At 39.4% G+C, this 576,716-nt stretch overlaps 6 protein-coding genes and 2 long non-coding RNA genes across 16 annotated transcripts; 3 read left to right on the forward strand and 5 right to left on the reverse strand.

Moving 5' to 3' along the window:
* The first annotated feature begins 910 nt into the window (after positions 1–910).
* Positions 911–38,359, forward strand: LOC126234462 (protein chibby homolog 1). Of its 2 annotated transcripts, XR_007544730.1 has the most exons (4): positions 911–1,211; positions 23,682–23,797; positions 28,282–28,365; positions 37,943–38,359. XR_007544730.1 is itself a non-coding variant. In XM_049943155.1 (3 exons), the coding sequence occupies exons 1-3, from the start codon at positions 1,043–1,045 to the stop codon at positions 38,030–38,032; spliced, it is 375 nt and encodes a 124-aa protein (XP_049799112.1). In that variant the 5' UTR covers positions 911–1,042; the 3' UTR covers positions 38,033–38,359. The 2 variants fall into 2 exon arrangements, 1 of the variants encoding a protein (XP_049799112.1); XM_049943155.1 differs by lacking the exon at positions 28,282–28,365.
* A 46,560-nt stretch (positions 38,360–84,919) lies between these two features.
* Positions 84,920–307,198, reverse strand: LOC126236443 (DNA topoisomerase 3-alpha). 3 transcript variants are annotated; one of them, XR_007544915.1, is made up of 20 exons: positions 306,745–307,198; positions 291,900–292,109; positions 253,714–253,847; positions 253,523–253,641; positions 244,003–244,173; positions 215,923–216,098; positions 210,989–211,169; positions 192,298–192,405; positions 183,922–184,031; positions 151,395–151,599; positions 151,044–151,315; positions 141,339–141,596; positions 132,055–132,199; positions 118,635–119,105; positions 117,960–118,094; positions 109,242–109,311; positions 94,841–95,046; positions 91,728–91,817; positions 85,341–85,517; positions 84,924–85,064 (listed from the first exon to the last, which is right to left on the reverse strand). XR_007544915.1 is itself a non-coding variant. In XM_049945758.1 (19 exons), exons 1-19 carry the CDS (start codon positions 306,919–306,921, stop codon positions 85,480–85,482), a joined length of 3,237 nt encoding a protein of 1,078 aa, XP_049801715.1. In that variant the 5' UTR covers positions 306,922–307,198; the 3' UTR covers positions 84,920–85,479. The 3 variants fall into 3 exon arrangements, 2 of the variants coding, with proteins under 2 accessions (XP_049801715.1, XP_049801714.1); XM_049945758.1 differs by having other exon boundaries at positions 84,920–85,517; positions 253,523–253,602; XM_049945757.1 differs by having other exon boundaries at positions 84,920–85,517.
* Positions 307,199–315,449: 8,251 nt separating this feature from the next.
* Positions 315,450–316,091, reverse strand: LOC126234463 (uncharacterized). The gene is made up of 3 exons (XR_007544731.1): positions 315,894–316,091; positions 315,663–315,788; positions 315,450–315,566 (listed from the first exon to the last, which is right to left on the reverse strand). It is a non-coding gene; the product is annotated as an uncharacterized LOC126234463 (long non-coding RNA).
* Positions 316,092–318,581: 2,490 nt separating this feature from the next.
* LOC126235118 (uncharacterized) lies at positions 318,582–324,011 on the reverse strand. The gene is made up of 5 exons (XM_049943852.1): positions 323,871–324,011; positions 321,150–321,243; positions 319,018–319,169; positions 318,768–318,914; positions 318,582–318,647 (listed from the first exon to the last, which is right to left on the reverse strand). Exons 2-5 carry the CDS (start codon positions 321,154–321,156, stop codon positions 318,582–318,584), a joined length of 372 nt encoding a protein of 123 aa, XP_049799809.1. The 5' UTR covers positions 321,157–321,243; positions 323,871–324,011.
* An 89,912-nt stretch (positions 324,012–413,923) lies between these two features.
* Positions 413,924–423,412, forward strand: LOC126236445 (uncharacterized). Its single transcript, XM_049945764.1, has 2 exons — positions 413,924–414,095; positions 422,101–423,412. Exons 1-2 carry the CDS (start codon positions 414,028–414,030, stop codon positions 422,489–422,491), a joined length of 459 nt encoding a protein of 152 aa, XP_049801721.1. The 5' UTR covers positions 413,924–414,027; the 3' UTR covers positions 422,492–423,412.
* Positions 423,413–430,577: 7,165 nt separating this feature from the next.
* LOC126236446 (histone H3.3A) lies at positions 430,578–434,399 on the reverse strand. 2 transcript variants are annotated; one of them, XM_049945765.1, is made up of 4 exons: positions 434,259–434,399; positions 433,883–434,016; positions 432,873–433,026; positions 430,578–431,284 (listed from the first exon to the last, which is right to left on the reverse strand). In XM_049945765.1, exons 2-4 carry the CDS (start codon positions 434,008–434,010, stop codon positions 431,156–431,158), a joined length of 411 nt encoding a protein of 136 aa, XP_049801722.1. In that variant the 5' UTR covers positions 434,011–434,016; positions 434,259–434,399; the 3' UTR covers positions 430,578–431,155. The 2 variants fall into 2 exon arrangements, with proteins under 2 accessions (XP_049801722.1, XP_049801723.1); XM_049945766.1 differs by having other exon boundaries at positions 433,883–434,013; positions 434,259–434,347.
* A 109-nt stretch (positions 434,400–434,508) lies between these two features.
* On the forward strand, positions 434,509–450,921 carry LOC126236447 (uncharacterized). Of its 2 annotated transcripts, none has more exons than XR_007544916.1 (3): positions 434,509–434,626; positions 440,230–440,368; positions 450,539–450,921. It is a non-coding gene; the product is annotated as an uncharacterized LOC126236447 (long non-coding RNA). The 2 variants fall into 2 exon arrangements; XR_007544917.1 differs by lacking the exon at positions 434,509–434,626 and adding an exon at positions 434,735–434,866.
* A 19,271-nt stretch (positions 450,922–470,192) lies between these two features.
* LOC126236444 (uncharacterized) lies at positions 470,193–569,073 on the reverse strand. 4 transcript variants are annotated; one of them, XM_049945763.1, is made up of 7 exons: positions 568,445–568,570; positions 532,230–532,258; positions 531,970–532,145; positions 513,764–513,855; positions 505,757–505,967; positions 492,621–492,823; positions 470,195–470,687 (listed from the first exon to the last, which is right to left on the reverse strand). In XM_049945763.1, the coding sequence occupies exons 2-7, from the start codon at positions 532,256–532,258 to the stop codon at positions 470,508–470,510; spliced, it is 891 nt and encodes a 296-aa protein (XP_049801720.1). In that variant the 5' UTR covers positions 568,445–568,570; the 3' UTR covers positions 470,195–470,507. The 4 variants fall into 4 exon arrangements, with proteins under 4 accessions (XP_049801716.1, XP_049801719.1, XP_049801720.1 ...); XM_049945759.1 differs by lacking the exons at positions 532,230–532,258; positions 568,445–568,570 and adding an exon at positions 568,950–568,992 and having other exon boundaries at positions 470,193–470,687; positions 531,970–532,158; XM_049945762.1 differs by lacking the exons at positions 532,230–532,258; positions 568,445–568,570 and adding an exon at positions 568,950–569,073 and having other exon boundaries at positions 470,194–470,687.
* Between the last annotated feature and the right edge of the window lie 7,643 nt (positions 569,074–576,716).

Consider the following 576,716-nt stretch of genomic DNA (forward strand, 5'->3'; position numbering starts at 1 on the left):
GCGATTTTTGCTAGTCATGTATACCGTCCCCATAAACATTGAAAGTCATGTACTAATTTGACGCACTGGCTGGCCTGTCTTGCGCAACAGTCTCCTTACACTTCTAGCTGACACAGTCACTCCATAATCCTTAAACTACACGGCACTTAGCGTACTTGTAGCTTTACGATTGGAAATGATCATATTTTTCAATTTTCACTGAACTCTAGCGCTCAATTTTGGTTTTCTCCCACATCTGCCTGCTTGCTGCTACTGATCAACAAAGTTTTGGATTACATTTTTTAATCATTGTCTGTTGTGAGATCCTTCTGGAAGGAATATGGTGTCGCGTGCAGCATCCATCTGCCAAATGTGATCCAACAGTAGCAACTGCTGTGGGTGAATTCCTATCCATAACCTTAAATTGTGTGTCTCCAAATGAACTGAATCAAAGCACTCGCTTGTTTGCTTCTATTGCATGGAATTCATTCCAAATAGTTTACAGATGTTGTTAATCAGTGATTAAACAACTAAGGAACACTAACATATTCAACGACAAACACAACCCTCAAAAATTCTCATTAGATAATGTAGTAATGTACTACAAAAGAATAAACAATACCTGATTTTCAACTGTCAGGATCATCCATTCACTGTAGCCAATCCATAAAAATTCATCATTCTCTAAAACTGCTTAAACTTACCTCCGGACACTTCACATTCGCCTCAGAACAACTTTATCTCGCTTCATTATGTGAAATACACATTAAAACCAAATTTTAAAAGTACGTCTTGGTGTTGCATCTTCTCCATAATACTTTCACAGCACCTGTATCTCTATTGCACCTGTCACCATTGCAGTAATTTTCTTTCGATAGAATCGTAGTTGAAATTGACTTCGATTATGCCAGAGGTTTTAATATATGTTATGTTGGGAGGCATGTTTTGTTTATAGACGTCTAGACGAGAAGCGCGTGAATAAAAAAGTGTTTGTTTGTAGTTGGAAGACAGAAAGTGTGGAATAGGTGTTTCATAGAAACTGTGCTTCATAAATGGCTGTGCAATGCCACTATTTTCAAATAAATTTTCACCCAGAAAACCGACACCACGAAAAGCCATTGCAACTATTGGACAGGAAAGGCCCACTGAGGATCTCGGGTTGGAAGTTGGAGAAATTAGGATAAGATTGGGAGAACAAGAAGCTGTATTCGACAAGGGAGAATGGCTACCAGGTATTTCTAATTTTTTGCAAAGTCTGTCGTACTTTCGTCCGTTGCTGATTAATACTGACACCTACATGAAGTAGCTTAATTCGTATGACACATGAACTGCTCGGTAGAAAGTAAATTTCCATTTTGTAGTGTTCTATCAGCCGTTGTTTCGGAAATACGGAAGCGTCCGATCCCGCCCGTCTGCTTTGACCCATGACGTCAGAAATATGGCGGAAACAAAAACAAATACACACACTTTCCACAAGAAGCCTAATGACACTAACTGGACAAGCGCGGGAAATGGGGTGTTTTGGGTGGGGGGCAAACTAAATCTAAACAAATTTAGACGCCTTGCGTAGCTACAGCGTAAGTGAAGACAGCCTTGCATGAATACCCACCCACCTCCCCAGGGGTCGTAACCCCTGCAACCCATAGAAGATAAAGATGCTTCAGTAGCTGATTAGTGTTTTTTGTCTTTAAAAAAAAATCTCACGGGATAGAACGAACAGATCAGAAAGATAAATATAATAAACTAAAACAGAAATTGGAGGAAACAGATAATTAAAATAAGTAATAAGTGTTTTTAAATTAAAAAAAAAAGATAAAACAGAACTGGAGACAGCCACACTCAAACCAAACTCCGCGCCGTCATGACGTCACACACAACACCCTTACGTCACGGGTCAAAGCCGACGCGTGGGATCGGACGCTTCTGTCGGCCCCATCAAATGACACCGCAATGACATAAACGCAACGGAAACTTAATTCTTAACTCACTGAAACTAATTTCCGTTCTTCTATAACAGCCACGACCAATAAATGCACACTTAAAGTACCAACACCCAAATGAGCCCAATATGCCACATAAATGCACACCAACAGAGGACACCACCAACCACAAGAAGACATCTACAAACACAACACACTCATAAACTAAACTCCGTGCCGTCATGACGTCGCACAACACAATACCCTTACGTCACGGGTCAAAGCCGACAGGTGGGATCGGACGCCTCCGTTGACCCATTTGATGTTATTGGTTTGTTGTGCGGTAAGTCATTTAATTCAATTTGTGGCTTCTTTTGTTAGGTATGGATATGACTTCTAAGTTAAATAGGGCGCATCTGCAGGCTAAAATGAGGGACGACTTGTTGTCCGTCATTAAGTTTCAGCAACTTTTTGGGCTTGTGGCAACGATAGTGAAATGCGGCGTATGCAAGCAGAATATGCGAGAGGTTTTTTTATGTGTGTGCGTGCGTGTGATTGGGGTGGCTGACCTAGTTTGTAGCGGTGGAACGTTTTTGTGGTAAGCAGTCGTTTTTTGTGTGTATTGTTCGCATGTTACGATGTTCACTGGGGTTTTTGTGTGTTGTTGGGTCAGTGTTATTTTATGTTAGTGGTTGCTGTTTTAGTATCAGCACTTGTTGTTGATTATGTACTTAGGGGAAGTACTCGGTTTCAATTTTTTTGGTACTGTCAGTTGCTATTTGAGCTATATAGGTTGTGGGAAGTGACCGATTCCAATTTAACGCCATAGCTATGTGTGTTTTGGTACAGTGAGCTGTTGTTTACCTATATAGGTCAAGGGAAGTGTTAGATTTCAATGTGACGTCGCCAGCTACGTGTGTTTTGGTATCGTGAGCTGTTGACCTATATAAGTCATGGGAAGTGAACGGTTCCAACTTGTTGTCGTAGCTGTGTTTTGATATCGTGAGTTGCTGTTGACCTAAAAAGAACACACCACGATCCCAAAAAAAGTTACAGAATGTACGGGAATCGGACACTTCCCTTTACTTATATAGGTCAACGGCAGCTGACGATATCAAAACACCAACGACTACAGCAAAAACTGTGGAAATTAGAATCAGACATTTCCGTTGACTGCAGCTGACAGTACCAAAATACCTATACCTACATATAGAACTCCCCTTGTTAAGAAATTATGAAGAAACATAGCAGTAATGGTGACAGCTTGTGGCTTTTTGGGCTGCCACACTATTCTCTCTTTTTAACCTTTAATATACTGGTTAAGACCTGACAGTGTTTTCCTGTCATGTAAAATTGTTATCATGCAGGAGGACATAGGGTATTGGCATTCTCTCTCCATGTAAACATTCATGTTGTGGCAAGTTGCTTGTTTATACATAATGTTACTTCATTTTACATGAGGAAAGATAGTGTTCAGTAATGAAACCTGCTTAATATCCCATTGTAAAATATTTCTTTAGAGGTTACCAGTTTTTGAATTGGAGGAACACAGAATAATCTACATCATTTGACAACTAGGCATTTTAGAATATCAAATGCAGAATTTTGATGATTGATGCTTTCAGAGTTCAAGGAAATTATTTCAAAAATGTAATTTTTCTCAAAATTAATCATTGTGACAAGTTGCTTTATATATATTGTTTGATGTTTTGTAAGTATATATTTTCTCTTGCAAATAAATGCCAATGCTTTGAAGAATTTGGATGACATTTTTATCTTGTTTTGTTTCTCAGCAGTTTACCAGGTAGGCCTAAACATATTGTCTGTCGGATTTTGTCTCGAGATATTTGGCCAACATTTGTTCTGTGATTTTTTCTGACATTTCATCAGAATGATTGGCTAACATGGTCAAAGATTCATCCTTCCTTGCTGGTGGCAGATTGGAGTCGAGCCCTTAGCCAGAGTTTATATGAACTTGCCAATGTTTCAGGGACTTAACGTGGTCACTAATGCTGTAGAACTCCCCTTGTTACATGCAGCTAATCCACTCTCTGTTTCCTTATATTTTTCTTTTTCCACCATACATTCCCAGAATGACATAAAGATTTGTTCGTATACTGCTCAGGCATAGTTTAAAGATTATATAGGCCTATATGCTGACCAAGAAGCCCAGGGCATGTGTCAGATAAGCAAAGAACAAATGAACCCCACTCTGTCAAGAGCATACTATGTATCATGTATGTGTATTCAAATGACCAGATAATTCATCAAGACCAGAGATAAATGACATTTCAGGTTAGGGCAGATAGAGAGGCCTGTTATGTCAAAGCCTACACTACGTGAGACTGACCACATATGAAATTCTCTAACATACAGTTTCTTTTCTGGAATAAGGCCAGCACACCATCTTGTTTAGGGAAGCAATCAGACTTAACAGTAACACTATACTTTCAACATAGTTGGAGGAAAGTCTTAAGATAAATGGGACCTGGATTCCTCTGCTGAAGCAAATGACTGTTACAGGTAACTAGGGGAGAACTATAGTGGTAATGACCAGGAAAAAGTCATCAGACATTGGCGCAGCAAGTCCATATAACTTCCAGCTATCAACTTGAGTCCAGTCTGTAAACGGTCACATCAGTGTAAGCAGGGCATGTTAACCGGCACAGGACTCCTTTGCCTGTTGCCAGATTCAAATGTGGGTTTTCTGCTAAGCGTGAGGAAAAGGATGGTAAGGGAGTGTCCACAGATGGCTCCTGATGACAGAACAACAACATTTATTGATCAACTGCAATCATTGGTTGTGAGCCCCTCTGGGCGAGGTTTACTTCCACATGTATTATTCTTCGCGGTGACAGATGTGATGAGCAGACATTCGCACATGTGCCTGCTGCTGAGTCTGAAGGTTCACTGACGTAACTTGAATCTGCTGCCTTGACAGTGGTGCTTCAGCCTTGCAGGGATTCACTGCAGAAGCTGGAACCATGTGCCACAGACCTTTGTTGTGCTGGCGGCTGGGGGTGTGGCAGTGGGACAGGTCAATGCCCTGTTTCAGCGGACCACCTCTGGTGGCATCCGCCTGGCTTCGGTGGGCCAGCGTTCCCAGCCCCTGTCCCTGTCATGATATTTGTTCCAGCAGCATCCCAGGACAATGGCGACAGTGTGTTACCACAAAGTGCACCCATGATAGGCTGCTGCCTGTTGAAGGCATCTGACGATAGTTACGGTGGCGGCGGCATTCTGGAGCCTCCTAGGTGGTGATTTGCATTACAATGGTGACTATTACAATGATTACGATGGCAGTGATGACTCCAAACTGGTGGTGTTAGGTGACACAGGCTCTGCGTCATGCGTCACTCCAACACCTCACAGCACACAATGTTGAAGAGCTGGATGCCGGTCCTTATTTACACCGTCCTGCCGCAGATTTCTGCTGTCCTTCCCCAATAGATCAGTGGAATATATTCTGTTGTCGCTCGGCTAGCATAACTGAGCCGATTACGGCAGTGCGGTGAACTGCTTCTTGTCATGTATTCTGCAATGCAGTGAGCTGGCCATTGGTACGGCGTTCTCCTCAATGTTGCTGAACACGGCGCTCTGGCGACCCAATTATGCCACAGTATCGTAGCACAGCTGCATGTAACACACGTACGACTTCTGGTTCCCAATATTCCTTCACACCTTAACTAATGTCATTACTGTAAAACTCCTAAGTTGAATTAATTTAATCGCTCTCATCTTTTGACCCTCTGCAAGTCTGCTACCAGTGATATGGAGGTTGAGTCTTTGACAGCGATAGCCAGCCACTCATGCTAGCAAAATGTCAGGAAGACCACTTAATGACCAACAGCCGAAGATACCAATACGAAGGCCAACAGGCAACATGTCTAAAAATGAATGCACAAACTTGAAAGTAAAATATTTATTAATATATTCCACTGATAGTTGAGCTCAAGCGTTACAGAAACTGACTTATAAACAGTTGTACTTATGCTCTTTTACAACATTTGGGATATATTCCTGTCCAGTGGATGTGCAATGTATAGCAGTTGATCAAAACGTTATATCACAGCTAAGTTTAGGAATAGGGTTAGTACCAGTCAGGCACTTTTCTTCTACATCCTGTGAGCTATGCAGTGAAACCTCATTTGAATAGGAGAAATTTGCTACAGATTTTCTTTCTGAATGACTGACTGAACTCAGAGTGCAACATATACATCTCGTGAATTTTTGCTCTAGTATTGTACTGAGTGCTTGCCACATATATTTTATACTATTTACAATTCTAGCATGCAAATACAGGAAAGGTATTGTTTTGTGATAGGTCCACAACTCAGCAGTGGACATTGCTATGGAGCCATTGCATTAGTCTCCTTACAACCAAGTATATTTCAATTAGCATTTGTGTGCCTGTAGTTTTATGCTCTACTTTATAGTTCTTGTGTGTAGTTTTTGGCTTCTTAACCATTTTTAATGTCATTTGTATACAAGGTTGAACCTTTTCGATTTTAAATGTAGGCTTGTTTGTCAGAAGGCCTATGAGTTTTACAGAAATTGGATCAACTGGTATTCTGATTTTAATCACCAGTTCTTTTACAATCTTACTGCAAGAGGTAAACATCTCTTAACTCCTGTTTAAGTTGTGCCATTGTGGCTTATTTGTAAACTGAACATATAAAATTACATAATCCTACTTTTTTATCTATTTACTTTATTTATTTATTGAGGTGGGCGAGGGAGGCAGCTATTACTGAAACTGCACCATGTTTACTAGTTGTACCTTCAAAGTAAAAGAAGGATTCCATCGCCATGGGTTGAACAGTTGCTTTACATTTTTTGACAATCAAAAGCTAATATAACAAAAAGCATAAATAAAAATAAATTAAAGATTGATTGGTGATCATATGGGTAGTTGTTGTACCTTCCCTTTAAAGCTGAATATCAGAATCTTACAAAGTGAGCTTTTAAGGATGGTTTAATGATTAATGTGCAGATAAATCACTGGTTAACATATTTAGACCTCATGTCCTATTTAGGTAACCTTGTTGGAACATTTAGTTACCTGTAATTTAGATAAATTTTATTACATTGTTACTTTAAAGTTCTGGGTACCTAATTATTTTAGGTAAAAAAATCCACTATTAAAAAATTGCAAAGAGTAGTACTCACTCACTTTCAAAAAAGTCTAAGGTGATCCTAACATGTTCGATGACCTGTATTTGGTAGAATAGCAAGAACTTTTTCAAATTGATTCTAGGATACATTCTCCTCATCAATATTCAACAACTTTGCTGAGTCTCTGACAAGTCTCATACACACAGTCTGTATTTCTCAATTTTTGTCAAGAGTGCTCTGCACAAATGCAGCATATATATATATATATTTGGCTGATATCTTCACAAAATAAATGTTCTAGGCAAGCTCTTTGCGACATCTGGTTCTAATGCTGTTCTTGCGTAAAAATTGTATGTCTACAAGTCTTCGAAATATGACTGTTCATCACTCATCTCAGAATTTGTAGAGATGAGAAAATGTACACTGGGTGTAAGTTGAAGAACTTGGTTTCAGTATCTAGATATTCTTGCTTAAAAAGAAAAGCTCCCTTTACTGTCAGATTCATGTAATGTTTCTGCAAACTAACCATTTTTTTCAGTTGTGGGTGTATAGAAGACTTGACATCCTTCCGCTTTTAACACCTGCGAAAAAGTTTTGTATTGTGAGCAGACTGTCACTTGTAAGTTTCCAAGATAAAGTTTCCTTGTCTCTAAGAAAATCTGCTTATTACCTTTTTCTGCACGCTTTCCCATACATACTTTTGGTATGGCTACTGATGTGGTTTCCTTTATCTTCATGTTTTCTCATCTTTTTCTATCTTACTGTCTTTATTTTCTTTGTGAGTGCTGCATGTGCTGTCACCTTTCTGCAACTCATCATTTGAATCCGCTGTTGCGAATAAGTACTACCATCAGCTGTAGAATGGAATGACGACAACAAAAATTTGTGCTGGAGTGGGACTTGAACCTGGATTTCCCACTTGCATGCATGCATGTCCAAAGGAACTTCGCATCATAATCAGAATAATACAGGAACTGCAATATCGTATTTCTGCAACTTTTTTCGAAGTTGTCTCGTATTCTTTGCTGACATTGTTTTTCCCATTTTCTGATTAAATAGTAATTGGTTTAGATTTCATAACAGCCCAAAAACCTGGCACAGGTGGGGGACAATTACTTTCAAGATTTATACATGGTCATTTATATATTAAACTCTGCTTTGTGGATCACTAGATGTATATAGTGGGTTTTCTAACTCCTAAGCTAAAATCAACAAAACCACTGTAGCTGCTGAGTGACTGATAAATCTTTGCATGTTTTATGTCATTGGTGGAACACTAAATGCATAACAAAAAAAAACCTTTTCTGAAAGTAATGCTCTGCTCTTTAAACTTAACAATGCAAATAATAACCGTGGCTGCAGTTTAACCTTAATTAGCTGCTAATATAAAAAGCAAGTTTTTTTTGCCCTCCTTCCTCATCTGCAGAAGTGCCGACTCCATGTAACTATATTTCCTCGAATAATTTTGTAACTTTGATAATTTTTTCAGAATGCTACAAACAGTGACATAAATTTAATTAACAATAAAATTTTAAAAAAATCTCAGGCTCAGTTTCACATGGAATCTCACAAAGCCCACCATAGGGATGTTTATTATCAACATGTTGTTTATCCACAAAGAACCTTATTTAAAAAATGTTTACTACATGGGTGTAAACTTGATGCAAATGGTAGCCGCTGCATCATGGATTCCGTTATCTGACAAAGCAAAGCAAATAGTTCAATAAAGTGAGAATGTTAAGGAAAAAGCAGAAACATTTGCCCAGGAATCTGAGTCCCATGAGATGAGAGGCAAACCGTCAAACACTAGTCATATAACTTGGTAGGCACTACATTTACACTCTTTATTGTTAACCACTGAATGCATAAATATTACATCGGCTGATAACTGCTCACCAAATAATGACAACAGTAGAGAAACATTTAACTTAACTGTTAACTATCCAGGTACAGAGTCCTGTCCCTGCCAACTGGATGCACACCAGTGCAGAGCTACGAGAACATTTGTGTATGGCAGAGGAGATGCAACTGGACAAGGATCCTCTGGCAGTGGCCCAATGTACTGATACATGCCGGCGAAATGCTGACTGCACACAACAGTGGCACACTTGCTTTGTTTGGTCACCACTGGTGCTGGATACAAATGCTGCGATGGCGGATTGCAAGGGTGTGCTGCCACAGTAGGTGATATCAATTGCTCCTTATAGATCGAGGCATCCATTTCATTATATTATGTGTTCAGTGCTTCATTGTTTCTGGTCCCTTCAACTCCCACAAACCAACCAACCGCTTCATTGTTGATACTCAGCATTTCTAATTTGGGCCATTATGTCACATTAATTTGTCAGTTACTTTAGGTGAACAAGACACAGTGTTGACTTTCACACTATTAACAGCCCTTTGCAGACTGACGACAGCATGTCACAGAAGCAACTATTCTGTTCCAAACACTGCTTTCCAGACTACTTGATAATGAAGCTTCCTTTTCCAAAGAGTCTTCATAAAATCATTTGTCATATTGGTATATTGGTAGCATTTGTTTCCCTGACTGTGTTATAAGGATGGTTCTTTTTTTTGGCTCACAGTACAGGCTGGTTATAATAAAACTTTAGGTACTAGAGAGGACCCTCATGAAAAAAGATTGATTGTAGGGCAATGAAATTTCATAGAAACATTTTAAGGATGTGCGAAGAGAAATAACAGATCAACCATTGAAAGAAACACATTTTAATTTCCACACAAGAAAGTAAAACTTGTTAATTGCATATCGTATTTATGTTACAAATGTTGCTCAATGCGTCATTCCTCTGCATCCACGACAGATCCACTACAGATACCAATTCACAATTGTTCACAGCACTTTTCAAACAGCCAACTTTTAAACATCTAGCTGTCATGACATAGCTTGTGCACTAGTAGATGACGGCTCATTGCATCTAGCCATGCCTAAAGTAACTTGTGGCACTATTACCAAATTTCCGGTTAATTCGAACTTTGGAATCATCTTCATCAGTTCTGGTGTGCAAAGACTTCTCAGTCCTGCTCTAATGTGTCAATACTCATGAAGAGCAGCAGCACTATCGCCGTTGTTTTCATAAAAGAGCATCAAGAGTAAAGCCCTGCTCACTTTGTCCAGGCCCATGTTTATTGTTTGCAGATGTAATACACACCGATGATTGTGTTTCAGCCATGTATCAGCATACCAGTACCTACGGCTAATGGCAAGTCAAGACACTAACATTATTAACAACACAAATTCTGTAGTGCACAGCCTGAATGTCTTTCCTACAAAGTTGGTGCTCACATGGTACACAGTTTTCCATGTACACTGGCACAAGTAGGAAAGTTTAAGTACGATATTTTATGGACGATAAGATGCACTTTTTCTCGGAAAAATTGCTTGCGTGTTACACTCGAAATTAATTTAAAAATGACCGGTGTTTAATTTAAAATTCCCATCAGTATTAAAAATGACCTTATATTTGACACTGCAGGAAACCTGTCTCTATCTGGTATCACTGAATCCAACTAGCAGCAGCAGTGTGCTGATGCAACAAACATAAATTATGGGGATTCACTTGCTAACACGGTGCCAGTGTACTTGAAAGTTATTTGTGTTATTGGTAACAGTACAATATTTTTGTAATGGAAAGAAATAAGAGGTATTTGTATGATTCGGGATATAAATTGAAAGTAGTGATGGAAACAGAGCAGCTGAGTGGCATTTTGGCTGAGTGGCAGTTGGCGGGCTAATAAAGAAGAACTGAAGAAAAAAATGAAGACTCAATATGCAAATACAGGAATGGATGCAAAATGGCCAAAACTAGATGATGATGTATTGAAATGGGTTCAAGGACACTGTCAAAATGGTATTGGAATTAATACAAAAATGATTCAAATACATGCTCCTAAGCTAGTACTACAGTGGAGCTTAACGGATTGTAAGGGTTTAGTTGGTCAGTGCTACAGGTTTATGAAGCATCATGGACTTAGCTTGCAAACTGAAACCAAAAGATCTCTGAAAATGCCACAAGAGTATGAAGAGAAAACATTATCTTTCCATCACTTTATTATTCAGCATCAAAAGAAAACCAGTATGGAACTAAGCCAAATAGCGAATATGGATGAAACTCCTCTGGCATTTGATGTGCTGAGGAACAGAACTGTTGCTGCGAAACATGCTCAAACTGTAACTATAAAAACAAGTGGACATGAAAAAATGCTCTACACTGTTGTCCTTTCATACTACTAAAATTGTCCTAAATTTAATTCAGTGATCATTTTCAAGTGCAAAACTGTGCCAAAACCTAAAATAACCACCATATGTTGTTTTTCACTTACATGATAAGGGTTGGATGGATGAGGCTGGTGTGAAGTTACGGATTAACAATGTGTGGGATAGGAGAGGTGCTTTATTGAAGGAGAGTTCTCTTCTTGAGCTAGAACAGTGTAGCAGTCATTTGAAAAAGTCTCTGAAAGAGAAATTGTGACAGGGAAATACAGAGCTTGCTGTTATTCTGGGAGGACTTACTACACAATTGCAACCTCTTGATGCCTCAATAAATAAACCATTTAAAAGTGTGTATGAGAGGAATCGTGGAACAAATGGTGGTGGGTGATGAAACTGAACATGAATTAACGCCAAAGGGAGCTTTAAAATGACTTACAATCAAAGAAGTGTGTCAATGGATAAAGCAGTCATGGTCTAGAACAAGAAAAGACATTTGTTGTTGTAGTAGTAGTAGTTCTTGTTGTTGTGATCTAGCTACATGACTAACTTCAGCCTGCATCCACTTGAACCATCTTGCAGTAGTCACACTTTGATCTCTTTCTATAAGTTTTACATCCCCCAGTCTCTTCTCTCCATCACCAAATTGACAATTTCTTGATGCCTCGGGCTGTATCCCAGCAACCAAACCTTTCTTTTAGTCAAGTTGTGCAATAAATGTTGTTTCTCTCCAGTTTGATTTGGTCATTTGTACTACTTACACTGAAGAGCTGAAGAAACTGGTACACCTGCATAATATCGTGTAGGGCCCCCGTGAGCACGCAGAAGTGCCGCAACACAACATGACATGGACTCGACTATTATCTGAAATAGTGCTGGAGGAAACTGACACCATGATTCCTGCAATGCTGTCCACAAATCCGTAAGAGTATGAGGGAGTGGGGATTTCTTCTGAACAGCACATTGCAATGCATCCCAGATACGCTCAATAATGTTGATGTCTGGGGAGTTTGGTGGCAAGCAGAAGTGTTTATACTCAGGAGTGTGTTGCAGGAGCCGCACTGTAGCAATTCTGGATGTGTGGGGTGTTGCGTTGTCCTGCTGGAATTGCTCAAGTCCGTCAGAATGCACAATGGACATGAATGGATGCAGGTGATCAGACAGGATAGTTACGTATGTGTCACCTGTGAGAGTCATGTCTAGTTGTATCAGGGCTCCCGTATCACTCCAGCTGCACACGCCCCACACCATTACAGAGCCCCCACCAGCTTGAACAGTCCCCTGCTGACATGCAGGGTCCACGGATTCGTGAGGCTGTCTCCATATCCACACACGTCTATTGCTCAATACAATTTGAAATGAGACTTGTCCAACCAGGCAATATGTTTTCAGTCATCAGTAGTCCAATGTTGGTGTTGGTGAGCCCAGACGAGGCATAAAGCTTTGTGTCGTGCTGTCATCAAGGGTACAAGAGTGGGCCTTCGGCTCTGAAAGCCCATATTGATGATGTTTCATTGAATGGTTCGCATGCTGACACTTGTTGATGTCCCAGCATTGACATCTGCAGCACTTTGAGGAAGGGTTGCACTTCTGTCACGATGAATGATTCTCTTCAGTCATTGTTGATCCCGTTCTTTCAGGATCTTTCTCCAGCCGCAGCGATGTCGGAGAGTTGATGTTTTACCGGGTTTCTAATATTCACAGTACACTTGTGAAATGGTCATACGGAAAAATCCTCACTTCATTGCTACCTTGAAGATGCTGTGTCCCATCACTCGTGTGCCAGTTATAACATCACATTCAGTCTCACTTAAATCTTGATAACCTGCCATTGTAGCAGCAGTAACTGATCTAACAACTGCACCAGACACTTGCTGTCTTATATAGGCATTGCCAACTGCAGCACTGTATTCTGTCTGTTTACATATCTCTGTATTTGAATACATGTGCTTATACCAGTTTCTTTGTCACTTCAGTGTATCTGATCTACCTATATCATCTTCTGTAGCAGAGATTTCAAATGCTTCAACCCTTCTTGGCTGCACTGTTTATTGTCAACATTTCACTTCTGTACAAGACTATATTTCAGGCAAATACTTTCAAAATGCTTCATAACACTTAAAATTTGTATTAGACTTTAAAATATTTCTTTTTCATGAAAGATTTTCTTGCTATGGCCAGTCGGCATTTAATGTTCTATGGTTAACTGACATGATCATTCAATGGAGGAGGCAATCTATAATTTTCTATTGTAGTCTTCTTTTGAAAACAAATTTATTTTCTAAGATTGCTACATTAACACAATTACTGGATCACTAGTTTCAGTAGTATGTGTTGCCATCCTCAGCTCTATAAAAATAAAATATGTTGATGTTACAGGCTTATAGTCAAAGAAATAAAAAAGTTGTAGGGAATGCACAACCACTCAATGACAAAAGTTCCGTAACCAAAGAAATGGGCAGTGGAAGTTACATCATACACTGCTTGCACCATTCTCTCATACAAGGACTATTCAATATGCTGTAAAATAACAACTCCCATAAAATTCTGCTCATGTGGATGGGTACAACCCAAATTTAACATAAGTAATAAATAGCTCTAACAAGTAAAATTTTTAAATTAAAACGTACCATAAAAAAGTTGAGGCATTACAGTGACATACAAGGTGTTCCATAAAGTGTGATTTGTCTGCAGCTTAATTTTCGTCTGTGATAAGTAGCAATCGATCTTTTCCTACATTGTTTGTAGTCCTACCTGGAATTTCCATTGTTTAAGATCAAAGTTGACTACCTAAACACAGTGGCGGCAAATTTTACTCAAATTGTGGATAAACTGAAAAGTGTGCTGGAAACTGTCATGGATGATTGCCTACGCCATCAGATAAGAACTGGACAATTTGCGACATAAATTGTGTACAACTTTGCGTACGTGTGGCATGAACAAGACACACACATGCTACATCTTGCTGCTTCATGGTCTAGAGTCAGGTTGGCTGCAGCAGAGTAACTGACAAGTGGATTCGGAGTATAATGGAAACTAGTGCTTAGAGGTCCAACCAGATGGTGGTCTGCACTGCCTGATGTCAATTACAACAGATGTAAAGGGGGCACATTTTTGTTTTAACATTGGAATGAACAAAAGAAATGTAACATCAACATAGTAATCGTAATATCAAAATTTATGCAAATTGTGTATAAAAGAAACAGTAGCTGTAAATTATTATTGATGGCTGCCTAGATCACCAGGTAAAGAGTTTTATATTGGTACATATTATTCGTAAAAAATTTTTGTACATGAGTGTATTAGGTTGGTGCATAAGTTCATAGCATTTTTGTTTTTCATGTTGGTATTCCAGTTCGTGTGAGCTTATTTATCAGTTGTCATTATTTATTTGTAATTCACTGTTGCTATTTGAGTTTATGTATTATCATTTGGAGATAGTGAGTGAAGCAGTGGATGCTAGAAATTGGAATGCGATGTGGAGAAATCAGAACATTTTTGACATCTTCTTCTGTTTGAGTTCAGTAGGGGGCTGACAGCAGCAGAGGCATCCAGAAACATTTGCACTGTGTATGGGGATAATGGAATTGTACAGAGCATGGCAAGAAAATGGTTATCTTGTTTCAAGGAGGATCGTTTCGGTATTAGTCCCTCCCCACATTCATGAAGACCTTCGGGATTTGATGAAGTTTGTTTAAACACATTAATCCCCAATGGTCCACGTCACTATACTCGAGAACTGGCAAATGTAATTATCTTTAATCATTCCACCATTGCGACATTTGCATGCAATGTGGAAAGTTCAAAAATCAGGTGTATGGGTACCGTATGCTCTAAGCCAAAATCACAAAAATCGGTGATTGACCATATGTGCATCTCTGCATGTTAGTCATCAATTGGGTCGTGAACCACCATTCCTATCCTGTATCATTACTTGTGATGAGAAATGGTATCTTTATGCTAATATAAGGAAAAGAAAGGAATAATTGAGCCCAAACAAAGCAGCAACTCCCCATACAAAGAACTGCATGCTTCCACAAAAGATAATGTTATGCATCTAGAGGAACAGTGACGGTGTGGTGTACTATGAATTGCTTACCTGAGGTGTAACCATCACCGCTGACATTTATTGTCAACAGCTGAGACATCTTGCGGGTCCAGTCCGAGAAAAATGACCAGTAAGACTGCGTGAAGTGATTCTACTCCATGATAATGCCTTCGTCCATTTTGCCAGCCTGACAAAAGATGCTATACAGGATTTGGGTTGGGAAGTTGTTCCACAGCCACCTTTTCGCCTGATCTTGTGCCCTCAAATTTTCATCTTTTGCACTCTCTTCCCTTCCTTTGCGGATGAAAATGTGTTCCGATCATGATCGACGAGTTCTTCTCCTCAAAACTATGATTTCTACAGTTGTGGAATTGAAAAGTTACCCCAGCACTGACAGACTGTTTTAAATAGCAAAGGGGAATATATTACTGATGACTAAAATCTGTTATGTGTGTCTGTTGTGTTTATTAATCTTGTGGAAAAATGCTACTAGCTTACACACCAACCTAATGTTTTATATTACAGTCTTACATTGTGTGGAAGTTTGTTGTACTATTTCCTTCTATGTATTGTTGATTGTCATCCTTTGCTTGCACTGAAACTTATCAATACGGTCAAATCCTATTTCATAATTCTGTAAATATCAACTGTGTAGCTTTCCCCTTAGAACAATTCTATTACATACATTGTACAGTATGTGTTAATGCTGTAACCTATTATGTTGTCCTTATCTCGCAAATTGTCCAGTTTTTATCTGATGGTATAGGCAACCATCCATGACAGTTTGCAGCATATTGTTTATTTTATATGCAATTTGAGTAAACTTTGCGATTGTTATTAGGTACTTGTTGTAGGCAACTTTGATCTTAAACAATGGAAATTCCAGGTAGGAATATCAACAATGTAGGAAATGATCGATTGCTACTTATCTTAAAGATGACTCATTAAGTTGCAGACAGAAACAGTTAAAAGACATTTACACAAAGCTTTCAGCAACAGCCTTCATCAGAAAAAGAAAAACACACACCATTCATACAAACAAGCAAGGGCAACTCGTGCACACATGACTACCAACTCCAGCAGCTCAGCCTGCAATTCCATTCTGTTCTTTGATTGTGCCTGTTTGCAATTTAACATGCCATCTTTAAGCAAGTGTAAGTAGAAATCTATCATTGTTGATATTCCTACTTTGATGTTACATTTCTTCTGTTAATTCTAATATTAAAACAAAACTGTGACCCCTTTACATTTGTTGCAATCGACATCAGGCAGTGCAGATCACCATCTGGTTGGACCTCTCAGCACTAGTTTCTGTTACACTCCAAATCCACTTGTCAATTACTCTGTCACAGCCAAGCTGGCTTTATACCATGAAGTGGCAAGATGTGGCATGTGTCTGTCTTGTTCAGCCCATGTGTACTCAAAGTTGTACACAGTTTATGATAGAATACCTGGCATGTCACAGTGATGTCTCGACTTGTTTAAGGTATGTTTTTATTTACTAGTTAGTGCTACTTATTATTATATGTTGCCTTTGTATTGTATCCATCCATATGAGAAGACTTTTGTGAGAGTTGTTATTTTACAGCATATTGTATAGTCCTCGTGTGGGAGAGTGGTGCAAGCAGTGTGTGATGTAACTTCCATTGCTTGTTTTTTGGGTATGTGATTTTTGTCATTGAGCTGTTGTGTATGCCCTACTACATTTTTTATTTATTTGACTGTAAGCCTGTAACATCAACATATTTTCTTTTTATAGATCTGGGGATGGCAGGCAATATATTGCTGGAACCAGTAAGCCAGTAATTGTGTTAATGTAGCAATCTTAGCAAGTAAATTGGTTTTCAAAAGAAGACTACAATACAAATTTAATATTCTCTCTACGTTGACCATTACTAGTTATTTTTCTGCCAAATAGCAAAATTCGACCACTGATTTCCTAATTAGATTGTCTCAGAATTATTTAATTTAATTTGCCTGCACGCCATATCCTTGTTTTACTTTTGTTAGTATTCATTGTATAACCATGTCTTCTTCATCTGTTGCCTGTTCCCTTCTGTGATATTGCCTTTCCCTTCTGTGTATTTCTTCCATCTTTCAGCATTCCCTTGTTTGCTAAAAACTGCCTTGCCATTTCAGCCCTTGATATTCATACAACCTCTTTTTTCTATAGCTTTAATTAATTTTCCTTTTGGTAACATATATTTTTCTGATAGTCAAGCATGTTTCTGAAGTTTTGCACTTCTCCCGTAGCCATTGCTACTTTGCTTTTTGCGTCCTGACGATCTCATTTTTAAACATATGTATTCCATGATGATGTAAATTACATTCAATACCTCGTGTGTTACCCAAGTATTTCTATTGGGCTTGGCCTTTTTTCCTACTTGATCCTCAGCTTCCTTCACTATTTCATCTCTCAAAGCTACCCCTCATCTCTTATTGTATTCTTTCCCCCTGTTTCATTCTGTTGTTGCTAGGGCGACCAACATCTGACCATGATTTTAAGGGAGGTTAAGGAAGTGCAGGTGGTGACTATTTGAAGGCGTGGCAGGTGGATGGTGTGTCAGGAGGTACTCTTCCAGTTCACCACTTGCTAATTCTTCAGGGAAGAGGAGGCGGTTGTAATCTGTGTACACCGGTGGGTGCAGTAAGAGAAGAGTGACTTTTAACCATTTATTATTTCTGCAAATACATCTCTCCTTTAGCGATTTTAAGGCAGTCCTCTGCCGCTGCTTGTCCAGGTGTGCCGCGAGTGCGCGGCAGCTACACCGGAAGTGGATTTTGCGTCTCCACCCTCCGCACTCGAAGAAGGTGGCGCGTGCATATGTGGCTTACACATGCCAGCCTAGGAGGTCCTCAGTCCCCTCCCATTTCTGTGGCTCATCTCTACAAATCATCTCTACTCTCAGAAACGCAATGACAGTTGTCACGTGGTCGAGAAGTGCGCCGACCCTGGCCTGCCGTGCAGGTAGGACCCGTGGCTCCACTGAAGTGTCGAGAACATTGGTGTCCTGGCCCAAGTTGACATGGAAGACCCCCAGGCCTTCCCATCTGCATTGAGCTGTCAGCAGCACCGAACTCCTGACTGGCGATTACAGAGAGGAAGACATCTCTTCGGTGGCTGTTGGCGGTGTTGAGTCGAGAAGGAAATCTACAACAGACTTATACCCCATTTTAATACCGTGTCCGTGAATCGAGTACAAGCATTTTTCTATGACATCGATCCTTCTGACCGACTCCCTTCTGAACTCAGATGCTGGAATATTTATAGTGTGAAATATTGGCTGGTGTTGACCCAACATCATTTGTAATGACCGCATAGGCTTTCCTAGTACGAATGTATCAGCAATTCATACTGCGCCCTATTTGCTTAACGCATTTGTTATACCAGCATACTGGTCTGTAACAATATTCGGTGTGCCTTCTTGCGTTAGCGACGCGGCTTCTTACTTCTCGTAACCAGGTGATCTGATACTTCTCAGTCGTATTGCTCCTGCTGATGCTAGCTACCCAGTTTGTGCAAAGCACTGATGTCCTGCTTTCTGTATGACCTGCTAATGTGATGAAACGCTATCCTTTCTTGTCGCACTTGTTGATACTCCCGCAAGGTCTTGCAATTATGGAATTCTGTGGCCAGCTGTGTGTTAACAGAAGATTTAGTCACAATTAATTTCAACTGCACAATTACATTGCATTTTCTGGGAATAGGGGACAGTGGAGATATAAATATAAAAAGTCTGGCATACTTTGTTTTACATCTCCTTCACTTCAAGATCACATGATGATAATTTATTCACTTTAGAAGTAAATGAATACACATGTGATCACTGAGCAGTATAGTAGGTACAATTGGAAAGAAAACTACAAAAAGCGGAACATTTTTTGTTGACTGTCCTCAGTTTTTAATTGCTGCCAACTTAAACGATCTATCGGGACTGGCTCTTTTGAAGCATTGTAAAATGTTGTGTTGTGAGAGTCAGTTAATGTAATGACTGTGTTTAAACATGAATGCCTGTATAATCCATTTTCGTGAGTCTTTGTTACTTCCATGTGTTGTTTATTACCATAGCTGCTGATCAGTATGAGGTGAGTGCTTCCATGGGTTGCCAGTACTATCTGAGAAACAAGTAAACATTCCCCCACTCATGACCCCTCTGACACATATGTTATGTAACTGTTTCTCCACTCCATGCATTCCCTTGAGCCAAATCATCATCTTTCCGTATAGACACGAACTGAAGAAAAGGCCACATGTCGACAACAGTATTGATTGTTATACAAAAGCTTTTTGAGATCTGTCAGTCAGCAATTTGAGCGATCTATAGTACTTTGCAGGATTAATATTTATAACACTGAACACAAATGAAATCTTCATTAACTATTGGTTCTTTCTGTTTACCCAGGTCCCACCTTCTTTTTTCTGCAGTTCCTCCAGTTTTAATCTGCAATCTACAACTAATAATCAGTGTTCACATATACCGTGAAAAAGTTTTGCAGTCTTAGACTGTCTGTCTTACTATTCTCTCTGAAACCTTTCGGTGCCTCCAGATGACTTCCATATATGCAGTCTCGTTTCATGATTCTCAAACCAAGTATTAAAGATTAAATAATACAGATTTTTGTAATAACAATTGGTAATGAACAAAAGTAAAAATAACACATTAACATTGTATCTGGTTGCAGTCTGTCATAAACTGTCCGTGAGAACACTTGCAGTGTTGTAACTGCAGGGTGTATACGACCCAGGACAACCAGTATATCTGGGAAAAACCCGGGAATTTTTTCATCTGGAAGAAAACCTGGAAAAACCCAGGATTGTTTAGAATTCTAGGAATTTTACAATGTTTCAGTTTTCAGTTAAATTTTTGTGATTTTGACTGGTAAGAACCAATACTCTAACAAAGGATGTTACTGTATCCCGCTACTGCAGAATAATATTAATTTAAACCATTAACTTTCCTTATTTGTGTGTTCACGCTACTTAAGAGTGGTCTTGCTATTGGATGACTGCATCACGTGTCTTATGCTGTCATCAGCTGGTGAGCTCACTTGACATGAGCTATGACTGGCTAACAAAAGCGCATAGCAATCTAGATTTCAATGCTTCGGAAAGTGACATGCGCTGTTAGGTGGAATTCAAATTTATACCTTCGTAATACAAAAATATGCAGTGTACTTGTTGCTGCATTTCAAAGGTCTTTCAAAACATATCCCCCCCTGAGTTTAGTTTTCTAAAGTGCCGAGAAATTCTACGTCATTACATAAAACCATAAACATTCAAAGGATTGATGAGTTTTACAGTGCCAAGGAAGAGTATACTGTCACTTAACACAGAAAGTGTATTTTTAACTGGGAAATCTGGGAATTTTTTTTCCTTGTCCACATATACACCCCGAACTGTCAAATTCCATTAATGTTAAGTATAAGAGAACACCCCTTATTGATCTGAATGATGACCCCCCATCAATAAATATTAGACAGTTTTGGCAGAAAGTCCTTCAAGTGAACAAACTTAGTGATGTCAACATGCAAAGGGGAAAGTGGTGCGCCCAAAGCCTCAGTGTGATGGACACTGTACTGCATCAACATGTCTCTAGGTAACAGTAGATACGTCAGTGGATGAAAACAAAGACGTGCTAGTTAAGCCACGAGAATGAAAATCGTTCCAACCACAGTTGTAAGTTTCCAGAAATTGGGAAAGCAGTAAGAGAAAATAGAAGCTGTGTGACAAGACAGCCTGTGAACGCGAAGCAAATAGCCATTGGTGTTCTGTAAATAAGAGCCCAGTATAAGTATGCATAGTAGCATGTTAGTCGCTGCAGCACAGGAGCAGTCTGAGTCAGAACATGTAACTGGATGTTTCAGAGTTCACCAGTGAACATTACAATATTGAGTGACATTTACCCAGTAAGGAATATGTGAGGTCAAACTGTATTTCATTTTGGAGAGCAGCTGAGTAGGACAACTGCAGAGCAACAGAAATATTTTGTGTCTTTGTCTGTGTGTAAGATAATAGAAGAACAATTATAGTGATGTAAATGTTTCTAGAAAGTGAAGATGAACCATGGCATAGGATTCAGCTCTGACAAAGCTGATCAATGAAACCTTGAGCAGGTGTAGCTGTATATAAAGAACACCACTGACAAATAACATTGTCTTGTACCATTCCATTGTTGTTTTACAATTGCAAGCCCATATGTATTTGTTCGTCATTGCTTGAGTTAACTCTGTGATAAGTTGTGTTGTTATATGTCCAAGATACCAGCAATAATATAAAATAAACAGCGAGCTAGGCGAGAAAAAATTTACTATCTGTGCAAGATGATGACCTAGATTATGAGCTAACAGTACAATGCCACAATTAGGCAGTTGTCTAAGAGATAGAAGACGAATAAGCAGTTGGCTGGGATCTGGTGCAACTCAACTGCACTGTTTAATGCTTCAAGTGTGTCATTACTGTGGCAACAAAATGGTAAAATGGAAATCTATTTTATTATTGTTTAACTAAACAGCGATTTAGCTCGTATAATGTAAGTTTATTTTATCTTGTTGAATTATACTAAGTTTAAACTATGGTATTCCTCATACGTACCTTGGTAACATAAAGACACCTATTCTTGTCATGTGTACAAAGTATGCCACACGCTCATGTTATAAAAAACAACACAACTGCAAGGTTAAGGGAACAGAATGAACTATATGTAATCTCTATAAGTAAGCAGAATGGGCTGAGGGACAGTGCTCTCCTGTAGTAGCTAGGAACCAATATTGTTGCTGTGATCAGAAGAGTATGGTAGGATGCAAGTTGTGTCTCTTGAATGAGTTAGGCCAGTGACCTATAAGAGTAAAGGCACAGTAAGATGCACACCTCTTCCATTGAGGTATAGGCTTATATACGAAATAAATTGTTTAACTGTTTAAACTATACCTATTTGACATCCAGGACACTTCCTAGTTTGGTAGCGATCATCTCGCTTTCCCTCATCTGTCCTAAGTAACTGAAGAGATCTTCTATTCCCTCTCACTTCTTACGATGTTAGAAGAAAGGAGTCGCCCCACATTTCATCATCGCTCAAGTATTGTCCACAACTAATGGGGCTGTGATAACAGGACTGCTCAAAAGCCACATTAAGTCTGCCCACAGGACTTTGTCATGGAATTGGAGGAACTGAAGGAAATACCTAAAGTCAACTTATTAGAAGGTGTTCGAAGATGGATACAGGGTGTGATAATGGCCAGTGGGAGACATCCACTGTACTGAGACAATAAACGCTCCACACAATTAATTTTCTGTCAAGTCCAGTCATCATTGGCACTGTAGTATATACTTCATTGGTTGAAAAATACATTACTGCCTTAACTCTCCTTCGATTTATTAGTTTATTTTCTGAAGTAATGGTGAAAGTATCAATGAAGTATTTATTTTCTAAATTAAGCTGTAAGAACTTAATGTCAGGTCTGTATGCAATGTGAGAGAATTGTTTACTGTTTGAGAACTTTGTATTCTTAAACCCTTTCCTCAGAAGTGTTAAATGACACTCCTACATGTGGGACGGGGCAGGGAAGGGTGGGTGGGGACAGGAGCCACGTCTCATGGCCCTGTCTGAAAGTATTTAACATCCCTGTCTTAAGAATTTGTTTTAAAGTTTCCCATTTATAAAAACTTTCGAGTGGTTTGAGGACGGAGCTCATGGTATGTTTAAATGTGTCATTGCTACATGTAAAGATAGAGGAAAGTAGAAAGTATATGTTCAGGGTATATTAGATATACAAACTTTTTCTTTACCTCACAGTTCTCTTGTTCTGAGTTATTAGAAACTAGAGTGATTCAGACTAATTGCGTGGCAGTTTTAAAGCATCTGACATTGATTGTAGTTAAATATCATTTAGCACAATATCACTCATTGTTACTGGTGACTATAGTTAAGTATTTTGTATGAATATGGATAATTAGGATAATTAATCAGTTTGTAGCCCTATCATTCGCACACCCCAAAATCTTTTTTTCAGGGTAGTAATTTTAGTTCTGTTTCATTTAACATTTCAGTTTTTATCTTAGTAGATGCTAGATGTGAAGCACAGAACACAATTCCACTTCATGTTGTTCATAATTCTTTGTGGGTGAGATGGAGTTCTCATTGCCTTCTTCCACCTTGTCACATTGTGGTGGACTGGTATCTTGATTATGTTTGAGTGCTTTACATTCATAAAGTGATTATAAATTGAATAACAATAGGAATGTGAGAATGAAATAGCATTGTGTTTCTCTTAAACTACTGTTCCTCTGAGCTGAAAGTTTCTACAGTTTTTGTGGAGTTGAACATTTGCCCCTCTGCAATATGCAAGAATCACAGGGACCCTCAAATTACATAGCTTCTTGTTGACTTTTCAGAGACTGGCCCAACAAGTGGAATTCACAAAGAAAACAAGAAATTGAGGAAAAGGCTACAAGATCTTGAGAATGAGAACAATTTGCTTAAACTGAAATTTGAAATTCTTCTTGACATGGTAAGCTTGTGGAAATAATGAACATTGAGCACTTGCCTAAAAGTTTGCTGTATATTTTCAAAGCTCCTGTGACTGTGCCAAATAACCAGTTCTTAAAGTTATATCACAACACCGTAAGTATTGTACTTGACCTCATGAAACAATTGAGATTATATTCCACTGATGCATATTGTTTTCTATAATCGTTAGCAGTGTAGAATAGATACACTAATGAGCCAAAGCATTGTGACCATCATCTTAAAAATGAGTTGGTGCGCTTTTGGAACACAGTACAGCAGTGAGTCTGGATGATATGGATTTGGCAAGTTCGCAGTAGGTTTCTGGAGGTATATGACACCCAATTTTCCTGTACAGGCCATACAATTCCCATAAATTAAGGACTAGTAGTTTGTGAAAATTGAGCTGGCACTTGATTGGTGTCCCCGGTGTGTTCCATTATGTTCCAATCAGGGAAATTTTGGTGGCCATGAACTCAATATGAGTTTACTATCATGCTCTTCATAATACTGTAACAAGATTCTGTCTTCGTGACATGGACAGTTACACTGGCAGAAGACACCATCATTGTTGGGGAAGACTCCGAGCACAAAGAGAGAGATCATGTGGTTCATGACAGTCGCACAATTCCATTGATCCATGGTCCAATCTAAATAATTCCATGCCAAGTGAAATTGTAATTGATGTTGTTGGGTCAGCACAGCTACATGTGCGGATCAAATGCTCCAGAGTTTTACATTCAATTATGTGCTCCACGGCTATCATCATTACTCCTATAGTTTCTAGGGAAGCCCACGTAAATGTCCCCCATACCTTAATACTGCTTCCACCGGCCAGTGCGTTGCATGTTCAAGCAACTGTTTGCTTGCATGTCAGCGTATTCAGATACAGCCATTGACCTTCTGTAACAACATGATTCATTCAACACAGTCACACAATTCCATTGATCCATGATCCAATCTAAATAATTCCATGCCAAGTGAAATTGTAATTGATGCTGTTGGGTCAGCACAGCTACATGTGCGGATCAAATGCTCCAGAGTTTTACATTCAATTATGTGCTCCAAAACATTGTGCCTGCACCAGCATTGTACTCTTTCAGCAGACCAGCCACAGATGGCCACCTATACTGCTTCGCGAAGAGGACAACCTTCCAACTACAATGTTTTGCGATGCAGTGCTGGCATCAAACACCTTTTCGCCTACTCATTGTTTCACTTTCCTTCGATCACATTCCATGGATGCTCATGACATCAGCTTGTGAACAATTGACCAGCTTCACCATTTTGAAATCTGGTCCTGCACACATTTTCCCTTGTTGCGACAATTCCATGTAAAGTCCCAGTGCAGCTGGTATCATCAGTTTCTTTCCTTTCCCTTTCCCTTCCCCCTCCCCCCTCCAACTTCAGCTTACATCCTATAATACTTGTCTTACTGTGTTAAATGTTTATGTTAAATATTTAGTGCAAGATTATAACTTGTAATTAGTAAACACGGCATTTTATTCTTTTAAATTTCATCTATGACTATATAAAATACTTAAATTCAAATTTCTGTTGCTGCTGGATGCTTTTAGATAGGCAACCTGCCTGTTGGACTATGCACCATGCACAGGATTAGCTGTTACGTAATTTAATTTTGTAGGCAAGTTCTGGTAGAATGTAAATACTTTAGGAGTGAAGAACAACTCTCACCGCAAAGCAGAAACATTTAGTTGTTGACACACACACACACACACACACACACACACACACACACACACGCCTTTACTCTCACATGGCACTGGCTGGATGCACAATGCCAGTGCTGCATTTTTTCAGTTGGACTAGGTTGCAGTGGGAGTTGTGTTCGGTGAGATAAGTAGAGGAGAGAGAGGCACGAGGCAGGGAGAGGGGTTGGAGGTGGGTAGCTAGCAGCTTGGAAGGAGGCAGTCGGTTTGGTGGCTAGGAATGTGGCAGGGAGAGTTAGCAGGTGCACAGACTAGGCATGTGATGCACAGTTCTCAGTGTCAGAGCCGTTGGGATACAAAGTTCACTGATGTGGGGAAGCAAATTGGGAGGGGGTGGCAAGGCAAAGCACGGAGAAACTGCTGGGTGGAGAGTGTTAGAGACATTGGGTTACCGGAGATCGAGGCCAGGGTGACTATGGGAGTGAAGGATATATTGCAATGATAACTCTCATCTGCAGAGTTCAGAGAAGCTGGTGATAGAGTGAAGGATCCAGATGGCCTGGGTTGTGAAGCAACCGTTGAAATTGTGCACATTATCCTCAGTTGCACCTTGTGCCACCAGGTGGTCAGTTATGTTCATGACAATAATTTGACAGTGACCATTTATCCTGGTGGACAGCTGGTTGGTAGCTATACGAACATAAAAGGTTGTACAGTGTTGGCAGCAGAGCTGGTATAAGACAGGGCTGGTTTCACAGGTGGCCAACATCTGATGGGGTAGGATAATCCTGCAACAGGATTTAAATAGGAAGTGCTGGATGGATAGATTGGGCAGGACTTGCACCTTGGTCATCCACAGGGATATGATCCCTGTGACAAGGGGTTGGGAGTGACACCTAGGAAGTTGTGTACGTTGGCTGGGTATGAAACACCACTTTAGGAGGGCTGGGAAGGATCTTGGGTAGGATGTTCCTCATTTCAGGTGGAGCACAGTGGATGTATTTATCTCATACCACTTTTGAGAACTTGTCACTCAGCTGATGAACTGTCATCACTTTTAGTCTAATGAAGTAACATCACATTCTTCTTCACTTTCTGAGGCTCTAAATTCAATGATGTCAAACTGAAGATCGCAGTAGCCACCCTTTTTTGAAAGCATTACCTAAACAACAATACAGGAGAGAGGCTGAGATTGCATGTTTTTAAGCTGCACACAATAAAGTCAGTATCTAGTGGCAATCATCTCAACCAAAACATTACACCCAGGGTACAAATGAAGTACCAGATGCTCTCTTGTGGCCAAACACATATTGGTGCTGAAATGGCTATAAACGAGGTTTTTTTTTTTCTTCTTCTTCTTCTTCTTCTTCTTCTTCTTCTTCTTCTTCTTCTTCTTAAGTTGCCCGAGTGTATTTGGTATTTTAAGTTTCTGTCAACACAATAAAAATGAGATAACTCTGGGTTTAATGTTTAAGGGGTTAAGTATATGACTAATTTTTTCTTCTTTTTTTTATCTCACCATTCACTTGTTCAACTTCTTTCACTGAGCTATCAGTTCCAAAGGCAATGTCTGCTTTCAGCTACATCACGGAACACAAGTTCATCCATTATTCCACAATTTCTCATTAAGTGTACAAAGACACAAGTACAAAGATAAGTTTCTAAGAAAAAGTGGGTTACATCTTTGTCAAAGACATTAACTGATAAATTTTTAGCAAAACTTGGTATATCTGAATTTAAAGTGTTTTATGTTAAAACTTCAAACTTTGTTCTAAACATGTAAGATAAAAATACACTCTTAAAAAAACACCATGAAGGAATTATCCTAGTGGGACGGAAATTGGTGGATGTGATGTACCTGTACAAACAGGCAAATGATTACAATTTGGATGGTTTATTCAAGAGAAAGACTTCACAAATTGAGCAAGTCAGTAATCTGTTGGTCCATATCTGGCCCATTATACAAGCAGTTATTCATCTTGGCATTGATTGATAGTGTTCTTGGATGTCCTCCGAAGGGTATCATGCCAAATTCTGTCGAATTGGCACAGTAGATCGTCAAAATCCCAAGCTGGTTGGAGGGCCCTGCGCATAATGCTTCAAAGTGTTTCCATTGGGGAGCGACCCAGCAACCAAGCTGGCCAAGGTAGGGTTCGGCAAGCATGAAGACAAGCAATAGAAACTAACACTGTGTGCAGGTGGGCATTATATTGCTGAAATGAAAGCCCATGGTGAATAGTCATGAAAGTTAACAAAACAGGGAGTAGAATATTGTCGATGTACCACTGTGCAGTAAGGGTGCTGTGGTGACAACCAAAGAGGTCCTGCTATGAAAAGAAATGGCATCCCATATCTCCACCCATGTTCATGGATCATATGGCAGGTGACAGGTTGTTACCCCACTGCTGTTGGGACATCTCCAGACACATCTTCAGTAGTCATAGTAAGGGTTCAGATTGAAGTGGGACTCATCAATTCACACAATTTTGCTCTAGTGAATGAGATTCCAGGCAGAAGACAAACCTGGAGATGCCCCGGACAGTGGTGGGATACCAAAATAAAATTCATTCACCATGTGGCCCAACAATCAAGAGTGATGGTCTAGGGTGCCATTTCATTTCACAGGAATTCTTTGATTGTCATCCACAGCATCCTTACAAACCAGTGACACATTAACGATATACTACATCCTGCTTGCCCCCCCCCCCCCCCCCCCCCCTTCATGGCAAGTCATCCTGGACTTACATTCCAGCAAGATCATGTCCACCCACACATGGGGAGCATTTCTACTGATTGTCTTTTGTCTTTGTGTTTGCAGAACACCACCATGACTAACAAGGTCACGTGATGTCTCCCCAGTTGAGAAAATTTGGAGCATTATGGGCAGGGCCCCCCGAACCAGGTAGAGATTTTGACGATCAACATACCAGTTGGACAGAATTTGGCATGATGCTCTGTAGGAGGACATCAAACAACTATATCAATCAATGCCAAGCCAAATAACTGTTTGCATAAGGGCCAGATGTGGACTAATCCATTATTCATTTGTTCAATTTGTGAAGCTCTTTCTCTTGAACAAATAATCCAATTTTTTCAAAATTGTAATAATTTGCTTGTCTTTATATGTACATCACATGTACTAATTTGTGTCCCATTTGGATAATTCCTATGTGGTGTGTTGTTTCTTAGAGTGTAGTTATGCATGAAATTATGAAATTTAATTGGACCAGTTTTCTATGAACTTTTTGATTTATAAAATGAAATTATCACATAAGTGTTGATATTGAAGTATTGAGAATATACCTCAAGCTTGATTACATGATAGTGCTTTGAATTGTAAAATGTTAGTTCTTTTTGTGTGTGTGTGTGTGTGTGTGTGTGTGTGTGTGTGTGTGTGTGTGTGTGTAGTACTATCTGGATATCTGAATGGGAGAATCTTTTTACCTCCAGAATATTTTGCTCAGGAGGATCTCATCAACATTATGCCATACAGTAGTGCAACATGCTCTTGGGGGAAAAAATCACAGTTGTAGTTTCCCATTATTTTCAACCATTTGCAGTACTAGTACAGCAAGGCAATATTGGCTAATGTTAATAAGGCCAAATTAGTCAACTATCTAGACTGTTGTCCTTACAGCTACTGAAAAAGCCACTGCCCCTATTCAGGAACCACATGTTTGTCTCTTCACAAATACGCCTCTGTCGTGGTTGCACCTATGGTATGGCTCCTCTGTTGCAGTTGCCTGTCTCATTGAGACACTCAAGCCACTCCCACCTCTTATTGCAAAGCCCATGGTTCGTGTTTTACATAATGTGACAAAATGCAATAATAATAATATCATTAGTTGTGGTGTTAGTGGTGGTGATTGTGGTAGTAGTAGTAGTAGTAGTAGTAGTAGTAGTACAGCAGCAGCAGTTGTAGTAATACATATACTACATCAGCTGATTCTGTTTATATATCATCAGCCAAGCTAATGGAGTTGGCCACAAGTCAGTCTTTCAGGCTTCCTCTTAGGCTGGACTTAATTTTTAGCTAAACTTTTTATTGTTGCTTAAGTTATTGAAAATATTTGTTCCTGAATAGTGGACCACTTTTTGGGCTAAAATGCCATTAAGTCTGTGTGTTGGTAGTTCTTGTTCCAAGTACTGGGTTTCAAACTGAGCTGTTTGTTGGAAAAAGGGATATATTATTTACAATAAATTTCATGAAAGAGTAGATACTTGGAGAAGTGGTAGTTAGTAAACCCAAAATATGATACTAAGCTGATGGGAAAAAAATGCTAATGGAAAAAAATTGCAGTGCCAAAAAATAATTAATGTAGAGTAATTCAGTTTTGAGAATGTATTTGTCTAGCTAACATATTTAAGTAATTGGATAGATAAAAAATCTACTCACCAAATGGTGGCAGAACACACACATAAAGGATCATTGTAATTGGCAAGATTTCGGAGCCAATGGCTCCTTCTTCAGGCAGAAAGGTTGAAGGAGAAGGAAGAGGGGTGAAGGAAAAGGACTGGAGAGGTCTAGGAAAAGGGGTAGATTTTGGGAAAGTCACCCAGAACCACGGTTCAGGAGGGGCTTATCCGTATGGGGTTAGAAGGAAAAACTGATTGTTGGGGGATTGCACTGGATGGGATTTGAAAACCTGATGAGAGCTTGAAGGTGGAAGACAGCGTAATATGCAGACAGAGATTACTGCTTAAACATCATGCATGAGTTAATAAGAGTGAGAAGCTAAGTGCCTTGTATGTAACAGAGGTGGGAGTGGGGTGATGAAAAATAGACGGGAAAGACAATGAAAGATGTAGAAAACTAAAACAGAGTGAAGCAAACAGTAGTTACAGTGAAGAAATGCTGAGATGGAAGAAATTAGCGTAAATTAAGCCCAGGTGGGTGGTGAGAACCTAGGACATGTTGTAGTGCTACTTCCCACTTGGAGTTCCGAGAAACGGGTGTCTGAGGAAAGAATCCAAATGGCATGTGTAGTGAAACAGGTGCCGAGGTCACAGATATCATGTTGTAGCGTATGCTCTGCAACAGGATATTGCGAGATGCCAGTATACACACTGCCGATGCCTGTTCATCCTAATTGGTAATTTGGTGGTATTAGTTGATGTAGAAAGCCGAACAGTGTTACACAACAGCTGGTATACGACCTGTCATGTCGGAAGTCGCTCTCCCTTTGATAGTATATGTTTTGCCTGTTACAGGGCTATTATATGTAGTGGTAGGAGGGTGCATAGGGCAAGTCTTGCAGCAGGGATGGTCGCACGGGTAGGAGCTATAGGGTAGGGAGGTGGGTGCAGAAGGAGCATAGGGTCTGACAAGGATATTGCAGAGATTGGGAGGGCAGCAAAAGCTATTCTAGGTGTGGTAGACAAAATCAAAGACAGAATGGATCTCATTTCAGGGCATGATTGTAGAAAATAAAATCCTTGTCAAAGTTGGTGCTTGATACATTCAAGACCAGGATAATATTGGGTGACAAGTGGTGTGGTCCAAAGTTGTTTTTTGAGGGATCAGCAGTACTAGGATTGGATGTGATGGCCTGGGAAATCTGCTTTTTAACTAGGCTGGTGGGGTTATTACGTACAGTGAAGGCTGGGGTGAGAATGGTGGCGTATTGCTGTAAAGATTCTGCATCCGAACAAATACATTTGCTTCAGATCCCAAGGCTATATGGGAGGGAACGTTTGATGTGGAAAGGATGGCAACTGTCAAAATGTAAGTACTGTTGTTGGTGCGTTTAATGGGGACGGAAGTGTGTAGCTGGTCTTCGGTGAGGATGAGATCAACATCAAGGAAAGTGGCTGGAATTCGGGACAGGACCGTACGAAATTTAATTGGAAGAAGGTATTCAGAGATTCAAGGAATTTTAGCAGGTCAGCCTCACCATGAATCCATATGGTAAAGATGTCATCAGTGTATCCAAACCAAACCATGAATCCTAGGAAAGCCCCCTCCAAGTGACCCATGAAAAGGTTGGCATAGGAAGGAGCCATCCTGGTTCCCATGATCTGTTTGTATGTCTGCCCCCTCCAAGGCGAAGTAGTAGTTGTTAATTATAAAGTTGATTAAGGTGAGTAGGAAGGATGTCATAGGATTGGAATCAGGTGGGTACTGACTGTGGAAGCTTTCAGCAGCAGACAGACTGTGAACGTGGAGGATGTTGGTAGAGAGGGAGGTGGCATCAATGGTGACAAGCAAGGTGTGTGGTAGGAATGGGACGGGCATGGATTTCAGATGGTCTAGGAAGTGGTTGGTATCTTTGATGTAGGAGGGGAGTCTTTGTACTATTGATTGAAGGTGTTGATCAACTAAGGCAGATGTATGTTCAGTGGGTGCTTTGAAGCCAGCAAGTATAGGATGGCCAGGATGATTGGGTTTGTGGAGTTTAGGAAGAAGGTGTGTGGTTTAGGTGGGGTGAGAAATTCTATGGATTGAGGTGTTAGTCCTTGTGAGGGGCACGAGGGATGGGATCTTGGTGGAAGATGCTGTATGTAGAGGTGTCAGACAGCTGGCATAGACCTTCACTAACACTCCTTTCGGTCAAGTACCACTGTGGTAGATCCTTTGTGTGCTGGGAGGATAATGATGAAGTCATCAGCTTTTAGGGAACATAGAGCCTGGAGTTCTGCAGAGGACAGGTTAGGGTCATGTTGTAGGGACCTGAGGTAGGTCATGAAGCAATGCTGGATGTAAGGACTTCTTGGAAGGCTTTGAAGGGATGATTTTGAGGTAGTGGTGGTGGATCAAGTTGGGATCGTGGTCTGAACTGTTCAGGGCAGTGCCCACTGCCAGGTTTGCTGTTGGAAAGGTTTTGGGATTGGGTACAAAGTGATATTTCCAATGGACATTACATGTGAAGGGAAGTACGTCCTTCACTAAAGTAGCATGATCAAATGCAGGTTAAGAGCTGACAGTGAGGCCCTTAGATAATATAAATAATTCAGTAGAGGAGAGTGCTTCAGATGAGAGGCTAAAGACACTGTACTGTTGTGACTGGTTCTTGGGATTATGGGTTTTTCTTGATCTGGGAGGCAGTGGTGAAGGCTGTGGGATGTTAAGGTTGGCCAAGCTCAGTGTGTAGGAGAGGAGTGGTAGTTGGTGGTGTGGCTGTTTAGGGAGCTGTCCCTCTGCAGCTGACATCTGGCATCTATAAAACAAAATGCATGTACATTTGCATGCTTGCATTCAAGATTCTGGCAGTGACAAAGGTTATTAATGTACCAGCATTTCAGATTTGCAATGGCTTATCCCCCCACTTACATTAACCTTTGATCTTGCAATGTTAATTACTGAAATATGTTATAACAATGAAAACAATCAATTATTGACAAAATTATGCAATTGGATGGATAAAAAATGTATTCAACAAGTGGCGGTAGAACACATACATGAAAGATGGTGTTTCATGCCCTACTTCACTTGGTCTGTCAGTACATAGACGGTTAATGCTGTTTTTAGATGACACTGGAGTTGTCTTCCAATGATATCCAATATGTGCTTGATTGGAGACAGTTCTGATAACCGAGCAGGACCACGCAACATGTCAACACACTGTAGAGCATGTTGGGTTGCAACGTCGGCATGTGGGCGAGCATTATTCTGTTAGGAAACACCCCTTAGAATGCTGTTTATGAATGGCAGCACAACAGGTCAAATCACCAAATTGATATACATATTTGCTGTCAGGATGTGTGAGATAACCATGACATTATTCCTGCTGTCATACGAAATTGCAGCCCAGACCATAACTCTAAATGTAGGTCCAATGTTTTGGCACAGAGACAGGTTGGCTGCAGGCCCTCAGCTGTCCTCCTCCTAACATGCGGTCTTCACTGAAACAACACAGCTTTTTTGCTTCACACCAACAATGTTGCAAATGGCAGTGGTTTAGGTTCAGTGGAATGCATGCTATTGAACGTCTGGCTCCCAGCCGTACTTGGAGTAACTGATTTGTAGCAATTCATTGGTCACTGCAGTGCCAAGTGCTGCTCAAATTCCTGCTGCAGATGCAGTGCAATGTGCGTAGCCATATGCCAAATGTGATGGTCTCTCTCTGTAGTACCATGTGGCTGTCCAGAGATGGTCTCTCTCTGTAGTACCATGTGGCTGTCCAGAGCCAGTCTCCTTGTAGCCATACATTCTTGTGACCACCACTGCCAGCAGTTGTGCACTGTGGCTACTTTTCACCAAATCTTTCTGCAACATCGTAAAAGTAACATCCAGCTTCTCGTAACACTATTACGTGACCTCTTTCGAACTCGGTGAATTGTTGATAATGGCATCTTTGTTGCCTTACAGGCCTTGACTAATATCAACTCACCATATCCATCTCATGACTGTTACAGTGTGTATGTAAAGCAAACCTGATTTGCATCCCCATAGTGGTGCTACTGGCACTATTCTTATGCGACTGGTGTGAAATATGGTTAGATATCATCTTTCACATGTAGGTATACACCACCCAACTTTTGTTTCTGTCACACAACTTCTTCTTGATGTCGCAATTTTCTTTTTCCATCAGTGTATATGACATAATAGAATGAAAGTAATAGAAGTGTTTCAACTTTTTAACTTTTGGGTGCCTATTTCTGAGAACCAACATAAGGTTTAAGGTTAATGTTTGTGAATGCCTTTTATAAGGGTATCACCACTTGATTCTTTGTGATCTAGTTTTTAGCAATGTTATTTCAATATTTGTTTAGTACAAATTAAATAAATTTTGTGTTTTGTTTTATATTGTCTTCGAAGTAGGGGATTAGTCTGTGTAGCGGGGATCTTATTCTGCTGCTGTTTTGTGGGAAAAAAAGTGCAGGTAAGCTTAGGCTTACACATACTTAGACTTGATTGTGGTTTGCAGATGTCTTACTTTTCTTTGACTCTATTGGGTTGCTGACGTAGCTGTGGTGATTACAGTTACCCTGTAGGGAACAAGCTATGGTGTAATTTTGCCTGGGCTATATGCTGTTACATACAGTGTAATACACAACCAATTGCTCCGTCATTCTCTCTCTCTCTCTCTCTCTCTCTTCATAGATGTGTTGTGTTCCTAGCTATAATGAGTGCAATATCCTTACCTCAAGTTATACTATTGTCTGCTTCACTTCTACGTACAGCCACACTTACACTGAGCTTTGTATCAATGTTTGTGACATTGTATGCAGCCACTGCTCGGTTATCAATACTTGTAACGTGCTGCAACACACAAAAACAGCTCTCTGCAGCTATGTTGGTACAGATGAAAGAAAACATTGCTTTTGTTCAGCTACGACTAAATGCCATTGTGTAGCATCAGTGTTTATTTTCTTCCCTACTTGGTGCTGGGGAATATTGTATGTGTGTCATGTTACAGTGTGTAAAAAATAATGATGTAGACAAGAAATCATATTTTCAAACTTTTACTCTGAAGCAGAGGAGTGCCTCTGAAATTTATGTAGTGCCAACTACAAAAATATTAGAGTGAAAACAGGATTCAATGCCAAAAATGACTGTGCTGCTTAGCATGAGCCACAGTGACGCGGAGAAGAAACTGAGGTTGATTGGCTACTCCATGGAGTGCTGTGTGCACAACGACCATGTGTGTTAAATTAACAGGAAGGTCAGCGTTGGCCGAATATTGATGTTTTATTGATAGCAGAATCGATTTTCGATCACAATTGTGATTGCTTCTCAGTTTTGGTTATTGATAACTTGATACCAGTGTCTGAGTTTAATTTTTACACCACAGTACTGAAGATGATCACTAAGTGATCGAAAATCGATTCTGCTATCAATAAAACATCAGTATTACGGCCAACGCTGGCCTTCCTTTTAATTTTAATAGAAACTGAGGTGCCTGCTAATGAAGTAAGTTCCACAGTCTGGCTGCAGACAGGCCAGTCAGTCCCGACTGACCAACTACAATGTTATCCTTTGTCAGTGGCGTCACTGGATGTGGTATGAATGGGCATGTGGTCAGCATGCCACTCTCCTGGATATTGTCAGGTTTTTTGACCTGTTACTACTTGGTCAAGTGTCTCCTCAGTTGGCCTGATGAGGCCAAGTGCACCTCGTTCCAGTCCTCCCACCAAGGAAAAATCTCTGGCAGAACTGGGAATTGAAATGGGTCCACTGCATGGCAGTCAGCTGCGCTGACCACTCACTAAGGAGGCGTTCTGTGTTAACTCAGGGCAAATACAAAAAATGAAAAAAGGAAGAGAACAAGAGGTCTTGCAGTGCTACTGAATGATTATATAAACCAAAGTGGTTTGAATTTGAATCTTTACATTTATTGTATGATATTCGGAAACCTAAGGAACCAAGAGACACATTTGAAAAGAAGGTAAACAAGATTATGCTTGGTAATGTTGATTTGTATTCTGTACAGTGAGATTCAGCTGAAATTATTTTACCATGGTACAGTTCCTTGTGAGCTTACAAAATAGTGTGAAGATTCATCATGAATTTATTCGAATGTTTGTGAAGTCCTCTGTGGTATGTTTAGAAATGCAGTTAGACATGAAGGAGCAGCATCTCTAAGCCCCTGAGACATGACAACTGCCTGAAGGCAATACAAATTGCGGCTTCATTGTGTGCTGTAATAGCCGCTTGCAAATTGTGGAGATACACTGCTGTCATAGTTATAGTACGTGCCTTCTCAGGTTGTTATTAAAGAGGCAGAAAACTGTAATTCTAAAATTAGCTCCCACTAGCAACAGGGCACTGTAAGACGGTTTGCTTCCCATGGATTGATCCAACAAAACGGAGTAAGTGGAATGCCCAGCTGGACACACTTTCTTTTTCAAGGCACTCACCTTCAGGTGCCAACATCTAAAAATTTGACTGCAGATTCTCCAAGATATACCAGCTTATGAAACAGGAGACACTGCAGATCAAGAAAAACTGGTGATAAAGGAGCTGGGAGGGGGAACACAACACATTAAACGAGGCAACAGTAATGTTACAGAGTGTTTTGTGAAAATACCTCTCTCATGTTCATTGGAATGGACTGTGACATTCCACTGTTTTGTTGAAAATGATGATTCGTTTTTATTGCACGCTCTTTGTTTATCTATGAACAATAGAAAAATATGTTTCAGTTCTACTAATGTAACCAAATTAACTTTACGTAATCCGTCAACCAAAACTTCACAAACTGCAGGAACTACTTGAGATAGCTTTAAAATGTGGAATAACTATGCAAGGCCTTGATAAAAAATTCGTGTTGCCATAAGTGGAGAATAACAGGGAGTCATTGTCTCACAGGAATTGCTTTTCTGAAACTTGTGCCTTTCTTTGGGGTAAGCAGCTCTGTCTTTGGTAAAATTTCAAAATCCTAGCAGCATCTTCCACATTCAGCTAGTAGAACATGTCATTTCTGACAAGAGCGCTGTACTGTGTTTTCCTTCACCAACAAAGCCTAAGTCTTTGCCTTCTTATATTGTCAAGTATTACTGGTGCAGCACCACTAAACTTCTTCGCTGCTCGTAGCACAGGTTTTGATGCAGATATGCTGTGTGAAATGTCTGCTACCAGTTCAGCATTGTAAACAATGCAATTATATGTGCAGAAATATTTGTTGCTAGTGTGGACGGGGATGCAAACAATGAGTATAGTTTCAAACGTGTTGCAGACTTCACTGAAAACAATGTTGAGAAATGTTTTCAACATTGTTTAAATGTGGCTTCGTGCTGTGCTCGACATGTATACAGTTGGAAAGTACTGTCATAGTTATGTGTCAGAACACAAGACTGGCTGATAAGTTTTGTTGGAAAATTATGTCTCAGCCTGTGTCAGTTTTAAAAATGTCCCCTGTGCTAGTATTTTCTCAGTACAATTTAATTACTTCTGTTATTTTTCTATACAGTTTCTATTTGGAAAGTTAGCAAGGTGTTATTCTCATTTCTGTTAGCTTGCAATGGTTTTGTTTATTCTTGAGACTAATTATTGATTAAAAACCTTTCTATTTTTCCTTATTTTATCACAAAGGTAAATTAGCTTTAGCATACTTTCTTATTGCCATTTTACATAGTTGTCTTTTATTTTGCACTTTTATATACACATGTTAGCAGTTTGCAATAAAATTGATTGATTATAATTGATATTATATTGGACACTTTTAATTCACTCATTCGTAATATATTTTTTCGTAACAGTATTTTTCATCTGTCTGGTACTGATTTCTTTCTCGGTTTAAAGAAACCATTTGTTCCTTGTTGACTATTCATCCCTTGTCCAGAATCTGTGTTGGACTGGGGAATATACCTGGTGCTGATGAGCTAACTGAATAGATATAAGTCATTATTGATCTAAGAATGCTCTTTTTTGTGGCAAAATCCTTTCACTGATGCAGCGTCCACCCTAAGATACATACTTTTGTGAAATAAGATATTCATTATTTGCTATTTTTCTCTAAATTAATGCTAAAACAGGTACCAATATATTGCATCATTCTTAGGAAGTTTAATTTCAAGAATTGTTTCTTCATTCACAGCTAACACAAACAACTGCTGAAGCTCATCTCAAAGAAAAACAGATGGAGAAACTGCAGTCAGCTGTGAAACACTTAAAACGGAGAAATTGAGAACTATTATTTCTGCCGTCAGATGATTCTTGCTCTACAGAAATAAGTTATCACCAGCAGGTCTGAAAGACATCATGGTGTGATAAATAATTCATGAACGGAGACACTGCAACTAAGTGTAGTGGTTATTGTTAAGGAGAACTGATGTTTTGTTCCACAGCTCAGACAATGAAACACTTAATCAGTGTGTAGAAGGTTGTCTGTATAGAAGCTAATTGCTGTAAAACTGAAGCCTTCAGAAATTTTTACGGAATACACTCTTTGTGGATTTTTGTCATACTGTTTAAGAAGGCTGCCTGATAGTGTTTAGCGTGAGTGAAAAATAAATGACTTAATAATAAAAAGCTCTTTTTTTTTATTTCATGTTGCTCTGACCATCATAAGTAACATGGCAGACGTTATTTTATCCACAATGGCTTGAGTACTCTGCCTCCATTCAGGAATAAATAAATGTGGAAACACTGTGATTTAATGTAAAAATGTCTGCTGCTGTCTGAAGATCGATTATCAGATTTGTTTTTCTTACTGCCTTCTCACCAACTCAAGTACAGAGCAGTTTGTCCATCGAGGAAGCTATGAATTAGTAAGTTGCCTTATTCGATCTCCTCAACTTCTACAGCACTGAAATTATTTAAATACAGGTATAATACAAATGACAGAGTTGCAGCAGAATTAATACTTTGCACTCTTCACCATTTTCATTATTTGTAAGTGGTTTCACAATTCATTCCTCATGTATTATTTATCATGATAAAGAAGGCATTAATAATTTAATTATATAAAGCATGTCCATGTACAGTCCCAGGTGAAACACAAGTACAGAGATTGTGACAGAACAGTTGTCCTAATGTGTGGTTTATTTAATTTGCAAAACATGTTTTGGGAAAACATTATTCTGTTAACAACTTCTTTAAACAAGAAAAACCTGAATCATTATTTCACATCACAACTTCCCAAAACAGGTGTTTTTCAAACTGAATAAACCACACATCTGGACAAATTGTGTGTGTCATCGTCTCTGTGCTGACATTACAACACAGTTGCACCACGGCTGCACAACATATAACAAAAACAGAAATGTATAAATTGAATGACACTGTCTTAATCTTAGCATTACTTTTGAAAGTTAGTTTGGCAGTAGAGGTAATAAATAATGGAAAATAAACATTTGTATGTGCACAATAGAAAGTTTCCCCTGTTATATACTTCATTATTTGCACAGTGTAGATGAAATGAGTAATTGTCACCCAGTACTATGAGAGTAACTGGAGATACAACAGGACAGGACAAGTGATAAATAAACAGTGGACTGCCAGTAATAGATAAAAGCAAGCAGACAGTTGGAACACCAAGTACATGTTGTTGTCTATGAAGATCTGAGGTAGTGGTGCATTTGGCGGAAGAATGTAGATGCTAACACTGGTAATTTTTTGTCAACATGTAGACATAATAATCAGAACAGGGATTTTAGTTAAGATAAGTCAGTCTCTCTTTGTGGGGTTAGACTTGCTTAGTGATGATTGTGGAAGGGGTAGTGGTAGGTGTCCATTTAGCCTGGGTAGTCAGAAGTGCAGGGAAAGGAAATAGTAGTCTGACAACAAAGATGCAAGTGTGATGAAAAGCATGTCTGTGCAGTTAGAGAGAACAGTTGCCATTTTAGGTCATGAATTCAGAAAATCACTAACCAAGTGGAGGAGTGATGTAATAAATGTTAGAATAGTACTGTGTGACAAAACAAATATTCATTTGTTGTATTTGAAATGAGTCAATATTTTTTATTTGCAGTTGTCGCTGGTTATTGATTTTTCAGTGTTTCATTGTGAACCTTCTTATGTAGAATAACATAGCTGAATGTTTCTACTGGCTACCAGACTCAGGTGCAGAAGTAGCTGATGACTTCAGAGAACAGCTCAGTTTGCAGGAAAGTTTGTTTCCAAAAAAAATGGTTCAAATGGCTCTGAGCACTATGGGACTTAACTGCTCAGGTCATCAGTCCGCTAGAACTTAGAACTACTTAAACCTAACTAACCTAAGGATATCACACACATCCATGCCCAAGGTTGGATTCGAACCTGCGACTGTAGCAGTCGCGCGGTTCCAGACTGTAGCGCCTAGAACCGCTCGGCCACTCCAGCCGGCGTTTGTTTGCAAATTAAACAATAATCGTTTTAGGAAAGTTAAAGCTGTATTAGTGGTAAATGTGGAAGCTAAAACATGATGTGAAACTTATAAAAGTTGACTCTTGGAAAAATGAACCCAACCCTTTTGAGGATATTTACAGAGACCAGAATCAATGAGTATGATGCTTTTGTAACAACAGTAGGTTCAAATGAGTTGAAAAATAAGCAGAAAAGTCTGCACATTCAGTAAAACGGTTGAAGAGAGGGTTCTCATTCCTTAGACAAGAGGTGGAATTGTTCGACTGAGGCAGTGGACATAGGGAGGAAGGAATATTGTGTTTAATGTCCCATTGACATTGAGATTATTAGACACAGAGCACAGGCTCTGAATGTGTCAAGGATGTGGAAGGAAATCAGCTATGTCCTTACAAAGGAACCATCCTGGCAACTGGCTGGAGCGATGTAGGGAAATCACAAAAAAAACCTAAATCTAGAAGGCCAGACGCAGGTATGAACCGTCGTACTCCCAAATGCGAGTCCAGTGTGTTAACCATTGCGCCACCTCACTCGGTGACATGTAGGGGAACTGTGGCTCAAAATAAATGCATAGTCAGACAAATCCCAATAAATAAATAGAGATAAATTCAAGATGATAGAGATCCTCCTTATACAGGCAATATCAAGAACCTTGTTGAGAACCCAGTAGATATGCAACAAAGGATAAATCTGTAGGTAGACAGATGATAAGTGACATGCTCTAGACTACCAGAAGGGCTGAATACGAAGCTTTTAAAAACTACAGCAGCAAAATAGTATCACAAGACCTGTCTCAAACCTATCTTCAGTTTTGGTCATGTGTTAAGGCTGCCAGTGTTGAGACTCTTGTTGATCAGACAAGAAACAAAATTGATAATAGCAAAATAAAAGATGAAATGTTTAATTTTGTCTTCACACAGGAAAAATTAGGAATGTTGCCATTATTCTATTACTGTACTGCTACAAAGATGTGTACAGTTGTGATGTATTTGTAGTTTCCCAAAACAAGATTAAATGAGATGTTTTATTGTTGCGGCTGTTTGTGGTTCCTTTTGAAGTATTCAAAAGCTCAAAAGAGTTAAAAGACATTCATTCCTAGATAACTTAAACATAGTTTTTGCACATACTATATTTGCTAACATCTGCTTTCTTTTGCCCAATGTGAAAATTTATCCTACTTCATTTTTGTTGCATACTTCCAACACGAATAAATATTGTTAACATTCCCATATCAGAAATATGGAAAAATAATTTCATGTAAAATTTATATAACTGCTGCATACTTTCCAATCTTTCTCTGAGGATGTCAGTTGATGAACCTGTACTATTGATTTGTTAGATGTTTTCCTGAATGTACCACATGCCTTTATTGCTTTGTTGCACAGTCAGAAAACCTGATCTAGTTTTGTACATACTAATTGTTGCTGGAAAAAACAAATATGGTTGGAGTAATGTGGCAACAGTATTTCCAGATACTCCCGTATTGTGCTTATTGATGTCAGATTCTGCGCCATATGAACAGCAAAATCTAGTACATATTTGTCTCACAATATTAAATTATAACCAAACAATGGAAAATCCAGGAAAGAATGTAACAATATTAAAAAAAGGATAGTTGGTACTCATCATATAGCGGAGATGCTGAGTCACAGGTAGGCACAACAGACAGTCACAAAATGAGCTTTCAGCCAACAAGGTCTCTGTTGAAAATAGACAACCCCCCCCCCCCCCCCACACACACACACACACACACCAGTCTCTGGCAGCTGAAGCCAGACTACGAGCAGCAGCATGATGGGAGAGGTAATCGGGTGGAGGTAGGAGGCGGCTAGCTGGGTGGGGTGGTGGACAGTAAAGTGCTGCTGGGAGCATGCAGGGCCACTGAGTAGGGCAGCTAGGTGCAGTCAAGAGGTTAGACAGAAGACAGGTGAGAGAGGAGAGTAGCGGAAAAAGAGAGGTGGTAAAATACTGGGTGTGTTGGTGGAATAGAGAGAGGGCTGTGTAGTGCTCGAATAGGAACAGAGAAGGGGCTGTGTGCTGATTAATCCGAGAATGATGGGCATTGAATGACTGTTGACAGGTGTGCAAGTCCTGTCAATGCGTGTTGAATGTCGAAAGAGGAGTATGGACTGCTCATGCAGTGGGGATAGGAACACCACTGCCAATAAACCGACCTCCCATTTCAAGAGAAAGGTGCATAAAATAATAATGAAAACACTGCACTTATATTGATGGTAAAGAGTTTATCCAAGTAATCAGCAGGATAGGCATAATGGTAGGCCTTTTCGATAATGTTGAGCTCTTGTTGAGTTTCTTTCACATTGTGTAGGTCTAAAATAGCATCCTTTCATCACTTCCTCAGTTCAGGAAAACAGTCAGCAGAAGACTGGTTGGGATTGTAGGGAGTTGGGAAGTGTTGCTTGTGGACTCATACGCTATGCACAGTTAGCAGCAATGTAATTTCAGATGTGGTTGACCCATTGCTTGTCTTTTAAGCACTTCCACATAACAAATCATAAATTCATAATTCATTGCCATTATTTGAAATTCATGGACGCAATGCACATTGTTCACCCTCATTAGATGGGGGGGGGGGGGGTTCAGTTAGTGAATGTGGATAGAAAACTTGATGTATCATAGCTTGACAGCATTTTATCTTTATGTTGTACTGCATATTACAAAAACTTTTTTGCTACTCTTAACTCAGTAAGAGCTCGAGAGCAACTGACTATCAACACATTATGAAACTGACATTGTAGTGCCTCAAGAATTTCGGGGTAAATTCTAGAAACACTCGACCTTCAACTGTTTTGAACACGCGATAAGTGTGTGGGAGAGTGATAACATTTATACCGATCCACCTGTTTCTTGGTGCAGGTTGGGTGTTTGTTATTAGAAGACTGTAAGAGGGGCAAGTCACTGATGACGACAAGTGTTTGCTGCCAGCGCCACAGAAGACGTAAGGAGAATTCAATGAATAATTATGTCATATTCTTTGATGTGTTAGTGTCTGTGGTGATTGTAAAAAAGACTATTGAACAGCTGAATATAGAGTGCTGTGCACATTCATGTATTGGACTCACTTGAGACTAGAGACTTTTATCTTAATTCATGCCTTGGACTCAGAGAAGTCAAGACACGTGTACCTATTTTCACATGGTTTTCAAACCAACTCTTATGTCTCAAATTCATATTCTTGAGGGAAAAAACCTTGTTTCACAAACTGCTTAGCATCCAATGCTCGTTAGTCTATCAATTTTTCATATGACTTTGAAACGCATCCCTGTCAGTTTTTGAACATTTTTTAACACATTATAAGTTGATTTCTGAAAATGAATCTTAAGTTGATTTGTGAATGCGTGCATAGTGTACATGATGTCTCTGTCAGGGGGGTCATTGTCGCATGTAGAAACAAACTTTCCTACAGACAAAAGCCGCTAAACGAGCTGAGCGGAGTAAGGCCAAACGGATGAATGCCAACCGCTGTCCGATTGTGTGGTTGACTGGGTTTGCATATGATGAGCATTGTTATAATTACTAGCAAAACCCATAGATTCAGACCACCAGAGTGGAAATAAACGAATAACAGGTAAGAAAGATTATGTATTACCTTCTCGGTGTATCCAAGAAAATGACATTTTGACAGAAAATTTTTGGCCAGATCGCTATGCTAGTAAGGGCCAGTTGTACAGTCCACGGCTAGCAGCCGCTTTAAGTTCTATTTTGGAAGAAGCGCGGAAAACACATAGTACGAACGTGTAACGCCTAACCGGAGAATAATCGCGGGATAACTTTAGTGAAGTTAACCGGCGAATAAGCTTTGACATTGGCAGGAATAGTTACGGATTTAATGATAACAAGCCTGTTTGTTAGAACAATGAAGGAGAAGAAACCTGGGACATCACACAAATTATGGAACAACATGACGATTCCATGTGTGTATAAAAATTTCGTACTACTACTTTTCGATCTCATGCTTGAGAAACTGGAGCGTATGAATGAAATTTGAAACTATTTCCTAACGTAAAGCTTTTTGCTTGTAGTAGGCCTAATAGGCATTTGATATTGTTACTTTGTGAATTATATTCTGTCGTTATAAAAATGACCGTTTGTGCCAAAACAGTCTCGTTTCTTTGGTGTGTGTTACAATTGTTGCAGTATTAGGAAGGCCTATTTCATTTTATTTAGCAGACAGTGACAAAATAGACATAATCAGATCGAGAAACTACACCAGTCTTGGGTCCTATTTGTATTAACTGCTTTTTCAGTATTAGACAACGACATTTCGATTTTTCGTGTGGCAAAACTTTGACGAACTTTGGTGAGGTAATTGATTCTTTCGCAGAAAGGAAAGCACGCCATGTAATGCCGTAGCAAGATTAGAGAGAAAAAAATTATAGGCGCTAAGGGTTGAAGAAATGTGTATTGTCTTGCTTGTCTCATTGTTTAGTGGTTTTAAGTATCCTATATTTTTCCCGGTAGCATCTAGCTGCTTGCTGCGACTGCTTGTACAGCCAACAGCCACATTTCTGTAGCCAGATGCAGGAAAAGGTACTATTCACATGCGACTGAACTGCGCATGTGCATCCCACTCGTAACTGCTAAAACGAATCGAATGTAATCAGTCGTGACGTCACGCTCATCTAAGGCAATTTGTTGTTACGAAGCATTGCATAGTCTTCCTGAAGCCTTTGACACATTTTGCTGTTGGCAGACGCTTGTATGAGCACTGTGTTTTGTTGCTGTATATGGATATTTCCTTTGCAATTTAAGTTTTATGTTCGTTTTATCTCTAGTTCATATTTTATTGCTACAGTATTATTCTGCAGTAGCAGAATACAGTAATATTCTTTGTTATAGTATCGGTTCTTACCTGTCAAAATTAAAAAAAATTTAACTGAAAACAAAAACAATGGCAAAATTCCCGAGTTTTTCCCGGTTTTCTCCCGGATGAAAAAATTTCCGGGTTTTTTCACGGGTCGTATACACCCTGATTATTCACTCGTCCCCTCAACTTTTATCAAAAAATTGTTTTTCGCTCATCCGGCGTGAGTTCTAGCTGCATTGGTTGAGCGAATGTGTAATCAGCGCGTTGGTGACTGGTTACTGCATCGACGTCAACGCGATGTACGTGTGTGAAGATTGCTTACACTCCACACCCGATATTCTTAGTCGAAAAGTTGACGACTTCTCTCCAGTTTTCTTCGCTATTACTTTCCCACATCTTTTATAGCATTGCACTCACAACTTTCTTCCATTTATTTATTGGGCTCAATACGATTTCTGGAAACAGTTCTTGTATCTTGTTAGGTCTGGTTGCTATGGCAATGCCTAATATCTTCTTTCTGTTTTTAAATCTCCGTTTTCTTCGGGACCTGTCACTTAGGTCGCCACATTCTAACGTTTTCCGGATGACAGAAAGTAATATCTTCTTATTTCTGTAATCTACTGATTGCATATAGGAACTTACGTGTCAACATACTCGTTGATTAACGATGTACTAGAACTGCTATGCAGAACAAAATTCTCTTCTTAGACATACAAATATGTATCTTGAGCTTTAGAAATAATTAAGTACATTGAGACACAAGAGTTGGTTTGAAAACCATATGAAAATAGGTACATGTGTCTTGACTTCGAGTCCAAGGCATGAATTAAGATAAAAGTCTCTAGTCTCAAGCGAGTCCAATACATGAATGTGCACAGCAGTCTATATTCAGCTGTTCAATAGTCTTTTTTACAGTCACCACAGACACTAACACATCAAAGAATACGACATAATTATTCATTGAATTCTCCTCACGTCTTCTGTGGCGCTGGCAGCAAACACTTGTCATCAGTGAGGGGGGTGGGGGGGTTGTTTGGGGGAGGAAACCAGACAGCGAGGTCATCGGTCTCTTCGGATTAGGGAAGGACGGGGAAGGAAGTCGGCCGTGCCCTTTCAAAGAAACCATCCCGGCATTTGCCTGGAGCGACTTAGGGAAATCACGGAAAACCTAAATCAGGATGGCCGGACGCGGGATTGAACCGTCGTCCTCCCGAATGCGAGTCCAGTGTGCTAGCCACTGCGCCACCTCGCTCGGTCTTGTCATCAATGACTTGCCCCTCTTACAGTCTTCTAATAACAAACACCCAACCTGCACAAAGAAACAGGTGGATCGGTATAAATGTTCTCACTCTCCCGCACTCTTATCGGGTGTTCAAGACAGTTGAAGGTCGAGTGTTTCTAGAATTTACTCCGAAATTCTTGAGGCACTACAATGTCAGTTTCATAATGTGTTGATAGTCAGTTGCTCTCGAGGTCTTACTGAGTTAAGACGGTAAAAATTTTTTTTTGTGATATGCAGTACAACATTAAGATAAAATGCTGTCAAGCTATGATACATCAAGTTTTCTATCCACATTCACTAACTGACCCCCCCCCCCCCTCCCCATCTAATGAGGGTGAACAATGTGCATGGTGTCCATGAATTTCCAATAATGGCAATGAATTATGAATTTATGATTTGTTATGTGGAAGTGCTTAAAAGACAAGCAATGGGTCAACCACATCTGAAATTACATTGCTGCTAACTGTGCATAGCCTACGAGTCCACAAGCAACACTTCCCAATTCCCTACAATCCCAACCAGTCTCCTGCTGACTGTTTTCCTGAACTGAGGAATTGATGAAAGGATGCTATTTTGGACCTACACAATGTGAAAGAAACTCAACATTATCGAAAAGGCCTACCATTATGCCTATGCTACTGATTACTTGGATAAACTCTTTACCATCAATATGAGTGCAGTGTTTTCATTATTATTTTATGCACCTTTCTCTTGAAATGGGAGGTCGGTTTATTGGCAGTGGTGTTCCTATCCCCACTGCATGAGCAATCCCTACTCCTCTTTCGACATTCAACACGCATTGACAGGACTTGCACACCTGTCAACAGTCATTCAATGCCCATCATTTTCGGATTAAGCAGCACACAGCCCCTTCCCTGTTCCTATTCGAGCACTACACAGCCCTCTGCAAGCCACTGACGGTTCGTGGCGGAGGGTACCTTGAGTACCTCTATCGGTTCTCCCTTCTATTCCAGTCTCGTATTGTTCGTGGAAAGAAAGACTGTCGGTATGCCTCTGTGTGGGCTCTAATCTCTCTGATTTTATCCTCATGGTCTGTTCACGAGATATACGTAGGAGGGAGCAATATACTGCTCGACTCTTCGGTGAACGTATGTTCGCGAAACTTCAACAAAAGCCCGTGCCGAGCTACTGAGCGTCTCTCTTGCAGAGTCTTCCTCTGGAGTTTATCTGTCATCTCCGTAACGCTTTCGCGATTACTAAGTGATCCTGTAACGAAGCGCGCTGCTCTCCGTTGGATCTTCTGTGTCTCTTCTATCAACCCTATCTGGTACGGATCCCACACCGGAGAGCAGTATCCAAGCAGTGGGCGAACAAGTGTACTGTAACCTATTTCCTTTGTTTTCGGACTGCATTTCCTTAGGATTCTTCCAATGAATCTCAGTCAAATCGCAATAAATGAAAATTATTGCAAGCAGCTTCAATGATCTTGTCATTAGACAATTATCATTTTGAGAAAAATTGTACTTCATGTCTACACAAAGCTGTGCCAGCTGTTCTCGCTTCCTGACTTCAAACAGAGTAAATCTGTGGAGCAGTGGGCGAGCGTCGTCAAGACGTGAGTTAATATTTCTCTCATAACAACTGATCGAAACTGGTTTTAATATTTACTGTTCCCCTCTTAGAGCCGCGCGAGGTACCCGCGCAGTCTGAGACGCCTTGCCACGGTTCGCGCAGCTTTCCTCGTCGGAGGTTCGAGCCCTCCCTCGGGCATGGGTGTATGTGTGTGTTGTCCTTAGCGTAAGCTAGTTTAAGTAGTGTGTAAACCTAGGGACCAATGACCTCAGCAGTTTGGTCCCATAGGAACTTACAAATTTCCATATTTTACCCTCGCAGGTTTGAATGTATAATACAATGTACCGTAGGCAAATGAGCCTGACTGTTGTCCGCAGCAACGCAGTTCGGCAACGTGGACTTTGCTTGCCTGCTCTCTGCTGCTGCTGCGCATGTGCAGTTCTCATCCCTTCACTATTTCGCCACTGCGTGGAAGCGTACTGGGTTATTTTACAATAAATGAAGATAATACATAGGGCTACCTCTTTTTAAGGAAAAAGTAGATGTAACTCAATTTGTTAGAATGTGTTTCAGTAACTAAATCACAAACCCCGATTTACTATAGATTGCTCCTGGATTGTGCAAAGGGCACTGTTAGCTTCTGGAAATTCTAAAAAAAAAAAAATAATAATAATAATAATAATTGCGTTGAGTTGCAATGAAATTCAGGGGAGATGTATCTTCGGCAGAACTGCGAACCACAAACGTTGATTTGCTACGATATAAGTTACGTATCCAAAATACTCGTACCGGTAACTTACGAAAATATAGTTTCGTAAGTGTGTGAAAATTCTAAAAAAATAACCTGTTTCTGACGGAATTGTACAATGAAATTAGAAAACTAATTTTTTGAACGAGAATAGGCCTTCTGTTCTCAAAAATTTTGAAACATTAGAATGACGTTTAAGCCTATAATTGACGATAACAGTACAAGCTTATCGCGGCACTCCGGAATGTTCGAAATTTCACAATAGATCACAATACAAATGGGTGTTGATACAATCGGTGAAAAATGACGCAGAAGCGACGCGAACAGTAAAATATGCGAATCTAGAAATCAACACACGAATTTTGTACACGCGGTCTCATACAAAGGAAAATTCCAACTTCGGCTTTTATACATAAATAAAAGTATATTTCAGTTAGTGTTTTGTGCACACTTCTGCACTGGCGTGCCAAAGAAGAACAATGCAGCTTGAGTTTATCTCTGTTAAAAACGCTGAGATGTGCAGCACCAACAAAGCACGTCTTCTGCCTGTTAGAGCTAACAGTGCATTCGTCATAACTCAAATAGAGCTTCCAAGAACCAGGTTCACAAATGTGTACGTATTAGTTGAGATGGGAGGGGAATGTTTGGAGCTATTTTCTTAAAGAACGGAATGCAGTTAGGAGCGTTGGGAACAGTGGCGGCCGCTGAGGCATTCCTTTGGTGGCGCCTAAAATAACTTCGTTCGGTAGCATCGAACGTATTACGAAATTTTGTCGGATTCATATATTTCATAAGGTATTATATCAAACAAAACGTATAGTGAAACAGTAATAAACACTTATTATTACAACAGCGCCCTTCTTATGCACACCAAGAGATTGTTACATACTTGGAGAACATGATAGCAAGGGATTGTATAACAGGCAGCTGGCAGTGGGTGGTTTACACTCGCAATTGTCCGTTGTGAGAACGCATCATTACCTGGACTAGAATCTTTCGCCGACCGTGATGTCATCGCTTACAAGACATAGCACTGTGGAATCGACTCGAAGACGCAAAGTAGACCTAGTTTTGTTTATAGTAATATGCCTTTTACTCTGTATACCAGCTCTTGTAGGAAAGTTTCTAATGATGATAAAATACATGTATGGCTGAAAGGACTTGGTGTACTTGCTGAAAATGTAACTGTAACTGGTGATATTACTTTGTATTACAATTATTAATAAAGTGTTATCCTTGACTCCTGTAACCGGGGGCGTCAGCCGAGAACCGCTAGATGTACATCTGCTAATTGGGGGCTCAAGCATGCAACAATTTGAAAAAATTAACAAAGCATAGTGCCGCACTGCCCGCTGGGCGCTTAGCGTGCTGGTTCCGCAACCCGCATGGCTCAGCGCTAGGCCGGCGCTCCAGCAGACGCGCGCTTGTTAAAGGCCGGTTCCCACTAGGGCTGCCGCGCGTCAAAACCGCGCGTCAGCGGCGTGGTTGCCATGGAAACGGCGTCAGCGGCACGGCGTGGCGGGCTCTGCGTCGCGGTTTGCCCATGTCGAACCGCTTCCGCTGCCGCGTGACGCGCCCCAGGTGCGCGCCGCCAATCAGAGAACGCGCTGAGCGTGACGTCAGGTACGCAACCCCGGGCCACAAGAACTTTCGCCGAACCGCTGGCGCGGACGCGGCGGCAGCTATGAAATACTTATCATCCGATTCCAAGGAAACTATTCGGTAGAAAAATTTGATTCTTGGGCATGTTACAGCCTGATATTTTCTCTCGATAAAGGGCCGAATTTCTTTTCGGTATTCGTCGTGGTTACTTGCTGTATCGCATTTACGTAAACCTTTACACGAAATTTTAATGAGTGTGCAGAGGTAAAAACGCATTGCGTGGACTTTGCGTACAGTTCATTTTAGGTAATACATTATTGCGTATGAAATTTAGTCAACATATCGAAATTGCTTTTAAAGCTGAGAGCAGAACGATAGCTATCACCGTTCTCGAGATATTGAATGATATGTCGGCGGATGGGCTGAGCGGTGACCGTGCGCGGGTCGCTCGCGACGCGACCGATACTTCGTCCTGCTCGTCGTAAACCATGTGGTTGTATCAACTGCAAATTTCGTAAACGGTTCAAGAAATCTAAAAGCGTTTTTTTGCAAACGATAACTTGTAAAAAGTCATGTATTTCGTCGCATGATAAATATCCAAAATCTGTTTATCTACCGAGATATGAAAGAAACTACAGTTTTTCAGAAGGGATAGATGATGTTTTTTTAAACAGCATTTAATAGCGTGTGGAATGAGAAGTTAAACAGAAACTAATTTGCTGGTATGTCATAAGATGTAATTTGCTAAGTATCTACAGCTATTGATTATTTCCTTTGGTAAGTAACAAACGTTTTTTTTTTCTTTATCGAGTGTACTTTATTGGTTCAAGGCGCGTTTCGCCTTTTACTTTAAGGCATTTTCGGTGGAATCTAGAATGATTCAGTTTTGTTTTAAATGCATAACTGATTACTTACAGTGAATCGAGTTTTTGGCGGACATATACGTTTCCCCTCACCTGGTCACATGCTGGAGGTTGAACCAAAAATTAGATTATGGAACATAAGCACATTTTCATGTTCGCTCTTTTTTCTTCTGTCACTAGCTGTAGACATTTTACCGAAAACACTGATTTGAAGTCGTAACTACAGTGTGTTCACCTCATGCCCCTTCCTGTTTGGTTTGTTTATGTACATGTTGCCAACCTAAAGAATTATATGCTGAAATTGTTTGTTTATTTCTGTTCTCCTTATATCTGTATATGTGTGGGGCTAGCCAGTGATAGTTATAGAAAGTTGAAAGTGAATGCAGTAGTTGTCAGACAGTGGTTGAAAGGTTTGGTGCTCAGCTGATTTCAGTTTTGGTTTAAATGTTTTGTGGAGGAGTGCATGGAAGACTAAATTCACTGCTTACATTAACAGATAAAATAGTAGAATAGCATTTGAACAAATTATTATTATCAGAATAATATCACCCAACCCCTTTGTCCTCACTCTTTGACGCCTCATAATATGTCCTGTCAACTTACCCCTCTTGTAGTCAAAGTTGTGCCGTAATTTCCTCTTCCTACTCTATTTAAATCCGTACCTCTTCTTTAGTTACACGATCCTCATGTCTAATCTTCAGCATTCTTATTCATCACCACGTTTTGAAAGTGTCCATTGTCTTCTCGACAGAACTGTTCATCGCCCACGTTTCACTTGCAAGGCTGCACTCCACACAAATACCTTCGTAAAATAGTACCCACTCATTACAATTTATATTCCATGTGAACAAATTTTCTTTTTCAGAACGCTTTTCTTGCTATTCACAGTCTTCATTTTATATCCTCTCTACTTCTGCCTTCTCAATTACTGCTTCCCTTTCAAGTCATTGAAGTCTTAGAAATGCAGTTTGGTTTCTGTACAAGTTGTAGATAATCTTGTGTCCCTGTGTTTTATCGATGACATCTCCAGAGTTTCAAAGAATGTTTTTATTAAGATTGTCAAAACCTTTCTCTAAACATGCAAATGCTATAAACACAGTTTCGCTGTTCTTCAGTGTGTCTACTTAGTTAAGCGGTAGGATCAGTACTGCCTTGCGTGTTCAGACATCTCACAGGAATCTAACATTGTACTTATGTTAGTTTGTACAACCCCTCCCCCTCACCTGTCTACATATTCCTTCCACTATCTAGCCTTCTCTTATTTGCTTAGTTCTGGCTTGCCAAATGAGTTCTTGACAGTTGCTTCTCCTTTGAGCAAAGTTTTCTTTGTTCTTTCTCATTTTCATTCCCTTACGTGTTCCAAGCGCAAAATCACGTTGCAGTTTTGGACTTTCTGTCAACGTCATGTTTAGACATTTCTATTTCCAATGGCCTACTTTATTTGCTGCATTTTTGTATATTTCCCTCTTGTCAGATTTAATATTTCACGTTTTATCTAACTACACTCCTGGAAATTGAAATAAGAACACCGTGAATTCATTGTCCCAGGAAGGGGAAACTTTATTGACACATTCCTGGGGTCAGATACATCACATGATCACACTGACAGAACCACAGGCACATAGACACAGGCAACAGAGCATGCACAATGTCGGCACTAGTACAGTGTATATCCACCTTTCGCAGCAATGCAGGCTGCTATTCTCCCATGGAGACGTTCGTAGAGATGCTGGATGTAGTCCTGTGGAACGGCTTGCCATGCCATTTCCACCGGCGCCTCAGTTGGACCAGCGTTCGTGCCGGACGTGCAGACCGCGTGAGACGACGCTTCATCCAGTCCCAAACATGCTCAACGGGGGACAGATCCGGAGATCTTGCTGGCCAGGGTAGTTGACTTACACCTTCTAGAGCACGTTGGGTGGCACGGGATACATGCGGACGTGCATTGTCCTGTTGGAACAGCAAGTTCCCTTGTCGGTCTAGGAATGGTAGAACGATGGGTTCGATGACGGTTTGGATGTACCGTGCACTATTCAGTGTCCCCTCGACGATCACCAGTGGTGTACGGCCAGTGTAGGAGATCGCTCCCCACACCATGATGCCGGGTGTTGGCCCTGTGTGCCTCGGTCGTATGCAGTCCTGATTGTGGCGCTCACCTGCACGGCGCCAAACACGCATACGACCATCATTGGCACCAAGGCAGAAGCGACTCTCATCGCTGAAGACGACACGTCTCCATTCGTCCCTCCATTCACGCCTGTCGCGACACCACTGGAGGCGGGCTGCACGATGTTGGGGCGTGAGCGGAAGACGGCCTAACGGTGTGCGGGACCGTAGCCCAGCTTCATGGAGACGGTTGCGAATGGTCCTCGCCGATACCCCAGGAGCAACAGTAAAACGACTACAGCGCGCGTACGCTATTTTGCTCCCGCTGGTGCCCGCAGATTCTAAGTCCGTTATCAGCGCGTAACGTAATGAAGGTCACGCGTTCTCTATATAAGCGGGCAGTGCACCTCAGCGGAATCATTTCGCTGTGAGCTCTATCTGTAACAGCATTGAAGCACTATGCCTCGTCGACGTGTCTATCGTCATCGCCGCCACCGCATGCCAGTTTACAAACAAATTATTAGCTTGGAAAATAAACTTGGAGCAAATGGCACTGCACAATGTTATTCTTAATGGACCTATTTTTTTCGTGTTACGAGCGTTGAGGACAGTGGCGGCCGCTGAGGTATTCCTTTGGTGGTGCCTAAAAAAACTTCGTTCGGTAGAATCGAACGTATTACGAAATTTTGTCGGATTCATATATTTCATAAGATATTATATCAAACAAAACGTATAGTAAACACTTATTATTACAACAGCGCCCTTCTTATGCACACCAAGAGATTGATATATACTTGGAGAACATGATAGCAAGGGGTTGTATAACAGGGAGAGAGAGGGGGGGAGGGAGGGAGTGGGGGTTGCTTAAGCTATCTTTTTCGCATATCTGCGTGGGATATAGAACCGTAACACTAACTCCGAAAATAACTTACGCACATGCGCGCGCACATATCAACAACACAGTTTTTCACTCCTCACAGGGTATCTTCGGTCACTTTAATGTGGCAGTCGTAATCAGGGGGTGTTTTGATGTACAGTTGCTTTCTTAAGCAACGTGGAGATCGGGCCTGCCTGAACTACCACGTAACGATACCACCAACCTCAGCTAACAATTGCGCCCTAGCCTTTACCAAATGATTTATGTACTCTGCTTTGAGTTGTGCTTGCTGGTTGTTTTTTCTTTTCTTATTTTGAAATGAGTGCAGATAGCAATCTTGCTCTGTCACAGGGTTCGAATATGACTCTCTCAACACCAGATGGAATCAGCGATCCGTATGTACACTCTTTGACATAAAACTTGACCGGCGGCCGGCCGCTTCAGAGGCTAAGTCCGCGCCGATCGCGACATGGGACAAAAAAACTGGCCAACTCGCTAATTCTCTAAGTCCGGTTATCTGCACAATCTGGCAACACTGTAGACTGCGGCACTTCCTGGAGGAAAACTTGTCCCATGATAGAGAAACTCTAGGCTGATTACGCCTGTGGTCTAGCGGTAGCGTGCGTTGTTTCTGTTCATAATGTCAGTGGATCGAGGGCAGCTGGCATAAAATATTTTTATAGCCTCTTCTGTCTGAATGCTGAAGACGTAAATGTAATGGTAGCGCAGATTCAATCTATTTCGCTTTGTGACACACCGATATCAAAATTTTATCCAGTAACGATTTTGCGGCAGATTTCCTGCAGACTGTCCTCCTCTGGACGCCGTATGCGGCAAAGCTCCGGGATCCATTTGCTGGCTACTGGCAGCGGCCGTGGCGACAGCAGCGGCGCTGCACTCCCCCGTTCTTTATCGCAAGCGCCTGCTACCGCTCATCGCTTTTGATGATTTAAAACGCTTTATTATTAAATGTTGCTCCACAGAAAATTTCTACAATTTCCATTCACGCTCAAAAGCAACGGAGACAGACGCCCTGATTAGTAGGCGGGTATTATATTACATTAATCGGCAAGAGCTGAGTATGGCCCGAAATTAATTTTATAGACTGGGACGAAATTAAACCACCCCACTACATTCGATGAATTTATAAATGCTTCATACCTCGTTTCTTTTCCTTTCAAACTCAATTATTTGTGCAACTTTTGATCAATGTTTGGATGTTTTCGTCAAGCCAGAGTGAGCGTCTGTGGTGTAAAGTGTATTACAGTTCTTGTTTCATTCCTTATGGTAAGTCTATGCGATAAACTGTGTGAATACCTTGCAATGCATGCTCTGTAGCAGTGCAGGAACACTGCACATTTGGAGTTCCGTGTATGGCTTCATGAAGTATTTATTGTTGATCGGAAGTGATAGTTAAGGTCATCAGATTTAAACCAGAAAAATTTGTCGTTTTGAAGGTTTCAGAGAACGGAAAGGAATTGCTAACGCCGGTGTTAGAAAACGTCTACAGTTAAATGTTATTGCAAAAATTTAGAAGAAGGGAACTACATTAATGAAAATGTGCACTTCATAAACAACCTTCTGACATGTTAGACCTATATGACGAACAAAGCTCAAATTTATATCGTTGACAGTTGGTTTGAATCTTTTCAGGGTCTATTTTACAGTGAAGCACCTTGGAATTTGCAAAGCAGAAATCCATGATATTAACTTAATTTACTAAGTCGAAATCGGACGAAGATTGATGTTTAAAGGCATTCTTCAGATTTCGCATAAGAAATTTTTACTAGCAGTTTGCAACTCCATTAATTAAAATGGAAAATAAAAGGTTGTAGTCAGCGGCTTCCACCGTGATTCGAACTGCTATGTCTTATAGTACAAGCACTGCAACGCACAAGGGAACCTCTGAGCTAACGACACACTGGCGGCTAGAGGCGGAATATAGTCACTGCGATGTTGCCTGAGCCTCAAAACGCAACCTTAAACACACGAACAGAGGAGGTGGAGATTACTGTTTTAACGTCCCGTCGACAACCATGTCATTAGAGACGGAGCACAAGCTCGGATTAGGGAAGGATGGGGAAGGAAATCGGCCGTGCCCTTCCTAAGGAACCATCCCGGCATTTGCCTGAAGCGATTTAGGGAAATCATTGAAAACCTAAATCAGGATGGCCGGGCGCGGGATTGCACCGTCGTCCTCCCGAATGCACACACAAACAGGTGTTACTTATGTGAAGAACGCCGTTCTTGGAGTCCAGAAATTAAATATACTTTCTAATTGTGTCATCTTGCAGTGGATTATATCGTACGAGTCTTCGATGTGGAAAACGAATGTCAAGTGAATTTAGCGAGGTAACGCCGACCTACACCCGGAAGTAAATGCACTATCAGAGTGTTGACAAATACTTGCTACGACGCTGCCATTTCTAGGCTCTCTGAAGAGGCAGCTCTTCAGCGAAATGCTTTCCGTGATTCTCCGATACGGTTCTTCAGAGTGGAGACGCGCGCGCACGTTTGGTTTTTATGCGGCGTTCTCCCCTGATGGTTTCTGACGTCGCCTTGTGGGCTATGTATACATATGAGACATTCAATTATCATTAATCCAGAATGATACAAGTTTCAGCTTCCGGCGTGGAAGAAGGCTGTTGACGCCGACATTATATCATTTCAACGTAGGGAAAGCAAAACGGATCATTCAATGTTTCTCATTCAACATAAAGCATGTGAGATAATTTTCCGTAACGTTCATAATCATCTAAAAATACAAACGAAGTAAAAATACACCGGAAGCTTATTCGAATTGAATATAACGCTTTGCACCTCGATGTCGAATTTGTCCACTTGCGATCTTTTGCATCATACACATAGAATGTCATGATTACCACGAGAATGAAGAAATATGTTGGTAAGGATGGAAGCAAGAAGAGACGCAGTCAACAAATATTCTATTCCTCATGGCATTCATTTCATTTGACACGTAAGAAGAGGTAAAGCGGGAATTTACTTTCGTTAACACGAAAGATATGCCGCACATATTGATAACGAAGAAGTCTGCGTCTTCATACGGTTCCTCCTTGAAATCTGTATGCTCTATTATATACTAAGTAGCCCGATCATTGTTTCAGTAATGTTACCCTCTTGTTTGACCCCGTAACGATGAACAGATTCCAAATGCATGTCTCCCTTCCTGGGTTGTTTTTTGTGTTTTATTGCTTGGAATTCCTGAAGCAGACCACTGTGCCTTTTCCCCTCGTGGGTTAGGTCTCAAAACTAAACCGCTTTGTATCCAATGGCATAATTTATTCAGACAGCATCAGCATAAGACTATCAAACAAAGCCTTCCATTTACAGTTGCAGCACTCTAACCAGCACTGACCAAAGTGTAATCCACGGTCATGGTCCTAAATTACCAGCTGTCTGCTACTGTGGCAAAGTCCGTACTACACTGTCGATTGCGCAGCACCATTTTATCTGGTAACACTGTGTAGTTGCACAGTTGTGCTACCAGGTCTGTCCTCACACTGTCAACTTTATGTATCTCACTTCTCCTGTAGCGTAGATCACGAGGAGCCGAAGTAAAAGAGTGTATTCTGCATGACGTAACATTCAGTATTCCCTTCTTTCATAGCCACTCTTCATGTGCATCGATACCAAATAGGAATGCGAAAACTCTTGCGAGTGAGAGAATGACAATAACAATCGTAACAAGAACAAGCAAATAATGAATGATGTTTATTCCAACGCAGAACGAGAATGGCTTTAAATATAAAAATCTGTATCTATATCTGTATCCATATCTATTGATCTTTGAGTTGGCACAATGCAAATATATTCTTAGCATTTAGTTACTGCATTTAGTTCTGGATGTTTGCAGAGAAAAGGAAAAGTCGGTACTTCTCGCTAGTGTAATATAATGTGAACCAGCAACTACCCTTTCCTTAGAACACGACTCAAGCAGGTCCTCAAGTAGGTAGCAAGGCACTGCTGCATTCTGTTCCCTGACATTGCTCTGATGACGGTTAATGCAGATAGTTCCGATTATGAAATACAAAACGTATTGCAGGTTAGTTCCTAGGATAGTAACATTAAATTTGCGTTGTAGACGGCATAAGAACGTGACGACTATCCATATTACTCATCAATATAAAAAGACAATATTTTGGGAATTTAGCAGGATTACTCAAAATGAATTCTGAAATTGGGTGACTGACTGCACAGGTGCTAAACGTCGTCAAGAGTATACGATGTCCTAATCGCATTAGGAATATGAAGAACGTCTTCGACAGCTCGCAACTTTCACATTGCTATCTCCACCCTACTCCAGACAGCCCTCGGTGGAGTTGCACTACGTTGCCGATGTTATGGAAGGCCTTCAAACCGACAACAGACCACATATTGAAAAATACAAGCGAATTCTCTTGCAGCGTAAGCTTATTGTAACTAATCTAAAAATTATTGGAGAGGAACATTGTCCTATTCAAAAAAAGTAAAATGTTACACACTGTTGACGTCAAACGGACATTATCTATGTCCTGTCTTGTGTCCTACTCATCTATAATATCAAGTGTACTATGAAAATGATTATATATAATGGATGATAGGGTAATGCATTGATACCAGATGGTGGGGGCCGGCCGGTGTGGCCGTGCGGTTCTAGGCGCTTCAGTCTGGAACCGCGTGACCGCTACGGTCGCAGGTTCGAATCCTGACTCGGGCATGGATGTGAGTGATGTCCTTAGGTTAGTTAGGTTTAAGTAGTCCTAAGTTCTAGGGGACTGATGACCTTAGAAGTTAAGTCCCATAGTACTCAGAGCCATTTGAACCATTTGAACTATTTAACACAAAATGACATTAAAAATTAAAGTTATTCACGAGCAGCTAGTTGAGAATATGTATGAACATTAAATGACACGACGAACTGAAATAATATGACGAAGAGTTCAGCGCTCACTGGGAATAGAGCCCCACACATATCGTTGTTGACTACACACAAAGAGACGTCAGCTACCGAATTTTTCTCCACCAGCTGCTCAGAATAGCATCTTGAACTTACAGTCATCTCGCAAATAGTTTTGTGTCTCACTGGGAGTTAAAAACGTCAGATATCGTTAGTGTTGACAACGAATGAAAATACATTAAAAATCAAAATTATTATCCACCAGCAGATAGGTGTTCTCATGATAGAGCTTGATAATACATAATTAAATCTTTAGTGCCGGGCCAGGATTCGATCCCATTCACGCGTAATATGTGAAGGTGTTGAGGAATCTGCAGTTTTGAACAAACAACAAATTGTAGCCGAGCTGTATTGCCACGAAGGGATCAAATTCCGCATTAAGGGCGGTCTGAGTTGCATTCCCAGTTTAGAACCAATTTTATCGACATACAGAAGCTCAAATAAAAGATGGAATAAGTGTCCTGTGACCATACATAGCGTTTGTGTCGTCACTTGAAATAAATAACTAGTATAAGAAAGGTTACTGGTGATAAGAGTTTCTACATGTCGCCACTCCAGACTTTATTGTGGTTCAACCTACCGTCTACTTGGTAAAGAAGGAATATCATCTTTAATGTGAATTTTCAGACCACGCAGCCATTATATCTCCTTCACTTGGTGTAGCCAGGAGAGAATGGAATCTGTCTCTCCCTATCTAAAATCATTGACGGAAGTGGGAATCGAACCCAGACCATAGGTATAACAACCTACCATCCGTCCAACACACCACGAAATCCTCTTCTCTGCGAGTCATTTTTCTATCGTAACGCAGTTGCGCCACACTGGATGAGAATTCTGACACACAGGCTCCCTGTAGTAATTTGCAGCATGTTCAGTAAATTCATTTACTTGGTTGACCGAATCACCATGAACTAGCTGCCTCGGCTACCCAGTGCATACATTCGACTATTTTGTAATCACAGAAATAAAATCACGTAACTGCCACCTACACACAACTGCCAACAGTGTAGGATGCAGAAGTTTAAATAGGAAGTGTTCCTTTCCACTTGAGCTATTCTATTGCGCTATCTGTTACAAGAAGACGTCGTTCAGTCCAAAAGAAAAGCTGTAACTGTTTGTCTCTCAGAAGTCAAGACCTGGCCATATGCATAATCTCACAGTGCTGTGGAATCCAAAAGTTCTGGAGGAATAGTTGCCGAGCTCTGGAGCTGCTGTAGCTACGTGTCAGCTTGTAGCATAGATAAGATGTTGCGAGTTCGAATACATTCAGTGCTACATTTTTTAAAACGCAATTCTGCTCTCTGCTGAAGGTATCAATCTAATGGAACTTTGAACATAATTCCCTTCACTTCTCAACCCAAAGTAGTCGCATGTGGAAAAAGGGCTAACTACTGTGACATTTTGTTCTATTCAGGTTTAATAGACAGCAGGCAGCAGATGCATCTCGAAGATGTGCAGGGAGAGCGCATCGTGCCATAATATGTCAGAAAAGTATTTTCTACATTAGCCGTCGTGTGGTAGTGATATTTTATTCTTCTTCAAACTTTGTTTGACAGCTTTAACTCAGAACAAGTTTTCTACCTGCATGTAATCAATAAACTGCATGTGCATTGTCAGACTGTCATAGGTAACATCTGAGAATTCGCATATATCGTTGATGATTAATTTCTCTCTCATGTTTACTATTGTTTTAACAACACTAAAGGAAACCTTACGAAAATTGTGCACTGTATTATAAGAAATGAAATAAAACTAACCATGATAACCTTACGACGAAAGTATCTGTACACAAGCATGCCTCTATCGACACGAATTAGTAAAATACTACTCACTTAGATTTTGATTGGGTCTGTGTTTAATTGGTATGCTGTGTCATACTCAAGAGGTATGCAAATGTGGCATTTCATAAATATAGTTACGTATTCCTAGAAACCCAAAATTCGCTTGTCAGCAGCGGAAAGAGGCCTTACCTGTTGTGCAGCATTGTAAGTTTTTCAACATTGCACTATGAGCTGAAAGCATTTTCTTGCGATTTCCTTATTGATGTTTGATCTGACTGCTTGTAGCTCTTTCACAGAAGGGATAAAAACGTTACAGTCAGTGAGACTGGAACTGCGAACCGTAACAGACGCTTTTTCACAGGTCAGCACGTTACCACAGAGCTGGCGAGGAGGTATGGGTCTTAGCTTCCTATTACGAGAGCTATATTAACTAGAACTCGTAAACCGCTATTTGAAGGTCGAGATTAGTTGCGGTTTCCACCTGCAACGACTTTCCTGGGCTGAAAACCGTAAATTTTCAATCTTTTGTTACCCTTCAAGCGATAATAACTCAGATTATTCAATGGAAATGACACGTAAAATCAAGTGAACTTTGAGGCTTAATTCCGTGCACACCAGGAAGTAACTCGTCGATCACAGAGTTGCCAAACATACGTTGCCTTGTTGCCAAATCTCAGTTACAGTACCAGCAGGAAGAAGACGAACCGATGTGATCCTACAGCGGTCTGGGAAGTGACCATAGCTGGTGTCTCCATGTCGCGGCTGCTACGGCCTGGAATACGTAATGCGTCTGATTCGCTTTCTGTAACTAGGTTTAGGGACTGGAGCGTAGTTACTAATAATACTCAGAACTGACTGCAAACTGAGCATCATAAATCAGTAACTCTCATTGTTGTTTTTATATTTCTTTCGTAAGTATACTCAAAACCAAGAAAGTCATTCACAGGCGTTTTCGTGCCTCGCCGATAGTCGAGCACAACATACAAATAAAAATAAAAAAGAATGTGTGTGTGTGTGTGTGTGTGTGTGTGTGTGTGTGTGTGAGAGAGAGAGAGAGAGAGAGAGAGAGAGAGAGAGAGATAAATAAAAAGCAATGAGAGAGAGTGTAAAAAATTGTTGTAATGAAATTGAATCATGGTATTTAAAGAAATCTTTCATTAAAATGACACGTTCCACATCATTACGAAATGTCGTATTATCTATGGAACAAGAGTTAATCTAATGTAATGTAATCTAATCTAATCTAATCACATCATATTGATGATTAGCCATGAAGAGTCATGAATTACCGAAATTTTGGCCAATACCAGTAACCAAATCTAAACTTGAAAATAAAAGACGACAATTTTTGTAATAAACCGTGACTCCTATCAAGACCCTTTCGTCCCTGTTATCTAACCACGAAAGATGTCTGATATACCTCCAGTCTGAAGTAACAAAGTGTGCATGCATTTAAAGATGAAGTGCATGATGTGAAGTTCTGTGACGGAGATACGAACCCAACACGTAATCCGATTGTTAACTAAGAAAAATCAAATGTTACGTATCGGTTTTTCTTACGAGCCGCTAGGTGTCTGAATCTAAAATAAGGATACAAACTTTTGTGCCTAAGCGACAATCGAACTGCACACCTACCGTGCATCCACGAATATAGCTTAAGTATCAGTTGCTTACTCATGAACAGTAAGATGTGTGCGTGTTTGGCCAGAAATAACGACACCTGTTGCGATTGTTGGAAACACATGAACAGACATTGAAATTGCGCATTAATTTTCACTAGCAGGTGGGTGTGCACTTGATAAAGCTAGAAATGAAATTATGAATATTTTTGTACTGGATCAGGTTTCAGACCCACATACTTACCTTTGGAGGAGACCTAGAGAAGATTGCAGTCTTGGGAAAAGGAACGAAATGACTGAACTATACTGTTCCGAGAGATTCAGATCCTCGAAAGAGGAGATACGAATTCGAATCACAGTCCAGCACCAAATTTTTAAACGTCTCTAGTTCAATCAAGTACAAGTAAAATAAGAGCCCTGTCCCTTTAAATGGCTATCGGTTCATCAAATAAAATAAAATTTTCTAATGTAAGTAAGCTTACTGGCGACTGTATTTCTGTTTACCATGACTTCCGCTGTGTCATTTCCCAACGTAAACCGGCTCTGCCCAGTTGGTAATGAAGGAACGTGATGTTTAATGCGGATTCTGGATTATAACGTCTTTCTCTTGAGGTTACCAGAGGTAAAATAAATCTGTTTGTGCCTCTTAAAAGTAAATGCCTGAGCCCCCGCATTGCACCTGTGATAGCTCGTTCCACCATACCATTGTGGCCACATTACCCAGCCCCAAGAGTGTGCTGTAACGGATGATGTGCTTAGCTTACAAAATTAATCACGGTGGAAAAAATGCGAGTCTATTAAATGCTCAAGTAGAAGCAAGCTTCTGACGCAGAGATTATGCTATTCTCATGTCAGCAGGATGTAAAGACTCTTCTAGGCATCATAGGCTGGATGTGAAGCCATTTTGATTTTTCACAAATTCAGCAAATTTCTTAGTTCGAGAAAATCCACTGTGATTGTCACAGTAGTTAGCCCTTTTTCCACATGCGACTACTTTGGGTTGAGAAGTGAAGGGAATTATGTTCAAAGTTCCATTAGATTGATACCTTCAGCAGAGAGCAGAATTGCGTTTTAAAAAATGTAGCACTGAATGTATTCGAACTCGCAACATCTTATCTATGCTACAAGCTGACACGTAGCTACAGCAGCTCCAGAGCTCGGCAACTATTCCTCCAGAACTTTTGGATTCCACAGCACTGTGAGATTATGCATATGGCCAGGTCTTGACTTCTGAGAGACAAACAGTTACAGCTTTTCTTTTGGACTGAACGACGTCTTCTTGTAACAGATAGCGCAATAGAATAGCTCAAGTGGAAAGGAACACTTCCTATTTAAACTTCTGCATCCTACACTGTTGGCAGTTGTGTGTAGGTGGCAGTTACGTGATTTTATTTCTGTGATTACAAAATAGTCGAATGTATGCACTGGGTAGCCGAGGCAGCTAGTTCATGGTGATTCGGTCAACCAAGTAAATGAATTTACTGAACATGCTGCAAATTACTACAGGGAGCCTGTGTGTCAGAATTCTCATCCAGTGTGGCGCAACTGCGTTACGATAGAAAAATGACTCGCAGAGAAGAGGATTTCGTGGTGTGTTGGACGGATGGTAGGTTGTTATACCTATGGTCTGGGTTCGATTCCCACTTCCGTCAATGATTTTAGATAGGGAGAGACAGATTCCATTCTCTCCTGGCTACACCAAGTGAAGGAGATATAATGGCTGCGTGGTCTGAAAATTCACATTAAAGATGATATTCCTTCTTTACCAAGTAGACGGTAGGTTGAACCACAATAAAGTCTGGAGTGGCGACATGTAGAAACTCTTATCACCAGTAACCTTTCTTATACTAGTTATTTATTTCAAGTGACGACACAAACGCTATGTATGGTCACAGGACACTTATTCCATCTTTTATTTGAGCTTCTGTATGTCGATAAAATTGGTTCTAAACTGGGAATGCAACTCAGACCGCCCTTAATGCGGAATTTGATCCCTTCGTGGCAATACAGCTCGGCTACAATTTGTTGTTTGTTCAAAACTGCAGATTCCTCAACACCTTCACATATTACGCGTGAATGGGATCGAATCCTGGCCCGGCACTAAAGATTTAATTATGTATTATCAAGCTCTATCATGAGAACACCTATCTGCTGGTGGATAATAATTTTGATTTTTAATGTATTTTCATTCGTTGTCAACACTAACGATATCTGACGTTTTTAACTCCCAGTGAGACACAAAACTATTTGCGAGATGACTGTAAGTTCAAGATGCTATTCTGAGCAGCTGGTGGAGAAAAATTCGGTAGCTGACGTCTCTTTGTGTGTAGTCAACAACGATATGTGTGGGGCTCTATTCCCAGTGAGCGCTGAACTCTTCGTCATATTATTTCAGTTCGTCGTGTCATTTAATGTTCATACATATTCTCAACTAGCTGCTCGTGAATAACTTTAATTTTTAATGTCATTTTGTGTTAAATAGTTCAAATGGTTCAAATGGCTCTGAGTACTATGGGACTTAACTTCTAAGGTCATCAGTCCCCTAGAACTTAGGACTACTTAAACCTAACTAACCTAAGGACATCACTCACATCCATGCCCGAGTCAGGATTCGAACCTGCGACCGTAGCGGTCACGCGGTTCCAGACTGAAGCGCCTAGAACCGCACGGCCACACCGGCCGGCCCCCACCATCTGGTATCAATGCATTACCCTATCATCCATTATATATAATCATTTTCATAGTACACTTGATATTATAGATGAGTAGGACACAAGACAGGACATAGATAATGTCCGTTTGACGTCAACAGTGTGTAACATTTTACTTTTTTTGAATAGGACAATGTTCCTCTCCAATAATTTTTAGATTAGTTACAATAAGCTTACGCTGCAAGAGAATTCGCTTGTATTTTTCAATATGTGGTCTGTTGTCGGTTTGAAGGCCTTCCATAACATCGGCAACGTAGTGCAACTCCACCGAGGGCTGTCTGGAGTAGGGTGGAGATAGCAATGTGAAAGTTGCGAGCTGTCGAAGACGTTCTTCATATTCCTAATGCGATTAGGACATCGTATACTCTTGACGACGTTTAGCACCTGTGCAGTCAGTCACCCAATTTCAGAATTCATTTTGAGTAATCCTGCTAAATTCCCAAAATATTGTCTTTTTATATTGATGAGTAATATGGATAGTCGTCACGTTCTTATGCCGTCTACAACGCAAATTTAATGTTACTATCCTAGGAACTAACCTGCAATACGTTTTGTATTTCATAATCGGAACTATCTGCATTAACCGTCATCAGAGCAATGTCAGGGAACAGAATGCAGCAGTGCCTTGCTACCTACTTGAGGACCTGCTTGAGTCGTGTTCTAAGGAAAGGGTAGTTGCTGGTTCACATTATATTACACTAGCGAGAAGTACCGACTTTTCCTTTTCTCTGCAAACATCCAGAACTAAATGCAGTAACTAAATGCTAAGAATATATTTGCATTGTGCCAACTCAAAGATCAATAGATATGGATACAGATATAGATACAGATTTTTATATTTAAAGCCATTCTCGTTCTGCGTTGGAATAAACATCATTCATTATTTGCTTGTTCTTGTTACGATTGTTATTGTCATTCTCTCACTCGCAAGAGTTTTCGCATTCCTATTTGGTATCGATGCACATGAAGAGTGGCTATGAAAGAAGGGAATACTGAATGTTACGTCATGCAGAATACACTCTTTTACTTCGGCTCCTCGTGATCTACGCTACAGGAGAAGTGAGATACATAAAGTTGACAGTGTGAGGACAGACCTGGTAGCACAACTGTGCAACTACACAGTGTTACCAGATAAAATGGTGCTGCGCAATCGACAGTGTAGTACGGACTTTGCCACAGTAGCAGACAGCTGGTAATTTAGGACCATGACCGTGGATTACACTTTGGTCAGTGCTGGTTAGAGTGCTGCAACTGTAAATGGAAGGCTTTGTTTGATAGTCTTATGCTGATGCTGTCTGAATAAATTATGCCATTGGATACAAAGCGGTTTAGTTTTGAGACCTAACCCACGAGGGGAAAAGGCACAGTGGTCTGCTTCAGGAATTCCAAGCAATAAAACACAAAAAACAACCCAGGAAGGGAGACATGCATTTGGAATCTGTTCATCGTTACGGGGTCAAACAAGAGGGTAACATTACTGAAACAATGATCGGGCTACTTAGTATATAATAGAGCATACAGATTTCAAGGAGGAACCGTATGAAGACGCAGACTTCTTCGTTATCAATATGTGCGGCATATCTTTCGTGTTAACGAAAGTAAATTCCCGCTTTACCTCTTCTTACGTGTCAAATGAAATGAATGCCATGAGGAATAGAATATTTGTTGACTGCGTCTCTTCTTGCTTCCGTCCTTACCAACATATTTCTTCATTCTCGTGGTAATCATGACATTCTATGTGTATGATGCAAAAGATCGCAAGTGGACAAATTCGACATCGAGGTGCAAAGCGTTATATTCAATTCGAATAAGCTTCCGGTGTATTTTTACTTCGTTTGTATTTTTAGATGATTATGAACGTTACGGAAAATTATCTCACATGCTTTATGTTGAATGAGAAACATTGAATGATCCGTTTTGCTTTCCCTACGTTGAAATGATATAATGTCGGCGTCAACAGCCTTCTTCCACGCCGGAAGCTGAAACTTGTATCATTCTGGATTAATGATAATTGAATGTCTCATATGTATACATAGCCCACAAGGCGACGTCAGAAACCATCAGGGGAGAACGCCGCATAAAAACCAAACGTGCGCGCGCGTCTCCACTCTGAAGAACCGTATCGGAGAATCACGGAAAGCATTTCGCTGAAGAGCTGCCTCTTCAGAGAGCCTAGAAATGGCAGCGTCGTAGCAAGTATTTGTCAACACTCTGATAGTGCATTTACTTCCGGGTGTAGGTCGGCGTTACCTCGCTAAATTCACTTGACATTCGTTTTCCACATCGAAGACTCGTACGATATAATCCACTGCAAGATGACACAATTAGAAAGTATATTTAATTTCTGGACTCCAAGAACGGCGTTCTTCACATAAGTAACACCTGTTTGTGTGTGCATTCGGGAGGACGACGGTGCAATCCCGCGCCCGGCCATCCTGATTTAGGTTTTCAATGATTTCCCTAAATCGCTTCAGGCAAATGCCGGGATGGTTCCTTAGGAAGGGCACGGCCGATTTCCTTCCCCATCCTTCCCTAATCCGAGCTTGTGCTCCGTCTCTAATGACATGGTTGTCGACGGGACGTTAAAACAGTAATCTCCACCTCCTCTGTTCGTGTGTTTAAGGTTGCGTTTTGAGGCTCAGGCAACATCGCAGTGACTATATTCCGCCTCTAGCCGCCAGTGTGTCGTTAGCTCAGAGGTTCCCTTGTGCGTTGCAGTGCTTGTACTATAAGACATAGCAGTTCGAATCACGGTGGAAGCCGCTGACTACAACCTTTTATTTTCCATTTTAATTAATGGAGTTGCAAACTGCTAGTAAAAATTTCTTATGCGAAATCTGAAGAATGCCTTTAAACATCAATCTTCGTCCGATTTCGACTTAGTAAATTAAGTTAATATCATGGATTTCTGCTTTGCAAATTCCAAGGTGCTTCACTGTAAAATAGACCCTGAAAAGATTCAAACCAACTGTCAACGATATAAATTTGAGCTTTGTTCGTCATATAGGTCTAACATGTCAGAAGGTTGTTTATGAAGTGCACATTTTCATTAATGTAGTTCCCTTCTTCTAAATTTTTGCAATAACATTTAACTGTAGACTGCGCTACCATTACATTCACGTCTTCAGCATTCAGACAGAAGAGGCTATAAAAATATTTTATGCCAGCTGCCCTCGATCCACTGACATTATGAACAGAAACAACGCACGCTACCGCTAGACCACAGGCGTAATCAGCCTAGAGTTTCTCTATCATGGGACAAGTTTTCCTCCAGGACGTGCCGCAGTCTACAGTGTTGCCAGATTGTGCAGATAACCGGACTTAGAGAATTAGCGAGTTGGCCAGTTTTTTTGTCCCCTGTCGCGATCGGCGCGGACTTAGCCTCTGAAGCGGCCGGCCGCCGGTCAAGTTTTATGTCAAAGAGTGTACATTATTACATCGGTTCTGCCTTTCCAGGAGCACAGAAAACGGACGTAGGCTGCTAGCCCTATGACAGGGAGGACGCGGAATGCCCGCCCCCCTCCGCTCTTCACCCCTTGAGAGCCAGAACTCCTCATTTGTTTTACCTTCGCGGCCGACTTCCAGAAAAGTGTCTGCTACAACATGAGTGCCAGTACGAGAAATAATGGAGCCTGTATAAATTATTCAGACTTGTAATCTGGATTTGCGATGCAAATATAATCAACTTGCCAACTATTAAAACTAAAAGCATTGTACTCACCAAAAGTAGCAACTCCATGGCTTTGGGAAGACAGCTTCAAAATAATTAGTAGGGACGATATCGTAAATCGATTCGTCGCGTCTCCTTGCTGGCAAATAAATCTGTCATCTCAGATTGAAATGTTCAATTTTACATACGAATGACTTTTCGCAGGATATCATACCTAAGGCACTCAGTCATTCTTCTTTCATGGTGTTTCGTAGGAACATTTTAATTCTCTTGAGCATTGAAAAGAACCGCTCAACTTACGATGTCGAGATAGGCGTTGTGATTAGCAGTTTCAAAACTTTAACAGTCTCATCGAATGTGTCACGAAGTTCATCCTCTAGAATCACCGAAAGAAACGGAATTGCTCTTGAAACTGCTCTCAACTCAGGCCTAGCATAGAAGACTTGAAGCTCACCCTTCAACTTCCTTTTCTCCAGAAATGTATATGCGTCTTTAATTTCAAGGTATTTCCCTGGAAAATCTGTGATTTATTTGTCAAACTGATTTACATCAAATCAATTGGCTGCAATGAGGTGTCCAGTGAACTAAAAATGTAATTTTATTTCAGGAAGGGCGGCATCGCACACTTCCAAAACATCTCTTTTTTTATGCACATCAAGAATCCGTGGCTTCTTGGCAGGCATTGTTTCGTCATTTTCAAAACTAATCTCGTTCGGGATGGAATCAATGTCATCTCTGATGTTTTGCATTACCGCTTCAAAGTTCTGGTTGTCTTGCGTTGCTGTAGTCGGTTCGGGTTTCTTCTTTTGAAGCTGATTAAAAAGTACGTCTGCATGAGGCATTATCTTGCAGAAAAATGATAGCCAGAAAAATGAATTCGTTATCTTGCAGTCTTTGTATGAACCAGCTTTTTCAACAGTAGAAGATAGTTTTATGCTCACATGTTTCAGTGACTTCCGTAACAGTAATAAGATTTTTCCTTGTGTTTAAAAACATCTTTCACTACTCGCGAATGGTGATTCCACCTTATCACACACACACACACACACACACACACACACACACACACGCACGCACATGGCGAGCTTTTTTGAATAATGCTATGCAACACGTTTGATCTCTGTGGCGAGTTAGAAAATAATTACGTGAAAGGAGGGCAAAAATAAAATAAAAAATACGGGCTTTGCGATTAACGGAGGCTGCCTTAGACATAGGTTGCACTGATGTCCATAACAATGGATGTAGTTTGGATTTGGATATTTGTATTTAATTAATTTCTGAAACACGTTCAACTTGCCACTCACAACGTTTGCACCATCGTAACTCTGAGCTATTAGTTCGCTCAATCTTCGCCAATGAATGGTTCAATTTCTTTCAGAATACTCTCAGCTATAGCTTGAGCATTCTGACTTTATGTATTAACGATGTTTCCAAATCTTTCAACACGTTCTCCCTCAACAACATAACGCAAGACAATAACCAATTGAAATTCGCAAGACACGTCTGCCCTTTCATCCGCGGTTATTGAAACATAGTCGGCACGTTTTATTTCTTTAGAACTTCATCATGGTACAGTTCCAACGAACACTACAGTAGTTCGTTCTGAAGAGTGTTAGAAGTGCCTTTGAACACTGATGCTTGAATGAGATGAAGTTGAAGATCTTTATCCAGTTTCGTGCTGAACTGAATCAGCTCGCAAATGGTTCAAATGGCTCTGAGCACTATGGGACTTAACATCTTAGGTCATCAGTCCCCTAGAACTTAGAACTACTTAAACCTAACTAACCTAAGGACATCACACACATCCATGCCCGAGGCAGGATTCGAACCTGCGACCGTAGCAGTCGCGAATCAGCTCGCAGAAAAACCCCTTATTTTGAGAGACATCAGACTCATCGTGGCTCCTGAAGCCACATTTACAATTAAATTCAATATGTATCTATTCTTTTCTACACGTTTGTTGTGGCTGCCAATTGTTTGTCTATATAGCGAATCTAATTTCTGCTGAATGTTGGTTTTGCCTAGAAATGGAAGACTAAGAACACTATTCATGCGGCGCTTTGACACTTCATGTACTCTATTTTAGACCATATATGCCCAATATCAGTTATTCACGTCTCACACCAATGACACCTCCCCCAAATAACACATAAGGAAAACAAGAAACGGCGTTGCTATCTTCACAACCACAAATCCATTTCTTCTTTTGGTAAATTTCTGGATTGAACTTACGGCATCGATTCTTTGTTTGCTGCTACAGATTCAGATTTGGGAGTGGCCTACCTAGAGTTTTTTATCTTAGAGTCTTATCGCTAAGTGGCGTTTTCAACAAATCATTTACTTTGTTCATGTTTTTGCTATTTTCAGTTTACACGCGCGTAATGAGTATAAATAGAAATACTACACCTTTGTTTGGAAAGCAGATGCTCAACATGCGGTGAATACTTTTTTTTCTGTAGCAATAGCCCTGCTGTTGAGAGATTACCAATATTGAAATAATGCCTCTTAGTTTTTAAATTAAAAGGCATAATTATATTCAAATTACAGGTAACTATTTATAACGACATTTAAGTGTATTATTTCTGTATTCGATTTAATTAAGCATTAATTAGCGTTTAGGGATGCATTTGCATTAACTTGCAGAAAGATTGTGAAACTGGATTACAAGAAATCTGCGCCCCGATGTATCGTAACATGATCGCTAGATGGCAGTTCGCTTTTTCTGTCTTGTCCTGCACTTTAGTGCTCTCTGGCCGAAGGAACGTAAAGCTCTGAGTCAGACTAGCTATGGCTCTACCTCAACTATCAAGATTAAGCTTGTAGAAACCGACGGCTGAGCCATTCTCACAGCGCTTACGAGAACAGACGGTGCCAATCTGCAGTTGGCTACAAGCGTCAGAAAACTACCGCGAGAGCGCGCGCGGCGAAACGCGCCTCTTCAAATCAGAAAATATATACCCCGAAACAATGTTTTAAACGCGAAGTGGTGCCACGGCACTGCGTGAGAAGCCGCCCCTGGTTGTGAATGGAGGAAATGATACTGTTAAACTCAGGGAAATTATTTCTGACTCTCACTGCTAGACGGCGTTGGCCATGCGCAATGCAGGTCTAATGCATTGTTCTGGAATAGAATTCTTTTATTGTTGCTCCCGCTTTTAACATACAGGCAGCATAGTCTCCCACGAACAGCAAAAAATTCTACTTACATCTTCTCGTGCTCACAGGATGCGTGAGACATCCCTGAGAGTGCGATCTACAAAAAAAAAAGAAAATGGTTCAAATGGCTCTGAGCACTATGGGACTCAACTGCTGTGGTCATCAGTCCCCTAGAACTTAGAACTACTTAAACCTAACTAACCTAAGGACATCACACACATCCATGCCCGAGGCAGGATTCGAACCTGCGATCGTAGCAGTCACACGGTTCCGGACTGCGCGCCTAGAACCGCGAGACCACCGCGGCCGGCTGCGATCTACAGCATTGTGATTAGTCTTCTCCAATTCTTTACACGAGAATAAGTGGGTTTTTTCTGGTGCCGTGTGATATAATTTCCCCACCACAATAATAGCCATAAATATGTAAGGTCACATAAACTGAAAGTCAAGTATAGTAGTCACAAATGTTTGTTTTAATATCAGCAATAGTCTTTCCATACACGTGTTTCAAACAATTTTCACGCAATGTTTAATCATCTGGAATTCTGCAGCCGCTGATACTCTCCAAGAAGCCCTTACCCAAGCAGGGTTCTGTAGTATGTCCGTGGCACCTTAGAATAATTGAATCTGTATGTTGTTGTTCTTCCGAGTAAAGTCAGTTTCCGACCCGAAGCATTGAAATAGAGATTACGATGAGTTTTTATCAGCCAATCATAGCTCACGTCACGTGATCTCGTCAGCCAATGACAGCAGGCATTCGGAGCAATAGACATGTGATATATAGTCGTACAATCACAACATCATTGTTAAGCAGCGGGAGGAAACACTAGGGCCGGTTGTAAGACATCGGGATAAATCCAGGGAACTAATCGAGCAACTTGGAGAGCGCGTTGTACATTGCCATTTTACTCCTTGGTTAGCTATTCCCGGAATAGTGTTCCTGTCCAGTTAAGTTGGCAACAACTGAATGAAGAGCACATTTCACATTTTCTTAGTCGTTGTCTGCAGAAAAGCGCGTCAAACATGAGTTGTAAGCGTTCCAGTTCGCAAAACTTTTCGTACGAGGATACTTTAAGGCTCGTAGATACTATAAATGAGTTCAAGACAATGGTAAAAAGCACGAAAACTTCTGCAGTCTGATTCAATGAAAAATTTAACTAAATTGGCAGGGTACCAGTACTTATACGTACAACGATCTAACGCCACAGTTAGTTCCATTTGGATGCAACATTTCTATACGATAGTACTCTTCAAATGTGGCTACAGGTTTATGAAGCGTCATGGACTTAGCTTGCAAACTGAAACCAAAAGATCTCTGAAAATGCCACAAGAGTATGAAGAGAAAGCATTATCTTTCCATCACTGTATTATTCAGCATCAAAAGAAAACCAGTATGGAACTAAGCCAAATAGCGAATATGGACCAACAGAGCCTTGATGAACTTGTGGATAGTACGCCATGACGAAACCCTTAAAATCCGTTAAGCTCCACTGTAGTACTAGCTTAGGAGCATGTATTTGAATCATTTTTGTATTAATTCCAATGCCATTTTGACAGTGTCCTTGAACCCATTTCAATACATCATCATCTAGTTTTGGCCATTTTGCATCCATTCCTGTATTTGCACATTGAGTCTTCATTTTTTTCTTCAGTTCTTCTTTATTAGCCCGCCAACTGCCACTCAGCCAAAACTCAGCTGCTCTGTTTCCATGTTCTGCTGCAAATGCCACTACTTTCAATTTATACCCCGAATCATACAAATACCTCTTAGAATGTGCAGTGAATTTCTTAAATCACAGAATGTTTGACTCTTATTAACTCTTTTGAGGACCAGACAATGACCAGACATTTACGTCATTATTTGAAATCTTACCGGCACATTTGTGGACCAGGGAGGATTTAGTGTGTTGTACTGATCCCCCTAACCACCAAGTTTGAGGTGCTATCTTTCACTGAAACTGAGCCAGTGGGCTCACTTCACCTGTTTTTGGGAAACCTGTTTTCTATGGTGTCAAGACGAGGCAAATGCAAAAGGGTAGGGTCTATTAATCATGAGCAATTCAGACATATGGCAATTGGTGGTACCCCTTAGGAAAATGGCAGCAAGGGACAGGCAAGGACACCAGGCACACTTAATGTGTATGTTTGGGCATCTCATTCAACATGTTGAGGAGGCTATTCCAGCAGCCACTGAGGGAACAGGGTGCAACTAACTGCAGATTGTGGCACATGTTGGAACAAATGATGCCTGTTGTTAACTGGGCTCCGAGGTCATACTTGAGTTATTCCAGTGGCTGCCAGAGATGGTTGAGGAGACCAGCCTTTACTCACAATTTGCAGCATTGTCCCCAGAACTGATCATGGCCCTTTGGTTCTGAGTCGAGTGGAAGGACTAAACTGGAGACTTTGAAGGTTCTGTGACAAGCTATGCTGAGACTTCCTGGACTTGTGCCTTAGCGTTGAGAACTGTACTGTCCTACTAAAAGAGTCATGTGTGCGCTATACATCAGAGACTGCTACTCAGGTACCTGTGTGTGGGGTGCAAACAAGGGTTTTTTAGATTAGGCGACTATCCATCAAATCCAGATAACAATAGCTGTAGGAAACCCAGAAGTATCAGTGTAAGATGGAAACAAATGCCTCCCACAGGCGAGAGTATTAAAATCCTAACAGTAAACTGCCAAAGAATTCGGAACAAAGCGCCACAGTTTGAACTCACAAAAATCACTGAAGCTCACATAATACTAGATACAGAAAGCTGGCTGGAGCCAGAAATTAATAGCAGTGCAACTTTTGGAGAAATTCACTGTTCACATTGTATAATAATGACCTTGCAGACAATATTAATAGTGAAAGAAGTTGCAGAAATATTCAGTCAGCTCTCCATAAGTGGGGCAAAGATTAGCAATTTACTTTAAATGTTCAGAAATGTAAAATTGTGCACTTCACAACAAGAAAAAACTTGGTATCAAACAAAATGGAAAATCCAGACTGGAATGTAATAATATTATGAGAAGGAAAGTTGTTACTCACCATATAGCAGAGATTATGAGTTGCAGATAGGCACAACAAAAAGATTTTCACACTTAAAGCTTTTGGCCAATGGTCTTTGTCAACAATAGATTCACACACACACACACACACACACACACACACACACACACACACACACACACATAAATGCAACTCACACACAAGACTGCAGTCTCAGGCAAATGAAACCACACTCTGTGGTTTGTCTATTGTTGACAGAGGCCATTGGCCGAAAGCTTTAAGTGTGAAAATCTTTTTGTTGGACCAATCTGTGACCCAGCATCTCTGCTAAAGGGTGAGTAGCAATTTTCCTTCTCAGAAGCTTGGTATACTATGACTATAATGTCAATGAGTCACTGTTGGAATCAGCCAACTCATACAGATAGCTGGATGTAACACTTTGTAGGGATATGTAATGGGATGAACACAAAGGGCTCAGTTGTGGGTAAAGCAGTTGGTAGACTTTGGTTTATTGGTAGGATACTGGCGAAATGCAATCAGTCCACAAAGGAGATTGCTTACAAATCACTTGTGCAACTGGCTCTAGAATATTGCTCAAGTGTATAGGACCTATACCAAATAGGACTAACAGGGTATATTGAACATATACAGAGAAGGGCAGCAATAATGATCATACATTCGTTTGATCAATGGGAGTCACAGAGGTACTGAAGGAGCTGTACTGGAAGACTCTTGAAGACTGACAGAAAATGTCCTGAGAAACACTTTTAACAAAGTTTCAAGAACTGACTTTAAATTATGACTCTAGGAATATACTACAGTCCCCTACGTACCACTCACATGGGGAGCATGAGGGTAAGATTAGAATGATTACTGCACACAAAGAGGCATTCAAACAATCATTCTTCCTGTGCTCCACACGTGAATGGAACAATAGGAAATCCTAATAACTGGTAGAGTGGGACATACCCTCTGCCATGCACCTCATGGTGGTTTGCAGAGTATAGATGTACATGCCAAGCACTACCAAAAAGTCAAATAAGAAGTAGATACATTAGATTCTAGTGAATCAGGTATTACTGAAAAGGTCAAAATTACCCTTAAGAATAACAAGAACATTGCACTCTTGGCAGTTTTAAGAGCTCACTCCCAACATCTATAATGTATTCATCATAAAAATAAAGTGATGTAAACATTGCACCAAGTATTCTTCTGCATTTGCTGGAATCTTATTGGATTTCAGTTCACATGGAGCAGAAGCCAAGCTGTCTTGAGTACAGTCAAGGATGATAATAGGAATATGTTTTATCCTATGCACACATTGTGTGAGCAATAAAACAGAATAATAGCTTTACCGGTGCATTTAAATTGGAAAGCACATGCCAGCTAGTTGGTCCAACTAACCTGCAGTGATGTGAGCTGTTGTAGTTAAGACCACAAAGAAGATGAACAGAGAAACAATATAGCTTCGAATGTCATTCAATTTCTAAACAAAATGAAATAATATTTAGCAAATCTCCAGCAACAGCACTTACTTCTTACAGGACCAGACAGAAAACATAAAATGCTCTCATTATTATTATTATTATTAAAAACAAGAGTGGTGAAAATTTACAGACAGGGTAATTTTTCTGCATGGGCTCTGTGTGAGTCAAAAGCGTATTGCAGGGATTTCATCGTATAGTTAAGTATTGAAGCCATTGGAGGCGTTGTGGTTTGTAGGCTTTTCCAGTGTAGTAGTTCTTAATAGTTTCCTTAAGTTTTGTTGCTGAACTGCTTCTATATCCGAATCTGAGAATTACATTTTAGTACTGGAACTGTCATCTGCTATGTTAACAACGAGTTGATCAACAGAACCCACTAAGCCATTCAAGAGCCAGATTTTCTTCTCCTCTTTATGATGTGCTGTTCTATATGCCACCAGCATTCAGTAGTTATATATGACAAAACTTCCTGCTTTAGTTCCATTAGGCTTACATCCAGAAGCTTAAATGTCTTGTTATTAATTGCGAAAAATCCCTTGACTTGGCACAACATCAGTTCTGTTAGGTTCACATTGCAGTGGTACGGTGACAACTGTAAAAATGCCACATTTCTAGGATTGTGCTCATACTGTGAAAATGATTGTTTTTCATGTCTCTGTGACACTTACCACTTGGCTTGTGTGAGACCACATACATGGCATAAAGCAATGGACTTAGCTGAAAGAAAGAGTATTACATTTTTCATTTTGTTCTAAAACTCTGCTGTATTTCTTAATTTAAACAACCTTTATTAACAAACTTTTACAAATTATCAAACAATGGAAAACGACAATATAATGAAAAGGATAGATTCTACTCACCACGTAGAAGAGATGTTGAGTCGCAGACAGGCACAACAAAAAAGACTAACACACACACACACACACACACACACACACACACACACACACACACACACACCAACAAACACTATCTCTGGCTGCCAAGACCAGAATGTGAGGAATTGCACAAGCTTGGAGAAGCAATATGGTAGTGGGGGCAAGGAGGAGTTTGGGGTGGGGAGGGGGAGGGAGAGCAGGGTATGGGGGGGGGGGGGACAGTAAACTGCTGTTTGTGGGAGCAAACAGGGTCAAGGTGGAGAGAGGGTAGGGCAGCTATGTGCAGCCAGGAGGTTAGACAAAGGGCAGGGGGGGGGGGGGGGGGGGCTTGCAGGAAGAGGAAAAAGAGAGAAGTAAAAAGACTGTGGGTGCACTTGTGGAATAGAACGCTGTGGAGTGGGAACAGGGAAGGGAAAGGCGGGTGAAGGATAATGAGTAATGAAGGTTGAGGCCGGGAGAGTTATGGGAATGTAGGATAAATTGCCAGAAGAGTTACCACCTGTGCAGTTCAGTAAAGCTAGTGTTGATAAGAACCATCCAGACTGCACAGGCTGTGAAGCAGTCATTAAAACGAAGATTGTTGTGATTGGCAGTGTGCTCAGCAACTGGGTGTTCCAGTTGTTTCTTCGCCAAGGTTTGTTGGCCATTCATGCGGACAGACAGCCTGTTGGTTGTCATGCCCATGTAGAATGAAGCACAGTGGTTGCAGCTTAGCTTGTAGATCAAGTGACTGGTTTCATGGGTAGCACTGCCTTTAATGGATAGGTGATGCTTGTGACTGGACTAGAATAGGTGGTGGTGATGGTGGTCCTAGTAGGATGTATGGGACAAGTCTTACATCTAGGACTATTAAGGGATATGAGCCTTGGGAAAAGGGGATTGTAGCAGGGGTTGTGTGGAGACAAATGAGGATATAGTGTAGGTTCAGTGGGTTGCGGAATACCATTGGGGGAGGATAGTGGGTAGGACATTCCTCATTTCAGGGCATGATGAGAGGCAGTCTCCTCCCACCGTGGTATTCTGCTGCCCACCGAACCTACACTACAGTATATCCTTGTCCATCCCTACACAACCCCTGCTCCCAACCCCTTGACTCATGGCTCATATCCTTGTAATAGCCCTAGATGCAAGACTTGTCCCATACAGCCTCCCACCACAACCTACTCCAGTCTAGTCACAAGCATCACCTATACCATCAAAGGCAGGGCTACCTGTGAAACAAGTCATGTGGTCTACAAGCTAAGCTGCAACGACTGTGCTTCATTTTACATGAGCATGACAACTAACAAGCTGTCTGTCGACGTGAATGACCACCAACAAACTGTGGCCAAGAAACAATTGGATCACGCAATTGCTGAGCACGCTGTTCATCAGCCAGTTGCAGAGCATGCTATCCATCACAATGTTCTTCATCTTAATGACTGATTCACAGTCTGTGTTATCTAGATCTTTCCTACGAACACCAGTTTTTCTGAACTGCACACATGGGAACTCTCCCTGGAACTTATTGTATGTTCCCATAACCCTCCCTCGCTTCAACCTTCATTAGTCATTGTTCTTCACCCAACTTCCCCTTCCATGTTCCCACTCCATAGCCTTCTGTTCCACATGTGCAACAACAGTCTTTTTACTTATCTCCTTTTCCGCTCCATCCCCCCCCCCCCTCCCCACCCCACTCTGTCTAATCTCCTGCCCTACCCTTTCTCCACCTCATCCATATTTGCTCCCACAAACAGCACTTTACTGTTCCCTACCAGTACCATGCTCACCCTCCCCCTCCCCACCTCAGCCTACTCCTCCTCCTCCTCACCTCCACTACCCACACTGCTTCTCCCACCATGCACAGTTGCTCACAGTTTACCTTGGCAGCCTGAGACAGTGATCATATGAATATAAGCTGCATTTGCATGGATGTGTATGTGTATGTTGTCTACTTCAGGAGAAGGTTTTCTGACTGAAGGCTTACATGTTTATAAAATATCAATAACTCAAATCTGCAATGAAAACTGGAACTTTGCATGTAATATGTACATAGAAACAAGAAGGCATGCATTTTTCATTAGAAAGGATGATTAGATAAGTGTCAATTGGCTTATATTTGATAAATTTTATATATAAAATATGCAGGTATTCCAAATCGAATGAAAAAGAAAAGATGCTAAAGTGAGGTTTGAACCGGTGATCCACAGAATTACCAGATTACGATTCAGCTATGCACCCCTTTATTAAATAAAATTCTCACGAAACTTCAAAGCCTTTTTTTTGTCTAAGTGTGAGAAAATATTGAGAACAATCCGTTTCTTGACACTTTTTAATGGCATTCCATGTGTGTGTTTCACAACGGAACAGGAAGCAGCGTCAGCCATTTTCACACTACTTATTACCAGAGTGACTATCAGAGTGCAACAGTGTGGAGACTGTGAGTGTACATGATTTTTGAAATAAAAAGTACATAGCTAAATTATGATTACGAACAATGTTTATGGCTGTTAATACATTGGAATATCTTAAAGTTTCATTTACTGTAACATAGCAACAAGATATCTAACATGTACGTAGGACCTGCTTCCAAGAGTATTGCAATACCAGTGTATGTGTGCTATGGCTGCTGACCAATCATCAAGTTTGTGTCTGTTAACATGAGGTTTATTCTCATGACGAGCAAAATATATCTGTTGCTATTCAACAACCAGAATCTGCTCCTCTACCACTGAAAAATGCTGTAGATATGATCTCAAAGGTGCAGATATTATGTGGAGAAAATACCTTGTTCAGTGGGTACAGCATGTGTCATTAAATTAAAAAATTCTTCTGAGGAATTGCAGAAACGAAGAAAGTGTCTGCCATTACTCAGGAGGAGAAGCTGAGAGCCATAAGCAATTGTATCAATTATATATGCACCATTGACCTTAGAGAGATCTTTCTCAGCCTACAAAAATTTACTGATAGGGCAACAGAAAAAGTATCACTTTACAAAACTTAGAAATGTAGTTAATTGTGTACTGCAATACCAAAATGTAACATAACAGTTCTTGTTAATTTAAAAATTAGGCCATGGATTATGGTCATACTTTGATACACACTTCAAGTGTTTGTTTTTATATGAGTGACTCATGAAAAGGATTTTTCAGTAAAAGACTTTTCATTAACAATAAAAGGTGACCCAAAAAGATGGGACACAATTTCAGTTGACTATATTTTCTGAACTACATGTTTACCGTATTTACTCGAATCTAAGCCGCACTTTTTTCCCGGTTTTTGTAATCCAAAAAACTGCCTGTGGCTAAGAATCAAGTGCAAAGTAAGCGGAAGTTCTGAAAAATGTTGGTAGGTGCCGCCACAGCTAACTTCTGCCGTCGAATATATGTAGCGCTACACAGGCATGCTTTGCAGGCACAAAGATAAATACTGGCGCCAAAACCTCTGCGTCAGTAAATAAATTAAAAAAAAAAATTTAAAAAAATAAAAAAAAAGGGTGTAAGACGAGCTTTTTTCTCTGCTCCGAGTTTTGACCACTGCATTTTCATACATTATCCAACGAAGTAAATACAAATACGTGTTGTTCATCTTCGAATGTAGCAGCATTTCAATGTACTACGAAAATCCGACTGGCAAGACTATTTGGGATGTTTGTCAATATGGCCAACTCTACGTTCTAAATTTTTTCCTACCTGTGAGAAGAGATGGTTGCTAATAGGAACTTTTATGAATTGCGAATCACATGCAGTATTCTCTTCAACATAAGAATAATACGAATATAAACATTTTGCCATGTATTCTTTCGTGTTTGCTGCTATCTCATTTAAATCCTGTCTGCCTAATAAACTACGAAACTAGTGTGAGACAGCAGCAAATGCGGAAGAATATACATATCATGTCATGTTTATATTCGTATTATTCTTATGCCTAATAGTGATACAATCAGAAATGAAGCACGGCAATTGACTAGATTTTTAAATCTAAGATGACTCTAATTTCTGTGCAGAATGTAATGTGCAAAAGAGGCGTCTGCAAAGATTTTCAAACGCAGAAAAATTTCAGTTAAACTCTCGTTCGGAACATCTATAATACGCAGCCTATTATTTGGTTCTTGTTGATCATTATCAAAGAAAGCAGCAGTGTAAGTAACAACAAATAGCAGTCTCTTGCCATTGTTTCTCTAATGAGACAATTCCTCTCTTTTTTTTTTTTTATTGTAAGTGGCGGTAGCGCGCACAAAAGCAAGCCATGCTGCGAGCGGCGACAGGTCGAAACACTTATTATCAGAATGCAACAAACAATGCATGACACAGTACAATAATGCATTTTCAGCCAAGAGTGACGTAAACACCTATAACAAAAGAGAACGGCACTTATCAGATCAAAGAAAAATAAGCAACCGATTCAAACCAGATGAAGCACGCCTGACGCATAGCAATGGCTACCTGGTAAAGCCTAACTGCTAAGCTTATGACTCGAACCAAATTACTGTAACTGTATCGTCATTTATTCTACCTAAATTGTGTCTCATATTACAATAAACCAACTTTGTTTCAATTTGGAGGTGCGGCCTAAAACTTTTCTCTCCCCTTGAATTTCAAGTCTCAAATTTCAGGTGAGGCTTAGATTCGGGAAAATTTTTTTTCCTTGATTTCGAGTCTCATTTTTCAGGTGCGGCTTAGATTCGAGTGCGGCTTAGATTCGAGTAAATACGGTAGTTTAATTCTGTAAATTATATTTGACTATACATACATGGGAGTTTACAGATATTCAATATGGCCTCCTCTGGGTGTATTGATAACATCCAGATTATCACACATTTTATGACGAGTGTCTTGCAGGGCTGAGTTCATTGCATTGTGATATGTCTTTCTCGGTCATTCAGATCTTCGGGAAGAGGCTGTTAAGTAAACTGCATCTTTTGCAAACCCTCACAAGAAAAAATCACAGTATGTGAGATCAGGATACCTTGGTGACCAGAAGTGGAGTGCTAATTCTTTATTCCCTACGTGACCTACCTGTTGTTGGGGTACAGGTTGATTCAGGAAACACTGAACATTCAGATGCCAATGGGGTTGAGCTATGTTATGCTGGAAAATGTAATCTCCTGAATCTTCATTCATTTGAGGAACATCCATAGCTCAAGGTCTAGTGGCTAGCATTGCTGCCTCTGGATCACGGGGTCCTGGGTTCAATTCCCAGCTGGGTTGGGGATTTTCTCTGACCAGGAACTGGGTACGTGTGTTGTCCTAGTCATATCATCATCATCATCATCATCATCATCATCATCATCTGTGACAATGGCTAGACTGGATTGTGTAAAAATTGGATTGTGTAAAAACTGGGACTTTGTACGGGTGCTGATGACCGCACATTTGAGTGCCCCACAAACCAAACATCTTCAACATTTGAGGAACATGCGAGTTTCACAGCATTCTGAGATACATTACTCCAGTAATTGTATTGTCACCAAAAAAGAGGAAAGTACATAAGTCTTTATTAACGATACAGTGCAAAACACATTAACTATGGGGCTGGCCTATGTTCCAGTGTTACAGGGGAATTTTATAACCACCATATCCAAACATTTGTGCCTTTTGACATTCCCATTTAGATGAAATGTAGCTTCTTAGGTGAAATGTAGCTTCATCATTAAAAATTACACAAGGCAGAAACATTTGTACCTTCTTCCACTTTTCAGAGCATACGGTCACAAAATTCTACAGGCTTTACCTTATCGTTTGTGTGAAAGCCTGTACAAGATGTAGGTGGTATATTTTGCACACAAACCAGCACCTCAATACATGCCAGACAGCTGTCTGCAGTAGTCAAAAGTTCCCTTCTGGCTCTATGGATTGATCCATTGGAATACATTCAAAGCTCACTCGAATGTGCTACACGTGCTCCTCCAATACACATGATCAGCCTGGGCTTGTACATTTCTACAGAAAGCCAGTTTTATCAAATTATTTACTCCAACAATCAATGCTCTTTCTCACTGGAGGTTAAACTTATGCTGAAATGCATGCTGCACCGCAGTCGCAGACTCACTTTAACTGAGCACATGAATGCAAAAAAACCTTGTCTTACATAGTGCCACCTCGCTTACAACTGATACATTATAAGCTGTAGGCAGTGCAGTGCTGATGTGCTCTGGCAACTGTATTTGAAACTTTATAACATCCTCTTTCAAATATGCTTGACATAATTCAAGTACAATGTATAGTGTAAGCAATATAGCCAACTGAAATTGTGTTCATCTTTTTGAATCACCCTGTCTCATAAAAAGAGAAAATAATCATAGCAACGGTATATATCTCAAATGCTTGTGTGTGTGTGTGTGTGTGTGTGTGTGTAAAGGATAGGTGTCTTTAATGTTACCAAGATAAACATGTATATCCAAAATCACAGGTTAATCTTAGTTTAATTAAACAATGATAAATAACTTACATAATATGAGCACTGTCTTATTAAACAATAATACAGTAAACTTCTGTTATATCATTTTGTTGCCACAGACGGGTGTTCCCTCACAGTAATGACCCACTTAAAGCATCAAACTGCTCACTTGCATCAGATTCCAGCCAACTACTTTTTCAATTACTAATTATCTCATACACAACTGCCTCATTGTGGGATTGTGCTACTAGCTCATAATCTGGGTCATTTCCTTGCCTGGCTCATGTTGTATTTTATATTACTGCTGCTCCCTTGGATGTATGACAAGGCAATTTATCACTGTGTTAGCTGAAGCAATAATGAAGGAATAGGAATGGGCCTGCAGTTGTGGAAAGACATGGTTGGCATACATTGTATATAGGTGTACCCACTTGAAGGTTAAATGCATATCTTAAGAGCTATACGCTCTTCATAATGAACAAGTGTTCATAACTCTTAAGACGCACATTTTAGAGCTCATATTCACAAGACTTTTTTGCTTTAAACGATCGTTTCTGTCATATCCCTGAAAACTGACCATTCCTCCTAACACACCCTGTATTTTTCACTAAAAGACTTGAAGGCTAAAATAGTCTGTGTAAACCTAAAAAGGTATTCCAAGAAAATAAAGGGCTAAAATCCATTTTACAAAAACCTTAAAAAAACTGGAACCTATTCATGGCTGCAGCTGTGTAGGTGCATCTTTCCAGTTGATTTCTGCACAGTCACTTTCTAACCTGATTTTTAATTATTGAATTGCATAAAAAAGTGCTTGGAGAGGCCCCTCATTGTCAGCTGACTGGCATCACTGCTTATTGATAAGGGTAACTGTGCAACCTGTTTACTCCTGTTCATATATAGGTGGCCACACATTAGCAATATCCCCAAATGCAGACAGTAAAAAAATGGCTCTGAGCACTATGGGACTTAACTTCTGACGTCATCAGTCCCCCTAGAACTTAGACTACTTAAAACTAAGGAAATCACACACATCCATGCCCGAGGCAGGATTCGAACCTGCGACCGTACTGGTCATGCGATTCCAGACTGTAGCGCCTAGAACCACTCGGCCACTCCGGCCGGCCCACATAATAAAACTGGTATCAGTTAACTGATTTTATTGTTTGAGTCAGGATTGGTTGGAAAAGTAAAATTAAAATTGGCACTTTGACGCAAATTATAATGTTTATTAGATTTACCTTTTTCTCAATTCCCAACGTTTCAAGCAGAATGGAACCCAGCTTGTTACTTGAAGTTATCTCTAAGGTAAACAAATGTATCAGGAGGCATCAGCACCGTGAGGTGTTGAAACCCTACATAAGAGTCACAGATTCACAGTAGGAGTCCTTGTGATGAACCAGGAACTGATTCTGCAAGTGCACATACAACATAACACTAGATACGGCTCAAAAAGAGAAAGACAGCATTCACTGCTAATGCTAAGACAACTGCTGCATTATGCAACTGAAAAGGACAGAAGATGATGACGCACAGGGGCTACAGTACAAAATCTTTCCTTTTTGCTGATTGGTTAAGAATGGTAAATTTATAACAGCACCAACAGTAGAAGTAAAAAACAATAATATAATTTATTATGTACTATTTGTAAGGGGAATTAACATAAGATATTACAATTCATGACTCACAATGTAAAGTTAAAACTTTGATGTCAAAGCTAGTCAATAAAAAATTGTTACATTGTGATTGTGGGTTTGTTTGTTGAATATAATTCCGAAAAATTTTCAGAGTTGATTTTGTCACACTGCTCTCAAATACAGCAGTAATTCAGCTGGGATTGTGAGAACAATTCTTCCTGTTGTGACCTGAAACAAACAGAGAAAAAATGAACAATGCAACATTTGGAAGTAGCTTGGACAGTCAAAGTTATTATTTACAGAGGCGAAAGCTTTTACTGATACTTTCAACAGAGGAAGATACTTTCTGACAGTGTTGTTCTTAATTGTCAGCTGGTTTTTCTTTCTGTGAATTGGTTGGGTATACAAAGACAACCCAGTGATAGGTCTCTTCATCAACCCCCACATTCAAAAAGTAAGCCTCTGGCTACAAACTAACAATGCCCACACTCAATTCAACAGAGTGTGCTTTGGTATGTACTCATCTTGCATTAAGAATTGTCCCTCAAGGTACTCAATGTCTTGCAGTACCTTTGGTGAAGCTTATATGGTTCAGACAGCATATATTGCCCCAGTTATAAAAAAGCTTTTGTCAGAACTCACATGGAGTGTGGATACCAAGTGTACATATAAGCAAGACTTACAGGTTAAAACGGTCACTGACACCCTCCTTCTGGCCAACAGCAAACACAGGACTTGCCCTATATACATGCCCCCTCTGAACATCGGTGCAGTTTCACATTCATTGAAGTAATACTGGCAGAGATCTAGTCACTTGTTTGCCTCCATGTGCTACTATGTGCAGAGAGGAGGTAAATGTTTGGGAACTTTGAGCTATTACATCTTGGGCAATATTTTGTTGAAAGGCGTGAAATTTGGCCATCATGTACAACTTCATGGATTCTCTTAAGAATGCCAATGAAAAGAATTTTATGAGCCATATGCAGCCAAAAAATTTTAGAAGAAAAAGTCACCCAAAAAGCTGGTCCCAAAAAAAATCTAAAAGTTTGGCTTCTTTATCTCAGGTGTTGAAGGTATGACGAGTGTGAAACTTGGTATGTAGTAACATAACAGCACAAGGTTCTCAAATACCAGTTTCGATTTATGTACTACTTTCTAATACTAAATGATCAAATTTGAATAATTTGTAAAAAAATAAAAAATGCAGTATTTCCTACCAAATTTTGCAAAAACTATGTTCTATAAAATTTTTCAAACTGGGCTCATTAGAAAAATCATGGTTTTAACCAACAAAAAAGTGTGTTTGACTGTCCAATACAGGCTAACAATGTTAGATATTTGAATCAAAGTGGGGTGTGAAAATCATGGCATGTGCGAGCGGCGCCCGCGCGCACACACACACACACACACACACACACACACACACACACACACACACAAAAAAAAGAGTAAACTTCGGATTCTTATTTCTCATAGAGTAAATGCATGCTGAACATGAAACTTAATATGCAATAAGTTCTATATCTACCATCTAAGTTGAGTTACCATCAAGCATTGAGCAACATACGGTGCATCATATTGTAACAGATAATTAAATGTAACAAATGCTGCTCTTGTAGCACATGCTTTTAAAGCCTTCTCCAGAAATCAATGTTCAAATTTGATGAGGCTGTCAAATAATGTACGAGGGTGCCAGCTACTGACAAGTGAGGTTAGTGCAACCAGATTATGGCACCAGACTGTAAGTATGTCATGTCATTTTTCCCTTTTCTTCAGATCTTCCACCAAACACTCCATCACAAATACGGTGGACACTGTTCAAAGCACATCTAATATGGTATGACATCAGTGGAATGTGTGTATGAATTTACCAAATTCACAAATAAAAAAAATCATTATTCCTTATTACACCTCCCATAAATGTACCACTATTAGTATCACTACCTTTACTGTTCCTGTCTGAAGAAACAGGATTTACTGTAGTGATACATGTGTTTGGTGGAAGAATTGGGGGGGGGGGGGGGGGGGATGACGAGACTTAAATACAGGCAGAATTCTAGTGTACTGGCTTAGTTGGTTGCACTAATGCCACTGCTCGATGTCTGGCTCTCTTGTACAATATCCAATAGGTTTGTAAAACTTTGAACCTTCATTTCACAAAAATGCTTGTGACGTGTGTCATACTAGAGCAGCCTTTCTTGCATCCAAGTATGTCCTACAATCACACAACATACAAGCAAACTCAGTGCCCTGTTGGGTGTATGCATCCCCTGTCAGCATAAAATCTTCTTCCACAGTCATACTGGAATGGTAACAGTGGTTAGTGTCTCTACTTTGCACTCTGGCATTGCGAATGTACATTTAGTGATCAAATAATAGAATAGAGCAGGAAAGAATTCGTAATGTATGCTAAATTGCTGTTCATAAGAATGCTTGTTAGAAGGTAAGAGTAAAGTCTGTGGTGCACATCCCACGACTGGGTTATGGGCCTGACTGTAGGAAGGGTTCAGCCTTTTGTTGCCACAGCAGTGGCACGGTGACAGTGGCAGGTCCATAGTCTCAATAGCCTTTTCGATAGCTGGCTGAGCGAGGAAAAATCCTTGCCCCTATGCAGGATTGAAACCAGGACCTCCAGGGCAAGAGACTAGTACTCTGCCCACTACACTTCCATTGTTAGAAGATGGTTTGGTATAAAATCAAATTTGTTTTTATCCTCTAAAATTCCTCCTACAATGATAAGCAACTAATTGTTTTATTTAAGATTCCATATTAAGTTAAACACATAACATTTTACTTTTACTGCATCATACAAGCAATTCCTGTGAAGTTCACATGGAACTGACATAATGACACATTTTAATGTACTTCTTTTCTGGTTAAACTGGAATATTTTATTAACAATTCAGAATAAGAAGCTAGAAGTAAAAACTGTTGGATTAGTTTTGTATCTTTTACACATTTAGCAAATGGCCAACATGCAATGCGCAGCACAAGGCACAACGATACAAGTGACTTGTTAGCATCCATTTTTAACTGCAATAACCTTTGTGGCAAAACAGACAGTCCACAAAGTAACTGTGTGGCTGTAAGCATTTAGTCTATCACTGGTTGCTATGACAGTTCTTTAATTGGAAGAAGAAGATGAAGAATTAGGATTATAGATGGAGCACGAACTTGATCAGATAGAGATCTGAAGCCTCATCTTCCTAAATGAGAGGCTGGTGCTTTACTTCTGCACCACCTTGTATGGCTTCTTGAACACGACTGGGTATAGGATGTTCTAAGATACTGTTTGAATTTTTTACTTCTGTTACTTTCATTTAAGTCCAACAGGCCTGGCTGTGTTAAATTGTTATCACTGGATAGTGTCATTACATAACACCGTATCTGTTAGAGTGATGAGGTTTTTGGGGTAAACAAAAACTTGTGATAACATGCATCGCACAAATGTGCCAGTAAAATTTTAAATAATGAATAAATGTGTGGTCTTCTGGGCTAAAAATTCTTCTAAGTGGCTGGTTTTCAAAGTGTTAAGTTTTAAATGAGAGCCACACACTCTGAGACATAAGAAATTCATCCAACTTTCTCACACATAACACAACTCATCTTGCGTAAAAGGAAATTTACTTTAAAATTTTATTTTTCCGCAACCTGTTAGAAACAGGCTTGTTCCAGCAGGTGCTAGAGAGCATCAGAAAACAGGCATTACTGTGCATACGCAGCTACGGTGACGCAGGAAGCCCGGATGTTCGTACGAACTTATTACGTCATAAAAGGAACAGGACATCAGAGGCTACTCCAAGAGCATAGGAATTTGGTAAACCATACTAAAATGCATAATTTGGCTTAAAGTGCACATTTGTATATCCAACTTCACAATGAAGTAGGCCCCAACCTGATATTAAGCTTTTCAGTGTGGTTTTTGGGACGTAAATTTTCTTGGTGTACCACTATTGTGTTATCTCATGTTAGGTTCTTTATTGTGGCTTAATGCCATATGTGCCAGAAGATGAAAAAGTATATTTGAAATTCAGTGAACTGTTGAAACTAGCTGACAGTATGGACTGAAATACTTCAAATAAATTAACTGCCTCTGTGGAGAAGATTAATAAAAGCCAAATTTCTTTAGCAAACCAAAAAAAATAACTTCATTATTCTGCAAAGTGCTTAGTACTTGAAGTCAAAAACATGGAAATTAAATAAAATCAGAAAACAAACTAATAATTTTAGCCTTCCATAATTATGTGAATGTATTTTAATTGAAATGAAGAGGAAACAGTAAAATCATTAACAGTCACACTTCAAGTAGCCGGAAGCGGGAGAAGGTACTGCTCATATGCGACTCAAGTACGCTTGCGCGTGAGCCCGCTGGAAAGTGCTCAAATGAACCTAATGCAAACAATTGTGATGTCACCCTCATCATAAGCAGTTTGTTGTTATTAACTATTGCACAGTCTTTGTCCTAAAGCCTTTAACACATTTTGCTGTTGACAGACATTAGAGTATCGGTTCTTACCAGCCAAAATTACAAAAAGTTAATTGAAAACTAGAACACTAAAAAAATCCCAGAATTCTAAAAAATTCCTGGCTTTTTCCCCAGTTTTCTCCTGGATGAAAAAATTCCCAGGTTTTTCCCGAATTTCCCGATTGCCCCGGGGCGTATACATCATGTCTCAGTAAGATAAACAAATAGGTGGAATATTATTAGTTCTTTTGGGTGTTTTCGTGCATTAGCTTCTACATACTTCTGATAGATGTACTAGTCTACATAGGAGTCACAATTAAGCAGGAATAAACATTTTGTGTTATGGATTTCACTTAAACGTAAGCAGTTGGTATAGTGCAATCAAATCTGCGAAGTTTTTTTTTTTACAAAGGAATGGTATTACATGGCACGTGATATAGTTCAAAACAATGATTGATTGTGTTCTGGAAAGAATAGGTCAACCATGGCAGGTGGCAGAGATGTTCGACAAAATCTAAATTGTATTTGAAAAGAATCCACAAAAATCAACAAAGCACATCAGTAGGGAGGAGCAGACAATACAATCGACAGTACAGAGTATGTTACAAAAGTGTCTGCAGTAAGGCAGCTATTACATGCATCACAACCACTGACTGCACAAAAAGGTCTGTTGCAGTGGCTTCAACAATGGAAAAATGCCACAAAGTCTGTGTGATTAAATGAAGAATAGTTTTGACATTTGCTGTATCATCAATGGTTCCTATTTGAATATACATGATATGTTGAAAAGTTGGTGAGTTCCTCATTTTTCCATATTATTTCTTATTCTGTATGTGTAACGTTTTTACCAATAAAACAGATTTACTTTTGCACTGTGACTTTGGAACAACCCATATTCACACAAAAAGCACAGTTTAATTAAGTTAAAAAGCTTTATAGATGGAATATTTTAGTAGTTCAGATCTCAACTGTATAATTTATTCAGTGATTACGAGTTTTGGGTGCATGTCAGCCATCTTCAGATCAGTTATTAATTTGAGTGCAGTGTCTGATTGTAAGATTAGATAAAGACACACAGTCAACAACATAGCAGTAGCTCACATATAAGACTGATTGCAATGAAATAATGGCATGTACCACTCTGATGAAAAATTATGTAAGCAAAACCTTTCTTACAAAAACATATTGGTACATAACATTCTGTATACAGTCTCATTACGCCAGTAGCTTCTCAACAACACGTACTTATGAGGCCAATTCAGAGCAATAAGCATACTTGTCAGAAAGATTTTGCTTACATAATGTCTCATAATAATGGTACATCCCGTTATTTCATTGTGGTCGATCTTATATATGAGCTATTGTTATGTTGTTGACAGTGTGTCTGTATCTAATCTTACATTCAGACATGCAATGCACTCAAACTGATAATGGATCTGAAGATGGCTGAACATGCAGCTGAAACTAGTAATCACTGAATAAACTATACAATTGAGATCTGGACTATTAAAAGATTTATCTATAAAGTTTTTTAACTTCATTCAACTGATTTAAAATGTTTAGTACCTGTTTTTTGTTTAAATTCTAAAATAATGAATATGGGCTGGTCCAAAGTCACAATGCAAAAGTAAATCTGAAATAAGATGGAAAAAATAGCCAACTTAACACATGACGTATGCTCAAATAGGGACCACTGATGATATGGCAAAATTCAAAACTATTCTTTGCTTGCTCCCACACTCTAGCCTACACAATGTCTGTGGACTAAGTTTACATAAAATTATAACACCTGTCTTATGTCTTTGAATGTATTACTTACGTAGGGGTTGTGTAATTAACTGTCTCAACTTTTGATATCTGCTTTGATTGTTTCTTCAGACGATAAGGTTCTCAGATCACTCTGAGATTTACACATTACAAACTTTTGTGCATGTTTAAAGAAGGAGCAGTCGAGAAATAAAATTAGTCCGTACCTTCTTCACCACAGACTCCACATTTCCGTCTTTTCCTCGCACCACTAGGAGATGGCAATGTTCTCTTACCAAATGTTCCTCGGCCTCTTCCTGCAGAAGAAAAAAGAAATAAAAAAAGAAGGCAAACAGATTGTCTTTGTTGTAGTATTACATTTATCTAATCGTATTACCTATGAAAGCTACACACACACACACACACACACACACACACACACACACACACACAAACTGTAACAGTTTGAAAAAAATAGCTGCTGGGATTTTTCTGGGTTGTATGGTCATGACCCATGTAGCTTTTCTATTCCTAATGTTTTATCCAAGGTTTCACTTACAAATCACAGACTGAAGATGTCCAGTGCAACTCTTGATGGAATGTTAGGAACAAATCAGTTTCATGCATCAGGATGATACAACATGGAAGATTTACCAGCAGCTGTGAAACCTGGTCATGAAAGACCTCATGTGAAAAAATGAACATATGCTTCAGTAGTTCAATGTAATTGCCAATACCCTTGAGACATTTTACTGAATTTAGCTGTGTGCTGTGATATCAATGAGGCATACCTTCAGTTAATGTAATCCATGTGCCATTGTTGCCATCACCTGACCCCAATAAGACACATTTTTTTATAATTCAGCATAACTTCAGTATGACTGTATATCTGTTAATAACACGAATTGTTTACAGACGAATGGAAAAACTGGTAGAAGCCGACCTCGGGGGAGATCAGTTTGGATTCCGTAGAAATGTTGGAACACGTGAGGCAATACTGACCCTACGACTCATCTTAGATGAAAGATTAAGGAAAGGCAAACCTACATTTCTAGCATTTGTAGACTTAGAGAAAGCTTTTGACAATGCTGACTGGAACACTCTCTTTCAAATTCTGAAAGTGGCAGGGATAAAATACAGGGAGCGAAAGGCTATTTGCCAGCCGCGGTGGCCGTGCGGTTCTAAGTGCTTCAGTCCGGAACCATGTGACTTCTATGGTCGCAGGTTTGAATCCTGCCTCGAGCATGGATGTGTGTAATGTCCTTAGGTTAGTTAGGTTTAAGTAGTTCTAAGTTCTAGGGGACTGATGACCTAAGATGTTAAGTCCCATAGTGCTCAGAGCCATTTGAAACATTTGAAAGGCTACTTACAATTTGTACAGAAACAGATCCAAAAAAGCTATAATTCCAATTTGTTTGTCTTGGAGGGGGACATAGTATATACACATCTTTACTTCTGTATGCATCCTCTTTGGTTTGAAGCTGGCACAGTACTTACAGTAGAATATCTTTGGCTTCCCTCTGACAACCATGCCTCCATCCTTGCTACCCTCCCTGTTTACCTTTCCCTGTTGCTTCATAACCTGGGTTGTGAGTAACTGAATCCACTTTCCCTTCTTCCCTTTTTTTCCCCTCTCTCATCCCTGACGAAGGAACAAAGTTCCGAAAGCTAGGAACATAAATTTTCTGTTCTGTTTTGTGTATCTATCAGTTGTACTGAGCTGAGGTAAGTACTGGCCAGCCCCTCTATCTCTTTGCTTATCTACACTGACACAGTGTTGTCGTTTGTATCATCATTTCATTATGTTGTCCTTAGATGTGTCAATGCCCATTTGTAACCTGTTCAGTGATCTCCATGTGGTTCAGTAACTCCATGCCATTTGGGTGTAAAACAATGATCCAACTTGATACCATTGCAAATCACTGACCGTTTTCTTCTTATCTGTCCATTCCAAAGGAACTGCAGCATTCACTAAGTGAATACTCAACTGACAAATGATTTGCATTTTAATAATACTTCTGTAAACAATTATCAGGAAGCCAGGGGGTATCCTGCAAGTTTCATTTTTTATCACCACCACCATCATTGTCATCAGTGGATTGGATCCACAAATAATTCAACAAATACCCAAGAGAGGCAGAAACCTGTGTATAGGATATTTTTGATGTAAGTGATAATACAAGGCAGGTTCAAAAAATAGCATAACTTTTTAAAACAATACTTTCATTCAATGAACACAAGTTTAGTCCTTGTTACCTTCACAATGCTTTTTCTCTCTAATCACGCACTTATTACAGCAGTGTTTCCATTTCACCATGCAGTTCTGGAAAATTTCTCCTAAAATGTAATTCTATGCCAATGACAAATTCTCCTTAAGGTCATTAATACCATCAAAATGAGACACACTGAGCACAGACTGTAATTATGGAAACAAGAAAAAATGCACTTAACGATGCCTATGGAATAGGGTGGCTGGAGGATAGTCTTTTGTTTTTAGTACAAATAACACACACTGAGGAAGCTGACAGGAAAGGCATGTTATGCGAATCCTGCTCTGCAACAGACAATGACTGGTATCGACAAGATAACGGATTTTTGGAATCGTTCATCTTTGCCTGAGAAATTGGGAGAACTGTTCATAACACTGCGTTGGACACAAAGTATGATTTCCACAAGTTAATTTAAAAAGTTAAAATGTTTCTACAAACTATTTCCCCACTTCCATGCAAAAATTTCAACTTGTTAGATCAAAACTAAACAAGGAATCAATAGTGTTGTTACTTAGGAGGTTCTGACTGATACAGTGCTGTCAATGGCCCATCGCTATGTTGCTTGACTGCCAAATAAAACAGTTCTTTTTGACACGTCACATTCTCCAACAAGCTTATTTTTAAGTATTTTTTTAACTTTTATGTGCACGCCTGAGTCTACTGATTTCATACTTCCAAGGCATCTCTGATATACCTTTCATTATACAAGTGCAATATTTTCTAATGAGTGTTTTATGCAGAAAAGCCCAAAGGGACTGAAATACACAGTGCTTATATAGAGCACATGAGTTGGCTATCAGTAAAACATCAACATGCTATTTCTATTATAAAAAAATATAACATATAATATTATAACTCGAAATAATGAACAACCTGCCCTTTACAAAAATAAAAAATTAACAGGGATACTTACCAAGGATCTAGTAACAATGCTTTATTTGTAATGACTTTATTATTATTTAATGGTATCAGCTCAGAGATGCTTCAATATAAACATAAAAATGAAAGCTTACTTAGCACAAAACCTATTCACACTGCTTTACTGCAGCAAAATTTATGGTAGAACATACCTGCATTAGTTTGCCAACTTGTGGATGCCCCACTACCATTTCCATTCCATTTACTTCCTCTACTACCCCAGTCATTATTGCTAGTGCCCCCTCTGGCTGTATTTGGCTCATCAACCCACTGGAAGAAGTTGCAGCGTTCATTTGGTTGTTTTGGGCAACAGTAAAATTGGCGGCCCTTGTTTGGTGTATCTTTTTGAACAGTTCGCCTGCGGAAGATATGAAAAACTGCATGAAGAAATTTAGATGTCTTCATTTCAACATAAATACTGCAACACTCAAACAAGTTAGTCCGTAACTTTCTTAGCAAGAAACTTAGAAAGAAACATGGTGCTCTCTATCCTTTATAAAAAGGGAGAAAGGGATAATGCAGATAATTTTAGACCTATTTCTATGCCATCGGTGTTTGCAAAAGTTATTGAAAAGGCTGTGTATGTAAGGATAACGGATCATTTTATATCACATGATTTGCTATCAAATGTACAGTTCGGCTTTAGAAGTTGTTTAACAACTGAAAATGCTATATTCTCTTTTCCCTGTGAGGTACTGGATGGGCTAAGCAAAAGGTTTCGAACACTTGGCATATTTTTTGACTTAACTAAGGCATTTGATTGTGTTGATCACAAAATATTGCTCATGAAGTTGGACCATTACAGAAATAGGGGAATAGCTCACAATTGGTTCACCTCTTATTTTAGCAACAGGCAGCAAAATGTCATTATACACAATGTTGATAACGGTTGTATGTGGGGTCTGAGTGGGGTACTGTTAAGTGGGGGTGCCCCAGGGATCAGTGTTGGGGCCACTCCTGTTCCTTATTTATATAAATGTTACGCCCTCTAGTATTACGGGTAACTCTAAAATATTCTGTTTGCTGATGACACTAGCTTGGTAGTAAAGGATGTTGTGTGCAACATTGACTCGGTTTCAAATAGTGCAGTACATGACCTAAGTTCATGGCTTGTAGAAAATAAACTAATGCTAAATCACAGTAAGACTCAGTTTTTTACAGTTTCTGACACACAATTCAACAAAACCTGATGTTTTAATTTCACAGAACGGGCATATGATTAGTGAAACTGAACAGTTCAAATTTCTAGGTGTCCAGATAGATAGTAAGCTGTTGTGGAAAGCCCACATTCAGGATCTTGTTCAAAGACTTAATACTGCCATTTTTACTATTTGAACGGTATCAGAAGTGAGTGATCGTTCGACATGAAAATTAGTCTACTTTGCTTATTTTCATTCGCTTATGTCGTATGGTACTATACTTTGTGGTAACTCTTCCCATTCTAAAAGGATATTTTTGGCTCAGAAACAGGCGGTTCGAGTAATAAGTGGTGTGAGTTCATGAACCTCTTGTCGACCTCTGTTCACAAGTCTGGGTATTTTGACATTGGCCACTCAATACGTATATTCCTTATTGTCGTTTCTTGTTACCAATATTAGTTTATTCCCAAGAATAAGCAGCTTTCACTCGGTTAATACTCTTGTTACCAATATTAGTTTATTCTCAAGAATAAGCAGCTTTCACTAGGTTAATACTCAACAGAAATCAAACCTGCATTTGGATCGGACTCCCTTAACTCTTGTGCAAAAAGGAGTGCAGTCTACTGCTGCATCCATTTTCAATAAGCTGCCATTTGAATTCATAAATCTTAGCAGTAATCCATTATTTTTATCTGTTATTACTTCTATATTGTAATTTCATGAACTGACAAATTCCATGACCTTGGAGATTTGGTCCTCAATTTGGTCCTATGGAACTTGATGTGTAAATAAATAAATAAATAATAACAAAGTTGTTTAGGTTACCTGAGACATCAAGAGAGAACAGTGTAGCATGAGATTATTTGGAGAGAAGTAATGTCATACACAAGTTATGAAAATTTTGTACATGGAAACATCACTCAAACATATGTTGGATTGTTTAAATGAGTACCATCAGTGCACTATCGTAACTAGAGGTGGGGGTGGAGGGGAGGGGAGGACTGCACTGTGGTGGCAGTGGTGATGAGGATGAAAAATCTCAGCCCGGTAATGAAAGATTGTGCTATTTTGGTCAACATTGTACCTAAATTTTGTTAGGGTCCCCTTTTAGGATTAATGCACTTCAATCAACATTTTTCTTGATACTACATTGCATCTTGAAATTAACATCCTGGAAGGGCTTAAAAATGCCTATCTACTGCTGCCATAAGCTCTTAACAGAATTCATACATTTTCCAGCTAATGTCAGAGGATGCAAAATCTAGTGAACAGGGTGAACGTTCCAGCAATTCATACTTCAAATCCCTAAGTTATCCATTTACCAAGGCAACTTTCAATATTCAAATGATTATTTTCTTTCTTTGTTTTTAAAGCCCAGGCCTTAAAAAATTCCTTTTTGATATCAGAAAGTACTGACCATAACCTTTCCAGCAGGTGAAATCAACCTTTTGGTCGGCATTCATCAAATATATCACCCATTTTAAAGAAGATTTCATATGGTTAATTCTTCAAGTGATGACGATGTGCGTTGGGTAGACCAGTTGCCTGGTGCAAGTTTTCCTAGTTGATGCCAGTTTGTCAATGAGGATGCAATGATGATGAGGATAACACAATACCTAGTCCCCAAGTGGAGAAAAATGTCCAACCCTGCTGGGAATCGAACCCGAACCCCGAAATTCTGCCGTGCTGACCACTCAGCTATGGAGGCGGACATTCTTCGAATAAAATGCACCACATTTTTTTCTTCTGATGTGCCTTTTGTGTCAGCTATTCATCATGTCAGTACCTTGGTGTGCGCTTTCTCAGCGTTCTCATCTGGAGCTGAGGTTCAGCAATACTTTCACTTGATCTATCCATTTCTTAACTGTTGAAAATTAAAGAGCAAACCCCTTACGAACATACACCAAGCTTGAATTGCCGTTGGTAAAAAGGAAGCCAGCACAATGAATTTTATGATCGTACAATATTTCGGTTAATCCATCTAAACAATAAAACCACTAAAACAATGCATAACACAAAACTTCTACACATCATGTTGATACTGTACATATCTTACTGCATGACATGTACAAACATTACACAAAATTTCATTAAGATTCATCTATCATCTTTGACAGGCTGTATAAGGAGTGACCCCATAGTAACTAGAAATCATTTCCTGCAAGTGAAGGGACAGTAGGAACAGTTTCTCCAGCTAGGTGTCTCTACCTACATACTCTACTAAATTAGCTGAGAGTATTTTAACACTATTTGATAATGTACTAACATTAAGCTCTAGTAAAAAATCAGTGATGAAAGACAGTGTTGGGGTTATGACCCAAAAAGCAAGACACAATTGAGCCAGTGAAGGATTGCTTCATTACCACAACAAAACAAAACAAAACTGGAGAGTAGTAACATGAAAGCAGTGTTTTGTGTGTGTGTGTGTGTGTGTGTGTGTGTGTGTGTGTGTGTGTGTGTGTGTGATGATAGTCAACCATCAATTTGTTCCCCCAGAAAGGACAGTTCAAGAGCATTACTACGTTCTAGTGCAAAAACAACTGAACAAAGCACTGTGGGAAAACAACCTGCATTGTGGATTGTATCCTACACCACAAGAACACTTTCGGCCTGATATTATTGAGTGACATGAAGTTTTTTGGGTAAAAACAAAATGAGAATGGGTTTTGCCCATCCTACTCACCAAATCTGGCCTCTTGAATCTTTTTCCAGTCCATTAGAACAGAAGATAACTAAAAGTGATGTGTTTTCAAAAGACAGAAAAAAATTGCTGAATATGTTGAACTATAATTATTAAAAGAAGTATTCTGACTTAAATGACAATTCATTGCAGATGATGGTTGGTCACCTGATACAAAATAGTATTTAGGTGAGTCATCCAGCAGGAACAGCCATCACAGTCACCCTCTGCCACGGAAAGGAGTTCTCATTACATGTGTTTCCCCTTGTGGGTGAGAAGTTTTAGGTTGCTAAACCTTCCTGTAGAAGCCGTGAGAGAGCTTGTCGATCAGTGACATTAACAATAGGTGTTGGCTTTACTACACTTGAGTTAAAATGGAACTAAATAAATATCTGACTCATCACACAAAAAGTACTGGATCTGAGATGCTCTTTACCTGCCAAAACATACTTCATATGGGCTAAGCAAAATAAAACTGGCCGAGAAAATATTTACAATAGTACTGAAGCAGGATTGACCCTTATTAACGAACACTGCAAAAGATGCTAAAAACAGGCACCATTGATGTTGATGCAGTTCTGTGCTCGATTTATCAAACTGTGAGACATGTGTAAAAGCTCTGCGCACAGGATAACAGCAATAGTGTTTTCAATGTGCTGAAGTAGCTATTCCAGCCTGTGAGGATTATCTGAGTACCTCCGATTATGCTGCATCAGTAAAAATCATAGATCTTGCAATCCAGATGGTCAGAAGATTGCACTGTTTCTGCTAATTGTCCTCTCTTCACCAAACACCTCATGCACCCGTGACAAGGTTGTCAAGGCAGTGTTATGCTGTTGCTCCACATTGCTGTAACTAACCAAAGAGTTATTCATCTCATGTGAGTTGATCCACAAATGGATTAAAGAGTTTGAACCTACCAGTTAGGATTAACACTTTGGCAAAAGAACTACATTGTGGTGTGTACCCCAGACAGTGCTTACTTCCAAACGCTAATCTTAGGCTTATGCAACAGCTCGTCAAAGTACTACTTATGCGTAATGCTGCATGTTCTGGGAGTTCACATACTTTGACAGGTTGAATCAGGTTTCATTTGAAGAAATGAAAAACTGAGGATTCAAAAGTCCTGCTTTCATTTCACTCAGAAACCACTGACAGAACTTTAAATGCAAAAGTTTGTCTGGATGCTTTAACTCATGCACAACAGCAAATTTGTAAGGCTACAGATGCAAGTCCTATCTGATAATGCTTTTACTGATAGTCTCTTAATTCTCACTTGCACTGATAAATGGCATTGAGATTTTGTCAGACTTTGCTTCAGGCTTTCCTTCAAGTGAGCAATGTTCTCTTGTGTTCAAACTCTATTCGGATAGTTATGCTTTTTATTTGTTGCAGAGCCAGTTTCATGCCATTTTACCACCACATTTTGCATTGCAGACTTCCAGTCTTAAAACACTTGCACAAACAGTTTCACATAGTTTTCCAAGAATTATGTTTTGTATAACATTTGAGAGTGAGCATATGCCATTTTATCAAACAAAGGAAAATCCAGGATGGAATGTAACAATATAATGAGAAGGAAAGTTGCTACTCACCATATAGTGGAGATGCTGAGTCACAGATAGGCACAACAAAAAGACTCTCACAATTACAGCTTTTGGCAGTAAAGGCCTTCATCATCAACACACACACACACACACACACACACACACACACAAAACTGCAGACTTAGGCAACAGAAACCACACTGCAAGCAGCAGCACCAGTGCATGATGAGAGTGGTGACTGGGTGGGGGAAGGAGAAGGCTGAGGCGGGAAGAAAAAGGGAGAGTATGGTATGTGTGGCAGACAGTGAGGTGCTACAGGTTAGACTGGGGGCAGGGGAGAGGTGGGGAGGAAGGCAGGGAAGCGGAAAAGGAGAGAAGTAAAAAGACTGTGTGTGATTGTGGAACGACAGCTGTGTAGTGCTGGAATGGGAACAGGGAAGGGACTGGATGGGTGAGGACAGTGACTAATGAAGGTTGAGGTCAGGAGGGTTACGGGAATGTAGGTTGTATTGCAGGAAGTCCCCCCACCATCTGGCCACAGAGGAGCATTCTCCTCGTAACTCAGTACCACCCAGGACTGGAGCAACTGAATTAAATTCTCTGCCAGGGTTGTGATTACCTCTCATTGTGCCATGAAATGAGAAATGTCCTGCTCATTATCCTTCCCACCTCTCCCACAGTGGTATTCCGCCACCCACCGAAACTACACAATATACTCATCCATCCATACACAACCCCTACTCCCAATCTCTTATCTCATGGCTCATACCCCTGTAACAGACCCAGATGCAAGACCTGCCCCATACATACTCCCACCACCACCTACTCCAGTCTGGTCTCTAACATCACCAATCCCATTAAAGGCAGGGCTATCTGTGAAACCAGTCATGTGGACTACAAGCTAAGCTACAACCACTGCGCTGCATTCTATGTAGGCAGGACAACTAACAAGCTGCCTATCTGCATGAATGGCTACCGACAGACTGTGGCCAAGAAACAAGTGGACCGTCCTGTTGCTGAGCACACTGCCAAACATACAGGTTATCCTTCATTTCAGTGACTGCTTCACCACCTGTTCCATATGGATCCTTCCCACCAACACCAGCTTTCCTGAATTGCACAGTTGGGAATTTTCCCCTGCAAAACATCCTATGTTCCCGTAACCCTCCTGGCCTCGACCTTTGTTAGTCACTGTCCTCACCCATCCAGCCCCTTCCCTGTTCCCATTCCAGCAATACACAACTGTCATTCCACCACCACACCCAATGTTTTAATTTCTCTTCCTTTTCTGCTACTTCTCCCCTCCCCACCTCTCCCCTGCCCTCAGTCTAACCTGCAGCACTTCCCTGTCCACTACTCCCACCATATTATCCCTCCCCCTCCCTGCTCCAGCCCCCTCCTTTCCTCCACCCTGTCACCAATCCCATCATGCACTGGTGCTGCTGCTTGCAGTGCAGTTTCAGTTGCCTGAGACTGCAGTCGCACGCGCGCGTGGGGAGGGGGGGGGGGGGCACGTTTGTCTGTCTATCGTTGATGTTAGCGAAGGCCTTAACAACCAAAAGCTATAATTGTGAGAGCCTTTTGTTGTGCCTATCTACGACTCATCTCTGCTATATGGTGCGTAGCAATTTTCCTTCTCATAATATTGTTACATTTGCCATTGTCTTGTGAGCACATTTTGTGTTGAGTCAACTGCATACTAAACACATCTGCTCCTCTCACTCACTTAAACATAGTGATACAGTGAAGTACTTGATACATAGCATCCAGGGATGTGCATGGGCAGACATGTGAGAGCTAGCAGAAGGTGCACTGAAATCACAGTTATCAGTATTTTCTGTAATACGGCAGTTCTCCTATTCAATAACAAGGTTCAATTCCATGTCAGTTTTATACATATTTTCCATGCCAATTTTATTTTTCCCACTCTGTACTTATGCAACTACCAATATTTCGTAATGTTTCTGTCTGAAATGGATACAAAAGTTTTCAAAATTTCAATTACTTTATATTGAGAAACATACCTTACTTATTTGTCAAGATGGACATATTAGAACTTTAGCCACAACATGACAAAGTAGTGGGGAGAGCCTCATTAGACCCGTTGAAGATGTCAGGAGGCAAATTTAAAATTTTTAACTTTTGAATTTTTTCCCAACATTTAAACAGCTGATGAATGATGATATATGACTGTAATACTACAATTACATAAAAAAATTAATATATTTAAACTTCACACAAATGTGAACCATGCAAGGAATTAAATTGTTGAAGAAATATAGCAGTGTGTATAAACAGCCAATTGGAACATTTCTTAGTGGAGTGGAGATGTGAAATACCATTGCAGCTGCTGGTGAGTTTTGGAATGAGATAAGGAGCAGGTGTGGAAGAGTCCAGAAGAATATCACCACAGCAGGTCTGCTGCAGCACAAGCGGTCACTGCCACACCGTACGATTCTCAAAGACTCCAACTGAAGTTACTAGTGTTTAACAATGGTGTCATCTGAGGCAATGTTTCCACATTAAAATTCAATGGAGTGATTTAACTGTCCAAAGAAGTGTAGCATGGTTCATCATGCCATTGTTGTTGATAATATATTTTTCAAACCAATGCCTTTATTCCCTACAGCAAAATAAAATCTTAGTTCTACATGTTTTTACTCCCTTCCAAACTTTCTTTAAAAATGATTTCTGATAACAAGCAGCTAGGAGGTAAACCTCTCCTGGAATTGACTCACTGAGCCAGGGCAGAGTGTGAGATAAGTGGCTGTCAATACCATTACAGAACTGTGGCTAGCAAAGTGTGTCAGCCCTGAACCATTACACTAGTTTTGATCACATTTTCTGATTACATAACTCTGTTATATCAACTGTAAAATTAATGGTCAGACATTTTTTACTAATATAAATTGGGCTCTAAGTCTATTGACACACTGAGAATCACATTTTGGTGTTGATGTTGGATTTATTGTGCTCGGTTTGAAGTGTATATTAGACTCCTCTCTTTAACATCTCCCAGGTCTCCCAGGAGTGAGAGGAATGTAAACAGTTATTGATGAATCTCTATATTCTGATGTCACTATGACATAACAATTCTCACACAGCTCATGCGTAGGAAGTGCTTTCCAGGCCGTCTCTTCCTGCAAGCCTCTTATTTAGCAACAGACAATTTTTGTTCACAGTTTTAAGAAACAGTAGATAGTTTGGAAAAGCCAACTGTGTGTCCATTGACCACAGAGGGATGTGCGCTTCCTCTTAGCCAATAATATCATATTTACAATGATGATGATGGTATTGTACCCATTGTAACACCATGATAAAAGGAAGTCTGATTGCTATATTATTTCCCTGATATCAGGGAAAAGATTGTTATGTAGCACGTCAGCTACAGCAGAACATGAACAGAGACAGTACGCACTGTCATAGCAGTATGATTTTGTCAAGCAGAATCGCAATATTTAAAAGATACCATGAAATTGTTACAATTTATCAAAACAATTCTCTTTATATGCTATAAATTTAATCTTATTTTACTATGACCATTATGTGAATGAACTGTGAACTTTTGCAACAGAATACAGAAGTCGAAAAAAATGTTAACTTTTCCACAACTTTCTTAATTATGTACAAGTATGAATCACTCTACACAGACCTTTAAATGAGCCAAACTGACTGTTTATTAGCTATTAGCTAAGAATGGTGGAGAAAGTGAAATAACAGGCTTTATATCCCATTACCTGTAACATCTACACTCTGGATGAGTGGCTGCAAAGAGCGTCTCTTCTCCACAAGAGGAATACTTGAAGTAAGAGGAATGAAAGAACTTACACAAAGCTGGTGAAAGGAGGGAGTGGAGAGCTCATAACATAACCAGAGGAGATAAGGTTAAGAGGGAGAGAATACGTTGACAAACTACTAAATTTGAAAAATAGTGATAAGAAGAGAATAGATTTACAGTGGTGACCTATACTTGAAAGAAGAGAAACATATTACAATTTTTGGAGTGGAACTACCAGTTAGAAGAATGATAAAGGCAGTTGGACCTGTTGTTGTTGTTGTTGTTGTGGTCTTCAGTCCTGAGACTGGTTTGATGCAGCTCTCCATGCTACTCTATCCTGTGCAAGCTTCTTCATCTCCCAGTACCTACTGCAACCTACATCCTTCTGAATCTGCTTAGTGTATTCATCTCTTGGTCTCCCTCTACGATTTTTACCCTCCACACTGCCCTCCAACGCTAAATTTGTGATCCCTTGATGCCTCAAAACATGTCCTACCAACCGATCCCTTCTTCTAGTCAAGTTGTGCCACAAACTTCTCTTCTCCCCAATCCTATTCAATACCTCATTAGTTACGTGATCTACCCACCTTATCTTCAGCATTCTTCTGTAGCACCACATTTCGAAAGCTTCTATTCTCTTCTTGTCCATACTAGTTATCGTCCATGTTTCACTTCCATACATAGCTACACTCCATACAAATACTTTCAGAAACGACTTCCTGACACTTAAATCTATACTCGATGTTAACAAATTTCTCTTCTTCAGAAACGCTTTCCTTGCCATTGCCAGTCTACATTTTATATCCTCTCTACTTCGACCATCATCACTTATTTTACTCCCTAAATAGCAAAACTCCTTTACTACTTTAAGTGTCTCATTTCCTAATCTAATTCCCTCAGCATCACCCGATTTAATTTGACTACATTCCATTATCCTCGTTTTGCTTTTGTTGATGTTCATCTTATATCCTCCTTTCAAGACACTGTCCATTCCATTCAACTGCTCTTCCAAGTCCTTTGCTGTCTCTGACAGAATTACAATGTCATCGGCGAACCTCAAAGTTTTTACTTCTTCTCCATGAATTTTAATACCTACTCCGAATCTTTCTTTTGTTTCCTTTACTGCTTGCTCAATATACAGATTGAATAAGATCGGGGAGAGGCTACAACCCTGTCTCACTCCTTTCCCAACCACTGCTTCCCTTTCATGCCCCTCGACTCGTATAACTGCCATCTGGTTTCTGTACAAATTGTAAATAGCCTTTCGCTCCCTGTATTTTACCCCTGCCACCTTTAGAATGTGAAAGAGAGTATTCCAGTCAACATTGTCAAAAGCTTTCTCTAAGTCTACAAATGCTAGAAACGTAGGTTTGCCTTTTCTTAATCTGTCTTCTAAGATAAGTCGTAAGGTTAGTATTGCCTCACGTGTTCCAACATTTCTACGGAATCCAAACTGATCTTCCCCGAGGTCCGCTTCTACCAGTTTTTCCATTCGTCTGTACAGAATTCGCGTTAGTATTTTGCAGCTGTGACTTATTAAACTGATAGTTCGGTAATTTTCACATCTGTCAACACCTGCTTTCTTTGGGATTGGAATTATTATATTCTTCTTGAAGTCTGTGGGTATTTCGCCTGTCTCATACACCTTGCTCACCAGATGGTAGAGTTTTGTCATGACTGGTTCTCCCAAGGCCAGCAGTAGTTCTAATGGAATGTTGTCTACTCCCGGAGCCTTGTTTCGACTCAGGTCTTTCAGTGCTTTGTCGAACTCTTCACGCAGTATCTTATCTCCCATTTCATCTTCATCTACATCCTCTTCCATTTCCATAATATTGTCCTCAAGTACATCGCCCTTGTATAAACCCTCTATATACTCCTTCCACCTTTCTGCCTTCCCTTCTTTGCTTAGAACTGGGTTGCCATCTGAGCTCTTAATATTCATACAAGTGGTTCTCTTCCTTCCAAAGGTCTCTTTATTTTCCTGTAGGCAGTATCTATCTTACCCCTAGGGAGACAAGCCTCTACATCCTTACATTTGTCCTCTAGCCATCCCTGCTTAGCCATTTTGCACTTCCTGTCGATCTCATTTTTGAGACATTTGTATTCCTTTTTGCCTGTTTCATTTACTGCATTTTTATATTTTCTCCTTTCGTCAATTAAATTCAATATTTCTTCTGTTACCCAAGGATTTCTATTAGTCCTCGTCTTTTTACCTACTTGATCGTCTGCTGCTTTCACTACTTCATCCCTCAGAGCTACCCATTCTTCTTTTACTGTATTTCTTTCCCCCATTCCTGTCAATTGTTCCCTTATGCTCTCCCTGAAACTCTCTACAACCTCTCGTTCTTTCAGTTTATCCAGGTCCCATCTCCTTAAATTCCCACCTTTTTGCAGTTTCTTCAGTTTCAATCTGCAGTTCATAACCAAGAGATTGTGTTCAGAATCCATATCTGCCCCTGGAAATGTCTTACAATTTAAAACCTGGTTCCTAAATCTCTGTCTTACCATTATATAATCTATCTGATACATTTTAGTATCTCCAGGATTCTTCCATGTATACAACCTTCTTTTATGATTCTTGAACCAAGTGTTAGCTATGTTTAAGTTATGCTCTGTGCAAAATTCTACAAGGCGGCTTCCTCTTTCATTTCTTCCCCCCAATCCATATTCACCTACTATGTTTCCTTCTCTCCCTTTTCCTACTGACGAATTCCAGTCACCCATGACTATTAAATTTTCGTCTTCCTTCACTACCTGAATAATTTCTTTTATCTCGTCATACATTTCATCTATTTCTTCATCATCTGCAGAGCTAGTTGGCATATAAACTTGTACTACTGTAGTAGGCATGGGCTTTGTGTCTATCTTGGCCACAATAATGCGTTCACTATGCTGTCTGTAGTAGCTAACCCGCACTCCTATTTTTTTATTCATTATTAAACCTACTCCTGCATTACCTCTATTTGATTTTGTATTTATAACCCTATAATCACCTGACCAAAAGTCTTGTTTCTCCTGCCACCGAACTTCACTAATTCCCACTATATCTAACTTTAACCTATCCATTTCCCTTTTTAAATTTTCTAACCTACCTGCCCGATTAAGGGATCTGACATTCCACGCTCCGATCTGTAGAACGCCAGTTTTCTTTCTCCTGATAATGACGTCCTCTTGAGTAGTCCCCTCCCGGAGATCCGAATGGGGGACTATTTTACCTCCGGAATATTTTACCCAAGAGGACGCCATCATCATTTAATCATACAGAAAAGCTGCATGTCCTCGGGAAAAATTACGGCCGTAGTTTCCACTTGCTTTCAGCCGTTCGCAGTACCAGCACAGCAAGGCCGTTTTGGTTAATGTTACAAGGCTAGATCAGTCAATCATCCAGACTGTTGCCCCTGCAACTACTGAAAAGGCTGCTGCCCCTCTTCAGGAACCACATGTTTGTCTGGCCTCTCAACAGATACCCCTCCGTTGTGGTTGCACCTACGGTACGGCCATCTCTATCGCTGAGGCACGCAAGCCTCCCCACCAACGGCAAGGTCCATGGTTCATGGGGGGGACCTATTGGGCTACAATTGTTATATAGATTGCTAAGGTGCATATTGACACAGAAATATATGCCCAAAGAATGGGGAAAGAGAATAATAATCAACAGTTCAGAATGGTGGATACAACAGTGATAACTAAAGTGGAGGGTCAGTTTGAAGAGGTGCAGTATCGCTTTTGACATGGCAGATCATCAGCTGACCCAATCTTTACTATGACACAGGTGATGGGAAGGTATTGGGAGTATGGGAAAGATCCGGTGATGACATTTCTTTATTCAGAAAAGATATACGATAGTATCGCCAGAGAAAAGGAATAGGAAACCTTGGAGAGAAACAACTGAAATTCTTCATTCAATACAAGGTTCAACTGCATCCAGAGTATAGTTGGAAGAACTGTTTGGATTAAGTATGTTAAGGGACTGAGACAAGGAAGAGTGGTTTCACCATTATTATTTATAATATTGTTGGGCAAAAATGTGAAAAAAAAAACAACACAAGCTTACAGAGGAAGGAAGACAAAATTTTGCTATTTGCCAAAATTTCTGTGTTGTGGACAACTAACATTAAAGATGCACAAAAACAACTGGCCATATTAAATGAAAAATAGACAAATATACACAAAATGCAGCATGGAGAAAAGCAAGACTATCGCAATAACTAGAGAATACAGAGAAGGAAAAGGACAAATTAACATTAAAGTGCTGGAAATTGAAATTGTGGAGAACTCCAAATATTTAGTAAGTGAGGAAATGCAGAATGCAAACACAAAATAGTGCAACAGGGTAATGCATTTTACCAGTGTGTGTGGGGCTTAGTCTAGGGAAGGGAGGTAACAATGAAGTGAAAGGAAGTGCGGTAAAAGATGTACTTTGCACCCATAATGGCATATGCATAGGAGACCTGGACAATGAAAAGAAGAGAAAAGAGTAGAATTTAGGCTACTGAAATGAAATTACTAAGAGACATGTTTGGGAAAACGAGGAGAGGCAGTGTGAGAAATGATTATGTAACCAAGGCAATTGAGGTACAAAAGTTGAATGACAGAATTGAGAAGCAGAGGTTAAAATGTTTTGGACTTGTACAGAGAATGGAAAATGGAAGAATACCAAAACAAATGATGGAGGTAAAGTTTGAGCAGAGACCCACAGCAAGATGAATTGAGTAGAGCAAGACCAGAGTAAGAAGAAGGAATCTGAACTGAAACAAAACAATTACAGAAGAAAATTGGTGGAAAAGACAGGGATTGATGGAGAAGTAACAAGAATGTCTCAACCTGGGCTGATTTTGGATAGAGGGAAATGGAGGTGAACACAATCTAAGAATTTTCTCTGCATTCTACGGTGAATTAAGTGCTCACAAAGTTAAATAAAGACTTATTATAAGGATAATTCAACAGGGAAAACTCTGTCAAATCAGGACCATAGAATAAATGTTCACAGTCGGTAGACATCATTTTTCAGTCATATAACTAACATTTAATTTGCTTAGTCACACATGCAGTATCAACCTTACTTAATCTAATGTAGATGAATTTACTATTTTCATTTTACCTTCCATTATTTTATTTGCAGATCGTCAGTGAAACATATGATACAGGAAGGTCTACATTTAGATAGCACAAGACAAAAACAACAAAATGACTGTAACATGGTAACTGCTCAACATGAGTAGTGGAAACATTGCTGAATTTGCCATTAATACTAGGTATTTTCTTACAGTTACACTGAAATATTATGGCGACTGCAATATTTCATTAATGTGTGGGTGGCATAAATAACATTATTTAGCAATATCATTAATGTGTGGGTAGTATAAATCACATTATTTAGCAATGTAAAACAAATAAAAAGAAACATACATTACAGCAGACTGTCCACAGTTACAGCACACTTCAGTGTCTCCTGAATTTTCAGCCTCTCTGCCAGGACCTGTGAAATATGTAAGAATAGAAAGTAAGGAAATGCATCAGTTCAAATGCTGTACTGACACAAACTCTTTTACAGTAAACTTTATGTAACAATATCTTAGCAAGGACACAAACTGCAGTGGATAAATTTTGTGGAAGCATTTCCTAGACTACTGATATCAACTGTTAAATCCGCGTACTTTAAATGACAAACAAGCCCATGTAAAAAAAAAAGCTGTAACTTAGCAAACGAAAGCGTTGGTATGTTGATAGAGACAATGAAAACAATAGAAAATACACAAATTTCAAGCTTTCGCAATCCAAGGTTGCTTCATCAGAAAAGAGGGAAGGAGAGGGAAAGACGAAAGGATGTGGGTTTTAAGGGAGAGGGTAAGGAGTCATTCCAATCCCGGGAGCGGAAAGACTTACCTTAGGGGGAAAAAAGGACAGGTATACACTCGCACACACACACATATCCATCCGCACATATACACACACAGGCAGAAATATGTAAATGCCATATGACACCCAGTTTCTTGAAAAGCAGCCTACTACAAGATACATTGTTTTTGAAAATACCCTCTACACATCTGATAGCCTTTTCTGCCTCATGAAAACTAGTTTTGTGCCATTGGAATTGCCCCACAGTAGTATGCAGAATGTTACGTGTTTATGAAAAAATGTGAAATAGAAGCGGAGCATCATATTTTCACTCACATATACTCTAACTTTATGTAACAAGTGTATGACACTCAATAATTTAGTGCATATAGAATCTGTGTGGAGGTTCCAAGTTAATTTTGAATTCTAATGTACAACATGAAGTTTACCCAAAATACAATCATTTTCGGTTTACAACTAATTCATTGTCTTCAAAATCATTATTAGAAGTTCTTAGATTGGCTTTGTTTTGTTCTTTTAGATTCTCTATATCATTTCCAGTTGCAATGAAAGTGGTACCATAGCACCACAGTTTATCTATTAGAATCTGATGACTCACAAAATCAAATGCCTTGCTTCATGTCAATCAAGCAGGGCATTTACAGATGATTTACTGAGAATTATCAAAACACTTTCAACAGCTATCATTGCAGAGGAAAATTCTCTGAGTGTAAGTATTGAGCATTTGTCAGTATTCCATTGCAGGTGAAATGTTTGTAAATTTGTTGATACATGCAATGTTCTACTATTTTGAAAAGTACTGGTACAAGAAAAATAGAATGCTAATTATCAACGTGACTTGTCTGAGGCGTATGAGCATTTTCAATCAATTTAGTTCTTCTTTCCCACAATCATCATGAAGGAGGTCTTTCGAGCAGCAGATTACAGCAATGTCAAGTAAAAGAGTACCATTGAAGAAATAAATAAAAATAAAATAAATAAAAAATCTCAAAATACCCTTCCTTCTCACAAACCTGAAATCTTATGCTAGGCACCTCAGTTATAATCAGATGTCCTGATAGTGGAGCACTGCCCATGAAAGACAAAGTTCAGGATTTATGTCCTGGATACCCATGCAACTTTCACCCGTCTAGATGCTTAAAGCCAATACATATAGACTTAGAAAGATCTGGATTTCCCCATTAGGAATGGTATCTTGTGTGCGGTTTTGGGACAGTGTATCCCTGTGCCTTTGTTTTCTCACATTTACCATATTTGACACAGCTCCTAATGCATTTGTAATGCAAGGGGGTGGTCGCATTGTCTGCCTAACAAGTCGCTGACTAATGGCAATGTGTGCTCCCTAAAGGCCTACATTGCTACTATCCTTTGTTCCTTGATACACATCATGGTATGTGATTTTTTTTTCTTTGACTGAGGACTGGGGGTGGGGGGAATTCAATAATTTACCCTACTGAGTTTCTTAGAAATATGGCCTACCCTGAAGTGACACACTGGAAAAGCTTTTTAAAAGATAGGCTGCACTACCTATATGTGTCATCAGTGTGCATAAATTATAATGCAGCATGACTTAAAAGATGGAACATTCTATCAAGTCTGACTGAAGCTACTAAATAAAACAAGTTTTTGACTAAAATGTTTGTGATATATTTTCACTTCAGTAATACACCTGCTAATACCAATTCCCCCTTACACACAGCTCCTGATGTAAAAAGGTATGTTTGCTCACAGTTTGCACTTCTGTTTATTCATATAGTACATAGAACTTGTTACCTATTGTCTGAAGAACAGAAATTTTTTGACATTCAACAAATAGTTCGAAAGTACTAGTTACCTGTTGTCCAAAGAACTGCAATTTTTGCTATTCAACAAACAGTTTGGAAGTTCTCATGATAGTTGCCAGTTTATTATGCTTACACAATACCATATAGAGATCAATATGCAGTAATCTAAAGACAGTTTCTGAAATACGACTACTTAATCCATTTGAAGAAAGGTCACAATTTAATATAAAAATCCCAAACTTCCAGAAATGTAATTTTCAATTAAGGTCATCAGTTTCAGTTTCTGAGCAAAAGGAAAATTGCAACAGTTTTACATTACAAGAACACTAAACAACAGGTCCTCACAATCATGACTCCTCGAGACAAGTAAGTGCAATTCTATTCTCCTTCCAGAATACACAACACTTCTCCTCTCTGATTAGCTGCAATATAATTTAGCCATTCAACTCTACTGCTTTTCACAGACACCATCATAATTTTCCTCCTTGACTAATACTGAACTCCAAATTTAATTTAATTATTTCCCAACTTTGTATTTTTCAAAAAGCAAATAAATTCACAACACTATCTTTACTTGTCTTAAGTGCAGAAGTAAAGATTTTGTTTGTAGAGCCTTAAACTGGCTGCTTTACAATAAAATTACTTAATGTAATTCACTTACTTAATGTGATTCGCACACTTACTTAATGTGATTCACACACTAATTCATCATTAATTATTAACAAATTTCAAGATTTTTACATCAGATACACGTTGCATTCACCCCATCAGTCACTCTGATAAAAATAAAAATGATAATGCCAAACAGCTGAAAATAATAAGTGCTGTCTGAAAACTGAAAACATTGCCTAACTTATACGGTCTTGAACAAAACACTGTTTAATTAACCATTTAGCACCAATGTGTTTAATTATTATGCTTATAAAAATATATTAATGTGTCAGGATGATGTTTCTAAGGGGAAGTTATAAAATTTAGAATTAACGTAATTTTGAATATCTTCAATATGATTTAGGTTATAGAACAGAAACGTACAGGAGTTCATTATTATTATTATTATTATTATTATTATTATTATTTTGATAGCCTACATAAAATCTCATAGTGACTGGTACAAAGGAAATGACCTTATTAATTAACAATTCACAGATCGGTGTGTGATTTAAAAGGAACTGCAAAGTGTTCAAGCACGTGAGTAGGCCTGCAGTGTGCGAGCACATGGACAACCAATGGCAACTTTCTCATGTGGGAAGGCATTCTGTAGAGCACTGGGCCATTAAGATGAATCTTACAGCTTCCTAATCAAATTGCTACACCACAAACAGTAATGTTGATACAGGAATATTTGTTATATGTGAGTGGAGCAGAAGGAAAACCGCACTTTCTCTAAATGTGTGCATCAGATATTTTTTTCGACTTCTGGATGCGGGAAATAAGTTCAGTGTTGTGATTAGGACAAAATGTAGTGCCTGGGTGAGAAACAGTCACCTCTACTGAATTATGTATGCAAAAAAGAACATTCTGAACCAACTGAAAACTCAGTTTCTATTGAGAGTAGCATGTCTCAAACTAACTGAGATGCATGTGACATTATTGTGACCCAGCAATTAGCAGTAAATGTGATATTAGACAGTGTGTGAACAAAGTTCATACTGATGAATTTTGAAAAGAACAACTGTTGAAATTCCAGTGGATGCAACATGAAGACTATATGACCCTGGCACTTTCCAAGAGAAACCTGATTTCCAAAATCAGCTATTCCTGGTTGGCATACTGCAAACGCATTTCAGGAGCATTTTGTAAATGTTGCATTCTTTTTAAACCAGAGCATGCTGGGAAACGTGGACATCCAACACATGAGTCTTTTTAGTAACACAGCCTAACTAACTGGAAGAAAGCTCTAGAAGATGTTTCGGCTCATGCTAAGATATTTTATTATCTGAAATGTGTCAAATCTGCTGATACTTTTTTGAAGGCAGTAAAAGTACAGGAAAAAATCACTGTGCACCGATTGAATAGTCAAAAGGTGGATCAAGATGCTAATCGTAGGAAAGTGATTTAGTAAACTGTGATTCTGTGTGGCCAGCAGTAACAGGGTCTTTGCAGCAAACATGATTCTGGAAATTTAATAGCAAATTAGAGAGATTTAAATGATCGGAATTTTTTGTCTCTCCTCAGGTTTTGAGCTGAAGCTGGTGATATAGTTTGCAAAGGCATCTTCCAAATGGTCCTAAGAATAAACAGTACATCATCACTAGTATTCAAAACCAGAAAACAGAAACACATTATTATGAAAGAGCAAACCGCTCACATAGTGAACAGTTCTAAGTACTTCACCATTCTTCCAATCAAACAACAGACATCGCAAGAACTGAGAAACTGTTTATATGTGTTCAGTATGTGGATTTAGAATTAAATGTGGTTCATGAAGATTTTATAGTTGTTTACCTGTTAAAGACTTAACATGGCATGGGCTGCTGGACTTAATGTTATCAAATTAGGAACTAACTGGTTATAACTGTGAATTTTTGGTGGGTCAGGGGTATGACAGAGCAGCATTAATGTTTGGTCATTTATGTGGTGCACAAGCTTTCATCAGAAAAATGGCTCTGAGCACTATGGGACTTAACATTTGACGTCATCAGTCCCCTAGAACTTAGAACTACTTAAACCTAACTAACCTAAGGACATCACACACATCCATTCCCGTGGCAGGATTCGAACCTGCGAACGTAGCGGTCATGCGGTTCCAGACTGAAGTGCCTAGAACTGCTCGGCCACAGCAGTAGGCCTTTCATCAGAAAAGAATAGCCAATGACTGTTTATAACCAACTCTTAGTCTTAGCTGATTTGTGTTCTCTGTAGGCTACAAGGAACTGCATAGGGATAGTACAATCCATAAGATACTTCTTCAAGAGTTCCACTAAACATAATGACATGAAACCTCCCCTCAAAGATTAATTACTGGTGACCAGACACTCAACACTTTGGTAATGTGTGAAACACTGTGGATTTAGAACCATGAGGCAATTCTGCACTTAAAAGAAATGTTTTCAGTCATAGTTTACTCTCTGTAACAATTAGAATCGTGTGCTAACAAAGAAACTGCTCAAAAAGCACACAAGCTGTGATGTGAAGCCAGTCATAGCCAGTTCATTGTTTCTGCTTGTAAATTCAGAAAAAAACTTCTCCTTAACCTTTCCTTTTTGCAGAATGCTTCAAAGTGTTAGCTGTTATCTCACTGCACCACTAGAATACATTTGCCTTATGTCCAGTGCCTTAAAATAAATGATACAGGTTAATGATAGAGAACTCAAAAATATGTTTGGAGAGACCTCAAAACTCACAAAAGCCAAAGTAATAATCATAGTACTAAGGTCTGCAGCCACAATAAAATAAAGGTTGAACATTGATAAAACTGACAAAATGCAGTGATGGATTCCTGACTGGAAATTGAGGAAAAAAGGTCCTATGAACATGTGTCTGGAAATGCATCATTGCCACAGTAGAAGGCACTGACGGATGATATTTCCTATGGCCATGTGCCATGTGTTCCTTGTGTTTTTCAGGCTGTGTGATTGATGCAGCATACTGTAAGCAGCAGAATGGTTTGGTATTCATGTCAGGAACAAGCCACGATGGTGTTGGTGTATGGCCAAGAAGATGGAAACGATTGAGAGGCAGCATGGGTATACCAAAACAAGTATCCTTACAGACTCCAACAACATCACACAACATTTAAAGCCCTTCTTGGGCTTGTCATCAAGATTTAATTAAACCCTGCCAGAGCATAATTCCAAGGAAACGCATAAACTGCAATACTGAAAATATACTACAGTCCATCATATTTTATCAATCAGTGTCAGCAGCTGGAGAATTTTCCATTAGGAAATTGAAATAGCTTAAAGAAGAGCAAACTACAAGACGAGAGAAAACTTTGGCAGTGCTGAGAAATGCAATTCAAAAAATTTTTCCAAAATTAGAACTCAGCTTCAAATTCTACTCAGCATCCCAGTTTCCACAACAATGCCATAAAAAAGTTTTCAATTATAAAACATTCACACAGAAGAAGAAGATGGTAGAGTGGCCGGTGAGCCTTAACTATATATTTACTAAGATGGTATCTGTTCTTTCGGACATGCACAAACAGTGCCCGAACTCTTACAGGAATCGGCAACGCGCCGCGAGTAATGCATGTAATGGGAGGGGGCACTGCGAATGTAGTGCGGGACAATACGTTGAGAATGTGCGTTTCACGGGAGGCGTGCCAGAGATAAATCCCTGCAGTCGCGCTATCCTCTGTGTCATCGGTGGCTCAGATGGATAGAGCGTCTGCCATGTAACCAGGAGATCCCGGGTTCGAGTCCCGGTTGGGGCACACATTTTCATCTGTCCCCGTTGACGTATGTCAATGCCTGTAAGCAGCTAAGGGTGTTCATTTCATTGTAATTTTCACCATTTACTCTTAATGAAAATGCTTCAAGATCTTTTTTGTACTTTTCCCAGTATTTAACTGTTGTCACTCCAATACCTACTTCAGAGGCTAATTTAGTAACTGACTCACCTATGTCAAGTCCTTGCAGAACACTTAGCTTCTGTAAGCCTGTGCACACAACATATTTCCTTCTCTGATTTTAGGCATTTTTAGTCTTTAAGAATCTCTTATACTTCTTAATTACAACTTAATACACTGTATAACACTACAAGGCAACTTTAAAATTAAATGTAACACAGAAATAAGCATAAAAGCACACAGAGTAAACAGCAGATTAAAGAGTACAGCAATCTGTCAACTGAGCATGCATGAGGATATGCAACATGACTCTTGAGGGACACATGTTGTGACAGCAGAAAAATTGTTTGATAATGCCAACACGCTGTTCAACATGGAGCACAAATAAGTGGTCGGACACTTTGTTGGATAAAACGAGGAGCCAGTTAATGTAAGGTCAGATAATCGAGGTTCTACTATACAGAATAGCTTAGTGGAGCACGCTAAAATACTAGGCTGAGAAATTTTCTCCTTGCCCTAATACCGAGTGAAAAGATTCTGAATGAGCAAACTTTTGTGCAAGTGTTAGTGGATGTTGTATCATTAATGTCATATCATTCACCATTTGTTATTTTTCACATGATCATTTGTACCACCAAACATCATCTTGTTAGAAAGTCTCCTTATTATAAGCCTTTCGCAACATTTTGAGTGTCTCGGATGCTAGCTCTAAACTTTTTTGAAATGACATCAGTTTCCACTTCTACTTGTAATTGTTTTTATCATGCTATTGCAATGCCTACTTATGTGCCAGAGTCACACGTCTACAAGCATATAACACAACAAACCAGGAAAAAATAGTAGCAAAATAACAGTACGTACAACAGTTTGCAATATGCTAATATTCACATGCTTATACAATTATATGAATTGTTACAGCACAGAATATGTTAAAAAATAACAATTCTTTGTAATCATGTTTTTCTGTTGCATTGCATTATGTTTGTAGGTGCTTGACAGCAGCACATAAATCAAAACTTCAATAGCACAATAAAAACAGACAAAGGTAAAAATGACATCATTTAAAGTTTTTCTGGACCTGGATTATAAGAAGTTACTGTTTATAATATCCAAGAAAAAGGTTGATTATAACACACTTTTTAATTAGGCAGATGACTACCATTGCAAGAGTAAAACAAGAATATTTACTTGTTCTCTTAAAGTGAAGTTCAATTAACAAAGCAAAAGGAAGTAATTTAAGGAATCCAGGTAACAACCTACCAAGTAGTAGAAGTGCTATGCCACTGAAAGACACATAAAAAAGACTGAGAATTTTGCTAACTTTCAGACAAAGTCATTTTATGAGGTGGGGAGTGGGAGATAGGGTAGGGGAAGGGTGGCTAACAGCTGGGAGGGAGAGGCAGTAGATGCATTGGATAGGTATGGAGAATCCATTGGATAGGTAGGCAGAACCATGTTCTGGCCACAGGCAGGGCGAGTTGTGCACAGAGCATGAGGACATGGAAGAGTGGGTTGTAGGGGAAGGGAGAGGGGAGGGGGGTGTAAGGAAGAGGGTGTTGGTGCAAAATAAGTCCTGAGGCAGCGGTAGAGGTGGGTGTGGGGCAGAGGCAGAGGCTAGCTCACTAGAGCCAGTGTCACACTCACATCATGTACATCTGCTTCCTCTCCCTCCCCGCTACTAGTCACCATTCCTCAATACTCCCTCCTGCTCCCCACTCCTTTCTTTCTTTGTCCCACTCCGTCCAACATAACTCCCCACCTCAGTCAATCCGCAGGGACGGCACACTGTAGTCAGTCACAAAACTGTAGATGGAGGGAGAGGGAGGGGCAGAGGGAGGGAGGAGGGAGGGGTGGGGAGAGGGGGGAGGGGGGGGAGAGAGAAAAAGAGAGAGAGAGAGAGAGACCCAGGAACTTTACAAATTTTTGAAAAGGAAAATGTTCGAACAAAACATTTAAATGACAATGATTTACCTGTGAAATTCTGATTTGGTCGCCACATGGGAGAATTCACATTACGCTCCTCAGGCATCTCTGCAGGATCCTCATCTGCCCAAATGAAGAAGTTGCACTGTTGTGCTGGGTTTCCACATTTATAGAACTGGCGTCCTGATAAAAATAAATCAAATGAGTGACTGCTTTACATGAAGAAAGACAAAGAAAACCTTACAACAAACAAGTAAACAGTATTATGAAAAGGAAAGTTGCTACTCACCAGACAGCGGAGATGCTGAGTCATGATAGACACAACAAAAAGACTGTTCCAATTAAAGCTTTTGGCCTGTAAGAACTTCATCAAAAATAGACAACAGACACACACACACACACACACACACACACACACACACACACACAAACGCTACTCACACACACGAGTGCAGTCTAAGGCACCTGTAGCCACACTAGAACAGTCTTTTTGTTGTGGCTATCTGCGACTCAGTATCTCTGCTATATGGTGAGTAGCAACTTTCCTTTTCATCATATTGTTACATTCCTTCTTGGATTTTCCATCGTTTGAAATATGTAAACAGGGAAGAAATAATAATCGAAAGATTACACTCTTCCTCACTTCTTTTCAAAGAAATGTCTAGTTTTATTTAATTTGTATCCACTATTTTTACAAAAACCACATTCTAAATCACTCTTTACCTGTATTAGGCCCTTCTTTCCGCACTGTAAGCAATATAGCATTGACAGAGCAACCACACATAACTGCATTATTGCCACTGTCACTTCTGCTTCTATTGTCAGTTCTGGTTGCTGGATTGACAAAAGACTGTCCACCCCAGTTCACATTTCTTCTAGGATTTTCATTGTTTCTAGACTGACTATTGTCTCTGTCTAAACTCACAAAAGTTGATCCGCTATTAACACCTCTGGGGTTTCTTGCAGAGACTGTTGCACCCACTGCATTTCCTGTAGCCCAGCCACTTGTTGAACCAACTGTCCTATTGTTTCTTTGAAAGGACTGACTAAAATTAGAAAGTGGATTATCTTGTTGTTGCGAAGGTGGCCTGTTATCTCCATGTGATGGTCTTTGCTGGGTACGGCCTCCTTGTGTGAATGTACCAACACCAGAGTCAAATGATCTGCTAACTGTACTTCTGGGAGTGTTCTGCCCTACAAAAACAATTATTGCATATATATTAAATAAAATAAAAGCACACAATATTATTTGTTTATGTAACAAATGGAAACAGTGAAACTGTGTGGCTTGATAGCAAAATGGTTCAAATGGCTCTGAGCACTATGGGACTCAACTTCTGAGGTCATTAGTCCCCTAGAACTTAGAACTAGTTAAACCTAACTAACCTAAGGACATCACACACATCCATGCCCGAGGCAGGATTCGAACCTGCGACCGTAGCGGTCTCGCGGTTCCAGACTGCAGCGCCTAGAACCACACAGCCACTTCGGCCGGCGCTTGATAGCAAAAAACACATTTGTAATTAGTTATAATATAATGTAAATGGATAGATAAAAAATCTACTCACCAAGCCACGGCAGGGGGACACACACACACATGTAAAAGGCCGGACAGTGTTTACAGAATGGCTGGTATATGACGTGTCATTCCACAGGTGGCTCTCCCTTTGATAGTATATGTTTTGCCAGTTACAAGGCTGGAATAGGTGGTGGTAGGAGGGTGCATAGGGCAAGTCTTGCAGTGGGGATGGTCACAGGGGTAGGAGCGATGTGCAGGGAGATGGGTGCAGAAGGAGCACAGGGTCTGACAAGGATATTGCAGAGATTTGGAGGGTGGCAAAAAGCTATTCTAAGTGTGGTGGACAAAAATTGCAGACAGAATGCATCTCATTTCAGGGCATGATTTTAGAAACTGGTACATTCAAGACCAGGATAGTACTGAGTTACAAGTGGTGTGTTCTGAAGTTATATTTTGGAGGGATCAGCAGTAACAGGATTGGACATGATGACCTGAGAAATCTGCTTCTGAACTAGGTTGTTGGGATAATTACATCTAGTGAAGGCTGAAGTGAGAGTGATGGTGTATTTCTGTGGCATCTACTTCTGAACAAATACATTTGCTTTGAATCCCAGGGCTGTGTGGGAGGGAACGTTTAACATGGAAAGGATGGCAGCTGTCAAAATATAAATACTGTTGTTTGTTAGTAGGTTAGATGTGGACGGAAGTGCGTAGCTGGCCTTCGGTGAGAATGAGATCAACTTCAAGGAAAGTGGCATGGATTTCAGAATAGGAGCATGTGAAATTTAATTGGGAGAAGGTATTTAGATATTCCAGAAATTTTAACAGGCAGCCTCACCATGAGTCCATACGGCAGAGATGTTATCAATGTATCTAAACCAAACCAGGAGCTGAAGACTTATGGCAACCAGAGCAGCCCCCTACAAGTGACCAATAAAAAGGTTCGCACATAAAGGAGCCATCCTGGTTCCCATGGACATACCTCTTATCTGTTTTTATGTCTGGCCCTTAAAGGTGAAGTAATTGTCAGTAAGTATAAAGTTGATTAAGGTGAGCAAATAAGATATCATAGGCTTGGAATCTGGTGGGTGTTGACTGAGGAAATATTCAGCAGCAGACAGACCATATACATGGGGGGTGTTAGTATAGAGGGAGATGGTATTAATGGTGATCAGCAAGGTGTATGGTGGGAGGGGATGAGCACGGATTTCAGACAATCTAGGAAATGGTTGGCATCTTTGATTTAGGAGGGGAGTCTTTGTACTATGGGTTGTAGGTGTTAATCAACTAAGGCAGATATACAGTCAGTAGTACTCTGAAGCCAGTAACTATAAGACGACCAGGATGATTGGGTTTGTGGTAAGAAGTGGGGGTGCGTCGTTAGGGTGGGGTATGTATATAGATGATGTACGTAGAGGTGTCAGACAACCAGAATTGACCTTTGCTAACATTCTCCTGTTGGTCAAGTATCACAGTGGTAAATCCTTTGTCTGCTGGGAAGTAAATGATGGGGTCATCAGCTTTTAGAGAATGTAAGGCCTGGAGTTCTGCAGAGGACAGGTTATGGTCATGTTGTAAGGGCCTGAGGAAACGTTGTGAAGCAATGCTGGATGTGAGGAATTCTTGGAAAGCTTGTAAGGGATGATTTTGAGTTAGTGGTAGTGGATCAAACTAGGACTCTGGTTGGAACTGTTCAAGGCAGGGTTCAATGTCATGTTAGCTGTTGGAAAGGTTTTGGGATTGGGCTGCAAAGTGATATTTCCAGTTGACATTACATGTACAAGAAAGTAGGTCCATCACCAAAGCAGCATGGTTAAATGCAGGTTTAGGGCTGAAAGCAAGGCCCTAGGATAATAGAGATAATGCAGGGGGGAGGGGAGAGGGGGGGAGAGAGTGGAGGAGAGAGTACTTTGGATGAGAGGTTGAGAACACTGTACTGTTGTGACTGGTTCTTGTGATAATGAGTTATTACAGGTCTGGGATGTTATGGAGGTTGGCCAAGCTCAGTTTGTAGGAGAAGATTAGTGGTTGACGGTGTGGCTGTTTGGGGAGCTGCGGAGGAACAGGAAGGGAAACACCACTGTTGAGATAGTTTAGGAGAAGGTGGGATAGCTTTTTGAGGTGAAGTATGGCATGTTGTTGCAGTCTGAAGTTGGTTTGGCAGATTATACCATCCAAGGAAACATGAGGGGCAGACAACTGCAGGATCTTGTAGAAGGAGAGAAGTCTGGTGGAGTGGACCATGATCCAAAGAAATGATTGGAAATTAAAAAAGAAAAGAAAAAAAGGCAACGTCATGAAAGCAGACGAAATTAAAAAAAAAAAAAATTGACCACCAAAGTACTTCACTAGGTATGGTTCTGTTTTAGATGGTGTGTCCTCATCTTCCTCTTAACTTTGAGCTGACTGACACAATTATAAGGGGACCTACAGTTTAATGCAGACGCTAAACCACATGAAGCTTGTCATGTTTCACATTAACAAATCATTGCCAGAGGCAAATGTAGTAAGAGTGACAGAAAAAATGATGGGACCAACAAGGTATCAAACTCTGAACCTTTGGATTTGCAGTCCAGCACAAACCCAAGCAGCCACAATTATCAAGAAAAACTGGAATACTGAAACTGTCAGCATACAGAAAAGAATCTGCAAACTTTATGATGTTTATTCATACCTGATCAGTGTGACATTTGTTGTCATACTTTGGATTGGAAGCAAGAAAAATTAGAGATCAACTTCTGTCAATATTGAGACTACAAAGGCATAACTTTAACTCAGATTGCAGAGCAAACCTGTCATATCTTTGCTGGGGAAACTATTCTCAAATTTCTTGAGATGAGTAAGGGAAACTAAATCAGCATGGTCTGACTAGGATATGAACTGCACTCTTCCCAAAAGTCACTGAAATTGGCTACATAACATAGTAATTAGATGGTTTGATTGTACTATAAAAATTGCAGGAGGAGTGTTCACTTCCCACCTGGTGTAAGGGAAAAAATTGACAGAAACAGATGTTCATTTTATACTTGAAATTTTAAAACTATTACTTGGCCAGAGAGAGCAGCAAAAAGAAGAAAGTGCATGAAAACTGATCAGAACTGAGCAGAAAGGCAAGCAATTCCAAACCTCTACTTAAAACATATACAAAGTACAAGGATGACATATTTATTCTCATTTCTTTTAGTACACAACTCAAATTTTATTCACAGACGAATGAGCTCGAACAAGGATTAAAATGGTTAAATTGGAAAAAAGTATAAAAATAGCTAAGCCTGAAAATATATTAATCCTTACATTGACAACAAAACAGAAAGGGATACAGACTTCACAGATTATTTACTGATCATATACTGCACCTATACTGCAAATAAAAGATGGAAGCTAATTATCACATGGAAATTACCTCTCTGTCTGCTGCAGGGCAGGATTAATCTTCCCTGTTCAAGTTGCTTTATGGTCTTATTGACTCCACTGCACAGGTTATAGTCACAAAAAGCACACAAAGTAAGAAAAGACTCTATCCTTGGATAAGGACTACTTCTTTCAATGTCAAATGTCTTACATCTCAGGAGTACTGAACCCACACAAGCCTGGAGAAGAGGACAGTGTGTGTGTTCTCCTGCCACAGTGAATGCAGAACATTTTGGATTACTCGAAAATTGCTTTTTCTTTCTCCTGAAGAACACATTTCTTACACAAGTTACGAAGGAGAGGTAAACTATCCCTAATACAAAGATTCATTAGTTACATTATCTTTAGCAGCTATGCACAAACTTTACATCACACAAAATTTTAGGAACTTTAATGACTTAAAAAAATGTCGAGTCAGCCCCCCCTCCCCCTTTTTTTTTAAGATAATTGTCTTGACAGCCAAACTCTTTACAGATTATACTTAAGCAAGTAAAATGTTTTATGTTTCCAGAATTTATGTTTGTTTTATGTTTACTCGATGACACACAAAATTAAACTGTAACAATACTGTGTAGTCCACAGAAAAAAGAGAGGGCAGGCACTGAACCAAATGAAAATATGGAGAGGTTTTCAATGTGTAAAATATGCTTTAGACTGAGTCTGTCACTGCAGACACTTCACTGAGGCACACTCTTCTGCATAACAACATTCCCAGAAAAGTACTTCCAAATTAGCCATAACAGTAAGGATCAGAAAGAATATCACAATAAAACTCTCCACAACCCAAAGTTGGTTTGAACAACAATTCTTTATGAGGCAGGTCCTATTGGTTGTGGCATTCCCTTACCTTCCTCCAACCTTCAAACTGATTCATCCAGCCAGTTGTAGGGAGACCTACAGTTTAACATGGACTCCAAACAATAATGCTACTCAGCATTTTCCACAATTCCAAATCACTGCTGTAAGTCAAAGTAGTGTGAAGTGACAGAAAAATCATTGGATTGAGCAAGAATTGAAATCTGGATCTGATGCACACACTATACGCCGCACTAGGAAAAATAAATGTAATAAAATGGGTAGGAAACCATGTGAAGTAGGGTAGGTGGGGGCAAAGTCCTGTCTGGGGTAAAAACCCACACCTAGCTTTTGAATTGACTGCAATCGATTCAGGAGTCGACCACCAGGTGGCTTGTTTGTCTTATTGTAGCTCACTGTTTCATGAAGGTTCATCCCGGGAGATCGTTCCAGAGGTGAGAACATGAGATAGGTCCATTTTTTACTACTTATATACAACTTTTCTGATGTTTTACTTGAATACTATGTATGAAAGGATTTGAAAAGATGATTAAATGAATTACTGGAGTGCACAACTTTGTTTAAGCTCCACTTTCAAATGGAAATAATTGCTCCAATTGGTCCTCAAAATCAGCAATGATGCATTTGTCAGAAAATGAGAAATGAGGCAAATCCTTGCAGGTATTTGGGATAAATCCCCACAGATCTAACAATGTGATGACAATTCTTCAATGAAAACCATGTAAAGATGACATTCAACACACACTGTGTGGTGATATCATACTTGAAGGTATAATATTGCTGTCTAAAATAATGATTTAGGAGGAATGTCCTGGCAAAGCATAGAAATCTGTGCTTCTAACATTGACACCCAATAAAGAACGAATGGAAGAAGAATACATGGGAAAATAAAAGCTTGCTACTAGGGAAGAAAGATCTAGTATGGACCAAACAGCCAGAATCTTCGGAATCAGATTCATACTTCTCACATCATGATATCAGCTCAGCTATAAATAAAGAACAACAACAACAACAACAACCACCGCCTCGGACTTCAAGAAAGAATCATATTTCCCTATCACACACTGACTTCATTTGAGAAAAGTATAGGGAAAAACAGAAACTCATTCCAGCTCTTTCTGGCCAAGATAGTTTCAATATACCAAGAACAAGGCTAAGAAGGTGTATTTCACAAACAACTTCCAGGAGCCCACAAATTTACTGAGTCACAGGAAGAGTCTTTCAGTACCATCCACAATATGATAATGAAACTATCAAAAGGCACAGTGATGAGCACAGCATGGTTCCTTAATGCAATAACTTTTTCAGAGGACATAACAAAGTACAATGTTTACTAGCTACCTAGAAAGCTCAGCCTCAGCCAACTGAAATCTTTCCGGTTGCCCTACTAACACTCCTTTCATGGAAAAGAAAGAGGGGCTTAATTTCAACTGGAATAGGGTTACAACACTGACCAGGGAATTTTTTTTAACTCACTGGAACAAGTTGGCACCAGAGATTAAAGTAGTGCACATGTATTAAATCACAATGTTTATGTACAACAATTTGCTGCTGCACCATCCTGGCAAACATGATAATGGATAGACATGTGATGTGTGGGCAATGGCACTGGGCAAGGTTGTGTGTGTGTGTGTGTGTGTGTGTGTGTGTGTGTGTACCCAATATAAGTCGAGCTATCCCACAGCTGCTGATCAAATGCACACACGGCACACATGGACTAAGATTGGTAGCCTTCTGAGCTGATACATAAACAACCTTCTCCTCACATCCCTTTGCCAATGGCACTCAATGTATTTTCCTCTTCCCTGCCCCACACCACTGTTAGAATATAGGTCAACTTTCAAAAACCAAACTTGTGATTTTTATATTTTATTGCAAGGGGTGGGGGATCATACAGTTGAAGAGGCGCATTCTGGAACCAGAAATTTTAGAAACTTAGCAGTGGAAGAAAGTACTCTTTCTGTAGAGGTATTTTTAATCATTATGTTCAAATATATGAGATATTTAAGTGCAACATAGTATTGGGTAACTTTGATAAAATACAACAATGTTACAAATGTTACTTCAAGTGTCCTCATTATGTATGCTCACATCCTTTTTTATCCAATTTTATCTCAAATGGGGCAAAGACCTGCAATGTGGGACTTTACCCCATTTTGTGGGGTAAAATTCATCTTTCTTTTAATAAATTGCAAATCCAACCCATGACTTCAATTTGAAATTGTGGGAAAATCTACCTATCATTGACCACAATATCAGAAAAACTGAAAATTGCAGAACTTTACACCCAGCTACCCTACTTTATTTGCTGGACAGAAAATCACAAATCATGCAGTAACAGTGTGGAAAAAGACCACTGCACTGCTACAGCCATGATTAATACATCAGCGGGTAACATGTAGCCTGACACGTTATTCCACCAAAGACCAGTTTCATGGCCTGCAAATCAGGGATTAAAATCAAAATATCACAAGAGTTTTGCAATACCACATGACACAAAACCAGATAGCAACTGTGACAAGCTTGGACTTCCTCTGCACCTGCAATTCATAACAGAACATGTACATACAAATCAAGGAATGTTTTGAGAGTAATTTTGAACCATATGAGATTAGAATACAACACTGATTATTTCAGTAATTCTTTTGGTGTCCATAATGCTACGACAATGCTGGCAGCCAGCAAACTGGTTATGGCAGCCACCAACAGGGTGAACCCATGCCATGTGTATTTGAAAGAGCCTCTTCTGTCGGAGGCAACAAAGTAAGGTGGCTGCCAATTCAGTTCACTTGTCTATTTGATCAGTTCACTTGTCTATTTGACAGTTTTGAAGCCAGACCCACTGATATTCCACCACACACAGATAATTGCTTGTTGAGGGGGTCTCTCTCTCTCTCTCTCGGTTTGCTCTCTTGAAATATTATGTGTGCTGTTGACATTTCTGGCTTGTGTACAGTTTCAATTGGTTTAGTTCTGCAGATATTATTCTGTGAATTTTTACTTTTAAACCCATACCCCAGGAATGTGTTGTAAAAGTAGTGACAAGCCTGTATTGCGCACACTGGTTGTTTTGTACCATCACTGAGAACTGGTTTATGGAACAATGGCAGCAAATGCTGCAAATACAACAGTAGCAGCAGCAGCAGCAGCCGCAGCAACTATAGCAACATGCTGTGGTGCTTCTGCAGGTTTTGACATCTTGAGAGCAACTGCGGCAACAGGTTCCACCTTCCCTAGCTCCGTCTGGCTTTTGGGCCGTTTGATGTATGTTCGGAGAAGTGGGACAACCAGCTGAACCTTTTCTTGCTCTACTCCAAGGCAAGAAAAGTTAGTGACCCTGTAAATATTAATGCCCTCATCCTTTCTTCTTATTACTTATAAACTTGGTGCAAAAGCTTTATCTGCACATGGACTCCACTTCACTGTAATTTGAGTTGCGTATGGCACTGACTGCACAGTTTGAGCATAAATTGCATGCTGTACCCACATGCCTCAAGTTAAATCAGTGACAACCGCACATTAATGAATTGTACATGGAATGGCTTGCAGAGTTACTTGGTGTGTCTAGAGATTGTAAGTTTGACTGTAATCAGCGTTGTGTGTCCTACATGGATTCCATTACCTGTGATGTAAGTATCAGAATAGCTAGAAATAAGTCATTTCAAGCAAAGGCCTCAGAGCCACTTCACCCATCTCCAGCTGATGTGGGACAGTTGCGTGAGCTGTCTGTGCTGGCCCATGAAGCCTTTGCCAATGAGCACCACTTAGCAGAAGTGGACTACTGTTGTTTTTCCCGTAGTATGTTGTCAGTGGACACAGCAGGATCTCGTTCCCTAGAGGCCGATGATCCCAGACCACCCTTGAGGGTCACAAAGCAGTCTTGACACCACTCCATTAGGTAACTTAATAAATAAGGGAGACACTAGGAATCAGTTTTTACCATTGTCCAACCAACCTTCACACAAAAGGCGAAGTGGTCATCACAATTTCTGGTCCAGAACGGGAGACAGTAAAGGCTGTCCTCATGCAGCATCAGGTAGTTCTTTAGATAGTAGGGCTTGCCCCAGTTGCCACACCCAACGTAAGTGGCAGAGGAAATGTTTGCATTTAAATAAAGTTTGTTTCAAGTGCAACTGCAGGGACCAAACTGCTGCTGTCTGAGTTCCACAGCTAACATTTTCAATGTTGACCAGCTGTCTGTTAACACAGTCCCTAAGCCAAGCGCCTTCCATGCCAAGCTCATGTATCTGGCAAGTGGCTCATAAGCTCGTGCCACAATTGTCTATTTTTGGTCGCTCAGTTGAGTTTCAACTCTATACTGGGGATACGGCCTCAATGATCAGTTTAGCTACATACCATGAGCTGGTTACTTCCCTGTTACAAATAGTCAACAGGACAGTGATCTCCAGTAGTTGCCAACAAATTTTGTTGAGGAGTATTGCTTGTGGTGGCATAATACATGAATGTGGAGAAGCAAACAACATTATTAGTGGACAATTCTGCTTCCGTGTCAAATATTCTTGGGTTGGACGCTTTTACGGCATTTGATTTCCAAGTTATTGACAACATTAATTTGGCGTCACCAGCAATTCTTTTCACAACCTTGAGTCGCTCTTGCAGTCCCATAAAACTGTTGTCTGAGCCAACACTGGGTAAAGCAAGAGATTTTCTGGGGCGTATTCAGTTTAAGCCTTCTGCAAACCCCGAAGTTTTGCCATACTTGCCATTTGCTACTAAACAAGTAGTTAAAGCAGAATTACAAAGACTACAGGCATTAGGGATTATTTCATCTGTAGTGTTGTGTCAGTAGGCAATGTAGTTTAATACTTAGACCTGGGCACTTTCGCCCTTATGTGCCCATTTTAAGGGGGCAGGGATTTGATATCTGCACTTGCCGATAATGTCCGGCAACAATGGATGTGGCCTTCCAGTTTGCTAGTTTTTACTTTCAAACCTGTACCCAGGGAATGACTTGTAAAAATTGTATGGAAGGATTCTTTTCTCTAATGTTGACCACAGATACTAAATAACATTCAAGTAGGATGTTTTCTGGTGGCTAAGGAGATGATATAACTGAATCATGTGAATGGTAGCCAATAGCCTCATTACACAGATGCATTAGGCATTACAGAATGTCCATGTAATCCTTATATATAAATCAGTATTGCTACGTAACAATAAGACCAACAGAAGAGGAGGGAACTGTGGTTCATACCATACTAGAACTACCTCCATGTTTATGTGCAGGAAGAAAACACTCCAGCACATAAACATAACCCCCGGAAGTGTTCTTCACATGTAAACTTGATCTGTTATTGGAAATAAGACAGAGGACACATCATCAGACCACTTTATTCTGTTCTCATCGCAAGTCCATAATCATGACATATTTTTATCTTGCTAATTCATTGTTTGTGATGATCAGAGCTGTGGATATTGTCACCTAACTGGAGACATCAGGCTCTGCAGTTCCTGTACACTATGACAGCAGAAACAGTTTTTTGAGACACTAACAGGCTACTGTCACCATTTGTGTCACACTAACTCGATGTCTATTTAAATTAAGGCTTTAATGTTGATCATTATAATCACTAGGCATTGATTTTCATACACTGCTAATGTTATATGATGATGTGTAAACACAAATCATATACCCAATCGCCACAATGGGCACCTTTGCTTTTGATGTACTAAACAACCTAGTAAACTTTCGTACTCTTGCAGTATCAACCAAAAATTCAAAAGGTCCTTCTCAAAAGTGCAGTGGTCTGTCATTGCAAACTGACATATATCTGGAAAATTACAGAGATAAATATATTATGCAATGGATACCATAATGAAGACTAGCTTCCATTACTGTAATGTTCCATCTGGAACGTACAGATCTCCTCTATTCAATAACCATTCTCAAATACATTCATATCAACTGATCAACATTGTAAAACATTTTTCTGGAGATGGGCTGGAGTAATTCATATGAACTGGGCTCTGTAGTAGGTGGCAGCTGGGAATCCAATTGAAACTCTTTGGTACATGTGAAGCAGAGGTGCAGGAAGCAATGGCAGAACTGTAGGGATGGAGAGAAGGGAGGATATAGATGGACATTACTAAATCAGTGTGGAAAAGGGTAAGGGATCCATAATGAGGGATGGGGGCAACAATAAAAGTGACTAACACGAAAAATAAAAGTGTGATACACAGTCTGGTGCAAGCCTTTTAATTTGGCACCACTTCAGTAGCTGGAGTGCTAATTTAGCCGCTGCTTTTCCTCATGCAGTTTTTCATTTGGCATAACAAGACTCAGTGGATCTTATTCCAACCTTTCCACCCTAAAAAGATCTGTGTTAGTTACTGAGAGTTGCTACATGTTTTTCTCGGCAGTAGCTCAAGAGCACTAAGCATGAGACTGCAGAGGTGGTCTGTATATAGAATAAGGGGCAGGGAGACGTATGAAGCTGCTGGAAGTGGAGGGGGGGGGGGGGGATATGTTGGTGAGGATTGAGGCTGCCAGGAAGGAAGTGGGTCCAATGACATATGTTTTGCGAAAACTCAAAGCTAGTACAACTGAACTGGGAACAGGAGGCAAGAAGGAAAGTGTAGTGTAACATATCATTTTGGAGAAGTGATGTGCTGCACAAGCATTTTTCAAACCAACAAATGATGATCGACAGTATAAAAAGTTTATTTCTGTAATGAATTAGATAATCTACTGTTTGGATGTACGTTTTCTTTATGAGTTAGTAGTAATGTTCCAACTGATAAAGCACCTTTGTATCATGTAACGAATGTAAACAAGAGTGCAATATATGGTAGCGCATTTTGTCAGAAACAAGAACCAGCAGAACATTGCAAAAGGAAGGGATATTTTCAGTTAGCTAAATGTTCTTGGATCTCTTATCTCAGTCTTCTGCTTGCAAATAGATGATGAAGTCATGGCACATGGAAACTTGTGTAGTATATGATACAGTAGTTGTAAATTGTTTTTTGATGGAAACTGGTGTCGCATCACACCACACTAAATGAATTAGCAAATTAAAATTTTACATGCATCATATTTTTGTATTCTTATTTTTCACCATCCTCGGCTTTATTTTCCCTTTATGCAATACACATTCAATTGTCAACAATCTGTAATAAATGCTTGATCATATTTGTGAGTAGATGATAAATTTATTGTAGCAAACTGTTGATTTTGATGAAAATAAAAAGTAATAGTCCAAATCACAATTTATTTTTGTTCTTCTTGAGATAAGCTTGGCCTGGAAACTTAGTCTGATGATGTGGGTGTGGTTTCCCCTCCCCCAGTGCTGAGTTTTCAAAATTACAAAGGACAACATACAGTACATGGAACAAAAACTTGTACAGAAACCGGATTGTGTTGTAAGGGTCGAAGAACATGGAAGGGAGGTAGTAGCTGAGAAGGGAGTGAGACAGTCATACCCTACCCCCATGTCATTCAGTGTGTCCACTGAGAAAGCAGTGAAGGAAACAAAGGAGAAATTCATTTAAAAAATTTGAAAATGTAAAAAATTTAAGGTTTGCTAATGACATCTTAATTCTGGTAGAGGGGGCAAAGGAACTGTCACTGCTAGCTTGTACATTTGGCTGTCTGTGTGTGTGCATTACTGTGGTACTCTTAATAGAAAAAAAAGCAAGAAGAACTCAGTAGCTAGTATTAACTATTTTCTATCGCATGTTTCTGTGTACCACACACTAATCCTCTATGGGTGAGAGGATGCCTTTCTCTTATTTTACATACATTTCTGTTCAGAAATTTACATTATTGTTATAAATGAAAAATCAGTTGAACAGAATGGATAGTGTCTTCAAACTTTAGATGAATCAGGAGAGTAAAGTATAACACATACCACATTTTTGTATTTCTATTTCTAGCCAAACAGTAAAGACAAGAAAGTGTGGTATTAAAGAAGAATGGATAGATGAGACAACAAATGAAGAAGTACTGAGTCGAGTGGAGAAGAAAAGGTTTTAGTGCACAAACTGAGTAAAAGAAGGATAGGTTGAAAGGACAAATGAAGAAGCATCAGAGAATAGTTAGTTTGGTATGAGGGAGAAATTTGGGGGATAAAAATTGTAAGAACAAAACAAATGTTGAGTACAGTAACCAGGTTCAATTGGAATTAAGTTACAGCAGTTATTCAGTGATGAGGAAACCTGCACAGGACAGATAATGTGGGGAGTGATGCATCTAACCAATCTTCAGACTGAAGACCACAACAGAAACAACAAACATAATTCTGCTCCTTTATATATGCACATGCACTACTTACAGCTTTGACAGTAGGAGTAGAGGTAGTTCAGCCTCTTTTTGTCTTCAATTTTCTGCTTCTGCACACTTTACTATACTGAACTTTATTATGATACAGCTGCACCTACCACATGCTGTAATGGCTCCAACATCTAACAGCTCTAAGAGCTGCTGATCACAGCCTCCTAAGCAGCCAGTATGTTCAGATCCATAATATGCTCTTGCTCTATCCTGGCTAAACTTGAAGTGCACCAATTTTACGTCTGGCCCACACTGAAATATTTTTTAATTACAAATTGGAATAATTGAGATTAGAGAAACAAGAAAACTAAGATAGTAAGAAAGCACACAGAATTTGTCAGATACAACATACATAGCAGACCTGGCCAAACAGCATTTTGCTAAATCTCTGACCACACTCCTGCCTCATTCTCTGAGCACAGTGGCGAGCGGGATTGAGGGGCCAAGCGGTAAAGGAAAAGGAAGGCTGCAGCCGGATGATGCTACAGCAAGACTACTGGCTTACCATAGTTTGCTAACAATGCCAGCTGTGTTAAATTAGGTTTTCATTCTACATTAGGAATACTATACACTTGCCCAAAAAAGTAAAAAGTGGAAAGATCACATAATTCAATACTGAATGGAAATTTCTTTACTTTTCATATAGCTTGAAGGCCATGCAACGTGCTTAATATGCCATCGCACTATTATGTGCTACAAAAACATTCACTGCAATTAGGGAAAAAAGGCTGAGTTAAGGGTAAACAGAACAATGACATAATCTTTCATGGTCGACATCACCAATTATTTGAAATCCTTAAATCTTTAATGCAAGAGAAGACTCATTTGGAAACAGATATGGTAGACAAGAGAGACGCTATCAAACAAAAATTAATTCTATGGAAGAAACAGCTTCATGTTGATGACATGGAACATTTACCAAAACTCAAGGCAGTCATTTGTGGACCAGACATGATTGACTACATTTCAGTAATTGACACATTTCACTGAGCTGTCAAAGAGATTCCAAGACTTTCTATAACTAAAGACTGATTGTGATTTATCTGTCAACCCATTCTCACTTTAATTATTTAATTGGATAGATAAAAAATCTACTCACCAAGTGGCGGCAGAACACACATAGAAGATTGTTGTAATTTGCAAACTTTCGGAGCCAGTGGTTTTTGCTTCAGGCAGAAGGGTAGAAGGGGGAGGATAACGGGTGAAGGAAAAGGACTGGACAGGTCTAGGAAAAGGGGTAGATTTTGGGAAAGCCATCCAAACCGCAGGTCAGGGGAGGCTTACCGTATGGGATGATCAGTCTTCCCCTCTCCTCCTATGCAGTAAGTCTCCCTTGACCCGCGGTTCTGGGTCACTTTCCCAAAATTTACCCCTTTTTCCTAGGCCTCTCCAGTCCTTTTCCTTCCTCTTCAACCATTCTGCCTGAAGAAGTAGTCACAGGCTCCAAAAGCTTGCAAATTACAACAATCTTTTATGCATGTGTTCTGCTGCTGCTTGGTGAATAGATTTTTGATCTATCCAATTAAATAATTTTGTCAATAATTGATTGTTTTCATTGTCACATTCTCACTATAAGCTGCTGATGTACTTCCTGTTAACCTCCAACTTCAGCTGACAGATGTATATTTTAGCAGTAATATCCTCAACTGCACAGAGAAGCTGCTAAAGTCATTTCAATGTATGTGTGCAAATGGTTTTTCCAGTAATGAAACTGACAAAATCCCACTAAAGATCATGTTTAACAGATTTTAAGGTGCTAATAATCAAAATGTGTATAAATGTATAAATATCAAAACTTAATTTTAATTGCCTGTACGTAAAGCTTTTAGTAGTTCTTCTTATTGTATTAGCACTGTAAAATGTATTTATTGAATTAAGTAGGAAAGTTATTGCTTTGGTAGAAAGAAAAAAACCTCAAATACACACTAGTGATAAAATCCTGCTTATAAAAGTATGCTGCAATTTTTGCCTCTTAGAAGTTTTGCAAACATGTCGTCCTATGTTTTCCAATCGCACAGCTTTCACAATATAGGTGTATCGCTCACACACCTTGTGCTTACAGCGCACAAGCATGCTCTGGGAGTGCAAATATTGGCCAGGCCACACACACACACACACACACACACACACACACACACACACACACACACACACAGCAATCTAATACAAAAAATAAATAATGATGGAGAGATAAACACTAAAAGACGTGTGGTACAGGATATCTCCACTGAATGGAAAAAGAAAAATGGAGACAATTTCACACAGCTATTATGTTTTACTCATTAATCAATCCCTTTCTAGTTTTCTCGTTAAACTGGCCACTGCTCTTCTTAATTTTTCTCCACAATCTTCTTATAACTTATATTTTAATATTCTTACAAAAGTGTTCTGCTACTGTACCCCAAGTTACCATATAGCTGTCAACAATTTTTACAGTTACTTCACTTTAATTTGTAGAGGTCAGAAGAGCTTAAGGCTTGACACTGGGTGGAAGTCACTGTTAAGTGACAACACAAGTGAGAAAATGTTTGCTGCATCTTTCATGATGGACTAGAGTGATTATAAAAATTATGTAAATGTCATGAGGTAGGCAAACTGGTAACTGGCATTTCTATATGCTCCAGAATATTAAAAAAAAAGTATAGTAAATCACAAAGTGTTTCATGGAGACTGGAAAAAATATCAGGTACACACTAGAAATAAGTAATTCAAAACATGACTTCCAGATTCAGTTAAATGATTTCCATGTGCACCATCAGAGATGAAGTAAAATGACACCTGGTAATGGTCCCTGGCTAAAATACTGTGTTTATGTCCTGCAATGAAGGTACTGTGCTGGAATTTACATGACACAATTTCGTATCCCATTCCAACTGAAATAAAGCTTCAGATTTACAAATAAAAAAATTATTACATATCAAATAGGCACTCATTATTAATAAACATTTCTTAGTGATGGGGTGATTACATGTTAAAAATGTCAGTTTCAAAAGAACATGGCAATCAGTCAGGGTGTGGTACAAGTTATGAATGGAAAATTGCACAAAGGGATAAAAACAGCCGACAAATGTGTCCCAGATGACTGTATTAGGAAGACTACTCCATAACTAAAAAGGATCCTCATCCATATGGAACTGGATGCTTTCATAGGGTGTTACCACAAATCATAATCTACACACCACACAACTTGTCAAATATAATCTGGATTTCATTTCTACCCCTAATTGACTTTTTGGTAATAAGGAGCTAAATATTTTTGCCAAAAAGTGAACTGCATCATGTGCTTTAAGATATGACTTGCAAGACGGGAAACTCAAATATTTCCAGATTTAAATATTAAATTTAAATGCCAGCATTGATATTCACAACTGATGTGATGTATTATGCAATTGTTGAATAGCAGCACAGGATAGAGAAGAATGGTGAAAATTGTATGTGTAGACCAGACAGCTGGTGAAGAGGTACAGCACAGTACCTGAACTGAACCTGGGAGAAAAGATCTTTACAGTGCAAACTGCAAAAGGAAGTAATGGGTTGACAGGAACACAGCCTAATTGCTGTGTGTTTGTTTGCAGAATTAGGTGCAGGGGTTAAAAATATATGACCTTATTAAAGAAGTGTTTTACCATTCATCTGGACTGCCTTCAGGAACCAATGACAATTTTAGATTATTTATGATATGATTCATTCAAGTAAACTGCAGTATTTTTTATGATATGATTCATTCAAGTAAACTGCAGTAGCCACCAGAAAGATCGCGGGAGGCGCACATCGGCACGGCGCGTCATGGACAGTAGTTGCCGCAAGTAAAGTCCCGTCCACCAGAGGGCACGCGAGAATTCGGCCGCGACCTCTGCCGGCGGAACAACAACACAGGCAGCACGGGCCGTGCCCAGCCAGTTCATATCGGGCATGCCTATCAGACGGTTCCCGGTCTACACTATGAGAAGTGCGACGGAAACTTGAATCGTGTTACTACACAATTGGCGACGAGTAGGGTCTTCTTCGCATGTTGCGACATTGTTTCGGTTTCGCAGCTTATCCACGACATGGCGGATTTAGTGCGGGTTTTGGTTGAGCAGCAGACGGAACTCATGGCCACCATGAAACAAGTGCTTCTGGCGTTGCTCTCAACGCAGTCTGTTCCAGGGCCGTTCCCTCCTCCCTTTCCCCCGTATGACGAGAAGGCGGAGGATTGGGACACTTATGAACATCGCCTTCGGCAGCATTTCCAGGCGTTTCATGTAGCCGATGCAGAGGTATGTCGTGCTCTTTTCTTGTCTTGGATATCTCCCACACTGTATCAAGTTTTGCGGCAGCTGGCACTGTTGCAGGAACCGTCTTCCTTGTCGTTTGACGAATTGTGTTCATTGCTGTCTTCATATTATCGCCGCCGCACGCATGTTGTAGCCGTTAGGGTCGAGTTCTATCAAAGCAAGAAACAGCTCCATCAGTCTTACCGGGCGTGGGCCGCTACCCTGCACGGTCTTAGTCACAAGTGTCATTTTGTCACGGAGCAGTCGCGGAGTTGTATGCCCACGTTATGGTGCGAGACGTCATTGTTCGTTCGGCCCCTGCTAGGGAGGTCTGGCAACGGGCCCTGCAGTTGGAAGGCCCTTCCCTTGAGGAAGTCCTGTCCATTGCCCAATCGTATGAAGTCTCTCACGCCACAGGTCAACAGTTGGAAGCGTGATGCGACGTCGTGGCAGTTCAGGGCAGCGCGGCCGCATCCACTGCGTCCGGGATGGACGACGTGCGAGTGGTACAATCCGGCCGTTACGGCCGCTCCCGCACGGCACGTAAACAGAGTTCCAGCCGCCGGCCCCTGTTACCGTCCTGTGCGTTGTGCCATATACATCATGATCGGTCAGAGTGCCCCGAGCGTTGGGCCGTTTGTCACAAATGTAATAAAAAAGGACACATTGCTAAAGTTTGCCGCTCAGCCTCAAAAGAATCGAAGGAAGCAGGTACAGAGGACATGGAAGTTGACATTCAGGAAGTTTCTTCGGGCCAGGTTCCCGAAGCATCGGCACACAAACTCTTTATCGAGTTGTCGGTTCGGTCGCGCTGATTACAACTGCAAGTAGATACGGGCGCGTCAGTTTCCTTGTTGAATGCAGAAACTTACTCTGATCTTGGGTCGCCCCCGTTGGCGGCAGTTTACCGGCGTCTACGCGGTTATGGTAAACAGTTCATTCCCCTACTGGGTCAATTCACCACTGACATTACTTACAAATCAGTCACTCGGTCTCTGACTTTTATTGTTGTCAGTGATGCGAGCTCCGCTAACCTTTTTGGATTGGATGCCTTTCAAGGTTTCGGTTTTTCTATCACAGACACCATACAGTTGGTCTCCGAAGACGTTCCCTATCAATCATTGGAATCTTTGATCTCTGACTTTAAGGATATCTTTGAGCATGGCCTTGGGCGTGTTTCAGACTTTGAGGCTCACTTAACGTTGAACGCGTCGGCTCGCCCGCATTTCCTACGCGCGAGGCAGATCCCCCTGGCTCTCCGCCCTCAGGTAAAAGCAGAGCTAGACCGGCTGACAGCCCTGAGGGTCGTTCTTCCCATTTCTTCTAGTGAGTGGGCTTAGCCCCTCGTTATTGTCAGGAAACCCTCGGGAAAATTACGTCTTTGTGGCGATTTCAAGGCCACCATTAATTCCCAATTGGTATTGGACACCTATCCCTTGCCTCATTCTGATGAATTGCTCTCTGCCATGGCGGGAGGCCAATATTTTTCGAAAATCGATCTTTCGGAGGCTTATCATCAGATACCACTTGATGAGGACTCCAAACAGCTGGCGGTCGTCAACACCCCGTTTGCACTTTACCAATAACAGCGGTTGGCCTTCGGAATATCCAGTGCCCCAGCGATATTTCAGCGTTATCTTGAGCACGTCACGTTGACAATCCCTCATTGTATTAATTACCTGGACGACATAATTGTCACGGGCCGCAGCATGAAGGAACACTTGCACAACCTTCCAACCCTCTTTCTCAAATTCAGGTCCCTGGGCCTGCGTTGCAACCTGCATAAGTTGAATTTCTTCCAACCGTCCATTGAGTATGTGGGCTACACCATCTCTCGGCACAGCATCCAGTCGCTAGGAAGTTTGGTCCAAGGTATCGTCGACCTTCCGCGGCCCGCTTCGCTGAAGGAGTTACAAGCATTTTTAGACAAGATTGCCTATTACCACCGGTTCATTTCCAGGGCTTCCACCATAGCCCGCCCCCTGTACTACCTTCTGCACAAGGGTGTTCCTTTTGATTGGTCGCCTGCATGTGAGCAAGCGTTCACTTCGTTGAAGGGCCTCCTCACGACAGCGCCTTGTTTGGCTACTTTTGACCCCAATAAGCCATTGGTCCCGGCTACAGATGCTTCACAGTATGGGGTGGGGGCGGTCCTGGCCCATTGCAACGCGGATGGCTCCGAGCAGCCACTGGCGTTTGTGTCTAAAACTCTTAGTCCCGCGTAGGCCCATTACTCCCAGGTGGAAAAAGAGGCTTTGGCCATTGTCTACGCTGTTACCAAGTTTCACCCTTTCTTGTATGGCACGAAGTTTCAGTTAATCACTGACCGTAAGCCGTTAATATCGTTATTTGGCCAACCTCTCAGATTCTGGATAGGGCGGCCCACAGACTGCAGCACTGGGCGTTGTTCCTCTCTAAGTACCATTATGACATTCATTTTTGCCCTACCGGACAGCATGACAATGCCGACGCTCTTTCCCGTCTTCCGGTGGGCCCGGATCCTACGTTCGATCGGGAGGAGATTATGTGTTTTCATTTGGATGTGGCGTCCCGACAATCGGTTGATGGCTTCCCAATCACTAGTTCTAGAGTCGCCAGGGAAACGAGAGCTGACCCAGTTCTCCGGCAAGTAGTTCACCTCGTTCAGCTGGGGTGGTTGCCCCGATCCCCAGGCCGGCCTGGGACCCTCTTCGTAATTATTTTGTTCTACGAGACTGCCTCTCAGTCTTGGAAGGAGTTCTCCTTCTGGCTACCGATGATACAGCATGGTTGTTCCTGCTAGTTTGCGAAGGGAGGTCCTCACGTTATTACATGAGGGGCACTGGGGTGTTTCCCGTACTGAAATCTTGCCTCGTTGACATGTGTACTGGCCCGGTATTGACGAGAAATTGAGCACTTGGTAGCCGCCTGTTCCCAGTGTGCGAGCCAACAAGCGTCTCCCAGGTCAGCATTCTCTTCATGGCCGCCTGCAACCCAGGCATGGGAACGTGTTCACATAGATTTTGCGGGCCCCTTTCTCAATGGCTTTTGGCTCATTGTCATTGATGCTTATTCCCGATTCCCATATGTGGTTCGCTGGTCCTCAACCACTTCAGAAGTTGCAATCCAGGCACTAGCAAAAATCTTTTCTGTTGAAGGTCTGCCAGTCACCCCGGTATCGGACAATGGACCTCAGTTTATTTCGCAGACCTTCCAGGATTTTTGTAGGCGCTTCGGTATTCGGCACGTTTGCTCTCCCCCCTCTCATCCACAACCGAATGGGGAAGCCAAGCACATGGTGCACACATTTGAGATGCAGATGAAAAAGTATGTGCACGAATTTCCTGCAGAGGAGGCGCTGACATTTTTCGTGACGCCATACCGGACCACACCGGTGGGAGAATGCAGCCCCGCAGAGCTCCTCCATGGGCGCCAACCTAGGACTCTGCTGCACCTCCTCCGGCCCGGTCCTCGCCAGTCTTCGCAAAACGGGGTACCCGGCTTTCCACCGGGTATGTCGGTCTGGGCACGTGGGTTTGGTCGCAATCCACATTGGATACTGGTGGTGGTCCTGCCGCCAGCTCTAAACCTTGCAGGTGGGGGACCGGGAGGTACGTCGTCACCAAAATCAGCTACGTCCATGTTTGGACACCCACCCTCCAACCCCTCGGGCGCCGGCTTCCCCATTGCTGGCCCCGGTGTTGTTTTCTCAGGGGAGGCTACCGCCCCTCCCACTTGTGACTCCACCCCGCTGCGATGGTTCTCAGCCTTGGCGGCCTCCAGTAGCTCCAGCACTGACATCGCCATCGTTCGCGATACCCCGGTGAGAGCCGGCCCCCCTCTCAGGCCCTGTTTCTCAGGAGGCTGGTTCACCTGTGGTTGCCCCTTCCCCATCGTCCCCACCACTGGGTCTTGTCCCTCCCTAGGTGGACCAGGATCCGGACTTCGACGGCTTGTCGCCTGTTCTGTCCTGGGCTCCGGTGGTGGGACGATGGGGGCCTCTTCGTGTGGGTCACTACCAGCTGTATTCGAAAGTTCCGGCTCGAGGGTTGGCAGATCCCCTCGACTCCAACCTTCCAATGGACGTGGAGGTCATTGCTACTGCACGACGCTCCACCTTCCGATGCAATGAATCACAGTGGCTTCACCCCCCGAAGGAGGAGGAGTGCAGTAGCCACCAGAAAGATCGCAGGAGGCGCACATCGGCACAGCACGTCACGGACAATAGTTGCCGCAAGTAAAGTCCCGTCCACCAGAGGGCACGCGAGAATTCGGCCGCAACCTCTGCCGGCAGAACAACAACAACCCAGACAGCATGGGCCGTGCCCAGTCAGTTTACATCGGGCATGCCTATCACACGGTTCCCGGTCTACACTATGTGAAGTGCGACGGAAACGTGAATCGTGTTACTACATAAACAGTCTTCTCATGTTCCTGAGTGGCATTTAATTTCTTTCTTTTCTAAACTGGCACTTCCTTAGTGCTGCTATGACAACTATATTCGTCTCTGAGCACTGTGTCACCACAGTCCCAATTCACTTCCACACCACTCTCATGTTTAAGCTGAAAAATACTTCACCACATTACTCCCTTTCTTCTTCAGTCTTTCTAATTCTGGGCAAATATCTTGTTTCTTTTGTGTCTGGTCTCATATATAACATTTTACAGTGGAATGTAAGAATGTATCTTCAGTAAACGGCTTGTCTACTACCATGAGTTGATCAATTTTAATGAAACTTGTGACAGAATACAAACACAGTTCTATGTTCAAATACAGTCCCATTCTAACACACTTAAGATAAATAGTTCCTTAGTAATGGAAGCAATCCTATTTCTTTTGTGTTGAAGTAGTATGAAATATACGATAAGATAAAACTTATCTATTATTTAGAAGATATAACTATCATTTATCCTACAAATACGATGGCACAGCTTACAAGAAATATTTAGAAAAATTTGTGACCAAGAGGACCAAAAACGAAAATTATATTTTAAAAAGTAGTAAGCTGAAATCACATTCGGAAGGTAACATTTTATTAGTTTAACAGACAAAAGATGACACTGGGTACTGATCTCTAAGGATGATAGTAATATACTTATTTTACTGTAGAAGAGATAAGTTTCTTTTAACTAATTGCAATTCAAAGCAGTGTTACCTGTCTACAATGCTCATTTTTAACTTCCACATGTTGTACACAGGACGGTAACCAAACAGCATTTCTGCAAGCAGGAAAGCCCATACAACCAATGTACCAGCCTTGATTATCTCTGCGTGATTTTGGTACCATATCAAGACCACATGATGGACATTTGCAAACAGCACTAGCTCCTTCATGTCCTATGGATGTTTCTTCCTCAACAAGGCGCGGCTGTTCATTAAAACTTTTTCCTAATGCTTCATCAATTTTAGCTGCCTGCCGAAGATATAAGTGGATATAATTATGAAAGCAACAAATATGCTCAGAACAGTCAACACACTCTTGATCATTACAACATTATTATTAGGAAAGAGTAGCAATTTATACTACAAGTTATGACTATCTACTGGCATACCATATTGTATCTGTGTTCTTTGTAGTATACAATATCGAATAAAGACATTCCCTTACAAACAAGGCTTCAGGGGTTAATGTTCCCAAATCCCTTCACAACAATGTAATTTTTTGTACATGGCACTCTTGAGTTACTGTAAAGTGGTGTGTCATATTCTTCAGACAGACAACATACGTATCACAATTTCTGATTTTACTTATAATGGGGTAGAAATGTATTCAAAACGGCCTTGCTGTGCTGGTACTGCGAACGGCTGAAAGCAAGGGGAAACTACAGCCGTAATTTTTCCCGAGGGCATGCAGCTTTACTGTATGGTTAAATGATGATGGCATTCTCTTGGGTAAAATATTCCGGAGGTAAAATAGTCCCCCATTCGGATCTCCGGCCGGGGACTACTCAAAAGGACGTCGTTATTAGGAGTAAGAAATCTGGCGTTCTACGTATCGAAACGTGGAATGTCAGATCCCTTAATCGAGCAGGTAGGTTAGAAAATTTAAAAAGGGAAATGGATAGGTTAAAGATAGATATAGTGGGAATTAGTGAAGTTCAGTGGCAGGAGGAACAAGACTTTTGGTCAGGTGAATACAGGGTTATAAATGTTGTTGTTGTTGTGGTCTTCAGTCCTGAGACTGGTTTGATGCAGCTCTCCATGCTACTCTATCCTGTGGAAGCTTCTTCATCTCCCAGTACTTACTGCAACCTACATCCTTCTGAATCTGCTTAGTGTATTCATCTCTTGGTCTCCCTCTACGATTTTTACCATCCACGCTGCCCTCCAATGCTAAATTTGTGATCCCTTGATGCCTCAAAAGATGTCCTACCAACCGGTCCCTTCTTTTTGTCAAGTTGTGCCACAAACTCCTCTTCTCCCTAATTCTACTCAATACCTCCTCATTAGTTATGTGATCTACCCATCTAATCTTCAGCATTCTTCTGTAGCACCACATTTCGAAAGCTTCCATTCTCTTCTTGTCCAAACTATTTATCGTCCATGTTTCACTTCCATACATAGCTACACTCCATACAAATACTTTCAGAAACGACTTCCTGACACTTAAATCTATACTTGATGTTAACAAATTTCTCTTCTTCAGAAACGCTTCCCTTCCCATTGCCAGTCTACATTTTATATCCTCTCTACTTCGACCATCATCACTTATTTTACTCCCTAAATAACAAAACTCCTTTACTACTTTAAGTGTCTCATTTCCTAATCTAATTCCCTCAGCATCACCCGATTTAATTTGACTACATTCCATTATCCTCGTTTTGCTTTTGTTGATGTTCATCTTATATCCTCCTTTCAAGACACTGTCCATTCCGTTCAACTGCTCTTCCAAGTCCTTTGCTGTCTCTGACAGAATTACAATGTCATCGGCGAACCTCAAAGTTTTTACTTCTTCTCCATGAATTTTAATACCTACTCCGAATCTTTCTTTTGTTTCCTTTACTGCTTGCTCAATATACAGATTGAATAAGATCGGGGAGAGGCTACAACCCTGTCTCACTCCCTTCCCAACCACTGCTTCCCTTTCATGCCCCTCGACTCTTATAACTGCCATCTGGTTTCTGTACAAATTGTAAATAGCCTTTCGCTCCCTGTATTTTACCCCTGCCACTTTTAGAATGTGAAAGAGAGTATTCCAGTCAACATTGTCAAAAGCTTTCTCTAAGTCTACAAATGCTAGAAACGTAGGTTTGCCTTTTCTTAATCTTTCTTCTAAGATAAGTCGTAAGGTTAGTATTGCCTCACTTGTTCCAACATTTCTACGGAATCCAAACTGATCTTCCCCGAGGTCCGCTTCTACCAGTTTTTCCATTCGTCTGTACAGAATTCGCGTTAGTATTTTGCAGCTGTGACTTATTAAACTGATAGTTCGGTAATTTTCACATCTGTCAACACCTGCTTTCTTTGGGATTGGAATTATTATATTCTTCTTGAAGTCTGAGGGTATTTCGCCTGTCTCATACATCTTGCTCACCAGATGGTACAGTTTTGTAAGGTCTGGCTCTCCCAAGGCTGTCAGTAGTTCTGATGGAATGTTGTCAACTCCCAGGGCATTGTTTCTACTTAGGTCTTTCAGTGCTCTGTCAAACTCTTCATGCAGTATCATATCTCCCATTTCATCTTCATCTACGTCCTCTTCCATTTCCATAATATCGCCCTCAAGTACAACGCCCTTGTATAGACCCTGTACATACTCCTTCCACCTTTCTGCTTTCCTTTCTTTGCTTAGGACTGGTTTTCCATCTGAGCTCTTGATATTCATACAGGTGGTTCTCTTTTCTCCAAAGGTCTCCTTAATTTTCCTGAAGGCAGTATTTATCTTACCCTTTGTGATGTATGCCTCTACATCCTTACATTTGTCCTCTAGCCATCCCTGCTTAGCCATTTTGCACTTCCTGTCGATCTCATTTTTGAGACATTTGTATTTCTTTTTGCCTGCTTCATTTACTGCATTTTTATGTTTTCTCCTTTCATCAATTAAATTCAGTGTCTCTTCTGTTACCCAAGGATTTCTATTAGCCCTCGTCTTTTTACCTACTTGATCGTCTGCTGCCTTCACTACTTCATTCCTCAGAGCTACCCATTCTTCTTCTACTGTATTTCTTTCCCTTATGCTCTCCCTGAAACTCTCTACAACCTCTGGTTTAGTCAGTTTATCCAGGTCCCATTTCTTTAAATTAGCACCTTTTTGTAGTTTCTTCAGTTTTAATCTGCAGTTCACAACCAATAGATTGTGGTCAAGAGTCCACATCTGCCCCTGGAGATGTCTTACAATTTAAGACCTGGTTCCTAAATCTCTGTCTTACCATTATATAATCTATCTGATACATTTTAGTATCTCCAGGATTCTTCCATGTATACAACCTTCTTTTATGATTCTTGAACCAAGTGTTAGCTATGTTTAAGTTATGCTCTGTGCAAAATTCTACCAGACGGCTTCCTCTTTCATTTCTTCCCCCCAATCCATATTCACCTACTATGTTTCCTTCTCTCCCTTTTCCTACTGACGAATTCCAGTCACCCATGACTATTAAATTTTCGTCTCCCTTCACTACCTGAATAATTTCTTTTATCTCATCATACATTTCATTTATTTCTTCATCATCTGCAGAGCTAGTTGGCATATAAACTTGTACTACTGTAGTAGGCGTGGGCTTTGTGTCTATCTTGGCCACAATAATGCGTTCACTATGCTGTTTGTAGTAGCTTACCCGAAATCCTATTTTTTTATTCATTATTAAACCTACTCCTACATTACCCCTATTTGATTTTGTATTTATAACCCTATAATCACCTGACCAAAAGTCTTGTTCCTCCTGCCACTAAACTTCACTAATTCCCACTATATCTAACTTTAACCTATCCATTTCCCTTTTTAAATTTTCTAACCTACCTGCCCGATTAAGGGATCTGACATTCCACGCTCCGATCCGTAGAACGCCAGTTTTCTTTCTCCTGATAACGACGTCCTCTTGAGTAGTCCCCGCCCGGAGACCCGAATGGAGGACTATTTTACCTCCGGAATATTTTACCCAAGAACAAAATCAAATAGAGGTAATGCAGGAGTAGGTTTAACAAAGAATAAAAAATAGGCGTGCGGGTAAGCTACTACAAACAGCATAGTGAACGCATTATTGTGGCCAAGATAGACACGAAGCCCACGCCTACTACAGTAGTACAAGTTTATATGCCAACTAGCTCTGCAGATGATGAAGAAATTGATGAAATGTATGAAGAGATAACAAAAATTATTCAGATAGTGAAGGGAGACGAAAATTTAATAGTCATGGTTGACTGGAATTCGAGTGTAGGAAAAGGGAGAGAAGGAAACATAGTAGGAGAATATGGATTGGGGCTAAGAAATGAAAGAGGAAGCCATCTGGTAGAATTTTGCACAGAGCATAACTTAATCATAGCTAACACTTGGTTCAAGAATCATAAAAGAAGGTTGTATACATGGAAGAATCCCAGAGGTACTAAAAGGTATTGTAAGACATTTCCAGGGGCAGATGTGGACTCCGACCACAATCTATTGGTTATAGGGAGAGCATAAGGGAACAATTGACAGCAGTGGGGTAAGAAGTACGGTAGAAGATAAATTGGTAGCTCTGAGGGATGAAGTAGTGAAGGCAGCAGATGATCAAGTAGGTAAAAAGACGATGGCTAGTAGAAATCCTTGGGTAACAGAAGAAATATTGAATTTAATTGATGAAAGGAGAAAATATAAAAATGCAGTAAATGAAGCAGGCAAAAAGGAATACAAACGTCTCAAAAATGAGATCGACAGGAAGTGCAAAATGGCTAAGCAGGGGTGGCTAGAGGACAAATGTAAGGATGTAGAGGCTTGTCTCACTAGGGGTAAGATAGATACCGCCTACAGGAAAATTAAAGAGACGTTTGGAGAGAAGAGAACCACTTGTATGAATATCAAGAACTCAGATGGCAACCCAGTTCTAAGCAAAGAAGGGAAGGCAGAAAGGTGGAAGGAGTATATAGAGGGTTTATACAAGGGTGATGTGCTTGAGGACAATATTATGGAAATGGACGAGGATGTAGATGAAGACGAAATGGGAGATAAGATAATGCGTGAAGAGTTTGACAGAGCGCTGAAAGACCTGAGTCGAAACAAGGCCCCAGGAGTAGACAACATTCCATTAGGTCTACTGATGGCCTTGGGAGAGCCAGTCATGACAAAACTCTACCATCTGGTGAGCAAGATGTATGCGACAAGTGAAGTACCCTCAGACTTCAAGAAGAATACAATAATTCCAATCCCAAAGAAAGCAGGTGTTGACAGATGTGAAAATTACTGAACTATCAGTTTAATAAGTCACAGCTGCAAAATACTAATGCGAATTCTTTACAGACGAATGGAAAAACTGTTAGAAGCGGACCTCGGGGAAGATCAGTTTGGAGGCAATACTGACCTTACGACTTGTGTTAGAAGAAAGATTAAGAAAAGGCAAACCTACGTTTCTAGCATTTGTAGACTTAGAGAAAGCTTTTGACAATGTTGACTGGAATACTCTCTTCCAAATTATAAAGGTGGCAGGGGTAAAATACAGGATGCGAAAGGCTATTTACAATTTGTAGAGAAACTAGATGGCAGTTATAAGAGTCGAGGGGCATGAAAGGGAAGCAGCGGTTGGGAAGGGAGTGAGACAGGGTTGTAGCCTGTCCCCGATGTTATTCAATATGTATATTGAGCAAGCAGTAAAGGAAACAAAAGAAAAATTTGGAGTAGGTATTAAAATCCATGGAGAAGAAATAAAAACTGTGAGGTTCGCCGATGACATTGTAATTCTGTCAGAGACAGCAAAGGACTTGGAAGAACAGTTGAACAGAATGGAAATTGTCTTGAAAGGTGGATATAAGATGAACATCAACAAAAGCAAAATGAGGATAATGGAATGTAGTCGAATTAAGTCGGGCGATGCTGAGGGAATTAGATTAGGAAATGAGACACTTAAAGTAGTAAAGGAGTTTTGTTATTTGGGGAGCAAAATAACTGATGATGGTCGAAGTAGAGAAGATATAAAATGTAGACTGGCAATGGCAAGGAAAGTGTTTCTGAAGAAGAGAAATTTATTAACATCGAGTAGAGACTTAAATGTCAGGAAGTTGTTTCTGAAAGTATTTGTATGGAGTGTAGCCATGTTTGGAAGTGAAACATGGACGATAAATAGTTTGGACAGGAAGAGAATAGAAGCTTTCGAAATGTGGTGCTACAGAAGAATGCTGAAGATTAGATAGGTAGATCACATAACTAATGAGAAGGTATTGAATAGAATTGGGGAGAAGAGGAGTTTGTGGCACAACTTGACGAGAAGAAGGGACCGGTTGGTAGGACATGTTCTGAGGCATCAAGGGATCACAAATTTAGCATTGGAGGGCAGCGTGGAGGGTAAAAATTGTAGAGGGAGACCAAGAGATAAATACACTAAGCAGATTCAGAAGGATGTAGGTTGCAGTAGGTACTGGGAGATGATGAAACTTGCACAGTATAGGGTAGCATGGAGAGCTGCATCAAACCAGCCTCAGGAGTGAAGACCACAACAACAACAACAAATGTATTCCTGGAACTTCAGTATCAATGGCTGCTTCATTGGTACTGAAGATTAGCAGGAATGTGCCACACACAAGCACTGCGACATCTGTAACAATCCAGCACCTTGGGTTCAGTGTCATCGATCATCCTGCATACAGTACTGACTTAATACCATTTGATTTTCATCGGTTTCCAAAACTTAAACAGCAACCTTGAGGAATTCACTTTCATAGTCAAACATTCTACAGTAATGATCTCACCAAATTGGCCTCCTGATAGAAGAAATGTTTTCTTTGTCAGGGTGACTTTGTTGAGGAATAAAGATGTAAATGTAATGAACACAGACGTAAAATTTTAATAACATTCATTTTATTTAAAAAGCTTTAAGAGCTTTCACATAACAAATTCAAAGACATTACTTCTCACCACACTCTCGTACAAGGAAGTCATCTTTCAAATTTATATAATTTTGCAAGTGTTGGAATCGATTCTGGAAACTCTGATACAGATACCTTAAAATATAGTTTTGGAGTGGTATAACAACTTCTTAAAAAGAATAAAAAGAAAAGTACAAGTTTATTGTTAGATAAAAATGACAAAATAATTCCTGATGTTAAAGGTAAACTGGACAGGTGGACAGAATATGTCAAAGAACTATTTGAAGACACAAGAAAAGATCAAAAATTTTATGATTGGAGAACGAGGACCAAGCATATCGAAAGAAGAAATATTACATGTTATCAACAAAGCGAAGACAGGAAAAGCCCCTGGACCGGATAAGATACCAAATGACATCCTGAAACTCATAGGAATAGACCATATAGATATATTTGTACAATTGTTTAATGATATTTATAATTCGGGAATTATTCCTAGGGATTGGTTGACATCTACCTTTGTTACATTACCCAAAAAGGCTAATGCCAAAACTTGTAATGATCACTGTACAATAAGCTTAATGAGTCACACCTTAAAGATATTTCTAAAAGTTATACACCAACGAATATACAAAAAAGTAGAAGAAGGTATAAGTGAAACACAATTCGGTTTTAGAAGTTCCCTCGGTACAAGAGAAGCATTGTTTGCTTTTAACATATTAGCGCAACGATGTATGGAGGTTAACCAGCCACTATATGTGTGCTTTCTGGATTATAATAAAGCATTTGACAAAGTTCGTCATGATCATCTCATAGAATTGTTAGAAAAGAAAACACTTGATAAGAAAGACATCCGCATTATATACAACCTCTACTACAATCAAACCGCAACCGTGAAGGTAGAAAATGAATTATCGAATGATATAGAAATAAAGAGGGGTGTGAGACAAGGTTGCGTTCTCTCACCCTTATTGTTTAATATGTATTCAGAAGACATAATCCAGGCAGCTCTATCAGATGAAATAGCTGGCATTAAAGTGAATGGGCTAAACATTAACAATGTTAGGTTTGCTGATGACACTGTACTACTAGCTGGAAACCTCAAAGATCTACAATTACTTCTTGACAAAGTCGCAGAAAAAAGTGAAGAATTTGGCTTGACTCTTAACGTAAGCAAGACTAAGTTCATGGTGATATCTAAAACACACCAACAAGAAAATCTTACAAGCAATAGGGAAAGAGTCGATCAAGTACGTAAATTTAAATATCTCGGAACAATTGTAAATGAGGAGATTGAAAGCTCAGAAGAAATTAAATCGAGAATAGGACAGGCCAGAAGTATCTTTAATAAGATGAAAAATGCATTCTGTTCGAGAGACATTTGTTTAAACACAAAAATGAGGTTGCTAAGATGCTATGTATTCTCAAAATTATTATACGGAATGGAAGCGTGGACATTGAAAAAGAAGGACATGAACAGTTTAGAAGCTTTTGAACTGTGGGCATATAGAAGAATACTTAGAATTAGTTGGGTGTCGAGGATTACTAATCAAGATGTCCTAAGAAGAATGGGAAAGGAAAAAGAATTAATTAAAACTATTAAAGTAAGGAAGCTACAATATTTAGGCCATGTTATTAGGGGAGTAAATTACAAAATATTGTGAATAATACTAGAAGGGAAAATTTGTGGGAAGAGAACGAGGGGTAGAAGACGGACATCCTGGATTGACAATCTAAAAAATTGGTACAACTGTTCAACGTCAGAACTCCTTAGATCGGCCAAATCAAGATCAGAAATTGCCATGATGACAGCCAACCTTCTTAGAGGAGACGGCACATGAAGAAAGAAGAATAACAACTTCTGGAGATTAGGCAGACTTCACAGACTGTGTTTCTCTTTTAGCATGACTGGTTATGTCAGACAGTACTGCATACTGAAGAATTTCATAATAATCTTGAATGACAAATGACTATTGTAACATCCACTGGTGGGCAAAGAAACTTGTTTTTGAATCTAATAGAAATAACTGACAAAGATGTAAAATGAAACCTAAAACAGTTAATATATTATGTTCGTGAAACTACACACTGAGTATCTCTGATTTCATATTATTTCCAACGACATTCCACTATCAAACTCACTTCATGTGGGTTCATTCATTGTAATTTCTATTCCCTATTGTCATTTAAAAGTACGCTAAATGTACAAACTTCATAACTTCCTAGTCACACTGATGTCACAATTTGGTAAAGTAACATCAGTATGCAAGGAATGATTATGCTGTGCTAAATTCCAATTACATTTCTATTGTGGTCAGACTGATAACATGTCATTTAAAAATTTTCTGGGAGATGGTTTTATGCCACACTTAACTACATTGTGAAATTTACAAATTTCATTAAAAACGTTAGTATTACTGAACCCAAACAAAATAAAATTAGAAAGAAACAGATGGCTTCATATCACTTACCTTCATGATGTGCTACTGCCACTACATTCAACGGAAACACACAACATTAACTAACAGCACTCCCAACATGTTAGTTTTCCTTCCTCCACATAGAAGTTGGGTTTCTTTTAGCTTGGATTTTGAAGGACATTTCCCCACTGCTCTCCCAAACCTCGCCCTACCATGACCAGCCTCCCGCAAACACTTCCTCTCTCCTCTCTGAAGTTCTGAAATCTAGTAGTGCTGTTATTGCTACTATGTGTCTGTACTGATTATACAGGGAGTTGCACTTCCTGAAGGTAAGTACTGATCAGCTAGGTCATTTGTCTCTTTGCGATTTTAACATAGTCCTGAACAGAATCATTCCTTTTATTAACTAAAAATAAATTAGGCAAATATATTAGCACCAATACCATAATAAGTACCTGTTCTAAGGCAATCCGGAAGACTTCTTTGTATTTTGCTAACTGCTCTGTCAGCACAATTTTTGGGTCTTTTGTTCCTTCACATATTCTCTTCAGATCGATTTCCAGCTCAGCACGCAGATTAGGCTTTGACATTGGAAATCCCATTGAGTCATAACCCTCAACAAGACCCATCCCCAGACAACCAGGCACAAAATACATCTGATTCTCAAGACCAACGTAGGATCGCTGTTTTATTGTCTCTATATGATCGGCATGAGTTGCATCAGTCCCTGATGGAATTGAAATTTATGGTTTAACAAAACAAAATGGAGAGCTAAGTGAAATATGAGGGTTCTGATTATCTTTTACCTATGCCATGTTTTTCCATAAGGGCTATGAGATCTGCTTCTGTCAACAGATTAGGTGGGCTGGTTTCACCATCAACCATTTCTATTGTTGTTGGCTTGAATTTCTGATTATTTTGGTAGATATGTATTTCTTTGGCATTCCATTTTTCATAAGGATAAACATCCAAGTAATTCCTTGCAATTATCATCAAACCACTTGCCACGAACTAAAACAAATACATTTATCAAAACTCTGATAAATGAGACTATACAACTTACATTATAATTATAACAATGACAATAATCAATTATTGATAAAATTATTTAATTGGATAGATAAAAATTCTACTCACCTAGCGGAAGCAGAACACACACACACGAAAGACTGTTGTGATTGGCAAGCTTTTGGCTTCAGCGGCTCCTTCTTCAGGCAGAAGGGTTGAAGGGGAAGGGGAAGGAAGAAGTGTGAAGGAAAAGGACTGGAGAGGTCTAGGAAAAGGGGTAGATTTTGGGAAAGTCACTCAGAACCGTGGTTCAGGGGAGACTTACCATACAGGCTGTGAAGGAAAGACTGATTGTTGGGAACTGCATCGTATCTGATGCAGTCCCCAACAATCAGTCTTTCCTTCACAGCCTGTGCTGTAAGTCTCCCCTGACCCGAGGTTCTAGGTGACTTTTCCAAAATCTACCCCTTTTCCTAGACCTCTCACCCTTCTTCCTTCCCCTTCAACCCTTCTGCCCGAAGAAGGAGCCACTGGCTCCGAAAGCTTGCCAATCAAAACAGTCTTTTATGTGTGTTCTGCCACCGATTGGTGAATTACATTATCATTAAAGTGCGCGTCATATATCTTGGCGGCCGAGTTTAGGTTCGTTCTGCGCATCTGACGTCACAAATCACAGTCAGCCAATGAACAGAGAACGACGTTGCCAGATCTCGACTGCAGTGCAGAGCACGGACGAGTGTCTTCAGTTTTAGAAACGTTCAGTCATAAATAAAGTAATAGAACAAAAGCAATGTCTTGATAGCAGACTTTCTTTTATAGAAAGTTTGGAAAAAGCATTCTTTATACCAATTGCTTCATATTCTATTAATTAATTAAACCAAACAAGCAATAAGACTCCTAATTCAGGCGATAGCAAGGAAAGGTGTTTGTTTCAATCTCACGAACTGCTTTTTCGCAATAAAGAACAGCGGTAATTGTTTATTTCCTATTGTACTTCGACGAAGCGTGAGTAATTCATAGTCATACCAACAGTGTTTGTAAGTAGTTGCGTGCGGTGTTAAAAGTCCTTATGGAGTTACATCATTCAATGAGCTGAGGTAGCGTAACGGTTAAGGTGTTGGGGTGCCTAGTGAAAGGTTATGAGTTCAAACCTTGTGCGGTGCTTAATATTTTCTTTATTTAAAAAGAATATTGGAGTGCCTTACTTCACGAATTTTATTCGTTTGAATGAAATTTCTAGTGCTTTGCCTCTTCATTAACTTTTTCGCTGCTGCAGACACGTGCTCCCCGCATTCCGCGCTGTGCGCGATTTTGTCATCACTGCACTTCTCGCCTGTGCAGACACATGGTGTTCCCACTGCTTTGACACACTTATCATTTGATTTCACAAAAACTATTTGGCCAAAAAATTTGATTTTTACACGTCTTCTTGACTGATACCTTCCCCCCATAAATGACTTAATTTTGTTTTGATGCGCAGCATTAAATGTAGTAAACCATTGCACAAAATTTTGAAGAGTTTGCAGAGGTAAAAGTCCATAGCGTATACTTTCCGTATGGTCGATTTTAGTTGCCACAATGTTGAGAATGAAATGTGGACAAGATACCTAAATTTCATATAATATTTACTGTATAACAATATCTCATTTAATTTAAGTACCACATAGGTGTCGTACGTAATATTGAGAAATATTCCGTCTTTCGCGACTGTAATAAAAGTTTTATTTACACAGGGCGCGTTTGGCTTTATTTTAAAGCACTTCCATCGGTGAAAGGTATGGCACATACACAATGGTATTCATGTTCTATTTCTTGTTTTTGTTCCACAGTCGCAGTTTTACCAATGGTATTGAAATACACTCCTGGAAATGGAAAAAAGAACACATTGACACTGGTGTGTCAGACCCACCATACTTGCTCCGGACACTGCGAGAGGGCTGTACAAGCAATGATCACATGCACGGCACAGCAGACACACCAGGAACCGCGGTGTTGGCCGTCGAATGGCGCTAGCTGCGCAGCATTTGTGCACCGCCGCCGTCAGTGTCAGCCAGTTTGCCATGGCATACGGAGCTCCATCGCAGTCTTTAACACTGGTAGCATGCCGCGACAGCGTGGACATGAACCGTATGTGCAGTTGACGGACTTTGAGCGAGGGCGTATAGTGGGCATGTGGGAGGCGGGTGGACGTACCGCCGAATTGCTCAACACGTGGGGCGTGAGGTCTCCACAGTACATCGATGTTGTCGCCAGTGGTCGGCGGAAGGTGCACGTGCCCGTCGACCTGGGACCGGACCGCAGCGACGCACGGATGCACGCCAAGACCGTAGGATCCTACGCAGTGCCGTAGGGGACCGCACCGCCACTTCCCAGCAAATTAGGGACACTGTTGCTCCTGGGGTATCGGCGAGGACCATTCGCAACCGTCTCCATGAAGCTGGGCTACGGTCCCGCACACCGTTAGGCCGTCTTCCGCTCACGCCCCAACATCGTGCAGCCCGCCTCCAGTGGTGTCGCGACAGGCGTGAATGGAGGGACGAATGGAGACGTGTCGTCTTCAGCGATGAGAGTCGCTTGTGCCTTGGTGCCAATGATGGTCGTATGCGTGTTTGGCGCCGTGCAGGTGAGCGCCACAATCAGGACTGCATACGACCGAGGCACACAGGGCCAACACCCGGCATCATGGTGTGGGGAGCGATCTCCTACACTGGCCGTACACCACTGGTGATCGTCGAGGGGACACTGAATAGTGCACGGTACATCCAAACCGTCATCGAACCCATCGTTCTACCATTCCCAGACCGGCAAGGGAACTTGCTGTTCCAACAGGACAATGCACGTCCGCATGTATCCCGTGCCACCCAACGTGCTCTAGAAGGTGTAAGTCAACTACCCTGGCCAGCAAGATCTCCGGATCTGTCCCCCATTGAGCATGTTTGGGACTGGATGAAGCGTCGTCTCACGCGGTCTGCACGTCCAGCACGAACGCTGGTCCAACTGAGGCGCCAGGTGGAAATGGCATGGCAAGCCGTTCCACAGGACTACATCCAGCATCTCTACGATCGTCTCCATGGGAGAATAGCAGCCTGCATTGCTGCGAAAGGTGGATATACAATGTACTAGTGCCGACATTGTGCATGCTCTGTTGCCTGTGTCTATGTGCCTGTGGTTCTGTCAGTGTGATCATGTGATGTATCTGACCCCAGGAATGTGTCAATAAAGTTTCCCCTTCATGGGACAATGAATTCACGGTGTTCTTATTTCAATTTCCAGGAGTGTATATCCCTCTTCTGCAACTGTAATAAGCGACTTATTTAGACCAGACGCGTTTCTCTCTTTTGAAGCATCATAAGAGGACTGTATTTTGTATCCTCCATTGCCAAGTCACCTTTCGTAGTTTTGTGCTGCGGTAGCACAATATTCAACGTTTGTGTTGGCTCATCAGTGTTTTAGCAAATAAATGCTGTTTGTGTGTGCCACACACAAAATTATATTTGACATAGCTCTGAGCACTTCACTGACAGACGGTATATTCAAGTCCTAATGTTTTTGTAAGTCCACAGTTTTGTTTAATGTATTTTGTCTACTTCCTTTTGATTGACTGAAGTGCTTTAAAATAAAGCCAAACGTGCCCAGTGTAAGTAAAACTTTTGTTACAGTCGCGAAAGGTGGAATATTTCTCAATATTACATACGACACTTATGTGGTACTTAAATTAAATGAAATATATAGGTATCTTGTCCACATTTCATTCTCAACATTGTGGCAACTAAAATCGACCATCCGGAAAGTATACTCTATGGACTTTACCTCTGCAAACTCTTCAAAATTTCGTGCAATGGTTTACTATATTTAATGCTGCATAATAACTGCGTTGAACATCGAAACAAAATTAAGTCATTTATGGGGGGAAGGTATCAGTCAAGAAGATAGGTAAAAATCTAATTTTTGAGCCAAATAGTTTTTGTGGAATCGAATGATAAAGAGTGTCAAAGCAGTCGGAACACAGTGTGTCTGAACAGGCGAGCAGTGCAGTGACAAAATCGCCCACAGTGCGGAATGCAGGGAGCATGTCTTTGTAGCAGCGAAAGGGTTAATGCGGCCGTGGTGGCTTTACTTCATGAACTGCGCGCTCCTCCCTAAACGTAAGCTTGCGAACTATGCTATACTATGGCGCTGCTTCTCTTGGCGCGTACGTCGTGTGCAACTGGCAACGCAGCGATCTCCCGCGTCTAGGCGGGCATGCGCGAGCCGCCAAGATAAAAGAATTGAACTATTACAAACTATACTGATTCCCAAAGAAATCATGTAAATTGTTATAGAACTAGTGAAATGCAAAGATCCTGTACATAATACATTTCTAACTTAAAACTGAAAAATATGCAGCACAATGTTAACCAGCAGAACTACAACAGTATAATGCCTCAGTAGATAGAGCAACAGAAAATCAAATCATTAAAGATGATAACTACTACTACTACGAGGGTCGGTCAAAAAGTAATGCCTCCCATTTTTTTTCTACTTAAAGAAATTAAGTTAAGTGAAAAATTTGAATTTGGCGCCATTCCTCAAACCTTCTTCTGCAATCCACTGCAGTAGTAACTTTCTGTGTCAACAGGTGGCAGCACAGCAGAAGTTTGTAAGATGGCCGACATCGATGTTCGTTTGAGACAGCATTGTGTGATTGAATTCTTGAATGCAGAAGGTGAAACGCCCATACGCATTCATGAAAGACTGAAGAAGGTGTATGGTGTTGTGACAGTGGATGTCAGCACTGTTAGACGATGGGTTCGTCGTTGTAAGGAAGCTGAAGGGCAAACACCGTTGACTGACGAAAAGCGGAGCGGCAGGCCGGTGAGTGCAGTGACTCCACACAACATTCAGCAAGTTGATGACATCATTCGTGGTGACCGTCGGGTGACTGCAGATGAAGTGTGTCGCATTATTTCTCTTAGTAAAGGCAGTGTGATCACGATTATTAAACAATTGGGGTACTCAAAAGTTTGTGCACGGTGGGTTCCAAGAATGTTAACCGATCAGAATAAAGAGGCAAGGAAAACAATAGCCTCCCAACACTTGCAGCGCTTCCGTTTGGAGGGAGATGAGTTTCTGAAAAAAATTGAACCCGAATCAAAGAGGCAGTCAATGGAGTGGCGTCACACAAGCTCGCCGAGGAAGAAAAAATTCAAAACTGTGCGATCGGCAGGGAAAGTTATGGCAACAGTTTTCTGGGATACAGAGGGTGTGATTCTGGTTGATTTTTTGGAGCAGGGATGCACAATAAATTCTGTTCAATACGTCACAACCCTCAAAAAACTTAAAGCACGTCTTCAGCGAGTTCGCCCAACAAAATCAATGGCAGATGTTCTTCTTTTGCATGACAATGCAAGACCACACACCAGTCGTCACACCTCTGACGAGATTGTCAAAATTGGATGGGAAGTTTTGCCTCATCCCCCATACAGCCCTGACCTGGCACCATCAGACTTCCATCTGTTCGGGCCACTAAAAGAAGCTCATCGTGGGATTCATTTTGAAGATGAGGAGGCCGTCAAAACATCCGTGCGTCAATGGCTTAGGAAGCAGAGCTGTGATTTTTACCGTGCTGGGATACATGCCCTTGTTCAAAGATGGACCAAAACTGTAGAGATGGGCGGAGATTACATTGAAAAATGACAAAATGATCCTCAATGTTGTGGTTTTCAACCTATGTAATTGCATTTAAATTTCCTGACAATTAAACGTAGAAAAAAAAATAGGAGGCATTACTTTTTGACTGACCCTCGTACTACTACTACGTGATCAGGCCCATTGGGCCGCATGCATCTACAAGTTTCCTCCTCCACTGTATTCTGTCCATTGCTGCTATCCGCCATTCGTCCACATCTATTGACATTTGTTTTAAATCTTCATGGAGTCCATCCCTCCAACACTTCTTGGGTCTGCCTGGCGGTCTCTTTCCTGTAGGTGTGAAATCCAGGAGCTTCCGAGGCCATCTGTAATCCTCCATCCGGGCCACATGGCCAGCCCACTGCATTCGTTTGGCTTTGACAGCTCCTGCTATGTTGGCTGCTGGTATAGTTCCTCAAGCTCTTGGTTGTATCTGATCCTCCATTCCCCTGTATCTGCATCCAGAACCGGACCGAAGATCTTCCGAAGCACTTTTCTCTCAAAGACAAGGAGCTTATGGAAGTCCTGTTTCCGGATACTCCATGTCTCACAGCCATATAGAACAACAGGCTGGATCAGGGTTTTGTACAGTCGAATCTTGAACTGTCTGGAGAGAGACTTGGACCGAAGCAGTTGTGCTAGGCTGTGGTAAGATCTAGATGATAACATTAAAACTAAATTTAAAAACCTAATTTGTGACACACTAACAAACATAATATCTACAGTGAAATTTATGAGTAAAATAAGCCAGCCATTTGAAACAAAAATTGATGAAAGACAGGTGGAAGGGTTACTGCCTGTACAGCTTAGCTGTGTCTTAGAAAAAAATAGAGAAAGGATCTAGAATTTGGAGTTTAAACATCACAAAACTGAACCAATAATTCAACAGAGTGAATCAAATGGAATGAAGTACAACTGCCTAGCATTTGCAGATGACTATGCAACACTTTCAGCGTATATAACAAAAGCAGTTGCTTGAATAAATCTGTTACAGAAACACGAATGGTCTGCAAATTTCTGCTGAAAGAACTAAATTTATGATGAACACCAAAGATGCACCAAAATATACATAGAAAGTATTAATATGTTTATATCTCAGAGAAATCATCCAACTGAATGGATTAGAAAAATCAGCCACAGACATATGAATTAATAAAACAGAGAGCATGCAGAGTTTAACAAAACCATTTAGAACAAGAAGCACAGCTCAAGAAATACAAAATTTAAAGAAGTCATGAAAAGATATACCAAAATATAAATAAAATAGCGAAAGTAATAACAAAGAGAAGTTTACCTTTTCTATGACATCTGTGCCAAATGGAAGAGAGCAGTCTAACAAAACAAATCTTGCTGTATTTGTGGAAAAGAAGTCAACACCAGTTTGAAGCACAGAAATAAGAAAAGAACTTATGGTGTGAAGGACAAAGGCACTGCTGTTACCACATCACTATTTACTGTATAATAAAACACCACATTGCTGGAGGTCTCAAATAATGCATACTTTTGAAAATTTTGTAACTTTCCAACTGTGTTCTCTCCAATTGCTTTGTCCTCCTTCGAAAAAATAAAGTCATGGTAACAGATGAGCATTACTCCAGTTTTAATAAGGGATTCATCTTAAATTATTTTGAAAACAACCTTGTTTGGTAGAATGCAACTGCCCATTTTTTCTTCTACTTTTCGTACTGTCTCCTTGTGGTTACAAAACAATTTCTTAAACAGTTAAATGACAATCTTCTTTATGTTTCTACAAACAAAACTAAAAACAGTAACAGTCTGCCTGATAATAACATAGTCCTCTAAATCTAGTATCCTGCAATGGCTTACTACAAATACACATAACTTTTTCATTTATTCACTTCCTTCGAGAGAGATTTCCAGTTTTAAAAGTTGTAGGCATGATCTTTTAATGGCGCACAGTATCTGTTCGACTGCTTCCATAACAGCCTGACTAATAAATCAGGTCAACCTCAACTTATAATCCAAAGTGTCTAACAGGAAATATAAGATTAGATTTAGAATGTAAATAGTGTAAAGAGCTACGATGCTACATGTAATGAGCAGTGATCAGGGAAACAGGAAAGAAAAAATAGGATCTGATAATGGAAAATGTAAACGGAGAAATAAACCTACATTAAATGCAGATGGTATGAGACAAAGAAACTGTAGATGGCACTGGCACAGGGCAGGAAGAACAAGAAAAGAGAAATAAAATGCCAGTTTGATATGGGCAAATAATACGAGAATCAAAACAAAAGTGATAGTAAAAATCATTTAAAAATTGTATTTAAAAAGAAATCAGTAACCAGCACTGGATATAGCAGTTTAAAGAAACAAGTGACTTTGCACAATTATTTGCTGTTACTCACAACATCAAGATTCATAAAAATCTGTGCTATTACAAGGCACATTTCTGGTGTTTTGCACTGATTTATCTTATACTGAATGTATTACATTGTACTGAATAACAACTGAAATATCAACAAATGTTAGGAACTTATTACAATTAAAGAGTGACTAGAAAAAACTGCTGTTGGTGACAACAAAAGGAATCTTGATTTTTTTGGTGGATATTGGTACACATGCAACAACATGCACTACATAATATATTCCAAAATGCTGCACATAAAAACAGGATTCTTCTGTGGCCCATACCTCGAGTTCTACTGGTAATAGAAAGGTAGGGTCCAGAGTTTTGCATAGCTCTTGGGCTAGGAATCATTTGTATGCCCAATAGAAGGATCGTCTTACCGTCGCTATGTTACAGTAAAAGGTCAAAGTATGAATATTATATACTTTCTTCTGCTTAGGCAACTGGAGCAAATTGGGTGGTTCTTTTTGTGTCTGATGTGGTCTATGTTGGGTCTTAAGAGGTTTATGGTGGCACCATTACTTCACGGCAATTCTGCCATTTTCTAATATCAAAACCAAGTTGCGGATTTCACAACAGCTGTGGACAGCAAATGGCTACAATTTTTATGATATATTCCCAAGATGCTACTCTCAGACATCTAGAATATTTTCTTGATATCTTTATCGATTTCTGAGCTACAGTGGTTCAGAATTACTCTGCTTCTACACATAAAATCTAGTATGAGATGGAATCTAAATAATAAATAACCACAGCAAGTTGCTCAAATTTTAATAGTATATTCTCTACGTATTTATCTTGAAGTGCCATCTTCCTGTTTTCAAAATTGTTTATTAGTTCACTGGTGATTCCTTAGAGAACCCCAAAAAAGTTTTGTTTTATGTATATAAACACACACACACACACACACACACACACACACACACACACACACACCAAATTCAGGCCACGGATTCCAAGACAACTGAAATTTTTCTGATCTATTCCTCAGATCCTAATGTCGAGCAATGTTGAAACTTTTCTTGATGTCTTTATCCATTTCTGATATACAGAGGTTCATACCTATTAGCTCATGGGCAAATCTTTAGAGAACCCCAAAAGAAGTGTCTCCCCACCCCCCTCCCTCCCCTCGATCCACAGCCAAATTGCGGATTCCATGATGGCTACAAACAGCATATGGGTGAAATTTTTACAATAAATTCTTTAGATCCCAATCCCAAACAACACTGAAAATTTTATTGATATGTTTATCCATTTCCAAGATATGGAGGTTCAAAGCTACCTTACAATCACCACAGAAAATTGCTCAAATTTTAATGTTATATTCTCTAGGCAATTATATAAAAGGGCCAGCTTCCTGTTTTAAAAAAATCAACAACCGTTACACAGGCCAACAATTTTTTTTAAGGTTTTTTACTTTGATAGCTGATCTTTATAGATTTTTATGAGCTGAATCCAAATCTAGCCTTAGTTATTTTGTATCACCCATAGTTTTCAAGCAATATGCTTTTTATTATGTAGTATAAAAATCCTATTCTATATGGTAAATGGGGAAATTAATGAAATGCTTTGTTACAACATAAGCATTGTATGTATTTACAGTAAACTACTTAAAACAATTTGGGCTCCACACTTTCTGTATTTCAATGGAATTCATTATCACCTGGTTCATCTAAATCAGCTAGTATATCAGAAAATACTTCTGTTGGAATAGAATGTAAATCATCTTGTGGTTCAGGAACCGGCAAATCTGCACTATGCCCTACTGGTTGGATGGTGAATGGAAGGTTAGGGTAGCTTATTACCTTCTTGTTTTTCGAATTATGACCAGTAATATCAACACTACAAAAGTAGCAATCATCAGAATGGTTTCTTGGCTCCCTCGATATCATAGGAGCAGCAAATCTAAAGGCTTTTTTCTCCTTTTTGGACCATTTTCTCAGATCTTCAACACATACATAGCGTACCGTATGCGGCACCCAAGATTTATTTTGATCACCAAGTTTAGATCCAAAGTATGATAGATAAACCTTTTTCTCAAAGTCCGTAATGTTTCTTTGGTGTTTTTTAACCACAAATTCAACAAAAACTGTCAGCAAAGTTTTTACAATGACGATTAGACATTGTACTGAGCATATGTATAGTAAACGGGGAAAGTGAGGTTAGGTTGACAGTAAACAAAATACCATCTGTTAACACAAAAATAGAATTGACCTTTTTTGCCAGCAAATGTTTTTCAGCAGTGCTACCAACTTCATCTACATTCATTACACCTGCTTTTTAAATTATTTTAACTACATAAAACCTGTTAAATTCTTTAAAAAATTGCTTAATTTAATAATTTTAACTGTAAAATGTGAAGAAATGGTGGGTGATACAGTTTTTTAAGTATCATATTTGGATTTCCCACCCTAAAAAAACATAAGAATAAGATATTTTCAGCAAAAAAGTTTTTCCATCGTTGGCCTGTCTTATCAATAAATGTCCCACAACCATGATTTTTGGGTACCAAAACTGAGCCACAGATTTCAAGAATGCTATACACAGCAAATGGCTGTAATTTTTACTATACATTCCTAAGATTCTGATGGCATACCACCTTGAAAATTTTCTTGATATCTTTATCCATTCTCAAGATACAGATGCACAAAGTTATCTTACATTTACACAAAAAATAAAAACGTAAAATTCAGTGTGAGGCAAACATGCAGTTTATTAAGTAACTTATTACAGAGAAATATGATGTAAAATGTCTTGAGTATCATCAGAATGGTCACTGGAACCCCACGTTGTAGTACCGAAGCACATGCATTTTTTTTTTTTTTTTTTTTTTCATGTAAATTTGGTCTGTGGTGTAAAATTAGTTCTGCATTATTTCAGTTTCCCATAAGTAAACTATAATAATTTTACTGACCCATCAAGTTCCTTTCATATGATTGGCACACCCTACTGTGACAGAAAAAGAAGGGAACCAATGGAAAAAATGCTCCTAACAGAGCACAAAAAAAGGGAAATACACAGCTGTTTAAAATACTCCAACTGAAAAGTGGGGTACCAGCTGCCTCATTCTGCCTTCCTCAGCATCTTTAAAAATTCACTCAAAAATGTTTTCATGCGGACCTAGTCCCTTTTTTTTTATGCTACAAGAGAAGGTTACAGTGGCAGTGGGAAAGAGGCACAAAAATAATAAGTACTGGAAGATAGTAGACAGTGATACACAAACAGAGGAGACAATGGCAGTGTCAGATGAACAAAGAGACATACTGGATGTGGAACATAGCTGACAGGGGACAGAACAATGCTAGGAAAAGAGTGACGGAGAAAGTGCCAGTGGGAGAGGAATAAAGAGACTGAGGAAGTGGAAATGAGTGAAAGCCAGTGATAATGAGAGACAGAGTCTATGACAATGACTATGAGGAAGAGGGAGATAGTGGCAGTGAGAACAAACACAGCAATTGGAAGGAAAGAATGAATGAATGAGACAGCAGCACTACGAGATAGCAAGAGGGAAATAGTGTCAATGAAAGGAGGCAGTAGTAGTAGGGCAAAAAGGAGGAGGCTGTGGCTGAGAGACCAGAGACAGTGACAGTTAGAGAGACACAAAGACATAACGACGAGTTTGATGGATGAATGCATGAGAATGGGCAAGAGGGAATTGATTGGTATAAGTGACTTATAGCAATGGACTAGTGGATGTGAGCGAGTTACAGTTAGGGGAGCTCTTAGGTTCGAAAGTTGAATTGTGAATTAAAAGGAATGTGAATATGTTAGCATGACAACATTTTTTGAGAAAATTTTTAAAGGTGCTGAGGAAGTTAGAAAGAGGCAGCTGGACCTCACTTTTCAGTCATAGGCTTTTGAACAGGAGCAAATTCACCTTTCTTGTGCACTGACAGGAGCATTTTTCCACTTGTATATTATTACTTCGGAAATGAAAGCACAAAGATCAGGCTTCACAGAACTACATTTAGTTTTGCCTATCATCTACCTTCAATGGGCATGGGGCACAGGCCAGACACAAATTGTACAGTTGGGGAACGTAATTTCAAAATGACTCAAAACAAATGAGGCTCTAAAAGCACAAGAAACTAATTTTCAATATTCAGTTTATGCACACAGAACTAACAGAATGCAGTGTAATGAATAGTTGGGGGTACAGTTTTTAAGGTTGGTTGATTCGGGGGAGAGGACCAAACAGCAACATCATCAGTCCCATCAGATTAGGGATGAATGGGGGAGGATGTTGGCCATGCCCTTTCAAAGGAGCAATCCCAGCATTTGCCTGAAACGATTTAGGGAAATAATGGAAAATCTAAATCAGGATGGCCAGATGCGGGTTTGAACTGTCGCCTTCCCAAATGCGAGTCCAGTGTACTAGCCACTGCGCCATCTCACTTGGTGGTACAGTTTTTAACACAATTTTTTTGTCTAATGCACAAAACAGGTAATATTTTTTCATAGGCATGGATCTACGACTACGATAAACAGCTGTGATGCAAAGCAGAGGAAGGATGAAGGAAAAAGCATTATATTATATGTTGAAGGGCATGAGGGCATGAAAGAAACTTGTACTCGCTATTTTGACTGGAAAGAGAGTATACAAGATGGGAACACAGAATGGGAAGTGTAAACGACTAAATGAAAAATGAAAACGAAGTCAGAGAGAGTAAACTGATGTCTGAGAAAGGGGAAAAGAGGGATAAGTGGCATGTGACAAGTTTTCCAAGCTGCTAATGTAAACACCAATACACTAAAAGAATGAGTCTCTGAAAGACATGGGGAAGAGATCTCTCAGGTTTTCACAGTATGACTGACTAATGGTGTGCATCCAGCTATACAGCTGAGTTGCTTCCATTTTTTTTTCTTTTTTTTTGCACATTATTTTGACGATTGATCAAATAATCTTCTTCAGGTGCTGTCATGTGTACCCGCTGTCTGGATTCCACAGTCTGGTTGGCTGTATACTTGAAAGCACACTCTTAAACATGGTGAAGTCACTGAACACCTTGTTTGCGCCTAATGCAAGACAGGGAGTGCATAGCAGATATATTATTACTATGTTGCCCATTGATATTGTTTTTCAGAAAATACAGGGCTATTACAAATGATTGAACCGATTTCATAAATTCACTGTAGCTCCATTCATTGACATATGGTCACGACACACTACAGATACGTAGAAAAACTCAAAGTTTTGTTCGGCTGAAGCCGCACTTCAGGTTTCTGCCGCCAGGGCGCTTGAGAGCGCAGTGAGACAAAATGGCGACAGGAGCCAAGAAAGCATATGTTGTGCTTGAAATGCATTCACATCAGTCAGTCATAACAGTGCAACGACACTTCAGGACGAAGTTCAACAAAGATCGACCAACTGCTAACTCCATTCAGCGATGGTATCCGCAGTTTAAAGCTTATGGATGCCTCTGTAACGGGAAATCAACGGGTCGGCCTGCAGTGAGCGAAGAAACGGTTGAACGCGTGCGGGCAAGTTTCACGCGTAGCCCGCGGAAGTCGACGAATAAAGCAAGCAGGGAGCTAAACGTACCACAGCCGACGGTTTGGAAAATCTTACGGAAAAGGCTAAAGCAGAAGCCTTACCGTTTACAATTGCTACAAGCCCTGACACCCGATGACAAAGTCAAACGCTTTGAATTTTCGGCGCGGTTGCAACAGCTCATGGAAGAGGATGCATTCAGTGTGAAACTTGTTTTCAGTGATGAAGCAACATTTTTTCTTAATGGTGAAGTGAACAGACACAATGTGCGAATCTGGGCGGTAGAGAATCCTCACGCATTCGTGCAGCAAATTCGCAATTCACCAAAAGTTAACGTGTTTTGTGCAATCTCACGGTTTAAAGTTTACGGCCCCTTTTTCTTCTGCGAAAAAAACGTTACAGGACACGTGTAACTGGACATGCTGGAAAATTGGCTCATGCCAGAACTGGAGACCGACAGCGCCGACTTCATCTTTCAACACGATGGTGCTCCACCGCACTTCCATCATAATGTTTGGCATTTCTTAAACAGGAGATTGGAAAACCGATGGATCGGTCGTGGTGGAGATCATGATCAGCAATTCATGTCATGGCCTCCACGCTCTCCCGACTTAACCCCATGCGATTTCTTTCTGTGGGGTTATGTGAAAGATTCAGTGTTTAAACCTCCTCTACCAAGAAACGTGCCAGAACTGCGAGCTCGCATCAACGATGCTTTCGAACTTATTGATGGGGACATGCTGCGCCGAGTGTGGGAGGAACTTGATTATCGGCTTGATGTCTGCTGAATCACTAAAGGGGCACATATCGAACATTTGTGAATGCCTAAAAAACTTTTTGAGTTTTTTTATGTGTGTGCAAAGCATTGTGAAAATATCTCAAATAATAAAGTTATTGTAGAGCTGTGAAATCGCTTCAATCACTTGTAATAACCCTGTATATTTCTTTGTAGTATTAGAATAATACACATAAGACTATCAGAACAATGGAAACAAATTAATGGACTTGATCATACAACTACAATTCATTGTAAAATGGAAGCATAAATTTTCTTAACTGTCTTCAAAGAAATTTTCTACCATTTATCATGTAGTGCCATCCTTAGTTCTGTCAGTGATTATGAAGTATGAAATATCTATAAGGTTACCTGCCACAGAAATGACCGGAAATGCTCAATAATTTTCCAAGTTTGTTGATTTGGCCAGCATAGCCCATGGGATGTACTGATGTTCATCCACTTGTTTGTAAGACCTTGCCTGAGTACGTCTTTTCCATTGCACACATTTGGTCATGTAACCCTTGGGCACAGAGTAGTTGAACAGCAACATTAGACTGAATGCAATAATGTGAAACTGTGGCCCACATGATCACAGAGAAATCTCCATATCTGATAATACAACACAAATTCTGCAGGTGTCTACTGTATGGCAAACTAAGCCACAGTTGGAAATAAGGTAAATGACAACATAGATCATTTTAGTTTCTTGAAAGTTGTCAATGGTCCACATTCTGTAATTTCACACAATTTGTGTCATGCTAATGTATTCTTGGAAATTTGGAGAAAGTCATCCAGAACAGATCTTAGGTTGGTGCAATACGAGGTGTGGCTAGAAAAAAACCGGACTAGTACTGGTGAAAGAATAAAACGAATGCAATAAGGCTGAAAGTCGCGTGGCCTGTCACGTGACTCTCGCTCCGCCTACTGCTCGAGTTTCATCTGCCTCCTGCACTCAGTCTGCCCGTGGCGTCTGTTTTAAGTAGTTGACGTTTTGTCTGTGCGTCGGAAAATGTTGAGTGTACAGAAAGAACAGCGTGTTAACACCAAATTTTGTTTCAAACTAGGAAAATCTGCAAGTGAAACGTTTGTAATGTTACAACAACTGTACGGCGATGATTGTTTATCGCGAACACAAGTGTTTGAGTGGTTTAAACGATTTAAAGATGGCCGCGAAGACACCAGTGATGACACTCGCACTGGCAGACCATTGTCAGCAAAAACTGATGCAAACATTGAAAAAATCGGTAAACTTGTTCAACACTTTCCTTGTCAACTCCTGTTAACTCAGACACTGCTCTGATTGTTAAACGGCGATCTTGTCGAACAAGTTTACCGATTTTTTCAATGTTTGCATCATTTTTTGCTGACAATGGTCTGCCAGTGCGAGTGTCATCACTGGTGTCTTCGCGGCCATCTTTAAATCGTTTAAACCACTCAAACACTTGTGTTCGCGATAAACAATCATCGCCGTACAGTTGTTGTAACATTACAAACGTTTCACTTGCAGATTTTCCTAGTTTGAAACAAAATTTGATGTTAACACGCTGTTCTTTCTGTACACTCAACATTTTCCGACGCACAGACAAAACGTCAACTACTTAAAACAGACGCCACGGGCAGACTGAGTGCAGGAGGCAGATGAAACTCGAGCAGTAGGCGGAGCGAGAGTCACGTGACAGGCCACGCGACTTTCAGCCTTATTGCATTCGTTTTATTCTTTCACCAGTACTAGTCCGGTTTTTTTCTAGCCACACCTCGTATACACATGACACGACACACACACACACACACACACACACACACACACACACACACACACACACACACAAACTGTAACCACAAAACTTGATGTTAAAAATACTGATTATTCACTCAAGGAGCCTGTGTCATTACATCTAGATTTGTTTGCAATTTTCAGTAATCCTGAACACTGATGAACGGTGTCTGTCAACTGTAACTTTTTGCTGATTATGTCTTTAGAAGAGTCCTTTAAAACATTACAATTCTGGAAACCATGGTACTCAATATTCCAAACACATTAGGAGCTTTTGATATACTTGGTCCAAATAATGATACACTAAGCACCTGTCGTCGACTGAAAGTCATTGAGGTTCATCATTTTGTTTCACCTATCCCTGGTCCATTGTATGCGCAAATATACAGGGTATACATAAAGTCTGGGAACAATTTCAATTATTTATTGCACAAGAAGCAAACATTGTATATATATATATATATATATATATATATATATATATATATATATATATATTATTTTGAAGAGAAACCCTGATAGTTTTTCCTCGTGTATACCACCACAGCGTAGTTTGGTAATTTGCTAATAGCACTAGTCGCAAACATACCAAGTTCAGGTGCAGAGCAAGCTTTCTGTGTGTTGGAGTTCGATAAAAACAAGTGTGCTACAGCTGTTCAACAAATGTTTAGAACCAAGAATGGTAAGAAGCCACCAACAAGGAAGGCCATTTACCACTGGCACAACAAATTCATTACACTTGTTTTTGTCGAACTCCAACACACAGAAAACTCGCTCCGCACCTGAAGTGCCATGTTTGCGACTAGTGCTGACTATCAAATTACCAAAATACGCTGTAGCGGTATATGTGGACAGCATGGAGGAGGTATTCCTCAACACCCATAAGCGGGACTTTATGGTCTGGTACAGATTTATTGACATATTTGTGATCTGGAACGATGAAGAAGAAGAACTACTAAGCTTCTTCAAGTGCTAAACTTCTTTTTCCAACTCAAATTCACTGGGGTTCCCAACATCCAAATTCCTTGATGTTAACCTCCATCTTATCGAAGCTCACAGTCAAAACTCAGTCCTTATAAAATGAACCAATAAGGAAAAGCGCCTCCAGTTTGATAGCTACCACTGCTGACACACCAAATGCCGCCTTCCCTACAGCCTTGGAATTCGTGACAAATCTATCTGTTCCAACATCAAATCCCTAAACAACTACACAAACAACCCCTTATGATCTTTCCTCTCTCACGGCTAACTTACAGATCTTGTTTACAAGTCAATGTTCCAGGCCTGCTCTCAGCTCCCACTTCCCGAGAACTCAGAGGCACCCCACTTGCTATACAGTACCACTCAGACTATGAATGTTTTGACCCAATACTCCTACAAGGCTGTGACTTTGGCAGGCAAAGCCACAAAACGTAATCTCTCCAATATCCTTCCCACACCAGCCACTGTTGCCTTTCATAGTTATCCTAGTCAATGTAATGTCCTTGTCTTACCATATGACATTCCTAGACTATTATCTCTGCCCTCAAGGTTCTTTCCCCTGCAGCTGTTTCCACTACAACCTGCCCCATGCAATCACCCACCATGAGTTATTCCACGCCCCTACTGGTAAATACCACATCATCAAGAGTAGAGCAACAAGTGAAATTACATACGTTGTTTACCACCTAACATGTTCATGTTCACTGCTGAGTTTTTCTGCAAAGGAATGACTACCACTACACTGGCTGAGTCCATGAATAGACACAGCAGAACTCTGTCTTGAGAGCACTCAGTTTCCAATTGCTGAACATACACTACAGCATGAGTCAAGGGACCTGGCCACTTGGAACGTCTGACCCAGCACTAGTTTTCTTGACACTCAGATATGGAAATTTGTTCACCAATATATTCTCACATCCCACTACATATCTTGACTTAACATCCATTAACAGCCCTGTTCCCCCTCTATATTTTTCATTGGTGTGTTTTTTAATTGATAGTATTTCCTTATTTATGAAATTTTTTACTCATTTTATTTTTGTTAGCTCCTTTACTTTTTTTCCTTCTCTTTCTATTCTTTTTTTACATCCGATCTAACCCTCCCCCATCGGCTATTCTGCTTCTTCTAGTTTTTAATTTCATTATTCATTCCGCTTCTTATTTCCCTCCCTCTCAGTCTATTTTTACTTCTTTCTGTTCTTCTATCACCCCTGGAATGAAGCTCACACAGTACTTACCAATGCATTATCTTCAACTTCCTATTCTGTCTTACACCTCCCCTCCATCTTTGTCTCCGCTCACTTTCATGAGTGGATTCTTCTCAACCTAGCATCAGAGGACCTACCCCATGGTGTTAGATGAAACTAGTGATACATGAAATGATATTTAGTGGACAGAACAGTGATGTGATGAATAGAGGTGGGAGTGAAGGACAAACTGGATATACATGAGAACATGAAAATGAAGACAGAGGTCAGTTTGAAAAATATATAGTCATACTGAAATATGAAATTAGAGCAAATGATACTCAATACACACACACACACACACACACACACACACACACACACACACACACACACATTTGCAATGTCTCCTATACGCTGGCAACTACTTGTATCATATGAAACTCCTTTATTGGTGGAAGTGCCGTATTTACCCAACACTGCACGTTTTGAGGTCCACATATGGATTCATGGAGAACTCAATGCTGACCAAAAGTGATATTGAAGGTACCAAATTAGATTTAAACCAAGAAAACTGCCCATTTTTGAAAACACCAAGAGTGGAAGGAAGTTGCTATAGCCAATGCCAACAAAGGTCTACAAGGATGCCTAAGTCTGTTACGCAAATTAACCGTAGAGGAACTATATTCACTTCATAACTAATACCCTGACATGTGGATCCTATGTGACAAACAAAACCCAAATTTGTGCTATTGACAGTCTAGTCAGAGTTCAGCAGAGACATTTGTATAGTGAAGAAGTTTGATATTCACAAAACAGACATCTATGGCCATTAACACAGCTTGCTGAGTCGAGCTCATGTGAGGACATGAAGTGTAAATGTCTTCTTCAAACTTTTTGTTAGAGAATTTCTTCTCATAATTTGCACCTCCATTAAATAAAATAGAAAATATGAACCTAGAGTGCACTGGTCTGCACCACGATTAGAACTGATGCCACCCTTGGATCACGAGACGTGTGGTATGAGCTGCTGGGTGCTGGCCTTTCTTGTCATGATATTTGTGGGTGAGCCTCATAACTGAACAATAAATATAAGAACAATTGTTACTTATGTGAAGTACAGCACTCCTGGAATCCAAAAATTAATTTTTTTGTCTCAGTGTCTCATCTTACATGATAATTATGTAGCTTAAATCATCAAAGTGGAAAGAGAATACCGTGTGAATTTAATGGAACCATTCAGGACCACGGGCGGAAGTAAATAAACATCACAGGTTGTCAAATATTTGCAACCATTTTGCCAACTCTTAGTTGTGCTAGGGGCAGCTATATAGTGAAATGCTTTTTGTGCTCATCTACCTTGGGTTCTCAGAGGAGAGGTGCGAGGGTGTTTGGTTTTTATGCAGTGTTATCTCTTGATACTTTCTAATGTCTGCTTTCAGGTTATTTATGTTTAAAGCACTCTATTAGATTTAATCTAGAAGTCTTCATTTTTGGAGTTTTCCAGTGTGTGAGGGGGTTGTTAATGCTTGTGTTATATAATTTCAGTGCAGAGATACAAAAGCTAGTTTCATGCATAAGCTACCACTACTCTAATTTTTCAAGTTGCGAGCTACCTACCTCTACTATGATTATGGTAACGAGAGAGTGATAACTGCAGCAGTGCCTCGTCTGCAGAGCTGTAAAGTGCTCACTTACTAAAACGATAGGTAATTTTGAAATCAGTTCCAATTTTGTTGTAAAAGCTGTATCTTATCACTTCCTTCCACAACTGCCTTAATTGAGCTTCTAACTGTCACAAGCAAGTGACGAGTCCTAATCCTCCAAGTCATATGTGTCCTGGCAGCCTTGCACGAGTAGCCATAGGGGTCTGCTTTGTGAATACCAACTTACTTCGCCAACAAAACACGAGAAAGACTCTGAAAAGATATGAAGGAACTATCAGTGACACGAAACATATTTGTTCATCGCCTAAGTATCAAACAAGACAGGATAAATCATGGAAGCAATGAAAATGCTTGTTAGTGTGCATTACATATGATAGATTTGGAGGTAATAACATTTGAAAGTGCACATTTGCCTATTCTTTCTGTTTTGTTTCTGCTTCAATAGTCATAAATTCAGTTTTTCCCTGTAAATTCACAATCTGATTTATTATTCTGTGTCATGGATGTATTTTTCAGTTATCCATAATATGTGCACATTTTGGTGGTATTCCTCATTTGTGCATGACATAAGACCAAACACAGATACAGTCTCTGTTTGAGGCCTACAGTGCATACTATCTTATTTTTCAAACAACTTACGGGTAGTCAGCCAGGTAATATTTACAGCGACTGCCGATATTTCGGCGGGAGTACACCCGCCATTTTCCAGGCGCAAACTGTAACGAACAAGTGATGTCCAAGCAAATTTAAAACCTCGGTTCTTGGAGTAGTTCAGGAAAGATCACACACACACACACACACACACACACACACACACACACACACTGAACACTAGTGCCACTAAAGATGATAAAAGTCACAGGTATTGATAGTGAAAGACTACGAATTAGCTGGTGAGGTGACATTGACTCTATCCCTCTGTTTTTTGACAAGGGAGAGAGCAGGATTCCAAGCCGAGTTTAAACAGAAACCTACATCCATGTTTAAAAAGTTGCTCACTAATTTAATCTCAACAGCTTCCCTAATAACACTGTCCCAATAGCTGGATGTGAATGCCAATATCTTGGCATTGTTATATAACATAGGGTTCAGCAATAGCAGATCTACTTGGCCACTGTAATTGTGTGTGCCATTTATGCTTAGTACATCGGTCCTCCATGGTCCTGATAGTCTGACCAATGTATCACATGTCACCACTGCAAGGAATGTGATATACATCCTTGTTACACAAATCAATTTCATCCTTAACAGAACCCAAAAACACCCTAATTCTGGATGGAGGTCAAAAAACACATTTCACATTGTATTTCCATAAAATATGACCAATCCTGTTGGAAGTGCTTCCTGCGTAAGCAAATAGGCAGTAGACTTAGGCGTCGACTCAGTATGATCATCAGTCACCTGATACACAGTTGGTCAATAGCACAACACATGTTCAATCTGCCTTGCTCAGCTGATAAAGTCTCAGTGTTGGAAATGACATGTGCCCTGTGTACCAAGGTACGAAGTAACCTTCACAATGAGCCGGATGGTGACAACTATCAGCCTGTAAATACAAGTCAGTTTGGATATGTTTCTGGTAAATTGCATGTCCCAACTTTCCTCCTAACCAAAACTTCAAGAAAGGGAAGCAACCATCCTCTTCCACCTCCACTGTAATTGATTGAATTCACATGATCTAAAAAGGCATTAAAATTTGTTGTTTGGCCTCATGGTTGGGAGAATTTGAATGCCTTTTTAGAACATCTGAACTCGATCCCCTCGAACATTCATTTTATGATGGAGGTGGAAGAGGGTGGTTGCCTTCCCTTTCTTTACATTTTGTTTAGGAAGAAGGTTGATGGATCATTGGGACATGCAGTTTACCAGAAACGTACTCACACTGACTTGTATTTACAGGCTGATAGTCGTTACCATTCGGATCAGCATGAAGGGGTACTTTGCACCTTGGTACACAGGGCACAAGTAAATTCCAATGCAGATACTTTGCTAGCTGAACTGGCTCATCTTGAAGCTACATCTCATCAGACTGGATAAAGTGAAAGACAGATTGAACGTACGGTGTGCTATTGACCAACTGCACCTCGGGTGACTGATGATAATACTCAGTCGACAACTAAGTCTACTGCCTTTTTGCCTCACGCAGGAAGCACTTCCAACAAGACTGGTCATATTTTATGGAAATACAATGTGAAATGTGTTTCCGACCTCCATCTAAAATTAGAGTGCTTCTGGTCCTGTAAAGGATTATCTTGGTTTGTGTAAGGCGGGTGTACATCGCATTCCTTGTAGCTGTGGCATGGAATACATTGGTCAGACTATCAGGACCGTGGAGGACCGATGTACTGAGCATAAATGGCACACACAACTACAACAGCCAAATAGATCTGCTACTGCTGAACACTGTTTAGATACTGGTCACTCTATGTTACATAAAAATACCAAGATATTTACATGCATGTCCAGCTATTGGGGCAGTGTTATTAAGGAAGCTGTTGAGATTAAATTGCCAAGCAACCTTGTAAACAGGGATGGATGTTTTTGCTTAAACTCTGCTTCGAATCCTGCTCTCTCTCCCTTGGGGGGGGGGGGGGGGGGGGGGGGGGGGGGAAGGACAGAATCAATGTTACCTCATCTGCTGGTTCGTACTCTTTCACTATCGATACCTCTGACTTTGGTGGCACTAGTGTTCAGTGTGTGTGTATGTTATCTTTCCTGAATTACTCCAAGAACTGAGGTTTTAAGTTTGCTTGTACATCGACTGCCCATTGCAGTTTGTGCCTTGAAAATGGCAGAGTGTACTCCCACCGAAATACTGGTGGTCACTGTAAATATTACCTGGCTGAATTCCTGTAAGTTATTTGAAAATTGCATATGGCAGGAGAAACTCGGGTCTTAGTATCTTATTGTTTCTTCTTGGTTTCTGGATAATGTCAATTTGTACACATTTTTAGTTTTGTTAATGAAAGTTTTTGTCATAAGCTGAATAGGATAAGTGTGCAGCTTATTTTTATTTTTCAGTTATGTAATCTGCTGTTGGTTTGAAACTGTCCCTTAGAACAGCATATGGTAGCACTGTCGCACTGAGGGCTGACTGAGCAGGCTGAGGATAGCAGTGAGGGCACTGTGAGCTGTGCATGAAGTTCTTCATAGTGCATAGTTAGTGCAGATGGGACTTGGCAATATAGCTGACGATGTTTGGCACCTCAAAACCTTTCGGTATTGACACTGAGTGAACCTGCTAAATTTTTGTAATATTCTGTTTTTATACTGATGAAGTAATCTGAATAGTCATCACATTTTTGTGACATCCAGCTCGTAAATTTAATTTTTTGGTCCTAGGGAGGTAATTCTACACTTAAATTTCAACTGGTTTTATATTTCATGTTGTGAACTGTCTGTGTTAACTACCTTCAGATCAATGGCAGAGAGCAAAACAAAGCAGTGTCATGTTTGGTCCATGGTGCCTCGATCGCTTCAATATCTCAGTCATGGGTAGTTGCTGGTTCAGATTTTGTTGGACCACTATTGTGTATCGCTTTACTTTGTGCCCGCCGCCCCGCCGCCCCGCCGTCCCCCCTCTCTCTGCAAACAGCCAAAACGTAATTCAGTAACAAAATGCTAAGAAAACTTTACATTGCTACAACTGAACGGTCAGCCTATTTTTATTTTCTTTTACTTTTAATCATAAACCTCCTCCTCTAATTAAATAAACTTCATTATTAGTTATTATAGTTACTATTAATATCACTGTTGTTCATTCATCCCTATCTGATATCAATGCACGTGACTAATGAATCTGAATGAATGGACTGTTGCACGTTTCACTTGGGTAAAATATTCCGGAGGTAACATAGTCCCCCATTCGGGCAGGGACTACTCAGGAGGATGTCATTATCAGGAGAAACAAAATTGGTGTTTTACGGATTGGAATGCGGAATGTCAGATCCCTTAATCGGACAGGTAGGTTAGAAAATTTAAAAAGGGAAATGGATAGGTTAAAGTTAGATACAGTGGGAATCAGTGAAGTTCAGTGGCAGGAGGAACAAGACTTCTAGTCAGGTAAATACAGGGTTCTAAATACAAAATCAAATAGGAGTAATGCAGGAGAAGGTTTAATAAAGAGAAAAAAAAATAGGAGCCTGGGTAAGCTACTATGAACAGCATAGTGGACGTGTTATTGTAGCCAATATAGACACGAAGTCCACACCAACCACAGTAGTACAAGTTTATATGCCCACTAGCTCCACAGATGACGAAAAGATTGAAGAAATGATAAACGAGATTCTTCAGATAGTCAAGGGAGACAAAAATTTAATAGTCTTGGAGGACTGGAAGTCGATAGTAGGAAAAGGAAAAGAAGGAAAAGTAGTAGGTGAATATGGAATGGGGGTAAGGAATGAAAGAGGAAGTCACCTGGTAGAGTTTTGCACAGAGAATAACTTAATCATAGCTAACACCTGGTTCAAGAATCATAAAAGAAGGCTAAATATGTGGAAGAGGACTGGAGACACTGGAATGTTTCAGACAGATTATATAATGGTAAGACAGAGATTTAGGAACAAGGTTTTAAATTGTAAGACATTTCCAGGGGCAGATGTGGACTCTGAACACAATCTATTGGTTATGAACTGTAGATTAAAACTGAAGAAACTAGAAAAAGGTGGGAATTTAAGGAGATGGAACCTGGATAAACTGAAAGAACCAGGGGTTGTAGAGAGTTTCAGAGAGAGTATTAGGGAACGATTGACAAGAACGGGGAAAGAAATACAGTAGAAGAAGAATGGGTTGCTTTGAGAGATGAAATAGTGAAGGCAGCAAAGGATCAAGAAGGTAAAAAGATGAGGGCTAATAGAAATCCTTGGGTAACAGAAGAGACACTGAATTTAATTGATGAAAGGAGAAAACATAAAAATGCAGTAAATGAAGCAGGCAAAAAGAAATACAAATGTCTCAAAAATGAGATCGACAGGAAGTGCAAAATGGCTAAGCAGGGATGGCTAGAGGACAAATGTAAGGATGTAGAGGCATACATCACAAAGGGTAAGATAAATACTGCCTTCAGGAAAATTAAGGAGACCTTTGGAGAAAAGAGAACCACCTGTATGAATATCAAGAGCTCAGATGGAAAACCAGTCCTAAGCAAAGAAAGGAAAGCAGAAAGGTGGAAGGAGTATGTACAGGGTCTATACAAGGGCGTTGTACTTGAGGGCGATATTATGGAAATGGAAGAGGACGTAGATGAAGATGAAATGGGAGATATGATACTGCATGAAGAGTTTGACAGAGCACTGAAAGACCTAAGTAGAAACAATGCCCTGGGAGTTGACAACATTCCATCAGAACTACTGACAGCCTTGGGAGAGCCAGACCTTACAAAACTGTACCATCTGGTGAGCAAGATGTACGAGACAGGCGAAATACCCTCAGACTTCAAGAAGAATATAATAATTCCAATCCCAAAGAAAGCAGCCATTGACAGGTGTGAAAATTACTGAACTATCAGTTTAATAAGTCACGGATGTAAAATACTAACACGAATTCTTTACAGACAAATGGAAAAACTGGTAGGAGCTGACCTCGGGGAAGATCAGTTTGGATTCCATAGAAATGTTGGAACACGTGAGGCAATACTGACCATACGACTTATCTTAGGAGATAGATTAAGGAAAAGCAAACCTGCATTTCTAGCATTTGTAGGCTTAGAGAGAGCTTTTGACAATGTTGACTGGAATACACTCTTTCAAATTCTAAAGGTGGCAGGGGTCAAACACAGGGAGCGAAAGGCTATTTACAATATGTACAGAAACCAGATGGCAGTTATAAAAGTTGAGGAGCATGAAAGGGAACCAGTGGTTGGGAAGAGAGTGAGACAGGGTTGTAGCCTATCCCAGATGTTATTCAATCTGTACATTGAGCAAGCAATGAAGGAAACAAAAGAAAAATTCAGAATAGCAATTAAAATCCATGGAGAAGAAATAAAAACTTTGAGGTTTGCCGATGACATTGTAATTCCGTACAAGACAGCAAAGGACCTGGAAGAGCAGTTGAATGGAATGGACAGTGTCTTGAAAGGAGGATATAAAATGAACATCAACAAAAGCAAAACGAGGATAATGGAATGTAGTCAAATTAAATCAGGTAATGCTGAGGGAATTAGATTAGGAAATGAGACACTTAAAGTAGTAAATGAGTTTCGCTATTTGGAGAGCAAAATAACTGATGATGATCGAAGTAGAGAGGATATCAAATGCAGACTGGCAATGGCAAGGAAAGCATTTCTGAAGAAGAGAAATTTGTTAACATTGAGTATAATTTTTAGTGTCAGGAAGACTTTTCTGAAAGTATTTGTATGAAGTGTAGCCATGTATGGAAGTGAAACATGGACGTTAAATAGTGTAGACAAGAATAGAATAGAAGCTTTCGAAATGTGGTGCTACAGAAGAATGCTGAAGATTAGATGAGTAGATCATGTAACTAATGAGAAGGTACTGAACAGAATTGGGGAGAAGAGGAATTTGTGGCATAACTTGACTAGAAGAAGGGATCAGTTGGTAGGGCAGGTTCTGAGGCATCAAGGAATCACCAATTTAGTATTGGAGGGCAGCGTGGAGGCTAAAAATCATAGAGGGCGACCAAGAGATGAATACACCAAGCAGATTCAGAAGGATGTCAGTTGCAGTAGGCAATTGGAGATGAAGAAGCTTGCACAGGATAGAGTAGCATGGATAGCTGCATCAAACCAGTCTCTGGACTGAAAACCACAACAACAACAACATGTAAACTAATGTGGAAATTCCAGGTAATCATGTGTTTGTTCTACTTGTGACATTTGGTTTCGAGTACTATTCATGAGCCTTCTGGCAACATCGATAATGCCTTGTGGGAGCAGGCAGATAGTCTGCTTTATGGGCACCAAGCAACACACAAAAAAAGTTGCTGGAAAGATTACAAGAAATCACCAGTGACATTTGGATTGTTTTGATCGTTAAGGGACCATACAAGAAGGGGCCATTATGAAAGCAATTAATAGGTTAGTTAGTTAGTACGCATTGTGTGTATTGGTTTCAAGGTGGAAACATGTGAAGGTGTGGAATGACACATTGCTCACATTTATAGTTTAGTTTCTGACTTAATGAACATAATTGTCAGTTTCTTCTTTACTGAGATGAATTGATTACTGGGTAGCACACAATAATAAGTTAACTGCTTTTCTTCTTGCTTCCATCCCCACCAACATAGTTCTGTATACTAGTGCTAGTTATGCTAGTTTATGTGTGTCACAAGACTGCACACAGACACAGATGATTTCGAGGTTCAAAGTATTTAATATCTTACTGTCTTGTGATGTGTGGGGGAAGGCTGATTTCCAGTTACTTTTTTTTCCACTAAAATACATTTTTATTCCAAACTATCAAAGTTTCTATTCTGGGGAAATTCTAATCATGATGGTAAATTATATACCTCAATATTTCATTTGCTGTATGAGCAGAAACTAGTATCACTAGCTTTGCTATCCCTAAGCTGAAATTATATAGTACCAGTGTTTACACCCCATCCCCCTCCCTGTCCAACCAGAAAGCTTCAAAAAATGAGGAGTTCTAGATTAAATCCAGCTGAATACCTTAAATACAGATAGCCTGAAAGGTGACATTAGAAATTATCATAAATTATCATGAAAAATGTTGTGTAAAATTAAAATGCACTCACACCTCCTATAAGAGAATGAGAGCTGGTATAAGATGAGCATAGCAAGCATTTTGCTACATCACTACCCCTAGGACACCTAAGACTTGGCAACATGATTGCAAATATTTGGCAACTGTGTAATAGAGTGTTCACTTTCTTTTGTAGTCCTGAATGGTTCTGCTAAATTCACTTTGCATTCCCTTTCCCATTTTCTCATGTAAGATGGGACACAAAATTTAACTCTTTGACTCCAAGAATACTGTACTTCATGCAACTAACAACTGTTTTTATCTTTAAATTGAATTATGATGCTCAGCTACCAATACTGTTGTGAGAGAGACCAACAACCAACAGAGTCTTGTTAGCTCAGCTGGTTCCACATATCTTGTAATGCATGGGCAACATCAGTTCTCAGTTCTAATCACGGTGCAAACACTGCACTCTAGGTTCCTCTTTTCTGTTTTATTTCATGGAACTGCAAATTATTAGAAGAAATTCTTTAACAATTACTGAAGAAAACTTTTACACCTCAAGTCTTCTCTCGAGCTCGGCTCAGTAAACTGTGTTAATAATCAGAGCTGTCTGCTTTGCCAATAACGAGCTTCTTCATTAAACAAATGTCCCTGAAGAACTTTGAATCGACCTTCAAAGACACAATTTAAAGTTTTGTTCATCACGTAGGGGCCATATCTCAGAGGAATAGTTATGAAGTGAATTTAGTTCCTCTATGCTAAGTTTAGGTAATGGTAATTCCACACTTCTGTAGAAGTTTGTTGAGACTGGCTTCAGCAACTTACTTCCACTCTCGGTATATTCAAAAATGGGCAATTGTGTTGGTTTAAATCTAATCCAATACCTTAAATACCACTTCCAAATCTGCATTAAATAAAGTTCTCCATGAATCCATAGGTGGACATCAAAATGTGCAGTGTGCCTGTGTGGCTATAGAGAATGCACTGCAAGGTATTCACACAGATGATTGCATACATTTACTGTAAGATTTCGAACAATGACAGTAAAACTCATTACACCCCAGTTATTCACTGTGGCTTGATGAATACCTATAAATTCCCGATGAAAAACTGCATGAAGGATAGCTTCTAAAAGGAAAAGAAATGAGATATGAGGAATTAATAACAACATCGAACAACAAAGTGCAGTATTCTGATTGGATCACAAACTATAATATTAATTTTGAGCCATACTTATGTCCAGTGCTCGATTTGTGATGGTACATGCCAGTCACCATACTGGTATCTCTGTTAGGGGGAAGGGGGGATGTCACCCTGGAAGGTCACAATACCAGGAACCTCTTTTTTACAAATGTTCATGTCTTGCATGTTAATATAACACAATACTCATGACATAAAAATGGGTTTTCTGTCCCTATGTGAAATACATATCATTTACATCTTTTGTGGAATATCACTAAACAACTGTAAAGCATTTTATACTCTCCAAAGCAATGTGCGGTAGCTGATGCTTTCAACACAGGTGCAAGAGAATGCAGTTCCAGTATGGCAGCTGCTGCCAAGTGTCAGCAAGTGGGTCCTGCAGAGATCTGACACATGCATTGTTCAAAGACAGATGGTCTGTCATGAAATCTGTCGCAAAAATGTTTTTGGGTGGAGATGTACTTCAGCATTCACATAAAAGGTGCTGTAAAATTTATGCACCAAGCAGATTTGACTTCCAGACATTGCATTCAGACAACGTGCTATTTACATGAGACTATGAGCATAGATGTCACATAACAACTTAAACGGAAGACAAGCCTTCCTCCATTAATGCCACAGCCTACAGTGTTGCCACTTTGTGCAGATACATAGACTTACACAATTATCATCACGGGCTTGTTATCTGTCCCATGTCATGATTAGTGTGGAATCAGACTCTGTGGTGGCTGGCCTTCAATCATATTTTAGGTCAAAGAGTGTACATAAAAAAGTAATATACTTAGCAGCCTTATAGAGTGCAACAATAGGGACAGTGTCAAATGATACAGCAGATATAAACTGGTGAAAGATGATTAATGTCAAACTGTCAACAGTGCCGATTCTTTCATACCGACGTAACCACTCAGTATGAAAAATACGACTTCTGTGTCAAGAGAGGCATACAAGACACCCAATAACAGCTGAAAGTAATAACTAGGATTCAAATTTTAGACAGCAACAGGATTTGCAAGCAGTTGACACACTGATGGCAAGAGCCATTATGTCTGCACAGAAGCAGAGGAGTAAACATCATGTCACAAATTGATACAAAAAAGTTAACGAACACGAAGTAAATCAGGGAGATAAAGTAATGATGAAAAGAAGAGGGTGAAGTAGACTGCAATGGTGAAACAGAAAATATAAGAGAATTAAAATTCAGAAATTATTAACTCTAAGGTTTGTTAAGTGCACAACTGAGTTTTACTTTCCATGATCCTGTTAGATAACTATTTTTCATACACATAAAGCTAGCGATCAAATGAAAGGCCTAACAATGAAAGACAATCAGGGGTTAATAGCCAGTCTTTGGATTAGTGTCTTGAAATATATTCAACTAAACACATAGATGAGGCCTTTAAAGGATGAAATGGAAATAGTAACAAGTAACTCACACAAGTCACGTCCATGAAGATGACAAGAACAGGACATACATCAGAGAAATGACTGCAATTTCAAGAATTCATGAGAAGTATGGCTGCAGAGGAATTCAAATAACTCAAATTGTGTGGCTGGAGGTAGCATTCAAATGACTCATTTGGTGACATAATTTTCCCTATCTCCACTTTTAGTTTTCAGATAGTGTTGAATGATGGAAGAATGCTGTTCTGTAATATAAAGTGATGGTCAATAACTGAAGATCCTCAACATTATCACAGAGAGTTCTTGATTGCTCTCATAATTATGACTATCTGTTCTAAAATATTTCTTTGTTTATTTTTTAATGCCCTACACATGCCTGCATTTTACTTTCACTTTGAATTATCATTGTATTCATAATAATTATATCCTGTAGTTCATAATTAGTTTTTTAAACCTAAATTTCTGCTGATTCTACTACTGCTTCCAATTCAGACTGAACACTTCAAATGTCACTTTTTGCTTAATGAGTAACATTTCACTTCCTATAATATAACTGTGTAGATAAAAAAATCTACTCACCAAGCTGTGGAAGAACACACTCATAAAAGAAGGTTGTAATTAGGCAAGCTTTCGGAGCCAGTGGCTCCTTCTTCTGGCAGAAGGGTTGAAGGGAAAGGAAGAGAGGTGAAGGAAAAGGACTGGAGAGGTCTAGGAAAATGGGTAGATTTCGGGAAAGTCACCCAGAACCGAGAGTCAGTGGAGACTTCCTGTACGGGATGATCAATCTTTCCTTCTCATCCTTCTTCTGCCTGAAGACTGGCTCTGAAAGCTTGCCTAATTCCGACCATCTTTTATGTGTGTGTTCTGCAGCCTCTTGGTGAATAGATTTTTTATCCATCCAATTAAATTATTTTGTCAGAAATTGATTGTTTTTGTTGTTATATTTCACTTACATCAATTTCCAGAACCATTATCCCGTCAATCAATATAGAAAGAAACATTAGTTCTAAGAAAAATGTATACTTTCAAAATTTAATGCTTAACATTCCAATAAACTGAGGCAGTAGACACATTGTATTTTTTCCACGTATCTTTTAAACTTAGTACTTTTTTATTTTTACTTTCACTTGTCAATCTTTAAAAAAGAACAGTGCTATATCAAATACTCTGCTTTAAAACTGACTCACGTGGAACATGTAATTAATGAGGAAAAGGGATAAGTAAGATAAATTAAATGAGAAATAATGACTTAAAAAGACCAGGTGGAGTCTTACTAGGCATAAATGACAGAGAAATTGTTCAGAGTCCTCAAGAGGGGTGGGGTGGGGTGGGGTGAGGAGAGAGGGGAGGGAGGGAGGAGGGGCATTGAGAGAGGGAGGGGGAGAGAGGGAGGGGGAGAGAGGGAGGGGGAGAGAGATTTGGGGGAGGGAGGGGGGAGGGGGGGAGAGGGAGAGAGAGAGAGAGAGAGAGAGAGAGAGAGAGCAACATTTAAGTTACAGAGATGCTACAGTAGGGAAAAAGAGACAGAAAAGTGAAGAGGGAGCATTTAAGAATACTCAGAATATTAAAATATTGAAAACGACCATGAACGTGCTTTAAAAAAAAATAAAAAAAAAGAAAGGAAGTTGAATACCAAGTTACAATAACAGAAAATTATTGTGCTGTAATCTTTTCCTATACTTCTTCAAGTATGAATCTTTCCTTCAATTTTTCCCCTTCTCTTACCAGACTTTTACTTCAGTTTCCAATTTAGTACAGTATACTTCAGCCGTATTGAAGCCGCTTACGTTTCATGACTCGTAAGGAGTGGGTTCTATTCATCTCACATCAAATCAATCTGCATTTTATTCCCTTTGTCCTTTGGATTAAGCAATTGAATCATCGGCAAGCTATGGAATTGTAGCACAGATGTAAATTGTTGGATTCCACCGCTTAGTGAAAAGTATTTCTTTGAAACCATTCTATATCATGGTTAAGTTACTTCCCCTTTATCACATCAACATATTTACAACAATATTTCTTCAACACATTGCACCATGCAGAAAAAAGATGATGATGGTGTAGAAGAAGAACTATGCAGCAGGAATTCATAACATATTTGTCTTTAAATAGTTTGTCTTTTAAATAATATGAAAGATAACCTTTTCTCCAGCAATATCAATGTCCACTATAGTTTCCAGGCCCTCAGCATCCTTGGAGCAACATGCGAGGAAGTGTCGAACAATAAATTCGTATAATCTTTGTTCATTCCCTGTAATAACAAATACCATATGAGCCTCATATTTTCACACATTTTCTTCTCATTTACCACACAAATCGCCTATGTTCCTCTTTTATTTGCTTGGTGTTTTTACATTATTTTCCTTTTGTGAATACTGAGATGGAGGTACCTCCACCAAATGAACAAGTAGTTACAAGAGTTCCATATAATTAAACAGATTTAATAACTATCATTAACAACTGAAGGCAAGGAGAATGCAGATGTCTTCTACAAATATATACATGTAGTCAAAAACAAATGAATGGCATCACAAACAAGGAACTTCAGCAGAATGACTTTAGGAAGTCAAAGACAAGAGGTGATCAAAACATTTATTGAAATGAATAATATATACAGAAGGATAATCTAAGTTCAAGAACGAACCATTAAGATAGAAAATAAATAAAATTTCTATGTCAGAAAATGTTACACTACAAGTGTGATCATGATACCATTTTGATTTACATTGAAACTAAACAAGCTCAGATGATGTAGTGTAGGAATTTGGAACAACCAGGTACGGCTCATAATTAATTGCTCTGAGATGGTGCTGCCCCACAATACATATTGAAATAAATTTATAAACAATGTATTGCAGAATTTAAATTCGCAAATTTCTCACACGGATTTAAATAATACCAGTAAATGTTTTTGGAACTGCTGATATGGGATATCAAGTGATGTTTTTCGAATAGGTAATAGTTACTTTTATGGCTACACCTTGCAATGCTGCTTAGCTCTATGTAGCAGAGGTTTGGGGGTGGGGCTTCCTTGGAGTACAGCTCTTGTGGGTATCTCAAAGGCTCTGGCATTTCAGCCTAAGGATGTCCTACCAACCTACACACAATTTTCACGTTCCACTGCTTACATCAAAGCAGAATGAAAAGAGTTGCTGAAATTTTGCCATTGAATCCCTGTATCTGTATATCTGTATTACGCTTTGGTAGTCATTAATAGACATTTAGTATTATTGTTTTTATAGTGCTTTAGATAGTTTTTTTTTTTTTTCATTTGCTATTTTATCCACCATTGGAATAAGTTTGCAAATCTCTTGCAATGTGCAGTAGAGTATGATAATGTATCACCACCTAGCAATAGTTTCATGAATGATTAGAGGAGAAAGTGTGCAAAATATGTCCCTTTACTTTAGTTACCTTCCTTGCTGATTGTGTTTGTGGCTAACGAAAGTATTGACAAGTTTCTTTATGTGAGTGTATTATGCTTAAATTTACAGAATTTTACTTTATTGTGAATAACAGCAGCATACTATGAGTCCAAAAACAATACACGATGAATTCAGTGTGCAATTTATCAAGTAAAATTTTGAAACATGTGGTTAGGATGAAAGTGAAGGAACTTGGTGCACCCTGACCTGATCTTAACATCAATCAAGAACAAAAACCATGTAAATCAAGGCAAGGGTATACACACAATTTTAACAGAGCAATGAACGAGTACAAATCAAATGGCTCTAAGCACTATGAGACTTAACATCTGAGGTCATCAGTCCCCAAACAACTCCATTGTGACTGACATGGGCTAGTTGTGTGAATGTGAAATGAAAAATGCATTTTTCTGTTTCACCTGTCTTGTGAGAAATAGCAGTGATAGTGCTGGACTGAGAATGGTATCACAGACTTAAAAAAACATTTTCGCAAAGGGGAAAAAATACAATCCCAGTGAAAAACATTTAAATGGTTTTACTGAATTTTCAGTCCTACAGAAAGTGGGCATTACGTGCCAACTAGATAGTGCTTGCCGCGTTAATATAAAGACATATAATGAAAATGTATCACAAAACCCGTATACAGGGTGGTCCATCTGAAGTTTCGGATGAGATTATCTCGAAAACTATACATCGGGTAAAAATAGTGGGTAAGACAAGTTCGTAAGCTCAAAGTGGGACATCAAATGATACTACACATGACCCCCAGCCCCCTTTTAAATCTTAAATGGAAACCCCCATTTTTTTATTGCAGATTCGGATTCTCCATAAAGAAGTAATCAAGTTTTGTCTGAAAAATTTTTAAAACCATTGACAGATGGCACTGAAATCAGGAAAAATTAAAATTGGGGAAGAACTCCAATTTATTTAGAATGATCCGAGAAAGACACATCAAATCGATACAAAATGTGCACCAATTCTTTCATTACACCAAATTAAGCTATTTTTTTACAAAATGTATCCTACTCGCCACAGTTTTTGATGGAGGGAGGCGGAATGGTATTAAAATCTCATTAGGGAACTCTTCCCCAATTACATTAGTCACCAGACTGTGGCGCTACCACGGCCAAGCTGTGAACAATGGCTATAAAGGTTGGTGCAATGCAATCAGACGTCACTTCACTTTCAGATTGTGAACCGTAAACATCAACTAACGAAAGTAAATTATTCTTTAGTGAAACATGGCTCACTATCCTCCTACAGAGATTGTTGATATGATGTTAATTTTAGGTGAATGCCATAACAATTACGCTGCAGCTGCGCAATTGTATGTGGATCGTTTCCCAAACAGACAACATCCAAGCGAAAACATTATTTGAAACTGCACTCCATGAGCTCGAAATGGATACATGCACCGTCCATCTCATCATCGCAATTACAATGAAAATGATGCTCGTACCCTTACTGTTCTCGACTGTGTTCAACTGGATCCCAAAATGAGTAGTCGTGTGATTCAGAGACAAACTGGAATACCAAAATCAACTGTTTTGAGATTTTGAAGGCACATAAATATCATGCGTATCATATCACACTGACACAGGCATTAACGCCAAAAAATATGCAAATAAGCGTGCATTTCTGCCAATGGGCCTTGGAAATGATAAGAGGTGACAATGATTTTTTTACATACATTTTGTTCACCGATGAAGCCACATTAAAAAACAATGGCAAATTAAATCATCATGATTGTCATTATTGGTCCCCTGCTAATCCACACTGGCACAGACCTGTTGACAATCAACACAAATGGTCGTTAATGTTTGGTGTGGAATTTAAATGGTTACTTGATAGGACGGTATTTTTTTGACCGAAATCTTATTTACAACTTCTCTGCAATGATTTGTTGGAGCTAATGGAAGATGTTGATTTAGAAACTAGGCAACGAATGTGGTTCCAACAGGTGCGGGACGTTTTAAATTTATGGTACCCTGGTTGGTGGATAGGACGTGGTGGGCCAATTCAGTGGCCTCCACGTTCACCAGACCTAACGTCTCCAGATTTTTTCTTGTGGGGTTATTTAAAAAATACTGTTTATGACAGACAGCCCACAACCTGAAATAATATGGAGCAATGCATTTGAAGAGCATGTGCAACCGTACCACGGGATGTGCTGCTCAAAATTGTGGACAACTTTCACAGACAATTGACTTTATGCATTGAAGCAAATGGCGATAATTTTGAACAATTTCTTTGTAGATGATTTCATTAATTAAGCACCCCAAATTGTGAGAGGCAAGGGGACTCTCACTAATGAAGGGCCCCAACATGTGAGAGGCAAGGGGAGTTTCACTAATGAAGCACCCCATGGGAACATCATTCTCCTACGTCCATGTCATCGCTCCTGGGTAACGCTAAAAGTGGGATAGAGTACATTTGGTACAAAAATAGCTTAATTTGGTGTAACAAAAGAATTGGTGCACATGTTTTGTCAATTTGATGCATCTTTCTGATAATTCTAAATAAATCAGAGTTCTTACCAAATTTTACTTTTTTCTCGATTTCAACACCATCTGTCAAAAATGGATGTATCCATTTAAGATTTAAAAGTTGCCACCCACCCCACCCAAGGGGGCGGGGGCTGGAGGTCACGTGTAGTATCATTTGGTGTCCGCCTTTGAGCTTACAAACTTGTCTTACCCACTATTTTTACCCAATGTATAGTTTTCAAGATAATCTCATCTGAAACTTCAGATGGACCATCCTGTATATCGAGTAAACTGATGACTGAATGAAATTTTGCAGCAAATTCAATGTTGCTTTAAGGAGTCATGATGAAACAAAAAATTCCAAGAACCCAGGATTTTTTTCAAGGTCTAATTGATCTGATGTCAGAACTTTATGGCATCTAGAAGCAGCACACTGAAAAATCAGAAAACCATGTTTTCTTAGGCCTGTCCAAAACAATTCAAAATGAAGTGCTGGAATCAATTTATGAGGCATGTCTTAATCTCATCAGGAGTGGACTGTTGAAGACAAAATTCCTTACAATCAAAGCTGATGAAACCACTGACTTCAAATTTGTCACAATTGGCTGTAACAATTCAGTATGACTTAATGGGGAAAACAAACACAAGACTTATTTTCTTTGTATGACCTAAAAATCATACTTATGTAACTGCAGATTTTTTTTACATAACTTAAATACCAGAAAAACTGATAACTCATTGTTATGGTGGTGCCCCTGTTATGAGTGGCCATAAAAGTGGAGTTCAAATCAGAATTAAAGAGATGTATGAAAAAGCTCACTTCTTTCATGTTACGTACATCAGTTGAATTTATTTGTTGAACATCGTGTGACAGGCAATAAGCAAGAGTGGATCTTCTTTGGCTACTTGAAGGATGAGATAATGAAGAAATGTATTCCTACCTGTCGTCAGTCCATAAAATGGAATTTCTAATCATGGAATATAATCACTACATACAAATACCAAAAGCAAATTGTTGAGTGAGTGTAAAAAATTATTGATGATGATACTAATGATTACAGAACAATAAACAAGGCTCTGGGAGTAAAGTGTTTCCTGCAAGATGAAGATTTCCTCTTCTGGTTAAATTTTTTTAAATATAGTCATGCCTCACTGTAACAGTTCAGCCAACTGCAACAAAGGAATACTGAAGCAGTGAAAACTTACGACTAAGGGTCTCATATTACAGCTTCGTCCAGCATGTTAGGACTTCACTTGACACAGATGATTACTGGGAATGAGAAGAACCAACTGCAAAACAGGGACATTTCACTGAATCAAGAATGGTGTGAGCACCAGGTCTGCAGCTGTATTGTGACCCAGATCAGTGAGTGATTCAGTTTTAACGATCACTTGTCAACTGCACAAATGTTTGAACCATCAGTTGTTTTCTAAACATAAAATTACTTTCCCAGAAAAAGAACTAAAAGTACCAGTAGCTGTTACTGCTTACAGTACAGTAAATATACTTATGTCATGAATGTAACATGTTATACAGCTGAAAGGATTTTATGAAAGTGCCAGAAAACAATGTGGCAAAAGCTTTTCCTGAAAGTGTCAAGTTTCTGCAGATAATATTAACCTTCCCAATGATGAAAGGAATGGCAGAACACTGTTTCTCTATGTTTAAGCAAGTGAAAACATTCATGCATAATACCATGAATGAGGATAGACTTTGTGTGCTTGTGAAGGGACCTCTCAACATAGAACTACTGAATCAGCCAAATTTTAATGAAATGGTCATAGACCAATTTCACCTATAAAGAAGTGAATTAAGGTAAGCAAAAGTGTATTAACAGAAGATAAGAAACTAGAGCTGTGTTGTAACAATCAATTTAGCTTATTAATTTAAGTGCATAAAAAGGATAGTCACATGTTTAACCACCAACTTCATATTTTACTAAAGTGTCCTTAGTTATGATCTTTGGTGCTAAAGTATCACATTTCCTGACACTTTAGCACATGAAGTCATACTAATGATGACACATTTTGGAGAGATCTTTAATGTGCTATATCACTTCATATCATGCATATTTTTGCAATACACAATTATAAATACAACAAATATGGTTTGGAAATTAATATGGTGGTTGGTCGGGTTGCTTATGTCAGCCAATCACAGCACAAGCTTCGTGATGTCAAGGAAACATTACTGTTTCATCATGCGAACTCATAAACGCTGTGGTTTGAGTGCAAAAAACATTAAACCCTGAAGTTTAGAGATGAAAACATCAAAAACACGAAGCATGCAGCAAAGCTAAAATACATCGCATTAAAGATCTCTCCAAAACGTGTTCTTTAGTATGATTTGTTGTGGTAAAATGTTGGAAAATGTGACATTGGGGGACAAATAAGCTACCTATATATCTCGTCTTGGGAGTTAGCTTTTGATGTTATTTAGTAGTTGAATACAAACTGAAAAGAAGATCCAGTATCTAAACATTTTGCTAGAGTGTGATATAGCCTCCCCCATCTCTCCCCCTGAAATCTTGGTTGCAATGATGGACTGATCTGTAGCATAGTCTGAGATCTAGGTTAGTTCCAATCAATTAACATCACAGCATTACCCAATATGGAAACCACAAGCCATGTCTGGTAACAACACTTATATGCCATGGATGTAAAAATAGTAAAGAAGCTTGGCCAGTTGGAAGTAAAAATCAACATCTTGACATGATACAAATTATGTTACATAACTTGGACATTTGTCAATATGAGGGAATCTGTATGCAAAGATGAAAAAAATAAAACAGTGGTATTCCATGACAAACATACAAGCTTCGAAATCAGTTCAGTTAATAAATTTAAAGAATGAAAAGAACAGTCTTATGAAAATTTATAAACTAGGCAAAAGAAAGAAGTGATGAGATTACAGGATCATTAGTTTTACATCCCCACCTTAATAACTAACAAAGAACTACAGAAAACTCAGCTGCAAAACTGTGTAAAAAGAACACAGAATGGCTGTACTGTGGTTGCCTTCATGAGACGAGATTCTCAGCACTATTATAAAAGTGTTTAAAGTAGAAAACAATAATCACTGCTTCCAGAAGTGTTTCTGCAGGCAGAAACAGGAATTTTGCATTCTGAAGGTAAGCCAGCCATTCTCTCTTCTTTTATTTAAAATACTATAAATATTATCAGCAATGTTGACAGGAGATGGCATATTTTTATAGACTTAAAGAAAATACGGATGCAATGATCGGAATACAAGTGTTCTAAACATTGAAGAAAGTGTCCAACACAAACAAAAAAGTATAAATTTTCATATTTACTTAAAAGACACAGAGGATACATTTATGAAATGACACTGTGAGATAACAGACATAACACAATTAAAACTTAAAATATTTTGACAACATAATCAGAAACTAAGCAGCCCAGAATGGAATAAGAGATGCTTCTATATAGTAAAGAAACAATTATTACATGCAATGTACTCCTAATCTCAAGTGTACCTTCAAGGCATGCACAAAGAGGAAGTAATGTGTCTTCTGGACATAAACAAAAATATTGTATTTTCAATACAATGTATCAAACAGTGGTATACTATCTAAACTATAAATTTAAGGCATACTACCACTTCTAACAATTAATGGATAAAAATTGTAATTGTATCTGCAAAGAATGGAGACTTGCACAGTTCCCAAGTAAAGAACGACTCATACTCGATATATATTGAAACTGATGACACAGGTGTTAGTACAAACTAGAATGAAATACAAATAACTTAGGAAGAGAAAGAATACCATGTAAACAACTGAAAATTTCAACTGTCTTGGTGGAAAGGCTTAATTCACAGTACTACAAAGCAGTACTAGAGTATACAGTTCAATTTACAAAATTACACAAAATACTAATTGTGAAAAATAAAAGGTAAACACAATCACTTCTACCATTACTGGAAGGTATTCAAGCAATATAACATCATCTACAACAGACAAGGGACATCCTCTGAAGTATTGTTAGTTTATGTAATGGGACACATTTCAGATTGTGATGTCTTGATCACATTAGTATATTCTTTGAGTTTGCAAAATGTATTTTAACCTAGGGTCAATGTCATTTGTTCTCTCTACATAATTTAAATTAGATACAGGCTTTGGATCCAAACTTGACTGCATCCAAATACAGGATGTAACAACTGCCTCTTTTTTTACTCTTGGTACAACAATCACTTGGCAATTATCTACTTCCATAGATGTACAGGTACCATGCAAACTACACTTTAAAAAGAACAGGGATACTAAGTGGTACCAGACTCTAATAACGAATGTGATTCACCAATAGCTTTTAGCCACCACCCATAACCTCTACCTCTTCTGTATCACCTACAGTACAACAGTCTGCCAAGTTACATTCTCTCACTCCAACCACTTCTCTGCCATTCAGTTCACACAATTGAGTTGTTCTCTACTACATAATCAGTCATCTACAGACACATGAACTGATTATCCCAGCCTCAGCATTGATATCAACAACTACGTCAGAGTTTATATTCAATATAGCTAGTACACACAACAGGAAAAAAGCTACAAGCTGAAAAATGCAAACATGAGACATTCACCTGTGAGTGAGTTTGTGTATTTTGTTGGATGGATAGGAGGATGGGCCTGATCTGATTTTTTTCCAACTCGAGGGTTTGGTCCATCCTGAAGAACACGGCCAGCAAATTCTGAAAAAAAATTAATAGGGGTATCAATATGATAAAAGAATCAATGCAAGAAGAAAAAAAGAAATACTGGCAATGCTAACACAATCTTAACTCCATAAGAAACAGATGGCTTTCATATTTCCTCATAAATTTCTGGAAAACTGTCCAATCATTGGTGATTAAAATCTTAATTAAAAGGTTAATTATAAAATGATTATGAACTGCACCCAAATTATATTGAGTAACAAAAATTTAGTCCCTTTTTTGACTAATGCTGGGACAACAGTACAAATGGAAAAAGCATGCACAATACAGAACACTTACAAACTCTGAACTTTTATTGCTACCATACATGACCTGAACTCATTTTAATTACATACAACTTGCATCAACTCCACACCTAGCATTATGCTCCAAAAATGACCACACCTGTTCAGTTGAAAAGCTGAAGCCAGTCTTTTCTGCCAATTCTTTCATTTATTCAACTGTCAACTACAGACAACAGATGCCAGATGAAAAGTTGGTGCTGCAAATCAGACAACTAGTGGAGAACATTACACAGTATTTTATAAAGAAAGATTCAAATGAAAAGTGTTACACTTAAAATACTGCCTTGAGAAACATTCTATGGAATAATGCTTCCTAACAGTATCACTACCATTATAATGAAAGTACTGCTCCACAAAAATGCTGGGGTCAGTAACTGTGTTGGCGTCAAAGACAGCTGCAGAAACTGAGGCTCAAGTTGCCGATATGCTTCTTAAGTAAAAGGTAGCTTTGATGTATATTTGTACACTGCCCCTTTGGAAAAATACGTTTTTTCAACCACTTAATGCAAAAGGGAAGCAGCAGTCAAAGCACTGAGTAAAGGCTGCCAACACTACACATACACACACCACAGTGCAAATTAAATAGGAGACAGGAAACAAATTCATCAGTAAAAAAGATAAACACGTCAGCAAAAGAGAGACATACACCATTCATACAAGCATGCACACCTCATGCATACATGCCCACCAACTCCAACATATCAAAGCCAGAATGCAACTTTCATGTGGGATGCAAGCAGCAATCTGTAAGGGGTGGGGAAGGGGAAGGGATAGTAGTGTACGGATGGGGAGAGAGACGAACGCTGTCTGGTGGAGTGCGCAGGGACTGGACTGCCAACAGGCACAGCATCAGAAGGTTGTGGGGTGGGGAGGTGGGAGAAAAAGGAAGGGGGGAGGGAGGAAAGGGGGGAAAAAAAGAGGCAAAAAAGAAGCAGAAAAGGAGAGGAACAGGGAAAGACAGGCAGATGCACTGGCAGAGAGCTACAAATAAACAGGGTGAGAGATGAGAAAGTGGAGGAAATGATAGGACAGAGGGGGTGGGGACAGTATGTTACTATATGTTGAGGCCGGGATAATTATGGGAGTGGAGAATGTATTGTAAGGATAACTCCCATCTGCGCAGTTCAGAAAAGCTGGTGGTGGAGGGAAGGATCCAGGTGGCTTGGGTAGTGAAGCAGCCGTTGAAATCAAATGTGTTATGTCCCACGCATGTTGTGCTACAGGGTGGACTGCTTTGTTCTTGGCCACAGTTTGACAGAGGTCATTCATCCTAGTGGATAGCTGTTTGGTAGTCACACCAATATAAAAAGCTGTGCAATGATTGCAGCAGGGCTGGTAAATAACATAGCTGCTTTGACAGTTGGCCCTGCCCCTGATACGGTAGGATAAGCCTGTGAGAGAACTTGAATAGGAAGTGCTGGACAGGTTTCGCACCTGGGTCTTCCACAGGCATATGATCCTTGTGGCAAGGGGTTGGGACTGGGAGTGGCATAGGGATGTACTACCATGTTTTGGAGGTCAGGTGGGTGATGGAACAGCACTTTAGGCCCTTCCCAGAACATCTCCAATGAATCCATTTCCCTCCATATCCCTATGACACCCTGCACACCCACCTTCTACATGCTTCTCAAAATCCACAAACCTAACAATCCTGGATGCCGTATGGTGGCTGGTTATTGTGCTCCCACTGAAAGAATTTTGGCCCTTATAGACCAACACCTCCAACTGACTGCCCATAATCTAGCCTACCACATCAAAGACACCAACCACTTTCTTCATTGACTCCCTATCAACCCCACCCCTTTACACTCTGGATTCCTACTCGTCACTGTTGACGCCACTTCCCTGTACACCAACATCCATATCCATCATGCCCATAGTCTCACTGCTATTCAAATTCTAAAGCTGGCAGGGGTAAAATACAGGGAGCGAAAGGCTATTTACAATTTGTACAGAAACCAGATGGCAGTTATAAGAGTCGAGGGGCATGGAAGGGAAGCAGTGGCTGGGAAAGGATTGAGACAGGGTTGTAGCCTCTCCCCGATGTTATTCAATCTGTATATTGAGCAAGCAGTAAAGGAAACAAAAGAAAAATTTGGAGTAGGTATTAAAATCCAGGGAGAAGAAACAAAAACTTTGAGGTTCGCCAATGACACTGTAATTCTGTCAGAGACAGCAAAGGACTTGGAAGAGCAGTTGAATGGAATGAACGGTCTCTTGAAAGGAGGGTATAAGATGAACATCAACAAAAGCAAAACGAGGATAATGGAATGTAGTCGAATTAAATCGGGTGATGCTGAGGGAATTAGATTTGGAAATGAGACACTTAAAGTAGTAAAGGAGTTTTGCTATTTGGGGAGCAAAATAACTGATGATGGTCAAAGTAGAGAAGATATAAAATGTAGACTGGCAATGGCAAGGAAAGTGTTTCTGAAGAAGAGAAATTTGTTAACATCCAGTATAGATTTAAGTGTCAGGAAGTCGTTTCTGAAAGTATTTGTATGGAGTGTAGCCATGCATGGAAGTGAAACGTGGACAATAAATAGTTTGGACAAGAAGAGAATAGAAGTTTTCGAAATGTGGTGCTACAGAAGAATGTTGAAGATTAGGTGGGTAGATCACGTAACTAATGAGGAGGTATTGAATAGGATTGGAGAGGAGAGAAGTTTGTGGCACTACTTGACTAGAAGAAGGGATCGGTTGGTAGGACATGTTCTGAGGCATCAAGGGATCACAAATTTAGCATTGGAGGGCAGTGTGGAGGGTAAAAATCGTAGAGGAAGACCAAGAGATGAATACACTAAGCAGATTCAGAAGGATGTAGGTTGCAGTAGGTACTGGGAGATGAAGGAGCTTGCACAGGATAGATTAGGATGGAGAGCTGCATCAAACCAGTCTCAGGACTGAAGACCACAAGAACAAACAACAACAACAACCAATTCTCATCTGAAGGAAAGGTATATAAAAAAAATCTGCGGGATAGCCATGGGCATCCGCACGAAACCCTCCTACGCCAACCTTTTTATGGGCCATCTAGAGGAGACCTTCCTAGCCTCCTTAAACACCAAACCCCTAGTCTGATTCAGGTTCACTGATGATATCCGCATGATCTCATGTCAGGGCAAAGACACCCTATCTTCATTTTTCACAATCACAACGTCTTCCCATCTGCTTCATGTGATCCTACTCAACCCAGTGTGCCACCTTCCTAAATGTTGACTTCCCCCTCTCTGATGGCTACATCTGCACCTCTGTCCACATTAAGAGCACCAACCACAAACAGTACCTGCATTTCGACAGCTGTCATCCCTTCCACACCAAAAAATATTTTCCATACAGCCCGGACACCCAGGGACAGCATACCCACAGTGACAAGAACTCCCTTGCTCACTACGGTGAGGGTCCCACCGAGGTCATCACAGTTTGGCACTATCCCTCAGACCTAATCCACAAGTAGATCTCTTGCACAATTTCCCCTCACACCCCAATCCTCCCACCATCCCCAAGAACCAGCCACAAATGGAGTGCCCCCATTCATCACTCAATACCATCCTGGACTGGAACAACTGAACCACATCCTTCACCATGGCTTTGATTACTTGTCATCATGCCCTGGAACAAAGGACATAGTACCCGAGATACTTCCCACTCCTCCTAAAGTGGTGTTCTGTCACCCTCCCAACCTCCACAACATCCTAGTCTGCCCCTATGCCACTCCTGGTCCCAACTCCTTACCGCAAGGATCATATTCCTCTGGAAGACCCAAATCACCCACCAAGCACTTTGTATTCAAGTCCTAGTACCAGTTTGTACTACCCCATCAAGGGCCGGGCCAGCTGTCAAAGCAGCCATGTTATTTGGCAGCTCTGCTGCAACCATTGCACTGCTTTTTATATTAGTATGCCTACCAACCAGCTGTCCACTAGGATGAAAGGCCTCTGTCAAACTGTGGCCAAGAGCAAAGCAGACCACCCTGTGGCATAACATGCAGCTGAACATAACACACTTGATTTCAATGGCTGCTTCACTACCCGAGCCATCTGTGTCCTCTCCTCAACCACCAGTTTTTCTGAACTGCACAGATGGGATTTATCCTTACAACACATTCTCCTCTCCCACGAGGACCTACAGTAACACACTGTCACCACACCCTCTCACCCAACACTTTCCACCCCCTCTGTCCTATCATCTCCTCCCCTTTCTCACCTCCCACACTGTTTATTTGAAGCCTCTTCCAATGCATCCACCTGTCTTTCCCTGCTCCTCTCCTTTTTTTATTCTTTTTTCCCCCTACCTCCCTGCACCACAACCTCCTGACACTGTGCCTGTTAGCAGTCTAGTCCCTGCACACTCCGCCAGACAGCGTTCATCTCTCCCCCCACGTGTACACTACCATCCCTTCCCCTTCCCCGCCCCCTCCAGATTGCTGCTTGCATTCCACATGATAATTGCAATCTGGTCTGAGATGCCATGGTTGTCTATTGTGAGTGTGTGAGGTGTGCCTGCTTGTGTGTGTGAACAATGTGTGTCTCTCTTTTACTGATGAAGGCTGTGGCCAAAAAAAAAAGTTTTATGTATCTTTTAATTGTGCCTTTCTGAAGCTTGATGTGTATTGTTTACAGTATCAAACTGTCTTTTCCTACATTAAAAAAAAAGATGGTACATAATTGCATGCAACAAGAAAGTCTCACACTGGACGGGCAATAGCTAAAAAGACAGAATTCCACAATAAGCTAACAAAACAGTAAAAACAAATTTGAAAAAAAAAAAATTGCTGTCACATATATATAAATAAGTAGCCTTCTGCAGCAAGTGTCCATTTAATTAAAATCCTTCTAGGTGTACAGTCACAGTGTATAACACTAAAATAACATTAGTGGAAAAACAATATGCTCAATTATAGTCACCGTCCCCCAATCTTCCAGGCAATAATAACAGTTTACATACTGAGGCAGCCACAGCAACGCAGCCAACACATCTGTTATTCCAGTAATTTATATGATCATGCACCAGTCTATTCAGAAGAATTTTTTATGAAACTGAAAAACATAATCAACCCGGTATTACCCAATAAATGTGCAACTCCTGTCACATCAGTATATGTAGACCACATACACAGTTATTTTAAAACCAGATATATGGAACTCTCAGACTGTGAATGATTTAATTGAAAATGAAGATGAACAGTTGTTGAAGTGCTTATATCCTGTGACACTGCTGAAACAAGACAACTGGTTTTATGTAATAATGTAAGATAACGTCTTCAAATATTTCGCAGTTTTATTTCAAAAAGTAGTTTGGTAGGTCTGACTTCCACAACAAACTTTAGAAACAGGCGCAGAATATCCATCAGCTTAGCTCCCTAACACTTGCCTCAGCCTTTTGCTACAAGTTCAAATGTGAATGGCAATTATTATACCTGTTCGCAAAAACAGTATTAAGTCTTAGCCTGTTATTCTTCCAGAAAAAAGTTTTCAGGCTGATATATTAATTACAAAGGTTCTGAAGATACCACATTATGCACTGAAACATATGCGGGTAAAAGAAAACTACAGCAATACTGCAATGAACATAATAAGTTTTTGAAAATATAATGTAATTGGATGGATAAAAAATCTACTAATGAAGCGGCAGCAGGAGAACACACATTAAGGTATCAAAGGTTGAGATCTTTTGAAGGAAGTGGCCCCTTCTTCTAGCAGGACTGAAGGGGAAGGAAGAGCGGTGAAGAAAATGAGACTGGTTAGATTTAGGAAAAGGAGTACAGTTCAGAAAAGTTGCCCAGAGGTCCATTCTTTCCAACATTTTGCCCACCACACCTAGAATAGGTTTTCAATTCCCTCCCAGTCTCTCCAATATCCTTATCAGACCCTACACTCTTTCTGTACCCATTTCCTTAGTCTGTGTAAGATTTGCACTATGCACCCTCCTACCAGCACCTATACCATCGCTGTAACTGACAAAACAAATACTATCAATGGGAGAGCCACTGTGAATTGACACATGCTGCATACCAGCTGTTCTGTGAACAATGTTTGGCCTTTTACATTGGCATGGCTACCACAACCTTACTAGCTAGGATGAATGGACTTAGGCAAAGGGGTGTATACTGGCCCCACACAATATCCCGTTGCAGAGTATGCTCTACAACATAACGATTGTGATCTCAATGCCTTTTTCAGCATATGTGCAATCTGAATACTCTCCCCAGACACCAGTTTCTCAGAACTCAGCAGGTACGAGCTGGTGCTACAAAATGTACTTGGTCCTTGCCACCCATCTGGCCTGAATTTAATTTCTTTGGTCTTAGCAAATTTTCACAGCAACTATTCCTTTCTTCACTTCCTTTTTGTTTTCAATAGCTTTCGTTTTCTATAACTTACAATGCACTTAGCTTTCGGTTCTTATTAACTCATGCACGATGTTTTGGTAGTAATTTCTCTCTTGCGTATAACCCTACCTTCCACCTTTAAGCACTCAGGTTTTCACATTTCATCTGGTGCAGTCCCCAACAATCAGTCTTTCCTTCTCATCCCGTCTGGTAAATCTCCCCTGACCCATGGTTCTAGATAACTTTCCATAATTTTACCCATTTTCCTAAACCTCCCCAATCCTTTTCCTTCCCTCTCTTCCTTCCCTTTCAAGTATTCTGCCAGAAGAAGTAGCCATAGGCTACAAAACCTTGCAATCTTTAGTACCTTTATATCTGTGTTCTCTTGCCACTCCTTGATGAGCATATTTTTTTATCTATCCAATTACATTATAGCAATACTGTATTATACAAGGCAGATTTTATACCAATTTCTCAAGTTTTTCTTTGCAAGCAGAAAAATAAAGTGTTATGACATTCAAATATCAACTTCAGTGCAAATATTTGCTCATGGGTGACCACAATATCAAGTTACCTCAAGTCAGACACCACTAAAATACTTTCTTGACCCATAATTCTGTTTGCCCGTTCTGTTAACACAACTGGTATGCAAATCGGGTCATTATTGCCCTGCAGTAAAGGTGCCTACTCACAAATTTACTCACACTATTTCTTCTGTCTTCAACAACACTGTCGATCAAATATCCACATGTCTATTGGACACAAAATTTCAGTGGTAAGACAAGTTACATCATCAAGTGTGTGTTGACAAACTGAATGATCTGGAGACACATGGCTAACCCCATCCACTCTGCAGGGCATTCCACAAGCACTCCAAGCCAGAGCGTGACTGTGTCGATGTCTGTGGGCAGAAATACCCGGCAGCTCCAGTAGTGTGGTTGTAGGCATTCGGAGCTGCTGAGTGTCTTCTTTATTAGGCTAAGTGTCAGTTCCCAAGCTTTGCTGAGACTATAAGACACAGTCCCAGTTCGATGAGATAGTCACTGGTCCATGTTTCCATGGACTCACTAATGACACTGTCCCATTTTTCAATGTTTGTGTTAAAATACTAGTGTGTATGTATTCCATAACACAAAACTCAGACAAATAGTGCTCAGCCACAGCAGACTTGTTAGGATACATTAGCTGCTGACTCAGGCAATGCTTCTTTGGTCCTCAACCACAAGGACTGCACTTTGAAGATGCAGGGCCTGCTAAATGATGACTCCAACAGGTAGATCAACGCCGGAGAACTAGACCGAGACATTTCTCAAGGACTCGGATTTACCAGAGGGGGTTATCAAGAAACTGTTACCACAAAGACCCATACCACCAAGACTTTATGGGATCCATAAGATTTACTAAGACGAGGTGCCATTACATCCCACTGTCAGTAACAGCAGGGCTCCTACATATCTGCAGGTAGAATACCTGAAGGACCTGCAAGGCCCTCATGTGGGTAAATGTCTGCATCACAAAAAAAAAAAAGACTATGAACAGATGGAGGGCATCACAATGGGCACCCCACTCTACTTGTGATTATGAATCTGTTTATGGAGCACTTTGAGGAAGAAGCCCTGCAGTCGTCCAAATGTAAACCCTCTCGGAGCAGGCTGAGTGTGCTCTGCACACCACCACTACAGTATAACTGTGGGGTGGAAAAAGTTGTGAAGAAAGAGACAGCCATTGCCTTTATACCATGTACCACAACAAAGAGACAGCCATTGCCATTATACCACACTCTGGAAAATTATCAGGTAGAATAAGGCACATAATGGTAAAATACTGAGAAGTATTATCTTCTGTCCATCCAATGAAATATGCACATTACTGGCAATGCCTAAGATAACCTCAGTTTACAGGGGGCCAGGATATAACAGATTCCATGCCAATACAGCATGACACGCATTGGACAAGCAGTGTGAACCATCGAAGATCGATCTGACGACATCAGCAGCATGTATGCTAGAAAGTCAGCAGTCGTGTAGCACTGTCTGTCTGAGATTGTGCAGTGGAATATTAACACACTATAATTTCAGCACAAATGCTAAAATACTGGGATAGCACCATAGAGAGGAAACTGAAATACACAACAGGAACAATCTCATCATCCAGGACTGTGATTATAGTCTCAGCACGGGTTGGGAACCAGGACTAGGTCTTCTCAATTAGACACTCAGCAAACATAACAAACAGGCGGCCAGGGTGGACGGAGAGCCTACCTCCACTCTATCACAGCTGGAGCACGCAGCCGGGTATCGCAGGCCACAGATTCTGACGCAATTTTCTCTTCGGCTGCCAAATCTGCAGATACAGCTTTTGCTCTCTTTAGAACCGTCAATTACTTACACCTGAGTCTGTGTAATTTAGATTACCATAGTGCTGCCTCGGTTTTCAGTCAGATGATATTACGCAGTATGATATTTTTTGCAACATGTGGTACTTTAGCATCTGACAGCCTGTCATAAGTGACACGAAACGTATAAGCACATACGAGAGCTGTTATACATTTGTGTCATATCGCAAGGCAAGCAAATTTATGTACTTTCTTCCTGAAGTAGATAGACTGCAAGAGTGGAGAATTTAAACAGCAGCCGCTTCCCTTATTTTTCTCCTTACTCGTAGATTTTAGATGAGGTTGCTATTCGAACAAACGTAAGGGAGATTTCCGTGCGTTGATCTGCTGGTATGTGCTGAACCTGCTCATTAACTGTTTTGAAACATAAATTTCCACTCACTCTCTCAAAACAATCACGTATTTGTATACAACATACTTAGTTCACTTGTCAAGCTAATCCTCTACGAAAACGTGAGCTTTCGGACAATAACCACAACCATCTTTGTCGAGACTGCAATTGACTGTCACAGAAGTAACAAAATCGTAAGGAAGTAGCAGTCTTCATTGCACCAACAATGATATGTTATTTACAGTGTCTTCATTCCTCTAAAAGTGTACAGTTCAGGTGCCTGTTTCCATGCACTGCTCAGTTAGAATCCCATATCTCTAATGAAGTTTTTGACTCACATTCTAGTCTCAACAGTCCCTTTAATGATTGAGTACCACTCACTTGAAGTGTGGGCTACGATCTGAGTCTGTTAAAATAAGATTTTGTGTTTAGCTGCTACCCTGTGTTTGAGGACAGCAATTTTTTTCTAGATTCCTGTACTTGATGGACCATGATGTTTGGTCGAGGGCCAGAAAATTATATAAGTCCTACACAGCTCCTTTCACATTCTCACAGAATACTGTAAACAGCTGATACTGTTATTATGAAAGTCCTTCATGGGGCACAACATCCCTCAGATTTTATTAGGCAGCCAAAATACAGTTTTAATTCCAGGTCTTTTAAGGTTTGTCCAATTTTATTTGATGTTGCTCCACAGAACAGATGGAACATTGTGTGCTGATGTTGTCATGTTGCCTAGTTAGACTTAGATTTGCATCTTCTGAAGAGACCTGACATTATTTCACGTTCCAATAGCCACTTTGTCTGGACACAGAGGTTCGACAGTTTATTTCGATGCCAGCTGCCTCTGTGGTCTAGTGGTTAGCATTACTGGTTACTGAGATGGATGTCCCAGGATTGATTTCCAGCAGCAACTTCAGATTTTTCTTGGTGGAAATGTCAGAAACAGCGTGCAATTAGCCTCGTGACACCAAATTAGGAACTGCTCAATTAAATAAGCACTGGAACTGAAGTGGCGTCATATTGAACAGTTTGTACTATGCTGGGAGCAAAGCGACATTTATATCAGCGCCATGATGATTTTCGTCTAATGTACCTCTAGCTCTATGTATCAGTGTGTCTGGCACTACTCTCTTTTGGGCAGGATGATGAAAACTGTGCCCATTAAGATAATGGTTGTGTTTGGTGGTTTACAATACGCTGGGGGTCCGAGTCATCTGTCTAATTTTTGCTCAACCAGAACATCTAAGATAGGTAGCTTTCCTTCCTTCTCCATTTGCACAATGAACTTTATGTTAGAATGTATGTCATTATTGTGATCAGTGAATTGCTGAAATGTTTCCTTTCCATGATGCCACATCATAATGATATCATCATAATCAGGGCAGGCGAAGAGGAGAAATGTGTAATTCATGCACACTTTCCATTGTCCTATCCAAATGAGAACAGTGATGAACATTCTGATACAGTTCATCTTCCATATCCATGATTATCTTAATATTATAATGTAATGAAGGAATCACGGCGATAGGAGATGTATCGTAACCTACACTACCCAGGTGCCCATACTACAAATGTGAAACCAACTTTCGTCATGTATCAAATAAGCCTCTGGCTCACATCTAAAGAAGGCCATCATGTTGTTCACAGAAATTTCACTGATAATCTGTATTGATTCATTTTACAAAATCCAAGAGAATAAAAATACAACATATCAAAAGCAATCACAAGAACATATTTCTGAGATGTGTAGGTGTGGTGCAAAGACAGCAGACTTCTCTCAATCCCTTGCCACACGGGTTACAGATTTGTGGGAGACTCAGATGAAAGATTTGTACAAAACAACCATGCAGCACATCCTACTCCAGTTCCATTACTGGCTTATCTTATCCAGTCATATCAGAGGCAGGGCCACCTGTGAAAGCAAACATGTCACAAACTTGCTCTGCTGCAATTTATGCACAATTTTTTGTGCGCACATGACTACCCGCAAGAAGTTCAACTGAACAAAGGACCACAGCAAAACTGTGGCTGAGAGTGGAATTGGTTACCGAGTCACAGAGTACGCTTCTGAGCACAATGTGCTCCATCTTAATGGTTATTACACAACCCGTGCCACCTGGATCCTTCACCACAATACCAACACAACTTAATTACATAAATGGGAGTTGTCTTTGCAACACCCTCTTCAATTCTGTAATCCTCCTGGGTTCAATTTCCTCTAGCACCAGCTCGTTACCCACCTGCCTTGTGACCCTAATTTCACTATCCTGCATACAGAACACTTCTCCCTTTATTATATTCCCCCCTTCCCACTGTGCACTGTGCACAACTACCCCTGACTGCCATCAGAATGAGCTCACCACACTCCTATCCCATTCTCTCCCTCCCAGCTGTCAGGTACTCTTCCACAAAGTTTTCTCCTGCTCCCTGCCTGGTTTTCTCCCTTTGCCTACTTCACCCAATACAACCCCTCACCTCACTCAAGTTGGCGAGCCAGCACAATGTAGTCAGCCAGGCAATGTATTCAGAGAGAAGGGGGTGGGGGCATGCTTCAGTCTGAAGGAGGATCCATTCAAATGCTAAAAAAAGTTCTGTCTGGTTTATGAGGTGAAGGTAGCACAAACAGTCAAAAACAAACAACATATTTAACCAAGCCATGCTTAGAACTTGCACGCACATTGATGAAAGATGTCATCATTTTAAAATACCATCCAAGGGAATTATTTTGTGGAAAGGAATAGAACCTTAAAAAATGTCCTGTATCTCTCAGTTAAAACACACACAGGGTAAACAGAGGGATAAAAGAGTAGTCTTTGCAAAGGGGAGTTGTAATGAGTCCCAGACTGAGAAAATGTGAAAAGAGGCCCCAACCACAACCACCCTGCCCCTGCTCCAGGAGTAAAGTAAAACCTTATATCTGAAAAGAAAAACCACTTTCACAGAAGAAACTGATGACCAGTTCAACCAACAGTGAATTGACTGCCAACCTTAAATGTAAGGAATCTGGAAGACTTTAATTAGTATTAAGGGCCACCAATATATGGGATACTATCAGTATGGCTCCACAACCACAATGGGGGGGGGGGGGGGGGGTGGTTCATTACGCAAGAGAAAACAATAAAGATAGAGAGGGGTGGAAGGAAGAGTGCCAAACCGCAGTTAACTCCTTGATTGTGTGGGGTTTATTATTGTGAACAGCAGCACACCAGATGTCATTCCACTTTTGGGCAAAGAGAGATCAGACATAGATCCGCATATCTGCAGCTGGAATCATGAAAAGTAATGGGGTTAAGTACCTGTTTCTCTAGCCAAAAGGTCAGCCAGTTCATTCACTAGGATACCCACATGACATGGGACTCAGAGAAAGACAATTGAGCAGGTGGCATGGCCAAGGGTGAAGAGAAGGTCATGGACAGCAGACACCAAAGGCTGACGAGAGTAGCATCGGTCAATAGCCTGCAGGCTGCTCATTGAGTCAGTGCACATTAAAAACTCTGTGGAGGGAGCCCTGAGAAACAAAATGGAGGGCTCTGTGAATGGCTAGAAGCTCTGCTGTGAACAAACTACATGATCTCAGCAATAAATGGTGTTCTAAGCCAGTAGGAGACATGAAAGTGTATCCCGCCCTATCTATCATCTTAGAACCATCATTGTAGAAGATGGTGGCACCCTGGAACTCTGCAAGGATGGCATGTTCAAGATGCTGGAAAACTATAACGGTGACAAGAGACCTTAGGACCCTGGAATAGGTTGGTCCTAATCAGTGGTCCAGGCACCATCCAAGGGGGTTGTGGGAGGAAACACATGGGGCGCATTGCAGTGCGTGGAGATGGCAATCTTAACAGAGAGAAGTCAGACGCATCCCACCTATGGGCGGTTATCGGGAGGGAGGTGTCCCTCATTTGCAAAGGGAACAGGGTACACAGGATGGTCAGGAAATTGGCAAATAGTGACTGCATAAGAAACCAGGAGCTGGCTCCGTCATATTTGTAGGGGGGGGGGGGGGGGATCTTCTGCATGGAGGCTGTCAATGGGACTAGCGAAAAAGGCACCAGTAGCTAGGTGCACCCCACAATGGTGACCAGGGTCAAGTAGTTTCAGAGTGGAAGGAGCCACTGAGCCATAAAGCTGACTACCATAATCTAGTCTGGCCAAAACCAGAGCAAGATAAAGATGGAGAAGAGTGGCATGGTCTGCACCCCAAGATGTATGGGCCAGTAGGCAGAGAGTATTAAGCTTCCACTTGCATGTAGTCTTTAGGTGGCACATATGGGGCAGCCACATCAGCTTTTTATCAAAAATAAGGCCCAAGAAATGGGACTGTGCTACAATATCGAGGAGCTGGTCGCCTAAATAAAGTTCTGGATTGGAGTGTACTGTGCGTCGATGACAAAAATGCAGAACCTGCATTTTGGAGGAAAAAAACTGGAAACCATGGGAGAGAGCCCACACAGAGGCCTGTTGGATGACGCCTTGGAGCCGGAGCTTAGCAGATGCTACGGAGTGTGAGCTGCACTATATGCAAAAATCATCAATGTACAAGGCTGGTGTAACCACAGGCCCAACAGAGCTTACAAGCTCATTGATGGCTATGAGGAAGAGTGTGACACTTAAGACAGACCCCTGTGGGATACTGTTCTTCTGAACCCGAGGGGTGCTGAGTGAAGTGGCGACTTGAACCCAGAAGAGCTGGTGGGATAAAAACTCACAGATAAACATCGGTAGGGGGCTGCGAAAGCCCCAGTCGTGGAGAGTAACTAAAATGTGATGGTGCCAAGCCATGTCATATGCCTTATGTAGGTCAAAGAAGACTGTGACAAGGTGCCATCAGTTAGTAAACGCCTGTTGGATTGCTGTTTCCAATCTGAGTAAATGGTCAGTTCGAGATCATCCTTCCCAGAAGCCACACTGATTCAGGGACAAATGGCCCTGAGATTCGAGTATCCAACATAATCTGAAGCTAACCATCCTCTCAAGCAGTTTATAAAGTATGTTCATCAGTCTAATCAGGTGGTAGCTGTTGAGAGAACCCAATGTCTCTCAACATTGGGTTCTCCCCAGGCTAAATGATGCGGGGTAGCTATACTGTCTCGCAATTGCAATGGGTAAGCACCTGTGAGCCAAATGTGATTGAAGACCTTCAGGAGATGTTGCATCTGGGTAATGTCCACATGTTGGATCAGCCAGTTGTTGTGGAATCCAGGCCTGGGGTCATGTCATGTGAAGAGGTAAGAGCCTGCAAGAATTTCCGTTCAGTGACGGATACATTATAGGGTTTAGTGTGGTGCGGGTTGAAACAGAGGGGGTCTGTTCAACTCGGCATTTCTGCCAGAGAAAGGCAGAGAGATAGGAAGAGGATGCCAATGCCATCGCTAAGTGTGCCGCAAGATGTTCTGCAAGGACCAATGGATTAGTGCACAAAGCACCTTGGAGGTTAAAAGTCTGGATAGTTGACTGTCGCTGGTGGCACAGGAGGCTAAGGAGTTTTGACCAAACCAGCGATGAAGAAGCATGCGTCCCCAAAAAGGAAACATAGCACTCCCAGCACTTCTTTTTACTCTGCTTAATAAGGTAACAAGCCGTAACACATAGATGCTTAAAAGTGAGGAGGTTGGTCTGTGAAGGGTGTCATTTAAACTGCTGCAGCACCCGTCGCCAGTCCTGGATAGTGACTGCTACGTCCTTGGTCCACCACGGTACTAATCGACAATGAGGGGGACCTGTGTATAGGGGGGGACAGCAGTGCCAGCAGCATGGAGAATAGTTGCAGAGATGCCCTGCATGACCACGTCAATGGAATTCGAGAGGAGGTGTCGAAGTGCACAGCAGACATATATAAAGGGCAATTGGGCCTCCAGAATGCCAACTGTGAGAGCCTGTCTGCCTGCTGGCAGCAGGGGAATGATAGAATCACAGGGAATTGGTCACTGTCACAAAGACCATCATGGGGAGACCAATATAGGGAAGCCACCAGAGCAGAGGAGGAAATTGTGGGATTGAATTGATAGCAGCAAAGCTGCCATGAGTGGCACAGAAGGGAATAGGGGAACCGTCATTGAGGACACAAAAATCAAAACCTGTAATAAGTTGGTCAGTTAGGAGACCCCTACCCATTGAAGTGGCACTCCCCACACGGGGTGGTGGGCATTGAAGTCCCAAGGAGGAGAAATGGGGGCAAGAGTTACTGTATTAAGGTAGACAGTTCAACATAAGGAAGTGGCCTACCTGGAGGGAGGTAGACATTGCAAACTGTGATTGCTGGAATCATTTGCTTTCTAACCACTATTGCTTCCACGTTGGTACGAAGGGGTATCCATTCACAAATGACATCTGAGCAAACCAAAGTGCAGACCCCTCCAGGTGCTGCCCCGGGGCAGATATGTTTCCCACAGAATGTCCAACAACCACGAAACCTTGGAGAGTGGCCATCATGGAATTGCGTTTCTTGAAGAGCAAGACAGAATGCAGAATAGGAGGAAAAAAGGTGCTAAATTTAAAGTAGGTGACTATAGTCCATTGGATAATCATGTGGCGAGAGTCCAGGTTAGGCATAAAGAAGACGAGAGGGGGTCACGTCACTCAGATGGTGGTCGTCACTAACAAGGATGGGATGACATCAATAAATAATATGTCAGACTCAGGTTGCAAGGGAAGAGATGGCACCTCCGGGGGCATCGGGTGGGCCTTGTCCTGGGACTTACGTTTCTTCTTCTTCTTCTTCTCTTTTGGAGGTGCAGGAGAGCAAGGCACAGTGGGAGTACAGGCATCTGCAAGATCCAGAACTGAAAGAGAGTGAGTGACCTTGGGACACACAGATGGTGCATCCCATGACCAAGTAGTGGTAGTAGGCTTATGGCCTGAGAGACATTGGGGAAAGGTGTCCCATCAGGGAGCCCCATCACTGGCAGGTGCTGAAGAGTGGGGAGCACTTCTTTGGCGAGGTAGGGGGAGCAGTTCCCAGAGGGGAGGTCGTGGGAACAGCAAGGGTGAGGGAGGGGAGAGGCGGATGGGGCTGGGGTACGGAAGAGGAAGGAGGGGGAAAGGATGTAACACAGACAAAAGTTGAAGAAAGTGACACTGGATGGAGTCTCACATATTTTTGGCAAACCTCAGCATAAGACAGTTGATCCAGGGACTTGTATTTTTGGATCTTCTTTGTTCACTTGTAAGCTGGGCAATCTGGTGAGTGAGGGGAGTGGCAGACATAACAATAGACACACACAGCTGGCGGAACACAGGGGTTTCCCCTCTTGGAGTGGGTGTCTACAGTCACCACACAGAGAGTCTGCCGTATAGTGGGAAGACAAATGCCCAAAATGTAAGCACCGATAGCACCTCATTGGTGGTGGGATATATGGCTTCATGTCACATATGTAGCACATAATCTTGACCTTACCTGTGAGGATATCACCTCAAAAGCCAGAATAAATGGTGTGGTTGACTTTGCGACCCTTCTGTACACGTCGAACAAAATGAATGCCATGTCACTCCATGTCAGGCTGGAGTTCCTCATCAGTTTGCAGGATGCGGTCCACATGAAAAATCACTTCTTGGACCATATTCAGAGATTGGTGAGGGGTAACAGACACTGGGACATTGCCAAGATGGTCACAAGCAAGAAGGGCTGCAGACTGGGCGGCACAAGCAGCTTTGATCAACAGGGAGCTTGACGATATCTTACAGAGAGACTGCACTTCAGCAAACTTGTCTTCGATATTCTCCAGAACAAACACTGGCTTTGTGGCAGTGAATGTGTCCTCGTCTGTCCTAGTACAAATGAGGTAGCAGGGAAAAGTGTTTGATCCCAAGATGGAGAGCCTGGCCATCTCCCAGGGTGTAGCCTGGAAAGGGAAGGCTGCTCGGTCATACAAACCAGCATTCAATGATCCTTCACCATTCAAAGAAACAGCAGTTTGAGAACAGCCAGATTTTTGCAGTTTGATATGCTTCATGCGTCAAGCATCCACTCTGATACCACCCACTCAGATCAGGGGCTCTCCCCATGGGCGCCACCCGGCCACAGCAAAGGGCTACCTGGCACAGTGGCCATTGCTGGGAGTTCCGATGCTCCAGGAAGACAAGCAACCACTCCATGGCATACATGGGGAGGGAACAGCTCAGGTATATACATGGGGAGGGAACAGCTCATGTATCAGCAGTGTGATCCCTGTGTTGTCAGAGGGCTCGCCAGATGGGTATATAACAGCACCATCACACAGACTGGCTACACATGCTGGTGACCAAGTAGAGTGGAGGGGGGCTACAGTGGGGAAGGAAGGAGGGAGAGGAATCCACATCGTAGATGCTAGGGAGGGAGTTCTTCCCCAAATGACTCACAATATAAAAGAAAATTTAGAAGTGGAGGTCAAACCTCAAGAAGGGACCATTGGCAGGATGAGCAAAATTGCAAGCAATACAGGGAAAAAGATGGATAGCCAGTTCGATATAAATCAGAACACCAAGAGAAGGAAAGGAAGGGGTAATGAGGGATGTGCAAGGATATGGAGGGATGGGCAGGGTGAAGGAAATGCACTCACTGAAGGAAGAATGGGTGCAATAGCTCAGGGCCTGATGTGCGCCATACACGAACTAAAAAAAGAACCGTGAGCCCCCTGGTGGGCTGGTTGCCATTGTATAACCATGTTATCTGAGGCACATAAATCATATGAAGATATCAATTCATAAAGCTACCCTACTAATTTCAGACTTAAAATGCTGCTCCTTTATGTTTTTAAATGTGAGATCTGAGATTCCTTTGGTGTAAACAATGTTCAAATAATTTACACGTGACATCACTTGTCAACAGTGTCACCCAGCTGGATTTGTGTGAGTTACTTGAGGTTTTTAAATGTTTACCAACAATACCATCTACTAGTTACAAAGAGTACAAAAGAAAAGTGGTTTTCATATGAATAAAGCATTTTGTATATTTATTTATGAAATTGAAATGCAGACAAGAAAACTAATTAGAAGCACATTATAAGTGGAAGATATGAAAGGCAGAAAAATGAAAATAGATAGGGGAAATTATTTCCCTGGCACCTGCTCTAAAGTAAAATAAAAGGTACATCATTTGAGAATGTTCACACTTCATAAAAGAACATAATACAAACAGCAATTGCATCAGTGAGGCGTTGCTAAAAACTATGCCGTAGTTGCTGTAAGCACTAACTTGGAGAAGACAATGGAGATTAAATATCAGAAAAAGGCATTACCTCCCCAGCGAGCATCTTCAGTCTGTTGTTCAACTATACTTCGTAAATTCATCTCACGTGGAAAAATGTTTGTTTCTGTTCGAGGATAGCTAATGAAACCTTGGGTATACAATTTCTCAGCAATTTTCATAGTATCTCGTGCATTGAGTTTCAGTTTGCGAGATGCAAGCTTCTCAAGTTCCTAGGACAGGACAAACACGAATAACAAACATTACAAGTTCTTAAAACAATATGTCATTTCAATGCATCTCATTTGAAATTATAAATATTACAAATGTATTACACATAAAACTATTAGACATCAAACAGGTGAGTTGACTGTGTCACATGTCACTCTTCAAATCTATTCCTATTTCAAAATTATTATATGAGGGCAATCAGAAAGTTTCCATTTGAGGGTGTTGCTTCAGCATATGTGTAGTGTAGTGCAACTCTCATACAGGTACAAATGCACCGACAGGTAGCCAAGGGATTAGTGTGGCATTCATAACTTTCTGATGTGCATGTGGTAAATACGGAAATGTGAACTGTGGCAACCTTATTATCAAATGCGTTCAAACAGGACCAAAGTGCTGTTATTCTTTTCTTAGCTGCCAAAGAACAAACACTGGTAGACATCCATCAGAGAATGTAGAATATGTATGGGACAGCATGTCGGTCAAAAACCACCATGGTGGAAAGATGCAGCAAGTTCCATGCTGCTCAAAAATCGACACAAGACACTGTTTGATCTGGCTGGCCATCCTTACTCAAGTGGGGAGACACTCGAGCACTCACCCTATAGTCCAGAGCTCTCCCCTTGTGATTATCATGCCTTCGTCCCTTAAAAAAGTCCACGAAGGGTCAACGATTCCTGTTGCACAAGGATGTGTAGCAGGCAGTTACAGACCATGCAGCAGGACGTGGTGTTTTACCCAACAGGTATCTTCAACCTGGTATATCAGCAAGACGATTACCTCAATGCTTATGGCAATTTTGCCTGATTAGCTTACAGACTCTGTATAGTATGGCCTTCCAACAAAAACTTTTTGATTGTCTCTTATATTATTGTTGTTGTTGTTAATATAATACTAGATTCAGTAGGAGCTAGTTTATCATTAAAACTAACAGTAATTCATAAGAGAATGTCATTAGATGTTACAAGAGTCATACTTTGTATTTAATGCAGTGACTGTAAAGTACACCATGTGTCAGATGGTTGAAGGAGTGTGGGACGTTAAACAATCTGCTTGTTATACAAAAATACTTCTTCCCAAACTGCAAATGTGTTTATTACATTCCAAGGCGTATCACTGAAATCTGGCTCAAAAATTCTTTATTTATTTTGGAAATCTGTATTTCACTATAATTACTGCCCTCCTTTGTACCAAAACCATGCCTCATACTTAACTGAATTTCTCTTTGTTCCACAACAATTCTCTCTCATTTCACCTCAAGGTGTAATTTACTTCCAATAAACTATATATTCATCCACAAACTGTATGTTAAGAACACGACGAGACTCATTCCCAATGACTGCGAGATCACGTGTCTTGTGTTATGCATTCTGAGGTAGGTTTCATACCTATGACACACACTGTCAATGTGACCCTATGCTCTCTGTTATAAAGATAAGGCTCCACCCATGCACAAGGGATACCACTGACGACACAAAACATCAGTTCACCAAGTAGAATTTTGAGCTCCACAAGATCCAAGGATTTTGCAAGGCCATAAAATACACCAAATGGGTAATTTTCCTTGTTCAGCTCTGCAGGACTTCATTTATGATGTCATGTATTGCATCTCTGTAAAAAATCCTTTACGAAAGCTGAAATGAGAGGCAGTTAAAAGGTTCTGCCCAGATACATGAATCAGTCTGCATTCTATCATAGGTGACTTACTGAAAAACTTTTGGAAAGACTGGAAGGAGTAACATGAGCCTGTAGAGTGAGACACCTTACTCACCTCCAATTTTATAGATTGGTGTTGCTACAGGATATTTTAGACAGCCAGAAAATGTATCTGAGTGACTGATTACAAAGATAAGAGTAGTTTTATCAAGTCAGTATAAGATTACCAAGACAGCTTAAGGGCAGTCCTACCACGTCATAACAAGATTTCAATACTATGTTACATACAAACATCAGCATTCCCAGTGAAATTATTTGTTTTTAGTGGACTGATGAATGTTATAATCTTATTACAGGTTATGTTATTGAAACAAATCTCTATTGGTGGTGCAAGCAAATGATTTGAATGGCAGAGCTCTTTCGTGCCACTTGGTTTCATATGGATACTATTTATGTTTGTTTCTTGTTTAGTATTGTTCCAAACTGTTTTGTCTTATTCTTAGAGTGTTTTATTGTCTGCTCATCTTTTATAATACATAAAGAGGATTTGACAGTAATGGTTGTGATTTAATTTGAATTCTTGACTACAGCTTGTTCTCAGAATTAGATCTCTTCCTTGCACAATGTACTTTAATCTTAGAGTCCTTGCCCATGTTCAATTTTAAGCACTGCTGGAATATGTTTAACAAAGAGTTAAATATCCATCTACACTACCTGCTTTATAAAACTCTTCCCAATGTTTGTAGTATAACATGGATTATTCATGAGTATAACCTATGTTCCACTGTGGATATTCACACTGGCAAAAGATGGCTATTCATCTTATAAACATTTTATGTAGTGTATACAATCCACTGTGTGCACATCAATCTGTGATTTGTGCTGATTGTATGTACCTGTGATGTAACATAGTAGGTGCAAAGTGTGGCATAGTGAGCGCAACGGCACTTGCTGGATGTGGGAGTTTATGCCTTGATGACGCCCCTTGAAGTTGTTATGAACACACATACACACACTGGAGATAACACAGCATGTTCTTTCCATAATTTATCTCTAAAACCTGTGATCAAGTCGGTGTTAATGATTCTATAATACAATATTTTTATTTTATGATCTACATCTACTTCTACATGGATATTCCACAAATCCCACTTAAGTTCCTGGCAGAGGGTTCATCGAACCACATTCACAATAATTCTCTATTATTCCAAACTCAAACAGTACGTGGAAAAAGTGTATACCTACACATTTCTGTGCGATCTCTGATTTCTCTTATTTTATTATGATGGTCATTTCTCCCAATGAAGGTCGGAGTCAACACAATATTTTCACATTTGGAAGAGAAAGTTGGTGATTGAAATTTCATGACAAGATTCCGCCGCAGCGAAAAATGCCATTGTTTTAATTATGTACACCCCAAATCTGGTATCATGTCAGTAGTATTACCTCCCTTACTTCGTGATAACACCAAATTTGCTGCTCTTCTTTGAACTTTCTCAATGTACTCCGTTAATCCTATCTGGAAAGAATTCCAGACCATATAGCAGTACTTTAGAAGAGGACAGACAAGTGTCAGTATATCAGTATCTTATTTTTAACATCTGGTCATCATAGTCAGATAAACTATTGTTTGTTGGTTTTACATCTAAATCACGGAGAGTAGTTAGGTCTAAAAACAATTTGTCAACAGCTGTTGCACTTCACACTTTGATTCTTATAGGTAATTTTACAGTGGCAAATAACCCAAACTGTACAACAGCACTAAGTTTTCTTGATAAGTACCAAAGAAACAAGATAACTAAGGGCTATGAAACATGAATTGTTGGAATGTCCAGGCGGTTCATTAAATTTGGTACTCTCTGACATTCCATTTACTTGGCTACACCAAAACCCACACATCACTGAAGTTTTCTCTCATCTCTGATTTTTCCACATATCCACTAATCCTATATCCCAACTAACAGAAGTAGCAGTTGAGGAGAACATGGTTGGAGAAAAAGGAGTGGAAAAGATTAATGGGCAACAGATCACCAGCTGAATCATCTTGTTACAATTCATGGATTAACTCAAATATTTAGTCTATCAAAATCTTTATTAGTTGAATACTGACAGTTTTTTGTGATAGCCAATTATGCTCCCAATCATTCCAGCACATTATATTTTGATACAAACTAGATTGTGATGGGCATTGTAAATCTCAACCTACATCCTTTTTTTTATGTTAGATATTTTTTGCCCTCCTGATTTGGTGCAGGCTGCATAAATGATAGAAGGAATCATCATTATTATTAGCAAAATTTCTGTATACTGAGATGACATCCAAAGCAGCAGCTCTGTGGGATTCAAGATTACTAAAATATAAGTGCTAAAACCACTCAAAGTTTCTCATGTAATATAAAAAGGAAACAGAAATATTCAACAATGCATAGTAACTTGTTATAAGATATGTTGTAGCTATTATACAACATGGGTAGAACTGGTCAACAACGGCTATAAAATAAATATTGTGATTGGTTAGAAAGTGTAACAAATAATTTTTAACCTTCGAATTGGAGGGAAATAGTTTTGAGGGACCATTTACCACTATAGAAGTGTTATTATGCAGAGGTGGTAATAGTGGAAAAGTGACCCACTGCACTACAAGAAAACACCACTCCACAGGGGAATTAAATGTTGCTGCTTAGTGGCAACAACGGAATCATCATTATACTACACCACAAAAACTGGAGGAAATTTATGGTTTACCTTTCCATCATGGAATAACTCAGTACAAATTTACAAGAACATTGTCCAGATGATGCTGATGGTGAAGGTCATGATAAGTAAGTATAACAGTCATTAAACTTCTGGCCCATCAGAAACATTTTTAGAAAGATGTTGATACCCTGCAGAAAGTAATGTACATTTTGGACATAACCAGTTCTCTATATCAATCTTTATCCATGTAAACAACACTAAATACTACCAACGATGTTCTTTCTGATGGACAATTTTATAAAGAAAGTTTACTTTTCAATGAACTGGTCTGCAAAATACAATGCTCCGATGCTCATTACTGAACACCCTCAAGTGTTTAATAATCAGTAGTAATTACTTCCTCACCACTGTGTCAAGGGGCAATGGCCTCCATTTGCTCTTTGGTTTACTCTGGACACTTTCAACGGTTGCTGTAGGGTTTTCCATGCACACTTCATACAGCACTTGGCATGCAAGCTGGTCAAAAAGACGCACTCGTTTCCATGTGAACGCCACTGTCAGTTCTTCTATTGTGTGAGATACTGAAACATAGAAATGATACTCTATAAATAAAATTAAAACCAGCACTAGAGTACAGAAAAATTTGGGAGAAGATTTGCTATATAAAGGATTAACTCAACAATATCTTTAAGATTACATTAGATTCAGGTTTCGTTCCACAGACCCAAAAGTGAGAAGATTCTCATGGGTGTGGAACATGTCAGAAATACATAGAACATTAAATAATGGAAAATCCAGGATGGAATGTAACAATACCAGAGAAGGAAAGTTGCTACTCACCAAATAGCGGAGATGCTGAGTCGCGATAGGCACAATAAAAAGATTCACACAATTAAAGCTTTCGGCCATTAAAGCCTTTGTCAGCAGTACACACACACATACACACACACACACACTCACATAAACGCAACTTGCACATACATCTGTAGCCTCAGAGAGCTGAGACCACACTGCGAACAGCAGCACCGATGCATGATGGGAGTGGCGACTGGGTGGGGGAAAGGAGGAGGCTGGGGCAAGGAGGGGGAGGGATAATATGGTGGGAGTGGCAGACAGTCAAGTGTTGCAGTTTAGACGGAGGGCAGGAGAGAAGGTGCGGTGGGGGGAGGGGTAAGTAGTGGAAAGGAGAGAAATAAAAGAAATTATAAGACTGGGTGTGGCGGTGAAATGACAGCTGTGCAGTGCTCACAGTCCTCGCCCATCCAGCCCCCTCCCTGTTCCCATTCCAGCACTACACAGCCGTCATTTCACCGCCACACCCAGTATTTAATTTCTTTTATTTCTCTCCTTTCCGCTATTTACCCCCTCCCCCTCCGCTCCGCATCTTCTCTCCTGCCCTCCGTCTAAACTGCAACACTTCGACTGCCCGCCACTCCCACCATACTATACCTCCCCCTCCCCGCCCAAGCCTCCTCCTTACCCCCGCCCAGTCGCCACTCCCATCATGCACTGGTGCTGCTGTTCGCAGTGTGGTCTTAGCTCTCTGAGACTGCATATGTGTGTGCAAGTTGCATTTATGTGAGTGTGTGTATGTGTGTCTACTGCTGACAAAGGCCCTAATGGCCGAAAGCTTTAATTGTGTGAATCTTTTTATTGTGCCTATCGCGACTCAGCATCTCCAATACATAGAACATTTTAATATAATACTCAGTTTCCTGATCATGTCAGGAGATCGGTCAAAACATGTGAATACATTACAATAAACTGGAACTGCTAACATTTACAGAATTAACACATTGTCAAAATGAAACATGGAGTTATGCACTTTTAATAAAATTATCATGCACAAAATGCCTAGTCTCGACTTTGTAACCAAGTGCTGTCGAATCTGAAATCTCACAGACATTTTTACTTAAGCTGGTCCAATACCCCATTAAAATATTCATCTACAGAGTAGAAAGAATTGCCCACCAAAAAGTCTTTCAAACTCTGCTTAAGCTGTGCTTCTCCTGAAACCAAGTTTTTAATTGTTACTGGCAATCTATTGAAAACATGTGTTCCTGAATATTGGACCCATTTTTGGACCAACATACATGAATTACGTCTTTATGTGGATTGTTCTTACTTTTAGCATTGATACTGTGTATTGAGCTATTGGTTGGAAATAGAGACATACTATTTGCAACAGATTTAATTAAGGAATAAATATACTGAGAAGCACTTGTTAGAATACCTAGTTCCTTGAACTGGTTTCTACAGAATGTTCTTGAATTTATACTACACATGATTCTTATTACACATTTCTGCACTGTAAAAACTTTTGCTTGGTTTGATGAGTTACCTCAAAATATGATCCCACATGACATAATAGAATGAAAGTAAGCAAAGTATTCAAGTTTTTTTTTATATATTTATATCTACTACATCTGACATTTCCATTGCATATACAGACTTGTTTAGGCACTTCAGCAATTCCTTCGTATGGCCTCCCCAACTGAATTTATTATAGAGTTGTATTCCCAGAAATTTAACATTGTCAGCCTCTTCTACCTGCAATACTTCATATGTTATACACCTGCTGGGAAGAAATCTTACAGGTTCTGGACTGCATATAGTGGGCCTTTCCAAAGTTTAAGAACAGTGAATTAAGTTTAAAGCAATTATTAAGGTCAGGAAAAACATTATTAGCAGCAATTTCTAAACCTGTACTTCACTTGCTATTTATGCAATGTTCACATCATCGCAAACAAAACAAACTTAGCACCTGGCAATGAAACAGACAAGAGGCAATTAATGTACATAATAAAAAGCAATGGACCCAAGATGGAACATTGAGGAACACCACATGTAATTAATTCCCAGTCAGATGAAAACTGACTGCTTACTCCAGAGGTATTCCATGAATGCACTCTTTTTTTCCTATTAGCTACGTAAGAATCGAACCATTTTGCAGCCCTGCCAGTGACACCATAATTTTCTAATTTAATCAAGATTCACATAATCAAAGGCTTTTGACAGGTCACAGAAAATGCCAATACCCTCTAAATTGTTATCTAATGAATTAAGTACACGGTATGTGTAAACAGCCTTCTATATATCTGAACCCTTAAGGAACCCAAACTGTGACTTGGACAATATATTATTTGCAGTCAGAAGATGCTTGAACTAAACACTTTCAACTATTTTTGAAAAATTCAGCAAAAGTGAAATTGTTCAATAGTTTTGTGGTGTCTCTTTATCCCCCTTCTTGTAAAGAGGTTTAACTTCACAGCATATTTTAGCCAGTCTGGAAATGTTCTGCTGATAGGAAATTGATTACACAAACAACTTATAACAGAACTCAAATCACATGAGCACACCTTGATTAACTTTGTTGATATGTTATCATAACTACTAGACTACTTCGATTTTAAGGATTTTATGATGATATTTTATCTTTGGGAGAAGTGAGTGTCATTTCCATTTTGCTGAAGTTATTTGTAGAGACTGGTCTCAAACATTCCACTGCACTTTTTACTGAACCTGATAACCCTAAGCTGTCTGTACCAGAAACAAAGTACCTGTTTAAGAGGTTCGCAACATTACATATACTTATTACCAATGGTTCATTTGTTTTTAGAGTTATCTGTTCCTCTTCCTTTCTGGGAGAGGAGGAGGGGGAGGAGAGTGGAGGGAGAGGAGAGTGGAGGGGAGTGGAGGGGAGGAGAGGTAGGTGAGTGACTACAAAAGAATTATAATTGAAAAAGATGTGAATGCGTGGTTCACTGAAGCTGGATAAAAGTCACCATCATTGTAAACTTTCCAGGGAGAATTTATGATTATGAGAAAAGGAAGTGCTTAAGTTTTTTCTTAAAATGTTACAGAGCACAATACTGCATTTATAATCCAGGGAGCCCCCCCAAGAACCATGGACCTTGCCGTTGGTGGGGAGGCTTGCATGCCTCAACGATACAGATAGCCGTACCGTAGGTGCAACCACAACGGAGGGGAATCTGTTGAGAGGCCAGACAAATGTGTGGCTCCTGAAGAGGGGCAGCAGTCTTTTCAGTAGATGCAGGGGCAACAGTCTGGATGATTGACTGATCTGGCCTTGTAACACTAACCAAAACGGCCTTACTGTTGTGGTACTGCGAACTGCTGAAAGCAAGGGGAAACTACAGCCGTAATTTTTCCTGAGGGCATGCAGCTTTACTGTATGATTAAATGATGATGGCAACCTCTTGGGTAAAATATTCCGGAGATAAAATAGTCCCCCATTCGGATCTCCGGGTGGGGACTAACCAGGAGGACATCGTTATCAGGAGCAAGAAAACTGGCGTTCTACGGATCGGAGCGTAGAATGTCAGGTCCCTTAATCGGGCAGGTAGGTTAGAAAATGTAAAAAGGGAAGTGGGTAGGTTCAAGTTAGATATAGTGGGAATGAGTGAAGTTTGGTGGCAGGAGGAACAAGACTTTTGGTCAGGTGAATACAGGGTTATAAATACAAAATCAAATAGGGGTAATGCAGGAGTAGGTTTAATAATGAATAAAGAAATAGGAGTGCGGGTAAGCTACTACAAACAGCATAGTGAATACATTATTGTGGCCAAGATTGATACGAAGCCCACGCCTGCTACAGTAGTACAAGTTTATATGCCAACTAGCTCTGCAGATGATGAAGAAATTGATGAAATATATGATGAGATTAAAGAAATTATTCAGGTAGTGAAGTGAGACGAAAATTTAATAGTCACGGGTGACTGGAATTCAACAGTAGGAAAAGGAAGAGAAGGAAACGTAGTAGGAGAATATGGATTAGGGCTAAGAAATGAAAGAGGCAGCCGCCTGGTAGAATTTTGCACAGAGCATAACTTAATCATAGCTAACACTTGGTTCAAGAATCATGAAAGAAGGTTGTATACATGGAAGAACCCTGGAGATACTAGAAGGTTACAGATAGATTATATAATGGTGAGACAGAGATTTAGGAACCAGGTCTTAAATTGTAAGACATTTCCAGGGGCAGATGTGGACTCTGACCACAATCTATTGGTTATGAACTGTAGACTAAAACTGAAGAAACTGCAAAAAAGTGGGAATTTAAGGAGATGGGACCTGGATAAACTGACTAAACCAGAGGTTGTACAGAGATTCAGGGAGAGCATAAGGGAACAATTGATAGGAATGGGGGAAAGAAATACAGTAGAAGAAGAATGGGTAGCTTTGAGAGATGAAATAGTGAAGGCAGCAGAGGATCAAGTAGGTAAAAAGACGAGGGCTAGTAGAAATCCTTGGGTAACAGAAGAGATACTGAATTTAATTGATGAAAGGAGAAAATACAAAAATGCAGAAAATGAATCAGGCAAAAAGGAATACAAACGTCTCAAAAATGAGATCGACGGGAAGTGCAAAATGGCTAAGCAGGGATGGCTAGAGAACAAATGTAGGGATGTAGAGGCTTATCTCACTAGGGGTAGGATAGATACTGCCTACAGGAAAATTAAAGAGACCTTTGGAGAAATGAGAAACACTTGCATGAATATCAAGAGCTCAGATGGAAACCCAGTTCTAAGCAAAGATGGGAAAGCAGAAAGATGGAAGGAGTGTATAGAGGGTCTATACAGGGGCGATGTTCTTGAGGATAATATTATGGAAATGGAAGAGGATGTAGATAAAGATGAAATGGGAGATATGAAACTGCATGAAGAGTTTGACAGAGCACTGAAAGACCTAAGTCGAAACAAGGCCCTGGGAGTAGACAATATTCCATTAGAACTACTGACAGCCTTGGGAGAGCCAGTCCTGACAAAACTCTACCGTCTGGTGAGCAAGATGTATGAGACAGGCGAAATTCCCTCAGACTTCAAGAAGAATATAATAATTCCAATCCCAAAGAAAGCAGGTGTTGATAGACTGCGAAATACTAACGTGAATTCTTTACAGACGAATGGAAAAACTGATAGAAGCCGACCTCGGGGAAGAGCAATTTGGATTCCATAGAAATGTTGGAACACGTGAGGCAACACTGACCCTACGACTTATCTTAGAAGAAAGATTAAGGAAAGGCAAACTTACGTTTCTAGCATTTGTAGACTTAGAGAAAGCTTTTGACAATGTTGACTGGAATACTATCTTTCAAATTCTGAAGGTGGCAGGGGTAAAATACAGGGAGCAAAAGGCTATTTACAATTTGCACAGAAACCAGATGGCAGTTATAAGAGTCGAGGAGCATGAAAGCGAAGCAGTGGTTGTGAAGGTAGTGAGACAGGGTTGTAGCCTCTCCCCGATGCTATTCAATCTGTATATTAAGCAATCAGTAAAGGAAACAAAAGAAAAGTTCGGAGTAGGTATTAAAATCCATGGAGAAGAAATAAAAACTTTGAAGTTTGCCGATGACATTGCAATTCTGTCAGAGACAGCAAAGGACCTTTAAGAGCAGCTGAATGGAATGGACAGTGTCTTGAAAGGAGGAGTAAGATTGACCATCAACAAAAGCAAAACGAGGATAATGGAATGTAGTCGAATTAAGTCGGGATTAGGAAATGAGATATTTAAAGTAGTAAAGGAGTTTTGCTATTTGGGGAGCAAAATAACTGATGATGGTCGAAGTAGAGAGGATATAAAATGTAGACTGGCAATGGCAAGGAAAGCGTTTCTGAAGAAGAAAAATTTGTTAACATCGAGTATTGATTTAAGTGTCAGGAAGTCATTTCTGAAAGTATTTGTATGGAGTGTAGCCATGTATGGAAGTGAAACATGGACGATAAATAGTTTGGACAAGAAGAGAATAGAAGCTTTTGAAATGTGGTGCTACAGAAGAACGGTGAAGATTAGATGGGTAGATCACATAACTAATGAGGAGGTATTGAATAGAAATGGGGAGAAGAGGAGCTTGTAGCACAACTTGACTAGAAGAAGGGATCGGTTGGTAGGACATGTTCTGAGGCATCAAGGTATCACCAATTTAGTATTGGAGGGCAGTGTGGAGGGTAAAAATTGTAGAGGGAGACCAAGAGATGAATACACTAAACAGATTCAGAAGAATGTCAGTTTCAGTAGGTACTGGGAGATGAAGAAGCTTGCACAGGATAGAGTAGCATGGAGAGCTGCATCAAACCAGTCTCAGGACTGAAGACCACAACAACAACAACATCAATCCAGGGAGATTGTTCCACACGGTGGAGTTTGAGAATGTTTTTGTTTTACGGTTGGTATACTAAAAAAGAGAGCCAATGGCATTATTGTTATCTTCAATTCTATCACTTACATAAAGCTTGAAGTTACTGACATGAAGTGGTATTTATGGGAGGGCAATATCAATGACATGTTATGAGGGAAGATCAGAAAGTAATGTACAAAAATTTCATTACCAAAAAGTTTAAAAGGTAACAAAACAAAAATATCACAAATGAACTTACATATTTTATCTACTTTTCTACATAATCACCAACATTCTCAACTCATTTTTGCCATCGTGCTGCCAGTTTCAATATGTTCCTTTCGTAGAAGTCCATTTGGTTGGAGTATAGCCATGTGCGGACTGCTGATTTCACTTACACATCTGTCACAAAGCATAGGCTGGCCAGGAATTTCTTCATGGGACCAAACAAATGGAATTCTGATGGTGCAAGGTTTGGACTATAAGGTGGATTCTGGACCACCCCCCACTCAAATCTGATGATTTTCTCACAGACAGGAGCAGCAACTGGAGGCGAGCATTGTCATGAAGAAGCTGGACACCATCAGCATCATTGTTGTGGCATTTGTCACGAAGGACATGATGCAATGTGACCAAGAATGTAGGCTGCAGCTTTCACAGTGGTCCCCTGTTCAGAAAAGTCCACCAATAACACACCATGCATATCCCAAGACACTGTCAATACAAGCACTTTCCTAGCAGACTGAGTCACTCTGAATTTGTCATACTGGGGACCAGCATGTTTCCACAATGGAGGGCTGCTTGGTTTCGTACATGTATTGGTATGCTCATGACTCATCACAAGTGACAATTCCCTTCAGAAATTTGTACCCTTCTGCAGCGTAATGCGTTAAGTGATCCAAGCTTGTCATCATTCGATGGCCCTTCTGATTGTCTGTCAGGTTCTTAGGCAACCGACAAGCACTAATTTTACAAAATACCAATGTGTCATAAATGATACTGTACACTGTACCATAGGAAATGTTGAACTGCTGCAATAAGGTCTGCAGTTGCAGCAAGTCATTCAAAATTACTGCCTCAATGGCTCTGACATTCTATGGGGTGCAGCTGTTACCGGCCACCCAGGGCATGGTGAATCACTAAGATTCACTTGGCTCTCTTCGAAGAGTGCACACCACATGGAGACATTGCTACAGTCCACACTGTCATCCCCATACACACCACACATGTCTCCTGTGAATTTCACTTGATCTACGCCCTTTGGCCCACAAATATGGAACAATACTTCACTGCACTTCACAAGCTGTGCGCCATGTTTCTTTCATAGTTCCAGCTTGTCTCGCTAGAGCTGCACATTAAAATACACAAAATAGCTTCTGCAGCACAAATTTCAAACTACATCGTCATGAAATTTCAACATCAAAGCTGCAATACTGGGAGAGAAAAAAATTATTGTGCATTACTTTCCGTCCTCCCTCATATTAAGGGAACACTAGGGAGCCCATGACAGACCCCTGTGAAATTCATTATACTTGCTTCACATTTGCATTACTGTAAAAAACACACTGCTGTGTGAAACTTCTGGCAAATTAAAACAGTGTGCCAGACTGGAACTCAAACCTGGGACATTTGCCTTTCACAGGCAAGAAGTCTACCAACTGAGTTATTCCAGCCTGGCTCATGACTACTCCCCCACCCCTACCTCATGCCACAAAAGCCACCACCTACTTCCACTAGTATCTTGGGTCATGAGTCATGCTTTGATAGCCCAGTCAGTAGATCACTAGTCCACTGAAAGCAAAGGTCCCAAGTTCTAATCTGCCAGGAAGTTTCAAATCAGCTCACACTCTGCTACAGAGTAATAATTGGTTCTGAAAATAATCCCCCAGGCTGTGGCTAAGCCTCTTTGCTCCAATATCATTTCCTATAAAAATGCCTGTCCCAAAAGTTATGGAAAAGAACTAGTGTGAAGACTGGAAGTTAGGAGAGAACTACTCACAGAATAGGGGTATGAGGTTAGGTCATGGGTCATGTTTGGATAATTCAGTTGGTAGAACACTTGCAAGCAAAAGGCAAAGATTCCAATTTCATGTCCCAATTCAGAACAAAGTTTTAGCCCCCATGAACTTTTAAGTTTGCACACACACTACCCATAGGGTAAAAATACATTCTAGAAACACTGCAATCTGTTACTCAAACAAATGCCATACCAATCCAGTTTACTACCTGCAGATTTTAGCTCTCGCATTTCTGTGAGCGGTAAGTCAATTATGATACACTCTTGTATCACAACTGTCTATGGCATAATTCAGTTCATCAGTTATCTTGATTATTGCAGTGTTTTTGCTATGCTTTTAATGAAAACAAGACAGATACTTATCATCCAAGTTGAATGTGCCTAAGTACTAAGTTTTACATATGTCTGCCTGTGTGTGTGTGTGTGTGTGTGTGTGTGTGTGTGTGTGTGTGTGTGTGTGTATACCTGTCCTTTTTTCCCCTTAAGGTAAGTCTACCCCCATGAACCATGGACCTTGCCGTTGGTGGGGAGGCTTGCGTGCCTCAGCGATACAGATGGCCGTACTGTAGGTGCAACCACAACGGAGGGATATCTGTTGAGAGGCCAGACAAACATGTGGTTCCTGAAGAGGGGCAGCAGCCTTTTCAGTAGTTGCAGGGGCAACAGTCTGGATGATTGACTGATCTGGCCTTGTAACATTAACCAAAACGGCCTTGCTGTGCTGGTACTGCGAACGGCTGAAAGCAAAGGGAAACTACAGCCATAAATTTTCCCGAGGACATGCAGCTCGACTGTATGATTAAATGATGATGGCGTCCTCTTGGGTAAAATATTCCGGAGGTAAAATAGTCCCCCATTCGGATCTCCGGGTGGGGACTACCCAAGAGGACATAGTTATCAGGAGAAAGAAAACTGGCATTCTACGGATTGGAGCGTGGAATGTCAGATCCCTTAATCGGGCAGGTAGGTTAGAAAATTTAAAAAGGGAAATGGATAGGTTAAAGTTAGATATAGTGGGAATTAGTGAAGTTCGGTGGCAGGAGGAACAAGACTTTTGGTCAGGTGAATACAGGGTTATAAATACAAAATCAAATAGGGGTAATGCAGGAGTAGGTTTAATAATGAATAAAAAATAGGAGTGCGGGTTAGCTACTACAAACAGCATAGTGAACGCATTATTGTGGCCAAGATAGACACAAAGCCCATGCCTACTACAGTAGTACAAGTTTATATGCCAACTAGCTCTGCAGATGATGAAGAAATTGATGAAATGTATGACGAGATAAAAGAAATTATTCAGGTAGTGAAGGGAGACGAAAATTTAATAGTCATGGGTGACTGGAATTCGTCAGTAGGAAAAGGGAGAGAAGGAAACATAGTAGGTGAATATGGATTTGGGGGAAGAAATGAAAGAGGAAGCCGCCTTGTAGAATTTTGCACAGAGCATAACTTAATCATAGCTAACACTTGGTTCAAGAATCATAAAAGAAGGTTGTATACCTGGAAGAATCATGGAGATACTAAAAGGTATCAGATAGATTATATAACGGTAAGACAGAGATTTAGGAACCAGGTTTTAAATTGTAAGACATTTCCAGGGGCAGATGTGGATTCTGATCACAATCTATTGGTTATGAACTGCAGATTGAAACTGAAGAAACTGCAAAAAGGTGGGAATTTAAGGAGATGGGACCTGGATAAACTGAAAGAACCAGAGGTTGTAGAGAGTTTCACGGAGAGCATAAGGGAACAATTGACAGGAATGGGGGAAAGAAATACAGTAGAAGAAGAATGGGTAGCTCTGAGGGATGAAGTAGTGAAGGCAGCAGAGAATCAAGTAGGTAAAAAGACGAGGGCTAATAGAAATCCTTGGGTAACAGAAGAAATACTGAATTTAATTGATGAAAGGAGAAAATATAAAAATGCAGTAAATGAAGCAGGCAAAAAGGAATACAAACGTCTCAAAAATGAGATCAACAGGAAGTGCAAAATGGCTAAGCAGGGATGGCTAGAGGACAAATGTAAGGATGTAGAGGCTTGTCTCCCTAGGGGTAAGATAGATACTGCCTACAGGAAAATTAAAGAGACCTTTGGAGAGAAGAGATCCACTTGTATGAATATTAAGAGCTCAGATGGCAACCCAGTTCTAAGCAAAGAAGGGAAGGCAGAAAGGTGGAAGGAGTATATAGAGGGTTTATACAAGGGTGATGTACTTGAGGACAATATTATGAAAATGGAAGAGGATGTAGATGAAGATGAAATGGGAGATACAATACTGCATGAAGAGTTCGACAAAGCACTGAAAGACCTGAGTCGAATCAAGGCCCCGGGAGTAGACAACATTGCATTAGAACTACTGCTGGCCTTGGGAGAACCAGTCATGACAAAACTCTACCATCTGGTGAGCAAGGTGTATGAGACAGGCGAAATACCCACAGACTTCAAGAAGAATATAATAATTCCAATCCCAAAGAAAGCAGGTGTTGACAGATGTGAAAATTACCGAACTATCAGTTTAATAAGTCACAGCTGCAAAATACTAACGCGAATTCTTTACAGACGAATGGAAAAACTGGTAGAAGCGGACCTCGGGGAAGATCAGTTTGGATTCCGTAGAAATGTAGGAACACGTGAGGCAATACTAACCTTACCACTTATCTTAGAAGAAAGATTAAGAAAAGGCAAACCTACATTTCTAGCATTTGTAGACTTAGAGAAAGCTTTTGACAACGTTAACTGGAATACTCTCTTTCAAATTCTGAAGGTGGCAGGGGTAAAATACAGGGAGCGAAAGGCTATTTACAATTTGTACAGAAACCAGATGGCAGTTATAAGAGTCGAGGGGCATGGAAGGGAAGCAGTGGCTGGGAAAGGATTGAGACAGGGTTGTAGCCTCTCCCCGATGTTATTCAATCTGTATATTGAGCAAGCAGTAAAGGAAACAAAAGAAAAATTTGGAGTAGGTATTAAAATTCATGGAGAAGAAGTAAAAACTTTGAGGTTCGCCGATGGCATTGTAATTCTGTCAGAGACAGCAAAGGACTTGGAAGAACAGTTGAACAGAATGGACAGTGTCTTGAAAGGAGGATATAAGATGAACATCAAAAAAAGCAAAACGAGGATAATGGAATGTAGTCAAATTAAATCGGGTGATGCTGAGGGGATTAGATTAGGAAATGAAACACTTAAAGTAGTAAAGGAGTTTTGCTATTTAGGGAGTAAAATAACTGATGATGGTCAACGTAGAGAGGATATAAAATGTAGACTGGCAATGGCAAGGAAAGCGTTTCTGAAGAAGAGAAATTTGTTAACATCGAGTATAGATTTAAGTGTCAGGAAGGCGTTTCTGAAAGTATTTGTATGGAGTGTAGCCATGTATGGAAGTGAAAGATGGACGATAACCAGTTTGGACAAGAAGAGAATAGAAGCTTTCGAAATGTGGTGCTACAGAAGAATGCTGAAGATAAGGTGGGTAGATCACGTAACTAATGAGGAGGTATTGAATAGGATTGAGGAGAAGAGAAGTTTGTGGCACAACTTGACGAGAAGAAGGGATCAGTTGGTAGGACATGTTTTGACGCATCAAGGGATCACAAATTTAGCATTGGAGGGCAGCGTGGAGGGTAAAAATTGTAGAGGGAGACCAAGAGATGAATACACTAAGCAGATTCAGAAGGATGTAGGTTGCAGTAGGATGAAGAAGCTTGCACAGGATAGAGTAGCATGGAGAGCTGCATCAAACCAGTCTCAGGACTGAAGACCACAACAACAACAACAACAACAACAAGGTAAGTCTTTCCGTTCCCGGGATTGGAATGACTCCTTACCCTCTCCCTTAAAACCCACATCCTTTCGTCTTTCCCTTTCCTTCCCTCTTTCCTGATGAAGCAATCTTGGGTTGCGAAAGCTTGAATATTTGTGTGTGTGTTTGCGTGTTTTTTATTGTGTCTATCAACATACCAGCACTTTCTCATTTGGTAAGTTACAGCATCTTTGTTTTTTATATATAAGTACTAAGTCAGTTTATCATGAACCTTATATTCCACAGTTTTGGACAAAAAGGGCGAAGTGCCTGTTGGATAGTAATCACAAGATGACTGAAGGTTATACTGATTAGAGATAGGTTGAACTATGCTTTGTTTCCATTAATTATACTTTACCAGTTGATCATGACTAGTAGCATACTATTTGCAAAAATTTTTACTATGTTATGCTGATAGTACCATTATAGTTTGTTTTTGTTGTGTTTACTGGTAATGATTTTTAAGTGGAAAGTGTGTGTCTGATAGATATATTGTCTGGGAATTCAGGCAAGTTACAGTTTATTCCAGCATAACAGCTAGTTGGCGCAGAAAAAAATCATTGAGTTCATCAGCTGAAAAATACAAAATAGTTTGTGGTTTTATCTTTCCAACATCAAGACTATGATGTTTTGTCCACATAATCGTATGGCTTACCTCTGCAAACAATGCAAAAACATGCCTGATTTTGGCATTGCATACATATTTTTTTTACCCCATTACAGCATGTTTCATATTCTTTGTCACATTCTGATGTCAATATTACTTAAAACATCTGTAAGCAGTATCACTATTGTTCATTATTTCACATAACATGAAAAATAAACCTTTTCTTACTCAAATTGTACATGTGGCGTATCTGCTGTAAGTAAAGAGCCATGATTGTATCAGTAAGTTCATTAACTTTGCTATCTATTGAGGGCTCTCTGCTTTTTTTTCTGCTGCTACTATATTTCTAAACAGTACACTGTTGCTGTATCACAGACTATTCATTTACTTTTTAATCCTCCATCAGGAGCAACTCTGGGACTCTTGAGTTCAAGCGAATGTGCCCGGCAGGCACAAATTAAGAAATTGCCCATTATCTTAGATTATCGATTTTAATGCCTTAAACATATTCAGTGCTTTCCATGGTGATGCATAAAAACAGAACAGGCATATCACATGGTTGTGTTTTTTTTTTTTTTTTTTTTTTTTTTTTTTTTTTTTTTTTTTTTTTTTACATTCTTGGTATGACATCTTTCTGTGACCTTTTCTGTAGTGCAGGTGGTGCATCTATGTCTTTTGTGATAAGGTAGAGGTAGCAATATCTCTTGATTTTCAATGGAGAGAAATCTTTTCATACAATTTTGCAGGCTAGAGTGGATTCCAATGTTTTTCAAATTCTTCTCCATGAACCAAGTGAAGCGCCAATATTTTTATGCACATTCTTCTACATACAAGGTGCATTCCATAAGTAATGCGACTAAATTCATAAAAAATCATTTATTGAATATATTCGTACAAATAATCAAAAATTTTCAAAATAGCACCCTCTTGCATCGAGACACTTCTGCAGGCGGTGTTTCCATGCCTGGAAGGCATCCTGGAATGCCTTTTCTGGAATGTCCTTTAGAGCTGATGTAACATGCACCTGGATGCTTTCAATCGTGTCTCAATGTTTTCCTTTCATGACTCATTTTAACTGACGAAACAAAAAAACGTCAGCGGGAGCCAGGTCAGGACTGTAGGGAGGCTGGGGAACCAATGGGGTCTTGGTCCAGGCCAGGAAGTCATTGACAATGAAGGCGTTGTGACTCGGCATGTTGTCGTGGTGAACTTACCCTTGATGTCACTTTGGCAACGCAAGACTCTCCTTTTCAGTCTTTTGAGCACTTCCAAGTAGAAAGCTGAGTTCACTGTAGTCCCGGTAGGTACAAATTCATGGTGGACAATGCCTCTGACGTCAAAGAACACAATGAGCATGGTTTTGATCATGGACTTGCTCATGCGTGCCTTCTTGGGATGGGTGATGGTGGGGTGTGCCACTCTGCACTCTGCCTTTTTGTCTCAGGGTCGTACTCAAAAATCCACAGCTCATCACCAGTGATAACTGAGTTTAAAAAATGAGGGTCATTTTCACACATTTCCAACATTTCTCGGCACCAAAGCACTCGCATGTGCTTGTGTTTGTCGGTCCACACTTTTGGGACGAGTTTGGCACACACCTTTCTCATGTTCAAATCTTTGGTCACAATGTGGAAAACGGTTGTTTTTGAAATGTTTAGAGTTTGTGCTAACAATTGAAGGCTCAGCCGTCTGTCAGAGTTCAAACAATCACGCACACACGTCACATTTTCGTTGACTCATGCGGTTGATGGCCATCCACTGCGAGGTTCACCAGTGATCTCCTCTCGGCCCTCCATGAACGACTTGTGCCACTGAAAAACTTGTGATTTGGACAAGCAATCAGTCCCACAGGCATGCTGAAGTAATGGAAATTTTTCGGTGGTGGACTTCCCAAGTTTAACGCAAAATTTGATAGCGTACTGTTGCTCTACAGAATGATCCATTGTGCTGTGTTACATAAACTCAAAACGGGGTTGACGGAAACGCACATCCTGACTCTCTGGCAGCTCGCAGCCAAATGAGACAATGAGCGTTTTGAAGCTAACACCCCCCTCCACTTCGCCCAGCCAGTTACAACACGCTGTGGTGTACTGTTGCGTCAGAAAAAAATTGGTCGCATTACTTATGGAACGCACTCTGTAGTTTCTCCAGTTAATTTATAAAGTAAATAACCTAGGAATTGATACCACCCACATTCAACATCAAGCACTCAGTATTATTAACACAATAATATTCTGTCAATTTGTTGCACATTAGTGCAAGGCCAAGAATGGCACAATATTTATGTCTGGGAGGCATCAGTTAGAACACTGCCTTCAGAAGAAACTTGTGGAAGCTTGATGATACAGATGGGTATCGCGATTGAGTTGCTTGGCTTGCAAAAAGTAAGCAGAAATTATGCAAAATGGGCGAAACAAGTTCGAGAAGCTTTTTGCAAACATTTTAATTGAAAGCAATCAATTAAAAGTTACACAAGTGCAATTTATAATTTACCTACTATAACAAATAAAACAATTATGCTGACTGGTAACATACATTGTGACAATTGATGCAAGATAAATAAATGTATACACCCCCTGGACAGCTGTGCTGGTCTTATCTGCCAGTTCTGAGAAATGCTACATGCTGATCAATTTGGAACTTCATTTCTTCAAAACACAACATTGTGCTCTCCTATACATCTTCTGGTCCACTTTCAATTTTCTATCATTTACCTTTTTTATTTCCCTGCATAAATTTATTAGGAGCAAACAGAATTTCTCTTGGTCTCAGCAGGAACTGACATGTTTTGCTCAATACCACCCTTAAACTGAACAATATATTGAAGGAGTGTCAATATTGTTACAGCTCTGCAGTCTTCCTCAATATACTGTGCATATCATCAATATCAATCTCACATGGTATTATTAATGAGCAGCATCAACAAGTGCAAAATATTTTAGTCCATATATGCTTAGTTTTGAGGGTATGTACTGCTGAAAACACATCTATTACAAAAACCTGGAAACATTTCACCAACTGTAAGATTATCTTCAAGTAATAGCTCTTCTGACAATTTTCCATGAACTTTTCAAACATGTCACAAGTCAGAGCAAGGCATTCCAATCATTTCTGTTGGATTCCAGTTGTTCAGACACCAAAGTGATGGCAATTTATCAAGGTCTTAAGATGTTTCAGATTCATCACAAGACTGAATTATTCAACACCACCACTTTCGGTCCTTCAGAGTTCCACCAAACTTGTATGATTCCCACTATACACTCCTGCTAGGTACAACAAGGCAATGAAAGCCCAAAGTTCAATGCAATCTGTAGAACAGATGTCCATCTCTCTGGAGAAACAACCTTCGGTACTGTGAGTATATTGATTTGTGTATCTGTTACAATCAATGCAAGGATGTCATCAGCAAACAAATTATTCCAATATTCAACTGCAGTTTACATGTTCTTTGCACTTCTTACAACTCCAAGGAGATGCCTGATGATATGAGATACCTTGCAATGGTCCCCCCCCCCCCCCTCTCCACCCTTCATATTCATCAGTCCTCATCATCTTCTACCGTTACTGAATCACCTTCATGTTCTTCCACCTCATCTTGGGAATCAGTTCAACACACTCTGCCTGAAAATCCTCAGACACCAAGAAGTCTTCCTTGTCATTGCACATCAGAAAATTTTGTATTTCTTAAAGATGACTTGAGTTAGAAACATCTTAGTACAGGGTGAGCGCAAAGTTTTGCCCTGATAATAACAATTTACTACAGAATAACCGTTTGACATAGTAAGTTACATTTGATGCCATTACATAGGTTAGTGTTATTAGTTTTTTTTAAGACCACTTATGTTAGTAAAACTCAATGTTTGCTCCCTCGGTAGCTTGGAGAATGTCGCGCTGTATTCCAGTTCCCGCCAGGTGTTTCGTAACATGTGTTCTGTCACAGTATCCACAGCACCTTGTATCCTAGCCTTCAGTTCATCATCGTCAGCAATCGGTGTGACGAAGACTCTGTCCTTGATGCAGACCCAGAAGAAAAAGTCAAGGGGCGTAATGTCTGGAGAGGGGAGTAATGTCCGGATCAGTGGATTGGAAGGAATGAACCACCACCCTGGCCACCCCGCTCTCCAGACAGTACGCCCCTTGACTTTTTTTTTCCTGGGGCTACATCAAGGACAGAGTCAAGGACAGAGTCTTCATCACACCAGTGCTGACGTTGACAAACTGAAGGCTACGATACAAGCTGCTGTGGGTACTGTGACAGAACACATGTTATGAAACACCTGGCAGGAACTCGAATTCTGCCTCGACATTCACCGAGCTACCAAGGAAGCACACATTAAAGTTTACTAACGTAAGTGGTCGTTAAAAAAAAAAAGAACTAACAACACTATCCTATGTAATGCAATCAAATGTAATTTATCATGGCAAATGGTTATTCTGTTATAAATTTTTATAATCAGGGTGAGACTTTGTGCTCACCCTGTATTTCTGAGACATATCTGCAGAAAATCTGCAGCATCACAGAGAGAATACTAGAATAAATATCTTCAGGCACAATATGTCTGTAATGCCGAACTCAAAATTCTATATGTATTACAAACTATTCAAAACTTCATATTGCTCATCCATCAAATGAGGAAAATAACAATTCTCATGAAAATGAACAGAAAATACGAATCTCCACAAGCAGGGTGTCTTCAGGTGCAACGAGTTTGTGAGGCCATGCAGGTCACACTTCCCACCAGGTTCATGTGATAACTAATGGAGAGGGTTGTAAACAGCATCTAAAGAAGGCACTAGCAGTGGTGCATCACACACCACCTAAGAGGGAGACAAAAACAAAAACACATCAGCTATGCCTGTCAAGCTGACAGAGCCCAACAAACAGTGAAAGATGTAAATATAAGAACTGAAGAGATGGGGAATGTGGAAGAATGAATAAAAGAAATGTAAGACTGAGCTGACATAGTTTCTTACAATGTTTAATTATTAGGCCTTACCTGTGAAATAAATGTATATTGAAATTTCTTAAGTTACTTAAGTTAAGCATGGTACTTTTCTTTCTGAAGCTAAGTACCATGAGGAAACAGAACAAAATGAGACAAGGCTGCAGGCACAGTTTACCAACTGCCATATAACTTAACTGCAGACATAAAGTCAAACAATGGAAACTCCATATTGGAATATCAACAGTGTAGGAAAAGATAGACTGCTGCTTACCATAAAGATGACACATTAAGTCACAGACAGGCACAATTTCAGCCACAGCCTTCATCAGAAAAAGAAAGAGAAATACATGCCATTAATTCACACACGTAAGCACACCTCACACACACACATGATAACCAACTCCAGCAGCTTGGACCAGAATGCAACTGTCACGTGGAATGGAAGCAGCAATCTGAAGGGAGCGGGGAAGAGAAAGGGATGGCAGTGTACAGGTGGTGGGAGAGAGGAGCCATGTCTGGCGGAGTGTGCAGGGACTCCACTGCCAACAGGTGCAGTGTTGGGAAGTTGTGGGACAGGGAGGTTGGGAAAACGGAGTGGATCGGGAAAAGATGGGTTGGTACATTGGCAGAGGGCGGCACACAAAGATGGTGGGAGATGAGAATGTGATAGGATAGAGGGGTGGAAACTGTTGCTTGGAGGGTGTGGGGACAGTGTGTTACCATACTACTTCTCATTTGAAGTGAAGGTATACAAACAAATCTGCAGCACAGATAGAGGTACTAAAGTAGCAATGCCTTTTTACTAAAGAAGTAAGCCATTTCTGCACACTGCTGGACCATGCATTATGTCCCCTCTCGGAAAATATTGATTGTCAGCTAACATTATTGCACACCTTTTGCATAATTTATGTTCATTGCTATAAGTTTAGAAGCTAGAAAGTATTGTTAAATTGAATACTAAAATTGGAAAATCTAAATGTAGATTACAAAAAAGAAACGTGTTATTAATGGACGAATCTATTGTTAACCCCGCCATCTACTGTTACCAACATCCATTGTTGGTTGGTGACATGTATTAATTTAAGTGCCAGTTCGAGATACAAGCTAGCAGCAACATTGAGGTAGCCAAGAAACACTCAAAAAACATACCAGAAAATGAAAAAGAGCAGTTCGCTGGAATAATGAAAAAGTACATAACTGCTATTGAATCTAAGAAGCATGCTGTCAACATGCTAAAATGGAAAAAGAATGCTTGGGGAAAAATACAAGTTAAATACAATGAAGAAGCTCTAACACAAACATCACAAGAGCAGCTTAAAGTAATTTGGAATGACAGGAAAGCGAAAGCAAAGAAAATGAAATCTAAATGTAATCACGAAAAATTTCAAACTGGCAGTGGAGTAGGTGAGACGAAGATCAACGTTATAAGCCAAAGGTTGTTGATATGATCCCACAAGTTTTCGAAGGGATAGCTGGAGTTAACGACAATGACACATCTGAAGATAATGTGATACTTTCAAGCAACTTCAATGACGATAACTGTTCAGAAGGTAGTAATGAAACTGCTGAAAGTGGAACTTTATCCCATAGTCATGAACCTCGGTCTGCATTCTCTGGTGAGAGCTTATCAGAAGAAGCGCCCAGCAAAAGAGGAAGAGAACATGTGGTTGTAGTGAAGAACCAAGAGTTGTTGAAAAAAGCAGACAAGTTTCATTCCTAAAAATGTATTTAATACGAGAGGAATACAATGCAAAAATGTTTTTAATAGAAAGACAAAGAGAAATCATGGAAAAAGAGCATCACCTTAAAATGGAAATTACAAATAAGTTCAACATCATATTGCAAAAAACTTCAGGTTCCAGTTCTTCAGCCAATGTGCTCGAGAAATTTGGGTTTTTATGAATGAATAAGAAAATATTCATATGTATAAAACATATTTTATTTCCTTGATTTTTTTTCAAATGGTTAATATGTTCTTGTTTATTGATGGCATAATATTTGTGCTTATCATTTCAGGATCGCTACTAATTTTTGTTAATGCCACATCCTAATATTTATCTGAATTTGCAATATTATAAAAGAAATCTTTTCTCCTCCTCCTCTTTTTTTTAGAAATAATTGAAACATCGTATGACTTTGTAAACTCGGTTAAGAAATAAAATGAGAATGTTAATCCCCCCCCAAAAAAACATATCCATAAAATTACACATAAATGAGTCACTTTTCACTGCAAAACTGACAATCTGGTGGCTTATTTATTCATTTAAGAAGAAAAAGTCTATACTATCCCATAATTTTACTAGCAAATTAAGTACAAGTTTAATTAAAGTAATTAAGTATAACAGAGCTTTTGACAGCTTGACCTGCAGCACCTGCTACTGGCTGAAATACACATCTTTCAGTGTCATGCACTCCACAGCATCAGGGTGAAACACATTTCTGGCTTCTATTCCAAAGTTGTGCAGAATTGCAGCAGCCACAATAACATTCCCACACTTATTTGGTTTAAATCACATTGTTTTAGTGAGAATTTGGAAACATTTGTTCCAAACACTAATGCAAGCTTTATTACACATTTGGTAGCAATATGGGCTCCATTGTAGCACTGTTCAGCTCCTGTATGGGCTCGGAACACAGGCGTCAAAAGATGTTTGGACAGAGCATATCCACTATTTCCAACAAGCAACCCATCATACCGTCCATTTTCAAATTTTGCAGCAACTCTACTATTGTCCCAAATGCGCGCATCGTGCATGGTTGCCGGCCAATTGCTTACCACGTTCAAGATCTTCATATTGGCAACACAGATGATTTTTGTATTGATAGAAAGGAAATTCTTGTGATTTCGGTATAGTTCTGCTTGTGCTCCAGAAGGACAAAGTATGGGTATACGTACACAATCTATGACATTTGGGAATCCACCAGTTTGACAGAATTCTCTTTTGTTCCTTGATATGTTTTCTTGGGCCTGTAGCATGGTCAGATAAAGTGGCTTTAAGGCAACTAATTTGTTTAACATACTGTTAAAAGCTCTTCCAGCAGTAGTACAATGGATATTAATGAGATCCCCTGCTACCATTTGATAAGTACCTAAGCAAAAGATTCGCAGTCCACAAAGAAGTTGCAGCCTAAGAGACACAAAGAATGGTTTCTGTCAGAATTATGTTGCAGTAGCGGCTCCAGCATACCAAGCAGCAACTCAAAAGACTCCTTACGAAACCCAAACCGCTCTTTGAAATCACTGTCACTATACGTCACAAATGGGCCTCTTCTCTCTGTATTACAACCCTCATTCTTGGGATGTTCACCTCTTCCTCAAATTCCATATATTCTTCATAGTCCAGGTAATCCATAGAATTCAATAATCAAAACATACAACCCAAAGATTGCACCATACTCTCTTACTTTACTCCTACTACTGCCTAGAAGTAAATTTTGGTCTTATTTCCTCCTTAAGCTGCTAACGTAGTAGTGTACTCTTCAATGGTTCTCTCCACTAGCAATGAAGTAAAAAAATTTACTTCGGAAGTAAATGAAAAATTTACTCCTGGAGTAATTTACTCCTTTAGTTAAGTACTATACACTGGAAGTCACCAATTTCCTTCTCTCTTAGTAACTTACTACTTTAGTTTCACTTACTCCTGGTTGTTGCTCACCACCCTAAGCCTCTCCCAATCCCAACACCTAGTCACAAGGATCATATCCCTGTGGAAGACCAAGGTGCATGACCTGCGCAATCTATCCACCCAGCTCATCCTGTCACAGACTTATTCTACCCCATCAGAGGCTGGTCCACCTGTGAAAGCAACCATGTCATATACCAGCTCTACTGCAATCAATGCACAGGTTTTTATATTGGTATGACTATCACTAGATGTCCACCAGGGTGAACAGCCGCTGTCAAACTGTGGCCCTATGGCACAACAAGCAACTAAACATGATGTGCGTGATATGAATGGCTGCTTCACTATCTAAGACATCTGGATCCTACCCTCCACCAGCAGCTTTTCTGAACTGTGCAGATAGGAGTTATCCCTACAACATATTCTCTGTTCTCATAATTATCCCGGCCTCAACCTATGGCAACATACTGTCCCCTGTGAGGTAACGGGAGAGTTGCGGCACCCTGGAAATATTCTAAGTTCAGAGTTGGCGGCCACCACTCGGGCCGCATGGCACAGCCGAGCTCATTAGCATCCGCGTGGTGGCTCACAACAGCCGGAGCACGTGGCTGGGAATTCCTTGGTGATGCTGTGTGCCAGGAGGGCCAAAGATGGCGGACTTTGTGAAACCTTAATGGCAGACATTTCACAGTTCGTATAGAAATTAATAGAAGCCAAATGTACATTACCATTATTACCATGATGATTCTGATGGTGTAATCAGATTTTCAATATATTTATCAGTTTAAAGTTCAGTATCTGACGATAAATTATACAAGTAACACCCAGCAACGAATTTCCAAAATCTAAATGGTTCATCCCATTTCGTTGATCTATGTGTCTTTAGAAAGCTATTAGTGTAAACCTAAATTGGTATGAATTACAGGCATGTGACTTAAATAGCACATGAGTTATTGGAGGTCAAAGTGGCCGATTACCATTCATCGCATCAGGCCATAAGCACTTCACAGTTACACAAAAAAACGGTATCAGCATGCTTATAAATATATTTATTCATCTATGTCTTTGTTTGTATCCGATATACACCATTCATGAAGAAATTGGTTAAATATTTACTGTGTTATAGAAAGCACAGAGACATTAGGCTACTGGCCTACCTTTTGTTCTATGCCTTTGATATATGTTTATTTAATTTGTTTATGTATCTAATAATGCGTGTTAGAGTGTGTTTATGGTCCAGCTGTAGGAATATTTATACAATTTCAAGTTATTTAAATGTAAATCCAATACTTCGAACATGTTTCATTATGTTTGTGTGGATGCGTTGGCATGAAGACATGGCATGAGCGCTCTAGCCAATCACAGAACTCGTGAATGGGGAGACTGGATGGAAGCTAGTTCGGGTGAGGAGTGCTGGACAGTACGGGATGGGAAGTGCCGGGACAGTACGGACGCACAGTCGCGAGAGAGAGCTGGAGTGTGGAGCGATTTGTGCGTGGTCATGAGAGATAGAAATACTTCGGAGTGTGGACTTGTGAACTTGAGAGATTTCCGAAGTTTCTACAGTGAAGATGTAGCGTACGTTTAGAAGTGAATATCTCGCGAGCTATGTTGTTGATCATAACTAATTACGTGCAGTAGGAATCTATTGTTTCCCTGTTATTCAGCTTATATTTTATTTAATTGCTGGACCATTGACACCAATAAGTGTTTTGCAGAAATATACCGCATTCTCAAAAGTACTTCTACTATCCTACTCATCATTTAAAGTAGTTAAGATAGTACCTGCAGATTTTATTTAATTGCAATCTTTCATTTATAAATATGTTACATTCATGATTCGCAATTGCCGAGTGATAGAAACATTCAACCATTCGATTCACATGTGTATTCTTATCATATACTGTAGACTCAGCAGTATTTGGCCTGTAATGCAGCAACGACGTATCCCAGCCCCTAGACAATGAAACCAGCCAAAACTGAGGGTACGTAGTTGAGGGCCACACCAACATCATTTCAAATCATCATTTATTGAAAGCCCGCACCTCACACCCTTCACCCAACAGTTTTCACCCCCTCTGTCTTATCACCTCCTCCCCAACATCGTCTTCCACCCTCTTCTAATGTGCCTGTCCACCTTTCCCAGCTCCGCTACTTTTTCACTCTGTTTTCCCCACCTCCCTGCCCCACACTCTGTTGGCAGTCTAGTCCCTGCACACTCTGCCAGACAGTGCTCTTGTCTTCCCTTGCCTGTACATTGCTATGCCTTCCACTTGCCACCCCCCCCCCCCCCTCCCAGATTGCTGCTTCCATTCTACATGACAGATGCATTCTTGTCCGAGCTGAGAGTGTTGGCGGTCACGTATGCATGAAGTGCACCTGTTTGTGTGAATGAATGGTGTGTGTTTCTCTTTCTTTTTCTGATGAAGACAGTGGCCGAAAGCTAATGTGCAAGTGTCTTTTAATTGTGCCTATCTGCAACTTAATGCAACATCTTTACAGTAAGTAGCAATCTATCTTTTCTTTTCCTACATTGTTAAGTAGAAACACATTAATTACAGCCAAAACAAATAATATATGTGGCTAAAAATGGTGGTAATCATACAAATCTAAGTGAATTAATCTGATGAATAAGGCTTTTTTTTTGTTTTACCAACTTCTAAATTTGTGATTTTAAGGTGAACTAATAATAAAACATATGTTAAGCCAAAGAAATACCTTAAATATCAAAATAAACACTTGGATAAACAGTGTTAATTCACCATTTTTACCAATGTTCCAACACTTTTGCATAATTTGAACACCTAACACAATCTATTACAGCTTTGAGCATTTAAAAATGTCTTCGCAGGTGGCATTTTCGTAATAAGATATTACTGCAATACCATCATCTTACATATAAAGTGCATAACAAAGAAAGTACGCGCAGGCACACACGTATGCACGCATGTGTGCGCTCGCTCTCTCTCTCTCTTTCTCTCTCTCTCTCTTCCCCTCCTTGCCTTCCACCCCCTCCCCTCCCCACCTAACATTAATTGTGGACAGAATAACAGCATTTGCAAGAAAGCTCCACATAGGCAGCACAAAGATATATGTAGCCTACAAACCTTGAGGATGTGTCGCCTTTTACTACTCTTATCAGTATTATTACACATTTAGGGACATGAAAAATTTGCATTTTGTAATAAATGCAAATACAGATGGGAAGTCTGCCTGAAAATGTAAAAATGCAACATTACGTAATAGATGCTATTTCACAGCTAATTGTATCCAGATGAACTATTTCATCAGAGGTAATTTGAAATAGCTTTATTTTGTACATACAACTATCAAGCATGTAATCTGTTTTCAATTACTGGTACAGCACATCAATGGCGAAGGTCAGTTTTGAAAGATAATGTGTATTAGAACGTATCTGTAAAATAAAATGTGCATGAATGCAACAGGGTATCAGTGTGCTCGAAGCACTGGTGCCACACCAATTATGGATGGTTGGATGGTCTGTTTAAGATACACACCATTGCACATAGTACACAGTCATGGGACCTATCATCTTACAACAAAGAAACATGTACATTTGCATCCAAGTTAAACTGTTATAATGCAGATGTCTTTTTAATGTGGCAGTTTTTAGGGAGCAAGTGTTCTGAATTGCGGTTGTGTTGAGTACCGCTAGAGGTCGGGCCTGGACTACCTTGTTTATGACACTGCCAATTTCAGCAAGCAGTTGTGCAGTAGAGAATGCTTTGTGTTATGCATTGCTCATTGTTTTTCTTCTCTTATTTTGAAATGAGTGAAGAGATTAATCCTGGCCCATCATGTAGTTCGATTATGATCCTCACAACACCAGAGGAGATCAGCGATTCCTGTGACTATGTGACTTTCCCAGAAATGCAGAATACGGGTGTCAGATGCTGAGCTGCAAGGAGGAGCTGGGGCTCCACTGCTCCACACCCCTCTGGCAGTCATAATTCTAGTTTGTTACATTAGTGGCCAACTGCCTGCTTATAGTGTCCACACTGTGCACTATAGTGACAGAAAAACAATACCTTTAAACATATTTTGGCCATGATTAAATTTTTCACCTTACATGCAAATAAGAGTTATTTTTTGTTTGGCTTCTATGTCCAATACCTTGTTGGTTCCATCTCTAATGTTGTCAAGTGTGGGTTGAGTGCCCACAACAGAATGAAATTAATATTCTGCACATTTGTAAATATGAAATTGGATGGGAAAAAAGTAATGACAAGAAACACCCTAAATCGGTGAAGCACTAAATACACTGGCAGGAAAATGCTGGAGCTTCACAACAGAAACAATGATTTGTTGGAAGAAACAGAGCCAAAAGGAGAAAACAAGCAAAGACCATTACAGAAACAAACTGTTCAAGTTTTTGCAAAAGCAAACATTCCAGTCAGAAAGCTCCCCAACTATCAAAAAGTTATTTCAAAGTAGTGAGGCACTGTCTTTAGGCACACGTAGCGAATACCTTTTCATTTTGTGCGTCTGACCATTTACAAAAATGTAAATTTTGCTGAAAATATATGCTACATTTTTAGATCCCTACACATTATTTAAAAAAGTGTCACATACAAATAAATAGAAGAAACTTGCTTTTTGAACTTGAGACAAAATAAGCTCCAAACATTTAAAAAGATTTGAAGATTACTAATATATCTATTTGTTACAAATCTAAATGTAATTTCTAACTGTACTGTGAAAGCTCAATGGCAACACAAGGAGTACATTGAGGAAGCTGTTGTAATAAATAAGATGACAGTATTCATGTACAAGTTAAACTTCAATAACTTAGCAAAAAGATGGGTATAAGTTAGAGTGTTACTATTATATCTTTATTAAAGTACGCATACATGTGGGTAAATCATTAAGAACAAACTAAAATTGCGTGAGGAATAATAAGACTGTAGCTGTCTTAGCAGTCTGTTAAAAAGAACTATACTATTGCATCCACCAGTGAAAAAGCCAAAAGTGGAAAGTGCTGACAAAGCCAGAAGAACGATAACTGAGCTACATAAATGAGTACAGATATAAAAAAAACACCTCGAAGAAGAAAATGATAATGTAAGCAACAACGATAAAAACACATAAATAACAAACATTAGTAAAACAAGTGGCAAATATAGTGTTTTTGTTTTTCTCCAAATGCTGAGATTATCAATACAGCAAAGAGGTAGAAGATACTAACACAGGTGGGTCCAAGGAGAAAGTACAATTTTAAAATGTATAATGTTCGATTACAAATGTATTAATTGAAAAAAAAAAATGAACTGAAGTAAATCAATATGCCTGGTACAAAGATTTTTGTACATGAAGTTTCTGAAGTTTTCTTGGCATAACTGACTGATGGTCTGCTTTAGGGTTTGTAGTCAAGTTGAAAATCCTATTTTATGAACAACCATTTTATGAGTGACCTATCTGTCTCCTTTGTGTACTCTGAGTAGCAGTCTCGTATGTGTTCACTGCCTGGACTGGCTGGCACAGCACCTGATGAATACAACAGAGTCAATTGTCAAAATACAGAGTGCAAAATGGGACAATCAACCACAAAATGTTCTCAACAAGAAGAGTGCAAAGGTAAATAGAAAAGTCAATCAGAAAATGCTCTCAACAAGAGAAATATAAAGATGAACGTTATTTGAGAAATGAGTTTTTATGATCATTGTTAATTTATATGTTGCTTCAGTTATGAAGCAGTTTTTCTTCTGTGCAAATGGTACTTAAGCAAATAATTCAAATTAAATTGCAGATTGATGATGATGATGTTGTTTGGTTTGTGCAGCACTCAATTGCGCCCGTACAAAGTCCCAATTTTTACACTGTCCAGTTGTTTTACACAATACAATTTAGACTCCGTCATGAATGATGATGATGATGATGATGATGATGAGGATAAACACAAACACCCAGTCCCCGGGCAGACAAACTCCCCAACCCGCCTAGGAATCAAACCCGGGACCCCGTGATCCAAAGGCAGCAACGCTAGCCACTAGACCACAAGCTGTGGATAAATTGCAGACTGAATGTGGTGAAAATATTATTAGTTTACTCAGAATAAAACCACAACTATTTAGTAACAATTTAATAATACCATGTACAACAACAACAACATTACCACTGTTTAAAAATTGTTTTCGTACATAAGATTTTTTTAGAAAAGTTCATATTACTGATTTCTTTAGTTAGCATGCAATCAGTTTCAAACTAAACAAAATCCCTGTCACGATAATTACAACAAAAATCACTCACCATTAAACCAATACAGATTGTCAATATATGAAAATAATCTTAGCAATGAAGAAATAATAACAACTAAACAACAAAAATCACTTACCAGAAATTTTCCAGAACAGTTCAGGGATGAAACTGTCAACAGCCTTGTATCTCTCAACTACAAAGCCAAGAGTTGGGAACTGACAGCTTCCATAACTGATCAATGAATCACTGAGTTTTTCAGGAAAAACCTTCTGCAGTCGAAGTGTTTGGAACCGAGTAAATGCAGCACCTATAAGAAGAGTTATACGGATGAAATTTGAGGGATGAGGTGAGGGTTCATATAAAACAATACAGAAACCAGAACTTCATTATTTCAGTTCAAGCTAGACTGCAGGCTCAGCCACTGGATAAGTGGGAAAGGAAAGAGTCTTGTTATTTTCTATGTCCTGTTTTCCTCGTCCCACAACAATAACATGAGTAAGCAAAGACAAGGAACTGGTAATACATTGGATTACAATATCTTGTCAGAACACAAACATTAACCAAGGATTAAAAAACAATTATGACCAGTAGTGTAAAATATTCCAGTCTGTTATCGAAACAACAAAATGTGATAATGTCTCTGGTTTAGCTCTACTAGTTTTTGATTTGTGATATTATATAAAACATTTTCCATAAATGAACAAGTTGCTTAGATTCCTCACTAAATACTGGCTCATGAAACTTTGTAAGCAGACTTTTGTCTGGCATCTCTCTTCATGTTGAGACAGCCAGCATTCCCATGGCACTCTCCTGTGAGTCAAGCGCACCTGTCACCTTTCATTCTTACTTTCTTTCTTTCAGTAGCCACCAGAAAGATCGCGGGAGGCGCACATCGGAACGGCGCGTCACGGACAGTAGTCGCCGCAAGTAAAGTCCCGTCCACCAGAGGGCACGCGAGAATTCGGCCGCGCCCTCTGCCGGCGGAACAACAACTCAAGCAGCGTGGGCCGTGCCCAGTCAGTTTTACATCGGGCATGCCTAGCAGACAGTTCCCGGTCTACACTATGTGAAGTGCGATGGACAACGTGAATCGTGTTAATACATTTTTATATGTCAATAATCCCCATTAGATTTATTTAGTATAGAACCCACAGACTTAAGCAACATTCTAAGGGGGGATGCACATATGTTTTGAAAGGAGTCTTCTTTGTAGATTGATTGCACTGTGCAAGTGCGCTGCCAAGGGACTGAAGTCTCAAATGTTTTACTGCTGATGAGTGTGTGTGATCATTCAATTTTATATCCCCACACACTGTCACACCCAGGTACTTTTAAAATTGTTACATCCAGATATTTTTATGAATTTACCGATTTTGATTATGACTTACTAATATTTTAGTCAAATTATCATGTTCTCACATTTTGTGAAGTGCATAATTTTACATTTATGAATATTTAGAGTAAGTTACAATCAAGGCACTATTTTGACATTTCATCAGAATCTGACAATATTTTTGTAGCTTTTTTGAGGCAGTAGTTCATTACAATTAGCTGGACCATATGCAAAAAGTCTGAGGTTATTAACAAAGAACATGAGCAACGATGATCCAAACACACTTCCCTGAGATATGTCTGAAGTTACTTCTACAACTGTCGACGAGTCACTACCCAAGATAATGTGCTGCATACTCCCTATCAATAAATTCCCTCTTTAGTCACAAATTTTGTTTGATACCCCGTATGGTGGTTCGAGGGCATGCTGAAAAGTAATGTCTCCATTTTTTTATGTGAAGACACTTAAAGTTCTTTAAATAAAACAAACATTATTGACATTCTTATTCTTTATTCTTCAAGTCTAAGGAGGCAATGAAAACATTTCTCCCAATGAGAGACCGGTTTGTTGATACCGTTACTGTAGAATGTTTGACTTTATCAGAGCCACAACCTCATGTCTGCTTGCACCACTTCATCACTATGAAAATGAAGTCCTCAAAAGGCATTCTTTAAATTTTGGAGACACACGAAAAGTGGATAGGGTCAAATCAGAACTGTATGGAAGATGATAGATGGCAGTGAACACAAGGAGTCAGATTGTCACAGATGTTGCAGCATTCATGTGTGGTCTGGCATTGTCATGTTGAAGGACAGGGTGCTCCATGTCTGGAGGAACCTTTCAAATTCCAAACTTGATTACAGCACACTGTTTTCATGCACCAACATTGTTCCACACACACAACCATGTTACACACTACAATTTAGAGCACTCTAAAGGCAGTGGGCTGCAAATACGTAGACATAAAGAATGAAAATGTACAACGTTGACAACATTTATTTTATTTAAAAACACTTTAAAAGTTTTCACATAAAAAACAGGGGCATTACTTTTCAGCATGCCCTCGTACTTCCGTTGAAAGATGTTGGTGTGGTACTATACCTACCTGATTTTCTTCATTCGTGCCTTTCTGAATGTCTCAAAGCACTAATTGGGTTCAAAGGACCAACATTTTTTGAATCCATTCTGTTCGACATAGAGGAGGTCATTCTGCTTGAGATACCTCATTATGTTTGAGCACAGAACACTCTCTCAGATTCTACAACACTTGGACATGAATTATACAGCAAAGTGCATTATTGTTAGCTGCAACAGGCAGAAGGTGTGTTTTGTTGGTGCTGCAAATTTTAGCAATTTTTTGGTTGAGACAAACTTACTTCTTCAGCACACTGGCATAGAAGTGCGCACAGAATTAGCTAAGTAAAAATCTGTGCAGTAGGCACATTTATTTAAATATAAAAGCCGACTGAAGATTTTCCCTTGGGTGACACCGCTTGTACATGTGCCAATTTAAAGTTCTATATTCACATATTTTACTATTCACGTCACTTCTTCTGCATAATCTTTCATTGATTGTATCAATACCCATTTGTATTATGATATATTGTGAAATTTCGAACATTCATGAGTGCCGCAATAAACTAGTATTGTTATGGTCAATTGTAGTCTTAAACTAAATTGTGCTCTTTTAAATTTTTTAAGAACTGTAGGCCTATTCTCATTCAAAACAATCTTTCTCTAATTTCATTGGGCAATTACATGAGGAATAGGTGAGTTTCAGAATTTACAGAGGCTTACAAAACTATATTTTTGTAAGTCAGTGGTACTAGTGTTTTGGATACGTAATTTAATTAATCGCAAATCAACATTTGTGGTTCACAGTTCAGCCAAGGTATACATCACTCCTGAATTTCACACTGTATGTCAACACACATAAATGTGTATTTTTGAGAATTTTCAGAAGCTATCACTGTCCTTTGTATAATATACAAACAATTTGTAACAAATTGGGGTTTGTTATTTAGTTACTGTGGTAGATTTTCCACCTAACATTTTGTGTTACATCTAGTTTCCCCTTAAGAGAAGTAGCTCAATATGTTATCTGCATTTATTGTACATTAACTCGGTTTTCAAGTTTGCCAACAACTATAATTAACATCAAAACATTTTAGGAAACTAGTAATTTCTGTGTTGCCTTAACAGAAATCTCATTTTGTGTATCTGCTTCAATTCTTATAGGAAATTAGCAACTTTTCAGCTCCACAGATAAAAAGATAATCAGCAGGTTTAATTTAAAATGCTTTGTTCACTGCCTAATAATACATTGCACCAGCCAAAATGCAGACCCATTGTGAATGATGATTGCAAACACGGGATGAATTGGTTGACACTTGTAAGCAGCTGGAAATTGCCCTGACTACTGTCAAATGATTTACAGCTGCTGCGAATCGGTGTGTTGGAAGAGCTCCCAAGAGTCATGTACCTGTGATACCTGTAACAGAGGTACCTGAAGTACTATCCTCTCCTGTAGATCCTGTCTCCTCTGCAGAAAGCACAGGATCTATCATTACCAGTCCACTTGGCTGCGAGTGATGTGTCAATGGTACACCTAGGCATCCTGTACAGTGATGACGGGGACCAGGGAGGACTCAGGTTGTTGTACCGATCCCCCTAAACCACCAAATTTGAGGTGTCATTTTTCATTGAGACTGAAACAATGGGACTCACTTCACCTGTTGGGGGGAAACCTGTTTTGTCCAATGACAGGAGGCGGCAAACTCAAAAGGGTAGGGGTCTGTTAATCGTAGCCAGCTCAAATGTACAGCGAATGATGGAAATGGCAGCAAGGGACACAAAAGGATGTCAGGTGCAGCCAGGGTGTACACCCGGGGGTCTCACTCAACATGTTGAAGAGGCTATTCCAGCAGCCACTGAGGAAACAGGATGCAACTAACTGCAGATCATGGTGCACGTTGGAACAAATGATGCACGTTGTCTGGGCTCCAAAGTCATTCTTGCATCATTTCAGCAACTGTCAGAGAAGGCTGAGAAGACCAGCCTTGCACGTGAAGTTTCAATGAAGCTCACAATTTGCAGCATTGCCCACACAGCTGATCATGGCTCTTTGGTTCTGAGTTGAGTGGAAGGACTGAACCAGAGACTTCGAAAGTTCTGTGACAAGCTAGGCTGCGACTTCCTGGATTTGCGCCATAGGGTGTAATACATTAAACCAGCCAAAATGCAGCCCCACTGTGAATTCTGTTTTCAAACACAGAAATCCAGAAGTATCAGTGTAAGATCAAAAGAAATGACTCCCACAGAAGAGAGTATTGAAACCCTAATGGTAAACTGCCGAAGCATTCACAACAAAGTGCCAGAACTTGAAGCGCTCATCAAAAGCAGTGAAATTCTTATAATACTACATACAGAAAACTGGTTGACAGCTGAAATTGACAGCAGTGAGATTTTTGGCAAAAATTTAAGTGTATATCGAAAGAACAGACAAATTGAAAATGGAGGTGGTGTATTTGTCACAGTAGACAAAAAACTAAAATCCATTGCGACAGAAATTGAAGCTGCGTATGAGATTGTTTGGACAAGACTCAATATCAACGGTGGACATAAAATGATAATTGGGTCCTTCTATCGCCCTCCAGACTCATCTCCTGACATAACTGAAAACTTCACAGAAAATTCTAGTTCACTTGCACGTCTGTTCCCCAATCATACTGTAATCATCGGTGGAGACTTTAATCATCCAACAATTAATTGGAAAAATTACAGTTTTGTTAGTGGTGAGCGTGATAAGACATCCTGTGAAACTTTACTAAATGCCTTCTCTGAAAACTACATAGAACAATTAGTTAGGAACCCCACTCGTGATGGAAATATACTGAATCTAATGGCAACATATAGACCTGACCTCTTGGAGGTTGTCCACATTGAAAGTGATATCAGTGACCATGATGCGGTTGTGGCAAGAATGATTACCACAGTACAACTAAAATAAGCAGAAAAATATATATCTCCAGTAAACTAGATAAAAAATCAATAGTGTTATATCTCACTGAGGAACTTGAAACTTTCACCTCAGGTCAGGAGCAAATAGGGGAACTCTGACTCAAGTTTAAAAGAATAGTTGACCACACACTGGAAAGATATGTACCCTGTACAACAGTTCATAATGGGAGGGAATGTCCATGGTATACAGACACTGTAAAAAAAACTTCTAAAGAAACAGAGATTAGTGCATAATAGGTGTAAAACAAAGCGTAAGGCCATACATACATAGATGCTGAATGAAACAAGTCTTTCTGTCTGTCAAGAGCGCAATGTGTGATGCCTTCAATTACTACTTAGCACAATATTCTAAAATGACATTTCACAAAAGCCAAAGAAATTCTGGTCATATGTAAAGACTGTTAGTGGCACAAAAGTTAGTGTCCAGTCCCTAGCGAATAAGACAGGAACTGAAACTGAGGGTAGCAGAGCAAAAGCTGAAATGCTTAACTCCATTATCAAATTTTCCTTTATAAAGGAAAACCCAGGAGAATAGCCCCAATTTAATCCTCATACCACTGAAAAGATTAATGAAATAAGTATTAGTGTCAATGGTATTGACAAACTGCTGAAATCATTAAAATTGAACAAAGCTCCAGGCCCTGATGGAATCCCTGTACTGAGTTTGCAGCTGAGTTAGCCCCTCTTCTCACTATAATCTATCGTAGATCCACTGAACAAAAACCCATGCACACTTCTTGGAAAAAGGCACAGGTCGCACCCATCTACAAGAAGGGTAGTCGAAGTTATCCACAAAACTATCATCCAATATCCTTGACATTGATTTGTTGTAGAATCTTACAACATATTCTGAGCTAAATCATAATGAGGTATCTTGAACAGAATGACCTCCTCAGTGCCAACCAGCATGGTTTTTGAAAATATCGATCATGAGAAACCCAACTCTCACTTTTCTCACATGACACTCTTAAAGCTTTGGATCAAGTCAACCAAGTAGACACAGTGTTTCTTGATTTCTGGAAAGCATTTGACTCCGAACTGCATCTATGCTTATTGTCAAAAGTATGATCATATGGGGTATCAAGTGACATTTTTGACTGGATTGAGGACTTTTTGATGGAGGACACATCATGTTATCTTGGATGGAGAGTCATCGTCAGATGTAGAAGTAACTTAGGGTGTACCCCTAGGAAGTCTGTTGGGACCCTCACTGTTCATATTGTATATTAATGAACTTGCAGGCAATATTAATAATAAGTCAGGCTTTTTGCAGATGTGCAGTTATCTGTAATGAATTACTATCTGAAAGAAGCTGCATAAATACTCAGTCAGATCTTGATAAGATTTCAACATGGTGCAGAGATTGGCAACTTGCTCCAAATGTTCACAAATGTAAAATTTTGCATTTCAAAAAATGAAAAAAAAGTAGTATGCTATGATTATAGTATCAATGGAATGGTCACATAGGTACGGTCGTGGGTAAAGCAGGTGGTAGATTTCAGTTTATTGGTAGAATACTGAGGAAGAGTAATCAGTCCACATAAGAAATTGCTTACAAATCACTCATGCAACCCATCCTAGAATACGCTCAAGTGTGTGGGACTCTTACCAGATAGGTCTAAGAGGTTATATTGAACATATACAGGAAGGGCAGCACGAATGGTCACAGGTTTGTTTAATCTATGGGAGAGTGTCACAGAGATGCTGAAGGAACTGAAATGGCAGACTCTTCAAGACAGACATAAACTATCCCCAGAAAGTCCATTAACAAAGTTCCAAGATCCATCTTTAACTGATTACTCTGGGCATATACTACAACCCCCTAGGTATTGCTCACACAGGGATCATGAGGATAAGATTCAAACAATCATTCTTCCCACACTCCATAAGTGAATGGAACAGGAAGAAACCCTAATAACTGGTACAATGGGACGTACCCTCTGTCATGCACCTCACGATGGTTTGCACAGTACAGATGTAGATTGTAGATGTGGACATAGACAGTAGTTCCGTAGATCACTTCTGTTACCCAGTTGTAGATGAGTGTTGCCTGGGATTTCTTCCAAATAATGAGCAGTTTTTTTAAGGGTTCTTCCTTATATCACGGTTAAGAGAGAGGCCAACTTAGCTGATAACTCTGTATAGAATCCTATAACATTTCCGTTGGACCCACAGACTTTGTTCAGTTTTATCTATTTTAACTATTTCTCAACATTTCTGACACTAATATCTTGGCTGATAACTCTGTATGTAATCCTATAGCATCTCCACTGGACACATCGGCTTTGTTCAGTTTCATCAATTTTAACTATTTCTCAACATTGCTGACACTAATATCTATTTCATTCATCTTGGCAGTGGTGCAAAAATGGAACTGGGCAACACTCTTGCATCTCCCTTCATTATGAAACATGTAAAAATGGAGTTTAGCTTTTATGATTTTGCCTTCCTGTCTCATCCATGGTTCGACTGTTAATTTGGTATACTGACAGCCTTTACATATGACCAAAATTTCTTTGGTTTTTGTGAGATGTCTTTTACTAAGATTTTGCTATAGTTGGCATTGAACATATTACACATTTTCTATCTAACAGCCATATGTGTTTCATTTAGCACACCTTTATCTACAGCCACAAACTGTGTAGTAGTTGCTATTTCCGCACAGAGTCTGTATACCACAGAGTGTCTCTCCCAGCATGAACTGACCTACTAGGTACATATCCAGTATTTGGTCAACTATTTTTCTAATCTTGTCACATCAATCCTCTACTTGTTCATGCCTGGAACTGGAGTTTAAGATGCGAAACTGGTGAAGAACAAGGCAAGGCAGGCTAAAAAGAGGCTACATCTTCCAGCCTTGACAAAAGATGGTGAGAGACATTTAATGCAAATGGTGGCTCAACACAAAATATTTTCATGGAAGAAATGCTTTTTTATGCCCAGAACACAGATTTTAGATGACACTAGGCATGCATTTAAAAAAAGAAAAGAAGTAAGATTAGAGTATAGCATTCCACCATTAGAGGTGAACCCCAACTTAGGTTTGGGGAAGGAAGTCGGACATGCCCTTTCAGTGAAACCATCCCAACATTTTTCTTAATACACAGAAAACCTAAATCTGGGTGGCCGGATGTGCATTGGAATCACTGTCCTAAATAAGAGTCCATTGTCTAAACTGCTGTTTCACCTCCTTTGGTATCATAAGAGGAGACCCTTGGGGGGGTACAGAGGAAGTGAATTCAAATGGAGAAGCCTACAAGGAAGATGATGTTCTTTTTGCGAGGCACTTATGAGAAACTTTAGAGAACCAGCATTTGAAGCTGATTGCAAAACATTCAACTGCTGCAAACATACATTTCACATAATGGCCATGAAGATATGAAAACAGAAATAAGGGCTTGTACAGAGGCATATAGACAGTCGTTTTTTTCCTTGCCCCTTTTGCAAAAGGAAATGGATAGGCGTTGTACAAGGTATCCACTGCTATTCACCGTACAATGGCTTGTGGAGTATGTATGATTATGCAGATGTAGACGAAGTGGGTGAGCAAATGAAAATACGATAAAAACCAATAGAAAAAACAGCAAAGAATAAATGACATGTACAAATTAATGCAAATAAAATAGCTATTGACAATAAATGTCGGGACATGAAGTAAAACATTTTCAGCAGTCAAAAAAGAATGCATTCAATGAAAGGAGTACTGAGAATAACATCAACAGACATGAGTAACCAAATCATACAAATGTATTGCAATTTTACAAGAAGGGTCAGCCAAGAAAACGTGGTAAAATAAAGCTTACAGTAGCTTCATTTGGCAAGGTTCCCCTTTACCAACACAGATTCTGTGTACGCCTGCCTCTTGAGAAGATGGTCATTTATGTAAGAGGCTCTCTCTTTATATATGATATGATTTGTCACCAATCATACTGGAAACAAGGGAACCCAGTACAAGCAAATGCAGGAAAGGAAATAGCATGGTTATAGTATCTTGCAAGAGTAAGTACAAAGCATGAAATGGGAAGTCTTTGGTAATGCATAGTCATTTCTGGGAGATATTGTTTGTGATCTTATTAAAGGTACAACCACAGCACTCACAGTGAAGGAAATAATGGAAAACCCAAATAACAATCCATGAAAGAAGATTACAATCCACCTCATCTTGAAGACAAGTATTGTCTTTCATCACTGTTCCATCTCATTCACTAACAAAAGTAAAAAAGGGTCATCACAGTTACAAAAAATGTTTATAGGAAAACTGGTGGGGTAACTAAAGATTGTCAAAGAAATTAATATGACATACCTATTCGCAAATCGAGCTCCTGGCGTACATCAACTGCATCACTGATTTGTTTATTAGGTTCTGCCAGATTCTGTATTGCTCTATGCACAGATGCAGCAGTGATTTCAGAAAATTTAGCCCTAAGGAAAGCCAGAAATTATTCAAAGTGAAACAGGTAAACATATATAGTGGCAAGCAAAACAAATACCAACCTATATATTCGCAGATTTGGTTTCACAGAGGAACACACCTGAATTATTTCAAAGCCAATATTCTCTCCCTCACGATCACAATCTGTCCAGATGATTAACGTTGCACATGACCGTACTTCTCTTTCCAGTGTCTTCTGCAGAGAAGAAACATTATTTTGAAGAATGAGAATTCAATATTAGGAACACAAAATGTGACATGCATATTTTTATCAACTATAAATATAAATTATTCAGTTAGTGAAAATGCCTGAATCCACTGATCCTGAAACAGAATCAGAATTTTCCTATTCCATAAATTATAATATAAATCATGGCATCGACATAATAATCTTCTAACAATAAGAGCACACACTATAAGTAAGACAATCCAATAAATGCTTGTATGCCATTGTTTTAAATAGTTAAATTGCTAATTAAATATTCCTCCAGGGAATACCATTTCTGGAGGGTAAACAGCAGTACGAATTTATTGTACATGTGAGTGAGACAGGCATCTGCAAAATCTTGACACTTTGCCAGAAGATGATGAGTATGTCACTCATCAAAAAGTCTCGGTTTTATAACACTGTTACCCGGCTGGAAACCCAAAAGCTTCTCATCAACTGTATATGCCGGGAAACCTACTGACGGCGTCTGCAAAGTCTTAACACTTTGCCAGCAGATGATGAGTATATCACTCGTTAAAATGTCGCAGATTTATGATACTGCCACCTGGCTGGAAACCCAAGAGCTTTTCATCAACAGTATGAATTTGTTCTATACAATATTAACTCTGTGCTGCAAAAATGTTTGAATCTGCAACAGCTTTACAAATCCGTAAACTGTATTTCTCCACTTAGATTTAGCCACAGAACTTTAACTGGTGAGTGAAAAATCAGAGTACGAGGAAGGAACTCTATGAATTTGTTTAATACTTGAGAGAGAGAGAGAGAGAGAGAGAGAGAGAGAGAGAGCGAGCGAGTTGTCTTTCATCTAGGGTCATACATTTGTAATATATTTTAGGAATTGGTGTAACCATACTGTTTGCATTTCTGTCAATAATTTCACATCTTACAACTTTTTCAAGAAGAATATGATAAATTACTTCTTTAGATCCATACAAGTTTGATTCAAATAGTTTTTGGTTTTCGACAGTTCAAATGTTCACTGTCAATTGTTTAGTTTTAAACTATATAACCTATGTCTTTGCACATTTTGACTACGAATAATTCAGTTGAAACAAGGTATAATTTTCAAATAAGGCATTTGTGAAGTCTGGTGGAACTTTGTCAGCATTACTACTGTTTGCAATTAGTATGGCAGCTGAGTAAGTCTGAGGTGACTTGGAGTTGATTTATTACTACACAGTTGTTATTTGTCCAGGGTCTAGCCTTAAAGTTTTGTCCAGCAAGTGCCAATCCAAGCAGTGTGGTCTGTTGTTTAGTTAGAATGAGGAGCCAAAGTCAAAAGTCATGAGAATTGGAAAATTAGATTTAACCCTGTTCAATGTCAAAATGTTCCAATGAGTTGTTCTTAAATGTAATGGGCTCATTGTAGATATGGCAGCTTATCAAGACAAGGCAAATTTCTAAGCTTGGAAAATAACAAGAACACACCATTTAAACAATTTGAAAAATTCTCCACAGGGGTGTGGAAAATGAAATATTGTCTTTAAAAAGCAAAAACTCATTTGGATGGGATGAAGTACCCACATCTGTAATCAAGGGAGTGTATGATATCATTTCACAAGCACTGCCAGCTGTTATAAACCGACCTTTTGAGCAGGGATGTTTTTCAAATGTATTTAAATATGCTGAGATAAAACCATTATTCAAAAAGAGATTGACAGAATATACAGGGAATTTCCACACTATTCTTCCCCTGTCAGTCTTTTCTGAAGTGTTTTAAAAGATTGCATTAAAACAAATACAAAAATTTCTTACCACGGATGACATAGTTTTTAAAAACCAGTTTGGACTCCAAGAGGGAAAAAGCACTGTAAATGCTGTCAATGCTCCACATTAGGATAAAAATGTCGCAGATATATTTTATGGTCTGAGAAATTACAAATGTATGGAATCAGGGACACTGCTTTACAATGATTCAACTCTTAGTTAACAGATATAAAATGGGGTAATTGTAACTTTAAATTCAAGCAATTACTCCAGGAAACTGGAAAATAATTTCCCAAGGAGTGACACAAGGTTCAATATTGGATCCCTATCTTTTCCTTTTCTACATAAATGGCCAACCACTTGCTAATAATGTTCATTCATTTTTATTTGTAGATGATACACAAGTTCTAACTGAAAATGAGATGCCTGAAAGAATTCCAGAAAGTGTCAGAAATACCTCAGAAAATCTTGAATCTTCACTGCATCAAAATGGACTAAAACTAAATGTAAAGAAAACCAAAATTATGCAATTTGTAGCTAAAGCACTGGACTGGAGCAAAATAAAAATAACTTGCAATCATCAGGATATCACAGAAAGCTCTTAGGCCTAAATCTTGATAAAAAATTTAACTGGAAAGTACATACAGACTACTTAATAAATAAAATCAAAAGCTTAGCATATTTCTCCCAATGAGAGACAAGTTTATAGAGCCCGTCACTGTTGAATGTCTGACTTTGTTTATGAAGCCACAACCTCACCTCTGCCTGAACCTTTTCATCATTATCAAAGTGAAGTCCTCAAATGTATTCTTCATGTCTTGTAAATGGATGAAAATTGGATGGGGTGAAGTTTGGACTGTATGGAGGAGGATCAATGACAGTGCACCCAAGGTGCAGGATTGTTGCAGATCTTGCAGCACTTGTGAGTGGTCTGGTCTTGTTATGCTGAAGAAGAGGATGAACCAAGAGTGGACTAACTCTTCAAATTTGAAACTTGAGGGCAGCACACTGTCTCTCATGCACCAAATGTTATATTACACAGTGCCATGTTACACACTACAATTCGAAGCACTCTAGTGGTAGAGGGCTGCAAATATGTAGACATGAAGAATAAAGATGTAAAATGTTAGTTTTTTTTTTTTTTTACAAAGCTTTAAGAGTTTTCACAAAAACAATTCAGAGGCATTGCTTTCCAACACATCCTCATAAGAAAATAACTCCAAAGGTGTGTTATCAAACAACAGGTATCCTGCCGACCACTGTAAAAAATTTTTAAAATACAGGGTGTATCGAATGGAATTGCCTGATTTTAAAAAATCATAACCATTATGCTATTTGAGACGTGTGTGAACAACATACTGTTGGAAAGAGCAAACTCTCGAGTTTTACATGGTTCCCACCAGGTAGCAGCAGTGTGAGCCTATTTCATTTCTAGTAAAGATGGTGTCGGGAAACAGAAAGCATTTTGTGTTCTAAGTTTTGTGCAGTGCGGGTCAGTAATAACTGTTCAGCATGACTTTCATGCTAGGTATGGTTTGGATCCTCCTTTAGGATAGAGCAGTAGATGATGGCATGAACAATTCCAAAAAGAGGTTGTTTGTGTAAAGGCAAACTGCTGGGCCGTCCCCCAAATGTCTAACGTAGATGTCGTATGCAACCGCAATACTTCCACAAGGTGTCCACAGAAGTCCGTTCACCATGCAGTTTGACAGCTCAACATACCCGATGTCCATCTGGCGTGTGTTGCGTCAATGTTTACATATGAAACCACACAAAATTCAGCTGTGCAAGCTCTTTGTGAAGGTTACAAACAACAACATATGGAGTTCTGAAATTTTGTTCTTGGCAAGGTGGAGGATGACAGTTTTCTTCCACGCTTTGTGTTTAGTGGCGAGGCAACATTCCATTTAAAAGGGAAAGGTTAACCATCATAATGTGAGAATACGGGGTATGGAACAATCAGTAAAGTTGTACAACATGAGAGGGACTCCCCAAAATTTAATGTGTTTTGTGCAGTTTCATGGGAAAAGGTGTATATTCCATTTTTCTTTGCTGAGAACACTATTACAGGAAGCATACATCTCGATATGCTTGAGAACTTTCTTTTTCCACAGTTGGAGACTGATTCAAATGACTTCATTTACCAACAGGATGGGCCACTGTCAGACTGACACCTGGAAGTGCAGGAATTGTTAAATCAAAGGATTACTGAATGCCGGCCGGTGTGGCCGTGCGGTTCTAGGCGCTTCAGTCTGGAACCGCGTGACCGCTACGGTCACAGGTTCGAATCCTGCCTCGGGCATGGATGTGTGTGATGTCCTTAGGTTAGTTAGGTTTAAGTAGTTCTAAGTTCTAGGGGACTGATGACCACAGCTGTTAAGCCCCATAGTGCTCACAGCCATTTGAACCATTTGATTACTGAATGATGGATTGGTCACACTGCACCAAATGATTCAGCATTACATTACTGGCCTCCAAGGTCACTGAACCTGACTATATTGATTATTTCTTGTGGATGTTTATGTGCCTCAGTTACTAATAACAATGAATGAACTGAGACGTCACACAACAGCAGCTGTGGAAGCTGCAACTTAAGACATGCTTGCTGCAGTGTGGGAACAATTTGAATACCACATTGACATGCCGTCCATGTCAAGGGGGGCATATTGAACAACTATACAAAGGTATGAAAAAAAAAATCTTTTTGAGTTTCCCGTTCATCAAAAAACAAAATTCATTGTACATGTTTATTAGTTCCACAAATATAAATGTGCCAAATCAGATGATTCTTTTTGATGCATTTTGTATTATCTATTCCCTCCCTTTGCATATGTGAGGTGCTGTTGTACTTACATAAAAACTAAACCGACACTTTGCATTTCCACCATGACTACAATACTCACCAGAGAGAGATTTTTAAGTACTGAAATGCAGTTTAAAACTCTCTACCCAAACACTATAATATATGTGGTTAAAAATTTACAATAAAATAAAAGATGCTAACATACCTGACATGAAACTTGGTTCACTTAAAAGATTGCTTGTGACTCTTCTGGTGGAAAAGTGTTCTTATTCTACTGAAGAATTCTTTGAGCACAGTGTGAACACGGGAATTACATATTATATTTTTTTAATACTGAAAACAGTAGTATGTAATGTGTAGCAGTAAGTCACAACCGTATATAAAATAATGTAAACTTTATAAATCAAATGATTTGAAAATTGTAGGTAATAAGATAAACAAATCACATTTCACAGGTGCTAGCCATTCTAGAATGTCCTAACCTTGAAAGAATAGGTTAAGAAGACTCCACAGATGATGTCATTCCATTGTTGAATTATAAAAAATAGGTATTTGTTTTGAAATAACAGAATTATGTTACAGTTTTGAATGCCAAGGAAATGTACTGAGAAAAATGTGTGTCATTTATTTATTATCGAGGGGTAATAAAAGTAGTTATGCATAAAAGTGTATTTGCTTTTGTAACGTATAATGTATGCCGTGACTGTACTTATATACTGGCCAATGAGATATATATACTTTGCTACAGCATTATGCATCAATAAAGCAGTTCGGTTTACAGCTTTTAATCAACAGTCATACTGTTGTTAGGGAAAATTAATTTATTGAAGATATAATCTTCACTTATGTGACTTCCAACTGGTTTTGGTCAGTGTCTGCTGTACTTGAAGAAAAAAGAGGTAAGAGATCTACTTCTGAAGAACATAAATAAGGTACACTACTCTGAATTAAAAGGAAGGAATGTTGTTATGGTCTTCAGTACAAAGATTGGTTTGAGGTAGCTCTCCACACTAATCTATGCTGTGCAAGCCACGTTGTCTCTGAATAATTACGGCAAGTTACATCCTTCTGAATCTGCTTACTGTTTTCGTCTCCTGGTCCCCTTCTACAGTTTTTAACCCCCACACTTCCCTCCAATACTAAATTGGTGATTTCTTGTTATCTCAGAATGTAAGCTACAAAAGAATCTCTTCTTTTAGGCAAATTGTGCCACTTCCTGTCTCCCCAATCCTGTTCAGTACCTCCTCATTAGTTATGCAGTCTACCCACCTAATCTTCAGCATTCTCCAGTAGCACCACATTTCAAAAACTTCAATTCTCTTCTTGTCTAAACTGTTTATCGTCCATGTTTCACTTCCATACATGGCTAATACAGTTTTATATTATCCAAAAGGTGAATTAACTGTTCACATAAATTCAGTGATGAGAATTTTATGCCCTTTGTCTTCTTGAAAGGTTATGTTACAAATTGAAATTATGTAATTCTTCAGGCTTTCCAGGTGATCTGTTGACATGTTGAATAATCAGGATCCCTGCCAGATGTTCGCGTGATTCGTACATGATATTTCGACAGCGTAACTCACTGTCTTCTCCAGGTGCTTCCCGAGAAACCTGAGGCAGACAGTGAGTTACGTCGTCGAAATATTGTGCGAGAACAGCGCAAACATCCGCCAGAGATCCTGATTATTCAATATGCCAACCTGAAATTATGTTCTGTTAACTTTTCAATATATTGGGTCTGTTTCATGTTATTACATATTTTATTTGGGTTTGTTTCTCTATTCCGGTCAGATTTGTATTGTTTTAGCAGGGAGTTCAGTCTCTGAGGGAATGTTTCAAGCAGACTATAATTTATGTTAACTGCATCTTCCGTCGGTTCTTCGTAGAACAACATCATAATACATGAAAAGTACCAGTTTGCTTTTGTTTTACAGTATTACTTTTATTGTGTTAACCAGTTTTCAGCTTAAAAGGCCATCTTCAGACATGATGGCCTTGTAAGCCAAAAACTGGTTAACACAATAAAAGTAATACTATAGAACAAAAGCAAACTGGTGCTTTTCATTTATCAGAATATAACTGTGACAGAAGTGAACAAAACTGTAAATAGTTACATGTACAGCATAGAAATGAGTAATAACCATTAATGTTTAATTACATGTGGTGCTGCTAAAGCAGCAGTGCAGATAAGAGCTTGGTTTACAGCGTAGAACTGGACAACTTGCCTGTGTGAACTATGGAGCATCTTAGACCCTCCCTTACCAACTAGAAAAATGATTAAGTATTCCTGATAAGAAAAAAAGAACAGAGAGGCAGCCTTGAAACTTTCTGCTGCAAAATTAATTATAACTACTATTCTCTACTCTTACCAGGTCCTCTTTCCTTCCTAGTAGTAAATGATTTAAATAAATCTGTCCTTTGGTGTTACTTTTGAATATAAAAATTGGAATTGACCTTCTCATCAGAAATAAAATGTTTAGTGCTGTGTCTTCTTGGCTGAAAAATAGTAAATTATTAATTTTGCAGTAACGCGTGGTGTCTCCGGAGTGCAACTGAGCACGCCCAAGGTTAAAATTCTTCTTAGCAGCAAGCATAAGAAACAGCTTTTCATGATCTGCATCGTAATGTAGCTCCGAAAAATTGTTGCCGCTGTTAACGAAGAGCAAGTTAGATGGATACGATTCTGAACAACTACGATAGTCTGTGTCAGTAGGACACTTCCACAAATTTTCGCTTTTCACAAAAGAGAATCTGTTCATTCCAAAAGATCATGTTATTAAACAGAGATCGCACAGTACTACCTAGCATTTAAAATCCTAAGTCTTCTGCTTGCTTGCACTTTGTATCGTAATTATTAGGAGAGGAAAGATGAGAAAAATTTTACTTTTTAAGATAACAATTATAACACAAAATAAGCAGTCTTGCATATGCGGATGACTTAGTTGTGATGGCAGATTCGATTGAAAGTTTGCAGAGTAATATTTCAGAGCTAGATCAGAAATGTAAGGACTATGGTATGAAGATTAGCATCTCCAAAACGAAAGTAATGTCAGTGGGAAAGAAATATAAACGGATTGAGTGCCAAATAGGAGGAACAAAGTTAGAACATGTGGACGGTTTCAAGTACTTAGGATGCATATTCTCACAGGATCGCAACATAGTGAAAGAACTGGAAGCGAGGTGTAGCAAGGCTAATGCAGTGAGCGCTCAGCTACGATCTACTCTCTTCTGCAAGAAGGAAGTCAGTACCAAGACTAAGTTATCTGTGCACCGTTCAATCTTTCGACCAACTTTGTTGTATGGGAGCGAAAGCTGGGTGGATTCAGGTTACCTTATCAACAAGGTTGAGGTTACAGATATGAAAGTAGCTAGGATGATTGCAGGTACTAGTAGATGGGAACAATGGCAGGAGGGTGTCCACAATGAGGAAATCAAAGAAAAACTGGGAATGAACTCTATAGATGTAGCAGTCAGGGCGAACAGGCTTAGATGGTGGGGTCATGTTACACGCATGGGAGAAGCAAGGTTACCCAAGAGACTCATGGGTTCAGCAGTAGAGGGTAGGAGGAGTCGGGGCAGACCAAGGAGAAGGTACCTGGATTCGGTTAAGAATGATTTTGAAGTAATAGGTTTAACATCAGAAGAGGCACCAATGTTAGCACTGAATAGGGGATCATGGAGGAATTTTATAAGGGGGGCTATGCTCCAGACTGAACGCTGAAAGGCACAATCAGTCTTAAATGATGATGATGATGATGATGATGATGATGATAACAATTATTATTTCATAAAAACATTCTTTTCAGTGCTCAACTACTACAGTACCTATTCAGCTTCTTACAAGAGCACACAAAATGAACATTTTCTGATATCTCGCAGCAATGGTGGCTGTCGTTTCCTTTTTTAATAATAGAAGTACCCCTCCTTTGAAAATACGTCCCCCCTTAATCAAGTCTACTATAAGAAAAAAAAATCATCAGTAAAATCACGGAATACACAAGTTTGTTAAAAATCACGGAATGCTAACAAGCCAACGATGTTATTTACAATGTTGTGCTCTCGTAAACAAAAACGATAATTCAGGCTACTTACAACTGAGAGTTTCTCCATTGCTTCTGCCTCACAATGTTCCACCACGCAATTAAAATACAGTCTTGCTCCGCCAAATAGACCCTCTTACAGTATTTTACCGGTAAATAAACAGAACATTATTATTGGAAAAATGTCCCTCGAGCCATCGCAGCACTCAATATTTAGATTAATGTCACAGTCTGCATTACCCATTATGAAGTGATAGTATAAGCAGTAACAGACTTCAAAAATGTTGTAAATGAACATTTATTAATTCAAAACAGATAAGTTTGCAGAAAATATGACTAGCAATATAAGTAATTATAAGAGTACAAAATACTACTTTGAAGAACAGCTGCAGTGCTGAATATTCTGTTACGTGAACCCCAGACTGAGGCAACGAGAACAGGTGCAAGATGGAAGAAATGACCCTGAAAAATGGTCACTTTAAATAGCTATTTATGTAAACTTAATTAAAAAGTGATATGGTGAGCTGTTAAAAAAAAAATCAATGTCTTGAGTGCATGCACGAGACTGAGCAGCTTACAAGTGAAGTTTAATGGGAAACTATAACAGAAGTTAATTTGATAGACTTTCAAAATTTGGGAGTTTTTGGAAAATTTCTAGTGGAGAGAATGTAATGATATGGGGTCTGCTTGCCTATTTATTTCCAGGTGGTTGATTATCATCTTATAAGGTCTGATAGTGGAACAATTGCTCTTTGAGAACATTTACAACAGACAATAAACACATAAGCTGAACTTATAGTCTATATATTTCAGACCAGGCAAACAGAGAACTCTCTGGTTTGCAACAAGGCTATCACTGTCTCAGGGATGTGTTGCTAAGAATGTAGATGACTGAAGTGTTCTGCACAGAGAGGAAGGAGAGAATACTTAGCACTGTCATTAGTTTACACCCTATGTGTAATTGTCTTAGCACTATGCAGACAGCTGGGCAAGGTGTCTTCTTACACATGCACGCATTGTAATATAATTATTGTGAGACTTTTGTCATTTCAGTTGAAATACTGTACACATAGTACATGGCATACCACTCTTTTATACATTGTATAACTGTCTGCCACCACAGCAGCACCGCCACAGACAGCAACAAGAAGATACTCAGAAATGATTTGCAACCTTGAAAACTAAGCTACTTATGGATGACCAAATATAACTATTTAACCGGGACCACTATTTACCACTATATAAATAAAACATGAAATTGAATATTCACCATATAGTTGGGATGCTGAGTCACAGAAAGGGACAACAAAAAGACTCACACACAATTAGCTTTCAGCCAACAAGGCCTTTGTCAAAATAGACAACATACATACATGCACACATACACACAAATGCAACTCACACACACATAACCACACACAGCCCCTCACACTTGGAGCCAGACTCCAGCTGCCAGAGACTGTGGTCGTGTGTGTGAGCTGCATTTGCAAGAAGGTGTGTGTGTGGTTTTGTCTAATTCTGACAAAGGGCTTGTGTCCGAAAGCTAATTGTGACAGTCTTTTTACTGTGCCTTTCTGTGACTCAGCATCTCTATTATGTGGTGAGTAGCAACTATCCTTTTTATTACATTGTTACATTCTATCCTGGATTTTCCATTGTTTAAAATTGAATATTCACTGTTCCAAAGACAGATCCTACCTACTAACAATTTACAATGCAGGAACTAACAGTTGCAGAGACAACGCAAGAATTAGTTAAGTTTTTATCTTGTTCAGGACAATAAATTCATTCCATCATCTTCACTCTTTGAGTGAGTTGAACTGATTCTTGAAGATTTATGATGATAGGTTCCACAACAACATCCTCACTAGTTTCTTGTCATTAATCTTCACCTTGCATGTCTAACCAGCCTGCCTACACAGAGTCTGTGGTGCTTTCAGTCACAGCAAGCATGAGACTATCAATGTTTGCAATTTCAATCAATTTGTTTGTCGCAAAAATATACTGTTGTAACACTAGTGTGAGTGCATGTAATCAAACAATGCACAATACAGGTGCCTCCATGGCTAGTCTAGACAGGTCATCTCGCATCCTGCACAGACAGTGCAGCAAGTGCTGTGACATGTGCAAAGCAGCCCAATATAAGCCCAGAGCATCGTGCCCTCAGCTTGACTTACATTTACTTGCTTATTGTAGGCTCAGCTACAAGATTGTATATTGATGCTTTTATAGTTATGAAACTTTGTACTGTTCTATACTTCATTCACTATTACTGTGGATCTCTTCAAGTGGAAGCAGAATAAAACTTGGTTGGTGTTGTTACTTCTGATATTGTGTCTGTACATTACAACATACATGGCAACAAGTGTGGTATTCTACTCCGTGTTTTTAGTTTCTTTGGTTAAATATACAGCCAATATGTCAGTGGAAGAAGTTACTTTGATCTTTTGTTGAACAACAACTAGCTCTCACTGACCAGCAGCAGGATCTCTCAGGGCCACTAAACAATGTGGCAGAATTGTTGACATGCCAGGTTTCACCACCGCTGATGCAACCCCCATCATTGACGCAACACCCATATGATGGTTCTGCAGAAGATTGGGATGCATATGAAAAATGCCTTCAGCAACATTTTCAAGTTTTTGGAGTTGCCAACCCCAATTTGTGATGATTTTATTTTTGTCATGCATTTCTCCTCGTTTATCACCTTTTGTGTCAGCTTGTTCCTCTTCAGGAACCTGGCAATCTTTCTTTTGATGAAATGTGTCAGTTGCTCTCTAATTATCACTGCAAACGTTCTCATGTTATTGCTGCTTGCATTGAGTTCTACCATTGTCAAAAGAGGCTCAACAGGCATACAGAGATTGGGCAGCAGAACTTCATGGGCTTAGCCATTATTGCCAGTTTGTTACTGAGGTCCACCAGGACTCATACACTGATTTGACAGTTTGTGATGCTATAATGTGTCTGGCCCCTGATAGGGCATTTTGTGAGTGTGCTGTACAATGTGAAAATTCCTGTCTCGAAGATGTTATGAACATTACTCAGACTTTTGAAGTATCTGGGGAAGCATGAAATCAGATAGAAACACGGTGTGAAGTAGACACCATTGCTTTCCTTGCCACCTGGCCAACATCGGTTAAACATCGTGAAACCGTGGCCTCCACACATCATGCGACAGAGCTGTGCTGAGCAGCAGCAGCAGTAGCAGTAGCAACAGTCAGTGTCACAACAGTGGCCAAGAGCTCATCTTCTGTCATAACTATATTGTTTTGTTCAACATGAGTGGGTTGTATGCTCAAAGCGCTGGGCAAAATGTAACCATTGTAAAAAAAAAAAGGGGGACATACTGCATTGTGTGCAACACTCTACCTTCTCGACCAGATATGAATATGGATTTGAACAGTGTTTTCCAAGTGCCAGCAGCCCAAACAAACTTTACATTTAAATATGTGAGATGGAAAAGATGTTAAAAATGCAAGTGGAAGATGGTGTAGCAGTGACTCTGTTAAATTTTCAAACCTATGTGGATCTTCGATCCCTGGTGTTGTCCCCTGTATTTCTTTGGTTAGTGAGTTATAGCAAACAACAAATACTCATATTGGGACAGTTTTCTACTTCCGTAGTGTACAAAGCAGTTGTCCAGGCTTTGATCTTTCTTGTAATGGTGAGGCAAACACTGAAAAATTATTTGGGTTAGACACCTTCAAAATTTTTGGGTTCTATATTTCTTACGAGGTGCATGTGGTATTGGATCAAGTTATATACCAACAACTGGAAGTATTCTGCTCAGAATATTCCTCGCTGTTTTTGGAAGCTTTAGCGTGCGCTTAAATTTCAAGGCTTATATCATAATGAAACTAATGGTGACCCTCATCTCCCACCCTTGTTTTTCCCCCAACCTTGTTTTTTGTGCCCACTCAGTCGCAGTAGCTTTACAGGAAGAAGTCAAATTGAAACTAGATCGACTTACATTTTTGTGTGTTAGCGTGCCTGTATCCTCTAGTGAATGGTCTCCCTCGCTGACAGTTGTCAAATAACATAATGGCAACCTTTGGCTCTGTGGTGATTTTGAAGTGTCTGTAAATTCACAGCCTATTACTAATAACGATCCCTTACTCCATCCGGATGAACTCGTAGCATGGCTTTCCAGTGGAAATATTTTTCCAGAATAGACTTGTTAGAAGGCTACTTACAACTGCCTCTAGGTGATGATTTCAAGATGTGTCCTTATAGTGAATACAAACTTTGGGTTATATCAATACCAGTGCCTTCAAGTCAGAATGGCTAATGCCCCTTCCACATTCAAATGGATTTTTGAAGCAATCCATGGCCTCCACACTTGGGTGCATTAACTACTTGGATGATACTGTGATCTCAGGTTTCTCAACAGATGAGCATTTGTGGAATCTTCGTGCAGTGTTCAAGGTGTCGCAAACGACCGGTTTGAAATGAAACTTGGACAGATCACAATTTTTCCAGCCATCTATCATCTATCTCGGCTCTGAAGTCCCACATGCTGCTGTCAACCCTTTACACCAGCATCTCAATGCCATTACAGCTTTACAATGTCCTATCCATGTCAAAGAGTTTCAAGGCTTTCTCAGAAAGATTGCATACTTGCACCAATTTCTTCCTGGTGCAGCCACACTGACCCAGCCAGTTCACACCCTCTTATTTGCCCACTTGTGAGCGTGCTTTTATCCTATTAAGGTCAAAACTACACTCGGCACCTAGATTGGTTACCTCCCAATCAGGTCAACATCTGTTGTGGCTACAGACACGTTCCATATAGCCTTTGGGACGTTCTCGCACACAAATGTGGATGGTTCCAAGCGCCCTATTGTGTATGCATTCAAAACTCTAAATCAGGCACAACAGCACTACTTGCAGATAAAAAAAGAAACCCTTGCTGTTGTGTATGTGCTCCAAAAATTTCATTTTTTCCTATACGGTACTAAATTTCATTTGATTACTGATCATAAACTTCTGATTTCTCTTTTCAATCCTTTCGTATCTTTAGCAAACGAAGTGGCCCATCATCTGCAACTCTGAGCTCTGTTTTTATCATGTTATAACTATGAAATTCATTTCTGACCCACTGCACAGCACTAATCTGGATGCTCTTCCTTGATTGCAGATTGGCCTCGAACCAGCATTTGATCTGGATGAACAGTTGTGTTTCTATTTAGACATTGAAGCCATTTCTTGAATTTTAGTGGCTCTTGTGGCTGATCCTGTCTTACGCAGGTTGTTCAATTTGTCCATCATGGCTGGCCGTATAGACCACTGGACTGAATGTCAGATTCTTTGTGTGATTATTATTTTCTTCACCACCACCTCTCAGTTCCTGATGGTGTATTATTGTTGGCTACTGAAGAGTTGGGACTCAGGGTTGCGATCCTGTCAGCAATGCAGTGCGACATCATGTACTTTATCCACCTGGACCATTGGAGTGTTTTTCGTACAAAATTCCTGTCCCACAGTCAAGTGTTCAGGTATTGACAATGAGATGACATGTAGTGACAGCCTGCCCACAGTATGTCACCCATCAAGTGGCACAATGGGCCTCTTTCTTCATGATGCGCCCCCCCCCCCCCCCCACCACCACCACCACCACCACCACCACCACCACCACCACCACCAACCAAGCATCTGTGGGAGCATGATCAGGCTGATTTTGTAGGTTCATTCCTTAACTCCTTTTGGGTTGTAGTGTTTGATGCTTTCTCAAAATTCCCTTGTGTTGTTCACTGCCTGTCCACGTCCAGGGTAGGTACGGTCACAGCCCTCTCAAGGATTTTTTCCTTCGAAGGATGGTCATATATGCTTAAGATGGACAGCGGACCACACTGTGTGTCTCAAGATTTTTGTACACAGAGTGGTATCCACCATGTTACAACCCCTCTCTTTCATCCCCAGAGCAATGGAGAGGTGGAGTGGCTAGTCTGATTCAAAACCCAGATGAAAAAACATAACACTTAATCTTCTTCTAAGGAAGCCCTCAACATGTTCTTGAGTTCATGAGAGTTCTTTCCAGTTGGCAACCAAAGCCCAGTGGAGCTGCTTCATGGCTGGCAATCCCGTACGTTGCTACATCTGCTCCAGCTGATGCCTGGCCACCCGCCATGCATCAATTCCATCTGAGCCCGCAGGTTTGGCCAGTGTCCTAAGGGGAAACCAGCAGTTGTCCATTGCTGTCAAGACCATCACCTCTGATTTGTGCGCACCTCCAATGGTTTGGAGTCATGACACATGTGACCAACCTGGCACTGGAGTGCCCTCTGCCCCTGCAGCTGCCTCCACTATCTGTGCCATCTCCCGTGATGCAGTCACACCTCCTCCCACTCCAGCACTGTCTTCACTCTGGGTGCTACCACTACTGGGCAGACTCCATCTCCATAGCCCTCGTCACCACCATCATCTACTCCGCTGCCTCCACCGCCAAATGTCTGCCCAGAAGTGGACATGGATACAGCACCATCATCACCAGTACTTCCTTACAGCCTCTTGTGGGGGAGTGGGTGCCGTGCCTGACCACATCCGCATCTTGCGGGGGAGTGGGTGCCTTGCTTGACCACATCCGTGCCATTTCAGACCATACTCTCCTTTGACAGCATGACACCTGCTCCAGCAATTGTCAACTACTGATGAAGATATGGACATTTCCACAGTGAACATTTTTCCACGGTGGGGAAGGAGTGTTGTACCTCTACAGCATGAGCACACGTAATCAAACAATGTGTGATACAAGTGCCTCCATGGCCAGCCTAGAAAGGTCACCTCACAACCTTGACAGACAGTGCAAAAAGCGCTGTGTCATGTGCACAACAGCAAAATGTAAGCCCAGTGCACTGGGCTCCCGATTGATGTTTCTACGATAAAGAGACTTCCTACTGTTGCGTACTTTATTCAGTGTTATTGTGGGTATCTTCAAGTGGAAGGAGAATAGAACTTCATTGGTGTTACTTCTGTTATTGTGTCAGTACATCATTACAACACTTATAATCTTAGCTGTGACTAAATCCACTTGATGGGATTGCCACGAAAATAGTACAGCAGCAGTCAAAAGACTCAATGCCAATGATGTTTTGTGATGTCGTCTATTTGTAAGTATTTGTAAGAAGAGTTTTCAGATTTATGGGCATTGTCAAGCACCAGTAATTCAACTCTGGTTTGTGACAAGTTGTGGAAGATTCCTGGTGCACATAAAATGATGTGTTTGTTTTCACTGAAGAGATGCTGGCATTGTCTATCACAATAACCAAACTTGGAGAAGTTATGGCAACAACCTGTTTGTAAATCAGTGTTTGAAAGCACTATACATCATTTCTCAGCTGTTATCCTGGGAAATTTTAGGCTTTGATGCCTTGAACACAAGCTTACCCCAAGGAATAGATGTCATTCCTACTGGTCCTGCGTAAACAATAACACAGTGACCTCCTGTACTCAAAAGGATTTTCAGACTGATAAGGTCATAATTTATTTTCCATCACAATGGTCTTGTACAGTTCTGGTTTTCAAATGTGTCATCAATGTAACAAATGTAGGATATTTAACTGTCTTGCATTCTTTTCTATAGCCTCAATATTACTCCTCTCCATAAGTACGAGGTGGAATCCAAAATTTTTGGGACTGGTGCTGCCATCTGGAAAGTAGGGTAGTAGATCTTTGCACCACTAGGTGGCAAGAGCTGCATATCTGATGAGTCAGTGTGTGGAGTGGCATTCAGCTGGGAGGACGTGTTGCATGTCCACAGTGATTTCCGTAATATTCTGTGTTTGGTGTGTGGCAATTTTACGATGGATCTGCGAACAGAACAGCGTGTGTGTATCAAATTCTGTGCGAATCTCAGGAAAAGTGCTACAGAGACCCTTGCAATGATTCAGCAAGTGTTTGGGGGGACAGAGCATGAGCTGTATGCATGTGTTTGAGTGGCATGCTTGGTTCAGGGCCAGCCGTACAGACGTCGACGACGATGCTCAGACTGGAAGGCCTGTTAGCCGCACAACGGCAGACATTGTTGCCAAACTTCAACAACTGGTTTGTGTGGATCGACGTCGAGCCATTCAAGACCTTACAAATGAAGTGGGTATTGGTTATGGGACATGTCAACGAATGCTGACTGATGAACTGGGCATGCATCGTGTTGCCGCAAAATTTGTGCCAAGAATCTTGACTGTCGAGCAGAAGGCACAGTGTGTTGAAGTCTGTACAGACCTTCGTCAGACCACATCTGGTGATTCAACCTTCTTGGCACAGGTTATTGCCAACAACAAGAGCTGGATTTACAGTTATGACCCAGAGACAAAGCAACAATCATCCAAGTGGAAGAGCCCAGGCTCTCCAAGACCCACAAAAGTGCAACAGATGAAGAGCATGATCATCGTTATCTTTGATACCAAGTGAACTGTGCACAAAGAATTCATCCCACCCAACCAAACAGTGAATTCCGTGTACTACTGTGACATTTAACGGCTCCGTGAAAACGTGCGGCAACGATGGCCCAAACTTTGGCATCAAGGGAACTGGCTGCTGCATCACGACACCACGCCCTGTCACACATCCTTGCTCACCAGGACCTTTTTGGAAAAAAAACAACATGGTGGTTGTACCCCACCCACCGTACTTGCCAGATTTGGCACCTTGCAATTTTACGCTATTCCCAAAACTGAAACTCAAGTTGAAAGGCCGTCGGTTCGACACTAGAGAGGATTCAAGAAGCAACGCTGGCGGTGATGAACACCATCAAAGAACAGGACTTCCCGAAAACATTTGACCAGTGGCAGAAGTGCTGGGACCAGTGTGTACATGAGGATGGGAACTACGAGGGTGATAGTGACCATTAGTCCAAAGGTAAGGTTTTCAACAGACGGCAGCACCAGTCCTGAAAATTTTGGATAGCACCTCATAATTTTCTAGTCATTCACTTTAAGATGACTGAAGCCAATTTCTTATGTAACACTGTCCACTGACAGTAGTCAAAATTCGCAGATTTCTTCATAAGAGAAAAACGCTTTTTTCCCCACAGTCCATATTTCACTACCATACAAAGCTGTGCTCAAAACGTACATTCTCAGAAATTCCATCCTCAAATTATGGGCTATGTCTGATACTAGTAGATTGCTCTTGGCCAAGAATTCAGCTTTTGCCAATGCTAGTCTGCATTTTATGAATATAGTGCAATGGAAATTTTTTTAGAAAAGTTGTCTATTTTGCCCCCTTCCTTCTTACAGTTGTATTGCTCACCTGATGATCTAAAAGATGCATATCTGCTAGCTTTAATAGACATGTTCACTTCGGTGGGCATCCACTGCAAGATTGTCTGGCCTACATCACACGGATCAGCTGCTCTCACCTAGTAGCGGGCAGCGCAGGGAGGAAAGGGGGGAATGGACACATGAGGAAGTGTCACCTGTTTCTGCTTCTGACTATCTTTTGAAGAAATTGTCCATACTGAGCACTGTAGACCTTCGTATAACACTTAGCACTTTTTTTCATCACAGACAACAAATACAATGAGAGCAATATAGTTATTGACAAAGATGCACGAAACTGAAAACAAAATTGACTGTTCAAAGCACATTTCATTACACATGGAACAGACAGCAATGGTGGAACAACATCATTGGTTGCAGAATCATGTAAAACACTGTGTGCTGTCTTTACACATTTCATCACCACCCACCTTTTTAGCTGAACAGGACTTGGAGATATTTACAATGAGCTATACCAAAGCTCTAGGGGACTCCACTTGAAAGATTTGTTACTTGTTGTAGTTTGTGTCAGATCCTGAAGTAATCAGAAAATAAATAAAAAATTTCTCAAAATAATAAAGATTGCTGGGTTCTCATTTTGACAGTTTCCTAACACACTGCAATGCTCCACTGTGCTATATAAGGTGCACTTATGAAGCTGATGTTTGTGAATGAATGCAGTGTTTTTGAACACTACCTGAATCAGTTCCATCCAAATGAGAGTCCAATACATGTGGCCACCTTGCTTCGGTGCCTTCTCGAAAGAAGGTAAAGGAGCAAAGAGAGGTTAGGGGAACATTCTTTTCTAGAGATGGAAAATTGCTAGTCAAAACTAAAGACTCAGCAACACAATTTAACTGTACAAAGAGCGCAATGGAAAACAATATAATGAAGATACAAAGGGTACAAAAAAGTGTGTCCATGGAACAGTTAAACTGCTTCAGGTTCAATGCTAAAAGAAGTCTTCCAGTAACATACACTCATGAAGACTGCTGAGGACAATGTTATTGTCAGGGGAATGCTGGAAAAAGCAAAGGTTCTATTAAGTGAAGTGTGAAATGTTAGAAATTTCAATATTGTGGGAGAACTTAAACCTCTAAAAAATTGTTATGGAATGGCTGAAATTACACAGAGTAAGAATTATTAAATGAAATTGGAGGGGCAAAATTCCTGTTCAGGCAATAAGAAGTTAATAATAACTGCATCAGAAAATACATGCTGATATTAAACAATGGAAAATCTGTGATGGAATACACCAATATGAAATAGGATAGATTGCTACTTACCACAAAGAGAAGGCACTGGCTGGTAGACAGGCACATTGAAAGAAGGCTGCTTGATATAATCACACATGTGTGAGGTATAGATGTGTGAATGTCTTCATGTTTTGGCTACATCTGGTGAAGGACTTACTCCAGCAACCCACCATATCAAACAGTCTTCCTTCACTGTGCCTGTCTGTCATTCAACACAGCTCTGTGTGGCGTGTAGAAATCTATCCTAGTTAATATTGTTATAGATGCTGATATTATACTCAACAAAAATTGGGGTGAGGAATAAAGTTTCTAATGACAACATGTTCTAGGTACCCTTTCATGTCAAATTAGCATAAGAGATAGGTCTTTTGACAATTAGGAACAACTAACTGTCATAGTTACTGTTGTATGGCCCTTAAAAATGGGCAGCCATTGGAACGTAACAATTAGTGAAATTCTCTACAGTATCTCATCAGGAGCATGTTTCCACACCTAGCTAACATTACAACTATGGTCAAGGTTAAAGTTACTGTTGCACATGACCACTTTGATGGTGAGCCTGGTAGACTGATGCAGGGGACAAGATTATTTTATGCTTATTGATGAGACTGTGGTAAGCAACTACTGATTTTTCTAAATCATAGTTTTGGTTTGCACAACATATGGAAATTACATGGATTGACTGACCTGTGCCATTGTTCCTGTACAATCAAGGATTATTGTAAATTCCAGGTATCCTAAGATCAAGATAGTCCTTAACAGAGCGCAGCATATCTTTTATCTTCCTGAGTGGTCAGAATAGATCCTATGCATTGCCTGGCAAGGATACTATCTATTTTATCTAAAAACAAAGATGATGTGACTTACCGAACGAAAGCGCTGGCAGGTCGATAAACACACAAACAAACACAAACACACACACAAAATTCAAGCTTTCGCAACAAACTGTTGCCTCATCAGGAAAGAGGGAAGGAGAGGGAAAGACGAGAGGATGTGGGTTTTAAGGGAGAGGGTAAGGAGTCATTCCAATCCCGGGAGCGGAAAGACTTACCTTAGGGGGAAAAGCGGACGGGTATACACTCGCACACACACACATATCCATCCACACATATACAGACACAAGCAGACATATTTAAAGAATTTTGCTAGATGTAGCAACACAGAAACAAATGAGTGTAATAGGCAGATTTTCTTTTGATTGTTTATCATTCTTCCCTGAGAGCATTAACTAAATATCTCAAACCCCATCGCTTTTCTTTCAGAGCATATGCTTTGGATTTTTTACCTCAGAATTCAAGTGACTCATCGGAAACAGATGTAGATTAATACAGTGTCCAGACCCCCACTCACGCTCATGCTCACACACACACACACACACACACACACACACACACACACACACATTCTTTCATAAGCCTTCCTAACAGACTTCATAAACTCTTGTCATGACCGTTTCCTGCAAACTTTAATTGATAACCAAATCTTTGCCCACATCCAGTAAAAATGTACTACGTTATCTGCCAATAGTCTGAAGTTAATCCTTTGCATTACAATGCCAGCCTGTTCCTGATTACTGAGGGACATTCATCGTTCCACCAGGTGACACACTGTGTCTTATGTTGTCTCAAAAATTCTGGACAGGATGAGGACCACCGAGTCTAGGATGCTGCCTCAGTGCCATAAATGAAAAATATCCTCTCATTATCCTCACTGTCCCTCCCACAGTGATATCCCACCACCTACCCAACCAACACAATATCCTTGACCATTTCCACAACTGCTCCCAACTCATTGCCTCAGTTATTCATAATCCCTGCAATACACCTAGATTCAAGATCTGTCCCATATGTCCTCCCACTAACAGTTACTCCAGTCTTGTCACAGGCATCTCCTACCTCATCAAAGGCAAGCCCACATACGGGACGCAGTGTAACACCTACAGCACCTCTCCGTGTTGATAAAACAAAAATAGCTCCCATGTCCTTAAAATATCAATTCACAAAATGACCCAAGTCCCTCCACAAGTAGTAATTACGAAAAATAAATAAAAACAAATAGAGGAAAATATCTAGTATAGAAAGCAAAAGAAAAGAAAAGGAACATTTAATTATAAATTTTAGAAACATGGGAAGGGGGAAAAACAGTAGAAAATATTAAAATATTAGTTATTACAATACATAAGAAAATCAATATTATAGTCATAGAACGTAGGTCTGGGTCCCCAAAGATAGTGTTTATTAAAGTATAAATAGCAATACCTTCTAATTACAATACTCCAGTCTCTAGTCTATTCTAGTTCGGAAGTTATTTAGGACGTACAGCTTTAGAGAACAACAATTGGGACTTTATTAAACGGGGATCAAGAACAGATCGTGACGAGATTGTTTTTGAGGATTGTCAATTCAAGACTTTAATTTGGACATTTATCAGATTAGATAAACGGGAAGGTGAATAGTAATCTCTTTGGCTTTAATGTCAATTCGTGTGAATATTTAAATGCTTTACTGAATTGAGAATTTTAACCGGATTCGGACTTTGAATTGTGATAGTGGGAAACTTTAACTTCACGTGACTAGTGATCATAGTTAATGACAGTTTGCGGATATTAAATAGAAATAACTTATTTACCGAAAGTGACAGGATATTATCTAACATCTCTGATGCTAGTGGGAATCCTACTTAGACATCTAATTACAGAACTTCTTTCAATGAGATCGTATGAGTGAACCTGTTTATTAATAATTCTTGTCAATAAACCGACGTTGTTAATTTGAAACATAATACAAGTCTTGAACATTAATTTAACTTAGATTAATAAACATTAAGGTTACGTGATCTATGCCAAGAACAAACTAGCGATTCATAACTAAAACAATTGAACGAAAGGTTAAAATATCGTCGTCTGTACACATTGGTAGTAAAGCTACTAAAGATTTTTTCTCTCAGAGTTGGGAAGACTCTACGTGTAGTGACCCATGTTTAACATTGGGTTTTAAAAGTAATCAAACTGATACTTAGCCGGGACAATATTAAATAAAAGTAAAACCCTTCAATGACACTTAAAACTTCCGGGCTGATAGGCCGTGGTCGAAGTATAAAACTGTCTCCTGACGTTTTAAGTGAAGACAATACCGGCCGTGAAAGCTTACATTGTATGACCTTCAATGACAGTCAATGTGTAAAAAATAAAATCAAACTTTCACCTATTAGACAAAAAAGCGAAAACAGAAAAAGGGCTGCTACAGCAGCCACATGATCTACCAACTTGGTTGCAAACATTGTGTTGCATTCTATTTCGGCATGACAACTATTAAGCTGTCTGTCAGCATGAATGGCCACAGCCCAAATGTGGCCAAGAAACAGCCAAACCACCCAAGTTGCTGAGCATGCCACCAAGGATGATATATTTAACTTCAATGGCTACTTCACTGCATGTGCCATCTATATTCTTCCCATCGACACATTCTTTTCCAAGTTATGAAGGTGGCAACTGTAATGGATCTGGGAAATGTTATTTTTTTACCTTATTTTTCGATACCGAAGTGTAAATGTTTTCTTATAGTTTTGTCAGAATTTATTATAATTTGTCTTATTACATGTTAATTTACCTCTGTTTTTGAGAGTGAAAGCATATTGTTTACTATTAGGAAATGTATCGAAGAACAGCAAAGAGACTGATTACAAATGGAAACTTGTGGATTGTGTAAAGTATCTTTGACGTTAGAGTCGTCTTTGACTATAGTCAGTCGGCAGCTAACTGTTGGTGTGTGATGATGGAAGAACATTGTGAAGGTCGAAGTCCTAAATAATTTTGAATTATGTTACTATTATTTTTGTATTGACTATAAAGAAGAAACTGTATTTAAAACACCAAAATGAGAGAAACACTTTGAACCACGTCATTTCTGCAGCCAACAACGATGCATTGTGGAATCATACTTAGACAACTGAAGCCAAGACTTATATCGCCTTGCAAACATCTAATGGAAAAGGTACTGTCACGAAATATGGCAAATTTAAGTTAATAAAAAAATAGTGACCATATTTTCAACTTGTGTCTTTCCGGGAAGCCGTATTTCAACTGGGGGCTCAGTGCCGGGATATTGTGTTCACGAGATCTTCAACAGTGCTACGAGGAAGAAAATTTTTGTGTGTTAAACCAGTTTCTTCAGAATGTGTGCTACAGTGTTTGTGTTCATCGGGAAGTAAAAGTTTTGGAGAAGAAATGTTTCGGCAAAAAAATATAATTTTCGACAGAAGAAAATACTTCAAGAATTTTGGTCAACAATCACATGGATGGAAAACGTGGTTTTGCAACAGTAGAAGAGTGTTCCAGATAAGTCACGAAACCCTCGTATTTTGTTAAAACAATATTTTTATCTTGTTTTGTATTGTTGTGTATAAATGTTTGTTCTTCACAATGACTTACGAGATTTTCGAGAGTATTGTGCCTAAAGTAGAGAGTAGTAATTTAATAGACTTCGAACATCAGGACAGGTCAAATAAAATAGAAAAAACTGATCAATTTGATTTGAAAAGTTTTCTTGTAAATTTCACGCAAGAAATTAGACAATCAGTTGACGACAATAAGACTTACTGGGATGAAAAACTTGATAACATTTTGTTGCAAGTCCAATCAGTCAATACCCAAGTGGGTGATCTTTCGAACAGAGTTGGCAGTGTTGAGGAAAAAATTGAATCTGTGGAAGCAAAAGTAAATGAAATTGATGCTAAATTGAGTGGTGAAATTAATACTGTAAAAAATGAGTTACTGGCAGATAGGGAAATAAATTTAATTGATTTTAATGAGATAAAAGGGGAAATTAAAAATTTGGATGAGAATACAAAAGTTTTAGTAAAAAATGTAGAACAAAAAATTGACAATCGCTTGGTTACTCTAGAAGAAAAAGTAGAATGCAATGATTTAGAAAACAAAAAATCTGTCAAAGAACTTAGCGAAAAAATTGAAAGTTTTGACATTGAATTTCAAAGCAAGAATTACAATGTCAACACATGTAATCTTGTATCTAATATTCCAGTGAAGCACTTTTCGGCAGATGGACCCTTACATCCCGTTGATTTTATGCAGTATTGTAAGGATTGTTTTTTACCTCACTCACCAGATGAAATAAAAATTAAATTTGTGAAAAAATTCTTGGAAGGGGAAGCTTTGACTTGGGCAAACCAGATTGTAACTTTGGGGATGACCTTTTTAGAATTTGAATCAAAATTTCTGGAAAAATTTTGGGATGATCTTAAACAAACTAGAATCAAAAGTGAATTTTTGAATGGGCGAAACTATAGAGAATCAGATGGGAACATGAAACAATTTTGCAAATGTGAACTTCAAAAACTTATTCATTTAACAAAACCTTTGGATGACTTGATCAAAATTGATACCTTAAAGAGAAGATTGCCATCAACAATGCAGTTGAGTTTAGTTCATTGTCCTGATAGTAATGTAGAGCAGTTTCTCAATTATATTGAAAAGTTGGATAGGGTAACATCAAGAACACACAATGGGTTTACTCAGAAAGGTAATGGTCAAAATTGGGGAAATGACAACTTTCAAAAAAGGGAACAAAACAATTTTCATGGCGTCAGTCAAAATTCAGGGAGATATAGCAATTTTGAAAAGAAGGACCATAATTTTTATCCAAAACAAGAACAACATTTTCGCGTTAATAATCAACAAAATAGAGAACACTTTGGGGATCAAAATGACAGAAATTTTGTTAGAGATCAGTACAATAGAAATTACCAACAATCAGGTAATGTTTGGCATAGGAATGGGAATAGAAATGTTGATCAGAGACATTGGCAGAACCATAATCAGCAATTCAAACAGGAACCGGAAATAAAAAACGAGTAGACGCCCCCTTGAAGGTCCGCAAGGTTGAGGCAGAAGGTGAGCATGATGAAGGGACCAATGGATGTGACTTTTATAAACTCAAACATGACAGTTCCAAACCTAAGCTATCACATGAGGTCATTAGTTGTTACTTATTGAAGAAATTTCAAGAGGAAAATAATGATGATAAAGATAACATTTTCAATACACAAGAACATACAGTAGATAAAAGTAATTGCGATTCATTTAATTTAACAGAGTTTTACACTTGGGTAGAAAAGAACAACACTTTGTCAGATGATGTAATTTGTAGTAGTTCAGAGATGTATGTGAATGAAAGAGAGAATGCATGCTGTGAGAATGAAAATGTTGGTGAAAGGGATCTGGTAACTTTAGAAAGGGGAAATAATATTTTGGAGGATAATTTGAATGTGTATGACCTGAATATGTGTAATGATAATGATGTTGTTGATAATGATGGTAATGGTATTGATGATGATGTTAAGGAAAGGTATTTCATTAGTTTAAATAGGGAGTTGGGTATACACATGGTTGAAAATGGATTAAATAGTGAGAATATTATAGAAATTCCCAGGGATGTTACCAGGATGAATAAAGCTCGCAAGCTGGGTGTATGTAAAAGTGTGAATTTAGATGTTGCTGGTAAAGAATCTGACTACACAAATAACGATGACACATGTATAACTTCTTACCTAAGTGAAACTTTTACAGATACTAATGATACACACACATTTCTTATGAATCTATGGCTGAACAGTGAAACTATTTCTTTTGACAAGAACTTTAGAAAGATGCTTATTAATGTATGTGAAACTGTATGTCCTGAGTGGTGGAAAAAGATGAGATATTTTATTTTTGAAAAGCTGAAGGATAAATACTTCAATAGTATACAATGTGATTTGGATGAAAATTCTTGGCTATTTGAGATAATAGAGAGTACTAATGACAATTTTGTATCTTGTGCAAATTTTATAACTGTGACAAATAATACATATAATGATATACCATATGATTCTGATAAGTATAGGTTTGGGGAAATTGAAAGTGATTTATTACATGAGGAGACAGGTTCTGAGAAAAGTGATCAATTTTGCAGTCCTTATATAAAAGTTCAAATTGGGTCATGGATTGGTAAATGTTTAATTGATACAGGAAGTGAGATCTCGGGAATATCTGAAGGGTTAAGCAAGAAATTGAAAGTGGGGAAAGATTATGTTGAAATGCCAGTTGTTGGGGTAAAGATAAAAGGTGCTACTGGGAAGAGCAGTAAATTGGTAAAAAGCCAGGCTTTAGTGACATTTTTAATTGAAGGCAAGTTGTTCACACATGGATGTTTTGTAATTCAGGAATTTAATGAGGATTTTCTTTTGGGTATGAATTGGATTGTAAAAGTAAATACAGCATTTGATTGGGTTGGAAGAAAACTTTTGATAGAAACTAGTGAAAGGGAATACATTCAGACAAATTTTGTGAACACCCTTGGTGATCAGAGTAATGGAAATTTTGACAGTATCAATTTACTAAAAGAAAATAGATTGGAGAATATTGAAACTCATAGATTTGATACTGATGAAGTTGAATTTGGGAATTTAGTAAATTTGAAAATTTCAGAAACACAAAATTTATCTGGGGAGCAAAAACAACAGTTAGAAAATCTGCTGTGGGAATACAGTGATGTTTTCAGTGACATACCTGGTAGGGTAAAGGGTTATCAGTGTGAGCTTCAGGTAAAACCTCATGAACCATTTTTCATAAAACCATACAGTATTGCAATATCAAAAAGACCTGCTGTTGAGAAAGAGCTGAAAAAAATGGAAGGATGTAATATAATAGAAAGGAGTATCAGTGCATATAATAATCCTCTAGTTGTAGTTTCGAAAAAAGATGGTGGAGTAAGATTGGTTTTGGACTCTAGACACTTAAACAAAATTTTGTTCAGACAGACAGACCATCCTGAAAATATTGATGAGTTACTCTATAAATTTACAGATATAAAATATATGTCAAGTTTGGATCTAACTTCGGGTTTTCATCAGGTACCACTTTCGGTTAATTCTAGAAAATATACTGCTTTCTTGTACAATGGTAAGAGTTACCAATATTGTGTTGTACCATTTGGGTTAAATTCTTCTGTTTCCGAATTTATAAGAGCTTTGGATCATGTACTGGGGCAAGAACTTGCGTCTAAACTGATAATTTATGTAGATGACATTTTGGTTACAGGGCAAAATTGGGAGGAACATTTTTCGATTTTGAAGTCAGTTTGTGAAAAACTTAGAAAAGGGGGGATGACATTGAAATTAGAGAAATGTAAGTTTACAGTTTCTGAATTAAAATTTTTGGGTCATGTTGTCACAGACAAGGGAATTTTGGCAGATCCAGAAAAAATTAAAGCAATTTCAGAAATTCCTATTCCTAAGACTAAAAAACAATTAAAGTCGTTCTTTGGGTTATGCGGTTATTACCGAAAACATATAAGTGATCAGAGTCTGAATGCACCATGTTTAAGTCAGTTACTTAAGAAAAGCACTGTTTGGGTTTGGGATAAAAGTTGTCAGGAAGAGTTTGATAAAATTAAGCAAGAGTTGAGGAAGCAACACTTATTACACAGACCTGATTTTAATTTACCATTTTGTTTGAACACTGATAGCAGTAATTATGGGCTTGGAGCAGAGTTATTTCAAGAAAGAGTAGAGAATGGAGTTAAGATAGATTGTACCATAGCATTTGCAAGCAGAATGTTGCTCAAGCATGAGAAAAATTATACAGTCACAGAGAAGGAACTTTTGGCAATTCATTGGGCTTTTACAAAATTTAGAATTTACCTTATTGGACATAAAACCATAGTATTTTCGGATCATAAAGCTTTGAGTTACTTACAAGAGTGCAAATTATACCACAGTAGATTGACCAGATGGGCAATATTTCTGCAACAGTTTGACTTCGAAATCAAACACATTAAAGGTTCTGAGAATGTAGTAGCTGATTCACTTTCAAGGTTACCAATTGGGGGAGAAAAGGAGATTTTTGAACAAGAGGAGGAAAAGCAATTTAAAATTAGATACTTAAAAGGGGTGGAAAATGAGAAAACAATTAGAGCTATGTGTAACAAAATTAGAAAAAATCAAAATTTGGATCAGAGTTGGAAATTAATCAAAGAATGTTTAGGCAAGAAGGGGTATGAGAAACTTGATAAATTTTACAAATTACATAAGGGGATTTTATTTCGGAGAACAGATGTAGATTCTGATAATTGGAAACTGTGTTGGCCAGAGGCAGATGCTGATAAGCTGATCATTTACATACATGAAAGTTTTGGTCATTGTGGGATACAGAAGTGCATTCAAAAGATACAAGAAAATGTTTATTTTTACAATATTGGAAAGAAGGTAAGAAAAGAATTGGCAACCTGTGACAAATGTCAGAGAGTTAAAGTGAGCAATCAAAGATGTGGTGGAGAGATGCAAAACATTATTCCGGAAAAACCTTTAGATCTTATCGCAGTGGACTTATATGGAATGTTACCAAAGAGTAAAGGTGGTCACTGTTACATATTTGTTATGGTAGATGTATTTTCAAAATTAATTAAACTATATCCAGTGAAAAAAGCTACTAGTCATGAAATTATAATAAAAATTGAAAGAGATTATTTCGCACAGGTGGGTAAACCAAAAGCTATATTATCAGATAATGGTTCACAGTTTACTTCAAAAATTTGGAAACAGTTTATTGAAAGATCAAAATTGAAGCATATACTTATATCTGTTTATTCTCCGTCCACCAATCCTGCAGAAAGATATATGAGGGAAATTGGGAGACTTTGTAGAACCTACTGTAGCCATAAACATCCAACTTGGTTTGAGCACATTCGAAATTTTGAAGATATTATGAATAGCATACAACATAGTTCCACAGGATTTTCACCGTATGAGATTATGTTTAATATTAGACCTCCAAATCTTATATCAGAACTTATTGAATTTCCTATATGTACACCTTTAACTATGCAAGAGAGAGAAGATATTGTCAGGGAAACTATGAGGAAACAAGGGGAAAAGAGGAATAAAAGACATAACAATAGGGTAAGATTAACCACTTTTAAAATTGGGGATCTTGTTCTGGTCAAATCTCATGAAAAATCAAAAATGTTAACTTCAGAAATTAAAAAATTCTTTGATATCTATATTGGGCCTTTTGAAGTCATAGAAAATCCACACCCTAATGCTTATCGTTTGGTGTATCCTAAGTCAAAGAAATTATTTGGTCTCAGGAATGTTGTCTCTTTAAAACTGTATAAACAGAAATCATAATTTCAAAAAAAAAATTTAAATAATCTATTATCATCAAAAACGAAAGTCCTCCACTGGAATATGCTTGTTAGGTCAAACTACCTGTACAACCAAGTATGTATATTTGCATGTATAAATTAATAATTTGAAGTCACATGTTAATTGAAACTGATGAAAAAACACTGATGTAACAAAGAATGAGAGAAAGATTTATTTTTACTATTTTTACAAAAAAAGTCTCCCTAGTGAGCATTTCTGAATTTTTTTTCTAATTTTTGGAAGCTAAGTCTTCCCTGTGGGTGAAGGCATGCATGTGAGGACATGCATGCAAAGGTATAAGTTTCAAAACCAATTTTAGATAAAGCCTCATGATATATGAGCAGTTTATTGTTGTTTATACTGATGCTGTGGGGAGCAAAAGTACTCTTCATAAGAATGTGACTTGTAGTAATATTGTAGTAGAGAGGAAAGTGTACATAAATAAAAAAAAATTTAGATAATACTGATGTATCTTTAGCTGTACTAAAAGAAGAAAATCATAAGAAAAAAAAATACAAACAAAAAAAAACATGAGTAAAAAAAAAAGAAAATCATAAGCAAAAAAAATTAAACAAAAACAAAAAAAACCGTGACTAATAAAAAAATAAAAAAATCAGAAGTTAAAAAAAATATATGTATGAAAAAATTAAATTAAATCTTATTCTAGCAAAGGAGTTTTACCTTTCTATTATTTTTAATCTGTATGCTGAATGTTAGAATATTTCTCATGTATGTTTTATACCATATATATTTGTCATGTCAAATAATTTCTTTACTTGAATTTTTGTGTATGGGATTGATGGGGAAGTATCATTGCAACAACAGCCAGTAACAAGTCCACAGATTCAAAGAATCCAAATTTAGAAGAGGTTATCAGACTGCATCATTAGTGTACTAATTGTGTAATACAGATCCATTACTGAGAGTGGTCGGGATTTTGTTGTATATGTCCATAACAACAAAAGCCCTGGGGAGCAGTTGTAATGGATCTGGGAAATGTTATTTTTTACCTTATTTTTCGATACCGAAGTGTAAATGTTTTCTTATAGTTTTGTCAGAATTTATTATAATTTGTCTTATTACATGTTAATTTACCTCTGTTTTTGAGAGTGAAAGCATATTGTTTACTATTAGGAAATGTATCGAAGAACAGCAAAGAGACTGATTACAAATGGAAACTTGTAGTATCTTTGACGTTAGAGTCGTCTTTGACTATAGTCAGTCGGCAGCTAACTGTTGGTGTGTGATGATGGAAGAACATTGTGAAGGTCGAAGTCCTAAATAATTTTGAATTATGTTACTATTATTTTTGTATTGACTATAAAGAAGAAACTGTATTTAAAACACCAAAATGAGAGAAACACTTTGAACCACGTCATTTCTGCAGCCAACAACGATGCATTGTGGAATCATACTTAGACAACTGAAGCCAAGACTTATATCGCCTTGCAAACATCTAATGGAAAAGGTACTGTCACGAAATATGGCAAATTTAAGTTAATAAAAAAATAGTGACCATATTTTCAACTTGTGTCTTTCCGGGAAGCCGTATTTCACAACTCACCCTGCAGCACACACTTCATTACTGTAACCCTCCTGGTGTCAACATTCTGAATCTAAATCCTCTGCACACGCTTGACACAGTGGCAATGGTAAAGCATGACCTCAGCGATAACAGTCCCTTGTGACAGATTCTAACCATCAGACCACAATCAAATACACTGATACTGTGCTTCTTGCCTACCTGCTTCTCAAATGTCACCCAATAGCCAGTACCAAGTCTGACAACACCCCAACCACATGCCATGCCAAATTACTCTAGATCATAAGGGTGACAGGGGAACCCTCTCTCAAACACGGAGACTACATGTGACTAATTTTTACACAGTAGCAAAGTTTCTCTGCTGCATTACTGCTGCACGACATTCTGCACTCCACAATGGAACAGCTCTACAAACTCAAGTATGAGGGAGTACAAACAGGCATCCCTGGGGTTGAAAATAAATGGTCCGGTCCAGATGGAATTACAATATATACTTAGCTTGCATTTATCATGAATCTTTTGCCAAGTGACTGGAAAAAAGTGCAGGTGATTCCTATATGTAAGAAGGGTAAAAGAATGGACCCCACAAAATTACAGACCAATATACTTAGTGTCAGTTAACTGTATAATTCTTAAGCATATTCTAAGTTCAAATATTATAAATTTGCTTGAGACAGAAATGCTTTTATTCACAAATCACCACGAATTTAGAAAGCATCACTTGTACAATACTCTGTTTGCCATTTTCTCACACTATATCCTGTGAACTATGGATGAAGGGCAACAGGCACATTCCACAGTCCTAGATTTCTGGACAGTGTTTCACAAGTTGCCACTTGAGACTGTTAACGAAGCCCTGAGCATATGGAATAGGTACTCAGATATGTGAGAGGCTTGAAGACCTTATAAGTAATACAGACCAGGTATGTCTTCATTGGAGACAAAGATATCATCAAGACTGATCCCAGGGAAGTATGATAAGATCGCTCTTGTTCTCTAAATACAGAGTGTCCATCATTAAAGGTTCAGTAAAAAAACACTGTCGAAAGAAAACCACTGCTCAGAATGATGTCAAATTTGAACAGCATATTACTGACACAGGAGGAAACATCACAGAACAAATAGAAATTAATGAAAATATCACCAGTAGATGGCACTGTAAGCATGTCAACATAAATGGGGTCAGCTATAAATGAAAGATGAATTGCAATATCCTGGCTATGGTTAGAGTAGCATATTACATCATCCATACTGTTCAATGTGCATGACAGTTGTGGCACTGTTACCTGGGAAAGCCCATCCACCGTGACTAGGTCGTAGGACATCGCAATGGGAAAAATCAGTCAGTTGTCCTAAGGCCAAGAACTGCATATAACACAAAACGACATTGGTTTTTAATTTTCATGAGACTGGTGTAAGATGCATTCAATATGCTGTCCACCATTTTCTGCCGCAAGTTGAAATCGAGAAACAGCACGTTTCATAACAGATTGGAATGTCCCGAGGGTCATGGTCACAAGGTGGTGCACAAGGCTTGCCTTCAATTCAGCTATTTTCATAATCGGAGAATGAACACAACAACATCTTTCAGATAAAGTCACACGGATTAAGATCAGGTGACCCAGATGGCCAGGCTGCAGGTAAATGACAGGTGATAATTCTGACATCAAAACACCTCTGCAGCAGCCACCTCACTGGTGGCTGTGCAATATGCAGAGGAGTGCCATCTTGCATAAAAATGACCCTACCCACACATCTATGCTACTGAGGAATTGGAATGACACTGGTATGCAACAGACTCTCATAGCATTTACCAGTGATGGTACACGTAACAAGACCTGCAGGGCACATCTTCTCAAAAAAATATGGCCCTATGATAAACAATGCCATTAACCTGCATCACACAGTCACCTATGCAGAATGAAGTGGTACTGACTGAAGTGCTTGCGGATTTTCTGTTTCCAAGATTCTGCAGTTCTGTGTATTGATGTGTCCTTGGATATAGAAATGGGCTTTTTCTGTACACAGAATGTTCCATGGCCATTCACTGTCTACTTCCATATGAGGAATAAATTCCAAAGCGAATGTTTGTCTTGCTGGCAGATCAGCAGAAGACAACTCCTGATCACTGGTAGTTTTGTACGGATAGCATTGCAGGATTTCACACACCATACTCAGAAGCATGGCTAACTTTGGGCAATTCCCCATGCACTGTATGTTTGCACACCACCACTATACCCCTCCTGCAATGCTGTGACCACATCTTTGATAGACGTCAGATCAATTGCTTTCCTCCCTCTGCCACATTGCACTTCAAAAGAACATGTATTTTTGAATTGTGTAATCATTTTCTCCAGACCTTAGCAGACATAAGATTAATGCCTGTTTTCATACCATTGAGTGTCCTGAACTTCTGCATGGTTACTGGTGCACATTCACCATTATTGTAAAAGCTTTACCAGTAGCATGCAACCCTCCATGGAGACAGATGTGTTGGGCACCTTGGGCACAAACTGAGGAACAGCCATTTCCCAAGCATCTGTTGGTGCATATACTCCGACGCTTTCAGTGCCATCTATTGGTCAAATTTTTGTTAATTATTTTGTTCCATGTTTCTCCATGTGTCAATAACATATCGTTCAACTCTGACATCACTCTGGGCAGTAGTTCTCTTTCTACAGATTGTTGAAACTGGAACTTTAACTATGGACAATCTATACATAAACAATCTTTCACACAGGGTATCAACTTGTGACTGTTTGCTAATGATGCTTTAATGTACAGGAAAGTTTCACTTTTGATTGGCTGTAGTAGGATACAGGTGATTTGGATAGAAATTATGTTTGATGTGATGAAAGACTGTTTGCTTTAAATGTGGGAAAGTTATTGAAGATGAGTACAAAAAGCAATCCTATAATGCTAATTTTGTAAATAAAACTGTCTTCACTTGATGCAACTTAATTTATTTTTCCCAGGTGCATTTCACCTTTTTCTTACTCTAACGCATCTTCAGTGGGCTCCATAATGATACAGTTTCGCTATTTTTAGATTATCAAACAGTTCATGCCAAATGCTTTAGGTAATCAAGTAATTACTTACAGTTTGCTGTGATCTGTGTTTCCTTTCGTATGGTCTGGAGGTTGCATTACCACTTTATTTTCAATAACATAAGCACAATTTTGTACTCCGAACTTTTTCACTGTTCACCATGTTTCTCCTTCTTTTTGGTAGTGTACTATTATTCTTTTGCCACTAGATATAGCTATTTGTTCCAGCACTGTGCTTTAAACATTGTAAATATTGTAACTTCACTATGTGTTCCTCCTCTTTGGTTTGTTTACCTACATGTTGCCAACCTAATGAAGTATATGTTCAAAACCCACTTCTATTCATGATGTTTATATCTGTGTGTGTGTGTGTGTGTGTGTGTGTGTGTGTGTGTGTGTGTGAGAGAGAGAGAGAGAGAGAGAGAGAGAGAGAGAGAGAGAGTTGAAGAGTGTGTGTAGACACTTTGTCTTTTTTTTAGTGTGTGTGTGTGTGTGTGTGTGTGTGTGTGTGAGGGGGGATGGGGGTGGTCAGAGTTGTAGAGTGATGAGTATGAATATAATAGCTATTAGAGAGTGGTTGGGGACAGTTGATTTTGCTTTTGGTTTCAGTGTTCTCTAGAGGGGTTCACGAATAAGTGAGCGAAAAGACACTGGGTGGTACTATTATTATTATTATTATTATTCTAATCCTCTTCGGGAGTGTAATTCCAATATTTTATCTATTAGTGTAAACAATGGATTGTTTCGCATGTTTACTTGATCATTCAACAGGGTTTTCCTTTCTGCTTTGGTTTTCTGAATGTGGTAATTATCTTGCAGGGTTAGGAGGTGTTTTTTATTGCTGATTCTAATTATTTTCATGTCTTCTTCTGTAGTGGTTGGTTTGTGGTTCTGTTCTCTTAGGTATTCTGCAAATGTGGAGTGGTTTGTCTCATATTTCCAGGCTCTCATGTGATCTTAGTATCTGACATCAAATGTTCTACCTGTTTGGTCTATGTATCTGCCTTCACAAATGTTACACTGCAGTTGATATATACCTGCTTTCTGGTATATGTCTCTGTTTTTTGTCAGTTTTGGGGTGTATTTTTGTATAGAATTGTCTGTTGTGTATACTATGTTTATTCCATATTTTGAAAATGTTTGTGATTTTATGTGCAAGAAAAAGGCAAAACGTGTATGGGAAAAATAAATTAAGTTGCAACAAGAAAAGGTGGTTTTATTTATAAAACAAATATGTCTCTGCTTGCTGTGGAAGATGGCCATGCAAACAAACTTGTTAACCCTACAATGTTTTAATAATACAGTATTAGTGGCATCTGCCTTGACACAGTCATGTTGATAAACATCTGGGTGTAACGCTGCAAAAATGAACAAGCACATTAGGTCGGTAGAAGGATAATCCTAGGAAAGTTAAGTGTTCAGAGCACTTGTGTGAACTATTCTCAAGTACTACTCGAGTGTTCAGAATGCCACAGATTGGAATATAGGAAGACATCACAGCAAGTCAAAGGCACGGTGTCAAATTGGTTTCTGGAAGATTTGTACAACACATCAGTATTATAGCAATGCTCCGTGAACTCAAATGGAAATCCCTTGAGGGAAGAAGACAATCATTTTTCGAAATACTATTGAGAAATTTTAGAGGAAAGAAGGCAGATTAGGGTTTAATGTCCCGTCGACATCGAGGTCATTAGTGACAGAGAACAACCTCAAACTGTCTGAAGGATGGGGAAGCAAATCAAAAATGCCCTTTCAAAGGAACCATCCCAGCATTTGCCTAAAGCAGTTTAGGAAGATCACAGAAAACCTAATTTGGTATGGCTGGACACAGATATGAACCTTTGGAAAAGTTTAGAGAACCAGGATTTGTGAAGAGACTGTAGAACAATCCTGCTGTCCCTAATACATCTCATGTAATGACAGAAAAGATAAAAGAGAGAAATTAGGGTTCATATGGGAGTACACAGACAGTAATTTTTCTCTTGCTCCTTTAGCAAATGGCAGTAGTACCGCCAGCGATGCACCATATGGTAACTTGCAGAGTATGCAAGTAGAAGCAGATGTAGATCGAAGCTAACTGAGTTATTTTGGGATTGAGGTTAGTGCAACTTTTTGGGTGCGTCTGTGGTGAAGTGATTCACCAAATTCAAAATAGAAAACTGGGAATAATATCCAATTTGCCCTGTGTAATATCTACCAAAGTAGTTTCTTTTTTAACAATATTCTTTTTGGTACATTAACCCATATTGATAAGTGGCCACTATATACATCCTTACCAACTTCCCAATGAGCAATATCCAGACGAGCAGGTGACCAAAGAAGCCAAATGCTGCAACAACAGTCTTTGCTAGAGTGTGCCACTTGCACTCAGTTGAAAAAGCTAATACATTTTGTGAAAATTAAGCTCTTGTAAGTCAACTGTATTGTTGGCACTCAGAGAAGGAAGATTAGACTTTAATGTCCTACTGATGACAAGTTCATTAGAGATGGTGCACGAGCTTCGATTGGTCGAAGATGGGAAAGGAAATGTGTGTTGCCCTTTCAAAGAAACTATCACAGTATTTGTCTTAAACAATTTAGGAAGATCAAGGAATGCTTGGATGAGGTTTTTGACTACTGCCCTCCCACATACAAGCCCTGGGTCTTAAAACACTACACTGCCTCATTAGGTTTAGCAGCTGATGGTCACTTCATAGAAAGGGCAATCAATTAACCAACAAATACACACACCGAATCTGCTTAACAAACTGCACGATGTTGGAGGTCTAGTTTCAAGAAAAAGACAAGTTAAACAAACAGAAGTTAAAATTTAGTTGGGCATTTTTATTATACAATATCTATTAGCTAATAAAAGCCAAAATGACTTGCTGCATTCTATACATGGCCACCTTCTAACACAGTACAGCTTATTTTAAATTAGTAGCTCACCTAAGACCATTGTTTTCAGTATCTGATGAATTGAATTACTGAAATACCATACAATTGTCAGCTTGGTTGGAAACCTAAAAAAATTCTTCCCATATATCAAGCCAAGAAAACTTCCATTTACATATTTTTACAGCCATATATTCTAAACTCTAATTTTAAGTAGTTTACAATATATTAAACTACTTTATAATGTTAGTGTTCACCATGAAAATGTATTCAGTGGTACACATAAGTTAATACAAAACTGTTTTGTCATAGAGGTAGTACAATAGGTACAATATTATGTTGACATTAATTTAGATTAATTATGCGGCAATTGACAAGTATGCAAAAACATTTGATGTTCAATACGCCAACCATGGTCAACTGAAGCCTACTTGTCATGCGAGTCAGATAAGATGCTAAGGAAACAATGTCTTATTTTCAAATTATACTGAATAATGTACCAACAGCTAATGTAGTGCAGATCTAGAGTAGCTCTGCTCATAAGCACTTTACATTCATGGATACATTTTGACCAGCAAAATACAAATTTGATGGTATCTTATCCGAAAGGCACAATCTTTTGAAACATCTGGAGTTTAGTTATGTTTAAACACTTTGATTCCCATTCTTCTTGTTTTCAATTCTTTTCTGCAATCTTTCAGCATGTTTCCATGTTGAAATTGAAGGACATCAAAAGCCTCCCACACTAATACGACTTTTAACAGAAATGCTGGCATTTAACATGGTTTTCCAGTGTGCCCATACTTGAACTAATGCTGTTTGAAACAACTGAGCCTTGTGCAATTTTGATTTGCTCAGTGTTTGTTGTCATTTGGAAGATCGAATGTTTAGAACCAGTGTCCTGACAACACTTGTGTCTCACAACACTTGTGTCTCCTGAGGCAGAAAATGTTGTTGAAATTCATCATGGTCTTATTAACCAAACCAACAGAGCATTTACCTGAAGCTATTTAGGTGAAACCTAAATAATTGAATCAAGATGGGTTGGGATTTGAAATCAATTCCTTTGACTTAATCACTGTGTCACTGCTCTCCTTTATACTGTCATTTGTTGGCGTTTTATAGAATTAAACAGACAATGTATGCCACACATATTTCTACAATACACATTTTGTTAATAGCTCCTGAATGTCATAAGACTATCAAGTTTAGTACTTATTTGTGTGCATCCATATGTTAAAAGTACTAGTATAAATTTAAAATGATAAATAATAGAACAAATGAAGGCTTACCTTTATTTGTTCATAATCCTTAGGACAAAATTTAACAATGGGAGCCTCAAACAGCAAAAGAGGGCTGCAGCTGCTCCATTTTCGATAACCACTTACAAAGTCCATTCCTAGTAAGTGACCAGATACTGATGTCATTATCATTTGACTTCGCTGTCCAAACACTGTGTATTCAAATTCATAGATTTTGTTGTATTTTGATAGCCCCTCTCTCTGAAAAATATAAGGGCCAATGTGAGCAAAAAAGTTACATAATGCAGGTAGTATCTATTCAGTTACAGACTGCCATCTAAAATAAGCATATCATTAAAACTTAAAAAAAAAAAAATTTCTTTCATATATTCTCAAATTGAATTTTATAAAATGGTAATATGTTCTTAAATGAGGTTAAGTAATTTCACTTACAAACAAGATTTTTTTTATTTCAGGTACAATGTAATTATTGTATGTGACAACTTTTGTTGAAAATTTAAATGGTGTTTTAAATAGAAGTTCATAAATGAATCTGTTCCTAATATAGTCACGAAGGGACAAGCTGTGAACTGTGGTATCTGACCAAAGTAAACTGTTTTTTAAACTCTCATAACAAATATATGACAGTAATAAAACAACATGTGACACCACAAGACATAAAGAGCATTGCTTTAACACATGTACAGCCAAAAGGTTCACCTGAAATGAAGGGGGAAGTCGAAAAACACTGTAAAGAGCCTCAAAATATGAACTTACTGGTTGACTCCTACAATACATTAAAAACTGCAACTGGCTACTGATAATAATGCTATTTTTTAAGAATAAATAACCCTGTTAGTGGTGCCAAACCAACGTGTACATCAGGCAGCTGCTCACACTTAAAATTGCATATAGCTTATGATGTGCATGTGCTATAGTCAACAAACAAGACCAAGATGGAGAAAATATCTTGCTTCTGCTGCTGAACTGGACACGTAAAATGGCCTACATCAGCTCATCACCCAGAGGAGCTCAGGGAATTATGATTCTCAGTTTACAATGGCAGACTTGCTTGTTTCTGTGATAAATGCAAAAAAAGCACAGACTTTTTTTTTATATAATGTGTTGATTCAGTCCCACCTACAGTCAATTTTCTGTAATTATATATGACTTTTCGTATGTTTCGCAATAAAACTGGAAATCTAAGTGCACAACTGACTTGTCCGACTTTGTCATTGTTAAATAGATAACAATTGTAAGTGCACTACACTATTGTTGCCAGTCATATTTTATCATTCAGAATATACGAGTGTCATTATGGCAGCCTGTGTTCTCAAACTTACTAAAATTCTGAACGGAAAAATAGAATGTAGCCTGTCAAAGGATAAAAATAGCACCCACTAAGTATGCTGCAAGCTTCATAAGCTGTGTGTACACCTACAGGGGCATAAGGCCTTATGTAATCAGATCACAGACTATTAGTAGAAGAATGAATAAAGCTTAATATCACCTGAGTGGCCAAGTGGCCAAAAAGAGAAATGTTACGTTGAAGAAATTATCTTCTCTTACCACAGCTTATTGTTAAGTACTTTGAGTCACCTTTCTTTACATTAACATGTGGCTCTTTACCTTAACAGTGTGGAGACTGCATAAAGTGGGGCAGCACACTGAGCCTCAGCATTTGCCATGCCTACTAGCTGGGTGGTCACATTGTGTCACTTGTTTTCCTGAATTTGCTTATGGCCTGGTACTCAGCAGTACAATACATGCTTCCCCAGCAGATGAGGAAGTTCTACATGTTCTGGACCCATTTGTCTGTAGCACACAGGTACTTCTTCGAAGGAAGGGTACCCAGGAATTTCGAATAAATTAAGAATTTCATAAAACAACTTAGTGCCATCTGCCTTGGTGCCCGCAATATCTAATGCGCTTCTACATCATTTACCATAAAACTAAAGGTGTTACGATTATGTTTGCAAAAGGAAGTCTGTCGTTAAACATAAAGGAGAGTCCTGATAGGTGGAACAAATGAGCCGAGCGGTCTAAGGCGCTGCTGTCATGGACTGTGCGGCTGGTCCTGGCGGAGGTTCGAGTCCTCCCTCGGGCATGGGTGTGTGTGTGTTTGTCCTTAGGATAATTTAGGTTAAGTAGTGTGTAAAGCTTAGGGACTGATGACCTTAGCAGTTACGTCCCATAAGATTTCACACACATTTGAACATTTGGAACGAACTCATTACATGCCTCTATATTGACATGGTAGAAGAAGTGGCTGTTGGTTTGGAAGACATAGGGGCTCTATTATTAGAGTCAGAGTTTAATCCTAGCAACATCAATTGGTAGGGGGTGGGAGTACTCAATGCCAACTTTTTGTAAATAATGTAATGTAGTCGTGTACTTTACATTTTACAATTTTGAAATTTTTTATATTTTTTTAATGAATGCTACTACTGCATTATATAAGCTTTTGAAATTTTTTCATTACATTTCACCTAAAAGTTTAAGTCTAATTGAGGTGGTCATAAACAAGTGCTTGGGGTATGCCGCTGTTAGTCGTAAAGAAAACAAATGCCTCCCTCTGGCTGCACAGAGATATTAAATCAACAATCAGTGTTAGAAACAAACAGAAATGTAGCCTGTACTACATCCAAAAGACTTCCTCACAATGATGGAGGACAATATTTTTCTAAGATCGATTTTGCCAACACTAGATGAACAGTCACAACTGTCATAGTCCTCAACACTCCTGTGGCATGAAAAAATACAAGCATTTACCTTTTGGGATCTCTTCTCTTCCTGCATACTTCCAGAGGTACCTAGAAAAGTTAATCATGTCCATGCCCACTTGTACCATCTAGATAACTTAATTGTCACATATACTACATGTCAGGAATGCTTATGAAACCTTAATGCACTATTTACTAATGTGATGCAGGGCTGAAGTGCCACTTAGACAAATGCCAGTTTTTCCAGGAACAACTTGAGTACTTCAGGCACCTACTAAGGAAAGAAGGAATCCAGCCCACTAATTGTAATGTAGCAACTATTGACTTCCTACCATGCTCCAAAAACTTCCCAAGCTTTTTTGGGAAAGGTGAATTAGTATTCAGCGTTCCTCCCACAAGCAGATCATATAATGAAACCACTAAGTCAGCTGCATAAGAAAGGTGTGCATTACCAGTGGTCAAGAGCCTGCAAGCATGCCTGCACACAGATAAAGTGTATGCTAGTGCTCATTGCCCTGCCTTACAACAATTTCACCATTGTGTCCACTGGTTATGGTCATGGATGTCACTCCATATCACATTGGTGCATTGCTGGCACATAGTAACAAAAGCAGCACTGAACAACCAACTGCCTGTGCGGCAAAGGTGCTGCTACCCACACAAAAGAACTACTCACAAATAGAAAAGGTGCTGTTAGGTATTGTGTGTGCAATTAAGATGTTCCATGAACACTTATTCCAGACAAAGTTTGCTTTAATCATGTAGCATAAACTGCTGGCAGCTCTATTCAGGCCACACGTGATGTTCCAGAATTAACAGTACACCTCCAACACTGAGCACTTTTCCTGAGCTGCTATAATCATGCAATTTAATACACACCAAAATCACAATAAGCAAATATGGGCACACTACCTGAGCTTCCTGTGATACCAGACCCAGCCTTTGACTAGCAGAAAATCTTATGTTTATACAGAGACACAGAAAGGAGACAGACCTTGGAATGATTTCCCATAAAGGCTGCATAAATTGCTCCAGACACAAACTGTAGTCGCAATTCCATCTTACGACAAGTCACAAACTATGGGCTCCACAGGTGTGCCATATACGTTTTGAAAAAGCAAAATCAATACCAAGTTGTAGCAATCATCAAATACATCCTCATAACAGATGCACATTGTGTCATCATCCCAGCCACAGGTTTTATAACTACTTTATAGCAGGCACTACGGAATGTCACAGATTAAAAGCCCTAGCGAGACAACATGTTTATTGGTCCATCTTAAACAAGGAGGCAAACACCATGATGCATAGCTCTCCAACTTGTGTCTGGCATCAGCCAGTACCATTCTCAATCTTTTGCACCTCCCACTGAGCTTGGAACTACGTCCATTTTGGTTTTGCAGGCCTATTTCTCAGCTCTATGTGGATACTAGTAATGGACAAATTCTTCAAACACACACACACACACACACACACACACACACACACACACACACACACAATGTGGATACTAGTAATGGACAAATTCTTCAAAAACACACACACACACACACACACACACACACACACACACACACACAAAGATAGCTACATGGACACCAGCAACTGTAGAGAACACGACGTCAATCGACACACCAAAAGGTTTCACAATAAAAGGATGACAGCCAAAAACAGTTGCAGGATAAAATTTTTTATTAAAATTCTTGACCAAGGTTTCGGTACATATAAATATACCTTCATCAGAAGTAAAACTTCTAAAATTACATCATGCAATGGAGAATAATAAAACAATTATGCCAAAGGCGTCGTCAGTAATTAAGACATCATCTCCATTTGTACAACATGTGTAATGGGCACAGGGTCAAAGCGAACTGTTCGCTTTGACCCTGTGCCCATTACACATGTTGTACAAATGGAGATGATGTCTTAATTACTGACGACGCCTTTGGCATAATTGTTTTATTATTCTCCATTGCATGATGTAATTTTAGAAGTTTTACTTCTGATGAAGGTATATTTATATGTACCGAAACCTTGGTCAAGAATTTTAATAAAAAATTTTATCCTGCAACTGTTTTTGGCTGTCATCCTTTTATTGTGAAGAATTTTAACAGTTGCTGCTGCAGCCATGTTTAAAATCTTGACACCAAAAGGTTTGGAGTGCCGTCATACAAACTAATTCCAACCGCACCTATCAACTACTCCACCACCACAGACTGCTCACTGGACTTCATTTATCTGCAGTGCTGTCTCCACTTGTCCATTTCCTCAATTCAGTTGCATCTTGATCACAGTAATAACATGAGTGAACATAACGAGTACTGGTTAACTTGCCAAACACAATGCTATCAATTCTCTATTTAGATTTATGTCAGAGTTGATTTTATTTTATACTGATGACTAAAGCTCGTGTCACATAAGACGCCGCTTCCGTGCGTAGAGGCGGAGCAGTGAAGCGATGAGAACTGCACATGTGCAGCAGCAGAGAGCAGGCAAACAAAGTCCATGTTGCCGAACTGCATTGCTGCGGACAACGGTCAGGCTCATTCGCCTACAGTACATTGTATTATATGTTCAAATCTGTGAAGGGAGCAGTAAATATTAAAACCAATTTCGATCAGTCATCATGAGAGAAATAGTAATTCACGTCTTGACGATGTTGCGTCCACTGCTCCACAGATTTACTCTGCGCGAATTCGGGAGGCAAGAATAGCTGACACAGTTTTGTGAAGATGTGGAGTACAATTTTCTCAAAATGACAATTGTCTAATGACAAGATCATTGAAACTGCTTGCAATAATTATCATTTATTACAATTTGAACTGTATTATAAATAAAAATTTAATACACAATGAAATTAACCTCAAGCACAAATCGAAATAATTATATTTGCTTGACAACTGCTTCTACCCAATAGGACTTTTAAAAATGTGTATAAGGTGTGTGTGCTAATCTGTTTGACTGTAGTTTAGTGTAATCAATGCGCATAAAAAAGAATTAGTGGTAGAAAAGATTAATGCAAAGACTATCATAAAAATGGTCAGTAAGTTATATTTTTCACTGTTAAAGGGCATTATAAGTGTAAATTAACTCATTCAACTTACAGTCAGAGGCCGCATTTATAATCCATTGAACAAGCAAAAAAATAACCATCATCTGCCAATAACTCCAGGGAATGATGACGGATACCATCGGAAACTACCGATATCTCACCATGTAACAGGTAACAGTTACTGTCATTTTAGGGCCTTATCCATTTTGTGTCTTTAAAATGACAGGGGTTTACATGTGAAAACATTGGACTTTTGACGAATTTATCCAGCTGCATTCTCGCATGTTATTAGAGCATACAACACGGTGGGAGGAGCTTATCTTCTCCCAGGGCAATATGTTGAACTTTACAGTCTGCATAATTCAAAGGATACAAAGTACTAATCAAAAAGGCTAGGAAGTTTTCTTTATTATGCATGCAGCTGATATGTTCACAAACACATTTCTTAAACCATGAGTCTTTCAAAGTAAAAATATCATTACTTTGTTCCAAAGTCTACATCACAATACCACTCTCACTTCTACTTGAGTATGTTTCCGAACAATCTGATTGTAAATTTACGATGATAGCTTCAAGGCTTATATCCATCATTACTTCCCTGTCAAATTATTCTTTCTGAAGCTTTTCAGCATTCTGCACAGACTGTGCTCACGCTACAGGTGGGGTGTGGCCTATTGACTCATGCACAAGTGATTCAGTGAATGTTATCTTGAATGTGTTTCTTTTTTTTTTTTTTTTCTCCCACATAGCCTTATCCTTTGCCCAAATTAATTCAATAGGGCTAAACTGACAGTAGGTAAACGCAAAACTGTGTGACCCCATTCACGTGCAAGGAAACCAAATTTGTACATTCTGTCATGTGACTTGTATAAATTAACGAACTGCAGGAGATCAGCACGAGTCTGGTTTATACTGTGTTTAATATTTTTATTTTTAAGCCAGGGAAAAATACCCGCTTTTCTGGTGTTTATACTTGGTGTTTTCTGTGTAACAGTTGAATTATAACTGGCAATGACCAAATTTGAAGCAAGGTATGACAAGAACTGTGAATCACGTCACAAAACTGATAGCATTCATTTCCGAATGGTAGTCACTGCTGTTTTTCTTACGCATAAATACAAGTTTACTCTCAGAAACAAAACCAGAAGAAGAGTCAGCATGCAGAATAATTATCTGAGAACCTATTCCTATGAAACTTTAAAACCGCCAGCACCATCACTCATTTTCCAACATATCTTCCTGGAATGAGTAATTGGCCCATGTTTCACCAAGGTAATACACTGTTGAACTACCCGCTTCTCTTGCATTGTGAATCTTTATATGGGATGTGGTTTGTGCTGCACCTATGTCTCTTCTTTGAACTAAAAACTCGCTTCTTAACATATCAGGAACCAATGTCTTTTAAATTTCTTTACATTGACAAAGTGCTTACCATTGAAGTTAATATTCTCCTGTGTAACTGAAATATTTTTTTGTGATGTCAATCATTCATCATTCACATGGAGCACTTTAAATCATCGTTATTAAAACCATCCATTTGTGTTCCAGGTTCCTTACGATTTTGATGCTTTCCAGGCGACACGAAACCAACTTTTTCTACTGTTCCTACAGCTCTGACACTTTCATTTACAATTCTCTTTACAGTTCTCTAACCGACACCATAAGGTTCTGGAGTCTGTTCTTGTGTCTTCAAATGTCAACAGTAGGAGACCTGCTTTCAAATTCACGTTTGAAAAAGGTTATAAATGTGGTAAATAATCCCCCTCGCCTGCTTGTGAAGCACTTCTCATTTATTGCCGTCAATTGGCTTTTCTTTTTTTATCATTTTTAAAAAGTCAGAGGCCGCATTTATAATCCATTGAACAAGCAAAAAAATAACCATCATCTGCCAATAACTCCAGGGAATGATGACGGATACCATCGGAAACTACCGATATCTCAACATGTAACAGGTATACAGCTACAAGAAAAAAAAAATACAAAAAGAAACTGACAGTTGACTGAATAATTCGGTTGTTGCAAAGTACGGCAACAGTGCAGCATATAAGAGCGAGATTCTAGCTGTCTTGTTGTAACTCGCTGCTAGCCACTCGAAAAGAGAAAGAATATTATTGGCAGCCAGTGGCTAGTGGAGGGGGATGCGCAGAATGGCTGAAAATTGGGCCACCTTCCAATGTGATGCAGACAATAGTTACGAATTTAGCCATTCATTCGCAAAACAGACCTACACTTATAGTGCTTCTCAAAGCAAAATTCCACTGACATACTTGGGTAACATCCACACAACACAGTCATACAACAGACATGGAGTAATCTTATTATTCGTGTGATGCACTCAACAGGTGAAACTGCACTGAATGCATGTACAACAAATTTGTTCGTAGTACATGCATTCAGTGCAGTTTTATCTGTTGTATGTATCACACATCTGTAGTATACACATTCTGGCCAGTTTCATCTGTGACAGAAATTTAAATACAGAATTATCAAATCTTGGTTGCTGCTCCTTCCCTCAAAAAACTGCACACATCCATGCTTCACAGGCATAAACCATTTACCCACCCCCGTATTTCTGGCACATATCAAAACTGATTGTATAACTGCACCTTCAAATTAAGACACTCTGAAAGTAATGTTCTGAAAACTCATTTTAGTTTTGACCTTCCAAAACCACTATGTACCATTCTCATTCTGATTATTTCTTTCCTGTCCAGCCAGTTGTCTTCAGTTGACCTAAACCCAAAAACTCATCAGCTGGTTCTACCATTTCACTGTTCATTTACACTAATGGTTTTACTGTACTTAATTTTGGCTTAACTATAATTGATTTCTTTTCAGTTCATTGATTATACTTTGCTTAAATATTATTGTAATTGAGTTTCAATGCTATTTCCAAACTTACTCTATTCCTAAAATTCCAAATGTCGATGTCTAGGTCTACCTTTTGCTTACACAGTGAACTTACACTCATGACAAATAGTGCACATCAACATGTATTTTACATAGGCCTATACCTTTTGCTGTAAGTATCCGCACTATAATGTCGTATTTGTCACACAAGCGAAGGTTTGACATTCCTATGCTCTGTTTAGGAAATGTCTCTTGTGGTTTTTAATTTCTGTTATGTGAAACTTAAGTCTAAGGTTCTGTTTACATACATGCATTTGACAATACAGAGCTTGCATTCATAGTGAACTCAATATAATACTATGTGGTTACATATGTTTATAACAGACTAAACATAATATGACTCAGTTTATTCTTTTAGTTTCACATTTTTAGGTATTTTTTCTTGCTAGAATTATTTTCTTTGAGCATGAGTGTAAACTGTGGGAGTTTCCATAGAAAAGTGAGTAGTAGGATATATTGTGACCACTGCAAAAAATGGTTTCACTGCAGACAAAGTAGCGTGAAGGTCTCTGAAGAGACAAAAGTCATGGGATACCTCCTAACACCGTGTCCGACCTCTTTTTGAGCAGCATACTGCAATAACTCGATGTGGCAGGGACTCAGCAAGTCATTGGCAGTCCTCTGCAGAAATATTGAGCCATGCTGCCTCTACAGCAGTCTGTAATTGCTAAAGCGTTGTCAGTGCAGGATTTTGTGCACAAACTGACCTCTTGATTATGTCCCATAAATGATCGATGGGATTCATGTAGGGCAGTCTGGGTAGCCACATCATTCACTCGAACTATTCAGAATATCCTACAAACCAGTCACAAACAATTGTGACCTGGTGACATGGCACACTGTCATCCATAAAAATTCCAACGTTGTTTCGAAACACAAAGTCCACGAATGGCTGCAAATGTTCTCCAAGTAGCCGAATATAACCATTTCCTGTCAAAGGGTCAGTACATTTGGACCAGAGGACCCAGTCCATTCATTGTAAACACAGCCCACACCATTATGGAACCACCACCACCACCACCACCACCACCACCATCACCACCTTGCACAATGCCTTGTTGATACCTTGGGTCCCTGGTTTCATCAGGTCTGTGTCATACTTGAACCCTTCTGTCAGCTCTTACCAACTGAAATCAGGACTCATTTGATCAGGCTGCAGTTTTCCAGTCATGTAGGGTCCAATCGATATAGTCACAAGCCCAGGAAAGGCACTGCAGGCGATGTCATGCTGTTAGCAAAGACACTCATGCCAGATATCTACTACCATAGCCAATTAATGCCAAATTTTGGCACACTATCAAAATGGATACATTCACTGTATGTCACACACAGATTTCTGCAGTGTTGCTTGTCTGTTAGCACTGACAACTCTATGCAAACGCCACTGAATTCGGTCATAAAGTTAAGGCCGTTGGCCACTGCGTCACCTGTGGTGAGAGGTAATGCCTGAAATATGGTATTCACTGCTCAGTCCTGACAATGCGGATTGTGGAATACTGAATTCCCTAACAATTTCCAAAACGGAATGTCCCATACATTTTTCTCCAACTACCATTCCACGTTCAAAGTCTGTTAATTCCTGTCGTGCAGCCTTAATCATATCGGAAACCTTTTCACATTAATCAATTCAATACAAATGACAGCTCTGCCAATGAACTGCCTTTTTATACCTTATGTATGTGGTACACTACCCCAGGATTTGTGTCACCTTAGTGTAAGTGGTACACACTACTCTCCGCCACGCATCATATGGTGGCTTTGGCTTGCAGACTGTATATAAATGCAGAATGTCAGAAAGAAGAGAGCAGGCCCTACTGCTGCTAGGTAGCAGTCATGGCAGAGGTGTAGGCCCTCATTTTTAGGGGAAGGGAACAACATCAGGTCGCCAGCATTTTCAAGCTGAGTGAATCAGATGACTGATGGTATATGGCCTTTGTGTAAAAATTTCACAAAAGGTATTCAGATAGTGACTGTGGGTGGGTCAAGGAACAGGACAGGACATACAACATATGTGGTGACCTGAGCAAGATACCTTTCTTAACTGACAGCACCGATGTTCATATGGCTGAGCTATTATGGCTGTAATATTGGCCTCATTTTGGCAGTACATTTGGCGAGGCAATGCAGAGCTGGAGTTGGCATTCATGGCTGATGATCGGGCACAAATTAGACACTGGTGGCAGTTTGCAATATCGGAAGATTGGGCTAAGGCAGGGGAGAGTGGCAGAGTTAATTAGTGAGAATACAGCAGAGGGATATGTGTCACCCATGACCATCTACCTGTTGTTATGGGTAGGATTACACCTTTTTTTGGGATAAATTATGACAACACGCTCACCTCCTTTAAAAGTGTAAATCATAGGGACAAACACCAACGGTAGATGTAAACTGCTTTCAGCCAGCGACATCTAGTATCAATGTCCCCTCAGCTGCTTGCACCGTAGTGGTAGACACAGTACACCATCGACAACACAACATTGGGAGTCATAAGCGTTTATCATTTTATAATGATTTTACTCCGAGTGACGGTACCATTTATGGCTATATATTTTATTTACTATGTTCATTTCATGAAGACAGGTATTTTTGCTAAATTTCCAGACTATTTATAAATTGCCTGTAATAGTCAATAGCCTACTATTACGTACATTTTTAATAAATATGTACTTTTTTCCTTCTTAAATCAATCTGAAGATGATCATAATGGTTGAAACCAATAAGTGAATAAACAAATATTTGCAATGGGAGACTTTTCAAAATACAGTAACACTGGATCATTGTTACCTTCATAGTGACTGTGTCATCCCTCATCAATAACAAAAGACATGTAATATGGAGTCTTTTATCTATACGTCAGTCCTACGTTGACATTATATATGACAGTTGTGTCAAATGTGACAACCGACAGCAATAACACACATGACAACCAGTGTGAAGTGAGGCAGGGCAGATTTCATAATCTAACATATTAAAACACATATGGTTGTAATTGGACTCTGGGTATCCACATCACTGTTTGCTTTCTAGATGAACTTCAAGTTGAACATCGCAAGGAATTTAAAACAGTCACACATGTCATTTATACAGAGATACATAAGAAAGTAGACTCATGTTCTTGCTACTATGTATACAGTTGTAATGTTGTATGTATGTCACACATTTGTCTGTTGTCCTCTATACCAAATCTCACTGACAATGGGTTATATACTCGAATATCAGTCTGACTAACAAAGATTTTATGTGGAGCAGCTCATGTTATTTAGAAGATGTCACTTAACGAATATTTACAAGCTGCAGAGCACCAAGCATTCAATATTTTTCACCGAGACATTTGTTTTAGAAATCTGAGAAATTTGTGCAGGTGAACCTCATAAATGGTACACCAAGTATAAGTCCAAAGAACTGAAATTATCATGATGGAATGTGATATGCTGGTGTTCTGGACACGACAACAATTTCCCATTCAATTAAAATTTGACACTTGCATTATATTTTCTTACTCAAGTGAAACATGGACGATAAATAGTTTAGACAAGAAGAGAACAGAAGCTTTCGAAATGTGGTGCTACAGAAGAATGCTGAAGATTAGATGGGTAAATCACATAACTAATGAGGAGGTATTGAGTAGAATTAGGGAGAAGAGGAGTTTGTGGCACAACTTGACCAGAAGAAGGGATCGGTTGGTAGGACATGTTCTGAGGCATCAGGGGATCACCAATTTAGCACTGGAGGGCAGCGTGGAGGGTAAAAATCATAGAGGGAGACCAAGAGATGAATACACTAAGCAGATTCAGAAGGATGTAGGCTGCAGTAGATACTGGGAGATGAAGAAGCTTGCACAGGATAGAGTAGCATGGAGAGCTGCATCAAACCAGTCTCAGGACTGAAGACCACAACAACAACTCACCTAAGAAGGAGACTTTCCGAATTAAATGAGGATTCAAAACAATATGGTGTCAGCTATAATTAAAGCAAAAAACACCTTATATTTAAACATTATTAACGGGACATTCTAGTAAGCTGCGATTTGTAAGGAACTCACCATATAGTGAAGATGCTGAGTTGCTGATAGGAACAACTCTCACAATTATACCTTTTGGCAGTTAAGGCCTTCGTCAACAATAGACAGACATACGTGCGCACGCGCACACACACTGCGTTTACATATATCTGTGTGTGTGTGTGGGGGGGGGGGTATGCATGCGTGTGCATATGAGTATGTCTGTCTATTGTTGACGAAGGCCTTAATGGCTGAAAGCTATAATTACGGGTAGTCTTTTTGTTGCACCTATCTGCGACTTAGCATCTCCACTACATGGTGAGTAGCAACTTTCCTTCTCAAAGTACTGTTACTTTCCATCCTGGATTTTCCGTTGTTTGATTTATAAGGAACTAATACATATGATGTCAACTATGGCATATGCGTTTTGAACAAGAACTGAAACAAATTTTTGTGTGTTATTTCCCCCATTTTCTTTATCGGGTGGCAATATTAGCAATCAGTGTAATGATAAGACTATACTTTAATGAAATCATCTTGAATTATTGGCCAAGTCACAACATTGTCTTGATGAGCTTCCTATTCATAATACTAAGGCAAAAATGACAACTAGGAAACTCGTAAAAGATTTGGAACAATACAACGTCATGATTAAGATAGTGATACCACAACATGTTATCAAATGAAATTCACTGAAAAAGGCTATATGAAGATACTTGAAGAGAATCTACATAACTGCAGAACTTGCCATTTTCCTGCCAGACTGAGTCACGGGCATTATACTATACTGTTACAACACTGTCATTCTGCTCTGAAGTCAATTATCAAATGGAGTTAACTAACACACACACACACACACACACACACACACACACACACACACACACACACACACACACACACACAACAAAGAGAATATAAGGAACCATGCTATAGTGTTTTTCTGAAAACTGGTATGCTGGCCTTAGCAAACATGGCCAAACAACATACTGCTTGTTAAAAGTCTGCACCCCAAAATACCTTCTGATCTGCATCAGTATAATACCAGAAATAAAGAAAATTTTACATCAGTAGCCACAGTATAGCACTGTATGAAAAGGGTACACAATATGCAGGACTGAAATTAGTCACTGCATTGCCCATTGTAGTTATGGCTCTTCCCACAGTGAAGCTTAATTCTCAGCTGAAGAAAATCCTTTATACACGACAGAAGAATATCATATGCAGAATAAAAATTTTCTTTGGAAAAATTATATAAATAGTGTTCAGCAAACCTTTTATTTGTAATCTAATCATATGTTGATCAGTAATGTATTAAAAGAATGTGGCATTGTCTTCAGACTGCCAAAGGCCGTGCTGCAGTGGTAACAATGGTTCCCATCAGATCACTGAAGTTAAGTGCTGTTGCCAGGCTTGGCTAGTATCTGGATAGGTCACTGCCTGGATCTGCCGAGTGCTGCTGGTAAGTGGGGAGCACTCAGCCCCTGTGAGGCCAGTTGAGGAGCTACTAGATTGAGAAATATCAACAACGGTCATGAAAACTGACATGCTGTCTATGCCCAAAACCTTTCTGCAATGTCACGATGAATTTCGCTGTGTAACAATGTTGATTGTCACAGATGCGTTAAAACACAAAAGCTTCTTGAAGTTCTAACAGAACATCAAGTTATATCTTAGCACCACATTTCACTTCCTCTATATGTTTCTTTTTAATTATCATCTGGAATATCATCAACATAAATGTACACTGAGTAAACACTGACTTATCATTAACATCACACGCTCAGTAATGAGGATACAGACACAAATAAAGCAATATACATTCTGAGAAATTTAAATGGTAAATTTATACAGGAAAGAGCCTGTAAGATATACAATATATGAGGAATATGTTGTCAAGTCAGAGAATCTGAAGATTTGCTGCTTGTGGATGAGGAGATGCCAGAAGATCGGGTTATGTTAGTAAAAGGAAAACGATTAAAGACTGAACCGTAAGATAATGGTTGTCACGAATTAGATTTGTCTCAATAAAAATTATAAAGTATACCACAAATAATAATCATTACACATGCGATGCTGTTGAGATGGAACGTCATATTTACTTAGTCAGTACAGAGGCAGAGGTTTACTGTTTCCATAGAAACTGTGTTCATGCAAGAACAATTATCAAGTACGTATATAAAACATATTTCTACGTTTTAAGAAGCTTACTTTTCTGCTATGTCCACCGGATAAAAAGTATGCGATATTCTTTGCTGCGTCATTTTTTTCTGCAACATTCAAGATTTTCATAGCAGGAAGGTCGCTCTTTACCGATTTTTGACTCCACGCGAAAGTAGTTACAAAATAGCGACAAAATATACGAAATTCAAATGAAACTTTAATCATTATGGACGTAACACGAATTTATTATCCCATAGCTTAATATCAAATGTGCACTGGTGTCCTATCACGCCTATACGAAGACACTTCACATAATCTGACACAACCTCCCACACATAGATAACACCAAAACAAATTATAAACAGCCCTCTGCACTGTGCAACCTAGTTTATGTTTTGTCTTTCCGCCAGCCAGAGATGTGTAATACTAAAGGTAACTCTGTAATATCGCAGAACAACAAACAAATGAGTTTACATCAACGTTTTAAATCATGGAGGTAAAAATATTCTACCTCCATGGTTTAAATTTAGTTTGTCGCATCTTTGGTTAGCAGCGTACTCTATGGTTATTGGTTAGCAACGGGAAGCCTAACAGACACATCATTGTGGTCCAAAACCACTCGGAAGTGTCGTCAAAATGACGTATAAGCAAACGCGCTGCACACTTGTCGAGTATCGAGATCCGTGGTCGAGTCGAGTTACGTGAAAGTTTTCGGACCACACTGGAGTGTATGTTAAAACGTCGGTGCGTGTGTGCTGAATCGTCCTGAAACGAGTGTGATCCGCTGATATGTGACCGTAATGTGAAAGAAAGGTGGCTGTTATCGCACGTACACTGTAGCGGAGAAATGGAAATGTATTTATAAATTACGTAGAAGTAAATAAATCGTACGGATTCTCAGCTTATCGGATTTTACCTGTTCCTTGACCATGCTGTGATTGATCTGCTTATTATGTCGAGGACCAAATAGGTAGCATAAAATGTTATACACCTAAATAATAAATGCAGTATTTCCGTTACACATTCCATAAACCATCATGTATAACCGTTGAGAGAAGCTAAACATTGCCATTGCTTACGAGAAATAGCATTTGTTGTCGAGTACGCAGCTCATACTGGGGGAAAAAACAAACTGTTAAGAATAGTGTCGTGATAAGGCTATAAATTTTCGTTTCCTGGGATACGTAAGATTCCAGTGCAGTTATAATGAAATATTGGTTTACCGACAGCTGTTACTTGTGTTAAAAAAATATATATGTTTTCTAAATTATGCCTCACGGGAAGTTAATGCCTTTTGTCGTCTTCTCAGTTAATTGTGAAAACAACTTTTCAGAAGAAGCAGGCTTTGTTATACATTTAAGGGGTAGTTGTTTGGCTATACATATGACAGCTAATCTTTTATATGAATAATAGTTTCTATGATCATACAAATGAATTTTGATCATGCAAAAGCGGCCTTAAAGGATCATGAAAGAAACCTCCAAGGGCAACATAAAATTCTTTAAAAACTACTTCCTGTGTTCATTATTACACAGTTAAATTAGTAAGAATACTTGTGTGTTGTGCCATGCAGTGTCACACAAAAACTATATATGATTTAAGAAGAATGGGTAAATAACTTGACTGCATAAGAAACAAGGCAGTTTGCTATGGGGTGCATAGCTCACTCAGCAAGAAAGAAGAGTAAATGACAGGCTGTGTTACAAAGAGTGTTGTCTTAAACCTTTCACATTATTTCCACTTTCCTGGCAATTTAACTATGCACAATTCATAGCTGAATGAAATATTTCATTTTGTATATGAATCCAGGTCATGTGGACTTTCTTCTCATGTGGCTGTGACTTCAGTTTTGGAAAATTTTACTAAAAATTTACAAACAACAGAACGCTATGAAGCTTTCCATAAAGCATTCTTGTAACCATTCTTACTGTGAGAGCATATAAAAATTAGTTCTGCACCCCTCCAGTATCACAGTACATTTACATTTTGCACCACATAATGCAGAGTAACTGTAGATTTGATTCAGATGTTCAAATACTGAGAGATGTAAGGTATTTATTGTGCTACACAGTTTTAATTAAGAAATTGTCTCCAGAAAACACTTGTTTTACTAATGCATCTGGTATCCTGTAAATAATGATAAGATAATCTGATACACTACAGTCTGACAAGACGACCAAATTTAAAGAGACTACAGTAACAGCTATGTTACATTAACTGTGATTAGGAAGACAGGCTACTGTTTGCCTTACAGATAACACTGAAAGAAAATCATTTCTGCTGCCATCTGTAAATTAAGTAGCAGTCTGACTTCCTATTGAGATAAAGCCATGTGTTATTTAAACTTGTTGTTGATGCTGTGATACATACAGATTTTGAAAATTCCAGTAACACTTCAAATTAAAGTAAATGAGACATTGGTAACAAATGCATGTAGTGTTGCAAACTTCTTAAATAGGTGCAGTACTTTGTATCTGTTACTGACAGCTTCAAGTTATCAGGTTCAGTTAACAGTGCAATTGAACATCTGAGACCACTCCCTACAAATAACTTCAGTAAAATGGAAATGACACTCACTTCTCCCTAAGTAGCAGCATCCATCATAAAATCCTTAAAGTATTCTAGTGAAGTTTTTCAAAGTGTATTCATGTGAGTTGAGTTGTACCTCAAATTATTTGTGTAATCAATCTCTTATCAGTGGAACATTTCCAGGCTGGCTAAAATATGCCTAAGTTAAGCCTCTGTACAAGAAGAGCGTTAAAGAGATACTATCAAATTATTGATCATTTTCACTTTTGCTGGCGTCTTCAAAAATATTTGAAAAGGTTGTGTCTAAGCATCTTCTTAAGCATCCGACTGCAAACAATATATCATCCAAGTCACAGTTTGGGTTCCTTATGCTTACTGATATAGAGAAGGGTATTTGCACATACAGTGGGAATAATTCATAAGAAAACAAGTTAGAGGCTACTGGCATTCTCAGTGACCTGTCAAAAGCCCTTGACTATGAATCAGCTTTCTCTCAAGAGAATTAGAATATTGTGATGTCACTGGCAGTGCTGCAAAATGGTTAGAGTCTGACCTAACTAAAAGGAAACAAGGATGTCACTGCAAATACATGCAGAGTAAGCAAATAGTCTTCGTCTGATTGGGAAGTAATTACATGTGGTGCTCCTCAAGGTTCCATCTTGAATCTGTTGTTTATTCCTGTCTACAGTAATGACCTCATCTGTTAAATTGCCAGATGCTAAGTTTGTTTTGTTGGCACATGAGAAAAAAAACTTGCTTACTTCATTTGCTTTCATATTTTGAGGTACCTCGTCAAACCGAGCAAAAGTTTTTAGACTGCAGAAGCATGTAATAAGACTCAATTGTGTTGTAAATTCCATATAATCATGTACAAATCTGAGCAAGGAAGTGGGTATTCTAACCAATGCTTCAGTATATTTATCCTTTCCTTGGTCCAAAGAGGAGTCCAGTTTACGGGAACACACATTTTCAATAAATTGCCAGCTACCATTAAAAAGTTTGTTTCAGAAACAGCACAGTTTAAACAGAGTTTGAAAGATTTTTAGGCAGGCAGCTCCTCTATAAATGAATATCTTAACAGGGACTGTTAGACCAGCTTAAGTAAAAATGTCTTAGATTTGGTTTTACAACAGTTAAGATTAGGTGTTGTGTGTATGATAAATTTGTTAAAAGTGCATAACTGTTTCATTCTGAGTGTATTAATTCTGTAAACGTTGGCAGTCCCAGTTTATCTGTTATGTATTCACATATCTTTAAAGTATCCTGACATGTGATCAGGGAAGTGTTATATTCAGATGGTCTTTGTTTTTTATGTTGTACTTTGACATATTCCATATCCAAGAAACCCATCTCACTTTTGGGTCTATAGAATGAGAACTGAATCCAATGTAGTAAAATACATCTGAGGATGTTACACATGGCTTCAGTTATCAGCATAGATGTGTAGCCGTTTCAGTTGCTAAGATGAGTACTTAAAGATACCAGTGATATTTATTATGGGTTTATTATGTTGATCATACTTGTGTACACCCAATTCAATTGATAATCAACTCGTATGGCTATAATTTATATGTAAAATAATGTCAGGATAGAATAATTGTCATATCCAATCGCTCAATGAACACTACTTTTATGTCAGGTCTTTCGTTCCACTGTTGAATCTTCGAATTGTGTGTAATGAACTGGCAAGAGCTACAGACAGTGCCATGATATACAGCCAAGCATTTTAAATGCATGTTGAATCAGAGCTTGAAGATGATACTCATTAGTTAAAAAACCTTTGTTGAATTTGTATACCGTTACTTTAATATTTCCATTCCCCTCAAAACATTGGTAATACAAATCACAGTAAGGATTGTACACTAAATTAATTCCTCTGCAACAGGAACAACACCCCTTTAAACATACCTCTGCAAGTCGTGGTTTCACCTTCTACAATACTTCACTCCCGGTCTCACTCCCTTCCCAAGGACTGCACACTTTTCATGTCTTTACACATACTGTTACATCAGTGTGCAAATTTTAGTCTTTGTATTTTATCCTTGCTACCTTCGGAATTTCCTAGTGTATAGTCCAGCCAACAGTGTCAAAAGCTTTCTCTATATCCTCTTGTAAGATTTTTCATAGGACCAATACTGCCTCATGTGTTGCTATTTTTCTCCCAGATACCAAAGTAATGTTTCCTGAGGTCAGTTGGCACCTACCAGTTTGTCCACTATTCTTTACTTAATTTGTGTCAAACTACAACCATGACTTGCCACACTGATAGTTCTGTAATATTTCCAACTTTCAGTGCCTGGTTTTCTTTGAATAGGAATTATTACTTCCTTCTGAAACTTGAAGGTTTTTCACTTGTCTCTTCTCTTGCATACCACATGAAATAGTTCGACTTGGCTGTCTGTCTGAAGGATCTCCACAAATGTGAGGGAATGTCTACTCCAGGTGCCTTGTTTGGGTGCAGGTCTTTCATCACCATGTGAAATTATTCTCTTAGTCTATCTCCCACCTAGTCTTCATCTGTCTCTTATAATATTGTACTCTAATTTCTCTTGTTATAGTAAACAGTTTAAGTAAGAGCCCGTATTTACTCTTTTGATGAATTTTATACACAATCTAATGTACCTTAGGTTAAAGGTAAGTTAAACAATCCCCATTCTTCCTGCTACAATAAAAATATTCAGAAAGAATATGTACAATCTGAATGCCTTGACACAGTGTATTTTTTGGAAAGTGGTCCATACATGAAGGTAGTTACCAGTCCTTTGTGTATTTAATAAAGTTTTTTCTGCTCTGTTCATATAACACTAAGGTTTTTGGTTAGTCTATCTCTACAATAGGATGCAGCTGGCTGAAATATCCAGAAAGGATATGGAAATAACTTAATCCAACAAAAGTGACTGCTTATGGCAACCTTTATACTTTTGGGGAACCCTGCCTCTTTTTCACGAGTTTGTAAATGACTTTTTTCTTAATCTTCCTTAATGTGGCACAAATCAACTCTTCCATCACAACAGTTACCAGCAACAACAGAGTGAAACTGAAATAAGGTTGTGATACATAAGGAATATCAGTCACACGTTACCTATGTGGATTGCTAGTGTTTGTAACAGAAGCCTCTTTAAGAAATTTAATAAATCTAAAAGGAAAACTTAGCAGCAGAGTGCAAAATCACATGACATTCAAGGCAAAGGTTTCTTAGTTGCATGTGAAACATACCTTGAAGAATATACTTTGCTCCTGCTGATCTAAACCACTTAAAGGGTTCAAAGTTGTACTGAAGTATCACCGTTATGTAGTACTACTACTGAATGCAGCCTGTTTTGTCGGCTTTGGTGAATAATAGTCAGTAAAAACCTTACTACTTTATATGAAGCTGGTATCTGTACAGATACCATTGGTGATCTTGCAGCTCTCTAAGAATGAAATTATAATGAAATCCAGATCTTTAGCTGCTTACAGGTGTTGATAATTAGGTATATTCTGCACACAATTTCTGATCTGTTATTGCCACATTTCCCATGAAATGATAATATCTTACACTTACACACACACACACAACTCAGGTCACCAAGCTACAGAATTATTATACAGAAACAAAAAATATAAATATCAATCTATTTTATTGGGCATTTACATATTATTACACCTTACTACAATCAACATTAAAAATATTACATGAACATAAATCCATCTGCCACACAGCAAAAAATAAGCTTAAATGGATAATTCAAAATTTAACTTGACACAGAATAGCCTTAAAAATTGAAATTGTATCAAGTGTCATCAGTGAAGAACTAAACATTTTTAAGTGTTGACACATGAACTGCAATCCACCATAATGGGTTACAAATACTCAGTTTAAGAATATAAAACATTTCTCCAACCACAATTTTACTTCACTTGGCTCATACTGGAAGGAAATCCTAGGTTTACCACCTGACAGTGGATCAATACTGTGGCTATGGCAATCTCTTCCACAATCACCAACTGAGGAACTGTTTATAGTTTGTACAGAAAATTTGAAAACTGTTTTTCATATCAATCAGGACACTCATTTCTAGAGCACCTCCTTTAACTGTCTCAAAGATAGCTGAAACACTATCTCTCTGCTTCTCCAGCAAATCAGCACACACACATGCTAACAATACCTTGTAAAGGAAATACAAATTCAGGTGCACAATGGAATGACATCATACAGCCAATAATTTGGCTCTAGATACATTTATTGATAATTTCACTGGGACACACATACCAGGTCTAATGAATACTACATTTTACCCCACTGAAAAAAATTATATTCACACATATTGGACCTTGTAATGTACAAATAAAGCATTGTTTGAAGAGACTAGATTGCAGAATCATGCTGACGAGTGGCACAAGGAATAAAGCAATCACATGATTTATTACGAACATGGTATAGGTGCCAATGGAGGAGTGAAACCATCACTTTTTTCTGTCACAGCTGTTAGCAAAGAGATCTTTTTGAAGAAGTACAGGGATAGTTGTTATATGCAACATACAAAACAACAACACATGATATGCCTTTATTTTTTTATAGCTGTAAAGAGTAATGTGGATTATTTGGTTTTCTTTTTCATTCAAGTTGAAAATGCGAGATCCATTCATGAAGCACTAGCCATTTTCAAGGATTGGAATCCCACCTACTGGGTTACTGATTTCTTATAATCTGAGACAAACGCAACTGATCAAGCATATCCTCAGACAAAAGTTTACTTGTGCCCTTTCAGTCAAACAGGTTTGAGGAAGATGGTTGTATAAATACCAAATGACATGAAGAGATTTCTGGGCATGTGGCAAGAAATTTCAGAATCACCAACAGAGAATTTACAGATCATACAGAAGAGATAGTGAGGCTTCTCAGAGAAACGAATATGCATCACCGTACGTTTAACAGCAGTGGCTATTGATACATGAAAAGTGGGTGGAAGCTTATGAGGACAAGGGCAATTTTGATACCATTGACATTACAAGTGGAGTTGACGCCATGAACAAGATTGTAAACATTTTTTTTCCTAAAATGGAACAAAGATGGGACCTTCAATGGGGCTACTAGGGATATAAGAAATCAATTTCTTCCAAGCCTAATTAGAAAGTACTGTCTGCAGAATTCTGCCATCAAATCATAAGACATGTTCCACTGTTTTTTCATTTTTTTTTTAAAAAAAAAAAGCAAGTTTGTGAAACATGTCATGCAGTGATATGCACCAGGGAAAGTTGAATTAACTGCAAGACTAGTGAATGTGAACTTGGACAATGTTTTGTATGGAGAGTACAATGTTCAAAGACTAATTATGTTGTAAGCTTTGCTCTACCAAACTGCGCATGTGAAGATTTTGAGATATATAAATACCCATGCAAGCATTTCTGTGCAATCTTTATTTTCTATCCAGAGTGGGGTTTTGATAAAATACCAGAAAGCTGCAGGAATAGCCCATTAATCTGTCTTCACAAGATGTACAGGTTTGGTTTCAGAAGTGTGTCCGCAGTAATTTCACATGAAGACAGTAGCAATGAGGACACAGTTGAGGAAACACATATAGAGCATCACACCGATACCGTAACCATTTCTTTGCAGCAATTTGAAGTGAAGGTGTTGTTCAAACAGGTTTATAATCTCACATACAACTGTATCAACAGTGAAACATTATGAAAAGTACTTGAATCACTCAGCAACTGTGTGCCAGATTTGCAGTTAGCAAACCCTGAAATTTGTGGTCTCCCCACAGCTGTGCCATCAAATTCCCAACAATAATATTAAGTAAGATGCCATTACTTTTACAGGGCCTGGCATAAAGACCCCTCTCATTGTAATGTTCATATATTTGTGCCTTAATGGATAATTAACTACTAAGGAATAGATCACATGGAGGTCATAGCATTCCATTTGAAGGATCAAACAATAAGAGCTACCTAAAAAATACAAATAAGGGAGATATTTATGCCAAGTTCTGTAAGCAAACTTTGTCACACATTTGAATTTTTAAGTAGCAGTAGTGAAAAATATTTCTCTGTGGAAAGTTAATAAGGTAGTTATATTGACCGTGATTTGTATTTCCTTTACCCAAGCAACAATGTCTACTTCTCATTACAAGAAATTCTTGGATTGTTGAGAAACTGTTCAAAAATTACAATCAAGTTGCAAACATTTATGTGCCACAACAAATGGCAGTTTGATACACACGTGAAATACTATATGGATCGTTTTCGTTCAGGAATACTATCAATCTTCCAAGATATCCTTGGAATATAACAGTCTTGATGCAATCTGGTGTGAATTTTCCCATGGACTGAAGGCCAGAAATCCATCATAACTGAACCTAACAAATAAATTAACAACAAGTAATTGAGTTATGCAACATGAAGACAACTGATACACATGTTTTCAAGGCACAATTCCAAAATTTAGTACTCACTTCTTTTGGTGCCCAATGACATTGCTCACCAGCTGCAATGCCCAGAACTGCTTTACAACTGAATTTAATAAACATTACTGGTATTCCAGTAACAGTAATTGCTTCTGTGTGGTATCTGCAGTAACTCTGCAAAGTTATTAAGAACATTAGAACCAAGGTGGTAGATATCCAATATGTAGGTAACTGATACACATTAAGCTTCCAAAGCAAATAAAAAAAGTCAATACTTACTTCATTTGGTCCCAATGACATTGCTGACCAGATACCATATCAAGGAAACACCATACTCTTCTGTCAGAGTGATACTGGGCAATCTCATGTTCATTAACAGGGCAGTCTATCTTTTTCTCTGTTTCACGTGAATCACTAGACATGTATTGAAGCAAGTGAGAGCAAGTGCATTCTTACTTGGAAAAAGAAATGCAAAATCTTTCCTCTATCAGTCATACGACATCTCAATGCCACTAAGATATATCTTATTTATTTTTTCCACCTTTTCAATTCTCAACATTGTCCCATATTTGAATTAACCTAATTTAAAGTTAAAATCTTTTACTTCATATTTTAAAAAGTTTGCAAGTTCTACACTACCATCTAGTTTAATTCCTCAGAAAAATCTTTTCTCTGATGAACAACGAAAAATCCAGGATGGAATGTAACAATATTATGAAAAGGATAGTTGTTGCTGCTCACCAAATGGTGAAGATGCTGAGTCACAGAAAGAAACAACAAAAAGACTGTCAGACTTATCTTTCGGGCAACAAGGGCCTTCTCAAAAGCGCGCGCGCACACTCGCTCACTCACAAACACACACACAAATGTAGCAACTATCCTTTTTATAATATTTTATCTACTGCTACTTCGAAATTCAAATGTGCAACAAAGTTTAAAAGCAGAGACCAACATAAAGACCTCAGCATTCCATCTCGAGGATCAGAAATGACGGAGCTTATTTGTATTTTACATAGACAAAGAGCTATCTAAAATTCAAATAAACCGTCATTTCTTACCCTTCAAATGCGAAGTTATAATGTGTTTAAGACAGATCTTGTAAGGCTTTTGGCATCGTTCTTCGCTATTGTTTGGAAGTTGATGGCACTGCCAATGGGAGACCACCAACTTCAGGATTTGCTAATTGCAAATCTTGCACACAGTTGCTCAGTGACTCAAGTACTTTTTGTAATGTTTCGCTGTTGCTGCAGTTGTATGTGAGATTGTAAATCTGTTTACACAGCTCCCTTGCTTCAAACTGCTGCAAAGGAATATTCTGGGTTTGAACAACACCATCTGTATTTGCTGCCTTGACAGCCTCCTCAACCTCGACAGCCTCCTCAGCTGTGAACTGCCTCCTCAACAGCTTCGTCACTACTACTGCCTTCATATGAAATTACTGAAGAGCCACTTCTAAAGCCCACCCCATACATTTCATCAAGACAGATTAATGGACTAGTCTTATAACTTTCTGGCATTTTATCAAAACCCCACTCTGGGTAAAAAATAAAGATTGCACAGAAATGCTTGCATGGGTATTTATATCTCCGAAAATCTTCACATGTGCAATCTGGTATATCAAAGTTTACAACATAATTACAGTTTTTGGACTTTGCACTCTCCACACAAAATGAACCATCCGATCTCTTACTCACTGATCTTGCAGTTAACTCAACTTTTGCTGATGCATATCACTGCATGACATGTTTCACAAACTTGTTTGTTTTTTTATGCAAAAACAGTGGAACATCTTTGTTATAAGCTTTGATGGCAGAATTTTGCAGACAGTACTCTCTAATTAGGCTTGGAAGAAACTGGTTTATTATAACCTTAGTAACCCCAGTTAAAGTCCTGTCTGAATTGTGTTTTAGGAAAAAATGTTTTACAATCTTGTTCATGGCTTCAACTCCATTTGTAGTGTCAATAGTTGGAAATCTGCCCTTGTCCTCATACGCTTTCACCCATCTTTCACATACCGTTAGCCATTGCTGTTGAAAGTATGGCCATGCACGCTCGTTTCTCCGAGAAACCTCATGCGTTCGCAACTCTTCTATGTGATCTCTAAATTCTCTCCCTGTTGGTGATTCTGAAATTTCTTGCCACATATCCAGAAATGTCTTCATGTCATTTGGTACACGTAGATTATCCTTTTTTTTTCAACCATCTTCCCCATGCCTGTTTTCGATGGAAAAGGCACAAGTAAACTTTTGTCTGGGGGAATGCTTGCTCAATTGCATTTATCTCTGACTCCGAGAAATCCGTAACCCAATAGAGGGGGATTCCAATCCTTGTTCCAGTCCTTGAAAATGTCTAGTGCTTCATGAATGGATCTTGCATTTTCAATCTGAATGGAAAAAAAAAAAAAAAAAAAAAAAAAAAAAAAAAAAAAAAAAAAAACCAACAACCAAATAGCCCACATTACTCTTCACAGCTATAAAAAATAAAGGAATATCATATGTTGTTGTTTTGTATGTTGCATCTAACAAAGAACTACCACCATACTTCTTCAAAAGATCTCTCTGCCAACTGCTCTGATAGCAAAAAAGTAATGGTTTCACTTCTCCATTGGCTCCCGTACAATGTCTATAATAAATCATGTGATTGCTCGAGTCTTTGTGCCACTCATCAACCTGATTCTGCAGTCTAGTCTCGTCAAACAATACTTTATTTGTACCATAAAGGGTCCGATAAATGTGACTGTAAATAGTTTTCTCTGTGGGGTAAAAGGTAGTATTCATTTGACCTGGTATGTGTGTCCCAGTGAAATTGATTTCAACAAATCTGTCTAGAGCCAACTTAATGACTTTGAGAGATGTCATGCCACTGAGTACTAAGTTTTTGATTTCCTTTACAAGTGAAGGATGTATGTACCCACTTGCTTCAACACTTTCAGTAGCATGTGTGTGTGCGCACTTGCTGGGGAAGCAGTCAATAACGTAGATAGCTCTTAGGCGGGCATGGCAATGCCAAATCTTTCTGTAGACTTGCAAGAACCTGTAAGACAAAAATGTATCAATTATTTAATTAAGAGCATTAAAAACAACAGATTTTAAAGTATACCGTCAACTGATCATGTAAAATTTTCTCCAAGGAGAACCCAAACTGGATACTTACTTTTGCCTTGGTATCCCTGTGTTCAGTTGCTGAGTGCATACTGTAATCAGGATACACCCTTATACACTTCATATTTAAAGTTGCTGGGCAGTTGGATTTTCTAGTATCCATGATCCTCAATCTCTTACGAGGAGTCACATGGTCTTCCTAAAGAGGGTAAAGAACTACTATAAAATTTATTTAATAAACTTTCCCTGTAACGAACTTGTTTTATGGAAAGTAAGCATATCTTAACACAGCATGATATTACCAAGTGCTCAGGTACACTAGACTCTTTACTTTTATAGTATTTTGGCCCCAAAACACAGTGCCTCGACCACACACTCTCCACTGCAAATGCACAACCAAAAAAGGGGATGGGGACATGTCCCTGCATTTGCTTGAAGAAATGCTTTGTTTTACCTGGAACAGTTAATATATTTCTCTCAGACAAAAAAACATTGTTATTGTTAAATAATTCACATATGTTATTGTTAATTAACTAAATACAATGTGAGAAAACATTTCATTCATTTGACAGGTATTGTCAAAGTTCTGAACTGATGGAAGCGGATTGTCTATCTACTTTACACAGTACTGGAGCAAAATTTTACAGGATGTCACACCTATTGTATCTAGCAAAGAAATGGAACTGTCTGCCATGTGCAATGAGGATACCATACTGATTTCGGGCAACTGAAGTGCTTTATTGTGGTTCCAATAAATGTGGAATTAATATTCTTTGTAAACAAAGGAGATGTGAAGAACACTTATGTAGAAAAATGTAATTACTATAAATGTGGAATTACAAAAAATAAACTTAACTCGGAAGACAATAAAGCTAAACATGCCTGTCAATAGGTGCAATGAGCTGACTACTGTTTTACATATCAACACCACAATTATCGAAAACGATAGAAACCATTTCAACATGAACACAGCAGTATAGATTCATTAAAATTATTTGTTAGTTGGCATCTGTCACTTGTTGCTAAAGTGTTAGCACGCCGGCTGCTGCTGTATTATAGGCAACAAACAGAGCAGGTCACTCAGCAAATGCTGTTCAATTTAATTTTCGTGTTAAAAAAAGTAGGTTTAGCTCAGTAGAGGCAGAGCACAGGTTGGGATTATGAAAGGATGGGAGACGTATACATGTAACTCTGTGCAGTGTTGGAAGTGGCCATTATGAAATAACATGAATATGACATGCTCTGCTGACAACTGGTTTTGGAGTGACCAATGGCATAACTGTGGCAGATACGACATTTTATAGCCCAGAATTTAAACTCATTTGATGACCTAACCATAACATGATGTGCAATATATCCTAGAAAATGGCTGTCAGCATTTCAATGCTAAAAGCAAACTAATTTCTTCCTTTCATTAATTATGGCACCTGAAACTGTCCTCACACAAGCTGCATGGACTGCCAAATTACCAACTAATGAGCAGTCCTGGTTTGTATTCAGTTACAGGTTATAGGTGACAAGCTGATTTCAAATGAAATAATGATATGAAAAAGAAATATAAGGAATTAAAAAGTAAATACAATGTCGAAAATGACACAGCAGAGTGTTAGAAATAAAACTGCATCCAAACCTATTAACTAAATAAAAATTATGAAGTAATTTTGATAATATTTTGGTATAAAAAATATGAAAATCTGTCAAGACTCAAATCCACAACTTTATATCGATCAGGAATGTTTCTTATCCGTTGCACTATGCCACCACTCTACATTACACTAATGTAAGATTATTTGGTCCCAACGATCATGTGCTACCTTCAACCAGATCAGCCTTTCACATTATGTTACGATGTGAAAGCTAGCTCTAGCACCATAAAGATATTGTAAGGATACATAGTTATGCCTACTGTCTGAAAATGTTGTTTAAGGCCAATCTTGTTGAAGGCAGCAAATGATTGCATGGCGTTCAAACACATCAAGAAAGGAAGTCAGACAATAAAATGGAAGTGGATTGATCAGCTGTTGTGGCAGTCAGGAAATGGCGAACAGAGATAGTTTGGACCTGACGCATTCAGCACTCTGGAGGAAACCAGCTCCGACAGGAATTGTCAACCAACTAATAATTTTAATCAGCCTATTATCAAATGCAAGTGTGTAAAAATTACTGAGTGTATGGCTGTGAAAATGGATAAATGACAAACAAGTCAACACAGAGGAAAATAATTAATACAATTCTGCCTTGCATATCACAACAACTATTAACAATAACAAAAACAGTCAATTCCATCAATTGTTAGTGCAGCTTAGAAAGAAATGTCCATTTAAAGTAGCCTATATATACTATCCCTAATTCCAGCAAACTAAGTTCTTCCTTCAAGTATACATATATGAACTAAAATGGTAAACCACAGAAAGTAATTAATGCAGCAGTTCACTTTTCATAACATCTGAAGAAGGCTCTTTAAAACGACTACTTCTCACGCAGTATGAAAACCCCACAGTTTTCAGCTGATCGAGAAGTGTTTCCACCTGAGAATAAAGTGACCAGTAGCATAAACTGAGGGTAACTACACTTAAGGTTAACTGGGAAACATGAATGAAGAGGGAAATTTTAGGCTATACAAGATTCAGTTATTTAATGTACACAGCCTTTCATCACATCTGATGTTTTTGACAGCTAAGGTAAGTAAGTGTTATGTTAATAATCATGGATGAGTTAACAAAACTGGGAGTTCATTTGTTTGCTCTTTTTCTTTTATTCCATTGTTATTCACTGACCACAAATTATGTTACTGTTGACTTCAGTTAAAATTGTGATCATAAAATGTTCTTTCAGTTGTGATTATGATGATGAAAAATATTTTCCAAGTGCACATGAAGTTTAATGACCTAGTTTTGGGGTTAACTGATCAGTGCTTCAGTTAACCTCATTTCAAGCACGCCTTGCCTTATGTCAACAAAAGCTTTATTAAGCATTATAATTATGCATACTATGAATTCCAGGTTGTATATACTAAGAATAAGACAATCACCAATCAAAACTATCCAGTACAAAAGTTGAAACTGGTTACTACATCCATGAAAAAGTTTTGTAAAAATTACAAAATGATTTCTCTCCTACAATTGAAAAATATCAGTTTTCGGCTGTCAAACTCTTAACAAAAGTGGAAGAAAGACCTCTGACTACATTACTTCAATACAACATCCATTAAGCTTAATCACAAAATCTGCAAGCATCTTGGCACATTAATTTGCAAAGGGATTGAAATCTGTGACAAAGACCTGGGAAAGAGAGCATGGTATGACGAATTGCTCACAGAATTCATGAAACTTCCATTACGTACATGAGACACTCCCCTCAAGGACCACAACTTATGATTCTGCATAATCATCATATGAAAAAAAACAGCATAATTTTGCATACTCTGCCACATCATACAAGCCATAAGCTATGACTTCTTGTCTTGAAGTCTTACTTAAGTTATTGTATGATACAGGAAATTATCTTATTGTATGATACAGGAAATTATCTAATGACAAATAGAGCAAAATCAATCACGATCTGGGCTGGTTAGCCAGAATTCCTCCTTATCACCAACAGAAATAATACAGCACTTTTAAGGCTTATTTGACTGATACACTCCAAACTTAAAAATAATTTGCCATCTATTTCTACTATTGGTATTCCTGACAAGGTTATAGATGCAGACCTCAACATTTCTCCTCCTCGAGAAGTCAACACTATCCAGTAGAAGAACTGAGATAATATCTCCAGAAGACATTTTGCCTCATCCCAAGTCCTATGTTGTGAGACGAAAAACTAAGAAAAATAAATAAATGACTTAATAACTCACTCCCATCATCATTATCTCCAGTAAAAGCCAGATCAATAGAAGAAATTAAAATAAAATCTAGCAGGGCAATAAGAAGCGTGTAGATGTGAAAGAACACCTGTAAGAGAAGTTTTACTTTGAGGGCTTCAAAGTGTCATAACGTTCTGTACCCTATGAGGACCCATATTCACCAACGAGTATTTCTAAAGACTAAAACAGCTTACATTATCATCAAAATTTCAGTGTGGTGCTGAGAAAATTTTAGATCCTGACAGACTCTGTCTACCAATATAATCCAGGAATCCCAATAGAGTTCCAACATTATCCACACATATACTTAAGCAGCCACCTAAGCAGTGGTAATAATTGAAACATCGTAACATGTATTAATTTAGCGGACAGTTATTACTGAGCAATGGTATCCTGAACAAAAAGCTCTCACTCAACATCCATCAACAATACACCTTTGCTCAGAATTCAGTAGGGAGGCCAAACGTGGTCATGTTGCAACATTTGCATAAAGTGGCATTCATTACAGTGCTATTGATGAAAAAAGTTGTTTCATAGTTGATGTCACTGACCTTGCTGAAACTTTGGTGAGAAACTAAGGATCTTACAGTCATTTGAATTACAGAGCTCCATATCCCTGCACAGACAGTTTTCTAGCTAATCTCTGAATTCAGTACCTCAATGAAATTCAGCTCAGTGCCAGCACAAAGAAAACAGCAGTAATGGATTTGTGCAATTATGCACTGGAGCTGATAGTGCAATTAGAAAGAACTACGTAAAATTCCTGGGAAAATGCAGGATACATTTATGTGAAATACAGAGCCCACGCTCTGGCAATGACATTAGCTGCAAATATACTGCTTTTTATTTTCCTTTTGCATGATTGTTCCCAGGCCCTGAGTCCCATTTTCATGTGTGTGTCTTCTAAATTATGCCATTTACTCGAGACGACGTTTGCGCTTGAGCTGCTGCAATGTTCAGTTTCTCTTACTGTAATACATAGATGACGAACTCACAAACGGCGAATTTTGAAACAAAGTTGCCATTAACTTCCTAAACACCGATCATTAATTACAATATTCCACGTGTATATGTTACAGTAAAGGAAATGTAACAATACAATGCAGCACCTCACAACGAAAACAAAGAAAAAACTGCATAATACATAAAAAAACTCACTTAAAAATTGGAATCAGATCGCGGAAAGCGACATATAAAATATATTAAAATGAAATCTTAACTGGCAGCAGAAAAAAAGTTATTTTCTAAGGCGCAAATTTTTGCCAGCCAATTCTAACATAAAATTATTATTACCTCCTCCAACGAATTACAATAGCCTGAAATCAGGCCATCCTCCGAAACTGAAATCTTTCAGAGCGTCACGAAAGAGGTTTTCATACACCTGAGACATTTTGCTCGATAGCGAAAACACAACCACTCAAGATACACGGTCAGTATTACAGTGAAGAACAAAGCAGACGCTTTTCCCGCTAACTCGATTCGACCACAGATCTCGATCACTCGACAAGTGTGCAGCCAGCACCCCCTGGTGCAGCGCGTTTGCGTATACGTCATTTTGACGTCACTTCCGAGTGGTTTTGGACCACAATGACGCAACCGATAACTCGAAGTGTGCGTGAATCTTAAGATAATGGAAAAGAGAGTCCCAGCTCCCGAAGAACATCTCACGAATTCACAGAAAGGTTTAGACAAACCATCGATGATCGACAGCCTCTCTTTAGCACTGAGTACGAGCCTGGACGACTGGGGTCCCGTAAAAGGTTTTTAACCCTTAGTTAGTAACATGTGCAAAATTGGCGTTTACGGTAACATCCGTCTGGGAGACTAAGATGACCAAATTTTTCAAAGAATTTCCACTGTTGAATATCGAAAATAGTTTGTTGACAAATTAATACTAATATTTTTATTGTCTTTCAATCACAGTTTGCAATACAGTACGAAAAAATTATAAAATGAAGTACTAGTTTTTATACAAAATAGTTTATAAAGTATATTATTCCTTTGCAAAATTCACAAAGTGTAATATTATTGTTTCAAATGAAATAGTTTCTAAATTTGACATGTGTTTTCTCAAATATCTTGATATACATCCAAAGAAATGGAAAAAAATTACAAACTTTCTACACACATTTTACATATTTTCATTTAGTACTGCAAGCAACTGGGTTTATCACATTTCACACACTTGTATGCAGTCATTCTGTTCAATGTGTGGGGAAATTAACGACAGTTTCTCCCTTTTCTAGCTTGTCGCTTATTTTTCTTCCTGCTGGATTCCCGTCTCTTTGCTTTTCACCCAAAATACATGAAATAATTTTCCTGAGGTCATCCCGTAAGTTTGGAATCTGGAACCTCCTCTCCACATGATGTCTGATTAAGTTCATTCATATGATCTTCATTAACGCAAATCTTGACATCGCACCTTTGTGAAGATACATAACACAGGCATTTGCGCAGTTCACAGATATTGCCAGTGGCTATTTCCATGTTCTCCGGTTAGATAAGTAGTTGCTGCACTTCATGTCTGGAGTGTCTACAATAGATTTTGTGGCATTATAGAAACTGATAATTTCTGGTTTGTTGCTACTTTCATCAGTATGTGCAGTGTGGTGCATTGAAGAAAGCGCTAAAACTGCCTTGGGAATTTTTGGAACAAAAGACAATAGTGTAAGATCCTTAGTAAAACCCATAAATACTGGAGCCAACTTCTTTCTTTGGCTTGGGAAGAAACCCTTTTGGAACTTCTCTTTTGTTGGATTTTAAGGTTCCAACATATCTCAACCTGATATTCAGCGGCTCCTTACACAATTCAATGGAGGAAAACCGCTTGCCTGCTGTGATATTCCTGTTTGTCCCTTATATACTTTTGGAAAGATAAATCACAGACTGTGTTGGCTTTTGGAACTTTTTCTCTTCCTCAGATAGGGTTGCTCCATCGCTATCTTTCCCCATATAAATGCAAGCATTATACAAATATGAATAATGTGCATCTGTGTGGCACATGACTTTTATGCCATATTTAGCAGGTTTCTTGGGCATAAATATTTTGAATCGGAATCTGCCTGATGCATGAGCTCCAATCGAATATAGGTATCTTCTGACAATCAGAAATAAAGATGCTGAAAATATTGGACACAGCTGCTACAGGATCATCTCTTTTCCTTTGTTCGCGAGTAAATGCATCATCAAATCTGGGAGCCACCAGTAAAACTTCACATCGTTTTAGAAACACGGCTGCATGAAAAATGGGATGTGCAGTACAGTCATTTGCGAAAAGTAATGCCAAGTTTTCATGTCGAGACTTGAAAATGGAACATAGAACTATCAAACCAATCACTGCCTCAATTTCAGTTTAGTATGTATCTTTATTACTGGAAGGCGAAGGATTTTGTAATTTATTCCTTATCACTTGCAGTTTTGAGTTCGCATTTACTACTATCTCGTCCAATATCTCGGTGTTAAAAAATAAACGCCATATTTCTTCTGAGTCTGGATCGTTACCTAACTGATTGGCAGGGCATAACCATGATGACAATCTAATTTTTATTACATTTTTGTTTGGTGTCTTAGTACCGCAATTGGATGCTCTTGAACTCCAACTGAAACCCTCTTGTCATCATAAATTGTGTCAGATTCAGTGTCATCGTTTTCCCTATTCTGAAGAGAGTCAACACCACCTTGTTCATTCTCGGACGTGCAGAGAATGTCATTCACATCTATTTCAGAATCACTGTCATGTTCTGAATCTGATACGTGATCTTCCTCAGGAATATATCTGAATGATAATCATCATCGCTTTCTTCAAACTGCTCTAAAGCCATCTGCACCATTCTTTTGCTTCTTTGTGACACACAAGGTATCCCTTCACTACCAGCCATCCACAAGTAATGGGGTATTGGAAATGTTAGGAGTATAATATAAAAAAACTTAATCACTTTAGAGTAATATCCGTCTGTCAGGCAGAGTAAAAATCTCACCTCTACAGTAATATCCGCCTGTGAGACGAAGTGACTGACGTTTGTGCACGAGTGAACAATACTATCGTGGAAATGAAACAATGATGTCCACACACTAGCAAGTTCAACTCACGAATGAAGCATAGCTGAAATATCAGATCCAAGTAACAATGCACGTCTGTGAACAATAAATTGAGAGCTTTTATATCGGCCTAAGAGACAGGTTTTACCAACTGAGGGTTAAACATGGCCATTGAAGAACCACCAGCTGAGTACCCATCAGCACTGGCGGCTCCACACCAAACCGGAAAGCTTGGAGGACCCTGAATCACATAAGAACAGAGGTGGCACCAGTGAAAACAGACGTTATCAGATGAGGTCATGGTAATGTGGATGACGACAAGTGCAGTTGTGATGCTGTGCAAGACATGGAACATCTCTTGGTCTGTCCAAACTGTCCCCACAGATGCAACCTCGAAGAGTTGTGCTTGCACAAGGAAGAAGCTCAGGACGTGGCCCAATACGGGACTGAAAGACTATGCTTTGGTTTCCCATCACAAAAAGTAAAATAAGTACTGGACAGGGACGCCAGAGTGACTTTGGCAAAAATCTTCAAACATTGGCGACTGTCTCCAATGTTGCACAGTCCCTGCAAGAGGATGACCTCAAAAGGGAAACCCAAGATACGATAACATAAAGAAAAAGACAAGCAAAATCGGAAAAGCTGACACCAAATAAGTGCATAATATCAGTGGCTTCTCACAGCTTGTATAAGACCTGCTCTAATACCGTGAATACGATAGGTGTGATAAACCTTCAAGAGATGACAGAAGACGGTCAGACAGAACTTGACATCGACAAAAGACAACGAACAAAAGAACTTGGGAAAAACGGCAAATAGAGATAATTGATTCTCACACTGGTGGACTTAACCATGTAGTAGTATTGGCTCAAGAAGTCACTAACCGTGTGGGGGAACAGCAGTCACATCCAGGACAAAAACCACACGAATGTAAGAGCAGCAACAACAGATACAGTAGGACATATCTGGGGTCTTTCATTGACTTCATGAAAAGCCTAGACAAAAACATTGAAAACTTACATCCTGTGGCTATTGGTAAATTGATATACTCTTATTGCACTCGTGTTAAAAAGCGTGTTATAAATGTTAGTCAGCCAGACAGGAAGAGCATGAGATGTGGACTGAAGTCAGCAGTTGCAGCGAACAATTTGTTCCAGTTATATTTAAAGAAAAAGTATAAATGTGTATATCATCAATTTATTTTTACATAGGCCTACATATGGGATCATACATGACGTTGATAAACAATAACAGGTAAAGAAATCTATACAGAAATACAGAGAGAATACACAGTCATCCAATGACACACACGGAAGGTTGTTATAAATTTGGAAAGCGGTGTGCCAATAACAGTATGTAAGATGGCATTTAGGTCGCAAATTATCTTGGATACAAAATTCTCAGAAGAACAGTATATTGCTCCAGTAATACAATGTAGGAATTATTTAAGATTTAACCATCATGTCCCACAGTACAGAAGACAAACTAGATGCAGAAAATGTGCCAGGGTGAGATAACAGATGTGCATGATATATGTATTTATGTTAACTCATCACATTTAAGAAAAAAATATTTGTGGCTTAACAGTACAAAGAGAGCATACACTCACAGTTGATAGAAATTGAGCTCACACTATCGGCAGATAAATCACACAAGGACACCAACATCAGACAAAATACAATTGGGTCTGTATATCTTCCCCAATAAACCACCAGGCAGGCTCTTGGGGCTATATCTAGAAAGCAGATTAACACGGAAGAGACACATTGGCTAGGTGACATTAAAATTAATGAAAGACTGAATATTCTCTTATCCACCATGCGCACAGGGTGAGGAGCTGAGTCAGAGACTCTTCTGTTTCTCTACAGGCAGTTAGTGTGCTCTGTACTAGATTACAGGCAACACAGGAAAATATGTATTAAAGAAATTTGACAAACTAAAATACAGATTAACGAGAAAATGGATGGGGGCTTCGTCGACATTATCAACTAATGCACCCCTTTTACAAGGAAGAGAAAGGCCACTCTATATTCAATGATACCTACTAGCACAGAAATACTTGCTAAAACAACACACAAACCACAATAACACAACGATTAAGAAAATACAGCAGTTATATCAAAATCATGTGGCAAAAAAATTAAGAATTTCATCATAGAACCCATCTTCATATAATAAGCTATCATCAGCTCTGAGTCTTATTACCATTAGTCCTTCAAGACCGAAATATATCCAATATCTTTTGGAGTCAACTTTCTTGAGTAACAAGGTATTTTCAGAATGAGATTTTCAGTCTGCAGAGAAGTGTGTGCTGATATGAAACTTCCTGGCAGATTAAAACTGTGTGCCAGACCGAGACTCGAACTCAGGACCTTTGCCTTTCATGGCCAAGTGCTCTACCAACTGAGCCACCCAAGCAAAACCCACGACCCGTCCTCACAGCTTCAATACTGCCAGTACCTCGTCTCCTACCTTCCAAACGTCACGGAAGCTCTTCTGAAGCTGTGAGGACAGGTCGTGAGTCGTGCTTGGGTAGCTCAGTTGGTAGAGCACTTGCCCGCCAAAGGCAATGGCCCTGAGTTCGAGTCTCGGCCTGGCACACAGTTTTAATCTGCCAAGAAGTTTCATATCAGCGCACACTCCGCTGTAGAGTGAAAATCTCATTCTGGAAATATCCCCCAGGCTGTGGCTAAGACATGTCTCCACAGTATCCTTTCTTCCAGGAGTGCTAGTTCTGCGAGGTTTGCAGAAGAGCTTCTGTGAAGTTTGGAAGGTAGGAGATGAGGTACTGGCAGAATTGAAGCTGTGAGGATGCGTCATGAGTCATGCTTGGGTAGCTCAGTTGGTAGAGCACTTGCCTGCCAAAGGTAAAGGTCGTGAGTTAGAGTCTCGGTCCGGCATACAGTTTTAATCTGCCAGGAAGTTTCAACAAGGTATTTTATTTGCACACATTGGAAAACAATATCGAGAACAAACAGAAAACAGTTGGCCAAATTATGCCCAAATTTACATGGATATCTCCAAGACACCAGAAGGAACAGGTTATGCTTTCTACTACTATTAACAAACACTACAGGGAGGTATGCTATACCTAATAAGGTGTCCATTTATGCTGTTAAAATATAAGCAATTTATGAAGTGGATACCTTTGTTAGCCACCCGCCTTCGTTGGTGAAACATCAGGAGACTAGCAAGTCAAATATTTAGCTTTTCCGTTTGCCTTCATAGTATAATTCTTAAATTATTTGCGTGCTTTGTGAGCTTGCATAGTTTAATTCATAAATTCATTGCATATTTTTGTATTTTAGAGGCATAGTATCACTTTTTAATATCAGTAACATGCGCTTCCATGCGGGCTGTAGCGTGGCAGTCATCTGTTCATGTTTTGGATGGCCAGGTAACCTTGATCACATCTCAAGTTAGTCATCGGCCTTCATTGATGGAGCACCAGAAGAGTAGCAATTCACATATTCAGCTTTCTGTTTGTTTTAATAGTTTAATCTTACATTATTTGAACGTTTTATTGTGCTTACATCGTTTAATCATTAAATTAATTGTGTATTTTTGTATTTGAGAGGTTTAGTATCACATTTTAGTACTGGTAAAGTGTACATTCACATAGCCTTTAATGCAGTAGTCATCTGTTTGTTTGTTTTGGACGGTCAATGAGCGTTGACCACAGCTCAGTTAGCCATAAGCCTCGATTGGTGAAGCACTAGAAGACTTTCAAATAACAGGTTTAGCTTTTTCTGTTTGTTTTCATTAATTCTTAAGTTAGCAGTAGTATGGATAGGGTGTGTGCATACTGTGTATGGACACTGGAGGAGCTGGCTGCAGCTCACAGACAGCTGTAGATGCTTATGGCTGTGGTTAGTCGTCTGCAGTCTGCTGCCTCAGGTTGTGGTAGCAGCAGGGAAACTGGCATGCTGAGTGGAACACCTCAGTTGTCACTTGTTTTGCCCACAGGCTATGCTGTTGAGGCACCTTCAAGCATTCTGGACATGGAAGATTCACATTCACTGATGGGTGAATTGCAGGTTGTTACATGGTTGCGTCACTTTAGGCAGAGACTCATTGGGAGGGCTGGCTGCCTGACCTCGTCCATTCACTCTGTGAATGATCAGGTGGGCACTCCTTCAGCAGTGTCCAGGCAGGCACATAGGGTGATGGGTTCATTAGTTACTGGGAGCTCCAATGTTAGGTACATTACAGAGGCCCCTAGGGAAATAGCATCCAGGACTGGAAAGAATTCCAATGTGCACTCAGTGTGTCTCCCAGTGGACCTCATCCAAGACTGGAGGAGACTCTTCCTGTGACTATCGAGAGTGCAGGGTGCAGTAAACTGCAAGTTGTTGTTAATGTCGACACCAATGATAACTGTTGTTTGGGCTCTGAGGGATCCTCAGTTCCTACAGGTGGCTGGTAGAAGTGGTGAAGACTGATGATATCGCTCTTGGGGTGCAAGCAGAGCTCGTAATTTGCAGTGTCATATCCCTATTCAGTAGAGATCATTTGATTTGGAGCCTGAGGAAGATCTCAACTAGAGGCTCTGTCGATTCTGTGATGATCATGGCTCCAAATTTCTGGATCTGCTTCATAGGGTGTAGAGTTGTAGGACTCCCCTTGACAGGTAGAGGGATGCACTACACAAAGAAAGCTTCTACTCAGGTAGCAGAGCAGTAGTGGAGTGCACATAGAGGTTTTCTAGCCTAGGGGTTACTTTGACGTCCTCTAATAAACACTCGCCAGTCAAAACGCAGATAACGAAATCAGATCGTGTACAAAATAGAGACTCTTTGGCTGCCAAAGTTGTAACAATAAATTGTCGAAATATTCGTATCAAAGTTCGTGAACTTACTGCCCTTCAGGAAAGTTGTTGAGCTCAATTTATTCTCGGAATCAAGAGCTGGCTGAAATCCGAAGTAGAAAGCTTTGAAATATTTAGTAGGCATCGGATGTATATTGAAAAGACAGATTGCACACCAAAAGGAGGGGGGGGGGAGGCACGACGGAATGTGCATTGCTGTCAGCAAAAGTATAATGTCTATCAAGGACGAGATTCATTCTGTCTGTGAAGTTATCAGCACACGAGTAGCAGGCCCAGGTTAACTCAAGTTAATTATCAGATGTCTTTACTGGCCGCCTGATTTTGCCATAACAGTTGTAGAATAATTTAAGGAAAGTCTACGCTCTGTAGTGCAAACCACACCCAATGGAAATATTTTAGACATTGTACCTACAGATCTGACCTCATCTCCAGTATCAGTATAGAGACAGGGATTAGTGATTACGATGTCATCATAGCGACACTGGTTACTAAACTTAATAAATCCACCAAGAAGGCCAGGAGAGCATTTATGCTAGACAAAGCAGATAAGCAGTTGTTATCGTTCCACTTAGACCAGGATTACATTACCATATCTTTGATGTAACACTAAAAAGAGATATTATAATGTCATTGTGTTTTTTGTCAACGTTCAAGATGGCAGACAACAAGAACTTGTTAATATGTGCTGCAGTTGCTTGTACCAAAATTGCATTGTGGAAGACAAGTGGCGGAAAAAAATCAAACATACTTAAGTGAAGCTGACCACAGTTGGCAATCTGTTCGCCTTTTCCTTCATATGACCAATAACCTTCTTGTTTTGTGGAATCATACCATAAGGATTATCAGCCGTGTATGAGGACGTGTCGAATTCATTACCATGGCACCCATTTACTTCATATGGATCGCAGTTCTTCACCCAATAGATGAAGCTATCTATATCCATATAACGTAATTTAGGATCTGTGAGATGAGTTTTCGTAAACTCATAATGAAAGCGGTAAATGTGGAGTTTGGATAGGTCTAGTGTGCACAGCCGTCCCCTGTGGCCGAGCAGTTCTAGGTACTTCACTCCAGAACTGCACTGCTGCTACGGTTGCAGGATCGAATCCTGCTTCAGGCATGGATGTGTGTGATTCCTTAGGTTAGTTAGGTTGAAGTAGCTCTAAGTCTAGGGGACTGATGACCTCAGATGTTAAGTCCCATAGTGCTTGGAGCCATTTGAACCATTCTAGTATGCACATCCCCACAAAAACAGGTTTCGTAAACTCTACTGCAGTCTTCACCATCTCCATAGCAACAAAGTTCTTATTGAATATGATGATCCACTTAAATTTTGGTCTGGCAATGCATTTTCTTACGCCATAACGCCCATCCCTTTCGGTTCTAATCAAAATTTTAATTTGTTCCCTCAAATTCTCCGTAGTTTTACCAGAAATTGAATTATTCATTATTTTATAAAACTCTTTCTCAAAGTCACACGCTGTGGAAACTGTGTCTCGTATTCAAATCAATATACTCCTTCAACCAGTGGGACTGCTTGAAGGAGATAGCCCAGGTGATTCTAACCAGCTCCATACCAAAGCTGAGACACTGCTGGAGATTACAATAATGAATGTTGTATCTCCACTTATCCCCTAGTGTTGTCATCAGTTTTGATGTGGAGCCTCCTCGTAGAACTAGTTGCTCTGGACACAGCTGCAAATCGGCGTGAGCATCAAGCAAACTAATGGGGTATGTGAGTTCTGCCTCCACCACATACCCTACATCAGAATCAGCTGCCTTGCCCCCCATGATTTATCCACCTAATCCCTTGCATTCGTCTTTGGGCACCCATCTAAACTCACCAACCAGCAGTGATTGCAGCATGGCATGCCATTATAAGTTATTTACGTCCAGGTTCATTATGTAACTCGAATCAAGGGATGTTTTGAACCTGTCACCCATGTGTGGGTTATTTGCCTTCGCGTGTCTATGGACACATTGACAAAGTCACCCACAGATCCCTCGCTCAAAGAAAAGAAGCATGTCAGCATCGGCCAATAATTCAATGCTTCGCTTAGTTTCCAAGACAACTCAGGTGCCTTGTAATAAAAGGCTGGATCCAGAGAAAATGTGGTCATGCATAGACTCCGGAATTTCTCGAAAACGTCCACAAGCAAGAGGACATCTGTGTCCATGTAAAGCCATGCGTCTCCTAAAATGGAAATATTGAATTCTCACTAGACATTCACGGCATGCTCATACTCTGCATCCATTATGGCATCGCCTGTAAGGTTGCTGGAGAATGCAATTATGTCATACTTATATGGGAAAAGTCCTTGCTAGCCACAAGCTGAAGCTTTTCCTCATCGGGAAATGCAGTGTAATCTACCCACTGGAAAATTACCCTCTATCACGCAATCATTAATAATGGTCAATCAAATCATCCACATTTATTTACGTTTGAAAAGTATCTGATCAGATTTCCTAGTAATATATGCGCCGACAGCTCGTCGACGCCAAGGTATTTTTCTAGTACGTTTATTCCTTGGAACAACAGAGGTACGAAAATGTATGCTCCATGGTTATTATAGTTATAGAGAGAGAGAGGAACAGCTTCGGAAGTATTCGTTTGAAGATTATCAGATTGCTAAAAGAGTTTTATTTATCCTTCTTCGCGCTAAAGCGAGCTAGTAAAGAGTATCGTTTGTGCCGCTAGCGCGATAGTAAAGAGAAAGATAAACCTGTACACAAGCAAATTGAAAGAGACTTGGAACCAACACCAAACAGGACATGTATGGAAATGAACCAATATAATTTTGCCTCAGAAATAAGGTTTGTGAACATTTTATTCTAGTGTGAATGATGAATGAGTTCTCTGTCTGAATCATTAATGATTGTCTGGGCCCTGTAATTAATTGGGAAGTTTCAGCTGTGATGAAGAGAGCCTGCAATCTCTGAGTTTAGAAATCGTCCAAAAAGGCTTCGTCCACATCTGAAATTTTAGATCTGTCGTAAACTGAACGAATGGTTCAAACGATCGATTTTCCCAACTGAATGCAGCGCTTAATAATAATAACCAATGCAAAGATCTTTTCTAGCAAGCCAGCCGCTGAATATTAAGACGAAGGGCTCCACCAGAGATTCTACTAGGCTGATTTCAAGTAATTAATATAGTTTAAACTGTATACAGATAAAGAACATTTCTGTGTGAGAGTGAAAGAGCGATAAAGGCGACAGATACACTTCTGTACAGACAACATATTACACCGAGTTAGCGGCAAGCTGCATTCACCACATATAGACTTTCATCATTTACAAAAGTAATCACAGAATTCAATTATAATGGCCAATCCGTGACAGGACACGTTTTTGGACGTTGTTAAAATAATTTTGTTCTCTGTTTCATGTGAACTACGACGAGACAACTTAACTTGGAAAAGAGAAGAGATACTCGCAGGCGAATTAGTTGGATCTTCAAAGAAAAGCAGCACGCTGGGCGCAGAAAAAAGGCCAGATCTATAATTTTGTATTACAGCTTGCTAGTATTGAGGAAGTAGACGTAGATTTGAACATTTACGAATTGTGTGCATGCTACATGTAGATTGGTTGAACTGCCCTAGTTGCATTTACCTGAATAAGTACTATAAGAAAGTAGCCACACAGAAGTATTATTGTGTGAAAGGAGATATATACATATTGACTGTAGAATATTTATATGGTTTTAACTAGGGCAATGTTTAAGATGAGTCAAGCAGAGCAGAGCAACACGCAACAGTCTTCAGCTGTGAGCACGGATGATAGTGATGTAGTAAGAAGTGTGGTAGAACCGATCGCTACAGATAGCGTAATAGAACGCCCTGTAGACACGGCTGGAGAGGTAACAGCAGGTATGCAACATGGATTAGATCCATTAGTAATTATCATGAGACAGATGCAGATGATAACCGAGAGCATGAATAATATGAAAATCGACATAAACGCGAAATTAGCCTCAGTTACTGAAGGCCAAGAAAATATGAAAATTGACATTAATGCGAAGTTAGCCTCAGTTACCGAGGGGCAAAATAATTTGAATTCGAAGTTAGCCTCAGTTACCGAGGGGCAAAATGATTTGAATACGAAATTAGCCTCAGTTACTGAAGGGCAAGAAAATCTGAAAATCGACATTAACGCGAAGTTCGCCTCAGTTAATGAGGGGCAGGAAAATCTGAAAGCTGAGATTAAGCAGCAGTTACACGACCGTTTTTCCGAATTAGAGCAGCGGATAGAGGCGAAGACAAAGGAACTTAAAGATCAGGCCGAAGAGACGGAGCGAAAATTAACTGCACAAATAGAATTGGTTAAGGCTCAATGTGAGGAATCTACTCACCGCGTACGTGTAGAAATGAAGGAGTATGTGGCTATTAAGATAGACACCGTACGGGAACATGTGGAAATGGTTCCGCAGTTAGTACAGAAGCAAGATGCCATGTCATGTGCAATTGCGCAACTTCCTGAATTGGCACGTACGCAGACGAACTTAAAGGAAAGTTTGGAACATCTGACAGAACGTCAGGACGTTATAGACCACCAAATTAATGTATTAACGGGTAAACTATCCGAAATCACATTAGAAAACAAAAGGCTAATGTGTGAAAACGTTGAGCAAAATGTTAAAGCAGCATTCCAGAGTCTATGCGGCAAACAGGAAGAGAATTTGTTTGCGAAAGGACTTGAGGAAGTGCGACAGCAGTTAGGTGCTGATTTTGAGCAATGGAAACAAACGATAGCAGAGTCGATACGCGTTTCACAACAAGGCTCAGAACAAATGAATACCGGCCAGCAGCAGAAGTTGCCAGCGACTATAGAGCCAGTTACTGCACATTCGCACACGATACCGACTTGTGTGAGTAACTCGAATATTAAATTGCCACGAGCTAGTTGTTCGCGCGAAGTTTTATCGGACGGAGATTACGAAAGCCTGTGCCATGCCGAAGAAAAAATGATAAAGCATCGGCAATTTCAGATTTTTAACACTGACAAAAGGGGGGTCCATCCGATTGTTTTTATCAGGAGTTTTAGAGGAGTGCTACCCAGAAATTGGTCGGAGTGGCAGAAGATCAGTTTCGTTACTGGGTATATACAAGGTTCGGGGGCGATCTGGGCCTCGGACATGACGTCTGTTTGCTCGACCTATGACGATTTTGAGAAAGCGTTTTTAGCAAAATTCTGGTCAGAAGGGGTACAGGAACGCCTAAGGCAGGAGGTGCTCTACCCAGAGCCTTTCTCTTTTTCGAAAGGAAGCCTTAGGAAGTATTTTGAGAAATATATAAATAAAACTAGATATTGGGACAGACCTATGCCTTTGCCAGATATAATAAACATACTTAAGGCAAGACTACCAACTAGTATACGGAATCAATTAATTTACGGCAATGATAAAGACTTGGAGTCGTTCCTCACGACGTTAGATCATATAGACATTATAGAAGAGAACAACCAGAAAGCCCGCAACAATAGATTCCAATATAGGGAGATAGAACCTCCGCCAAATGGTAGGCAAGGGAACGCACAGAGATCGATAAATAGTGGAGAAACCCCTCAAAATATCAACAATAATACCGGCAATAGTCTTGCGAGGGGCTATACAAGGAACAACAGGAATGGGAAACGATACAATCCCGTATGGGGGAACGAAAGGAATTTCAGACCGCAAGCATGGAACAATAACGGTAATAGAAAGTGGAACCAACCGGGGGGAATAAACTCAAATAACCAACATCAGTGGGGACGGACATCTACGAATCAACCGGTGATTACCGAAGTGACGGATGATGTCAACCACCAGGCGAATCAAAATCCAACAAACTAGTAAGGACCCACTCGTGCCCCGGAGGAGCGGTCAACAATAGGTTGAGGGGCAACAGGATATGTGTACCAATGCTAACGTACAATGATGGACGATTACTGGCAGATGAATTGACCGAGGACTTAGAACCCAAAGATGAGGATAAGGAGCAGGTGGCAGTAGCCGAAGTGCAAGTCATTTTGGAGACTGTACCTATAACGGCGGTTTTAGTCACAGCTGCAACCATGAATGTTATTTCGGAGGCTCTATTCAACAAGATCAGAAATATAAGACGAGTACCAATTTTTCCAGTTCAAAATTGTAGAATAATAGGCGCTGTTGGGGCCAGATCGGCTAATGTAAAAGTGCAGTCACTACTTAGTGTAGAAGTAGGAAATGTAGCAATATTAAGCACATTCCTTGTTGTGAAAAATTTGGTGGTAGACTGCATTATCGGAGTCGACAGCCTACGTCAATACGGATGCAGAATAGATTTTAAAACAGGAAAAATTTGGTTAAATGTAAATAAACAAGAAATTGAGTTGGACTTGTTGAAAAAGGAAAGCCTTACCAGAAAATATGATAGTGGGATCAGCGTGCAAGTAATCAGGACTGCACAGAATTCTAAACAGCACGTAAATAATGAGGTCCAAGTCAAAGGGGATTTCGGTCAATTAGTGTATGAGAAATTAAATGAATCCGAATGCATTATTGAAGATCAGAAGCAGCAGCTCAAAGAGTTATTATTAGCGTATGAAAACGTATTTGATGAGAGGCCAGGAGTTATTAAGGGATACATATGCCAACTCTACGTTAAGCCGCATGAAACATATTGGAGAACTTTCTATCCTGTTCCCTGGAGGCTAAAGGCTCAAGTCCAAAAAGAAATAGATCGCATGTTGAAATGGGGTTTGATCGAACCCTCCACAAGCCCATACTGCTCCCCATTGTCGGTCGTGACATAGCATACCCGGGATCGAACAAAATAAAAGGATTATTTTCTCATAACGACTTAAAAAAGTATAATGAAGATTAGAAGATAGTGAGTAATGGTGTTCCGAGTGACAGAAATGAACGCTCGTAAAAAATATAACCATAAACTCTGTGTGTAGTGATAGAAACCTTTAAATTGAAATAGTTAATCAGTAACATAGAGTATAGAAATAGTGACTAACTATTATTATCGAGTGTTGGAAAGAAGATAGTGGAGATAGGCTTCACCTGTGTTGGGGTGAATATAAGACTTTAGCATTGCTAATGTCATCAAGAATGATTAAGGATCTGACTGAACTTCAAGAAAATGAAATGTTTCACGCAAATGACGCTGAATAAGCTAAAGAGGTTCCGAGTGAATATTCATATATAATCTCATGTGAACGCTTAGATGTGTAAACGTGTGAAGGAATGTGTTGTGGTAGTGAATTGTGAGTGACGGTTAATGCCGCAAAGATAATTTCCCGCGCAAAACAGTTGACGTCGGCGCGAGAATTAAAATCGATATAGACGATACAGAGATGCTTTGTAAGAGACTCGCACCAAACGCGTGAATAAACTGATTCATGTTGCACTTTAAAAGGAATAGGTGTTATAATTAGAAGTTAAGAGTTTTTAATTTATTAATGAATGATTAAAGAAAGTAAATATTCATAGATTCAGTAGTAATTTAATGGTTCGTGTTCGTTTGAGAATTTTTTTGTGAAAAATCCATTTCCATATATGAACATGGATGAACAACGTATGAATCAGAGAGTAAATGAAAGAGGTGAATCCGCATTTCTCAATGATAATAACTTTTACATTTCAGCGCTCAAACGTAAAAATATATGTATTTAAAATAAAAGGTTTTGAGTATAGCTAAATTATATGACTTATCAAGGAAATATGGATGATGTCTTGGTATAAAATGAACTACACTTTCCATTATTCGATGATTTGAATCCAAAATCTATAGTAAGTTACATGAATCCTTTAAATTACGAAGAACAAATCAATGATAGAAAATCTGTGAAAACTTTTGGACTTATAAGCACAAGTGGGGTGGCAAAGTAAAAAAGAGTATTCAAACGAAAAAAAATCGGATGATGCTTTTGGCAACATCATTAAGTAATCGTTGAATTCCGTGAAGTATGTCGTAACAAAAGGGATCCATGAAGCCATAAGGATTTTGCTTTCAAAAAGGAGAATCTTGGACGGTGCAACCTAATCAGTTCTCTTACAGGAAGAGTTTCCCTTTTGGTCATTGCTAATTCTTTTGGAATGAATGTTGCATGTGAATTCGAGTATCCCCGTTCCTCCTAATCTTCCCATTGTGGGCCGCGTAGAAGATCAACTACAGAGTGGGCCGCGTAGAAGACCGACTACAAATGTGGACGTCGGGGACATGCAAGACCCGGGGGAGTTTAGCACTGCAAGATATTGTACTAGAAGCAAGATTGTAAAGCGCGAATTCACGTTATTTATTGTAAAACGTTTTTTTTTTTTGCTAGAGGCACAAACCACTCTTCTCCAAATTGCGATACAAATTGATCCCTGTCTTTCCTTTAGAGATGAATTTCAAAATTATTTTTGTTCTTCTATAGGCTTTCCTATCTTCTATGTACCGTAGGCTGGGGGTCTAAGCTTAAGAGGTTTTCCAAGGTTTCCCTGCTTAAGAAAGCTCCCGAATGGGTAGACCCTGACATCAGTTCATAAAAGATCATCTTCCTTGGTTGTGCACAGCAAACATAACATCTAGATGCACGTAAAAGCAATACAGCCGCGGTACCTGTCTCTTCATTTCTTCTGTCTTCAACATTTCTTTTCTTCGTCTGTCTCAAACATAATATTCTTTTTCAGTCGGAGGACTGACAATCATCACTTCCGGGTTATCCACGCTAATAGATAGCTCGCGAAGTGTGTTCGGTAAATCAAAATTGAACTCACAAACTTCGCTCGCTGCGAGGGGCATTGTAATCTACCCACTGGAAAATTACCCTCTATCACGCAATCATTAATAATGGTCAATCAAATCATCCACATTTATTTACGTTTGAAAAGTATCTGATCAGATTTCCTAGTAATATATGCGCCGACAGCTCGTCGACGCCAAGGTATTTTTCTAGTACGTTTATTCCTTGGAACAACAGAGGTACGAAAATGTATGCTCCATGGTTATTATAGTTATAGAGAGAGAGAGGAACAGCTTCGGAAGTATTCGTTTGAAGATTATCAGATTGCTAAAAGAGTTTTATTTATCCTTCTTCGCGCTAAAGCGAGCTAGTAAAGAGTATCGTTTGTGCTGCTAGCGCGATAGTAAAGAGAAAGATAAACCTGTACACAAGCAAATTGAAAGAGACTTGGAACCAACACCAAACAGGACATGTATGGAAATGAACCAATATAATTTTGCCTCAGAAATAAGGTTTGTGAACATTTTATTCTAGTGTGAATGATGAATGAGTTCTCTGTCTGAATCATTAATGATTGTCTGGGCCCTGTAATTAATTGGGAAGTTTCAGCTGTGACGAAGAGAGCCTGCAATCTCTGAGTTTAGAAATCGTCCAAAAAGGCTTCGTCCACATCTGAAATTTTAGATCTGTCGTAAACTGAACGAATGGTTCAAACGATCGATTTTCCCAACTGAATGCAGCGCTTAATAATAATAACCAATGCAAAGATCTTTTCTAGCAAGCCAGCCGCTGAATATTAAGACGAAGGGCTCCACCAGAGATTCTACTAGGCTGATTTCAAGTAATTAATATAGTTTAAACTGTATACAGATAAAGAACATTTCTGTGTGAGAGTGAAAGAGCGATAAAGGCGACAGATACACTTCTGTACAGACAACATATTACACCGAGTTAGCGGCAAGCTGCATTCACCACATATAGACTTTCATCATTTACAAAAGTAATCACAGAATTCAATTATAATGGCCAATCCGTGACAGGACACGTTTTTGGACGTTGTTAAAATAATTTTGTTCTCTGTTTCATGTGAACTACGACGAGACAACTTAACTTGGAAAAGAGAAGAGATACTCGCAGGCGAATTAGTTGGATCTTCAAAGAAAAGCAGCACGCTGGGCGCAGAAAAAAGGCCAGATCTATAATTTTGTATTACAGCTTGCTAGTATTGAGGAAGTAGACGTAGATTTGAACATTTACGAATTGTGTGCATGCTACATGTAGATTGGTTGAACTGCCCTAGTTGCATTTACCTGAATAAGTACTATAAGAAAGTAGCCACACAGAAGTATTATTGTGTGAAAGGAGATATATACATATTGACTGTAGAATATTTATATGGTTTTAACTAGGGCAATGTTTAAGATGAGTCAAGCAGAGCAGAGCAACACGCAACAGTCTTCAGCTGTGAGCACGGATGATAGTGATGTAGTAAGAAGTGTGGTAGAACCGATCGCTACAGATAGCGTAATAGAACGCCCTGTAGACACGGCTGGAGAGGTAACAGCAGGTATGCAACATGGATTAGATCCATTAGTAATTATCATGAGACAGATGCAGATGATAACCGAGAGCATGAATAATATGAAAATCGACATAAACGCGAAATTTGCCTCAGTTACTGAAGGCCAAGAAAATATGAAAATTGACATTAATGCGAAGTTAGCCTCAGTTACCGAGGGGCAAAATAATTTGAATTCGAAGTTAGCCTCAGTTACCGAGGGGCAAAATGATTTGAATACGAAATTAGCCTCAGTTACTGAAGGGCAAGAAAATCTGAAAATCGACATTAACGCGAAGTTCGCCTCAGTTAATGAGGGGCAGGAAAATCTGAAAGCTGAGATTAAGCAGCAGTTACACGACCGTTTTTCCGAATTAGAGCAGCGGATAGAGGCGAAGACAAAGGAACTTAAAGATCAGGCCGAAGAGACGGAGCGAAAATTAACTGCACAAATAGAATTGGTTAAGGCTCAATGTGAGGAATCTACTCACCGCGTACGTGTAGAAATGAAGGAGTATGTGGCTATTAAGATAGACACCGTACGGGAACATGTGGAAATGGTTCCGCAGTTAGTACAGAAGCAAGATGCCATGTCATGTGCAATTGCGCAACTTCCTGAATTGGCACGTACGCAGACGAACTTAAAGGAAAGTTTGGAACATCTGACAGAACGTCAGGACGTTATAGACCACCAAATTAATGTATTAACGGGTAAACTATCCGAAATCACATTAGAAAACAAAAGGCTAATGTGTGAAAACGTTGAGCAAAATGTTAAAGCAGCATTCCAGAGTCTATGCGGCAAACAGGAAGAGAATTTGTTTGCGAAAGGACTTGAGGAAGTGCGACAGCAGTTAGGTGCTGATTTTGAGCAATGGAAACAAACGATAGCAGAGTCGATACGCGTTTCACAACAAGGCTCAGAACAAATGAATACCGGCCAGCAGCAGAAGTTGCCAGCGACTATAGAGCCAGTTACTGCACATTCGCACACGATACCGACTTGTGTGAGTAACTCGAATATTAAATTGCCACGAGCTAGTTGTTCGCGCGAAGTTTTATCGGACGGAGATTACGAAAGCCTGTGCCATGCCGAAGAAAAAATGATAAAGCATCGGCAATTTCAGATTTTTAACACTGACAAAAGGGGGGTCCATCCGATTGTTTTTATCAGGAGTTTTAGAGGAGTGCTACCCAGAAATTGGTCGGAGTGGCAGAAGATCAGTTTCGTTACTGGGTATATACAAGGTTCGGGGGCGATCTGGGCCTCGGACATGACATCTGTTTGCTCGACCTATGACGATTTTGAGAAAGCGTTTTTAGCAAAATTCTGGTCAGAAGGGGTACAGGAACGCCTAAGGCAGGAGGTGCTCTACCCAGAGCCTTTCTCTTTTTCGAAAGGAAGCCTTAGGAAGTATTTTGAGAAATATATAAATAAAACTAGATATTGGGACAGACCTATGCCTTTGCCAGATATAATAAACATACTTAAGGCAAGACTACCAACTAGTATACGGAATCAATTAATTTACGGCAATGATAAAGACTTGGAGTCGTTCCTCACGACGTTAGATCATATAGACATTATAGAAGAGAACAACCAGAAAGCCCGCAACAATAGATTCCAATATAGGGAGATAGAACCTCCGCCAAATGGTAGGCAAGGGAACGCACAGAGATCGATAAATAGTGGAGAAACCCCTCAAAATATCAACAATAATACCGGCAATAGTCTTGCGAGGGGCTATACAAGGAACAACAGGAATGGGAAACGATACAATCCCGTATGGGGGAACGAAAGGAATTTCAGACCGCAAGCATGGAACAATAACGGTAATAGAAAGTGGAACCAACCGGGGGGAATAAACTCAAATAACCAACATCAGTGGGGACGGACATCTACGAATCAACCGGTGATTACCGAAGTGACGGATGATGTCAACCACCAGGCGAATCAAAATCCAACAAACTAGTAAGGACCCACTCGTGCCCCGGAGGAGCGGTCAACAATAGGTTGAGGGGCAACAGGATATGTGTACCAATGCTAACGTACAATGATGGACGATTACTGGCAGATGAATTGACCGAGGACTTAGAACCCAAAGATGAGGATAAGGAGCAGGTGGCAGTAGCCGAAGTGCAAGTCATTTTGGAGACTGTACCTATAACGGCGGTTTTAGTCACAGCTGCAACCATGAATGTTATTTCGGAGGCTCTATTCAACAAGATCAGAAATATAAGACGAGTACCAATTTTTCCAGTTCAAAATTGTAGAATAATAGGCGCTGTTGGGGCCAGATCGGCTAATGTAAAAGTGCAGTCACTACTTAGTGTAGAAGTAGGAAATGTAGCAATATTAAGCACATTCCTTGTTGTGAAAAATTTGGTGGTAGACTGCATTATCGGAGTCGACAGCCTACGTCAATACGGATGCAGAATAGATTTTAAAACAGGAAAAATTTGGTTAAATGTAAATAAACAAGAAATTGAGTTGGACTTGTTGAAAAAGGAAAGCCTTACCAGAAAATATGATAGTGGGATCAGCGTGCAAGTAATCAGGACTGCACAGAATTCTAAACAGCACGTAAATAATGAGGTCCAAGTCAAAGGGGATTTCGGTCAATTAGTGTATGAGAAATTAAATGAATCCGAATGCATTATTGAAGATCAGAAGCAGCAGCTCAAAGAGTTATTATTAGCGTATGAAAACGTATTTGATGAGAGGCCAGGAGTTATTAAGGGATACATATGCCAACTCTACGTTAAGCCGCATGAAACATATTGGAGAACTTTCTATCCTGTTCCCTGGAGGCTAAAGGCTCAAGTCCAAAAAGAAATAGATCGCATGTTGAAATGGGGTTTGATCGAACCCTCCACAAGCCCATACTGCTCCCCATTGTCGGTCGTGACATAGCATACCCGGGATCGAACAAAATAAAAGGATTATTTTCTCATAACGACTTAAAAAAGTATAATGAAGATTAGAAGATAGTGAGTAATGGTGTTCCGAGTGACAGAAATGAACGCTCGTAAAAAATATAACCATAAACTCTGTGTGTAGTGATAGAAACCTTTAAATTGAAATAGTTAATCAGTAACATAGAGTATAGAAATAGTGACTAACTATTATTATCGAGTGTTGGAAAGAAGATAGTGGAGATAGGCTTCACCTGTGTTGGGGTGAATATAAGACTTTAGCATTGCTAATGTCATCAAGAATGATTAAGGATCTGACTGAACTTCAAGAAAATGAAATGTTTCACGCAAATGACGCTGAATAAGCTAAAGAGGTTCCGAGTGAATATTCATATATAATCTCATGTGAACGCTTAGATGTGTAAACGTGTGAAGGAATGTGTTGTGGTAGTGAATTGTGAGTGACGGTTAATGCCGCAAAGATAATTTCCCGCGCAAAACAGTTGACGTCGGCGCGAGAATTAAAATCGATATAGACGATACAGAGATGCTTTGTAAGAGACTCGCACCAAACGCGTGAATAAACTGATTCATGTTGCACTTTAAAAGGAATAGGTGTTATAATTAGAAGTTAAGAGTTTTTAATTTATTAATGAATGATTAAAGAAAGTAAATATTCATAGATTCAGTAGTAATTTAATGGTTCGTGTTCGTTTGAGAATTTTTTTGTGAAAAATCCATTTCCATATATGAACATGGATGAACAACGTATGAATCAGAGAGTAAATGAAAGAGGTGAATGCGCATTTCTCAATGATAATAACTTTTACATTTCAGCGCTCAAACGTAAAAATATATGTATTTAAAATAAAAGGTTTTGAGTATAGCTAAATTATATGACTTATCAAGGAAATATGGATGATGTCTTGGTATAAAATGAACTACACTTTCCATTATTCGATGATTTGAATCCAAAATCTATAGTAAGTTACATGAATCCTTTAAATTACGAAGAACAAATCAATGATAGAAAATCTGTGAAAACTTTTGGACTTATAAGCACAAGTGGGGTGGCAAAGTAAAAAAGAGTATTCAAACGAAAAAAAATCGGATGATGCTTTTGGCAACATCATTAAGTAATCGTTGAATTCCGTGAAGTATGTCGTAACAAAAGGGATCCATGAAGCCATAAGGATTTTGCTTTCAAAAAGGAGAATCTTGGACGGTGCAACCTAATCAGTTCTCTTACAGGAAGAGTTTCCCTTTTGGTCATTGCTAATTCTTTTGGAATGAATGTTGCATGTGAATTCGAGTATCCCCGTTCCTCCTAATCTTCCCATTGTGGGCCGCGTAGAAGATCAACTACAGAGTGGGCCGCGTAGAAGACCGACTACAAATGTGGACGTCGGGGACATGCAAGACCCGGGGGAGTTTAGCACTGCAAGATATTGTACTAGAAGCAAGATTGTAAAGCGCGAATTCACGTTATTTATTGTAAAACGTTTTTTTTTTTTGCTAGAGGCACAAACCACTCTTCTCCAAATTGCGATACAAATTGATCCCTGTCTTTCCTTTAGAGATGAATTTCAAAATTATTTTTGTTCTTCTATAGGCTTTCCTATCTTCTATGTACCGTAGGCTGGGGGTCTAAGCTTAAGAGGTTTTCCAAGGTTTCCCTGCTTAAGAAAGTTCCCGAATGGGTAGACCCTGACATCAGTTCATAAAAGATCATCTTCCTTGGTTGTGCACAGCAAACATAACATCTAGATGCACGTAAAAGCAATACAGCCGCGGTACCTGTCTCTTCATTTCTTCTGTCTTCAACATTTCTTTTCTTCGTCTGTCTCAAACATAATATTCTTTTTCAGTCGGAGGACTGACAATCATCACTTCCGGGTTATCCACGCTAATAGATAGCTCGCGAAGTGTGTTCGGTAAATCAAAATTGAACTCACAAACTTCGCTCGCTGCGAGGGGCATTGTAATCTACCCACTGGAAAATTACCCTCTATCACGCAATCATTAATAATGGTCAATCAAATCATCCACATTTATTTACGTTTGAAAAGTATCTGATCAGATTTCCTAGTAATATATGCGCCGACAGCTCGTCGACGCCAAGGTATTTTTCTAGTACGTTTATTCCTTGGAACAACAGAGGTACGAAAATGTATGCTCCATGGTTATTATAGTTATAGAGAGAGAGAGGAACAGCTTCGGAAGTATTCGTTTGAAGATTATCAGATTGCTAAAAGAGTTTTATTTATCCTTCTTCGCGCTAAAGCGAGCTAGTAAAGAGTATCGTTTGTGCTGCTAGCGCGATAGTAAAGAGAAAGATAAACCTGTACACAAGCAAATTGAAAGAGACTTGGAACCAACACCAAACAGGACATGTATGGAAATGAACCAATATAATTTTGCCTCAGAAATAAGGTTTGTGAACATTTTATTCTAGTGTGAATGATGAATGAGTTCTCTGTCTGAATCATTAATGATTGTCTGGGCCCTGTAATTAATTGGGAAGTTTCAGCTGTGACAAAGAGAGCCTGCAATCTCTGAGTTTAGAAATCGTCCAAAAAGGCTTCGTCCACATCTGAAATTTTAGATCTGTCGTAAACTGAACGAATGGTTCAAACGATCGATTTTCCCAACTGAATGCAGCGCTTAATAATAATAACCAATGCAAAGATCTTTTCTAGCAAGCCAGCCGCTGAATATTAAGACGAAGGGCTCCACCAGAGATTCTACTAGGCTGATTTCAAGTAATTAATATAGTTTAAACTGTATACAGATAAAGAACATTTCTGTGTGAGAGTGAAAGAGCGATAAAGGCGACAGATACACTTCTGTACAGACAACATATTACACCGAGTTAGCGGCAAGCTGCATTCACCACATATAGACTTTCATCATTTACAAAAGTAATCACAGAATTCAATTATAATGGCCAATCCGTGACAGGACACGTTTTTGGACGTTGTTAAAATAATTTTGTTCTCTGTTTCATGTGAACTACGACGAGACAACTTAACTTGGAAAAGAGAAGAGATACTCGCAGGCGAATTAGTTGGATCTTCAAAGAAAAGCAGCACGCTGGGCGCAGAAAAAAGGCCAGATCTATAATTTTGTATTACAGCTTGCTAGTATTGAGGAAGTAGATGTAGATTTGAACATTTACGAATTGTGTGCATGCTACATGTAGATTGGTTGAACTGCCCTAGTTGCATTTACCTGAATAAGTACTATAAGAAAGTAGCCACACAGAAGTATTATTGTGTGAAAGGAGATATATACATATTGACTGTAGAATATTTATATGGTTTTAACTAGGGCAATGTTTAAGATGAGTCAAGCAGAGCAGAGCAACACGCAACAGTCTTCAGCTGTGAGCACGGATGATAGTGATGTAGTAAGAAGTGTGGTAGAACCGATCGCTACAGATAGCGTAATAGAACGCCCTGTAGACACGGCTGGAGAGGTAACAGCAGGTATGCAACATGGATTAGATCCATTAGTAATTATCATGAGACAGATGCAGATGATAACCGAGAGCATGAATAATATGAAAATCGACATAAACGCGAAATTTGCCTCAGTTACTGAAGGCCAAGAAAATATGAAAATTGACATTAATGCGAAGTTAGCCTCAGTTACCGAGGGGCAAAATAATTTGAATTCGAAGTTAGCCTCAGTTACCGAGGGGCAAAATGATTTGAATACGAAATTAGCCTCAGTTACTGAAGGGCAAGAAAATCTGAAAATCGACATTAACGCGAAGTTCGCCTCAGTTAATGAGGGGCAGGAAAATCTGAAAGCTGAGATTAAGCAGCAGTTACACGACCGTTTTTCCGAATTAGAGCAGCGGATAGAGGCGAAGACAAAGGAACTTAAAGATCAGGCCGAAGAGACGGAGCGAAAATTAACTGCACAAATAGAATTGGTTAAGGCTCAATGTGAGGAATCTACTCACCGCGTACGTGTAGAAATGAAGGAGTATGTGGCTATTAAGATAGACACCGTACGGGAACATGTGGAAATGGTTCCGCAGTTAGTACAGAAGCAAGATGCCATGTCATGTGCAATTGCGCAACTTCCTGAATTGGCACGTACGCAGACGAACTTAAAGGAAAGTTTGGAACATCTGACAGAACGTCAGGACGTTATAGACCACCAAATTAATGTATTAACGGGTAAACTATCCGAAATCACATTAGAAAACAAAAGGCTAATGTGTGAAAACGTTGAGCAAAATGTTAAAGCAGCATTCCAGAGTCTATGCGGCAAACAGGAAGAGAATTTGTTTGCGAAAGGACTTGAGGAAGTGCGACAGCAGTTAGGTGCTGATTTTGAGCAATGGAAACAAACGATAGCAGAGTCGATACGCGTTTCACAACAAGGCTCAGAACAAATGAATACCGGCCAGCAGCAGAAGTTGCCAGCGACTATAGAGCCAGTTACTGCACATTCGCACACGATACCGACTTGTGTGAGTAACTCGAATATTAAATTGCCACGAGCTAGTTGTTCGCGCGAAGTTTTATCGGACGGAGATTACGAAAGCCTGTGCCATGCCGAAGAAAAAATGATAAAGCATCGGCAATTTCAGATTTTTAACACTGACAAAAGGGGGGTCCATCCGATTGTTTTTATCAGGAGTTTTAGAGGAGTGCTACCCAGAAATTGGTCGGAGTGGCAGAAGATCAGTTTCGTTACTGGGTATATACAAGGTTCGGGGGCGATCTGGGCCTCGGACATGACATCTGTTTGCTCGACCTATGACGATTTTGAGAAAGCGTTTTTAGCAAAATTCTGGTCAGAAGGGGTACAGGAACGCCTAAGGCAGGAGGTGCTCTACCCAGAGCCTTTCTCTTTTTCGAAAGGAAGCCTTAGGAAGTATTTTGAGAAATATATAAATAAAACTAGATATTGGGACAGACCTATGCCTTTGCCAGATATAATAAACATACTTAAGGCAAGACTACCAACTAGTATACGGAATCAATTAATTTACGGCAATGATAAAGACTTGGAGTCGTTCCTCACGACGTTAGATCATATAGACATTATAGAAGAGAACAACCAGAAAGCCCGCAACAATAGATTCCAATATAGGGAGATAGAACCTCCGCCAAATGGTAGGCAAGGGAACGCACAGAGATCGATAAATAGTGGAGAAACCCCTCAAAATATCAACAATAATACCGGCAATAGTCTTGCGAGGGGCTATACAAGGAACAACAGGAATGGGAAACGATACAATCCCGTATGGGGGAACGAAAGGAATTTCAGACCGCAAGCATGGAACAATAACGGTAATAGAAAGTGGAACCAACCGGGGGGAATAAACTCAAATAACCAACATCAGTGGGGACGGACATCTACGAATCAACCGGTGATTACCGAAGTGACGGATGATGTCAACCACCAGGCGAATCAAAATCCAACAAACTAGTAAGGACCCACTCGTGCCCCGGAGGAGCGGTCAACAATAGGTTGAGGGGCAACAGGATATGTGTACCAATGCTAACGTACAATGATGGACGATTACTGGCAGATGAATTGACCGAGGACTTAGAACCCAAAGATGAGGATAAGGAGCAGGTGGCAGTAGCCGAAGTGCAAGTCATTTTGGAGACTGTACCTATAACGGCGGTTTTAGTCACAGCTGCAACCATGAATGTTATTTCGGAGGCTCTATTCAACAAGATCAGAAATATAAGACGAGTACCAATTTTTCCAGTTCAAAATTGTAGAATAATAGGCGCTGTTGGGGCCAGATCGGCTAATGTAAAAGTGCAGTCACTACTTAGTGTAGAAGTAGGAAATGTAGCAATATTAAGCACATTCCTTGTTGTGAAAAATTTGGTGGTAGACTGCATTATCGGAGTCGACAGCCTACGTCAATACGGATGCAGAATAGATTTTAAAACAGGAAAAATTTGGTTAAATGTAAATAAACAAGAAATTGAGTTGGACTTGTTGAAAAAGGAAAGCCTTACCAGAAAATATGATAGTGGGATCAGCGTGCAAGTAATCAGGACTGCACAGAATTCTAAACAGCACGTAAATAATGAGGTCCAAGTCAAAGGGGATTTCGGTCAATTAGTGTATGAGAAATTAAATGAATCCGAATGCATTATTGAAGATCAGAAGCAGCAGCTCAAAGAGTTATTATTAGCGTATGAAAACGTATTTGATGAGAGGCCAGGAGTTATTAAGGGATACATATGCCAACTCTACGTTAAGCCGCATGAAACATATTGGAGAACTTTCTATCCTGTTCCCTGGAGGCTAAAGGCTCAAGTCCAAAAAGAAATAGATCGCATGTTGAAATGGGGTTTGATCGAACCCTCCACAAGCCCATACTGCTCCCCATTGTCGGTCGTGACATAGCATACCCGGGATCGAACAAAATAAAAGGATTATTTTCTCATAACGACTTAAAAAAGTATAATGAAGATTAGAAGATAGTGAGTAATGGTGTTCCGAGTGACAGAAATGAACGCTCGTAAAAAATATAACCATAAACTCTGTGTGTAGTGATAGAAACCTTTAAATTGAAATAGTTAATCAGTAACATAGAGTATAGAAATAGTGACTAACTATTATTATCGAGTGTTGGAAAGAAGATAGTGGAGATAGGCTTCACCTGTGTTGGGGTGAATATAAGACTTTAGCATTGCTAATGTCATCAAGAATGATTAAGGATCTGACTGAACTTCAAGAAAATGAAATGTTTCACGCAAATGACGCTGAATAAGCTAAAGAGGTTCCGAGTGAATATTCATATATAATCTCATGTGAACGCTTAGATGTGTAAACGTGTGAAGGAATGTGTTGTGGTAGTGAATTGTGAGTGACGGTTAATGCCGCAAAGATAATTTCCCGCGCAAAACAGTTGACGTCGGCGCGAGAATTAAAATCGATATAGACGATACAGAGATGCTTTGTAAGAGACTCGCACCAAACGCGTGAATAAACTGATTCATGTTGCACTTTAAAAGGAATAGGTGTTATAATTAGAAGTTAAGAGTTTTTAATTTATTAATGAATGATTAAAGAAAGTAAATATTCATAGATTCAGTAGTAATTTAATGGTTCGTGTTCGTTTGAGAATTTTTTTGTGAAAAATCCATTTCCATATATGAACATGGATGAACAACGTATGAATCAGAGAGTAAATGAAAGAGGTGAATGCGCATTTCTCAATGATAATAACTTTTACATTTCAGCGCTCAAACGTAAAAATATATGTATTTAAAATAAAAGGTTTTGAGTATAGCTAAATTATATGACTTATCAAGGAAATATGGATGATGTCTTGGTATAAAATGAACTACACTTTCCATTATTCGATGATTTGAATCCAAAATCTATAGTAAGTTACATGAATCCTTTAAATTACGAAGAACAAATCAATGATAGAAAATCTGTGAAAACTTTTGGACTTATAAGCACAAGTGGGGTGGCAAAGTAAAAAAGAGTATTCAAACGAAAAAAAATCGGATGATGCTTTTGGCAACATCATTAAGTAATCGTTGAATTCCGTGAAGTATGTCGTAACAAAAGGGATCCATGAAGCCATAAGGATTTTGCTTTCAAAAAGGAGAATCTTGGATGGTGCAACCTAATCAGTTCTCTTACAGGAAGAGTTTCCCTTTTGGTCATTGCTAATTCTTTTGGAATGAATGTTGCATGTGAATTCGAGTATCCCCGTTCCTCCTAATCTTCCCATTGTGGGCCGCGTAGAAGATCAACTACAGAGTGGGCCGCGTAGAAGACCGACTACAAATGTGGACGTCGGGGACATGCAAGACCCGGGGGAGTTTAGCACTGCAAGATATTGTACTAGAAGCAAGATTGTAAAGCGCGAATTCACGTTATTTATTGTAAAACGTTTTTTTTTTTTTGCTAGAGGCACAAACCACTCTTCTCCAAATTGCGATACAAATTGATCCCTGTCTTTCCTTTAGAGATGAATTTCAAAATTATTTTTGTTCTTCTATAGGCTTTCCTATCTTCTATGTACCGTAGGATGGGGGTCTAAGCTTAAGAGGTTTTCCAAGGTTTCCCTGCTTAAGAAAGTTCCCGAATGGGTAGACCCTGACATCAGTTCATAAAAGATCATCTTCCTTGGTTGTGCACAGCAAACATAACATCTAGATGCACGTAAAAGCAATACAGCCGCGGTACCTGTCTCTTCATTTCTTCTGTCTTCAACATTTCTTTTCTTCGTCTGTCTCAAACATAATATTCTTTTTCAGTCGGAGGACTGACAATCATCACTTCCGGGTTATCCACGCTAATAGATAGCTCGCGAAGTGTGTTCGGTAAATCAAAATTGAACTCACAAACTTCGCTCGCTGCGAGGGGCATTGTAATCTACCCACTGGAAAATTACCCTCTATCACGCAATCATTAATAATGGTCAATCAAATCATCCACATTTATTTACGTTTGAAAAGTATCTGATCAGATTTCCTAGTAATATATGCGCCGACAGCTCGTCGACGCCAAGGTATTTTTCTAGTACGTTTATTCCTTGGAACAACAGAGGTACGAAAATGTATGCTCCATGGTTATTATAGTTATAGAGAGAGAGAGGAACAGCTTCGGAAGTATTCGTTTGAAGATTATCAGATTGCTAAAAGAGTTTTATTTATCCTTCTTCGCGCTAAAGCGAGCTAGTAAAGAGTATCGTTTGTGCTGCTAGCGCGATAGTAAAGAGAAAGATAAACCTGTACACAAGCAAATTGAAAGAGACTTGGAACCAACACCAAACAGGACATGTATGGAAATGAACCAATATAATTTTGCCTCAGAAATAAGGTTTGTGAACATTTTATTCTAGTGTGAATGATGAATGAGTTCTCTGTCTGAATCATTAATGATTGTCTGGGCCCTGTAATTAATTGGGAAGTTTCAGCTGTGACAAAGAGAGCCTGCAATCTCTGAGTTTAGAAATCGTCCAAAAAGGCTTCGTCCACATCTGAAATTTTAGATCTGTCGTAAACTGAACGAATGGTTCAAACGATCGATTTTCCCAACTGAATGCAGCGCTTAATAATAATAACCAATGCAAAGATCTTTTCTAGCAAGCCAGCCGCTGAATATTAAGACGAAGGGCTCCACCAGAGATTCTACTAGGCTGATTTCAAGTAATTAATATAGTTTAAACTGTATACAGATAAAGAACATTTCTGTGTGAGAGTGAAAGAGCGATAAAGGCGACAGATACACTTCTGTACAGACAACATATTACACCGAGTTAGCGGCAAGCTGCATTCACCACATATAGACTTTCATCATTTACAAAAGTAATCACAGAATTCAATTATAATGGCCAATCCGTGACAGGACACGTTTTTGGACGTTGTTAAAATAATTTTGTTCTCTGTTTCATGTGAACTACGACGAGACAACTTAACTTGGAAAAGAGAAGAGATACTCGCAGGCGAATTAGTTGGATCTTCAAAGAAAAGCAGCACGCTGGGCGCAGAAAAAAGGCCAGATCTATAATTTTGTATTACAGCTTGCTAGTATTGAGGAAGTAGATGTAGATTTGAACATTTACGAATTGTGTGCATGCTACATGTAGATTGGTTGAACTGCCCTAGTTGCATTTACCTGAATAAGTACTATAAGAAAGTAGCCACACAGAAGTATTATTGTGTGAAAGGAGATATATACATATTGACTGTAGAATATTTATATGGTTTTAACTAGGGCAATGTTTAAGATGAGTCAAGCAGAGCAGAGCAACACGCAACAGTCTTCAGCTGTGAGCACGGATGATAGTGATGTAGTAAGAAGTGTGGTAGAACCGATCGCTACAGATAGCGTAATAGAACGCCCTGTAGACACGGCTGGAGAGGTAACAGCAGGTATGCAACATGGATTAGATCCATTAGTAATTATCATGAGACAGATGCAGATGATAACCGAGAGCATGAATAATATGAAAATCGACATAAACGCGAAATTTGCCTCAGTTACTGAAGGCCAAGAAAATATGAAAATTGACATTAATGCGAAGTTAGCCTCAGTTACCGAGGGGCAAAATAATTTGAATTCGAAGTTAGCCTCAGTTACCGAGGGGCAAAATGATTTGAATACGAAATTAGCCTCAGTTACTGAAGGGCAAGAAAATCTGAAAATCGACATTAACGCGAAGTTCGCCTCAGTTAATGAGGGGCGGGAAAATCTGAAAGCTGAGATTAAGCAGCAGTTACACGACCGTTTTTCCGAATTAGAGCAGCGGATAGAGGCGAAGACAAAGGAACTTAAAGATCAGGCCGAAGAGACGGAGCGAAAATTAACTGCACAAATAGAATTGGTTAAGGCTCAATGTGAGGAATCTACTCACCGCGTACGTGTAGAAATGAAGGAGTATGTGGCTATTAAGATAGACACCGTACGGGAACATGTGGAAATGGTTCCGCAGTTAGTACAGAAGCAAGATGCCATGTCATGTGCAATTGCGCAACTTCCTGAATTGGCACGTACGCAGACGAACTTAAAGGAAAGTTTGGAACATCTGACAGAACGTCAGGACGTTATAGACCACCAAATTAATGTATTAACGGGTAAACTATCCGAAATCACATTAGAAAACAAAAGGCTAATGTGTGAAAACGTTGAGCAAAATGTTAAAGCAGCATTCCAGAGTCTATGCGGCAAACAGGAAGAGAATTTGTTTGCGAAAGGACTTGAGGAAGTGCGACAGCAGTTAGGTGCTGATTTTGAGCAATGGAAACAAACGATAGCAGAGTCGATACGCGTTTCACAACAAGGCTCAGAACAAATGAATACCGGCCAGCAGCAGAAGTTGCCAGCGACTATAGAGCCAGTTACTGCACATTCGCACACGATACCGACTTGTGTGAGTAACTCGAATATTAAATTGCCACGAGCTAGTTGTTCGCGCGAAGTTTTATCGGACGGAGATTACGAAAGCCTGTGCCATGCCGAAGAAAAAATGATAAAGCATCGGCAATTTCAGATTTTTAACACTGACAAAAGGGGGGTCCATCCGATTGTTTTTATCAGGAGTTTTAGAGGAGTGCTACCCAGAAATTGGTCGGAGTGGCAGAAGATCAGTTTCGTTACTGGGTATATACAAGGTTCGGGGGCGATCTGGGCCTCGGACATGACATCTGTTTGCTCGACCTATGACGATTTTGAGAAAGCGTTTTTAGCAAAATTCTGGTCAGAAGGGGTACAGGAACGCCTAAGGCAGGAGGTGCTCTACCCAGAGCCTTTCTCTTTTTCGAAAGGAAGCCTTAGGAAGTATTTTGAGAAATATATAAATAAAACTAGATATTGGGACAGACCTATGCCTTTGCCAGATATAATAAACATACTTAAGGCAAGACTACCAACTAGTATACGGAATCAATTAATTTACGGCAATGATAAAGACTTGGAGTCGTTCCTCACGACGTTAGATCATATAGACATTATAGAAGAGAACAACCAGAAAGCCCGCAACAATAGATTCCAATATAGGGAGATAGAACCTCCGCCAAATGGTAGGCAAGGGAACGCACAGAGATCGATAAATAGTGGAGAAACCCCTCAAAATATCAACAATAATACCGGCAATAGTCTTGCGAGGGGCTATACAAGGAACAACAGGAATGGGAAACGATACAATCCCGTATGGGGGAACGAAAGGAATTTCAGACCGCAAGCATGGAACAATAACGGTAATAGAAAGTGGAACCAACCGGGGGGAATAAACTCAAATAACCAACATCAGTGGGGACGGACATCTACGAATCAACCGGTGATTACCGAAGTGACGGATGATGTCAACCACCAGGCGAATCAAAATCCAACAAACTAGTAAGGACCCACTCGTGCCCCGGAGGAGCGGTCAACAATAGGTTGAGGGGCAACAGGATATGTGTACCAATGCTAACGTACAATGATGGACGATTACTGGCAGATGAATTGACCGAGGACTTAGAACCCAAAGATGAGGATAAGGAGCAGGTGGCAGTAGCCGAAGTGCAAGTCATTTTGGAGACTGTACCTATAACGGCGGTTTTAGTCACAGCTGCAACCATGAATGTTATTTCGGAGGCTCTATTCAACAAGATCAGAAATATAAGACGAGTACCAATTTTTCCAGTTCAAAATTGTAGAATAATAGGCGCTGTTGGGGCCAGATCGGCTAATGTAAAAGTGCAGTCACTACTTAGTGTAGAAGTAGGAAATGTAGCAATATTAAGCACATTCCTTGTTGTGAAAAATTTGGTGGTAGACTGCATTATCGGAGTCGACAGCCTACGTCAATACGGATGCAGAATAGATTTTAAAACAGGAAAAATTTGGTTAAATGTAAATAAACAAGAAATTGAGTTGGACTTGTTGAAAAAGGAAAGCCTTACCAGAAAATATGATAGTGGGATCAGCGTGCAAGTAATCAGGACTGCACAGAATTCTAAACAGCACGTAAATAATGAGGTCCAAGTCAAAGGGGATTTCGGTCAATTAGTGTATGAGAAATTAAATGAATCCGAATGCATTATTGAAGATCAGAAGCAGCAGCTCAAAGAGTTATTATTAGCGTATGAAAACGTATTTGATGAGAGGCCAGGAGTTATTAAGGGATACATATGCCAACTCTACGTTAAGCCGCATGAAACATATTGGAGAACTTTCTATCCTGTTCCCTGGAGGCTAAAGGCTCAAGTCCAAAAAGAAATAGATCGCATGTTGAAATGGGGTTTGATCGAACCCTCCACAAGCCCATACTGCTCCCCATTGTCGGTCGTGACATAGCATACCCGGGATCGAACAAAATAAAAGGATTATTTTCTCATAACGACTTAAAAAAGTATAATGAAGATTAGAAGATAGTGAGTAATGGTGTTCCGAGTGACAGAAATGAACGCTCGTAAAAAATATAACCATAAACTCTGTGTGTAGTGATAGAAACCTTTAAATTGAAATAGTTAATCAGTAACATAGAGTATAGAAATAGTGACTAACTATTATTATCGAGTGTTGGAAAGAAGATAGTGGAGATAGGCTTCACCTGTGTTGGGGTGAATATAAGACTTTAGCATTGCTAATGTCATCAAGAATGATTAAGGATCTGACTGAACTTCAAGAAAATGAAATGTTTCACGCAAATGACGCTGAATAAGCTAAAGAGGTTCCGAGTGAATATTCATATATAATCTCATGTGAACGCTTAGATGTGTAAACGTGTGAAGGAATGTGTTGTGGTAGTGAATTGTGAGTGACGGTTAATGCCGCAAAGATAATTTCCCGCGCAAAACAGTTGACGTCGGCGCGAGAATTAAAATCGATATAGACGATACAGAGATGCTTTGTAAGAGACTCGCACCAAACGCGTGAATAAACTGATTCATGTTGCACTTTAAAAGGAATAGGTGTTATAATTAGAAGTTAAGAGTTTTTAATTTATTAATGAATGATTAAAGAAAGTAAATATTCATAGATTCAGTAGTAATTTAATGGTTCGTGTTCGTTTGAGAATTTTTTTGTGAAAAATCCATTTCCATATATGAACATGGATGAACAACGTATGAATCAGAGAGTAAATGAAAGAGGTGAATGCGCATTTCTCAATGATAATAACTTTTACATTTCAGCGCTCAAACGTAAAAATATATGTATTTAAAATAAAAGGTTTTGAGTATAGCTAAATTATATGACTTATCAAGGAAATATGGATGATGTCTTGGTATAAAATGAACTACACTTTCCATTATTCGATGATTTGAATCCAAAATCTATAGTAAGTTACATGAATCCTTTAAATTACGAAGAACAAATCAATGATAGAAAATCTGTGAAAACTTTTGGACTTATAAGCACAAGTGGGGTGGCAAAGTAAAAAAGAGTATTCAAACGAAAAAAAATCGGATGATGCTTTTGGCAACATCATTAAGTAATCGTTGAATTCCGTGAAGTATGTCGTAACAAAAGGGATCCATGAAGCCATAAGGATTTTGCTTTCAAAAAGGAGAATCTTGGACAGTGCAACCTAATCAGTTCTCTTACAGGAAGAGTTTCCCTTTTGGTCATTGCTAATTCTTTTGGAATGAATGTTGCATGTGAATTCGAGTATCCCCGTTCCTCCTAATCTTCCCATTGTGGGCCGCGTAGAAGATCAACTACAGAGTGGGCCGCGTAGAAGACCGACTACAAATGTGGACGTCGGGGACATGCAAGACCCGGGGGAGTTTAGCACTGCAAGATATTGTACTAGAAGCAAGATTGTAAAGCGCGAATTCACGTTATTTATTGTAAAACGTTTTTTTTTTTTGCTAGAGGCACAAACCACTCTTCTCCAAATTGCGATACAAATTGATCCCTGTCTTTCCTTTAGAGATGAATTTCAAAATTATTTTTGTTCTTCTATAGGCTTTCCTATCTTCTATGTACCGTAGGCTGGGGGTCTAAGCTTAAGAGGTTTTCCAAGGTTTCCCTGCTTAAGAAAGTTCCCGAATGGGTAGACCCTGACATCAGTTCATAAAAGATCATCTTCCTTGGTTGTGCACAGCAAACATAACATCTAGATGCACGTAAAAGCAATACAGCCGCGGTACCTGTCTCTTCATTTCTTCTGTCTTCAACATTTCTTTTCTTCGTCTGTCTCAAACATAATATTCTTTTTCAGTCGGAGGACTGACAATCATCACTTCCGGGTTATCCACGCTAATAGATAGCTCGCGAAGTGTGTTCGGTAAATCAAAATTGAACTCACAAACTTCGCTCGCTGCGAGGGGCATTGTAATCTACCCACTGGAAAATTACCCTCTATCACGCAATCATTAATAATGGTCAATCAAATCATCCACATTTATTTACGTTTGAAAAGTATCTGATCAGATTTCCTAGTAATATATGCGCCGACAGCTCGTCGACGCCAAGGTATTTTTCTAGTACGTTTATTCCTTGGAACAACAGAGGTACGAAAATGTATGCTCCATGGTTATTATAGTTATAGAGAGAGAGAGGAACAGCTTCGGAAGTATTCGTTTGAAGATTATCAGATTGCTAAAAGAGTTTTATTTATCCTTCTTCGCGCTAAAGCGAGCTAGTAAAGAGTATCGTTTGTGCCGCTAGCGCGATAGTAAAGAGAAAGATAAACCTGTACACAAGCAAATTGAAAGAGACTTGGAACCAACACCAAACAGGACATGTATGGAAATGAACCAATATAATTTTGCCTCAGAAATAAGGTTTGTGAACATTTTATTCTAGTGTGAATGATGAATGAGTTCTCTGTCTGAATCATTAATGATTGTCTGGGCCCTGTAATTAATTGGGAAGTTTCAGCTGTGACGAAGAGAGCCTGCAATCTCTGAGTTTAGAAATCGTCCAAAAAGGCTTCGTCCACATCTGAAATTTTAGATCTGTCGTAAACTGAACGAATGGTTCAAACGATCGATTTTCCCAACTGAATGCAGCGCTTAATAATAATAACCAATGCAAAGATCTTTTCTAGCAAGCCAGCCGCTGAATATTAAGACGAAGGGCTCCACCAGAGATTCTACTAGGCTGATTTCAAGTAATTAATATAGTTTAAACTGTATACAGATAAAGAACATTTCTGTGTGAGAGTGAAAGAGCGATAAAGGCGACAGATACACTTCTGTACAGACAACATATTACACCGAGTTAGCGGCAAGCTGCATTCACCACATATAGACTTTCATCATTTACAAAAGTAATCACAGAATTCAATTATAGCAGCTCGAGTGATATGCATCTCCCCCCATGAACAAGATTCGATCATCAAAAGCATCTAAAATCACCGAGTACTCTAACTGTGGTATGGTATCACTGACCTGATGTCCTTTTCTAAAAGGACAGCTTAGGGAGCTGCCACTAGCCACAGGAACTTCTCTATTACTGATACTATAACTACAACTAGTCGATGGAGTTGGTGAGGTGGACAGGGGTGTGTGTGTGTACATCATGTGATGGGCGAGGACATGACGGCGGAAAAGGAGACGCTGCAGAATCGGGCTGCTGCGAGCAGCCTGGTTGCTAACCCACTAGCTTGAGGGAGGGCGGCCCATGGACGCCAGAGCGATGTTGTGGCGGCCGCGGCCAGGGCAGCGGCGGTGGTGGGGGTGGCGGGGGCGGCGGCGGCGGCGGCGGCGGCGGCGGCGGCCGCTTCCCGCGCGGCGACTAGCGGTGCCTTTATAGGCGAAGCACGCATCACAGGATCTCATTTACACGTTATAGTCCTCGCCGCCCCCGGTACCCGTGGCATGGCATATTGCAGGAATTGTTCCCCTGACTCAACCACTGTAGAATAATAAGAAACAAAATTAAACACAAGTTTCTAGACATCGGCAGCTGTTGCTACTGCTGCATGGAAAGAAAGGATACTGACTAGTTGTAAGCAGAGAGAATATATATTTTACCTGTTTCGCTCTGGCTCCTTGACTTCTCCCTCATCTCCTCACGACGACGAAGGTCTCTCGGCATCTCCACCACCCACTGTGGCATTTTGCCCTCGCCTGAATTTGGAAAGATGCAACGATTAATTTCCCCTTTATCACCTGAACCATAATGATCTAATAATAACAAAACATACACACACAGAAACTATGAGGAACTAAATACTAATAAGAGATTAATGATAAATACAAGCTAAGTATACAGGGTGGTCCATTGATAGTGACCGGGCCAAATATCTCACGAAATAAGCATCAAGCGAAAAAATTACAAAGAATAAAACTCATCTAGCTTGAAGGGGGTAACCAGATGGCGCTATGGTAGGCCCGCTAGATAGCGCTGCCATATGTCAAACGGTTATCAACTGCGTTTTTTAAAATACGAACCCCCATATTTTATTACATATTCGTGTAGTACGTAAAGTAATATGAATGTTTTAGTTGGACCACTTTTTTCACTTTGTGATAGATGGCACTGTAATGGTCACAACATATAAGTACGGGGTATCACGTAACATTCTGCCAGTGCGGACGGTATTTGCTTTGTGATACATTACCCGTGCTAAAATGGACCATTTACCAATTGCGGAAAAGGTCGATATCGTGTTGATGTATGGTTATTGTGATCAAAATGCCCAACAGGTGTGTGCTATGCTTGCTGCTCGGTATCCTGGACGACATCATCCAAGTGTCCGTACCATTCACCATATAGTTACGTTATTTAAGGAAACAAGAAGTGTTCAGCCACATGTGAACGTCAACCACGACCTGCAACAAATGATGATGCCCAAGTAGGTGTTTTAGCTACTGTCACGGCTAATCCACACATCAGTAGCACACAAATTGCGCAAGAATCCTCTGAAAAGTTATATTGTGCATGTATCACTAGGAATGGATGTTTTAAGGAAGTAGTTGGTTTTGTATTGTTGCCTAATGTATCCAAGATTTCGGCGATGACGTCATCCAAGATGGCAGGGTGTAGACTTGGCAATAGTGCATGACGTCATTCAGGATAGATACCATGACGTAATCCAAGATGGCGGATTTTGGCGGGAAAGTGTCACACCCCCCTCCCCCAGAAAAAGGGCAGGAAGTTAAAATTCCAACAGGATAATGCATCATACTGCGGTTATCTCTACTAACCTAGGAAAAATCGTGGGAAGATAGGTCATTTGGGCTACCCCCACTGACCTAAGTCACCAGATTGCCACTTCTTCCTATGAATTGGCACCAAATTAGAATTTTGATTGTAAAGAAAGGTTAATTGGGGTATCTCAACTAAGCTAAGAAAATGGAGCGAAAGAAAGAACACTTGGACTAAACTCAGTCACCAGACCACCACCTCCTCCTAAGGACTGCTGGCAAAAGGACTCGACCAGTGCAGGACATAAGTCTTTATTTAAATAATTTCATGCAGAATAGCGATCCGGTGTGTTCACCACGAGGTCCTGACTCCAATTGAGTTAGTACACAGCACCACCACCAGAGGGCACTGTCGTCCAAGATGGCAGCCATGAGGTCAGGTGATGATGCAAGTACTGTTATCCAAGATGGTGGCAAACAATGTGTTCACCACGAGGCCTAGTACATATTGGCACCACCAGAGAGCATTACTGTGGACTTGGAAAGAATTTTCACGAGTGCCACTCCCACCTGGACTTGGAAGTAAATAGTTTATGACTCCACCACGATCGTCAACCAACCACCACGTCCCGTTACCAACCAATGTTGTTGAGCTTATGTGTACTAATGTGCACTAACGTGTACTAACATGCACAGCACATGACATCATCCAGGATGACTTAATTTACTAGTCCCTTGCACTGACACCCTTTGTTTCCTGTTATTGAGGTATGACTTGAACCATTTTGCAGCACTGCCCGTGACACCATAGAATTCTAATTTACTTAAAAGGATGTTGTGGTTCACACAATCAAATGCCTTTGACAAATCACAGAAAATACCTGCTGCTTGTAATTTGTTATTTAATGAATTAAGTACATTTTCACTATAGGTGTAAATAGCCTTCTCGATATCAGAACCCTTCAGAAATCCAAACATATGAGAGACACCTCAGGGAAGCAAGTGTCTTTACCGTTGATGACAGAGGGGCTACAAACCTTTGCAATGACTACGTAAAAAATAAGAACTGAGACGACCTCGTGGAAATTGTATAGTGTCCCAGAAATAGTTAACGCTCGATTTCTTGATGTCTCAGCTTCTATGCACGAAAATTCTTGCCCTAACAAAACCTGTTTACGAAAATAACGCAGAATAATGTAGAATGCAGCCTTCCTCGCGGACCTAAAGTGGTACCCACTTTATGTTGCCTCCACTAGCTAGATACTCCAATATCGCATCACAAAGGATGTGAATGAATCGAGCATTATGATTGACTCTTATCGAATTTACCCGCCGAATTGCTTATGCCGCCAGTATCGAAGCACCATCCACCTTTTCTTTCTATCTGCAGACGAAACTTTCAGGGGCATAACTATTTTGCACAGATCGCTAAATTGCACTCACAGTTAAAACCACAAAGTTGTCTACAGATCATCAAATACATACAAGACTCAAAAGAATATTGGAAGCCAGGAACATATTTACCAGTCTAACTACTATTAAATATTATTACGATTGCCGCAACAGACTGACACCGATCGATGTACACGTAATTTCTGCTCTTGACTGTTGTGCTTCTGGTACGAATCGCAGTACCTATAGTGCAGATAATTATCCATGTAAAAAATCTCTCTCATACCCTCACAGTTATCGATGTGCTGAATCTATACGTCCCTCATGATAGGACAAACAGTCATCCTCTCTAGTTATGCCACAGCATAAAGCATAGTAACTTTACAATGCAATATATACACAGTTTACACAACATTAGCCACAGTAACTTTATAATACAATATATACACATTTTACAAAAACAGTGGAGTTATCTTTTATATCTGCACAGCACCCGAAAAAATTATGGTATGGCTACACTCACACTGGCAATATGTCACGATGCCCGTCAGTCCTAGGGAAGCACTATCAGCCTTTTCTTTCTTTCTACAGGTGCTACATTCAGCGTCAATAAACTATTTTACACTGATCACCATATTGCACCGACAACTAAACCTGGCAAAGTGCCATACATACCGTATATGGAAAGACTGTTACTCCATTACACTGCTCTCCCACTGAGGACAGGAGCTTGAATATTAGAGCGTGAAACCGATATCCAACCCAGCAATATATCATCGTATACCATTTCATTGTAGTAAACATACAACTCATATCCTACACCATACAAAATCATCGCTTTTACATCAGATCACCCTCAGTGGACCAAATTCGCTCTCAGATCTGTTCTCCAAATTCGGGATCGTTTCCCCTCAGCACAAAAGCGTAACTGTTTCTGCTCCAAACCTGCTTCCTTGCTTGCTCGCTTTCTTACGGACATCTTCAGACTTGGGGATTACAAGAACACACGTATTTTCATATGGTTCACCGTAAAATTAGACCATTTTCGCGGTGCTTCTCGATATCAAGCACTAGGCAGCATCCTACCGATCGCTAGCGCAACATAATTCCCAAGATACAGACTGGAAATTATTTCTCTACAACCCTAAGCCGTAGCAAGGTGCAACATGCTCTAAACCACTGAGTAACTAGAAACAAATAGAGGAAACTGATATTTTCAGTCTTGAATACCGATGTCGGTGATGTAACAGATTCCAAATCATCCCTATAATTTACAAGCCAACTAATATCTTTCCCATGTCTAGAGAAAAGGCAAACGTGTCTTCCACATGCTAGATGCACACATGACAATGAATCTTCTCTCAACTAAATAAAGGTGCGAAATGTGCAAAGCAGTCAACTGAACAATTTACATGGGAGAGAGTAATGGTCCAGAGAAAACGCACCTCCATACACATTCTTCTCAAATTTCCACTTGATCACGAAAGCCGCCCAACACATACTAAGTATTAGTTCGCTATTCGGTCGTGTAGATGACGGCAAAGTTAACTCAGATTCCTACACTCCAACAGATGTCTGCATTCGGACGGCTGCTGCTGTTAACAGGAAACGTGAATCATTCCCAGGACAGGCCATGCATACACGGAATCATTCTAGAAAATCGGTCACATATATGTTTTATCATTATACTTACAAAAAAATGTTACGATTGTGGTCTCAATTAAATGGCATTCAACAATGAGTGAAGCTTCGGAAATACACACTGCTGAAGTCTGTGGCTCTGGAAATGGAAATATCTGTACCTTCCTTATGACTAGACATAGTCATCTCCTTTACACATATCAGAACACAGACACATACATTATAAGCGTGATATTCAAATGCGAACATGTCACGCACCCCCCACTCTACTATGTATAGTAATACTTGACCAATAAATGATTCCACATGATGCAAAATAATACTGAACGTAAATCAACGATGGGTGGACATGTCTCTTAGGTTTTTCTTGCTTGCGCTACCACTATGTCTCAGAAAGAGAGACGTAATCGGCCAGATGTAAAAAAAAAAAAAAAAAAAAAAAACGATCGCAACAACTACTGTATGCTACTGTCACAAGTGGTCTTGGTTCTACAGCTGCACACAAGTATCCATGTTAAAAGCTATACCCGCTTTACAACAAATCGAGGTACGTTATTACCATTGAATGAAGTGGTTTTTTCCGGACGAATCCCATGACGGTGATAGTAGCAATGTGTATTATCAGACCAACATGTAGACCACAATGCAACCTTGTGATAAAATTAATGCATTTTGAAAGTGATTTGGCTAAGGAACGTGGTATGTAAGCGGTATTTGCGACTCCCTCACACCACCACAGTTAGATAATTCTATAGTATTTGTGGTGCATTCTGTCTGGATACCATATCAGAGGTACTGCGATATATCCACTGAGTATAGGCGACGACTATTGAGAAGGAACACAAAGAGTAGTAGTAGATGATGTGCTGATGGAGGTCATAAGAAAATGTACACTAGCTTCTCATATCTCTAGTGTTACCCTATCCGCTATAAATGATGTCCATGATTTAGAATGAGGTCTTTCCATTCAAGCACAAACCTGCATCGGATCACGCCCACAAGTGAACCATATTTCTGGCACTCTCATATCTCACAACGAGTCACCTTCCTCAAACCTGTCCGCTACAGTAAAATTACAACCTGGTTTTAGCCAGTCCATACACATCTTGCAGCTGCGCCCATTTCTTTAGCTTCGCGCATGTGATAATTCCATTTTACGTTGGAACTGCTCAGAAGTCGGAGAAAACCATACTCATAACCTTCTGCAACCCATGTAGAAAGAGAGCGACCTGAGTTAGTGCGACAGGATCATGCTTTGACCATTCGATGGAAATGGGCACATTGTGGTGCATCCCCAAACTACATGCAAGTACAACAGATATGCGTGCATTGAAATCTATGACCCCAACATGCTATCATCGAGAGTGACCCCAACACTGAACCCCCCCCCCCCCCCCAATTTGACTGTTCCCCACTCAGACCACACATCACAGCCATTCTCAACACTGTGAATAATGACCTTATGCTGTCTGTTGTTAAAGTAAGAGGTAAACCAATTGTGAGCTACTCCCCATATTCCGTAATTGTACAACTTCTGGAGCAATATTTCGCGAAGAAGACTATCATACGCCTTAATTAAATCAAAATATATGCCTAGCGTTCGAAACCTTTTGTATAACAAATCCAGTACCTCACAGAGAAAAGTGAATATAGCATTTTCAGTTGTTAAACCACTTCTAAAGCCGAACTGAAGATTTTATAGCAAATCATGCGATATAAAATGATCCATTATGCTTACATACACAGCCTTTTCAAATACACTGATAGAAATAGATCTAAATTATCTACATTATCCCTTTCTCCCTTTTTTATAAAGTACTACTGAGTACTTTAATCATTCAGGAAACTGACCACTCCTAAAGGAAAAATTACAAATATGGCTAAATACAGGGCTAACATGTGCAGCACAGCACTTTAATATTCTGCTAGGCACTCCACCACATCCATGGGAGTCCTTAGTCTTCAGTGATTTCATTACTGATTCAATCTCCCCCCTGTCTGTATCACAGAGGAGTGTTTCAGACATCAAACTAGGAAAGGCATTTGCCAAGAGAGTTATATGATTGCCTGTAAAAACTAAATTTTATTTAATTCACCAGCAATGGTTAGAAAATGATTGTTAAATACTGCACATAAACGAAATGAGTGTATGACATCGTTGATCAGGAGGCCCCATCTTGGAAAGTTCGGCCACCAAGTACAAGTCTGATTTCAGTCTACGCCACATTGGGCGACTTGCGCGCCGATCATGAGTACGTAATGATGATAACACAATACCCAGTCCCTGAGCAGAGAAAATCTCCAAACACCCAAACACGGCTGGGATTCGAACTTGGGCTCAATTGCATGGGAGGCGAGCACATTACCACCCAGCTAAGCAGGTGGACACTAATCATATATCTGATTTATCAGTGGCAGAAATATTTTTTTTTTATATTGTTAGGTGGGACCAAATTAAGGAGAAGTCTCCATGGTCATGGAACGAGTCAATACATGAAATTATAACACGATATTAGAAACAGATAAAATGAAATATAAAAAAACATATTAAGGTGACAAGTCGTAAGTTTAAATAAAGAAAATCAACAATGTAACACTGGAATTTGCTTAATTTTATAGCTCTTCCAGGAGCTCCTCGACAGAATAGAAGGACTGAGCCATGAGGAAACTCTTCAGTTTAGACTTAAAAGAGTTTGGGCTACTGATAAGATTTTTGAGTTCTTGTGGTAGCTTATTGAAAATGGATGCAGCAGAATACTGCACTCCTTTCTGCACAAGAGTCAAGGAAGTGCATTCCACATGCATATTGGATTTCTGCCTAGTATTAACTGAGTGAAAGCTGCTAACTCTTGGGAATAGGCTAATATTGCTAACAACAAACGACATTAAAGAAAATATATACTGTGAGGGCAATGTCAGAATTCCCAGACTATTGAATAGGGGTCGACAAGAGGTTCTCGAACTTACACCTCATATAGCTCGAACAGCCCGTTTTTGAGCCAAAAATACCCTTTTTGAATCAGAAGAATTACCCCAAAAAATAATACCATACGACATAAGCGTATGAAAATATGCGAAGTAGACTACTTTTCGTGTTGAAATGTCACTTATTTCAGATACTGTTCTAATGGTAAATAAAGCGGCATTTAGTTTCTGAACAAGATCCTGAACATGGGCTTTCCACAACAGCTTACTATCTATCCGAACGCCTAGGAACTTGAACTGTTCCGTCTCGCTTATAATATGCCCATTCTGTCTGATCAAAATATCGGTTCTTGTTGAATTGTGAGTTAGAAACTGTAAAAACTGAGTCTTACTGTGATTTAGCATCAAATTATTTTCCACAAGCCACGAACTTATTTCATGAACTACATTATTTGTTACTGTTTCAATATTACACACAAGAACCTTCACTATCAAGCTGGTGTCATCAGCAAACAGAAATCTTTTTGAATCACTTATAATACTAGAAGGCATATAATTTATATAAATAAGAAACAGCAGTGGCCCCAGCACCGACCCTTGGGGAATGCCCCACTTAACAGTGCCCCATTAGGGCTGAACATCACTACCACTCTCAATATTGCGAAGAATTACCTTCTGCTTTCTGTTCTTAAATTAAGAGGCGAACCAATTATAAGCTACTCCCCTTACTCCATAATGGTCCAACTTCTGCAGTAATATTTTGTGGTCAACACAGTCAAAAGCCTTCGTTAAATCAAAGAAAATACCTAGCGTTCGCAACCTTTTATTTAATCTGTCCAAAACCTCACAGAGAAAAGAGAATATAGCATTTTCAGTTGTTAAACCATTTCTAAAACCAAACTGAACATTTGACAGCAAATTATGTGAATTTAAATGCTCTGGTAACCTTGTATATACAACCTTCTCGATAACTTTAGCAAACACCGATGGCATAGAAACAGGTCTATAATTGTCAATATTATCCCTGTGTCCCTTTTTATAAAGTGGCTTCACTACCGAGTACTTTAATCGGTCAGGAAGCCGACCACTCCTAAAGGAAAAGTTACGGATATGGCTAAGTACTGGGCTAACATACATAGAACAATACTTCAGTATTCTGCTAGATACCCCGTCATATCCATGAGAGTTCTTGGTCTTTAGTGATTTAATTATTAACTCAATCTCCCTCTTGCCAGTATCATGGAGGAGCATTTCAGGTAACAGTCTCGGAACACTTTTTTCTAAGAGCGCTATATGATTCCCTGTTGGGACTAGGTTTCTATTTAGTTCACCTGCTATATTCAGAAAGTGATTATTAAATACTGTACATATATGCGACTTATCAGTAACAGGGACATTCCCACTATGCACTGATTCTATATCCTCGACCTGTCTCTGCAGACCAGCCACTTCCTTTACGACTGACCATATGGTTTTAATTTTATCCTGAGACTTAGCTATTCTATCTGCATACCACATACTTTTTGCCTTCCTAATAACATTTTTAAGCACCTTACAATACTGTTTGTAATGGGCTGCTGCATTTATATTCTGACTGTTTCTAACGTTTTGATATAATTGCCAATTTGTTCTACAAGATATTCTTATCCCTCTAGTCAGCCTCCCAGGCTGCCTGTTTGTGCTAGTACCCTGTTTTCAACGTTCTAACAGAAAGCAACTTTCAAAGAGCACGAGAAAAGTCTTGAGAAAAGCATTATATTTATCGTCTACTGTATCAGCGCTATAAACATCTTGCCACTCTTGTTCCTTGATAAGGTTTACAAAGGTCTCTACAGCAACTGGATCAGCTTTCCTAAACAGCTGATGACTATATTTAACACGTGTTGCAGCACAAAAATCTTTTAGAGTTAAAATTTGTGCATCATGATCTGAAAGGCCATTCACCTTTTTGCTAACAGAATGCCCTTCTAGTAATGAGGAATGTTGTCTATGGTTGTTCCTCTATTCCCTTGCACTCTCGTTGGAAAGAATACAGTTTGCATAAGATTATATGCATGAAGGAGGTCTACCAGCATCCTCTTCCTTGCACAATAACTTATACAATTAATATTGAAGTCACCACATATAACTAACTTTTTGTATTTCCTATAAAGTGAACCAAGGACCTCCTCTAGCTTTAGCAAAAATGTTGTGAAATCGGAGTCTGGGGATCTATAAATAACAACAGTTAGACGTTTAGCTCCATTAAATTTAACCACACCTGCACAATATTCAAACACCTTTTCAGTGCAGTACTTTGAAACATCAATTGACTCAAATGGGATGCCGTTTTTCACATACATGGCTACTCCCCCACACCGCAAAGAGCTCCTCGAAAAGCTGCCAGCCAACCTGTATCCTGGTAAAGGAAGCCTCTGAATTATCTCCTTATTTAAGAAGTGTTCAGATATACCATTAATTTCAGAGTCAACATCTATAAGCAATTCACTAACTTTATCTCTAATACCTTGTATATTTTGATGAAATATACTAATTCCCTCATTAATCGGATATCTAAGCTTTGTCAAAAGTGGTTCCTTTGTTAGAGAGACTTCCCTTAAGCAGGAATACCTATCAGCTGACTTCAATCTAAAAAAGGTGCAGCTCTAACACCCACTACTGCAGGAATTTTCCCATGAGTGATCCAACCAACCCCACCTATGCTGTCACCTATAAGCTTTGCTAACCTCCCCTTCCCATACCTGTTGAGGTGCAGGCCATGTCTAGTGAAACCCGTCCTGCTGATAGACTCCACTGACACCATTGAAATGTGACCCATGCTTTCTGTCATCAGCGCACCCCCAAGTCTCGTGTTATTACACCTGCGGCTGTATTAAGATGAGGCCAATCGTGACACTGAAACAGTACCACGAAATGCACATTCGTGTTGCCAGTCTGAGTGGCTATCTTTTCCAGGTCACCATCTATGTCATACTCTACATCCCTATCAATACTATTACCAGCCCCACCCACAATCACTACCTGATCCTCTTTAGTAAAATCCCTACATAACCCCCCTACAGTCACCTGCATTAGGCTTCACAATGCTGGTGACCTGGTACTCACTCCCCAGCACTTTCTGCAACTGCTGGCCTACACCTCTGCCATGAGAACTACCTAACAGCAGAACCTTCTTCTTCCTCTTCGACTTTGCAACTGTTCTAGCCATCGTAACTACTGAGGTCTGCTGCATACTTCCTACATCTACAGCTACTAGAGATTCCTCTCCACTAGACTCTGACAGTTGGTCATATCTATTGTAAACACCAATAGTAAAACTATCTGAAAATCTTCTTCTCCTAGCAGATCTCTTGCCAACAGCCAGCTCCCATTCCGCAACCCCCTTCTCCCTCCTCATCCTATCTAGCTCCTCCTGTGCGTTTTTCAACTGCACCTGAAGAGCACAGATCTTACGCTCCTGCTCCTCTATTAACTTACTCTTGCTACATAACCTGCAGTTCCAGGAGAGGATCTCACCAGAATGCCCACTGGCTTCCCCACTGCATTCCCCCCCAGTGAAAATACTTCGAACAAGTCTCACACCGCAATCCACTATTCACGAACCTACGGCAAAGCCCACACTTCTCACTCATGGTAAAATTTTACTTTTTCTAAGTTCCGCTGCTACAGTAAGAAGATGTTAAAAACCTGACTACAATAATCACAAACTTACTCTACAAGGGAAGTAACTACTATTATTAACAGTATTAATAAACAACAAATGTGAATATAACAAAAAGACTAATACAGAAAGAGAATCAAACGTCTAATGACACAGTAAGGAAGCTGAAAACAGTTCCCAAAAGGTTCTTCTGAAATTATTTCACCAGAAAACACAAAAAACACCGGTTGAAGACTACTAAAGGTCCTAAATAAACCACTATACACAAACAATGAATTAGTACTTAGCTTTCGTTGCGCCACTACAGCTGCAACTGGTCAGCGCGGAATGTAAACACAGGTAGGAGGTTACGTTGCTCGATACGAAACACTCACAAATATCAGGTCACAACACAAGAAAGGCAGAGGTGAATGAAGAAACCACTAATAAGTCACTTATATAGTAAATATTATCACAAAAACCGTTAAAATATGAATCTGAAACCTAAAAATATATAAAAAAAACTTAGAGAGCGATCTCACACGCAGTCACTCGCTTATGCTACAAACTGACCTTGTGCTGCTGACCAGACATTTCCTTCACATTTGATCATATGGTTTTAATTTTATCCTGTGAATTAGCTATTCTATTTGCATACCACATATGTTTTACCTTCATAATAACATTTTTTAGCACCTTAAAATACTGTTTGTAAAGGGCTACTGTAGCTTGATTGTGACTGTGTCTAACATTTTGATATAATTCACGCTTTGTTCTTCATGATATTCTTATCCCACTAGTCAGCCACCCATGCTGCCTTTTACTGCTAGTACCCCCCTTAGAACGCTGTAATGGAAAGCAACTCTCAAATAGCATGAGAAATGTGTTAAGGAAAGCATCATATTTGTCATCTATGTTATTGGCACTATAAACACCCTGCCACTCTTGTTCCTTAACGATGTTTAAAAAACTCTCTATTGCCATTGGATTAACTTTCCTACATAGTTTGTAATTATATGTGACATTTGTTTGAGTACAAAGCCGTTTAGAGTTAAAATTTGTGCATCATGGTCTGAAAGGCCATTTACCCTTTTACTAACAGAATGCTTATCTGGTAGTCAAGAATGAATAAAAATATTGTCTACGTTGTGCTACTGTTTGTCTGCGACCTAGCTGGAAAAAACACAGTCTGTATCAGACCATATGAATTTAGGAGATCAACCAACACACTTTTTCTTACACGATCATACACAAAATTAATATTGAAGTCATCACATATAACTAATTAATGATACTTCCTATAAAGTGAATCAAGAACCCTCTCTAGCTTGAGCAGAAATGCTCTGAAGTTAGGGGACCTATAAACAACAAAAATTAGAAGTTTAGTTTCACTAAATTCAGCTGCCCCTGTACAACATTCAAATATCTGTTCAGTGCAGTGCTGTAATACGTCTATGGACTCAAATGGAATACAGGTTTTTACATACATGTCCACTCCCCCATTCCACAAGCAACTCCTTGAACTCTTTGTAATCGTCTGCTATTACATTACAACACTTTCATATCTACTACTATACACTGATAAGCGATGCTAGCCTCCTTGAGATGCGCACATCTGGAGAAATCTTGTGCACTTGGATGGATACCATAAGCCAGATTGGTGTGGAACAGAAGTTACAGACTCAGCTTGCTCTATTCTGCAACAAGATATGGAATGTAGTGGTTTACCTCTGGTCAGCTGCAGATTAGACTGGTGACAGAGCTGCAGGGAGGGATGGTCAAACACAATCTGAGGAGATCCTTAACTCTCTAATTTTACCCTAAGAATGCTAGAATGGTCTATGACCTCCATCCGCATAGGGAAAGATCGTAAATTACGCACTAAGATCGAAGTTATAGAAATACGTAGATCGCTGTCTGGTATGCTTTGGTGCATATGTTCCAGAATTAACTATGAATGGACGTACTGCACATTCATCTACCTACATTCACAACCATGCAAGCTATCCTCACAAAGTAGTGCAGGGGCGGTATAGTGATGATACAGAAACTGGGAAGCATGCTGTCACGTCATTAGTTGGTGTTGAAATTACGCTAAAATTGCTAAAATAGATGGCACTATCAACTTTGATGCTTATTATTACAATACATCAAAGGTGTCTTTTCCATTCGTCCACTGGTACGCTGTTAATTACCACATAATGATTGACTGATATCGCTTGTTTGAGGTGGAGAAAGAGTCTTGGTGAAGGGGCAACACCTTCCGGGGACTGTTATCAAATGAAACAGTGATTATGTACATAACTGCAAAACGAAGAATTAACCGAAACAGAACACTGACCCGTCAGCTATCCTGACATGGTGAAAGATGAGTTTAAATGTAGGGGCCATCAATCACCTTCAGACAGATGTTTGGAAACGCTCCACAACGCCGCAAAATTCTTCCAGTTTACATATTTTGTGACTGTCTTTTATTTAAAATAATCGAGACCGTATTTTTTGGGAACAGCAGCAACAACATAATTTACACTGTGCCATGTCTAGTTTTCTGTGAGAACCAATGGCTCGAAACGTGTTAACGTCAGTTTAGAACCTGCAAAGACGTAAAAGTCGTGGTAGAAAAATAAGAAAATGTATGGCGGTGTACAAAGCATTGTCATGTGCTGCTTGCACGTGTTACAGCAAAAATAAATAAATAAATGTTTCAACCAATGACACAGGGACATAGGGATCTTGTCTTGCGACTGACAACATAGTCTATGGAATATGGTCCTGCCCCTAGACTAAAAACATGATGACACTTAAAAGTGGTCTATGCAGGCGAGTGAGTGGATTAGTACCTGTATATTTGGTGGACGTCGGCACATATGCTCGATGCCAGCACATAGACAGTATTTTTTTCCGATATATACACTCATGCTCATAAATTAAGGATAATGCAGATACATGGTGAAACAATGCTCTGGTAGGCGGTATATATATATATATATATATATATATATATATATATATATATATATATATATATATATATACACTCATGCTCATAAATTAAGGATAATGCTGATACAAGATGAAACTATGCTCTGGTGGGCAGTTTGCGGGTTTAAATCACCTTGGGGTATGACCGTGCGGTGCATTTGACCTGCGGTCGTCGCATGGTGGTGCTGGCAGCACTCCACATAAACAGAGGTGTGTTGGTACGTGTCAGAGTATGTTGCAGCGAGTAAGTGTGCAGACGTTCTCATTCGTGCTAATGGTGACTGTGTGTTTAAAATGGCTCAAAGAACATACATTGATGACGTTATGACAGGTAGAATACTAGGGTGACTGGATACTGGTCAAACACAGCAGGTCTTAGCACAGGCCTTCCATGTGGCACAAAGTGTGATCTCAAGATTATGGCAACGATTTCAGCAGACAGGAAATGTGTCCAGGCGCTACAGTACGGGACGTCCACAGTGTCCAACACCACAAGAAGACCGATATCTCACCATCAGTGCCCACACATGGCAACAAAGTAATGCAGGTAGCCTTGCTCGGGACCTTACTGCAGCCACTGGAACAGTTGTCTCCAGATACACAGTTTACAGACGACTGAACAGACATGGTTTATTCGCACAGAGACCTGCAAGGTGCTTTCCACTGACCCCTAGTCGCAGGAGAGCCCGTAAAGCCTGGTGTCAAGAACACAGTACATGGTCATTGGAACAGTGGTCCCAGGTTATGTTCACAGACGAGTCCAGGTATAGCCTGAACAGTAATTCTCGCCATGTTTTCATCTGACATGAACCAGGAACCAGATACCAACCCCTTAATGTCCTTAAAAGCACGTATGGAGGTCGTGGTTTCATGGTGTGGGGTTGGATTATGATTGGTGTACGTACACCGCTGCATGTCTTTGACAGAGGAACTGTAACAGGTCAGGGGTATCAGGACATCATTTTCACCAGTATGTCCGCTTTTTCAGGGGTGCAGTGGGTCCCACCTTCCTCCTGATGGATGATAATGCACGGCCCCACCGAGCTGCCATCATGGAGGAGTACCTTGAAACAGAAGATATCAGGCGAATGGAGTGGCCTGCCTGTTCTCCAGACCTAAGCCCCATCGAGCACATCTGGGATGCTCTCGGTAGACGTATCGATGCACGTTTTCAAACCTCTATGACACAGTATGGTTTGAGAGTAAATCAGAGAAAGACGAAGGTAATGAGAAGTAGTAGAAATGAGAACAGCGAGAAACTTAACATCAGGATTGATGGTCATGAAGTCAATGAAGTTAAGGAATTCTGCTACCTAGGCAGTAAAATAACCAATGACGGACGGAGCAAGGAGGACATCAAAAGCAGACTCGCTATGGCAAAAAAGGCATTTCTGGCCAAGAGAAGTCTACTAATATCAAATACCGGCCTTAATTTGAGGAAGAAATTTCTGAGGATGTACGTCTGGAGTACAGCATTGTATGGTAGTGAAACATGGACTGTGGGAAAACCGGAACAGAAGAGAATCGAAGCATTTGAGATGTGGTGCTATAGACGAGTGTTGAAAATTCGGTGGACTGATAAGGTAAGGAATGAGGAGGTTCTACGCAGAATCGGAGAGGAAAGGAATATGTGGAAAACACTGATAAGGAGAAGGGACAGGATGATAGGACATCTGCTAAGACATGAGGGAATGACTTCCATGGTACTAGAGGGAGCTGTAGAGGGCAAAAACTGTAGAGGAAGACAGAGATTGGAATACGTCAAGCAAATAATTGAGGATGTAGGTTGCAAGTGCTACTCTGAGATGAAGAGGTTAGCACAGGAAAGGAATTCGTGGCGGGCCGCATCAAACCAGTCAGTAGACTGATGACAAAAAAAAAAATGACACTTCAGGAGCTCCGACAGGCACTGGTGCAAGAATGGGAGGCTATACCCTAGCAGCTGCTCGACTACCTGATCCAGAGTATGCCAACCCATTTTGCGGCCTGTGTACGTGTGCATAATGATCATATCCCACATTGATGTTGGGGTACATGCGCAGGAAACAGTGGCGTTTTGTAGCACATGCGTTTTGGGGCGGTTTTCTCAATTTGTCACCAATACCATGGACTTACCATTCCGTGTCGTGTGTGTTCTCTATGTGCCTATGTTATTAGCGCCAGTTTTGTGTAGTGCCACGTTGTGTGGCACCACATTCTGCAATTATCCTTAATTTATGAGTATGAGTGGATATATATATATATATATATATATATATATATATATATATATATATATATCTGTTGGACGAGGTTAGTGGAGCTTTTATAGTTTGTAGTTTTTTATCCTGTTAGTTAGTACATGAGAGATTGTTTGGGTGACAGGCGTGGATGCACCCTGAGAGATGCAGATCTCCTTTGGACTGCAGTACCAGTATGAGGTTTGGAGACGCATCACAATGCAGTAGCAAAATCCTCATCCTTCTCCCACTTCCCATAACTGCTTGTACTGTCTTTTATACTACCTCATGTTGAAGGAGCAGACTTCGTTCAGCACTGACCTTACACATTGTACAGGATTCGTGGAGCTATGACAACATGTCTACACTTACACCGAGTGGTCAAAACCTGGTTCTGCTTCATTAACGCAGCTCATCTTCTTTCTGCACGTGTTGCAGGCGGCGGTAGATTAGCACTCTCTGAATTCTGTTCAGTTCCAAATTAAATCAGAACGATCACATGCACAGTGCTGCAGGTATGGTGGGGCAGAGTCTGAGGAACAGTTACAAGATGCATAGGGACTGTCTAAAACCATGTTGGAATTTTACTGTAGCAGATAGATTCGAAAAGGTTGAATCGTTTCAAGGCAAGAGAGTGCCACAAATATGATTCACTACTGGCTGTAATCATTAAAAGACATCTCCTTAGTATCCAATGCAGGTATGTGATTGAATGGAAAGACTTGATTCCAAATCGCAGACTGGATTTCTACTACAAACCATAGCAGTATACATCTGAAAACCGCGATAGCCACAAGGGGAATGAAAGATCTTTTTTACGTGGGAAATTATGTCCCGTCGTAAGAGTGCTACAGATTTTTATATTTCTAGAGTCGCCGTCGTCAGGAGGAGGTATTTCCAATACTTTTCTCATTGTCGAATGTCGTCAGATTGAGACTACAATCGTAATATTTAACTGCAAGCACAGTGGTAAGACGTGTGTGACTAGTTTCGTAGGACGATTCTGTCTGGTGTGCAGGCCACGCGGCAGCAGTGGTTTGTCTCTGGAACGATTGACGTTTCCAGCTTGCCGTGGGGGCTGCCCCGACTGGAGTTCCTGCCTGGGGTACAGGAATGTAGCTGACCTAACGCTGTCGCCTCTAGGCGGGTGAATAGCGAACTAATACTTGGTATGTGTTGGGCAGCCTCCATGGAAATATGAGAAGACACAAAATGGGCGCGTGTTTCTCCTGGACAGTTATTACTTCCCATGTAAATTGGCCGGTTGACTGCTTCTACATATTTCCCATCGTCATTTGGTTGAGAAAACATCGATTGTGGCGTGTGTTTTGTGCATCTAGATGGTGAAGGACAGGTAGAATAGACGTTGACTGGTTCTCGAGACACAAGAAACACCTTAATTGACTAAGGAGAAGGTTGATTTGGAATCTGCTATATTATTAACATAGGTATTCGTAAGTGGAAATATCATTTTCCTCTATTTTTTCGAGTTTTCACGTAAAGATTTTGGCAGACGAGATAAGTTTCTAGTTACTCAGTGGTTTTCAGCACGTTCCACCTCGCTGCACCTTGCTAAAATTCTGGGTTTCTAGAGTAATAATTTCCACTCTTTATCTTTGGAATATATTGTGCAAGCGATACCGCTATGTGGTTGATACCGAAAACTATTGCGTAAACAGTATGATATTCTGGAAAACCATGTGAAAACCATGTGTTCTTGTAAACTCAGAGTATGGAGATGGGTGTAAAAAAACAAGCAAGCAAGCAGTTCAGGGCCACGGCCTTTGTGCCAAGGGGTCTTGCCCAGGCTTTATACAATAGTTCAGAGAGTGCTTGCAGTCCGCTGAGGGTGCTCTCATCGCACATCAGGGCAGTGAGTGCAGGGGTAGTTGACTCTGACTCGTGATCGTTGGTCGTTGGCAGTGTTGGATGACCGAGCAACCTTGCAGGAAATATCTAGTGATGCGAGGACTATCTATGGTGCATGTGCTTTGCTGTCTGTCCTCACGGTCTGGTGGCCGACAGCTATATGCAGGATGCAGAAGTAATGCTTTTGTATGGTGAAGGATGCTAATTGTGTTTAGTACTACACCGATATGGTCTGTGGTGACACAGCCCACTTGGAGATTAGTTTGAAAAATTCAAGCTTTCCTCGACAATAGCAGAGCAGAGTAATTGAGGAAGTGTCTTTTTGTACATCATAACCTGTACACCACTTTTGCAGGGTTTAACTGTCAGTGCAATATGGCTGCTGTATGTTTTTTTCGATCTGTACAGAGTAGTTTTGTCACTGAAAGTCTCATCCCCAGAAAATGGCGGATAGCGCACCCACACCAGCAGCAGCAGCAGCCTGGCAGATAAATTCAGTAAGAGCCAATCATAATGCTCCATTTGTTCACAAGACATCCTTTGTGTGGGGTGTAGGAGCCTCCAAAGACTGGTTCAAACAAGATGGGGGAAAGGTATCTATGGAAAGTTCTGAGAGTAATGTGATGCGTTCTTTGTTCGAGTGTTCAGAGACAAGTTCGAGCAGACCAACGATCTCTGGCGGGATACCGTTCCTTATCCGCTGTTGTGGCTTTAGAGCATCTCCAGACCAGCAGCTGTATAACACCGAAAATTCACAGAAAATTCCAGCCATTTTTTCTCATCTGTAGGACTGTGCTTCGAATTCTGTTTGGGTAACTGTTCTGACTTTTCCGTCTGTGCTTAGCCACCAGCGTGTGCTTCAAGAAGTGAGGAAAAAATAACATTCCTGACTCCAACAGCAGCAAATATAAACTAAGGCCACTCACCGTTTCAGAAAAGTGATGAACACCACAGCAGCTGTAGGACTGAGAAACTTTTCTTTCTCTCTGGCAGCGCCTTCAAAGACGGAGCTATAACTTGAAAAGTGGTGAGCATCCTGTTTAGAGCTACATTGTATCGACATCCAAATATCATCGGTTCGGTGTGTAAAACCAGGTAGTGCAGCTGATATCTGTTTCGGGATCTGTTTCCCACAAAAGCGTGCGAAATGTCTCAGGAAAGTTTCACAAATGTACAGAGATCTGTTTTTAGAGTCTGTGTTCGAGTGTGCAGCGATCTTTTTGAAAGTGTGGTTATAGACATATTCAATTGAATTTAGTAGCTCTGAAGGTGCTTGTGTTTGAAGACAACTATATTTCCCACAAAAGTGCGCGAAATGTCTCTGGGACGGTTTCACAAGTGTGCTGCGATCTGTTTTTAGAGTCTCTGTCCAAGTGTGGCGGCATACATCGCAAAATTGAACAAACTATTGTGCGTCCATCTTTTTGAAAGTGAGTTTTTTATGTATGTGACAATATTCCACAACACCAGATGTAATAACTCCTGGAGCAGCTTGTGTTTAACAATGAAAGGTATCCATATGTCAGGGATGGGGAGGATGAAGGCAGTGTGAGTTTCCAACCTGACAGGAAGTGCTTAGTAGCTACCATGTGACCATGCCATAAGCCTGTGTCCTCCCTGACTGTGCCATAATCTGGTGTGTTGCCTCTCTGGGGTGAGTATCTTGCCTCTTGCGCTTCAGGAGACTGACTGACTGGACTTTTATCGAATGATTTACAGTAAAACACATGCATTTGTCAGTACGAGTTGCGAAGCATAACTTATTATGATATTCATTATTTCATGAAGAGTATTCGTTTTTAAATATCAATGCTAACAACATAGTCCTCACATGCTAATATACTCCTTCTTCTCCAGCACAGACATCTCGTCCATTGAACACAATACACAATTACATTCATCCTCCCAGTCCAGAAGCTAGACACAGACTGAGTCCATTTCCCATCATTTTCCCCCAGACCGCCATCTTGGATTACATCACAGGAGGGGAGAGACGGAGAGACACAGTACCCTCTGGTGGCGATACTGTGAACAAGGTCAGTTGGACTCTAGACCTCATGATGAACACATTGGATAGAGCTACCGCCTATGACATCTCAAATTGTTTAAATAAACAATGCATGCAAATTAAAGACTTACATCTATTCTATCTGGCAGCCCAGTACACACTGAGCAGCCAATTTCCCGAGAGGGGAGGGTGTTAGATTATTGGAGGTAGCACAATTGACCTATTTTTCCACCATAATTTGAACTCTCTACATGTTGTCACTGCAACATTGCCACATCTATGGCCGCCATCTTGGATCCGCGATCTTGAATAAATCTGGCAAATATGCAAAGTGGAGTGACACTAGCTTTGCCATATTACTGATGTAGGTGCACAGAACGAGCCTATACTGGACCACCATTGTTCATGACTCCAACTTTAATGTTCCTGCAACTACTAGTTGATTTGATAGTCTCAGGTTCAGATTCAGTTTCTTCTAGTTCAGTCATTATTTCATTTTACTTCTTTTTTTGTCCGTGGGAGAAACAGTCGACTTGGTTCCTGTGACTCAGTTTGTTCTTTGTACTGTTTAGCAGTACCTTCTTAAAAATAACGTCCCTCGTTTTCAGGATTCACTGGCAATTAAGTTAAAGAATACTGTAAGCTTTGATTATTCACAATAGCCTATCAAGATACATTCAATACTTTTTTGTCCCATTTTCGCCGGTTGGTTTTCGGAGTGTGAAAATATGCCTTGCTTCCAAATATTTTGAGATGTCGCAAGCCCGACTTCTTGTATGTCTAAGCTCCTTCTAGAGCTTTGCTTTTTAGTGGCTTAGTCGGAGGTCTGTCAGTTAAGTAGACTGCAGCATAGACTGCTTTGTCTTGTCACAGGCTTCTTTAGCTATAGGCGTATGTCACAAATGAATGTATATCGACAGATGGGCGGGGACTATAATTTTGGCTCTTGCCGTGTAAACTTTTAGTTACATCCGTTAGTTCTCCATTGTTGCAGTCCCACAATTGTTGCTGTTTTAGATACGTCCACGTTGCGAACTGTCACTTACTATAGTTTTCTTTTCCCATCAGTTTCTCAATCGAAGGCAATGAATTGGTATTTACAGTAACCACTGTTTTACCTATTATGTGGTTCCAAATTGCCAATCGCTAGCCGATGATCTGGTATTTTTTAGAATATTACGCCATATTCTACAGCCTACGTCCATAACCTGCTAGCAGAGTAATTTGCTGACAGTATTTTATTGAAATTCTAAAATTTATTGTACACAATAACAAGTTAGACAGTTACATGAACTACTGTACAACACAACAGCGTCCATAGTAACTCAAAAAATATGTACACAATCGAGGTATAGATTATAAATGTTCACAAGACACGCAGTGCTTACACACACATATGAATAAAGAGTGTGTATTTCGATGCTACTGTAGATTGTTTCCCGAATACCCCAGAATCACTGAGTGCTTCAGAATGAGAGATAGTAGGGCGAATACTTTCTGTTTTCTCACCGTTTGATTCATTGAAAGTGGAAATGTCATCAGAGACACATGTTTCGAAGCCTAAAATTTTACCATCAATTGTCTTTTGTCTCCACAGCAGTGCATCTTGTGACCCAGTTGGCAAGTTGAAGCATAATTTTGTTCAACAGGTCCAAGGGAGATTTGCTTTGGTAGAGGAAGCGTTATTAGCCCCACAGTTTAAAAAGTTAGGCTCCAGGTGACACAAAAAGGCAAATGAGCGTGTTGGAACTCACATAGACCCACTTACGTCCATAATGAGAAAGGATGAGATCTGACAAACTGATTTATTATTTTCCTTATCACGATATGAACAGCATTCTTCAACAAGTACATCATTGTTATTTGGTGCCTTCGACTGTGAAGTCCAGCAGCACAGCGACCAACATACAGCAACTTCTGATGCACTCATTGACGTCTAGTGGTATAGGGGAAAATACTCCTACGCTGTACTGCTAATCCTACTGCATACTGCCACCAGCTGAACGAATATTTTCTAAACAGGACTCATACAGAACAAGCAGAGGAGCATTTAATCTGGAAGTGTGGTTAAGAAGAGTGGTCCCTTTTGTTTACTAATGCTGTCTAATAGTAAGACCTATATCTGGATTCAGCTACTTTTTTCACCAATATATGGACATCAAATAGACCTAAACATTTATTTCCACTTAAAACACGTATAGGGAAGCTTACAAGTATGAGAACGTAAGAGTCAGGATGATGTTAAGCATGGAATAATCTAGAACCCTCAAGTCAAAGAGAAACTAGGTTAATACATCGGAACTGCAGTTGCGTGAAATGTTTATGTATCACTGTGCAGTCACGCTTGCGGGAACAGAATGGCACACTACGTGACTATCACCCCCCCTCCCCCCCCCCCCAATTGCTAACGATATCGTAGATTAAACCTCACGTGTCGTCTAGCACGAGTCATCACTGCCTTTTTTAAACTTGGCGTTGAGCTACATGAACCGGCGGTTCCAACGGGGTGTGCGTACCAATCTCCGACATCGTTTTCTTCGTCAAGGTGCCTGGCGTCCGCAGTGTCTCGTGGTGGCTGTAGTGCACTGGAAAATTTCCTGACGTTGTATTCTCGTGTTTTGCTTGTGTGGACCTTGCGGTGTTCACAGTGTCCAACGCGTCGAAAAACGCAGGCTTGATTCGGTCCAGAGCGACAGTAGTAGGAAGACAACTGATTCTGATTCGGAATGCGTTGTTGCCTCTGCTAATCACCAGATACGATCCATCGTATGGTGACTGTAACGGCTTGCGTACTGTATCATTACGTAAGAAAACGTGCGTGGAGTTGTCAACAACTGCCAGCACAAACGAGTGTCTTCCAAACTGACTTCTGAGGACTGTTGGTCTAAGCTGGCGAATATGCTCCCGTAATTTATTAGCAAAGTCGGATGCTTTGGCAGCATGTCTACTAATTCTGTTACCATATACTTCAGCTCACTTTTGAATTATGTCCCTTGACCGAGGAGCACAATACGTAGTGCCTCCATCCAATTGCGTCGCATGCCACCGCGCAGCTGCTTTTAGTTGTCGATGCAGTCTCTCGACTGTGCCGTTTGATGCAGCATGCTAGGCTGTGGTATGTACACAATTCGTCCCTAATAAAGTAACTAGTGTTTTGAATCAATACTTATTCGCAGTCGTATGTCGGGTCGGGCGATCCAACCACGGAAAATTGTTTAAGCTACGATTTAAGCTGTGATATCTTTCATGCAGTCTCTCGACTGTGCCGTTTGATGCAGCATGCTAGGCTGTGGTATGTACACAATTCGTCCCTAATAAAGTAACTAGTGTTTTGAATCAATACTTATTCGCAGTCGTATGTCGGGTCGGGCGATCCAACCACGGAAAATTGTTTAAGCTACGATTTAAGCTGTGATATCTTTCATGTAGAATGCTTCAGGCCATCTGGTGAGCCGGCCACTGTGGCCGAGCGGTTCTAGGCGTTTCGGTCTGGAACCGCGCGACCGCTACGGACGCAGGTTCGAATCCTGTCTCGGGATGTGTGCTCTATGTCAGCCGTTAACCTTTTGTCCTACTAAGCTACTTTTGATTGTTTAACATATTGTTCTATGTGCACTTCTGATATCAAATAATTATGCAAATTAATTAACTGATCAATTAATTACTCCCTCCCCTGATGACATCATGGGTTTCACATCTCACCACCTCTCACTCCCCTTTATGTATTGTACCACTTTCTGCCCTCTGGCACCACTTTTGATATCACAAAATGGCTCAATTGCGCTACAAGTTGGTTAACAAATTATTTATTGTTGTATTCCATGTCACCCTTTAACCTATTGTACCTCTCCGTCTCCCCACTTCTCTGGGAAATCCCTCATTCTTCAACCCTCCCTCTCAGAAACCCTGTGCCATTTTAATATAAAAATTGCGCTATCAAATTGATTGACTGTGTAATTAAATCGATGTCCTTTCGTGTATGTGGAACAGTTTTTTTTCTTTGCTTGCATCCTATTGAACCCACATTGCTTCATCCCCACAGCGCACAGTTCAGCCACCCATCCTCTTTGGGTAAAAAAATTGATTATTGGATATAATATCTCATTGACTATTTTGCAGAATATTCAAACACCAAGTAGGGCTGTGGATGTCGGGTAAATGACTTAAAACATATCAGGCGGAATAAAAAAACACCCCAATAGCACCAACCGTCGGCCTCCATCCGCCACTGGCACTGACTGCCACTGGGCCACACACCAACCACTGCAGCACGCTTTCGCGAGCCGCGAGCGAGGAATGCGTTTAGTTTAATTCTGTCATTGATACCGTTAGGATTGCTCGACTCATGGTGCAGTCGAGGTATCCTCCTGACTCAACTGACTGACCAGGATTCGATCCGGGACTACTGTTGAACTCCATAAATTGCTGAGGTGTTCACGACTTTTCTGAAACGCTTAGTGGGCTTAAATTATATTTGCTGCCAGAGTCAAGAATGTTAAGGCATTTATCTTTTGCTTTCCTACATTTCAAAGCTCATTTCTACAATGGGAAATCCCCACTGGTGTCGAAGCATAGACGAGGAATTCAGAACAATTACACATTTAAAAGTTCATGCCATATTTCGAAACCCACAACAGACTGAAAAAAAACACAGCAGTTAGTACATCTAAATGATTCTCCTAGAATTCGAAGCTCTATCTTAAAAATGGATGGAATCTTCCATGAATTTTCAAGGCCCTGCAACAGCTGATCTGGAGATGCTCTAACGCCACAATGGCAGGTGGTGATAGCACTCAACCTGTCCAAACCAGAGAAGTCTGGTCTTCCTGATCTTGTCTCTGAACAATCAAACAAAGAAGAAATCATTTGACTCTCTGAAATCATGTAAATTTCCGTAGATGTCTTGTTTGAAGCAGTCTGCAGAGACTCCTATGTCCCCACCCCCACAAAGGATGTCTTGCGACTCCATGAAATCATGGAACTTCCTGTGAATGGAGCATCGTGCTTGGTTCTTACTAAATTTACCAGCCAAAATATTGCTACAGGTCTGGGAGTCCTGTCCATCGCTTTCTACAGATGGATAAATTATAAGAATTTCAGTGGAAAACTATTTTTATACAGATCGCAAAAATCATACAGCGGTCATATTGCACTGACTGTTAAACCCTGCAAAAGTGATTTACAGATCATGACATATATTGCCAAAGACACTTAGTCAATTCACTGCTCTGCTCCTGTCGAGGAAAGCTTGACTTTTTTTTGGCTTGAAACCGATCTCTGACCAGGCTATATCACCACAAACGATTTTACCACAATGGCATATCACTACGTCACTGTAATAAACAAAATTCATATCCTGCACCATACAAAATCATCATTTCTGAATAAACCAATCAACCACCAGGCACTCCGACATATACCGCAAATACATTGTTGTTGTTGTGGTCTTCAGTCCTGAGACTGGTTTGATGCAGCTCTCCATGCTACTCTATCCTGTGCAAGCTTCTTCATCTCCCAGTACCTACTGCAACCTACATCCTTCTGAATCTGCTTGGTGTATTCATCTCTTGGTCTCCCTCTACAATTTTTCCCTCCACGCTGCCCCCCAGTACTAAATTGGTGATCCCTTGATGCCTCAGAACATGTCCTACCAACCGATCCCTTCTTCAAGTCAAGTTGTGCCACAAACTTCTTTTCTCCCCAATCCTATTCAACACCTCCTCATTAGTTATGTGATCTACCCATCTAATCTTCAGCATTTTTCTGTAGCACCACATTTCGAAAGCTTCTATTCTCTTCTTATCTAAACTATTTATCGTCCATGTTTCATTTCCATACATGGCTACACACCATACAAATACTTTCAGAAACGACTTCCTGACACTTAAATCTATACTCGATGTTAACAAATTTCTCTTCATCAGAAACGCTTTCCTTCCCATTGCCAGTCTATATTTTATATCCTCTCTACTTCGACCATCATCAGTTATTTTGCTCCCCGAATAGCAAAACTCCTTTACTACTTTAAGTTTCTCATTTCCTAATCTAATACCCTCAACATCACCCGACTTAATTCGACTACATTCCATTATCCTCGTTTTGCTTTTGTTGATGTTCATCTTATATCATCCCTTCAAGACACTATCCATTCCGTTCTACTGCTCTTCCAAGTCCTTTGTTGACTCTGACAGAATTACAATGTCATCGGCGAACCTCAATGTTTTTATTTCTTCTCCATGGATTTTAATACCTACTCCGAATTTTTCTTTTGTTTCCTTCACTGCTTGCTCAATATACATACTGAATAACATCGTGGAGAGGCTACAACCCTGTCTCACTCCCTTCCCAACCACTGCTTCCCTTTCATGCCCCTCAACAACAAATACACTCCTGGAAATTGAAATAAGAACACCGTGAATTCATTGTCCCAGGAAGGGGAAACTTTATTGACACATTCCTGGGGTCAGATACATCACATGATCACACTGACAGAACCACAGGCACATAGACACAGGCAACAGAGCATGCACAATGTCGGCACTAGTACAGTGTATATGCACCTTTCGCAGCAATGCAGGCTGCTATTCTCCCATGGAGACGATCGTAGAGATGCTGGATGTAGTCCTGTGGAATGGCTTGCCATGCCATTTCCACCTGGCGCCTCAGTTGGACCAGCGTTCGTGCTGGACGTGCAGACCGCGTGAGACGACGCTTCATCCAGTCCCAAACATGCTCAATGGGGGACAGATCCGGAGATCTTGCTGGCCAGGGTAGTTGACTTACACCTTCTAGAGCACGTTTGGTGGCACGGGATACATGCGGACGTGCATTGTCCTGTTGGAACAGCAAGTTCCCTTGCCGGTCTAGGAATGGTAGAACGATGGGTTCGATGACGGTTTGGATGTACCGTGCACTATTCAGTGTCCCCTCGACGATCACCAGTGGTGTACGGCCAGTGTAGGAGATCGCTCCCCACACCACGATGCCGGGTGTTGGCCCTGTGTGCCTCGGTCGTATGCAGTCCTGATTGTGGCGCTCACCTGCACGGCGCCAAACACGCATACGACCATCATTGGCACCAAGGCAGAAGCGACTCTCATCGCTGAAGACGACACGTCTCCATTCGTCCCTCCATTCACGCCTGTCGCGCCACCACTGGAGGCGGGCTGCACTATGTTGGGGCGTGAGCGGAAGACGGCCTAACGGTGTGCGGGACCGTAGCCCAGCTTCATGGAGACGGTTGCGAATGGTCCTCGCCGATACCCCAGGAGCAACAGTGTCCCTAATTTGCTGGGAAGTGGCGGTGCGGTCCCCTACGGCACTGCGTAGGATCCTACGGTCTTGGCGTGCATCCGTGCGTTGCTGCGGTCCGGTCCCAGGTCGACGGGCACGTGCACCTTCCGCCGACCACTGGCGACAACATCGATGTACTGTGGAGACCTCACGCCCCACGTGTTGAGCAATTCGGCGGTACGTCCACCCGGCCTCCCGCATGCCCACTATACGCCCTCGCTCAAAGTCCGTCAACTGCACATACGGTTCACGTCCACGCTGTCGCGGCATGCTACCAGTGTTAAAGACTGCGATGGAGCTCCGTATGCCACGGCAAACTGGCTGACACTGACGGCGGCGGTGCACAAATGCTGCGCAGCTAGCGCCATTCGACGGCCAACACCGCGGTTCCTGGTGTGTCCGCTGTGCCGTGCGTGTGGTCATTGCTTGTACAGCCCTCTCGCAGTGTCCGGAGCAAGTATGGTGGGTCTGACACACCAGTGTCAATGTGTTCTTTTTTCCATTTCCAGGAGTGTACATACATATCCCATAAACAGAAGCACATGCACCATACATAGCAGCAGTGCTAGATATCCTCCATGAGGGCGGTTGGACACTGATGGCAGCCAGCATCCAGGAGGTAAATGCCCCTGGGCTTGCTGTCCTCATGCGTGATCTGGGCAACGAAACCCCTTTACCCCCATCCCCAACCGCCAAATCACTCCAAGCAGACGACAGACACTCTCCGAACTGGTGTACAAAGGCTGGGCTGCTTCCTCTCACACAAAATCACCCACTAACAGTACTATTTACAATTTGGCCTTTTTGCTTCCGTGGTTTCTGCAACGAGTTGCGACCATCTCCAGTCTCTGGGATTAAGAATATTTACTTCCTGAGCTCTACCGCTGCGAAATGCAAATTAATTTACTGATGTCAGCTGCAATATCCGATTTTGCACACTAAGAAACGATGATACCTGAGAAATTTTTATGCTGAAATCATCGAGTAGCAAATGATAATTTCCAGAATTTCATCTGTTTTCACATGGTTTGCCAGAATATCATACAATTTACGCGATTAATCTTGATATCAACCGCATAGCAGTATGCTACCGATCGCCTACACAGTATAATTCTGAAGATAAAGAGTGAAAATTATATCTGTAGAGAGAAAAACTTTAGCATGGGATGTGCAGCAAACCATTAAGTAAGTAGAAGCTTATCTCATCTGTCCATAGTTTTACTTGAAAACTCGAAAATACGGGAAACTGGTAGTTCTACTTGTATTTTTTTAACAAATACCCATGTCAATGACATAACAGATTCCAGATCACTGTTGTGCTTTACGAAGTCAAATAAGGTATTAATACGCATAATCACAAGCGTGTTTCAAGTCTAGTGAACCAGCAATGTCTCTTCCACCAGTGTTTCGCTACCTAGATGCAAACAACACGTCACAATTGATGTTCTCTCAATGATATAAGGACAGGAAACGTGTAGAACGGCAGTGTGCCTCACAATTGGACAAGATGCTTTTGGAACTATCGGACCTGGCAGATGGAGAGAGAGACTTCATAGTGACCTCCCTCCATCATAATTCTATCTATTGCCCGCATTAGTGTTTCATGAAGATTTGAGAGGAGTGAAGATTACAATAAATTTTCTAGTTTACTTAACTTGTCATGTAGAGTTGGCTACAGTTTTTCTTGTCTAGAGGTCTGATTCTTGAAGATTTTATTGTCACATTTCAAGTCCTTATGGTTGGACTAATCTAAATAAATTTGAAGATTGTTGTTGCACAATTTTTGTTTTTGTGTAAATCTGTTTTCTCACATTTTAGTATATGATATAGTCTTTTGATTTCTCACATTAACAAAGCAGAAATTACATTGGTCGACCAAAATGCAAAAATATGTCCGATCACGTTGCAGGTATGCTACTGACTCCCACAATCTGCAGAAATAACCATATTCCAAAGGGTTTACAATTTAACTTAACAAATTAATTTCTACTAGTTTCTGATACATTATTACTTTCGATTATTATTTCATAAATCAATCCAGATGTAAACATAACAACCAGTACAGTATTGTGTAATTAATAATAGAAATTTTAAGTGTCCCAATAGTCTGTAATTTCAAATGTTTCTAAAAAAGAATTTAACTGTACATTCCGAACCAGTACTTATCGATTATAACATCGAGACTAAAACATTTTATAAAGTAATTAATTTTCATAAATTTTAGCTTGAAATATAGCATACTGTGTATAAAACTATATGAAAGTTTTCATAAAAACTACTGAGATAATATTGACCTGTCCAAAATTCGAAAAATAATACTGGTATCGACAACTGTTGTTGAGGAAAAGTAATGCTAGAGGAGGATGTCCCTTTACAGCTTGTAACAACTTATTTCACTACAGCCCCAACAAAGAAATGTGGCGTCACTCGTGTGTTAATAAAGAAATCAATGAAGCCAACACACAGTTTGAGAAGCTCTGTACAATGCATCAAAACACCCATTTCTTGCCTCTGAACTACCATTAAGGTAAGGGCAAGAAACTTCGCAGTTATAAAATTATGGAATTGTTGGTTGCAGCTCACAGAAGTAATATTAATAATGTGCTGATACCAGGAGAACCACGTTTAGCTTGCCAGCCACAAACAATAGCTCATCAAACCTTACCAACTGTAGCAGCAGAACCGACACTATCTACTGATAAAATACAGATGTCACCAACACCAACAGCAATGTTAACTTCTCTAGAAACAACAGCATTAAAGAAGAAGCATTATTGTCAACCAAACAACTATTATTACCAGAGTCAGTTGTTATGCCAGCTAATGACAAAAGCATCAGCCTCCACAACTTCGGTAGAAGAAGAAACTATAGCAATAGCAGCACCAATAGAAGACTCCTGTGCCCCACCATCAACATCTCAACTGGCCACAACCACAGTCTCCAAGGTCCCAGCTCCAGCATCACCTGAAGGAGCAGAAAAAGAAGAGATGAACAATGAGACACTTCTTTCAAAGCTTCTATCGTCAACTGAAATGTCTGCTTCCACATATCCAAGAAAAAGCCATAGAAGTAGAAGACCTGCTGTTCATAAAGACTATTTTTTATGGGATCAGTGCCGCATCAAGAAACAGAGGAAAGCACAAGTCAAATCGTAAGTAATGTGTGCACAAGCAGGCCCCTTAACAAGGAACCGGTCAGTAAAGCAAGTATCAATCTTGATGTAATGAGAGATTCTAATTTAACACCCATAAACTGCTACTTTAAATCTGTATTGAAAGATAAATTATGTATATTCCACCAAAAGATCATGAGCCTTACAGGAAAATTGGAGCTTTTGGGTCTCATGTTAAATGAAAACCAACCTCATATATTGTGCTTTACAGAACACCATGTAAGGTTTGCCATGCTGATACCCCATCTGGAAGGTTATGTTTTAGCTGAAAGTTACTGTAGATCAAACAGAGAGAAAGGTGGATCTCTAATTTATGTCAAAGAGTGTATACCTCATAAATCACTTAAGTATGTATTGTGAAGGTTTTAATTTTGAAGCATGTGGATCTGATAATAAGTCTGTTATAGTGGTATTAATTTATAGGGCTCCTGCAGGGAAAATCTGTATTTTCTTAAAACAGCAAGAATCAGTGTTGGTAAAAATATATTCAAAGGCTAAGCAGTTACCATTATGGGTGACTTTAATGTAAACTTCCTTACCAAAAACACCAGTAGAAGAGGATTGGAACATTTATGGGAAACCTTTTATTTAACTCCAATAGTTCAATTTCCTACCCGAGCGATAGATACCAGTGTAAGCCTTACTGACAACTTCTTTATTGATAAGTTTAGTAGTAGTCTTAGTACTGTATGTCAAATTCTTAATGGTCTGTCAGACCATGATGGGCAGTTGCTAAATCTTAATGACTTATGTTCTGGCATTAAAGAATATAAACCAATTTTAGGTCCTCCAGAACAATCAGTGAGGACACTTTAGGAAATTTCAATCAGCTCTTGCAGCAGACTGACTGGAGCCCAATATACAAAGATTGAAATGTTAATGTTAAATTCAACCTATTCACAGATGAATTCATGTCCCTCTTTGAAACAGTATTTCACAAGAAAACTATTAAAATTAACCCCCAGAATTGCAAAATCAAACCCTGGATTACAAAAGGGATAAAAATTTCATGTAATACAAAAAAATGGTTATATATGTCACAAAGATGTTCTGAAGAACCTGCAATAAAAGAACACTACAGTTTATGTTGTAAAATCTTAAAAAGAATTATAAAGCGCTCCAAAACCTTACATATTAAAAGTGAAATAGACAACTCTAACAACAAAATAAAAAAAACATCTATGATGTCATCAAAAGGAAGCTGGGGAAAAAAGAAGAGAGTGTATCCAACATAGAAATAAGACAGTGTGGTAATTTAATTAAAGAAACAAATGCAGTTGCAACAGTCTTAAATGAGCACTTTCTAACAGCTATTGAGGAAACTGGCTGTAGGGGTTCAGTTAATGAGGCTATGAACCTTCCGAAAGGATCTGGTCTGTGCAAAATTAATCAAATGCTCATAGCCCCAGTTACAGTCAGTGAAGTGAAAAGGGTCATCACTAAAATGCAAACCAAAATGTCATCTGGCTTTGATAATATCTGCACTAAGGTACTTAAACATTGTCATAATGCCATTTGTGTAATACTTTGCCATATATTTAATGAATCCCTTCGACAAGGTATTGTCCCCAATAGAATGAAGTATGCTGACATGAAACCACTGTTCAAGAAGGGGAAAAAACTGGTACTTCTATCTACCACCCTATATCCCTTTTAAAATGCTTCTCTAAAGTTCTCGAGAAACTGATGCATAGGAGAATTGTAGAACACCTCAATTTCCACAAGGCTCTTAGTCAATGCCAATTTGGTTTCCAATCAGGCCTGTAAACTGATGATGCCATATTCTCCTTTACTAATAATGTTCTAGAGGCACTGAACAATAAATTAGCTTCAGTTGGTATTTTTTGCGACTTAACCAAAGCCTTTGACTGTGTGAGCCATGAAATACTCCTTTCAATAGCAGCCTATTATGGTTTAACTGCAACAGTGGGAATGTGGCTCAGCTCATACCTGACAGATAGCAAGCAGAGGGTATTGCTGAATCTTGAAGATGGCTCAATAGCTTCATCTGGCTGGGGCACAGTTAGTGTAGGTGTGCCGCAAGGTTCAGTGCTTGGCCCTTTTGCTCTTTCTTATTTTTATTAATGACCTTCCCCACTGTTCTAAGCCTACCATCAAATTTACTCTTTTAGCAGATGATACATCCCATGTAATTGAAAAATACCTGAAAATGATATTGCATCATCTGCCAACTTGGTGTTCCATGACCTCCATAAGTTGTTCAGATGCAACGGCCTAACTTTAAATCTTAAAAAAACCAAATTCATACATTTCCATGGGTCTCACAAAGTTGAGGATGACATAAGTCTAAGTTGTAATGATCAAGATATACAACAAGTCTATTCAACCAAATTTTTAGGCCTCCACATTCACAATAAATTAAATTGGTCTTGCCTTTTTTTGGACTTGAGAAAAAGACTTAGTTCAGCAACCTATGCTCTACATATTATAGCAACAACTGCTAATAGTGACGCTGTTAAGGCTGCTTATTTTGGCTATTTCCATTCATTGTTATCCTATGGCTTAATATTCTGGGGTAACCAACCAATGGCAAATAAAGTTTTCATAACTCAGAAAAGAGAAATTCGAATTATAAGTGGAGTTAACACGTATCATTCATGCAGAAATCTTTTTAAAATACACAAAATATTAACAATGACCTCACAATATATCTTATCCCTTATGTGCTTTTCAGCTAAGAACCTGCACATGTACAAAACCGATACTTCTTATCATGACTATGACACAAGAACAAAACATGACTTTCATGTTGACAGAAAAAACTTGAGTCTGATACAAAAGGGAGTATACTACTCAAGCATAAAGGTGTTTAATGCACTCCCATCCAACATAAAAAATCTTACAAGTGAAATACCAAAATTTAAGAGTAAATTGAAGGAGTATCTTCTGGAAAAAGCGTTTTACTCTCTTAACCAATCCTTTAATGTAACATTGTAACTTAGATGTAATACTTTACTTGTAATATTTGCTATTGACACTTTGTAGCTTAATACATTGTACACCAGTATGGGAATTCGTGTTCAGACAATTGGCACCATCAGATTCCTGCTAATGTATGGTTTGTAATATGGAAAATTGTAATTTATTATTTTATCGTTTTATACCTCTGTTTTACCATAGAAAATGCTTAAGCCTGTAACTATTAACATACTTTCTTTCTTATACAACAATTGCAATTTACATTTGTTAGCATATACAAGTAGGTTACGGTGTTAATTTATATTGTGACTCGTTCCATATCCATGCAATTCTTTTGTATATCGGATCTACAGAACACGAATTAATAAATAAAATAAATAAATAACACCATCTCACAGTCGAACAAGAGGCTTCCATTTCTGGCATGCAGAAATCAGTCACAGATGGACAAAAGACTCAAGAACAGGACGCTTCTTGCAGGCCATTGAACGTATTTCTCGAAAAAACTGCCCCCTATTGAACAATAGCGAAATACCTGACTGTTCACGACGGATGAAAAACTGAATGGTCAACAGTATTGTGCTTTCAGACATTCTGCATGTGCCAGCACTGTCTGAAAGTGGTCCTCGGCTAAGTAAAATCAGGCTCATGTAGGAAAAACATTAGGCTGGTTAAAGCTACTCTTTGGTGTTTTTCAGTGCTGATACATCTATTCCTCCCTCGTATGAATACCTGCCAGCATGTTTTAGCCATGAAATATGGTCTGTCGTTCATTGGATTTAGTACCACATGAGAGATGTCCACAATACCGATTTCGAAAAACTGACGGCAATGCTGCATTGCTGTCTAACTTAACTCAAAAGTTCCTTCCTAAACGCACTTACAGATCATGCCATATATTGCACAGTGAACACGTGCGGAGCTGCCAGGCTCGAGCCCGCAGCCAACGAGCATGGCCTCAACTGCTGGGTGTAACAGCATGCGGTGTCCTGTTACAATTTCATCTGAGTGATGTGGTCCATCTGCAGGATCCAAACACTCAGTCTCACATGTACAGATGGACGAGAGCAAAGTGAAGCTGTCGCCAGTCTAGAACAATAACATACTTTCACAATAGCTGTGCATGTGTGTGTGAGTGTGTGTGTGTGTGTGTGTGTGAGAGAGAGAGAGTATGGTATGCGGCCAGTGGTCCTCTCCATTCATAAACAACGAACTCTGTCTATCATTTTCACAAACAAAGTGAGATATAGCTCTCTAACCTCCCCCTCTCCCCAGCCCCAACCCCACCAGCTCCGTCGTCAAAACTTTCAACAGCAGCCTCCGATAGTATGACTGTTTCCAGACCATTCTGTCACAAAGCTTTCTCAGCAGAGAGAGAGAGGAAGAGATAATACCTGACGAAACCAAAAAGTTCCTCGTAAATAAAATGCCCAGGCAGGTATTTGCTACTGACTTCCATTTACAACCATTATGTAAAACTGTAATATGTAGGGACTAATTATATTATTTTTAGCTAGACCTGTATTTCACATTCCTTTTATATTTAAAACTAGGATGTGTCATTATTCTCTATATGTCATTTTACTTGGCCTCTTATTTAAACCTTATTTACTACGTTTACATCTTTTGTGAGACTTCCATGTCAGTGTTACGTTTTATGTTAACAATGTGTCTATTTCCTTGTACTTCGTAAAATAGTTGGCAGAAACCACTTCGTCCATAAATATTACTTAATGGCTGACTTACACGTCGCCTGCCTTTCCTCCCTCATTCTTCACAAATGATTGGGTGTCTTCCCTGTCTCCTAATAACAATACTTCTCCTTTCTCTCTCTATTTACATAATTGGCCGACCTTCCAGTCACATAATAACCGTAACTCACCATTTACCATAAGGCTCCTTGGCAGGGCAGTTCCTAGCTTATCACTACAGTATAACTCGTTACAGGAGAAACCACTTCACCCTTTCACTCCATACTAAAGAGTAGCGATATGTTTTATTTTGGCACAATCTGTACACTGTCTCAAGACACCATTTAGTTATTTGCATTATTTTTGCCGCCAAAATCTCTTCTATTGAAAATTGTCATATTCATTTACTTGGTTTAGCATCGTCTTCTTCTGCAGCCTTCAGCTTATTTTTATGCATTTTTTCATCTGAGTGGTGTATAATAGCCCTCATCTTGCTTCCCTATTCCTAAAATATTTTCAGACATAAAGGTTTTGTTTATCGTTGTTATAAACGTTATATGTTCCACTACATACTTTATGACCTGCTTTTTATGTGAATTGATATGATACTGCTGTCTTGTTGTAACTACATACTGTGTTCTCTTGCTGGTGTATCTGTAATCCTATACTTGGTATATTCGATCTGTCCACAATATTCTGTCAAATGTACGTTTTTCACCTGTGCTATGCAGGTATTTATTCTGCTGAGTTGCTTTGTTCCTGTCAGAGCTCGTTTCTTTGTTGTCGAATCAAGTGCAAGGAAATTTTCTCATTTAAGCCTTGATAGTGAAGAATGTTAAAAAAGAGAGATACAGTGCTGAATGAAAAAAGGGATGAAATTAACAGCAGGAAAAGAAAATAAAGTAAGCTGTCAGTTAGCTCAGGCACCTGGTAATTGTCAATTACCTAGCAACACGAAGAACGTTATTACCCCCTGAGGTTTAGTTGTCATAGTGTTTTCTGAAATCCATGACGTTGTAGACTCCTATGCTTGTTATTGTTTTAATGTTGCCTACTTCCATTGCATTGAGGTGCGCTATCCTAATGATTGTGTATGATCCTTCGTATATCTCGTAGAATTTTTGAATATCTCTGAGTTTATTTTGGGAGATCCATGCCTTGACCTGATCAGTACCAGTTCCTCAACTTGATATTTCGTTTTCTTAACCAGTTTGTTTTACTTCTCCTATCTTTTAGCTGCGTTTTCTTTTTTATCCTAGCCAAGGCTAATTCCCTCCTTTCATTAACTGAAATAGCATCTCCCTGTGGGAAACTTAGTATATGTTCCATTACGCAAGGTACCTTTTTTCCTGTTAACAGTTCCTCTGGTGTTATTTCCGTGTAGAATGCGCAATTCATTCATAATTCTCTCAAATTCTTCCACATAATTTACGCACTCGTGAGGTTTTCTAGAACAATATGCTTTAGCGCTCCATTCTCAATGATGAGCCTATCTGGTAAACCTACATTCATTACATAGTCATTCTCCACTTTATGAATCACAAATAATTTCCATTCTTCACTGTTTCATAGAAAATAAACAAATTAATGAACTACATATTAGCGGCAAAACCTTAGCCTGTGTTGATACTACGCCACAGGATTTAGGTCTTGGACAGGATGGAAACTAAATGGATGCTGGCCGTCATCCCTCAAAACCTTAAAGAAGAACCGATGACTGATCCCCATGTCATTTCCAAACTCTCGAATACTTGTCCTAGGTGCTTCCTCGAAGCGCTCGAGAACAGTCTTTTCAAATGCAGCATCCCGTCGTGTTCGAGGTCTTCCAGCATCATCATGATATCCCGCTAACAAGCCTGTTTCGCCAGAGAATTGCTGTAAACGTTTGCGGGTGTGGGCGGCGTCTTTCTGGGCCCCGTTCCTCATACAGTCGTCAACCTTCGTGCACAGTACTGTCAGCTAGTCCTACAAAAAAAAACATATCTTGTTGTTCTTCAAACGAATACTGTGCCGCCATGCTTACTGTATGACTAAATCGCAGCTGATGTGTTTGTGCTCTGAAGCGAAGCTTACATGTGAATGTCTCTGACGTGAGGTGGAGACAAACAGCAAGACCTATTCGACAACTATGCATATCACATTGTGGCAGTGTTGGGGGGAGGGATGTTTGTATGTGTCAACGAACTACCACAGCGCTGCCTGTCAACCGACAATACCATGGCCAATCCCATGGGCAAGCAGAACTAGCACTCCTGAAAGAAAGGATACTGCGGAGGGAGGTAGGAGACGAGATACTGGCAGAAGTAAAGCTGTGAGTACCGAGCGTGAGTCGTGCTTCGGTAGCTCAGTTGGTAGAGCACTTGCCCGCGAAAGGCAAAGGTCCCGAGTTCGAGTCTCGGTCGGGCACACAGTTTTAATCTGCCAGGAAGTTTCAGTCAGTGAGATGATTGCACTACAGTGGCTACATGTTTTATTATTACAAGCATTCATTTTTCTATGAAAGCCCATTACACACCAAAATCTGATGTAGTTGGCGTCAAAAGCAGGGTGGGTGAAGCATCAGGACTTTGTTATAAGTCACTGGTCCTGTGATGATGCAGAAGAAGACCAGAAGAAGTAAAAGAAGAAGAAGAATGGGATACTCCTATCTGATTGTATACGAGCGACAATTGTAGTTCCATCCAGCTGTGGGAAGACAAATGTTCTCATGTCACTACTAACACACCCACATGGAGTCCATTTTGTGCATGTATGTGTTCTTTCAAAAACAACGTGTCAGTGTAAGTACCAGCTACTGCAAAAGATACTGGCGGGGTACTGAAGGTGTAACATACTAACATTCAGTCAAAGCAGTCAAATCCTCCTCCCCCCCCCCCCTCCCTGGCCAGACAAAGTGAAGCCAAACACAGTGTTTGTATTTGACGCTGTTGCTGTGGAAAATCAGGATTAAATCCTACGATATTTCCTTTTTGGTCGTCATTTGGGTGTTGACGTATTTTATTTGAGTCATACATATTCCAGAATCCCAAAACAGTGGATGAGGGATAATGCAAATTCCATTATAGCTTTCAAACAAGACAATTTGAATTTAAAATACATTTACCAGGTGCTTGTAGGTACCAACATGTCATTCAATGATTTTGTAAAGATATGTGCAAATTGCTGGAATCACACACAGTATGGGTTTCTCATCACTGATAAATCAAGAAAACTGAATGACAGTACACAGCGATGGAAATTACAGGAGTTTCTATATACATATATCTATGAAATAAATGATGAGTATGTTAGTATAGACTGCACCTGGACAAGTTTGCATGTACATTAGACACTCTGGTCAAGAGTATAGGTGTGCATAGATAGAGAACATTTCTGTAAATAGATGGAAAGTTTCAGTCTCTCGAATGTAAAGTAAAGGAGCTAGAGATCTATGCCCAGACCATTATGAGATGATCAATGAATTAGACTCTAGGGTTAAGGAACTAGAGATGTTCATCCACATCATTCTGAGAAAGAAAGTAGATGACTTTGCAGTATAGGTTGATGGTTATGAAAAGAATGTACATGACATAACTGTAAAGGTTGAGCGAAATGTATATACGGTGCAGCCTGTGCAGCAGCCCACTTAGTACACAGTAACATGTCAACTAAGCATAAGGTCATCACTGCACAGAAGGCTGTTCAAGAGAAGTTATGGTTGCTAAAGGTGGAACGTTTGGATCAAGAGCACACACTGAGAGCAATGTTTAAACCTGTTACTGAATCTTGTGATGAATTCTTAGCGAATTTACACAACAACAACAATGATACTAGTGCCTGTTTCATAAACAGTCACAGTGACGTTAGGATAGAGAAGACATTTCGGTTTGAGTGGTGAAAAACCGTACATATTGGGCATGAAGCCTATATGTTCAAATGAAAAAACAATACAGATAGAGGATAGGCACTTTCAAAGAACACCAGGTCTATTGAGCCTCATTTTCCTAAAACCCTCAAAAACAGAAAATTTTTCATCCAAAGAGTTGAGATGTATGGTGAAATAATGCAACTGACCGGTATACGGAGGAAAGCAGGAAATCAATGCAATGCGAAATACAGAGACATTATAAAACCATTATTATTAGACGGTCGGTATAGCAGTGGTGATGGTATTGACATTCAGCATAAAAGAGTCAGCAGTCAGTCCCTTCAGTAAATATACTACAACATCTACATCTACATACATACTCCGCAACCCACCATATGGTGCGTGGTGGAGGGTACCTCGTATCACAACTAGCATCTTCTCTCCCTGTTCCACTACCAAACAGAACGATGGAAAAATGACTGCCTATATGCCTCTGTACAAGCCCTAATCTCTCTTATCTTATCTTTGTGGTCTTACCGCGAAATATAAGTTGGCGGCAGTAAAATTGTACTGCAGTCAGCCGCAAATGATGGTTCTCTAAATTTCCTCAGTAGCGATTCACGAAAAGAACCCTCCTTTCCTGCAGAGACTCCCACCCGAGTTCCTGAAGCATTTCCGTAACACTCGCGAGATGACCAAACCTACCAGTAACAAACCTAGTAGCCCACCTCTGAATTGCTTCTATATCCTCCCTCAATCTGGCATGATAGGGATCCCAAATGCTCGAGCAGTACTCAAAAATAGGTCGTATTAGCGTTTTATAAACGGTCTCCTTTACAGATGAACCACATCTTCCCAATATTCTACCAATGAACCGAAGACGACTATCCGCCTTCCCCACAACTGACATTACATGCTTGTCCCACTTCATATCGCTCTGCAATGTTACGCCCAAATATTTAATCGATGTGTCTGTGTCACGCGCTACACTACTAATGGAGTATTCAAACATTACGGGGTTCTTTTTCCTATTCATCTGCATTAATTTACATTTATCTATATTTAGAGTTAGCATCCATTCTTTGTACCAATCACAAATCCTGTCCAAGTCATCTTGTATCCTATTACAGTCACTCAACGACGACACCTTCCCGTACACCACAGCATCATCAGCAAACAGCTGCACATTGCTATCCACCCTATCCAAAAGATCATTTATGTAGATAGAAAACAACAGCGGACCTACCACACTTCCCTGGGTCACTTCAGATGATACCCTCACCTCCGATGAACACTCACCATCTATTACTTAAGATGTCTTCGAGCCACTCACATATTTGGGAACCAATCCCATATGCTCGTACCTTAGGAGTCTGCAGTAGGGCGCGAAGTCAAACGCTTTCCGGAAGTCAAGGAATATGGCATCCATCTGATACCCTTCATCCATGTTTCGCAAGATATCATGTGAAAAACGGGCGAGTTGTGTTTCGCAGGAGCGATGCTTTCTAAAGCCGTGCTGGTGCATGGACAGCAACTTCTCTGTCTCAAGGAAATTCATTATATTCGAACTCAGAATATGTTCGAGAATCCTGCAACAAACCGATGTTAAGGATATTGGTCTGTAATTTTTAGGATCCGTCCTTCTACCCTTCTCATATACAGGCGTCACCTGCGCTTTTTTCCAGTCGCTCGGGACTTTACGTTGGGCAAGAGATTCGCGATAGATGCAAGCTAAGTAAGGAGCCAATGCAGTAGAGTACTCTCTGTAAAACCGAATTGGAATCCCATCGGGACATGGTGATTTATTTATTTTCAACCCATTCAGCTGCTTCACAACCCCAGGGATGTCTATTCCCTATGTCCTCCATACGGGAATCTGTACGAGACTCAAACGGCGGTATGTTTATACGATCCTCCTGCGTGAAAGATTTCTCAAACGCTAAAGTTAAAATTTCAGCTTTCGTTTTGCTGTCTTCCATTGCCAGGCCAGACTGATCAGTGAGTGACTGGATGGAAGCTTTCGACCCGCTTACCGATTTGACATAAGACCAGAATTTCCATGGGTTTTCAGCAAGATCTTTTGGTAGGGTATGACGGTGGTAATGGCTGTATGCTTCGCGCATCGCTCTTTTTACAACAGCACGAATCTCTACTAACTTTTGCCTGTCCTCATTCTCCCGATCTTTCTTGTACCGCGAGTGCAACTGTCTTTGCTTCCTGAGCATTCTCCGAATTGCGCTGTTAAACCACGGTGGGTCTTTTCCGTCCGTAACCCACTTTTTCGGCACATACTTCTCCAATGCGTGATTCACAATGTGTTTAAAATTTGCCCATAATTCTTCCACGTCCATCGTACCGGAAGTAAATGAAGTCGATTCATTTACTAAGTGGGATGCTAACAACTGCTTATCTGTTCTTTCTAGTAAGAATACTCTCCTAGCCTTCTTGACCGACTTTTTAACTTTCGTAACCATAGACGTAATGACAACTTCATGATCACTAATCCCTGTCTCAACACTGACACCGTCGATGAGGTCTGGTCTGTTCGTGGCTACCAGATCTAAAATATTTCCATTACGCGTTGGCTGTCGATTTAGCTGCTCAAGACAGTTTTCGGATAATGTGTTCGAAAGTAATTCACATGACGGCTTGTCTGTACGACCTGTAATGACTCCATAGACATCCCAGTCTATACTAGGTTGAAGTCGCCTCCGTCTAATATAGCATGATCCAGGTACTTCTGCGATACAGAGTGTAGACTCCATTTGAATGATTCTAGAACTGTCACGGTGGAACCTAATGGCCGGTAATAACACCCAACAATTCACTTTATTTCTCCTAGCCCTGTTAAACATGTCCAGATAACTCCACAATCACACTCTACTTCGACCTCAGTAGACACAATATTTTTGTCTTTCCGATACATGTTCCAACCCTCACTAAATATTTCAGAACTTCGTATCTCAGGGTTCAGCCAGGTCTCAGTCCCGAGAATAATTTCCGCGCCACACGCTTCCTGGAGGGCAGTAAATTCAGGAACTTTATTCCGAACACTGAAAATTTACTGCTAATATCTTGATAGCTGAAGTGTCTTTACACTAAGCACGTCCTGATTTCCCTGCCTTTACGTCGACTGGTGAGTGTTCATCAGGACACCTCGCACTACTGCCTAGCCTAAAAAAACCCATGTGCACGCCACAAGTACTCTGCTACCTGAGTATCCGCTTCCTTTGTATAGTGCACCGCTGACCTATCTAGGGGCGTCCTACAATTCCCCACCCAATAGCGCAAGTCTAGAAATCTGCAGCCAAGACCGTCATAGAGTCGACGAAGCGTCTGGTTGACACCCTCCACTCGGCTCCAAACCAAAGGACCCCGATCCACCCTGAAACGATGCTGCAAATAGAGAGCTCTGCTTGCACCCCGCGTGCGAGGCCAGCGGTCTTCACCAAATCCGCCAGCCGCCTGTACGACCTGAGGATCGCCACAGAACCCTAGCGACAGGCATCATTGGTGCCGACGTGAGCAACTACAACAATCCTAATGAGATAATAGATTGACTACAGCTGCTCATGGCATCAGCTACTGCAGGCATTATCGCTCATTCGAATAAGGTTCTGTCAATAATTTCAGAGTTTACAGAGAGAGGCATAATTGAATGAGTATTGGTACAGTAGTTCGAGAACTGCACAAAGCAGCATGCAAAACGCACCCACACAGACATGTTATGATTAAATGTCTGGATAACTTATGGCAACCTGATCTTGTATATACACTCCTGGAAATGGAAAAAAGAACACATTGACACCGGTGTGTCAGACCCACCATACTTGCTCCGGACACTGCGAGAGGGCTGTACAAGCAATGATCACACGCACGGCACAGCGGACACACCAGGAACCGCGGTGTTGGCCGTCGAATGGTGCTAGCTGCGCAGCATTTGTGCACCGCCGCCGTCAGTGTCAGCCAGTTTGCCGTGGCATACGGAGCTCCATCGCAGTCTTTAACACTGGTAGCATGCCGCGACAGCGTGGACGTGAACCGTATGTGCAGTTGACGGACTTTGAGCGAGGGCGTATAGTGGGCATGCGGGAGGCCGGGTGGACGTACCGCCGAATTGCTCAACACGTGGGGCGTGAGGTCTCCACAGTACATCGATGTTGTCGCCAGTGGTCGGCGGAAGGTGCACGTGCCCGTCGACCTGGGACCGGACCGCAGCGACGCACGGATGCACGCCAAGACCGTAGGATCCTACGCAGTGCCGTAGGGGACCGCACCGCCACTTCCCAGCAAATTAGGGACACTGTTGCTCCTGGGGTATCGGCGAGGACCATTCGCAACCGTCTCCATGAAGCTGGGCTACGGTCCCGCACACCGTTAGGCCGTCTGCCACTCACGCCCCAACATCGTGCAGCCCGCCTCCAGTGGTGTCGCAACAGGCGTGAATGGAGGGATGAATGGGGACGTGTCATCTTCAGCGATGAGAGTCGCTTCTGCCTTGGTGCCAATGATGGTCGTATGCGTGTTTGGCGCCGTGCAGGTGAGCCCCACAATAAGGACTGCATACGACCGAGGCACACAGGGCCAACACCCGGCATCATGGTGTGGGGAGCGATCTCCTACACTGGCCGTACACCACTGGTGATCGTCGAGGGGACACTGAATAGTGCACGGTTCATCCAAACCGTCATCGAACCCATCGTTCTACCATTCCTAGACCGGCAAGAGAACTTGCTGTTCCAACAGGACAATGCACGTCCGCATGTACCCGTGCCACCAAACGTGCTCTAGAAGGTGTAAGTCAACTACCCTGGCCAGCAAGATCTCCGGATCTGTCCCCCATTGAGCATGTTTGGGACTGGATGAAGCGTCGTTTCACGCGGTCTGCACGTCCAGCACGAACGCTGGTCCAACTGAGGCGCCAGGTGGAAATGGCATGGCAAGCCGTTCCACAGGACTACATCCAGCATCTCTACGATCGTCTCCATGGGAGAATAGCAGCCTGCATTGCTGCGAAAGGTGGATATACACTGTACTAGTGCCGACATTGTGCATGCTCTGTTGCCTGTGTCTATGTGCCTGTGGTTCTGTCAGTGTGATCATGTGATGTATCTGACCCCAGGAATGTGTCAATAAAGTTTCCCCTTCCTGGGACAATGAATTCACGGTGTTCTTATTTCAATTTCCAGGAGTGTATGAGGGAATAGTCAGATGAGAATAATGGATTCAAATTCCCCTACGGCACTGCGTAGGATCCTACGCTCTTGGCGTGCATCCGTGCGTCGCTGCGGTCCGGTCCCAGGTCGACGGGCACGTGCACCTTCCGCCGACCACTGGCGACAACATCGATGTACTGTGGAGACCTCACGCCCCACGTGTTGAGCAATTCGGCGGTACGTCCACCCGGCCTCCCGCATGCCCACTATGCGCCCTCGCTCAAAGTCCGTCAACTGCACATACGGTTCACGTCCACGCTGTCGCGGCATGCTACCAGTGTTAAAGACTGCGATGGAGCTCCGTATGCCACGGCAAACTGGCTGACACTGACGGTGGCGGTGCACAAATGCTGCGCAGCTAGCGCCATTCGACGGCCAACACCGCGGTTCCTGGTGTGTCCGCTGTGCCATGCGTGTGATCATTGCTTGTACAGCCCTCTCGCAGTGTCCGGAGCAAGTATGGTGGGTCTGACACACCGGTGTCAATGTGTTCTTTTTTCCATTTCCAGGAGTGTATTTTAATGGTTATTGATAGATACTCCAAACTTGCTGGGCATTATCTGTTAAAGCAAGAACAGGGAGAAATGTTGCAAATGTGTTCGAGCATTTGTTGCAGATGGGGTCAGATCGATGCCCTGATAACCTCCAAACAGATTACAGTGGAGAATTTTACAATAGGCATTTCAAGACAGAGATGCAGCGGTATGGAATTTATCACTGTTCAACATTCACTCAGCTGAAGGTGAGTGTAGGGGAATGTCTGAACAGAGCAATAGAAGTTCAAATGTGGAGGCATTTTTATCTTCATCTCTCATATAAATGGACAGATATCCTCCCAGAAATAATTGTACAACATAATCGAACCAAACATAGCACAATAAAAATGAGACCAATCGATGTTTGTCACAATGGACTCATGGATATTGTGTGCTATTGTATTAAAATGATGGATCCAAGTAAACAGAAATTCAATGTAGGCGGCTCCCAAACTGGTCGAGTAAGATACAATTTCCAAAGTGCAGAGAACAAATCCCAGAATTCACATCTTACAGAATAGCAGTGACACTGAAATTTGAGAACGCTTTTAGCTGATAAATCCAAGGCAATACCTGTGAGAAAGAATACTGGTAAAGGACAGCGCTTTGCAGTATTTGTAGTTGATAAAACGATGCATGGTAAAATTAAGCTGGGCATGCGTATGACTTCTAAGCAAGTTATGTACACTGCACATGATGCACTGAAGAAGAAGAAGAAGAAGAAGTCAGGGCAGGGGTGTTTAAAAAAACTATATCCTGGCAGTAATGTACGGCGCTAAAAGTGCCCTGGAGCACAAAGGACCCGTTAAAGTATCCATGGTTCTGCCGATACTCAAGATATCAGGTGGAATTCCTCAATCCTGCCCTCACAGGTCTCTTCGCGATAGGTTCACTGGCTGATGGTGCTGCAGCTATTGGAGCAGCTAGAGGAAGCAAGAAGACATAACTGCATGATGGAAGGAGCAGCAATCAGAAAAGGACTATGCCTAAACCAAACAAGAAAGAACTAAATCTCTTCATAAACTAAAAAAGTCCATTTGTTATCCTGCTGGATAGACCGCTTACAGATACAGATCTGTTTACGTTTGTTAGGAAAAAATTCAGCATTCCAAGATTGCGTGTTGTGTTTATGTGAGATACGTTACCGAAGACTATGTGGAAATCTGGAGAATGTGGAATCCTGAATTTAGACGTTGCTGGGAAGCGTAAGTTAAGAAAAATGGAAATAACGTCCACCATTTCGACTCATTTGGAGACTTGCAGTCGCCAGAAGAGTTACAACGCTATTTCACCGACAGAAGACGTGTGTTCTACAATTTTCACCGCTACCAAGACTATAACACCTACTTATGCAGGCATTTGTGCATTATGTCCCTCCTAACATTTAGGAAGAAACATTTATATATAAGGATATGCATTAAGCATCCACAATTCAGTTGAAGGTTGGTTTCATTACCGCAACCGAGGCTGATAGTTTCTTATATATTAGAACACCTAGATCTTTCCGTACGACCTCTGATTTCCCTTATTCTATCATGGTGATTGTTTCTCCCTTTGTAGGTCGGGGTCAACAAATTATTTTCACGTTCGGTGGAGAAAGTCGGTGATTGTAATTTCATGAGAAGATTACTCCACAACGATAAAAGCCTTTCTTTTAATGATGTCCATCCCAAATCCTGTATCATTTCAGAGACACTCTCTTACCAATTCGCGATAGTACAAAACGTACTGCTCTTCTCTGAACTTTTTCGATGTACTCCGTCAATCCATCTGCAGTAAAGACAACGAGTACCGATTCAACAATTGACTTTAACCAGAAAGATTCAATAGAGCGGTTAGAAGGTTTCACAAAAGAACAAGTTTTGAAGAAGGACTCTAATAAATTCTGGAGATCCTACCAGTCAGTGAATATACTCCCCATCAGTACAATGCGTGTCGATTGTAACATTGCAACAAACTCTCATCTCAACAACATATTGATTCATACAATTTACGGATTCTTCTCATCAGTGAGGACAAGGTACACTATTTGATCAAAAGTATCCGGACACAGCCAAAACATACGTTTTTCATATTAGGTGCATTGTACTGCCACCTACTGCCAGGTACTACATATCAGCGACCTCAGTAGTCATTAGACATCGTGAGAGAGCAGAATGGGGCGCTCCGCAGAATTCAAGGACTTCGAACTTGGTCAGGTGATTGGGTGTCACTTGTGTCATATGTCTGTACACGAGATTTCCACACTCCTAAACATCCCTAGGTCCACTGTTTCTGACGTGACAGTGAAGTGGAAACATGAAGGGATACGTACAGCACAAAATCGTACTGGCCGAACTCGTCTGTTGACTGACAGTTGAAGAGGGTCGTAATGTGTAATAGGCAGACATCCATCCAGACCATCACACAGTATGTCTAAACTGCATCAGGATCCACTGCAAGTACTATGATAGTTAGGTGGGAGGTGAGAAAACTTGGATTTCATGGTCGAGCAGCTGCTTACAAGCCACACATCACTCCGGCAAATGCCAAACGACGCCTCACTTGGTATAAGGAGTATAAACATTGGACGATTGAACAGTGGAAAAACGTTGTGAGGAGTGACGAATCACGCTACACAATAGGCGATGCGATGGCAGGATGTGGGTATGGCAAATGCCCAGTGAACGTCATCTGTCAGCGTGTGTAGCGCCAACAGTAAAATTCGGAGACGGTATCGTTATGGTGTGGTCGTGTTTTTCATGGAGGGGGCTTGCACCCATTGTTGTTTTGCGTGGCACTATCACAGCACAGGCCTACATCGATGTTTTAAGCACCTTCTTGCTTCCCACTGTTGAAGAGCAATTCAGGGATGTCGACTGCGTCTTTCAACACGATCGAGCACGTGTTCATAATGCGCGGACTGTGACGGAGTGGTTACATGGCAATAACATCCTTGTAATAGACTGGCCTGCACAGAATCCTGACCTGAATCCTGAAGAACACCTTTGGGATGTCTTGGAATGCCGACTTCGTGCCAGGCCTCACTGACCAACATTGATACCTCTCCTCAGAGTAGCACTCCGTGAAGAATTGGCTGCCATTCCTCAAGAAACCTTCCAGAACCTGATTGAATGTATGCCTGCGAGAGTGAGAGCTGTCATCAAGGCTAAGGGTGGGCCAGTACCGTATTGAATTCCAGCATTACCTATGGAGGGCACCACGTACTTCTAAGTCATTTTCAGCCAGGTGTCCGTATACTTTTGATCACATAGTGTATAAGATCTCCGAGATTCCTACCAAGACTATGTACTTCCCAGTAACAGTTCAGGCTTTGGACTATGTGGAGCTGTGTATTGTGGACTAGGAAAATCAACTTGTCGATTTTCGCAGTGAGGAAATCATTGTAAATCTGCATCTAAAGCAGAACCAGCAGTGACCTTGAACACACAGAGACCTAGAGCGGCGGTGGCCTCCAACCACCCAGGACTTGTTGGAGGTAGAGGCAGCGACCTTTAACTCACAACACCGAAAGCGTCAGCGGCGAGCTTCAACTATTCAGAGATTGCAACAGTCCCGTATTGTCAAGCTGCACAACACTCAGCGAGGCACTTCACAACAGAACAGCAAGACGATAACATTGCAAACTACGATTTTCTTAAATCAGTAGGTCTAACCAATAGAAGAGGAAATATAATAAATGATTCCACCAAATTAGACAGTTGCAAGTTAACTAATGCCAGAGTCTACCTGTATGATAATTTTCGCCTGCAGTGGGACGAAAATGTATACAGTATAGCAGTGACATGTATGCGAGGTTCTGTGCTTCATACTATGAAGAGGATAGATGCCTACTCAGTCCACGGATATTCAATGAGCTGTCGCTAATCATCGTAACAGACTGCTCAAAACAGAATGAGATAATTAAATCTGGACCTTTAAAGGTATCAACTGAATATGAATCTCTGGCAAATTTCCCAGAACACAATGCAGGATATGCTTTAGTTCTATGTGACCATGTGATTAACTACTGCCTGCTCATTGATGTTGCACAATGAGCAGTATAAATGAACAGGTTCTGCACAATACCCAGAGCATCTCACAATGGTATCTCTAGGTGTGAACATTACTGCTGATGCTCAAGGTTTCTATAACTATAAATGTAGACAGTTCATATTTAAAGACATTGCATTCATAGTGTACACAAAAGAGGCTGGTATAATAGAGACATTCTCAGTATACATTGCATCACTGACATCTTTCAAGGATGTGAAGTGTGCTAAAACACGGAGGACTGCAAACTGGATAACACATTTCTACTATGGAATTCACTGGAATGATCCATGCATTCCCCAATAAATATATGGTGATATCACTTCAATTATTCAGCCACATGGATGCATCGAATCTTCAAGTATGCTGCTATTCAAGATCTGGGATGCTACTGGTGTCCTGTTTGCCATAGACTCAAGACAAAGAAGAAAATGTGTGAAAATAGTGTTGTCGACTCTGCTTATGAACATGTAAAATTACTTTTAAGTTGAATGAAAAATAAATGATTTTTTTACCTCACAATTTTTGTATGATTTCTCTTCATCCTTTCCTCACTTTGGCAGTATACAGTTTTACCCAGAGACTATGTCTGTGGTTTTCTTCAAGTACTGTGATATAATTTTAGACATGTTTGTTATATGTCTTTGGAAGTGGGCACTGTCAAGCCAATATGTGCAACACAGTGTGCATAATCCCATGCAATCGTACTATATATTTTCTTATTTTCCATTTTAAACTTCACCTTCATATTCAAAACTAATGTAAATTGTGCCCTGTACATCCTTTTTATGCACAATGCAAAATAGGATAGGTTTTTTGTAAACAACAAAAACAAAGACGTAATGCAACGAATTTTTTCTTTTACTCAATTCACACAGATACTGTTTGATTTTTGAGATACAGTTCAGTTCCTGAGATACAATTCAGTTATTGAGGTACAGTTCAGTTCTTGAAGTACAATATAGTTCTAGATATCATAATTTAGTTCATGAGACACAGACCAGTTCTTGGGGTGCAGTTCAGTTCTTGAGATACAATTTGACCCTGATATTTCAGTGCACAAATACTTTTAACTTGCACCCTGTTACTAATAACTAGATAAACAAACTCCCAACAGTAACACTGGTTAAGAATGTCTCTACAATGTTTTTCCAGTAACAGTGAATGAGATTATTTTAGAATTTTTATAAATCCACACTAAAAACCAATGCAGTGATTCTTTTTTGCTACAGTTAAATTCCACAGTCCCATAGGTTGAACAGTAATTCTGGTGGACTGCAAACTATTTACACTTAAAAACTAATCAGTCTTGGGCAGCTACTGGCAGATGAAACTAAAGAACTATTCTATTTACATGATGCACATGGTGCATAGATATATTCACATGTTTGTACCTTGTACACTTATGCTGTGTATGAATAAATACATATCTAGATCACACATATTTGTTTAAGCTTTTTTACATTTTTTAAACTTCCTTTACTTCTTCTTTCACAGCACACACACACACAAAATTACCTATACTATGGTAAAAGGGACACACTACTACTACTCAGGAGAGATTCTCCCTCCCTCTCTCTCTCTCTCTCTCTCTCTCTCTCTCTCTCTCTCTCTGTCTGTCTCTCAATCATTTTCTCCCTCTCAATCAGAGTCTCCCACCCATTCTTTCACTACAAGAGAACAGAGTGAGTATGGCAGAGTTTCAATGCCGTCATCACAAGTGACCCTTTTATAGTTATGGGGTGACAGACCAATTTTAGACTGCAGCACAGAGTAGACCTTGTGTCCTTTCAGTCAAATACTTGTTTGTCATACAATGTGCAAACAGAAAATTCAATATTAATAAATTGATTTAAAAATCTACTTCATGGATCTAGATTCAGAGTCAGCTGTTTTGGAGTTATTAAATCTTAATATAATTGTTGTCTCAGCATTCCATTCTCTCCAAATGGGAACTCTTAAAATTTTCTCAGCCAAATGGAATCTTGCTTGTGCTACTCAAAACTGGATTGTGTGGTGATTTCAGTTTACCTTTGGTCTGGCATTCTACTTATGTATTCAAAAATAGGGTCATAAAAAAGGAAACATACAATGCTTTTCAGACAACATTATCTGCAGTAAAGTGGCGCCTGGATTGCATGAAGTGGCAGCAACTTATGCATTCAAAGAGGCCAAATTTGACTATATTTATCCACAGAAGACCAAAAAATGTCCTGCAAGTATATCACAAAACAGCCAAGTGTTGAAAGAAAAAAAAAGTGGTATACTGATGAACTGAAAAAATTAAAATGCATAGTACTGTTATTACATAATTATTACTAAACAGTTACAGTTCCTAGTGTAAAGGAAGTGCTCTACAGCACACATTTACATGCAAAAAGACATTACATATAGGATGTAGAAGACGTCAAAAAGTAAAGCAATTATAGGTCCACTGAAGGAGCTCACAACCAATGAAAAGGACAGCATGCGTCCTGATCAATGAACACAATAAGAAAATCACTTCTCCCTTAAATTTGTGTAGTTCAGATGACTTTAATAGTTATTTTATTGACATTATGGAAAACACTGTAAGAACAATCCCAGGCCTCGATATAAATCCTGCAGGTGCTGTAATAAATGACGAATGATGCACCATGTGAATGCAAGGGAAATCCAAAAGATGAAATGACAAGGGCTGTAAAATCTTATAAACCTTCCGATAGGATATATACAGGATATCCACTAATGTCCTCAAGGAATTTATCTATGAAATTTCTGAATCATTACCTATGGTAATTAATGTTTCACTGCTGCGCATTTCCAGACTTTCTGAAACTTACATGGACAGTGTCAGGTTATAAAAATGATCCAGCCATGATAACAAACTTCAGATCAATCTCAATAATTCCAGTCTGCAGTAAAGTGATTCAAACTGCAATGAAAGACCAAACATCAAATTACTTTGAGATTAATGAACTCTTCTACAAGGCTCAGCATGGTTTCAGGAAAGGCACATCTACAACAGCAGCATTACATCTGGTTACCAGGGTAAAACACATTTTGAGAAAAAAGAAAATGTAGCACTGACACTTTGTGACCTTAGTAAGGTACTCCTAAATAACCTCAATAAGTATGAAGTTGAAGGCACTGATGTGGCAACCCTCAAATCTTATTTGGAAAACAGAAGGAAAATTGTATCAGTTCAAGGAGTGCTATCATGTTAACATAAGTTAGAACACAGCATGCCTTAGGGATTGGTAAAGGGCCCATTCCGATTACTAACTATTGTAAATTATTTAAGCTCTCATGGAGATGAAACAATGCTGTACTCGAAAGGAATTGCTGCCAGCAAGACTCAGGACAAAGTACATGTTTTGTTCGATGCTACAAAGTGATAGTTTGTTATAAACAAAGTGAAAGTAAATGAAAAGAAAAAAACGCAAAAATTGGTATATAGAGTCAGTGACAAAGGATACCTAAACAGTGCAGGTATTGTGAAACTCCTGGGGTTCATAGCAAACTCACTTGTCATGAACACACTGCATGTATGTGTGACAAACTCTCACCAGTCAAATACCTGTTGAAGAAACTGAAGCATGTGGTAACTGATCAGTATCTGCTGATCAGCCATGGTCTGTGACTATGGGGTCACTCTAAAGGCTGCAAGAAAATACTACTATTACAAAAGATTCAATAATAATCATAACATCAATCAAAAAACTGGACCAGTCCAAAACCAACTTCGCATGTACAGGAAGTATGACAATTCTCAGTCAGTATGTCTTCACCTGACTCGTGTATGTCAAGGAAAATTATGGAACATTCACCACTGAAGTGACATCCATAATTATAACACACACAATAAGGAAAACATAAAAATCCCAGGCTCTCTCGATTCTCCATGAGACGGGGCAATTTTCCGACAGTAGCTATTAAAATGTTCAACCGTCTAAATATTAAAATGAAGTCCATGCAACTGGTGAAATTTCGAAGAAAGGCATCGAAAAATTTATGTGAGAAACCGTTGTACAGTTTCATTCACAATGAAACAGGAAATTGGACAGCCTAAACAATGCACCACTATATGAAATGAAGTGAACATGTACTTGTTCGATAGTTCTCACTCTATATGTCATTCAGTGTTATGCCACATTGTTCTTGCGTTATTATGCATACTTATGCTAATTTGCTCTTGTATTGAAATGCTTGTGTAATCTTAGATATGTGAAATTGAAGCAGTCTATCCAGTCTTGACTGGTGATTGGCGAAAGATTTAGCTATGGTAATCAGTGGTAATAGCAAAGTGGTAATATTTTATTTTTTATTTAAAAAAAAAAACTTGTCGATCTCACCGTATGTCGATACCTGACGGTAGCTTTGACTTGTATTGTCGACTTAATAACGTCAACACTCTAAGTAAAGTGTAAACTATTCCGCAGTCGCGCAGTATCTTCAGAGATTCAGACTGTGTCTGGTCTAATAACAAATGAAGAATGGCGAGTAAAGTTGTGGTAACAGCATTGGAATTAAATTTAATTCGTTGTGTGCAACAGCGATGGAGGTGATTATATGCTAAGAGTTTCTTGCCTTACATTAAACAATTAAAGAAACCTCGTAGCTCTCTTCTTACTGACGTAAAATATATAGTTATTGGTGCCCATTTCAGCCGAGCTGCAGTGCGATATAATTTTAGTGAAAAAAGAAAACACAGTACAGAACATTTCTGTACGGTACTCAGAATATTATATAACAGAGATTTAAATATATCTGAACCCTTGGCAGTTGGCTATTTACATGTGTTTTCTACGTGCTGACAGTAAACTCAGATTTTCTTCTTACTTGCAGACATGTTCATAATTTAACAATTCCTAACACTACAATAACCATGAAACAATCACATGATGCAATTGCAGTCACCGATAACTGAAACCTCAAAGTTACGAGTTATAAAGACAGTTACACTTCAGATAAGGAAAATGTAACGAAAATGACTTAATTAAAAAGGACGTAACATATGAACGCATTTCAAATTGCGATAAACTATACCTTATTAATTTCTAATCTTCAGTACTAGGCAAATGCGAGGTAGGATAAACTTGTTTTCGACAGTGGAAAATTTATTTCTGATCTGCGTCGTTTACCAGTCAGGACTGGACGGACTGCTTCAAGATAACATACATATACAGTCAAGTTTTTACAATTTTTCATTGAACATATAAAAAAAATTGTTCGCAATTAGGGCACAACAGATGAAGACAATATTATCTTGTCCATTCACTTTGGTCACTGGTGGAAAAATTCCTCGAGTATAAAGAGTGCTGTTTCAAGTCTCGTGCCATCGTTCTTTTGAATGCCCATGGCATCAAACATTTGCATTTTGCAAGACATTATGTTAAGCATGTTTAGAGCAACCATTGGAAACCTGTCTTATGTTCTGGAGATCTTGCTATCTCAGTGTTTCTCTTGTTATGGCTACTATGATTATGTATGTCTTGCTATGTGCTGAAAGTCATTTGGTTTTCCTTTACACTGATGAGGCACAATAACAGATCCTGGCTGAAAATGGTTGTTACTACTAACTGGGCGAATATAGGCTTGCAGTGTTCTAGTCTTTTCTTGACTTCTTTTTGGTAGCAGTAACTTGTCCTTACAACCTGAAGTGTGTCTCCATAACAGCAGGTCATAATTAATGTGGATGAAATCGTGCATAATACAGCATTATTAGGAGCTGGTCAGTTCACACACACACACACACACACACAACACAGTTACCACTCGTTAATGTTTTCAAAGAGCATGTGCATTGCTTCTAGAGTGTGTGGGCCAGCTTTTTCTTTGGCAAAAAGGAGTGGTATCATCAGCAAACTGTGAAATGTGGTTGTTACAACCTATATCATTGACATAAATAAGAAACAGGAGGGCTGAATCACAGCTATTGATACCAAAAAACCAGTGCCTACAACACCAAAAAGTGGAATATTCCACTTATTTAAGACATTTCCCTTGACCTATATAGCTCAATCACAGCCATCAATACCAAAATACCAACACCTACAACTCCAAAATGTGGGACGAAAACCCCAACAACTCAAAAACCCAAATACCCCCTATTTACTACATCAATTGTAACACATCCAACCTGCCATAAATATACAATGCACAAAACATCACAATTACTATAGAATTGAACCAAAACAAAAATTACTTACAAACAAAAGCCTGTGGCAATACCACCTAGGTGGCCAAAACACACACACACGTTAACTACAATGTCATATCTGTACCTAACAAAAAAGCGATAACAAAATGATTAACACCATACTAATCAGACCTAATAAAAACACCAAACACACAAACAAAAAGACCTTAATGACTTACTGAAGACACTTCCACAACCCATGGTACCAAACCAACTAGCTCCATTCAAAACCACTCAGGTGAACCCCAATACCACACGTTAGACTTGGCATGTCCAAATCATGCAGCAGAGGGCACCATCAAACACAACATGATGTCTACAAACACAACTAACTCAAAAACTTCGCGCCATAGCGGCGTCATGCTCCACAACACCATTATGTCATGTATCTTATGGGGGCATTTGTTGACTTCCAGAGTAAAAAATGCCTTATTACAACATTCAAAAAATGGAAAATCCAGGATGAAATAATGACAATATTCTTTGGTTACATAGCAGAGTCAATTAGCTTGTCCTTTATCTAAAGTCGACACCTATCTTGAAACTATTGTTTACACCCTTGGTTTCTACTTTTCCTACTTGAAAATTGTTGTAACCTGGGAGAAAGATTTTCACCAGAAATCTGTTTACATTTTGAGAAGTGTGTGCCCTTCCGCCAACAATAAGGCAACATTTAACACTTCCCAGATGCACAATGGACAGCGAGGTTGTTTAAACATACATGGAAGAAAGTCTTTGTAAAGGAAACTTCCCCACAATAAACTGAAGTGATTTACAGAAACCTAGGAAAACCTAATTCACAGTGGGCAGACGAGGAATTGTGAATGTCGCTGTTCTCCAAAAAGATTTCTGCTCCTCAACCAGTGTACTACTTTACTAGGTAATTTTACAGGAAGTGTGGTATTCTGCCTTACTGTGTTAGAAATGACCTTATTGCTGTGTCAGCAGTATCTGTAGCAGAACATTACAGAGTAAAAACATTCTCGTTTTTCTCCATATTCGAATGTAACAGTGAAATTTTATTTTAAGTGATGAATGTAACATATCCAGAAAGAAAATAATCCAATATAAATCATTCTGTTGCACATACTTGTATTGCTTGCAATCAACCCTTCAATTTTGACTATTAGCAAAGCATGAATTTATTGCTATATTAGATCCAAGTAGAGCATATTATCAACATCATCGTAATTCTATGCACTAGTCTTCATTAGGAGATGAGAACTTACTCACTGGAAGATGAAAACTTATTCATTTGACTTGGAAACTACATTATGTGACCTCAGCATAAATTTGCAGTAGTTGTTGTTGTTGTTGTTGTGGTCTTCAGTCCTGAGACTGGTTTGATGCAGCTCTCCATGCTGCTCTATCCTGTGCAAGCTTCATCATCTCCCAGTACCTACTGCAACCTACATCCTTCTGAATCTGCTTGGTGTATTCAACTCTTGGTCTCCCTCTACGATTTTTACCCTCCACGCTGCCCTCCAATGCTAAATTTGTGTTCCCTTGATGCCTCAGAACATGTCCTACCAACCGATCCCTTCATCTAGTCAAGTTGTGCCACAAACTCCTCTTCTCCCCAATCCTATTCAGTACCGACTCATTCATTATGTGATCTACCCATCTAATCTTCAGCATTCTTCTGTAGCACCACATTTCGAAAGCTTCTATTCTCTTCTTGTCCAAACTATTTATCGTCCATGTTTCACTTCCATACATGGCTACACTCCATACAAATACTTTCAGAAACGACTTCCTGACACTTAAATCAATACTCGATGTTAACAAATTTCTCTTCTTCAGAAACGCTTTCCTTGCCATTGCCAGTCTACATTTTATATCCTATTTACTTCGACCATCATCAGTTATTTTGCTCCCTAAATAGCAAAACTCCTTTACTACTTTAAGTGTCTCATTTCCTAATCTAATACCCTCAGCATCATTCCAGTATCCTCGTTTTGCTTTATTTCTATAATAATATCAGTGGAGTGAACATTATTTGACGGAATTTTACTTGAGTTCCAAGATTAGCATTTTTATTCGCGTTTAGATAACGTGACCATTAATATTAAAGACGTGCAAATATCGTAAGTGTACGGAATCAGACAAAACACATTGATTAACCTCAAAACTTGTAGTGTTTAAATCTTTTGACAAGATATGAGATGAGGTATATTTTTTCTCCCCCCTCCAGGCTAAACTCATGGGCAGAATTAAATGATCAAATGTATGCAGGGTCATCCTCCACTTCCCCCCCTTCCATTTTATAGACATACACGTGCCTTGTTCTGTGTTTGCTACAAAATAAGTTCTGATGAGCACACCTATTACTAACTCATTGTTATCGTATGAATGGGATTTAAGATGTCCAATAAATTTGACTGAGTATATATCACTTAGAACCTAAGACAAAGGTACTATTTTTTCCTTCTTATCCTCCCAGAACTTATTATTTAGAGTAGAGTTGACTGATGGCCTGCCTCTATTCTTTTGACATCACTCTCCTAGATTGTGAATTTTCTTGTTGGACAGGAAATTGTACAGTATTAATCAGTAACCTGAAACGTTCCCGTCCTGTATGGTGTCTTCTATGATGTTAAGTTCTCCAAAGTTCGTTCTTGTATCTTCCAGCCATCCCATGGTGTGTTTTAATGCTGAAATGAAATTAAAAATTTTCATCATTTGCATATTGTCATCCATTGTGTAAATATGACCATAAAACTTTATAATCTCCTCTTTCTTATTGTGTCTGTGATTGTTTTGATGTTTCTGTATAGATCATTTCTCCTGTTTGTCCATTTGTTATATTTGTTCTGTTGTGGTCCTTTCCTTTTATCCAGTTCTTCTTGACCATCCATTTTGTTTAGTGTTAGGCATTCAGATCTGTAAAGTGCTTCCAGTTTAATTACTATTGCATAGTGTTTAATTTTTGCCTGAAATGATACCGATATTTTATTGTATTGGTTTTGATTGAGTTTGTATGCTAATTACATTTCATTTGATCTTCCTTTAATCTTGGTGTTATCTAACCTATGTGACTGTATCCCATCTCCCAAATACTTAAATTTACCAACTCTTTTCATGTTTCTGTGTTGTGTTTTTATGTTTTTCTCTGTGATTTTATGTCCAATGCAATCCGGTTTTAGAAGAAATTTCAAGAGGTGTTTCTATCATTATCTTTACATCTGGTTTGTCCTTAGAAATTACTGTAATATTGTCAGCAAAACCAACACATTTCACCACAGATCTTCATCCTAGATGGATTCCTTCAACATTTTTCTCTTGAAATTTTGCATCTCACTCTCTCAAGAGTTTTTCTAAGACCACATTGAAGAGAATCGGTGAGAGCCCATTGTCGTGCTGAACACCTGTGTTAATTGTGTAGGGTTCAGAAACTTCCCTTAGGAACTTAAATTTTGAAGTTTTCTCCGAGATTGTCTGTTCATCTAATTGTCTCGTGGTTTTATCGTTACCTGCTTCTTCCAGTGCTAGGAATACTACCTGTCTACAGAATTGTAAACTTTTTTTTAAAAAAAAATCAAAGAATGTAAGAACTGTGTTAAGGTTCTGCATGTTCCTGATCCTGAAGATAGCTTTCAAGTTAAAAATTGGCTCTGGGCAAGATCTATTTTTTCTGAACTCCACTTGGTACTCACCAATTGTGTGCTCTGCTTTATCTTCTGTCTCATCCAGTAGAGCTTTGGATATAATTTTGTTGGTGACTGGAAGAGATATGACTCAGTAATTGTTGGTACTTGTCCTGTCACCAGTAGTGGATGGATTATAATTCGTTTCCAGTCGTCATGCGTCCTTTCTCCCAGCAATATGTAATAACCTCATAAATGGTTACAGCTACCTGCTTTCCTCCCAGTTTGTACATCTCCGCTAATATCCTGCCTTCGTGTGGTGTTCTGTCATTTTTCAGCTTCCCAATGTATTTTCAGTTGACTTGTTGTTGGTAATCAGTTTGCCTGTTAAATCTGTGCAGTGTAGGCTCATCGGCTTGTACCATGTTATTTCTTCTTTGAAAACTGTGTACAAGTCCCATGCGTTGTTCTTTCTGAAATCTGTATCTATTTCTTCTATTTTTTTCATATTTCCATTTCTGTGTTTAAATAAGTTTTGATGCCTCTTTACTGCTCCCTGTCTCTTTCCTTTTTACTGGAGTTCCATTTCTTCCAAGCTATTAGTCTATGCTCTATTGCTTCGTCACACAGTGTCTCCTTCCCCTTCATGTTTGTTCTAGTTCTTTCACTGTTTCTGTCATTGCTTCTCTGATTTCGTCCCAATTTCCCACCTCCTGATGCTTGTTAACAGATTTGTCCCTGTTGCCTGGCAGAAATTTTTTGTCGATTGTAGGAACTTCTTTGATTTTGGGGTTCGTTATTTTTTTTGGTTGAAATTTGGCTTTGATTTCTGTTAAAAAGTGGTCCAAATCTATGCCTACTCATCTTCTGACCTGTACGTTCATAATTTCTCTGTGTTTTGTTTTATTATCACATGATCCAGTTGATATGAGCCTAAGTGTGTATTAGGAGAAGTTATAGAACAGCTGAAAGCCATAGGTTACTATAATCTCTGTTAACACCTACAGTACACTATGACAATAATTAGCTCCAGATCAATATTTTTTGCAGAATATGTGCAAAGAATTAGTCCTATTGTAGATGACACTAGTATTGTAATCAATCCAAGTATACCTACAGAAACAGAAAAAATGGTACAGAGTTCTTAAAAGAATCACTAACTGACTTTCGGCAAATGGTCTCACCCTCAACTTTAAAAAAGACATAACGTATTCAGTTCTGCACATCTAGGAGTACCACATTAGTGATAAGTGTAGCAGATGATGGTGAAATAATAAATAGGGTGGAAACTTCAAAAGTCTTAGATGTCCATATTGATGAGAATTTAAATTGGAAAAAGCACCATTTTGGATCCTAAAACAACCGAGTTCGGCCATATTTACACTTAGAATATTGAAATTTGAGAAAGAGACAAATCAGGAAATCGACACATTTCCATTCAGTGATGTCATTATGGCGTAACGTTCAGGGGTAACTCATCTTTAAGAAATTAAGTTTTCATTGGGCAAAAAGTGCTATAAGAATATTATCTGGTGCTGATTTATGATTGTCTTGTAGACATCTGTTTAAGGAGTCGGCTATTCTGACCACATCGCAGTATTTTTATTCCTTCATGAAGTTTGTTGTAAATAATCCACTGCAGTTCAAAAGGAACCACAGTTAATGTAATTATGATACCAGAAGGAAAAATGACATCCATTACTCCACATTAAGGTTACCTTTAGCACAGAAAGGGGTGCACAATGTTGCAACAAAAATGTTGATCACTTACCCAGTAATATAAAATGTCTGACAGACAGCAAAGCGCAATTTGGAAACAAATTTGAGAAAGTTTCTCCTTGACAATTCCTGTTCTGTAGAGGAATTGCTATTACTGTAACGTGTCATGGTTGGTGGGTGGGAATTACTAACTCATATATATATTGTTAAGAATGATGTAACCATATGTACAAATTAATTTGAGATGTGAATGTAAAATGCGTCATTCCACATCATTATGATCTATCTTGGAAAATGATCCATGGAGCACATAACTAACATAGATTTGTTGCAGGAGAATATTGTTACAAATACGTTACTGTACTGTTAAAGAAGAGAATAACTTAAAACTCAATCAGAAGTCAAAATGATATGCTGTAGAGGAAATAAATAAGTGTCGTAATCCTAGTATGTGACAATCAAGTTGAGTAAGATGGTGCCATTTGGACATGCTTCTTCCTCCAAGAGGAATAGACAGCTGTAGTGAGCTGGGCCTTGAACATAAACATGTTTGCCACCACTGCGCGGTTAGTCTTTCTCATTTTTAGCAAATGAAAGTATGTGACACACGGTTGCTTAAAAGTAGGTTAATTGCTCAAACAGTGTGAATAATAGCTATTTGACGATATTCACCTTCAGATTCTTCAAAAGCCTTTGGACAGATATGAATGTAAACAGTCTTAGTGTTGGATATTTACAGGGATCACATTGTGTTAAGACTTTTTCCACATACACACATTCTTGTTTTTTATCCCAGCGCATTTTCAAGGGTGTGTTTAAGACATCATTGCATCTTCAGCCGATTCATCTGAATAAGTCGTAGCACTTGTCATGTGATTGATCAACACATTTGAACTTGTAAGCTGCATCTAACAGATCTCAGGAAGTACACATAAAATTTGAGGTAACTAATGTGACAGTGTACTATTCACAGTGTATTGTCTTCCAGGGGATTACTGTTTGATTCTGGGAGCTCAGTACCTGCTGTACTACGTAATCTATAAAACTTGGGTGTGTTTCAGGTTATCAGCAGTTCAGCAACTCGCACAGTACTCATCCCATCATAACTCAAGGAGAAATCCAGAAGACCACCCAATAAAATACACGTCAAGTGAAGCGGCAGCGTGGAAAGCAGTCCAGGCTAGGGGAGGAGAGGAAGATGATAGACCATGGTATCAAGGCATAGTCATTTCAGCAAGTTTGGGAATTTTCCTCATATACTTCTGCATCCTAAGAGAGGAAAATGACATGGATGAAGAGCTTGGAAAGTCTTTGTATGATCGTGTACCAGGCCTAGAGGAACAGCAACTCAATGTAACACTAAAATACTACAAGGAAAGAGGAATGGATACAAGAGAGATCGAAACCAGACTAAACCAGCTGAAGAATCAGGTGAATTCACATGATGAATAGATAGCACTGCCAATACAAATGGATTTCTGCAGTATTAAGGAACATGTTTTTCTGTGAATTGTTGCTTGTTGTTGGTGGTGCTGCTGTAATTCATTACCTAGAGAGAATTTTGTACGTCATTGAGTGCAACAGTGGTATACTTCGCAGCTGCGTGAAGACTCATATTCAAACACATGTAATGGTTTTAAGCAGTCGAAAGACCAATATTTTATGGAAAGCTAACTTGACCCTAACTTGATTGCCAGAAAAGACTGCACCTGTGTAGTGCTGAACGAATTGACTGCCATGAGGCCACTGGCAGTGCAGCCCGGAATGGCTGCCGGCAGCCACACAGCAGTCATTGTGTTAGTTAAGTGTGGCAAGTTTTCTGATAGTATAAAATAGGACAGGAAAATATAAGAATAGCAATGCACCTGGAGAAACAGCCACTGTAGAAAAATGAGAAGAGAAGAATGAGTTCCACAAAATATGGAAGACAAGCAGAAATGCCAATTTTAATCATGAGGAATGCGGCTGATTAATATAAAATAGATTTTTTTTCTGAATTCAAAGTTGAAAGGCACACAATAGCAATGCAATGAAACCAAATGTCATACATTCTTTGTTATGATAAAATATGATCTACTTATGCAGTAATAGAATAATAATCGCAGTTTGCTGATGATTAAGGTCAAACATGTTTCACATATTACCTTTCTGTAAAGTGCACCCCAATTACAGTAACTGTTGAGTATGTAGGTGCAGCACCACAAATGTTTCAGTCTTCAAGATGTCACTGTGGCTATGTGCGTGTAAGTCATATTTCAATAGTAATAAACTATAACTTGGAAAAGTTATTACCTTGTGCTACAAGCATCATTACCCATTGGTGGTTTATTGGATTGAGAAGAATTTCACCAATAAATAAAATATCAAACAAAATTGGCTTTCAGTCTCATTGTATGTTTTTGTCACCCCACAGTTCCAGAATCATTAACCAACTATAATCATCATCTCAAAAGTAGAGGGGGAATCTTGGCGTACTGTTTGGATATTGCTCCGCATACCCACAGTTCAATTTGCTAGGTACCTGTAATTACAAATGTTATTTCACACTGCAGAAAAACTTATGCTTTTCTTAGGTTTACCTAGTGACAGATATATTGGATGTCACAGCACATGAGATTTTTACAAGCCATTCTCATTTTGAGACAGGTTCCACAAAACAAGCACATAGCATTTACATCTTTAACATGACCGCAAACTGTAATGAAACTCTGAACAAGTCGAATCTGGCTTTTGACACCCACAGCCTGGCACTGGTTACCATATTTGAATCGTGAATTTGCAGAACGACTTAAGTCCCTAGAGGTACACCTTCAGAAACAACCAAAACCTGTCTATTATCTTACTGAAGCAAATATTGCACTAAATTATTGCATTATATGTTACATACAACGATACTACATAAGACTGTCATTACACAAATATAATCTTGTATTCCTTAATGTTAAAATTTTGGTTTAAAAAAAGACTTTAAGTAGTTCTTCAAATTAACTTCAGTTTTGCTTCTTATGTAATAAAATTCTGGCATATAAACACACAATAATGTATTTTCTTTATTGAAAAACATGTTCAGAATACATGAAACAGTAAATCATCCAGGGAAATAAACATACAGGACAAAATGAAATTGCAATTTCCATTTGTCATTGTTTCCCAAGCTGCAATTTTCTCATAAAATGCTTTGGATTCATTAGTCGGGAATGTACTTGAGCATTTTGCATATACCTTTAATTTTATTTTCATTGATTGGACACACACCATTTGGATAAGCATGTTTCTGTTGTGGTTCAGGAACGTGTGGATATGTTGGCCAAGGATGAAAGAATGTTGAATTATTCCTCCTATGAATGTTTTTGCCACAACTATTCCAATCTGTTCTGCAGAAAAGCAGAATTCCATAAAAGTTGAAACAGTGAATGACACCTTTTTATCTCTAGGATTGTCCTTAACAGACGTTTATATGGAATTGGCATTTCTTTTGTGATAATGTGGCCACCATTTGTTGTAATCATAAACATCACTTTCAACGATTCTAACTGTAAATTTGCTTTAGCACTAGAGCTGACGTCCTTCATTGTGCACAGTCTGTACACACAGTCGTCTTTTCACTACTGTGAAGTCCCTATCATTTGGCGGAAAGGAGTGTCTGATAGGGAAAAGAAGTCTGATGTTCAAAAAGCGCCTCTGAGCACTTATAGCCATGTGGTGAGAGTGTTGTTCGTATTCTGGCCTGGACAGCTGTCACAAAACAACCAGAGTTCTTTAACACTAGATGAGACACAGGTTTTGAAATCATGGAGGAGAAAACTGCGTACCTCATTTGGACTTCTCTCAGCTTGCCCCTCATGGTAGATATGGAAGGATACTGAATTAGTTTTCTTGTTATGCACGGAGAAAACTGGAATTGTCAGTTGATGATAATAATACATGTCCTGAATTGGTATCTGAGTTAAGCATAATTTCGCATGTAGTCACCTGTTAAAGCAAGAAAATCCTCTCTCAGTGCGTAAGTTGGTTGCATAACTTTTTGCTGCAATGTTTGTGAACTAGTTCTGCTGCAGCTTCACATTTAGCACAATCATTAAGTGCACTGCTTTTCACTTTAACATTCAGTTCTTCACACCTAATGCATGTGTCTACACTGGGCCTACCAAATCTCAAACAAATGGTTATTGAAATATCTGTGATAATAGTGGAAACACACATCAGGATATTTGACAAGAAACAATTCATGTGTAGCTTGCACTGTTTAAGTAGAAAATATCTGTTTTTTTCCATAGAGGGTTTGCTCAGTTGGAAATGACGCAATATGTGCATGAATAGAAGCAAGTGTGTCAGCCTTTTTTGTGTTCCCTGGTTTGTTTTTTTCCATGTTGGTCTTTAGGAGACTTGCCAAGAAGCAGCAACTTACACAATATCTTCACCCTGGATTCAGTAACACAATATACACTGAGGTAGGCTTTCTTAAACACCTCTTATCTGCTTGTGAATCTGTAAGATAATACTGCTCTAGTATGAGACTCGTCTTTCCTTCCTCTGTCTTTTTATGGCAATACTTTCAGTTTGTCTCTGTAAGAACACATCTTTTTTGTTCTTAATGTCAAAATCAATCATGCAATTAACTGCTTCTAACAATGCATTTTAGGAAATCAAGTTGAGACATTGTTTCCTGCATCTGAAATATGACAATTTTTTATAAACAAGAGTCTGCAATACTAGTAATTACCAGTCGCAGTAAGCTACAATGATGTTTACAAGAATATTGTGAAACAAAATTAAATCCAAGTTGCTTACCCGCAAGCAGGTCCCATTTGTCTACCTGAAACTAACTTCCCCAAATGATTTAAGTGCTCCAAACCTTTAACCTTAGCACACTTTATTGTAGCTCTCCTGTATTCTGCAGCCCTTTTCATTCCTTTCCTATTTTGTCATTATTTTCTTCAGTTTCAACACCAATACATAAAGGACTGCTGGTAGACACCATTTTTGTTTTCAACTCACACATTGCAGGCCTACCACACAAAGTGCAATCACATCAAGCTTAAAATAGTATTTGATTCCATTTTTATAAGAAACCTTAAAGTACCGAACATTTTCCTTGTGATCACACAACCCATGGGTAATTTGTGGTTTGCGAGTAACTTGTGTTCATAATCAAACTTTCGCATATCGAAAGACATATGGAAGGCTCTGGATTTCACACTTTTGTTGTTGATACTGATCTTTCAGTTGGTATCATTACATAGCTGTAGCTACAGTTCAGTTTTCAATCTGTGAGTAGTTTTGTTTGTTTGCCTTTTTGGTACATGTAGTTTTTACAACACCTAGGAGTGCATGATTTTTAAGTACTTTCTGCAGGATTCAATTTACACTTTTCACGTCAGTGACTTGGAATTTATTATTGGTCACAGTACAGACAAGCCTCCATAATAGCTGCCCACTGGAGTTCCTTGCCATAAGAATTCTATTCCAGTGGCTGTTACAGTAGCAAACCTATATCTAGAGACCGGGGGCATCCTGCTTATTTTACATGTCGTCTTGGTTATACTAAGAATCAAATGTCATTCAACCACCTCACATGATCAAATATTCCTGAGAATGTATTTGTTGGGATGAAAAATTGGGAGTTAGTGGTTATTTCATTCAATAATGGCCATAAGGCTGGATTACAGGCCGTGGAAATGTTTAACATTATCATGATGTTAACACCAACAAAGGTCTTCAGCTTCTGGACAAATTGTGAGTAAGCATTACTCAGTATGCAACTGAATTCAATAAAAAAAAGGACAACAAGAATATGATTGTTTACTCTGCCAGACATTTTTTGAGAAAATATTTGAATTTTCATGACTAATCACACTGCCTGGCATTTGATAAAATCAGTGCTACTATCTATATCTCGCAAATCACCAATAACATTCAGATTTTCAGGACTGCTATAAAAATAGTTACAAGATGCCACTGAACTAGAACAGAACCATGACTAAATGGTTTATTCTCTGAAAGATTTACATGAAATTTTCCCCAACTAAAATTTTCTCAAAGCACTCAGCATCAACAGGAAATAAACTAGTTCTGGGTGAGAAAACTCTTGGGTCCATGTGTTGTCAGCCCATAAAATGATGCTGTGTGTGATGGGGCATCGACTGCATATTCATGTTTCACTTCTGTACAAGACAACACTACAGCCAAGTATATGATGGAAAACTGGGCAATATGTGCTTACAAATTACAAGGCCAGCAAATAAACATGGTTGTACACATACTCCATTCTTTTCAATAGGCTCGTATCTTCCTGTGTTCTGGGTCATTGATGCTGGCACTATTAATTTCTGCTGAACACAACTCCTTTCAAGAAAACTGATCTGGATATACAGGGTGATTCAAAAATGCATGTAAATATTTCAAGGGTGTATTTGTGAGGTAAATATAAGACAAAAATGTTCTATACATTTTTTTCCATACTTGGCTTATTACAGAGTTATGAACAAAACAGGATAATACATTCAATACAACGTAACGTATTTAATTCCCAGAGTTCACAGTTTAATTACAGTGCATTTGGACTAACAACGCAAACTGATAAATAAACGTGACGTAACAAACTGAAACAATTCCTCGCGAACACTGTATTAATTTAGGTCCTGTTGATTGAACTACAGCAATGCACAATAACTAAGGAAAATTGAAGCATTTTACAGACTGTACTCTATTTGCACAAATCAATGCAATGCATGTTCAAAATGCTGTCCCTGAACTTGCAGACAGACCCGTGCTCGTCGCATCAATGATCTCTGCACATTACACAGTCCGTTCAACTCTCCACGAATAATTTCACAACCACCTTCAATTCTTTGTTGTAGCACTTCTCTGTTCGGTACTGCAGAATACACCAATGTCTTTAGTCGGCCCCATAAATAAAAGTCTAAAGGGTTCAGGTCAGGTGATCTGGCTGGCCAAGCAATTGGTCCTCCGCGACCTATCCATCGATGTGGATACGCAGAATTGAGGTACGCCCTTACGTTGCGGCTGTAATGGGCGGGAGCACCATCGTGCATAAACCACATGGTGGCTCGTGTTGCAAGAGGGACATCCTGTAACAATCCAGGCAATTCTCCCTCCAAAAATTCGCAGTACGCGTGCCCATTCAGCCTTGGAGGCAGAACATGAGGTCCGAGTAAGTAATTCCCCACAATACCACACCAAATGTTTATGGAGAATTGATGTTGATATCCACACACAATTCTCGCGCCAGGATTCTCGACAGCCCACTGGTGCATATTATGCGAATTGATTACACCCGCACGAGTAAACATGGCCTCATCTGTGAATAATATCCGCCGAATGAACATTGGATCATTCAAATGACGCTCTTGTAACCACTGGCAGAATTGCTGACGGCGAGGATAGTCTTCAGGTGTCAATTCGTGCACTTTTTGCAGGTGAAATGGATGCAACTGTTGTCTCCGAAGCAGCCGCCATACAGTAGATTGTGGAAGTCGTACAGCTGCACCAATTTGTCTCATACTGATAGATGGATCTTGGTCTACCAGGTCCGAAACATGTTCCTCGACGTTCACTGCATGCTCAAGTGGTCGACCTGAATGTGGCCCAGGACGAATGCCATACTCCCGCATACGTCTGTCCACAGATACAAACGTCTGATGACTTGGTAACCGTCTTCCTGGAAACAGCTCACTGTACCTTCGTCTTGCTGCAAGTGCATTTCCATCTGCTGCACCATACACAAGGTGCATATCAGCATACTCACTGTTTGAGTACATCATGTGCACGAAACCTTTAGCCTTCCGACGATGAATGAACGACAGGACGTACTTTTCCGTTACCAACAACATCAGCGCCATCTTCCGTACAGTAGGAGTAAACATCACGTGCAAACAAAAACAAACACTATTCATGCAGTTTCGAATCAACTGTTGGGAGATACGTATGTGAATTATGTACCAGAATATGGCATCCCGCTGCTTGCACTGCCGTCGTTTTGATACGGACATGACTTTCGTATTTAACGATAACTCTGGAATTAAACGTTTATGGAAAAACATTTATAGAACATTTTTGTCTTATATTTACCTCACAAATACACCCTTAAAATATTTACATGCATTTTTGAATCACCCTGTATATTGGGAACCCAATGCCATGAAGCTACCACCTTTGCTGGACACCTGCCTGTAATAAAGTCTAGATATTGGTAACAGGACCTAAGCAAGTGCAATTATAGGGTGTAATGTTAAATAGTCCAAACCAGCCTTACCCCAAATTATCTTAGCAATTAAGCCCATGAAAATTTCTTTGAACTTTAGTTTTTCAAACAAAACTGACAAGGTTGGGAAAACTGCTAATCCCACATACACATGCTAGTAAAGTTCACTATATACTTTTAGAAATATGGATTACATAAATGGCATTTAATGCTTTTGACCAATTTTAATTGAAGCCTGCAATATGAAAAAGTGCTCTTGTAGGATAGCACTTTTCCACCAAAACCTTCACCTTCCCTTCAATGAGTCATTCTATAAAAACTTATCTCAATAGGATTTGAAAACTGTCCAGTTTCTCAACACTACATGCATATCTCAACCTATGGCCATTTTAAGCTGTGAAACTGCTTCACTCCCTTGAAAACTAACACCCCAAACAATTTCAGGACAGACAACATGCTTTGTCTTTTGTATAATGTTTCACCACCAGGCCATGAGAATTGTGGTTGCTGGCAGCCTCATGTAATAAACCTTTTCCCAAAGGGTAAACATGCTATTGAAGTCTACACTGCTATTGACTTCAAGCACAAGCAGCAAACTTTTTGCAGTACTTTTAATCACTTCCTATCCAGTTCTTCCACCAAATAAATTCCATCACTAATTTTTTTGAGAGCTCCATTCTGATAATTGTTAACCTTGTTTCTTCTTAAATTCCCTTTCACTTTTGTTTGCTTTGGATGATTTTCAAACAATCCATTACTGCCTCCCTTTCTTACCATCCAACTATTAAGACCAAGTCTGCTTATTCTCCCATATTTTAATCACAATTTCTTGCTAGAAGCTGTATCCATAAGAAAATGCCACTAGAAGCACAACCTTTTGCTGCTTCTTAGAGAAGTTTCATCACACTACCAATTTACTTCATTTTTATAATGCAGCCTACCAATATTCTGAGTTTACATGTGTGGACTGTCCCAGTAGCCACAAAGACATTTACAAATCCTTTAACCCACAGTTTTTAAATGTATATACTTCAGTTACGAGCATGAAGACTATTCCCAAGTTCTGTAACTTAGCTTTATTCCACTTATAACCACACATGAAGTGTGTATAAAGTTCACTGAATGCAATACAAGCATTCTGTGAATGTTTGGGAAATTAATCCCCATGCATTTTTATCAAGCATAATAAATCCACTCAAAATGCAGGAGCAGAACACATTGCTGTCATGTTAGATTGTTATCCACCTTATCAGATTATTTTTCAAAATGTAACTTTTGTTCAAGTACCAACTGTCATGTCAATAAAACAAAGAGTTCAGTACATACTAATGCTTTATTCCAAACTGCTGAAAAATAAGCCAAACTGTCAACATGTAAACCACATACTATTTTGGAGAAAAATATGAAAGTAAAAAGATCATAAAGATTCAAAATACATATGCATATACTCGAGCTCAGACAAACTCCTCGTCTACATCTAGTTAGATCTCCACAAGACCATAAGAACTACAAGAAAAACTTAAATGCCTTAATTCTAACATCTACACAAGTCACAGTTTAGACCACAAACTACACAATGTCACTTAAATAGAACTACACACAAATTGTGCTTTAACAATTAGTGAAATTACATGTTCTAGAGAACTTTTATGCACTTCAGCAAGACCATTTTACAAAACACCCTAAATGGACACAAAATATAGTGGCTTCTTCACTTGCAGCAATACATTAACTTCAGCCACTACAGCTTTAAATGAAGTGCACAGTAAAATGTCTTCAAACTTGGCAGTGTTATAAGGGTTTATGTTCAACATTAGGACAGTCAAAACCAGCTGGTAATGTAATTTGCCAGGGTTGGAATGTGGCACTTCCACAATGCCATAATGCTTCATTTAAGCACGTTCACCACGGATGCGCCGAGCAAGCTGAATATCTTTAGGCATAATGGTCACACGTTTTGCATGGATGGCACAAAGGTTTGTATCTTCAAAGAGCCCCACCAGGTAGGCTTCACTTGCTTCCTGTAAACAGATTAAAGTATGTTTATGTTCATCTCATGTTATTTTACAACAAATTAAAGCAACTCCAATTTTAATAATTGTATACAAGTTACAGACTACCATCTTATTGCTACTGGTAATACATTCAAAAATTGGCTGTACCACAACTTGGCAATACTTTGAGAAAGTCTAGAACTTAAGTGAAGCCATTTCACATATCCACTATGAACAAAATTGCAATATTTATGAAAAGTAATGCAAGATGCAGAGTACAGTTCACTGCAGTATGACTGGCTGTGATCTTGTGTTCATGACATTCCATAGCTCTTCATGTCTATGTATGAAACACTCACTTGCCCACTGTAGGAAAGTGATTCCTCGACATTTACATCAAAACAGCACTTGCATCATAAGAAACAGGTTGAATGTGACAAGAACAGTTATGGCACAGCCCCAAAATATTCTGCACAACACTGGCAACTACTTGTCAAGCTTGCTCAGTAGTACTCTAGCATTACTGTATATTGCACTAACACTTGTGGCCATACACAACCTAACCAAGATAGTGTGTCATCTCATCTTTATACGAAGTGTTACACTACATATGATTTTATCTTGGCACCAGAATGAAATGTTCAAATTAATATCATGGAAACTATTTCCATAATAGCATCATGGAAAATTAACTATAATGACAAGTGGGATTTGTGGAAAGCTTAATCATTCTGAAGACTTGCCTTTCAGAAAACACTACATATCCTTTTCTAATGTAACCTTTACATAATTTATGTCACTTCCAAATCACTGGTTTCAGTTTATTTTATTATCTACAATGCCACCTACACAGCCTCCACATCTATTGAATCAATCTTATCTTGCACGAAATGTTTCTATTTCCCTATCTAATAGATTATACAAAATGAAGAAACTGCAATGAAGAGTAAAGCAAATTCCCTACACATACATAGGTACAAATATGTACCATTTGATCCACACAGACTAATCACTAGCAGGTTCTTCTAATTCAAGATAATTTGACTAGTTCCAACAATGGCATCACTAGTCAATAGACTTATTGCCCTTGTCACTAGCAAAAAATGATTCAAATTCACACTACACAACCTTCCCAGCTACCAAGTTTCTAGACACTTCCAAAACCCATATCCAGTTCATATCAGACATGGCAAGTGGGGGATCTCAATGCTGTAATACAGACTGAGCAATACTACAACTGATTGATCACTTTTTCACTAATGCCAAAAGTCAATCATTCTTATCACTTAATTCAAAAACACTATTGCAATTAGAATTTGTAACAGGATTGCAATCAACATTGTGACAAGGCTTAAATAAGCCCACAATCTAATAGGGACATATCAGAGAAAGCATTTCCACATAACATTTAACAGAATGCCTGCAGATATAGCATAAGCCTAACTTATTTACCAGTCGCCCCAGTAAAGCTAGTTAAAATTACGAAAATTTTACAAGTCTACGTTAAACACAGATGAATATCTAATTGATTCACACGAGAGGCAATTTTACAAATCGGGATTTCAACTTCCAAAGCAAATACTACACAATCACAGCTGGCACCAACAATGCATACCTGAAGAGCTCCAATTGCAGCGCTCTGAAAGCGCAAGTCCGTCTTGAAATCCTGAGCAATTTCTCTCACCAAACGCTGGAATGGCAATTTGCGGATCAGCAACTCAGTTGACTTCTGGTAACGTCTGATTTCTCGCAATGCCACAGTTCCAGGCCTGCGAAAAACATTTTCTACTGTACTAAAATTAAGACACCACGCAGTTTTATCATGACGACACATGTACTCTATACTAGCGAGTGTTTATTGAAGACTAACATACTTCTAGAAATTACTCCATACATTAAAAGCACTTAGTTGTAATCAAATGTCCACAAGAAAAACATGGACGATCTCCCGCCAAAAACCACCTCTACAACCTGTCACGAACCGACCTCTTCCGTCGTAGGAAAGGAGCAGGAACTGTTTCAAATGCAGCAAATAGGACCTTAGAAGCACTTTAAGATTCTAAATACGTAGATGTCACCTGTACTGTCAAAATGAAAATTTCTTCTAATAACTGAACAAAAATTTCTAGGAATGATTTCGTCATTTACAACATGGCATCCTACAAAATCAAAGGTGCACCCACAAAATGGCCGACTATGAACAATACAATTCTCAAGAAACAGAACTATTTAAAAAAAGGTTGTGAACCCAAGCAAACAACCACAAATGTCAATGTGACGTCTGACTTTAGTTTGACGTGAAATTCCTACAGTCCAATAAATTAAAGTTTCATGTACTCTACGTACAGCACAAAGTTAATTCGGTTCTAATTGCAAATACGGCTCCATACTCAAGTGTCAACGATATGAATAAACACCAAAAAACGTAAACTTGACCATTCCTTTGCAGTTCCATATTATTTTACTTTATTAAACAAAAGTAAAATGAGTGCTAATGATGCTATATCCCCACACCCCTTAACACCAACTCGCGCAACAACTGTACTGTCACATTCTAGAACAGTCCCACATCCTCATTGCACTTGCACAAGTGGAAATTTAAATTATATGGTCTGTATCACATACCTGTAACGATGAGGTTTCTTCACACCTCCAGTTGAAGGTGCACTTTTACGAGCTGCTTTTGTCGCCAACTGCTTCCTTGGCGCTTTTCCACCAGTAGACTTACGCGCTGTTTGCTTCGTACGTGCCATTTTCTACTGCAAAATTTTTTATCACATTAATGCTATTATCAAGCCAACTGTGAATTCCATTTAATACGGAAAAACGAATTTTGTCGCAAAATGGAAAACAATGGCGTCAGTTGATAAATAATACAAGTTGTAAATACATCACGACTTCACACTATTCAAATACTATAAGCACTACCGATGTCCAGATACACTTTACATAACGTGAAAAACGCCAAGAATTGAAAACTACACACAATATTGTGTCATACCTATTCTCTCAACACCAGCACCAATATCCAACACTCACGACTAACGAACACACACTACTTACTCAGCAAGACTAACCGACGCTATGGGAACGATGACGTCTTATTGGATAGCGTCATCTCGAGGTCTGTTCGCTATTGGTCAAAATAAGGCACATCGTCATTGGTTGTGCCCCTCCAAAGGACGAACTGTTATTGGTCAGAATAACGTTGTTCTTGATTGGTCAAATAGAAGTTACTGTAAAGCGTGGGATTTCAAATTTGTGTCGGAAATAACTGGTTTTTATTTAGCGTTTGTGACTAATAACAGTAACGTTATTCATCAGTCAGTGATTACCATAGTTTGCACTTGACTGCATGTATTAAATGCGGTGTGTAAAAGAGGCTTTTCAAATTTACTATTTGGATGATATTTCCCATCAAAATAAAGATGCCTGTTTTGCAAGAAAAAGTAACTTTTTCACGCCACTTTTTTGATCTGAATATCTAGACTACAATATAACAATTTATCAAGTACAAATACATAATCATGTCACGAATTCCGTGTTGACAACGCCATATAATCGGCACATGTTTTACGCACGCTGTTCCGATACATATTCGATCTTTGAGTAAGACATCCATAACATTTAAAATAACTACTATACATTATTGGCTTGAACGATATTTCAAAGTTGCAGTAGTGGAAAATTTTATTTTAAATATTTCATATCACCTATGTTACGTAGTGAGAATCATTGGCTGTATGGTCCTCACGCCAAAAATGAAAATAAATAAGTAAAAATAGTGGGAATAATTATTAGGCGACTGTAATATGGTCGGACTATTAGCTAGGACAGTTAAGACTAAAAATTGTCCCGGGTAATATTGTATTATTTTCTGAACTTATAGTGTTTAAGTATGTGCAGAATTAAAATACCGGTCATGGATATATATTTTGCTGTAATTAAAATGATGTGTTTAACCACAACAATAATGAAAACCTTGTAGTGGGCCTGTATCTAATAAAAGTAACTAGATTGTCAGCATATTGTTGCAGTTTTCGGTCCACACACAAAGAATGAATCCCGCCAAGAAATTAATTTTCTAAAGTACATCATTTTTCTCACTCAAATGACCTGTATCATCATTAACTGATATCGACGTCATGTCTCCTTTATAGATAGCATATGGGTTATTTCGGTCTCGTAAACTGACATACGGCCGGGAGAGTGGTATGCTGACCACATGCCCCTTCATATCCGCATCCACCGACGCCTGTTTTAGGACGACATGGCGGCCGGTCGGTCCCGTTGAGCGTTCCAAGGCCTTTTCGAACGGAGTTTAGTTTTATATGGGTTATTTGTTTTTCTAACTGCCTGTTATCAATCCGAAAACATTTGGAAACTATATCCATATCTCCAGTTATGCTCATTAAATGACCATGAAGAGAGTGATGCAGAGTACATTTTATTGTGCCATATATTAAGGTTTCTGCTAATTCTGTTGACAAGTTAAATTTGGAAGAATGTTTTCTTGTCTCTGTGTATTTAGTTTGTACTCTTAACTGTATATTTACCATACAACCACAGAGGGCTGTAGAATATTCATAGTTACTGCCCGAAAGCCAGTGCCTGGAATCATAACATTTTTCAGAATTTCTGTTACACTGCCCAACAAGTCTGATTATTCATGCTGTTCTTTCTGTAGGCTATGCTCAATGACCCCCCCCCCCCCCCTTCCCCCCCCCCCCCAACCCCACCCACCCCCAGCCCCGTTCCTCCAATATTTTATGGATTTCAAGCAATAACTATCCTATATCATTGTATTTTCCTTAATATAAATCAGGGTAGCACTGAATCAAAAGCTTTTTTGTTAGTATAGAACTACTGAAACCCTCTGGGTATCTCTATCCGAGGCATAAAGAGCATTTTCTGTGAAGGGCACATATTAGATTTTGAGATCCAGTGAACTGTGCAAGCCCTTTATGTATTTTTTTAATGTGGCCTCATATATGACGTAATTCTCCTTTCAGTTGGAATGTCATTCATGTTCTTTATCAGTATTTTATTTAGTTATTGTGGGCAGTCACTTAAATTATGCTGTATACTACTCTTATAAAGGTCTACTGGAGATGGTGGTGTACCAAAGATCACAACACTGCTGTTCTGTGTTGCACTTTTGGAAGTGTGTTTGTGGTGAGAGGCTGGTCTGAACTGTTGCTTGAGGTATGGGTTACGTTGGAAGGTGATAGTTCAGTTGTGATTTAACAAAGGCAACCAATGTGTCATGCTAGAAAGCTATTCTTTCTTTTTTTTTTTAATGTAGACAGTGATGAAAAACTGATCTGTACCTTAGCCTAAGGCTTTTGTTAGGTTGGAAGGCAACTGTTTAAATGTGAGTTGCCAAAGCAAACAGGTGTCTCATTATAATCTGTTTATACATTGTATGTTACATTTGTATCTCATATAGTCAAGTTTCTAAGGCATTAGTAATGAAATCATGCACATCCAAAACTCCGAGTTCCCATGGAGTTCCGGTTAGTTATCCAGTGTTTGTTATGTTAGTGTTATTAATGATGTCATCTGTTGGTCATTTCTGGAGGCTCTAGTCTCGATCATTAGTCTGTTGGAGAGGTATCACGTTATTTACGAACACTGGATTTGACACAATCAGTGTTTTGGTGATCCATGTTTGTTTAAGACAAGTAATTATTTTCAACTTGAAAAAAAAAAGTTATAGAATAATACCATTAATAAGCATGGCTGATGTAGGATATTAAAAAAAAGTTGCAGTATGTGTATCAGTTACGTGGCTTTTTTTCCATGGATGTGTGTGATCTGTGCTCTTTTCCAATCACAGGACATGTTTCTTTGGTCAACTGATCTTCAATAAATTATGATCAAGAGTGAAGCTAATTCATATGTTGATTTTTGGTGATTTTAGCAACTATTGAGTATCACTGATATAAGTTACTACATCAGTTATCTTTGCTATCATACAGCAGATAAATGGGAACAACATTCCTTCATTTACCTTTCTGATAGATTATTTGAAGATAGAAATCATCATTTTGGCTTTTATTTTGCTATATTTGTTTCAATCCAGTTCTTATCAATAAATCTCTAAACACAGTTTTCTTATTCCTGGCAGACTTCATGTGACCAAAATTTTTCCAATTTCAGGAGATTTCATGTAATACTACTCAAGTTTCAGTTCGCAGAGACTGTAGTCATGTGTGTGTGTGTGTGTGTGTGTGTGTGTTTGTTGACAAAGGCCTAATGGCTGAAAGCTTTAGAGTAGAGTAGAGTTTTATTGGTCCTGGTAATCATATAGTACATTCTGATGTAGGACAAGTCAATGTGTAGCAAAATATAATATTAAATTTGCATTAATTTCATTGTTTCTACATTAAATGATCACTGAGTTATAATATTCAGAGCAAATATTGTACAAAAATAAAGAGTAGATATTTTAAAGGAGAAAGAGCATGTACTGTACTGGCAGATTAATATCTGTATTGCAGCAACATTTACATGGTAAATCATTAAAGTTCTAGTAAGATTTATATGATAAATCACTAAGGCAAAGACAAATCATTAGTGAACTTACTGCAGGAACTTGTGGAGGCTATAGAAGCAGCGATGAGTCAAATATGCCTTAGCAGTTGACTTGAAATTTGCCAGGTCATTTATTGATTTAATTTATGGAGGAAGTTTATTATAAATAACTTTCCCGTAATACAGGGTTCCTTTTTTATTCAGGGTGGTGTTGGTGGGCTCCAAATGAAAGTTCCCTTCTTGCCTGGTGTTGTAGGAGCGCATATTTTCATTTTTATGGAAGAGAGTTTTATTTTCCATTGAGTACTTTTTCACAAACACAGTTATCTCATACATATATATACATGGAAGTGGGAGGATTTCTAGCTTTTAAAGGGTGGTCTACATGTTTTGTTCCATTTTACTGCTTCCATTATCCTTATAAATCTTTTTGTAGCCTAAAGAGCTTTTGGCTAAGAGAAGAGTTAGCCCAGAAAATAATTCCATATTTCAGTTGTGAGTATATATAGGCATAATACATAGTTTTCAGAGAATCTTTGTTGCAGAATCTCTCTAATATTCTCATTAAGTAGCATGTAGTGCTTAATTTCTTACAGACTTTTTTAATATGCATCCCCCATTTAAGATTATCTTGAAGCCATACTCCCAAGAACTTAATGTTGTCTACATTCTGAAGGTCTTTGTCAGATATCTGAATCTCAACAGTTTGCTCACCTTTTTTCACATTATTAAAACTTAGTGTCACTGTCTTACTTGCATTTACTACCAATTTGTTGTGACTGAACCAGTTTTCAATATTGTTCAATGTCTCTGTTGTAGAATTCTGAAGCATTTCCATTTCTTTCCCACTCACTTGGACACCTGTATTGTCAGCAAGCTGGATGATGTTCTCACAGAATTTGTTTAGGTCATTCACATATAACAGAAATAGATGAGTTTGATGAAATTTTGATGTTGCACTTCAACCACTTGTTTTCGACCACTTAGGTATGACTTTACCCAGTTGTCAGATGTTCCTCTAATCCCCATGCTGTCAAGCTTAGGCAATAGTTTTGTGTGATCTGTGATATCAAAAGCCTTAGAGAGATCTAGACATATTCCAATGACATTTTTGCCATTATCTAATTTCTGAAGTACTTCACTTAATAGTTCAAAAATTGCTGTATCAGTTGATCGGCCTTTCCTGAAACCATGTTGTGCTGTGGATAGTATTTTGTGCTCTTCCAGAAAATCTATTACCCTTCTTTGAAAAATTTTTATATGATTTTTAAGAATACAGATAGTAGAGCAATGGGCCTGTAGTTAGCCACTTCATCCTTTTTACAATTTTTGAATAGTGGTTTGAGCTTAGCTGTTTTTAGACGTGATGGGAAAATTCCGGTTTGAAAGGAACTATTACAAAAGGTGAGCTAATGATTCAATAATATGATCTCCACATTTTTTAATAAGGCTGTCTGGGATGCCATCTATTCCAGTGAAATGATTCACTTTCAAAGTTCTGATAAATGACAGGACTTCTTTCTGGGTTGTTGGAAAGAGAAACAGTGAAGTAGGATTTATGTTGGTATTTACAGATGATACTGGGCAGTTTGTATTGCAAGGTTTGATTTCAGTAATTAATCGCTCACTTATATTGTTAAAATAAGTATTGAACACATTTACTATTTCTTTATGATTATTAATTTATTTGCCATTACAATTCAATGTAATATTGGAATTTTGAGGAGAAACATTGTCAGTTTGCTGTATCATTTTACTCCATACAGCTTTCATTTTGTTGTTGGAGTTATTTATATAGCAGTCATTTGCCATTTTACTTTAGCTACTTTGATCACTTTGTTAAGTTTCATTTTATAATTCTTGAAATATGCAATGAATTCATTGGATATATGCAAGACTTGGAGATCTCATATAATCTTTGTTTTTCAGCATGACTTTTTTGGACCTGTTGTCAACCAGCAATTTTTTCTGTTAATCCTACTACACTTGATTTTCTGATTTTTAGCTGGAAATGACATTATAATAATGTGTAAATATATCCATAAATATGTTGAGCTTCTCATCTGTGTTTTCGTATCTGCATATTTCAGTCCATATTTCCTTCTTTAGTAAATTCCTAAGTATTCAATGTTTTGATGGCTGAAGGTTCTTCCTATTTTTATTGTTTCTGTTTGTTTACTTAAGTTCAGCATTGAAGATAATTCAAGAAGCTGTGCACAGTGGTCACTGAAACCTGTGTTGAAGTTTCTAGCTGCATATTCATGGCTTTCCTTGTTTATCAGTATCATATTAATAGTGGTGCTGGATACACTTGTAACTCTGGTAGGGGAATCTGTAATTGGGAACAGGTTGTATGTAGCACAAATAGCCATAAGATCATCTCTATCTTTTGAAACTTTGTTAAAGTCTCCACATATTATAAATGTTTTGTTTAGGTGCCTGATACTGTCAAGACTACCTTCAAGTTGGTTAAAGAATATTTTTATGTTTGAGTTCGGACTTCTGTACAAGCAAATGATGATTGAGGGAGTCTTTTTGTTGTGCCTATCTGCGACTCAGCATCTCCGCTGTATGGTGAGTATCAACTTTCCTTCTCATAATATTAAAATTCAACTATGTTAGTCAGTGAGAGCTTCACACATTGCTCATTTGATAGAAAGGTCCATTTCAGTTAGTATCTCCCTGCTCTGTAATTTTATGCATACAGAATGAATGTTCACTCTGTAGTATAGTGTGCACTGATATGTACTCTTCCTGGCAGATGCCAGACCAGGACTCATACCTGGGACCTTTGCCTTTCGTGGGCAAATGCTGATTAACTATGCAGTCCAAACGCATTTCATGACCTGCTCTCACAGCTTTGCTTCCACCAGTATCTCATCTCCCACCTTTGCATTCGGTTTGTGTGTCACACTTTGATCGCTAAGTAGGTCCACAGAGGATAAACACATATAGAACCCACAAAGACTTACATGACAAGCACAATGATATGTTTCCCACAACAGAGCTTTAAGTTAGTAAGACAGTTCAATAATTAAAAAATAAGAAGTCAGCAGGCATTGATGAGGTTCCTGTCAACTAACATAATAAATGAATCTATTAGTTCAAGTGTTCATCCAGAATACCTAAAGCATGCATGAGAGGTGCCCTTGCTAAATGAAGCTAATGCAGAAAGCATTAAAAACTATGGACCAGTTTCATTGTCACGTGCACAGTGATCCTTCTGTATCTCTTCCCCCCCCCCCCCTCCCCGATTCATGGATCCCAAGGACAATGCAGCCATAGCAGCCACCAGAGAGCATATCATGACACTGCGGGATGACCACAGGGAGACGGAACTCTGCCTCCTCTCATCCTACCAATGGAGCTGAACCCACCCACACCTCCTCCACCTCCTCTCCTACCGATGGAGATGGACCCACCCAGACCTTCTACATCTTTCTATGGGTCTCAGGAGGTGGATGCATACCCTTGCTCCTGCCTTCACCCCCATTGTCGTGTTCCATATGTGACAACGATCCGGCCCTTTGGGGGGGGGGGGGGGGGGTAGCAATATTACAGCGTAAAGTCTGCGCCAGCACACCAATCAGGAATGCCAGGGAAGAGAAGGCCATGAGAAGAAGTCAGCCAATCACACGATGACCGACCTCCTTTCCTGGACAACAGCGCGGCAGCAGCGGCCCCTACATGAAGAGGACATAAGTGCCGCACCCGACTGGTGACGGCCACTTAGATTGCAGCTTCAGTGTTAGCCACTTCAATAGCAGCATCAGCGTTAGCGACTTTGTTAGGAATCTGTATGTAGCACAGGCTTTTATTTGTCCATTCTGAAGAAGACTGATGATATTGCATATCACCCTTTGCTTGCGATATACATCAAAGTGAAGTATCTTGTCTTATTGTGATAAAACTCATTAATACGAGTCGTTTGATTATTTGTCTATCGAATCAAGTATGCAGGCTTCCTAGACACAACAATTAGAAAATGGTTCAAATGGCTCTGAGCACTATGGGAACTACTTAAACCTAACTAATCTAAGGACATCACACACATGCATGCCCGAGGCAGGATTCGAACCTGCAAACGTAGCAGTCGCGCGGTTCCAGACTGAAGCGCCTAGAACCACTCAGCCACACCGGCCGGCCACAACAATTAGAGTCAGTGGTTCAACAAGGCTTAACATTTAAGCTACACATGCATACAGAAAGTGACAAATAGATTCATCCCACCAACATATACGTCAACATTACCAAAAAAGAAAATAAATGCTATAGAAAGCAACAGAATGTCAAACCATCTGGTCAAGGTCACCTGACCATGTTTCACTAACCTTGTCTCAGTCAATACAAGATCAGTCACCAAAGAGCAGAAGTGGAAGTGTTGGGTAGTTGCCAAGCACACACGTAAAGAAAGAAAACTTACTAGCTTTTGGAATATATCCTTCATTGAGCTATAGTACACACACACACACCTGCACCCCCTGCACCGTGCTGTCTGGATGCATGGCACGGGACTGCAGTTCAGTAGGTGAACTAGGGACTAGGGTGGGATGTGGATTGTGTCAGGTGAGATGGGTACAGGGAGAGAGAAGCAGGAGACAGGAAGTGGGGTTAGAGGTGGGTAGCTAACAGCTCGGAAAGAAGCAACCGGTTTTCAGGCTAGGTGTGTAGGAGGGAGGGGTGGCTGGTGCACAGGCTGGGCATATGATGCACAGGTACTGGAGTGAGTGGAGTGGCACATGATGAAGGTGACATGGATTGAGGGGGTGTGACGAGACAGAGGAAAGGGAAACTGTTGCATAGAGGGTGTGGGGCAGTGGGTTAATGGAGAATGAAGTCAGGAGCGTTACGAGTGTGAAGGATCTATTGCAAGGATAACTCCTGTGTGAGTGGTTCAGAAAAGCTGGTGGTAGAGGAAAAGATCCAAATGACCCAGGTTGTGAAGCTGCTATTGAAATTGATCATACTGTGCTCAACTGCAAGTTGTGGCACTGGGTGGTCAACTTTGTTCTTGGCCATGGGTTAGCGATGCCCATTCATTCTGGTGGATAGCTGGTTCGTTGTCATAGCAACATAAAAAGTTGTGCAGTGGTTGCAGTAGAGTTGGTATATGATATGGCTGCTTTGACAAATGGCCCTGCCTCTGATGGATTAGGATAACCCTGCGACAAGGCTGGAGTAGGAAGTGCTGGATAGGTGGATTTCGCAGGTCTCGCACTGGGCCTTCCACATGGATAGTGTGCGATACATGTCATTTCAGGGCTTGAGGATGGATAATCAAAGCCTTGGCGAAGGATATGGTTCTACAAGTTGTTCCAGTTCAGGGTGTTAATGGGTAGTGAGTGGGGCACTCATTGTAGCTGGTTGGTTGGAGGATTAGGGGTGTGTGAGGATATGGCATGGGAAATCCTTTTGCAGACTAGGTTTGATTGGTAATTCTTATCTGTAAGGGCTCTCGTAAGATTTTCAGTTTACTGGGCAAGGGAGTTCTTGTCACTGCAGATACACCATGACAGCAGGCTGCATGGGAGCAATTGTTTATGTGAAAGGAGTGACAACTGTTGAAATGCAGGTATTGCACCACCAGCTTTTCTAAACCATGCAGATGATAGTTATCCTCGCCACACATTCTTTGCTCCTGCAACCCTCCTGGCCTCAGTCCTCACACCCTCCACCCCACAGTTTCCCTTTTCTCCGTCCTGTCACCCCCTCCTAATCCATGTTGCCATGTCATCTTCATCATGTTCTGCTCCCCACTGGCTCTGGTACCCGTGTGTCACATGTCTAGCCCATCCAACTGCCAGCCCTCCCTCCCATATTCCTAGCCAGCAAATTGGCTGGTCCCTCTAAGCTGCTGGCTTCCCACTCTCAATCATGCTTCCTGCCTCCTGCTTCTCTCGTGCTCTACCATCCCACCTGACAAATCCCTACCCCACCCTAGTCCACTTGCTGAACTGCAATGCGTATCCAGTTTACACCATATAGGGGTACCAGCATGTGTTCGTGTGTGTGTGTGTGTGTATTTGTACTCTAGATTGACAAAGGATTTACTCCGAAAGCTACCTAGTTTTCTTTTTCTATTGTGCGTGCCTGTTGATGACTCAATGCTTCTGCTATTTGGTGAGTGATCTCCTTTACTTTTAGATTATTTGCATTATACAAGGAATTTCTTACTGTCATTAAAAGATCAACACTAGATTAAAGCTCACTCTAGGAAACTGAGAAGTCCATGAGCCCCCAGTGTGTTGGCATTTGCCCACTTCAAAGGATAGATAATAGGTACTAGATTGGCACAAACTCTTACAGTTAAGATGACTACCATCCTACAGGGGAACATAAATGGTTACAGGATACACAACAGGGTATGCCCAATTGCTTGTATTTACAAGTGACACATTTCATAGCTTCTAGAGAGGATAACATCATTGGGAAGTGAGCTAAAGGCAGAGTAGTAAGGTTTGTATATCCTACATAATAATCCTTGACCCTGCCAGATTATTCCTCATATCCCTTACTTTTGCTTCTACCATTCACTGTCAGCTTGCAGATAGTTGCTGTAACTGTTTTAGCGGCACTAAATGTTCTCTCTATCAGCCTCCTCATGATTTAGTAGACCAGGAAACTCTAACTAACCTGATCAGAGATCTGTTCTCTCTATCAGCCACCTCATGAATTAGTAGACCAGGAAGCTCTCACTAACCTAGTCAGAGATCTGTATCTCTTCCCCTTCTGTGGGTTTTTCAGTGAACTCTAATCCTTTGCTGCTCTGTTTTCAGAGATGAAATGTTGACAGGTTCTTGTCAGAAAAGTGTGACATTGCACACACTTCAACACTCTACTGATCCATACCCCATCATCAATATTTCATTATGCTCTCCAGCCCTTTTCGTGTGTAAGGGCTTCCTACTCCGTAGGAAGTTCATGACCTGCACTTCAGTGACAACATGAATCTGAATATACTTTAAGGACAGAACAGTGTTCAAAAGATACTGCCCAAATGGATGCACTAAGTGAAACTAAGTGCTGCACAGACACTGTGCTATGTTTTATTGTAGAGGCAGTATCTAGGATAGGATGGATCACACGATCCACATGATCTTAGCCTCCCCAACAAAGACTTGAGGACAGTTTAAAAGGAAGCTTTCCTCTAGTCCAATGAGGAGTTTATTCTGCAATCAGGGGCCAGTGTGTGGTGTACAGAAGTACACATACAGACTATCCACAGCGAATCTCGGATTATTTTGTGTGGCTAAGGTAAAAATATTCTTCAGATGAGGAAGATGAGATAAAGACAACAGTTACTGAATTGTCTCTAGAATGAAATTTTCACCCTACAGCAGAGTGTGAGCTGATATGAAACTTCCTGGCAGATTAAAACTGTGTGCTGGACCGAGACTCGAACTCAGGACCATTGCCTTTCGCGGGCAAGTGCTCTACCGAGTTCAAGTCTCGGTCCGGCACACAGTTTTAATCTGCCAGGAAGTTTCAGTTGCTAAATTGTGTCAATCTTTCTGTGATACCAACAGATGTATGGGTGGCCAACAAACGGATTTCAGGTAGACATCAGAGATGCTCTATTAATAATCTAATAAACAATGAGTCTTGTGATCAGACAAGATGTTAGCTACAACATGACAGAGCATTTTGCATGAATCATCAGATCCTCTACCTGTCACTACCATGATTACAGAGAGTGGTGTTTGGGACTTCAGTTACACAAATAATTAAGTTCACAATAGCCTATTCTCCATGTAGGAACTAGACTCATCATTTTCTACAACAGATGATGTTTCATGAATAGAAAATAATTTTTATTGTCACTTGGCATATCATTTACAATCATTTGATTGAATCATTGGTGACTTATCAATGAATACAGCTGTATGCCTACACAGAGATATAATAAAGCAATACACACACATGTTAAAATAAAGTATGTACATGCACACACATGCATGTTACAACATAAAAACATAAATAGGTGTTACATGTCTTCCTCTTTCTTAAATTGTTAACACTATAATAATCAGCAGGGATTATAATGTAAAAAAATATAGATTTGCTACTTGTCTTCCTCATTTCTAATGCTCTATGGCTGTATCCTTTCCATCCCATAGCCTTGGCATTCAAGGCAAACATATTTGATCGGATGCAGACTCTTTACAGCAATTACACCATCACTCTCACCGCAGCCTTCACTGTACATAATTACCTGACCATGCCTAGTTCAAAAGCAGATTTCCCAGGCCATCACATCCTATCCTGGCACCGCTGATCCCTCCAAAAACAACTTCAGAGCATACCACTGGTGACTCAGTATTATCCTGGTCTGAAATGTATTAATCAGCTACTTTGAGGGCCATGACTTCCTAAAATTGTGAATGAGAGCCATTTTGTCTTAAATCTTGCCCACCGTACCTAGAATAGCTTTTCTTTGCCCTCCCAATCTCTGCAATATTCTTGTCAGACCCTATGCTCCTTCTTCCCCTATCCCCCTACGCTATGGCTCCTACCCATGTGACTGTCCCACTGAAAGACTTGTCCTATGCACCCTCTACCACTACCTGTAACAACCCCGTAACTTGCAAAACATATACAATCAAAAGAAGAGCCACCTGTGAAACAAAACATCATATACCAGCTGTTATGTAAACACTGTTTGGCCTTTTACATTGGCATGACTACCACCAAATTATCAATTAGGATGAAAGGGGATAGGCAGAGGGTGTATACTGGTAACACTCAATATCCTGTTGCAGAGAACGTTCTGCAACATTACAGTCGTGACCTCAGTGCCTGTTTCGCCACACACGCCATCTGGATTCTTCCCTCAGACACCAGTTTCTCAGAAATCCCCAATTGGGAACTAGTGGTGCAACATGTCCTTGGTTCTTGACAACCACCTGGCCTTACTTTACACTAATTTCTTCCATGTCAGCAGTTTGTCACAGTAATTACTCATTTGTTCACTCCGCTTTTGTTTTCTACATGTTTCATTGTCTTACCTGTCTGTTTCACTGACCCCTCCCACCTCTGTTACGTACAATGATCTTACCTCTTCACTCCTATTAATTCATGCATGATGTTTAAACAGTAATCTCTGTCTTGTGTATTGCCCTGCCTTCAATCTTTAAGATCTCAGGTTTTCAAATCTCATCTTATGTAGTCCCCAACAATCAGTCTCTCCTTCTCAACCTGTGCAGTAAGTTTCCCCTAACCTGCAGTTCTGGGTAACTTTCTCAAAATCTACCCCCTTTCCTAGACCTCTCCAGTCCTTTTCCTTCACGCCTCTTTGTTCCCCTTCAACCCTTCTGCTTGAAGAAAGGGCCACTGGCTCTGAAATCTTGCCTAATTACAACCCTATCTTTATGTGTGTGTTCTGGTGTCACTTGAGTAGATTTCTTATCTATCCAGTTAAATTATTTGGTCAAAACTTGATTGTTTTCATTGTCAAATTAGCACATTTAATTGTTGGGAACATATGACTAGGCAATGCCAGGAGTTGAGATGGCTCATGATTAGATGTAAGAATTAAGTTAATGTATTTTGTTTTTTTGTCTTGTGAGTGTTAGTTCTCTAATAGACTGGTAGAATCACAATCGTCACAATGGGGTGTAGATATGTCAGTCACAAGTTTAATTGTTGCTATTTCTGGTAAGGCACCAAGGATGTGCGGGCCTTTTTTGTGAGAGACGTTGGAAATCTTGCCAAGATGGAAGGTTGGTCTGATACGTAATTATTGAGTGTTGAAAAATGGAGTAACAGGGGAAGCAGAAACTTATGTAGGGAATACAGGAGCTCTTAACGCAGCCACAACATTGAAAAAACTTAAAGAAGCATTAGTTCAGAGGTTGTTGTTGTTGTGGTCTTCAGTCCTGAGACTGGTTTGATGCAGCTCTCCATGCTAATCTATCCTGTGCAAGCTCCTTCATCTCCCAGTACCTACTGCAACCTACATCCTTCTGAATCTGCTTAGTGTATTCATCTCTTGTTCTCCCTCTACAATTTTTCCCTCCACGCTGCCCTCCAATGCTAAATTTGTGATCCCTTGATGCCTCAGGACATGTCCTACCAACCGATCCCTTCTTCTAGTCAAGTAGTGCCACAAACTTCTCTCCTCCCCAATCCTATTCAATACCTCCTCATTAGTTACGTAATCTACCCATCTAATCTTAAACATTCTTCTGTAGCACCACATTTCGAAAGCTTCTATTCTCTTAGTCGAAATGAAATAGTACTAGACACTATAAGAAACTATTACAGGTAATAATTAAGAGAAATATGGAAACTGTGGAACAATTTGCTGATAGGATAAGGAAAATTAATAGCTACACCTATGAATGAGGACAGGATGCTGCAGTCAGTGAAATTGTTTTACAAGAAGTTAAGCAGAGGGCGCTTAATGCTTTTTTAAGAGGGTTGCAAACAGAAATGTCAAGACACATGTGGACAGAGTGTCTGATTGATTTGTGCGCAACAGTTTGGCTAGCCATAGAGTATGAGGAGATTGATTTGTTGACCAGAATGCAGGGTAAACAGACAGTGTTTGCAGCAAATATAAAATGTTTAAGGTGTGGACAAATGGGGAATGTGAGGCAGCAGTGTCACCAGCCTCAGGGTAATATGGATGAAGTAAGAGGAAGTAATAATCTTAGAGGTAGAGGATCGGGGAAGAATAAGCTGTTAAACACCAATGGAAACCCCAGGTTCACCTACGATCATTCCCAGTAAGATTAGATGCTATGCATCTATGCAGAGGTGGACTGTGCCATAAAAGGAATAGTAGGAAATAAGGATTACAGGAGATTATTCGAAACAGGGGTGCATGTATCAGTTGCCAGTATTGGTGGGAAACATAAGCAATGGGATCCACCATGATACAAATTGCCTGGAGTGGGGGATAAAGATGTCACACCATTGGGATCGGTAGTAACAGACTATTGCCTGGATCAGGTTCAATTTAAACAATGTGTACAGATTGTGCCACTTGTGAGTGAGGGCTATGACATGATTTTAGGGTTAGATTTCTTTTATCAGCATTGTGCCATAATTGATTTGGCAACAAAGGACAGAACGTGATGAAAAAAAATGTTTGTTAGGTGAAGCCACTGCCAGTGTAGTGATGTTGTGATGTCATCAGAGCAGAATTTAAATGGTCTAAGTACAGAAGGAACTACCATGGGAGCTGGGGTTGGTTTTAGAACCCGCGTACAAAAACTTACCTTTTCATTGCAAGGTAGCCACAGTACCGGTGAGAACTGATGGAGCAGAAGTTTGCATTTCCATTTCTCTACCAGTAGCAAGGAAACAAGCATGTCACGAGCACTACAGAATTCATCCATATCCTGTCAAGTGAGGGATATTGAAGAAATTTGTAAGATCAAAAACACAGTGATTATTAATTGCAAAAGATAAGGGAAGATATGTAGAAATGCACGAAACAAAGTTACAAAAATGCTACCAAGAGGAAATCACAGTCTGTCCAAATATGGTAATACAAGAGGGGCAGGATTCCTACACAGTGAAATTGCTAATAGACAGGAGGAGGTAAGAAAAATGCAATAAATAAGTGATCGAGTCAGAACTGCACTTTCAGCAGGTCAAGGCATATTTGTTTTACTCTACCTTTGACAAGATGGTAGCAATAGCTAGTTTGTCTGAGCAGGAGAAGCTTACATCAGCAAAGATGCTAGAATTAAATGGGCATGGTTTGTTATTAAATGGAACAGTCTGCAATGTAGTCAGGCATACTTTCCATGTGCCCACCACAATTTCAGGGATAACTCACCTTAATACTTGGCAGCTTTGCTTGTATTGGCCAGAGGAGCCCATGGAAGTGCTACCTGCTGCAAATCTAACCAGCTTAAATCAAACTCTAGGGCCAGAATTAATGCAGTCTATAAACACGATTCTGAGCTAGCAGGAGGGATGAGTCTCTCTGGAAACCTTATTGCAGTTTGTAAATTTATATCAGGAAAACCCGTACCGGAAAGAGACAACACTTGACAATTGACATACCAACCATCACAGCAGCACTTGCTCTGCTAAGCATAGTCCTTGTTTTGGTATGAAGAAGACAAACCACAAGACTGAGTATGGACCCAGCCATGGTTCAGATTCCAGTCTACTGGATACTCTGAGCATAAAAACAGCAGAAGGAAGATGAACCCACAGGTGAGTGGTATCAAGGATAATTGATTCATTTTAGCTTGTAAGTTTGCAATAGAGAATTAGAAGTTATTGCATAAGAAGGCTAGAAATGAAATAAATTCCACAGTGTTTTGAGTTAAGGAGCAGAGCAAGGCGACCTGTAGATATGTCTAAGATTAAGTGACAGGTTTAAGGAGAACCCGAATAATAATTAAGAGGCAAAACAGAGCCAGAAGGGCTGGTTGCCACAAACTATAGTGTAAAGGATAATCTAGTTTGGTCGACCCAAGGAGCCAGGTCTTGATAAACAAGAGGGCAATATAGAGTATCAACCATGTTCAGTCACAAACAGAACACCAAACTGGAAGTGAGCTGCAACAGGCAGGCAGGCAGGAGTGTTATGCATTACGAAGCAAAATACAGCTGACAGGCATCACGAAGAGAGCCAGCTGGGCATGGTATAGCAACAGCCAATGCTACAACACACTAGTGGGACAACAGAAGCCTTTCCTCACTTGCCTTAAGCCTTAAATGAACATAGTCTGGAGCATATAAGTATTCAGCCATTTATGTACTAAAATATTCTTTTCTCAGTTTCACAGGCTACAAACAAGTCTGTGATGCCCAGACCAACATCCTAGAATGAAGTACAGGGTCCGCTGTTCGACTACGAGACAGTGCAGCCTACCCCGAGTCATGAAAGCAGCCGCAGCTGGAGCAGAGAGCCGCCCGCTCGCCGGAGGGAGGCCAAGGCTGCCCCCCTGGAATTGTCAGCTGTGCTGCCATGCTGTCATCATGGTTGCAGCCAGAGACATCACTAACAGCTGCATTCAAGTGACACCATGCTCAGCCCTGCCCTTTGCACCGCCAGCAATGCCAGACGTCTATTGTTTTGCGTTAGGCAACTGTACACTTTCACCAAGCTGTTCCTGCTGTACTACGGCCAAGGGCTGGAATAAAGAGGTTAATTAAACAAGTTTACTGTTGTTCTTGCATTCCATGTCACTCTCCATGGGTGACAATCCCTGGGTCATCTAACAGCATAAACAAAACAGTTTAATCGCTTCACCAAGCAATCCATGTTATGAGCCCACAGCACGTTTTTGCAGTGATCAGTTTTTACCCTCATAATTTAACTGCAACATATATTCAGCAGTTTGTTTGGACCTGAAATGTATAATTTGTGCTTTTGTAAGGTCTAATTTCATAGCATTGTTACTTATGCAAGCTTCAAGTGCGTGAAGAATTTGTTTTATATCCTGTACTAGTTCTTTGTTGTTTTTAGTGCAAACTACTGTTGTTTAATTGTTTGCATTAAAACTGTTTCTGAGGTTATCTTATTAGACTGATGCATAAATTCTTTGGGTTTCTGTTTTGCATGTTGGTATTCCTTTTCCTATGGGTTTATTTATCAATTGTCATGTTTAATTCATATTTCAGTGCTGCTGTTTAAGTTTACATCTTGTCATTTGGAGATAGTGAGTGGAGCTGAGGGCGCTAGAAAATGGAGTGCCAAGTGAAAAATTGGAACATGTCTAATGTATTCTTCTGTTCCAGTTCAGTAGAGGCGTGACACCAGCGAATACAGCAGAAACATTTGCACCGTGTATAGATGGAGCATGCCAAGCAAATGTTTTTCTCATTTTAGGGAGGATTGTTTGGATTCTCCATATTCAGGAAGACCTTCAGGGTTTGAGGAAGATCATTTAACACATTAATCCACAATGATTCACATCAGTGTATTCGAAAACTGGCAAATATGACAAAGCGTCATCTCTGCACCATCACGTGAAATTTGTATGCAGTGGGGAAGGTTCAAAAATTGGGTGTATGGGTACCGCATGCTCCAAGTCAAGATCACAAAAATCCCGATGTCCGCTTCCTCATCATCAACTGGCTTGCGAACAACACCAACCAGTCCTATCCTACATTATTACTGGTGACAAGAAATGTTCTCTTTATGCTAACATGAGGAAAACAAAGGAATGGTTGAGACCAAAGAAAGCAGCAACTCCTCGTACAAAGACCTGCATGTATCCACAAAAGGCAATGTTACACATCTGGTGGAACAGCAATGGTGTGGTGTACTATGAGTTGTTCACCATGGTATAACCATCCCTGCTGACATTTATTGACAGCAACTGAGATGTCTTGCAGATGCAATTCAAGAACAACAACCAGGAGGACTGTGTGAAGCGATGCTACTCCACAAGAATGCCCGCCAGCATTCTGCTAGACTGACACAAGACACTATACAAGAGCTGTGTTGGGATGTCACTCTGCAACACCCTTGTTCGCATGAACTTGCGCCCTCAGATTTTCACTGCCTCTGCTCTTTATTGAAGAACCTTCAAGGAACTTTCTTTCTGGATGAGAATGTGCTCAAAACATGGCTCAACAGGTTCTTCGCCTCAAAATGACATGATTTCTACAGTCCTGGAATTGAAAAGTTACTGCAGCAATGGCAGGCTGTTGTGAATAGTGAAAGAGAATATATTATCGATGACTGAAGTCTCTATTATGCGCACCTATTGTGTTCATTAAACCTTTGGAAAAATGTTATGAACTGCAAAATGATTTAGAAAAGATATCTGAAGGGTGCAAAAATTGGCAATTGACCCTAAAGAAGGAAAAGTGTGAGGTCATTCACATGAGTGCTAGAAGGAATCTGTTAAACTGGTTACATGATAAGTCAGTCTAATCTAAAGGCCATAAATTCAACTAAATACCTCAGAATTACAATTATAATTAATTTAAATTGGAAAGAACACATAGAAAATGTTGTGGTGAAGACAAACAAAAGATAGCATTTTACTGGCAGAACACACAGAAAATATAACAGATCTACTAAAGAGACTGCCTACTCTTTGCTTGTCCGCCCTCTTTTGGAGTGCTGCTGCACTGTCTGGGATCCTTACCAGATAGGATTAACAGAGTACATTGAGAAAGTTCAAACAGCAGCACATTTTGTATTATGACAAAATAGGGAAGAGAATGTCATGGACATGATACAGGATTTGGGATGGACTCCATTAAAATAAAGGCATTTTTTGTTGTGGCGGAATCTTTTCACGAAATTTCTGAATGCTAAAATATTTTATTGATGCTGACCTACATAGGGCGAAACAATCGTCATAATAAAAAAAGGGAAATCAGAGCTTGCACGGAAAGACACATGTGTTCGTTTTTTCTGCGCGCTCTTCAAGAGTGGAATAATAGAGAATCATTGTAAAGGTGGTTCATTGAAACCTCTTCCAGGCACTTAAGTATGATTTGCAGAGTATCCATGTAGATGTAGACTTATGCAACAACCTAGTGCATGAGATGTTTTTTACGTAATACAGGAACAGTAACAGGCCTAGCATGGATCCTTGGGGTACACCTACTTGTATCTCCTTCCAACTAGCACAGTCTTTCACCTTTTTGTTGTATAACTATCCACTATTTTTGAAACAGAATGAGAACCATCTTAAAGATTTTCCATGGAAACCTGAACAGCCATTCTGTGAAGCAGCAGCTTATGGTTTACCATATTTAGCATATTAGTGAGGTCACAAAAGATACTGGATACACACAGCTTGTTATCAAGGCATTTGCCAATTGCAGTGATAGCTTTGTTAACAGCATGCACATGCACATGCACAGGCACAGTACTTTGCTCCTTCCTAAATACAAACTGATTATTTAGAATAATGTTATGTTTTTTGTTATACTTTTCTAACTGATTACTCATTGTTCACTTGAATACTTCAGAAAAAATTGATAATATTGACACCAGGAGAAATTTTCTGTCTTGTTTTGTCTGCCCCTTTCCTGGATAGGGTGAACTCTCACATATTCCTGCCTGTTAGAAAAGTAGCCCTCATCAAATGAATGATTTATTGTGAGGCCGAGTTTGGGTGCAATATTATGACAACCTGCTTTCATTATTTTTGACAGAATTTCATCCCAGCCTTCAGATTTAAGATTTTATAAAGGAATTTATAATGCTAACCACTTCAGGGTATTATATATGAGTAAATTTAAATTATCCAGATCTTTGTTGCATTATATTGGATTTATGTGATATGAGAAGTCATCCATTTCACTGGAAGTTGTAAAATACCTGTTGAATTCTTCACAGATATGTCTGGAGATTGTTATAGTTTCTCCATAAATTTCTAATTTAGGTTTAAAATGATTAGTTTTCTCATCACCTTCTTCAGTCTTGAAATCTGCCATTCAGCTTTTGATTTGTGTATGGCATTTGAAATGACTGTACTGTTTGCCATTTGTATTGTCTGTTTAACTACTCTGTCAAATATTCTTTTGTTTGTTTATATGCATGAGACATTCCACATTATGGTTTTCTTTGCTTCCATGTACAGCTTCCTCTTTCTAATACTAGAGATCCTGATGCCTTCAGTTATCCATGAATTTTGTTTACCGTATTTGTCATGTACTCTTATTTATTTTGTATTGTATGGCTTTTTGACACACTGAAGAAACCACACTGAGTGTAGAGCATAATATTTACAATATAAAATCTTATAAATAAATGTCTAGAGCATTTATGTAATCTATTAACTCAGGAGTCAGCAGCAAGAAGTCTTCTGGTTTACCATTGTATGATCTTGTGAGGCATTCTTCTTTGATGTTTCTGATGATCTGTGGGTCTCCACAATCACAAGTGGGGGGGGAGTGTGCTTACCCTAATTGTGTAAAAAAAAAAAAATCTACATCTGCCATGTTGGGTTCTAGTTATGTTTAGCATTAACCACATTTTGTGTGGCAAGTCAAATCTTGGTAGTTTTTGGGTGATAGATGACATATTATTATTTTCTTGTCCAGTCCATTCTTTAGTTGATTGGTAAGATTGAACTCATCTTCACCAGCAAGCGTTGCTGTTATTGTTGGTGCTCATCTAGAGCAGAGTCAATAACAGTTTGCATTATCAACATGTTGATGGATTGATAAAATACATAAAATAGGGGAAAGGCAATCAGCTACATATAAAGGACTGGTGTGTGGCACACAGAAATACATAACAGAAAATAGTTAACACTAACTTTTGAGCTCTTTGTCTTTTTCTAGTAAGAGTACATACTTTCATACAGACAACCACACAGACATTCAAATCCAGATTGGTAGATTTTTTATTTTAGTTTTTTATTATCTATGATGTTATTGCACTCATTCGAGAGAGCGTTTATACTCTATAGTTAAGGGGGTGGAATGTGGCATAGTACTGGCAGCCATTCCATAGGTGTTGATTTGATAATGCCAGCAATCATTTCAATGGCTTTCTTTTGGTCGGCCGTCTATCTTTGGTGCTAATGGTCTATTTAACGCAACTGGGGCACAGTATTTAACAGCTGAGAAGACAAGACACAGAGCAGAACCACATATGGTGGGTGTGGATACTCTCCATGTTGCACCTAATTTCTTTTGAATGATGCTGTTTGTTGCACAGTTTTGTGGCTGTTTTTGTTAGATGCTCTCTGAAAGACTATCAAGTATTACCCGCAGGTACTTCGGTCTTTTACTGCAAGCAAGTGCAGTGTTTTCAAACTGACTGTTGAGTTTTCTTTTGGCAAGTTTATTGTCAAGGTGTAAAGGTAATTCACATCTGTAGCACAAGTCTACACATGCACTCTGCACAACATTAAATGAACTAGTAAATATTAATACTTAGGCAATCTTATGATCTCCTGACTATGAGACACTTTCTACATATTGTGAAGAGTAAGCACTCACTGAAAATACTCATGAACTGTGATACAAAAGCATTGTAGTTAATATTTACCAAATACCATTTTCTGAGTGACCAAGAAGGTGATAATAAGCACTGAACTACCCGACGAACTATCCAGGAAATTGACAGAGCTAGGTAAACAACTAAAACAAGAAATAATTACCAACATAGCCCGCAATATTAATACATTAACAGAAAAAGTATCATCCATAGACGATAAATAGGAACAACTGGCAGGTTAGCTATGAAACCTTAGTGAAGCATATTCTTAAATTCAGGAGACGCAATCCCAAGTGTATGCATCAGTAAAAAATGTGACGAATGCAGTCAGTGAACTGCAAGACATATGCAAAAACTTACTTACAGAAGCACAAAAGTTAAGTCTAAGAGTAGAACAGTTAAGTTTAGAGTCAAAATTTGCCAAAAAACAGAGAGATAAGATATGTGCAGATGTCAAGGAAATAACTGAAAAAGCTGAAGCCGGGATGCTGGATAAGGGCAGCACATTGCTGAAAAGGGTGTCAGAGGGCAAAATTTATGTAGATACAGTAGAAGAAGCTCTAAAAGAGAAAGGAAGTCAACATCTGGTTAAATAGATTCAGGTTTAAAGGAATCACAGGAGAAGTTACAAGGCAGTGTTGTTAAAACTACTGATATTCCAAAACAACATTTGACAAAAAACAAATGCATGCTTTTAGAGAAGTTAGATACTTTCACTGGTTAGTGGTAATCACAATGGCAATGGAGAAAGCTGTAAATTCAAGGGCAGATATAAAAGAAATGGGCAAAAATTTAACAAAAGCAACTACAATGGGCATGTAGCATATGGCCAGCCTGTACTATATGTACAGACACCAGCTACCGGCAATAATCAGCTGATCGCTTGGCAAACACAAAAAAATACCAGGCAGCCGAATAATCCACTGACAGCAGGATTCGGACAGCAAAGTAACACACATAGGTAAGTGAATCAAAGTGCTTGACTCAAGAACACCAAGTGGAACTTAGGGAACTGATACTTGCTTATATATATGTATTTGATAAAAGACCACGTACCATTAAGGATTTTGTGTACAAAATGGAACTATATCCTCTTGAAGCTTTTTGTTCTACTTCATACCCTGTACCATGGACAAAGAGGGAAGCAGTAAGAAAAGAGATTAACAGGATGATTGAATGGGGCATAATACAACCATCTTTTTCCCCTTGTTGTAGTCCTATTTTGCCCATGAGAAAGCCAGATGGCAAGGTGTGCTTGGTCCTCGACACACGTAACATTAATATGATTATTGTACCAGTCTGAACACATCCAGACAATTTAGAGGAACAGCATATGAAATTCCATGATGCTAAATTTCATACTACAGTCGACCTGAGGTCTTCATATTGGCAAATAAAACTACATGAAGAAAGTCAGAAGTATACTGCCTTTATATGTGGTGGCTGGAACTTTGAATTTCAAGTATTACTGTTTGGATTGAATATGTTACTTCCTTCTTACAAGTTTCTAACAACCTTTCCTATACATCAACTAGATTTACACCAAATGAGCTGATGTTCAATTGCAAACAAGTAGACAAGTGGGAGAAACCTTTCCCCAAGATACTGATACCAGAATTATCACTGGATGATAAAATACGACGAGCAGTAATCAACCTTGAACCCTGGGCTAAATATAGCAAAGGACAGAAAGCTGAAACATACACCACCATTTTATATAGGACGAAAGGTGTTACTTAAAAGACATTCCAAATCCCCAAAAATTGGAAAACTGAACCGTAAGTGGCAATTACTATACACCAGACCATATATAATTACCAAAATCCCCTTCCCACTGGCATACAGTAGACACACAAGAACAAGTGTAAAGATAAAGGCCCCTACCCACACAAAGACCTGAGAAAGTTTATATACTGAAGAAGGGCTGTATACTGTCTAAGTTGTATATATGTATAATAATATTAGATTTAGGATGCTGGAAAGTCACATTCCAGAATTTATGTTATTAGTTGATAAGGACAATTTTTGTTTGTATTTTTTCTTATATGTCAAATGCGTAAACGATAAGATGAGTGGTTGTAACAAGGAAAAATTTTACTTTTATATGTCAAGAGACAACGATACTCCAAACACAATGCTTCACACTGTGCATAGCTCAGTTGTAAACAATAAATGAACTTGTGAAACACACAGTAGCTTGCAATGCAGTACACAACTCACTGCATCATAAGTGGTACCAGAGCGACACAGTGATTGTGCATTGGGGAGCAAGCTAGTCAACAAACTGCAAGCACGTGCACACCAGACAGGTGCAGCTGGAAGTGTTGGAGCCCCCAAAACAAACTAACTTCACAAGCTACAGCCCACACTAGCATTAGTAAAGCCTATTGCATAAACAGGGACATAGAAAATTAAGGATGAGTCTGTGCTACAACTACAACTATCTGCGCAATAAACACATACAAACATATGTTAAGGAATTATATACATAGGGAAGGGTTGCTAAACATCGAGATATTTACTTCTGCTATCTACTATATACATTATATCTACATATGTACAATATTTACAAATTTAAGTGTTGGAAGTGCAGACACCTATTATACTTGATGGACGAGAAAAGTCTTGCTGCAGGTAAACAAGCGAGTGCATTAAAGCGGCAAACTGAATAAAAGGTCTATCTTTCAGATTTATAAGGTAAGCAGAGACGCACACGATAAAAAATACATTGAAGATTTCAAAAAGGATCACGCCGCTGACTGCATACTGAAGTGAATGAATATATGGCAAAAAGGTATTAGTAGCCACCAGGCCACTATACACTTATCTATGAAGACTTGGTTTTAAGTTGGTATAAAGTTTTTCTCTTCCAGGGAATGATGCATCGAAAGAGAGTGAAGATAGATAAATGCTTATAGAGTGTTGGGTACCATATAAACACAAGAAAGGACTGCACTGACAGATAAATATAGTTATAAGTTTATGATACACATGAATGTGGTAGTGTGAAAGTGTGTGACAAAGAAAACAGTTGCATTACGTCACATATCATGACACTCAACTAATGAACACTACGAAATAATTAAGGGGCTGTACCCTAATTACTGTGAGCGTCGACTACTCATGAAAGCGTCAAACACCTGGTTTACATTGAAATTTTTATGCACGTTTGTTACTTATGTAATCACTGTTTTACACTCATTGTATGTAACATGTCATATTGATGATACAACTCTGTATAGCTCAGCATATGAAATGGTTATCCTTTATACAATGAATATAATAAGTAGATATTGAGCTGTACTTGTAAACACTGAATAAGTATTTGATACAATTGGTATCGTCAGATTTGAATTGTGTTTATAAACAACAACCTATTTTGTTCTTGGGATCACAGCTAAGTCTATTAACGTAACAGCACATAAATGCCTTTCCGTGGAGATTCCTCAACCCTGGATCCTTCCTGGAGAATGTTAGAGGGGCGAGGCAATGCATAGTTATTTGAGCTGTGCGTAGTATCTATTGTAGTGAGTATTGTTTGGTTCTTTAATTCTTTGGAATTGATAAATATGCTCCAACAAGAAATCATTGTAAACTGAAATGAAATGTATGTCAATTCATGCCATAACGGAAAGCAGAATCTATTATTGTATGAATGTTATATGAAGAATGTATAACCAAACGAGAGTAATACATGTTCTCGTATAATTGGAATCAAATAATGAAACAAAATTGCAATTTAATAAAATACACTAAAACAAAATGACAACCAATGAAAATATGTATATAAAAAGGGTACAGAATATGTTACAGACTATAATGTATATAGGCGATGATAATGGCATGTCAGCAAATGAATAGGACAAGTGTATTTTGTAATTGTATTTGTAATTTTTTTTATTATGTGTATGGTATGTGGAATGGACACTACACAAACTTTATGTAATGCAACTGAATGAAAGATGCTCCAAAACAAAGTGCAAAAAGCTAAAAAAAACCTGGCTGCAAAGCGTTCAGTGTGCATGTGATATATGTGGGTGTGCGCGATAAACTAAAGATGGCAATACTTCATGTAACATGAATTTTCTGTGCTCGACAACCCTGTAAAAACATGAAGTTTCTGTGCTCAGCAATGTCATAAAGACAAGAATTTTCCGTGTTTGAAAATGTCGTATAAGCCGCAAGAAAATTACCTTGTCGACAGATGTCAGATGTACAGCTGGTGTCCCCACCAAATAAGTGAGAGCTACAAGGTGAAATAAATTCCTCAGGCCGCCGATATGGAAACCAGTTGTCACCGCATCGAAGATTTCACAAAGGATCACGCCACTGAACACGAGCTTCATGAATTTGTGCAGTGAAAGCTACTGTAAATACACGACATGGACACTCTGGCCTCACATTGAACATGTGAGTGTGAACTGGGATGATAACAGACATTGAGCTGCATATGCATGCTTCGCAAGCTAAACACTGTGCAGATGCTGATTGACAACAATGGGGCTATGCAGTTACAGCAAGCACTTTATTAGGAGAGAAAACTTGTGTATGTACACTACTGGCTATTAAAATTGCTACACCACAAAGATGACGTGCTACAGACGCAATATTTAACCGACAGGAAGAAGATGCTGTGATATGCAAATGATTAACTTTTCAGAGCATTCACACAAGGTTGGCTCTGGTGGCGACACCTACAACGTGCTGACATGAGGAAAGTTTCCAACCGATTTCTCATACACAAACAGCAGTTGATCGGCATTGCCTGGTGAAACGTTGTTGTGATGCCTCATGTAAGGAGGAGAAATGCGTACCATCATGTTTCCGACTTTGATAAAGGTCGGATTGTAGCCTATCGAATTGCGGTTTATCATATCGTGACATTGCTGCTCGCGTTGGTCGAGATCCAATGACTGTTAGCAGAATATGGAATTGGTGGGTTCATGAGGGTAATACAGAATGCCGCGCTGGATCCCAACAGCCTCGTATCACTAACAGTCGAGAGAACAGGCAACTTATCTGCATGGCTGTAACAGATCGTGCAGCCACGTCTCGATCCCCGAGTCAGCAGATGGGGACGTTTGCAAGGCAACAACCATCTGCACGAACAGTTTGACGACGTTTGCAGTAGCATGGACTATCAGCTCGGAGACCATGGCTGCGGTTACCCTTGACACTGCATCACAGACAGGAGAGCCTGTGATGGTGTATTCAACAACAAACCTGGGTGCATGAATGGAAAAACGTCGTTTTTACGGATGAATTCAAGTTCTCTTCACAGCATCATGATGGTCACATCCGACATCACAGTGAACGCATATTGGAAGTGTGTATTCATCATCGCCATACTGGCATATCACCTGGCGTGATGGCATGGGGTGCCATTGGTTACATGTCTCTGTCACTTCTTGTTCACATTGATGGCACTTTGAACAGTGGATGTTACATTTCAGATATGTTACGACCCGTGGCTCTACCCTTCATTCGATCCCCGCGAAACCCTATATTTCAGCAGGAAAATGCACAACCGCATGTTGCAGGTCCTGTAAGGGCCTTTCTGGAAACAGAAAATGTTCGACTGCTGCCCTGGCCAGGACATTCACCAGATCTCTCACCAATTGAAAACGTCTGGTCAATGGTGGCCGAGCAACTGGCTTGTCACAATACGCCAGTCACTACTCTTGATGAACTGTGGTATCATGTTGAAGCTGCATGGGCAGCTGTACCTGTACATCCATCCAAGCTCTGTTTGACTCAATGCCCAGGTGTATCGAGGCCATTATTACGGCCAGAGGTGGTTGTTGGGTACTGATTTCTCAAGATCTATGCACCCAAATTGGGTGAAAATGTAATCACATGTCAGTTCTAGTATAATATATTTGTCCAATGAATACCCGTTTATCATCTGCATTTCTTCTTGGTGTAGCAGTTTTAATGGCCAGTAGTGTATGTGTTAAAAGAAGCTGACATGCCCATATAAATTGATAACCAAACAGGATAACTGCAGTGGACAAAAATAAAGACTTTGCCCATACTGGTCAGGGTTATCAACCCTCAAAAAGGGAAATAAGCTCAGACACTGTGCACCTCCATATGATGTCAGTGCAGGGGCAATTATAATAGATCGTATTACTTTTTCTTTCTTCGTTCTTTTCCTTTTATAGATGGAAGCTACAGATACACAAAGCCAAAGATAAAATAACAAGCTGCTTTGTGGCAGAGACAATGTTTCAATACAAAAAATAGAAGAAATCCACTCTTCAATTGATTAATTTCTGTATCTTCACCCGTTTGTTTCTACAAGCAGGCAGACGTTTGACGAGATCTGTCATACCCATATTGTTTAAAAATGTGTATTTCAAGCATAAATTAAAAGCGTTAGAAAAAGTTATTGGGAAAGTAAAGTTTTATTCATATATTCACATCGACTGCACCTGTCTGTTCTTAATTTCGCCCTCACTGAGAATCCTGCATCTGGAGGTTCTGAGCAGACAAGAGGAATTTGCACGAGCAGTGAAGGAGCAATCCTGCATCGGCATTGTTATAATCAGGAGTATGTGCAATGGAATTAATGTGAAGAAGTATGTAACTTAAATGATAAATATTGATCTTAAATGTATTGACATTGAAGGTCTGTTGACATTAGTGCCAGTTAAAGTTCACCCAAGATATGTATACCTTCCAATTTCTTTCCAATTATTTTTTTTAATTATTCAGGCAGCAATTATTAATCAGTTTCCATTATTTATCCGCCCACCTATTCTGCCACTATTCAAGTTTCATTAAGTTTTGAAACAAATACATTTGCATTTTGCTGACTACCCTGTAGGGTCTTTTCACTGACAAAAAGGGCTGAATGGGCATATACTTCTATGTAATGCCATAATTAATACAGTTCACAATATTTTCTCTACCTGTTGCCGATATTCTGTTACTCTAGAGTATTCTCTAAAATTCAGAGTTAGGAAAAATTTGTATATAACATGTCCTTCAGGGAAATTACACATCTGTTATCCATTCTTATATCTATGTTAAAGTCACCACAAATTATGACCCTTTTAACAGTTTTTCTGACTGTAACCTGCTCAGCAATGTTTCAAATTCGTCTAGAAATGAGCATACGACTGAATTGTGAGCGGTATGACATATGCTAATAATTAATGTGTCGTGTTCCAAAAGTTCAATGTAGTAGCTTTCAAATAATAGTTTCTTGTTCAAGCAATAAAAATTTGTCTGACATCAGAGCACAATACATGATCCTCCAAATCTGTTTTTTCCATAAAAACTCACTGGTAAACTGTAACCTAAAAGTGAATTTATCAAGGTGTTACTGTCATTTTTAAGCCAGTGTTCATTTGAGCATATAACTTTTACAGAATTTGTGTTTTCTAGAAATACTTCCAGTTCATATACTTCATTCATCATCCCTATTGATAGTCCATCTATGTTTTAATGCATTATGAAGTTATTTTCACAAACTAAATCAAGCACAGAATCATTAAATTGGTCAATATTTCTGGTATCTGCATTGGTCTGTATTTCTAGATTGCATTATTTTGTCACTTTTCGACCAAATTCCTTAGTCATGACAAATTCTATTAGAGCATGTTACAGCAAATGGCTGAGAATACAAAAATTATTCTGCTTGATCTTTGCACCTCAACTTGGGAGACAGCACTATTTCCCAGCATGTGGATGAAATTTTGATTTCCCTTGTCAAACCTAGAGAAACTATACATGATAGATCTCAAAGAGTTGCTTTCATTATCTAAATTAGCTGCCACCAGTATGGATATTTGTTGCTTTTAGTATTGGTTCAGGCATATTGCTGCACTACTGATATCCTGACTCTTTTATAAGCAGCTGTACAACATACGTGTAGCACCTACACGTTTTGTTCCACCTTAAGAAGACCTGTGATTATTACTTGGAAGCATAATATCTCTTCCAGGAATACCTAACTGTTTTCTCAGGTACTTCCTTTTCCTACGTTATTCTGGATTTTAATCTGGTGATGACCTGTCTTATCAGTTTGTATACGAGAATATCATCTCTCAAAGTAGTATTTGAAGTGCAACAATGTTTGCAATAGCTGTGTAGCTATTAACTGCATTATGTACTTCCATGTCAAGCACCCTCAATCAGTGGTCTCTATTCATGAAATGTTTTACCATTTTTAGCTCTGCTTACAGCAATTGAAAAACACATACAGATGGTTGTTTGGAAGCTAGATGGGTGCACAGTAAAGACAATTAAAATTTTCCCGTGAAAAATGTGTGTGTTCATTTTAAATATCCACACTATGTTTATCATCCTTCATAACTTAAAATGAAGGACACCATTTTAATCTCTGTATCTGATGGACCTGAACATTTGGTCCCTCAAAGCACCTAATATTTTAAAACCTATTGTGCACTGAGTGCAAGGGGCAGACCAAGTTTGTGTACTCCATTTTATACTGTTCCAGCTTTATTGTGGATACACTGATTTCAATCTGCCAGCCTTACCTGAAGGTATTGGGACATATATATTTTCCATCCATAACTGTATTACTCATACACTGGCCACAAGGATGCTTCGTAGCAGCCCAATTGCCAGCTACTGTCCTAAGCCTAGCAAACATTACATCATGTGGCGTCTCTTCATGGCACATCCAAAATTTACTTTGTACCAGAGAAACATGCATACCATTACTCTGCTTGTCCACCCAAGAGCATCTTTGTGGTAGTTACTTCTGAAAGACAAAGCCTTTTGGGATTCACACAAATACTTGTCTTTTATATAAATCACCACCTGTTGTTGTTGTGGTCTTCAGTCCTGAGACTGGTTTGATGCAGCTCTCCATGCTACTCTATCCTGTGCAAGCTTCTTCATCTCCCAGTACCTACTGCAACCTACATCCTTCTGAATCTGCTTAGTGTATTGATCTCTTGGTCTCCCTCTACGATTTTTACCCTCCACACTGCCCTCCAATGCTAAATTTGTGATCCCTTGATGCCTCAAAACATGTCCTACCAACCGATCCCTTCTTCTAGTCAAGTTGTGCCACAAACTTCTCTTCTCCCCAATCCTATTCAATACCTCCTCATTAGTTACGTGATCTACCCACCTTATCTTCAGCATTCTTCTGTAGCACCACATTTCGAAAGCTTCTATTCTCTTCTTGTCTAAACTGGTTATCGTCCATGTTTCACTTCCATACATGGCTACACTCCATACAAATACTTTCAGAAACGACTTCCTGACACTTAAATCTATACTCGATGTTAACAAATTTCTCTTCTTCAGAAACGATTTCCTTGCCATTGCCAGTCTACATTTTATATCCTCTCTACTTCGACCATCATCAGTTATTTTACTCCCTAAATAGCAAAACTCCTTTACTACTTTAAGTGTCTCATTTCCTAACCTAATCCCCTCAGCATCACCCGATTTAATTACACTACATTCCATTATCCTCGTTTTGCTTTTGTTGATGTTCATCTTATATCCTCATTTCAAGACACTGTCCATTCCGTTCAACTGCTCTTCCAAGTCCTTTGCTGTCTCTGACAGAATTACAATGTCATCGGCGAACCTCAAAGTTTTTACTTCTTCTCCATGAATTTTAATACCTACTCCGAATCTTTCTTTTGTTTCCTTTACTGCTTGCTCAATATACAGATTGAATAACATCGGGGAGAGGCTACAACCCTGTCTCACTCCTTTCCCAACCACTGCTTCCCTTTCATGCCCCTCGACTCTTATAACTGCCATCTGGTTTCTGTACAAATTGTAAATAGCCTTTCGCTCCCTGTATTTTACCCCTGCCACCTTCAGAATTTGAAAGAGAGTATTCCAGTTAACGTTGTCAAAAGCTTTCTCTAAGTCTACAAATGCTAGAAACGTAGGTTTGCCTTTTCGTAATCTTTCTTCTAAGATAAGTCGTAAGGTTAGTATTGCCTCACGTGTTCCAACATTTCTACGGAATCCAAACTGATCTTCCCCGAGGTCCGCTTCTACCAGTTTTTCCATTCGTCTGTAAAGAATTCGTGTTAGTATTTTGCAGCTGTGACTTATTAAACTGATAGTTCGGTAATTTTCACATCTGTCAACACCTGCTTTCTTTGGTATTGGAATTATTATATTCTTCTTGAAGTCTGTGGGTATTTCGCCTGTCTCATACATCTTGCTCACCAGATGGTAGAGTTTTGTCATGACTGGCTCTCCCAAGGCCATCAGTAGTTCTAATGGAATGTTGTCTACTCCCGGGGCCTTGTTTCGACTCAGGTCTTTCAGTGCTCTGTCATACTCTTCACGCAGTATCTTATCTCCCATTTCATCTTCATCTACATCCTCTTCCATTTCCATAATATTGTCCTCAAGTACATCGCCCTTGTATAAACCCTCTATATACTCCTTCCACCTTTCTGCCTTCCCTTCTTTGCTTAGAACTGGGTTGCCATCTGAGCTCTTGATATTCATACAAGTGGTTCTCTTCTCTCCAAAGGTCTCTTTAATTTTCCTGTAGGCAGTATCTATCTTACCCCTAGTGAGACAAGCCTCTACATCCTTACATTTGTCCTCTAGCCATCCCTGCTTAGCCATTTTGCACTTTCTGTCGATCTCATTTTTGAGACGTTTGTATTCCCTTTTGCCTGCTTCATTCACTGCATTTTTATATTTTCTCCTTTCATCAATTAAATTCAATATTTCTTCTGTTACCCAAGGATTTCTATTAGCCCTCGTCTTTTTACCTACTTGATCCTCTGCTGCCTTCACTACTTCATCCCTCAGAGCTACCCATTCTTCTTCTACTGTATTTCTTTGCCCCATTCCTGTCAATTGTTCCCTTATGCTCTCCCTGAAACTCTCTACAACCTCTGGTTCTTTCAGTTTATCCAGGTCCCATCTCCTTAAATTCCTACCTTTTTGCAGTTTCTTCAGTTTCAATCTGCAGTTCATAACCAATAGATTGTGGTCAGAGTCCACATCTGCCCCTGGAAATGTCTTACAATTTAAAACCTGGTTCCTAAATCTCTGTCTTACCATTATATAATCTATCTGATACCTATTAGTATCTCCAGGATTCTTCCATGTATACAACCTTCTTTTATGATTCTTGAACCAAGTGTTAGCTATGATTAAGTTATGTTCAGTGCAAAATTCTACAAGGCGGCTTCCTCTTTCATTTCTTCCCCCCAGTCCATATTCACCTACTATGTTTCCTTCTCTCCCTTTTCCTACTCTCGAATTCCAGTCACCCATGACTATTAAATTTTCGTCTCCCTTCACTACCTGAATAATTTCTTTTATCTCGTCATACATTTCATCAATTTCTTCATCATCTGCAGAGCTAGTTGGCATATAAACTTGTACTACTGTAGTAGGCATGGGCTTTGTGTCTATCTTGGCCACAATAATGCGTTCACTATGCTGTTTGTAGTAGCTAACCCGCACTCCTATTTTTTTATTCATTATTAAACCTACTCCTGCATTACCCCTATTTGATTTTGTATTTATAACCCTGTAATCACCTGACCAAAAGTCTTGTTCCTCCTGCCACCGAACTTCACTAATTCCCACTATATCTAACTTTAACCTATCCATTTCCCTTTTTAAATTTTCTAACCTACCTGCCCGATTAAGGGATCTGACATTCCACGCTCCGATCCGTAGAATGCCAGTTTTCTTTCTCCTGATAACGACGTCCTCTTGAGTAGTCCCCGCCCGGAGATCCGAATGGGGGACTATTTTACCTCCGGAATATTTTACCCAAGAGGACGCCATCATCATTTAATCATACAGTAAAGCTGCATGTCCTCGGGAAAAATTACGGCTGTAGTTTCCCCTTGCTTTCAGCCTTTCGCAGTACCAGCACAGCAAGGCCGTTTTGGTTAATGATACAAGGCCAGATCAGTCAATCATCCAGACTGTTGCCCTTGCAACTACTGAAAAGGCTGCTGCCCCTCTTCAGGAACCACACGTTTGTCTGGCCTCTCAACAGATACCCCTCCGTTGTGGTTGCACCTACGGTACGGCCATCTGTATCGCTGAGGCACGCAAGCCTCCCCACCAACGGCAAGGTCCATGGTTCATGGGGTAAATCACCACCTGGCTTATTAAAAAAACTCAGAACTGTTTTAGATTTGACAAATTTCAGGAAAGGAAGTAAATAAAGTACGATTTTGAGAACTTTGTCTCATAATACTTAAGATAAGCACTACAATTTCACTGCTCAGTACAAGGTAACTCCTTAAGCTGTTCCTTGGGTTTCCTGGGTTGCATCTTCAGGGTTAGCCTGCCAAATACTTCCACAGCTCACAGTGATTAGTTGTACCCGTATGTGATCCTGATGGTACTGAGGCAGATGAGATACAAGCGAAATAAGAAGTTTCTCATAAGCCCTATACCCTTAGTGTTCTTCAGGCCTTCCAGCAAATTTATCTACCAGATAAAATAGTCTAGGACATACAGCACTTCCTTCACCAACTACAAAATGAGGGGAAAAGGGTGCATCATGCTGGGAATAGAGGGGAGGGAGAAGTTGAAGGTGATTCTAGGTCTTACATTGGAAACTTTAATGTCATCTGAAGATGACTCTAGGTCACACTATCACACAGTAGAAACAAGCCCAGTAATTGTCATACAGTTAAAGAAAATAAGAACAAATAATTTTGTTTCAACCATAGTATTCTCCAAAACAATATTTATTTCCTGTTTCATAAAACATTTCATCACACAGCTGTTAATGTGTTAAACATCCCATGCTCAAATGTATCGCATTTAAGATGAAATCTCACAATGGAAAGTCCGAGCTGAAATATCAACAATATTATGAAAAAGATAGATTTCTACTCACCGTGAAGATGACATGCTGAGCTGAAGACAGGTGCAAAACAAAAGACTGTTATACATTCAGCTTTTGGCCAAAGTCTTCATAAGCAAGCACACCTCACATACACACACATGACCACTATTTCTGGCCACTCAGGCCAGCATATTTAAGATGAGACAGATTGAGGCAGATTATTTAAAAAGAAAGAAAAGAAGATTAAGGGTCTTCAGCTGCTTGGTCTGAGACATATTGAGGGATATTATTTAAGGAAAAAGGAAAGAAGAGTAAGAATTGATGCCTTGTCAAAGATGAGGTTATTAGAGATGGAGCACAAACTAAACCACAGCAGAATACCACATCTGCCATTTCCTACACAGAATAGTAGCACTTCCTTTCAATGCTTAAGTTGTTCATTCTCCATGGAGTCACTAATCTTGTTCTGATGCCAGCACAGCCTCAAAATAATGCTTATGGAATGGCTGATGTAGTTGACAAGTGTACATTGCATAACTTTATTTAAGGTACAAAAAATATTAATTCTCCAGAGTTGTGTAATTGTGTCAAGGAAATAACTGAACATCTCTAAGAAGCCTCTTCATATACCTAGGGATTCTTAGACTTATATTCCAATACATATACTCCCAAAAGGCAGTTGCGATTAATAACAAGAGAGAATTTACAGTGCACACTAATTCACAACCAAAATAATAGGAGTAAAAATTATTTCCATACAGATTATGCATCCCTGTCTAGGGTTCAGATGGGAGTGTTGTACTCTGGCACAAAAATATATAACAAGTTGCTTGTACACATCAAGCATGACATTAAAAATTCCCAAACAAAATAAAAGAATGTCTCATTGTCATTAGTCACACCTTCACAAAATATAAGAGTATTCATGGATGTAAATTCTGCAAAATGTTAATGTTAATATTATACTAATGTGAGCATATACTTTGTCAGTGTATGGATAGCAGATAATATACAGTGTAAATAAATGCTTTGTCTGAATACATTAAAAAAGTAGTGGAGTAGTGTAAGAGGGTAAAAATCAGCTTTTTTTCAAAGTAGCAGTTTTTCTCCAAATACACATATATAAAGTAAATTAGAAGTAATTCCCATAATTATCAGTGTGAGCAGATTAGCACTAGTCATAATTTGTTGGTTAACTTTCATAAATAGCCATAGTGGCTGCATCTGCCTGTTAATGTCTAAGTTGACTCATTCCATATCCCTGAAAACTATCCTTCATTATGAGATTCATGGGACATGATGTACAAATGAGGGCCAAATACAGAGGCAGAAATCAATAGGAAAGGAGCAACGAATGTCAAAAGGAAGAAAGTGTGCACTACTGAGTACTAACTGCTCTTGTCGCAAGAAAAATGGTCCATATCTCAATGAGTATTTGTTTCTGGGAATATATTTCTAGATTTTTTCTAATTTTGGTCAGCAGTGTTTCCTTTAATAATGTGGGACACCTTTTTTAATCACCCTGTATTGGAAAACAGGCTGCATCACATGGGTATTTCACTAGAACATGTGAAGACAGTATGCTGCCTAGAATGTCACATACACCTTATTGATTGATGTAGTTAGTAACTTATGAACATTTTATTGCATCAACATGCCATGAAATCTCCATACATATCTAGGAAAGAAACAAGCTTAATTTTATTAGTGAAATTTATTTTATTGTTGGCTGAGACAATAAAATGAAACTAACTGTATCACAATTAATTATAGAATAAATTACGGTAAAATAAAACTAACATCACAGTCACTCAAATAATGAGGTAATAGTTAGATGTTGAATTAAATAATAATATGTATTACACTGCAACAGTTCCAGCCATTTCATCATAATTGGTTAATATGACATCAGTGTGTAATACAAATGCAACATAGTAATGATTATATGTTTGGATATATTTCATTAACCATTTTTGTCAACTGAGAAAGAATGACCACCATACTGTTACTTTTGCTACATACATTTAGTGATTTGTTTCCTATATTTTGGATGCATCCTTCATATTATCTATACTATATAAACATTGAGGTTTCTTAAGAAGTGGATGAATATTTTTTACACATCCCACAATGCTTCCCGACTTCTCATATTCAAGATATTTTCTCAGGAAAAATCGGTTGGTTTCAATGACTCCAGGATCAGTCAAATAATCTGAAATCTGTTTGAAAATTCTATATTACAAAAGACAATAGAACAAATAGTGCAGTACTATATCTTCAAAATGTTTATATCTATTACTGTAATACATTTCAGATATATATCTAAAAACAAAGATGATGTAACTTACCAAACGAAAGCGTTGGTATGTTGATAGAGACACTAACAAACACAAACACACACACAAAATTCAAGCTTTCGCAACCTACGGTTGCTTCATCAGGAAAGAGGGAAAGACGAAAGGATGTGGGTTTTAAGGGAGAGGGTAAGGAGTCATTCCAATCCCGGGAGCGGAAAGACTTACCTTAGGAGGGAAAACGGACAGGTATATATATATACACACACACACACACACACACACACACACACACACACACACACACACACACACACACACACACACACACACACACATATCCATCTGCACATATACAGACATATTCAGATATATTTACACATGCAATTTGTGTATTTCTATAACAGTGAAAATAAGTACAGCTGTTAACATTATCACAAATTTTTGCAACAGTAAAATACCATAATTTGGTCTTAATGTGGATGCCTTTATTACAATGACAAATTTCTTCCAGTTGAGTGATTCCACTTCCACCAAAGAAACTTTCATTACAGTGTTTATTTACTCTATAAAGAATGTTATCCATGAAAAATTCAATGTAGAATAACAACAATGATCTATAAAATCAACTGAGATTTGCTAAATGCTAAGGATTAGCATGTCAGTATCCAAACATCAACAGATGTTTTCCTCAACACAATGCTGGAGAGGAAGGTTCACACATTACTGACACAGAAAACATGACTGCAACAACATGGCAAATCCTGAACAATGTAATTGTGAAATAATGATTTCCAACACCATAACAAAGTACTTTCAGTTTATTTAAGCAACTCAGAAGTATGTTGCAAGTTAGCAGGGAGGCATGTTTATACTCTGATGCAATCTTTTCAGGTTATCGTCAACATAGCAGTGTCAGTTCAAAGCAACATTTCAATAAGTATTGTTACTCATCATCTTCAGGCTTAAGGTGTCAAGTAGGTTACTTGTCAGACTGTTGCTTCAAGATAATGATGCCACTTGGCTGGTAATTCAAGAAGATTTCACCAGTGAAATTTTCTGAGAGTGTGTGTTCTCATACGTTTATAATCGTTTAACTAAACCTCACCAGTCCTTTTCCTTCATCCCTTTTTCTCCTCCTTCAACATTTCTGCCAGAAGAAGAAGCCAGTGGCTCCAAAAGCTTGGAAATTTCAATACTTTATATGTATTTTCCTCTCATTGCTTTATGAGTAGCTTTTTTGTCCACCCAGTTAAATTACATTTACATTTAGTGCTATCTTCATGAGGGTCATTAAGACATATGTGTGAGTCTGAACAAGGTCATTAGCATCCAACCTTGATGTATATATCCAAGCTTGATGTATATGTCTGAACGGAATATAAATTAATAAAAACATGTAGCTTCCTTACTACTTTTTTAAAGGTATGTTAGGTAGATGTTATCAATTACCTTTTCTTCAAGTTACCAACCCATTTTATTAAGTTATAATTAATTATTTAAGCTGTGGAGATTAGGTGAACACTGTCAAAACACTCAACACAATATTCGTTAACAAAGAATATGTTTTGCCCTACACAGAAAAGTGTAGTTCTTGCCTTACATGAACTAATCTTGGTCATGTGACAATGAGTAGCAGAGTCCAAGTGTAAAATGGTGTGTGGTGTTATTTCTCAGTAAAAGCATAGAAAGTAATCAGATGCATGCTGCTTGAACTGGTGTGACTGATTTCAATTATAAGCAAAAATGAAATAAATTATTTTGTGTGTCAGACTTCAAAAAGGTAAAACAACATGGGATATAATAACTGTGAAAGATATAGCCAAAAATTTAAAAAAACAGTAACTTTATTGAGTCATTGAAAATTGATGACAGCATAGTTAATTGCTAATGTACTAAACAACAACTTCAGAGATGCCATGCAAAATTTAAAAGGGGAAACAAATCATCAGTGGTCGAAGCATGCTAAAACACTTGGCCAACCATCCCACTCAATGTTCCTAGAACCAGTGACAAAAACAGAACTCATAGAAATAATCCAGAAATTAAAACCCAAAAAGTCCACTGGAGATGATGAAGTATTAAATTATTTAATAAAACATGTGAATGAAGAAATAATCAAACCTCTTTTGGATATTGCAAATTGCTCATTTAGAGAAGGGGTATTCCAGAAAAATTAAAAGTAAATGAAGTAGTACCAATATATAAGAAAGGAGACAAAAATGATCCAAATAACTATAAGACCAGTGTCTTTAATCTCTGGTTTCTCAAAAATACTAGAGATGCTCATGCATAGTAGGTTGACCACATTCCTGAAGAAACACAGTATTCAGATTCCAGCATAACATGGTTTCCAAAAGCAGAAATCTACCAGAAACCGCCATCTCAAGCCTCACAGAATCCATTATAGATGCATTAGACAAAACAAACTCTGCCTGCTATGTTTCTGGATTTGTCTAAAGTGTTTGACACAATAACCCATACCACACTTACTGAAAAACTTGAAAGCTATGGCATTCATAGACTTGCAGCCAAGTGGATAAAATCATACATCAGCAACAGAAAGCAGTAAGTGGAAACAGAAAATCTGAAATCAGAAACATTAAGTACAGAGTGCCTCAAGGATCTGCACTTGGCCCACTTCTGTTCAACAATATCGATGTTAGTCATAAAGACAAAAAATACTATATGCAGATGAAATGACACTAATGAATGTAGGAAAAAAATCTCAAATCACTGGAAAGAAGTGTGTTTATGTCAAAGAAACACAGTACAGTGGCTTATACAAAATGACTTAATTTTAAATCCGAAAGAGACAATGTTCATGGTGTTCACAAATGGAAAAAAGGAAGAACACATAAATATATTCATAGATGAAACAAGACTGGAAGAGGTTACCACTATTAAATTTTTGGGGATTACAGTTGACAATAAGCTTCAATGGGGTCAACATATAGATAATGTTTGCTGTAAATTAAGCACTGCAATATTTGTTATGAAACAGCTTGCACATTATGCCAACAAGAAGTTTCCATGTACAGTGTACCATGCTCTATTTGAGCCATACCTACAATATGGAATTACTGTTTGAGGAAATTCCAGCAGCAAAAATACAAAAAGAATATTTACATTGCAAAAAAAGCTTTTAGGACCATCTTGAACAAGAAGAATCATGCACAACTGTTTTCCATAGTCTAAAAATACTGACATTTCCATCTCTATACATTAACAAAAAAAAGACATTCCAAAAACTTTTAAAGGATCATTTAATGGAAAAAGAATTTTTGTAATGTAGAATAGTATATGTATCAATGAATGAAAAATGGTACTATTACTGTTATAGAAGTACTGTAACTAAATGAACACATTATGATACATAAATAACATGAATATTAAGAGAAAAATGTAAATACCAGTATAACATAGTATGTAAATAATTTTCAGGACCTAGAAAATGGGTGAAAAATTTATGCAACATTATTATAAGTATTGCCACTTTGGTGTATTAAATTGTAAAGAATAGGTTAAATACTGCAAGAAAATAGATTTAAGTTGTCCTATATTACAAGTACACACTTTGTACAAAATGTAATCAAATGCGACCAAATAAAAATCAATCAATCAACTTCACTTTGAAATACACCTAAATACATAATTGATCAAGGACAAATACTGGAAATATCCACAAATTAATTATGTTCTTTACTTTTTAACGTTTTAGGGACTTTACATGAGACCTAAAATACATGCATTACATACTCAATCAATGCTGGCAAAGTGAAATGAACAGTGTTATTGCTGAATGACAGCACCTCCTCCTATATATACAGGTGTTCAGTAAACAAAAATATGCAAGAACTGTTTTAATACATTTGACAATCGCTATGTCATCCATACATAAATCAGAGGGACTTTAGACAGTTTATTTCATTTCCTCTGTCACATCTTAAAAAACATAATAGAGAAGGAGAGAGACAGCAGCTTGCACTTTTCCTCTTTACACAAATAATCGAAAGAGGTACAGTTGTGTAAAGAAAATGATGAAGATCATTAGACAACACATCCTTTAATGGACAGTGCAACTAAAACTCAGTTACAATGTGTAAATTGTGTTTGTGTTCTTTTAGAAAGTAGGCACTTACTTCGGTGATCGTTTTGTCAACTAGCACATGGTGGCACTCCAAAATGCAACTGTTTATATCTCTGTTTCATCAGTGTAAACACAACAGTGCTGCTACTTTGGCTGAGACTACAGCTGACTTGTAAAGTAACATAAAATTAGCAAGTTAAGAACATCAGTGCTAAGATGAAATGCACAAATGTTTTCAAGCTACCAGATACTGAATACTATAGATTTAGGGACATAATAGTTTCAAGAAATATGTTCCTGTGTATCCTGACAATAAATCTCCCCATTGTTTGCAACACAATTACAAGATTTTGCTTGCATGTTTATTATAAAAGACTCCCAGTAAATGAAAAAATTAAGACTCTTTGGTAGCCACTGGTCAACTCAATAAGACAGCAGTATATGCTGAAGAAAAATCAGAAGCAACCAAACAAGTGACACTGGTACCAGAAGCAGTAAAAATCTAAATTAATGGTTATTCATTATTGATAACATCCGCATCTAGTTGTATTAAATTTTATTTTTCAATAAAAGGGCAGCACAACCAGGATTCAGAACAACAGTACGATCTTCAGGTTCATCTGAAAAATTACAGTTAAATGTGATGACTATATGTGTTCTCAAACTTTAAGAAAACCAATAAATCTTGTAGTAACATTTTGGAGAGGATAACACAACACATACAGAATATCCATGTAAGCAGAAAATTCATCTTATATATTCTACGGCCACACAGTAAACCTCTAAAGAATTTGGGCCTACATAAAACACAATAGGTTCCCATACATAAAAGAGCATAACCACATTGAATGAAATAAAACATAAACAACCCATGAAATCAATGTAAACTTACAATGGTCCTCACTTAAGCTTGTCACTAACATATGGCCATATGAAGTGGAGAAACCAGACATTCGCAAAGTGAAACCAGGAAAAGAAGTAATAGAAAGTCTGTGCACCTGCAGGCATCAATGCATGTGTGATCTGTCCTCTTTATCTAAAGATTCTGACTTTCCAATTACACATACACACTCAATGAGTACAGTACTAAGTCCACACTGATGTTAAAATTCCAGGTGACAACCCATGTCCCAGCCACATAAATGAATGCAATCACAGGCACCATCTCATTGTTGTTGTTGTTGTGGTCTTCGGTCCTGAGACTGGTTTGATGCAGCTCTCCATGCTACTCTGTCCTGTGCAAGATTCTTCATCTCCCAGTACCTACTGCAACCTACATCCTTCTGAATCTGCTTAGTGTATTCATCTCTTGGTCTCCCTCTACAATTTTTACCCTCCATGCTGCCCTCCCAACGATAAATTTGTGATCCCTTGATGCCTCAGAACATGTCCTACCAACCGGACCCTTCTTCTTGTCAATTTGTGCCACAAACTCCTCTTCTCCCTAATTCTACTCAATACCTCCTCATTAGTTATGTGATCTACCCATCTAATCTTCAGCATTCTTCTGTAGCACCACATTTCGAAAGCTTCCATTCTCTTCTTGTCCAAACTATTTATCGTCCATGTTTCACTTCCATACATGGCTACACTCCATTCAAATACTTTCAGAAACGACTTCCTGACACTTAAATCTATACTCGATGTTAACAAATTTCTCTTCTTCAGAAACGCTTTCCTTCCCATTGCCAGTCTACATTTTATATCCTCTCTACTTAAACCATCATCAGTTATTTTGCTCCCCAAATAGCAAAACTCCTTTACTACTTTAAGTGTCTCATTTCATAATCTAATTCCCTCAGCATCACCTGACTTAATTCGACTACATTCCATTATCCTCGTTTTGCTTTTGTTGATGTTCATCTTATATCCTCCTTTCAAGACACTCATAGCTAAGTGATAATCTGATATCCCTGTTATCATTACATCTAAAACATCACAAGATAACACTATTACGAACACACTAACACTGATCATGTACAAGAGAGACACCTGCAGAACATCAGTTACAAGATGCACAGGTGCAACCAAAATGAAGTAAATGGACATACCTCCTACAAAGCCACTTATACAGTAAGATATCACAATGTGACAGCACAGACAAGGTAAACTAATATCTCTTGGACTCAAATGTTAAAAGAAAATTTCCATTTCATGTAGATCACTAACACAACAGCCCATGTAGATCACTAACACAACAGCCCATGTAGATCACTAACACAACAGTCCCTGTAGATCACTTACACAACAGCAGTATTATTAAAACCACAATTTAAAAATATATATTAAGAATCCGTTTAAAAATGAAAACATACTACTGGAAGATGAATCTTCGATGGGAAAGCTTGTAACCAACACTAACCCAATGAATGCATAATGCAAGAACCAGTCAACTGCACTGAGGCCCACCAGAGCACAACCCCCTGCATAAGCCACTATATTTGCTTTGTTCACTCTGGGGAAAACTTTCTAACTGTATATCAAAACATGGATATGTGCGTCTTATTCCTTCAGTTAAATGAGTTTTCACAATTATCTGACAGACAATCCAATAAAGTGCTTCAAGTGCATTTACAGAACCATTCATCTTAAAAAGGAGGCAGATATTTGCATTATCTCTACCAGTGCTGTTTTTCTGGGGGAACGCTGGGGGATGCGTACCCCTAAACTTTTTCATCAACAAAGTCATTTTTTTACGATGTTGAGAACTTGGAAGAGTGTCAAAGATTTATTTCACGGACGTAAATTTTCTATTTCATTTTTCTGTGTTGGTAATTGCAATACAAACGATACCAGTGCAGTTTTTGGTGGGAAAAGCGATGTTGTTGACTGTTTCAAGCATTTCGAAGCTGCAGCAACCATTCTCGACAACTGAATCGCTGGCAGCCAGTCTGACAAGCATGTAGAGCCCTCGTCCACTAATAGTGGGCACTGGTAGTGCTAAACGGATATGCGTACACTCGAATTCCGAGCCACCGATAGGTGTCTCTATGGTCCTGCTACCATGATGATGCTGATGACGTCATGGCTAAAAGCAGACAGGTGGTATCCCATGCTTCAGTTATAAGTAATTTCCACTGCCGGAGTACTCTCAAACTTCTTTTTTTAGAAAAAAAAGCACTGATCTCTTCTATATGGATATGATGTAAACCTATGGGATGACTACATCCTTGTGTGAAAGTGTATAACACAGAGAGCTGTTTGAAAACAATTAGCTTTTTGCAGACATTATTAACAACTCACTCTGTCTATGGGCCTGTGTAGACAATGATGACACTTGAATAATATACCAAAATCAATGATAACATTGTAGTTTTCACAAAAGTACTGTGAAAAATGTGACACATAAGACTCTGGGAAAGACAAGATGAAAAATGAACCACAAAAGGAGAAAAAGTAATAGGTGGAAAAGTTGTCCAAACAGACTTTTTAACTTAAAATCAATAATTGCCACAGAACGTTAACCTGCAAACTTATAATAGTACAATTTATTTATTTCAAGAAAGCATCTGATTTGGCAGCCAGAGAAACAATAGATAAAATTATTAGAGAATTTGGTATTAAAGCAAAATTAGCAAACATAATTCATCAAACTGTAACCAATACAATATCTGAAACTTAAATTTATCGGAGAAGTATTTCAGCCATTTAAAACAAAAACTGGCGTTAGAAAAAAAAGAGACAGCTCATCACATTTGCTGTTTAACTATGTTATAGAAAAAGGTTTATGGATTTCAGTATCTTGCAGAAACCATGCAGCAGAACGAACTAGAAAAAATTGTAATAGATGTTAGAGTTAATAGCATAGATAGAGCATATGGCTGGCAAAAGAAATTACAACAAGAAATGCATGTCAAGGAAAGCTGAACTAAAACACTATACCTTTTGTGGCAGGACCAAAATGCTTATATGCATGTGAATGCTTAACGACAAACTGTAAGCTATAGGCCTACATAATAGAGATACTGGAAAGACGGATTATTAGAAATATAATGAATGCAAATAAAATAAAAATTACAGATGTTTGGAAAATGAGAAGAAACGAGGAGACCTATGAAAATATCAGAAGTAATGGCAAAGTGAAGATTCATCTTAGAGGACACATCTACTGAATAAAGAGAACATGTTAGAAAAAACTATATTCCTGTATTTCTCAAAAGAGAAATTGACAATAGCATGGATTACAGAAATATAAACTAGAAAGAAACCCTTAGGGAATAAGAAATAACACAAATAAACCTTTCTAAGCATAAAATTCTAAATTTAGAAGGCTTTCAAGGCAGACGAAACAAGAAATTGGGAACAACATGGACAGAAAAAAAGAAAGGAAAAGACAACATGGGGAGAAGATGAAGGACTGCTAGGAAAACAGGACACAGCAAGAAAGAAAGGAGAGGAAGTGAAGTTGTTACATAGTTCTAGTTGGTCAATATACAGTTTTTTTTTTTAAGTGTAAGGTGATCAGGCACTGTAACATACACAATCAGTTCTAGCTTGAACCATGTGAAGATTTACAGTATTTTCTACTTGGTTATGAAATTGATGAGAGCCACCCCCAAAGCTCTGTTATATGAAACACTTCACCTAATGAGGGTAGGGAACCTCAGTGTGTTGAATACTGCTCAAGGACATTGCATAAGTTTCAGTGTGTGTGTGTGTGTGTGTGTGTGTGTGAAGTAACACAGTTTTGTTATCGCCTTGAAAAAATAGTTACATAATTAATTTGTTTGTTTGTTTATAGGTACATTGTGGGGAAGCAGCCAAGTGCACCTTCAGTATGTAATCATGGTGGACAAAGAGTTGCACTATTGTGTAATGCAGAAATTGAGTACTGTTAGAATTTTGTAATTTACTCATTAAATAGTGTAGAATAATGTACATGTAAGAAATACTAAGTTTGAGCAAATGCCAATATGCATTTGTGACAAATATTGCTATATTTGATAACGGTACACCTGGCAAGGAACAGAGATATAAAACTGAAATTTTGATGGTATATTAGTTTTGATATACAAATATGATCTAGGTTTGGTAAAATTATCTTCAATATGTTTTGTTATTTTTACAGAAATGTGAATTTTGAACTAAAAGACATAAAACTTAATGGATTATCCTAAAGTTGGATAAAAGCTGGAGTATAGAAAATACAGCATTATATTCTATATAAGAAGTAATGACAGTGTACTTAATGTATCTTACAAAGATACAGCAGTAACAACAGAGACAGTCCAGAAAATAGAATCCACTCCAGGTTCCATTGAAAACTCAATACAGCTGTATAAGATATGATAGCTGTATAAGATATGATAGCAAAATTAATATGAAATGTTACAGTACAGATTTACAATAGGAAAAGTTACAGAGACAATATGATCTCGATTGGAGAAGTTTAAGTATGCAGAGAGGGAGCTTCTTTAAACATGAAGGAAAGAGTGCTGGTGTTTTAGTAACGAGCATTCCTTATGGAAACAATGCTACATCCATGCTGCCTCATCATTTATTTGCTCAAAGAATTTCACCAATGTGTGTCACTTTTGGATGGTGCCAAGCTCCTTGATGAAGTTCACTGTAGTTTAATCTGCAACCAGAAATGCGAGCCATCGAATAGCTGTGTATGGACATCTTTGAGTGATACTGAGAAACTTTAAGACTTTGCATTTACAGAACTGATAATAGTGAGCTTTTGCTTGAACTCAATAGATGAGATGTTTCTTTTGTTTTGTGAGCTACACACTGCTTTATAAATCTGTTAGGCAAGTGGTGTAAAAATTTATAACTTTTAGGTACACAACAAACAGTACTCTGAATTACTCAAACAACTTGTTTCAGAACAAGAATGCAATTTTGTGGAGATTTTGGCTCCGAGCTGTACCAAGTACTGTTTAGAATAGAACAAATGATGCATATTATAAAAGATTTTGTATGTGAAACAATTGATTTCATCAGGTTACCTTCCATTAGGAACTTGGGTGCACTCAATGACTGTTTTATGACTTTCAAATGATATAGCACAGCGATCAGTCATCCTTTTCCTGCAGATTTTATTCGAAAAATCTAGATTTCAGCTAGTCCCTAGCCATTATCAATGACTGATAATCGATAATGGCTAAGCTTTAGACAAAATCTAGATTTGCCGAAAGAAGAATGTAGGTTATGAGATCAGGTTTCAGACTATTTTCTAGATATTGATCAAAGTAGTTAATAAGCCCTGATGGTGTAGTAGTCACAGCAATGACAATGTGACAAACCCGTTGTCGCACAATGTGTTTGCACACACTCAAATCCTTGCACCAGTGTACCGTAGCATGCCATTACAGGAGCCAATCCAAAATGGTGCAAACCATCGATAAAGTGGAATGTACTGTGCTAATCTGTTTTCTGCATTTGGAAGGAATGAAGCTGCAACAATTCACATTGAGTTCGTGGAAGTGTATGGCAACAATGCACCATTGTATGACACAGTGGTTATGAGCATAGACACTTTCACCATGGTCAAACAAGTCTGAATGACGAAGAATGAAGTGACAGACTGTCCTTCTATAAAGAATCGAGAACTGCAAGGGAAGTGAAAGTCCTGGTGCTTGAAAACTGCATTTCACAATTGAGACACTGGTGGAAAAAGCGAACATAAGTAAAAATGTTACAAATGTGTCAGTCTAATCCAGGTAACTTCTTTAACTGCCTAATCACTATGGATGAGTGCTGCATGTATCACTATGACCATGAGACAAATGAGAAAAGCAAGCAGTGGAAACGTGTGAATCCACCACTGCCGAAAAAGACCCAACCAGCATTGGACACGGTGATGCTGAACATTTTATTAAGCCTGCCTTTGTGTGGTTGTAATGTTACGTGTACGTAGGTAAATTTTTTGGCTTCCTAGAATTGGTATGAGGTGAAGGGAATTTGTTTTGTGAATGAATGCAAGCCAATACGCCCAGGAACAGCATGGCCAGTTCAGGCCAAGCAACCTCAGCTGGTCAGCCCACGTAGGAAGGGGTGCAGTGCTTGGCCGGAAATGAGTCAAACCCAGTGCAGGGAGAATGCGGATGGCAGAGCTCAATTAGACACAGGACAGACAATGCACTAGAAATGGCAAAGTGCAAGACAGACTGAAATATGGCTACCTACAGCTCTTAGAAATTCTATACCATATTTTACAAACCATAAGACACTACGGACTATACTATGCACCTTAGTTTTTGAAAAAAGTAATATTTTTACCATTTTTATTATTAGATTTCAAAGCCAGAATAAAAAAAATCTTAGTTTATAAAACCATACTCACCTTTAATATTCCTGAAAATTGTCATCTGAACTTTCTTCTTCTTATTCTTCTTCATCCTGTTCATCATCATCATTGTACTCATCACATATAAGATGGTCTTCACTGCCATCTAGAGCGTTACTTATGCTGCACTTCTTGAAAGATTTAACAAAAGTGTCCTCTCTCATTCTAGACCATGACTGTTTTATCTGCTGACACACTTGTTTGATTGTAGGTCATTTTAAAGCTCCAGACGGCATGAATTCATGTTGGTTTTAATCCATCATCCATTTGTTCCATTCCTCTCTCATACATACTTTAAATGGTCTATTTATCAAGACATCAAGAGGTTGCAATTGTGAAGTAAGTCCTCCCACAATAACAGCAAGCTCTATATTTCCCTGTCTCAATTTTTCTTTCATTGAAATCAAACAATGGAAAATCCAGGATGGAATGTAACGATAATATGAGAAGGAAAGTTGCTACTCACCATATAGCAGAGATACTGAGTTGCAGATAGGAACAACAAAAAGATTTTGACACTTAAAGCTTTTGGGCAATGGTTTTTTGTCAACAATACAAACACATACGCACGCACACATTCATGCAAACACAACTCACACACGACTCTTGTGTGCAAGTTGTGTTTGCATGAGTGTGTGTGTGTGTGCATATGTGTGTCTATTGTTGACAAAGGCCATTGGCTGAAAGCTTTAAGTGTCAAAATCTTTTTGTTATTCCTATCTGCAACTCAGTATCTCTGCTATATGGTGAGTAGCAACTTTCCTTCTCATAATATTTTTCTTTCACTGAATTTTTCAAATTACTACTAAACTGACCGAGCACAAGAAATGAACCCTTCTTCAATAAAGCACATTTCCTTCTTGCCCATACTCTGTTAATCCATAATTTCATACCACCTTTGTCCATCCACTGCTTGTTATGTATGTGAACAGCAACACCTGGTGGTATTTCAGAAGGTTTCAGCATTGTTTTGCACTTGCAAATGATGACTAGATTAAGTTCATTCAGTACCATCAGGACACCTTGAATGGACACTAGTGTAGTGCAATTTTTCATGTCCCTTTTTTGTAGTTACAGTTTAAGCACCTTTCATGGCAATAATTCTGTTACTCGACATATCAAATGTCAAAGGAGTTTTGTCCACATTCGTTGTTTGACTAAGTTCCACACTCATTTTCTTTTGACATTGAATAATGAAGTGATGGAAAGGTAATATTTCCTCTTCATACGCTTGTGGCATTTTCTGCGATATTTTGGTTTTGGTTCACATGTTATGACCATGACGATTCGCGAAACCTGTAGCACCAACCAACTTCACCAATCAAGTCCCTTAACTTCCAATGTAGTGCTAGCTTATGAACATGTATTTGAATCATTTTTGTGTTAATTCCAATGCCATTTTGATGGTATCCTTGAATTCGTTTAAATACGTCGTCTTCCAATTTCGATTATTTAGCATTTAGTCTTCCTCATTTTTTTCAGTTCTTCTTCACCATCCAGCTAATTGCAAATGGTTTTTTTCTGTTGGTTGAAGGCCAAAATGCTACTCACATGCTCTGTTTTCACATCCTTCTCCAATATATGGCCCACATCATATGAATACATTTTATTTTTTTCCATTAAAAAACTAGCTACTAACAAAAATATTGTACTGTTACCAATATCCCTACTCACAAATTCAAGTTCACTGGCGCTGTAGACTGCAATGACACGTCGTAGCTAGACAGTGTTCTGGGTTTGTGATGGCGGTGCGGGAGGGAGACAGTGTTAACAAGCTTGTGAATCCTCGCAGCTCATATTTGTAGCATCGGTGCACTGCTGCTGCCAGTTGAATCCAGAAAGAGAGAGGTTTCCCGTGGCACGGGCCATATATGGCCATTTTTAAGACTGGCAGGAATTTTAAATGAAACACTGCACATTTTTATATTGATTTAGAGTATAAGACAAACCTGAATTTTGGAAACAATTTTTTGAAGGAAAAGGTGCATCTTATAGTCCATAAAATACAGTAATAAAACACAGTTCCATAACAAAGCAAATCTGAATACATTAGCAATCTCAGAGGTGCATCTAATGAAACAATAATATTTTCAATAATTTAAAAACTACAAAGGTTAATATTATACATTGACTAAATACCTCAGATAATATTGCTGAACTGCCCCTACCGTCCCTGAAAGCTAGTATGTGTAACTGTTTTATTTACTGATTTATTATATACTCATAATTTTTCATTATGCAAATGTTTGACAGAACATCATACTCTCCACAATAACACAGCAACTAAATGCATTTTGAATACCTCATATCTTATCACACTTGTATAGTTATTTATGAAATATGTTACTAATTTTGACAATAACTTCCTTTAAACATGATTATAGTAAGAAAAAAACAATGTAATTTAAAAGTGATCAACTGCATGTGTTAGCTGACATCACCATCGAAGAGAGTGCCTAAAGACACTTGACATTTGTTTGTCATTTAATACAAACACATATAAGCATGAATGCTGTCTTATTTATTTATGAACAAACATTATTTATATTTATTGCGAATGTCTGTGTAGTAACCAAGTAATACATGAACCCAACCCAAGTAACACAAATATGACTTTATCATAAACCCCTGAACAATAATGGAAATAAACTTCTCATGAATCCACACATAACAGGACACAGAACTGATGTGACAGGTATATCTGGTAGAACATAGAGCACGTCCAGTCAATGCTGCTTCACGCACATATGTGAGTGAGTCACTGGCAAGCAGCACAGTGTAGACTGCACTGCACGCATGCCTCCCACAAGCGGCCTCCAGCAGCCGGCCTGAGCTGATACAGTTGCCAGCCAATTCAAGCACATGTGAATGGTGACACTACACTCAGTGCACTCACACTCACATGCACTAGTAGCAGGATACAGCACACCTCTCGCTCGTGTGAAGTGGGCACCCAGACTATGGAGGAGAGACAAATCCATCGAATCCGCAGCGGTGGCGGCAGCTGGGGCTGACAGAGGGAGTGGGACGATGTCCTGGGTGGGCACTGGAGCATAGGGCTGGAATGCACAGGGGTGTGGACATGCTGGAGGGTGGTGGGCCTGTGCAGCACCTGACAACACTACTGGAGAGGAGGGTGTCCCTGCCATTTCAGTGTCATCAGCAGCAGTCCGATCCCAGTGTGGAGAAGATGGAGCTGGGCCTACTGGCAAGGGTGGCTGAGGCGATGATGATGAGGAGCCCGGTGGAGGTGATCTGACGGGAACAGCAAACTGTGGCAACAGACCCAGGGCCAAAGATGGACTGGTGTCCAGCACCCAAAAGCTGCAACCCAAGGGCACAGTACGTGGAGGAGGCAGCCGATGGGAAGGGGGCACCTCTGCAGCAGATGATGACAGACTCGAGGTGGAGGGTGGCAGGATGGGCTGCAGTTACAAGGGCTGCAACATACAAACCAGTAGCTTCTGGCAGCAAGCACGGGGGCAACTGATGATTGTGGCATGCCACCAGCCCATTGGCCATACGGATGTCACAAAGATAGCACCCCCAGTGGTGGACAACAGCAGCTGGTATCCATTTGGGCTGGTGACTAAATTCTCACACCTGCATCAGCAATCCTGGCACAAAGTGGTTAGACAAACCCAACTGTGGCAGGAATGGCACAGACTACAGAAGGTGGAGAAGCGTGTGTGGCTGCCAGCTGTGAAGCAACTCTGCTTGGCTCCACTCCCCCATACGTATGAAGTGATAGGTGCTTAGAAAATGAAGAAGGGAATCATCTGGCGAAGACTCCACAATTTTTTTCATTTGGGACTTGAATGTACATACTAGTCATGCCTCGCCATTTGATTGAGAGTGGAATGGCAGAGCTGTAACATGATGAATGCTGTGATGGGAATAAACAATTGAAAGGTACGAGAAACAAACTGGAGCCCATTATCGGAATTAAGGTACAGTGTAATCTCTCAATAGGAAAAACACTCAAAGACTACAAATTGTGACCTCAGCTGATGTTGATGCACAAAGGAGAATAAAAGGAAACTGGAAAATGCATGCACAACCAAGAGCCAATAGGAATTCAAGAAGGGACCCACAAAGTCTGTCTGAATGCATTCTTATGGCTAACGAGAGCAGACAAGGGGGACAGGGATGCCCTGGTGGGAGCTGATTGTTTTTGGGCAAACTGCTCACAAGCTGTGGCAAAACTGATGTCTTCACCGTCAATCACTGGCCAAAAAACATGTCTCCTAGCTCACAGTTTAGAGCGTGAAACTTCCCAATGGCCCTGGTGGAGAAGGCATAGTACCTCACACCATAATGTGGTGGGAATGACTATTCTGGAAGAGAGGTCTTCTGTGGACAAAAGCAAAACAAGCACCCAGCATTGTAGGCAGTGCACTACCTTGTCAGGCAAATAACTGTGAGGGGCAAACAAAGAAACTGAGGATCTATGGTCAGAAATATATTGAAACTTGGAATCATACAAAAAAACATGAAATTTCCAGAGAGCACAGACTATTGCAATAATCTCTTTTTCCACCTGACAGTACTGCTCCTGGACCAGAGTGAGAGATTTAGAGATGAAAGCAACAAGTCGTTCAGGGCCATCTGCCTATCAGTGCACGAGGACTATGCGAAGGCCATACTGCGAGGCATCGGTCACCAAAACTATGTGCTGATCTGGAGAGAACACAGCTAAACAAGGGGCCAAGAGCAGTTTGGTTTTCAACATTTGAAAAGCAGGTTCACAATCTGGACTCCAGAAAAAAGGTACATTCTTGTGTAACAAGCTATCCAAGGGATGACCCAATGTGGCCATACCTGGCAGGAATTTATGGTAGTAGGGTATCTTCCCTAGAAAGGCTTGAAATTTCTTCATGGACGAGGGGCGAGGCACAGATATAGCCACAGAGATGTGGCCTGACAGAGGGGGAACCAGATCCCCCATGACCTCTAACCCAAAATAAACAACAGAAGTTTGAAAGCACTAAGATTTCGCGAGGTTACAAGGTAAACCTGCAGACTGTAAGGCAGAAAGCAAAGTGCATAATTTTTTCAAATGATAGGCCATACAGCAGCCCATGACAACAATAACCTCCAGATAATTAACACAACCCAGGACATGCATAGTCAGTTGCTCTAAAAATCATTGGAAAATGGTAAGGGCACTAACCACACCAGAAGGAATGTGCAAATACTGATAGAGACCAAAGGGAGTATTCAAAACAAGAACTCACTGACATTCTTCATCCACAGGTACCTGCACTTACACTTCAAACAAATCAATTTTAGAAAGGTACTGGCCGTCTGATATTTATGCCAACAGTTCCTCCTGGTGTGGGGAAGGATATGCATCCATGATCGACTGCGTATTGACAGTAGTACTGACATCGCCCCAGAGGCAAAGTTTCCCTAACAGCTTGCGAACTATAAACAGCAGAGACGACCGTTCACTAGCCATATCAGCTTGCACTTTCCTAGAGAATGAAGTCTGTCCAATTCTGCTTTCACCTGATATTTCAGGAATAGGATGCGCGTGACAAAAACGAGGCTGAGCCATGGATTTCAAACACAAATGAGCAGAAAAATTCAAAGCACACCCTATACCTTCTGAAAACAAGTCCAATAACTCCTCACACAGTGTTTCCAATAAAGAATATGGTACCTGATCAGACACAAGCTGAACTGCTTTGGTGATCCAAAATACCTGAAATGTGTCCATCCCAAACAAATTCTCTACACTGGCATCAGAACCACCAAAAACGTAATGGAATGAACCACTGACTTATAAGAGCCAGATGCCATAAATTGTCCTAACAGCACAATCTGTTCATTATGATCAACCAGATTCCGCATGACTGGAGTCAATGATGGTGAATCTAAACTCATATAGGTTTGAGAATTCAATAACATCATTGCAATAACTCTATTGACCTTTAGCCAGAGCACTTGCCGAAAAATGCTTAACTTGATAAACCACTTGGGAGAAGTCACAAGCATTCAAGTCACACAGTGTACATCCATTTCCATATCCAGAGCATTTGGCCAATGGCACATGGAGGTGACGTGGCCATTCTTCTGGCAAGCATTACAAGTAGCCCAGTGCTTAGGGCATGCCAAACATTCATGCTGGACAAAACAGGAAGGACAAGATGGAAACAGAGAACACTGATGCTGGTTCTGTGGCAGTCATGGTTGCTTGCGCTGGTCTTGGTCTGCTCGGCACTGGTCCTGCATGTTTATCGCCTTCACTGCTGCTTCCTCATGCAAGCTATCTGTCCTCCTAGTGGGCACACATTGTGACACTAGTCTCACATCGCCCCACGCTTCAATTTGATCACTCACTACCTGAGAAACTTCAAAAGATTGTGCTATTTGCAAAACAGGACTTCTGGCGTACTTCCTTGTCCAAAGCTAAACAGGTAATTTCATCGTGCATCATAGAGTATGTATGAGTTATTATGGGCATCAGTAACAAACTGACCCTTATGGCTAAGGCCATGAAGTTCAGCTCCCCAGGCTCTGTATAACCAGTTTGGTTTCTTGTGGCATCGTAGAACTCAACTTGCGCCCCTATTTCATGTGATCATTTGCTATGCTAGTTGGACAATAAACTGCACATGTAATTAAATCTAAGAGCTGCTGGTTCTTGTAAAAGGGACCAATCTAACACAGTAATTTATGGATTTTAGTTGGAATCCATGAGAGGAAGAAGTCTTTGCAACAATTCGAGTCTCTCACACCGAAACCCAAAAAATGCTGTCTGAGACTTTTTTGTAAGCTTCCTGATCTTCGGCTCTATCATTATATGGAGGAAAAGTGGATGGATGGAGTGGGGAATGATACCCTGTCTCATATCGGAAGCAAACCATATGGTAACTGCCAAAGTAAGCTGTCCAGTCAATACCGATAGCATGGTGTCCACAATGAATAACTTGATGGAACAGCACTTAAAGACTGCACCTGCAGAAACCATCCTATCCTCATTGCCTGGCGTAGTAACCAAGTAAAACACAAAACTGATCCAAGTACACAGATATGGCTTTATTCATAAACCTCTATACAAAAAAAGAAATAAGCCTCTGGTGAATTCACACATAACAAAAAGCGGAACAACTGATGTGAGCGGTACAACTGGAAGAACAAAGAGCAAGGCCTGTCAGCACTGCTCCACACATATATATGCACGAGTTGCCACCAGACGGCATGGTGGAGACAGCACTGTGCGCATGCCTCCCACAGGTGGCCTAAAGCAGCCGGCCCACACTGATACAGTTGCTGGCTGATTCAAGCACACAAGCATGGTGACACCACACTCGGCACACTCCACTCACACTCACTAATAGCAATATACAACAGTCAGAGTATGATCAAATGTTTATAATGTGCTTTATTAAATATTGCTATAATACAGGGTGTAATGAGTATAAGAGCAAATATTTCTATTGGTGACTGAGCACAGTGTACTGAACAACATTACATCAGTATTTACAGACAAAAATTATAGCTATTACAAGTTTCCCTTTTTAAGTTGGTTAATAGCTCCAAGTACATGTGACCATGCCATTAATGATTATTTTCCTCTGGGCAGCAGGTCAGGTACTGAAGTGTGGATGCTTGGAGTAAATCAGTTAATCTATGCTGATACGCATAGTCCACTTAGCAGTGTAGGTATGACTGTGCAGAAAACATCAGGTAGTAAATAATATGACGTGTTTGTGGGAGACTGTCACACGGAGAGAAAAAATGACAAACACACTGATGTTTATATATATCACGGTACCACTTATAAAAATATCTGCTCTTATACCCATTACACACTCTATATTACATTAGTACTGAAAGTGGCCAAGCTGAGTCAAAATCATGTCTGTAGAGCATAAGAACTATGTATTTATGTTGGAGATGGCCTTCAGCCAATGAAAGTTGACAGTGGCAGGACATGGCTACAGTCATGTGAAGACAAACACTTCATGGGGGGTGCACTCAGGCGAACAATACAAGACACTTTTACGTTTGTTCTGGAAGAAGGTAACATGTGTTATCCAGTCATGTGGGTTATTGGTTCTGGGTGATGAATAGCCTCTGCAATACTTTAACTTTTGAACAGAAGCTAACTTTCACGTGCTCCAGTGCAGAACTAACTTTACCGCTTGCATTATGGAACTGACAACAGACAGAGTATGAATTTCTACTCATTATTTCTTGTGTGTAAATCATCATGCTGAACTCTGAATTATTGTGAGCTGGTGAATATTTCATAGATTGTGATCATGAAATGTACTAATATTTTTTGAGCACCTTTGATGACTAATTAGCTTGGGGACTTTGCTACCATTTTTGTAACACTCTCAATGCAACTTTCTGCATTTAATAAGGTTATTTTCTGTCTGCATTATAAGTGATTATTGTAGGACCGCTTTCTGTAAATTTGAGTTATATCTTATTGAATAAACATTATTCAACACAATTCTCTGATGTCATCTACATCAATATAGATGTTAGAACAGATCCCTTTTTATTAATTATTCATATATCTTTTGTTTAATACTTCTGTTTATTTTATTAACTTGCAATACCAGCCAGTGCATTGACTTTTGACTGCACGATCACTGCTAAGGTTATTATTTGTGGTGAGTTGACTGTTGAGCATGAGAGCAGACGTGTGCAGCTTGACCCTGTGACATTATCAAGCTATTCTTCTTAAACAGAGCTGTGCATACCCCAATTACCTAAGGTACGAGTGACATCAGATAAAGTCACAATTTGTTTGATCATGTGGGACACTGGTTAGAGAAGCTACTACTCAGCAGAATATCCCTTACATAACACTGCATTGCACTAACAGATTATTCTTGTAAGGGGCAAACTGTCAGCAGAGCACACTAATGGCATCTCCTAATGTGGTATCACATGGCTGTAGAGGCAAAGTGTCATGGGAAGCTAATCAAAAGGATGTTTTTGCTCCATGAGAATGTCCCAGATCTTTCTGCATAGGGCACAATCACATATGCCGCTTGCTTTAGCTATCAAATTTTGTCTCACCACCTATATTCTCCTGACGTGGTACTCAGTGACTTCTTCTTCTTCTTTCCTTGGATGAAGGAACCACAGTGTGGCAGGCATTTTCACAATAGTGACAAGGTGATCTTTGAGCTAGAATGTTTCCTGAAGAGACAGAATGAAGACTGCTACAGCCAAGATCTTTGCCAAGTCATCTATGACTGGAAAAATGTGTCACACTAAAACATGAATACACCATCAGCAGGTTTCATGGTCACAGCTTGATTTTTTTTTTTTTGTGGTGATACTAAAAACTTTATGACTACCCATCGGGTTTAACACGAGGACAGATAAATGTTCATCTAAAGCTGAATGTCAGGAGGTGTGCTCCATGGTTACCAGACCTTATTTATAGTTTGTTGTTTCAATCTTACATTTTCAGTCATAGCAATGAGTTTGTATTAAACCAATTCTAAACCTGCATGTTGGCTTCAACACCACACTACTGTTCTGAGCATGGTATTATGCTGAGGGAAATGCTCCTGACTTCCTCCTACCAGTTAAGTTGAACTGTAATCCTAGCGGCAACTTCAGAGCAGTCATTTGAACGCAGCAGTATATGCACGAAAGATACATAAAATAGAAGCATGTGTGCAGATGATTTTAACCAGTTAAATGGACAAAGAAGGGTATTATCACATCATGTTTTCAGCTACTTCTCACAAAAATACTCCATTAAATATGCAACACTCCTAAAAACTAACAATAATTGTTATGGATACAAAAATGCTGTAAAAAGCTTTAAAAGAATGTGTAACTCTAATTAATGAAGGGAAAAGTGCAACAGAGACATGGTATTTCCCATCTTTCTAACCAAAAAAATTGTTAGCTATGACAATGAAGGTCAAAATTAAGTGAGCAATTAATGTTTTTTCTCTGACTGTGTCACTGGTACCTGTAAGTGACTTATTTCAGCCTATATGGTATTGAGATTTCTCGTATTTGACAATTTGTTGACCATAGATTGAATAGCATCAGATTCGTACACTAATTTAATATATACAAACAATGTAAATCCCGGATGGAATAATGACAATCTTATGAAAAGGATACTTGCTACTTACCATACAGTAGAGATGCTGAGTTGCAGATAGGCACAACAAAAGGATTGTCAAACAAAGCTTTCGGCCCAACAAGCCTTCATCAGAATTAGACAAACAACACAAACACAACTTGCACAGACATAATCTGCAACTCAGCATCTCCACTATACGGTGAACAGCAACTATCCTTTTCATAATATTGTAATTTAATATACTCTGTGCATGAAGCAGTATTGCTAACTAACCCAGAAAAAGATGAGAACTGAAACAGAGCTAGAATATTAAAATGAAAGAAATGATATTCTTTTGTAGTTTAATCACCACACTACTGATATCTTTATGCAGGAATTTTTTTTATTGAATGTGCATACCTTCATCCACCGACAATCTGCAATCTCACGGTCACATTTTGTTATTGATTCAGAAATAGGAGTCAGGCAGACAATAAAATAAATATCTGAGCAGGCAAAATTAGCACCATGAGTATGTCGGAAACAAATAAGATATCTGAATTCTGTTTGGACATTAGTTTCTTCCAGGACTTCTCTTATTGCAGCATCTGGAATATCTTCACCTGCAAAATAAAATAAGTAAATTGTTTAGAAATCATGATACAAATCAACACAAACGTACTCATTTTCAGTTTACATAGCTAGTACAATCATATACCAAATACTAAAGCACAAAGGTAGTGGTGATGCTTGTGGTATATAGTTGGAAGTGAAGTAATTTATTGTTTAGTATTAATTCTTAATTACCCTTTTCCTTTATCTTGTTCACCAAGTTAAATATAGACACTGAAACAGACATGTTCATTCTTCTTTTATTGTTATCTATATGTTTAAACTGTTGCCTAGATGCTTCTCTGGAAATTCTCCTCCTTCCTCTTTATTTGAACTACAGTGCCATCACAGATGCAATGTTTCTTATCAGATCAGTATACATAAAATCAGTATACATAAAAATCTGCACTGACATGTTAGCTGATAGAAAGCCAGTGATTGTGCACAGAAAACTAAGTTTTAAAATGCTGATATCAGTCTCAGTGGATCAACATTATAGATATCAGAAATTAACTGAAAGGGACACACAAATTCTAAAGTACAAAGTACAAACCAATAGTAAAAAAATCCATGTCTTCTATTAATTAATTAATTAGTTCCTGCCGGCCGGGTGGCCGAGCGGTTCTAGGCGCTACAGTCTGGAACTGCGCGACCGCTACGGTTGCAGGTTCGAATCCTGCCTCGGACGTGGATGTGTATCATGTCCTTAGGTTAGTTAGGTTTAAGTAGTTCTAAGTTCTAGGGAACTGGTGACCTTAGAAGTTAAGTCCCATAGTGCTCAGAGCCATTTCAACCATTTTGAATTAGTTCCTCATGTTCAGCAGATCCCATAAAGAAGACGAACCTTTAAGGATGTGGAATGAGTCAAAGTATACATTAGAAAAAAGAGATAACCAAACCACAGAAACTTAGTTTGTACTCAGTACTAACGATAAACTATCAGTATACTGATTAGTGCCTAACCTAGGTAAATTTAATACAGTAAATTAAAAAGAAATGTGCTGCTTTCTCAGTTTCATTAAAAAGTTGCTGTTTATCTCCTATGATTGGGAGCTTAATATTCACTTGATTTCAATGATATTTTCAAGGAAAATAGTAACTTAACCTGTAAATACAGAGACATATTTACAATGCATTTCTGCTTGTTATTCAGCTTTATGATGAACACTGCTATTTGCCATGTAGCTAATTGAGCTTTTCAATTCTTCAATCTAGATTATCAAAAATTTGTAGAAAAATGATGTTTTTCATTTTCTTTTCAATTGGTATGGATTCTCTATTTCTTGCTCTGTGTTAGACAAATGCTTGTTGAACACCTTTCACCCAGAGCACATAACTCCACTCTGAAACCTAGATGAGGTTGCAAAGCCTACATGAAATTTATTTTTGTGTGTTGTAGATTGTGTAGAGCACAGTTCAACTGAAACTGATTTTTATTGTTAGCAACAAAAGCCATTAACAAGCAAATATATTAGAGTGTGAGAATAAAAAATTCCAAAATCCTTTACAGGGTCACTCCAAGAGGTGCAGCTATCAACTTCACACAATATTCTTACTATTAATTAATGCTGAATTAATACTTTATTTATTTATTAATTATTTGAGGCGCACTGCCCTGGAAGATAATGCCATTAGACTGAAAATGCACAGATTAATCCAACACTTTTGCATTTAGATCAAAACAATGAGAGCTACGGCTAAGGGCAAATTGTGCTGAATTGAGCTTCTGGATAATTTTATATATGTATTGACTCCACTTTAACTTGTCATCTAGCTAGATCACATGGAATCTTACATTTAGTGTAGGACTGTTGTATACTTCTGGTAAGAGCAAGTCATTTTTGCTCACTTGAACTCACATAATATGAGTCTTTGTGAAATTAGACTTCAACTATTTCCTGTGATCCAGTTGTAGGCCTGTTTGGATCTTATCTGAGTTGTGTCTCTTAGGTTTGAATTTGGATTCTTTATTATTGTGCGTGAGTCATCGGCAAACGTAGAATTTTTTAATGAGTATTTAAAGCAGGGAACGTAAAGAACTTTGCAAATGTGCACAGTGCTCACATGCATGCAGATCTCTCACCTGACTGAACATTATCCCCACTACCACACCACGTTGTCTGAGTGGAGAAAGGCAGAAACAGTTGATACACTGCATTAGGTGGTAGTGCAGTCAAGCAATGAACACTGAACTGCTTGTAAGCAGCTTCGTTTTATATTTGTACTATGCTGCATTAATATTTGAAAATCTGAACGTCTGTACAATACTTCATGAAGAGCAATATTATACTGTTACCAACTGTTGGTGCAAGAGAACAGACTTATAAAAATTTTAAAAAATTGGGTTTACAACTGCATAACAACAGCAACATTGTGTCCATCACCTTTTTTTGTTAACTGCCTTCTGACTCAAGAACATAAAAAGCAGACTAGCACAGGCAAATAGAGCATTCCTAAGCAACAGAAGTCTGATAATATCAAACATTGCCCTTAATATGAGGAATAAATTTCTGAGAATATATGTTTGGAGGACAGTACTGTGTGGTAGTCAACTATGGACAGTGGGAGAACCAGAAAAGAAGAGAACTTAAGCGTTTCACATGTGTTGCTATAGAAGGTTTTGAAAATTAAGTGGACTGATAATATAAGATAAGGAATGAGGAGGTTCTCTACAGAACTGACAAACAAAAAAATATATGAAAAATATTGACAAGCAGAAGGTACAAGATTGTAAGCCATGAATTAAGGCACTGGGGGGTAACCTCCATGGTACTACTGGGAGCTCTAGAGGGTAAAAACCACAGGGGAAAACAGAGATTGGAATTCATCCAACAAATAATTGAGAATATATGGTGCAAATGCTACTCTGTACGGGTGGGGACGGGAGAGGGAGTATGGAAGGGAAGTGCACACAATATTGCTGTTGTAATGCAATTATGTGTGTGAGCTGCATTTGTGTGAATCTCTCTCTCTCTCTCTCTCTCTCTCTCTCTCTCTCTCTCTCTCTCTCTGTGTGTGTGTGTGTGTGTGTGTGTGTGTGTGTTTGTTTATTTCAGAAGAAGGCCTTCTGGTAAAAACCTTGTGTGTTTATTAGTCTTTTTGTTGTGCCTGTCTGCAACTCAACATCTCCCCTATATGGTGATTAGGAACCTATTCTTCTCACAATATCATCATTACTCCAACCTGAATTTTCCATTGTACCATCATACTTTCTTTTCTTTACACATAGTTCACTTTCGTTGGATTGACACACATCACCACAAGAAGCTGAATGTTCTGTTGACACAACAGCAACTTGCAATTTTTTTTAAACCCTGTTTCCCTTTCAAACTTCCACTTTTCAACCAGTTATCCATTTTAATGTGAATGGAAATGATTCTGATGTGCAACTGACAACTTACTGTATGTACCATAATGAAAGAAGAAGTAGGCTACTGTTGAAAATCGAAGGCATGACTGTCGTGTAACTGTTCCTTACTGCGTTCACAGTACTGTGGTCAATATTTTTGGAACACAAAGAAGCTTGCAGACAAAATTTCCATTGTATGGATATCAAATGCATTCCTAATATATAACTGTAAATCTAGTATTCATGGTAAATATTAATTTATTGTTCAAATAATGTGATAAATTCCTGATGTTGCACATATTTAACATGGGGCATTATGAGTTAATTTAATTTTAAAGTACTAATAATAACAATAATTACTGTTATTGTGGTGTCACCGCTAGACACCACACTTGCTAGGTGGTAGCTTTAAATCGGCCACGGTCCATTAGTACATGTCGGACCTGCGTGTCGCCACTGTGTGATCGCAGACCGAGCGCCACCACACGGCAGGTCTAGAGAGACGTACGAGCACTTGCCCCAGTTGTACGGACGACATTGCTAGCGACTACATGTACGAAGCATTTCTCTCAATTGCCGAGAGACAGTTAGAATAGCCTTCAGCTAAGTCCATGGCTACGACCTAGCAAGGCGCCATTAACCATATCTGGAGAGAGTCTCACTTGTATTATCAAGAGCAATGTACAACAAGAAATTAAAGTTATGTATACGAGAAGCTCCGTTCTTTTCTTTATAGCTTTCATCACGTATCCTGTTTCAGACTTAACGCCAGTCGGCGTGTGTGTACCCGTGCCTTTCGGCTACTTCAGTGTGGCGTAGCTAGCTTGTTACGCCACAACAGTTATTATTATTATTATTATTATTATTATGACAATGCCACAGAAAATTAGGAAACAGTAATAGGGCTAACCTCAAAATCCACCATTATGGAAAAAAGAGGTATGGTGAACGCCTTGCAATATTTTGCAAACCCCTGGAGGTTCACGAACCACAGGTCAGGAAACGATGATGTAATGGAATGCATCTTTCTGCTCAGACAGCATGGCGTGTCAGTGGGTTTAATGTGGAGACAGACAAGTGAGATCACACATGTATGCCAGAGCTTCGCACATGTGCACGAACATAAGCCGCAAGTTGTGCTGTGTACAATATGTGAGTTGACTTGTCCAAAGGGATCAAGAATGCAAGGAACTTGCTGGCATCATCAATTAGCTGCCTGTAAACATCCGCTGCCATGACAACTATGTAGTGAGTGAGTGATTGTCATAAAAGACTAATTTTGCAAAACTTCTGTACCTTCAATGGTATCACAAGTTCTGCTGCCTCAATAATCTACTCACCACTGCTGAAAGATTTATCTGATGTGGCAATTCTGAGCACTTTTTTGTAGCTCATTTTTAAAGACGGGCTGCAACAACCTGTTACTGACTAAAAACAAGAAATAATGGAATGGGCTATAAATACAATGGCATTCTACAAGCATACATGTACAAATACAAACACAATGATTTGCATGGGGTATGCACATTGAGAGTGGCTTACTGTACTGTACTGCTTGTTTTTACGTCTGCCAACTTGTTCATTCTATCTTCACAAATTAAATCTTTAAATTCTTTGTCCATGGTGACGCAATGCATTCCATAGCAAATCTGTTGTGTCTGGTGAATATGCAATTGCATAATAGACATTGAGAATTCTCATTCTCCTCTTTGAAAAATAACTGTGTTTCTAATTCTTTTTTAAAGACTTATGATGATGGATCACTAGACTGCCACCATAATTCTGCCAAACTGAAGAAAGTTATGTTGACAAAAAATGCGGCACCAAATACGGGAAGAAGCAGTGCTGCATCACAATGCTAAATGAAATTTTGCACCACAGCAAGGAGTTCTGAGAAGGATCACGCAAAGCTGAGACAGACGCAACCAACCTGAGATGTACTGCATAGTGCTGAGACAGGCTAAGCCCCGGACAACATGCACGCAGCACAGTATGCTCTCAAGAAGCTCTGCACACTGTGGCTGACCCTGCTTTAAAATCATTGGACAATCATTTATGTACATTATAAATAAAGAGTATCAAACCTTGTGGAACCATATATGTTGTGTTCCCTCATTCTGATGGTAGTTTCATGCCTGTGACACAGTTTGTCAATGTGACACCCACTATGCTATGGAAGTGAGACTTCTTCCAAACAAACATGGTGTCAATAATGCTATAACACCTTAGTCTGCCTATTAGAGTTTTTTGATACACAAAATCAAAGGCTTTTGTGAAATCACAAAGTACACCACTCAGATAATTTTTGTTGTTTAGCGCTGTTATGACTTCATTTGTGAAGCCTTGTGTTTCTGATAGTTAACACATTCTGCTCGGATAAATGATTCTACATTCTGTCATAGGCAAATTACTCCCAAACTTTTAAAAGGAATGAAGGAGTGAGAAGCATCAGTAATCACGGATAGTTTGCTTAACTACTGTTTCACAGATGGATGTAGCTACAACATACCCAAGTCTTCAGGAAATATGCCTTGAGTCATTCAATGATTGCAAACATAGTGTACAGTTAGTCCTTTCAGGTCAGATATCAATATTCTGCTACAAACAGCATCATAGACAGTAGAATTACATATTCTAGTGATTTGATAATTTTTAAAATCTCCTTAGGGGTTCTATTCTTGAGACTAATGTCTGTCTGTGGTGCACTGAGTGTCTATTAAAGTAAAGATAATGCATTTGTATTTGCTAGTTTATTAGTTGTTGCCATGTCTGTTGCCATGGGTGAGGAAGTAATCAGTGAATTTGATTTCCAATGATTTAACTGTATCACCATTTTTACCAGAACTATTTTCTGCAGGCTCCATTTCATTTGGATTGCTACTGCAAAAAAGCACTGTCACCCCTGGTCACATTTTATCAGATCCAAAGCTATCTGAATCACATAGAACTCAGCATGAAACACATTAAATTCATTGGAGTGATGGATCCTGAGGCTAGAGTCAGAAAAAATGATAGAATAACCAATAGGGTTCTCTGGTTTGTGCTCATAAATACAGGGTATCTATAATTAAAGTTCCAGTTTCAAAACACTGTAGAAAGAGAACCGATGCTCAGAATTATGTGAAAGTTGAACAGCATATTACTGACATAGGGGAAAATGTCATGGAACAAAAAAAGTAAATATATAAATTAATAAATTCCCACCACTCCTAAAGTGACGTTCCATCACCCACTCAACCTACACAATATCTTTGTCCATCCCAATGCCACTCCCACTCCAAACCTACCTGCCACACGGATTATATCACTGTGGGAGACCCAGGTGCAAGACCTGCCCAATCCACCCACAAGCTCTTCCTACTGCAATCCTGTCACAGGCTTATCCTACCCCATCAGAGGCCACGCCACTTGTGAAAGCGGCCACATTAACTCTGCTGCCAGCTGTTCACCAGAATGAATGGCCACTGCCAAAATGTGGCCAAGGATAATAAAGTTAACCATCCAGTGGCACAACATGCAGCTGACAGCAACATACTCAATTTCAATGAAAACGTCACAACCCGGGCCATTTGGATCTTCCTCCACCACCAGCTTTTCTACACTACGCAGTTGGTAGTTATTTTTGCAACACACCCTTCGCTCTCGTAACCCTCCTGGCCTCAACCTCCATTAACCCACTGTCCCATCATCCTCCACCCAACTGCTTTTCCTTCCCTTCCTCTGTCCAGTTATTTCCTCCCAATTCATGTCTCCACATCACCTCATCATGCACCACTCTCCACTGGCTCCTGGCTATGGGATCTGTGTACCATATGCCTAGCCTGTGAACCTGCCACCCCACACTTCCACATTAACAGCAGCAAATCTTCTGCCCCACTACAAGTCACTATCTACCCAACCCCAAATCCTTCTCCTGCCTTCCACATATCTCTCTCCCTTGTGTGTGTGTGTGTGTGTGTGTGTGTGTGTTTTGTACTCTAGCTCGAGAAGGGATTTATTCTGAAAGCTAGCAAGTTCTTTTACAGCTCTCTTTTGCCTGCCTGTTGATGACTCAATGCTTCTGATATTTCCCTGACACTTAAGTAAAATACTTTATAAAGTATGGAAACATAAAAAGTAAAATATATTTTAATGTAATTAAGTTTGAGCCTGTTATAGTTCTATTAAAGTAGACAACATCATTCTTGTTTTTTTTTATTTTTTATTTATTTATTTTTTTTTTTAGTGCCACCTTGTGCCCAATGTACAATATACTTTTTCACCTGTAGCTTTATTACCACCAGCATGTGTTTATGCATGGTATGATCATGAACTATTTCATGTAATATGATCTCTTGATTCTCTAAGTTTTTGGTATGTATCTTTCATATCTGTATGTTGTATTTCTCTTTCATGAGTTAGCGAGCACATCTTATTTTTAGTGATATGTGAAATAAAGGGTAACCCTTGTTTTGTTTTGTGACTGATCTGATGATGGCAGTTTATCAAAGTGCATCATCCATCTGAAGAAATAAAGTGTGCTCTAGACAGACAATTTTTGATTAAATTTTTTTATTACATTAGTGAAAAATGCTGTACTAAAGATGTATGATCCACTGTTAGAAAACATAACTGATTTTGTTATAATGAATGATTGTTATGAAAGTATATGCAGTATAGGGTGTTGTAAGAGGGACAGTATTTTGAGACTGACATTTGGAGCAGAACATGTATGTTTGCACTGCATATTCCTCAAATAAATTAAAGTTGTGGTTTGGCAATTCGGCTGACAGGTGAATAGTAATGTGAGTCTGTGATGAACACTCTTTCTATGTAGGTGACAGGTCCATACTTGAAAACAGGTCTATCCTGTCTTAGGAGGTTTATTTCTTAAACACACTTTCTGAAGCCATTTAGATTCCACTGGAGTATGCCGATTACCTAGTGATGAGGTTTCCCTTCTCTTCCTCATTGTACCTTGGTTAGGAGTCCAAGATCACAGGAGGAGAGCTCAAGGGCCTCAGCGTCAAAGAAAAATTTTGCCCATGATGCTTTATTCTCCATTCTGATGCAGTTCTTTGCTGTAAATTTTCCTTATTATCGGGAAGCAATGAGAGATGCCCTGAGACTGAGTAAACCAAATATTGCAAGTGAGATGTTTTCTTTTGAGTAAGGATGTCACAATGTCAGCAATGAAGTCTGCATAACTGGCTCTCTGGCAGTGATGGCTTGCCAGAGAGTGTAAATTGGCATGTGCAAAAACATGGAAAAATGTTGGTGACAGTAGTTCCTTACTGTATTCATGCTGAAACTCTAATGTTAACTGTAGGCTGTTTCAGAACTGATGCAACTGAGGTAACAAATGATGTGGGTGCTGACGGGCATGGACCGCAGAGGGGACACCCTGTACTGCAGCAAACCAAGAACAGAATGGAATCATTCCAGAAGATCACAGCGATCAGGCCTGGACTGCTGAGGGAACACCTTCAACTGCTGGTGGAGGGGGAAGGCCACAGACATACTGGACCAGGTCCACTCGAGGATCAGTCTCAGGTCACACCTGATGAAGGTTGCGAGTTATGTTCCAGAAATATCATGCAAGTACAATGCTGATATCTGGCAGAACACCTGACAACCCAAGATGTCGTCATGCAACTTGTCAGAACTGGGGCCTTGCAATTCATGAGCCTGTTATGGGATGCACATTTCCACCAGTATGTTTTAAGTGCTCCAACAAACATTCAGCTTAAATGTGTCCAATCTAAACAGAATAAAATGAAATATGTGAAATCAAGTTTACAGAAGTGTGCTGTATGATGCAGTTACCCATCTCCCCGTCCCACAACAATCCCCCATTTACCCACTGTCTCCCACTTGATTCCATAAATTACAATCTACATCCAAATCTTTCACTCCCAAGTCATACCTTTCCTCTGTTCTATATACCATCCTCCCCCTCCCAACCCAGTCCTCCCCCTTACCATGTGGTATATGCAATTTTCCCTGCCTGAGCAAGGACAAGCTCACCAGGGCCACATTCAGCAGCCTGGTGGGCACTCTAGCACCTAAGGATTAGGCAACCATTTCGACACCCCTAGAGTGGAGTCTGCCTACCTTCAGTTGCTAGAGCACATGGCAGACTGAACTGGTGTGATACTTTCTGACATGTACATTTGTAACATGCTCAGCAAAGTAGTGTAGGCAGCACTGGGGTGTTGGTGACCTGGGGGGGGGGGGGGGGTAGTCTTAGAGGAACCCTCTGCCAATTTACTCATGCATTTGTTAATGTTGCACTCCCGTGTATCAAGCCACAGGAGGGCTGAAAAAGCATAAGTACCCTTTTCTGCTTCAGATCATGTTCAGATTTCATTGAATAGTTTTTAACTGTCCCTAGGGTTTCCAACCTGTACATGAGAGCAAACATTGCTTATCCTGTGCAGATTATTCAACTTATTTCATGTTCACTCACAGTTCTGAATTCAAAGTTTGTACATTGGGGTGAGCAAATGTTTATATTGCTGTTGTGGTCAACAGGTTGAGTTGGAATGCTACATAAAGTGATGAAATATTTATTAAAAATGTCTAAGATCTTCTATTAATTTTCCCTCATGCAATATGCTTATTTCTTTTGTATTCATATTTGATGGTGCTTTCCGGTATTGATTGATGAGCTTCCAAGATGCTTTACTCACATTGTCAGATTTAATGACTGTATCACTGTGCACCTTTTTCCTTAAATTTGAAAGCTCTGCCTTAAACATTTTCTTGGCTTTACAATACTTTTCCTTAAGGATGATATACTCTTTTGATTTACAAAGAAAGAAGAGGTCATGAACATTCTGCTTGAGTTTAATCAAACTACTTGGTAGTTTCAGCTTTGGTTTCTTTCTGTGTTTTAGAGTCCTTTTTACATCTTTAACTTGGCAACAATGATTGAAATGTCTCAAAACTGTTTCATAGAATTGATCCCATTTCTTGTTTGAGCTTGTTGTTATGAAAAGGTATTGCTAAGTCTTTGCCCTAAAGCCTTCTACAAATTTTGCTGTTTGCAGACGCTTGTATGTGCGGTGAGTTTTATTGCTGTAAATGGTACATTTCCTTTGCAACTTACATTTTTTTCCCTCGTTTATGCTTTATTGCTGCAATATTACATTGCAGTAATGGGCTAAAGTAAAATTCTTTGTTAGAGATGAGTTCTTACCAGTCAAAACTACAAAAAATTAACTTAAAGCTAAAACAAAAAAATTCCAGGTATTCTTAAAAATTTCTGGGTTTTTCCTGGTTTTCTTCCGGATGAAAAAATTCCCTGATGTCCTGGAGCGTATACACCCTGCAGACCACACATGAGCACTGTGACATCTGTCACAATCCGCTGCCTTTAGTTCACTGTTGTTAATCATCTTCCAGACAGTTCCAACTTGGCCTCATCCATTTTTTGTCAGTTTACAAAACTTAAAGAAAACCTTTGAGGACTCGCTTGGACAGTAATGAAGTGATACAAGCAGAAGTGAGGCTGTGGCTCCAACATAGTCAAACATAATACAGTGATGGTCTCAACAGACTGGTCTCGCATTGGGAGAAATGTCTTCATCGCTAGGGTGACTATGTTTAGAAACATAAATGAGATGTAGAATGTTAATAACGTTTGTTTTATTCAAAAAACTTTACGAGTTTTCACGTAAAAAATTTGGAGGCATTCTTTTCAGCATGCCATCATAGGTAGGAAGAGGACAATCTAATTCCATTTCTCTTTAAAATTCTGTCCTTTTTTGTAATTAAAAGGTGTACAACTTTGCTTCCACCATTTTCTCCCCAACAATTGAAGCTTCAATGAACCAATTGGTTACACACATATCATTCAAAGCATTTTCCATCGCTGGCCACTACTTTTTTCCACTTTTCAGGCAGTGCACGAATTCTGCGTCGAAAAAATTGTTCATCTTTTGAAGCGATCCACGAATCAATGAGTTTTTCATGAGATTGGACAGCCAAGCCATGTGCCACTTATCTAAACACATGATAGTCAGAGGGAGCAATGTCTGGAGAATACGGCAGGTGGGGTAGGACTTCCCATTTTAACGTTTCCAAGTGTGTTTTCACCTCTTTTGGAACATGGTATCAAGCGTTGTCATGCTGCAAAATCACTTTATTGTGCCTCTATTGTGGCCATTTGTGTTTTAATGCTCTGCTCAAATGCATTAATTGCATTTGGTAATGAGCACCTGTGATTGTTTCACTTGGTTTTAAAACCTCATAAGGCAAGACACCAAGATGGTTCCACCAAATGCAGAGCATGATCTTGGAGTCATGAATATCCGGTTTGGCCACTGACGTGGAAGCATAGCCGGGATACCCCCATGATTTTTTGCATTAATGGTTATCGTAATGAATCCATTTTTCATCCCCAGTCACAATGTGATGCAGAAATCCCTTCTGTTTTTGCCTCTAAAGCAACTGTTCACAAACACACAAATGCTGTTCAATGTCTCTTCGTTTCAGCTCACACAGGACCGAAGTTCCTTCTTACTGAATCATGCCCATAGCCCTCAGCAATGTCTCCAGTTCTGCACCTTCAAAAACATTCTCTCTTCCACCAGTATGCCGGACTACAAAGTTAAAGTCGCCGTTATTGAAGTGTTGACACCACTCATGACACGTTCTTTCACTAACAGCGTCCTTACCACACGTACCTTAGAGCATTCGATGAGACTCAGCCACTGTTTTCTTCATACTGAAACAAAACAGTAACACCTCCTGCAAATGGCGAGAATATGGCTCCTAAACTGACATTTTCAATCTAGAACACATTGACTAATGTCTGAATGAGGTTATGTTGACTGAGGTCCAAGCTAACTGCATGATGTCTGCGATCTGTTTCTTTTGACCACTACTTACCGTTGTTGCCACCGATCAGTAAATGGCAGAAGCAAAGTTGCACACCTTGTATGCACCAGCATTTGTGAGAAACATAGCATCAATGATTTTCTGAGGTTTTTCTGTTTTCAGTTTTACTGTTTGTGTTTGGCTTAGTGCTTACCAATTCTGTCATTATGTGTAACCATTCTTATGTATGGTTGGATGGTACCATAAAACAGCTGATTGTGATATGAGTGAAGGACAAGTTAGTCAACCACAATAGCAGTTACTACTTAACAAAGGTGAGAACCCTTACTTAAATCAATTAAAATAGGAAAAGAACTACCTTACAAGAACAATGATCTGACCTCAAGTCTAGGTGCAGCACCAACAGGTATATTGTGCACTGGACACACCAGAAGATGTGAATTTCAAGTGAAGCAATCATTGACCTGTCATAGGTTGCAAAAGGTGAGTGTGCCACGAGACACATGCTAGCCTCTCAGCAGTTAGTTCATTGGCACAACTGATGATGATAACGTTGCCATTTGCCAAAATATTAAGCCTCTTGAACACCAAGATTTGATCATATGCTTGATATTTCTTTTCATAAAAATATGTAGATAGCTGTTATTTAAACTGATTGCATACTCATAAGTATTCTATACTAGTTTTGTTCAAAAGTAACACCATGCACCTAAGGTAAAGGACATCCTTACAATTTGTGTAAACCTAGTACCAAAGAGTATAGAGTACACACCTGGTTCTAAATATCCACCGGGCAGTTTCCAGTGAGGTACTGTATGAAATCGTTCCCGAACAACCAACAGTTCTTGGTCCTTGTTTACAACAACAGCACCTACTCCTATCATTGTATGTGCATATTGAGGAATATTGCATATTTCTGTGATTGGCAGCCACTTGACCATGGAAACACTCATTGGCTCTGCATGGTGAAACATGAAACCATTCTGAAACAACATTATTTTTACATGTAATCTTTTCAAAGATATTCCCAACACAAATGAAAACCTCATAGTAATATAAATAAAAACACAGAAATAACAGATGATTCATTATATATGAGAAGTTGTAATTAGTTTAGTGTGCTCTTCATTGTCCCTACACAGGAGCCACTGTCAGGGGCTGTAATGTATTACTAGACTCCTCCCTTAATATTGTAACTTGAAACTGTTTAAGTAAGCTTTTGTAGGACAGTAGATGTATAACTTCAAGGGTTGCAGCTCAGATTTTACAGTATTTCAGTGACATCTACTTTGAGTCAAACAAACCTGAGCCCCAAGACAGTCTTCATGGAAACAGTTTATAGGCTGTGGATATGTGATTTTCCGACATGACCTTTCTCCTGAGGGTGACAGTCCAGATACATATGCAGAAAGAAAGACACTGTAAAATACGAAAATTAGAGAGAAGTACTAGCAATGTGTAGCTTTTAATCAAACTATGATATATATCTGGGAATTGTGACTGAGCATAGCTGTCAAGTGGTAAGCACACTGAGCTTGCATTCAGGACAAACAGGTCTCATATATCATCTAGTCATCCTGAATCAAGTTTCCTACATTTTGTTACATCACCTAAGATAAATCCTGAGGTTGGTCTTTTGGAAAGCAATGGCTGATTTTATCCCATAAACTAGCGTACACATCTATAATAAGGCTGGATTAACTGTTGCTGGATTGTAGAATTGTTAAGTCACTAAAATACACTGGGAGCTATGAGAGCTGTACATGTAGAGAAGATACAAGCTCGCTTCCATGATCCAGTCATCCTGAAGTTGGATGCTCATGGTTTCCCAAACTGCTGCAGAATGGTTCATACTAATATGTCATGACCACACCTTTCTTTCCTTGCCAATTATTAAGAGTGTATGATGAAATAAATTTTTATATTTATTTTATTATATATTTATCCTGGCAAGGTTAGCTCCATCATATCCTCTCTTACATCTAATCAGGCATCTTCATGTTTTATAATTATATTCATTGTGTGACATGATTAGACAATTTATGGGCAGGTAGATGTAGACTCTGGGCTGTGGCAGCAATGGATGTAGCAAAAGAGAAGGAAAAGATATAAGAACATGGGGAAATAGCAGGATACATGTAATGAAGAGAAGAAGGAAAAAGAAAGAAATGACATGATTGAGAGAAAGAAGGGTGACTGGAAGAAGAAGTGCATATTTGCTTCATTGTTTGACACAGAGATATGGCCAGTTTTTGGAGGAAAAATCATGAGGATGTCAAAGTATAGTGCCTCAACTATTCCTTAAATGCAACAAGACATAAAACATCATGTAGAGAAAAGGGTAGCATGCTCCAGGTGGACGTCAATAATTAATAAGAAGCTTGTGAATGTTTTTGTTTTATGGGTGGGCACAGCTGGTCTATTGTTTGTCTTGTATGCTACAAAATCTGTAGTTCCCACCCTCTTATAATTGCAATTCACACTGAGATGATTAGCCAACAATAGATTTTTTAAAAAATAATGTTCCCCTCTGCTTTTGCTTCAAGCCAATGTGCAATGGCTTCCATATGCATTTAATTATTTTAAGAAAGTCTTTATTTCCTTGAAGTTTACTTTTAGTGACTATTCTTATTCATAGCTTGGCTCATCATCTGTTTGGTATTGATTCATTTAGAAAGTGTGCACACATGCAATTACAAAATTATAATCTATACAAATGAATTTAAGCTGAAAAGCAATCAGAATTCTTTTACAAAATTCTCCAGGTTCTATTTCAGAAATACTAAGAAAATGAAAAGTGAACAAAATGGCACTCAACAATGACTTTGTTAATATTACAAATCAATACACTTATGAAAGACAGCCACATTTACATTTATTCATAAATCATTGTACTGATGGAGATAGTAACTTTATATCAGTAACACAGCATACATTTAAACCAACTTCATTATTATTTCACTAATATTGTTGTTGTTCTTGTTGTTGTTGTTGTGGTCTTCAGTCCTGAGACTGGTTTGATGCAGCTCTCCATGCTACTCTATCCTGTGCAAGCTGCTTCATCTCCCAGTAACAACTGCAACCTAAATCCTTCGAATCTGCTTAGTGTATTCATCTCTTGGTCTCCCTCTACGATTTTTACCCTCCATGCTGCCCTCCAATACTAAATTGGTGATCCCTTGATGCCTCAGAACATGTCCTACCAACCGATCCCTTCTACTAGTCAAGTTGTGCCACAAATTTCTCTTCTCCCCAATACTATTCAATACCTCCTCATTAGTTATGTGATCTACCCATCTAATCTTCAGCATTCTTCTGTAGCACCACATTTCAAAAGCTTCTATTCTCTTCTTGTCCAAACTATTTATCGTCCATGTTTCACTTCCATACATGGCTACACTCCATACAAATACTTTCAGAAACGACTTCCTGAAATTAATCACTTAGAAAAAGGATGACACCCAAGATAATACAAGAGTTAATCAGCTTCACAGCCAGAGTCACACACACACACACACACACACACACACACACACAGATCCATAGCACTGAGTGACACATACACTGAGAAGGGCATAAAGTACACACAGCATATGGTAGCCTTTAACTCATCTGCTAACAACCATCATAACTGGAATATGAGGCCATGACACCATCAAACAAGCTGATGTTGAAGTCATAATATCCACAAGCATTCATAGTTAGTTGTAACTGTCAGAATTTTCACTCTTTGTGTTATGTTGGACTACAATGCAATAGCGGATGTCCTGCTGAGCAAGTAGCTGCACAAGTTTCCATTTCACATTCTGTGAAAATATGTTTATAATTTTTCTGGGGACTTAGAGACAAGTAGAAGTTTTCCTGCACATAGTGACACTGCTTTGCCACCTAAGTTGCTCATCCAAACTTAAATCCAGATTTTTCAGGATTTTCTGATAGTGTATTGCAGCACCAATAAGAAGAATAGGGGCACGTGTTCACAGAATTCAGGAATGAATAAGCTGTTAAGAGATACTAAATTTACTTGTGACTTGTGATCAGTTATGAGGGAGATCCTACCCAAGATACTTCCACCCCTCCCGAAGTGGTATTCCGCTACCCACCCAACCTCCACAATACCCTAGTCCATCTGCCACCTTTCTCCTCTATCTACACTACTAGCTAGCCCACAGACGGCCCCCCACTCACCCACAAGCCACTAGACACTTCCCCCCAAACCCCTCCCTGCTCCCATCTCTCTCCATCCCTCACCCTACCCCACCCCAGCCTACACTCCACCTCACCCCAGTACATTCACTGTGGGCCAGGAAAGAACTGGCAGCCAACTGAGCACAATATATGGAGACAGGCATGTGCATGTGAGTGAGTGAGTGAGTGAGTGTGTGTGTGTGTGTGTGTGTGTGTTTGTTTGTTTTCCTACAAGCTTGAAAAAGGAAGTTCATTCCGAAAGCTAGCACAGCTCTGTACCCTTTGCTTGTGCACCTATTGACAATGCAGCATTTCTGACTTTTGCTGAGTCGTCTCCTTTAGTCCTAAATCATTTGTTACCTGTGACTTCTTTGCAGATAGTTTTAGGCCATGGTTCTGTACCTACCACAGCAATGAAGGCAGGTCATTAGTAACGTGGATGATAGCACTGCTGATATCCACAGGTCACGCAGTTCAGTAAAGCTGGAGTCATTAGCATAGAAATAAAATTTTCAGGACATTACCAATGAGATGTCATTGACATAAGGAAAAACAGTGGGCCAAAGGCACATCTTGTGGCACTCTTTGAGACAACTTTCTTCCATAATGCTTTTCCACCCCACAGGTAACAGTCTGCTTTTTGTTTGTCACGTGACTTTCAGAATCTTTCAGCAAACCATCCACAACCTTTTGCTGTTGAGTTTTTATATGCTTTGTGTCAAAACTGATGGCACCAAATACTTTGCTGAAGCCTGGTAGTGTGTCACAGTTGTCTGTGGCATACATTGGTTAAAGCCAAAAGCCAATAGCAGTGAGATTTTTGCAAAAAATTTAGGGATATATCAAAGGGATAGGCTAATGGGAAACAGAAGAGGCATATTTGTCACAACAGACAAGATGCTCAAATCCACCAAGATAGAAATTGAAGCTATATTTGAGACTGCACAAGATTTGGTAAGTAGGACGCTCGCAACTGATAGGTCTGACAGCAGATTTAGAGAGATTCGCTTCAGTTGTACTAATATTTATTCAAACCATGACTAGTCAGGATTTTGAAATGCCATCTTTAGGTTATGAAGTTATTGTACTTGGTAATACATACACTATGTCCAAATACTTTTGATCACATAGTATAACATGCAGTCGGGCCAGTCATTGCAAGAGCTCCAATCACTGCATGTCAGCGGAAACTGTCCACCTCTGGGCAGCCACATGGTAGGAATGCCAACCACTACTGTGTGGAGTTATCACCAAATGTGCACTACTGTAATTGTACCAAGGCACAACACATTTATATGGACTGCAGTAAGACAAACTATTGTGACAATCTTATATGTTCTACATTTGGCTGGGACATATTTGACATAAATGTGTGTTTTATCCATTGATGTACACCTTTTTTTCTCCTGTGTAGAAGACTGTAATAATCGAAACTATTACGAATGAACATACAATTGTACAGATAATGGTACAAATATGCTTTTTTGAAACTTTCTGGTGCTTTTATTAATTAAGCTTAATCAAAAGTCTTTAATTTAATGTTTTTGCTTAATTTATAATTAGAATTGTAATACAGCAATGTAAAGTCATTTCACTGCATATTTCTTAAATCAAAGTAATGTACATCTTTTACTTCTTCCCACATCCCATAGAATGCTTCTGTGGGAGCCACAGAACACAACTTATGTAATGTAACATAAACTCCAAAGGTTTTAATTAAATTTGTAATAATCAGACAGCCAACTAGAGTAGATCTTCCTGTTCTCTGTGCAGCAATGGGTGCAGCTTATCTGAGGCAATTATAACAGTGTTAGTACTGAAAGCAACACTGTCATTTCCTGTTGTTTTTTTAACTATTGTTAACCTTGAGTCTTTAACATGTCCCCTGCAAAACAGTATTAATTTATTTTGGTTCTGATGATCAACTGTTATGGGCAGTTCACTAGGGATGACTAATACTCAGAGAAATACTTGAAAGAATGTGTTCACTCTCTTACCTAATGGAGCACTAGTTGAAAATTATTTTCCACCAAATCCACATACCTATAAAACAGTTTGCTAAAAGAACATGTGCAAACAATGAATTTTCAAAATTATAATTCCATTTTTTTTTCTCAATACGTTCTTGTGCTATATGTTTTATACCTTATTTCTGTTTTATCTGTCTTGAATAATTCTTTTCTCGTCCAATCTTATCTCTGTGTTGCTGATTGTCCTTTCTGTGATTTATAGCTTCTCACGTTTCCTGATTTCACCTACTGCTGACAATTCATTGTTGACATCTATCTTGTTTAGCTCTGTTGGGTCTCCCTTGACCTGGGGTCCTGACTGACTTTATTATGTAATTTTTGACACATTCTATTTCGTCCAACTTTTTCTGCTCCCTTTTGGTGAACGCAGGAGTACCAGGTTCCATAAGCAAGAGAATGCAGCCACTTCTGTGTAGTTCTTATTTAATGTCATCCTGACTGAAAGGAGCTTTACCTTTATATGGTTCTACAGGAAATGGTTTGGCTTCATGACTACCCCATGACAGAATCATGATCATGTAGCTTCAACTACTTCCTGAATATACTACAGTAGCTGCTGACAAAAGTGATGTCAGTCATAGTGATCCAATGAGTGTCCTCACTTCTATATGTTGAAGACTGTTATGAAACCCACACACACACACACACACACACACACAAAGCCATTGTTGTGTCGCAATGCTGCTACCAGACAGTGGCACATAGTGACCTTGCCTGAGGAGATTGGTGGGGAAATGGAAGAGATGTGCGGTAGCCAGAGGGGCCAACAGGAAAGTGGGGGTGGGGGAATAGGAAAGATCATGCTAGTGTGTGCAGAGGAAAGGATAGAGATGACTGGTAGAAACACGAACACCAAGAAAAAGGAGAGTACAAATTGGAGGTGGAGAATGGAAAGTTACAATTGGTGAGCCAGGCCTTGGTGGATAAGTAACTGGGGGATTATCAAGCTGCCTTCAGAGCAGGAGAATGGAATTAGATGACTACGTGATGATGGGTGGAGGCAGATGGTACTCAGGGCTAATTGAGATTGATACTTGAGAAGGTTGCATTAATGAGTATATGCTTTAGGGAGAGTTTCCACCTTCACATTTAAGAAAAGCTGGATCGACTGGTAAAGCTCCAGTGGGGTTGAAGTCAACCAAATTATGTTGCAGCAAATGGGTGGTCCAGTTGAAAGAAGCAATGTCATTCACACTATACTTTTCATCCAGCCAAAAGTAATATTTCACCACCCACCAAATCTATGATGTACCCTTGTTTGTCCTGACATCTTTCCTACTCCCTACTACTTGCCCCATGACTCATATCCCTGAGAAAGAAAGCACACAACCTGTCCCATATTTCTGCCTACCCAAGTCTACTTGGGCCCTGTCACTGGCACTTCCTACCCTCTTAGGAACAGAAAAGTATCACATTTTACATCAACTTAGGTGTGACCACTGTGCAGCTTCCTATGTGGATAACACCATTAACACACTGACCAAGTGCCAAGTAGACCACCTCGCTGCAGAACATGATGTGCAATATAATGTGGCTGACTTCAATGGTTGCTTCACAACCTATAGCATCTGGATCATCTGCCATATCATGAGCTCTACTACCAAAAGAGATTCTTCATTCACACAACCCTCCTATTCACAATATCTGTTAGCCCTGGTCTCCATATTCTTCTCCCTCCCACTTCGCATTTCATTACATCCTGCTTCCTCCAGTCTAGTCTCACAATCCTCAGTCATTTTTCCACCACATTTATGTCACTGAATGTAGGCTTTACTTGTCTATTTATTTCTTTGTGGCTCAAAATGGTTCAAATGGCTCTGAGCACTATGGGACTTAACATCTGAGGTCATCAGTCCCCTTTCTTTCTGGTTCAATGGAAACTTTACCTTCCCCTACACTCTTCTTTTTCTCACAGGTTTTCAAGTTTTCTTATTGGTTCCATATCCTCCCTCCCACTCATCTATAAGTTCCACATTGCCCTCCCGTCCCCTTTCTCTCTATCAGCACCCCACGCCCCTTCCAGTTTTCTCCTATCACATGCTGTAGTATGCAGATGTGTCAGGAAACAACAGTGAAACACACACACACACACACACACACACACACACACAGAGAGAGAGAGAGAGAGAGAGAGAGAGAGAGAGAGAGCGCATGAGTGTGAAACAGGGGACAGGGAGGGGAGGCATGCTCCTTAACTCTGAAAAACAGCAAGGTAATGTGACAGATTATAATATACTTAGCCTGACTGATGCTCTCTTCAGTTTGGTAAGCAGTGATCTGCCCTCATAGAGAACTCCACAGTATGATCTACCGTATGTCATAAAAAGGCAGTGCTTACCAAATACCAATAAAATATACATACAGAGTGGCAAAATGCAGATGATGCACTAGTTTCAAAAATGTGTACTGTGATATTCAATCAAAAGTGTTGAGAAATCTAACAAGCAAGTTCAACTGTTTCCGTACTTCCTAGTTTTATCAAGTAATCAATAATAAGAAAATACATAACTATGCAAGAGCAAAAATATAGTATTTATTGAATGAAAACAATTAGTAAATACCTTTGCTAACACTGGAACCCACTCTGCATGTTGTAAGGCTACTCTGAACCAGACTGCTCGAACATTCTGTTCTGACCAGTGTTCAAGGGACTCTAAATAAAAACAAAAGTAATTTGAATAAGTGAGCAACTAACCTTAAGGAAACAAGTGACATACAAGAAGTGTCAGAATGGCAGATGGAAAAAAAATATTGCTACAAGGTGTACATCTTTGCTTCCATCATTTTTCCCCAACATTTGAGGCTTTAATGAAACAAACTGGTTACACACATATCATTCAAAGTATTTTCCATCTCTGGCCACTACTTTCTCCCATTGTTTGGGCAGTGTATGAATGCTGCATCGAAAAAATTATTCATCTTTTAAAGCGATCCATGCATCGATCCAATTTGTGACTTCTTCATGAGATCAGAAGTGTTGGTCAGCCAAGCCATGCGCCACTTATCTGAACAGGTGATAGTCAGAGGGAGCAATGTCTGGAGAATACAGCAGGTGGGGTAGGACTTCCCATTTTAACATTTCCAAGTACGTTTTGACATCTTTTGCAACGTGGGCCTGAGCATTGTCGTGCTGCAAAATCCCTTTATTGTGTCTCTCTCTGTATTGCGGCCATTTGTCTTTTAGTGCTCTGCTCAAATGCATTAATTGCATTCGATAATGAGCACCTGTGATTATTTCACTTGGTTTTAACACCTCATAGTACACAACACCGAGCTGGTCCCACCAAATGCAGAGCATGATCTTGGAGCAGTGAATATTTGGTTTGGCCATTGACGTGGAAGCATAGCCGGGATACCCCCATGATTTTTTGCATTAATGGTTATCGTAATGAACCCATTTTTCATCCCCAGTCACAATGTGATGCAGAAATCCCTTCTGTTTTTGCCTCTGAAGCAACTGTTCACAAACACACAAATGCCGTTCAATGTCTCTTGGTTTCAGCTCACACAGGACCGAAGTTCCCTCTTACTGAATCATGCCCATAGCCTTGAGACGTTTTGAAATGGCTTGCTGTGTCACTCTCATTAATCATGCCAATTCTTCTTGAGTTTGACACAAGTCGTTGCTCAGCAATGTCTCCAATTCTGCACCTTCAAAAACATTCTCTCTTCCACCACTATGCTGGACTACAAAGTTAAAGTCGCCGTTATTGAAGTGTTGATACCACTCATGACACGTTCTTTCACTAATAGCGTCCTTACCACATGTACCTGAGAGCATTCGAAGAGACTCAGTCACTGTTTTCTTCATACTGAAACAAAACAGTAACACCTCCAGTAAATGACAAGAATTTGGCTCCTAAACTGACATTTTCAATCAAGTACAACTTTATGATGCATACACAAATTGACTAATGTTTGAATGAGGTTATGTTGACTGAGGTTCAAGCTAACTGCCTGATGTCTGCGATCTGTTTCTTTCGACCGCTACTTACAGTTGTCGCCCCCTATCGGCAAACAGCGGAAGCAAAGTTGTCCACCTTGTATATAAAACATACAGTAAACACAAAACGTAAATAAAATAAGTTGATCATAATATATTAAAAAAATATGAATTTCCAGGTGTATGACACATGAACTAAAATGGAGTTTACATGTAAAGATAGGCTTCAAAGTTTTCATGTACACTTGCACATACTGTTGTAAGTTTGTTTCTTCAACAACACAGATTTTATGAGGCACAGATTATTTACAGTCAAATCACAGAAATTAACAGTTCCTGACTCTTCTGGAAATATAAACAACAAAACGCTTCTGGATGTAAATACCTCGTGATGAATGCAGTACTCTCAGTGATTGTTAAATAACTCACAAGTCAGTGGTGGAGAACACTGTTTGCGGGTTTGACTGGGAAATGCTTGGATACAAACCACATATTTCGTGCACTCCAATGCCATCAGTTTGTTCACTGAAAACTCAAGGTTTGGTTGAATTGTGCATGAAGACTGTACCGCATTAGGCAAACAGTCGAATCCTTGCACTAACCAAACGTCATTGGTAGGTAACAATGTCCAAATCAGTGTCCAGGACGTTTTGAAATGGCTTGCTGTGTCACTCCCACCACTAATCATGCCATCTATAGACCCACCAGAGAGCTTACTGGAAATATCAGCTGGTTGACAAGTGAGGCCATGGTGGTCCCTAGCACCCTTAAATCTGCAACGAGTGTTTTGACATGTGAACTGGTGCTGGCAGATGTATCCTACCGTGCTGTGCTCGTGACCTTGCTGGATGTAAGTATAATTATGTTGAGTGATCCATTAATAGTCTGGAGGGATTACAAGACATACCATCATTCTCAGTGACAAATGAATGGGTCATTGGAAGAAAGACCTAACCCTCCATTTACTAAGGATTAGTCTGATCATTTTTTTTCCAAGTTATTTGCAAGCTCAGAACAAGTAGCTCAGTATGTACCTTTAAGTAGTACTGCCTACTACATGAACTGCTTTATCCTACTGTATTTGTGGTTTTATTTTTGAATTTACTCAAACATTTAAAATGCAATACCTTGAAATACACTCTTGCTGTGCCCATGGGGCTGTGCTTTTGGGTGTCTGTGTGGATGTGTGCATGTAAATGTGTGTGCTATTGCTAGAAAAAGAGCTATTGTGAATGCTATTTTCTGTTATGTGTTTCTGTGCTCCATGCATCGCTCCACTATAGGTGAGTGGCTGCCATTTCCTTATTTTATGTATTACTCCTGCAGGTTAGCACTTTCTTCTGCCAAAGACTCCAAACAAACAAATCAAATCACATAAATGCTGAAGAAAACTACACTGTACCTTTCTATTTAAACAAAAGTGACCAAAATTTTGTACAAAGTTCTAAACAGTGTGCCTGAAACATACCGGTATATCTGCATGAGTTGTTTTTTATTAACTGAGGGCAGAAACATATAAATACCAGAAGTAGATGTTGGTCACGTAAGTGCTTCCAAGAGTATCAGTGTGGTTCTAGGCAGTGTTCAGAGATATATGAAGATAGTAACTGTTCCCAAAAGAACAGATACCATTGACCGTGCAGCTTTTCTAGAATAAATGATAATTAATTGAAACCCTCAGCTGCTGACAGCTGCTGTTGATATACCTTGATGGAGACAGCTGAAAATGCGTGCCGCGACCGGGACTGGAACCGGGGAGCTCTCCTGCTTCCATGACAGATGCTCTATCCAACTGAGCTACTGAGGACACAGATGAATAGCGCAACTGCAGGGACTTATCCATTGCAAACTTCCCGTGAGACCCACATTCCCAACTGTCCGCAATCTACATATGTAATGTTCCTAACAGATATTTGCCTAATATATATATATATATATATATATATATATATATATATATATATATATATATATACACACACACACACACACACACACACCAATGGTATCTGTTATTTCGGGAACAGTTACTATCTTCATATATAGTTGAAAGGCTACCCAGCCATTGACCTTCGTCTGCGTGAACGTGCACAGGTTGCCTGAACTCTTACTGGAGCCGTCACCTAAGTGGGCATGAGTAATGAGTGGATGGGCAAATATCTATTAGGAACATTACATATGTAGATTGTGGACAGTTGGGAATGTGAGTCTCATGGGAAGCATGCAAGGGATAAGTCCCTGCAGTCGTGCTATTCATCTGTGTCCTTGGTGGCTCAGATGGATAGAGCGTCTGCCACGTAAGCAGGAGATCCCGGGTTCGAGTACAAGTTGGGGCACACATTTTCAGCTGTCCCCATCGAGGTATATCAACGACACATGTCGGCAGCTGAGGATTTCAATTAATTATCAGTGTTCAGAGAGACCTAAACTGATGACCCAAGACACTGAGACCACTGCCCACCATGAGACTGAATGCACCTGATGGCGCTGCAGGCAGGTGATGAGTTAAAGAAGTAAATAAGAGGAGCAGAGTGGAATGAAGAATCATTTCAACAATGATAGGAGCCACAAATGGGGAAATCCACTGACATAAGTGACTGCGACAAAGTAGAGATCATTATGGCGTAGGTCCCGGAACAAGCATCTCATAAATGGTGAAGCTGGTCAGCTGTTTGCATGCTACTGTCACAAGCAGCTATGAAAAGTGGTTGAAGGAGAGTGAAGCCATTAGCAGAAATGTGTTGGATGTCTACACCTCATCACAGAACCTGCAGGTTGGAGGCTACTTTCTCTGTGAAGAACGGTAGGTGGTGGTCTGTGGCAGATCTGACAACAGAGTTCGGTGCTTATACATGCACAAGCGTTTTAGAACACACTGTTTAGTGCTCCACAGCAGACAACATCTATGTATTTGCATGCTGAAATGACAACATCATCACCATCAATTATGATTGCAGTGGACACAGGATCTTCCAGACTGGACTGTGGAACAATAGAAACATGTCACCTAGTCTGATGAAAAACATTTCTGGTTACACCAGATAAATGGGTGTGTCAGGATACGCCATACCCAGGCAGACAAAGGCTGGCAGGGACAGTTTCATGTTATGGGGGACCTTCACCTAGGCTTCCATGGGACATGCAGTAGTAATCAAAGGCACCATGAAAGCTGTGGACTACATGCACATTATTGCAGACCATCTGCCTCCCTTCAAGCTTGATGTTTCCCTCAATGGCAACAGCATCTTCCAGCAAGATAACTGGCCTCGTCACAATGCCAGAATGGTACTACAGTGGTCTGGTGATCATGATAGTGAACTCACTATCTTCGCCAACAAATTTGTCTGATCTGAACCTGATGAAATGCACCTGTGACACTCTCAGGTGCCAGCTCTGCATCCACAAATCCCTCACTCATAATTTATAGTATGACCTATGCAAAGACATCTAGAGTCATATATCTCAGGAAATGTACCAAGGACTTGTCAAATCCATGCCATGCTTAATCCCTCCTGAACTGCAATTCAAAACACACTATTAAGCAGTTGGTTATAATGTTTTGCCTCATCAGTGTATTATGTCAGGTGTATTGATACAAGACATATGGCAATAGTCTAAACACAGATTTCTTGGTCACAATGTTTTATATGTACTAACTGATCATGTCATAAACCTGCAAATTCAGTCATCTGGCTGTTCGATATGTACAATGAAGGATCGTCCAACTTTGTAAGTACAATGATAATCTTACCAACTGATAGGTACTGTTTGTTGGAGTGTGAGGAAGCAAGATTTGTCAGTACTTGTGAATCGACAGACTGTGGGAGGCTAAAGAGTGTTGGTGATGGTGCTTGATCTTGCAACCTCTGAGATTAGAAGTTTACTAGAATTGCATCAACAAAGGGAAATGAAAAATCCATACACATTATAAAAGTGGATTTTGTGTGTGTGTGTGTGTGTGTGTGTGTGTGTGTGTGTGTTTTCACAAATCCTCCTAAACCACTGGACTGATTTCAACCAAACTTGGTATACGTATCCCTCACAGTCAGGCAACAATTGTTGTTGGGGTAAGAGCCATCTACCTATCACAGTTCAGGAAACATGACATCATAAACAATGAGATGCATGAAAAACTGCCACATCGTGCATGATGCTTAAATTTATTACTTCTGTGATATTACCTCTATTTGCACTAAATTTTTCAGATAGCATCCACATATGCCACTAAATGCACCTATCAAATTATATCACGGTGCCAAACATAGTTCATGAGGTATGACATCAAAAATAATGAGATGCATGAAAAACTGTTGCACTGACCATGACGTTTAAATTGATTACTTATTTGCTACTAGCTCTATTCGCGACATATTTTTCAGACAGTATCCCAATATGGTGCTAAATGTACCTACACAAATACATCTTTGTATGACACACAGTTCAAGGAATATGGTGTCATAAATGCTCCAATGTATATAAAATACCAGATCATGCGTGAAGTTTTAGTACATTTATTCTTTATTACTAAGACACTCCTACAGCTGAGTCAACTTACAAAAATCCCTGACACCTGGCAGCACTTTTGACAGCTTTCAACTGCTAAGTGCAAACGGCTGTAGGTGGAAACAATAGCCATCTATACAGCTATGAAGAGGTGTTGCCATAAAGACATTTACAAAATTGCATTGTAGACATGTGTAGCAGCTGTACTTACAAATTTGTACATTATGCATATTTCTTTGTAAGACTGTTAATAATTTCAAAGGTATTTTCACAAAGACATGGAAATGAAATTTTTTCAATATTACACTAGCAACACAGTTGTGTGTCCGTTCTAGAAGAAAATTGCCAAAATGAATATCCTGGGAATGCTGGGTTTCTCAGATAGTTTGTTATATGTATGTATGTGTGCAAAAATTATCCACTTACTTGTTGAATAACATCTGACATTTTGTGAACTTCCTTAATCTTTGAATGGGTCACAGACAGACCAGACCTCAATCCTACTGGGTGCTTGCAGAGCTTAATGTACATATTGTAAAACCTCGTTTTTACATCATTTTATATTTTCCTGCTTTTCATGTTAATTTTTGTAGTCCCTACAGAAGTCCTATTCATTCAATACAATGCTTTCCCACCATTAATGATTCTGTGTTACAGCATTTCCTGTATTTTAAGTTTTCTTTGACATTATGACGACCTTTAACATTGATTTTCATACAGGTTTCTGCACGAAGTGTATCATATTCCTGCTAAAAGTCATACTTGGAACAAAGCAGAAAACACAGCATTAATGCAGGACACAAGATTTTCATTGTCGGCATGTTGAGTCATGGTTCGCAGTGTCTGGAAGAGTGGGAAAGTATGCTGAGTAACTGCCTTAATGATAATCATGATCCAACAATAGTGACTCTAGTAGGAACCTCCCTTCTGCTCATTGTGTTGTAATTTTTTATTCATTATATCACATAACAATAATGTGTTGTTGGATCACCTCTTTGTTAGTAGCAAAAGCACAACTTCTTATTATTACGCACATGGTGAGTATTTAACATCAACATAGCATATACACTGAAGAGCTCAGAGACTGAATGCCTGAATTCCCTCGGGGTGGGGATTGCACATGTGTTCATGTGTTGCACTAAGTAGATAACGAGAATCGGGACTAATGGAGAATCATTGTAGTAATGATACAGGCCAAAAATGGGGAATCACTGACGTAAGCAACTCTGATACAGTACAGACTGTTATGACCCAGCCCCTGAAAACAAGCATCTAAGAACCAGTGAAGCTGGTCAGCCATACTTTTGCTACTACTGTAAGCATCTATTAGCAGAGGTTGAGGGACAGTGAAAACACATGAAGACAACAAGGTGTTGCACATATAAACCCTATCATGGAACATGGAGCGAAGGTCTGTAAATCAGAACAAGCGGTAATCTATGGTAGATCTGATGACAGTGGTCAACACTGATGCAAGCACAAGTGTTGCAGAGCGTGCTGTTCAGCACACAATATCAAACACGGAGCTCCCTGGCAGACGACCCTCAGGTGATCCCATGCTGATCCAATGACACGATCAATTACGACTGCAATGGGCATAGGATTATCAAGACTACACTGTGAAACAATGGAAACATACCACTTCATTGGATGAATCATGTCCCTTGTTGTGCCATGTTCACAAGTGTGTCCAAACACATTGTCTTCCATGCAAATGGCTGCTCAAGATATTCAGTGCGGCTTCCACGGGACCTGTGTCGGCTGTGAACTATGTGAACATTATTGCAGGCTACCTGCATCCCTTCAAGCTTGATGCCTTCCCCAATGGCAATGGCATCTTCCCACAGGATAACTATTTGTGTCATGAAGGCAGAATCATAAATCATTGGTTTGATGAGCACAATAGTAAATTCACACTGATGTCTTGGTCCCCAAATTTGCCTGATCTGAAACCAACGAAAGACATCTGGGATGCTATCAGGTGCCAGCTCCACATCCATAAACCATTGGCCCTTAGTTTATCGGAATTTGGCGACCTGTGCGTAGTTATCTGGTAACACATAGCTCCAGAAACCTACCGTGGACTTTTCAAATCCATGTCACACAGAGTCTCTGCTGTATTACATTTCAAAGCTGGGCAAAAGTGTCATTAAGCAGGTGGTCATAATGCTTTGGTTCATCAGTGTGTGTGTGTGTGTGTGTGTGTGTGTGTGTGTGTGTCAGTCTCCTGCAACGTGGAGGTAAAAAGAATGGATCACAGCATAAGGCGAGAAGAAAGATTCCATGAATCAGATTTATGAGGAGTTGGACTTGTGAATGAATGCAGGAGTCCACATTCAGTGAGTCTACTCCACAAATATTTCTTACCATAATCTCTCTCAAACCAGAGACCAGCAGTCATAATGTCTTATGAATGTTGTATCTATGTTTCCCACAAGGTACAACAATAACAGAAATACCAGTATGAAAAAAAAAATGAGGAAGGGAAACCACTTACCTGTTGCTGTTTAATGCATGGTTATTAGACACGTTTTTTACAGCACAGATATTACTACCTTATAAATTACTGTTCTATTTCTATTTGCATACATGCACAAGCACTCACTTGCACCTGCTCATGGTGACACTCACTATTAAATGGTGATTGCTCAGGCTGACAAGAGTGGGGAGTGAGGAGTGAGGAATAGGATGTTGCAAGTAGGAGGGGGTACAATGTATGGAGCAAGGAGTGGTGAGCAGATAAAGAGAGTTAAGGGGGGCATGATAGATAGGGAGACAGCTGGCTTGCAGTGGGCATTGTAAACTGAAGACTGAAAATAGTGGAATTGGAAAAATAAGACAGAGAGAGAGATGGAGTGACGAGGAAGGGCTATGGGGGAGGGAGCCTAGTTATACAAACTGATCTGTCCTACTGCCGTGAGCACTCCCACAGGGCATCATTATATGCTAACCAGTTTATGGGCCACTTCCTAACCACTCAATCCCAACACCGATTTTCAACTCAGCGTTACTGGTCCTTCTCATTTCAATCAACTACAGTCTTAAATATTGAACTTCAGTTTTTACAAAGCTCCAGCAAAACCTCTGTTCATATAAAATGCACCAACAACCTCAATAAAAAGTCCCACATCTATGGGAGTCACATCTGAAGTGGGAGACTGCAGTGAAACAAGTGAGCTGATAATCTTGAGAAACTTTACAGACAGACAATATTCTGCTCAGCTAGTCCAGAATCAGATTTCTCATGAAATTTCTTCCTGTGACACCAAACAACACACTAACATTGTGAATCACTCACTGATCAGTACTCCTCTTATCAACCAGGCCTTGAAAAAATCTGCCACTTCCTGTTTCAGGGTTTGGCTGCCTGTCATCATGCCCTGATACAAGGGACATTCATCAAAAACCCTAACATCATAACTGAAACAAGAATTTTGTAATAAACCAAACCTAGGCAATATCCTAGCCTAGTCTATCTTTATGCCGATCTTACTCGTAACCTAACAGCACATGGGTCTTACCCCTGTAAGCAATCTAGGTATGAGATCTGTCCTTTACACACATTTACCACCTCCTGCGGCAGTGCTTGCACGGGCGATTGCTATCCTGTAAAAGGAAGGATTACATCTCAAACTAACCAAATTATGCACTGACTGTGTTGACATTCCATGTGCCATGTGAGGATAACAATTAACCAGTTGTCTCCATGCAAGGATGACTAATGTCTGTGGCTAACTATGAACTCAACCACCTAGTGCACCGGTGATCTCAATAGCTGTTTCAGTAACTTTATCATTTAGACTGTGTGCCCCCCCTCGCCCCCCCCTGTACCCCCCTCCAAAAAGTGCTCACTGTACCAGTTACTCTAAATTAAGTAGATAGGAAATGCCCCGTGAGCATATTCTCTGTTGTTGCAGTCCTCCTGGTCTAATATACCTTAGTCCCTTACTCTCTTCCTTACCCTTGCCCTCATTTTTCCTCTCCTATAATTTACCATACCACTTCTCCGTTGTCCAAACCCTGGACTTATCTTTCCATGAAATTCCCCTTATTCCCCCCCCCCCCCCCTCACTTTGTGAATGACACCTGTTTTAGTCCTCATTCTTATGCTTCTGAGAGCTATCTGCCTCTCCTCACCCTCTGCCTTCCCCTATACATCTTACCCCCTCTCAGATGCCACATGCCTACCCTCACCCTCACTTGTGCCAGCCTGAGCAATTACTCATAAACAGTATGTATCACTGAATTTGGGTCAGACAGGTTTTTTGTGTGTGTGTGTGTGTGTGTGTGTGTGTGTGTGTGTGTGTGTGTGTGTGTGTGTGCGTGCGTGGGTGTGTGTGTGTACGTGCGTGGGTGTGTGTGTACGCTTGAACTAGAGAAAGAGCACTACCATGAAAGCTAGTAACTTCTCTGAGACATTACATGTATCTACGAACAACACATTAGTCAGCTACAGGTGAGAGGCTGCAATCCCAGAAATTACTGTATATGAAGGAACTAACTATTACACCAATTTAATTTAGTATACCTTTGCCCTTTCTGAAATATGAGGTCTGTTCAAAACATTGTAGAACTTTTGTCTGCAAAATTTTTCTGCACTTATCTTTTATGTATTGTGCATGGTCTCCATCCTCTGCTACTGATGCACCCTTCCCACTGCCGTTTCCACTTCCGGAAGCAGTTTTGTTACACCTCTTGCTGGACTGCGCGAAACGCTGTCTGCAAATTTTCTTTTTATCTTGTCCATCATTGCGAATATTCGTTCTTTCAATGGAGTTTTCAACTTTGGAAATAAAAAAAGTCCACAGGGGCCACATCTGTGGAGTACGAAGGATGAGGCACCACAGATATTTCGTTTTTTGTGCAATAGTCATGCACTAACAGGGATGAATATGCAGGTACATTATCGTAATGCAAGAGCCATGAATTGTCTCGCCACATTTCCGGCCATTTCCTTCTCACATTTTCTTGCAAGCATCAATTTATGGTGAACTAAGCCTTCAAAGTCAAAAAAACTACCTGCAATGCTTTGACATTTGACCTGGCCTGACAAGCTTTTTTCAATATTGGAGACCCTTTCCTCACCCACGGTGAAGATTGAACCTTGGTCTCAACATTGTAACCATAGACTCACATCTCATCACTAGGCATGATTCTCTTAAAGAACATCTCATTCTTATTTGCGCAGTCCAAAAGTTCTTCTGGTCTCTATTCACAAACCGTGGGACGAACTTGGTGGCAACATGATACATTCCAAGATGCTGTCTCAAGATTTCATGGCATGACCCAATTGAAATATTAGATTCATCTACAATCTCTCAAACAGTAAATCTTTGACTGGCATGCACAACTTTGTTGACGTTCCTAAAATGAGCATTGTCTGTAGGCATCGAAGGGCACCCTGAATGATGGTCATCCTTAACTTCTGTAAGGCTATTTTTAAACCATGTGAGCCATTCATAACACCACACTCATCACCATAGGTTGCCTGCATCATTTGGTGTGTCTCTGTAAAGGTTTTCTTGAGCTTCACGCAAAATTTAATCTAGATGCGTTGCTCTTCTAACTCTGTCATCTTGAAATTTGCAAACTGTGGAACACAATGTTCAGCTCAATACAGCACTCAACAATAATCAACAGACATACAACAATAACATTTGCAGCATTTACACATTAAACACAGGCATGTGCAGGGATGTTAACCATTTTTTACTCCAAAATACCATTGCTGTGAAATTATGAATGTTCTGGAATTTTTTGAACAGACCTCAAATAAAGTGTCTTAAAGAGTGACAAGGAACAAATCAAAATGCAGGCTTCTAAAATGATTTTGTTAGATCATTTATTATTTCAATTTCATTGCAGTGTGTGCAACACTTCTGGCAAGTGCCTTTGCTAGAAAAAGTATTCTTCATGTGATAAAGAACAGCATGTAACAGGGAGAATGTGTTTCACGAGCAAGCCAAGCCACTATCACAGGTGTCTAAATAATTTTCTGCGGCATTTTATTCCTCATAATATTTCACTTAATGAAAAAACTGTTACTGAAGCAATAATTTTCTTCACATGTCAACTGAAGCACTTGTTGTCGTGAATGCTCCTGTCTTGACCACATGTTTGTTCTGGTGAAAGAACACTTTCTTGTGTATCAACCTGAGTCACTCTTCAGTTCTTTTATGTTTTAATTATTCCAGTCCTGCCTTTGTCCCAGTATTCTATCAGGATTACATTATATGGGCTCCAAAAAGCCATGATAATCACCTTTTGGAGGAGTGGGAAGGACTGTGGAAAGGATGTTCTTCATTTCAGGGTATGATGAAAGTTAGTCAAAGTCCTGGTGAATGGTTTGGTTATGTTCTTCTGGAGTAGGAAGGTATTAAGTAATGCAGATGTGGGTGGATTAAGATTAAGGACTTGTGAGGACACGAAATAGGCAATCTGTTTGTTTGAAGGGCGATACCTGCCTGTGAGGGCCTCAGTAAGACCTTCATCTCACTATGAAGGGGATTGTTTGATGTTGGATATGTCCTGTTCGTGAGTGGCCAGATGGTATAAGATGGATTTTTTAGTGTGGAACAGAAGGCAATTATCAAGATTGAGGTAGCATTAATGGTTGGTGGGATTCATGTAGATTAAAGTTTTTACTGAGCTATTATACAGAAGGAGATCCAGAAAGTTGGTACACTAAGCTGAACAGCAGATGAAGGTGTTAAGTATGTGGAGGAATGAAAAGATCATGAGTGAACCTGCTTAGGATTTAGGTAGCCAGGAATGTTTCGTCCTTCTGGCACATCAAAAGGCTGATGCAGGAAGGTGTCCAGTGGGTGACCATCCTGGCATAATCATGAGGTGGTTAGAAAGGTTTCCTCTAGGTGGGCATAAACAGATTAGAATATGAGAGAGCCATATCTCCATCATGATAGGCATACTTGTTATACTTGCTTATGAAGAGTTGAGTTTTAAATGTGTCAAATCTTTCACTGTTTTGTAAAATTCAGATTTTTAATTATGCATCTACCCTGAGTACTACTATGAAAGATGTGTTCACGTCATAAAATACTGACTAAAACGCATTTTAATGTGCCAATCACAGTGCAGGCCTCGTACAGGTTGGTCAAGACCAACAAACAACAACACACACTTTGACCTGGTGCTCTCTCACTAAGCTAAGGCAGAAAGGGTCATGAGTGACACAGATTTAGGTTAGTACAATAAATTCTCAAATGCAGAGCACGGTGCAGAAACTTGATGCTAATCAAATATAGTGACAAGGAGGCCCAAGCCCCAGCAACACACTTCTGTAGTTGCACCATCGAAAAGTATAGACAAAATCTGAATTGAACACATTATAATGAAAAAGGTCAAAGACTTTATTTAGAGTTAGGGAGCTTTCTTAAAGTATTGGAAATGTTCTTTGCATCTGTACCACCTAATGCTGGTAGAAATGCTATCCACTAAAACAATCTAAAGCTCTAACAAGTGGACCCAGCATATTCCTTTTTATCATTTGTGCCATGCGAGTCAGAGTTGCACTAACTTGTATCAATCTGTGGAATATACATGAAGTATATAATACAATCTATTGGAAAAATATTTATCTTTTTTTCTGAATGTCAGGAAGATATTATATCAACTTATCACTCTTTAATACTTGTCACAAAGGCATAATTTGGTTCATGCCAGCACTGAAGTCACAGTGGGCATGTTTCTTACCTTCCAACAGTAAGTGCAGCGTAGCCTATCATTCATTAAAATTTTGTAATCAAGCTGCTCATTTTTTGTCGCTTTGTGCTATAGGTATATACACAACTATCTTTAACACTAGAATAGCAGAATATCTGACATTTCTAAAATGATCGAGTCATTTTGACCCCAAAAAGTGCTTTCATATTTGACTTAAGCAAGTACTCTATTTTAGTGTGTGTTAATCCCTACAATTTTATGAATTATAACAATAATTATTTAACACAATAATTAATATATTACTTACTTACCTCAACAACAAAATTTCTTGCCAATTTGTTGTTGCCTCTGCTAATAAGTTTCCTAAATTGTAGACTTCCATATATTAACCATTTGTAGAACCTTCTAGACATATTTAGTGCATGTGGTCCATATTGTACTCACATGTGTTTTACATGCGGCTTTGTTGCACATATTACTCAAGTCACTGAAATCTACAAGATGCACTTAGCATAAGTGATCTGTCTTTTACATGCACAGTTTCTGCACATGGTTTTGTGACACTTTACACACCTTTGCAGAGGCTGATTTGGCACTTCTTTTGCCTTCTGGATACTTCTGATCCCATATCTTCTTCTCTTGTCTATTCTTATTGCTGCTCTTTTTTTTTTTTTTTGTTCTCATGAGTCCATTTGCGATGTGAAGTATGAACTTCTTCCTTTCCATTTTCCTGTTCGTTACTATTTTGTAGATGATCCACCATTTATTTCCGCCATGTCCAAGAAGTTGTAGGAACCATGTATCGTCCATCTGCTACATGCAGTATCCAGAACAAATTTTAGCTCTGCGGTGGAGTGTGCACTGACAAAAAACTTCCTGACATACAGTTTTAATCTGCCATGAGATTTAAACCTTTTTAAGGATATTTATGGGTCATTTGATCAACAACATTCACCCCAAACTTATTTGCACTGTCGAATGTTAAGGTTTTCAGGTTTCTGCTTTCCTTCTTTGCTTACTGTTACTTCAGCATGCAGTGTACTCAGACAAATTACAGTTTTATTCCTCTTTCGTTGGCATACAATCACTGTGCAATTTGTGTTGCCAGTCTGGCACAGGACTGTGGTGCAGTGTATTTCAATATTTAGCTTCTTTACCTCATCATGGATTTCATAACGGGTCTTGTTCATTGTACCAAATATGGAAGTTTTCTTTTCTTTGACCTTCTTAGGAAGTTGAAGAGATGTGATGAAGTTGTCTGTCACCACATTTCTTTGTTGATTTGCACGTGGGTCCTTGAGACGCAGAACAATGCACTTTCCAAGTGACTGCATCCCTTTGTGTATGTCCAGATGTGGAAATGCAATATTTATATAGCTTGCTGCTACAATGGCAGCAATCCAGACTTTGAGAGTATATTTGTAAGGTTTGTTGGGCTTCAATTGTGTGAACCTGCACCTTGACTTGCTTGGTAATAATGCTTGCCTGTAGTTATATTTTCTCCAAGATGGTAAGAATAACTGTTCTCCACAAACTTTCCCAAATTTCAAATACAAGAGCAAATTTGTATCCCTGTTGGCAGGTGCTCAGCTCACATTCATTTTTCATAGAAATGGAGAAATCTGAGAAACTCCCAACACCTCTCCCTTGATGATAGTACGCCCTCAAGCATGCAACAAAAGATGATCCACAGAGATATCTTTTGAAAAAATGAAACCCTGAGATATATGACGGCCATCAATATTCCCAGTTCCTCAAGTGACACAGTCCAATCATTGTTTTTTAGTACTAACGTTTGATTCTGTGTATTTCTTGATGAGATGTCCCCACTGCTTCATTAAAAATGACAGTTTTCTACTTGTTGGCAAAAGTAAACAGTGGAACCTCCTCTCTCCTTTAGAATGTTTACAGCTGATTTTCATTCAGAAACTGAAAAAATTTTTATCTCCCACTCGGCTCCATTCCCAGTGACAGTCTTTGTAGACATATTGAATTGGAGCTGTTGTGATGTATGATGATAGGATTGATATATATCATCTACATCTACATCTACATAGATACTCTGCAAGCAATTGTATGGTACATGGCAGAGGGTACCCTGTACCACTACTTGTCATTTACTTCTGTGTTGCATTCGCAAATAGAGTAAGGAAAAAGTTACTGTCTGTATGCCTCCGTATAAGCCCTAATTTCTCGTATCTTATCTTCATGGTCTTATGTGCAATGTATATTGGCAGCAGTAGAATTGTTCAGCAGTCAGCTTCAAATGCTGGTTCTCTAAACTTTCTCAATACTTTTTCTTGAAAACAACATTACCTTCCCTAAAGTGATTACCATCTGAGTTCTCAAAGCATCTCTGTAATGCTTACATGTTGTTCGAACCTACCGGTAACAAATCTAGCAGCCTGCCTCTGAATTGTTTCAATTTCTTCCTTCAATCCTACCTCGCAAGGATCATAAACACTCGTGCAGTACTCAAGAATATGTCGCACCAGTGTTCTTTATGTGGTCTACTTTACAGTATCCCTACCACATTTCTCACATACTCATTTGACCTCATATCGCTTTGCAACATTTTGCCCACACTTAAATGACTTGATGGTGTCAAGCAGGACATTAGTAATACCACATCCAAACATTCCCACTCATCTGCATTAACTTTTTTCCACATTTAGGGCTAGCTGCCTTTCATCACACCAACTGGAAATTTTGTCTAATTCATCTTGTATTTGCCTACAGCCACTCAACTTCAACACCTTACCGTACGTCACAGCATCATCAGCGAACAACTGCAGATTGCTGCTCACCCTGTCAGCCAAATCATTTATGTATATAGAGAACAACAACGGTCCTATCACACTTCCCTGAGGCAATCCTGACAGTACCCTTGTCTCCAATGAACACTTGCCATCAAGGACAACGCACTGTGTTCTATTATTTATGATGTCTTCAAGCCACTCACGTATCTGTCAACTTACTCCCTGTGGTTGTACATTCGTTAACAGCCTGCAGTAGGGCACTATGTCAAATGCTTTCCAGAAATCTAGAAATATGGAATCTGCCTCATACTCTTCATCGACAGTTCTCAGTACATCATATGAGGAAAGGGCAAGGTGAGTTTCGCATAAGCGATGCTGTCTAAAACCCTGCTGATTTGTGCACATAAGCTTCTCAGTCTCATGAAAGTTTATTATATTCGCACTGAGAATCTGTTCAAGGATTCTGCAGTAGTCAGAAGGTAGAGATATTGATCTGTAATTTTTTCAGATCCGTTCTTTTACCTTTCTTATATAATGGAGTCAGATGCTCTTTTTACTGTTTGCTTGGTACTTTGCACTGGATGAGAGATTCACGATGAATGCAAGCTAAGTAAGGGGCCAATGCCGTAGATTACTGTTTGCAAAATCGAACTGGGATTCGATCTGGACTTGGTGATTTACTAGCTTTCAAATCTTTCAGTTGTTTCTTTATGCCAAGTGTGTTTATTACTATGTCATCCATATGGGAGTCCATCGGATGGCCAAATGACAATACAGTTCTTCTGTGTGAATGATTTCTTGAACATGAAATTTAAAACTTCAGCTTTCGTTTTGCTATCTTCAACTGCCACACCAGACAGATCAACAAGGGACTGAATGGAGGCCTTAGAACCACTTACCAATTTTACATACGACCATAATTTTCTCAGGTTCTCTGCCAGATCTTTTGCATCTGAATCCACCTTCTCTAATCTCTCCACATTCACAATGTCTTCATCTTCACTTGTCGCTGGTACAAAATCTCCATCTTCAGCTGTGAAGAGAGTTTCCAATTCAACAGCGGAATTCTTTAAATGAAGTAACATTTCTTCACCAGAAACTGCACACCGATAGGGCATGTTTAAAAATGTCTTCCATGGACAAAGAATATTATCTGAATGACATGATGTAAACTGTAGCAGACTGGAATTTGTAAATACCAAAACACAATGAGCAGCAACAGCTGTGTATGATTACTGACTGCTGCCACTTCAGTGTTAGATTATTTCCATTTATTCAGAAGAGAAATTACAGAGTTGTCAAACAGGCCACTGCTATCATACTAAGCTATATAAAATGAAATGTCCAACAAAATGTAAATAATTCGTAAATCCTTGGATATGACATTGAAGTAGTAGGTAGGACACAGGCTATTTTGACCCCTTTCACTGTTCTTGTGTTAAAGAATCACTTGGCACTATTCATAGAATCTGCAGTTTTTAATGTATGTAAATGAAACATTGCACAAAGTCAGTAAGATTTCAGGAAAGTTACTATTTCAGGTGAGCTACGGTGAGTCTAACAATAAAGTTAATATCAGGGATCTCTTGAGGCCATGCCCACATCACCTCCAGCTGATATATGAGACACCCACCTTTTATCAATCTGACAAACACTTCTAGCAGGTTTTAATTTATCAGTTATGAAGGCCTGGGAGAAGCTTCAGGATAGCATAAAATAATGTTGTAGACAAATTTATATGACCTGAGGATGTGCCTAAATTGGGGTGAAACTGGTCACCGTTTTAATAAAAAAATCTTCTACAGGCAAAGAGGTGTTTTTGTCTTCCTATTATAAAAACATACTACTACAACTGAGGACTTAAGTCTTTTTTGCTTACTTAGGAGTTTGGTGCTGAAGTTATCATCAGAACTCTCCACTTCTGAATCAACAATTATGCCACCAAACCGATCCTTCTTGCCTTTAAAAAGATTGCAAGTAACTGTAGCTGAATCTGGAAGGCTCATTTTCCTTACTGTTGTTCCTGTCTTCTTACAATACTTTGTGTGAAGTTCCCTGCAAAAATAAACTGCCAATATATGAGGACTGGAAATAGAACAAAATAAATGTTTTCGCTCATTATTTTAAATCTTATGTTACCTCCAGGTGTTAAGTGTCTGATTGCACATCTGTAAGAAAATCAAAAGTAACTATGAAAAGCTATTTTATTAAACACATTTTTGTGAGTGTTTTGAAAGAATTATTTCTAAACCTATTAAGACAGATTAATGTGTGTGGATGTATTATAATACTCTTAAAATCATAAAGTGAGATAGTTAATACATATAAGTACAGTATGTTGTCAATAGGTTTATGTAATAGGATCATACCATTTAACTACAGCATGAATAGAGTGCAGGCAGTATAATCACTAAAACCATGTGAATAGAAACCACTGTTGGTTGGCCAAAGTGAAAGAAGCTGGAAATCTCCAAAACTTATAATGCGAGACAATCATTAACATGACTGAAACACTGCTTAGCCATGACTATATGTATTCTGCAAAATCTTTATTAATATAGACCAGGAACACTGAAATATTCCTTCGGGGGAGGGGGGGGGGGGGGTAGAAGGAAAAAGGTTCTACTAGTTGAAAAGCAGAGTTCTTCTACAACTGATGTTAAATAAGTTTAAATAAGTTACCTATCTGAGCATGAGACTGCAGTGTGATGATGTAAATCACCCCACTAACATTCACTTCAGGCCCCTCGACTAAGGGAGTGTGCACAATGAAACAGTATCTTCGGAAAGGGGAATAATTACTAAAGGTGTACCACAAGGACCTTAATGGGAGATGCCAAGAAAAAGAAATAGTTCTTTTTGCTGATGATGAAAGTACTGTGATCAATAAATTCAACACTTGAAAATGTAAATAAAAATTTATTGAGAATTAATAACTAGTTATCTACAAATGGATTGTCATTGAATTTAGATATAATACAATATATGCAATTTAGTAAGTAAATCTAATCTAATCTAATCTAATCTAGTGCTGCACAAAGCCAGACTATACGACACCTTTAGAAATAATGCATGGCAGAAAATGAATACTAGTAAATAGAACAAAATATTCTAAATTCTTACTGTCTCAGTCATAAAGAATTTTGTTTTGTGGAATACATACTTCAGCACATGTCTAGTTTAGTTCTTATTTAAGAAGCAGAATGCAGGACGTATGAATAATAATACAAAGGGGAACGCCATAAAATCTTCCCGGTGAGAAATTACAATGGAAGTCCCACAGTGTTCAATCATTGGCATACTACTGTTCTTGCTTTCTGTTAATTATCTGTTACTTTATTTGAATCAGGAGGCAGAATTAGTCCTGTTTGCAGATGATACAAGCATTGTTATGAAGCCAAGTAAAGAAAAATTAACAGAGAAAATAGTAAATTACTTTTTTGTGGAAGCTACTGAATGGTTTAGCTTTAAACTCCAAAAAAAACACAGCTCATACAGTTTGTACTGTCAAAAATATTCCTCCTGCTAGTAACCTAGTATACCAACAATATATAAAAAAAAAACTCAGTAGAAAATTTTAAGTTCTTAGGTGTCTATACTGATGAAAGCTTAAACTGGAAGAATCATGTACTAGATGTGCTTAAACATTTAGATTTGGCTACTTTTGCCATAAGAATAGTTGTCAGTTTTGGGGATATAGAAGTCAGCAGGTTTACATGTTTTGCATATTTTCATCCAGTGATGTCTTGCAGATAACTCCTCACTTAGGCAAAAAGTATTTATTGCGTAAAACAAAGTAATTACAATTATATGTGGGGTTCACATACATACATATTACAGGTATCTCTTTAAGCAACAGGGAATATTAACTACAGCCTCAGGTAAAACAAAAAATGCAGAAAATTGTGGCTATGTGAAAATTGGTGTCTAAAGGCTGAGGTTACTTTACTAAATAAAAGGTGAACAAAACTGATCAACAGTGCCTGCAACATGACTGAAGGTCTAAATCAAAAAACCAAGGAAAGCTTTCCAGCCATTATTACTCAAAACAGGCATCAGATTCTTGACGAACCAGTGGAAGTTGCAGTGTTTAACTCTGTGCAAACTAAAAACAACTGTTCAAGCTATAAAAAAATTACAGTGATAAGTACGTAAGACACAATTCCTACCTTAGCAAGTGACCAGAAGGTACAAATGGTGTAGCTAAAAATCAATGAAATAGTGGCATCAGACACCTGAAAGTGACACTCAGTAAATTGATTGGAACTAAAGTAATTGTTGTTAACATTCCACACAGATGTGATCTAATAGAACAATCTCTTGTGATCTTGGAAGTGCATAAAACAAAAATAGGTTTAAAACAATTTGTAATAAATTTTACAATTTGTCCCTGGTACATGTCACCAATCTAGGCACATCTCATGGTATGCACATGGATAGAAGAGTTAAAAAGATTGACAGTAGATTAATTATCAAAGAAATTACACAAAACTTTACACAAAATCGTGTAAATAAATGCATGGCCCAAGCCACCCAAACAGTATCTGGCACATAAACAGCAACAACTGGCAAGTGAAGGAAACTTGTAAAGCCTGCAGGACAACTTGGTAGCCCTAAATCATCCTATACAGTCCACCAGGAGATACTCAGCCTTAACACAGCAAGACCACGATGATCTGTCCTTCACTAATCCAAAGACCCGATCATCCGGCACATGTTGGAAATTATCAAGTACTTTTAACTTGGTGCTGTTGGCAGTATAGTTGGCCGCCTTCAAAAAACACTGGAACCATTTAGTATGGCACCTCACTGAACGATTTTTCTCATCAAGATGAGCCAGCTGCTTTGTTAGTTTTGTGGTAGTGTCAACAATTCTTTGTTCACTAGACAATAATGCACAGTACTTATATTTGCAGCTGTATTGTGCAATTTTATTTAGTATTTGTTCAACAAAGTCACTGAGCAAACAGTTCATACACACAGTGAATATGTTCTCCAAGCAAGGTAAAAGTGCACCTAAAATGGCAAAACGCAAATATGTGATGTTGACAATCCATTACGAAAGAAATTGAATGAAATTTTACACAACATTGTGTTAAGAAATGGACTGCCATGGAATGGCACAACCTGCCCAAACAGGATCTGGCACTTAAACAGCCACAACTGGCAAGCCAGGGAAAGTCGTAAAGCTTGCAGGGCAGCATGGTTGCCCTAAATTATCCTATATGGTCCGACAGGAGATACTCAGCCTTAATACAGTAAGACCACAATGATCCATCCCTCGCTAACACAACAGACCTGATAGTCTGGCGCACATCAGAAATTTTCACGTATTTTTAACTCAGTGCTGTTGTCAATACAGTTGGACGCCTTCAAAAAACATCGGAACCATTCGGTACGGTGCCTGGTCAGTAATAATTGCCTGCCTCATTGAATGATTTTTCTCACCAATATAAGCCAGCTGGATCGTTAGTATGTGCTAGTATCAACAATTCTTCATTCACTAAACAATAATGTACAGTATTTATATTTGCATTTGTGTTGTGCAGTTTTATTTAGTACTTGTTTAACAAAGTCACTATGCAAACAGTTTGTACGCACAGTGAATATGTTTTCCAAGCAGAGTAAAAGTGCACCTAAAACAACACAGATATGTGACATTGACAATCTACTAAAAACTGGACTACATACGAACACCAGAAAAAGGTGAGAATCAAAACAATATTATGAATGAATTTAATATCATATCTTCAACCATACATGATATTAAAAAACAAAAACTTCAAAAATGTGTGTCACAATCAGCAAACACTAAAGAAAAACCTAAGTTGGAAACTCTAGATGAAGTTTTGTGTAAATGGTTCAGTGCAAAGAGAACAGGGGGGGAAGCCAATAACAGGGTCTACGTTAATTAAAACGGCTAAATTTTTTCACAGGGAGTTAGATCTGTTCACAGATGATGTTCTTTCATTCTCAAAGGTGTGGCTTTGTAATTTCAAAATTCATCATGGCATCTGTAAACTAGACATTTCTGGTGAAACTGAATCTGCTGATGGGCTGCTGCTAACAAGTACAAAACAACATTTCAAAAGCTTCTTGATGAGCATAAGATGTTCCCACACCAAATTTACAACACTGACGAGACTGGCATGTTGCGGCAGTTCTTGCCAATTCAATCTTGGCAGGAGCTGAGGAGTCCAGTGCAAAGGGTTTTAAAAGAATACAGACAGAATGATCATCTTAGCAAGTGAAAATGCTTCAAGTGATCATAAACTGCCTTTGTTTGTGACTGGGAAATATCAAAAGCCAAGACCTCTAAAAATGTTACACATATGCATGGATGAAAGCTGAGTTGTTCAAAGACTGGTTATTTGACCATTTTGTTCCAGTTGTGAAAGAAAATATAAAAAAGGGGCTACCAGCAAATTCTAAGGTGGTTCTCATTCTTGACAACTGCCAAGCTCACCCCTTAGAATCAGAGCTTGTGTCAGGTAATATTTTTGCACATTTCTTCCTGCCAATGTTCTGCCACTAATCAAACCCTCGGGCAAGGATGTCGTGCAAAATTTAAAGTGATGTTATAGAGGAATGTTTGTGTAAAAGTTGCAAAACTGAGATTGCAGTGTCAAAGAGTTCCAACACAATTTTAACATTAAGACACTATTTTCATGGCTGCCGTTGCTTGGATCTCTGTGAAAAATACAACATTGCACTGAGCTTGGAGAAAACTGTGGTCTAAACTTGCCAAAGAAGCTGAGATGGAAAGCGATGTAAATGATGATGATTTAACAACTGATCGCTCTGAAATTGTACGAATGATAAATTCTGCTTCTGTTAATGAACCAAGTGTTTTATCAGCAGAAGAAGTTGACAAGACATGGACAAAAATGAGCTATCAAAGAAGAAATGACCGACAATGTAATATTACAAAGCAGTTTCAACCCACAAGAGGCAATAGAAACTGGAAGTGACAAAGAAAAAGGAATGTCTCCAACTTGCATCTCTTGGGTTTGGTTACTGAGGCCTTAAACACTTTTGTGAAATTCGCTAAGTGTAGCAAACAATACAACACTTCTAAATTTCTGAATCTGCATATCATACAAAATAATTTTTGTCAAAAAAGAGATAAATCCAAGAAACAAGTTACCAATTTCTGCAATGTTCCAGAGGGCTCAGAAGGAAATTTCAGCTAAACCATCAATAGTAGTTACCAGACAGACACATTCTTTACCCTCAAAAATGTCAGATATCTGTACTGCTCCTAAAGACAATTAAAGTGTGCCAAATTAGTATTTGTAGTTTTTATTTTATTAATTAACTTGTTCTTGATCTTTTCAAATTGATTTAATACATAATGCAGTATTCGAGCTGTAATTAAGTTTTGTTTTTACAGAGAGATAACACATACTTTTATTTTTTTACAATGTTATCTCTCCTGTTGTGTTTAATAAATAACAGTTGCTTGTATTTGTTTGTTAAAAATGTAGGTTTTTGCTTATTTCCCTTTTTAAACCAGTTTTCTTAAACATAACCTTGCTCGGGGATCTGTGAATGCCAGATTATGAAATATGCTGGATTATCAAGGTCCTATTGATCATTACGGCAGAATTTTTGCTGTCTTAAAAACAAACAGTCTGGTAGAATGACACTTCCAATCAGTGTTCAGCAAACCAAACTACTCTATGTAAGTTAACAATAATACTGTCCAGACATGCATCAAATGAATAGGACACTTATTCATTTTTAACTATTTAAGGATCTTCATATATTAAGAAACATTCTGGACTCTTGTTGCTTTGAATCTTCCATTTCAGTATTAAAATCCCCAGAGATAACAAGTTTTGTTTTAAACTTTAAAAAGTCACTTAGCTACTAACTACAACTGTTCAAAAAATACATTTGTATCTCCATTTCGAGACCTATATAGGCTAATGATTATTATATTTTCTTCTATCAGTCTTATACTACTAATCTTCATTCATTCATTCTTCATTTTATTATCTTCCTGTATATCATTTACATGATGTAGGAATTGTCACAACAAAGTTATCATACTAGTACAAGTACTACAGACATAATAATGGAATATCACTTTCAAGGCATTTTTTAAAAGTACAAATTTAGACATATAAATTAAAATTTTTGGCAATAAATTTACACACAATCAAAGTACTCATCTACGTCATAGAAAGTTTTGCTTAAAAGGTAATTTTTAAGCTCAGTCTTAAATTTTACTTCATCTATTATTGCCTTCATGTACACTGGCAGAGCATTGTAGAGTTTTATTCCAAAATAACTTACATGCTTTTGGGTTTGTGTTGTCCTTACCCTTTCTACATACAAATTCTTACGAGTTCTAGTATTATAATTATGGCAGTCCTCATTTGTACGTAGATTTTTCATATGTGCTCTTGTAGACAGAATGCTTTTAAAAATATACAGTGATGGTATTGTGAGTATTTGCAATTCTTTGAAAAGGGGCCTACAATGAGTTCTTGGAGAGTTATGTGTTATGATTCGTATAGCTCTTTTCTGAAATTTGAAGATATCTGTTAAGCTTGATTTAGTTTTACCCCAGAACACTATGCCGTAAGACACGATGGACTGAAAGTAAGCAAAATACACTAGTCTAGTACAGTCTATGCTGCATACTCTAGATAATATCCTCAATGCAAAACATGCTGAATTGAGCCTTTGGGATAAGTACTTGAGATGGTCTTTCCAGCTTAAGTTTTGATCAATGTGCATGCCCAAAAACTTTGTGGATTGTACACTCTCTATCTTCTTATCCATTAGTTTTAACTGGAGGTCCATATCTTGAGTTGCTTTGCCATACTGTATATAATTTGTTTTACTTAGATTAAGTGTTAACTCATTAGCATTAAAACAATGTTGAATATATTTCAGGACTATATCAGTTGTGGTGGTTAATGATTTTTTATCATCACTTATAATTATGCTAGTGTCATCAGCGAACAACATTATTTTGGTAGAAATATTAGGATTTTTTATGTCATTTATATAAAGCAAGAATAATAAGGGACCAAGAACACTGCCATGTGGGACACCTATTTCCAATTTCTTTGCATCTGAGACCCACTTGATTTTCTGATTTTTATGTTCTGCGATGATTTCTACAACCTGAGTTCTATCTTGAAGGTAAGATTCAAACCACTGCTTCACAACTTCCCTTACACCTATTGCCTCCATCTTGTTTAACAGAATTTTGTGATTTACTGTATCAAAAGCTTTAGATAAATCTAAGTTAATTCCCACTACATATTTTTTAGTGTCGAGACTCCTGACAATCTCTTTGGTATAGGCATGGATAGCTGATTCTGTGCTGTGGCCCGAGCGAAAGCCATGTTGATTGCAGTTTAGAAGTTTGTGAGCATCTAAGTAATTTATGAGTCTGGTTTTCATTAATTTCTCTAGAATTTTTGAAAATGATTGGAGAAGGGATATTGGTCTATAATTTTCTACCTTGTATGGATCTCCTTTTTTAAACAGAGGTCTAACCTTAGAGATTTTCAACCTCTCAGGAAACACACCTTTGCTGAAAGACAAATTGGCAATATGTACCAGGGGCTTTATAATTTGTTGGGCAACTTTTTTTTATTATTGACACAGGCACTTCATCAACACCTGCAGACATTTTTGATTTTAGACTCTTTATCACCTTTAATATTTCATTATCATTTGTGGGAGTTAACAACATACTACTGTCTACTTTTGGGGCTGTTAATTTCTCATGTTTAGTAAAGTTTTTACTTAATGACACTGGTACACTTAAAAAGTAATTATTAATGTAATTTGCCAGAGTTTCATCTTTTAATTCAATATTTTCACTATTTTTGAGTACTATTTCCTGATCCTTGAGGCCCTTACCTGTTTCCCTTTTCACAATTTCCCAAATAGTTTTTGATTTATTGCCTGATTTTCTTATTAATTTATCATTACTTAGTAATTTTGCTTTTGTAATTACTTTTCTATATATTTTTTGTAATTTGTTACATATTCTTTAAACTTGGGGTCAGTCCAACTTTTCAGTCTATAGTTAAGCATTTTCATGGTCCTGGAGGAATTTCTAATACCTGTTGTGATCCAGGAGTTACCGTAGCATGTGTATGCCCATATGTGTTTGTTTTGACAAGTTTCTTAGGAAAACACATTTCAAAATTCAACATAAACAGGGAAGAAAAAACATTATATGCAGTGTTTGTGCTAGTTTGTAACAGTACTTCTGCCCATGATTGGTTAGTCAGTGTATTTATGAAGTGACTGCAACTATTTGTGCAGAAGGTTCTTTTGTACATTTGGTATGAACTATTTTTGGTCACAGGGGCTATGGGAAATTTAAGGAAAATGTCAGAATTTATTTCTGAACAATATAGTGTCATGTCTAATTTTGATACTTTTAGATCATGCTTGATTTTAATTTCAGCACTGCCATTTTTCTGTGTTTCCTACACATTATGTCAGCTAAAACATATCCTTGAGGAACAAAAGTGTCAACTTGATTTTCTGTTAGCCATTGTTCTGACACACATATCACATCTACATCCTTAATGCTACAAAAACATTCCAGTTCTAATAGTTTATTTTTTATACAGCACATATTAACTTGCAGCAACATAAATATTTTATAACTATTCTCTATCTCAAAAGAGCACTCAGTTGCATGTGGCATATCCGTATTACACACACTAATTGTCTAAGTTGGAGCTATTGGAATGTTTACTTCTGCCAAAAAAGCATTTCCAGCATCACTCTTCGGCTTGATAAAAATCACTACTGTTTCGTCACATTGTAGGCTTAATTCTAGACACACTTCACTTTCATCTTTCAAACGTATAACTTGCTTAATGCCTTGCTGCATGTTTGATTTCATATGAACTACATCTGAGATCTTACAACTAAAATAATGCCTTTCCCAGTGTGTTGCTGTGGAAACCACATGCTACATGAAATATTTTCCATATTATGCTTATATAAATGTATGGTGGATAAAATATTCTTGGTTTTAAGCTGGCCCAATTTGAATAAAATACTCAAGCTCTTGATGGTTATCTCCACCATTGTTGTCATGAGTGAAAATGCCTAACTACCAGGGCGGTACTGTTTTCCACTTAAGAGTACAGGGTACTTTTCCGGCTCAATATTACGTAAAAATCAACACCTATTTCTTTCAGGCACTGTATATAATGTATATGTTTTACAGTTTTTTTTGTTGATATCAGGTAATGCAGCACACTTTCTAAACAAATTAGAAGTATTTTGGATATTTTTGAACCTGATTAGAGTGATTTAAAAAATTACAAAGAAATTGATGCAATTTTTTTCCAAAATGCTTCCTTAAATTGAGGTACCATTTAACCCAATGTTATACATTTGAAGGAGACCAAACTTCTACCAGATATGCATGACATGATAGCTGAGGTACTAGACCTATTTAATTCCACCTATTATTTACATTACAATGATAAAAAATATCATGTCTTACATTTTAATTTTTATAATTTTTTCCTAATAAAAATGTTATTTTTTCTATAATTTAGTTTATTCTGCAATAAAGCTTAGCTCTACTACATACGTATGGACTATTGCAAGTTACAGAAGAAAATTAGAGCAATTCTTTATAAACTTTAGGAAATATTTGTACCTGAATTCTAAAAAATACAACTTGCGGGAAATTGTGAATGAAGATTTGAGTCCAATTAAACTGCGCCTCAGAATATTCCTGAAACATAGTTTTCTTCCTGCAGCATTTCTTCATCTTCAAGCTTCCTCTTGGCATTCCTTTTAGCATTTCTTGCTTCTTTGGTAACTTGAAGAGTGAATCTTTCAGCGTCATGCATCCGTTGTCTGTCACACACAAGCAATTGATCTTCCATATTAGAGCCATATTTTATGCCTAATTTCTCAGGACTTCCAACCTTCCTATCACTCCATCATTGAAACATATCACTGCATCCAGTACACCAGCTTTGCATGTATTTAGCCCCACAAAAACATTCTTAGGTAATCTTTCCCATACGCAATGGTTGAAGCTTTCATTTGTATTCTGAGTGCCCCCATGAAGACATTTACTAAGCAAAACAGGGTCACTCAGGTCTCTAGAAATTGGTTTTATTTCATTTATAACAGGCTCAGGAAGAGGATGCTTATGATGTTACATTTGACCCCTTTCTTTTGCTTTTTGGTAACCACACCTAGAATCTGCTCCTTTAGAGCAAAATCCGTGAATAGGGTGGTCATCGTGGACAACTTATGAAAGTAGGTTGCCCATACAGCATTTCTCATTACTGTAACATCATTCAGAGGTGCAGTTCGTCTAATGGCCAGTCCATAATAACTCTGAAGAAAGTCTGTTTCAGCTTCTGTCACTCTGCTTCAGCTAGACAAAGATTTTCCATCAGACAGCAACTTTCCTTTCATTTCTCTTCATAGCTTCCTCAATCTAGCACCCATCCTCTTTTGATCATATCCACAACACTCCAGGTTTGCTACCAAGGTATCACCATAAACATTGAACTTATTAATTTTATTGAAAGCTTTAGAGTCCCCATCGCTTAGGTACTTCATACATCTAACGTTATAAATGGGCACCGACCTCCGAAATATTTGTAGAGCTCCATTACACTCCATACCTTCACTGTAACCATCATATTTCTTAGAACACTGATGTTCAATATGTCCTTCAGGGTTACTATAGCAGGTGCGGCAGTACTTAGAAAAGCACCCAACATCAACAACTTTTCTATTCTCCAGAGAAGTAGTACTTACAACACCATTCAAGGAACGATGTCCTCGACATTTCCATGTTCCATCAAGTACAACAGCAATGTCACTGGTTCCACTAATATTTACAGTTTCTTCTACTGCACGTTTCACAGATGCTTTAGACACAACTGTCAAGGTACCTAAAAGTATTTTCATGTACTTGCTGAACCTACTGGGAGGAGAAGGAGGAAGGTCCATCAAGCCACAAAGCGTTTGAGCAGCCTTTTTTTCCTTTTCCTATTGCATGCATTGCATACACTAACTTCAAATTCAAATCATATGAATTATGCACAATGTTCAAAGTCATTTCTGAGGTAGGTTTATTGCAGGGTCTACACAGAACAATTAATTTTGATGCAAAACCCTTCCTGCTACTATGTTGTTCAGTTATTTCCAGACAGCCTACATCGTCACATTTTTTACTTTTTGCCACTTCCTTTATCAAACAAGATAAGATGCCCACATCAACAACAACAAATCCACTACAAACAGTGTCATTGTTAATACAAAAATTCGAATCACCAGGAGGTCTGCCATGTGGGAGTTTCTTCCCTGAAGAACTGATACATAGGTTACTTTCAACAGTGCGGCTTGCTTTGTTTGTGAACAGGTTACCACGGAATTCCCTTTTATTGAGTTTCTTGATGTGTGGCATAGTTTATATTTATTGCACACTAAAGGATAAGCACTTCCACAAATATATGTAGCACTTGGGCAACAAACATTCAGTAACACATGAACAAACTGCTTCAGCAAAACAAAAGTAAATACTAGCTAAGATAATGATTTACAGACACTAGAAACCTGCACTGTTACCAACATATACACTGTATCACGCATATAATTGCTGGAAACAGAAAGTTCACAGTTCTTTTCAAAATAATACTGGTTTCTGTAATAGAAATACAGGGGTGAGGCGGCATACATGGTTGTAACTTTAAAATTTTGTATATATAGGTCATTTTTCATTTGAAACCCTATAATGTATATGTCAATGCGATCAGGAAAGACTATAGAATTTAATAGATTCATAAAAAATTTGATTTTTCCATCATTTATAAGTACCTTGTATCCTTAATATGGGCATGATTGCAGCATCTAACACCAATCAGAGAGGGCCATAATGACGCCTGCATGGAAGGCGAGATGGGCAACTCTTAGCAGCTCTGGCCCACCGTGGGGCAGATTAATGTAAAGTGGCACAAAGGACCAGCACCCCATCTGAAACTGCTGCTCCCACCTCCCTAGAAGTGTCAATCATCTGTCTTTGCTTTCTTTTGATATCCAATGCTGCCCCCATGCCTACTAAACGTGTATTAGAGTGTACCTCTGGTCTCTCTTAAAATTGTTGCTGTTTATTCTAATCTCAGCTGCCTCCTTTGCAATGGAATCCCAATATGTTGATAAATATGCCAAGACTCTCATCTTTTCAACCTATATTTTGCATCTATTTAGCAGGCAACGGTCAGCTATGAGTGACTTGTCAAGCTCCCTTTGTTTCATATGTCACTTGTGCTCAGTACAACACTTTGAAACTGTGCAAATAGATTAACCCACATAGCTGCTTTCACATTTTCAAGGGACGCCACACACACTAGGCGCACAAAGAGCGATGTTGTCTTAAACAGGTTACAGCATATCTCATCTTTTGGAGACGAGTTGGAACACTGATCTCAGTCCATGTCTCTGCAGTATATGTCATAGCTTGCTGCTCTCTGATCCACAGTATGGCTGGAAAACAGCGGTCTTTGCCTCTTCTCTTGATTCACAAGCGATCCTTCATCACTGGCACCCAAAAGTATTTTTAATGAATCCCTTCCTGTAACCATTCTCTCTCAACATGCATCTCAAATCCTGCATTCAGATTGTAGGTGATTGTCATTAGAAATAATCTTTGCACTGTGTACTAATGTGTTCAAGGCTGCTTTCTTGTGTACCAGATGGTGAAAAGCCAAAAGGCTCCGAGGGCATAAATGTATGTTGCGTTTTTTAAATTCCCTGCACACACTTTGCACAGATTTATTCGTCTTTTCTATTTCCTTATTCAGATGGGACTAATTACATAGTTTGTGATGATGGGACATAGAAAAAATGATCACATTCGTATTTCTGAGTATGTGCAGCCTTTGTTTATGGGAAATCATGAAATCTTTCGCACTGTTCTTTGCTACACCGTTTGTCCCCGTAATACAGACAGGAAAGTTACTACTGTTTAGCCCTGAAATTTTATCATGACTGAGTACAACTGCTGCCTTGAAATTTGTGCCTAGTTTTACCATGCTGTCGATTTCATGTCTACGTACACTTTGTAGTTCAGAGGCTATCCCTTGCCCTTGGGTATCAGCATAAATGTCAATTTTACACATATTTGTGCGAAGATCACTGTTATGTGGTCTATAATCACTACAGGTACATGTTATATGTCATTCACATGTTATACACTCCTGGAAATGGAAAAAAGAACACATTGACACCGGTGTGTCAGACCCACCATACTTGCTCTGGACACTGCGAGAGGGCTGTACAAGCAATGATCACACGCACGGCACAGCGGACACACCAGGAACCGCGGTGTTGGCCGTCGAATGGCGCTAGCTGCGCAGCATTTGTGCACCGCCGCCGTCAGTGTCAGCCAGTTTGCCGTGGCATACGGAGCTCCATCGCAGTCTTTAACACTGGTAGCATGACGCGACAGCGTGGACGTGAACCGTATGTGCAGTTGACGGACTTTGAGCGAGGGCGTATAGTGGGCATGCGGGAGGCCGGGTGGACGTACCGCCGAATTGCTCAACACGTGGGGCGTGAGGTCTCCACAGTACATCGATGTTGTCGCCAGTGGTCGGCGGAAGGTGCACGTGCCCGTCGACCTGGGACCGGACCGCAGCGACGCACGGATGCACGCCAAGACCGTAGGATCCTACGCAGTGCCGTAGGGGACTGCACCGCCACTTCCCAGCAAATTAGGGACACTGTTGCTCCTGGGGTATCGGCGAGGACCATTCGCAACCGTCTCCATGAAGCTGGGCTACGGTCCCGCACACCGTTAGGCCGTCTTCCGCTCACGCCCCAACATCGTGCAGCCCGCCTCCAGTGGTGTCGCGACAGGCGTGAATGGAGGGACGAATGGAGACGTGTCGTCTTCAGCGATGAGAGTCGCTTCTGCCTTGGTGCCAATGATGGTCGTATGCGTGTTTGGCGCCGTGCAGGTGAGCGCCACAATCAGGACTGCATACGACCGAGGCACACAGGGCCAACACCCAGCATCATGGTGTGGGGAGCGATCTCCTACACTGGCCGTACACCACTGGTGATCGTCGAGGGGACACTGAATAGTGCACGGTACATCCAAACCGTCATCGAACCCATCGTTCTACCATTCCTAGACCGGCAAGGGAACTTGCTGTTCCAACAGGACAATGCACGTCCGCATGTATCCCGTGCCACCCAACGTGCTCTAGAAGGTGTAAGTCAACTATCCTGGCCAGCAAGATCTCCGGATCTGTCCCCCATTGAGCATGTTTGGGACTGGATGAAGCGTCGTCTCACGCGGTCTGCACGTCCAGCACGAACGCTGGTCCAACTGAGGCGCCAGGTGGAAATGGCATGGCAAGCCGTTCCACAGGACTACATCCAGCATCTCTACGATCGTCTCCATGGGAGAATAGCAGCCTGCATTGCTGCGAAAGGTGGATATACACTGTACTAGTGCCGACATTGTGCATGCTCTGTTGCCTGTGTCTATGTGCCTGTGGTTCTGTCAGTGTGATCATGTGATGTATCTGACCCCAGGAATGTGTCAATAAAGTTTCCCCTTCCTGGGACAATGAATTCACGGTGTTCTTATTTCAATTTCCAGGAGTGTATGTCATTATTTTTATCAACAAGGGATGGTGATACCTGGGGAAAACTTCTAACAGCTGGTAAATGAATACTGTTCACATTCATGTTATATTGGTTATTTTAGCACAGTGAAATTCTTTTCTCTCATCTTGTTTTCACCATCTTTGATCCAGCGACATGGTTCCACACTGTTCACTGTTTATGTTGATCATGACACAAACTAGAAGTCACATTTTACAGATCTTAAAATTCTAAGCTCTGAAACTTTTGAATTATGGATAATATCAGATTTTGGGGATAAACTGGCAAAAAGTTGACTTTTGCTACTTTCATTCTTCAATGTCTTACAGCATCCTGTTCTGGAGTAAATCATCATTAGGGAGAAAAGTATTTGTTGCACAGAAGCATGTAACAAGGATAATATGAGTTTGCACTTTAATACCTCATGTAGATAGCTCTTAAAACAGTTGTGTGTACTGACACCAGCCCCACAGTACATTTACTTCCTTATGATGTTTGTTGCTAACAATCATAGTTTGAAAATAACAGTAACATTTGCAAATATAATACTAGAAGGAGAAATGATTTACACTATCCATCACTCAGCCTTAGTGCGGGACAGACAGGAATGACGTATTCACCCAAAAAAACTGTTTGACTACTTATCCAGTGATATAAGGAATTTAACAGATAATGAAATTAACTTCAGACACAATGTGAAATCATATCTGCTTCAAAGCTCTTTCTACCAATACAAGTATTTCTGAATATCAAGTACATAAATAACTGTATGTATTTAAAAAACACAGTGTATAACTTAAAAAATTCATATACATGGTCAGTGTGTTGCCATAGTTTTCGCCAAGAAAGTTTCATGAAAAAAGTTTACTGTAATGATTGTGAAACTGACTCATTCCACATCATAGTGACAAGTCGCAATTGTGATCTATGGGCCTTCAGTCTGGCTAACCTGATTGAGTTGGTAATATGCTACAGATACTTTGGATCTTTCTTTCAAATGCAGAAAAGGTTAAGTGATGTAGGAAAAGATATTTTTGTATTAAAAATGTGAGTGACTCAGATGATCTGGTAGATGCAAAGGCAGTGTGTGTTCGGTCGAATGTCATTTTCAATCTTAAGATGATAACGTAGTTGCACTGTTTGTAGCCTTTCTGATTATTTGACACTACCCACTAACCACCATTAATGTGGTAGATTTCAAACACTGAAAGTATTATGTCCAAATCTATCTTCACATAAAGGAAGAAAATAGCACTCAAACAAGTACATCTACTGTCTTGGCATCTAGTCAACTGGGAAACAAAGACTGTTGCACTCTCGGTTCAAAAGAGTAAGTGCAAATTATGACAGCCAAAAGTCAGCAGAGATTCGTGCATTTATAAAAAGATCAATTTGTAAAGCATGCAGCTAGTAGCAACATCATATGTTAGCAAAAGGTCTTTCAATACCAGAGAAGGAAAGTTGCTATTCACCATATAGTGGAGATGCTAAGTCGCGATAGGCACAATAAAAAGATTCACACAATCATAATAGCTTTTGGCCGTTAAGGCCTCTGGCAGCAGTAGACACACATACACACACGCACTCACGCAAACGCAACTTGCACACACGTCTGCAGTCTCGGAGAGCTGAAACTACACTGTGTGTGTGTGTGTGTGTGTGTGTGTGTGTGTGTGTGTGTGTATCTCTACTGCTGACAAAGGCCTTAGTGGCCGAAAGCTATGATTGTGTGAATCTTTTTATTGTGCCTATCGCAACTCAGCATCTCCGCTATATGGTGGGTAGCAACTTTCCTTCTCTAGTATTGTTACATTCCAAAAGGTCTTTCAGAAATATAAGAAAATTTTGGTCACATGTAAAATCACGAAGCAAGTTGAAGATTCCAATCCAGACACTCGTTGATTACTCTGGTGTGGTAATGAATGATAGCAACGGGAAAATTGAAGTTTTGAGTTTAACTTTTAAGAAGTCATTCACACAGGAGGACCATTAGAACATACTGTTGTTTGACCATTGCAGACTCCCACTTGGAGGACATAGGAATTAAACATTCCTGGCGTTGTGAAACAATTAAAAAGAGTTGAAAACAAATAAGTCACATGATCAGGATCTCAATTTGGTATTACAAAGTGAGGGGCCAATGCCGTAGAGTACAAAGAGTGTCCTATGGCACTGGCCCTTCACTTTGCTTGCATTTATTGCCAATCTCTCACCCAGCGCAAAGTTCGAAGCGGCTGGAAAAAGTGGAGGCAAATCCTGCATATAAGAAGGGTTAAAAGGACGGGCATGCAAAATTGTAGACCAGTATTAATATCAGTCGCCTGCAAAATTCTTGAACATATTCTCAGTTAGAATATAATGAAGTTCCCTAAGATGGAAAAGCTTCTGTCCATGAATCAGGATGGTTTTAGAAAGCATTGTTTGTGCTCTTCTCTTAAATGACAGCCTGTGAAACATGGATGTAGGGCAACAGACAGATTCCTTATTCTTATATTTCCAAAAAGTGTTTCATGTGGTGTCCCACTGCAAACTATTAATGGAGGTATGAGGATATGGAATAGGTTCCCAGATATGTGAGTGGCTTGAAGAGTTCTCGACATCTTTAAGAAGCTGGGCTGTAACATGAGCATTAAAGTTAATTTTCTCCACTCACATCCTGACTACTTCCCTGCAAACCTTGGTGATGTAAGTGAAGAGCAGGGCAAAAGATTCCACCAAGACATCAAAGGATTGGAAAGAAGATATCAAGGCAGATGGAACATCAACATGATAGTGGACTACTGCTGGATGTTAAAAAGAGATGATCCTCAACGAGTCCACAGCTGGAAAATCAAGAAAAGCAGCTTCGACAAAAGTGAGAGCGTTATTATAAGGACTTATGAGCTTAAAGAGGAATGGAAGTGTACTGGAAATGTAGTTTAGAACATAATTTATAAATAAAATAAAATTTTATATTGTTGTTGTTGTTGTTGTGGTCTTCAGTCCAGAGACTGGTTTGATGCAGCTCTCCAAGCTACTCTATCCTGTGCAAGCTTCTTCATCTCACAGTACCTACTGCAACCTACATCCTTCTGAATCTGCTTAGTGTATTCATCTCTTTGTCTCCCTCTACAATTTTTAGCCTCCACGCTGACTTCCAATACTAAATTGGTAATCTCTTGATGCCTCAGAACATGCCCTACCAACTGATCCTTTCTTCTAGTCAAGTTGTGCCACAAATTTATCTTCTCCCCAATTCCATTCAATACCTTCTCGTTAGTTATGTGATCTACCCATCTAATCTTCAGCATTCTTCTGTAGCACCACATTTCAAAAGCTTCTATTCCCTACTTGTCCAAACTATTTATTGTCCATGTTTCAATTCCGTACATGGCTACACTCAATACAAATACTTTCAGAAACAACTTCCTTACACTTAAATCTATACTCGATGTTAACAAATTTCTCTTCTTCAGAAACGCTTTCCTTGCCATTGCCAGTCTACATTTTATATCCTCTCTACTTTGACCATCGTCAGTTATTTTTCTCCCCAAATAGCAAAACTCATTTACTACTTTAAGTGTCTCATTTCCTAATCTAATTCCATCAGCATCACCCGATTTCATTCGACTACATCATTTTGCTTTTGTTAATGTTCATCTTATATCCTCCTTCAAAGACACTGTCCATTCCATTCAACTGCTCTTCCAGGTCCTTTGCTGTCTCTGACAGAATTACAATGTTCTCGGCACACCTCAAAGTTTTTCTCTCTTCTCCATGGATTTTAATTCCTATTCCGAATTTTTCTTTTGTTTCCTTCACTGCTTGCTCAATATAGATTGAATAACATCGGAGATAGGCTGCAACCCTGTCTCACTCCCTTCCCAACCACTGCTTCACTTTCATGCCCCTCGACTCTTATAACTGCTACCTGGTTTCTGTACAAATTGTAAATAGCCTTTCGCTCCCTGTATTTTACCCTGCCACCTTCAGAATTTGAAAGAGAGTATTCCAGTCAACACTGTCAAAAGCTTTCTCTAAGTCTACAAATTCTAGAAACGTAGGTTTGCCTTTCCTTAATCTATCTTCTAAGATAAGTCATAGGGTCAGTATTGCCTCACAATTCCAACATTTCTACGGAATCCAGACTGATCTTCCCCGAGGTCAGCTTCTAGCAGTTTTCCATTTGTCTGTAAAGAACTCGTGTTAGTATTTTGCAGCCGTGGCATTAAACTGATAGTTCGGTAATTTTCACATCTGTCAACACCTGCTTTCTTTGGGATTGGAATTATTATATTCTTCTTGACATCTGAGGGTATTTCGCCTGTCTCATACATCTTGATCACCAAATGGCAGAGTTTTGTCAGGGCTGGCTCTCCCATGGCTATCAGCAGTTCTAATGGAATGCTGTCTACTCCCGGGGCCTTGTTTCAACTTAGGTCTTTCAGTGCTCTGTCAAACTCTTCACACAGTATCATATCTCCCATTTCATCTTCATTTACATCCTCTTCCATTTCCATAATATTGTCCTCAAGTACATCGCCCTTGTATAGACCCTCTATATACTTCTTCCACCATTCTGCTTTCCCTTCTTTGTTTAGAACTGGGTTTCCATGTGAGCTCTTGATATTCATACAAGTGGTTCTCTTTTCTCCAAATGTCTCTTTAATTTTCCTGTAGGCAATATCTATCTTACCCCTAGTCAAAATGGTTCAAATGGCTCTGAGCACTATGGGACTCAACTGCTGAGGTCATTAGTCCCCTAGAACTTAGAACTAGTTAAACCTAACTAACCTAAGGACATCACAAACATCCATGCCCGAGGCAGGATTCGAACCTGCGACCGTAGCGGTCTTGCGGTTCCAGACTGCAGCGCCTTTAACCGCACGGCCACTTCGGCCGGCTATCTTACCCCTAGTGATATATGCCTCTACATCCTTCCATTTGTCCTCTAGCCATCCCTGCTTCACCATTTTGCATTTCCTGTCAATTTCATTATTGAGATGTTTGTATTCCTTTTTGCCTGCTTCATTTACTGCATTTTTATATTATCTCCTTTCATCAATTAAATTCAATATACCTTCTGTTACCCAAGGATTTCTACTATCCCTCGTCTTTTTACCTACTTGATCCTCTGTTGTCTTCACTATTTCATCTCTCAAAACTGCCCATTCTTCTTCTACTGTATTTCCTTCCACCATTCTTGTCAATCGTTCCCTAATGCTCTCCCTGAAACTCTGTACAACCTCTGGTTCTGTCAGTTTATCCAGGTCCCATCTCCTTAAATTCCTATCTTTTTGCAGTTTCTTCAGTTTTAATCCACAGTTCATAACCAATAGATTGTGGTCAGGGTCCACATATGCCCCTGGAAATGTCTTACAATTTAAAACCTGGTCCCTAAATCTCTGTCTTACCATTATATAATGTGCATACACAACCCACAAACTTCTTACATGATTCTTGAACCAAGTGTTAGCTATAATTAAGTTATGCTCTGCACAAAATTCTACCAGGCGGCTTCCTTTTTCATTCCTTACCCTCATTCCATATTCATCTACTACGTTTCCTTCTCTTTCTTTTCCTACTATAGAATTCCAGTCACCCATGACTATTAAATGTTCGTCCCCCTTTCACTATTTGAATAATTTCTTTTGTCTCATTATATATTTCATCAATCTCTTCGTCATCTGTGGAGCTAGTTGGCATATAAACTTGTACTACTGTGGTAGGCGTGGGCTTCGTATCTATCTTGGCCACAATAATGCGTTCACTATACTGTTTGTAGTAGCTTACCCACATTCCTATTTTTTTATTCATTATTAGACCTACTCCTGAATTACCCCTATTTGATTTTGTATTTATAACCCTGTATTCACCTGACCAAAGGTCTTGTTCCTCCTGCCACCAAACTTCACTAATCCCCACTACATCTAACTTTAACCTATCCATTTCCCTTTTTAAATTTTCTAACCTACCTGTCCAATTAAGGGATATGACATTCCACACTCCGATCCGTGGAATGCCAGTTTTCTTTCTCCCGATAATGACGTCCTCCTGAGTAGTCCCCGACCGGAGATCCAATTGGGGGACTATTTTACCTCCAGAATATTTTACCCAAGAGGACACCATCATCATTTAACCATACAGTAAAGCTGCATGCGCTCGCGAAAAATTACAGCTGTAGTTTCCCCTTGCTTTCAGCCATTCGCAGTACCAGCACAGTAAGGCTGTTTTGGTTAGTGTTACAAGGCCAGATCAATCAATCATCCAGACTGTTGCCCCTGCAACTACTGAAAAGGCTGCTGTCCCTCTTCAGGAACCAGACATTTGTCTGACCTCTCAACAGATACCCCTCCATTGTGGTTGCACCTACAGTACGGCTATCTGTATCGCTGAGGCACGCAAGCCTCCCCATCAATGGCAAGGTCCATGGTTCATCATTGGAAAAAATGTGGTAAATTGCCTAAATGTTGTTCTTATACCCAAAAATACTCCCTTTTTTTAAGAGAAAACTTGATGTGATAGAATAAAATCGATTGCATGACTGAAAAGTACATAAAAGTCAGTTACCAAATTTCAAACTACTTTCAAAAAATATTTTTTGCAGACCTGTGTTATGTTTCCCACAATAGAGCTTGAAATCAGGATGACAATGCAACAATTAAAAAAAAATAATAAGTCAGCAGCAGGGGTTGATGAGGTTACAGTCTTTATTCTGAGCTGTGCACAGACAGAATACAAGAACCATTGACAAACACAATACATGAGCCTCTCAGTCCAGTCACCCATGACTATTAAATGTTCATCTCCCTTCACTATCTGAATAATTTCTTTTATCTCATTATATATTTCATCAATCTCTTCATCATCTGTGGATAAAGTACCTAAAGTTTGCACAAGTTGTGCTCTTGCTAAAGATAGGCAATGCAGAGCATATTCAAAACTATAGGTCAGTTTCACTACTGTCTGCATAATCAAAAATAACTGAATCAATCATGAAAGATAGACTAATAAGTCACATGAATAAATACAATCTTTCTATCGAAGCACACATTTGTTCTGAAAGCAGGGGATGTGCAATATAAGCCATTACAAATAAAAGTAGTACTTTAAGCTCTTGACAAGGATGACTGTGTTTCAGACACATTCTTAGATGTTTCCAGGGCTTTGAACACTGTTGATCGCACAATATGACTAAACAAGCTACAAGCACTAGAAGCAAGATGAATAGCAAACAAGTGGTTCCGGTCTTACTTGGGGAACAGGATGCGAAATGTAGAGACAGTTCACACACTTGTTGACAATAAAGTCTTAGTAAAGCAATCTTCAGAGAAGAAACTTATAAACATAGGCATTCATAATAGTAATGTATTGGGTCCAATTTTGTTCCTAACTTGAGACAACTAAATATCTCAAAAAAGACACATTGTATGAAAATAATGTTCTAGGCGAACAGTTCATAAAGAGGCTACCTGTCTGTGCTACAATTGGTCACCTCCAACACAGCCTTCCTTTGTGGACGGGGTCAATTTTGTATTTTCGAATGAGAACCACTTTTTATTGCATATTCAGATTCTACACCAAAATACAAATGCAGTTTACTCAAACCATTGTGGTAGACAGTGCTGTAATTGACAAATATCAAGTGTGCCTGTTTTTCTGATTGACAACTGATGCATCTGATTCTACATTTCTTTTATGTTGTAAATGTAAAACTTTGTTTTCTAAAGTATGATATTTATGTTCAAAATTTAATTTAATGTTGCAAATATGATTGTACAGTACAATACAGTTACCCACTTCAATGTCTAGTTAGAAACTACATTGATGGAGAAAAAATCACGACATCACAAAATAATTAATGTAGAGTAATGACATTTTGGGAATAAATTTGTCTAGGTACATATTTAAGTGATTAACATTGAAGGATCACAGATTAATTTTAATTGTGAGATAATACATAGCAAATGTGAAACGGTGGTACATTAATAACTGGAGTAACTGCCAGAATGTTAAATGTAACCATCCGAACATGCCTTCATTGTGTTTTACAGGTGCCGGCTGTCAGTTTGTGGGATGGAGTTCCATGCCTATTACACTTGGTCAGTCAATACAGGGACAATTAATGCTATTTGTGGATGATGCTGGACTTGTCATCCGATGATGTCCCTTATTTGCTCGATTGGAGGCAGATCTGGTAATCATGCAGGCACAGGCAATATGTTGACACTATGTAGTTGGGTTACAACAGCGGTATGTGGACAGTTGTTATGCTGTTGGAAAACACCCCATGGAATGCTGTTCATGAACAGTAGCACAACAGTTTGAATCACCTGACTGATATATAATTTCGCAGTCAGGGTGCATGGATAACCACAAGAGTGCAACTGCTGTCATACGAAGTCACAACCCGGACCATAGTTCCATGTGTAGGACCAGTCTATCTAGCACACAGATAGGTTGGTTACAGGCCCTCAACTGGCCCCCCAACCAACACATGGCAACCACTGGCACTGATGCAAAACCAGCTTTCATCAGAAAACACAACAGATCCCCACTCTGCCCTCCAACGGGCTCTTGCTTGACACCACTCAAGTCCCAAATGGTGGTGGTTTGGGGTCATTGGAATGCACCATGCAAAATGTCTAGTGCAGAATGTCCTGAAAGTAACCACAAGCTGTGATGTAGCCGCGAGCAGAACAGTGATTCACAAAGCGTAGAATAAATTTCTTTATTTCTGTCTGTGATAGACTGCCTGTTTTGGTCAGCAATGGCCATCTTCAGATCTGTTTTAAAAATATGTCCTAATATAATGGAGCCATAGTGTCATCATCAAAATATTGTGTTTATCTTTTGACAAAGCCACTTTGGCTCCATAATATTAGTATGTGTTTTTAAAACAGATCTGAAGATGGTCACTGCTGACCAAAATTGGTTGCCTGAGGACTTAACAAGCTTGTGATCATAGATGGAAGTAAAGAAATTTATTCTTGAAGCAACCAATTTGTAACAGTTTGTTGTATCACTGTGGTGCCAACTGGTGCTATGTGGCTATTCGGAGCCCGGTCTTCTTGCAGACATACATTCTCATAATGACTGCTGCCTGCAGTCATGTACTGTGGCTACATTCCTGCCAAGTCTTTCTGCTATATCATACAAGGAACATCCAGCTTCTCTTAGCCCTACTGCACGATCTCGTTCAAAATTAGTGAGGGATAGATAATGGTGTCTTCGTCGCCTTAAATGCATTCTTGATTAACATCAACTCACTACGTCCAATCTTACAGGTAACTAATGCTCTACGACCATTACACTGTGTATTTAAAGCAAACCTGATTTGCATCATCGAAGTAAAGTTACTACACCACTCTTACGCGATGCAAAATTTTTATAGATCACATCTTGCAGATGTAGAAACAGAGCTTCCAACTTTCATTTATGTAGTACATCTCCATCTTGGTGTTGAAATTTTTTTACCTCCGTGTAAGTTTAGCGTGATACACGAACAACAGCACTGATGTAACAGTTTTCTATTTTCATCGGGATGCTTGACATCAGTGAGTCCCCTTGCCTCTCACCACTTGGGTGCTTCATTTTAGTGAGTATCCATGGCAAGTGTACCTGTCACCAACACTTATGGACATTTTACCTTATTACAATGGTTGTGGTACGTATTCTGCTGGTAGCTGTGTAGCGGCCAGCTTGAGACTTGTGGTGGTTAGATGGAAACACACACTGAAATCAGTCACTCTGATGGCAGGATTTGTGGGTGACCACTGATCAAATATTCCAATGGTTTTGGGACTCATCACAATTAATCCCTTAGGGAATAGAAATTATGTTACCATACAAGTAGCTTTTTTGCCAGAAATGTCAATGTGTAGCCATATTATGTGTATTTTACAATCACATTAGCAACACTCAAGTAATGTTTGAACATCAATAGCAACAATATGTTGGTTGCAAAAGCAGGCACACTTGATATTTGTCGATTACAGCATCATCTACCACAAATGGGAAACAATGGCTTGAGTAAACTGACAGTGTGCAGTGAGTTAACACTGACTAAAAAGAGAAAACCAAACAGTATGAACTTCAGCATAAAGAGGGAACATAATTCTGCCACATTAAGCATAGATGATAAATTTATAGATTGTGTAACAAACACAAAGTTTTTAGAGATGAACACTGACTGTCAATTAACATTAAACAAACACACAAAGATTCTGGCAAAAATAATGTCATCAGCATCTTTTGTTCTTAGGATTCTATCATCAGTTTGTCACAGTCTTGTCATTTTCCCGAGTTCAATCTCTCATTCATTATGGGGGTGGGGTCCGGGGATGCTGACTCTGTTTTCCAGGTGACTGAGGGGAGGACACGAAGAGATATATGGGAAATAGTGGATGTTTACAGGTGTTTCCCAAATATAATGGAGTTAGTGCAAGGGGCATAGCAACATGTTCATGGTTCTGTAGTCACCAGCAAGTTTCCTTGATGAGTGCAGCAATGAAGAGCAAAACTGTGATTTATATCAAACAACAGTGTGACTTCCGGAGAATTGGCCCACAGTAGAATGCCATATCTTAGACGGCAATGAAAGAAGGCTTTATAGGAGTTACTCCGCTGTGTTTCTGGAACAGATGTGTGTAACTTTTCAGGACACAGTTAACTTGTGAAAGCTCTCCTAAGTGAATTTGGAAACTGAGAAAAGAGTGTATGGTGCACAGCATAATCAGTCTAGTATACTTTTCTGTCCAGTCAGAAAGAATCATTTAGTATATTACCAAAGACCAGGCACAAAGCACATCAGAATAAAATCAGCTTGATACTTTTCCTGAAGTCATATCAATGGGTTAGGAAATATTTCTATTCTGCAGGTCAGAGGAACACTACCAAGTGCTTGCTTCAATAAATTATATAGTTGTATAAGATAGTACTGAATGTGATCACATCAAACTTAATTACCTCTCTTCTCTATTCCTCTCACTGTCAATGAATTAAACTGACAGTGATTGGAAAACAAAGCACAAAACAGGAAAATGTTGAAGTGAAGAACCAAGGAAATGTTAACTGATAACAGTGAAGACAGGTGTATAGAGAGGTAACTGATGACTGAATGATGTCTATGAGTGCACAACAAAAAGAAGAAATGGTAAAAACTATTTGGTACAGCATTCAAGAAAAGGTAGCTGAAAATGGTAAAAATGGTGAATATTTTAGAATGAAATTTTCACTCTACAGCAGAGTGTGCGCTGATATGAAACTTCCTGGCAGATTAAAACTGTGTGCCGGACCGAGACTCGAACTCAGGCCTTTGCCTTTCGCGGGCAAGTGCTCTACCGACTGAGCTTCCCAAGCACGACTCACGCCCCGTCCTCACAGCTTTACTTCTGCCAGTACCTCGTCTCCTACCTTCCAAACTTTACAGAAGCTCTCCTGCGAACCTGGAGAACTAGCACTCCTGAAAGAAAGGATATTGCGAAGACATGGCTTAGCCACAGCCTGGGGAATGTTTCTAGAATGAAATTTTCACTCTACAGCGGAGTGTGCGCTGATATGTAACTTCCTGGCAGATTAAAACTGTGCTGGACCGAGACTCGAACTCGGGACCTTTGCCTTTTGCGGGCAAGTGCTCTACCGACTGAGCTACCCAAGCACGACTCACGCCCCGTCCTCACAGCTTTACTTCTGCCAGTACCTCGTCTCCTACCTTCCAAACTTTACAGAAGCTCTCCTGAGAACCTAGCAGAACTAGCACTCCTGAAAGAAAGGATATTGCGGAGACATGGCTTAGCCACAGCCTGGGGGATGTTTCTAGAATCAGCAGGAGAGCTTTTGTAAAGTTTGGAAGGTACGAGACAAGGTACTGGCAGAAGTAAAGCTGTGAGGACGGGGCATGAGTCGTGCTTGGGTAGCTCAGTCGGTAGAGCACTTGCCCGCGAAAGGCAAAGGTCCCGAGTTCGAGTCTCGGTCCGGCACACAGTTTTAATCTGCCAGGAAGTTTGGTGAATATTTAACTTTAACTGGTGAAAGTAAGATTATACCTCACCTGAGAAGAGTTGGCACTACCATTTTCATCGGTATAGCTTTCAGAAAGCAGAACTGGTTCTAGGTTATGCTTCAAAAGTTACAGAAAATATTCTGACCAAAAACTATGGGAAGGAAAGATATATACACGAAAAACTCAAACAACAAAGAAAAATATTAGTTGAGCTACTTAACAATTTGTCAGTGATAGCATGGCTACACAACAAGTAGCAGGAAAATGCTTCCAACGGTCTCTCTATGTGTTACTCTACATAGTAAGTACTTCTCCTGTTTGCAGTCATATTTACTTAGTTTGGTGTTTCAACATTCATTTGCACAAAAAATTGTGAAGCCATGGAACAAGTCATTTTATATTCACATCACAAATTATTTTGTAAATCCACCTAAATGCTGTTAATTGACAATGTTTTTTTTCTTTTTTTAAATAAAAAAGGAGACATACAGACATAAATTAAAAAGGAGATATACAGCCATACCCACCATATGTTACACATTACAATAATAGAGTTCTTCTGCAGAATGGAAGTTGTCAAGGACAAACTTTTTTGGTTTATTTTCAATTTTTACTTTGTTGTCTATAAGACATTTTATATCACTGGCCAACTGATCAAAAATTTTGGTTGAAGCACTGTGCACACCTTTTTGTGCTACAGACAATTTTAATGTGGTGCAAACATGTCTTTTTTTTTCTTCTGGTATTGTAATCATGTACATCATTGTTCATTTTGAACTGCAATGAATTATTTACAATAAACTTCATGAGGGAATAAATTTACCAAGAAGTAGTAGTCAAAATACCTAACTCTTCAACAAACTGGAGTTTCCATTGTTTAGCTTCTTAAACAGACATCTACAAGATGATTGTGGGTGAACACCACATATTATTCTTACAGCGTGATTTTGAGCAATTAAGACTTCTTTTCGTAAAGATGAATTACTCCAGAACATTATTCCATATGACATTACTGAATTAAAATATGCAAAATATGTCAAATTACTGATTTGTCTATCCCTAAGATATGTAATGATTCTAACAAAGGTGCAGTTATAGCTGAACTAAGTTGTTTTAAGAGTTCCAAAATATACTTTTCCAATTTAAATTCTCATTAATACAGACACCTAAAAATTTTGATGTTTCAATACCATTTATTATTTCCTCACCACGTTACACTTAACATTGGTGTATTACCTCTACATGCGCAGAATAAAACTGAGAGTGAGACCATCCACAGGAAACTAATCAATTACACTTTTTTTTAAGAACACTGTTTACCATTTCTTCTGTTGCGGTATGTATGCCTGGATTGATTACAATAATAGTGTCATCCACCAAAGAACTACTTTTGCTCACTGTATATTAGATGGCAGACCATTTACATGTAAGTGGAAGAGTGGTGGACATAAGACAGCCTTGGGAACCCCACACATGATTTTTTTTCTTTCAGAACAACCTCCTCTGATTACATTGGTAGAATTACTATGTACAACTTCCTGCATTCCTTTATTTAGGTATGACATATCTGATTGGTCGGCAATACCATCAATTATATATAACCTCAGGTTATCTACCAGCATATTGCGATTCACACAGTCAAATGCCTTAGCTAGGTCCAGAAAACACCAGCTGATGCTATTTTATTACTTAATGGTTACTAAATTTGGTTAGTGGAAATTATAAATGGCATTCTCAGTACAGTAGTGAATCTTCCGAAATCCAAACTGTGATTTACTGAGGGTACTATTGCTGCTCAGATGAGACACTATTCTAGAATACATCACCTTCTCAAAAATTTTGGAAAATGATGCCAGTAGAGAAGCAGGTCAGTATTGACCACTTTCCTATCATGTTTATTAAAGAAGGATTTAACAGCAGCATATTTCTGCCTATGTGGAACAATGCCTTGAGTTAGTGGTGCCGTACATATTCCAGATAAGATAGGGCTTATTATATAGGAGCAAATCTTTGGTACTCTGTTGGAAACAAAATTGAATACAGATGAAGTTTTATCTACAAGAGAATATGAATTTTCTTAATTTCAGAGGGAGAAGCTGGTGATACATTCATATGACTGAATTTTATGTGAGTTGCTTTTTCAACATACAACTGTGATCTTTCTCTTGATATGTTTGTCCCTTTATTTTCTACTATATTTAAGGAATGATTATTGAGTATATTTGCTGTGACACATCATTTATTGTCCTTCCATTCAGTTCAGTGTTGATATCCTGTTCTGTGGCTGGTTGTCCTATTCCTCATTAGACAACATCCCATATAGCCTTGAGTCTGCTGTTGGAATTATGGATTTCTGTCATTATGCTCATGTTCATTGATTTTTAATAACTTTTCTTGGTAATTTGGAGAACTCTTTGTAGTGTGCAACCACTGCAGGATCTGTTCGTGCCAACAGATACGTTTTCCTTACACAACATATTTTGACTCCTCTAGTGATACATGATTTTTACATGGCTATATAATGTCCTTTCTGATTAGGTTATGCAGAAATCTGTTTTCAAATAATGATGTGAATTTATCATGGAACAGATTAAATTTTCTGTAATGATTTGGTTCACTATAAATTTCATCCCAGCTAATATCTTGTAAACTATTCTTACAACCATTTGTGCTAGGGTCATTAATTATTCTGACTGACTTCCACTGAGGAGTATGTACACTGTAAGGTGCTATATCATCTATCCTAATTAAATTTATATCATGATCAGAGAGAACATTTGTTACTGAGTGAACAGTTATTTTCTTGCTTTAAGCTTCACCAAAGGAAAACTTATCAATTAGGCTCCTAGTGTCTTTATCCACCTGTGTTAAGTTTATTACTGAAATTAAATTGTAGGTTCCAAGAAGGTCTCCAGATAATTTTCTCTACAATAATCCTTTAAAAAATCTGCACTGTAGTCACAACAGAATATTAAGTGCTTGCTGCTGTCTGACAGGTAGCACATTAAGGACTCCAAAATCCTCATAAGTAGTTCAAAACTTTCCAGTTGGGATCTATATACAGTTACAATTAAAAGTGAATTCTTGTCCACTATTAATTCACAAGCATACACTTCTATGTGCTGATCACTACACAATCTACTTGTCTCAATGATTTTGAACTGATGTTTTGTCTTAATATATATAAGAACTCCTCCTTGCCCCATATTAGTTCAGAAGAGTAAAATGTTAAAGTGCACCAGTAATCTTTTACACGTAACTTATCTAACCTTGTGGTCATCTGGTGTTCAAATAAGCACAGTATGTCTACCTTTTCAGAGCTCACTAAATCCACCGAACAGACAACAAGCTCCTCTATCTTATTATTCATTCCTCTAATATTCTGACGAAATAATCTAATGTTACTTTTATGTGCATTCTTAAGTATTTTGGGGGCTCTTCCATTGTTTTGACTTCTTTCAAAACAGGATGGTTAAATTCTGATTCTAACCTAAAAAAAATATACATCTCTGACGCCAGTAACCACGGTGATCTTGCTATGTGTGATGGTGGCACGAAGCTCAGCCACCAAACGTCCACTGGTAACAAGAAGTGCCTTAAAACATGTTACACCACGACATCAAACATATTTGTGGTCCAATGAAGCTAATTTGGTGGACAATCTCAGAAGAATGAGCAATACTGCAGCTGAACCAACAACAACACCAGGAGCTGAAGAGCCATCAGTAACAACAACAAAAGTGAATATGCAGTCAGGGTCATCAAGGAAAACATCAGAAACAGTTTTAGAAAACAAGGAGGGTTCCACAGTCAGCACCAAGTCACCACCAACATCCTATGCAAAAATCTCGTCAAGTGCCACAAATCAGTCAGCCCACGACATCCAAGTGGAAACAGCAAAAAATGAGCAGCCACACTCCAAATCAGTACCACTGGAAACTGTGACAAGATCCTCAACACGAAAACACAGACCTCCAGCCTACAGCCAGTAGCTCCCTGCTAGCAGCAAACCAAAGGAAAACAGATGCAGAACAAAATCTTAATGAACCAAAACTACAAGAAAACCTGGTAAGTGGTGTCAAAAATCATTCCATTGGAAAACAGTCACTATTATCCTTTAAAATATTACACCACCATAATGTGCAGTCAATGTTTAATAAGTTACTAGAAATAGATCTCTTCCAAAAAACAAAGTCACACTTAGATGTTCTCTGTATTACTGAACACTGGTTAACAGAAGACAAAATTAAAAAAACGCCACTTGGGGAATTTACTCTAGCTGGTTATTCTTGTCGGAACAAAAGTAAGGGAGGTGGTACAGCAATCTATGTCAAAAAAAATTTAAGATACAAAAGCCTCACAAAGTACAATAATATGCAAACAGAAACAGACTTTGAATTCTCCTTAATTATTTTAACAGACTATAACCTATTGATACTGAATGTAATAGGGCCGCTGATGGGAACATCCAAACCTTCAAACACTCCCTCAAAGCACTACTCACAAAAATTCACTCACTAAACAAAAATCTATTAATAAGTGGAGATTTTAATATTGACTTCCTCACACCTGGAAAAAACAAAGATGAATTGCTGAATATTACAAATTCATTCAACCTATCCCCAACTGTAAACACACCAACCAGGATCACAAAAAATTCAAAAACAGCTCTAGATCAGATTTTCATAAACGCAGACAAACTATACCACTCAATCGAAGTCATCAGCACAGGTTACAGCGACCATGAAGCCCAAATACTAGCAGCGAATTTAAATTACGTAGGACATTATCCCACAATAACTAAAATGCAAAGGCAATTTAATGATGATAATATAAGGCTATTTAACTATCTGTTAAGGGCTGAAAACTGGGCAGAGGTCTATAAAGAAAATGATGTAAACTACATATTTAATTCCTTCCATGAAACATTTCTCCACCATTTCAATACTGCACTTACACTGAAATCCAGGAAAATCGGAAACAAACACAAACTCATGGGTAACAAAAGGGATAAAGATTTCCAGCCAAAAAAGGCGTTACTTAAAAAATCACATGAAACACCATGAAGTCGATGATCAGTTTAGGTCATATTGTAAGACCTATTTTGCAATCTACAGAAAAGTGATCCAACAAGCAAAAAAATTATACAATGATAAATTTATAAAGGAATCTAACAATAAAATGAAAGGCTTGTAGACAGTTGTAAAAAATGAAACAAACAGTAAGCAGCATGTTATAAACAAGACATTAAAACTAAACCTAAATGATGAAGTCACATCAGATCCCCAAAAAATAGTAAATGGTTTTAATGACTATTTTAGCAAAATAGCAGAAAACCTCATAAAGAACAATTGCCACAGACCAAATAATCAACACCAAACACTAATAGAAACCATACCAGTACAGGCATCAATGTTTCTTCACAAAGTCTCCAATACTGATGTACTTACAGCTATAAAAGGACTAAAGAATAAGTACTCCAGTGGTAGTGACAACATTCCTGATTTAATTGTAAAAAAATGTGGGGAATCCATTGCAGAACCCCTAACCCACATAATAAATGCATCCTTTAGAAATGGAGTTTCCCCTGACCTACTAAAGACTTCTAAAATTACCCCACTTCACAAAAAGGGCCCTAAAAATGATGTAGCCAGTTACAGGCCCATAGCACAACTAAGCTCATTCTCAAAAATATTTGAAAAATTATTTTACACCAGATTGGAAGACTTTACTAATAAACTATCCTTATTAACAAAACACCAGCATGGTTTTAGAAAGCAAAAGACAACTACCACAGCTATTTATGAGTATCTCAACAAAACCTTAAAAGCACTGGATAATAAGGACATCACTACTGGTATCTTTTTAGATTTATCCAAAGCCTTTGATGTAATTGACCATACCATACTCCTTAAGAAGTTAGCAAATAAAGGTATAAGAGGAGTTGCAAACAAATGGTTAGAATCTTACCTGTCAAACAGATTTCAAAAAGTTGAAATTAATTTTGAAAAAAAGAATACAACCACCTATCAATCTACTGTCCACTCCTCTGACACAATGCCTATTAGATATGGTGTGCCACAAGGCTCAATCCTGGGACCCATACTGTTTCTGCTATACATTGATGATATAAGCACGAAGCTTGCTACAGGACATACCACACTATTTGCCGATGACACGAGTATACTAATAACAGGTACTGATACAGAGGACCACAACCAAAAAATTAAACCGCTTATGTCGTCACTCAGCAAATGGTTCAATGAGAACAAACTGATTATAAATATACAGAAAACAACGTACATCAACTTCAGACTCTCATCCAAAAAACAAGAAATGCCTGATGTGATTCTAAATAACCAAGAGCTTATGTGTGTGGACTCTGTCAAGTTTCTTGGCATATGGCTTGAAGAAAATCTTAAGTGGGAGACACACACAAATTATATCTCAAAAATCTATCAACTGTATGTTACATTTTAAGGATACTCAAAAAATCAGTCACAAAATCTGTTCTCATACATGTATATTATGCTTACTTCCATTCTACATTACAGTATGGAATCATATTTTGGGGGAACTCACCTGGAGGTAGATATATTTTCAAAATGCAAAAAAAGGCAATACGCATAATATGTAACCTAAGATATAAAGAATCATGCAGACAACATTTCAAAACAAATGGCATTATGACACTGCCCTCTGCTTACATTTATAATATTGTCTCATTTGTCAAGTCATACCTGTTAAACAATGACTGCACACTAAAATTCAATGGAGATATTCATAACTATGCAACAAGGCACCAATCTGACCTACATATGATTCAGTCCAGAACTACCTGCTACCAAAAAAGTGTTTTAAATGTTGGGATACAAATGTATAATAATTTACCAAATGAAATCAAAGCAACAAAGAACACAAGAGCCTTCACACATAAGTTAAAAAAATATCTCTTGGACCATTGCTTTTATGCAGTTGATCATTTTTTTGAAAGGGGTTAAAATTGTAAACAATTTTATGACAAATGTTCAATTAGGTCTGAAAATTATATACTGTGCATGTCTATGAAATATACTGGCTTATTATATACTGTGCATGTCTATGAAATACACTGGTCTACTTTACTATTACATTTGTATTGGCTGTTTGTATTTTACCATACAACATTTGTATTTACTGTTTTGTTAAAGATAGCTAACTTCCTCATTACAAAATAATGTAAAATCAATTTATTAAAAATTACTTGACCTGTCCAATATCGTATGTACAACCTTACAATTCTATGATTTGTATTAACTGTTTTGTTTAAGATAGATAATTTCCTTGCTACAAAATAATGTAAAAATCAATTTGTAATAATTACTTGTAAATAGCTCTCTTGACCTGTCCAACATCATATGTACAGCTGTACAATACTATGATTGCCTGGATCAATAAAAATACAATACAATATCTATCCTTTCCTCTCCTATTCAGATGTAGGCCATGTCTAGTACAACCCCACCACCCAATTGCAGAGTAAGGCACTGCACTCATATGAGGTTTCATTTAAGTCAGCAACAGCCTGCTCATTTTAGTGTTCACACGGCTCACAATTGTGTTAATCCAAGGTTTGTCATGGTGCTTCAGGGACTCCTCAAAACTCACACTTATGTGTGTAGTTGCTACTCCTGTTTCATCCAGGTCACCCCTAATGCTGTAATTTCCATCCTTGGCCAGTCTGTTCCTCATTCCAGCTACTACAATAACCTGATCCTTCTTGTCAAAATCTTTGCACAAATTCCCTATGCCTTCTGTCACCTGGCTAAGGCTTGTGCTTGGCTTCACAATACATGCAACCTGGTACCATGTTTCTGATTTGTCTAGTACCATTTGGCCATGGCCACTACCTAGCAGTAATAATCTTTTCCTCCTTCTCTTTTTTGGTATCAAACTACACGTAAATTCTCTGCTAGAATTCTGCTATAGCCTATTGTGATATACATCTGGATGAGGCACTTCCCCTCCCATTTCAGGTAAAAAGTCAAATTTACTCAATAATGAAAGCTCAAATATAGATGAAGAAGTTGAAGAGTTGTTCCCCTATCGCCCACTGCTTGTAACCTTTACTCAGGTTTCATAAATCTTTTTTCCCCTTCCACCTATATCGTTCAAATTTCTCATGTTCTAATTCAGCATGAAAGACATGCTTTCTGTTCAGTTAATATATTAACAAAAGGGCAATTTAGGTTTAGAATGGCAAATTTTGGGGAGCATTGTACAGAATAACGTAAGTATTATATTGATCAACATAAATGATGAATTTCCCAGTGCTCCACCAACATCTGTAGCTGCTAATAACTGAAGACTGCACATAAACACTACCTCTGAGCCCAGCACCATTCCCAATTTATTTTATTTTATTTTATTTTATTTTTTTTAATTGGGAATTTCACTTTGTGATTGCCGTTAGTATTAGTAATTTATGTGTCCAATAATAATTTTATAATGATACAGGATCTGTCACCTTAATACAAGTAGATGTATATAAACACACACATGCATTTAGAGAGAAAATGTTCATTTATGAAGGAGATTTTATGGGATAATTCAGTGGCATTTTACAGCTGTTCATAAATTATATTACAATTTTTGTTCTGCTGCACGACACACAGTTTACAGTGAATATCACTGTCTGTTTATCCAGTCTAAATCCACACATTTTTATCACTGAGAATTTGAAATGTTTAAACGATAGGTCTAGTGTGTTCTGTTTGAGGGGGGCTGTTTTGCTAGCACACTTTCTTTCAACAAGGTAATTCATGTGTAAACAATAACATCAGTTTTTACATCGTACTTATTTATAATCACCTGTCACAGGCACAAAGGTTCTGTGATGTGCCTAACGAACTATAATGAAAATAATGCCTGTTAATACTTTTGCAAATGAGACTTTCGTGACGTAATTCAAGACAATAACTCGTTTAATTTATTTTAATCGTCTATCATTGTTTGTTCACATTTATGACCGCCCTGAAGCAGACAACAGCACAATGTGGAACTATTTAACGAAATATAATGTACACAGAAACTGACAATGAGTAAGTACTTTTATTTTGTGGTCTACTATCAATTTTGAATGCCTATGGTGCTTCATGTGTGTTTTCTTGGTGGCGCAGGAGCGCAAGGTTGCATCTGTTTACGAGCAGGCTCACGTCTTCATTGCAAATACCATAAAAGATAGCCTTGTCTTTACAATATAGTAAAAACTATGGGCATTTTCACTGAACGTGTGAACATGAGTCTGTAACATTGATGTTTCAGTTTCGCTGCAATGCATGAAACTGAGGCTTACACCAACGTACCAAAATATAAGTTAATAAATAAACATAATTGCTACTACATTTCTTTTGATAGTTAATGTCCTGGGCGGAGATTCTGAATCACAAAAACTACTGATTCATAGGTAAGAATGCAATCATTGGGCTAGGTCTTCGGAAGAATGCCTGATGGCTTTATTTTCCACATAACCTCGAAAAAAAGGGTTTTCTTTAATGATGCGGACTAAGGGGATTGATAGGTGAATAAAAAAAAAGTTTGTAGGCATGTAATTGTTTCAAAACATTCCGTTTAAATACAGTATTCTACACCTTCAAAAACACGGCCAGCTACGCCTCACTGCAAACTATAACGAAGGTCATTCGGCGTAAAATGACCGGTAACGTATAGACCATATAGCTGTACTCACGTTCGGTTAAATGTATTATTTCTTTGTAACACACGAGGCTGGCATCGAGGTATTAGCACATACGCTTTGTGACTTATCTTTCTTCCGATGTAGATATCTTGCAGTGCACTAATGAACGAAAAAATCATTTCATGCTCTACTGCAAATGGAGAATGTAATCGTTACGCAATAAAAAATGAGAAGAATTTGCAAGTAGCAAGTGATAATGATAAAGCACGACCCTGACAAACAGAGCGTACGGTTTAACTACATTAGTGTTTTCCTCTTTCCAAAAGAAATTAACTTTTATTTATTGGAATTATTTTTTTCAAGCGATTTGGGATTCTGAAAGCTACTGTATTCGCCCCCTTAGAAAAACTTTCGGTATGAATACTACTCGGCGTCTGAGTTTCCAATTTTTGTATTACGAGCCATGTTTCACCGCCGCCCCAATGATTGTTCGATAGTACGAGCTACGCCACCTCCTGTGATACACCCTCATGGAGGTAAGAAAATTTATTCTTACCTCCATATTCGCCCTGGTAAGAACTCATGGACACGCAGCATAGAGAAGAAATATTTCTACACTGTGACACGCAGGATGATTCTGCTTCTGTCATGTCCAAACTGTTTGTTACGTCCATGAACAAAACGTCTAGCCACCAAACCAATGCGGATGTTTGATCGAGGCAATTACAACATACGACACGTAAAAGCCTGAGCAGCTTTCTGTGGTTATAGAAGTGGACCATATGCTCTTTCAGGGCAACTGGTTCGTAAAACACAATAACAGCTAATGAAAAATTAAACAAATGAACAGCATAATTTATCACGTACATATGCTGTTTTCTATGTCTTTCTCTACTGTAACAACTGCTACAAACGAGATTAAACAATTATGCTGACTGAAAGTTTGACTGTCCTTATGTGTGAACTGTGACTACTATTGCAGGAAAACGGCTTGTAGGAAAACTGACCTGATCATATCTGTCAATTCTAGGACTGTTACAAGTAAGACCGATATTTCCCCTTACTGTCATGCCATCATAATCTTCTTTCCTCTGCTATTTTGTGCAACGACGTCAATGGTGTTACCCAATCAATCAGGAATTACATTTCTTCAAAGCAGCAGACGGTGCTTCCACGCAGCTACAACCTTCAGCTCACTTCCTAATTTTTGTCATTTACTTTTCTCTTCTTTGTCGATAATAGTTCGAAGTGAATTGAATTTCTCTCGGTCTCGGTAGGAAGTGAATGTATTGCGCAATACCACCCTTACGAAGTACGGTAGGATATATTGTACACAATATTAAACGAATGTCTTATTTGTACAGCTCTGCAGTCTTCTTCAATATAGACTTATAGAGTCTCAACACCCTATCTCAAGACAGTCAGTATTGTTGCACAATATTCATTATTGTGCAATAAGTAATGAGTGTGTGAGGGGTATCTTACATGGTGATTACCACGCACAAGTGGTATCATAGGAGCTACAAGAACATGAACTGATGTTCAGAAACAAGAATGTAGTGTAAAAAAAAAAGAAAAAAAACGGAGGTTGTATAGTGAAATATAAATATAGTAAATTGTATAATGAATACTACAATATCATAAACTGTATAATAAAATATAAATATAATAAACGGTATAATTAATACAAGTTTCATAAAATATAAATATAACAGCACAATAAATGGTACACTTATAATAAAATGGAAGAATGATTACACATATGATATGCCTAGAGATAAAAACCTGTCGTAACAAAGTAACTGGTTATTAATATAGCCTCTAAAATTATTTTCTGTCAGCAACTGCTCTCTTTCAAAAAGTAGTTTTGCATTGTTTCATATTCCTCAAAGTTCTTAGCAATAGGATCTAAAGATCACGATGAATGAATGAACAGGAAACACATTATACAATAACACATATCTGCACTAGAGGAAGCAGCATGTAGGTAGCAGTGTGAGGGCGAATCAGAAAGTATTTGCCCCTATTTTTTATTAGCCCAAATAAGGTAAATACAGGTAATTGCAAATATACGTACAGTTTGTCCACAAGGAAAAGAGCGAGAGCCCCCTGGATCTGAATTGGCAGATGTTGGTAGAAGTTGGTCGACTTCGGTCCACTTACGTTTTGCGTCAGGTCGCTGCCAACATCAGCGATCTAATACAGAACCTTGCTTATGTAGCCATTGTGAAGGGAAGTGACTGTTGTGTTTCGTAGTAAAGTACTATATCTCTTGAAGAGTGACGAAACGGTTCCTGTCCCATCACAGGCAACGCCAGATACTTCTTCCACACTTTGCAGGAGGGCGAGGGGTAGTACATCAAGGAGTGAATGCTGCTTTAAATGTTGCGAACAGGAGAGCAAAAATAAAAATTACTTCTACCTCTCTCTCCACCACCAAGACGAACAGTGACACACGCAGGGGCAAAATTAAGCCCTGTGAAAAGAATTCGCACATTTTGTAAAGATAATTCTCTGAAATCCACAGAAACTCCTGGAAAAAGAGGTAAATTTCAATCCAAAATCTTCTGTTCCACAGTGCTTTGAACTTGCCTCCTTTGTCTCAGTTACTTTAAAGTGATCATTTTGTTTTTGTGTTTAAAAGTATGTCATGTAATCTAGTAGGTGGCTGCAAATGCAGTAACAAAGTCAGTTATTCAGAAACCCTCATGCAGTGAATCGTCAGGGGACTTGGAGAGTGTGCTGAAGGTGGTGGACATAAGTTCTGTCATGTGTCAAATATTTTTACATCGTAATAGAAATGACTGCCTCATTAATTTTATTCAGTTAATTGTGGCTGCGTCCCGTGGTACCTGGGACTAAAACCTTCACTATTGTATAAGTGGTTTTAAAAGTTGATCCTTCTCATGGAGACCTCATCTTGTAATTTGTAACTAATTATTTTGTCTGCATGAAATGGAATTCTGGTTTCTAACATTTTCTTTACTTCTCTTTCCGCTAGGCCAAGATCTACGGAAAAAATCTAGTTGGATAATTTCGACAGGGGTCTCTTGAGATAGACAATCAAAGACTTTTGCTTGATAGTGAAGATTGTTAACAGTCTGCGAAAACTTCGACCAATGCTCAATCAAAATTCGACTGGACTGGGCATGTTACATTTCCCTGGCATATTCTGTTGTCCATGGGATTCACATGGAAAAAAATTCATAATAACGGAGTTTACTGCTAGAATATGGAAACGTTAATTGATTGGCGGTCGTGTTTCATTGTAAGAACGAAACATATTAGGAATGCAGCCACTGAAATATTTTATATGGATTAAACTTGGATAGCCGTCCGCTGTGGCCGAGCAGTTCAGTCTGGAACCGCGCTGCTGCTACGGTCGCAGGTTCGAATCCCGCTTCGGGCATGGATGTGCGTGATGTCCTTAGGTTAGTTAGGCTTATGTAGTCCTAAGTCTAGGGGACTGATGACCTCAGACGTTGAGTTCCATAGTGCTTAGCGCCATTTGAACCATTTTTTGAAACTTGGATAGACAGTAAGATGACGCTTTCATTGGTGGCAGGAGGATGATATTTTCAGCGTTATGGGATGGGGAACCTCCTTTAAAAGACTTAGTATTGGAAGTGTTGGAATGAGGAAAGAGTTTGTCAGGAATCTGCAGTTAAAATTCTGGGCAATATCCATAAAATGTGATTACCATGGTCAAATGAATACTGGAAACTTTGAAAGGTGGTTTGCAAATATGATTCTCCCAAATCCTCCTTCCAAGTTAGTCACTGTAATGGACAACACTCCATTCCATAATAGACAAACAGACAAAACACCCACATAGCATGATACCAAAGCGAGAATGTTGGAAAGTCTTCCAAAGGGGGACGGGGAGGGGAAGTTTCCTGTAATTAGAACATGAAGGAACAGTCCTGTTCGCTTTAATTCAAGAACATAGCCTGTTAAAAAACTTGTGTGATCGATGAAATTGCAAAAGGGAAAGGCCACATGGTTGTCTGCTTACCACTGCATAATTGTGATTTGAGTGCAGTAGAACTGGCATGGGCAAAAGAAAAACAGTTGTTTATGGAGTGCAACATTTCAGCGGACATATTCAAAGACAATCTATTTACGATTGCAAGGGAATCATTCTATTGATGACTGCTGATGACTGGGAAGTGTACTTCAGGAGAGTTCAACAACTGGGAGAAGATTACTGGAGGTGAGAAGGTATCGTCGAACTTACAATATATGAAATCATTATTAATACTGCCGTTTGAGTCTCACACAGATTCCCGTAGGAGGACATAGGGATAGACATCCCTGGGATTGTGAAGCATCTGAATGGGTTGAAAATAAATAAATCGCCAGGTCCTGATGGGATCCAATTCGGTTTTACAGAGAGTACTCTACTGCATTGGCTCCTTATTTAGCTTGCATTTTTCGCGAATCTCTTGCCCAACGTAAAGTCCCGAGCGACTGGAAAAAAGCGCAGGTGACGCCTGTATATATAAAGGGTAGAAGGATTGATCCTCAAAATTGCAGACCAATATCCTTAACATCGGCTTGCTGCAGGATTCTCGAACATATTCTCAGTTCTAATATAATGAATTTCCTTGAGACAGAGAAGTTGCTGTCGATGCATCAGCACAGCTTTAGAAAGCATCGCTCCTGCGAAACGCAACTCGCCCGTTTTTCACATGTTATCTTGCGAACCATGGATGAAGGGTATCAAACGGATGCCATATTCCTTGACTTCTGGAATGTGTTTGACTTGGTGCTCCACTGCAGATTCCTAACTAAGGTACGAGCATATAGGATTGGTTCCCAAATATGTGAGTGGCTCGAAGACATCTTAAGTAATAGAACCCAGTACGTTGTCCTCGATGGTGAGTGTTCATCGGAGGTGAGGGTATCATCTGGAGTGCCCCAGGGAAGTGTGGTAGGTCCGTTGTTGTTTTCTATCTACATAAATGATCTTTTGGATAGGGTGGATGGCAATGTGCGACTGTTTGCTGATGATGCTGTGGTGTACGGGAAGGTGTCGTCGTTGAGTGACTGTAATAGGATACAAGATGACTTGGACAGGATTTGTGATTGGTACAAAGAATGGCAGCTAACTCTAAATATAGATAAATGTAAAATAATGCAGTTGAATAGGAAAAGGAATCCCATAATGTTTGAATACTCCATTAGTAGTGTAGCGTTTGACACAGTCAAGTTGATTAAATATTTGGATGTAACACTGCAGAGCGATATGAAGTGGGACAAGCATGTAATGGTAGTTGTGGGGAAGGCGGATAGTCGTCTTCGGTTCATTGGTAGAATTTTGGGAAGATGTGGTTCATCTGTAAAGGAGACCGCTTATAAAACACTAATGCGATCTATTCTTGAGTACTGCTCGAGAGTTTGGGATCCCTATCAGGTCGGATTGAGGGAGGACATAGAAGCAATTCAAAGGCGGGCTGCTAGATTTGTTACTGGCAGGTTTGATAATCACGCGAGTGTTACGGAAATGCTTCAGGAACTCGGGTGGGAGTCTCTGGAGGAAAGGAGTCGTTCTTTTCGTGAATTGCTACTGAGGAAATTTAGAGAGCCAGCATTTGAGGCTGACTGCAGTACAATTTTACTGCCGCCAACTTACATTTCCCGGAAAGACCACAAAGATAATATAAGAGAGATTAGGGCTCGTACAGAGGCATATAGGCAGTCATTTTTCCCTTGTTCTGTTTGGGAGTGGAACAGGGAGAGAAGATGCTAATTGTGGTATGAGGGACCCTCCGCCACGCACTGTATGGTGGATTGCGGAGTATGTATGTAGATGTAGAATCAGACAGTAGCGACAATGCAGCATTATGATGCATTAGGCCCACAAGAGGAGCATACTGACACTGATTCTGAGTGATTTATCTGTACATGAAGTTCAGTGTTGCGTGTGTGAATAAATGTTCAAAATTTTCTGCATTCTCTTTTTATTGCCACAATGTAAGTTTTACTAATGGTTCTTTTTAATTTAGAATTTCCTTTGAAAACTGATACGGAATCAGTAGCAACAAGCACCATCATTCAACATAAAACTATCAATTTCGATTTCTCAAATCCTCTAATCTTTTATTACGCCCGTGTCTCAGTTTTTACTTTTGTAGCCGCACAGTACATACCAGATAACAGCTGTTACAGCTGCAGCTAATAAATAGCAGTGTCAGTGCCACTTGGAGCACAAATTGTATGTGAAATCAAGTGCACTGCCAGCACCGCTTGATGTTAGTGTGGCTTCTTCCCTCCATATGCCCCTCTTCCCATGGTACCCTATGCGCTGAGACTCAGTGGGTGGAGCTTGCTTACTCTGCTCTCCACACCCACCTCAGAATTTTCTCTTCTCCTTGTGATCAGACTGTACTATTGTACATACCTTACAATATTGTTCTACGTAGTTCCTATACCAGTTCAGATATTTACCCCATCACAGTACTAAATCTGAGATGCCCCTGTGGTACAGTTTGCCCAGCTGACTGTGAAACCACAGTCAGTCTGCTGACTTGGCTTAATTATTGCACATGAATAGCTGTCCTGCCAAGAACTTCTGCAGCGGGCTAAAACGGTAGAAATCACTAGGCGTGAGGTCTGAACTGTGTGGTGGGTGGTCGAGACTCTCCCGCTGAAAAGACCAAAGTGTGTCAGCAATTCTGATTGCCACATATTACCTTACACTTCGGGGAGGATAACTATGTTGCCCAAATCGGAAATCTCGTGATGCTTCTTCCTGATGGAAATCTGCAGGTATGACAGTGTGGCACAATAACTGTTGGCATTGATGATTGCCCCTAGTGTCATGAAATCTAGCAGGAGTGGTCCACGGTGATGTCTGAAGACCATTATTATCACTTTCCCAACAGAAGGTACTGAACAAAATTTTTTGCCACAGATGAACACAGATGTTTCCACAACATACTCTGATGTTTCGATTCCGGCATTAAATGCAGTATTTCAGTTTCATCACCAGTAACAATGTGGTCCAGAAGCCATCACCCTCCCCAGCACACTGTTGCAGATGAGTCAGTGAAGCAATCATTCGCTTGTCTTACATCATATCATCCAACTGCTTAGGCATCCACTGACAAGAAACTGACCAGTACACTAAGGCCCCATGAGGTGCACACACTGATCTGCTTTTATGGATGCATCCATGCATAAATGCTGTCCGTCAGCGACAAATGTAACCTCCCTAATGCTCCTTGTCATCAAAGGATTCCTGGCCTTTTACAGCACTACCACCGCCTCACACTTCTCATAGCGATACAAATTTTCCCATACATGGAGATTCCTTAGGCGTTTGTCTCTTGCTCTATAGAGTATGAACCAATCTTCGTTACTAACGCGCCATGTATACATGAAACACAATTGCCATCTTCAACAACTGGCAGTAGCGCCAGGCCACAGATCTACTGGCAGATAAGGCCAGGACAGCCCGAGAAAGGTGCACTGCTGGGAATGAATGTATTGACTTAGCATTTACAGCTGTAATTTGGCTAAAAGAAAGTAGGGGCAAAGACTTTCTGATTCGCCCTAGTAGTAGTAGTAGTATCTACTCTGCATTTAAAATGAAGTCAGTTAAATACATCACTGTACGTTTATATAAGTCAACAGTGAAGTGGTACAATGGTTAAGACACTTAATTCATGGGAGGGTATTGTTCAAATTTCCATCTCTCTGCCTCTACATCAATACTCTGCAGTTCACATCGTAGTGCCTGGCAAAGGCTTCATAGAACCCCTTTCAGACTATTTATCGACCGTTCCACTCTTGAGTAGCACAAGAGAAAATGAACAGAGCCATATAAAAATCATGAATTACTAGAGGGATTAAAGTATCTTGTGAAAGGAAAGGGGAAATGTATCTGTTGGCAAGAACAAGTAGAGATCCTACATGAGTTGCACACAACAATAACTACTCAAAATTGCTAAGAAAACTTATTAAAAAACCAAGGAACTGCACATTATCCCAGGAACTAGTAATCTGACAAGAGCCTTAGGGCTGTAAGAATGTAGTGAAACAGGAGACAGGACAACCGACCAAAGAACAGAATATGTCACTGCTGCTTTAAATGGGAGCACTATAAATGATAAGTGACAGGTAGCAAAAGTATCTAATATTCATTTCTTAAATATAGTAAAAAATATAGGCACAAACAGTTCAAGATAAAAATCACAACAGAATGTTGACAAATCAGCTTTCATACAATTCGATCATATGAATGTCACCAACTTCTCTCTCTGAAATTAAGAAAATTACATTGTCTCTCAAAGATAAAAGTTCATCTGGATCTTACGGC

This window comes from Schistocerca nitens, chromosome 2 (genome assembly GCF_023898315.1).
Source record: "Schistocerca nitens isolate TAMUIC-IGC-003100 chromosome 2, iqSchNite1.1, whole genome shotgun sequence".
NCBI classification, from domain to species: domain Eukaryota; kingdom Metazoa; phylum Arthropoda; class Insecta; order Orthoptera; family Acrididae; genus Schistocerca; species Schistocerca nitens.

Excerpts from the sequence above, each read along its gene's own strand:
- LOC126236445 (XM_049945764.1), top strand. The coding sequence starts at position 414,028 with ATGGCGAGTAAAGTTGTGGTAACAGCATTGGAATTAAATTTAATTCGT. Across the intron at positions 414,096-422,100 it reads TGTGTGCAACAGCGATGGAG|GTTATCAGCAGTTCAGCAAC; the intron begins GTGATTATATGC and ends GGTGTGTTTCAG.
- LOC126236443 (XM_049945757.1), bottom strand. The coding sequence starts at position 306,921 with ATGATTAAAGTTTCATTTGAATTTCGTATATTTTGTCGCTATTTTGTA. Across the intron at positions 211,170-215,922 it reads CATTGCCCCTTGACACAGTG|GAACTTGAGAAGCTTGCATC; the intron begins GTGAGGAAGTAA and ends GTCCTGTCCTAG. Across the intron at positions 95,047-109,241 it reads TGTGGACAGTCTGCTGTAAT|GCGAACTGTTCAAAAAGATA; the intron begins GTATGTTTCTTT and ends TATCTTCCGCAG.
- LOC126236446 (XM_049945765.1), bottom strand. The coding sequence starts at position 434,010 with ATGGCACGTACGAAGCAAACAGCGCGTAAGTCTACTGGTGGAAAAGCG. Across the intron at positions 433,027-433,882 it reads AAGAAACCTCATCGTTACAG|GCCTGGAACTGTGGCATTGC; the intron begins GTATGTGATACA and ends TGTTTTTCGCAG. Across the intron at positions 431,285-432,872 it reads CTGCAATTGGAGCTCTTCAG|GAAGCAAGTGAAGCCTACCT; the intron begins GTATGCATTGTT and ends ATCTGTTTACAG.
- LOC126234462 (XM_049943155.1), top strand. The coding sequence starts at position 1,043 with ATGCCACTATTTTCAAATAAATTTTCACCCAGAAAACCGACACCACGA. Across the intron at positions 1,212-23,681 it reads CAAGGGAGAATGGCTACCAG|AGACTGGCCCAACAAGTGGA; the intron begins GTATTTCTAATT and ends TTGACTTTTCAG. Across the intron at positions 23,798-37,942 it reads TTGAAATTCTTCTTGACATG|CTAACACAAACAACTGCTGA; the intron begins GTAAGCTTGTGG and ends CTTCATTCACAG.
- LOC126236444 (XM_049945761.1), bottom strand. The coding sequence starts at position 568,572 with ATGATTTTTTCGTTCATTAGTGCACTGCAAGATATCTACATCGGAAGA. Across the intron at positions 513,856-531,969 it reads CTTCAGCACCAAACTCCTAA|AGTCCCTTGAACACTGGTCA; the intron begins GTAAGCAAAAAA and ends GTTTTTATTTAG. Across the intron at positions 492,824-505,756 it reads CGGTGGATATTTAGAACCAG|GTGAAGATATTCCAGATGCT; the intron begins GTGTGTACTCTA and ends TTTATTTTGCAG.
- LOC126235118 (XM_049943852.1), bottom strand. Across the intron at positions 318,915-319,017 it reads CTAGTGTACCTGAGCACTTG|GAAGACCATGTGACTCCTCG; the intron begins GTAATATCATGC and ends TACCCTCTTTAG. Across the intron at positions 318,648-318,767 it reads ACAGGGATACCAAGGCAAAA|GTTCTTGCAAGTCTACAGAA; the intron begins GTAAGTATCCAG and ends TTTGTCTTACAG.